At 42.6% G+C, this 576,716-nt stretch overlaps 6 protein-coding genes across 11 annotated transcripts; 2 read left to right on the top strand and 4 right to left on the bottom strand.

Annotated features, from left to right (window-relative positions):
• Positions 1-247,670: 247,670 nt before the first annotated feature.
• KCNT2 (potassium sodium-activated channel subfamily T member 2) lies at positions 247,671-400,824 on the bottom strand. 5 transcript variants are annotated; one of them, XM_090263166.1, is made up of 29 exons: positions 400,718-400,824; positions 348,165-348,244; positions 345,914-346,013; positions 339,003-339,051; positions 336,647-336,706; positions 333,548-333,622; positions 332,317-332,400; positions 329,208-329,302; positions 310,945-311,125; positions 309,651-309,815; positions 307,901-308,037; positions 306,784-306,847; positions 306,329-306,437; positions 296,859-296,967; positions 283,811-283,960; positions 282,210-282,439; positions 280,894-281,107; positions 278,487-278,592; positions 277,529-277,701; positions 273,243-273,314; positions 269,780-269,914; positions 265,126-265,237; positions 262,750-262,851; positions 261,432-261,515; positions 260,403-260,531; positions 260,054-260,080; positions 259,626-259,917; positions 249,130-249,214; positions 247,671-247,832 (listed from the first exon to the last, which is right to left on the bottom strand). In XM_090263166.1, exons 1-29 carry the CDS (start codon positions 400,810-400,812, stop codon positions 247,724-247,726), a joined length of 3,423 nt encoding a protein of 1,140 aa, XP_090119292.1. In that variant the 5' UTR covers positions 400,813-400,824; the 3' UTR covers positions 247,671-247,723. The 5 variants fall into 5 exon arrangements, with proteins under 5 accessions (XP_090119292.1, XP_090119293.1, XP_090119294.1 ...); XM_090263167.1 differs by lacking the exon at positions 260,054-260,080 and having other exon boundaries at positions 259,626-259,923; XM_090263168.1 differs by lacking the exon at positions 273,243-273,314.
• Positions 400,825-418,058: 17,234 nt separating this feature from the next.
• CFH (complement factor H) lies at positions 418,059-495,537 on the top strand. The gene is given in 31 exon segments (XM_090263485.1): positions 418,059-418,284; positions 426,398-426,583; positions 426,921-427,026; positions 430,186-430,262; positions 431,699-431,890; positions 434,016-434,186; positions 437,131-437,304; positions 438,639-438,833; positions 439,229-439,405; positions 441,477-441,659; positions 442,771-442,947; positions 445,860-446,039; positions 446,118-446,300; positions 446,415-446,594; positions 448,020-448,196; positions 450,963-451,139; positions 451,613-451,822; positions 453,124-453,297; positions 454,595-454,777; positions 455,377-455,550; positions 456,086-456,268; positions 456,698-456,886; positions 461,219-461,244; positions 482,335-482,527; positions 482,970-483,158; positions 487,396-487,455; positions 489,879-489,998; positions 491,835-492,029; positions 492,804-492,980; positions 494,504-494,704; positions 495,126-495,537. Coding segments are annotated over 31 exon segments (5,064 nt in total). The 5' UTR covers positions 418,059-418,226; the 3' UTR covers positions 495,323-495,537.
• CFHR3 (complement factor H related 3) lies at positions 471,098-480,091 on the top strand. 2 transcript variants are annotated; one of them, XM_090263364.1, is made up of 6 exons: positions 471,098-471,284; positions 472,722-472,898; positions 475,672-475,848; positions 477,065-477,259; positions 477,655-477,831; positions 479,732-480,091. In XM_090263364.1, exons 3-6 carry the CDS (start codon positions 475,719-475,721, stop codon positions 480,025-480,027), a joined length of 798 nt encoding a protein of 265 aa, XP_090119490.1. In that variant the 5' UTR covers positions 471,098-471,284; positions 472,722-472,898; positions 475,672-475,718; the 3' UTR covers positions 480,028-480,091. The 2 variants fall into 2 exon arrangements, with proteins under 2 accessions (XP_090119490.1, XP_090119489.1); XM_090263363.1 differs by lacking the exon at positions 471,098-471,284 and having other exon boundaries at positions 472,838-472,898.
• Positions 495,538-505,859: 10,322 nt separating the features above from the next.
• F13B (coagulation factor XIII B chain) lies at positions 505,860-519,402 on the bottom strand. Its single transcript, XM_090263217.1, has 12 exons — positions 519,280-519,402; positions 517,366-517,566; positions 516,407-516,592; positions 515,552-515,728; positions 514,847-515,023; positions 512,175-512,354; positions 511,901-512,086; positions 510,679-510,867; positions 509,025-509,225; positions 508,106-508,288; positions 507,004-507,217; positions 505,860-506,071 (listed from the first exon to the last, which is right to left on the bottom strand). Exons 1-12 carry the CDS (start codon positions 519,341-519,343, stop codon positions 506,038-506,040), a joined length of 1,992 nt encoding a protein of 663 aa, XP_090119343.1. The 5' UTR covers positions 519,344-519,402; the 3' UTR covers positions 505,860-506,037.
• Positions 519,403-525,970: 6,568 nt separating this feature from the next.
• ASPM (assembly factor for spindle microtubules) lies at positions 525,971-549,346 on the bottom strand. Its single transcript, XM_090263182.1, has 25 exons — positions 549,104-549,346; positions 548,311-548,454; positions 546,662-548,150; positions 545,788-545,892; positions 545,083-545,229; positions 543,754-543,999; positions 543,454-543,521; positions 541,464-541,605; positions 540,952-541,082; positions 540,374-540,549; positions 539,759-539,904; positions 539,596-539,681; positions 538,966-539,184; positions 537,686-537,893; positions 537,444-537,589; positions 537,211-537,339; positions 535,300-535,494; positions 530,227-534,225; positions 529,944-530,093; positions 528,997-529,188; positions 528,335-528,527; positions 528,049-528,203; positions 527,204-527,380; positions 526,588-526,757; positions 525,971-526,223 (listed from the first exon to the last, which is right to left on the bottom strand). The coding sequence occupies exons 1-25, from the start codon at positions 549,344-549,346 to the stop codon at positions 526,118-526,120; spliced, it is 9,162 nt and encodes a 3,053-aa protein (XP_090119308.1). The 3' UTR covers positions 525,971-526,117.
• A 6,908-nt stretch (positions 549,347-556,254) lies between these two features.
• Positions 556,255-574,728, bottom strand: ZBTB41 (zinc finger and BTB domain containing 41). The gene is made up of 11 exons (XM_090263225.1): positions 574,647-574,728; positions 572,736-574,021; positions 570,388-570,595; positions 569,629-569,698; positions 568,714-568,861; positions 566,721-566,850; positions 563,073-563,168; positions 561,644-561,750; positions 560,128-560,233; positions 558,140-558,228; positions 556,255-556,909 (listed from the first exon to the last, which is right to left on the bottom strand). The coding sequence occupies exons 2-11, from the start codon at positions 573,892-573,894 to the stop codon at positions 556,278-556,280; spliced, it is 2,745 nt and encodes a 914-aa protein (XP_090119351.1). The 5' UTR covers positions 573,895-574,021; positions 574,647-574,728; the 3' UTR covers positions 556,255-556,277.
• Between the last annotated feature and the right edge of the window lie 1,988 nt (positions 574,729-576,716).

Genomic DNA, 576,716 nt, shown 5'->3' with positions numbered 1-576,716 from the left:
AGTTGAATGAAGCTCTCGCTGGAGCCGTTGACGGCACCATTTCCCCTTTTGGGAGCTACGATATTTAGACCAACAGACCCGAGATGATGAGACCAATCTGGACAGTGTTGAGAAGACACGTTCCTATTCCTTCTCCTTGCCTCGCGGACGTGCGAATCCTGGCTCTGAGAAACAGATGTTGGACCACGTCCTGGAGAACACGGCTTTATGACGGCCAGGTTTTGCCGCTCAGCTGGTGGAAAACAGTAGAAAGGCTCTGGTATCGTTTTATCAGTACAGTGACTGTATGGTAAGAATATATATAAATATATTCTGCTACAATTCTCATTTTTGCAACGGACACATGGTCGTAGGTGATATTTATGACATTCTTCTTTGACTATGCTAAGTAAGACCAGCGAAGCCCAAGATTCTCAGCCCCATTGCGGTACTTCACTGGGTGGGCGGTTGGTTCTTTGGTCAGAACTGACGCTGTGTGTCACACCGAGAGTGGAATAGAGTGTTTCGTTGGTCCGCCGATTTTGGTTTCAATGAAGGACTGGGGCAGAGGAGGCAAATCTGTCCAAGAGTCAGCATCTAGTCCAGGGACAACGATATTCTGCTTCTCCCAGGATAGAACTGGTCTCCAGTTAGAACCTGCCATGAGGAAGCGGGCTGAGTCTACGGAGGGAGAGAAGAACATGGGAGCTTGGGGCTGTCGTGGGACATTGGCAGGTCGAGCCCAGAGCAGCGGCCGTGGCAGGGCAGGCCTTGGGGATCCGGAGTCGTTTGGCTTAGTCCATAGAGCACACCCATCCCTGCTGCCCCGACAGCTATTCTTGCCTGGGCCTGTGAGAAAGAAAAGGGCGCTAGAGAAAGTCTGACTCTCCGCCGCTGGATGACTGGTCTTGTTTAGTTAGTTCTCCGTGGGCATTTACACACAGCACAGATATTTTTACAAGCACTGGCCTCCTCCCAGATCTGCGCATTAATCAGTTTCCGCCGGGGCGGGGCCAGGCGGTGGCTCCGGACCTCTGGGCAGCCTCCTTGCAGGCGAGAGGAGCCAGCGGAGCCGCGGCCCAGACTCCTGTCTGCTGGAAGGGATGAGCGGCTGCCCCTCATTACGGAGCTCCGCGCACGTCTGCCTCGGGCTTCAGAGGCGCCCGGGGACGCGATCCGGCCAGTTGGAGGGACGCTGACCAGCTGTCGCCCCGTCGGCGGGGCGGCCGGCGGCCCTGCCGGGACCTGCACGCGTGGCCGCTCTCCATCTCTCCGTGTCTGCTTCCCAGCTCGCCCCGAAATCTCTCTCGTGGGCAGAGCTGACTGGTGGAGGGAGTCTGGGGAGACCGCGTGCTGCTTGGCTAATTGACAGGCTGAGAGCTGTCACGGAAAGCCACGGCGGCGTGAGTGGGCAGACGGGGTGCGTCTGGGGAAAGTGCGTAAATAAACGGGGGCTGGTGATTAGGACGGTCCCGTCAGTGGTGATTTTCCTTCCTGGCGGGGGGGACTGGGCGAGCAGCTGTGCCCCCCAGAGAAAGAGATTTTTAAAAAGGAGAGACAGGCTTACCTCGCCCCTGACAATGAAGTTTCCATTACAACTTAAACATCCGATTCTTCCCACTGAAATCAGGGAGTAACCCCAATGCAGCGGCCCCCCCCCCATCTCTGCTCTAGAAGCAGAGCCCCCGCGGGGCTTTGGACAATTGCCAGTGTTCCCGGGACTAATTAATCCTCGATGCCTCGGTCAGAGGGACAGCTTAGCACCCGTGTGCTGAGAAGGTGGCTGAGCAGCGCGCTTAACACGGATTTATCCCCGAAGTGTCCTGTCCTGAGAATGTAAGCTCCTTTCTCTACACAGGATGGCACGTGTGTTAGGGTAACAGTGTGGCCCCGAAGCTGGAGGCGTAAACAGAACACACGTCTGTGACTTCACAGTTTCGTTGGAACCGGAGCCCTGGCGTGGATCCGTTGGTTCCTCCGCGCAGGGTCTCACAAGGACAGGACCGGGGAGAACACCCCGTAAGTGGAGTGGACCAGGCAAGAGCTTTACAAAACATCAAATAATGAAGTACAGAGAGAGGAGGGAATACGAATGATTCTCCCTTCAATGCTGACACCACAAAACGTGTCGTCCAAATGGCGGCCAACGCGTTTCTTTTTTACTCTTTTTTTAGAGTTCAGCCGCGTCAGATATTTTGCCTCGTTCGGATATTGGGTTTCCTATAAATCCGTAGCTTTGGAACTGTTTTCGTTAGATAGCAAACCACTTTGTATGGAACACAGAAAACTCACACCCCCTCCAAAAACAAATCCGAACAAAACCACAAAGATCCACCTGATTTAAACGGGAAGATTTCTATGGGAAGAAATATCTTCAGATTAAATCTTAAAATAGAGAACGTCCACTTTTTTTTTTTCTTTGTTTTTCACTCTTTGGCTAAGAGTTTTAAAACCACAGAGAGACAGCGTATGAATAATATCCAAGTAGAGTACTTGAGGGTTTTGACTTTAACCCCCTTGGAAGACTCAATCTGCCATAAATATATGAAGAAAAAAAGAATTTGCTGCAAAATAAATTTTCTTTCTGTACACATACCTTGAGAGTAATAAAGCGACTATCAAAAGTAAAAATTTAAGGGCCTTTAGATCATTTTTTTTTAATGTGACAATAACAAACACATGTTTTCAATATCCCTGAGAAATTAAAGACCCTGTCTCACAGTCGAGTTTAGGAGCGTTTTATGGTATTGATTCTGTGTTGGGGCACACACTTTGCATTTGCTTATGACACTGAGCAATTTCAGGGAAATGGCCTCATTTATATGCATGTCCACCATTTACTTGCAAATGTGAACTGAGGAATCTCTTAAACATCTGAACTCTGGAGTCAGGGGAAGACAACATCTGCTTAGAAGAAAAGAACTTCCACAAATGTTTCAAGAGTGTTAAGATTATATTGTCTGGGAAAAGGACAAGAGCCATATGCTCTCACTCATATGTGGGATATGAAGCAAAGTAACAAACAAACAAACACAGACACAGAGTGGTGGTGATCGGAGGGGAAGGGGGTCGTGGTAAGGACCTCACAAAGAGGGTAAAGACTTCACATACACAGGGACAGAGGGCGCTGGAGTTAGGGGCTAGGCACACAGTGCAGTACACGGGTGACGTATCATAGGACTGCACACTAGAAACGTATCTTATATTATTAATGTTATGCCAGTAAACTTAATGTTAAAGGAGTATATTGTATAGTGGGTGGTATTTTACCGAGTCAACGGTTGAAATGTATGCATGTTATGGCATATTTTTGAATATATTTTTAGTGCCATAGAAGGAAGGGAGAGGGAGAGGAAGAGAGAGAGAGGAAGGCTACTCTTATAAAAAAGGAAAACCACGTTTGTTTGCAGATCCCAGTTTGTTATTAATAAAGTATGATAATTAAGAAGCACTGAGACATAAAAGAGTACCGAGATTTCTAGAATTTACTAGTCACTATACATTATAGAGCTCACATTTCAGAGGTGTGTACAAATATTTAATGATATTAACTCACCAAGGAACCTTCTCTCTATAATTTTGATTATGATGAGAATTTAAGCTGCCTTTATGTAACATGACCCTAGTATTTTTTTTTCCAAGCAATTCTTGCCCAGAAAGATTCGACTATACACCAGTAAATAACTTTGTTTCTCACTTCAGGACCTTCCTGAAGATCAATTTATCTGACTGTTCAAATAGCCATCTTCTCAGGACAGTGGGTTGATGTGACTCACAAAAAGTTGACGTAAACGGGAGCCGCTTTCATGCACCTCCCATCGCTGTGTGCATCAGCCCGTAAGCAGCAAACCTGACTCAGTTACAACCCCACCCCCACACCAACACACCGGACTAAAACCGCCATCACATGGCACCTGCAGTCAGTAGTGTGTGTACACTCCTGACTTTCCCCCTCTGAGTCACCGTCACACTCTGCCAGCCTGACATTATTCCTTGTGGCAGGAGGTAAACTCAGGATTTTGGTCAAGTTATCCTTATCATCGTCAGTGAGTCCAGAGTTAAAAAAATTAATGACTGATATCATGCAGTAATTTAGTATATGTCGTATACATATTTGTCTCTATGGTCATCTGTTATTTTTTGCTTGTGGATTTATCAATACTTTAGAAATACACAATAAAATGATCAGAGACACGTTAACCAATTATTTGTTAAAATGTAAAAATTGAGTGGGGATCCCCCCCTTAGATTTCAAACGAGGTTTTACTCCTGGACTTTTTATTCTGCTTCATGGATCATGTGCCTACGCTTTGTTAAAAACGTTTTCTCGTTTTGTATTGAATTTATTTGGGTTACGTTGGTCAGTGCACGCCGTCTTGATTCCTGTAGCTTTACAGTAAGGCTTGGTGTTGCCTACAAGCTCCTACATGTTATGTTCCAAATTTTTCCCTCTACCAGCACCTCTTATTCACTGTTGTTCAATCATACTTATCTTATTTCTCTTTCTAGATCAAACCAAATTCATCCAACGTGCTGACCTTTTGCAATTCCCCATGCGTTTTAATGAGCTGGCTGTTTCTTTATCTTCAAGTCTTACCTAAAATGTCACTGCCCTAGAGAACATCCTTCTGACCAACTCATGAATTATTTTCCATCATATTAAGCTCGATAATTCCTCTAAGGCATTTACCAAAACTTGAAATGATCTTTTTAGTTGTTTATTTTTGTTTTTCTTGTCTGTGTTTCTGAATAAGGTGCAGACAACTTCACATGAGGGAGCATGCGTTATTTTTACAGCGCTCCTCCCACCATCACCACGCACCAGAGCCTCACCAGATTGTTATTTAATAAAAGAGTGACTGTCGCTGTCAAGACTATGCAAAAGAAATCTTCTCACAAACTCCGAAACAACCAAATTATATTATAATGGCTTATGCGTATCAGATATAAAAATTGCCATCTCCTTATTTTCACGTATAGTAGAAATTCTAGGAAGTTTCTCTTGTAATAAAGTTGCACTTGAGGGAAACCACTGGATAGATATTAGCAAGAAAGGACAAGTGAGTTAAAAAATAGGGTCCCTGAAATCAATACACAACTTTGATTTTTAAATGGTGTCTGAACTACATGCAACCCTCCCTCACAAGATAATTATTCAGACCCAGTGATTGTTCGTTGAATCAAAGTCTATTCATCTGTTCGAAATGCATTGACTTTAGAAATGGTTTTGAACATAGTTACTGAGCGTTAGGAGGAACAAGAAAGCAAGATTGCTGTTATAATGTTCAAAGTCCTCGTCGCGCTCCCTCTGTTCAGCCCCCATGCTGAATTTAAAAGAAAAAGAAAAAGGATTCACCAGGTTAGAAATATACATTTTCATCACTCCACAGCAACCAGGTGGAACGTTTCAAAATCAATCGTCGTTGATTTTCTTCTGCACAAAAGAAGTTGATAAATTTTATAGATCGCTTTTGTCCTTCCTCTGAATAATTCCCAGCGGCTCCAGGGGGTAGAGCCGCCATCTATTTAGGGCTTACTCTGGGCCCTCACTTTTCTCATTTAATCCTGCCAATTATTTAATGACATTGATTAGAATAATCAGTTTTACAAATAAGAGCCTGAAGCATAGGAAAGTAAGACAGCTCATCAAGGCTGCACAGCTCTGAGTAGCAGCAAAGAAACTCACTCCCAGGTTTGTCTGCCTACAAAGCCTGTGTCTTCTCCATAAACAACGGTCTCATGTGTTTTCACCTATAGATACATGGTAACATGTCTTAATATTAAGCATCACTACTCATCCTTTTATTTTAAAAGAGGTTATTATTGTTCGGTCTCACAAGCATTTATTTTATAATAATAGAAAGTTAAAGTTGAAAATGAACCTTAAAGATAGTCTTACATTCTCTGCTGATGGAAGTAGAAATCGGTAGGATCTTTTAAAAACCCTAAAATTATTAATTGTCCAGTGTATCTAGTCCAGAAATATAATCTTAAAGAAAAGTGTTTGGGACAAATTAAGTATAATTTTTATGACATCATTATATATAAAAGAAGCGTGAGGAAAATCTAAGTATAATAAGCTAATTAATAGAGGCTTGGATAACTAAATGGTGGAATGTCACTCAGCCATGGAACTTATTTTTGAAGAGCACTTATTTACATGGAAAACTGTTCATATAATATTTGTTTAAATAGGAATACAAAATTCAACATGGGATCAAATCAGAAGTTCAGTACTATACATGGATCTATATGTTAGATCAGAAGGAAATGAAAATATATGTCTGTTAAAGATGCGCGTTCTATTCTAAAAGAAGAGTCTAATAAAGTGGTTTTGGGGTTTGTTGTTACACAGAATTGACCGACGGAGTTTGAAAGAAACAGAAGCAAGGCTTGATGTTGCCTACGTGTACAGGGTGAGACAAAAGGAGGTTTGTAGTTTGTATGGGAAACGATACAATAAGTAATAAATAATAACACAAGAATAAACGCTGTGGGTTGTGTACTCACAGCTGTACACCTCCTTTTGCCCCCCCCCCATATGTTTTTCCAGTGTTTTCTTTATGGTTACCATGGAGAACATATTTCACATTGTTGTTTTACAAAATCTAGCTTGATTGCTTCTGCCTTAACTTCAGTGATGTACAAACACTCTGCGCTGAGGTAGCGGCACATCCTTTTCGTGCGGACCGTGTACAGTGAACTTGAGAAGAGTGGGTTCGTCTTCACCCCAGGTCTCCGCAGGCCGTACCCACTCGAAGGCACTGTCCCCGACGACTTGTAATCACCCCAGCATGTGGGCAGAAGTTACCTTAATCACTTAGTGGGTGATCAGGTTATAGTCTTTACAGATGTTACTGACTCCTTAAGACATATTTCTTTTGGAGAAAATACTAATTACCTTTTTCGTGTTACGGCTTTATACTTAATTTTCTGTTTCATTTTAATTTTGTTCTGATGAAACGACACGTTTAAGGCTGTAATATACTAACCCATGGATCTTAACGTGCCATAAAATCAATAACTAATTTCTCCCGCGACGGTGACAAAGCAAATATCTCAGAAAAAAAGACATTTTGGTGAAATAATGTAACTATCGCCAGGCTTTTCCAGCGGAGCATTTCCCCAAATCAAACTGAGAAACCCATCACAGGTCAGAGCTGCCTCTCCGGCCTGTGTGGATAAGCGAAACTTTGGCAGGTGACAGGGGTCACGGGGCAAACAGTCGGCGACAACCGCGCTGGGCCGCGTCGGAGATGAACGCGGGGCTCCCGCCGTCACTGCGGGACAGGTCGCCAGCCCTTGACCGTGGCGGCCGAAGTCGGGGGCGAGGGCCTGACATTGCCGGTTAAATGCCTGTTGAGTGACTTTTCTATCACGATTCAAGTCACACTCGTCTGTTTTTAATCTTACATTTGACATTTTCATGAATTTGCATGACTTATGCAAAGTCAAAACTGCATTGCCCGCGTAGGAAGAACTTTCATTTCCTTTATTATACGGGGCGGGGCGGAAGGAGGCTTTCAGTCGTGAGCACACGAAGCCCAGAGCTTATTCCTGTGTGAGTATTTGCTACTGATCACGGTCTCTTCCCTGAGCAGCTGTCAACCTCCTTCCGCCCGCCTGTATTTTATTGTAATCACACACACACACACGCCACCGCCACCGCCACCAGTGAAACCAGAACTCCAAATAATTCTTTTTGATGTTTGAGTTTGTATAATTTAAACTTTTCTGTTATTTATTAATTAAACGTTTATTAGTTATCTATGACATACTTCAAGTAAATTGTATTCTTGTTCATTTTCAAGGGTTTTACTAATTCTAACTTAGAATAAAATTATTGAATCAAGTTTTGAATATTTATAATTATAAAACAATAGCATGCTCTAGCGCTTTTCAATATAGGTGTTATTTAAATATACTCATCCAAAACAAGATCCTTAAGTATGTGTGACTATAATGTCCATTTGACTAACAACTATAATGAGGAAATGAAAGATATTTTAACAAAATATATAAAGATGTAACCGAGTCTAAAAATTTCTTATATAATGTTATTATAATGAACCTTCTCATTAAAGGATCTTTTGAGATATATCTCAAAAAAGTTCAAACTTATGAAAAATTTTAAAAATTAAAAGTATAGCCCTACAAGATTTTAAAAATGAAACCAATGTCAAGTGCTGAGATTTTGATTTTAAAAAAGTAGATACCCCATACGTAATTGCAAACGATTTGCTGATGTTATATCCTGTCACTGTTCTAGCACTTAAAATTAATCAGGACGTGCACGTCAGTGTTGCAGTGTTTTATATTTTAGATTCTGCGATCTCAGTCTCAAAGTTGTGTAACCTGTAAGGCAGTTATATTCTGAATTCAGATTTAAAAGTGGTACACTTCAAATGTCGGCAGCGGCAACCAACAAAAATAAGAGTACAGCGTTTTTCTAAGAGCCCTTAAATGTCATCGTACCTTAAAAAGGAACTGGAGCCAGAAGAGGGAAAAGCAACTTCCTGAGACTCCTGTGCTTCCGTTTCCATCTACAAGGGACCTTGCATGTCCTATAACCACACCTTTTTCCCCGTGTCGTTCAGAACGCGTGGCGTGCCTCTTCCTGTCTCCTGCACCAGCCCTTATTCCTACCTGCACAGAGAAGGAAAATTTACAGGAAAAAGATGGTATTCTTTCTGGAAGTTTTGGGAATCGTGATAAGGGACTGGGGAAACAGGGAGGAATGAACACAGGTACACAGGTACACAGAGTCACAGCAGAGCTGAGTTTGTCACCGCTCCTGCCATTGAATCCTGGCTTCCATACCTTGCCCTCAGACAGCACCAGTACCAGCCCCGGGTATTGTCACTTACTTTTCCTAGTTCGCTTCTGGTGAAAGGTGTGGCAACCCATTGTTACAATAATCTTTAGTTCCATGTTTAAATATCGTCATCTATCTGTATCTCTCCCTGGCTGACCATCATGTACGTAACAGCTGTACCTGAGCTTCTCAAAGAGCCTATTAAGGATACACAGATTTTTGTTTCCTTTTACGACTATTGAGTGCAAGGTGAGCTCTCTCTCCCTCAGGAGACTACAACCCATCCAAATCTCTAATCAAGAAATAGGATACAGAAATCCTCCTGGGCTAACTGGCGACACTCTGTTATTATGTTCACATAATAAATATGTAAGCAAATGGAGAAATCTTAAGATAGTTACCTAGTTCGTATGCCAGATTTTTAGCGGAAGAGCATCTAATAGGGGCACACTTGGTCAGGTGGTCATTCCTGCCACATCTAGTTGACTGAAGTCACAGCCCAGGGACAGGACCTAGATATTTGGACAGGCCTTCCTCTGTGTTAGCTTCTTGTGGGAGCTGTAACAAATTATCCCAAATTTGGTGGCTTAAAACAACAGAAATGTATGCTGTCTTGGCTCTGGAGGCCCGAAGTTGGATCTTTGTTTCAGTGACCTGAAATCCTGGTGTTGGCCGGGCCACACACTCCTAGAGGCACCAGAGAAGTTGTCCCGTTTCTCCCCCGTATCTGGGCACTGGGATTTCTTCCCCTGTGGCCATGTTACTCCAGCCTCTGACTCTGGGGTCCCATTGCCATTTCCTTTTCATCAGTGCGTGTCAAACCTCTTACTTTCTCCTTTTGGAAAGGATGCATGTGATCACATTGAGGGTTCACCCAGGTAGTCCAGGATGAGATCATTTTAAGTGTCATCATTTAATCACATCTGTAAACTCCTCTCTCTCTGCCCACAGTTAGGGTGTGTCGTGCGTGAGACAGCTTCCTGGCCCCGAAAGGTTTGCGTCTGCCTCATAAGCAAACTACAGCCTGTCCCAAAGTGTCTAAAACTCTCAACCCCTCAGGGAGCCCACTCAAAGGACAAAATCCAATCACAATATCAGCACCTATATCCAGTAGGGGGCAGATCTCCAATTATAATCCTTCCTGGGGCCAGATTTGGCTTCATTTGTGGGCCTGAGAAACGAGAAAACAGAAGTTAACTTGCTTCTAAAATAGGATGGTGGGACAGGCATAGGGTAACAGTTGGAGTCATCCTCACCCCAAAAGGGGAAAAAGCAATGAAAAAGGGGTCCCTGGCCTCCAGGGCTGTAAAACTCCAGCAGGGAAGATCGCTCTGGGTGACAGGAGGGCCTGCTTTGCAGAGAGAGCGGATCCTAGGGGGACATGCTATGATTTGGAAGAAATTTCAAAGCATCTACAACCATAAAAGAAAGTACCCTTAAAAACATATTTGGATAAGTCCAAGTTGTTTCATTAGGGAGCATGTCAATCAATCACCCACTAGCATGACAGAATATCTTTCAAATCCAGATCTAGTCGGTAACTCGCACAGATGAGCAATTTAAAAACTCGCCCGATTGTGGCTCTCTCTTCCGCTCACATGCTTTTGGAAATTAACAGTGCAACTGTGACAGGAAACGTAACAGACAGTTAACATTCGAAGGAAGGCATTTTATTTTCATAGCAACTTCCTTAGTCTAGGATTTTTGAATAGGATGCCACAAAGAACAAAGGTAAATAAGGATTACTACCAAAGGTAAACATTTCCGAAAATCATGACTTCCCTGAACATTTATCACCGCTTGATTCTCTCTCTCTTTTTTTTAATAGTAAAAATATTCCAGCCTCTCTCTTTAAAATCCATTGACGTGTGAGGGCTATTTCAAGTGACAAATAGTCCTTTGCATTGAGAGGAAGGGAAGCTACCAGACGGTGTGTCAAACTCTACTTTTCTTGTAACTCTGCATGCGCAAGACTGCCTGGTTAATGATTTGCAAGGAAAGGTCCCACCAGCCCCTTTGATGCGGGTGAAATGAAGCGGCGTGGTCATACTTCACAGCATTCAGGCCTAACAACATGTCAAATTCTGCTGCGATAAACTACAAGCCACTGACTGATCTCTTTTCCCACGCAAACCTTATTTCAGAAACAATTTCCTCCCATCTTCTCACAGAAGGAAGCAACGACGTTTTCATGACAAAAATCATTCTGGGAGCGTCGGTGTGAAACTGGTATTTTCTAACATAGTACATATATATTTTAAAAAATTTAATGGAGTTTAGTATCTCATAATACTTAGAGCTACCATTTATTTTTCACTGCTGTGTATCAGAGCCTACGCTGGATATTTGATTCTCAAAATTATAAGGAAAGTAATATCTTCCTTTTTGCAGATACAGAAACTGAAGGTGACGAAATGTATTTTTGAAATGCCATACTGTTATTAATGGCAGTCTAAAAATAAAACATTATGTTTCTCTAGCTGCAGAAGTCAATGGTCGTTCCTTTGACTCCGTGGCTTTGGGAGGACAGATATATGTAGAAGGGGACCTTAGCCATTCACGTTTTCACCCCCGTTTTGCTTACCCATGACAAGTACAGAATTGAGCCAAAAGGAAACTTCTTTAAGGAGGAGTGAACTGAAGAATCCTTCTAGATCGTGCAGTGCCTGAGGGAGTCCCAGGCCTTTGTCCTCCCGCACAACGAGATTATGCAAAGCAGACGTGAAAAGAGGATCGACAGTGGCCTTGTGGCTCTGGGCCAGGTCTACTGGGCGGGTCACACCCCTGTGTGGACCTCAGACGAATCCCTCTCCAGACTGAAATGAGAAAGTCTCCTTAAGGACAAAGCCCTCAGTGCAGACTGGCCCGTGCACTTCTGTCCTGGAACAGCGAACAGCTCGGTGACGATCTCACCGCTCCTTAATGTCACGAGCGTCTAGATTCCGTTTGCAATTCCTGTTACTCTCTGTGGTCCTCTTGATTTGCAGTTTTAGGACAAAGGACAGTGCTCCATTGTTCTAACCCCGCAGGGGGAAGAGGCGGGAGGGGTCACGCATCTCACCTAGAAGCCAATGGCATTCCCTTTGCATATGGGACACATAGATTGTGGTCAGCTGACAAGGTTGCCCTATTTCAACGGAGCCCGGAGCAGAGGTGTTCTTCCTGAAGCACACGGTTAGGGAAGACCCGTTCGGCACACTCTCGCCCCACTGAGCCACAGGACACAGCTCTCGTGGCCTCCTCACCTCTTTGCCACGCTCACACCTCTGAGCTTTTCTCCTGCCCTTCGTTAGGGTTCCCTCAGGGTGGCCTTTAAATTTAGTCCCTCCTCACTGTTTTGAGATTGTTTTATGCATGAGACAAATCTAATCTGTTAGTTTCACATAAAAATAGAAAAAGGAAAACAGCCTGTTAGAAATGTAGATAGTTGACTGGCCATATGTGATGGAAATACATGAGCATAATATCAAGTGTAACAATCAGTGTATGCACAAACACGTATGTGTGTTTTACTACATGCAATGGTAGGATTTATTTCGCAGAACTACCTGAGGTTTCAAGGATGTTACCTTTGAAAATCCTCATATCAAAAACAAGGCATCAAAACAGATATTCCTATTGTAGCCATGATTATGTTCACCATAATGTGAATGCCAGGGAAGTGAAAACCCACGCGAGAACCCTTCCGGCAAAAACAACAGGTGTCGCCTAGGTAATGGCAGCACTTGAGGAAGCCCTGACCTTTTACATCAGGTGTCTGGTATTCTTCACAAAACTCAATAGCAACACCAGCAGGCTTTTCAATAAGTGCCTGTGTTTTCCAGGTAAGAGCGTCCATTCTTGAAGTTCTTGTCTTTTTTAATTTCCTTTGTATGAATCTACTGGCAGCGAGTCAAACGGGAGAGTTGCAATTGGATTATTATCAACTTTTCTCCGGAAATATTGCCTATTTTCCAACAATTCACTCAGTCATCCCCTGCCGAACACAGAAGTTCACCATCCCCAATCAAGGGAGGTTGTTTTTCTACTCTGATGTTTATTTAAATGTCCTATTATTGAAAGAGTGAACTTAAAAAAAGAAAACTATTAAAAATGGACCAATTCTAAAAGTATCACAAGTTCTTCATTACAAATTTAGGAAATTATATATATTAAATTATTTTAAAATATCTATTATCATATCCAGTTTTTAATATTTTCATGCACTTCTTTGTGGGTATATTTTAATGCCTATTTAAGTAGAATTTTTGTCTAATTGAACTCCAACTGTAATTCAAAATGGTGTATTAAATATAAATTAATTTTGTAAAAAAAAGTATATTTTTAAGAACTATTATCCTCCTCTGCAATCAAATGGTCTCACAGGCTATAAAAATGACAAATTTAGTAGTATTATTAATATTCAATTCTAAGTTTTTAAGCAGCAGACGTTTAAGAAGAATTTTCTCCAAATTGTGTAATCGAAGTATCTCTACATGGCAAAGTAAACAACATAAAGAAGAATAAGCAGATTAAAGCATTTAGTGTGACATAGTAGGGAAAAGTATGGGGAGCTGCAAGTTTGGGGTCCACATCTTACTAAACTGTTCAGCTTCTCTGAGCCTCAGTTTCCCTGTCATAAAATGGGGGGAATAGATAGGACCTAACTCAGTGGGATTTTATCAAGTTTATAAGCTGATCTCTCTATATACTCAATACATACTAGTTGTTACTGTTATTTTCATTACTATTATTATTATATTTGGATGCTGTGAGATATTTATTCAAAATAAATTAATCAGGCAATTTTTCTCTAGCCTATAACTTCAAATGGCCTGGAAAGTGTGACGTTAGAAAAACTGAAATATAAAAATACAGAATAAATAAAAAACCTTTCATTAACCATAATAAACTTATATCCTTAGATATTTTCAGTTGAAGTTGTTATATTTTAGGGGGATTGTTATATTTCTAGATAATATGGTATTCTACATATTTTATTTCAAATAGGCAAATTCAACATGTTGAGTATTGTGTGCCCAGAAGTTATTTATATATTTTAAAGTGTGCTTCTGTTTTTAAACAATAATAAACTAGGAACACTTAAATAAAATAAGAGGTTAATAAATGTATATCCTTCAGAACACAGTAATTTTTATTAATGTTTATTTGATTACTGAATGAAAACAATTTGGCAGAATGTTCATGATTTTATTTCTGTTTTGTTTTCAGGATTAGAAACATCACCGTGTCAAGTTCCGTTCTGTAAATAAAAGTCATCCCATCTTTATTTCCTCTGCGGTCACTGTGTTAATAATCTCCACCTTAAAACTATTTTGAAGTAGGAATGAATAAGTTTCCTGTTAGCTCTTACAGCATCGCTTTGGCCACTACGTCGGTGCAAATACAACAGCATTGATTTTGGTTCCGCCGACCAATTCAATTCAACGGCTTCATGAATATAAATGTTATTACATGCTTGCTTAGCATGTGGTAAACTCATATAGTTCTGTTTATCTATAGTTTACAGCCTTTAAGCCCATCTCTTATGACATTTCTCATATAATCTCATCTCTATCTAATACAGCTCTAGTTCAAAATTTAGCCATTTATTTTGGGTGTACATAATCTAATCCCATGCTTATGAAGGGAGGCTATTTGACGGCTTGAAATTTCTTTTTCCTTTGCCTGATACAAAATGCAATATCAGATTGATTATTATAGACAGTGTTATAGCTGCAGTCATGGTCCCAGGCTTGTCCAATCAACAATTGCTTTCATAACTCAGCAAAATGTGGTGATATTACTATTATTGTTACTATTAATGGATGTGCAGCCCCCTTTGCTAGGTATGGTGTATTTTTAGTATATTCTGTTATTGGTTCATTTATTTCTCTAATTTTCAACTTGTTTTTTCCTTTTATCTGTTTCCCATTTTTGTTTACTTTCTAGCTTATTCTATTATCTCTGTACATTACATTTTTAAGAACCTATCATTTATTTTTCTCACAGAAGTACCTGATACATGAGCTTCTATTTGTACTTCAAAAGAAACAAAATACAAGACAGAAACCTACTTAATTAGAAATAGTTCAATCTCTTGTCATCTATTAAAAGGAACTTCTCCCTAATATCCTCAAATAATTGTGAGGCATTTGTGTTACTTTTATAAGTTAAATACACTAGCCAAGTGAGCTTTCAGACTCTACTACTGTAGCCTAAGAAAGGAGGAGGACCAAACACCAGATAGTTTTCTACTACTTACCTCCACTCACAGAACAAGATTCAGCATTCTAAATATGGTAGACATTCACTCGATATCTCTAAATTGAAAAGTTATAATTCCACCTTAATTATAAACTACCCAATTAGAAGATATGCACCTCGAAGACTATAATTGAAAGAAACACATTTACACTAACATTTCAGGAACCTAATTATATTGTACTTACTTTTCATCCTCAGATGCAGATCACTGTAGAGAAATAGTTCAATGCCTCTCATGTTTACTTAGTCTTGTATAAGTCTTTACGGACTTTCAGAATTACATAACTGTCATATTAGTTTCTGATTTCAGTATTTCTCTGACAAATCTGAAAAACTAAAATATGGGTGGCCTTACAGTCTCTTCAGAGTGGGAAGTCAGAAGGCAGCGTTAATACACAGGAAGTATGTGCGTACCTCTTGTCTCTCATTCATTAGTCTTTTGCAGTAGATCTTTTAGTGAAGCTCTCTTGGAATTTTGAAGCCTTTTGAAGACTTCTACACGCCACTTAAAACAGATACTGCGTTCTGTTGTTTGATTTGGGAGCCCTTGCTCTCAAGAGCGCTTGTTAAAAACGAACCATCTCGTCTAATTGGAACCCTCCCCGTAATGGCCCTGGTGATTCTCAGTTGTCTTTGTAAGGCCCTTTGGGTGGGTCCTCACAGCTTCTGAGACGACGCTCTCGATGCAGGTACGCGTGTGGGCCAGAAGGCGCTGCGCTCGCCTCTTTGAACCTCGAGGATCCCATTTCTCTAGCTCAGCGTCGGGCTGCTCAGAGCCAAGTTGATACCGAGGAGGGGTGTGCCTTCGGGTGGGTGGTTTTCACAGCGTACCCCATTGCAGGGAAGTTTTCTTGAGGTTGGCAGGCAGGTGACTTGGTGTCAATCTAATCCATTTCCTGTCCCACTTATCCTAGTATGGGGGTCTTAGAGTTGGGGGTACGAGCTCTAACAGCTTTGAAGCGCCTGACCTGCGCCCACCAATTCCATGACCTTGGCTTCTGGGAGCCCCGTTAGCAACAGCGATGTGACGCCTTTGCCGCACGTGCGCATTAACAGGGGGCGACAGCAGCGGAGGGCATTAAACAGTGGGGGCCGGCAGTAACCCCAGGGCGGGCACCGTGACCTCTCCCGAAGGCCTTAGGTGCGCGACACTGCAGCTCCAAAAATAGCTGTTTAATTGTGCGTCCGTTTGACCCCAAATACCGTGCAGAAAAATAATTTACCAACATCAGGAGATCCCCCAAATGGGCACTGGGTTCGCAGCTGTCTGTTGTTGAATTGTGCCCTCGAGACAAAGGGAGACACCCACGAGAGTCCGGAGGGAACTCCCAGACCCCGCGGCAGCGCAGAGCACAGGAGGGAAACGAGCTGGCAGTGAACCTGGAAGGCACCCACCCAAGGAAGCGCCACCGGGACCCGAGGGAGCGCACCGCCGTCCACGCCCAGCCCACGGTGGGGACAGTGCGCACAGTGTCCTGGGCAGGTACCAGCAGCAAAGTCTGGGTCACTCTGGACGCTGCTTTGGGTGCAATTTCTGAGCCTAGAAACGCCAAGAACCCAACTCGGTACGCCAGAGAAAGGGGCTTTCCTCTCGATGCTAATCATTTTCTCATTATTTACATCCCTGGGAAAAATGTTTAAACTTCCCATGTGAACTATTTATTATTTGAAGTAAATTCTTAGTACACACGTCCTTCTCATTTTTATATATTTGTGTTAACTTTAACATACCAGGTACTAAGTGGATTTTTAAAATAATTCAATAATTTGATTATGTATCTTGACTGGTTTACTAAAATGTATTTCCTGTGTCTCTGCAGGCCTACTTTGTAATGACAGCTGTATATGTATATATTTATATTAATATTGAGAAAAGAAATGTTGAAGCAAATTCTATGTGGCATAGTATGTATTAGATTGCATGTAATAACAAAATTTGAATTCACCTATATAAATTGTCTTGATGGTATATGTGGCCAGGATAATATTCCTGACCTCACGTAAGGTAAGAGCCTCTTAATAAGCACCTGTGAAGCAAAGGGACCAATATTTTCATCTATTTCTTTAAATGAAATTAAACAGTGTATCTGTGGGCAAACGGAGGGTCCAGGGATTCCTGCTTCCCCATCTTGCCATGCCATTCTCTTTAAACTTTCAAAACTATATTAACACCGATGATCAACATATGAGGACATATACTGAATTGAAGTACATGTCTTATAGTCTAACATTTTTTAATTAGAATGCATTTACCAGTTATAAAGCATATGTTTACTTTTGATAACTAATTTTTATAATTACAACTATAGTAATGTTATATGTATTTGTATATGAATTTAAAATTTCTGACATGTATTCAAACATGTACTTTTCCACATATTTCACATTAATTTCATATGATATTAAAATACAACCATGAGTAAAATTGAAAACTTGGAAGAAATATCCTTCATTATAAAGCCAACTAGTGTATTGTATCTCCAAAGAGCCTATTTTCATACTTTTCTTTGTATCTAAAGACCTTATTATGATTCTTTCTCATCTATTTCTTGCTCACTCAATTTTAGTGTGCATGAATTTACTAGACATTCCAATTCCAACCCAGCAGTGCAAGAGAAATAAATCAACTCATTGACAGTCAACTCTCATGCAGCCAATGTGGTTGTACTAATGCACTTGAAAATAATTGCTATTATTCTGTACCAAAGGAATATGTGCAAGTACATTGAAACACAGCTGCCTTTTGAATAGGAAAATAAAATTTGCAAATCTAAGCCACCACAAAGCCTTCGATTTAGAACGAATATGATCAGATACTCAGTGTGAGGTAATTTTCACTCATTGGTAATTTTTGTCATTGCAAATTGAGGTGTCCAGTAAAAGATGCAATTCCATGTTGTTCAAACTGAGTTTTAGGAAAATTTACCTTAGTGCTGTACAGTAGAAATATGTGAACCACAAATGTGAGTCATATATAAAATTTTAAGTATTCTATAGTCATATTTTTTTAAAAATAAAAAGAAATGGTGAAATTAAGGGATGCATTTTAATACAATCTATCTAAAATTCAAAATATTTTCACTTCAACATCTAACTAGTACAAAAATGATTACTGACCTATTTTACTTTGTACAAAGTTTTTGAACTCTAGTGTGTTTTGTATACTCAAAGCACATTTCAAGTGCTTAATAACCCTATCAGGATGGTACTGGACAGCAGAGAGATCAAACACTTCCTTTCTTTATGTCCTATTTTTATCTCCTGCTCTCATGCAAGATTTACACTCAATTTTGATGTCGCTTTATGTTAGGGTGGAAAGATCGTTTTGCAATTCTGTGTCACATAATGATTTGGCCAGAACCCGTTCCGGATTTCTGTCCGTAAACAGAAAGAGACATGATGCTCTGAGCTGTGTGTCTGCCTTCATAAAGACCATTTCATATTGCAACTTTCGGCTGCCAGGAGTTTTCTTCCAATTCTGCAATTTGTCACAGTGTTCTGAACCTCAATCCTCCATCCCTCTCATTTCCCAAATCAAAGCAGTAATATATTTTGTCTGCCACCTGCCGCATTCTGTGACCATGCCCCAATTTTCTGTATCACACAGGGCACTTTTATTTTGCAGTGAAAACCCAGCTGCAGCTTTGGCCCATTCAGAATGTGCCCCGGAACACCCCAAAATGACCAAGGTTCTGCCTGTCTCTCTAACTCTTGGTTCTGCTGGTCCCTGCCAGCACCCCCTGTAGACGTCTCTGTGTCAGGACGAACAACAGTTTGAGACTTGTGGCTCACAGCTTACCTGTAAAAGGTCTTGTCCCCCCAGCATCTAAACATCAAGCTGCTCTTGGCTCTGCTGGGTTGTTTATGCACCAGGCAAGTGGGGTAAACCCTGTCAGCCAGGCACGCAAAGAATGCGGCGTCTCTGGAGTGGTCCACCAAACGCACACGAAAACCAAAAACTAGTCTAGCCTGCTCGAGGCTTTCACCTGAAGACAGTGGCTTTACCGTTCCCTCCTTAATCAGTCCTGACAAACGATCTCAGGGGAATCCTGTTCTAGCATCTCCACACAGGCTCATTCTAATTAGCTGTCTTTGTTCCTTGTTGCAATATGTGTGGGTTAAGATTATATTTTTGATATGAACTGACGTTCTTCCTGTGCTGCTTTCTTATACTTCTATTTGACATAGTCTCAGGGCACCTGCCCTAAGCCTGAGCCGGTCACATAAATACATGCCACGTGCTGCCTTAGCAAGGACAATCAGGGTGGCGCTGAAGAACTTTTTTGGGTTTCGGATTTGAAAGTTGTGGTCCAAGTGTACAACAGAAAATACTTCAGAATTAATCCAGGTCATTACAGTATTATTTACAATAACCAAAATATGGAGGCAAATTAATTGTCCATCCATCAATGGATAAATGAAAAGATATTGTGATATAGGTATATATATTCATATACGAACCTTACTCATCCGTATAAAAAATAAAGTCTTGCCATTTGTGACGACACGGATGGACACAGAGGGCATTCTGCTAAATGAAGTCGGACAGAGACAGACACCATGTGGTTTCTCGTCCATGTGAAATCTAAAAATTACAAATAAACTACGGAGAACAGATTGGTGGTTGCCGGGGTCACAGCACGAGGGTGAGCAGAATGGTCGAAGGTGGTCCAACGGTACAAATCCCAGTGAGAACAGGAATCCCGCCTGGAGATGTCATGTACAGCACAGAGAATGCAGCTAACGATCCTGGGACGCTCTCCTCACAAGCGTTGGGAGTACGCGTGGTGACGGGTGCTAACTAGACTCGTTGCGGCCGTCTTTTTGCCCCACAAATATCCTCTCATCGTGGTGTTCAGATGAAATTAATAGAACGTTATATGTCAGTTACAGCTCAGTTGTAAGGAAAGATGCCTCGTGGTGGCTGCTAACGGTGCGGGGTCTGGGCAGGGCCGACCCCCTCCAGTGGGGTCCCTGCGGTCCAGAAGCAGGACACCTGAGCCTCCAGACCGTCCCCCCCGCGGGTGGCCGGCGTGCGCGGGGCAGCCCGAGCATCCCTCCTCCCCGAGGTTCCTCCTCAGTCACCTGTGCCCCCGGCCATCGCCTCGGGACCTCTCCAGAAACAGGGAGCAGGTGTGACCTCTCCCAGGAGCAGGTGGGAAGTGGAGCCACGTGTGCGCACAGGGGCGTCCCCGCGTGAGGCCGGCAGGTGCGCTCCCTGCGTGCGGTCGGGACGGCGCTGTCCTCCTCGCGCGGAGCAGAGTAGGTGCTGCGCAGGGTGGCGTGTGCACTGGGCCGCCTCCAGGAGAGGCGGGGGGGCCCCGGGGACCTGCAGCCCCAGAAGGCTGCCTGGGTCTGGTTAGTGGGAAGTTCCAGTAAATGAACGGCCCCAAGTGAAGGCGCTCCAGTGGCAGCTGCGAACTTCAGCCCGGCTCCCCGGCCGGTGTCCCTGGAAGAGGAGATGCCGGGCTCTCCGCTGCCCAAAGGCTGGAGCCTGGGCTGAAGCTTCTCTAGGTAATGCCATCACTTTCACAGATTTCTGTCCCCACTGGAAGTCAAGGCTGGTGGCCACCAAGTGGGTCCCTGCAGCAAGGAGTTTGAGGACATGTGCCTCCCTCACCTGCAGGGCATCAGGGGCTCTGGGTATTGGGAAAGTTTCCCTTTAAGTTACAATGGGGACTCAGAGCCTCGTTGTATGAACCCCTCTCTGGGTCGCCGGAAAGGCTTGGGGTGTTTATCCAGAGAGGCTTGGTGGTGGTGGTTACTGTCCCCAACAGTCACTTCTCTTCTCCTTCTGGAACCGAAGAGGATTGTGTCTGTGTGCACTTATCAGACGTGGCCTGGAATGAACAACAGTAAAATCAAGGTCAAATAAGGATAAAACAATCCTTGACTTGAATTTAAGGTTTTTAACTTCAACTACTTTTCCCTTCTGTGCTTTTAGAGAGCCCAACATTTTGTCGTATTTCTTGTGGCAAGTGGAACTGTGCCCGTTTCTGCACACAATGGCAATGCTTTTCTAACTTCCTTATTCTCAATACACTTTAACATGATCAGCACCCCACATGTTGTCACCCCTTTTTCCCCCTAAACACTTTCCCCAAGATTTTTTCTTTCCCCAAATAGCCTAGATCACATTTTCCAACCCCCCCCCACTACTTTCTGACTCCTTCTCTTCCCAATGCATGAGAAAGAATTAACACTAAATATTTAAAAATTGCTTGGAACCTTGTACATTTCATCAGCATAGACAGATGTTCAGGGAGTGTGACAGTAAGGTGATGTCACTCGAAAGTGCTTGACCATTGTTAAATTAGGTATACTCTCTAGAGATCTTGGGGACAAAGAGTTTACATACACGGCCTTTAAGAAGCTGGGGGGGAAGAGCACACCCTCTCACATCAGTCATTTCTTCTGATCTCAGAAAAAACCTTTGGAGGCTGTAGCACGAAGTCTATCATAACATGGACAACAGTTAAAAGAGCATTTATGACCCCAAGTGACTTCCTTTGTAAAGGGGAGTCCATTGTCTGTTCTCTCTTAATTACCCTTCGACTTGCTTGCTGCATAGAAGATGTGCTTCTGAATGTGTGGAATTTCTATGCCTACAGGGGAACATTTAAAAAAAATCTCATACTCAAACATAGTTGAGTTAAAACTGTTTAAAATAGAGAAATTGATCATGTAAAAAAAATGAATAAAGACTACAACTTTCTTACATTTAACAACATATTTGGTTAGTGTGGTTAAATGTAAGTCTCTGTTTCCCGGGTGGCTACCTATTGGATTTATACTAAATAGAATTTCATTTTCTGTACTTAGGCATGGAGCTGCCTGCAACCTATTAATATTGCTTTGTTCTCAGGGAACGTCTTTGTCTGACTTCCCTTGAAAATAGAGCTTAAAACAGAACCTAGCGCTGATGCCGTCTTTATTCTGTGGTAGCATCCCAGGGCAGGGGGATGGGAAAAGGAGGTGAAGTGGGGAAAGCTGGGAAGCAAACACAAGGTGAAGGGCATCTGAGCTGTTAGTTATGGAGGCAGGCTCGTTCTGAGGCTCTAATTGGTAGTCACCATCTACTTTCTCAACCACCTATTCATCGCATCCCCTGGCCTTCAAGTGGTAGATTGGCTGGTTTGGGTTGCTGGATGGCGGGGAGACCCAGAACTCCAACACGGAGCGGTCTTCCCTCTGTTGGGTTCATTACGCAATTGCCTGTTGGTTGTTACAGGACACACGTTTGTATTTAAAACCCTCGATCCATATCACAACTCAGAAAATACAAAATACTGCAGCCAATAATCTAACTCCCTTTTACCTGTAGATCCTTGAAGCCCAACATGACCACATGGTAATGGCACGTCCCAGGCTCTGTTCCCTTAATATGTCTTCATCACAAATGCCCAGGGCTAGGAGACAGGACTCCTCACCAGCACAGCCTCACGCTGCAGGGACTGGGACCACCAGTGGAGAAGCGGGCCTGTGCTTGCGAGGTCCCCTCTGTGACAGTCTCTCCAGAATGCGCAGGGGCACCTCCCGGGCTGTTTGCCGTCCGGGGCGCGGCCTGCGTCCCAGAGCGCAGCGCCCCGGCCATGTGGTGATGTCTCAGAGGCGTGCTGCCCCGGCTAAGAACTCGGGGGGCTGTTTCTTCATTCTCCCTGGAAAAGGTGACTGCGTCCTGTGTCCTGAGCTGGCTGCCATACTGTCCCCTTCTCCTTTCCTCACCCTAGTTAGAACATTCCGGTCCTAGTCTCTACTCTTCCCTCTGTGGTGGACGAGCCTCACACAGAAGCTTCTTAACGGGAAACTGATTTTCAAAATGAGTTTGTCTCCGGTCTCCAAACACATCTTGTCCTTTTTAGTCCAACAAAAGGGTCGTTTTTCAGCGCACTCAGGATTTCCTCACCAAGGTACCCTCGAAATCGCACTGTCCCGGCTTTTCAAGAGTTTGTTAGACTTCAAAGATACTCACAGTTTGGAGGCTGGGTTTTGAATTTCAGCAGATACGTATTTTTGCCTGTCCTGGAAATAAATTCGGTATTTTGTTTTTATTGTTGCCCTTTCAGAGATGATTAATGTGATTCCTATTTCCTGCGCTCACCCTCATTCACGTGTTTTATCACAGCTAGGAGTCTAATCCTCTGGTTAAAAGTACCACTCATCTTGATCTTTTGATTTTAATAGGACTCAAAGCCTTAAATTAGAAGTGATAAAGCAGCGATAGCAGAATGTTGACAGGGTATGAATATTTCTCTCTCATAGTTCCTTTAAATCAAACACCAGTTGGCTTAGCTTTTTTTAATACATATAAGGAAATGCCAATCTTTACGTTTCTGTAATTCAAAACTATAGACTCAATCTGAATTAAAGCAGCTAATGTTTTATATCATGAATAATTGATAACAGATTCCAAAACTATGAGTGGATAAGGAAATAGTGTGTGCCCTAAATTGCATTTTCTTATATATTATGCAAAGTAGCTATGAACTTAGGTTTATAAATATTAAAGAGTGCTGACCTCATATTAGTAACTATAGAGAAGATTATACTTGTCTTCCAAGGACTTAAATTTTAAATAAGACAGTATCAGAAATCATTTTTTATTTGATTACTTAACACATTTCTCTTAAGATTTATGAAGACCGTTATCAGTATTTTACAAAAATAAACATTTGGGAAAGTTTTGAGGAGAATATTTTCATAAGAAGTGAAGTTGGGAAACTTTCGGTAACATAGGACTTCATGAATAATTTATTAATTTACAAGAAACAGCTTAGAAACAACCAGTGTTGTTTCTAGAAAAGTCATAGGAGAATTAAAGAATTATATGCATTTTGGGTGAAACAATACATTTTCTTTATTATTTAAGTAGGTGCATATGTTTCAGTAAAACTGGAATAAATGCAGAATTATTTCCTAGTTATTTGTAATTTTTATTTTATTTTCAACAAAAATTTCCGCATATTTTATACTTTACTTAAAAGTAACCGTGTATGCCCATAGTGAAAAAGGAAATATTTTATTGAAGATGCCAGTGAAAAACATGACATAATTATGTAAATATTTATATAATCCAAATACTTGTCAATCGCAGGGAAAAAGACAAAAATGAACTTGAAAAGTGATCATTCTGAGCCTATACTTTATGGATGCATTGCTTCCAATAGGAAAGGGAAGTCAGTCTGCCCCTGCGCTGTGGGGGTGCACTTTGGGCTAACGGGGATTAATCCCAGCCTCTTGGTGTTTCCACACAATTTATGGCGACTCAGGTAAAACCATGTGCTGTAAATCAGTGGTATTGATTTCAATTATGTCTGATTTCTGCCTTGGGGTTAGTAGCTTAGTGATCAGGCCCCAGTTAACCGTTAAATACGATTTCATGGTTCCCTGCTCCCTCTTCCTCACGTGGGCCCCATGGTGCAGTGGTGACTTTATCAATTCCTTAGAAAGCCTTCTTGGCTTAGTTACCCCCTCTGAACAGGAGAAGCGGAGGTCTCAAGGACACACTGCCCTTACTTAACGGAGGTCTGCATGAAATCATCCAGGGTGCAGGAAAGTATTCATAGCATCTGCCTTCCCTGCAAAAATGCTAAGATCCATGATCCATGGCCTATCTCGGGAAGCTTGGGGCAGGGGGCCTTTCTTGCTAAGAGTCCAAGGTTGTCCTGTGGTGAGCTGGTCTGGGTCGGTTTAGTGTATAAGAAAAGTAGCCTCAGTGAAGACTTACACTTCCCACAGTTTCTTCCAGATATTAACGCATGAAAGCTGAATGCCAGCTCCTCCCCCGGTGCTGATGTTTATTAAGCACACATTAATTTTTTTTAGAAAGCTGGTACAAAATACTCCATACATTCTGCACTGGAGCCTTTTTTTTTTTTTTAATCTTTGGCTTTGTATGTGCTCTGATCAAAATTTACTCAAGTGGTTTATTCTAAGAAGAGGAAAAGTGCTCTAGAGGCAGAATTCTCTTCTCTTTAGGATCAATGTCAGGCTACCAACACTCAGATTCAATGGCTGGACATAGAACTAAGTAGTGATTAAGCCCTGGGTTTCATCCCTCAAGTTCCATGCAACATGGCTTGTAAAATGCTTGAAGTCCACCCATGGAGGGGTAGGAAGGACCTCTAAATATCTTGAACAATTCACCTCCACTACTAATCTCAACGAAGAGAATTTGTTTTTATAACCCATACAGTCATTTGGCAAGCCAGTAATTTCATAATTGGATGGCCATTCATTTTGCTAAGCATATTAGCAAATCTTCTAATATCAAGCAAATAAAAACACAGCTAAAGCTTATGAAGTAGCCACAGCAGAAATATGAGCTTTCGGCTTAGAATCTTGGTAAACTCCCCAGGAACATAGGCTGACCTAATGCGTTCATGGTGGCTCATAATATAATATACCCCTCATCCCCCGCCAGGGAAAAGGACATTTTTATAATTGAATATGGGATCACCTGTGATGCACTCAGAGCACAAATGGAAACCTGTTTCCTTTCACTTGACCTCTATGAGGAAAAACAGTCACGGGGCCTGAACCTTCAACATTAGTATGCAGATGTCAAACAGCATTGAGTGCATTAGGAAAAACTATACATTCTATTTATGCCGAGTTTGAAAAAGAGCTTCTGTCTCTTATTTCAGAACGAGGCCATTATGAAACCGGTCAGTTAAAATTGAGATTCTACGACTTAAGTGAATCTGCAAGTGAAGTATACATTCCAAGCCTTTGCGGCAAAAGGGAGTCTTACAAGGGAGCGGCAAATACTTCCTTCTCAGAAAGTGTGTTCTTCTCTGTATTTCTACCAGAGGCCAAGGCTGCAGCCGCAGGCGAGGGAGAGGGAAATTCACATTCTGTAGAAATAAGCATGAAATACCGAGTTTCCCTCTCAGTGGTTAAAATCCAGCTTACCTATTTAATGAAGCAATCAGGAGTTTCGATTCCAAACACTTCTAAGGAATACATAACTTCATATAACGACAATAGCTAATGTTCTGTATCATTATAGAAATTAAACATGCCTCTTGTTAGATCCCTGAGTCATAGCGGGAGCAAGAGAAGGGAGTCCTCAATAAGGCAGTGATGTGGATTCATTTCCATATACATATCAGTAAACATGTACATATATAATGCATATCATATTTATGTGTGCATGTGTATGTGTGTCATTCTTTCTGAAAACTGAAGAAACATTTAAGAAACATTCCAAGGGCACTCTGGAGTCCTGGTGACATTCTCTGACATTGCTGATGCCTACTTATTCTACCTCAAGCAAGATAATTAGACTTTGTGGAGCTCGATTTTCATTTCAGTAAGATTTCGGGAGAGGAGGTCATGACTCTCTGAGGTCACCCAGGTTCTGGTATTCTTTGATTCTACTTGTCTTCTATTTAAAACTTATTTAAAAATGTGTGTGTGTGTGTGTGCTCTCTGTAGATTATCCTCCATGGCTGAAACCCTGAGGGAAAACTAAGTCTCAGGAGGCTGATACCCGCTGACGGCTTTGCAAGAGCTTGCTTCTCGGAGGGCCGAGTTTCGCGCACATGCAGCGCGGGACACTGCGTGGTCAGGCCCGCCTCAAAGCCACATGACGCTTTGCCACTCAGAGGAGGCGGGAAGGCGACAGATGGAGGTATGTGATTTTTATTATCAAATACTGTTCATATCCTCAACGGCAAATGTCATTTTTATATGATAATACTTTAAAGTCACCGGCTTTAAAAAATTCTTTTTCTATGACTGCAGTTGCATGTAGGTCTTGTGTGTCCCTGTGGGAACTTGCCATTTATGAGATTGTGTTTACTAAAGATTATTCATGTTTTGGATTAGTAAGCGGTAAAAAAAAAGAAAGAGAAATTCACTAAGAAAAATGCGTCAGTCTGACCTGCGTTGTTTCGTACTTAACGCTTGCATGGGGGTCACGGCAGTTGCCTGCGCCCTGGGGGGCTGACCGGAAAAGGCCGCGGATAAGCCGCCTGGGTGCCACGTCTCTGTCCCCTGCCTTCCGTTACTAACACGAAAATGACGAATTACATCATAGTTAAAGCTACAGCTGATACACAATCAGATGGTAATTGTTTTACGCAGAATATATCACATTTTGATTTGTCTTTATATCCAGGAGTAAACATTTGTTCTCATATATTTTTATTTATTTTTTAAAAACAATTTGTTACTGAAGGAAATTTTTTTAAAATCCTTTAATTTTATTTTTGGTGTAAACCGTGGCTGATACATTTCATATTGACACTATTTTCAGGGAAAAAAATAGGTGGAATAGTGACTTGGCCATTTGTAAGACACTATATTTTCAATATTTCTATTTTTCATTTTTATTTGACTTGAAGGAATATATTATGATCTACAATTCTATAATGAAACTCTTGGACATACTGTATACTTTTGAGTTAATGAAAATATAAATTTGTAATTCACTTGTGCGTCATTAAGTCTGACTTTTTAACCTCTAAAATGTGCTAAGGGACTGAGTTACGTGATGAGAAATATATTTTCTGTCTCAAAGGTCTGCTCTTCCATTCTGGACTTATTTGTATTCCAGGCAACCAGGCAAAGTCTAAATGTTCTTTTTATGAACCGTCCATCATTTGCATTACATGAGTAGGTAAATAAACATAAATCTGCAAGCGTGTACAAAATCAATTAACCAAACAAATCTTGCATAGAACTCAAAAGATGTGAATTCTAAATGCTAAAAATACATTTAACCACAAAGTCTAGCAGATCGATAAAATAATAATAATTTATTTTCCATTAACATAATATATTTTCATTATGACCTGTTCACCTAAGAGTCAATTTGAGTGTCAAAGGCGATGAAGGTGAGAATTGTGGTGTATAATTATTCTTCATTTTTGAAAAGTAAAAAATAGAAGGCTTTCTTATTAGATCAGTGTTTATACTCAAACTTTTCCACTACAAGAGGACCAATCACTCTAAAATGTATAAACTATAAATGGCATATTGTGTGGTGATTTTATATTCATGATTCTCAAGAACAACAGTTACAAAATAAAACGTTAAAAACACCTATATATTTGAAACTATTTAATACACCTAGAAGTGCTGGCAATAACAAAGTAGAGTTTTGGGTATGAGGATCTTTCTGAATGAAGTTAATTTTTTACCACGCTCCTCTGCTCAGAACGGTATTACTGACACTACTTATTTCAGCCTTGGCTGGCAGCTCAGTTGGTTCAAGTGCTGTCCTGATATCCCAAAGTGGTGGGTTCGATCCCCTATTAAGACTCATATAAGAATCAATGAATGAACCAATGAATGTATAAATAAGTGGAACAACAAAGCAGTATTTCTCTTTCTCTCTAAAAAGATCAATAAAAAAATCCAAAACATTTGCTAAAAGAAAACCAGAAATTTTTAATTGCTCTAAAATCTCATATAAACTTAGTCATATGGTAAATATGCCTTTGCCTTTGTACTACAATCTTGTTCCAAACTTCCAGCTGTTAAGCTTTATATGTTAATGAATAAATTGAGGAAAATCAACTCTGATATAAAGAACTTAGCTGTTCACTTTTGTTCTTTCTTGGTTGGATGATCATCATGTGAGGTGCATTCACCGCCATACACTGGATGATACTATGAGTTAGACACTGCAAATCAGGGCCTTGAATAAATATTTGTCATCTTAACTGCCCTCCAAGGGACGTGCTCTGAAATCAGTAAGTGGCCTCTGCCCCCAGCTGACTTGCAGTGGATATTAAGTGGCCATGAACCTACTAAGTTGCCAGCAAAAATTCCCAATACACTCTTGAGAATTTGCTCCTCCACTGAACTAGGACTGGAGTTTCTGAATAATACAATAAGCTCTCAGCTCAATAAATTATTAATAAGGATACCTTGTTAATAGTAAGAATATCTTATATTTCAGATCTCTTTCAGCCAACATAGAAATAAGTTCCCAATTTAAACTAGAAGTTTCCAGGGGCATAGCTCCCATGATGTTTCCTTGGACCTCTGCAATGTTTTTCCAAAGGCTGGGTCCGAATGACGAGCTTTCATTTCCCTCCAATGTAATGATTAAACCTACCAACCAATTTCAGTGGTTGAAACGAATCTCATCGCATTCTTGCTCCATGCCCATTTTTGCTGTCAAGATGCCCAGGCTGTACCGCTCCCCACCACTCACTATCACTCATTCCCCTGCCATCACGGAGGTTCAAGGCTCACTGTTGAGGATTCCGGAGATGTCCCCTGAGAGACTCATCCCACTGCCAGTCCTAGACCGAGTCCTCCGCTGGAGGTCAATTTGCCAGAGCCAAGGAAAGTAAATAGGCTCCCGAACCCAAGATTCAGTTATTTGAATATGTTCAATTTCATTGTTCGTGTGCTCCTGATGTTCTGTATTCTAGATTTATCACCAACGGGGCACACTTCCTTGGTTCTTTGACTTCCAGCCATACACGCTTGTCATTTTAATACATTTACATTTCTCTACCCCTAGCTTGGCCTTGACAGTATACTCAGTTTCTCTTGGTGTTTATCTCCAGCTCACTTATCACTGCCTGGCTTTCTTTGATACTAATTTAGCCTGAGTCAAGCTGTGCAATAATCTATCAATGGCTCCCATCAACCACTGCTGGCCTATGTAATTTCAGATGCCTTTGAATTCATTTTCAGTCAACTATACCAAATTCTAGGTGTGATTGCTGGTCAGGGACCTTCTTTCATGTTCTGTCCCCCCTCAGTGGATCCGTTGTCCTGTTTGTTTAATTATATTTTATCGTATATTATATTAAATGTGCAGATATACAAATACAATATTTAAGTATCTGTGCTCAAGAGGAAAGGCTTTTAAGCTCCCCATCTTGGTGAGGGAATTACTAAATAATATGTGAACATGTTAAAGTCACAGAAATTAATGTACCTCTAGGGAGAGATACTTTGAGGCTATTAAAATATATTTTTCCTCCTTAAATATTCGTTCACAAATTTTATCACTCATCACTGCTCTTACCTACAGCAATTATTATTGTGGGATTCTAACGGTGATTTTTCTGCAGCCCACATTCCTTCTACGTTTGTTAGTGGAACTGTTCTGTGAAGGAGAATTTTCCCCTTTGATTGTGCTGGGTGGACTCTCAGTTACGGTACTAGTTTGTCACTGATGCCTAGAAAATATCGCCCAGGTTTAGCAGCCTAGCACAACACCGCTGCCGTGTCTCACAGCTTCCATGCGCTAGAAGCCTGGGCGCAGGCTAGCTCAGCTGGTTCCGGTGCCTGAGACCTGCAGAAAGGGAACAAGGTGTGTTCGGGGCTGAATTTCCTTCTAGAGCTCCTTCCAAGTTCGCTCAGGTTGTTGGCAGTGCTCACGGCCTGTGGCCGGAGGACCGAATTGCTTGCTGGGTAGTCAGCCAGAGGTCACTTTCTGCTCCTGGAAGCCACTGTTTTTCCTGGGCCCAGGGTTCCTTTCTCAGCCCCAGAGGCAGGACTGGGCTCCTCGCGCCTCGAATCTCTTCCAAGTCTCCCTCTGATGCCGCGTGTCTCTGTCTGAGCCCCATCGGAGAGAAATCTCTCTCCATTGAAGGGCACAAGTGATCAGACTAAAAACAGGGGTCATCTTCAGTTTCATGGCCTTCATTATATCTGTTCTTTTTGTCATGAAACGTAACATAATCCAGGCAACTGAGGTCAAGGGGAGCCCTGATCCTCCCCACCGCAGTTACTCTTTCTTGGGTTTATAAGCAAATACTTCTGTATTGTATTCTGTGGCTCACACTCCTCTGAGCTCAGGGGCAGCCCTTTCAGGTGGGTTCTTCTGTCCTTTGTCATGTCTTTCTTCTACTCCTTTTTTAAACGTGTGGCACTACTGAGTGGCCCTGGACTCATTTAGTATTTTTCCTGCCTGGCCCTATAATAAGAGATTGCTATAAGGACCCCTGGATTCTTTTATTCTGAATTCTTCTTCCCATCCTCAAAAAACAAAAACAAACAAAACAGAAGAGATCAACCATAAAACGTCCAGTACTTGTAGCTAACACTCAAGTAGGAAGTAGAAAATATTATAATTTCACATTGCATGTAAACGGATAAATGAACACTGACCCTTCAGAGTCAACTCTGGAGGCCACCCCTGACTGGAGAAACTGAAATAGATGGATTCACATTTAGGCGCTCACAGTATCTTATCGCTACTTCATGACTTCAAAGTCTAGGTAATGCCTGACATTATGTCCTTGAATACAGTCTGTTTCCTATTCTCCTGATCTTCTCCTTCCAATATTTCCTTTGGACATCATGGAATATATCCTGTCTCTTGGCTTCTCTTTCATATTTTAATTTTTAAATACTCCTTAATATGTTTCAAGCTATTGGTTTATTGCTACCTATAGACTGAACTATTCTTTATCTGTTGCTTAATCCATCCACTGAGAATTTTTTTTGATATTTATATATTTATTGTCAGAATTTCAATTTTGTTATTTCTCAATTATCAGTAAGGATAAAGATAGAAATAGCAGGTTATGTGCTGAAAAACTTAATAAAATCAGTGTTTCCCTTTATCGTAAACATGTGCAAAGTTCTGATATTGCTTAAATAAGGTTCCCCTAAAATGAAACTATACTTTTTAGCTTTTTTCCAACATTCCTAATGAAAAATGCACCTTATGAGTGGTATTATTTGAGATATTCATATCAATAATTTGACAATTTGAGAATTTTAATAACGAACTTGACTACAAATGAGACTTTACCAATCCCTGAGTCTAACTAACTAAATATTGGTGATTCTTATTTTATACACAAGAACGTTGGGATATGGAGGGGCTAACTTTCCTGGGTGAAAGAATAAATGAAGTGGTCAGTTAGTATTCAAGTTCCAGGTAATGTGGTCATGGTGTCTGTCCTCTGCACCACCGTTCGCCACTCTCTCTGTTGCAGTGAATACATACCGAGCTTCTGTTAGAGTTTGTAGCACGTGGAAGGCCACTGTGGTCCAAAGGAAGCACAGGAAAACCAAGTGTATGGAATCTGCCTTCGCTGGCTCTGCAGGCTGTGTAGAATGTGTCTGGCAAAGTCTCCTTAAGCTTATGGAACCAAATCCTATCATGCAGGACCAAGTGCAGTTGAGAATCGTAACATACCATGCGGGCCATACAAGGATGAACTCAATGTTGATTATGGATTGAACTTCAAATATACAAACAAGACGAGGCATGGAATAATAGTTAAAAGGGGAGATACTGTGAATTTCTATACTTGTTTCAGGTATCGATTTAATAGCCTCTAAAACTTTTTTTTTCTGAAAACTTCTCTGGCATTTGTGGATACATAAAACTCACTCCATTTATAATCTTACGGCTCTTGTCAACTCTTCAGAGTGTTTATCTAATTTATGTTAATTGTGGGCAGGTCTGAATGGTGACTATTGTCCCAATTACTGAAAGATCCATGACCGTAGGAATCACATTTACTGGAATGTTTAGTTTTTATATCGTTTCCTATTGCTCTTATATGCCAATGAAATGCTTATTTCAGAAATCAAAAGCCAACACTCATTTTTCTAACACACGATTTAGCCAGTGACACAGAAGAGCCACACATTATCGTGTTTAAAGTCTGCTTTCTCCCACTTTTCTGCTTGAGCCTTTGCTTTCTACAATTTGCCAGCCTCTTTATATTCATTCATTATAGAATAAGAGCCTCTTATTAACCCAGCATATTAATTTCAAGATAACGGTTCCATGGTTTAGAGTGGCCAGCCTGTCTCTTCCTTAAGCAAAAACTTATTTTTGAGCATTAAAGGATAAGTTCCACCTCTATTAATATAAATGAAATGGAAGAATATTGGAATGCATGAAGTTCTTCTTACATTTAGGATTATTTTCTTGGGCTGGATTCCCCGCATTGTAATTGCAAGAGCTGAGAGGGAACATTGGCATGTGGAAATAGAATGATTTTCAGATTATGTAAATTGCTTCCTCAGGGTACCTCATATATAATATTTATATGGCAAATAAGGTTTATAATTATAGTATTTTGCCATAGGAAATGTAGAAATGCTTTATTAGAGAAATTACATTTTTTCAAATTATATTTTATTGCTCTCATTTTTGTGTCATTGTGGTGCATGGAAAGAATTTTTGACTGTAAGATTCTCAAAACCATTTATTCAAAGGAGAACCACTTGGGTTTACTGTTGTCCCCAATTATGAAGCGACGACCCATGCAGGGTCGTGTCCCTGCGTCTGTCTCACACCATATCCAAGTTTAGAGTGGAAGGGATTTGCAGGATTTGGGGGTCTGATTGTTCTATACTGAAAATTTATAGTTCTTAATAATTACTTCTGAGAGATGAGCCCTTTCCTTATGTATCAGTACAAACAGGTGACAGAAAACAGAAACGTTCTAGGAATAAAAAGCAGAAGTGGAGTCCATTATGGGAAGAATGTCTTAGAAAACCAACAGATGGCCTGGAGGGGTGAGAGTCAAGATCCGTCTCTGGGGTCAATGAACTCAGTTTCAAATGGTCACAAAACTATGAACAATGGAAAGGTCAGGGGTTGCGGGGGTGAGGATGGAGGGAGATGAGTGGGCGGAGCCCAGAGGATTTTTAGGGCAGTGAAAATAGTCTATATGATATTATCATGATGGATACATGTCATTATACTTTTGTCCAAACCCATAGAATGTACAACACCAGGAACGGACCATAGTGTGAACTGTGGACTCTGAGTGACAGTGAAGTGTCACTGTGGGTTCGTCCCTGCATTGTATCATTCTGCTCAGCGATGTTGATAACAGGGGAGGCCATGCGTGCTGGGGGTAGGGGATATCAGAGGAATCTCTATGTTCCTTTAAGTTTTGTTGTTTTCCTGAAACTGCTCCCCCCCAAAAGGAAGCCTTAAAAACAGTTTTGAAAATTAACAAAAACAAATGGCCGTTGCTATGATCTAGGGATCGATTACAGCCTCCCCTCCTCTTGCCAATGAATTAGTAACTGCTCACAGTAAGAGGAAGATGGCAGCCCTTCTTTTTAAACATTTCTTCTGGATTTCAAACAAATGCTTCTGACTCTGGAATGTAACTCCTACCCAGATGAAATGCTCAGGACATAGGGGGGGAAAGTAGTTTTAAGCTTTTTAGTCTTTCGAGTTCAGGAAGTCACACTAGGAAAGGCTAAGAAAGGGTACTGGGAATTAATAAGCCAGATCTTACGCTGGTCTTCTACTGAAGGTCTGTACTTCATCAACAACATATGCATAAACATTCCAACAGGAGAAAGATAACGGTTCTTCCTTAGCGTCCTCCTAGCATCTGCACGCATGTAGTATATCAGAGGATACTTTAAATTATTGTATCCATCTGTGAGTGATAGTTATTACAATTTTAGAGATCCACAAACAACCTTGGGCATAGAAGCTTTTTAAATGGCGTGCATGTGGGTGGGGGGAGTCCTCACATATGCGTCTCGCCATAGTTAATATTTTAAACTTCCGTTTTTCCACAATATGGCCTATGTTCCATTAGTTTCTTAAATGGCCGGAGTTGCGTATCTGGGGGTGGGAGAGATCAGAATCTCTATTCCGGAAGCGTCTAGTTCTCTTGATATTATATTATATTAGGTGTCATCATCATTTTCTTTTACCACGGGCATTGCAATTATTAGAAAGTAGCTCAGAATAGTGTTCACCAAACGTTGTCCAGGTACACAGTCAAAGGAATTTAAAGTAAAATGTATTTCAACAACTTGAAATAAAACGTGCCTTATTTTTAATTAGACAGCTGAAGCTTTGGATAATGAAAGCCGTTCCAAAGCATGGAGTCCGGGTAGCTCTGATGATTGACTGTTCAAAACAGAACTTCTGCTCTGGCTTCGGAGAGAGCCACAAGGCTACTCCCTGGTCACCCGTCCACAAGGCCCTGGTCACCCGCCCACAGGAACAAAACGTCTGCGCGCTTCCTCGGCAAAGCGCCTGATTAAGGAGCCCCGGAGAGCGCCCAGGTTGCCTGGGCGAGGAGCACCCACCGTTCTCCCATCTTGGCAGCCCCGCAGGAGGCGAGAGGAGCTCCCGCAGGTCCGCGGGGGAACGCCAACGGCGTGGATCCAAACTGTAAAGCATGACGAGGCTCTGGCGACACCGCCGGGGTCCCCACGCAGCGCCCCCGTGGTCACACAGACGCGCCCTCCAAGGGCAGACGCATTGCTTCTCTTCCTACAGCCCCTCGGCTCTCGCGCTTCGCTTTATCCGACTCCCGACAGATCGGCTCCCCTCGCCGCCTTGCCTCGGTCTGTGCTGCGTGGACCCTTAAAGCTTCACGGTCTCGGGTGCTTTCTGAGGCTTCCCAGTGCCCGCGCGCTTGGAGTCCGTCTCGCTTTCCGCGTGGGTCTCGGTGTGGCCTTTCCGCGCCCCTCGGAAAGCCCCTGGAAGCGAGTCTAGGGAGACACCTACGACCTGGGTCCTGTCCAGGTCCCTGACGCACCTGGGATCTTTAGAACTGATTGTTTTCCGTTTGACTCTGACGTTTTATAATTAAACCCACGCTTGACACCTTGCGGGCGGGGGAGTTGTGCAGACGGCCCTTCTGTTCCTGGCCGTCCCGTTAGGTGCGTGGCCGGGGTGCACGCCTGTCTCGGGGGCCGGGGCGGGGGTGTGGCAGGGGACGGACAGCGCGCGTGTGTGTTCGTTTAGTGCTACTTTGTATCAGGAAATCGAGTGAGTCGTGCCATTCCGGTCATAGCTCTTCATACTGTCCCCGCATCCATCCAATTACACGCACCGTGGCTCGTCGGCGTGATAAATTGAATTGCCATTTCCGTTCAATGAGATTGGATTCGTTCAGCATTATTATAAAAAGTAATTGCATAAAAGTCAGGAAAACAGCAGAGAAGCGTCATTTGATAGAATCAAAGCAAACATTTGTTTTTAGAAGAGTGACCAGAGTCTCATTTTTAAATTTCTTTACATCATTTTTTCTTTCTTTTTTTTTTAACTATAGTTTTCCATTACCATTTATCCCCCTTCTACCCCCTGACCCCCCCAGTCTCCACACTGTTGTCCATGAAAAGCAGCCCGCAGGGGCGCTGCGGGGACCGAGCAAGGGAAACCCAGGGGTGGCGCTGGGCGGCGCTTTGCGCTGAGGGGCGCGCACTGGGACGGGAGATGCTGCGCAAAGCAGGTGATGCCGGCGGAGGCAGGTCCACAGAATGGTCTGACAGAAACGAAAACATTCACGTAGACGCAGTTCCTAAGTTTTGCAAGGCTCTTTGCATTGTGTCGTTCTCTAATTGAAGGATTGAAGCATGTTGTATAAAAATAATGGTACATTTCAGCAGTGATGACCTCCTCAAATATCTGAAATGGGATATGGATCTACGTTTTCCTCTGTGTGGTTGGTACATAGTGCATTATAATTACCACATACCAAATACATGTTTGTGCGTGTTTAAATGATCAGGTTTCTTGCTTATATACTCAGACTATGAGTTTATCCTTATTGTTCTGAAATAATTTATATTATAATTGTCCTATTTGAAAAAGTTGAAGTGGTTAAATTTTTAAACATGAAGTTTTATGTGAAACACTTTACAAATGTTTGGTATTTTGAAGCCTATTAAGGTTTATATTAGATAACATAACTTTTGTCTGTTTTTATTATAGCAGAGACACAAAACTACAATTTTCTTTTAGTTTCAGCCAATAAAATGCTAACATGCAATTATCAGCTGGGGTCTTCTGGTTGGAGAGTTAACATTTTAGAAAACAATGCGTTTTCCCATTGATTTCAACAATATAAAATCTTTCCCATCATATTTCTTTGCATCATATTTGGAGAGCCTCAAAAATGCAGCAGATGATCTCAGCTCATGGTTTGACGAACACGAGTCTATGAGGAGTAGGTATGAAACCCCTCAGGAACGAAGAGGGTGAGGATCTAGCTTTAGGCTTTCCTTTCATTAGTGAGGTCATTTTGGACTAAAGCAGTATCTTTGGGATTTCATGTGCTCGTCTAAAAATGGAGTTAGCTGGTGTCTGAGTTCTTGCTGAATTAGTTATATTTGCTGCTCTTTTTTTATGATCAGAATACAATTATCAAAATTCTTCCTATTTTGCATGTCAAAATATGTATTGACCTTTTTTTTTTCTTGTAAATAATACAATATTTTGGAGAAAGGTGGCCCCAGATGACCAGTAATTGTTCTTTGTCATCTTCTTGGGATACTATTTGTGACTATGGGCATGTGGTATCCACAGTTAACTTTTAGAACAAGAGATATGTCCACTGTAAAATTATATGATATTTCCACTTTAGAAAATGTAATAATTTTTATAAACTCACCAGCAATACACTATGCAGGAGTTCTTGTATTTCTCAGCATAAATTTAGATACAGTGTTTGATCAAAATTCACAACAAAATCCATTGTAATATATTTTATTCCTTTTGACTATTTTAACTTCAACTTTTGTCATATAGCAATTGATAAAAATAGTCTTAGGTCTGCCCTAAAATGTACAGTCATCTATCTCATTATTGACCTTGATACAGAATTTAATTTAAATAAATCATTCTTGAAATAATGACCATCAGTCATAAGGAACCGTTACATCGACTTCAGTGGACTTCTCTGGAAAGTTGAGACTAGCTTTCCTGTAATCCCTAGTACAGAGTTTGTCTACGCACAGTAGATAAAGCAAATAGTTTGAAGAATCATGTGACTACAAATAACCAAATACCTTGAATACTGTGCTCTTCCATTTCAATTCATCATTGTAGACGTACGTGAAGCCTGCCACCCTTCTACCCTCGTCTGTGTCTAGTGGACTTTGAATCCACAAGACCTCGTTTGAATAATTTGTTCCTTGTTCCGACAGAACCAAACCACTACTTGATAAAAGCAGAATGTAACTCCTTAATCAATAGTGAGTGCATCCAGCTGCACACGCCACAGTGATTTTGAAATGTCTGATGATGCTGCATCTTCATGACGCAGGCTGACTGAAGTCAACCAAACACATGCACTTTTGAAGCTTTAGAAATTAGAAGTTTGCTACTCTTTTTTTTTTCCTTTTAAAAACTCTAGTGGGTTTAGCTTAATGAAATTTATTTGGGTAAATAGCAAATTGAATTCCTTCATTCCGGCTATCAAGGATATAATTCATTTTAATCAAAACACATTTTTTAATGGCCTTGATTTTATGGTACTTGTGATAATGTAAAAACCAATAAAGAACAAATAATTAAATAAACATTTTAAAAAAACTAAAATACCATATGAAAATAATCTATAAGCAGCACTTCACTGTATTTACTTAAAATAAACCCCTGATTAAGAGCTCAAATTGAGAATAATAACCAATGATAGATAAAAAGCTACAAAAGTCGCTTCTTTTTTTTAGTGACACTCCTCAAATGCAGCTTTGGGCTCTTTGTTGCTTTTAATGTACCTTCAAATTATAAAGCCAGGCTTCTATTAATACACCCAATTCCAGTAAAAACCCTGGTAAATACAGTAAATTACACAGACATTTTCTTTCCCGTTTTTACTGTCAGCACTAGAAGAGGTGGTGATAAATGAGGCTTGCGTTATTCATAGTAATGACCGCAAAGACGGTGACTTTGGGGCTTGGACACTCTCAACGTCTGGCTTCCGTCTGTGTGCCCAGGGTGATCCCCCACTTCCTGTCATTGAGAGTGAGCATGCGAGAGGCCAGGGGAGCAAAGAGCCAGTTGTTTTAAAGACCAAGCTTATACTGAGCACAGATTGTTACAGTAGTAAGTAAGCATTAAGTCACATGACCCAGGGGCTGGAAGTTAGTCTCATAATCATATCCGCCCACAGAGAAAGAGGAAATAGGGGAGACTGAATGGTCACCCAAAAGGAATTTGCCATGCTCAGTTTCTTTAATTAGGGAAGAAGAAAAAAACAGATATGAGGTAGGGGAGTGTGTCACTGTTTGCATAAGAACCAAGGAACAGCCTTGGATATTTTTCTTTTCTTTTCTTTTTTTTTTTTTTTCACTGTGTGGTTGCCTCTCACTCGCGCCCCCAACTGGGGACCTGACGTGCAACCTAGTCATGTGCCCTGACTGGGAATCGAACCAGCGACACTTGGCTCGCAGGCCGACGCTCAATCCACTGAGCCACAGCAGCCAGGGCTTGGATATTTTTCTTACATTAAAAAAAAATCATAGAAAGTTATATGAATAACTATACAACAAATCATCATCATCATATTTCTCTAAAGAATTTCGATACTTCAGGTATCCAAAATAATTGTGGATCAGAGGGCTCTTCAGTCCTCACAACCTGCTGCTGCTGCGCTTTGGGGATTCACACCAACTCCTCAGTCTCTCTGTGCCGGTTTCCTCACCTACAGATTTTAAAGACGATGCAGACATGCCATTTGGTTTCCATAAAGATTAGGTGAATTGCTGTTCACCTTTGTGTCTGGCCCATGGCACGCATTATGTTTGGGTTAGTTACAGTGCATCATGCTATCGTTACTGTCTCTAAGTTTTAATATCTGTTCTGATGGTATACTTTCTAATAATATAACACTTCAACAATTTTGCAAACAAATTATTTTTAAAATATTTTAAAGTTAAAACCAAGAAGTGTGCAAAAGTGCAATTTTGACTTATGATATTTTCAATTTATGATAGGTTTAGAGTGATGTAACCCCATCATAGGGAACATGAGTATAATGGACAACTAGAACCTATTAATGACAGTATAAACAACCCAATAAAAGGGACGAAAGAGTGGAACAGATACTTCATCAAAGAAGTGATATATGCATGTCCAATCAACATAGGGAAGATGCTCAGTGACATTTGAGAAATGAAAATTAGAATCTCAATATCATAGCACAAAACACCAGATGTCTAAAATTAAGATTGACTATATATTTTGCATATTTTATTTGGGCTTGATATGACTATTACAGTATCACTAAAGTGATACCGACTTTCTAGAATCAAAATGTAATCATTTCTGATTTTATGTTATAAAAATGAAGGCCCTAATGTGGGGGTAGTTAGCACACAAGTCTCATATTCTAGGAATAAGTGGATTTACTTATTTTCTGAAGGTGTCCATGAATGAAGATGTCATTCCCCAAAAGAAATGTCAATAGTGATGAAACCTGTGACTTCTTGATGCTACCCTTCATTCAATATAAGATCATAAAAAATAAAATGATTGATCAGTTTATTTACACCCTTAATTTCCATGGATAAATTAAGGAATCATTATAATAAAAAGAAATGACAGTCTAGGAAAGGAGCTAATTAACTTTATTTTTATTCCTACCTCTAAGTATGTACATTGGATTTATGCAATTTCAGAGTTTCAAAGCCTGAGATTTTCAATAGTGCATCACTTGCCAGAATTGATTTGGAAAATTGGTCGGCAAAAATAAAGGAGCTGCAAGAAATCTCCATACACATGCCTTTAAGTGAAGGCAAATAGCATATCAGACAGCAATAGTGTGTTTAAATCCTAGTAACACTTATATTACACCCAGTATCCCAAATTACATTCACTCAAATATTCCACATTTTTTGCCAAAGAATTACTCCTCTCTAAGGAGAGAAAAGTGTGATTGGAATTTAAAAGATCTTGAATAGCGTAGAATCTTCATAATTTGATGGAAAAGAATAAGATGTCAGTGATCCGCAGCATAATCACAATATGTTTAGATAGCAGGTGCTTTATTTATTTCTATTAAGAAGAAGAAAGCCAATAATGTTCCTTTTTTGGTTTCGATGCTAGCACCAGAAATCCATTCATTATTGAGTTTTTGTCTCATGATCTCCAGGGATTAAACTTCAGGGTTGCTGAGAAAAACATCACAGAGCTGCGTACCACCTCTTAGCCTGACTGAGCAGAAGGGCCCTAGGAGGAACGCTGGCGGGCCTCCGCGTCTCCCTGCGTCCTTAAAAATCACTCATGCTCCCGGATTTGACACACAGGCAGGTTATGCTAGCAGAGCAATGCAATTAACCTTTCCTATAAATTATATGTGCACACGTTCCGTGGAGCACTTGCTTAGAAAAAATTCCGTCGTTTGCAGAATGGGTGAGAAAAATAATTTTCTAACCATAGTTGGGCATTTTGAAGATTAATTACCGGTTTACTTTATCTGTTCTCAGGGGCAAGAGAACAGCAACATGTGTGTGTGTGTGTGTGTGTGTGTGTGTATGCGTGTTTACATGTTACTGTTTCCTTGATTACATTTCAACAAGCATACGTCCTTCTCGAGGAAATGAGACTGAAATATGCATTTATTTTTTAGAATACATTTATATTTTATTAATAGTTTCATTACTTTTTTCATTTAATTTATCATCATTAATTAAGTGCATGTACTGAACACCTTTTTGATTATATTACTGTGGTAAGAACCCAACGTGAGATTTACCGTCTTAACAGATTTGTAAGAGAATAATGAAGTGTTGGTGATTATAAGCTGATCTCTGGAAGTTATCATCTTGCATAATTGAGACTTTATGTCGGTGGACAGATACGCAATCCCCTCTGTCACCCGTCCCCGGCCCCCGGCGACCACCCTTGTGCGCTGAGTTTCTGTGAGTCGGACTCTCTCAGGTAACCCTATGTAAGTGGAACGTGCAGCATTTGTCCCTCTGTGACCTGGCTGATGTTACTTAGCATAATGTTTTTTCAAGTTTGATCCACGCTGGAGCACATTGCAGGGTTTCCTTCTGTTTCAAGGCTGAATACTGTTTCAGGTTGTGCGTGCATCACATTTCTTTGTCCGGCCATCCATCAGCGGGCGCTGAGGTTGTTTCTTGGCTGTTGGGGACCCCGCTGCGGTGGCCGTCAGACAGCCGATGTGTCTTTGAGACCCGATTTCCGTTCTTCTGGATAAATACCCACAGAGGGGATGACTAGATTATGTGACCCTTGACTTTGTGGTTTTAGGTTTGGGGGCACCTGCCTCGCACCGCCCTTGGTTGCTGTCCCATCGCGCATTCCCAGCGGCCGTGGACAGGTGTCCAGGGTCCCCGCGTCCTCACCAATACTTCCCTTGCCTGGGTTTTTAATAATAGCCGTTCTAACAGGGTGAGGTGATGTCTCATCGCGGTCTCGATTTCCATCTTCCCGAGGGTGGGTGACGTCAAGTACCGAATATTACAGAGCCGGGACGGAGTCTGTTCTGGCCGCAGGCAGACGGGTAGGGGCGGCTGCCTCCGGAGGGGGACTGCGTGCGGAGAGACGGCTGGGCGTCTGCTGACGACGCCTTGCAATATACTTGGACTACTTTTTTCAATTTAGTAAGCTGTTTAATCCGTTCTTTTTTTATTTCAATATACCTCAGTACTGTGCTGGTTTATATATGCATTTCTATTTGCTGCTGGTTGACTTTTATTGTGTTAGGTTTGCGTTTCCTCCTCTCCTCTCTCCTTCTGTACATCGGGAACCCGGATATGTCTCAACGCGACTATGTTAGTTTTATGACTTCTCAGTGAAATACTGCGCTATGATTTTGATTACTCTTTCTTTTTATAGCTATTTTTTCCCCTGTAAGGTCTACAACCACTCTCTCTCTCATTTTGAAGCACTTATTTTTCTATGCATGTACTTATTGTTAATTTTTGGAAACTTCCCTCTATGCGTGTGAAGCTTCATGAAGTTGTGTTTTCTATAAAAATCTAATAAATCAGCTAGTCCATCAGGTTTTGTTCTTTCTAGGGACGTAGTCTGGAAGACTCTGTCCTTGCCTGCAGACCCCGGACCGGCCGTCCTGCTGGCCTGCTTCTCACATACCCTCCCGGGATCTCTGCTTCACTCTGTTTCCTGCAACAATGTCTCCCTTCTCAGTTTGGTCGGGCAGATGCTTTTCTAACCGCCTGAGAAAGGGATCCTGGGCGCAGTTACAGAGCTGCTGCCTGTCTGTGAAAGACTTTGTTTTAGCCCCATACATGGCTGATCTCTTGGCCAGGTAGCTGCTTGTCAGTTGAAAATACATAATTATTCTCAGACTATTTCTTTTTTCATCACACACACACTTCTGCTGACATCTTTGGTCCACTGGACTTCGTCAGAGGTGTCTGAACACTCAATGGGAAAAGGACAACCTCTTCACCAAGAGGCACTGGGTAAACTGGACATTCACAGGCAAGGGTACAAACGTGCAAAATCTGCTGAGCACCCTCTCTGCTTAAGAGCTCCCTCACAGCGGGGAACGGAGGAAGAGTTTCTCCTTGTCCTGCAAAACAAGTGCGCGCGTATATTCTATGGAAAGCACTCCATTTCAGGTAGATTGCCTCTTGCATCCATTTGTGTAATACATACTGATTTTGCTATATGAAGCTACAGATATATATTTATATATACATACATTTATGCAAAAAAGATTAAATACCCACACATCAACATTATTGTTATTGGTTAACTATTTGATGCTCCACACTGCCTTTAACCAATGAGTACATTTTTTTCCCATAATTGAAATTATAGTGCATAAAAACATACTGATTAATTAAAATGTATTCATTGATTAATTAAAATATGTTCATTGATAACCTGGGTTTACTGTTCTAGATTTGCCAGAATAATGGCACTCGAGGACATTCCTTCTTCGGTGTAAGGAAGACCCTCTGAACTGCTGGGGAACAACCTTTTACTTTTTATAAATGAACTGGTAGTGACATGAATAAATGTCAGTCGATAAAGAGTGAGGTTACATCGCTTATTTCAGCTGATAAAAGGAACTTTTGTGGAATAAATCCGAATCAAAACATCTTTTCAATACAGTTCGTGAAAATAAAGCCATTGAACTTCATCATTATTCATCCAAAGGGAAAAAGCACATAAAGGTAAAGAAAACATCATACATTTTATTAGAACAGTACCTGTTATGGAATACAGATTCTTTCTTATACAGTAATAATTTTAAAATGATTGTGGAAATTCAGAACACTTATTGAGATGGCAGCTAGAAGTGCTAAATTACATTTCTGGAAAACAGAACAGCATAAATCGTACGATGTGTGGAACACCAATTAATAGTTGTTAATTGTGCAAGAAAAAATCATTGTGTTGGACAATTCTGAATCATGAAAAGGCTGGGATGTGACTTCTGTTGCCATGGGAACCACACACCCACACTGTAGAGTAAAGGGTTATTTATTAATATGCGCAGTAATCAGCACAGAAAAAGCCAGCTCATTTCTGGTGTTAGGGATACTTCTCTAACCGTGTTAAAACCAGGCAATCTTAGGAATATAAAAAGGCAGGATCATAGATGTATATGCCATACAAATAAGTACTCTGACCTTCACAGGAGAACTATTTATTTTGTGTGAGGCATTTAGTGCATTATGCATTCACAGACCTGAACGGTAACACAGGGGTCTTTTCAAATTAATATTTATTTTATCAGGGCTATTAAAAATACATTTGTTCCATTTCACTTCATTCATTATTTATATAGTTCCTTCGAGGACTACATTTTGTCTGCTTTCTACAACTTCACACACCTACTTCTAAGACAAGGAGTGAGAGCAATGGGCGTGGGCTTGTTTAAGATAATCTAATGCCCACAGGGTAGCGGTCCGGTCCTTCGTTCTCACCTGGCAGGTTACAGTTCTCTCTGTAGTCCATAGGTAGTGGTCACTGGAGAAAAGCCAACGTAGAAAAACAGTGCCTAACCTCTGCTACAATGTCACAAACCGCGCCATCTCACTAACGACTTTGCAAGATGTATAGGGAGGATTTTTTCTTTTTCTTAGACTTGCTTGTTTTTAACTTTTCTATTTACTTAGTCTCGTGACTTTTCCTTTATTTTTTACCTTCCAAATAGCCTTTTCTCTCTTCCTTGGCATTCTCCAATCAATATGCTTTTTTAATGGCACATTCCTGTGACATGCTTGCCACACGTAGTTAGGTAGTATGGTTTTACATTAAATATAATATTTCAAGTAATTTCAATTTGTCATGGTATTGTAAAAGAAATGTTCACTGTTATCTGGAAATAAGTGAATTATGAAAATTAAGACCAAATATACTAGCTTACCCAACAGAATTATATCATAAAACATCAATCATGTTGTCCTATAACTTAGAAGAAACCTGTAATAAAGTTAATAAAATAAATTATTAGGGATGGACAACTATACATATTTTACATTTAATGACTATTTTATGCTTTACCAGAAAAAAGTGAAATTGCTATTTGGAGAAAATTATTAGCTCTTATCTGAAATTTATATTGCTCAAGAGTAAAAATAATATGGAACTGACTAAATAAATAGTCTTTTTTCCTGGATTTTTTCTTATACAAATACATCTGTATTTTATATTATGAAGCAGCTCTCCACTATTTGATCTTCATAGGCAAAATAAAATTCAACAATAAAGTAATTATTTGAATAATTCAGCTCAGCGATTTTGCTTTGTTTAACTAGATAATTAGAAAAAGAAGCTTTTTTAATTTAATTAGCTGGATAATTCTCTTAATTCTAAAATTACTCAGTAGATATGAACTGTCAAAACAGTAGGCACTCAACTTCATGAGACGGAAGAGCGGGAGAGTGTTCAGGGGGAATGAATCAGAGGCCATATGTACTTGCTAATTGGCCTTACGTGAAGAAAAACTAAACTTTTCAAATCTTCATGACAGGAAGTAGTTTTTCAGGTTAGAGCAAGACACCCAATTGGAGTAGGGTACCCAGAACGGTTCTAGAGGAACAGAATTTTAAGAAAGCACTTTCTGACTTAGTCCTGAGATTCCCAGAACCAGCATTCTAACCTAATTAGACTTAAAGAAACGAGTGATTCTATTTCCAGCGCGTGCATTGACTTTCTTGTCTTACAGGGCGTCCGTTGTTACAGTGAGGGCATTCGCTGGGAAACAAGGGGTTCTTCTGTGGGGATGGGAATGTGTAGAAACCCCTCAAAAGCTGACCGTGTTGAGCCCCTACATTCTGATGTGTTGGCCTTGCCAGAGGAAGAGGACTTTGTACCTTACCCACAGTGGTAACAATCAAAGTTGGATTAGGTTGGATAACTGATATGAACCCACTAAGCAAAGATTCTTCAGTTACTGTTGAAGCTCAAGGAATTAAAAAGGGTGACAATTTGGTTGGTTGACTGGCTGCAAGATGGACCCTGAACAGACTGGAAATGCCCAACCTCACTCGATTCAAAGGAGAGGAAGGCTTAGGCATATGGGAATGTTGAAGTGGGTTTCTCTTTTAAGACCTACTCGTCCACCCTGGGTGGGTCCAGAAGAGATACTTTTCACCACAGTCCCTCAGCTGGGACACCTAAATACAATAGGGTCAGCTGGCCCCGCAGTGGGCATGGCTTCGAGGCTGGACAGTAGAGTCAAGTGGCAATCAAAGAAGTGTGACCTGTGCCTCTGGCTAGTTTATCATGGCACTCCCATGGATCATTAGGGCACTGTCTTCCTTGATGACATTTCAAAGGGATGGCTTCTAGACCCTTAAGGAAGACATTCGTGGACTTTCAGATAAGCAAGAGGCTTTTTAAAGTATTTACACCTCGAAGGGACAGAGAGAAAAATAACAGGTACAAGGTTTCCACCATCACGCACCTCATACCGCTTCCGTTCAGGGGGGACCGCCTGTAAGTGGGGAACCCAGACGCTAACCATCTAGGTGTGTGGACGTGCGCTCTGTGATGTTCACACAATGATGGAATTGCCTGAGGACAAGGATCTCAGACTGGATCCTGTCACTAAGCAGAACATGACTGTAAAGTAATTGGTCCTAATAAAGGGAGAGCAGAGGCCTGGATGCAGGTAGAAGCCTGTCAAAACTTTGGTCTAGCTGAGGGAAACCTTAAAACTGCCTTGTCACTAGATATGGTAATGAGACCCCACAGAATAGTTATTCTCTTAATATTTTTAAAATATTAATTATTACTATAAAATGTCTGCATAACAACCTTTACAGTTCAGCTTAGGTCAGCTATTTATTTTAACTCCCTTCTAAATTATGTTTCTGTTAGTTCTTATAGTCATATAGACCACATATATTTATTTTAAAATATTATAATACTTCATTACTCTTGTTAATAAAGCCTTCAGTGATTCACTTAAAATATCTTAAAATGTATCCTTACTTTATGTTCAGCCAATAAATTTCCACTTAGCATGTAATAATATTGCCAGTAAAACTCAAATTTTGTTAGTTTTTATATAGATATTTAATTATCTCATATCCATCTGACATTAAAATGTGCAAATTTTCTGCATGTTTGATTTACTTACCTGATTCTTCTTAAGTAAACTTCAGAACGTATATAAAACTTTAATTTACTGTTCTTTACTCTTAGTTTATTTGTACTTAACATCTGCTAGTTTATCAGCTGAAAGGGATGTGCTCCAGTTTATTGTGTGGATCAAACTTCCGAAGCTTTTCTTCTCACTTAGATACCGTTTCCTTCTGCATTTCAGTGATTCCGCTGTGTGTCACGGCGTTAACGTACAGATACAATTAGAGGTGTCCTCATGCCCTTAACAGATGAGCTTCTGTAGATAAACATTCACAACATATGTAAGGTGTTTGTTGCATGTAGTTGAACGTACCTTTCTAAAACCGTAATGGAAACTTGAGTTCCTTAAAGAACAATATAATCAAGTACATTGTACTCTGTGACTCACTGGAGTTATTCAGCAATTCCTTTGGAAACTTCGTGGTTGTAGAAGTTCTGTAGTCTAAAGTTGCATTTGATTTTATTCGAGGTCCCAAAGCTTATTTTAAAATCTTAATTAAAAAAAAAAGTATTAACCAGCACTCTAGGACTGGTTTCATAGCCTACTCTAGAGTTAGAATATTCATGTTCTATGTGCAACATTGCACTGATGTAGATGATTTACAAGTAGATACGTTGGCTTCCTTTTGTATCTAGGTGTTGAAAAATTATCAAGAATAACCCCAATTTTATGAGACCCAGTACATGAAGGGCCTGGTTGACTGAGGTTCATTTCTAAATAATTATGACTGATCGTTAAGAATTTCTTACTGAGAACACCCTTGGCATTTCTGATTTTAATCAGGTAAAATAATTGACTTCAGGACCCTGATTTTCTTGTGTACAAAGGAGAGAGATTCAACGAGAAAAGTAAACTGGCTGCAGCTCCTGGTCTAATAACTAGATTCCCAGTGGAGCTCTCACACCGGGCCCTCTGACACGTGGTCCCTCGGTCCTGTTTCAGCCCGCGGTCCGCGTCTCCCTTCTCAGAGGCCTGCGCAGGCTCCCTGCCTCATCGGCGCCCTCTGCTTGCCTAGTTTCTGTCTTTCGTTTCTTTTTGTTTTGGACTCCGAATGTTTTATTGAGCTACCCAGTCTAAGTAAACTTCCACACACGGCAAATCTGATTCCTAGCACAGAGCCTTCTGTTCGCTGATGCGCACGCATCCATTTACACAGTCCTGGGCCAGAAAAGAGATGGGGCAGAACCAGAAACCGGCGAAAATCCTTTGATAAGTTACTTGTTTTTTAACATTGAATATGACTCTACTCTGAACATCAGGAAATAATTACTTCACAGTTACTTTAAATTTAATTTCTGATAAGTTATGTTCAATTATCAACAACATAAAATATCTATTCTGCTATACTGAGTAATTTGCAGGCATGGTTTAATTTCTTATAAGTAATATTTAGTAAATGTATGATTTTATTCTTTTGCATGAACTCAGATAGAATTCATGTAATATAAATTCTATTTTTATTTTGCTTTTTTTGTTTGGCAAGTTATGTAAATTATCTGAACCTCATTTGACTCCTTAGCAGAATAAGGGCAATAACATATATCTGCTGGCGTTGCTTTAAGAATTAGAGATGATGTAAGTGAATTGACTAGCCCCATACCGGGCACATGGGTAAGACTCAGAAATTGGTCTCTAGGATCACGGTCTCTGACAGTTCCATGCAGAGCTCAACACGTCTCCCCCAAAACAACAAAAACCTGGACAAATGTTTTTATGACTCTGAAAATCAACCAAAGTCACACACTTATCTGAAAAGTGCGAGTATTTATATAGATTAGATATTATCATCTATCTATAAATATAATATATATTAATATAATATATCTATACATTTATATGAACTTTGAATAAGAAGAGTGGAAATCTAAGGTGATTTTGCCTGAGGCTGCCCCACCCCAACCCCAAGTGCTGGTATAGCAGAGTAAGACCCCCCAAACCAGCAGCGTCACGGCCACTGCCATGGGGCTGACTTTATTTGGAACCAGACATATAAAGCCGATGCCCAGAAGCAGCGGTAACTGCAGAGAATGAGGCAGCAAATGGAAGGCCCACCCAGCAACTCCGATGGCCTGAAGTGGCTGGTTTGGTTGGGAAAAATAACTTACTGGGTGACTAGCAGGAATTTGACTCCTTAGAGACATATAAGAAACGGGACAACCAGAAAGGGCTTGAAGAAGCTCTCCAAAAATACGCTTTAGTATGACTAAAATCGGCGCAAACCTGGGACACACTTCCTAACACACATACATGTAATTCAAAAAGATGACAAAACGCGTACTGGACATTAGAATTACAGAATTATGGAAAAAAGCCCATTATTGTTTTATGGTTTATTAGAAAGTATGTTCAGGTTTCCCTTTACAAGTGGACAAATCACACTTATTAAGGCTAATTGGCAAGCCCTGTGTTCAAAATAAATAGTCAAAAACTCCAATGTCTGAAAGAATATATAAAATAGAGGGCGAAACTAACATTTTGTAAACACAGTCTCAGGAAAAGAAATAGAATGCAGAAGTCCCTTAGAGAAAGAAGAAAATAAGAAACAGTGACTTGTTGTGATACACATTGTATATCTTTTTGAATATAAATAACTTGTGGTTAATTTTTACAGCTAGATCTGAAATGTCTCTGAATCACATTGAACTATAGGTCTTCAATCCAAACACTTGAAATTAAAGAATGTTAATGTGAATACACAGTTTTTCATTTTGTTTCCTCGGCCTTTCTAAAACTTCTCAGAAAAATCAGTAACCAATGGTTTACATTAAGTTTTTACTTAATTTTTTCTTCATGGTTAAAAAAATAGACAGATTGAAATGCAAGAGGACATTCTGTGACAACACAAAATTTTGAAGACAAATCCAATCTATATCATTATAAAATAAACTAGCATCTTGGGAAAGAGGAAACTGATATAAAATTCATTATATAACAAAATAAAATCAAGACTGAAAATGCAAAATAAACTATAAATGGTTGATCTATATCAACAATTCTTGAGAATACATGGTGAACTTTATATATCTTTGGGAATAATGTTGTGGTTTTCCTGTAGGGTTGCCAGGTAAAATACAGGCTGTCTAGTTAAATTTGAATTTCAGATGAGCAACAAGTATCTTCTTTTAGTACAAATGTGTCCCAAAAGCGTTTGCAGGGCATACACATACTACAAGAAAAAAAGGTCACTGATTTGAAATTCAAATTTCCCTGCGAATTTTGTATACTTATTCCCTGTAATGTGGCAACTCTGCAGTCCCCGCCCAGCTGGGCTGGTGCATTTAGACTTTGTCAGCTCAGTTCCTCAGCAGGTCCCTTGTAGAGCAGCAGGTGGGTCCTATCCTTAACCCTCAGGGACAGCTCTGCCATGTCTAGGTCTGATCTTGGGTGCTGCACACTTTTCCAAAGCTCTCTGCTAATTTGATTCACCTTGTTTTCTGTTGTATCCGTCTGAGCAACGGTACTCTGATTCTTCCCGAGGCAAAGATCACATCCCTGCTTTCAAGCTTTATATCTGGGTTTAACTCTTTTCCTAAAGGTTTATTTAATTGGAATTAGTTGTCTTACATTTTTAATGCTCTACCTTTTTTCCTTTTGTAAAAATTGTGGATTCTACTGTGTGTGTGTGTGTATAAATATATATAATTAATTTTTCATTATTTATGTCACTGATTTGGATCATGGCCACACCTGAATTGGGAAGAACAAGAGAAAATCAGTAGTGAATATACATTTCATTATGTTATAGAACTAAGCAAAATATCTTACATATGTCATTTTAATAAATCCTGATTCAGCTTTGCGACGTTGATATTATTCATATTTCAGAGAGGTGGGCCTGAGAAATTAGGTACACCACCCAAGGTGCATTTGTTCACAGGTTTGATATTGGAAACAGAGTCATCTAACTGTGTACCCCGTGTTTCATTTCTTCACACCATGCTGCATGCATCATCATCTTGATTTACTTATGGATAAAGGAATCTGGGAAATGACAGCATTCATTATAATAAACAAGGTATTTCAATGCTAAAAATTTTAATTTAGATGTGGACAATTTGCTCTGATTTTATTTCTGAAAAAAGAGTTTAGATTACTAACTAAATTCCCTGGTTGGTGTAATAACAGAAATTGTGTGGTCAGAAACCATACTTAGGGACTCCTATAACTGAAAAAATATGTCACATTAGGTGAAACATAAAATTAAGTCAATGGTAGCAAAGATGTAGAACTCCTATTGGAGAACACATATTAGAGACTTGCTACAGTATTTACAACTCAAGAAGAATTAAACATAAATATTTGGGTGATGCTGGCTGTCTCCTGTGAATGAAGACTCATCACATCATATGAATTGGTTATAAAGGATTCGGGGAGATAAAAGAAGCAACCTCTAATAACATCTACACTCTAGAAGTTTTGTTAGAGATTATTAAATTAAAACCCTGTCCAGTTTTTAGTTTTCCCATTACTGGTACTTCAGTTGTGCCTTTTGTATTCATCTTTGTTCATCGGAAAGAAGAAGGTATTAGAGCTGGGCATTTTACAGCTACAGAGGAGGGAAAAAGCTTCTTCACTGTCAAACCATCAACAACTGCGCCGAGGCCAAGAGGAGCCTGGCTCCTGTCCCAGCCGAATAGAAAGGAAATCAAAGGAGCTCCAAGGCAGAGGGTATTGCGCACCAGCAGGCTTGCATGCAGTATCAATCACATGACAAAATACACAATTGCTCCTACTGGGATGCCAAATTATTCCAACCACTATGTTCCTACTCTCAGAGATGTGGATTATGAAGAAAAATGGAAGAAGTTAAGCTAGTTCTCATAGGAAAAAGAATGGTCATCGCTAAATGACGTTTTAAACGCAGCGGGGGTCCACAAAACATCCAAGTGAATGTCTTGTATTTTTGGAAGAGTGACAAGCAGGATGAAGTGTTACTGGAATATTTATTCAAGATTAACTGGTTTATAACTAAAGGGAAACACGATGTCTTGCCACAATAGCCTTGATTTTACTAAGTCTCTTTCTTAATTTCTATATCATGCCTGTTGCCTAATGGATTTGAAATCCTTTATGGGTTTGCTGTAGAGCAGAATTAGAGAATCACATGAGACAGACAGTCTGGAGTGGGCACGTTGCAGGAGATGCCACACGTCACCTAGAATGAGCCGTCCCTGACAACTGGGCGTGATGGCCCTGGCCTGAGCGTGTTGAATGCAGAACTGACGTAACAGTGTTTTCTGAATCGCTACTTACTCCCCACATTTCCTACACTGAAAATACCTGAATGGATGAGGGGACTTAAAAAATTCGTAGCTCAGGAGCGAGCGAGCCGAGAAGACAGATAGTTTCAATATGTTGTTGGAGGTTCTCAGACAAGGCAGCCTCACAAGCTACGTACACACGTACAACAGACCCTCACCAAGGGCTAGGAGCTCGGAAAGTTCTCTTGCCACATTTTACATGATCAATAGGTAAAAATTAACCAAGTTACCTCAAAATAACATTCTGGTTAGACAGGTTAATAAATACCTACACAAAAACATTGCTTTTCAGAAACTTATGAGTCTTTCTACGCAGAAAATGACAACGTGTTTTCCTACTTCATAAATTCTCTTAAATAATGTTACTTGCCTAGAGACAACGTTCCCTATTGAATTCATACCAGTTAAAAAAAAAAAACAAAAAAACTTGGAACCATAGTGAAATTAGATCTGATTCAAATTATAGATTATTTATTGAATTTATAAAACAGTAATTACATCTAAGTAGACTATATCCTGAGCTAATAGGAAGCTGAAATATCCACCTCTGTGCAGATGGAGGGGAGTCTATGCAAGAAATCGGGCCCCATAATTTCTGAGAGGTTCATATCTAAGTGAAAACGTTGATAGTGATCACAAAGGAGTAAAGGGAAGAACAGATCTTGGTAAGGTGAAGATAAGAAATATGAAGCATGCTTTCTGGAAGGGAGGGTGAGTTTTGTCTTAAAGGGCAAGAAGGGAGTTGAAATGTGGAGAAAATGGAAGAGAGTCTCCAGGGAGAGGGAAGGCTGAGGGGACAGGTATGGTGTCAGGCCACAGCTGCGCTGTGTTTAGAGTATTTAATAACAAAGATCGGGCCATCTTGCGTGGAAAACAGAAGACCACTAAGTGCCTGAGTCCCTGGCTGACCAAAGAGCCAGCAATACGTTTCTGTCATTGTGAAATCTTCGGAGACAGCAGAATCAGGCACCCTCAAAAGACAGAGCACAAGAGTAAAGCTGTAACTTCCCAGGAATCCACTGTTACTTCTTTCATATAAATGAGCGAATATAATTGCATTTTTCTAATAAAAACACAGAGATTTGAATGGCAGGAATTTAGTGAACGGAGTCGGGAAGAGAAGCCAGAGGGTTAATCCTTGCAGAAGTAATAACACAAAAGTCTTTAGAACTTTGAATTTCCAGACCCTGGCTCAAGCACATTATTGGTATTTTCTTGCTTAATCCTTAAGGTAAGTACGATTGTACCCCATCAGATGGATGCATGAGTCAGGAAATTTGACTTCCAAATGCAGGCCAAGCACTTCTGATAGTATAAAGTGCTACATTTTTGCTACATTATACTTTATTTCAACCAATCCAATATTCCTTAACGACAATAGTTAACCTGAAGCTCTTATTTATGGCGTAAGTTTAATATTAGGGCCTATTGTATATTACATTGCTACCGGAATGTTTCAAGAAGACATGGTATCTGTACAAAGGAGGACATCATTTTTGAGCCTATTTCAAGTTATCTCAGTATATTAATGCGTAATATATAATGAAAGAGTCAGAATAGATTCTTGTTTTATATTCCTGAAAAGTTTTGGTTTTATCAGTTCAATAAGAACATTGCAACTGATTCTGATTAAAGTAGTGTTAAGGAAAAACATCTGTTATAATATGTATAACAGAGTATTTTTTGCAGCAAAACTTGTAACAAGCATATGTCTTTAATGTCAAAGTCTACAAAGTAATTCAATTTAACCCTAACATATTTCACTGGGCTGGCTTATATATTTGAATAGTTGAAGCCTAAAATATGTTTTTTCTTTATAGAATATTCCCTTGATGACTTAATTTGCAATAATTATGAAAGGACATTATATATATTTATTGAAAGATTAAGTAAGATAATCTATTAATTTGAGGAGAGGACAGTATGGCATTTAAAAATGAACTATTATTTGAATGAAATTAAGTTTGGCTATACTTTTTGAGTTAAAATAAACATTTAAAAAATTGGAAAATCGGAGCACACAGCCTTGAGAAATGCGTGAAAATCTAGGGGATGCCAAGTCTCCCCCAGACCATTGCTTATACTGAATAGCTTAGCAAGTTTTACTTTATAAGAGAGTGTTAGAGAAACACCCTGTTCAAAATGAGCTCTGACATTCACCATATTAGGGGCAATTGATATTCAAGATATTAAAAAGACAGTATTTGTGATAAATTTTTACTATACAAAAATAGTTTTCACATGCAACCATAAGATCCATGTGATTGTTAAGGCCTAGAAGTAATAGAACGAGTTCTGATTATAAACAGTTTTTAATGCAAGAGAGAAAGGGGCCATTTTCCTGAAGAATATAAGGTAAAATGTCAAACAGGTTTCCTTGATGAATGAGGGAGGAGTGCTTGGCAAGGGGCGGGGCTTAGAAAAGCTCATTGGAAGCCATCTTCCACATGAAATAATGGCCAAGGATTTCACTGCATAATTTTCAAGATGCCAGGCACCGCAGCAGGTTCCCTGCCTGTCGGCGGGCCGTGGTGAAGAGTTGGTGAGGTCGTCCTGCCTCTGCCCACCGTCAAGGGAGAGATTGACGTGTGCAGAGGGGACCTGGTCACAGACCCCTCCGGTCCTCTCCCCGGAGTCAGGTTCCACCTGCAGAGTGCCAGGGAACAAACGCATTCTAAGTGAAGGGCTTTCATGTCCTTCTGCCACCAGAGTTTCCTAGTAACCCAGGGTGATGCTGTCTTGACAGGTAGGCAGGACAACATGCAGTGGGCAGGACATTTGTGTAAGCGGATGATATGGTTTAGTCAAATCTATTATACATATGAAATACTCATGCGTAGAAGCATGGCCACATAGAGGGTCACACAGTAACTGATAACTTTTGCATTTGAGGTGGGGACCAACACCTTTTGGGTACACTCTCCCAGCTAGCAAATTGTACTTTATAGGGAATTTTAAAACAGGAATTAAGCGATGGCAGGCACTCACTATTGGATTTAGTTACCATCCTCATACCGTAGAGCAGACACCCTTCTATCTGAATTGACTTCCTTTCACTTCCTCCAGGCCTGCTCATCAGAAAGAAGTGGCCATTTATTCTGTAGGTGTTGCCTCCCAGAGTACAATGTCCCTGGTGTCTGGGTGCGCTCTCCAGCCAACAGAAGAAACCTGGCAGGTCAGATTGCTATTTCTAGCCTCTCGTGCTGCCTCATGACAAGAATAGCTATTACGTAATGTAATTTTTCCATATAAAATCCTCCAGAAGCCCGGATCTGCGGTCGTGCTTTTAGTAATGCCTCAGAGACCTGTGCAGTCCCCACAGCTGCTTGCTATATGTGACAGTCGTACAGTTGTATAGGGACCGATTTCTAAGGTGTCGTCACAGACAGAATGACTTTTCCTTTCTGTACATACGCGAGACCGTGGATGCTAACCAAACGGATCACTGTAATAATGTCATGCTATGCATCAGACCGTTATGCTGTGCACCTTAACCTCATGCAGGAAGGTGAGAAGGAAGGAGGAACGAGAGGAAGAGAATGGGGTGGGGGGAAGGGACTTGTATCCGTAGCTCACAGCGTAAACCAGGAAAACGCTCCGATGAGATCAGAGATCCGAATGTAAAATGGTATAAGCATCAGAAGAAAATATGGGCGCATGTATGCATTACCTTAGATTGAAGCAGTCAATCCAGAAATGATCTAAATGTGATTCAAAATGTAAAAGAAAGCGACCCGACTCAGTTTATAAAAACATAAACACGTCTACATGAACAAAACACCAAAACAAGCTGTAAAAGTAATGAAAACCTGAAGAAAAACGCAGAATGTATCAGACAATAAAATCACTCTTTCATATATTTAAAAGCTCCTAGAAATCAGAGTGGAGAGATGAGAAAAATAACAAAAATATATACACAGTTCATGGAAAGGTCAACGGCTTTTAAACGTAAGAAAAGAAAAACCAAACGCAGTTATAATAAGAAAGGTACAAACTGCCACTGCTCAGCTGTGGCATTTCCCTCCGTGTCTTATTGGCAAAAAATCAAAACTTTGAAAATCACTTTGTGGCTTATCTATGGGGTGATAGACCTTCATTTCATTGGATAATCATAAAACAATATTGTAACATCTTGAATTATATGAGCTAATATGCATCTCACGGCAATTCATGTCATGCTGTAGGCAGTAGTGAATGAGCCTGGTTTTTCCCTTCACTAGACGTTAGGTTCTTTAAAGAGAGAAAAATCATCATGACATGTTTTTCCTTTTAATCCTTCAACATAATTTCCAGTAATAGAAGTAGTTCATGAAATTTCTTTGTTCTTAAGGTTTGGTGATTTCAATCCCATAACTAGAGTTGATGGTTTATATAACTGTGGACTGTTTACAGCCACACTGGGTTAGTCTTCACACAATCTTACCCTCAGGCAATGCCCGGTGCTAAAACTGTCTTCCCTGATCTTGAAAATAAAGAGAATCTTACCTAATTAGATGGCTGTATTGAAGACAGAGATAATATATTTCAAGTTCTTTGCAGAATGTAAAGAGCTCTCCTAATATAAGTTGATATATATAAATGAATAGAATCAGATTTGCCTTTCCCTCTTCCAGCACCAGAAAACAACAGGGATTTTTTCCTCTTTTTTATGAAAACTGGGTGAGTGATTCTGTCCATTTTAAGACAAATTCTGAAACGCTCTACAATGAGCTCTCTGGAGAAAAAAATGCAAAAGTCACCATATGTTCTGTTGTTACCTTTCATGATTCATGCATCCAGAGACAGTTGTTACGGACATAAACTCCATATGAAACTAGACAAATTATTTACTCTCAGAAATAAAAATGGCTATTGCCCCACCTTAGCAGCTTCTAAGACCTTGAAGAAACGTTCTGTGAACTCTAACCTCACCAAACGCTTACACTCACCTGTGATGCTATAGGAACACATTTTGATAATAATGCCATAATAAGAACACGTGGATATTGGGGTAACTGTAAAAGTCACATATCTACTTCAGGACACTAATATAGAGATTTAAAATTTTCCAACAGACGAATGTACTTATATATTATTGCTGGTACGGTATTAACCAGAGTTTATGTGCCCAGAAATTGATACAAATAAAAATGTGAGTGGCGGTGCCCGATGAGCACATTTGAAGGCATCCGGGGCGGCACTGCTTTCTCGCGTACGCAGAACAGGTTGGTGTGCCCAGTTCTCGAATGTCCTATGAAACTCCTGTTAGAAAAGGAGGCGGAAATTATCAGCAGGTGGTGTTTTTATTGTTTATAATATAATCTTCTGGTTTCTTCCCTTTGGCTATTATTCTTACCAGATGTGCTTTGTATCTTTCCTTTTAATTAAAAAAAAAAAAAAAAAACTTTAGTACGATTTATATCTTTACTAGGTTTTACACCCGAGGAAAAAAAGAGTTTATATACTATTTAATCGCCATGATAAAAATAGTGTAGAGTTAAAGAAAGAAGACTAGGTCAGTGCAATAAGTGGAAAGTAACTCTACAATAAATATTATTATTAAAAAAATTGAAACAACCTAAACTTTCAGGTTATTACTTATATAGTAGTCACATGTTTTCGATAGTAAAATATAGTTATGACACTATGTGTCAGCCTTCCAATGTTAGAATCCATTTGCAGCATTAAAATGTCTCCAGTATCTTATCATATTAAAAAAAACACATTCTTCAAAACAATGAAAAGCATAGTTCTTATTACAGTAGAGACGCCATATTGGTTTCCAAAATGCTCAAAGAACATTTAAAACAGAATAAAATAAACTTCCTTCATGGCACAAGAAATTTTTCAGAGCCTACAGTCCTTTCAACTTACACAGATTCAACTTGTCTTCCCATAGCTACCCAGTTCTTTGCAATTAGGAACACCTACATTTGGAGTGACGTCACATGCCCCGTGTATCTCACAGCGAGCATCTAATTTATGCTCACTTTACAAAACATCAAAGTTCTATCTCTTCCTGGATCAGACTTTACAATCAATACTTTGGTTTCCGTCGAAGTCACATTGCAGCTGGGAGTCCGGAGGTGAGGAGGGACGGTGCCTGATACGGTCAGGAGCCCCTTGCGCAGAAGGGCCTCTGGGGAAGCTTTAGAAACTCCAGTAAGAGTCCTCTATCCCCAGCTTGTGTGGCTCAGCGGATTGAGTGCTGGCTTGTGAACCAAACGGTCGCCGGTTTGATTCCCAGTCAGGGCACAGGCCTGGGTAGCGGGCCAGGTCCCCAGTCAGTTGGGTGTATGCGAGAGGCAACCACACACTAATGTTTATCTCCCTCTCTTTTTCCCACCCTTCCCCTCTCTCTAAAAATAAATAAATAAATGAACATAGTCTTCTAATATCCCCAGAGGAGGGAGGAGAAGTGCCAGGGAGGTGGAATGAACTTGAACTCAGATTAACTGGAATCTTCCAAAATTGCTGCTGTAATTCTCAAGGTCCTCCTCTTTCCCAATCAATACTATAAACTTCATACAAAAGATTATTTTCATATTACCTTATATTTTGATACATACTTTCTAAATTTTAGGTCTTGATTTCAGTTATATACACAGTCAACCCTTGAAAAACATGGTTTAAATTGCATCTATAAACAGATTTTTTCATAAACAATGTAAATGTGTTTTTCTTTTAGTTTTCTTAGTAACATTTTATTTTATCTAGTCCAATTTATTGTAAGAAAATAGTACATAGTACATATAACATAAAATATATTTTAAGTTAAAAATGTCAATTCTTTGACATTAAACATTGTAAAGAAACTAAAATTCCTACATTAGCAGTTAAAACTTACACTCAAATTTAAGTAACTTTGTTATTAAAAAATTTTAACTTGATTATTTCTTATATAACACTGTACCCTGTAATTAGTAGTCCAATGATAACTGAGTTTTAAGAAAATAAAATTTGATAAAAACTAGAGTATACAGTACCTGCTTCTGTGTACTGTTTTATCAAGACTTTTAAATGTCTCTGGGAAGCAAATCCACTTTATCAAAATGATAGCTGGATGGAACATAAATTCCTTTACTCTCTGACTACATTGTCAGTTATGCTGAGTTGGCCATTAACGAGATTTTCATTACTTACAGCAAAGCTTGGTCTATGAAAAACAAATTACACATTCTGCTACCTCAACATCATAAACTCATGCCAGCCACGAAGTCTCCCAAATAGCAACTTCTCACTTAGGAAAATTTGGTGGGAGAGCCATGCAGAGCCGAATTAGCCAGCAGTAAATGATAACTTGCTTTACTTTCTTTGGTCTGTGTAATTTAAAAAAGAAAAAATTTAAAGACATCTCATAAACTGGTTATAACAATGCTCTCAATTAAAGATTTAGTCAAATATTTTAATACATACCAGAATAAGGAAGCAGGGCTTCTACTTAACTGTAGCACATTAACTACTCGAATTTAGTTCAATTTACCCTCAAATTCAATATAATAAACATAATGTAATTTTTAATGCATAAGCTCATAGGACAAAAAGGTATGGGAGGGGTAAAAATTATAAAAAAAAAAACCCAAAAAACAAAAAAAAACAGCATGAGGAATCCCAGATGGAAAGCAGGACAAGCAACAATTACCCAATATTAGCATGTTCTGTGTATTGTAAGTGGCAATGATTATTCTCCATCCCTTATGTTTCTATGAAAATGTCATATCTTTAAATCCTCTACTCCTTTTCCCATTTCTTACTTTTTGTTGAGGTTTAGAATGGCTTACACAATTTCATGATAAATACATACATAATTCATATAACAATAGGTACATGCTCACAAAATGGACTCCAAGATGTATTTCTAGGTTTAATCTGGGATAAGCCAATAAAGTAGCAGCTGGATTAGGATACCAAATGCGAGGGGAGAATTTAGTGCCCGTAGAGGCTGAAATAAAGAGCTCAGTATAGAGTCCTCAGGAGGAGAGTGAAAAATAAAAATGAGAGGATTGTTGTGAAGCCGATGCACTGTGATAGAATTCATATTTCTGACTAACGGGCGGCACATCGCTTTGCCCGAATAAGGGAAGTTGCAGAAAAATTGGGGAAAGAGTGAAGCTGGGAAGCTGTAAAGAAAAAAAATGATGGCAAGAATGCTGACGAGCATTGTTGGGAAGAGTGTCGGGAAGTAGAAACGAACGAACTCTCTGTGCTTAATGAAAAGCGCAGGCAGCTATGCCGTCCACCTATCCGTCTGTGTCTATGGAGGTAATTAGATTTCTATACATTCATGGCAAATACAGGAAGTGTGATAGGCAAAATCAAGGCTTTGGGTGATAATGTGTCTATGATGATGTGCCTGCTAACTTAGTTACTAACGGGAACTCTATCAAACATGCCATGGGATGGCTAACATCACTTCTGTGTTGAGAATACAGTAGTACAGCATCAAATTAATAAGTTTCTGATAGAACAGTATATGAATTATAATCATCCATAACCTTGCCGTTAAATGCCTTATTCCCAGAGTTTATGGAAGTCGCTGTGAGAATGTATCTTACTAATAGGTGCAGCTTTATTAGGACTGAAACAACATGAGCATGAACAAAAGTCTGTGTTACAACAGAGAAAAGGGCCCTGGTCATACACCAGTGCCTGCGTTATCAGGAGAAGATTGCACTTGAAAGTTTGCATTGAGTGCCTGAGCTGAGTAAAATGCATCGGTGGACTCAGCAGAGAAAATAGCCTTAACTTAACGTCAAGGAGATTTTTATATATATTCTAGCTAAATTTTTAAAATTTAATTAAATGAGTAGAAGTACAACATAGGTCGATATACTCTGTGGAGTAGAAATAAAACCAGAAGTTTTATACATATATTTTTAATACTGTGATTATTATCATTATTGTTTTGATTTCATTACAAAGATATACAAATAACTTTGAAACAGGCATTTATTTATTATGCTATTTATAAACAGAATTAGGTAAAAGTGAAGATTTGGGGAAACTCAACATTATTTGTCAAAATCAAAAATTGTTTGCTAGGAAATTCTATAAGAAATTGTCACTTGACAGAGGACTAAATTTACTGTTTCTGTCATGCATTTTTATACAGCATTTCTAGAGTTCCTTGAAATACTCATTGATCACATAGAGACAGTGTCACAGAAGCCTTCTAATAATACTGATCTATGTGCAGATAAATGAAAATTCTGATTATTGTCATAAGCCTCACAAATTATATATTAAAAAAAAGAATCAAGTATTAAGGCAGAAAATATATTCATGAAGGCAATGTGATTATTGAAAATTGATAGGCTAAGTTTTAGCCCTTTTTCCAGTTACTTTGCCAAAAGCTTGGGTATTAATCAAACTAACTATAAAAGGTACATGGAGATCAGCCAGATAATTTATTAGTTCTTCAATTGAGCTATCAGTCTGTTCAAAGGCTAATTAGACCAATCTGCGAGTGTATCAATCCCATAATTACTCAAACTAATTATATTAATCATCTAAAATATCTTCATAAGAAACTGCTAATGTATAACCTTGTGGTGGCCTTAATTCAGTAAAATGGGAGCCATGTATGACTTACTGTGTGTGGCTAATTATAAGTAGATAAAGTATGATTTAAATATTAGTTGCCTCAAGGATTCGGTCAAAGAAAAACAAAGAACACTAGATAGAGCTTCATTTGGTTTGGAGAACTGAATGAATAATTTATCACTTGGTGATTTCTTACTTCAGGACTCTGTGTTCATGAATGATTTGTGTGTGTGTATGTGTGTGTGTGTACCCACATGCATTGGGGAATCTGTATATGGATTCAATGAATGTATCATACATGCCTTCTATCAACCAGGCATTAACTTTACATGGTGATAAATTATGGATTAACAGGAAACATTCTTTGTACTCTAAAAGCACCTCTTTGCCTAGGACAGGGACAAATAAGTATGAGGTCTTTCTGGAGAAAGTCCAGCCATTGTTAATATAATGAGAATGATTTGTGTGACATTGATGTAACCTGGCAGCCATGGAGAGTGGACTGGCATGCTCATGTGTGAACAGTGAGGACTTCACTGTACTAGGCAGTGGGAGTGGTAGACACCATTGAGTGAGCAAGTGTACTGTGTGGCCATTTAATTAAAAAAGTAGAGCAATGAATCTGCATCAGATTTTGTGTTAAGCTTGAATGTTCCTCTGTGGAAACTATTTGGATGATTCAGAGGCTGCAGCTCTGGGCACCTGGTGATTGGCAGCTTCTTCACAATAACACGCCCACTCATGCGTTATGTCTTATGCAGAGTTTCTGGCAAAACATCAAATCACCCAGGTAACTCAGCCTCCCTCCAGCCCAGATTTGACACCTGTGACTTCTGCCTTTTCCCTTTTACTAGGTTGTAGGTACTGAGTTCTTATTTCATTTTTGCTGATGTTGCTTAATTTTCTGACATGTCAAAAAATGTCAAGAAAGCAGTGTCTACACGTAAGCACAGGCTGATAAAATTTACCCCTTTGCTCTGGCCTCTTTCCTTCCCTTTCAGAACATCACTTCGTAATTTCTGCAAGATTTATTTGAGTCGTTAACTAGTCCTCGGTCAGAGCACAGTCACTCATTCATATAACCCTTCAAACCATTTTTGATTGAAGTAATCCGCTCTATTCTCCATGTGGCTTCTCTTTTATTAAATTATTGTCACAAACTAGGTTATAATGACTTTAAAGAAAAGTAGGTAGAAAGGCATAAACATGCTGATGTAGACACTAGCTACCTTACAGACCTTGTTTCCATCAAGAAGGCACAATGTTAAGCAGTCATGCCTAGACATGCGTGATGAATTTCAGATTGACTTTCCCATTCATGATCTGAGAAATTATCCAATACTGACTAAATTCCAATCCTCTGCTAGGGACATTTCATGTCAAATAAGTTCTGAAACATATAAATATTCTGAGGACAGTAAGCAGAATAAAATCCTAAATTATCGCAGCAGAGAAGCACCATTCTTTGCGTCTCAAATATTCTCAAATGCGTATGGTTGGTCTTCAGTAAAAAATGGTTTTGTTACTTAACTCACACCACAGTATCTTGCTGTCTGTATTAATTTGTAAATCCTCCTTTTGAATGTGTAAGGTAGGAGTCACGGAAAGAACAAGCTATACCATACTGAGCTCTTCGAAGGCATGAAAGCTTTGAGAATAAATAAAAACCTCCAGAGGATTGTCCTGACAAAGTGACCACGAAAGGCCGGGCCATTTTTCATGCAGCGTTTGTCTTGTTTAGGAAGAACTGTTTACCCAAATTAGTTTCAATCCCTGATGAGAACCATTATATTTAAAGAGGAAATCAGAACTACCTTAATTCTAGATTAAACACCGGTATAAAATTGTTAACAAAATGACATCCTTTAAATACTGGCATTCAGATTTATTCTCCAAGCTTTCTAACATTTCCTAAAGATAAAGGCACAGGGTTTTGCCGTTTTGATTTTACTGTAACGCGAGGCCAGTTTTTAACTATGATTACTTTAAGAATCATGGCTTATGTCTGAAGGCTGAAATAAGACTGGAACATAGTAAGCATAAATTTAAATGGATATTGAGAATATAAGTATACAGCTTATCTTAACAGTAGTACAGTATTTATTAAAATACTTCAACACAGTCCTGGCTGGGCAACACCATTGGTTGAAGCGTTGTCCCCAAAAGGTAGTGGGGTTGTCGGTTTGACCCCCGGTCTGGGTGTGTATGGGGGTGCAGCTGATTGATGTCTCTCTCTCTCTCCCTCTCTCTCTCCCCCTCTTTAAAATAAATTTTAAAAATCCTCAATTGAGGATTAAAAAAGAAAACTTCAACACATTTCTTGGAAGAATAAAATATTTAAATCTTAAGTTTTATGGCAAAACCGAAGGTGAAAGCCATCAGGTGTTTTTTATCGAGCTCCCTCGCAAGAGCTAATTTCAATATCGTCACGCAGCTGAAAGCCGGCATGGCCATGGCGTTCTTCTTCCGCTGAGGACTTATTTGGAGGAATATTCCAGTCAAATTAAAACAACTTCCATCCATGAGAAGCAGTTGCAAACTTCAAACTCCAGCTGCATTACAATCTGAACAATGCCACATGGTGGTTAGGTTACCGAGGCCTTCTTCATTGCCTGGGAGGTGCCGGGCAGGCCCTTACCTGTTAAACAGAGGACATTGTTTGCTTTCCCTGTGTGTGTGTCCGGCTGTGCACGTGGGGTGGCTTCTCGGTGAAAAGTCTTAGCGTTTTATCAGTCTTGTCACTAGAGATCGGGACATTTCTAATCACTGGGTCAGAGACCTCAATATCTTTCGAAGCCTAAAAATATACTTCAAGTGGCCCTAACACAAACTATGAAGTGATAAGAGATCTCAAACTGTTTATAAGTGCCGGAGAGAAAAGGGATTGTAGGAAAGCAGATGGGCCATCCTGTGGCTAAATGCTGGAGGTTTTGATCTGCAAGGTGACCCAAAGATAAAATGACTTAATTTGCATGTTGAGGAAGTGAGGCAGTAGGAGATACCATTCATTAGAGGAGATATTGATTTGGGGGGGATTAGTGTTTTATCTATAGATGCAATTGTGTGTGTGTGTGTATGTGTGTGTTCTGAATTTGAGCAAGAATTGTTCCCTCTGTCTTTGCCTAAAATAATCATTAATCATTTACAAGAGCATAGAAAGAGGGGTGGAATTCATCACATGGGAAGATTACGGAATAACTGTTGGTGGTTTGGTCAGATACTGAGATTATTCCTATGGTGGACTTGGTGTGCTAGATATACAATGATACTTTATATGCGTATGTGGGGCAGAAAAAGCCAAGCACCCGATAGGATACTCTGTGCCGTGTGAAGCATGAACGCAAGGTGGGCCCCCGTCTCTGTTGGCATCTGTCCGCGCGCTCACTGTTCTGACTCGATGGAATCGGGTCAGTGATACCAACCGGAGTTCAGTGGTTACCAGCAAATCTCCTCTGTCTGCATGAGTTGCCCCTGCTTCTGTTTGTATCAGAGCCTATGACTGTTGCGTTTTCAGTATGTGCACATCACTTGTAAGTTATCACCTTGTAAGTGGAATTTAGGAAAGCGCATCAGGCAAAAACAAAGGAAAACCAGTGTGTTACTTCTTGAACTCATAGTCCTGGATATTGTACTCAACAAGGACGGAGCATTATTGAGTTGCTTTTTATACAGAATGTAAATATCTTCTCAGAAGGCAGCATTTGAGCCAAGTTCACCGTACTCTTCTTGGTATGTGTCAGTTGATAAGATATAGTTTGAAATTTAATATTTCAGTTGTCAAGGAAAAGTAACAGCAGATTTACACAGAGTCCTTGAAGACCTTAAACACTTCCATGATTATATACATATATCATAAAGGTGGTTGAAGGTTTTATATACATATTTATTTATCACTAGGACTGTTAACTCACCCAAATACACATACAAGTACATATATAATGTAAGATGGGGGTGATTGTCATGCACCCAAATAAAGGACGGGAACTTCAGTAATAAAAATAATGTTAGCAACTACACAATGAGAAGTGTGCAGACCCTGATCAGCAAGTCATTGGTTCCTGTTTCCTTCATTAATCAGAGAAACAGGGAGATGAGCAGACCCAGGACTAAGACTCTCTGGACTGGAATCCCTTTCATCACTCAGCACGTCCCACGAGGCAGTCACCTTCCCCCGCTGTGGTTTGTCACCTATAAAATGAAAAGAACAACCATTATCTATTTCCCTAAGTTGCCACAAAGAAAGACTTAAGACACGTAAAACGTTTAGATTGCTTACAATATCAATATTGTTCATTATTATTTTATTAGTAGTAATCCTCACAGTAGCTTGGCCAGTTAGGTGTTTATTTCTCCGATGCAAATATGTTGTGCAGTGGATAGCTGTGCCTGATATCAGAGAGTTTGCATATATCAGGTGTATTCAGAATTCGATGTATTAGATATATCGAAAGCTGAATATATATACACTGTCACATACAAATAAGTGACAGAACTAAGACTCAACTTCGAATTCTGCCTGATTCCATCACTCCTCTCTTCAAGGCATTACTACACTCCCTTGTCTTATCTTCATAATATAAGTTTACTTAGATTGCAGCTCAGACCTGAAAAATAAATTTTCTGTATTATGTTTAGGCAGTTGTAAGAACATGAAGAAAACTCTAGGAAAAGGATAAAAAAGAATATGTTAAGATGTACAAATTTAGAAATCTTAATGTGTGATATTTAACTTTGGAACAGATGGCACATATATGTGTTAATAAGTTTTAAATACGATATAGTGTTATTGAAGTTAGTGGGGAGATTTCCCAGGTTAATCTTTGATTCATAGGACATAAGGAAGAGGTTGGGCTTTAAGAAGTAAATGAGTGAAAAAATAAGCCATTAAAAATGCAATACTTTTAAGGGAAGTTTTTAAAATAAACCAACTCAAAGGAATTTATGAAGTTGTATTTCTAGGGGAAGCCTCCCTTCAGATTTTAAAGAAGACATTTGGGTATAATAATGGAAGATCCCGAAGTTGGACTGAAGTGAAGTGTATCCTTAGGTTTTAAAAATAAGTGATTTTAAAGTAAATATAACAGAATTATGTAAATAAATGAAATAAGTAAATATGAAAATATTCCACTGGGAAAATCATCCTTTACCCTCTGTAGTAGAGCTAATAAAGCCCCAAATTCAACCTCTTTTCAAATGATAAGAAGACTAGCGATAAGAATGTGTTTAATTCAGAAGTAGATGATAATAATTTAAACATAAGATGAGGCAATTAGTTTCTTTTTAACAACAAAAGCAGCAGAACCCTGACAAATTTTAATACATAATTTAATGATATATATGTGATAATTTAATGGTATATGTATAATATATAATATGTAATAGTATACAATGTGCACAGAGCATACAGTAGCATCTTAAATCATGAGTGCTTCTAATCTGTTACTTGAAAAAAAAATCTAAGTGAAATTTTTAAGGTGCATTACCTCTGCCATGGGTTTTTGAAAACAACAGCCTTCTTTTAGCCTTGCTACCTACCGGTTTTTAACAAGTTGTAAATATTTAAATTATGATTTTAAAAGTCTTAGATATTTAAATTATTTATGTACTATGATACGTTATCATGATGAATACGCTATGCATACCCTATTTATACTCACTATTTTATTCATAATTCAATGTGAAAAGAAGCCAACAATATCTTGTTGGAAATTCACTCCTTAAACGTGAGCAAGGAGGTCGCATCCTGGGACTGTCCCTGGTCCCTGCCCTGGTGACAGAGTGCTCTGCATAAGGAGATGAAATGAAGACCTGCAGCCAGGGTTTCTGCTCCTGCTCAGAGGGAGGGTTAAATAGTGTGGAAGTCCTTCCGCTAAAATACATTCAAAATTTTCATAATGTGAGCCTCTCAGGGGAGAAGGAAGTAACTGAGGTATGAGGAGTGAGTAGCAGAGTGAAGATTAATAATGCCATTATGTTTATAATAGGGGAACTTCCTTTGGTGCCACGGACCAGTTAGGGGAGCCACACCTGAGACCGATATTTGAACCTGGGAACCAAACTTGATTGAAATATATTTGTAACAGTTAAATACGTGTGCTTTATGACTATATCCCAATTGTAAGACAGATTTTGCAAGTATTTTTGGATTTGTCTTGAGCTCTTTATTCTCTCCTATTAGTCTGTTCATTCCTGATATGTAAATTTGAACTATTTTTATGAATTGTAACTGCGTATCAACAAGCAATCCTCACCAATATTCTCAGGTGCAATTCTAACATCAATGCTAATGTGTCCACGCCCTAAAATTAACACGGACTCCTCTATGCAAATCTCTTCACATATGATTCAGGAAAGTGCTATTAACACATTAATTTACATGCAGACAAAAATCTAAATGCCAAAACCTTTTAAAATTCATCTCATTCCATCTGACTTTCAAATCAGAAGAGACATATGGCTTTAAATGTATATTAAACACCATAAAATGAGAAGCATTAAAACGCTTTCAGAAACATTTAACTCTTTTGAAATATACACAACACTATTATGATCAGAAAACAAGGGAAAGTCACTGATTTCATTTATTTATTTTTTTTGACCGCTTGGAATTTTATTTAAGCAATGCAGGCGACTCATAAACTCACAGCCAGTTCTGCATCCGCAGGCCTGGTGCTGCATTAGGGCTGGGATATGTCTGGCCCACGGCTGATACAGGCATTCTGGGGCCCGGGGACCCGAGGGTCTGCACCCCACGGTGGGTTCTTGGCTTCCCACAGGAACAAAGTCAAAGACAAGCCAGCATAGAGTTTGAAGTGAAAGAGAGTTTATGGGTGAAGACCTAGGAGAAGAGAAGCTATTCCCAGGGCAGAGCAGCCCTCCTCCTCCGCAGAGGAATTTGCTTCTTTTATTGGGGGGCGGGGAGGAGAGGGGATGTTCAGGGTTTTTCCAGGAAAGCGGCTGACTCACCGGAATTGTGTCCCTAGGTGGTCTTCTGTTTTCTATCACACGGTGGTGGGTGGGAGGCGTTGGGGGTGTCTTTTAGGGTGCTAACACATTACAAGGAGTGTATCGTGAGGCCAGGGGTTCGCACAGGGAGAGATTAGCCCCCACATGGGATGGAGCTGGGCGTCTGCCAGTTCCAAGCCCTAAGTCCGTTGGGGGTTGGTCCGCTGTCTCCGTGTAGCCAGCGGTACAGCTGTCTCGCCTGCTCCTCCTCACATTAAAGCCCCAGGCTTTTCCTAGCCTTAGGAATGTTCAAGAAAATGTTATTTGTGACATTTCTTACACTGATAAGGTTGACTTCATTCACGAGACTGTCACCACAGGCGGTGAGGTTTTGTAGAAGGATGTGAAGATTCCATTCGACTCCGAGTTCTTTCCCCAGCAAGGAAAAGCAGGAGTTCCTAACCAAGGACCAGGACTGTGTGTGTGTGTTGGGGCATGGTGTGCTGGGTGGTTAGAAATCACTAAAAGAACACGTCCGGGATAGTGGAATAGGGTACAGCTGCTCCCCCGGGCCCACGGTTTGGGGGAGGGGAGGGGGCTGGTGTAGCTCCTAAGGTATTTGCATATCTGTGGCAGGCTGCGAGCGAGATAATAGCTGTGCTGCCGCCCCAGGGCCGAAGGTGTCCTTGACTTTCAGGATGTAAAAGGAAGGGCAGGCAGCCTTTTGAAAAGGAGCCTGATGTAGGGGGGCCCTGACGGAGGAGGGTGTGGGAGCAGCCCTGTGGGGAGCAGCAAGCAGCGGGGCAGCGTGTCCCCAGGATGTGGCCATGCAGCCTGGGCCGGTCAGAAAGCAGGCGCGCTGCTGCTGTGACCGTGCCGCCCCAGCTGTCTCCGAGGCCACCAAGGGCTCGGCCTAGCAGACCAGGACTCCATCTGGACTCTTGGAACTCAGGACCTATGGAGAGGACACTCTCTTAGGACTTGGGCCTTTGCTGGACTTCACTGTGACCAGTGTAATGGCCACATGGTTTCCTGGACTGTTATACGGATGGAGGCTGAAGACAGTGTACCCCAGATCCTGAAGGAGAGAGCAGACAGATAAGGGATGGGGACTTCTGGGCTTGGCTTTGGTTTATAGCCTTTCCGGGAGCCAGGGAAGTGCTGGGTCCCGTGGGAGAACAGGGCTCCCAGCCACCCCACCCCCAGGTTGGAATATTATAAATAAAGACCTGTTTTACTCAACACCAATTGTTGGGTCATACACCAAGGCATCATGTGAATGAGCCCCCCTTTGCTCGGTAGCAACCGGGGAGATTCCAGCTAAAATGACCTAACAGGATATTCCTGAATGCTGGCCACTATGCTTGTCACCTGTTACCTGTCATTCTCTGCAGCTGAAATGTGATCTTTAGAATGCATCACCAATGCCCTCCCAGAAATCTTACAACTACGTTGTTTCTTTTTAAATCTATATTCAGATGTCTTTGTCACCCAGAACTGTTTTAGGCGCCTACCTCCTTTCTTATGCTTTTAGTTACAGGCAAAACCTCATCTTGTCAGAGAAGATACCACTGTGCTTCTTATTTGGGCATGTTGCGACAATTTAGTCTCAAACTAACGCAGCCCAGAAACTCTTAAGTAGCAGACGGTGCAGACCTTTCTCTTCACTAATATAAAGGAAAGTGGGAAAACACGATCTGTTAATTCTCAGCTTTCATAGTGTTTTTGTGGCGGACACACGCCGTGTGTGTGTGTGTGTGTGTGTGTGTGTGTATTACTGTGGAATGATCACGGTCAACTATTTCTTTTAGTTGTTAAAAAATAACCATGCAGCTCTTACCAGAAATGAAAAGTGATACATATTCATGTAAAACAGCTGAAAGTCAGTTGAAAGTCTCGGAGAAGAAACACTCCTGCCAGGCAGAGTAATGTTTTTCAGGGAAGATAGATAGATTGATTGATCAAATGCCGCTTAAGCTAACAGATTATTGGGAGCTGATGATAGATAATTCAAGCACCTGAATATATTATATTTGAAAGCTTGTGTTGTTGTGAACAAAGTTTGCTGTGCGCTCCAAATGCACGGGCTGTGGCTCCCAGCTATTCCAGGGCCCAGTTTCAGCTCTGCCCCTGGGGGTGGCCTGCGGGGGCCCAGATTCCGTTATTCTCTCGGCATCGACGGCACAGACATTGACAGCGAATGGAAGCACCACAGTTTGGCTCTTTTCCACAGTCTTGACATCACCAAAGGATATTTTATAATCCACTGAAGTATACATTTTCATTAAACATGGAAGATGAAGAAGGTTAGGACTTTTTATTCATATTATGACATCATTGGTTTTTCTTTCTTGATCACACTGGATTCTGATTGATTTTGAAAAATAATGATAAGTTTCAAAGCCTAATGTTAGAGCACCAGTGTTCTAGGTGGCATAAACAACTTATTTAGTTTTCCTGTCCTCCCCTCGATCTAAGCCATCTCGATGGCTTTTGGGTGCTGAGTGAGACGATTCCATTAGGCATCACCTCACAATGGAAGCAGCTGTCTCATAATTAGCACGTAGATTTATATTAACATTAAAGTTTATGAGTTTAGAGCCCAAACCTGCTAATAAATCAGATAATTACATTCACCCATGTTCATGAGTCCTTACTAGGGTTTGGTTTTGTTGAAGACGCACTGATACAGCCTCGTCTCCATCTCACTCAGAATATAGACAAGGAGGAACAGTCAGTCAAGAGGGAATGCTTCTTTTTTAGAAAACCACATCACCGCGGTGAGTATCTGACAGTACACCCTTGAAACGAAACCGAGAGCCAGCTCCTCTGCAGGCATAAGAGAGCCAAGTCCATGCGCTGACGTGTCAAATGGCCACGCAGGTCCACCGCCTGATGCTCCCTCTCCATCCCTTCCTCTCGTTCTGTACAGCAACACCAGCCCCAGGGTTTCACAGAATAGAAGCTCTGGAAAATAAGAAAGTCCACCAGTACACTAAACCGCGGGCACCTGTCTCTCTAGGGTAACTGTCATTCTGTGAATTTTATCATTTGGCCTTCCAACCACTCACCTCTCTCACGGAGCTTTTTCTACCAGAATTCCTGGTCATCTCAACGTATTTGCGGAGGCTTTGCCGGCGTCTCCGAATTTCCTCTCCATCCCAAGAACAGGGACATTCCACTGCTCCAGGCCCTGAGCTCATCTAATTCACCAGCTTGGCATTTTCTTGACCTCCTAAACTACGGCGACTTTCGTCTGCACCCAGAGTTCAGTTTCATGTGGTCGGAGGACTCAGGTCACAGTCCCCTTGCTGGAGGGGTTGTCCTCGGCTTCTGCGGGCCGCCCGCATGCTCTGGCTCCGGGGCCTTCCACCGCACTCAGCGCCAGCGGTGACAGACCAAGTCTTCATCCTCTCAGACTCTCTGACCCCCTTTCTGCTTTCCCTTCCACAGTCTCTCGGACAGACTCTAGAGCGAGGAAAAGCATGTGCAGTGGATGAAGAGAGGAAAATCATGGGCACTTCATGAGAATTAAAATGAAGGAAAGATGGAGGAACACTCATGATTCCATTTTTCAACTTTTTGGTTGGAAAAATATACTTTTGTTTGAAAATACATTCAGATACCATGACCAACAGAACAAGGACTCTTATTATTTGAGAGAATACAAAGGGTTACTACTTATATAAAAATCCATTTGCCAGTATCTTAAAAAACAATCAATGCATTTGACTTTTGAGCCAGCAATCCCAATGACAGGATCTCTGCAGATGGTACACTAGCAAAATACAAAACAGCTATGCCCTCCGGGATACGGGGGCAGACTCTCAAATTCAGTCTTCGTCCTCCTTTACACACAATATCTGGTGTGAATACATTAAAACAAAATACAACAGAATAAGAACCACAAAACAACACATTCAAAGAAGCAGGAGAACATGACCCATAATTAACATCAATGTGTCAACAGTGCTGACCACAATTAACCCATAAGTTGGACTAACAAGCGAGATCTCTATTTTTAATTATTAAAAATTGGCTAAAATGGTGAAAGATGAACAGAATGAGAGAAGGATCATTTCAGCGAAGAGAATGGAGTATTTTTCAAATAAGAATCAAACACAGCTCTAGAACTAAATAATGCAAAGGATAAAATGAAAAATAGGCTAAAAGATATTATTAAAGCTGAAAGAAATTTATGCCAAGTGGAAGAAATAAGGAACGGAAGAAACTGTAAATGTGTGCATTAGTATAAACATTGTGTTTGTAATTTATGTAAATATATATTGATTTTTTATTATGAAGTTTATAAAATATTTAGAAGTAGAATATAAGAAGACACAACTACAAAGTACGTAAAAACATAAATGGGACCGTGTAGTGTTAAGTTTACCATTATCCAGGGGAATTTGTATAATATTAATCAAAAATAAAACTGCCTCAGAACCCACAGGGGGCTGGACCTTGGTCATTATTTTCAACTTTGTGATCCTGGAAAAACAAGGCTCAGGAATGAGGCAGAGGCTGCCGGCATCGCAGACACAGCTCACCAGCGTCCGTTGGACATATAAAAACTTCCACCCATTTGTCTTATTTTCTTTTAAAACTGATGCCCATGTTAACCGATAGAGGAAGACTTGTTAAGAGTTATACAGAGGCGACTTGAGAAAGTTGTAATGTTTACGTTTTACCCATCTTCTACATGTTTACTCTAATATTGCTCAGAATACTGAAATCTAGAGATGTATATTCTAATTCCAATAAAAATGACAAGCATTTATCAGCATCATTATGGACTAGACAGTAAGATACATCCTCATGAGTTATTTAGATATATTATCTCATTAATGTTCAACAGAACCCAATGAGGTAGAAATTTATCTTTAATAAACAACAACAACAAAAAAAGAAACTAAAATGTTCGTCCTTTAGGGACGGTCACAGCCGGTAACTATCTCAGCAGCACCCTGGGATAAAGCGCTTCACTGAGTCCATCCCCTCTTGCGGCCAGCACAGGGGTGCTTGACTTTTGAATAGGGTACATCTTATGTGGGAGATGCCATGTAAATAAGATATGAGATTATTAATGGAAATATGTACCGTATTCCCTCACTTATCGAGGGTATTACATTCTAGACGCCTCGCGATAGGTGAAAATCCGCGAAGTAGGACCCTCACATCTATTTTAGTATTTATATATATTTTAAGGCTTTAGAAACCCTTCCCACACACTTAGAAACCCTTCCCAGCCCCTTATTAACCTTTCCCACACTTTTATAAACACTACTTATTACTTGCGTTCTTAAACATATTCTACACTCTTAAACCTACGTCACTTTAACAACATGCGTATACAGTACCGCATAATCCCGCGATATAGCAAAAAATCTGCAATAAATAATTCAATATAATATTTTTAAAAATCCCATAATACAATGAGGCCGCGATAAGTGAGCCGTGAGACAGAGAGGGACTCCTGTAACAGTTTAGAACAAAATAACAAACACAAGTTGCCATTAGGCTCTATGCTAACGCAAGAGCTGTGAACCAAGCCTCGCCAGAGGCATGTAATCACACCGAGGAGTGTGCTTCAGGCCATAATCCAAAATATTGGACAAGGGGAGTGACTGCCGGCCATTTTTTCCAGTCTCTCCATAAAATGGTCCAATCCAATTTACTGCTAGGATTTCAGAGGGGGTGCTCCAATTCCTAGGGGTGGTAATTAATGAAACGTTTTGCCGTTTCTATGCCATGGAGAAGAACTGGGAATCTATGTGGCAGGAATAAAGAATTTAATTTCTTTAATGTATTCAAGAGGAGACACTATGGCATTTTTATCAAACAGTCGTGGGGAACTGTGGTCCTTCCTATACAAAGTCTGTGCCTTAGAATCAGACACCCCTGGTCAAACTGGCTACTAAGTATTTACAATTGAAGAAGGTCCCTGTCTTTCCCAAGCCTCAATACCTTAATCTTTTAAACAACGTTCTGGAGACATCATTAATATACAAATACCTGCACAGATTTCCTGTGCACGGTTTCATGAGTTTAGACATATGCAGCATCTAGCATGAATAAATTAAAACAGAAGAAAACATTTAAACAAGGGACGTTGTCTGGGGTTTATTTAGAGCTCTTGAGGGATATTTGTAAATATTCAAAGCTTGCTGCACATTTTATTTTTTTGGACTTTGAAGCCAAGCAGATTTTCATTTGTTTTCTCTCAACCCACGTTCCTGCGTGTGCTCACAAACACAGCCCGGGACGCTGTCTGGCGAGGACCGGGGAAACGCAGGTGCTGCAGCGACCGGTTTCCTCCCGCTTCCCTACCTGCTTTGGCTGCGGAAAGCCATTGAGCTGACGGAAAAGACGCCTTTTCCGAAGTCGTTACGCCTACAGAACCTCCCAGGGAAAGTGCGCGGCCCACGAAGGAGCCACCGCGCACCTCCCGTGTGGATTTGGCAGGCAGGTGCTTCCTTTCTCGTTTGCCCAAAACGAACAGGTTGCCAGGCGCCTAGAGAATATAGCATCTCTGTACAAAAAAGCAACAGGAATAACGGTTCCGAGCAGAGTCTTCCTCCAAGGACAGCCATGCGAAGCTGCTGGATAGAGGACTGCCTTGGACACTCAGAGTGTGACAGCCCCGGGCACGGCCACCCGGGGCGGCTCACACCCTTCGCTCCGGTCACCCGGGGTGGCCGTTACATGTCAGCGCAGAGCGCAAGGAGGGCGTCGTGGCGCTCAAACGCCTTTGATGTGAACCAGCGCTTGGCCGTATCCTCGGGCGTTAAATGCTGTTATGTCTGCGTATAAACCCCAGACTGGGGGTCAGATTTTATGCAACTTTCTCAAAGTCAGAAAGTTAGTAAGCATGGTCCACGACTTCATCCTGGTGTCAGGGGATGACAGAGCCTCGTTTCGGGGACTGGAATTCTGCTTTGGCTCCCGGCCTCATCTGGTCCGCCTCACTTCTCCGTCCTGATGCTCCGGGGCCGCGTTCTGTCCCTCTCCTCGTTTCAGGCCTCACTTCACAGCCATCACACAGGGTCTCCTATGTGATTTTCATCGTTTACTTTTCTTGGTATTACTCACGGTGCGTTTATTCGTGTGATTTTAATTCTACTTTTAGAGCTCATCACTAAGGTTTTAGATTTTTGTGTTTGTATTTATTCATCTATTTACTTATTTGAAAGAGAGAGACGGGGAGAGGAGAGAGAGAGAGAGCAATTTAATTTGTTGTTCCATTACTGATGCATTCGTTGTTGATTCTTGAATGTGCCCAGACAGAGGATCAAACCTTAACCTTGGCATATTGGGATGAGGTGCCAACCAACTGATCTACCCGGCCAGGGCTTGTGTTTGTGTGGTTTTTGTCTCTGAGAGTCTAGCGTGTCCCAGAGTCCGGAAACATACCCACAGAGAAGTTTCTTAGATGCACCTGTGATAACTTTGAGGAATTTTGTCCCAAAAGGATGTTTGCGTGTGCGTGTGTGTGTGTGTGTGTGTGTGTGTGTGTTAACTCCCCATATTGATTTCTTTCAATCAGCAAGTGGTGCCATTCGGCCCCCACATCTCAAGATTTCTCCTTTTAGAAACTCCAGAACATGTCAGGTTCTCTGCTTCCTCAGGAAACTCTCTTAGGACCCTGCCTTTCTACAGGACGATCACTTCAGCTTTGTGTGACATTGGAAATGAGATGGAGCTTCCTGTGTTTGCCTCAATTGTCAATGTGATGTTTATCTATGTCTGATGTCACACGGACCACTGAACGTTCAGCTTCAACTCAACACTTGATTTTTAGTTCACAAAAGACTATACTTTTCATCAATTTTGATCATCTTAAATATATGTATCTCAATGTAAAAGAAAAGAACTCCAAATGTTTAGAGGCAAACTACTGACCAATGTTTTAATATATATTTACTTTTGACCTCATGCCCAAGTACTGCTTGATGGCAGGAAAAGGGAATGATCAAACTGATAAGAAGTATGAAAGACCTGGGGACAGATATCGCCAAGACTCAAGTAATTTATCAAGAATAATTCTCATTTTCCATTAGCTGGTTCAAATCCTATGGGCCATTCAAGTGTTCAGAGACATGTTTATATAAAGTCTTGCAGGCAATATTTTCAGAAAATGTGTTTTAAGATGAATTATGAAAAGATATATACAATTATTTGGCAAGGAAATAATGATTCTGATCAGACGGTGGCCTGGGAAGGAAAGCTCACAGTGGGTCTGTGTTTTATTCCCTCCTCTCTGGGGACAGGACAGGCAGTAACTGAATTAGACCAGACCTCCTTGTAAATAAGCTGATAGCATTTACAAATGGAAATATACTCAAGAGTTCTTTTAAATAATTGCATTTTGGCAAGAAAAGATTTGTCTATCTGGCTCTCTGGCTGTAAATAAACCCAGAATTTAAGGATTTGTAGGACGGGGCCAGCTGGAGAATGAAGGCTGCCAAGCAGATGGAGAAAAAGGACTAAAAACACCTTTATCTAAAGTAATTTTCCGGGCACACAGTGAAGTGCCCATGTTTTTATCATTCCGATGTGGGAGGAAGGAACACGTAGAGCCTGCTTCTGATGAGTTTTGCCCTCTCCAGAAAGAAGTTGGTGCTTCTATATTGTCTGAATTCTTTGTATATGTACTTCCTAAAGTTTGGTGTTGGGGATGATCTATGATTTATGTGAGCTGTTTTTGACAATCCAATCATTTTATGGTAACACAACATTGGTTTAGCATTTTAAAAAAATCAATGTAAATTACCATATTAATAGAATAATGGAGAAGATACATCTCATCATCTCAGTACATGCGAAAAAAGTATTGACAAAATTCAATACATATTCATGATAAAAATATGTAGATCAGAAGTATTGAAATAGAAAAGCACTTTCTCAATTCAATGGATGTATTTTTAAATCTATAAATATGATCACTTAATGGTGAAATATTGGCTCTTTCCCCCTAAGGTCAGAATAGCTGATCTCACGACCTCTTTTCAACATTATGCTAGATATCATGGCCACTGAACATAGTATGAATACAAACCACACAGCATAGAGTTTTGAAAGAGTGATTATAAGTAGAAAATCTGAAACTATCTACAACAAAATTACTATAAATGAATAAGAAAATTTACCAGTGCCACAGGATCAAGGAAAATATACAAAACAACTGTATTTTCACATACTAGCATGTCGTCGGCAGCCGTCCGTCTCGAGAGACGATGGTGTAGCTTCTTAAGAGTCTATCTGCACCGCCGAGAATGGCTGTGCAGTCCGACTCGGGAGTGACACGGTATCTGTCTCCTCCCGTGTTGAATCAACATCTTGCGATGACGCTGGAGTGTCCTCTCCAGCGAAGCTGAAGCTACATGCTACTAGCATGTAATCATGGGAAAATAAAGTAATAAAATTTAAAATAACATTAAAATGTAAACGTAATTGGGGAACAATTCTTCTATGTCACCAATCACCTGGGAAAATACTGGTATTAACATTTCTACAACAAATATTCTACCATGAAAAAATGGCTGTTTTCTGACTAGGTTAAATTTGCTCTATCATATATTTTCCAGTGAAGATATTCAACAGTTAGTTTATGCATTTATTTAGATTTCTAAGTCATGTATCATCAACAGGTCTTTAATATCTATCTTTTACCATATGTTAAGCTCATGGGTGTGTGGCGTATATATATATTCAGTGTTATAATTTATTTGTCCTTGTATTCCCAGTACTGAACATAGTAACATAGTATCTGGTGCATTAGAACATTTAATAATAAATAAATTAGGATAATAGTTTCCTTTGTTTTATTTATCAGACTTCATTTTTATAAGTAATAGGCAGTTACTTTTGTGTATAACGTAGGGTCTGAAGTGCTACCTGACAAGTGTGGTTTTCTTTGCAAAGGACCGTTAGGTGGCTTGGTTTATAATCCCACCTTCAACCTCTAGTCATGCTGTCTTGGCCAAACTACAGACACTCCTTATATTTCCATTTCCTTCTCTCTCAAAGGGCAGTGTTCATAGGACCTAGCACCCAAGACGTTGTGAAAATAAGTATATACTATAACTAAAACACCTGGAGCAGATACTTTATTCAGTTCTTATTGTTATCACTATTGGGGCCTTCAAGGAGCAATATTCATTTAGTTATATTGTTTAGTTCTTTTACAAAGTAATATATTTTTATATTATATGTGTAATGTATAAACAAAATATAAAATTCTCAGGGACAAAGAGAGTGGTTTATTTCAAATGTTTACAAAAATTGAAAGGAAGTTTTGTGTTCCACCACAATTTGGGAATAAATATTGTTAAAAGTTCAATTGATTTAGGAGCCCTGTAATATGCTGGCTTTCCTGAAGACTGTGCCTTTTACGAAAGACCTAAGGTTAAAAATGTTCTCTGTTGGCACGCTCTTCTCTCTCCGGAGCACACCTGCATCTCCCCTCCTTCTCTCGCCCGCACGCTCTCTCTGCCTTCCTCCTAAGCTCCGAGGGCCCTTCTTTTGCTTCTGTGACTTCCTTCCTGCGCCCACGCAGCCCAGATGGTTCACTTCGTCTATCTTTGTGACTTTCTAAATAACCTTGGGCTTGTATTTGAAAAAAGTAATGCTATTGATTGTTAATCTCAAGTTCACTTAAATACTAATTCTTTATTTAGAGGTATTTAGAAGTGAAAATCAGAATACAGATGATATATGAATAAACGACATAATTTGAAGAATTTAATATTAGAAAGAAGAGGCAATGTAGAAATATTGTAAATTTTTCCATGATACCTTTGCTGTAGCTCGCTCTGGCATAGCTAAATTCCTGATGTTTACAGACGCTTGCTTCATTAAATTCTTCAAGGTTCAGATCTACGGTATTAATAAAACTTTGAAGCCCACTGTACACTATTTGTGCCCTAGATAAATTTTATTGTATCTTTTATTAAAATTCATGTGCCCAAAGATACTAAAACCAACAACAAAGTGAAAAGGAGTGAATATTCAGTGTACATTTTGGATAGCTTTTCCAAAAGTCTTCTATTTTCCATTCAAATTCATGGAGGATAGTTTCTTTAGCAACTAGCACTCTGACATGTATTTCCTTAATAGGACATTACTGAAAAAATAATGGTTAGGTTTTATGTGGCTGAAATGTGAGATTTTTTATTACTCATTAAAATTATTATTATCCATTATTTAAAGATATCCTTGAGGTACTTATAATTTAACACCTGCGGGCGCTTAATCCCAGCATGGTACGGTGATGAAATGTATCTTCTAAACTTGTCACCTTTAGGAAGTTGTGAAATTGTGAGTGGAATTTGTCTTTATTTTCAGTATTCACAGTAAAATGTAAAGGAACAGAAGTTTCTGCTAGAATAGGCTTAAGTTATCATGATGAATAAGGCTTCTTATAAAAGATGAAAATTCACGTGATTTATACCTGCGTATAAAACATCCATTGTCCTGCAACAAGAGTTAGCAGAATTGGAGACATACATTTTTAGGTAGCTCAGTTCTTTTATTTGGAAAGTTGTTTGTATAATATATGACTGTGTGCTTACTTAGTCTTCAGTATAAGCTCTGTACGTATTCCCTTGGACCTCATTCTCCTTGCGATGCATGTATCTACAGAAAACAAATGTTTTTTGTGTTTGGATTCCAGGGAAATGTTTTAAAATGAATTTATTTTATTCCTTTTGATGTTTTAACTTAAGGACGGAAACACACCTATCACCTATTTGGAGTTCTTCTAAATATTTATATATATATATATATATATATATATATATACCCACACAGATATGCATATACATATATATTTTTAAATTTGAGTTTTTCCATTATTTTGGAACTCAGTGACCATGAGAGATTATTAATATCAGAAACAAGCCATGAATGCCATGTTAGGCTTTTATCATTTTTGGCTACACATTCATGATATCTACATATACTTATTAAGCACTTTATTTTTTATTTGGCATTATTCTCTATTGATAATTTCATGATGATTAAGAACTGATAGATTGCTCCAGTTACTTAATTAAATGTTAAAGACAGTTTTTAATAGAAAAGATAAAAATAATGTGAAAATTCACAGGAATGGAGAAACAAGGTTAGGAAGGTATAGAAATGAAGAAATTTACCAAAAGTCAATATTGTAGTTCATTCCCTAAAGTCAGCCTTTCTAATCCATTGCAAAGCATAGTTTAGGGTAACCCTTTTCTGGTTGGACTCGGTTATTTTAAGTCACTTATGGTTATATGCTGTGCCTTGATATTTTTGGTTTTTGTTTTATTTTGTATTTACTTATTTGAGAACATGGACCTAACAGTACCCTTTAATAATGTTCTCATCAATGGAGACTGCTCCAGGGATAGACTCAGAGTCCAATCCCGTAAATGAGATACGGAAACTGTCCCTCAGAACAAAAATAATGAACAGTGCTAAGGTCTCACTGTTTGTGTCCCCCCACCCCCTCCCAAACCTCAGATGTTGTAATCCTGCCCCCCAAGGTGATGGTTAGGCTATGGAGCCTTCACAGGGTAATCAGGTTATGAGGGTATTGCCCTTATTAAAATAACCCAGGAGAGACCCCTTCCCCACTCAGCCATGTGACGACATGGCAGGAAGCTGCCACCCATGGCCCAGGAAGCAGGCCCTCTGGGGATGCCACATCTGCCAGAGTCTTAAGCTGAGATTTCTCAGCCTCCAGAACTCCGAGAAATAAAATTCTGTTGTTTATCATTGACCCAACTTAGAGCACTTACTTACAGCAGCCTGAAAGGACCAAGGCAAAGAGTCTTGCAAACTGTGAATAAAAGGTCTGGCCTGTCCCCACCTGGTGAATATTTCATACGGGAGCCGGTATGAAGCCAGCGTTGAAGATGGTGGAATGAAACGCTGAGCAAAACCGGAATTTCTGAGCATTGTAACTAGAATTTCTGTTACACGCAGCCCCTGTGGCGCCAGTCGTCACAAATAGACTTAGTTTTAAGATCATTTTTGTTGTTTCATTTCATTTAGTTAAAAGAATCCTAACTTGTACAGAAGTTAACAACTATAGGACAGATAGAGCAGGAAACAGTCTGGGAACACATGCTAATACATAAAGATGTGATGGATTGAAAAGATCCAATTTTCAACCTTTATACTATTGATTTTTGTGCAATGCTTTCTATGGGATATAAAAAGCAGAAGATACAGATGTCTGGGAATGACTGTAAAAGTCCAGTTTTTTCCAATATTCGATTACAGTTAGATGTGTTAATAATCTATGTTTATATTTAATGTAGAAATGTTCTGCATCCTGATATGGAGATATAGAAATAACTTATCCAGCATGTACTCTCTAATTGAAACACATAAACGTCTTTGGGAGATAACATTTTATTAATTTTGATAACAAGGAGAGCCGTGTGCTTTTTTTATATCCAAATGTTTAGCTCAGAACATAAAATATCCACCTGACAGAGTAAAGATCAGCAGATACCATTCTAAGATAAAGACATTAAAAATTACACGTGACAGTAAGAAATGTAGCTGACAAAATCTTTCTTATTATACATGTAAACACGATTAGTTGAGGAAGACATAAGAATCATTTTTTAAAAGTGTCCCCCTGGTAATAAGTCATATTTCTATTTTATAGTTCTTGTTAACCTGGCTTCCCTGCAATTTCCCTTCATCATCTCAAGTAAGGATCCCACTTCATTTTCTCTTGCAATAGGTTGTTTTCTGGCTTAGTTAATCCTATTTTGTTCAGTACCTCTGCGCCTTTGGCCCCGTTCTCTGCTGTAATGGCCTTCCAACGATCCAAGCAGCCTGTGAGTCAGCCTTTTTGAGGACACCGGGCTACGTCCCACGCGGACCTTGGTTTCTGTGGAACTGCCCATGGCGTCGACACTGCCTACCGTCGCGTATTGGAAATCCATCGCTTTATGTACCTTTTCTCCTTTACACTTGAATTTATTTAATACTGCACATCATATATTTTAAAATTCTACATCCTTTCAACGGGTCACCTTAGAAAAATGTCAAGCATTTTGTTGGGGGGGGGGGCCTGAAAATGAGCTCAGAGAGATGGATAAGAAAGAAAACAAAGCAGGGACTTTCCATTTCAAACTGTGGGGACCCTCCGTGCTGACATCCTCGATTCTTACTCTTGTGTCTTTATTTTAATCATCTAAGACTTTGGCATAGACTGAAACTAGAACAATGCTTATGAAAATTCTATTTTATGGGGAACAGACCCATGTGTAAGTAAAACTGGGGATTATGGATGCCTTCTATTTTTCCAGAATCAATTTAAATGATGCGACCTGGCCTTCCTTTTATTTTATTTGAATGATATAGTTACCCTAGTGAAATATGTATAAATCAAATACTTCCGTAAGAACATGTTAGGCCATGTGGAAATCAGAGGAAACATACGGTAACATGCACAGACACACATACTGCACACAGCTATGAAAGCACTCCTTGGAGTTTCTTTAACATGGAATTAGGTATCAGTCTAATGATGAAGAGGGCGGTTCTCCAAGAAGACACAGCAGCTGCTGGCGCCTGGGTGCTGCGCAGCAGAGCACCGAGCCATGAGTCACCGTGGGGGACCTGTAAGGAGAAACAGATGAATCCAGCACCAGAGCTGGCGACCTTGACCTCCCTCTGTCAGAGGCGGGCCGGTGCGGCAGGCAGGAAATGAGGACGGACATCGCTGACATCCCAGGATGTTGCAGAAACAGCGTGATCGTGTATATCAACGAGCTAAGAAAGAAAAACCAAATGCTCACGAGAGATGCAACAGAAGCATGTGACAAAATCAAACACCTACTCACGATAAAAACGCTTTGGAAACTAGAAATATCAGGGAACTTCCTGAACTTTCTGAAGAATACAGTTGACCAAAAACCTCCACAGAGCATCATCCTCAGAGGGGAGAAGTGACGTTTCTCATGAAAATCAGTTACAAGGCATCGAAGCCCCAGACTTGGAAGCAGCCCAATGCCCTGCGTTAGGTAAATTCAGGCAGAGGAAGGTTACTCAGGGCTAAGAAGAAATGAGCTATTGAGCCATGAAAAGTAACCTAAAGTCATAGGACTCAGGGAAAAAAGCCAGTCTGGGCTGGCCACCTGCTGTGTGATTCCAACTGTATGACGTCCTGGGGAAGGCAGGGCGATGCAGGCAACTGAAAGCTCAGGGCTGCCCCAGGCTGGGGCAGGAGGGGGAAGGGAAGCCTGGACATGAACGGGCAGATGGGAGAGGAGTGCAGGGCAGGGCAGCTACTCTGCATGTGGTTATGATGATGGACATATGCCAGTACACATTTGTCCAAACTTATACACAGTGTACAACAGCAGAGTGAACCCCAAGGTAAACTGTGAACTTTGGGTGATGATGAGTCAGTGCAGGTTCTTCCTTGGTTTAGAAAACATTGTACCATCCTGGTGAGTGATGTTAACAATGGAAGAGGCGGGGCATGGATGGGGGCTGGGAATATGGAAAATCTCTGTACCTTCCTCTTAATTTTACTTTCAAACTAGAATTGCCTTAAAATAGCCAATTACACTTGCTCTTTCAGTATAAAGTAAAATAAATCGCATATTTGACTTTCATATTTCATTTTGGCATTTATTAAATTTCCTTATTTTATTTTAGTAATTATTATAAGAGTTATTATTAATGTTGGATCTATAATATGGACTTTGTTATGAAAATGCTAAACTTTATCGAAATATAATTAATTTTGTAAAGTAACCTCTGTGCACATAGTTATACTTAGAATATCTAATTGATAATTTTAGAAATATGTTGTAACAAAATAATATTGGATCTTTGCGTTTTAATCGTAATTTAAAATATTTTTTAAATATAAAATTTTGCTACTCTACCTATAATAATTAAATAAACTAAAACACATGCAAGGAGTGACTAGTGGTACCCTTTAATGTTTAAAGATTTTCCTCACTTAAAATAATGTTTTGGCATGTTAACAAGTGCAATTCTTTTAATATAAAACTAATTAATGCTACTTAATATGAAGCTAAGTTCCTATGTTGAATAATATTCTCGTCCCAGAGGGTCAAGAAGAAAAGAAACCGTAATTTGCAAATTAATTATACGTTGACAAAGTAACCCAGGGAAATGAGGACCGCGGAGTGTTGAGACTTGCAGTCAATCAAAAAGATAACACATATTGAAAATGAAGATTTTTCCACCATGATATTACCTAAAGTCTAACGTCATAAACCACATAAAACAAAATAATTTTTTAGTTCTAAGAAGTTGAGAGGGCACGTTTTTAGCGCTTGGTAGAAGGCAGGCATGCCGGCAATGTTTCCGGTTTATGGAGAACGGATAGGAAATGTGAGTAATTGAGGGCTCCAAAGAAACTTCCTGGGCCTTTTCTTCATGTAATGTCCGTGATTATCTAGAGATGTGCATCCACAGATCAAAATAATGAGGTGATTATGCACAGATTCAAAATTTCAATCATACCATCTGTAGGTGGTCTCGATAATGAGATCTTTATTGCCTAACGGGAATGAGAAGTTGGCCAGCTTGTTTCTTGCAAAATCAGAGGAAATAATACATCTAGGACAGTTTCTCCAATCATGAAATTAACTTTTGTTATCATTCCTCCCAAATAATGAGCTATTTTTACACATGAAATTACATACTTCAAAGGTAAAACTAAGAGGTTATTTGTAATGTTGCTTATGCTAAAATTGTACTGATCATGTACAATTCTCAGTTATCAAATTTAATATTGATTTCCAAAAATTCTACTTGTAGACCTGTTTTAAAATTGGTATAGAGGAGATGGCAGCCAGAGTGACCATTCCTTGTCACCTTCTCCTGTTGGCTCTGCTGGCAGACTGACCATGACTGAGTGTTCATTCGACTTTGCTGGGGAAGCAGATAGCCCTCAGGGCTAACCTTCTCAGGAATACGTTTCACTGTGGATTATAATTTGTTCTGCTACAGTGAAGTCTCAGACCTCAGCATATTGTTAAATAAATTGTCCCGCTCTAGTGTCTCAGGGCAGTAATTATTGACCAATCCATTTAGTAATTAAAGTGAATCTATTCCCTGGAGAAATGAAAGGAGAGAGTCCTAATATAAACCACTCAAAGAATGCTGAGTTTGCAAGACAAAATATCCTTAAAATAATAGTATTTGGTCACAGGTCACTAACACCCCCAGAGCACCTCTCAGAATAAAATTCAGAAGAACTTTGGAAGAACATTTCCAAAACTTGGATAACACAACACTACCGTTGAACGTAAGTTTGTATTCCACTAAATACAATGGTTTTCTTTAAAATTATGAATTGTGACCATTGGTTATTTTAGCCCATAAAAGGTGAAATCAATGACATCGATGGCATAAGGGATGGGAGGCAGGGATTGGGACCATTCTGTTATAATGAATCTATACCACACAGAAACTAATATGCTGTAATTTGAAGGAGGCCTTAGATGAGTAAAAAATAACATCTTAAACTCTAAGGCAATTGTGCTAAAAAGAGAATAAAATGTAATCATATAAAATGCTTGATTAAAACCAAAGAAGACAGAAAAAGAAGCCTCTGTCCATCAACAGGAAACATTCCAAACATGGTTAGTTAACCCAGCGATACCGATAACACTCTAAGTATGAATGAGGACACACCAGTGAAGAGACAGATTGTCAGAGTGGATTAAAAAAATAAGACTCATCTGATAGGGCTACAAGAAACCCCCTTTAAATATCACACCAACAAAAGCCTCTTTTTTTTAGCTAAAGAAACAAAAATGGGGCAGTCTAGCAAGACGGAAATATTAGACAATAGAGCTCAGCTTTCACAAAAACACCAAGAACGCTGTGACTCACCTCCGTGCCCCCTCCAGTGGCTTCCCCAACCCGCTGGTAGAGGGTTGTCAGATCTACCAGGAGCAAGACCGGACGTTCACGTCCAATGGCCAGTGAGCGAGGCGTCCCCCTGTGAGATCGGCAGAGACCACGTTAGAGCTCAGACTCGGACAACCACCTGCATCTAATGTGCCGCCGTCAAGCCCTAATTTTTTGTAAAGTCCAACTTGTCAGTTACTTCTATGGATTATTCCATGCTTTTGATTTAGTCTCTAAAATCTCACTACCAAACCCGAAGCCAATTATTTCGTTGAAGCTTTAACTCTTTTTCTTCCCTTCCAAATGTTCAGTGTGATCATTTCGCAATGCCTGGTTTTGTTTCCTGAGAGTAAATGGAGTATTCAGGCCGATTTCTTTGAGTAAGAATCGAAGGACATTGATTGTCTTGGATAAAGTAACACCCACCCCCTTCTTGCGGGCGGGGAGATTTTATCCTGTCTCAGGTCTTGTTATGGTCAACATGAAACGAGTCCACGCGTCCTGCTATGGACACGAAATCAGTATTAACTTTTCCCAAAGCCTCGGGGGACGCTCGGCCAGTGGGTAGTGAGGACAGGAGCCCGCCAGGGAACCTCCGAGACCGCTGTTCTAGATCAGTTGTTGGCCATATATTTTCTTGGGTAAACCTCATCTAAAAGACAGAAAGGCAGTGCTGCGGCCATGAATTTTGCCCCAGAACAGGGGAGCCTGCAGAGAACGAAATCTCTGAGTCAGGACTTATCATCTACTGGATTTGCCGAGGAGGAAATGGTGGGAGCAGTAATTCTAGGAGGTACGGTCTTTCACGTTACTTCCCTGTTTTTCTGTTATTTAACACAGGCTGGCTTAGCCCTCTTCTATACTGTGCTCCACGCAATGTGCCCTGGCAGAGGACCGGTTGATCCTAGCCGTTCACCGGTGACCTGTTTGCAAAGGCACCTGCTCACTAGAATGTATTTGTAAGGCCGGGTCAGTACTGGCGGTGCCTTCAGGGTTATTCACAGACATACACAGACGGGCAGAAGCCTGGGTACCCTGTGCAGGTGTTCCCAGCGGTGGGGTGCGGGCTGGCGCTCGGCTCCGCGTCTCGGCTCCTACGCTTTCAGTGTGTTTGGGGCTTTTTTTAGTCTTTTTTTTTTGGTGATTTCACTGCTTAAAATGTGGCCCCCAAGTCCAGTGAGTCAGTCCTGTGAGTGAGACCGGGCGTATTTTAGATTTCCAGTGATGAGTCTGTGTCCATGACAAAGCGGAAGCAGAGTTAGTAAGTGACCCGGGATGCACAGCTGTGACCCGCGGGACTGAGGTGTGAGCGACCTTCTTGCACGTGTGCCCCCGTGCCGGCCAGAGAAGGCGTCCTCTCAGGTGCAAACAAACCCTAAAAGGAAAATATCTTATCTTCTTTGCGACGCAGAATGTAGCCACTGCCAGAACATTGATTCTTTTCAGGGGCAATAGATTATGTTTAGAAACAAAGAGTAAATTCAAAAACGTAAACATTTTTACATTTTTTTAGAATTACGGGAATAATTTTTGCTTAAGTCTACTTGAGCTACTTGATTTTTAATAGTTTTTACTTTAAAAATCTGCCATTTCAGGAATAGTTTATTTTGTTTTATTGTTTACAGTAGATGTTTAGCATGCAAATCCGTTAACGGAATTAGAATGTGGAAATTATTAAGGTACATTACTATGTTTAACTTAACTTCAGTAATTTTACTGTGACACTTCAAATTAAACATATTAAATGAAAACCTACAGAATTATCTTCATTACTGTAAAGTAATTACTTGCTAAGATATAAAATGATTTTATTAAAAAATTATTATCCTGAACATAAATCAAATTTGGATCCACATCTCTATTCAGTGCTGATAAAGCTGTACTGAACAGCTCTGAGAACAGGTGAGATAGTTCACCAGCAGAATACAGCAGCAGGAAAATTATCTCATTTGTTTAGATGATAACTTTGCTTTCCTGCATGAAAGTAATTTTGTGGGTATGTGGCTGTAAAACAATGTATTACATTTCTCTCCCGGTAGAATCACAAGAGGGACACAGGATATATTACCTCAATTTTAGTTTTCGGTTATACAAAAAGGAAATAACCTTTCCTTTAATGAAATCATGACGTTTTATTTCCATTATTAATGAGTTACATTTTTGGAATGAGTCAGTTCGTTTCAGAAATGACACTTGATCTCGAAACATCTTAATCTATAGGTCAAGGAAAATATTAATAGTATGTGACCTATGTTGCACTTTATAATCTTCTAATTTATGAAAATAAATTTAAATTCAAACATGCCAAACTACTGCAGAGGACCCTTAGATTGTGGCTATGACTCTTCACTTGTATAGAATTCACTTTATGTGAAATAGTAAAACTATTCTGACTTGTTAGTGTGAAACCAGGTCAGAAGGTTTTGATTGTCCTTTGAAAAGATGAGGGTATCATACAGAAATCTTAATGTCCTACCGAGCCGTTAGAGAAATCCTCATGCAATTCTAAACTCTTCCTATGTAAATACATGCACACAGTTTGTCTGGTCTTTCTCAGAAAGTCAGAGGAGCTTTTTATTTCAGGGTGAAGGATTTATGTGTGAGTGAGGGAGGGCCCTCAGGGAGAGGAAGGGGAGCCCAGACATAGTTTAGAAAACTAAGTGTCCCCTGCCGAGACTTGCATTTCTTTTCACCTAAAACTTTGAAAGAGCCCCACATTTCAAACTCGGTTGAACTGAACCCACCCAGAGGGGAAGGTGAGAAGGGAAAAGAACCCAAACACGCAGTCACCGGGGTGAGAGAAACCACTGGCTACTTGGGGCGTCTGGTCGTGTTCAGTAGCGGCTTCCCGTGTTAACTTTTATTCGGGACACAGAGCCATGAATCTGAATCTTCTTTCCCTGTGACATGCGAGTACTGCCCGTAAACAACGGTCATCCTTGGACCGGAAGGGACAGTGGCCGTGCCGCTGTGCAGCGGGTCTCGGCAGGAGCCTCTGCCTGGCAGCAGGCGCTTCAGACATGGATGGGGACCTTTTTGGAGACATCATTTGCATTTAGCAGTTTGAGGACAGGGATGTTTGAAAATGTGAAAATTATGGAAACTCCCCCGAAATCAGAGATTTGTTCTCAGTCCCACATGACATTTAAATACCTGCCAAGTCTTCATCTCTCGGGCCTGCTTAGCAGAATTCCATTTTACGTTTAAAAGCGGGCATTCTGCACCACTGCGCACACTGAGGACAGATGTCCCTGTTTGCTACAGAGTCTATACTAGGAACTCAGCAAATATTTAAGTAATGATTAACTAAGGTGCAAGGAAAACAAACCAGAACAGGGAGGTTCCCTGGCAGTAGGTAAATAACTGAATATGCACATAACCTCTGCTAGAACATGCAGTATGTCACCTAAATATGCACATAACCTCTGCTAGAACATGCAGTATGTTACCTAAATATGTACATAACCTCTGCTAGAACATGCAGTATGTTACCTAAATATGCACATAGCCTCTGCTAGAACATGCAGTATGTTACCATGCTGATATGGCTTTAACCCACCCTGGAAACTGAGTAACTTGAGGTGGGAGTTTTCTTCAGCTGAGTTTGGCTCCCAGGACTTAACATATATCTCGCACACACAGACACCGTATGTGATATGCACGCGCTAGGATGCACCCGTCCGAGGACGGGCACCAGGATCCCGTCACAGCAAGCGCTGCATGGGGACCGGAGTCCCGCGTTCAGGCTCAGGTGGGCTGACGCGCTTCAGCCTCCAACACCTGCGGGAGGTGCTGACGGAATGAATTGGGGTGAGAGATATCCTACTTTGCTTTGACCGCTGTCTTCCATCTTGCTGTTTATATCACCACGAGCTTGTGAAGGCAGAGTGTAAATGGGCCTGGGCGCTCCCAGCTGCAGGCGGCGGAGACCCGAGGTGACTCCTGACGGCGTCGCGGGGGGCTTTGGGTCATTCTTCCACTTCTTTCCGGAAGCAGTTCTGGCCTCGTTCTCCTCCCGCTCTCTTTCTCTCTCCTTCCCTTCCCCCTCGTTTTTGTTTCTTTCTTTTTTTTTTTTTTTACCAAATCTTGTTTTTATTTGGTTTCTGCAGCTTCAGTAAAGATGCTTCCCTGCATGATGAAGTTTTCAAACTCTAATTAATTAACCTTTCAAATTCTCCTATTTCCTAAAGTGGATACGAAGACCCCTGTCAGAGACACTGCCTTCTGGCTGGATGAGTAATGAGTCAAGGAAAGAGATTGATTAAAGTAAATAGATATAAATATTAGAGAGTGATTAAAATAGACATAAAATAAATATTCCTGATAGACTTCGTTATAGGCTATGCCCATAGGTTTGTAATAGGACGCAGTAAATAAGTTTTTAATTCCCCGAGGGTATTTCTACAGTAAAACCCTAACATGGTATTAGCAGGCTAGATATTGCATCTGGAGTCACATTGATTGAGGGCACATCACTGATGAATATTCTCTTTCTATGTTTTATGGTGATCGAATTGTCTTATTAAAAAATACATTCAAAAATTGCAACCAAATATTAATGGAACAAGAAAATTTTAAGCAGTTAATTTATACTACGTTTGAAGGCATTGCTTTTATTAGGCATAAAATAATTTAGTTTTATTTGATTTAATATTCATTATTATCATGATAATTAAATAGGAAGAAATTTGTTTATTTAAAAACCCTCCAAACTTTTACCAAAATATATGGAATCATATTTTGGCTTATGGTAGTTGAATTTCTAGCAGATTTCCATCACGCTTAAATAATCCATAATAAAATGACTAAACAAATATTTAGGGAAAAGTTAAAATATAGGTATTAAGATCTAAGGAGACTAAAATCAATTAGAAAATGACTTGCCTTGAAGAGTTCCTACCTATTCTAGTTGTTGAAAAAGACCCTTGAAGTAATAATTGCAACCCATTGTGTTAAAGGATGTAATTAATTTTTAAAAATTTTCCAGGGGAGGACAGAGATGGAATTGCCTAAGCAGGGGCATCCTGTATCCTGAGGATAATTAGCTCTCCCCTAAGACAAGAGGAGACAGGACCCCCAGGGGAGAGCAGGAAGTTTAAATGCACAGCACAGCGGTTCCGCATGTGCTTGGAGAGCTCCTCAGAGCTCGGGGAACCCCGTGTGCTGAGTGCCGCGCTGTAGGAAGGACTTCAGATGTGTGGGAACAGGAGTACATGGCAGCCGGAAATCTCCCCTGCCTTGCACATGCCAGGTCTCAGCCTGACGTTGGTTTTGAAGTTGATCTGCAACAATCCAGGCCGAAGTCTTTGCTCCAGACTCCACTGGGACTGATAGGGACACCTGCTCATGCTGGGGATGGGAATGGGCGTGAACACCTCCAGGGCAAGATCTCCTTGTGCCAGCCCACCGGTCAGCAGCCGAGACTTGCTCTTCCCCACCCCAGGTCAGCGAGGAGAACCCCTAGGGACCTCTCACAAGAATCATCACAGAAGGACAAAGCCAGTTCTATCTGATGCTTCACAACAGCTGTGTGTCTTACCAATATCTCATGGGATTCTCACTCCAGTCAACATATATGTGCTTTGGGGGGAATTTAAGACAAGGGAAACTTATGCAATCGACAAAGAACACACAGTGTCTTCTGAACTGTGGATTACTTACCCAGAAAAATGATACTTCTTCCCAATATTTCCTCCTCAACAAAATTCAAATGCCACCACCACTACTATTAATAATAAAAGTAATGTGTACTTCCAGAGTTCTTTTGAGGTTTAAATACATTAATCATTAAAAATGCTTAGAACAGTGTCTTGTACAGCGTAAGCACTATATAGATGCCGGCTGCTATCACTGTTATAACTCATCGATATTATTATATTAAGGGAGCTTTTATGTATTTCTGTCACTTTTCACCAAAAGTAATAATAACTTGAGGTAGTAACATGATTAGATCTAGATCATAAAGTATCTTTGGACATTACCCTTTGTTATTAGACACATATGAGTTTTAATTTTAGGAAAATGACTCCTGCAGATGGGATGATGAGTAGGAGTGACAATGAGCAGTGAGTCTAGTCGGAACACCTCTAGGAAAATAGTAACGGGAAACATCCTAAAAACCGGAGGTGAGGCAGTGAACCGGAAACTGGGACAGACTTCTCAAGTATTCGAGAGAAGGACCCAACCAAGGCGACGTGGCCGATGGAGCTACTGAGGGTCCTTGGCCATGTGGTAACGTCTCTAAAATTAAGGCCATTTGCTATTGTTACCAAATGTGTTTCAGACATACAGTATTTCCTTGGACATCGTGATGATTCACCTAATGCTTCTTTAAATAACTGACGTACTTGAAGTCATTAGTTTATATCAACTACAGGCAAAATAGTACTTGAAATAAGGAGATACTGAAACAGATTTTGGGTAATTTGAATATGATCTTTTAGAAAAATACAAAATAAAATAAATCAAAAATAATAAAATAGACTACAGATAATGAACAATATAGATTTTCAATGTCACCGTAGGTGTTAAAATGATAAGAATGAATGATGTAGACCAATGAGCTTTCCTCAATTTTAGAACTAAGATTTCAGCATTTCCAATTGAGGGAACTAGTATGCAAAGCCTATAAATACATTCTTTATATCATCCACATATGGATGAATTCAACTTTTTTGATGTAGGCCTGGAACTAGACATACGGATCATTTAATTAGAAGCATGTCACGTGATTTCTGTGGAACTTATTTTTTTCCTTTGAAAAACAATGACCCATGTAACATTCTAACGATGAAATGAGATAACCTTCAGAAAGTTCTAACAATTACAATAATAGTCATAAGTTGTACTATCACAAGTTTTAATATTAATATTCCTCAGACCAGAAACAAATTTATTGGAAGAACAAAGGTGAACTGAGCCTTCTGAGAACGATATATGGACGTTGTAAACTCCCAGCCAGACCTCAAGTTATTGCAGCAATTGGTTGTCTGTAAATAGAACCAAAATACACAGTAATCGCTCTCAGCGGCCTCTCTAAGAAGCGGGCCACGCGATATTCTGGAACAATCATCAGATAGGGTCTAAGACTAAGTTTTCTTAATTATCAGCCTCACACCAATCACTATTTTTAACTGAGTAGCTAGTGTGCTTACAACCCAGTGATGGGTGCTTTATACTCTCTGTCTGATTTGATCTTCATCATGTTAACGATAATAATTTTATGTTAGAAGGCGAAAACCAGCAGGAGAGAAATAACTGAAGGTCATTTACAAAGTAAGTGTATGAGTCAGGGTTGAAACCAACAAATGTCTGATTGAAAATATATAGGCTTAATCACAATGCAATTAAAAAGAAAAATATCCCGCTCAGAAAAGTGTTATGCAAGGCAGTAGGTAATTAAGTAAAACCAATTTAGCACAGTAATCAAATGATTATTAGAGCCACATTGATAATAATTAGAAGTGATAATTGATCATAATTAACTGTGCTAGGAATAATCAATGAGGTGTTAAAGAGCAAAGATATATTTATCTGGACCTTTAGCAGTGGGTAGCCTGGAAGAACCTTCTAAAACAGGATAGACAGCGTTACTGATCAGTTCTCTTAGACATACTTCTTAAAACTGATCTCTACTGAGGCAGTTTTATTTCTGTGATTACTTGTTTTATTGTAATTACATATCTTTATTTTATCACTAAAATGATCTGTTCTTGATAAACAGGAAACCACTTATAATCTTGCAAGAGTAAGATGTTTTCTAATTGCATATAAAGAATCTAATCTCTCCATTTATAACTGTGTTTTATTGCATAGAACACACTGACGTTTGGTAAATCAGAATGCGTTGCTATTTGGAGTTATTGTTTGGGGCAAAATAATCAGGACTCTCTAAATAGTAGTGAAAGTTATAATATACAACTTGCTATTTACAGGTGCTGATATCAGATAAAAAGCTACAGCATTCCGTAGTTCTGAAAGCTCTCATTCTGATGTGTCTTTGCGTCAGAGGGTTTTGCAAAGGTGAGGTCACTTCCCTTGGCCTGCGTCTGCCCTCCTACCTGACAGCCGATGGGCGAGTCCCTGTCGCAGGTGGGTGGCGCGTGCCCCCCTAGGAAATAGCAAACACAGGGGGCTGTCAGAGCAGACGAAGGCACCCCTGGGCGGCCTCGCCGACGGAGGGTGTCAGGCGGCTCCCTGCCGGTTTGGGGGCCGAGAGAGAATTCACAGCACGCGATACTGACCACCTGCGATCAGACAAGCTCACACACACACACACACCACGCGCAGCCCACACGCCACGGACAGGTACCCTCAGAGCGTCCGAAACCCTCGGCGAGGCCCGAGTTCACGATGCTCTTCATGTTGCGTTCGTGCTCTCTTTTTGTTTGTTTTATTAATTTTTTCCTTTTACTAATTATTTTTATGCTGAAGAGGAAAAAGTTTACGAGTGGAGGTAGAGGGGGGCCTCTAATATAGATAATGAAAAGAAGGGGCCATTTGTAAAATAAATACCCAGTTTCAAGTGTCTCAATTACACAGATTTCCCATAAAAACTTCTCATCACATTTAATTAATTTTCTTTCATTAAAAAAGTCAAGTTTGACTGAAATTAGGGATGCCTGCCTGACCCTTATTCCTAATTTGAAGCATTTAGGAGAGATTTTTGAGTTCCCTCTGCCTCTCTGCATTTCCCCCTTTCCTCTGATACCAAGGGTGTCAAGGATTTTCTCCTAGAATTGGACAAATTATGAGACTTGCCCCACCCTTGTTTGATTTAAAAACATTTTCTCTAACCCCATAATCATCTGTTGTGGCTGTTTTTGAAGTCTAATTTTATGTCATATTTTTTCCCATCATTAAAAAAGTAATCCTCTGAAAATTGAACATATGATTTTATGAACAGTATTTTTACTTTCTTGAATTATCACTGAGTTGAGCCAGATTTATAATTTACATGCATTTAGACCATTTACAAAAACTGATTTTTTTTATAAGTGTTAATATTTTAGCTCTCTATAGTCACTTTTTAAAATTCTAAATGAATTAGGGTGATGGTTAAGCACTTTTTAGAATAGTTATCTTGCGCTACATCCTTATTTACCATCCCAACTAATACTATGCGGAGCTAAACTACATCCTAGTTAAATCCATGGGGAACGCTACATGGGGAGTAGCTGTTTGCTGAAAAGAGAAGATTAACACAGAAGTGTTATCAGATACAGAAATGTGAGGAGGAAAAAGGAGTTTAACGAATCTTCAGTTTTGGAAGATGGGATTCCTTAGGTAGAGAGTTGCTGGGTTTTTACCTGTCTTTGGCTTTATTAAACATGAGCGCGCTTGTATAAATCCTGATTAGAACCCTGCAAAGTGATAAACAGCTAATGGTTATTCCCCTTGGAGCGTTGGACAACAGGGACCCTTTGGTGGCCACTCCAAATACCTGTTCTGCACAAGACCGTGTGGAGTAAATTACACCTGCCCTTCCCTGCAATGAAGGCTTGTTTTCTTTTAGGGTGCATTAAAGGTATAATTTACTTTGAAGCATAATTCTATCTCTTTATCTGGGACAGTGCACAAGATCTTTAAGATTGGATCTGCAACCCACAGCTTTTGAAATTAACTTGATTTGTGTTAACTAATAACATTTATTTTTGCCTGAACTTCCCTATGAAAGCTGATTTAAGAAATTACCAGGGGAACTTATATTGTACTTATTAATAATCTAAATCAACTTGTTAAAAACCTAAATGAACAGCGTAATCTTCTATGGTTATTGGGATAATAATATGAGTAATATCAGAATAAAAAGTGCTGATATGCTACACAATTATGAGAAAGAAGTAAATGCGCACAGCACACATATAACATATATACATATGAACTGGGATGGTTAAGAATAATTCTTCATTTAAATATAAATAAAAATAAGAGAATGTCAGGGCATTTACAAATTAAGTAGGTAATTTTTAAAACCAAGACAGTTAAGAGCTAAAAGAGCTATAGGATAATTTCATCATAGAGTAGTATATCTTATATCAGTAAATAACCTTTAAGTTTTTGGCTAAGAGATCTGTGGCCGAAATGTAAGTGAGTTATCATAGTTCATGGGCAGCACTAACACCAGATCCTAAGGGTTTTGATTCACATCCTGATGCTACAGTCCCTATCCCCTGTGGCCAAAGTATTACATTTCTTGAGGCCAATATTTTCCTTATACGGAGGTATTAATAACCTTTCACTAAAACATGCATTGCTCTTTAATGCTCTGGGACAGGCATCCATCTATCAGCCACGAAAATATTAACCTTTCACTCCGCAATCTTTTATACATGGCAATAAAATTATCCAAGGGATGGAGACAGAAAACATGGTGTTTCTGTTTTGAAGAACTTACAAATAAGCTTTGCAGATATAACACATGCTCAGAAAAGTGTAATAATAATAACTATATTAAATGTTGTTTTAGTATTAAAGATAAAATAGTCTACTGGATTTTAGAAGAAAACGAGTTTACTGACATAGAATCACTCATTAAGGGTTTATCAGATGGATGGGCTTGGAAGCACAAAAACCTTTAGGTCAATAGGAAACAAGAGAAAAATGTTATACATGGAGGGATTCTTCTAGAAAATAAAGAGGGATGTGTTCAGTGTGAATAATTTTATTGAAATAGACATTGTTTTAGATTTAGCATGAGGACAGTTCATAACCCCCTTTTAATTACAGAATCATTTATTCCTTTAAACATTCAGAGAAGTAAATTCTTGATATTTGCAAGGCAATGTTCTCAGTACTGAATGGAACTTGCAAATTTCTTTGTAGGAAAAATTGGGGACTGTATTTTATATCCTGGTCAAACGTATTATGGGGACTTTTAGTACAATGAATGGTCTCAACAGAAATGGTTTTGAAATCTGGCTCTTAATGAGGCCGTGCCAGTACCACAGACAAGGCACTCCCGGGAAGCGTGGGGAGTTAAGCAGATACATAATCTGACCTTTGGTCATCAACCTGACGGGTTGCTACCCATCTAGACCAATCAGAGCTCCTTGAAATGAGACTCGCAAAGGCATTCTGTGTTCCATCAGTTGTGGCATTTAAGAACAGGTCCCGATCAGCAAAACTCTCTTTTGGAACGTACATACACTATTGCCCTCACCATAATTTCACCCCTCCCGCATCATCCTTGACTGAGGGCCACGCTCCACTGACCTGGTCTTCGCTCGTGGCTTGTTTGGCTTCCGTCGTCCGGAGGGGGACTCCTGGTCTGAGCGCTTGATGGACAGCTGGTAAATGTCAAACCCGGTTCCACAGGCCAAGGCTAAGAGTTGCATTTGACATATTTATCACTTGCTCTCTTCATCGGCCTCCGTGTTCAAGCTCAGCTAAATCTACAACCACTGCTTATTATTCAGTCACTGAGCCTGATTTAATTATGTGGAGCCCTTTCTTATTTACAGCCAGCCAACTTCAGAGTCTATTAGTCAATTGCTCTAGTTTGAATCATAATGTTTAATAGAGCCGTTAAAACTTTGTAAGCATAAGTATGACCCCAAAATTGATATTTTATAAGATGACCAAGGAAGACTGTTACAATAGTCAGGTGACATCAGCCTGATCGGTGGTAAATTCAGAGAATGCTTGCCCTAAGAAAGGGATAGAGGTAGATGAATAATAATTTGGGAAAAAAACAGCTGGACATAGTGACTAAATAAAGGAAGGACAAGAAAACAAAAAGGTGGTGTTCTTTTAGAACCCAGTAATTAAGGGGCAAGAGTATCATGAGAAGAAATTAGAAAACCCAGAGAAGAATGTAATTACGGTAAGACATGGCATCGATATTATGCTTCATTTGAGTTTAAAACCTCCCAGTGGAGGCATTCAATGGGAAAGTTCACACTGAATTCTGAGTAAAATTTCAGGTCTGGACATTTATATTTGGAAATTTTGAACGAGAGCAGAATATAGAAGGGGATAAAATCATATCTGATTTTTCAAATTTGATTACATCTTATAGTAATGGTCATATCATTCTTCTGGACAATAAAAAGAGAATCAAATATTGTATACACGACATAACATGTATTAATCTCAAAAGGAGTATGCTAAGTGGAGGAAGCTAGATGCAGAAGGCTACGTGCTGTGTGATTGCATGTAAGTGGCATTCTAGGGCAGAAGGATGGATGGGTCACTGTCAAGTGGTGGACCAGAAGGACAGAGAAGGGAGAAGGGGAAGAGGGATGGTTGGAGTTCATAGGCTCCTCTGTTCCTTGATTTTGGTAGTGGCCACACACCCTTACAATTTGGGCAGAACCCATTGAAGTCTCTAAAAAGCAATGAAGTTTATTAAGTGGAAAAGTGAGTTCAGTAAGTCTGACTTTAAATGAAAAACAGAGGTTATGTGCTATCGAGTATGAATAAGAAAGGTTTATCCAAGAATTACTTAAGATTTTGAATGATCCTTTTAAGACTAGAGACTAGAGTGCATTTCATAATCATTTTCTTTAGTGGCTAATATGATAAAGGAGCGAATCCTTACATTATTGGAACTACATGCTAAACTATTAGTCCTTTTTCCAGGCTAACAACAAAAATGTCTGAACCTAAAGCTTAATATAAAATTCTTTACAACCTATTATTTTTGTTATTTCTTCCTGTTCTGAAAATCAATTAATTTATTTTCCCATAATGTCCCATAGATAGGACATGCTATTGGTTCATTTTCTTTTAAAGATGAGCAATTCGATATTGAAAATAGATTTGCTCTTTGACCAGGGATTGTTACATGGTGAAATGTCATTAATATTATTGCAATAGCTTCATAAAGCAGATCAGGATTAGGTTAATTACCAGCCATATAATTATATCAAAAACACTTTATTTAGTGACTTTTTCCACGTGGGTTTTTTCCTTATTATTGAGGCAGTGTGGGAAAGGTTTTTCTAATTTATTCCACATTTTGTTTTCAACATGAGGTGCTAAACCTATTGAACCAGAGACCTTGGGTGAATTGATCTCTTCACTTGCAGTATTTACTGCTCCGGTAAATTAGGCGAACATAATAAGCAGCTGCCGCCCTCCAGATGTGACGGAGCCGGGCGACATAAATTGCCATCTTTTCGGGCGTACACGTCCTGGCGCCTGTGTCTGAGAGTTTGGTCTACTGCTGCTGTAAATCATTTCACACCGTGGAAACTAATTTCATGCCATCTTTGTTTTACTTACTTAAAATCAAAGGAATATTTGTGGTAAAAGTTCAGCTGGAGTGGCAATACTATTCAAATTTTCAAAAGTTACATTTTGTCCAACAAAAGTTTACATTTCAAATGACCTCCATTAAAATTATGTATCAAGTGAGAACCACGTTTTCTTAATATAACCATCTGGAGCTTACTGTCCAATCACTGAGTCACAGGACTGTTTGACTCTGATTTTCGCTTGTCCAATGAATTAGCAAAGAATTTTTTGAGTCGGGACGGTTGGTGCCTAAACAGCATTGACAGAAAAAATGTGTGATATAAACGATTTTGGCAAGAAACTCAACAACCAGGGAAAGAGAACTGTCTAAAATTACAATTTCCTCAAGTTCCGACTTTTATGTAGAAGAAAGGACCGTGCGTCACAGCCCGGCACACGCACGCGGGGACATGAAGGGAAGGAGGGCAGGTGCCGTTTGATGCCATCGAAGGCTGTCAGAGGTCCACGCGTCTCGCGGGGGTCAGCAGGGGGTCTGGGCGGCTCAGGGAGGAAGAACTACGTGCGTGAGAGACAAAGCTCAGCAGAAAGGGCTTCGCGCTTACTGAATAGTCCAAACTTGCCATTTTGGGACTGCCTTAGTTTGAAAAAGTGATGATATTACAGTTATAAATAAATTAATCAATAAACAGCAAACGCTGGCTGAGACAGTCAGGGGCTAGCTGGTCTTTTCTCAGTGAGCAGGATAAACGGAGCAAAAAACTATTGGCGATCCCATCAGGGGGTTTTATGAATGACAAAGAAGACGATGAGAAACTCAGTATCATGTAAGCACTCCCCGTGATTACAGAAATGCTTTTTAAAGTTATCACGGAACTAACAGTTTTGTAAAAATAGACCTATTATCGCAGCAGTGATTAACAGCATCATTTCATTTCAACCAACTGGTTGAAAACGGGGGCATTTTACAAAATTCCAACTATCAATTCTAAAATAGCAACATGGAATTAAAAACAACGATGGAATTATTTCTTTACCTATTGCAGATGCTAGTGCAAAAGCAGAGACACCACAGCACCTTCGTGCTAACGGACAGACCTTGGGTTCCACCACATGGTCCCTCCCACAGACAGAGCCCAACGCCCTGCTTCTGTCCTGGAAACCCACAGAACCAGACTCTACGTACCAGGAAAACGTTAGATCAGGCAGCTATTCCCGTCCCAGGAAGAAAGGTACAAAAACAAAACCAACACAACAGATTTTGAAGGATCATCATTTCATGCATCTGAAGAGCTACTTTTTCTACTGAAGCCAGAATTTTCCCCCAAAGAACTGATCACTGGGAAGCTATAGTGAATGACAGATGGGTGGTCACAAAAATAAACTGATTTTTTTATACCAGTAAGGTACATAATTGTAGCAGAGACATCTCTGGCAGCCCGCATTGCTCAATCAGCAGGATTCTGAAGGCCCTGGATTAAAAAGTCAATCTTTTCATTCAACACTGTACAGACAAAATTAAAGAACCATCAACTTCTTATACATTCAGATTCTAGAGGTATGGCTGAGATCTTATAAAGAATATTTACTCCTGCTGCCCCAAAACAAACAAAAATTTCACCTAAACTAAAAAATATATAATTTCTAAAAAATTTGAATTTTAAAAATTATATCAGCCCATATTTTCTTACTCTAAGCAATGATATGTAAGCATACGTTGCACTAATTAATACTTTTTTCAGTTCCGTTAATGACTTGTATTTTCAGGTATCAGATAAACACTGAAACTGAGCTATTTTTAACATCACTAAGATGAATGTACTTTGATGAGAGTTATAACAATTAGGTGAATCCTGTACTCATTGTACCACTCACCTGAAGAATAGCAGACCTCTTTTAAAAAGCATGGGAAGTATGGGAAAAACAGGCGTCAGGTTGCTATCACGAAGGCCTTCTGAGTTCTGGTAGAGATTTGGCAAATGTGTTCACTTCATATTTCATTACATTGTAATCCTATCACAAACCAGAAGAGTTTAAATAGTATATGCCATCATCTTGTCTGTCATTGGATAAAGGTATGTATGATTTGGATTTCTTTATTCCTCAGAACTTAACATGTGGATTTTTATTGAGAAATTGGAAATGAGGTTGTAAATAGGGCTTAGGATCTCTGGTTGGCCCAGACCCTTTATCCAATCATTAACTAAATTCCACAGCCCCTGTGGAAATGTGTCAGTGAATATTATCAAGAGAGGTTCTCTCCTCCCTGTTGGTACCACATGACTGGGATTCAGAAATCAAAAATGGTGGCTGGATCAGTGATGGGTCCATAGTCTAAGGTGACTCAGACAGTATCTCAGCCTTTTGGTGTTGAGACACCAAGACCCTTGACAAAAGCCAGTCCTTTCGATTTTGCTCTTTGCAGTCTGACCACTGCATGAGTGTTCTCTGTTTTGAACTTGCTTCAAAGTGGCAAGCACACAGAGCTCCAAGCAGAAATTTACTCCATTTTCTTCATATCTTCGATGGCTCTCCTCTCTCCCACCATTTTTTTTTTTTAGCTAGATCCATAGAAGACCTAAGATCACATGTGAGCGGAGACCTGCAGGACGTGCAGAAATGGGATGTTGGGGCACTTGGGTCTCTGCAGAATGTTTCGTGTAGGGGAAACCTTGAGGAAGAGCATGTTTGCAGTGTTGGAAAAGGGCAAATAAGACGGTGTGGGTGGAGCGCAGCAGGTCAGGAGATGAGCTGATGAGGATTTGGGTCCCCTGATCACACAGTAAGTTTCAGACCATCATAAGTGCATAGACTTTCACGCTTCCTGAGCTGTAAAACCAGTGTGACATTTGAGCAGAGAAATAATGTGATTGACAATACACTTTCCTAGAGTCCCTGTTCAGGTGAAAACGTACTGTTTGGGGTCAAGAACAGCAGAGGGTGACGGTGACCAATGAAGAGGCTACTGGGTCAGGTCAGTAGTGATGGGGGATGGCGCATTGGACCAACGTGCTAGCAGGAAAGGGGGTGCGGTGTGGTCAGGCGCTGGGCAGAAGCCATGCCTCCACCCAGCAAGAGTTCGTGAGGAATTGGATGGGTCATGAGGAGAGACAGAATTCAAAAGTGACCATAAGGTTAATGGCCTGAGAAAACTGGAGAATGGACTTAACCAGATATGAAAGAATGCTATGAAAGCAGGATTATAGTTTGAAAAGAGGTGAGCTGTTTAATTTTAAGTATTTTATGTGAGGATTCATGAAATCCAAGAGTAACCACTAAATGCATAAGACCTCGCAGCAGAATCCTGGCTGGAGTTCTCCATTTGGGGGTTGTTAAAGTACAGTAATATTTGAAACCAGAGAACTGGAATGATTCACTTAGAGAGGCACAGAGGAGCAGATCAGATCAAAAAACTAAACCCAACCATATGCCGCCTTCAAGAGATACATCTCAGCCAAAAGATGAATTCACTTAGGTAAAAAAACAAAATGCTATGCAGAAAAGAGAAAGCATGTCAATATTTATGAGAATACTTGAAGAAGACAGGATAAACTTTGCCAAATCCGTTGACATGTCAAGTAAGATGAGGCAGTTAGGACGTCATTAATGACGTCGACCAGAGCCGTCGTCTATGGCGGGCTGAGAGGGATGAGTGTGCGCAAGGAAGAACATGAACAGAGTAATTGGAAACTGGCTACGGACAAGCCTTTGGGGGGTGATTGTTATTTTCTTTAGGGAACGGGAGAACTCGGTAGAGTTTGGCTTGGGCTTGGCTTTTGCGTCAGCCTGTTTGATCCAGGGGGTCAGTACTGCCCGTCAGTGCCTGCGAGGCCAGGTGAGAAGCGCGTTGTGAGGACGGCTTCCTCTTCAGAGCCGAGTTTCACCAAGAAGCACGTTTTTTCCTCCTTAAAGCAGGCTCATGGATGTCAGCGTCGGTTCTAAGGATCCTCGCAGGACGCAGGCGGGCCTCCCAGGGGGAGAGCGCCGTCTGCATGTATTGGGGCCTTTTTCTAAAATGGGACACGTGTGGTCGCGACGTGGGATGAAACAGCTAAATCTCTTGTTTATGTGAGATCATCTCACATACATGAAAAAAGCATATAGAACCAACCGAGGTCACGCACTTGGACCTCATGGAATCCTAACGAATGGTGAAAAGCGTCACGATATGCCATAGAACCCGACTAGAAAACACTAAAACATTCTGTGAATAAAAATCAGTATGCAGATTCAAAAATTTTACAGGAAAATAAATATTAAATATTTACACATTCTGCAAATTTTGACATGTAATTTGATTTTGTAAACACTCCAAATAGCAGTGGATTACAGAATGACAATAAATCTTCTGTAATTACTTAAGATTGTATATATAAGTGTATGTAGTAATATTAATATTGATGAAACTACTATAAATTAGCATACATGCACATGTCTATAATTGTCCTTAATTTAAGTTTTAAAGGTGGAATTTATATATGCCAACATCTGTCACTTTAAAAGTTATAAATTATCCATACTCAAAATTAAACTTATTGTTTTGCCATTACATTTTCTCACCAGTAAAATCTGGCTCTTCATATTTATGAGGATTCTCTCTTTTTAATAAATAGTATGTCATCTCAAGATAATGAACAAATATGCATTATTTTCTCTATTTCTGACATTTTATTAATGACTGTAAATACACATTGTACATATGTTATATATAATTTCTTATGCCTACTTTTATATATAAGATGGCTAAAATTGAAAGTTTTATTTTGACCTTAAAAATGTCTTCATAAAGATGTTTCACCTAAGTACAGGAATTCACTGGCATATTAGTATCACTAAGAATGAATTAGAATTATTCTTCAAGTGAATGTAATTTCCCAAAAGAGTGGAAAGTCGGTTGAGTAGCTTTTCATGATTTAAGAACTCTTCGGAGTGGTTGAAGAGAGAGTATAACTTTGAAGAATAGAAGGAAATATTCCTTGCCTTGTAGAATTATAAAGGGAAGAAAAATTGTTGCCCACGGTGGTGATTTTCTCACACTGGCTCTGGAGCAAACAATCACAGGAACAAGAAAATTGGATGGTTTTACAATTTAATAGACCCGATTCATCAATAAATACCTTGACAATAGCATAGTTGCAGACTTTTTAACTCAAAGTCATAGGCAGTGATTTTCTTTCTCTCAGAAAATTTGAACTATCAAAGAAAGCAGTATCTGTCTACTTCTAGACAACACTGCTGTGAGCTTCTCTTTGAATTAAACCACAGAACAAAAATATTCCATCAGCAGTTTGTAATACTGATACAGATGCAATTCGCAAAGCTTTCTGAAATACAGGTCAGATATATAAATAATACAGGAGATGGTTAAACCGTCACCTTTGTCCAATAGCTTATATCCGTATTTGTAAGTATGGTTAAGACATAAATTAATACTATTTCTGTCCCTTCTGATTGTTTTCTTCTTGACAACTTCCGCTAAGTAACTCAATAAATCTATTAGACACCTGCTTTTTTATCTGTCTTTCCTTCCCAGCTCTCTTTCAGAAACCCTCGACTTAACCACTTATCATAATCAGAACTCAGAGTGGAAAGATTCAAGGCAGAGTTTCAAGCAGAGAACATACAAAAAAACTGGAGTTAAGTACATGTCGAATTCATGCAAACCTTAAATACGGGTATACGTGACGCCCCTTCAGCCTCCCCTCGTCGTCCTGGCTCTGACAGTAGTGAGTTCCGGGAGCCTGGGACAGTCACTTGGCCAGTCTGAGCCTGAACTGACTCGTCTATACACACGCGTTGTCGGACTAGGTTAACCCTACACTCCTTCCAGGTTTTCAGTGGGTCAGTTTTCTATGAACAAGAAGAGAAAAGTAAATATTAGGACTCATGACGTTAATGGTAGCTCCTGTATTGACATTAGATTAGGTGCTACAGCCACAATGAAAGACTTTTCTTCTGTCCGTCCCCCTTTTTTCAGTTACCTTTCAAGTTCTGAGCAAAATGCTTTCTTCTTCGTGAAGCCTCCCCTGGCCCCCACTCAGCTAAGGGTCCCATTCTCGATGCTGTATAAGATAAATTCATAGCTTCTTTAAGACGTTCCCGCTATGCTCCCTGGTATCGCAGTGATATTTGTACAGGTCCTGTCTTATTAGGAGAGGTTTGACGTTCCCACTGAGTGCCTCTCTGGGAGCTGAGGGGAAGAGAATCACTCCCTCCATCTTGTTGGACAGAATAGCTCTTGGTAATTTTTTGTAGAAGAATAAATTGCTAACCATTCATGCTTCTTAATAACATTTATATTTAACCCTTTCACAAAAATATAATACACAGTTGTTGGTATAAGATATAACTAAAAAAGCAAGAATAACATTTGTTCACCTACTGATTTAATCAGAATTGTTAGTTCCAGTTTGAGAAATGTTTTCATTATAGATTTTTAAAGTTAACAAAATGACTGGCTGGAAGCACATCCAGGTAACTTGCGTTAGATAGAACACATCTTCAGTAGTGTTTTTCCAGGACTTCCTCACATTAATTTTCTCTTATCAAGACATGTTGGTTATTCGAGTCAGCTGTTTTATTACTGCCCGGCTTCCAATAGAGGTCACATGAATATAAATTGAGTGAATATTATTTTAAACCGTTATATTCAGTCACATTAAAGAACAGAGGATAAGAGGAAAATGTTGATAAGTGTACTCCACCCATTACAGCATTTAAATTGATTTGACTCCAGGCTGAAGGCTAAAAGCATATTCAATGTATTAAAAAGCACAAATCTATACTCTATTCTTCAGCACACTGCTATTACTACGAGTGCATCATTTTCTCTTCAGACTTCACTGCAGAAAGTTTTCAGAAAATGATTGCAATCAGTCTTTTAATAACTTGGACATAGTTCTTCCAAAATCTAATGTCTATACCTAAAGGAAAAGTATTGAGTCTTTCTTTGCATCAGTTTCTTTATATAAAAAGATCATTTTAACCAGATGACTAGTTCAATTTTTTTTTCCCCTAAAACTATACCCCAGGCCTAACAACAAACAGGTATTTACTGATGGGCAAAAAAAAGGGTAGTAACTTAGTGCCCTCCTATCTTGGACATTTCAAACCAAGATACTCTTGATAACTTCTATTTCATTGTAGGTCTGAGGAAGATTTACTGAGCATACTCGTTTCTATAGAATGCAAGAAATAAATAAAGAGAAAAACAGGAGGACAATAATTTATATCACAGAAACAAATCATATCTCAGATATAAGATAGTATTTAATTAATACCAAATGGGCAATTTGAGTTTTGTTGATGTTTTGTAAACTAATGATGCAGTTAATAAATTACTCATTTTTATATGTAATGGGGATCCTTCACATCATTAAAATATATCTTACATTTCAGTAATTTTTCATAAATAAAATATATTTCTATTTCATTTTATAAAGGAGTAAAACCATATGCATCACTTTTGTTTTAGGTTATTTATATATCGCCCTGGAATGTTAACTACCAAGTGAAGTCAGCATGCCAGTGAACCTGGGTGCCATTTTAGGTTAATATCTTTGAACCCGTCAACTCCATCCATTCTTGTCTGGTTTTGCTTTTCAGGGAGCAGGGAATTTATCCAACGGCATCCAATGTCTAACTGTGCCCCTTAAAAAGCCAGCTGTATTTATAGTCCTCTTCCTCTGCACACCTTTGCCAAGAGAGGCACATGTGTAAACACATGGATCAGCAGTTTTTTGCTTCGACTGTGTATATAATTTTTTTCCCTCTGAAGCCCTTGCTAGGCAGAAATGTGGGGAAAGTCACCTTCTGGGGAGCAAACAGAGAAATGTAAGCAGTTCATTACTCCCTCCCCCTTAATCAGTTTGGCCTTCAGTTATTGGCGAATATGGCCACAGTGTTTGTGGTCACCGATTGTCCCACGATGCAGGATTGCCTGGGTCACTGATATTTAAAACAGCCGAGGAAGGATTATGGAGGTTGATAATGTGATGGCATGGTGTCTGGTTACCTTGGAAACAAATTAGAGGACTCGGTAGCCAATCTAAAGTATTCACTGGGTCTTGGAAAGAGATTCACCTTCCCGCTCTGTGATCTGGCCTGTTTTACGGGTGAGGAAGGGTGGGAAGGCCTGCCCCCCTCTAACGGGTCAGGCCATAGCTGTCTGAGCATGAACTTCACCAACGCACCTGCATTTTGAATCTGAAAACAGCTATATCCTCATGGTTTCCGTCTACCTCCTTTCCTTTTTCTTTTTTCTTTTCGCATTCTACAACCCCTTTTATTTTATTTTACTGTTTCCATTACCATTTATCCCCCATCCCATCTCTCACCTCTGCCCCCTCCCGCAATCCCCTCACTGTTGTCTCTGTTCACGAGTGCTCTTACTTTTTTCTTTTTGACTCCACCCGTCGATCCCCCTACCCCCTCCCCGAGCTGTCAGCCTGCTCTCCATCTGTAGCTCCTCTTCTTTTTAATACATTTGTTGTTCAACCATCATTTGAATTATTTCAAATTCTTTTTCACAGTTTCCACATAGTCCAATGTCCACGCACTGTTGTTAAGCGCCCATGCCAACACTATTGTGCCTGAAATGAGCATTTGGGCTCCCATTGTGGTTGAATATCTCTATATTAAATTTATAGATTGTTATTAAATTATTCTCACAGCAAGTCTAGATACTGTCTGCCGCCACACGGTTATTACAATACTATTAACTAGATTTCCTATGCTGACCATCACATCCCTATGACTTATTTGTCGTGTAACTGGAGGCTTCCATCTATTACCCCCCTTACCATTTCTCCTCCCACAATGCCCCCCGCCCCACCTCTAGTAACCTCAGGTTGCTTTTGTGGCCCTTGCCTGAGAAGTCCAAAAAAATATTGCTGCGACTGATATCAACGCGCGTGCCTGCTTGAGATCAAAGAGTGTGCATTTTTCAAATCTGCGAACTGAATGTCAAAACTACAAGATGGATGCTGGGAAGCGCGCGTCCCTAACTTAGCGAATGCACGTGGCATTGCAGGCAGGTGCTGCAGGGGACGGCTTGGAGCCGCGAGCCGCTGGAGTGACTGCAGGGGGGCAGAGGTTTGTGGGGACAGGAGCCTTCTCCGCTGTGTTTCAGATCACTTTGGGATGAAAAAAAAGGAGCCGTTGAACGTGCATTTTCTTCTGAGACCAGGCTCGTTATCTCATCTTTGAACACAAAGAAAATGAATTTTCCATTAATAACAGGACCATTGAGCAGCAGTGCCTGAGGAAAATAACAGCCGCACTTCATTTTCGCCATCTTACACACCCGAGGCGGACGGGTCCTCCAAAACAAGTGAATGGAACTAGGTAATTAATAGGCACACCGTCCTGAACATTAGCCTGTATGTTTAATAACATCCATCTTTTATTTATTCGTATAATCCACATATATTGTATTTAACCCCTGATCTTGCTCAGGCAGTATGCCCCGTACTAAAAATGGGTAAGCACAGAGGCATAGAAAAGGCTGGAAGACAGATACACATGAAATAATCACACAAATAAACACAAAAGAGAGTTTTGAACACTGCTATCTATGATGATAATAAGGTGTCTTGAAGTTTTAAATAAATGATCAAAGAGATATTATACTATTTACTCTGCCAAAGATGCCAGAAATATCCCTGTAAAAACTTGGTTGCATATTTCATTCCTTAAATGTGGTAATAGCTATGTTGATTTGCCTGGTAATTTTCTGGTAAATAAGAATAATTCAAAATACACACGATGCATTGAGTATCCCCATGGCGATAGAGCTTCCCACGGGGCATTCAGCAGGTGGGCACACGCCCGTGCACACCCATTGTCAAGTTGGTAGAAACCGGTCTTCGTGAAAAAATCGTTGATCCCCCAACAAAGCATTGGTTATCTTGAGATAATAATGATTCTGAATACGATGTGATTGAACCTGGTCTTCAGCCTCAATCTGTGGCTCATACCCAGGGACCACTTGAAGGCAGGTGACGTTTTACGATGCTGCACCGTATAAACCCAGGGGAGGAAATGATACCATGATTTTTCAGTTATTACCAAACATTTTAGCTATGATGTAAAAATAAAGCAGATCTATTACAATTTTAATTTAAATTGCCTATAAATGACATTGCTAGGTCCTCATCTTTTTCCCAAACTTGAATCTCCTTCAGAATTTCCTAGCAGATTTAGTTCCCCCCACTATTAATATGAGATGAAAGAAGTGGGAAGAAAGAGGTATAACATTTTTATACATTTTTTATGGAAACTGTGTATATAGGATATTAATAGAGATAATTCCTTTTACAATTAACACAGCTTGTCTCCTGCAGTATTAAATAAAACGATGATTTCCCATATTAGACACCTACATGCACACATCAAACAGGCCCCGTTAGCACATTAAAACTTAAAATGTTGATACGCACAGCTGTCCAAGGTGCACATATAGTTTGACAACTGTAACTCCAAAGTGTGAAAATTCTGCTAAACAAATCTGCTCCGCTGAAGACAACGTCACTCCTAGAAAAAGCGTATCTGTACTGTAGTTACGTTTAGTTTCAGGAACATATTAAAGCCATCGGTCTCATAGAAGCATCCTGACGGGGAATGGAAGAGATGTTAAAGCACATTCTGCAAGCTTATGATATTCATTTTTAACTCTCATGCAAAAGCAAGCAAGTGTTGCTGGATTTTCAAAATTCATCTTTCATCTCCCGTTCAGATTCAATAATGTTTCTTATGTAGTTCTAATTAAGTTTGAAGTATCTTTCCACAGAAGAAATGAATACCAGATTTTATACACTTTTGAGTTGCACTCATGAAACTAAACTTTAGCTATTACGGATTAAAACATGATTCCACCACAGGTGTCTGCAGACGCATGTGGGGGTCACTCTCACGTCCGTGCCTATGTGGTCCCTGTGCAGACCCTCGGGGGCCCAGCAGGAGCCCATGCCCCGCCCCCTGGAGTGAGCGGGCCCAGCACCCAGCCTCAGCTGTAGGTTTCCTGCTCCCGTCATTGGTCACTTCCAGTGACTGGGTGATGAGAAAGCAGCAGGTAGGTTCCCCATTCCAGTCCCCAACTTGACACCTTCCCGTGGCTCTGCAGAGAGCACGGGGCATAAATACAGGGCCGGCGGAGCTCAGGCTCCGTTAAAAACGAGTTGTGAATGCAGCCCAGAGGCCATGCTTCAGTCTGTCCGCCTCGGCGCCATGCCGGCTCTGACCAGGAAGGGAAGTGCATAAACATCCGGGAAAGCAGGTCAGCTGCAGCTTCTTTTTTTAAATTATTTATTTATTGATTTGTTTATTTATTTATCTGTTTTTAGAGAGAGGGGAAAGGAGAAAGAGAGGGAGAGAAACATCACTGTGTGGTTGCCTCTCACATGCCCCCAACTGGTGTCCTGACGTGCAACCTAGTCGTGTGCCCTGACTGGGAATCGAACCAGCAACACTTGGCTCGCAGGTCGATGCTCAATCCGCTGAGCCACAGCAGCCAGGGCAGGTCAGCTTCTTGAGTGAGTCCATCCTTAGACTGTGCTGGTCGCCACCCCCCACCCCCACCCCGCCCCAACACCCCGGAAGGAGGGGCATGGATCATCTAAAAATGAAGAATCTCTGTGCCCTTAATGGTTATAAGCTCTCCACAATCATATGCATGTTTGATCAGCCAGGTATCCTACATTCTTCTGTCCATATTTTGTTCCCTTCCCAACTTTGGGTCATTTTAATTTTCATGTACATGTTACTTACAGGAAATGAGTAAGACAGGGGCTAAGGGTCTGGGGTGGCCCTCAAGAATACAATAGTCATTCAGCTTTCTTTAAATTGACTAATTGGTGTAAGTCATACATATAAATCTCTGCACTGAGTTCCTTTCAGCCAGAAACAACTAGAGCCTTTGCTTATTTATTTTTATCCCTGTATTGAACTCTTAAGGATGCACCATGGAACACTCTTTGGCTATCTGCTACATTTTATTATATTTTATCTTACATTAGCTATTTGTTTTTGATCTACCCCAAAAGAATGCTTTCATATTACCTTTGTTTTACATTCTGCAGCTTGTGGGGCAGTTTCTTGTCTGTATCAGGTGCTTAATAAATGTTTGTGAAATCAGGCAATATACATAATCAGTGATTTAATGAGAGTAATTAAGTAGTTCAGTGTTATAGTCATTAAAATAAACTTTACATATTTTATCCAAAATTGCTTTATATGCAGTTCCCTTTACATGCAAATAAAAGGAGTACTCTTTGCAAATGTATTTATCCTCTCCCACTCCATCACAGGTAAGTAATCAAATTCTTGGATAGGAGCCCAGCGCTTTACATGTACGGAAAATTAAGCAAATAGATTATTTGGCTTCAGTTATATTTTACCTTATCTACCACTAAGAACCTTATCTAAAATGCCAGTGTGAACTTTAAAAGGCTTTATCTTGAGCTAGAAATGTGGTGAATCCTGACAAGACACCCTGACTGGAGTTAGTGAAATTTCTAAAAGGTAGCCTGCGGTGGCCATTGTCTCTCTAGTGCTCTCCTTGGGAAATCAGATCATGTTAATGTTCGAAGCAGTCTTTGATTGTCCTTGTCACCCTCGACAAACTTATTATTCATATAGACTTAACCGACAGGTCAAATGTTACCTTTAAAAAACTTTTTATTAGCTAGGTACTGTTTATCTTTGCCTCTTTTCTTTCTCTATTTTTCTAATCTGTCTTTCAATCAATTCTCCTAGCCAGTCTTGTCTTAAATCCTAAAGCTATCTTGCTGATTACCCTAGTTTCAGCCTCCAGAAAGGTTAAATCCTGTTATTTAAAGACATGGCTGAATAGACTTAAGAAGCTAGAATGTTGAAGATCCTCTCATCCGATTAGAAAAATAAGTGACTGGAATCCTGGATATAATTCTAAGCTACGTCAGGCACATCTTGTGCTATAAGGAACTCGTACATCCCGTAAATAGGAAAATGATTGACCTTTGGGAATCATACATATAAAACAAACTTAAGGTACTGTCTATTTCTATAGAGAAAGGGATAAACGAACTTCAATAAGTGGCAATTATGGGGGGGAAATGTGTTTTCAGGGCGTAAAATAAAGGTGAACTGCTAAGTAGCCACACTCCTCTCCTGGGGCCTCTGCGTCACAGGATGGATGGTTAGACAGAGCGTATGCCATTGGGTAACATTTGGTGGGTCACGGACTCCGTGGTAACAGCTTGGGTTTTTAATATTTACATTCTGTAAAGGAAAAAGTGAGACTCACTTTTACGTTGATTCTTAAGAGCAGCCAATGACTCTTAATTTTAATCAAGATGTCTCTTCTGAAAATATGCAGAAGGATTGAAGATCACGAAGAGAACCAAGAGGGGACAGGGAAAGCCCCAGGCAAACAATTCACTATTGACGGAGGTGCTGAGCCGTACGCTCTTTGAGTAGCGATTTCATACAGGAAGATAGATCAGAACGGCAGCCCATGTGTTATTTTTATCTACGTTGAGTTTTAATGCTTTGAATCAAAATTTGCATCCCATATCATGCGATGTTTTTATTTTTTTAAAGTGAGTGTTTTTGAGTCAGCGACTGTGCTTTGCATCCTCCAGGTGTTGTTACCGAATGTCCACATCACCTGTATGAAGTTGTTACTAGAGTTACGTGTACTTTTTCTATCGGTAAGCATGTGATGCTCAGAGAGGTGACTGAACTTGTCTAAAGGGGTCCGAATTGAACCTGTGCAGGCTCCAGACCGTTCTTGTCAGATATCCTATCACTGCTCAGAACATTCATGGCTCCCCTGCCCTTCTGAGTTTCGGAGGGTGCGATGACTTGCCTTGGTTAAGAATCTGACTGGAAAGGACATGACCCACTTCCCATCAAAGGCGGTAGAGCTCGCCGTGGTAATCCGCATCTTCCCCCTTTCCGTGAGCCGGGAGGAATTGGGGATGAAGGTTGTTCACCCCGGATCTCAGCAGGAGCCACTGTGGAGCAGAAGTTGTTATGTTCTGAGATGAACCCACAGGCTAAAACATTGCCGGCATAAACCACTACGAGCTTTTACTCTTGACGCCTGCAGTATAACCTAGCGTATGTCAACAGGTGCAGCTCGCAGCCACCCTACTGCCTGCTTTACAACACGAAGGACGCCTCATCTAGTGCCAACTGCCATGCAAGGGTTATTTATTTGCTGACCTATCTCGGATAAGGAGGACGCCTGATTATTCTCTTTATTTGAGAAAACAGTATAAATGATTAACCAGATGAGCTAAGGTAAATATCAAGACTTGATCTATTGATCAAAATCCCAGAAAGTCAAAGAAGTGAGTTAAACCACAGAAGAGAATTGTGTATTACACGATAAAACAAAGAATGTTTGGATGACCCGAAGCAATCAGACCAGGCTGTGCAGCTCAGTCTCCAGAACGAACGGTTTGTTCTTGCCTCTCATTGTGCATTGACTTGGGTCTCTTTTATCTGGATCTATATAAGCTGTCCACATGTATGGTTTTTATCCCCAGAGAGACAGACTGACCTGCTTGATCAGTTTTAGTTTGAAGAGCCCCTTGGAGATGCTCCTGGTAGGCGGCAGTGCACCAGCCTGGACCACTCCACTGTGCCCAGAGAGAAGCTTCCACGTAAAAACATTGCAGCCCTCACTGACGTTCCATTTCCCAGGGGAGGGGAAGACAGAGCCCTGAGTGAGTGATCAACCATGTGCAAGTCCATCCAAAAACAATTTGGTAATGATTTTCAATAATTTAGATGCTTTCTCATTATGGTAAAGAATAATCCTTCATACGCGTATCTTGTCATTAATTGACAACTATGATTTCATGTTCTAAATAGGCAATCATGGCAGTTACGACTACTCTACCAAATTGTCGTTTTTCACTTCCCTCTTAACAAACAAACAAGCACTGTGCATCTGGGTTCTAATTTTTGTAGTTAGCAATATCTTCCCAGATCCTTCTTGCAACTAGATATGATGTTGTGACGTAATTCTGGCCAAACTATGTGTAAGTTACTAGGAAGAGCTTTGAAGAAATCATCTGAAATTGGATACATTTGGTACAGACTCTTTAGATTTAGAACAATCTCATTTTATTTGTCCAAACCTGGAGAAGCTGGGGGCCTCGATGCTTTGAGGAGGAGAATTTTGTGCAGTAGAATTACAGTGGACGCCTAGATACTTAGTGGCAAAGGTCAAAGGCAGTGTCAGGTCTGATCTGCCTGCCCACCCACTGGGAGACCCCTAACTTCATGAGTCACACAAATACCAGTGCCTTCCAGTCACTCCTAATTGGATTCTCTTTCACTTACAAACCAGAGGAAATCTAAAGTGGTCTTTAGTCCTTAACAGGGAGATTCTTTATAATTTATGATTGTGGCCTCAGATCTCACCTTTGCATCTCAAACGAGTCTAATTTAAAATACAACACGTTGTTTTATGTAAATGATAATGGCTCATTACACTGAAAATGTGTTCATCTTTTTCCCTTTAGAAGACAACCTGAAGTCAAGTTCAGTTATTACATGTAGAAATGATTATATAAGTCCATTTTTGTCTGAGTTTGTATTATCCAAGTGCCCTTTATTGGTCTTCTGGTGTCATTATAATCCCAGTGAGACTTTGTGCCATCTTTACACTAATTGTTATGTTTAACAAACACCAATACAATACAACAGAAAAAAGATAGAGGGGTTACAGGATAATCATAATAAACCTTCCCATTTAAGAGAAAGGCAAGCTTTTCACAAAGATGGTGCCACTCTGAAGAAGAAGAAATCTCTCAGCCCTCCCAAAGCTGAAGCAGAAGCAAAGGCATTGAAGGCCAAGAAGGCAGTGGTGAACGTTGTTCATAGCCACGCAAAAATAGAAGCTTCCCATCCCATCTACCTTCCAGGTCCTCAGGAAACTGCAGCTCCAAAGGCAGCCGGAATATCCCTGGAAGAGCCCCTCCAGAAGTAAACTTGACCTGCATGCCATCGTCAGGTTCCCTTGACCAGTGAGCCGGTCACATAGGAGATACAAGAGAACAGTGATGGTTGTGTTCATTGAGAATGCAGTGCCAACAAGCGCCGGACCCAGCAGCTGTGGGAAAGCCCCATGACATGGCCACGGCCAAGGTCAACACCACGATCAAGTTTGATGGGGAGAAGAAGGTGCCTGTCCCACTAGCTCCTGACGATGATGCTTTGGATATCGCCCATAAAACTGGATTAGCTAAACCGAGTCCAGCTGGCTAATGCTAGATATAATTTTTTTCATCATAAAAAAAGAAAAAAAAAGGCAAAACTAATAGAACAGAGACTGGGCACAGCTAGAGTGGAACACCGAGACCTTCCAGCGATGAAGTAAAGCAAGCGCTTTCCCCAGAAAGCTATCTGCTCTTCGCATTACTTGCTCATCGTTTTGTATTTCCTCGTTTTCGTTATCCTGCTCCTCTGTAGGGATAATGCACTTCCTCCCACCATTGGGCAGGAACTCTGGGACCCTTGACGTGCTCTGACCAATGAGGTATGAAAGCACGTGACATTGGCCGTGGCTGAGCACCTGGCTGGGATGCGCTTCGCTGGTCCGTTGGTCTCCGCACTCCTACCTTTCAGTACAAAACGCAATGGCGCAGAGAGTACTCCTTCCGACTGAGTTCCAGAACGACAAGGCATGTAGAGATGAGTTCAAAAATCCAGCGAAGACCAGAATAGGGTTGTAGTTGACCCATAGTCTTGATGTAATGTGAGCAAAGAAAAGAATTTGCACTTGTAAGCCACTGAGCTATTGGTGTTTTCTGTGATTATAGCAAAAAAAAAAAAAAAAACTGAAATAGCAAGCTCTTGAATTCCCTGAATATTTTAAATAGAGCCCATACTGCTTCCTACCTTAAAAGGTAAATAATAAGAATATAATGAAATTAAATGTATAAGTGAGAACTTGGAGTAATGGCTTGAGTACTGATAAACAATCACTAAAATTGCAGTAAAATTATTAAAGATTTCTATCTTGTTATTGGCTTATAATACTCTTACATAATTTTGAGGAAACCATAATGACCTTACTTAGACATCTATTCCATTTTATTGCAGCTAACGATACAGCATATTTATACAGCCTCATTGGGGTTTGTATAATAAATCTGATAAAGCTGTCATAATAATCAGTCCCCGGTATTAGGAACAATAACTTATATCTAGGTATGTGATAGTGGGTCAGCACAGACAGTACATCAGAGGCAGGAAACAAGAAAATGAACATAGCTAAGGATGAGTATTTCAAGCTGAAGATTACTCAAGCGGTATTAGCTCAGCTGTTTTGCTGCTGGTTCTTTGTTTATGAAATTCAGAGGCGCTGTGACAGCCACGAATAATTGTACTGTTTAAGGACAGGAGAAAAACTGCCCAGAATGCAGGAACTGGATCTTGGGCAAAATTCAGGCAATGCAATTATTAATAATGCTTCTTACAAGTGTGTCTCTCTGCTTAAGAACAGGTCCCTTCCTCTCACATATTTTCTTGGAAAAATTACAAATGACCAGAAACGGTAAAATGTGAATAATCACTGCAAAGAAATTGTCACACTGTGCTGTTCAACTTGATTCTACCATTGTTCATTTAACATTTGTCGATGTATGCAATTATTGTAAAATTCACAACAAAATTTAACTCACGGAGGAAAGTGGTCACTGCCTCTTAGATAAGATGTAAGACACACGTGGATTTTCGGCGTCTGTATGCTTTATAAACAAACGAATATCTCTCATCTGATCCCCCCACACATGGTTTCCATACTAACGGAGGAAGAGATCTTATGCTTTGTTTGTATGCTTTGCACAGATTTGGTTTCAGACTCTCTGAGGGGCTCAGGCGTGTGGGAGGGTCACGTTCTCCGAGACACTGGCCTGGCCTGTCTCCTGCAAACGAGGAGAGCGCAGGCCGCTGTGAGCGTGACACTTCCTCGCGGGTGGCAGCTGCTGCAGGAAGAAAATAAATTGCTTTCGCCCGGGGTCCTGGGATGCTCTGCTTCACGGCAGGGGCGCCCCTCTGATGCCTGGCAGACTGCCACCCGTAGGAGCGGTTCCCTGCAGCTCGGAGCAGGAACTCGGGGGTCTTAGAACCAACGCGAGCACTGGCGCTTCGCTGGGCATGACACCCGAGGAAAAGCCCGGGAGGAGGGAGTGTCAGAGGCCATTTGTCGCAGGCAAAACCACAGCAACAAGAGAAGAAAAAGAAAGAGAAAAAAGAAGAACCCACCCCTCCCCAAAGCTGACACAACCCAAACTGATAATATTTATTACATTTACCTCTGGTTGCTGTATCATTGCGTGTAAATAATTTAGAAAGCGTTATGATCCAGCAATTATGCTCTTTATTTTATAATCCATTTCCTTTATATGGAAAGCTGCAGACAAGTTCCTCCCTGGTTTCTGCATATGCATCCTAACCTGTTCAATAAGGTGGCAGTTTTCCCTTTTCGTTCAGACCCCCCTTTTTTTCCCCATGACACCTAACCAGACCTGCCCCTCACAGACTGGGGACAACGGGTCAGGAAATAATAAAGGTTAAACGTTTTTATTCCTAGGTAATAAAATATTGATAGCATATATTTTTTGCAAGACTCCTGCTGGGAATTGTGAATATATTATTTTTCTCCCTTTAAACCTCCTTTTCTGGTTTGAGGAAATCCAAGCAGAAGCAAAGGTGACCAGCTAGGAATTGCCCGGCTCAGGCTTTCAATCTTAGTAAGTCTGACCATAGGATTCGTGCCAGTGTGACCTTCAGTCCCTTACAGCATGCGGTGTTTGTCATGTGTCACTAAACTAGCACACACATGCCTGTAAAGCATGCTGCATCTGTAGTAAAAACAGCGACGATGCAAAAGCAGTAAAAGGTGCCCCAGTAAAACATCCTGGGGTGCGCTCTGAGAAATGCATCGGTAGGCGATTTCGTGCGCCTGCGCAAACCTGGTTGGTACAGCCCACGACACGCCTGGGCCGTGCGGTGCCACTTGCCGCTCCGGGGCCACACGCGTGTGCAGCAGGTCACTACGGTGAATACCGCAGACAAGTGTAACACCATGGTGCTGGTGTCTCCAGGCAGAGCTAAGCATAGGAAAGGCACACTTCCCTCTTCCGCGATGTGTTCTACCTCCGGCTCCTGCACCCCTCGGGGCCCCCATGGAAGAGCTCTGTGAGGCTCCAATGGCTACAATGTCAGCAGGTAACAGAAATATTTCAGTTCCATTGTCGTCTAGGGGACCGCCATAGATAGAGGCAGTCTGGCATTGACTGAAATGTCATTATGTGGTATGTAACTGTGAGTGGCTCGCCTGAGCGCTTCCGAAAGCCTAGGACTTCGACTTCTGGCTTCTGCCAGCTCAGTATCCATAACGAGCCCCCAGCATGGGACGCGGGAAAGGACACCTGAGCTTTCCAGCGTCACCGCAGCTGGTGTTTGCTTCCCGTGGAGACCCCCGGCCCCAGTTACCCGGAACACCGAGCTGGTTTAGGGTTGTTTAATGACTAGACTATGGCAACTAGTGATTTACTGGCTGCAATACCTATCGACAAGGAAAGACCTATTGGCATGCTAAACATTAGCCATCTTTCCTCTGGCAGTTTTTATTTTAGGGTTGCCATGGGAATAAGGCAAGAGAAGATATTTTAAGGTTTCCAAAAACTACGTGTAGGCTTGCCTCTCTGAGACTAATTTGTAGAGCGTGGCTTGATCTCTGCGGCTCTGGTGTCTGGAGTGCGGGCGAAAACGCAGTCTGCGCTCGCTCAGGGAGGGTCCTGTCTGCCTGCGCTGCTCCCTGAGGCCCGTCCCGGGGTTCATGGCAGGGTGCCTGCCACTTCCCGCAAAACCTGGATGTTCTGCCCCCTGGGACCCAGTGACACTGGTTTCGTGATTTCCAGGAATTGTATTTATTCCAAATAGCCATGTTAGACTTTTTTTTTTTTAAGTACGGTTTTACTTTCCTTCTTTGTCAATAAAAATTAAAGAAAACATATGGATAAACATTATACAAATGGAAACTAAAGCATGAAAGCACGTGACATTCACACCCTAGGAATATTAGGATACTAGCACGAAAATTATAAAAATGAGCCTGTGTGTGAAGCTAGAAAACTAGAACACAGTGGAGGGGGGCACAATAGCAAGGGACAGGACCCAAGTCTCTGGTGGCTTGCGCTGTACGAGCCTGGACAGCTGACCTCTGGGCGTTCTTCCCCTGCCAAGAAAGGGGTCTCTCCTGCCTCCACTCAGCAGGGTTTGGTCGGCGCTGTGGGGACCACCAAGTGATCTGTTTCCTATGTTCCTCTCTTCCAGGCACGTCTTCCCAGGTCCATTCATTCTTTTTCTCCGTGTTAGGGACAAGTAACATTCCCTTCCTTATTCAGATCACAAGACCATGAGGACTTACACCCATGACGGGGAAAGCTCAATATGTACTAATAATGGCGGGACCGTTTCCAGACAGGCCTCGTATGTTTGTGACAGCATGAGCAGTCCCTGGACGGGGCTGTCCCTTGGGGAAGGACGAGAGGAGCTTTCTGGGCGTTCATGTGAGCAGGCTATGACAGACTGCCGACTGCTCATGCGATCTGGGCTCTCCTTCTGGGACAAAACCCCAGAGTTTTATCCGGGCACCTGGCTGCCCAGAATAGGAGTCCGTTTCTTCGCTTTCCCAGCAGCCGGATGTAGCCATGGGATAAAGTGCTGGCAGGTCGCAGGTGAGCAGAATTGGGTACCTCCTAGGAAGCAGAGCCCAAAGGAGGGACAGCGTCCTCCCGTTTTGCCTTGCGGATGGCTGGAATGTGGAGGCAAAGCCTGGAGTGGCCCCAATCATTGAAGGCTGGAGAGTCACAATCAGGGCTCAGGGCTCACAGAGCACAGAGTTAGAATGTCCTAGGCTCTTGGATCCCTGTGGAACTGCCCTCCCAGCTGCAGAAGGGTAGCCTCCAGACAGGAGAGGATCTTTTTTTACTCAGTTTCCTGAAATCTCCAGCTAAATAGAGAGCAGTATTTCTTTCCTTGTCCCACGATTCAGATAGGTTCTGAAGAAACTCTTTTCAAAGCACCGGTGGATGGCAGCCACTTAAACATTTTGACACCGGTCCGTATTTATAAACTTCAACTGACATTTGCTTAGAGCCTTTAGTCAGGGTCTATAAATGCAGAGTGACAGAGACCCCGTGGCTATTGTTGGCAATGCTGAAAAACGCACATTTTCATCCTGTTGTGCTGAACCCCCAGAAATAGTGGCTATGGTGAAAATAACGTCACCCAACATGGAAGGACAGCACTGAGCTTAAGAGGATTTGCATTTGCTTTTATAGTTTTCTCATTTAAAAAGATGTATGGTTTCTTGGATATTAATTTTATATGATGAATGCCAAAAAGCAGTCAAAACATTATAGAACTGTGTAACTCAGTGATGGTGTTCTTATTAAAATATTTATCTAGTTTAAGGGGATAAACACTTGAAGTGAAAACGGTCCTCACATCTCTCTCCTCTGCTTTGCTCAGCTCTGTTGCATTTCTTCTTTTTGCCTTTGCTCCTTTTTTTATATTTCCCGTCTCAGGTTCTGACTCTAGCTTCAAGATGTCAGTGAATCTATTGCTCTATGAATAGTCCAGAAGGACCCGCCGGTAGCAGTTATATTTAAAAACACTAAATACAGCACCATAGGACACTTTCTAAACATCTCAGCTCCTTCACAGCCTTTGATTTAGGTCTGTCCCCTTCCCGTTGCAGAGGGAAGAGCAGTTCCCCGGCAGCCTTTGGAACAAATATACTATATAATTCACTCTTTTGCTCACCCGGAAAATTTGTAGTGCTCGTTTTAGAAGTCCTGGTTCCCACATGAAATTATTTTTGAAAGTTTAAATAAGTCTTTTCACAACTCAGAGGCTTTAAAATTATGATGTCAAGTGGGATAAGAAAAAAATAAGTATAACCTAGTTTGTGTTTATTTCATTGGCATCTGCACACACCTGGTATACAAAGACAGTCCTCCCTCTGGAAATTTTTGGTGGCTAAAGGTAGATGTGACTTGTGATTTTTGAGATTCTCCTTGATGTAGTTCATAAAGGTTATAGGCATGGAGTATGCATGTAGAAATGATCCAGCCATAACCCTTAATTCAGATACACTCGATATTAATGTGGGAGACAAAAGTCACACCATTTTCATTGGCAGGTTTCTCGAGAACTTGGGAATCTTAATGTTTTCAGAACAAGTGACTTGGTGCATGTAACTAAGGCGAAAGCGGAAGATTTACTGATCTTAGAGACACCCGGATATGATCGCTAGCCAGCAAGGGATAAAACGCTTCCGTGTGAGTGTCTGTGTGTGTCCGCCGTATGTCCGTACCACACTGTTCAGTCCCAGCTAGTTTCGTCCGTGGGAACTCCTGCTCTGTGCTGGTGTTGCTTATGGAGCCGGCGGGGTTGTTTTACAACAAGAACGCTTGAGACCACGATGCTTACACACACACACGCCCGTGTAAAAACGTGTGGTTATCAATTGGTTTAAATAGAAAAAGTTTTGAGTTTACTCATTACCCTTATAATTTTTAACCCCCATAATTAATTCTCAAGTCTTATAATAACGAATTCAACTAGTAATACATTGTTCACATGTTTTGGGTGTTGGAGGACAGACCTGCTGCTCTTTTATCTAGCACAATTGCAGTAATATTTTTTATAATTCAGGTCATAGAAAATACATTTTGAAAACACCATCCAGACCTTCCATTTTTGCTTGGTAAGTGGGAGGACAGGATTCCCTGGAATGGCAGACTCCTTTGAAGACAGAGAATAGTGTTTCTTAAGCTTTGGTTCACCTGAGACCGCATAAAATGAAGATTTTTGGGCAACAAGCGTACTGGCTGGCTGAAATCTTTATCCCATGGCTCTGAAACCCACATTTGTCCAAGTTCCCAGGATCTTCTTGAGGGCCACTGAAGTTGAAGAAGACTCATATTAAAATGCAGAAACATCTTGATTATTTCTTTTTCTCTCTTCATTTCATTTCTGTGGGTTTGTACTGAGAGGATCATTGCGCCTTCCTGCTGCCTTAAGAACAAACTAAGTTTCCTAATTAAGAAAGATATTTATTTTTAATTGAAATATTTATGATTATGTAATCTATGAACCCAATTTACAAGTTAAGAGTTAATATTTTCCTTTCCTGACTTTTACTTTTCACAAAGAGTAAAAATAAATGACCCTCTATACTTATTCCTATATGCTTATGAAACTGACCTTATAAACATATTTTTATGGAATGAGAAAATTAATTCAGCTTTAGCTTCAGAGATTCTCTGTCCACAGAGAACTGGTTATTAAACCTTATCTGTCCAAGAAGATCAAAGTACACCATTAGAATGGGTAATTCGTGCATTTTTACCTCATAATATACAGACGTTCATGGTTTCTCAGCTGTTGAAATGTTTACAAGATGCCCCATTTTAAAGGTGCAGCTATATTGTTAAAGTCATCATAAAATAAATTTAATTGGCTTAAATGACACACTTGCTATCCATAGCTCCTAATATAGGCGCTGAACAACTCTTTTTCTGTGTCATTTGAATTTAATGTTAAGATTCGATTTCCATAAAGACTAGGCGCTCTGCCCTTTGTAAGCTCTCTGGCCAAAAGGTCGGCTGCCTCATTTCCATTACGAAAATGAACGTGCTTTTAAAGTCTAACTAGATTATCTTAAGGGCAAAAAGAGAATATAACCGTGAACTGTGGTTTTTCAAGTAGTTAGATTTGCAACTTAGAATGATTGCTTGCTCAACAAATGTAACTATTTTTGTATTATTTCCCTTTTACATTAATGTTTTCATTGTTTTAAATTTTTGAAAATAAGGAAAATGTACACGTAGTGATTTTCAAATATGAGCTCTAATCAAATCATTTGATCAAGCAGAATCTAACATAATAATCAGCATGGGTAACTTTCCAAGTATATGTTTATTTTATTGTTATGTTAATATATAGTTTAAATGTCCATTTCATATTTATCAGTAGGAATAGCTATGTTGAGTTGTATCCTGTTGCAATAAAATCTAATTTATAGAAAAACTTAAAAATGCTAGGTCAGGAGTTTCCACATAGAGGATAATTTCATAAAATGAATTCTTTGTTTCCTCATCACAAATAGATTGTCTGATGCCACCAGCCTATTTGTAAGTACATGTTGTAAGTGCTATTTTTAAATGAATAACAGGTATTTCTATTACATCTATAGTACTCCCCGTTAAGCTAGCTTCCTTCACGGGGCCCTCAGTCGAGGTCAGTGACCTTTGCGCTGGGCTGTGTGGTCCTTCCTCTCGGTCGCCGGGGAGGAGAAGCGCCGGCGTGACCGGGAGTTGCGCTGGGGATCACCCTGTGTCCTGTGACCAGCCCCCAGTTCAGCACATGTTTCCGTGGGCTCTAACACTGAGCTGGCCCTGTGCTTAGGGTCGGGCCGGTGTTCTGAGCGTTTCTCTCCTTTTGCCCCTCGCTTTTCTGCTGTGACAGCTCACCCGTGCCACAGGTGGGGTGTCTCTTGCTGCGGTGGGTAGATACGTGTTGTTATTTGACAGAAAGCTTGTGGTGGGGACAGGGGTATTCTCTGTTGTCATCGTGCAGCTACAGTCTTAGGTGGAGTCTAATGACAGCGTCTGACTGTTTGGTCTTGGGCATGAGACTCCTGCACCTCATCAGGGACAAAAGACCCCTGCTGGGTTCCCTGTTGAACTCTTTGCCCAAGATCCTTTGCTGTCCCTCTCCCAAGAGAGGCATTGCATTTTCTCTCTTTCCCCAAGCTTCAAAAGGGTGTGACTTGATCCTGGGTCCCTGAAAGGTCACCCATCTGTCCTAGAAGCAGGCAAGCTTTGTTTATACTCATCTCCTAGGATCAATTAATGTGTTTTCTCTTCTCCTGGGTTCCGAAAGATGGAGAATTTGCAGAGTCTGTCTCCATAGCTTCAGAATTGGACTTCTTAGGTGACGGCATCTTGTTCCTGTCATCTAGCAACACCGATTGCCACCTGAACGCATGTGTCACCAAGGCAGCTCTCAGTGGGTTTCTGCACCGTTCAGTCGTCCTGTGAACACACAATGGTGACCTGCAGGGAAGAGCCTTGTGAGTGTTTGCAATCCTCGTCTTGTACTGGGAACTCCAGTTTTCGCAAACTCACAGGACAGACAGCGCAGCCTTGACTTCAACATCTCATTGTAATGTAGCTGATTTCTTTTCATTTGCTTTCAAGTTGGCACCCACTGTCTTCCTTGCTTTGGCAAAAGGCAAATGTGAAGTTGGGGTGATTGTCCTATGAAGTCACCTCTCTGATGTGCTCAAGTTAAGTTGCGACTTTGTAGGTTATATGTTTGTTCTTTTCCCTTGGGTTGGAAGCCACATTATTTACAGGGTTCTCTGCCTTAGACAAGGAGAAACTGCCCCCCAAATCCCTGGGATTATCTTCTGGAGGGTGGGACCCTTGTAGTACAGGTTCCCCTCACTACATGAGTGTTCTAGGACCTGTCTGTATCAGTGTACCAGGTGGCGTTGTTGTGAGAGGCTGCGTTTGGCTTCAGTGAATTTTTTTTGAAGACGTCCAACACATTTGCCCGTTTCATGATGAGTAATTTCTGAGCACGCCTGGCCAGTGTTCAGCAGTTTTTGACCAAAAACGACATGACCCCCATGCACCACCCTCCCTATTCACCCGATCTTGCCCCAAGTGACTTTTTCTGTTTCCCTGGATGAAAAACAAATCCTCAAAGGGAAACATTTTGCTGATGTGGAAGAGGTGAAACAAAAAGCAGCAGAAGCACTAAAAGGCATCATTCTATTGCGATGTCACTTCATGTAGCTTTCTTCTTGTTCCTTCTACTTGGAGCAGGTTGGTCTTCTTGAACCTGTAAGTGCAGTGTAGGCAGAATAATGGGCTCCCAAGGATGTCTAAGTTCAAATCTATAGAAATGAGTGATACTTCATGTTACACGGAGAAGGGAATTTAGGGTACAGATGGAATTAGGTTACTCATAATCTGACGTTAGAACAGGAAGGTCACCCAGAAGGACCTAATGTGATGGTCAAATTATTTAATACAGAATGGATACAGGGCTTGAGAATTCCCTCAGATTTTTTATGAAGCAACAGCTTTTTACTTGTTTAAATTGTATTTACTATAAAGTACAGCACAGGGAATATAGTTAATAATATTGAATAACTATTTATGCTGCCAGGTGTGGACTGGACTTCCCGGGGTAATAATTTCAAAAGATATGCAAACATACAATCACCACTTTGTATACCTGAGACTAATACAATATTGTATGTCAGGTAAAAATAAAAGCAATTGCATTTACTTAGCAATTTTAATTTAGTTTTATGGAGATCTAAAATACAATGTTACAGCTGACTCTTTTAGGCTAACACAGAACTTAAAACTGTTCTTTCCCTCAACACATAAGAATATTTTCCATAACTGTGTTATCAAGTCATATGGTAAAAATGGATGTTTCCAACTGAGTGAGCACTTTGTTATAACAAGTATGATTTCATAGAAAAATGATAACAATGATAAGTGAACCTTGCTACCAAATCTGTAGGCAAGACTTTAGATTTTTTTCCTGTAGCCAGCAAGGCAGACAGTAGAACCAATTAGGTCAGTGCGTAGACTATTTCTAGTTAAGTTTAAATATACGCAATTTTCAACTCAACGTCGCTAACAAAAAGCCTCCTATAGAAACTCAAGAGGGATATTTTCCTATGGTCTCCATTTGATTCTTTCCTTATCTGACGGATATTTGTTGAATAACCACTATTAATTTATCTGACTCATATTGGCTGCGTACTTATAACTACGGCCAGGCAGGCGATGCCACAGACAGTGGGTAGGAAAATGTAATGATTCCCTTTCATCTTTCAGATCCCAGAGCTGATGAGTTAGTGTAAAATACACAAGTAAACATACGAAGATTGGGTTACAAGTGCGAGGGAATGCAATGGAGCGAGCTAAGGGTAGCAAGTGCCAGAGAAGTCGGTTACTATTCATACTGGCCAGTGAGAATGAGGTTTTCTAAGTGCCCATTCATTGATCACAGGGCAAGGAGATGAAGAGGGCTGTGTGGTAAGGAAACCTGTAGGATAGGAGCATTCCCAAGGAAGCAATGGCAAGTGCAGACGGACCACAGGGTCCGTGGGGAAAGGGAGTCCTGAGCGACGGGAGGGTGAAATGCAACCAGCTCTTCCATTTGGCCTGCGGTGCACCACGTGCAACGGATCAATACCGCGATGCTATCAGTACTGGGGTAGATTCCCAGGAGCTCCCCACTGGTAAAAGGAGAGGGTGCAGATGTGGGAAATGTTAGGGGATGAGAGGCGGAGGGCAGAACCTAGAGAAGAAAGATTGCCTGCTCTGTCCACAAGCTTGGTGGGTAAAGCAAGTCAGTAAGTGCAAATGGCCCCCCAAACTCAGGCTCCCCACACAGCTTTCAGACGTGACTCTTGATGTCTGAAAGGAGATCGTCTAGTAATTAAACTTCTGATGATCATTAAATGCTATACCACAAAATACTGCCTTGGATATATTCAAATACCGGCATTCATTGGCACGGATCTGGATCTGGGACCTTCGTAGCATAGTGACATACCTTCCCAGTGAATGATCCCGCAGCTGGGTACAGTAAATACTGAAACATTGTTAAGTATCACCTTTCTGCATAGATGAATTGAGTTTGGGGCCCAAACGTACAAGTACCTACTTTCTTGTAAGGACAATCTTACCATCTGTTTAAGCCTCCGAGTGCTGCTTTTAATGCCCTCATGTTCAGAATATAAATGAAAATAACTCATGAGAACGGGGAGTGTTTTCTCTCGTGGCTGTATTTATCAAATTCCCACCAGTCCAGCACAAGCTGAACAGAAGTAATTGCCTCTGTAATGAATCAGGAGCTAACTCAATTCCCTGTGATTAAAGGATTTCAGCAGGACTTCAAACTTTATTAAGCAGAGACTTGCCATATTTTCTCTAGCAAAACTTTTTGATGACGCGTTCTAGTTTTTTTAAAATCTGGATTAAGAATTTAGATTTGCAATTTATGTTTCTATATTTAGTGCCCAGCAAGCTTAGTAAATTAAAATAAACATTAAATATTAAACTATTCTCTGCATAATTTCCTAAATATTATTAAATTATTTTAGATAAATGGTTTATTTCCAATGTATAACACCCAAGAGCATACAATGGTAACACTTTGGATATTTTCCAATATTAAAATGCCTGAATTCTATCTCCTGCTTAACATCAGTTGCTTCTAAATCCATAACAATGTCCCAACATTGAAAACAGTGGGCATTCTAGTTGCAGGAACGTTGACTTAGGTGTTAGGACCACATGGCTTTCCCCCGGAACCTCTGCCAACCCTGCCCCCTCCTTGCCATCCTTCTCTTGGTAGATGCTTTCTTATTCATTTTGTATTTTGATGCCTGTTCTCTAAAACCTCTGTCTATTGCTGGCTAATTAACTGCGGGCAATTATAACTTCCCTGCCTCTTCTCTCCTGGAGCGCGTTTTAGAGAGGGCCCGGCTGTGAGGTCGACTGCAGGCCGCAGCGTCTGAGGTGTTAGCATGATTCTGTGCAGAGCAACAGCCACTGATTCCCGTGATCTGCCCCTGGACAGGCTTTCTGCCACAATCGATCTCCCTCCTTTTTTCAATACTGCTGAGTTTATCGAAAGCCGTAGAAACTTGAATACCCTCTTAGTTCTCCTTCCAGTGTAGAGTTCAAGACAGATTCATAAACCCTACTTTCACATCCCCCTGTGCAAGGCTGATGCTGCCCAACCCTATAGATCCACTGATGGATTGATCTATTGATCTAAAAAGAGATAAGTCATTTGGTCAAAAATATGAATACAACATTCTCAGGCAGGGAAGCCCCTCTTACATAGTTTCTGTTTTTAAAAACAGTTTCGAACCCATCACCTGCGGCAGGAAGAGATCACAATGGAGTGAATGTAATTAATCTCTCCAGGAGGCCTGTGAGCTATTTTAATAAATTACTCATTTAATTCGAATAACATTATAATCATCCCAAGCCAGCTGACATCCAGCTGAGCAAAAACCTGTGCATGCTCTTAGAGTGCCAAAGGGGTGTTGTTAAAAAGCCCTCAAAAAAGAGAGACTTCACTTTTTTTCAAGTGGGAACAACCACTCTGACAACTTCAAAGACACAGCTTTAGTACCCAGTGGACACTTTGAGGACATAAGTCACCAGAAGAGGAAACAGAAACTTTCGCTGGGAACAAATGTCAATAGAAAAACAATTTTCTAATGTGTTTACCTCTGTAGACAAATAGCAGCTTTTTCAGGGGCGGTAATAAAAGCCCTGGGGCTCAGAACATGTGTTATTATATAAAAATGTTCTACCCAGCACAGGACATTTCGTATCTGATCGGGTTGAGGAAATTAATATCTGGTATTGTCCCCATCAGCCACCTCCCCAGCAATACCCTGATTTTACATGGTCAATCCTCTGCCTGTTTTACCCTTAGTTATGTTTACCTGCTTATTTGTGTAATTTCTAAATAATAGCTGATTAGATTGAGTTACTTTAAATATGTATTTTATTTCTTTACTCCTCCAGGACTCTGTGCTAACTCACAGTTAATGTGTTCTGTGCCTATTTTTTAATGTTTGGATTGGCAAAGATATTTATATTATTTTTCATTATTCTCTTTTAACAATCTGATGCCTTGGCTCAACCCCTGAAGGGGAGAAAGAACTCCTTAGCTGCTCGGTTCCAGGTCCTTCGCTGGGCTTTGACATTGGCTGCTCCAGATCATTCCTTCTTCACAAGGACTCTGGCTATCGGGTGCATCACGGCTCTCTCCCAGCTGGTACACAGGAGTCACGAGCTCTATGTTGAGTGGGGAGGAAGAGCACCTGGGAGATGTTCATTTCACAACTTGAGTTCATTCTAGCAAGTTTCAGTCGAAAGGGATTTCTAAAGGATGCTGGGATTGGCAAAGATATTTACGTGACTTTTCATTATTCTGTCTTAACCGTCTATAGATGAGTGGTTGTCCTTTTAGTCTGTAAATTTTTGTTGGACTTTGTGCCTGTGACACTGTTTTTAATTGTCCAAAAGGAAATATGTGGCAACATTCCATGATTTCTAGGTCCCAAGAAGGTCCCTTTCTTTTACATTGTTACACCGGAACAAAGTATTAATACGTGTTAAAGGACACACTTATTTTGAGACAACACTATTGAACAGAATTTTCTCTTTTCCGACCCCGGCGATTTAGAGAGCTTTTTGTTCCTCTCTCTCTTTCTCTTTGAAAAACACATCTTGCCTTCAATGGGACAGACCTTGGACACAGCGCAGCCACACTGGTGGCAGCGCGAGGATGGCCGTGGGCCAAACTCCACAGCAGAGAAGCTAAATGCAGTTTTCAGCCGGGAAGCAAGCTGGTGTGCTGTTGGTGTTTACACTGAGTACCGTGAGTGAGGAGCTAAAGGAAAAGGCCAATCTCCGTTTCTTGTCTCTCTGATTTTCTCTCGATTTAAAAAGTGTGTCCCCAATTTTATGTCATCCTTTTTATTTGTCCAACTTATCCTGCTGATCTCAGCCTCTGGCCATTATTTATTTATTTGTTTAGATGTCGTTTGTTGGGGTGATAGTGGGCAGTAAGACTGTATAGATTTCTAGTGTGCAATCCTGTAATACATCATCTGTGCGTTGCCACGTGCGCCCCCCCCAAAGTCAAATCTTTTCCGTCACCACGTGTGTGGGCCCCTTACCCTTCACTGTCCCCCACCCCTTCCCTCTGGTCACCACCACCACACTGTTGTCTGTGTCTGTGAGGTTTTGTTGGCTTTTCTTGTTTGTCCATTGGTTTGCCTTCAGTTTTATACCCCACATACGAGTGAGGTCATACGGTTCTTAGCTTTTTCTGTCTGGCTTATTCCTCTTGGCCTGACATTCTCAAGGTCCATCCGTGTTAGTGCAAAGGGCAGCATTTCATCTCGTATGGCGAAGTGGCATTCCGTTGTCGGTATGTAACTCTTCTTCTTTATCCGGTCCTCTACGGAAGGGCACCTCGGCTGTTTCCGCTAGCCGCCGTGAGTAACGCTGCAATAAACATAGGGGTGCACGTGTCTTTGCAAATAAATGTTTTCTGGTGTTTAAAATGATGACTCTACTGGGTCACATAGAGGCGCAGATAAGTTGTGACTGAAACAGTGGCAGAAGCAGGCTTAGCCTGCGTGGTGTTATTTCATAATAAGAAATTAAAGAAAACACGTTGGATTCGGCGCTCATAATAATGCAGTTAAAAACATTAAAACAAAGAATCTCTAGGGCATTGCAGGAGCCTGGAGGGCGGCGTTGCGGAAGGAGGACTCTGTCCCCTTTAGTTCCACCCCGTTACAATGTGAATCCTTTGAAAGAAAGGCGGTGTGCTAGAAACGAGTCCTCTTCTCAAAAACTGCATTGCATGCGGAATGTGAGCGGAATCATGGGACTTCTTTTGAACTGTTATTAATATGCTTGAGGCTCATTAAGCTTTCAAGGAGCTGTTAACAGGCTGGAGGAGCACCCGGGGACTGCGGGGGCTTCCTTAATTCCGAGCGCGGGTGCTGCGGGAGCGCTCAGCGGTCCGGTGGGGCGAGACGGGCCGCTCAGCCTGGACGTTCAGCCCCAGAGAGGAAGCTCCGAGGGAAAGACAGTGTCTAGGCTTTTAGATTGATGCTGCCCTTCCATCTTCTGTTACTTCTAAGATACCAACTCCAGGCAAGAAATTCCAGGCAACAAAACTGTCCCTGGGACAATAATCCTGGACCTTCTAAACTTGTAGTATTATGTGGGAAATGTTTTAGCTCATCTCCTCTTAAAGGAGATTTATGGAGTCAAAATGTCCATGCAAAAGACTGAATAAGGAAATAAGCATCGCACTTTTTGGTCCGTACATAGAAAAGTTTAGCAAATGCGTGTGCATGGCTAAAAGGTGACCAGTGTCACTCCACATGGAAGGACGAGAATGGGGGTGGCCCAAAGCAAAAGTGGGTTTTCACATCGGGAAGACCTGGTAGGAGAGGCAGTTTTGAAAGAGAGCTGCGTGCAGAACCTGGCGGGGAAGCAAAAGCGATGCAGACGGATTTTATCCCAAGTCTTCCCACTCCCCCACCCCCAGCGCGTTTTCCTCAGGCGACGTCAGCCCTGCCAAGCAGAAGTCAAACGTCTTCTCACCGCGAACTGGGGACTTATTCTCAAACTTCACTTTCCGACAATCCGCAGAAGAGGCCGTGGTTCTAGGGCCCACCTCCTGGACCTGGCTGTCCAACAGCTTTAATACAGAATCAATTTCAGGGACGGTTCTTCTGTTTCCAGTCTGAAGGTCCTCCAGCACATTCCCCGTAAAAACAGAGACAATTTCCTTTGGCAGAACACGATCAGCGAGTCCGGATGCTCGCAGGGATAAATCCAGACTCTGCTAACCACAGCCTGCCAAGTCGTTCCTCATTTTGCCCCTCCCCCCCCTTCTACACCATCTAATTCTTAGTGACTGGGCTCTTTGAATTTTATCCTCCCATCAGGTGTCGATCGTCCTGGGGGCCAGGAAGGAAGCCCGCTTGGCCGACTCCGTGCCTTTGAACACTCTGCTCACTCCCTGGTGCACTGCCCCCCCCCCCCCCCCCGCAAGCGAGGCTAGCTTCTGTGCACGGGGGGTCGTGCAGAATTATCAAAGAACACAAGCTTTTGGGACACTCACATCAGGTTTCAATTTCTAGGTCTTCGGGTTTTCTATTTGCTGGATATAGCCCCAACTCATGTTCGATTGTAGAGATTAACAGGGATTAAAGTAGGTAATGAAGCGTCCTATGTAGCACAAAGCTAGTCCTGAAGAAAGCAATTGCCTGCAGTAGTAACACTGTTAATACTAACTGGTTTGTGTGAAATGCGCTCACACAAAAGAACTGAAATTATTCAATCTATGTTCTCAGAAAAAAAGAGACTTAAACATAAAATAAGTGGCAGAAGGGTTTCAGATAAATTTAAGAGTATTTTCAAAGCAAGAAACGCTCTACTAAAACATCCATGAATAAAACAGAAAACTTAAGGAAAAATGAAAAAAGGTATTTTGATCTAGTTGAAAATAAAAAGCACAACATATTGAATCTGAGGAATACAATTAAAACAGGATTGGAGAAAAAATTATAGTATTACATGCTTACATTTAAAAAAGAATGAAGATCTCAATTCAAGGAACTAAAAAAATTAACACACAAGAATAAAGATAAAATCAGAAATCAATGAAATGAAGAATGAAAACAGTCCAGAAAAATACATGAAAGCAAAGTCTCCTCCACTGACAATTTTTAAAAAAAATCAGTAGAACTGATTAAATCTCTAGTAAGTTTGACCCATAAATAAAAGTGAGAAATCACAAATTACCTACATCAAGAATGAAGGAGGAAGTATCACTACAGACCCCACAGACATTAAAAGAATAATGAAAGAATGTTGCAGAGAATTTTATGGGCAAAATTTGACAACTTAGATGAAATGGATCAATTCCTTGAGAGGCACTTCTCCCAAAGTTTACCCAAAAAGAAACAGATAATCTGAGTAATACTTATTTGCAGCTAAAACCTTTCTGAACATGAACATGTCTGCCCTAGCTGGCTTCAGGCATGAATTAAACTAAGCATTTCAGGAAGAATTATTGTGTTAAAAAAATGTCTTTCAGAAAATGTAAGAGGAAGCAACTCTTCCCATCTTGCTTTATGAGGCTAGCATATCCTAACATACTGACAGAGATCTTTTTTTTTTAAGACCAGTCTTACTCACTATAATAGATATAAAATTCCCAAGAAAATGCTGGCTAATTGAAGTAATATATAAAGATAATAATACATTACAATCAAGAGAGTTTAGGCCAGGAGTGGGTGAGTAGTTCAACATTTGAAAATCATCAAATGTCATCCATCACATTAACAGAGGGAACAAGAAAAAAATCTACTGCCAAGAATAGGAAAAAACATAGGATAAGAAGAGCAGGTGAAGAGAGTGTTTGACAGAAGTCAACATCCTTGCATGATTTTTTCAAAAAGAAAGTCTCAGCAAACTTGGGTCAGAGGGAACTTCTTCAATCAGAGCAGGAAGAAGTGTAATTATCTCTAGACAACATCATCCTTAACTTTGAAAGACAGTGTCTTCCTCCTACAAACCACGGCTAGGCACGGACACCACCCTTAACAATTCCTGTCCAACGTGAAGAGCTTGAAGACCTTCAAGGCTACAAAGGTAGCTGCTGCGGAAAAGAAATACTTTCAAAGTTTACAGGCAAATATCAGGGTTCGATTCATAACCTGGTATATATTATACCCGAATTTCATTTTCTTCCTCTTTGAAAAGAGAGAATAATTAGCCCATAGGGTTGTTAAAAGAGAGAGCATGCTTTGTACATTGTAATAGTGTGGCATAAAAATGAAGTCCTTTTCATGTGAAAATTCTATTATAAGAACTCCCAAATTGAATGCAAAATTATGTTTTGTCCACTGGAGAAGTTGTAATAGAAAATTAATTATAAGTTTTTTAGTAAATATTGATTGTTCTGACTCTGTTGTCAATTAAAATGGAGAATTAAATTGTTCATGGTGGTAGAGTAAGAAATATGTTAACTAAGAGAAAGAAAAATATCTATTTAATTCAAAGTTAGAGATTGAGGGAAAAATTTTCTTGTGGTATGTCAGGAGTTTTAGCTCACTCTTTTATATTTATGGAAGATATAAAAACCTGAAATATGGTAAAGTAATATCAGTGTATTTGTGCTATTAACTTTTTTTCAAAATTGAGCAAACAAGTCAACATTCTGAGGGAAAAAGATCATCAGTCACTTAAAGTTTAAAGTATGTTAACAAAAATGATTTCCATTTACAAATGAATGCTGTTTATTCCAAAAAGTTGTTCTTGGGAAATGACATTCTATCACTAAAATATTCAAGAATTCTCACCGCTGTGCATTTTGAAGTAATCTAATTAGAATCTTAGGGGTTACTTGATTAAAAATATGTTACATCATTCATCATTTTTTACATTGGCCAATTTTTATCAGGAAGTGTCAGAGACCTGGGGCTATTAAGTCAAACATTACAAATACAGTCTTCTGCCATGTATTGCTTTGCAATGACCATGTTTTCAAAACATGATCTTTTTAAAAAAAACCAAATGTTTTTATCTGCATTACAAGAAAAAATGAGAAAACATTTGGGAGGAACCCATCGAATTTAGGAACAGATACACAACCTAGAAAATTATTTTTTCCTTCTGTAGGCCCTATCGGAAAAAAGTTAGAAGGCCCCTCACTACACATCTAAACTTAGTGCAATCACTCTAGAATTATTTATTATATATGATTTTCTTCATTACGGGTTTCCATTTTTATATTATAATTTGACTCTGTGATTTTATTCCCTAATAAAAAAGTATTATGCACATTTTTGGAGTGTAGTGATAACTGAAATAGAAGAACTTATAGATTGAAATGGCCCTTTCTCCTTTGATCATTCCTCCTGAATGCTGTCAACTCAAGTAAAAATTTCAATTCTATATAAGAATTGATAAGCTAGTCATTTCAAATGATCATCAAAGTATCGAAGTAAAGCTTTAAGCTCCGAAATATTCAACTTAACATAATATCCAATAATGAACATATTTTATTATGTTTGGAACTAAAATTGCAATAGAGACAACTATTAAGTAATGAATAATATCACAGGGTGGTATATTATTACATTCACAGATTGCATTATCAGTTTGTTAGGTAAAAGAATGTACAAATAATTAGTGAATAATTTCCTTTTATACCCACCCCAAACTCAAACTTATTCAAGGAAACTCCCGTTGTTTGGTTTAGAAATCACAGCTTAGAAGGCAATAGGGCCTGAGCTGCCACGTCATTATTTTCCTGCCACAAGGGCTGTACTGGTGTCATCGACACGTCCACTCCTGGGAGCAACCTGGAAGGAAGTAGCCCCAAATACTCAGCAGTTTTAGGGGGTGAGAATCATGACAGTCTGATTAGATGGATAGTGTTAATTACATTTTTAAACATCGGCATGCTACGTTTTACTAATAAGAGAAAGGTGTGCGTTGAAGAGAAAAAAAGTTTAAAATCTTATGCATAATTTATCCAGCTTTATCACATGTTATTTCTCTACCAAAGGAGAGGTGAGCACTTCTAGGATGAGCAGGAATAGAAATTTGGAAAGAAGTTACTATAATAATCTGTAAACATGGAAACACATCAAACCAGCAGAAAAGGTATTCATGAGTATGTCCAATGGGTGTAAGCAGTGACTGAAATATGAAATAAGACTAGTGCCTGACACCTACCTGGAGGCTTGGCTAGGTATCAGAACAGAGGCCCACATACCATGTGACTCGGTGCTTAAAATATATACATCCAGCCATGAACACATTACATAAAATAAGGTATATCTTCCTCTCTTGAAAATTATATTTGGAAGGCTAAGTTAGCATTTAGAATTCTTGGACCCTCGAGTTCTGTATCAAGACTGGGAACACAAAGACAGCCAACTTTTTAACTGTAGCTTCTTCATCTGTAAGAAGCATCAGGGACAGAGGGAAACCCTTTACCTGATAGGATACTGCCTAAAAGATTGGTGTTATTTAGCTTAATAATTTATGGGAGAACTGTGAGCAACAGAAAAATTATATTTCATGAGCTTTTGTTTCTGATTTAAAAACAATGAATTCTTTCTACTTTGGTAATTTGATATACACTTTCCTCACTCTTATGAAAAATCCCAACACATTTTTGATGGAATGTTACCAGATCTCCTTAAAGTCTCCTATTGAATGAAGAAACAATACAGATGATTAAAACCTCAAGAAACTGAGATCAAAGAGCAATCCAAAATTGATGTCTCTCAATCTAAATAAAAATAGGCTACACAGCGCTGTGAAAGGAAGCCATGGATTGCAGATCTGATTAGGCTGTGGAAATAATGGCCAATGATGCCAAAGAGGCTCGAGGGACGGCATGACAGCCCAACTCCAGTGGGAAGGAAAACTGGGGTGATAGTTACACAACATTAAACCTCTTGAAGTGTTAGTTGATACTGGCTGTGTGCCCAGCTGGAGACACCAGAGCATCCCTATGAAGTTACTCTATATTAATGATTGATTTAAGAATAGTTCCAAGTTTTAAAGACCAGTTAGTTCTTAACAATTTCTAAGAAATCCCACGTGCTTTAAGAGCGACGTCAGCAGAACTGGAACGGAAGTAGAGCTGTTCCTCTCAAGGGGCAAACGACTCTCAAGAGGCCTCAGCGGGAGTCTCTCCGGCCCTCGGCTTTGCTGTGTTCCTGCGATGCTCCTTGACATCCGCTCTTGTCTCAAGACCAAACACGATCTGTTTGGTGACAATGAAGCTGACAGCCATATTTTATACGTCTGGGCTTCCATGTGTCTGCTGCCCAGGCCGCTCTGCTCCCTCTTCTGTAAAATTGCTGGAAATCGTTTTTGGGTGAGGCGAGTGTGAGCTTGATTGGCAGTCTGCAGCTGAAACACACTCCAGTGATCTGCCAGCAACTCCTGAAGACGAGAGAGGAGTACCACTTTTTTCAACAAAAGTGGCATCACCGATGCTTTTGATGACAAAAAAACCAGATGCTGTCTATAAACAAAGCATCAGACAGAGTTAGCCATCAGTCAAAAAGTTATGAGGAAGAGGCGGACCTGGTGCATGCGTTGGTAATACTCAATTCGCTTATTGCCTATTTTCTTTTTGCAGAAAACCCCAAACTAAATAATCAAATAAAAGACCACATTCAATGTGTACCATCAAATAAAGAACGTCTGCAAGTAGTAACAAAGTGTTTTTACATCATTTAATTGGCAACGAGTTTGTTTCTTTTTGTAATGTACATAAAATAATCGCACATCATATAATTGGCAGCTTTTTAAAGTTAATGAAACATAATATATTCTATTCACAATCACTATTTGAATACCTTAATCCTTGCAGAGTATGATGATTAGAAATGAGTTGTTGATTATCAGCTCCTCTAGAAACTCTTAGGTAAAAATATAACGTGCTTATGTGAATATGCTATGAGTCTTCAACGCTGTTCTCTTTAAATAACTGTGTGATTTTTCTGTTTCCTTCCAGTCTTGACACATTTCAAACTCACTGTATGGGACAGTTTGAATCAGTCAGCTGCATGGAAGGAATAACTAACCTTGTATTCAAAAAACAATAGTTACAGATGGAGTTTTAAGTTGTTATATCAAAAAGATCAAAATCGATTTAAAGATGGGTGTGATGACTTGAAATGAGTATTACTGTAACATTTTCAAAAACGAATGATGCAAATCTCATTAATAATTATTTTAAATATATTCCATGTAATTAAGACCATGCTACCTTAAGATAATAAATTATCTTATTTTCACAAAGAAAAATATCTAAGATTTTTATGGAAGGCTGCTATTCTAAATGGAAATCAATGAGGAACACACTACTATTTCAAGTTAGCTGTGTTAGTTTATTAGATTAGTAAAACCATTTCCAAGTTTTTTAAATGAAGCCCCTCTATTTATCCACACAGCATTCTATTAATCTAAAAGAGAATAATTCTAGCTATTAATTTGGGTTTTCCTATGATACATTAATATTTTTAAAAATATTACTTTTCACGGCTTCCGTGCTTTAAAGCCACAAACAGTTACCCCTGTGCACATTAATTTGCAAATGCATTCATTCATACCAAAGGCATACATTATAATTGTCAGAGTGGTTTAACTCCCTGTGTTGGAGAAGCATATAAAATATTTAGAACTAGAACATACACAAAAATAACTCTAGAATGATCAAAGCATATAAACTGTCCTTTCAATTCTTAAACATTTCTTGCTCTAAGGTGACTGTGGTATGTTCATTTATTTCATACTGATTGATTTTGGTCGTTTGGGATTAACCAATAGTCAACTGAAAAAATGACATAATTTTTGTGGTCCTTGTGGAAAATCACAGAAAACATATTTCAGCTCAGCTTATTGCTGCATGCTGCCACCAAGAATGCATTCATGTATTCCTGTAAGAACACTGTGACAGGAACAGAAGCTATGACCACAACGGATAATTAGTTTTTAGCATTTCATCAAATTTCCCTTGGTTTTGCCATATGCCAAACTGGGAGTTAAATCCGGAAGTAACGGAAATAATCATGCCCACGTCTCAAGCATATCACTGTGATCTCTTTAACAAATTATTTTCGTTTGTTTGGTAGCAGAATTCTCAATCCTCAGCACTATCTTCCATACTAACCCCTTTCTCTCTGAGTTGTGAATTCATTAAGTGGTTTCTCTAACTTTTTAAATAAATGCAGCACCAATATTCAGGCAGTAGCAACAAAATGAGTTTGCAGGGAACGAGTAGTTTTCAATCCGAGGAACTCGGAACAATAACCGGGGTGACTGTGCCCCTAACTCTGTGTTTTCTTTCTCGAGGGTCCCTTTTCTCTGTTGCCTGATGCCCAGCACTTAAAAATGCCTTTTTCCATATGTTTCCCTGGTTTTTGTTTTTCTTCGTGTTGCAAAGTGAACCTTATCCCCGTCAGTTCATCTTGGCCAGAGAGGTGGTCTTGTCAGTATTCATTTGGTTCCTGATTTTACCTCTTCAGTGATACCTATCACAAAGAAAAACAGAATTATGAATGAATAAGTATATGAAAAATGTTTTGGAATAATTGCAAACATTTTCTAAAAAAAGCATTAGCAATAAATCCATCATTCGCATATGCTATAAAAAATGTATAAATGCATATGTAATTTCTCTGCTAAGGCAAAATTTATACATTTAAAAACACTTGAAATAAATTATAAAAAATTTAAAAACAGATGTATCAATCTATGAAATGTCATTAATTATACTTTAATTTCATTAATAGAAATGTTTGTATTAACATTTTATCATATATGTAGACATTCCATTCAAATGGTTTTGTATGTTTCCAGATAGACAATGAATGTAGAAGAAGGGAAAGGCGATGATCAATTTTTTAAAGAGTCTGATATTAAAGGTTTCACGTGGCATCTTCTGGGAGTGGGGCCCTGATATGGGCAGAGGGCATAGTCTTTGGAAGTAAGGAACCCAAAGGACTGAGAAGCCAGAGGTGTGGGAAGACCCCCTCTGTAGATCAGTGTCATGCAAAGTGGTGGCAGGTGAGCACTGGCGAGGGGAGGTCACCTGGGGGCTGTGAGTACAGGCACCGACCAGTACAAAGGCGCACAATTGCCTCAGGACAGGCTCGCAGGGGCCACACTTACGAAGCCTCCTGTTCTTCCCCAGGGAGTGCATGGCGGGAAGTGTCTGCAGGTGACGGCCGCCCTTACCCAGGTCTACAAGTGTGAGTACGTGAAACACATGTTACAAAGCCATCGCTGAGTGCGCCTCGGGGATTCTGGGGGGCCGCAGTGGGTGGGGGTAGGGGACGAAGCCTGGGTCCAGAGAAAGCGAAAATTCAAAGGGACGAGCTAGTGGCGTGGTAGGTGCTGTTAGAGGATGGTGCTTTTGCTAACCCTTCCGTTTCCGAGGGGACTGTGGGTGGATTTTGAAGGTCCCAGAATGGCGGGCGAGGACTGACCGGGCCATCATCCACTCTGGGAGTAGGGGGTGGGGGTACGGAGGGGCTGCGCGCTGGGGAGGGTATGATGCGCTCGGTCTGGAAGGAAAATCGGTTCTAGACGATTCGTTTCGCGGGCTGGGTTCTGAGCGGTTTGTATCTGGGTCCTGCGTGGGGTTCATGACTGAGTGGGCAATGGTGTTGCCGGCAACTCTGCGCGGCACTGGAGAGAAAAGGGAGAGACTTCACACAGGTAAGTCACCTGCACCGCCTCCGGCAGAGATCGGGAGCGCCCCGCGGAGACAAAGGTGGGTACATTCTTTCTACACAGGAAGTTTCTGTGCAGATTCCTCATCAGACACGTTTTATGTAAACGATGTATCCAAATTCTTACGGTTCTGATAGGTCTGAATTGCTCAGTTCTGACTGTTTGGTGTGACGCTTTCTGATTGGTTGTTATGCAGAAGTTCTCGTTGGATGGGACAGGTGTCAGCCATCGGTGTAAGGATCCATCCACTAACTCCCTTCTAATAGTTGACTCACGTGGCATAAGCGAGCAGGTCATAGGGTGGGAACCCGAGCTTTCAGAGGTTCTCCCCAGGGTGCAGAATAGGCGAGAAGTCCTTGTCCGCAGAGAACTGCTAGGCTCTCCTTGTTTGTACACTTTGGGCCCTCCCTCCGTTGACCCTGGGGAGTCCCTCTAAGCAGAAAAGTTCTTTCTCGGGGTTCCCATGAACTGAACCTCTCTTTCCCGGGTCCATAGTGTCTTGAGGAGAGTGTGGTATCCGCAGACCACCTGTCAATGCTGTCATTTTCTGGGGTTGGAGTCTACCTACCAGGCACGCTGGGGGCATCTTTGCTGATAGATATTTCACGCTGATTTAAAATGTAACATGAGGATGTCAAAACGTAACTTTTTATAGTCTTATTTCTTTTCTTACTTTCCTCTTCTTAACTTTAAAAATATTTACAAACTGTGTCACATATTTTCCACGTATTAGAAGACCGTTATAGTTCTACAGTGGCATGAACTTGAAAATGAGTCCTCACAATTTGTTCATGAGGAAATAGCAGGCAGATAAAGTGGCATCTGGTACCAACATGCTGCTAAGCCGGTTCTACTCCAACTCCATAAAAGCCACCAAGGATCTGACTAACAGGTACATTCTGGAGCACAGAGCCAGAGATGGTCACCTGATTGTTATGAGATATGACTCCGGGTTTGCATTTATACAGTATCCTTAAGGAATTCCGATGCAGGTGTCTGGTGAACAGGAATTTAAGAACACCCCTATCTCACACACACATAAAACCATGGGGGGGGGGCATTAAACAGGTGACTGAGACAGTAAGCCCCACGCTCCAAAGTAAATTATACTCTTGCTTAAAACTTTTTTCGAAAACCAGCCTGAGCAATGACTCAACTCCTAATACAGCTCCCTGGATTCTGTGGGTCTCAGCACCCCACTCTCTGTAGCCCCCGAGGTCCTGATCGCCCACTTTCCCTCATTGCCTTTCCAATCAACTAAGAAAAAGGGAGCCAGTCAAGGGATGGAAAGAAATGCATAGAATAAAATGTATGAAAAATGTGTCCTTGAATCCTATTTAGAAGTGTCACCATGACTCCTTAAAACATGTACGGAGAAATCTCTCTCCCTCCCTGCCATGCGTCCTATAAAACAGGAGGGGACTGAGTCAGGGGTTAGAGGCACATTTCCATGGGTCCCTTACAGAGAAAACCGAAGGTCACCCCAAGGTCAGGAGAAGCCGCTGAAGCCATATTTGTATGCGCCCCTCCAGGCTCTCGCAGCCAATAAAGCCTTTGGAGCTTCTCTGCATATTTATTTGTGAGCTGCCGCCAAAAGGAAGCATACTGATTCGGGTTCATTGTCCTTGTGAATGCCCCGGCTTAATATTTCAAAAGCCTTCCAAGTGATTTTCTGAATCGCATAAAAAAGTAGACTTTGATATGGAAGACTATACGGAAATGAAATATTTTAATATTTTAACAGAAATGGGGAATTAACAATGCAAAGAACAGTACTTTTTAAATAATTTTGCCAGGGTTCAGACACCAGCACCGTCAACAGTGTTTTGATGTGTGGAATGTACAAACGGCAGATAAACACAGGAAAAAAAGCTTTCTGGGAAACGGGAATTAAAGCCGCAATGGCAATAAAGTCGCACGTCGAAGGAGGGGGACATCAGTGCACTCACACGCAGGGACAGGCAGGGACACCGCCCGCTGGCGAGAAGGCCGAGGGGCTGAGTCGTTCCTAACTGGCTGGCGGGACTGTTAGGACACGGATTTTTGCAGGTCCTCCCGGAGAGCTACCCCTTCATCCGCCCCAGGACCCAGTGTCGTGCTCTTAGGCATTTGTCCCAAGGAAGCAAAAACGTATTCTCGCCCGTTTTCACACAAAACCCGTCCCTGACTGGCCATAACAGTTTTTTAGGAAAAACGGTCCCAAAGCAGAAAGAACCCAGATGTCTTCTTCACGGGTGTGATAACGCGGCCCTCCTATGGACTACTGACTTCTCAGCAATAAAACAGGATGAATTACTAACACACCAAACGGCTGCGTCTCCAGAGCTGGCGGGGCGGTGCGGGCGGATGCTCATCCCCAAAGGCTCCATTTTAATAGCGTTCTTGAAAGGAGAAAAGTGTGCAAATGGGGAAGAATTGAGCTGGAAGTGGGTGTGGCTCTCTAAGGGACCCTGAGGGGTCTGTATCCTGATGGACACATTCCGAATCTTCCTTATACCAAGGGCAAGGCCAGGTGGTGATATTGCTCCATAGTTTTGTGAGACATTTCCGTCGGTGAAAACCAGCAAAAGGCACACAAATCTAGGTTGTTTCTTACAACTGCATTTGAATCTACAATGATCTCAAAGGGAACCTTGAATTAAAGATAATTAGGGACAGATCTTTAATTCCTAACTTCAGGGGGAAATAAGGTAAAATAGGAACCTTTTCAGAGAAACTATTTACAAACTATTAGTACCAGCAACCAGCATGGAAATCCATATTAGAGGAAGTTCTTCAGGCCCAACTAAAATAATCCCAGATTCCGTTCTTGGAATCCATTCCGGCAACACGGGTCTCTGATTTGTACCCCTGTTCATTATTTACCCAGTGGCCACACGTGAGTCACGCCATGTCTTCTTTACTTTTGAGTTTAACTCCTTTTGTTCATATCCAGTTTGATCACTCTTATTTTTAACTATTTAATCCCACTTAGTTTTTTTTTTTTTTTGATGCATTTAAATATAAAGTCATCATAGTGGTATTCATTCTATTCACTTCATTTTCTTCTTGTTCCCTTCACTGTATTTCTCTGCCTTCTTTAGGATAAATTAAGTAATTTTTAAGATACTAGACCCTCTCAACAGTTATCCGACTTTGAATACCAGTTACAGTATAAACTCTGAAGTCCTTGGTTATTTTTTAATAGATCATTATTTTGTACCCAGTTCCACCTGTACTATTTATTATCTTATGTTTAGTGGTGCATCCCTTCTTGCTCGGCCAGGTTGCGTTCCCGACCCTGAACGAGCCCCCTCATTGGAGGGGTGAGCTGTGACGGGGATAAAGGGAGGGCAAGAGGAGATGAGAGAATGAGTGACACTAGTAGTGAAGAGGAAATGAAATGACACCAAAAAGACCGTGTGCAGCCAGAGAGCAGAATGGGAACAGGGTGATGGCTGCAGCGGGAGCCGAACCCCTGGCTGGGCTGAAGACAGTGTGCAGACAGTACAAATATATTATATGTGATGACGATATTTTCTCCACAGCTGTGTTGGTATGTTTTAGCTGATAATTTAGTAGAAGCCCAAACAGAGGAACCAGATATTGGGATTGAGGACAGGTAACTAAAAATAAGACTTTATTGATTTAAATTACACAATCTGAGCCATCAGTTTTGAAATTTATTTGATTTACATTTGAATTACAAAGGTTTTCAGAAACGTGAATTATAATAATGGGAAATTGTTTGAAAGTACTGATGAAAGTTTTGAGCAAACATTTGCCTTTAGAACTCCATTTTATAAGGCACAATTTTAAAAAATTTAGAATCCCTTTTAGAATGTTTTAGAAATTCTCGACAGATTTGAAGATTAAAAAATGTTTTTAAAAATTCATTTTTTTCATAAGCTTCATAAAATGTTGTGTTTCACCAGAATTCTAATACACCAGCAACCCCCCGTGGAGTGCAATACAAAGATTTCTGTGTAGTTCAGATGTCTTTTTTCTGACTAATGGAAAACAAATGAAATGATGAAAAAGTCGCATTAGAGTCAGTCACACACCATAAATTGCCTTTCTTGGTGTGTCCTTGTATAAAATGACTTGATGTGCCCCAGGGGAGAATTCCATTAGGACATAAACCCTTTTCATTCAGAACTTCAGCTTCATAAAACAGGGAAGACAGGGAAGTGTGGCGACCCCCATCGAAACAGCTGGATGTTATAATAATAGGTGTGGGCAACAGACCTGGGTATCAGTGAAATGTCATAAAGAATAGAAAACGCCCCTGGCTAACAAAGAGTAACAGACTTCTTTTACTAGGGTGCCGAAAAGTACCACCAATTACCCTAACATGCGTGCAAATTTTGTTCTAAGTCAGCGGTAGCAATATTTGGGCATACATCATAAAATATTAAATTTTCTTTTTCTATGAACTGATCATATGAATGGTTTTAACTGATGGCCTGAGCACCAATAAACCTGGAATTAAATTCTGTCTTGGCTGACTCACACACACACACACACACACACACTAAAAATCCTCTCAAAATGAAAAACAATGTAACAACACTTCTGCGCTCATGCCATGATCCTTACTACAGAAGCACGCCACCTAACACTTCCGACCCAGCTCACATCACTCCCCTCCCAGCTTCCTGAAGTGGCAGGTACTAGTCATACACCTTCCAGGTCCTGTAGGCTCCATTCAAGAGGGAGTGAACGTGTACGGCCACATCCCACAGTCTTCCTATTTCCAAATATTTATTTTTCATTCTAACGACTAAAGAAAACTCTTCACGTGGGTAGTGATGGCCACAGACCCAGGAGGCGGAATGTAAAACTTAACCCGAGATACTGGCTAGGCGTGGCAGAGGTCATTGTCTGGTTCTTCCGTCGCCTGAAATAGGTGTCTCCTTCTTTGAAACTACTTTTTAAACTGTCCTTCTACGGACCGCACTTGTTTGGAAAATCCATCTCTTTGCTGCGCCAGACAAACATCATGACATCAGTCGCGCGGGTGCACATTAGGTCATTATCCTCGTCCCCATCCCCACTCCCCTGGACTCCATGCTCAGGGAAGCTCAGATCCTTTCCAGGACATTTTCTCATTTGTTTCCCACTGTACCTGCCCCACCTTTTAGCTGTCGCCTACTGACAATGTTCATATGTGGAGCATCTGATTTGCTCTCTTTGTGTCTGCTGCGGATATTGTGACTTTACTTGTCCAAGTACATTTTCCACTCAGTCATTTTCCCAGGATCTCCTAGACGCTGGCAATCATCTTTTCCTCCCCTTATTTTATTTTTTGCTTCTCGTCCTCATCACCAGATTCCCCGCAGTCAGACCTAGCTGAGTGTTATCCAATAGCAACAGGATCCAACCATATTAAAAAACAAGGCAGTATGTCCACACACGCATGTGTGCAAACACAGTTAATTTCAATTGTATAATGTTTTAAAACCAATGTATCCAGCTGATTATGAATACCTGCTGAAAATTTTTCTCGACAAATGCCATTACTTGCAATATATTTTATCTGCACCAAAACTAACAGGAAACTTTATGGTTTCTAAGCTCCCTGTAACTTAGGGAAAAACCTGAGGAAATTGAGAGAGTTACAAAGAGAACAAAATCTATTTTCAGCCACTTGGAGAACCAAGATTTTTTAAGCTGCAACCAGCTGACTTCTAAAACACTCTTCTTTTCACAAGAGGGATGCGATTAACCTTTAGTTTGCTATTCACAAGAAAAGAATGTTTTCTCTTTTTTAATTGTAGTTGAATTATTTATGATATGCCAGTAAAACATTAATTTATTTTCTCTGCAATACTTGCAATAAAAATAATTGTGGAATATGGCTCTCCAAAGAACTCATCATCTTAATGAGAGGCACATGGCAAGAAATAATACTATTATTCCCTCACCTGTTATACGTGTCTCTATTATTGCCTCATACTTCCACATGGGTTGTTGGTACTGCAGTGGAGTTTTCTGGAAAGTTGCAGGAATGCCTCCTACTGCTTTCTTCTGCTCTTAAAGGAATCGACAGCAGGAGCTTCCTCTTCGTACCTGTTTTGAAAAATCCCCAACTCCACGTCGCAGTGACAATCTCCCCCTGTCCATTAGCAGTTCCCTTTGGTTACAAAATAGGTCTGCTTCATCTTTGAAACTAGATTTGCATTCCCTTTTCTGTCAAAAATTATTTTACTCTACCAAGAGATGATTCGATTGAAAAGAAACACGCCTGAAAAGAGTCTGTCAACAGCTGACAGTTCTGGTTTGCTTGTGGCTGTGAACTTCATGAGAAAACTATGGGGTGAGAAATTATGGGATTAAAATAAAAGGATATTATAATGTTACCTAATATAAACAATCAAAAGATATAGATGGGCATCTCAATTCAACCTTGTCTTTGTTAAGAAATTAAAGATATATGTAAGTTCTGTGTAAAATATGTATATGTAACTCACTCTGATGACATGCTTTTGCTGAATTATTTTCACATGTTAGAAGTAATGAAACTGAAAATTCATTAGGCAGTCATTAAGAATTCTTCTCAAAACTAAAGGAAAGTTTTTAATGTAGAAATTCTATAGCTAGTTAACCTTCTACAGGTATAATTGGAAGTTTGAAAAATGAATGTCTTTATAATATTTATCATAGGAAATGTTTTTCTTTTAAAAATTACTGGAAGCAATAGAATGACCACAGCTCTGAATCACACCATGCCAATGAAATACCTCCATGACCATTATGAAAAATGAGGAAGCTACCTAACATCCTAGAGAAGAAATATCTGCCAGACAGCGTTTGATGTAATTCGTCCAAACAAAGCCAACAATTCCAGAAATAGATTCGTATAAACTGACGGTGTGATGCATGAAACAGGGCGCAGGGGGTGGAGACAAAGTGACGTCAGAAGCTGAAACAAAATTCGGGAGAAATATTTTAGTACTTGTAAATTTTGTAACATATTCTCTATTGAAATTGCATAAATATTTTAAACTAAAAATAGAATCTGTAAGGTTGAATACAATGTAGGAAATGTATATAATGCTTTACTGCTAAAAAAGCAAGGAGTTTGATATATTTTAAACAACCTTTTTAAACATAAATATGTATATATATCTATTAAAGTACAGGTTTATGTCATAAATAACTCTCTTCAGTGAAAAAGAGATCAAGGATGCAGCCCATAAAGGTAAATTTTTCACATGAAATATTAAATTGTTGAAATTAGTATAATTTTTCCTTTTTTAAGGAAAGGAATAATGACTATTTAGATCATTAATTATTTTTAAAAAGCCTTTGCTTCTAATTAAACTTCGAGAAGTTATGTGTTATTATCACCTAATAATTCAGTAAGAAAAGGCGTTAAAATAAAATTAAGTCAGAGAAATAAGAGGTGGAAATGAGAATTTCCTCTGGAAATAGGGCTGGCAGCCTTGATCATTTAATGCCTTCAGAGTATATTAAAATCTGCAGAGCTCTTAATTAATTTGAACATTTTAGGCTAGTCTTTTAAACTGAGCATTTGGAAAACACATCCTAGTGACTTTAATTTCAGACATGTCACTAATACATTTTAGCTTTTTCTTTACCGTAGAGCAGTACAATAAACTAGGTACTTGGAAAAGTAGTTCTACATTTGTTTTTTAGAAGCCAAAAAGAAAAAAAAAATGGGAGAAAGACTGTAAAATGTAGAGAGTATAGCTATTGAAAGAAATTGTGAGATATTCCTTTAAAAGGGCATTTTCAGAAAGGCTTTTGTGTGTGTGACACTATTAAATATCCCACTTGAATTATGACATGGGGAAGTTAGCAGAATATCGCATGATGGAAGCTTGAAAGTATATTAGAAAGCATTACATAAACTTGACTGTAATTTTCATCATCAAATTTGAAAAACAAAGCAATGGTAACAGGTGAATAATAAGTACAGTTTACAGAGAAAAATATAGCTATGAAATTAGTGTATCAGATCACCAAATGGCACACGAGGGCAAATCGCACTGAGAAATATTCGTGTGGAGGACCCGGCTGTCCTCCCTTTCCCGTTCTATTACCGTCGCTCCCATCCCTCACGTTCTCCCTCCTTATTGCCTTCTCGAGCAGAGTCTCTCCACTCACACATTTTCTGAACTACCAGGAAAAAATGGGAGTTCATAATACAGCTATTCACCTGGCTCCTTTGATCATAGTTCCAGAGAGCTAATTGAGTGTGACTCCCCTTTTCTGCTTGGAAGACACTGCCGGCTGTCAGCATGATTTCACTCTTTATAAAATTGTCATTGTGGTTTTTGCCTCTCTCCTCGGGAAAGGTGCCCTGTGTTAAAGCGGGCCATCAAGAAAATCATTTTGATGATGCATTCAGAGATGCGTGGCCTCCGTTCGGATGCATGAGGCCTGGCTTGGTTATAGGAATATAGTTACTATTGTTTGGAAGGTCACAATATTAAATGTAAATATCCCATGCAGTAGAGCAAGGTTCTCAAGACGTGTTTCTCCGACCAGAGAGGTTAGCGTCAGCACCTCCAGGGAGCTTGTTAGAAATATCAATTATTGTGTCACATCCGGGACAAACCACATCAGAATTTCTGGAGCTAGAGCTCAGCAATCTGTATGTGATCGTCTCTCTGGGTGTCTGGTTGCTGCTCAAGGTTTGAGAAACACATTGAAGAGAGTAGCCTGCGCTGCCCGGAAATGCCTGGGCTGCAGAATGGGGTTGCCGCGTCGGGAGTCCTTGGTCTCCTAGAGGAAGCGGTTGACGCAAGGAGTTGCCACCTTGGCCTCTGTGCTGCTGTTCAGCAGCGTTGAAACTGTATCTCCCGCAGGTGCCAACTGCGGCAGCTCAGGCCAGATGCTTGGCTCTGTCTTATCTTATGAAATAAAATGATAATGGTAGCCTTTCGTGAGTCTTCAGTACGGTCCAGTTACAGTTAGAGTTTGCTTTTCAGAGCACTGATTTTATATGTCCTCTTAAACAAAATGCCTCATCTCCGGAGAACCCACCTCTCACGCAAAAAAACAAAAACTGGGAACAATGCTGGTCTGGGGAGAGCTCCTCTCCAGATCACACCTGAAAAGGCATCACATGTTGGAGTTAGTGAAGCTGAAAATTTCATTGAGACCGTGGTCCAGGCTTAGCTACATACACGATCACGGTGACTATCTGTTTGCAACTATAGTCCTTGAACTGGCCTTAAACTTGTGGATGCTTTCATTAATTTCAGTACTTTTCGACTTTCTCTCTTGCTTAAAGTCATTTCCTGTCTCACATTCTTCACCTGGTTGCATAACCATGCTCTCTCTCTCTCTCTCTCTCTCTCTCTCTCTCCCCCCCTTTCACTCCCTTTCTCTCTCAATGTAAGCTCCATATGGGGTAAGGATTTATGTCTGTTCACTGCTCTGCCCACAATGGCTAGAACAAAGCCAGATATATGGTATGTGCTCAGCATAGTTTCATTGAAAGGATGAATGAATATATGAATGAATAAATACTATGCAGATCCTTAAAGTGCCAATGAAATTATGGTAGTTACGACAATGCTCACTAGAAAACACATTTTAACAAGGTACGTATAATAAAAAGACTACTTAATAAAACCTAGACTCATTGATAATCCTGTATAATTTTCCAAACTGCCAAAGATCATACTGGTTTAAATTGTTTGAATTAATGCGCATTACACAAAAAAGGACAGTTAAAATTCAGTGGCAGTCCTTCTGGAAATGGTAACTCAGACTCATCTTCAGGAATGATGCAATTCTAGTTTTAAAAGAATGAGTGTCACTTAAATTTTGTTTACTCACAAGTTGAATTCTGTGAATAGTCCATCAGGGAATTACAACCACCACAGAACACTGTTTTGCTACCGCAGTATTTGCCAGAAGAAAAATTACATAAAAATCAACCCATCAAAGCTCCCAAGCCTACACGTGACAACCCTTCTCCTCTTCAGAACTTCCTACTGTTCAGAAAGCCTTGGGTATATTCCAAAGATTTCTCAGATTACCCTTTAGTTCCCTAAACCTCTGTCATGTCCATAGTATTCTTTGTTCAGGTGCAAATGAAATAAGAATTGAATGTTTTCCAGTTACCGTGATAACTGTTTGTAAGCATTCCCGTGGGACCATTTAATTCACTCTAACTATTGTAAAGAGAAGGAGCGTAAATTTCTGAAAAGAAACATGATTAACAAAAAGTCAACAGATTTATTGTCATACCTAATCCAGTGTTGTTTTTATTGTGCTATAGCAGCTCTTACAAAGTCTTATTAAAGCAATCATAAAATAAAGCAAAATCCCTCTGATTCTAATTTAAAAGGTGGTTAGGTAATAAATCTTTGAAAGTTACACGTGTATGTTTTAAATGTTTGATTTTATTTTAAAACAAATAAATAGTGTTTGACATAGAGCTAAATACTTTTGAGTCTGGATCTGTCCCAGGCTAGTAAATTCTTTCTCCCATACAAGACAGATTTCTAATTTGAATTGTTAAATCCAGGCGAGAACTTCAAAATGCTCACGACATGTTCTGAAGGGATAATTATTTAGAAATATATCACCCCCTTCACTCCTTTATAGTAGCCATATACAGATGTAGTAAGAAAAAGGGCACTTTTAGGAACTCACTTTTTGATATTTCTGTAGCTATCAAGTCGTCGGCAGCCGTCCGTCTCGAGAGACGATGGTGTAGCTTCTTAAGAGTCTATCTGCACCGCCGAGAATGGCTGTGCAGTCCGACTCGGGAGTGACACGGTATCTGTCTCCTCCCGTGTTGAATCGACATCTTGCGATGACGCTGGAGTGTCCTCTCCAGTGAAGCTGAAGCTACAGAGCCTGGGCAGGGTGATATGGAGGGTCTGCTGTTGCCCATGCAGCAGACCCCCCCTCTCTTCGCAGCTGAAGGGTCCAAGGGAAAGACGGAGTCAATACAGCTTGGCTTCAGGTGCGCCGCAGGAGTTGCCGGTGTTGACTACAACGTCAAACCGCCTTAGGGACTCCGGCTCCGGATTTTCTGTCGGGGTTTACTCCCTTAGCCTTTCCCCTGAAGAGGTATGCCGCAAGGCAGCGGAGGTTTTTTGGAGTCAGAGTTTTCCTTCTCTGATGTGCCCTGACTGGAAGATCGAACCAGCGACACTTAGCTCGCAGGCCGACGCTCAATCCACTGAGCCAAACCAGCCAGAGCTTAGCTATCAAGTATTGTATTCTTAAAACACATTTGACTCACACCTAATGTGCTAAAAAATATCAATGACGTCACAACAATAAAATACAAGTAACATTAATATGCTTTGGCCCAAATCTACGTGAGCACATCATGCGTTTTAGGGCAGTCGCCCAGCCCTAGGGAGGGGCCCGTTGGCCATCAATAATCAGCTTTTAATGTTCACCCGAAGGTGCGCTGTGCAACGGAGATCGAGCGTCTTTACCTCTCCCGTTGTCTAAAGGGCTTTCAGTAAGGACGCCTCTACGGCGCCGATTCACAGCAGCGCACTCATACTTACCCCAGGCCGTGGAGCTAAATCCTGGAGCGTCCAGGTGGACGTGGGCCTCGTCTGTGGGCGCGTGGCACGGAGTCAGCTACCTTTCCTATGGGACAGCGCACGGCCGCCTCGCCTTCACTGAACCCTGACCTTTATAACCTCTTCTATTTATGACTTATCCACACACTACCAATAGAAGCTCATTTTCAGTGGTGGGTATCATTCATTTTGATGCAAGGTGGTTATTTACAAATGAACTAAACACAGATATACCGGTACATATAGGAACGAAGACTGAAAGACCGGTTACGTTTTTCCATTTAATCATTCATTATACTTTGAAAAGGGAAATTGAAGATTAAATATAGTTGTTTCTTATGCTTATAAGACACTAATGAACACTGAAGAAATAGTAACAGGGCAGAAGAGCAAACGGGGATGGCGCAGGACTTAGAAGAAGTGGAAGTTAATAGTCACGGGCCCTCCTTAATAGTTTATTAATTAAAATTCTGTACTTTATATCTGTGTGTGTACATATATATGTCCATGTGTGTGTAAAGACATTTCTGAAGAATTCTGACATTTAAGGACATTGTGCTTTATTATACTTTGTTATATTTTATGTTACTTTAAGTGAATATTCCCATGGCATGATTCAATAGCTTTACTATTTTAATATTTACTCTTATTAAGAAGGATGTATATTATTTTAACCATCTCATCAAGTTTCAAGTCAGATTTTTAATGGTGTAAAATGTTTTATTAAAACTTCATGATCGTTTTTGAAATTCCCTTTCTTCTCAAATTCAGGAAACATGTTATTTTTATGGGAAGCTTTATTTAGTGTATTCATCATGAATGACAAAACTTAGCAGTAGTACTATTAATACCATAATGGCTGTATTTTCCAAGAAGATAGTTAAAGGTATTATTAGTGGAGAAAACATGAACTCACCATGAAAAATCCATTTTTCGTAGTAACCCAGTTGCACAGAATAAGGCCGATAACTAATGACAGTGTTCCTTGTGAAGACTAAGGAACAGAAATGATGACAGTTTCTAACTAAACCTTGTGATCAACTGGCACAGAATGGAGCTTCTACAAATAGAATCACTTGTAGAAAAAATTCATTGACAAGATCAATTCTCTTTTGCTCCCTAAATACCATCATCACTCTCAGAATAGGGTTTTATGCCTGTTACAAAATTATACCCAATAGCTGAACAACAAGAGAACAAAATGTCAGTTTTGTGAGGTCTTACTTTGCATTCCAGAAGCTTCCTATGCAGAGCTGAAGAGCTGAGTCCCTGTTCTTAGGGAATGACGCATGCTCCCCAACATGGGACCAACGTTATTTTTGGAGAACAAAATAGCTTCGTTTCTCTCGGCGCTGAGAGAGCCAAGAACGTTTAATCAATAAGCAGTGCACTGCTTGTATCCCCCATTTTGCCAAGTCTCCTAACAGACTAGTGCTTATTCTGTGTTCCTTCACAATGAGCCTTTTTCTGCTTTTGTGATCTCTCTAACCAAACGTCGGAGAGCTCTGGCCAGTGTCCCCTCGCAATGCGCTGCTCACGTCGGGAACATGGGTGCACCAAATGAAAAGGTATCCCTTACACACGGACCCTAGAAATGAGTAATGTAACATAAGTTCTTTCAGAGAATGAGATATGCTGGGAGTGAACTCAAGAATTAGTCATAAAAAAAAGCTATTTATAAACCTCTTTGAAGGTTCATGGAAAGAGAAGCGTGTTACTGATGGATCACATTTTAACAAAATATAAAATGGAAAAATACAATCTTTGAAATCGAATTTAGATGATTCTAATACGTTTCTTTGAAAATCTGTGATGAAGCAGACTCAGCATGAATCCTTCTAAGGACAGCCATTTTCAGGTTATATGGCTCATATTTAAGTCTCTTGTGTTTTTATTATTACTTACTGTCTTAGGTCAGGCTATTATAACATTTGTATTCAGATATTGAACTTACTGAACACTGATCACCTAAATTTTAAAATATAACTCCTCTGAGATTTTTCACCTTTTTTTCTTTTGGCTTTATCCCTTCTAGGGGACGGGAACACATGTTTACCTTCCAAACCTTCCGGTGAAATTTAAATTTGTGTAATATCCCTCATTCTCTGATCTTTTTCTCAGCACTGTCTCCTTGTCCTGTACATTTTTGAACTTGACCTGTGGAGGACTGACAAGAAGAATAGTCCCATTCCCCCACACCCAGTGTTAAATCTCCTTGTTAGTCTTCTCTGCTTCCTAAAGTCGATTTTGTCTTTCTATTGGTTTGTTCTTGGTCTTTCATGTGAGAGGTTTTTCTTTGATATTGATTATTCTTATCTCTGCTTTAAAAAACAAGTGAGACATTACAGAGGCGTGGTAGAGGCTCTCAGCCAGCGCCACACTGCCCCAAACATCTGAGCGCACATAACAGGAAATGGTATATTTCAGCCTAAGAATAAGGGCTGCCATGTGCAGTTATTTCTCTCTGTGTCTTCTCTTTCCATCTATACTGATACCTAGTCAGTGTCCAACCACGTTGATGAAAGTTAGAAAATATACTCTTTAAATTGTGTACGTGTGTGTGTTTGTATAGAGAGATTATATTTCTAAAGTTTGTGGGTAACTTAGTAATGTCTTTATTGTAAGTGTGTCTCTCTATATACACAGGTTTATGTAAAGGCACGCATGTATAAGGTTCATGTTTAAGGACAGTAGCAGTCCTACACCTGCATTTGCTCTGACAGTAACCTTCCCAAAAGCTTTACTAAATCAACAAAATGGATTTGGGTAAAAAATATGTCAGACTTTTCTTTACCTACAAATATTTTGGTGGGAAGTAGAGTAAAGCAATTATGACCAATCCTAAAACATTAATTGAATACCTTTAGAGAAATTTGAAGCAAAGTGAAGATCAAATGAAAGATTTCACATACTTCTTCCAAGCAGAGCATTTACTTCAAGGACAATGGGAGTCTGTTCAAACTCTCCTGAACAGCATGTACTTTTACATTGGCAAACAAATAATGTTATAAAGGACTCTTGTAGAACAAAAGCATTAATTGAATTTTTTTTTATTATGTTGTTACAATAGTTCCAATTTTTTTCCCCTTTGCTCCCCTCCACCCAGTGCCCTCTCTCCCCCAGCAGTCCCGCCCTCCTTAGTTCATGTCCATGGCTCATGCATATAAGTTCCTTGGCTTCACCCTTTCCTATATTATATTTTAATTAATTAATTAATTGTATAACAATAATATTGAATTTAATATTAATTGAATTTTAATATTTATTATAACATGCATACCCTGATAGATCAAATTTCTGATGAAAGGCTACTGATTTTCCTTTATAATCATTGCAAGTATATTGGGAACCCTGCGTAAGTGAGGTTTATGATATATGTTTGTCCATTTCATGGAAATGATACCAAATTTCACTATTCCAGTTGCCTGCAAAAGCTGTCTTGCTGCATCTTTGCTTTAGGAGCACGCCATCGATCCTAACTATGATTTTATATAGAGAGAGATTTGTGAGGAATGCAAACTCCTGCAGATCTGTAATTGCCTTTATGGGAACGTTTTACCCCCGTTACTAGAACTGAGTCATGATGCAATTTCTAGGAATGCATTGAGGTTATAAATTTAGATTACGTATAGATCGACGTTTATGTGTACCTGTGATTGTAGGTAGTCAATTTGTGTTTTGTTGTTAAGATATGTAGGGGAAAAACAGGTCAGATGCAAGTCTTAATGCATAAGCACTTTGAAATTGACCTCTGTTTGAGGTCATTTAAATAAAAGGTGTTGGAGCTACTTCAACAGACCTAGACCCTTACATACAATGTGCTGCATGACCACCCTGTCTTGTGGCCATACACCAATTACATTACTTTACACGCAGGTTAGGCTATAATCACCGATATATATTTTAGCTGTATTTTAATGTATTGCTGAGAGAGTCAAATTCATTTTAAAGCTGCTGTTGGCCTCTTATCATGTACACGTTCGAACTCTAATCTTGATTACAAGAAAAACTCATTGTCTTCAGTTCAGCTCACCTTGGAATTTGACTTGGATTATGCATTTGCTTATTACAAACGTCACACTGCGTTTTATGCTTTGCGAGCAGTGGCTATGGTGGTTCATTTATCTTAAATCGATGAAAGAGTTAAAACCTTAAAACCATATCCATGGGTCCCTTCATTAAGGGCGCGTGGAGCCATTGCTGGGAGGAAGAGAGGTGATGCCGGATGTGAAGGAGGCGGCCCGGAGGCGCGTTAAGCCCAGAGCTGCTGACCCAGGGAACGGTTACAGGAAGATTAAATGGTACGCAAACTTCCTGCCGGACAGCGGGCAGGATACTGAGCATACGGTTCTGGGTGGGTTTTTTTTTCCTCAGTAACTACAGATTCTGGCCAGAGATTTTTGTTGATTTGTACAAAATCCCTTGATTAGAATCCCCAGCCATCTGCTATAGGTTGGCAATGGACGCAGATGTCAGCAGAGCGGGCAGAGCTTACACTGTATTTGTGGAAGGATCTGAAGTGGGCAGAGCCGGGAGCCAGGAGCCTCTGTGGTCAAGAGGTGCTCTGTGTGGAGAGCGGGTGAAAATTCTGCAGATGGGCTTCCTCTGTAAAGGCAAAGACAGTACAACAGTTTTGTTGTTAAAACTAGTGTCAAAGAAAAGAATTCTGTACGTTAAAGCTATGGGCATGGAAGATGTTTATGGTCCTCATTGTAGTGGTCATCAAATTCTCAAAAATTTGACTAGGGTGACATAATTTAAATACATACGTCGTTAAGATCAGGCCCTTAATTTAATGTTATAAAACTAATCCCGTTATCTAAAGTAAATGAAATTGGTTACATAATAATAAGTCCAATAAGAATTCATGAAAACATTTAGAAAAAAAATTCTGAAACTAGAAGTGGCAACTACAAAAAAATGATGTTCAATGAGCTCTTGGGTTCATATAGTGGATATGTTTGGAACTGTGTGATTTTCTTGATAATTTTATTGTAATGAAATTATTTTTAAAAGAAGAAAAAAGAAATTTTGAAACCAGAGAAATATAAAATATTTCTTCTTTAGATCCTAAAGCAGTATACATTGTCTTAAAATAAGCAAATTAAACACAAATAAACTAATAAAAAAACACAACATGAAAGATTAAGCTTAATAAGAGAACTTATTGATGAAATTTTATTTCCCAATGAGAAATAAAATTAATAGCTGCTAAAATAATGCATATAAATAAATGAATGTAATACATTATAATAAACAAGCGAGTGATAATAACATTTAATTTCTGAGGAACTCTTTGAAATAGTGAAGTTTCTCATCTTCGGAGGTTGTAAACATTTCCACTAAAAGGAAAAACTCATTCAAATATCTGATCTCTGAATTCCATGGTCTGATACCACAAAATGTTTATGAAGCTTTTTTAAATGTCGATTTGCTTAGTTCATATGATAAACCTTTCAAATTATAATTAAACCTAGCATACAAACAAATTTAACCAATAATAGCACCTAAAAATAGGCTCATAATCCATACATGAAACTTAATAGCATTTTAAATTTTTATGGATAACTTTAAACTGATTTTATGCTGATTCAGACAAGCACCTGACTGGAGCTTATCTCTGCATTATTTATTTTAAGAAAGAGCCTTGGCAAGTCGATTAATAATGTAAACAAGATGAGGGCCAAAACGATCTATGTGAAGAGGCAATCTTCTTCCAATTAAATTAGAAGCCATATTTGCATACCAATTATAATTTTAAAAGGGGCCGTATTTGCACATTAAATAGGAGTGGCAAGGTGTCTCGATGACTCGCTGTTTGTACATTAGCTTTTACTGCCGGTGTCCTGGAAAGGACTGAAATTCTTTTTTCAAAAATAATGTACATTTCGGATGATTAAGGTGGCGCCTCTAGTTGGGCTGAAACGATGAGGTCTCATCTCGTGGATATGAGCGATTCCTCAGTATTTTTCTTCCCTGCCTCCACACTCCCTGAAAGGAGGGTCTCTCTCGTTGTGAGGTCGCGAGCGTACCCGCATCGGGAACGGGAAGCTGCTCCCGCGAGGCACCCTAAGCCGTGGGAACAGAAAACACTGTGGGAAAAAACCCTCAGATACGGGGGCCCTATTAGTTTAGGAGTTTGTTACTAAATAAACTTCACAATCACTGACTTCAACAATGTTGTTGGGAAGTTTATTTCCAAGCAATTATTTTGCTCTAGAGAGACACCACTCTCCTGAATATAAATAACAGATCCACGCCACAGTAGTTCAAAAACTCGCAGCAAAGTCGGAAAAGCCTTCCTTAAGTAAACGCAACAACTTTTAATCCCCACAGAGGCACCTCCAATAACAAAGACAGGAGCGGCTTTCCCGGATTTCACAGTGGGAGCATTGTCACTGCGGAGCATTGTCACTGCAGAAAGAGGGACTCCTCCCACCTCACTCACTGCACGTCACATTTTGCCTCTGGGTCAAAACTGAGAATTTGTGATTGAAGAAAAAAAAAGAACTTGGGAAATGGCTCTGTCAGTCACACACTTTTGAATAACAATAATGGTGATAATGATAAACCTCCTTTAAACGCTCATCTTCCTAAAAGTTCTCAACTCGTCCGAAGGTCAAGGACAGAGAAGGACACATGTAACTCATTTTAGCTAATGCGAGGTTAGAGTGCTAGAAGGTTCAAAATATATTTACATGAAAGGTCGCTTTCCTCAGTGATTGACAAGGGCTTTCTACACGCTGTGTGTCGTTACTGGAATGGCTACTTATTTGAAAAGCACAAATATTGAAGGCTCTTGGACTCTATCTGCGTGCATCTGTGTGTGTGTGTGTGTGTGTGTGTGTGGTATGAGCCAATATAGCAGAATCTCTATATAAGTGAGAACAGGCTGAAACAATTTACTCAGCCAGGTTTAAGGAGTTATATTTTTTCCCAGTGGGAAGTCATAACACGTTTTATTCCGCATGGTTTGGACTCCAGATGAAACCAGAGAGTATATGCTTATTGCTGTTAGTTAGATAAGAGATGGCTGAATAATTACTGTCTAGTTACATTTAAGTTAGACCCAGACTTGTTTTTTCAGTTTATCACACTTAGGTCAGCGTATCATGAAGATGATTTAAAAAGAGCTTTCTTGTAATATTTTAAAATAAATGTAACAGTTCCAAGGACTCAACTTCTAATTTTGAGCTAGACTGTGAATGCTAGTTATAAGAAATTATATAAATTAGAATGTATTTATGTATTAAGTACATTTTCCTGGGTCCCAGCCCACGTTCTCTAGGAAATAGAACTTGAAAACCCCCTTGAGGGGTCGTACCTACGTGGGTGTGATCCAGAACAGAGAGAGGGGCACAAGTGTTACGAAACAGGGGGGATGAGGAGAGAGAATGCCAGGGGCGCGTTGTCAAGCTGGCTGCGAGTCATGAGGGGCGATGACTGTCACCAAGCCATGCGAGATGGCTCTGGGCAGCGTCTGTTGAAACCGCGCTCTGGAATAAACCGTCTGTTAGAGCGGAGGGTGGAGAGGACATTTCTCTGCTGACGCTCTGTTGCCACGGGTCGCCCGGTGGTCAAAGATGGCCCTGCAGGGAGTTCGTGTCACGCCTGAGGTGTGTTGCCTGGTCCCTTAGGCAACTGCTCAGAGACCTCGTCCCCTGGTCTGAAAAATGGCACTGTAGATATGAGTTCTGAATTCTTGGCAAGAGCCACAGATTCCGGGCGCTGGCCTTGGAGAGGGAAGTTGGACGGTCTACGCAGAGGTGGCAGTGGGGCTTCTAGGGCTGAGCTGCCGGGGTGGCGCACGGGCCAGGGCTCAGGGGACAGGCCAGGCCCAGCAGGTGTGACGCACCGTGAGCCGCGCCCGAGTTGACCCCCTCTGCGGGACCCTCGGATCCCGGGGTGCTCTCCTGCCGTATCAGGGTTCTCTGCTAGAAAACGGGACACCCCTTTTGAACTACTCCCTTCCCAGCTGCGACAGGGCGCGTTAAATCGGACAGAGTCTACGTGGAGACCAATCGCCGTCTAACGCGACACGAAGGAAGAACATGGATGAAAAGTAAAATAAGAGCTGTCGCCTCCGCCCCCGAAACTACCCTCCGCATTAGCCGTCCTAGGTTTTCCGCTCGCCTGGTCGGCCCTGCGCCCGGCCCGGGGGCCCCAGGGGACAGACAGGGTTGCAGTCCCTAATTCAGCACCGCCGTCCCCACGTCCCCTGGTGGAAGTGATTTCTGCGTGAAAACCGGGACACTTTTTCTGGCAAAACTCACAGCTGCAGTGAAGGGAGAGAAGAGGTCAGGGGACGCAGCAGGAGGGCAGGCCAGGCGGGTCCCCTGCGTAAGTCTGGCGGCTCCGGGGTGCGCCCGAACTCGGGGCTGGGACAGGCTGCCACGTGCTGGCAGCTGTGTTTCCTCGAAGGCGACGCCACGGCTCCCTAAGGAGTTTCCCTGAAAACTGCACGGACCTGCAGCTCCCTCCTCAGCCCCCAAGGCACTGAGCCTTCGCGCGTGTCCTCTCAGTTCTGGTTCCAAGGATGTGACTGAACATTTTTTATGAAAACTTACTGTTTCCCACCCCATAACGTCAACCTTTGGTAAGTTACGGTATTGCTGCCATTAGATTTTGCTTCGTGTGTAGAAATGAAATTCCCTGGATATCATTTTATGAGTATAAGTACTGATTTTACAAAATATAGCAATTTAGGTTTTATTTATTTTATAAGGCATATAATACAATGCTGACTTTGCACGATATAGAAATGTGGTTAATTTATATATAAAATTTTCTAGGGAAGCAAAATAGTCTACATTATCTACTAAATTTCTTCCCCACTAAAATAATGTTATACTTACTCTTTAAATAATTTCAAGATGGTAACTATGCTCATCAAGTACGTTGCAATAATAAACATAATTTGATTTTATTTGTATAGGAATTTTCCACCATTTCGCCAACAGATAAGATAACTCTACTTCCTAGACTGAAATAATATAGAAGCGAAGTGAATACCGTCTCTATATAGCCACAGAGCTGAATATTTTGTATGCCAACCTCAGTGTCTTGTGTAAAAAATTAACTAAGACATCAGCCTCTCTCTGGTGACAACGGCATCATTTCGTTGCTGTGTACAGATTCTCGGGGAAAGTAGAATTCTATCCCATGGGGAAATATCAAAACTACCACAAATACAACCATTTCAGGTTGTCTTCATTAAACAAATTCACAGTGTTGTTAAGCTTTGTTTTCTGAACTCCACCCTAAACCCACTAACATGAGACAATTCTAAATAGTGTTGAACTTGAAAAGACACTTGTAAAACTCATGCTGAGAAAGAAAAGAGTTAGAAGTGCAGGAAGAGTGCGTGAGATGACATATTACAAAGGAATTGGAAGCCCAAAGCATATTATTTAAACTTTTTTCCTTCTATACCAGGTCGCTTTCAAAATCAAGTGACTATAACTTTGAAAGATGATCAATTCTTAAAATTAACAATAAAAAATGAAATGTGTTCAGCTATACATTTTTTTATTTCTACTGGATGAATGTTTCATTTTACCCCCATTAAATTGGTTAAATTAACTTGCCCTTATAGTTATAACTTGGAATTATTCAAATCAAGTGCTGTATTTACTCCAAAGAATCTGTCCCTAAAAGAATGAATGAGCCACATCTCCAACTCCTGAATGACAAATAAAAGTGAATGTAACATATGGATCAGTTACATCGATGTTTGAAAACATTAGGTTATTTTATATCTTGTGAGCAAAATATGTGTTAACTAAAATTTTCTCTTTTCAAACCAATGAAACAATCTCTGACCTCGGTAGTATAAATACACTATAATTTTGTATACAGCATAAACTTTGAAAGAAACTTAATTTTGATATTTAATGTCTTTAATATAAAAATACATTATTTTCTCAAAAATAAAAGAAATCTGAGGGTAATCATAAAGTACTTACAGTTAAGTTTGCCTCAATCTGTTATTTTTTTATTTGTGACTCTTTGCTCCAGTGCTGAGTATACCATCAGAAGACACTGGCATCAGGAGCAAAACTGACGATAAAAATTGCTAATGCTTTCTGTGTCTTATGCAGAAGAGCTGTCTGTAGTCCCATTTCTTTAAAATGATGGCATCCAAACTGGGGCTGTTAATTTGATTTTAATTCAAAATTTAGAACTCAGGAAAATTAAAAAGTTTGATATATCTCTATAAACTCTCAGAATGATTGGTCAATTAAATAGAACTTAAATCCTACACCTGAAAATCAGTCTAAACTTCTATTTGACAGAATTAAGTGGATAATCAAAATTATTGATCTACTAGCTCTGTGTAGACGCAGCCAAACGCCAGTTTCACCTATCAAACCGCTATGAGCAGTTTCTGTTGAAACATCTTCATTTCCTCAGCTTTGTCCTTGATAGCAGCTGAAATTTATTGGACTGTGAAGGCAAAATTACCTGGAGCAGAAGGTATTTTTAAACACATGTTTTCCCAAAGTCGGCAGCTGCTCGCTGCATGAATCTCTGAGAACCACTGTGCTCAGCAGTTAACTTTCTTCCCTCGAACGTTCCAGGCCAAGGAAAATAACCTCAACACATTGTTTTTCTATTATTTTTACTATGTTCTTGGTACTATTAAAGGGCTGATATTTGACAGCCAAGAAATTATTTTAAGAAAAAACACTTGGAGGAAAAGGAAGTTTCCTTTTTAGGTGAAAATATTAATAACTGATCTTCATAGTCACCTGAGTATTTTTCTAAAGAGTAGCAAAGTAAGCTTAATATTATCTCTACAGTGGAAGGAAACTTTTTCCTGGAACATTTCCTTTTATTTACTTGGTTTATCACTGTAAAAAAAAATCAACCTACAGTTCAATTTTATCCAATAAGGCACTGACTTTGTAATATTGAATATAAGTAAAAATGAAGGTAATATTTTAATTCTTATCACATACTATGCCTTTGTATGTATGGATGTATAAATGCATCTATTAGAAGATTGCTCAATACAAATGTTAGTAAGCACTAACATTTAGGTATGCAAACCTTTTGCCAAGTGTAGTAATTATACTAGGCTAAAATTATTACTATCCAAAATTAATCTATGTATCACCCAAATACGCTTCATGATTTGTAGCATGTAAGACCTGTACTGACAGTGTTTGTAATTAGAATGATGATTTTTTGATACTAGAGTGAAAAGGTCTTGTATTAGGTTGAGTGACTGCCAGAGGATCTTAACAGTTGACCAAGCCAAGATTGCCCCTCTCCCTGAAAAAAAATTAAAAAATGACTGATGGTGATTTTCCCCGTCTCTGACATTGAGTCATCAAGAATAGAATGCCTTCCTGCCAGTCAAACATTAGGAACGTGTGAAGGAAACCCTCCGCTGTCCCTGGTGCCTTCCGGAAGTTGATGACGTCTTGTAAGTGATGGGTAGCAGGAATCAACTCCTCCTTCAATTACATCTTTCTCTTGGTACGACCCCAAAGCCTAATCTTGGAATCGCTCTCCGGTCTTTGAAACGTATTTATCTGACATACATACAGCGTTCTTTTCAGTTGGCAGTGTCTCCCACACTGTGTGGAACGAAGCCTTTACCAAACTCTTACTAATAGTTATTAAAAGTAAATCTATATTAGTCCTTCCATGGCTCACTTTTATAGACACGGTAGTTAAGTTTAGATTCATTTAACTGAAAAAGAGGGGTTACCTTATGTGATAGGCAGGAAAAAATGGTCTGCAATAATTCTTCTATCCCAATCCCAGAATGTCTGAATGTCACCCGAAGTGGCAAAACGGGATTTTGCAGATGTAATTAAGATCCTTGACGCAGGGCGATCATCCTGGATTATCCCACAGTGTCCAGTGTCATCCCGGGTCTTTATACAAAGGGCCAGAATCAAAGACATTTGACGATGGAATCGGAGATTGAAATGCTGTGCATTGCAGATGGAGGCCAAGGACCACAGCCAAGGAAGGCAGGTCACCTCTAGGCCCTGCGAAAGGCCCAGATATTGAGTCCCTCCTAAAGCCTCCGAAAGGGATGGAGTCCTGTGGTGACCTTGGTTTTAGCCCAAAGACAAGTGCAAGAATGATGCAGCCAGGCAGGCCCCGAAATGTACCAAAATAGTGCTTTCCCATCATTTAAATTTAAATGTGCTACCACCGTGTGCCCCGCTCCGGGTTGTCCCGTTTACTCCCATGCACCTGGGTCAGAGCCCCTGGTCTCTATAGCTTTCGTTAGGCACCTCTGCTATGACTCACTGGCAGTGGGTTTTAATGATGGCTGCTTGCCTCTTGCTGGCTTTTAGGTTATTGCTCTCTTATGCTTCCTGATTTAAAACAAAAGAAGTCCCTTGGCCTGTTCTCAAAATAAGCCTACTAGACAAATAGATACTAAGTATTATGCAAATTCTACTGTCTTTAAGCAAATGGGTTTTAATAATTCAGCTAAAATGGAATTGGCGCTGTGGTTGAGAGTAATAGCTTAGGAAAGATAAACTTTAAAACGTCCCAGGAGGGAAGATGACAAATTTTAATTAGCAATTTGTACATTTTAAAAGGTATGGTAAGTTAATGAATATATACTCCATGTAACAATTGTTGCTTTTAAACAACTGTTAATTCAAAAATAATTTTAATACCACAAGATATATTGAACAACAGCAAAAGTGACACAGCCCATCAACCAGCAAGCATTCCGAAGCCATTTTAGAAAGTTATGGGGACCCAAGTTGGTCATTTGCAGTAGAAGCATCTGACTTAGTCCCAAATCTGCAACCTTTGGCAAACCTCTGGGTTCATGTGTAATAACAATACCTAAAAGTACTGAGATCAATATAGATGCCCATTTGCTTAAAGACTGTAGAATTTGTATAATATTATTTATCTATTTTCTATTAGGGTTATTTTGAGAACAGGCCAAGGGACGTTTTTTTGTTTTAAATCAGGAAGCATAAGATAGCAGTAACATAAAACCAGCAAGACGCAGGTAGCCTCAACTGAAATCCTCTGTCAGTGAATTATAATAGAAGTTCCTTACAGGAATAAATCGCTCTATGTTTGTATACAGGTCACCTCGCCGAATGCTGCATAGCACTATAAACCAGCGCTGTAAGTGCCTTCATTTGACAGTTGACAAAAATGAAGGGGACAAAGCTCTTGATGTGAAACACGGAGTAAAATTGTAGAGCCCATTTCAAACCCAAGCCCTCTGGTTCCTTGGACCAAACAACTTCTGAAATCTGTTTTGTGGTGTCTGAGATTCTGTTTTGTATGAATTTAGCATATTTTTGTACACTTGGGTTTGAGAAAGATGGACCTAATAATACTCTCAGTGACGCGATCTCTAAAAAAATGCATTTAGCAGACACCAGGGAAGTCAGAGAGGCACCTTCCCGGCCAATCTGTAGATTTGAATCAATGTTTTCTGCAGCCGTGACCATCGCTGTACCGGTGGGAGTGAATGAAACGGTGGGCGATGAAGCGCGTTGGCTTAGGTGATTCCCAGCAATTTGGTCCCCGTGTGTGTTTCTAATCGAGGACAATATAACGATGTGAATAAGGTTCTTTAAATTAATGTGAATGGAATGTTATGATTTGCATGGAAAACATAAGTTAATAAAACACCAATTGCTTGGCAGAGAGAGAGAGAGAGAGAGAGAGAGAGAGAGAGAGAGAGGAACAAGGAGAGGAAGCCCAGTGTCAGAACCCCCCAGTTGTACATGGTGGCTGATAGCAAACCTCCCCAACTATCTCATAAGTGAACATCTTACCTTAATTATTCTGCTCAAGAGACAATTCTGAACTCTGCCTTCAAGAAAGAGGGAGAGACTATCTCTAACTTCAGAGGCTGTTTTGTAATATCCTTGAAAAGAGAGACTAAAACAGGATCTGAGAACAAGACACGCAGACATGAGAGACTCATGAAGTGTCTCCCAGCAAGGTGCTCCCATCAAAATACGGAGGGGAGAATAAAGTGTTCTTCAGGACAAAGTCCCTGTTTACTGCATTGATCATCAGTATCATCGCGAACGCATCATACTCTGTGGATGACTGTGTGTGTCGGAGTAAAAAAACAAACATGAGAGGAGATTTCAGGGATTTTAAGCTAATTTTGATCATGCATAATTTTTGCACTGAATTTTAACATAGATGTAGTTCCCTTCATTATTGTTACTTCGCTCTCTCTAAAACTTAGGAAATTCATAGCGGTCACTTCACAGCACCGGGGTGACACAGCTAAATGCTTTTTGTTAAAATAAACAATGCTGCTTTATAAAAATAATTCCTGAACACTGCAGTTCCTCACTTTACCACAGATGTGAAATCTTTAAGAGTAAACGATTGATACACCCCCCCCCCACTGCCATCATTTATTTGATGTTTTCTAAACTTTTCAATTCAGGTCAAATTTAGCTAGAAAATACAGTCTCCCTTTTCGAGGAGAACTCACAGAGTACAAGGAGAAGACTCACTCAGAGGACATCCTTTCTACCAGCTATTATCACTGGGATCCGAGGGAGGACTTGATTTTCGGAGCCTTCTTTTTCTATATGGGTAAAACAGGGATACTGTTAGTTACAGCAGAACTTTTATTCTCCAGATTAAAGTTGACAGCATGTGTAATAACAACACATGCAGGTATTCATTAAGTTGTAGTGATAATTTTCATACTATGAGTAAATTACTTATTCAGCTTCATGCTTCTCTTTCTCTTTTGAAGCTACTTGATGTGAGGAGTCTGATTTGTTTCAGTATATTAGAAGACAGAGTTTTTCCCAGAGAGAACAAAGAACTGGTCCATTAATTTTTACAGAGCATCATAAATCACATTTAAAAAATAAATAACTCAGGAGATCTTTTAGTTATTAACATGTTGGTTTGCGTTTTAGTTCAAACCCATGATTTTAGTGCATCAAAATATTATAATAGGTTGGTTGTTTGGATATTTTATGTGACATGTTAACTCATCTATATCTAATATAGTTTTACGGTCACCTTGCAACTGTCTGCAAAAACTGAAGGTGATAAGAAAATCTCTAGAAACACATTCCTAATATGTTTTAAATCGATTTTCACTCTATTCTCTATACGAAATGAGTTTTCTGATATGCGTGTATTTTTCTTAAGTTTTATATTGTGTGCTTGTATATTTGCCTATTTTGAGTGGCTTTTATCTGTTCATTGTTTTAAATAAGAAGAAAGTGCATAATGGTACAATTATTACTATTACCTTTTGAATTGGTAATGCTGAATATATTTTTAATTCTACCATTGAAATAGAACTTCACGTTCTTAAATTAACATAATGTGTTGCTATAAATTTTACATAAAATGGATTTGATACGTCATTATGATGAACAGATAATCATTATGCACATTTTTTCCCTAAACAAGTATTAGAAATCTTCTTATGCCAGGAGTAGACCAAAAACAGCCTGAGAGCCCACCTGTGTTCGCAAGTAAATTCGGACTGAAACACAGCCAAACAGTTCATTCCTGTATTGTCAATACAGGTGCTCTCGTTACGACAGCAGACTAAAGCAGCGAACAGAGACCATATGTCTCTCATAGCCGAAGATACGTACTTTCTGGTATTTCCCAAAATCTGTTTGCTGGGCCCTGTTTAACACAATCGCATGTGTGACTTGCAACACACAAAAAAAGTAATTTATTTTTACATTATTTCTCCTGAATATGCAAATGATACTGAAGTATATAGGCAGAGCATTGGCTAAGGGTAATTTATTATTTAGGAAATAAGAATGTTTTAACAAATGCAGTGTGGCCTAAGCATGCTGTGATTCTGAAGTCCACACCGTGGGCCGTGGCGGCCCACACCTGCACACGCCTGCGCATGCACACCACCCACCCACGACCCACCCGGAGCAGCTTCCGGTCCTGCCAGCTCCGTTCATGGGAGCGTCGTTACACACGTGTGCCCTTTTTATCTTTTATACCGTATTTTTCCTGTATCTCTTCAAAGTTTAGATACAAAAATAAGTACCGCTGTGTGGCAGGTGTCTGCAGTGCTCGGTACAGCGGCCTGCTGCAGAGGCAGGGGACGAGGCCACCGCGGTGTGTGTGGGTGCGCTGTGCTGCTGGCCCAGTGACAGAACCGCCAACGAGCACGGTTCTCGGAACATGTCCCCGTGGCGAAGTGACACACGTCTGTCTGTAAATATGCTCAAGGATCATTAAAACACAACAGCAAACAGTTGAAGAAGAATAAAAGCTCTATAAAAGAAAGAACTAGAACTAGGAGAGACTTAAAATACAAAATCTGAAAACATACATACTTGTTTTTATTAACGATGGGTTAGGAACTGCAAAAAATAAGAAAGCGAATTGAACACATAGCAGTAAAAGCAGAATGCAACATAGACTGGAGATGCTGGAAGGAAAAGAGAGCCCCATCGAGCTGCAGAAGAAAAGGACTGGTGTATTTCTTGTTTGCTCATCGGTGGCTTTCAGGCTGACATTCACGTCGGAGTGAAATCACGGCCACCCCAATTAATGTAATTAAACACTAAATTGATTAATTAATTGAAAAAGGAGTATTGCAAAAGGAGTAAAGGAAGTTATTAATCGAATATATAATTCGGTTCCAGACAAAGAGAAGAAGACTAGTAACCTATTTGAAAAGGAATATTTAAAGACAAGGTCGGGAGATTTTGCTTCGAAGGCCGATTTTTAAACATTTTGGTCTTGCAGGCCCTGAAGTCTCTTTCGCAATGACTCAGCTCTGAAGTGGTCGTTTGAAAGCACCATAGACAATATTTGAACAGATGGAGATGCCTGTATTTCCATAAACGGTAGCTTAGAAAAAGGAGACCCGTGTTGTCACCGAAAATGGAGGTGCAGGGAACCCTGGGGCACAACCCTGCTCAGAAACACCGGCCCAGGTGTCAACGTTACTGAAACTCTGTGACTTGTTCCAAGGTTTCCAGTACCGAGCAGACGCTTAGCCAGGTAAAGGTCACCACAGTGGGGTCCAAGGTCTTCATGGCAGATGAAGTCCCCTTGACTCAACCAAAGTGACCGAGCATCTGACCGTGTGCTCTCTCTCCCCTGAGGGCTAAGAGCATGTCAGGGTAGGAGGAGGAACGCTGCTGCCCTGTGCCATGTATGTTCTAGGGAGAGCAACAGCCAGCGCTTGCAGGCGTCTCTGTGGCCGGCCACTTCCCAAGTGTTTTACATACATCAGCTCCTGCGATCTCCACCGCACCGTGCGAGATAAGTTTCATCTTCACGGCTCTTCCATTCCAGCTTCGGGAGTCCCCTGGCCCAGAGTGCCTGGGGGACATAAGCTGTGAGTGAGGGTTCGCGCTCGGAAGCCCCGCCTCGTCCCGCTGCTTCTGTGCTCTGATTACCTACGTGGTCACGGTGCTTAGGAATGGCTAGTCTTCGATTGTGAAGTCAAATGTCTTTTTTCTTATTTTCGCTCTTATTTTTTATTTATTCTGCAACAAATATATATCTATTGTGTATTATTTTTAAAATATGGTTGAGATGTTATCTCGTCAATCAATAATATTAATGCTAGATGGAACCAATTTTGTTACAGAATAAAAGGATTTTGGTAGATTTAGCAGTGAATCGTTTATTGGAATGTTTATAAGAATAGTTTTGAAAGTATTGGTGATGGAGACCACAGTGCAGTCGATAAGAATTAAAGGGCATTTATATGTCAATAGTGCCACAATAAGGCTGAAATTTAAAAAAAAAGATAATTAAAAGGCAATGGAAAACTTGGAACAATAAGCAAAGCGCATCCTTTCAAAAAGGGTGACCGTGACCCTGTTCCCGGAACGAAGGGCGGCCACGGTGGGGGGATGGTTCACGCGCATGCCCGCTGGACACAGTGGTTACAGGTACGGAGGTCAGAGGATGTACTCGCTACGGTGAGATTTAGGGAGGGAGGAGTAGGTGACTTAGCTCCCAGGTCTAGAAACGAGTGTGCCAAGGAGAACAGCATATTCCAATTGGCTTATCACAGAGAAATGAAGAGCAAGGTAGGGATTTGATCCTGGAAAGAGAGAGAGAAGTGAGATGCTCCCTTGAAATGTTTGCAGAATCAGGACAGCTTCCCTTTGATCTATAATTTATATACAAGCAGCAGCGCGTTGGTTGCATGGAGACCGCAATTAACGGCCCGCAGGCGGCTGGGCTCAGCGATGTTTGTTTGCGCCTTAGAGAAATTAGAGGGCTCCAAGGGAAAGCCTGGACTTCTGTCTCGTTTCAAAAAATCGCAGGTGTTCTTCTGGTGATTCCAAAAGGTCGCACGGTAGCAATACTTTTGAGACTTATGGTCTCAACAACTTACGCTGTTTTAATTTTCTTTGGCCAGAGCCTTAAAAAGAAAACTCTAGCCAAGCATGGACGGCTCCAGTCTCTGCCAGCGCCGCTCCTGCCTTCCCCTTTTAAAAACCTGTAACTGAGCCGTGATTTTCATCCACTGAGGACACTAGAAGCCCAGTCATCCTGAGGCGTCGGTGATGCAGGGAGGGGAAAGCAATGCTGTCTTCTCATCTCAAGAAATCAGTAACGATGGAAGTTTTGGGAGGGAGGAACTGTTACCTCCAAGGTTCGTGGGCACAGCCGTTTCTCTCAGAGCTGTGAGACAGGAACGCCCCAAATCCCCTGTGAGCTCTGCAGACAGTCGGACTGATGGATTGGCAAGGTGGAGCGGCACATCGGTTGTCATGGCAATTGGTAGTCCGCCCATCACAACGCTTTCACAGTGGACGCCGGTTCCAAATTCTGGATGATCAACATTAGCCCAGGTATTTTCACTTTCTACAATGTTTTTACTGACATTTTAATGAAAGTTTAGATATGAGCATGTCAGGGATTGCTATGTCAAACTAAGCACTGTAACCTAAGTTTTGACCATGTATCTCTTATAATTTACCCTTCTGTTCTCTGTTAGGCATTCTGTACCCTCTATTTATTTCTCATAGTGGCATATGTGCATAAGGAAAAGACACACAGGGAGAGGGATGGGCAAAGAGAAAGAAAGGCATAAATGGAAGACGTTAATTCATAAATATATGTAAACCCCAAGTAGCGTGACACACTGGAGGTCATAACTATTTAATTCTAATATTTAGCAATTCATCGATTTCCCCAAATGTCTTTTTAACTATTTTTAACACACCGACATGAGCAATGACAATCCTATCATTTCTTAACTTTCCTTGTTCTAACGCCACATTGTCAGGCTTGGATGAAAGTTTCCCTTCGGAGAAGAGGAATCTTTTAATTTGGAACTTGCTGTGTTTTTTTGTTATACGATCTATCATTTGAACAGTTAATTTGTTCAAGAACATAACTTTAAAGTAGGTTTTAAATGTAGTGCTGATGCATCTGCAAATGGACACAGTGAACTGCATTGACAATTTCATTCCAAATTCATGTTTGCAGATGGGCCGCACAATAATCATAACTTTAGAAAGGACACTTAGTTTCCAATATGTATGACTGTTTCTAAAAAGAAATTTCTCACGCGCAGCATAAGATAAATTTCCAAGTGTAGAAATTTCTTAAGTCTAAACTATATGACACCTCTTAGAAAGATGAATATGTATTCAATTTAATTAGACAGGCCTGTGCACTAGTGTGAAAGATTATTTTAGTCTATGCAAGCAAAATATTCATTACGGTACGAACCAAACCACATTGTATTTAGTAGAAGAAAAATTACTTAAAATATTTATATTAATTCACATCTGTGTGCTCTCTGTCTAATAAGAAGGAATCAACTCAGTGGTTAAAAGTACAGTCAGACTGGTTGGCTCCCCAATCCAGTAGCTGAGAGCCCAGGTCCACCGTCCATCACACCACTCTGTGCCTAATTTGCTCCTGTCTAAGAAGAGAATGAAGGCACTTTTTCATAAAATTGTTAGAAAGATAAAAAAGTTTATATGTGCAAAGCCCTTAGAAGAGTGTCACGTGGGTACACAACCCTATCGTAAGAACCCATGATGATTATTACTGGCTGCCGACGAGATATAAAAACACGGTCAATGGTGTCACTGAGAGTCTCCCAAACCCAGCAGCAGAGCCAGGGAAAAGCACATGAAAACAGTGCATTTGAAGCAGACACCTTATGGCAGACAAATGCGCGTGCTGATTCCTTTCAACATGACTCATGAAAGCGTCAGTGTTTTAGCTAAGTCACCGTGAAAGGAGCGGAGTTCCTAAGTTTGATCCAATAACACATCCTGACTCCCATGGTGTCAGATGATGATTTCGGCCCCAGCTGTGGGACAGCTATTAAGTTTGGGGGCAGAAAGTGTTTTACAATGAAGACTTTTTAATGGGAAAACAGTAGATAATTGCACGGATTTTTACCCCGTCCCACTAAACTCCGCTCTTCCAACCTGCACTAATGCACCATCGGACAAACACTTCACGGTCCACAGCGCCACAGGTCATTATGCAAATTAAATATTGCATTGAAAAAGCATTCCCTAGTATAATTTCTGAATGCCAAGCATTGTTGCTTTGCAAATACACTCCCAAACTCTTACCTGGAGATAGAAGGAAAACCTTCCAAGCTGACTGTCACATAACGGAAGTTCAGAACCGAGGTGTTGTCAGGGTTGGTGAATTCGGCAGCACTACAGTAATGCCAGGGACCCCAATTACTGCTCTTTCTGCTTTGTTGACGTCAGGATGACAGCTTTGCCTTCAATTTGGTTCATTTCAGAGTCACAGTGATGGCTGAGGCCACACCAACACACAATAATTACCTGAGGCCAAGAGAGAGCTAGTTTTCCTACGTCTCCCCTTGAAAAAGGAGGAACATCTGATGGAAAATTACAGCAGATGTCTGCATATCTCATTGGCCAGAAGTTGATCAGGAGCTAAACCCTGAACCAATACTGGCAAAAAAAGAGGAACATTGTTGTCTTAGAAGCAACCAGGCTTTACATCTGAACAACAAAAAAATATGCAGTCACCTTTCCCACATCGATATGGATGAATGCATTAATAAAACAAACATTATGTCACTAAAAAGAAGAGACAAATGAGCGTTGGCTAGACTGTGCCTCCCTGAGCAATCAGGAACATTCTTCCCTTCAAAAATCACAATCAATTACATGTTTGATTGTTTACAGATGAAAGATGTTAGATTGTGCTAGAGCTATTGGCAATATAATCTATCAAACCGATACATTTCATTTATTTATTTATTTCCATTGTATTTTCTCCCATTATCATTGGGTTCCCTTCTACCCCCTCCTCCCTGCAATATTTCTTTTTTCTTGAAATAAAATAGATCTGTAACATTGTAAATTAATATAATTTTTAAAATTTATTATTGCATTTTTTCATCAACTTGATAAGTTTCAGCTATACGCATTAATAATTTAATTCACTCCCCATCTTTTCAACTTGACAAAAATAAGTTGACAGTTTATTACATGCCAGGCCTGAGTTAGGTGTTAAATAGATCCTGGTAAATAAGACATGTACGGTGGGCCTGTGATGCTGGTAAGCTTAGAGCGATAGGCCAAGCCTGAAACAAATTAATATAGAGAGAAAGATGTAGTCAGACTCATGGTAAATAATGCGCAGGAAAGTCCCTGGAGACTGTGACAGAGGATACTGTGTGCTCAGGGTGAGATACATTACTTTGTGTGGTTTGGGGCTGTGAGGGGTCTCTCTGAGAAAACGGCATTGGAGCTCAGTCCCGAAAGATGAGCGTCTTTGGTCAGTATTATCCGAACAAAATTAAGCAATGTTACTTCTGGGCGGAAGTTTCTAGAGCCTAAAGATCATTAAAGTTTTCCCTCGTTAAAGTCTCCATTCACCTCTGGAGAATCACTGATTCCTACGGGCAAAAATAATGCAGAGAAACGGTGAAAAACTCGAACATGAGTGAAAAGCCAGCTGTTCTGACTGTCCGTCGTGAGATGTGCGGGTCCCTGGTACTAACCCAGAAATGAGCGCCTTCTCGCTGATACAGAAAGATGACACTGTCATCCAGTTCCATCAGCAAAGAGACGCCGGCTTTGAACTCGGGGCTAAGAAGGCTCTTTTACTGATCACTACAGCCGCTGCTTTCCTGACCCCCAGCGGTTCTTCATCTTGGTTAACAAAGCTCCGGAGTTCTCTCGGGACTGAATGGGGTGGAGGAGGGGGAGCTTTTGAGGGGGCAGACAAGTCCACCTCAACCATTTCTGCTACTTTAATCAGCCGCTCTACTCACCCGCTCCATACGGAGAGTCGATGGAAGACGTTAGTCAACCGAGTCTGGATCCCGATTATTATCATAGACTCTGTCCGAGGGGAGATTGTGTGAACCAGGAGGGAATCGGAAGCGGGGGATCTGGACAAAAGTAAAACTCGAAGAGTGAGATGTTTGGGGGGGTTCTCATCCTTGTCCATTAGGAAAACCCTGCTGGGCAGGCGTCTGTCCGGAATGAGGGACGTGGTTGCCGTGACACGGTGTCCTTGAGGTTTCATTTCTCCTTACACAGTAATAGCCTGTTATTTTACGTTTCCCTTTTTTATGCAGTCGTCATTTGTCATTTGGTCCGTGTGGCAGTCTCCTGTGAACTGGGTTAATGGGAGCCATCCCCACCAAGGTCACGCTCCTCCGGGCCCCTGCAAATATTGCAAACAGATCCGAAATTTATAACCTAACCTCAGTCCATAACCCTGAGGTTCTGTCTGGGCAGGGAGCCGGCCTATTTATATCGGAGGCATCACTGCGGCCTCCCTGGGCTGCACGGTCAGCGTCAGGCGGTCCTGTTTCTCCTTCGCTGGTGTTTTCTCCTCTTTCTGCACAGACAGAACTAAGAAGCTAGTAGCTGGCTCTCACCAGAATATACATCCCATCAGGAGAGCAAGTATCGGACTTTGAAACTATGCTTCCTTTTTCTTTTTTCTTTTTTCAAAGCACCAAGTTACACTTAGGGGAGATTTATAGCATCTTTGTGTCTTGAACAACTGCCGGCCCTTCTAAATGCTCTCAACCTTTCAAGGAGGCAACCATCACATCAGGAACGTTGCGTGCCTACTTCAGAAATTTCAGCCTGGCCACAACTTTTTATGAGAAGTCACATTCGGAACACCGACAGGGATGTGATTATGTCCTGCAGCGCTGCACCTGAATAAAGCCCAGTTTTTAACACTTAGTGATTCGGAACTAGAAACGAACCATGGAAGAAGATAAACAAACACCAATGTACATTGTGAGATGGGAATTTTTTCACAGCAAAATTTCAGCCATGGAGCTAGTGCATTAAAAAAAAAAAAAAGAACATGATTATATGACCACTCATTTTCTGTCTCATTCAGGTGTGTTTTCTAAAGAATAGCAGGAATAGGAACTTTAAAGCTCTCTGGAATGGAGCGGCAACCAAACGCTAGATTTAGCTTCTCAGATATTAAAATTCATGGCATCGTTTGAGAGCTTTGGTGATGGCAAATTGAACAAATGACCATTGAAGTTTATGAAAAAACAAAACACAGAAACATAAATGTCTTCCTTTTCCCCCAAGACCCTCTGTTATCATTCATCTAAACTGAATTTCTCACTGCAATGCCTAGGAAAAAAAAACACACTTTGGTAATATGTATTGATAGGGTTTGATTTTTGTGTGTCTTTATTCTCCAGTTAGACTTTGTCTTCTTCTCAAAAGTTTCAAAGAGGAAAAGACTTCAAAATGATATCGTTTGTAATATTTCTCCAGCAGTGATGGTCATGCCATTAACTAAGAGATGGGTAGGACTGGATTGTATCTTCAAAAAAAAAATCAAGACAACAGACAATAATGAAATCACTTGTTCAGTAAATCAGTTAGATCTTAATTTTACTTAATTGAGTTTTTGTTTTTTAACAAAATTTAATTCCATCACGTATGTATCAGGTAGAAAGATAGAGTGTCCTTTTCTAGTTGGAAGATAGCATTAACCTAGCATACAAAACAGGGTGTTTTTCAACAGTAGTGCAAGTGGAATAGATTCTGTCACCTCAATATATGCCTCTTTGGCACAAGAATTATTTTAGGTTCCTTCTTTTAAAGGAAGTACAGACACAGGAGAAGCCCTGAAAACCAAACAGAAGTTACCCTTTCCTAAGAAAAATTTACATTTGAAGGCACTCTTCATTTGCAAGCCTGTCTCGCTTGCTGTCCCAGTGGAGGGGATGACCAAATCTCTAAACACATTTTGTCTTTAATTTAAAAAATTTTTAAATTACAGTTGACACAGTGCTCACACATTATATGACTTACAAAGCGACCACTCATCTGACACATGCATAGTTAGTACAATATTACTGACTATATTCCCCATGCTGGACTTCACATCGCTGTGACAGTTTTGTAACTGCCACTCTGTGCTGCTCCATCCTGTCACCCATTTGGCCTGTCCTCAAACCCTCCTCTCATCTGGCAGCCATCAAAATCTAAAAACTCATCGAGTGAGAAGGACTTAAATCTGCGTAACGGTCTTACCCGTGTTCACTGTGTTTTCCCTGACGAACTCCCATAACTAGTAATGACCAGACCACAAACATCTTCTGCCCTTAGCTACAGATGGCCTTTGAGGGGAGGGCTTCAGCCTTTTCAGAGAGTTTGTCTAGGTGTCTCCCACATACACAGGGGCACACATTTTATTAAATTGGATTCTTTTCCTCCTACCAATCTATCTTTTTATTCCAGTGTCTCCACCAAGAACCTAGAAGGGCAGAGAAAAAATTATTTTTCTGTCCCCCACCCATACTCTTTGAGATACGAATTAGAAATAGAAGAAGCTTTTCACGTAACTGCCTGATGAGAATTTTAGTCTGTAATGCCACCCATTGTATCTTCTAGGTTCAAAAGCGGACAGAATGATTGCATTTGCAAGTCAATGAAGACAGTGACATGTGAAATTCTTTGTTATTAATATTCTGCTACATGGTCATTGACCTTAAAGGAGAACAGTTTTAGAAAAATTGAAACAGTAAAATTGCAGTTCAGAAGAATGGCTATTTTATTCTGAGGTTGCTGAGGAATATATTAGCAGAGCCCAGGGATGCATTGGGAAGGGTCTGCTCCTCCTGATACAGAGAAACTCAAGGACTCTGAACCGTGTGCAACAATAGTATTTTTCCTTGTCTTGGAGTATCCTTTAGATTTCACCACACTGTCTTTGGTAGCTTAATATTTAGACTTAATGACCCACGTTGACCAAATATAAGAAAGTGTCAACTGGCCATAGAAGTCCCCCTAGATTTTTCAAAAGCGTTTCTGTAACAACTGATTCCGGAATCTCTTGTCTGGAGAACTTACAGACAGGGATAAACTCTTGAAATTGGTGACCAAGAAGACAGATGCTTCCGCCTTGAAGATTACATATATGTAGACATAGGGACCTCAGATAAAGGTTAACAAATTAAAATGCTGTACAATTTTATAACATCTCAAGCTTTGAGCATTTAAACCTTCTGAGTAACACTTCTTGGAGCCTTGGGAAAAGATTTAGGTTTCATGTAAATATTTTGGTATATTTCAGTAGAAAATATAAGCAATCCATTTCAGATTTATTTTTTACACACAGACAAAATATCTAAAGTTTTTATTTTCTTAAGCGAGGGATGGTTTACAAAGGTGATTTGAACAACTGCCCTTTCCACGGTGTTAAAATGTGTATTAAATCCCTTAAGCTTGGAAGGCTGTTTACGTGGACTGATCCTCAGCCCAGGACAGTCTATGCAGACGGACAAACACGGTGCCGGGCAGGAAGAATTTTCACTCTGCCCTCCCAAGGTCTTTCAGCTGGTCTACTAATCACGTCAACATGAGACAGATGAACCAGAGAAGAACAAATTGTATTTTATGTGTACGGGAACCCCACTTCTGGGAGAGTTTTAAGATAGAGAGGTGAAAGGCGGTGTCTGTCATCTTCAGCTAAAGGACGAGGCGGGGGTTTCAGAGTGGGGGAGGATGATTCGCAGGGCGACAGAGGAGCCATCGTTCTGTCATTGGGTGTCTCCATGCCGTAAAGATGGGCCATGAACACTTATTTCTGACTGTGACTCTTATGAGCTAGGCCCCCAATTTAAACTTTTTAAAGGAGAGGCAAAAGTTTCTCCTCCCCAAATGAAAATTTGGTAGCAAGATAAAAATCACAATTGTACATCCTTCCAATTTTCCCTGAGCTACAACAACCAGGGCATATTTATAAAAAGATCAAGAAAAATAAGGTTTAAACCAGTTCACTGGCAGTGAGCCAGAGACATTCCTGGTTAGTACACGCTAAGGAAAACAGGTGTAATACAGCCCACTCGGTGGTTACGGTTTTATGTTTGTAACATGGATCTCATTTTTTATACATGCTGTTCGTGTGGAAAAAGCTATATAATGCCAAGGGATGATTAAAAAACAGAGATATCATTACTATAATTTATGTTCATAAACTCAAAAATATTACAGATCTATAAATTTTTAGAGGTCTTGAAACCAAATATCACCTAAAAGGATCATTTTAAACAATAGGTGAAGCCTAGAAAGGATTTTTTTGTTTTGTTTTGTTGGGTTTTTCTTTCTCCTCCCCCTCCCCCCCTCCCCTGCCTCCTGCTCCTCCTCCCCTTTCCCCTCCCCTCCCCCTTCTCCTCTTCCTCCTCCTCCTCCTCCTCTTCCTCTTCTTCTCCTCCTCCTCCTTTTCCTTTCCTTCTTCTCCTCTCCCTCCTCCTTCCCCTCCCCCACCCCTCCTCCTCTTCCTTCTCCTCCTTCAATTATCCAGAAGCACATTTTGACTATCAGTCCTATTTCTGGTTTCACAGATTATGATATCAAATACCAGAACAGAACCTAATGAATGCAGTTACTTAATATTTGTTAGTGCTAAAGGAGTGTTCGATTGCATTACACTGATGATTTGCTCCCTTGGGCAAAGCAATACCTATATTAAAAAGCCACCCAATTTATAAAAGAAAAGAAAATATCTATTGTTTCTTTTTGCTATTCAAAGCATACATGGTTCTCATTATTTTGATGTTATTTGTTAGGTTTCTGAGGCACAGAAAACGTAGCAAAGCATGCAGTCGGTTAACAACAGAAGAACACATGAGAATTCTAGATGCATATTAGTTTATGTTTTGATTCCCCACCTAAATTTTAATCAGTGCACATTATTGAAATAGCCAGGAGCTAGATTAATTATTCAGAGTAACAGAATTCTAAATTGTCCCTAAATTAATCAAACCACCTATGCCAGTATATAACTCTTGAGATAAGCTCTCTATGCTTCTGCTTTGAGAAAAGTAAAAGAAATAGATAAATAGATAAATCCCTTGCCTGTGGTTATTTATGATCAACAGGAGAAGAAAAATTTCTAGACATAAAACACTCCAAGGCAGATGCAAAGCACCCCAACTGCTAAGGTTAATGAAGTGGTGGATTTTGTTATCATGAACTACAACTGCAGAGACTGAATAACATTGGGGATTTTAATTTCCATTACAAATGTTGTAACTATCATAGATTTTTCTATTGAAAAACATTAAATATTTTATATTGGTAATTAAATAACATTGTTCCATTTACTCAGAACATTTGAGTTTTCATACTTTTTTAAGTGCTGAGCTGATTTTGAGTGCATGGTACATTTGATTTTAGCACCAAGAACCAGAAAGAAAAATTGCTGGTTAATAGCTCAGTACTATTTCAGGTACAAAAATAGGATATTTACATTGATGGTGCTTAGGTCACTACTTTGTTTTCGTATAATGCAGAAGAGCATAAAACTATGCCTTCTTCTTGACAGTCAGATACACACACACACACACACACACTCACACACACACAAATAATACCTCACAAGATACCTGACCCGTCAGTGGGGAAATGATTGCCTCACATGCAAATAAAATAAAGCAGTAAATGAAAATGTTCAGTTTCCGCCGCGTACCACCTTATACACACCACACGCCAGCCCCCGTCGCCTGCCCTACCCGCTTCTGGTGCTTCCTCACTGCCTGGCGTGCTCAGTGTGGCTGGGACACCCCTGCACGCCAGGCACAGAGCTGGCAAGCCATAAATACTTGTCAGCTAAATAAATGATTGAGCTTTTGGTTTGAAATATTAGAATATCCTACCAAATTATTCATTAACTTTGGAATCACTCACGGGGCGAGGGAAGTACTTCATGAATAATCTCCTCTGTCATTTGACATGCCTGCATTCCTTTATTTCTCTGTCTTACAGGCTTTTTTCACCATGCGGCCCCCCCAGTAAAGCTTTCCGAGTGACCCCAAACACATTTTGTCCCTCTTCAGTTTTCCTAAAGCATTCTTTCTAAACAGAACCCATGAACTCTGTCCTCAGTATGAAGCTAGAAACTGAAGACAAGGGCCTGACATTACTTCCCTGTAGGACTTTATAACTATGTCCTAGAATGTGCTGGTGATATTGTACTTTTGTGCATTTTATGGATTTTGTCCCAATAAAGATAAAACAGCTTCACAATCATACTTTTTCAGCATGATACTGGATATGAACAGACTCCTAGATTATTTATTTATTTTCCTTAATTAATGTATCTTTATCCAATAAATACAAGTTGAATCTTAGCAGCAACCTACCTATATAAAATAAACAAGATATACTATTTAAAATTTATAATATTTTAACTGTTAAATATGTGAGCCAGGCAGTATACTACCAAAAAAAAAAAAAAAAAATCAGGCTTGTAGGAATGAAATTGTAGAGATAACAGATATCTAGAATTTAGTCTGCAATTTTAAAATAGAGGCAAACAAGAACCTGAGTAGCCTTATGGAGTGATAAAATGGCTTTAATGGATTTAATTAACCTACCCTATAAGAAATGAAAATTAAGAAATCATTCTTGTCTGAACTAAACTATTAACATAGTTTTAACTGCAATCTTTATAGCTGGAAAGTCTTCGAGCAGATGGCAAATTTATAGTCCTTTTCCCCTATGGAGAAGAAAGAAGGAGAAAATATATTTCAGGAACTGTGTGTGTTTCATGCATAAACTCCAGATGCAAGCGGTCGAAACCATTTCTAAATGGTGTTTGAAAGTGACCGTCATTTTTCCTGAAACTATAAGCAACCCACATTTTCATGCTATGACAAACTTCCCATAAATTAGAGAAGGAACTTCTTCTCTGAGGTACTAACAACTATTTTCACTGGAACAACTGAAAGGAAGAAATGAATGTGTGTCTTTGTTATCTAATTAATTTTAAATACAGAGGCAGTTAATCGATATATTTCTTGTGAATCAGATGCTGGTCCATTAAAGTGCTCATATAGCGCAGACTTACGTCAGGATGAGATCTGAATGTCTAGCCAGTTTAGCATCGGTACCAGCCGACAGAATTATGCGCATCAGTCAGGAATCGCAAGTTGTAAGTCACAAGTCATTGGTGTGGCTGTTCTCCAGCCTGGCGTCTACAGGCCATATTTGCCTTCACATTATATATGGGGGGACAAAAGAGAGATTCAGAAACAAACACTCTTATATGCTGATTGTAATACAACTATTTCCGTTTTTCAGTTTTTTTTTTTACAACAGGTGAATAACGATTTCACAAGTTAGTGTATCTGGTAGTTTTTGCCATAATACTGTTGCATGACTAGCAGTCACTAAACCTCGGGGACACTGAGCAATAAAGGCTTTGTTCAGGGGTACGGGGTGAGCTGGGTCTAAGCTGGAAGAGCACGCTGCTCTGAACTGGGTTCACTTGCTTAACTAGGGTTCAGCAGAGGCCACTGGCTGACTTCGGAGCATTTAGTTGCAGGAACATGGTTTAGCTCCCTTTGTCTTCCGTCTGGCTGGACCTGCCATATTCTTGTGTCAGTGACAGAGGAATGAAAGAGAGACCCAACACGCAAAGGAACCGTAAGCCTCTGCCCATGCCCTATCTGGCCATGCCCCCTGGCTAAATCCAGTGACACGGCTGAGCTCCGGGTGGAAGGGACAGCACACATCAGATGACCGTAGTAGGAGACCACATCCAAGAACAGGGCGGAATGTGTGGCTGGAGGACGGAATAGACAACGGGAGCACCAGCGCCATTGAACGCTGTCACCGTCATGGATGCATTTGCTCCCGTCCTTCCAACATGCAGATATACTTGTAGGAACTCCAGTTCCGGGAACCCCAGAAGTCCCCTCCTACCGTGGATCAGGCTCCATGCCTGGAATCTGAACTCTCCATCAAGGGCCAGATCTATATATATATCCTCTTAGTCCAGAGCTAGAAACAAATAAGCAGCTATGTGTCCTGTCCTAGAGCCAACGTTCAATGGCGGAAATGTAGCGTGTGTGTGAAAGGAAAGAAGGGCAGGTCCACAGCCCTCACCAGTCAATCAAAACTCTGAGGATTCCCTGGACCGGTGCTGGCAGGTCCCAGCCTCATGGAAGCAGGAGATGTTCTTTCGTGAAGCTGAGCTTCTGCGTCCAGATGTGGCTCCCAGCCAGTCCCCATGTTTCTTCATAGTTCTCAATTCAGACTGTAGATTTCCTTTCTTCTCCATCACCATCCTAAGCCCTCTTTAAGAAGAAGGCACGTAACCCTTTTTGTTTTCAGCTGTTTTCTCCGCACGCCTGTTGCTGTAGAGGCCATCCTTCATGTTGATCAGTCTCAGTAGATTTTCGTCCAGCCTGACAGCACTTTCAACAGCAGCGTTTTCTCAAAGAACTCGATGAGCTTGGTCTGTCTGAGACTGAGCAGCCAGACAGACCCACGAACAGTCTGAGAGCTGCCTCTTTCCTTAGACTGACCCACTGATACTCGGAGACAAGCCTTCTGTAGAAACCTATTCTTCACGCGAGGAGGCCTATTCAGTGGCACCTAAATTCTTTCAGAGGCCATACGCAGTGAGCTGCCAACCACACCGGTGACTGGCACTTTCCAACGTTGGTCATGTCTTCCCGGCGGTGTCCTGGATCTAATCGCGCCACCAGTTTTTAACTTAATTTGAAGCTCCTTTTATTTGGCTGGGGAATCTGGAGATAAAAATCAATAAAGCTATTTTTTGTGATGAAGAGACGGTAAGTAGCCACCGGTGACTGTAATTCAAATTCAAATAGTCTCAAACCCTTAAAGGTAGTTGACCTTATCCTGGATTGATAGTTCTGTGGTGGAAACTGCCATTGTTCCAGAAAGTACACATAATCTCTAAAAATAATATTGCAGATACAGAATCTGACATAGGTAGAATAAAAAAAGTTGGGTATAATAAAAAAGATAATACAAATATAACTGATATAAAAATAGGAGATCTTCACAGACTACTGGAGTAATAAAAACAGATTTTGAAATAGATAAAACAGTGAGAACTAAAACCTATGCAAAAAAAAAAAAAAAAAAAATCTCACAAATGAATTTGGCTCCTCTAATGACAATGAGAAAAATTACAAGGAATTGTCACTAAAAGAGTTTTCATCTTCAGTTCCTATCATGGAGCAAGACAAAGTTTAACCAATTTAAATATGTGAATATTCTACAAAATGAGACAACTAGATTACAACATAATTAATATCGTGTAATATAATATAATTCTGATTTAGGTAGGGCAACTTTCTGTTAGTGGGACTTATGAACTTGATCACGAAACACATTGGTTCTTAAAAGGAACTCCTTAACATAGCCATGGCATCAAACCCTAGCGGTGTGTCTGCCGGCATCATCAGAGGCGACCTCACCTACTCCCTTTTATGTAGCATGATGACAGAGTAATTCAGCTCAATGCACGTCTGTTTACCCCTTTAACAAGCATCAATTGTGCACCCCTTTGTGACAGCACTGTGACATCCGCCGACGGGGCAAGTACATACTTGATCTGCGGATCCTATGATGTCGTGGGGAAATGTATTCCACCAGAAGTTGCAGGAGGTTCCTGGAGGCTTTGGGAACACACGGCCGAGGCTGCTAGAAGGTGTGTGTTGGTGGAATGCATTCCAAAAATTTGATTTTCCCCTCTTCTGAATACTTTGATGAGAGCCTAGCTATTGCTTGAAAGAGATGGAAGTAAAAATAAATTATTGTCCCTACCGACATGGTGCTCATCTCCGTAATCTGTGCCAAGGGGGAGAAGCAGCATGTGGAGCATCGAGAATACCCAATAATCAGAGTCATAAATGCTGGGGAGCCATTTCGATGCTGCATGTTTCAGAAGGTTCGCCTTCCTGGTAACACTTGCTTTGGTGCACATGAAAACCAGTCTGCATTCTGTCTGCACACTATTGAGGGAATAAGGGAACGAATCCCGGAGGCAAAAAGCGTGGCTAGCGGTGCCCTTTTCAATAGATGGTACACGGAGCACACAACACGTATGAACAACCGCATGCATGACCCGTGACGTCATTCCGCCTACCTTACAGACACCGTTCTCCTGACTCCACATCGATCTGCCCATGAAGCCATCAAAACAATTCATGAATAAGCTACGTAGAAGCAATTTTGGAATGTTTTGAAAGTAGTTAAAAATAAAATATTGTTGAGACTTTCATGAGTGGCCAGCGGTGATTAATAAAGCAGACAGTGCCATCTACTGACGACACAGTTCTGCTACAAAAGTTGCCATCAACACCAGAGCGATACCACATCCTTCTCCAAGACCTGGCATTCGTTAGAAACAGGCACAGTTAAATCTGTGGCTCTGCTGCCTGTGGCGGAGGTTACAGGTCGCATGAAGCCCAAGGCTCTGTACGACACCCAGCATGTGATAAGCCCTCGTCATCTTTCCTTGAGTGAATAATTGTAGGAAAGCCTTTCAAAGTCTATTGTAATAAGTCAGCTGGAGATCCTAAGTCATACCAACGTGAATTTCAACTTTGAGTCCTAGGTGACATGTCGTCAAACCAGCGTGTGTTCTGTGCCAGCTAAAGGCTCGGACTTCATTGATGAAGTCACGGGGTGGACAGTAACTTACAGACGCGCTCTGTCCCTCTGGTTATCAAGAAGGCAGGTAGCTTTCTATTTGCATCAAGCCTCAGCGGGTCCCCTCTGAAACCTGTCCTCTGGGCAGGCATCGCTGAGTTGCCAGGGGCTGCGTTTCTGCAACGGAGCACACAACACGTAAGGTTGGATCTTAGAGATTGTGGCTGAACTCGTCAGGCGGTTCTTACGTAGACAGAACCTCACAATGGATGGACATAAAGAGGACAATGTTGGAACTTCCCAGATAAAGTGGGTAACGGCTAGAGCGGCGACTTTCTTTGGCAGACCTCCTAGTTAATCTTCCTGCATCTGTTAGCAAAGAAATCAGGAGCAGCTCCTTACTTCTTCATGCAAAGGGGCTGAAATGCCAAGAGTGAACCACTTGCCGTAGTTAAGAAACGGTATGCCTTATGCGATGAAATTGTAAGCTGTGCCACGCAAAAGAAGACGTTCAGGCAAGATCAGGTGAAGGATGACCTTCAGGAGACCTTCACGGGAACAGGGTGCTGAGGATGCAGGGCCTCAGTGTCTGACAAGCAACGCAGTCCGTGAGCGACTGGGGACAAACAGGGAAAGAGAATTCCGCTGGCTGGAAGGTCCTCACTGCTTGAATATGGAGAGTAGACAGCGTGCAAGCTTCAAGGTCATTTTAGTGAACAGCCGCACTTCCCTGACGGTATTTTCTGGGGTCGTTGAAAACCGTTTGCGTGTGGTTACAGTCACTGAGTTTTGCTAACCTGCGTGTGACGCCTGTTTCCCTTTTTTTCTTCAGAAGTTTGTTTTAACGAGAAACAAATCCGATTTAGGGAAACCAAGTTTTACTTTTTTACAAGAATGTTGTAATTAATCCAATTGGAAATTAACATCAGGTGAGCAGGTTTTGAATATTATTTTAGGGAGAGTTGAGAAATTGATCACCCAATTTTATTTCAAACAGACATGTTTTTAACTTACGTGTTTAGAATCTGATGGTTAAGAAGACTCTCTCAGGGAAAACTATGTATCCTAGTGCCTGGGAGTAATAAAGCCTAGAACACTGATAGTAAAACAAGACTTAAAATAAGTCTTTAGTTGCAACTAAATTTTTGAAATTTAAATAACCAATCAGGAAAAAAAAATACTTGGGGAGAACTTCACAATAGATGGTGGAATATCCAACCAATCATTCACGGAAAAGACTAGAGAGATGGCAAGATGGCCTGGTGAAGGTGGAAAAGGCTGTCCGAAACAAATCATTTTAAGTACGGTTGCTCAGAATGCCAATTTTGCAAACCATAACTATCAGATCACTGGAACAACCTAGGCTTTGAGGGTAGAAAAAAATGGATGATTTAGAGATAATGTTAATACAGCTGGTTTTATGCATTTGCTCTTAAAGCTAATGAGTGATACGTTTTACTGAATATTATACAGTGAATGTGTTCATTCATTGAGTGAGGCCTTGCAAATATAAAAGTAAGTGGGAAAAAAAAGTCTGTCCTCAGCTGCTCAGAGTCTGGTAGAACAAAGGTACATAAATAACTAACATGGGAATAAAAATCAGATTAAGGAAGTCATGATGGCCCATTTTTTGGACTCAGCTGCTTTATACAGTCATAATGGATTCTGCGGTTCTTTAAGAGATGCTTTTTTACCTCCTTTCTGTTGAAAAATCACTATCCCCCCAGGATGAGCGTTCTGCAGAAAGGGAATTTTCCAGGCCTAGGAACAACCTCTGCAGAGGTGTGTACACTAGAAAAGCACAGGTGGAAAGAGAGCACAGGTATTGCAGTGATCCAGGAAGCAGGTGACGAGAAGACCGCTTTGGATACTTGGTGGGTCGTGATAGGTAGAGCAAAGAATCCAACAGAACCATTAAAGGAAGGTCACCCAGCCTAGGAGAGCTGAGTGACGGTGGGTGTCTGAGCAGCGTCCCTTTGGTTCCAAGTACTATGTTCGTGTGCTCGAGAATTTGTAGTCTGGGAAGGTGGGTGTGGATATTACACAACCCTGAAATCACTCGCTAAAATATGCATATGGGAGAGGGGAGACCCAGCTACACTCAATGTAGGGCTAGTTAGAGAGGTGGGTTTCACGTCCCCAGATCAGAGGAGCGGGGTGATAGGTCCCACGCCAGGCTGCAGGTGCTCAATAAGATGGAGATCCAGCAAGGATTTACATCCTTACTCACAACCGGAACCGTGGAAGAGAATGACGAAGACTCTTGAAAGAGTGAACACATGAGGATTTGGATTCAGCCAATAAAGCCTGTGATAAATAAAGCGTTAGGTTGAAACATTGAATCCCATTGAGCTCTATGCATAAGATCAAGGATTGCCAGTGCTCTGCAGAAAGAACAGAAAGGTTAAGGCAGGGACTGGGTCACTGGGGGTGAATCAAGGGCCTACAGAGTAGAATTTGGATGTCAGACGTAGACCTGGTCAAGGGGAGGCTACACATCGGAACGTTCCTACCTTGGTCAACCATTGCCCAAGGACTTTTCCTCAAGATAAGTAAAAATGGACATTAACCGTTTGTATTTTATATTTCTGCAGACTAGGTCAATACATAAAATGCAAAAAAATCATTTCTTAAAAGGTCATGTTGTACATGGCAGTTTGGTTTGAAGAGGTACAATTTTAATATCATTGATATTTTAAACACAAATCACATACCTTAGAGCTCATTTTTCTTAAGTCATTATGTACAAGAAAGCATATGAAATGTGCACAAGAGAAGAATATGAAATCAAAGTATACATTTTATCCTGGACAACGAAGACAATAAAACAATGAGTCATGCTGCGGAGAACCACTCTAAACTTTCCTACAAAAAGATTCCTTGAAGTTTGCTTTGAAATAAAAGAACAAAGAAAAAATGGAAAATTAGGTTTCTTATTTTTTGAAGGAAAGCAGTATTCTATAAGCCTCCAATCAATCAAGACACCCTCAAAAGACTTGCCATTACTGTATGCATCCAAAGTACGAGCCGTGAGGAGATCTCTGCCGGGGATTGCCTGTGTATAGGTTATTGAAAGTCAGCGGGAGGTGATTTGGTTACGTTGGCGGGAGAAAGGCACCTTCAGAAATGTCAGCATGAATGCATTTTTAAGCACATGGTGTTTTATCCTTGTGTAATTGAATAAAGCAGGATAATGAGATAAAATTATTAGAGTAACTGTCCTGTGGAGGGTGGGAGTTTCCATTCTAACAAAAATAAACTTCGATAGACATTTGGATGTGTTGTTCAGACAATAAAATGTCATTTGCATGATGGGACCATGTATCGACTGGTTCTAGAAAACCCCTGAAGTTTAAAGGTAAAAATAAAAATAAGCAAAAAAGGAACTTCCTTTAAACTAATGATTTATGTTCCCCGTGTGTCTTGAAACAAATCAAAATCATTATATTGCACACCTAAGGCAAATAATAATAATAATCTGCTCCTTGGGTTCCATTTTATCAAATCTCAATTATTTATATGCAGCCTTTCCAATGGTGAGATGCAGTTCATTACTGGGAACACAATTCTAAGTGAACATGCAGAGCTATTTGTAATTGATCCCTTTATCAAGATTTAATATTCCTCATGGCTGAATAATGACTTCCTTTGGAGAATATATAAAGTTTTCACCTTATTTTCCCTCTGTTTCTTCCATCCATCACAGAGCTGCAGATAATTGAAGTGTCCTTTGGAGAGCAAAGGGAATAGGAAAAGTGCAACTGTTAATGATTTTTAAATGTTTTAATTTTAAAGCTTTCATGTCACAACAGGGAATGTATTAAAACATCACAGTTTAAAATTCAAGTTTTCAAAGTATCTGTGTGGCATCTCTGAATGTTGCATATGTAGGAAATCATAGCACACGATGGAAAAACCAGTTCAGCTCAAGTGATGCAGCATTTGAAAACGTTCAGGCAGTTACTGATTAGGTTTCAATTAGGTTAAGTTATTATTTAACAAACATTTTGTATTCATTCAGTTAAACCAGTTGAAAAAGATCGGTTCTATATTAATATGCTGAAAAAACTTGGCTTCCATTAAACCATAAATTTATATAAATAGATTAAGGAAAACAAAAACCTTCATAATATTAAAAATGCTACTCCCTTATTGATAAGAAAAGTAGTGTTTTTTATTTATACTCTTATTTGTAAAATCAAATTACTTTTAATGTTCGGCTTACAATCTGTTTTTCCGTTACCTAAGTTCAGAATACCTTTTAGCCATGGTTAGTTCTGCCTGAGTTGGGGATGACTTGCCTGTATGGAAAAAGGCAAAATAGACTTTGGGTCACTGGTCTACAGATGACCCTGAGTTCATTAAGCAAATGGAATTTTGCCTATGTAATTCCTAAGACATTGTGCTGTTTGTGAATCGTTCCCTTCGTACACCCACTGCTTACACATAGGTGCCACTTTAATTCATTTACTATACTTGTCCATAAACAAATTCTCTGGGTCGCTGTGCTGAGCAACCTATCAGTGCGATATTGCCTTGGGCCATCCAGGGGTTCAGAGCCTGCAGTTGGTCGGGCTGGCCATTAGGGTTAATTACCCACAAGACCGAGGGAGACAGCACAGGGCCAGCCATCACATGGGAGAGCGTGGCGGTGCACTCATCCGTGGTCACCAACTTGTCTTCCACTGTCTCCGTTTGCACCTGTTGTACAAGTGAAATTATTAACGGTGCCTTTTTTATTCTTGTCCCAGGTGACACACCCTTTTATGAGGCATAAAACAGAATGCCATTATGTTGCTGGAAATCAGTTACTTAGAGAGGCAGCGGTTGGTATTCCACGGCCACGCGCTGTCCGCCCTGTGTCCCAGTGGGCGTCGTGCTACCGTGCCCAGGGTTGCCCCTGGAGCCTGGCCTGGGAGTCCCTGCACCTGCCTGGCCCCAGGAACCTGCTAGGCCCTTGGGGCTGTCATGGGAGAGAAATAATGCCCAGATGGGGCTAACGGGGGTTACTGAGGGGGGCGGAGGGGCGAGCTTGCTTTTGTTGGGCTTAGGTTACGTTACCTCTGGCTTGGGAAGGCCCAGGTGCTCTTTCAAACTAACCAGTCATTTAACTTCCCACTCCTCCCAGGGCTGGTGCTGGGTCCTTCCCCTGCCCAATCCGTTTCCTCCATCTTCCGGGATTCTGTGTCCCTCATCCAAGCCCATCTTTTTCCCAGGTTGGGCTCCACCCTTAGAGTCACCATCTGAGTTCCTGCTGCCCATGCCTCACAGCAGAAGCACCGTCCCCTGCGCCTTCTTGGCTCCTACTGCCCATGCGCCCAGCTGAGGAATTTCTCCCTCTATAGCTTTATTTCGGTAATCCTGGCTAATGACCCATCACTATCCTTCCTGCCTGCTTTGCGATTCGGTCCGCTGTCTAGTTTATTAGGCTTAATAGTGTCTGATTCCCTTTGCTTCTTTCCTTCATTAATATCTAGCTACCTATGCTCACACCAGAAGTTGGCTGGACCTCAGTTTTGTTCATGTTGTCACAGCTCTGTGAAAATACTTTATTTTTTTTAATACCGAGGAAAGTTCAAGGACAGTGCTTTGAAGTCTAAACTAGGCAGGGAGAACCATTATATATTTATAACCCAGCAAACTGTATAAGAAGAAGAAGTTTAAGATAAAATATTCCAGGATTTATGTCGGTAATACATTAAATTAACTTTTTTAAACGTCTATATTCAAACAAAGGGCTAGGGCAAGACCAGCAGCAATCTGATGATTCGTCTATTTGGATGCAGATGAAGTATAAAGGAGTCAGGTAAATGCTTCTTTTTTGTTAATACTTGTCATGAATTTTGACATTCAATGTTTTTTATTGAAAATATAATTTTAAAAATCAGTTTGACTTTATTTAAAAGACTTAGAGGCAGTACCATAATATTTACCAATTTTACAGAAAATTGCTAAACTGTTCTTGAATTCATGTGTAAGACAGGCCTAGCGGCTGACTCGAACAAGGGTCTCAAGCAATGGAAAGGAGCAGAGATTGTTCTCTGCCCCCAGTTCACCTTCCTGCAGGGGGAAGCATGTGGGTGCAGATTTTCAAAACAAACACCCATGTCGTGTATGATATTACTGAAATAAACAGCGTGTAGAAGTGGAAAGCCTCCCTTATAATCAGATGCACTGGAGAATAGGAGAACCATCTAGTAAAAACCACTTGGCTGCAGAAAACGCGTCCTGTAAAGAGTCTGTTTTTGCCGTCAGCATTTGTTAGATCAAACTAGAATGATGTCTTTAGAAAATTTAAAAACTTTTAATGCATAGAAATGACCACAGAAGTACTGTTTTTCTTGCCATGAAAGCTAAGCTGTCTGTTGCCTTAGGAAAAGAAAATAATGAATTTAGAAAGTGACATTCACATTTTAAATATTGCAAGGCTGGGTGATTTGTTTTTTATTTGCTATGTTCTAGCGTAACTTGGAAGAAACTGGAAATGAATACTGATTAGAAATTTAATCAAAGGGTAATGAATGCTTTCTTGCCCTTTTTAAACCAATTGTACTCAATGTTTCCTGAGTCTGAGATTTCTAATAAAAACGAATAAAATTAGGACTCTTAGGGCAAGTTCATAGATGGCCATTGTTTGTGTATGTGCCTAAAATCTGCCAAGAGTCTCTGATAAGAAAATGCTTCAAAATAGATTTCGATTGTAAAATGGCGTGCGACCCGGATGATTACGCAATAAACCAAAGTCAATGATATAATTTTAAGACCTAATGTTGGGTCACCTTAGGCCATCATGTCATTATCTACCCCAAACCAGCAATGATACTATCCTCACACTGATGCTCTGTAAGATAATTTCATGAATATCGGGGCCTGTCTTTCTTAGTCATTATTTTTCCCCAGAATTCAAGTCGAAGTGAAATACTTGTTGAATACAGTTTCCAGGTGACAGACTGATGCCCCAGTTCAAGTCTTGAATCGTTGGACTTTATAGCTGACTTTAGACCGCAGTGCAAACACTATGTTCTTAAGCTAGCTTGATGTAGTTCTCTTGATCAATAAAATGATATTTATCCTTTAAACAGCATTTTTAAATATATTTTTGACTACAAACATTCCCAAATTATTATTCAACCCACATATCACCATTTTAATTCACTGAAAACTGATCAAAGGTCCTGCTGATTCTAAATATTGGCCTTATTTTTTACCTCTTTCAATCCGTCCACCCAATGAACCCATCAAAAACGTGATTCACCATAGGTAGAGCTGTGTTTAATGAACCCCGACTTCTGAATCAGTAAATCTGTGGGTTACTGAAAGTAGAGGAATGTCTTAAGCAAACCATCATGTGTTGATATCGTCCAGGTGCAAAGGCCCTGACAGATGTAGAACGGATCGTGAAGAGAGAGGAGAACAGTGGCCTTAAGAAAATCTAGCGAAGCCAAGGCCTTAATTGTTATTTCCAAAAGGCCATCTCATTTTAGGTCAGATCAGGTCAGTATGAACTGTGTTATCATGATGAAATAAATGCAAAATAAAATAAAATAAAATCCCATACATTATTAACAGAGAATAAAGGGTTTCATTCTCCAAGAAGATAATGCTTCAATTTAAGTATATCTTGACACCATGCTGCTGAGAGGAAAGCTCATTGCTTTGATTAACTCGGTGACTCCTACGCCACAGACAACACTGAGGCTTGTTTTATATTCTTGTTGCTGGTGACTTTCTTTTCTTAGCTGATGTAAAAGGTCCCTAAAGGCTGACCATGGCAAGTCAAGTCAGATTTCATTTTGTTTTGTAATTAGAAATTCAAAAGCCATACAGTTTTAATTAAAATTGAGCAACAGTAAGTACAAAAATTGTCAAACTCATGATGGCAACCATCATTAACTTATTTCATGGTAGAAACTGGTTCCATTAAAAACTTGTTCATCTCAGGGTATTATAAACACCCAGGCGGATTTTTTGCAGTATGCACATTTATGTTTTACAAAGGCATCGCTCTGGCACCGTCTAAAAATATTTGGACGTTATCTGTTCAGCAATTTGCAAACTGGTATATGGCATATCAGTTGGCCTTTGGGGCCTTTTTAAAATTATGTAAAAGTTTTAAAGTTAAAAGCCTAACCAAAACTCATCTAAGTGCATCTAACTTTGGAGACGTTTTCATGACATTGCTCTTTCACTGGGACCCAACCCAAGGGATTTGGGTGTCTGTGCAGCTATAGGGCTTTTCCTAGGCCATTTCGTCTGTTCTGCTGTGTTCCAGCAACGTCACCCCGAGTCCTAACCTTAATTCAGATTGAACACCCCTACCGTCTGCAGAGATAAGCCATAGAATATCATTTTGTCAGCTTCCCTTTCTCACCCGTCGGTTCTCTCCTACTTCCTTCTTCTCACGAGTCACAGGAGCACAGACAGGAAGAGAACATGGCCAGTGGGGAGCTTAGGTCACTACTGAAGCAGCCATCATGTCTGGCAAGTCATTCCTCAGACAGAGCATGTTTATACAATAGTGTAAGATGTAGATGTTATGAGCATAATAAAAAAGTGAAATAAACAATTTTTAAAAAGCTTCATAGAAGGAATACAAAATACGACTTGGACTTAAAGGGTTTATTATAAAAATATATTTCCTAGGCTACTGTTTTCATTGGCAATTTGTAGAGATTACTCATCCCTTCTCCCTTAATTTACATTGTTTTTCTTGCTGCATGTTTATGACTGCGTTGGTATAGTGTAGGGTCCTGTTATGGGACCATGCTATTTGTTAACCCTCCTGAAATTATTACTGACATATCAATGGGTGTTATTATATAAAACTAAAGCACACAATGCTCATTTTTCCTGGACTTCTATTTCTTATCTTAAGGAAAATTTTCTGTATAACAGCTGCCGTTGATTTCTTCCCTGAGATGCTTATGGAAATTATCTTTTTGGCATAATTCCCTGGCTTAGCTATGAGTGTCTATCATTTTGATAGAGTTAGCTGTTTCAAAAGAGTATCTGCATATCTGCATTTTTAAATAGGTAATCTTCTTTTAAAAACATATCTATTACAATTTGTATTTAGAGCCAAAATATATATTTAAAAATCCAAATAATGTTGGGCAAGTAACATATTATCTATATGAGATTTAATAAAAATACAAAATAAATGAATTTTTATGAGTATGCGTGGGTAGATTTCTGTGTTTTTGAAATACTTTAAACTCATAATGAAGATTATATAGCTATACCTATATACTTGTACACACACACATATAAAACTTGATCTCTGATAATTTTCAGTACTTCATCTGATACGTAATATTTTCTGGGGCTTCGAGTCCATCTTCCGTGAATGAGGGGACAGTGCCAACAGGAAGACTAAGGAGCAGGGGACCGATGCAGGTGGGGGTCCAGGCATTGAGCAAACGGAGGAGGGTCAGGGGGACAGCTCTGAGCTCGTGTGTCTTTGTGCAAAAGGAACATGGTTCTTTCCTTGGGAAACTTTTTGTTGAACATTCCAAAGTGCTGAGAAAACTTACCTTTTGCCAACTTGACATGGACTCTACTGTTCCGTAATTATTACTGTTTGTCCAAATTTTGAAAAACTGTTTAGCAACATTGCATTTAGGTATTTGGAGATATAGTTGACTTAAACGTTGTCTGGAAATGCTCTTCGTCTTTGGTGTACCAGGATGTCTGGGTTTTTTAAACTGTGACAAGATAAGAGTCATGGAATTGACATGCTCTTTCAAGTTTGTCACCTACCATAGTGGCCACCAGCATCAGTCTCTTTACTACCGGTTTGCAATGGTCCCAAGCAGTTGGCTGAGCCTGGTGTGGTTATTGAAAGGGCTCCCGAGGGCTTTGCCCAGGAAGTTGGCACTTCAGGCCAGAGGCTGCCACAAATTACTCAACTATGACCCAGAATAAGGATAGATTTTAAAACTTAATTTGGAGCAAAAGTAGGCACAGAGAAAGAAATAGGTGATTTATGATTTGATTTATATAATTTCAAAACTCAGAAATACTATAGAGCAGCAATTTTCAGCCTTTTCATCTCATGGCGCACATAAACTGATTAATAAATTTCTGTGGCACACCAAAACATATATTTTATTTTTTTGGCTGATCTGACCAAAAACGTAGTTGTAATTTTGATTTATCCACACCAGATGGCTATTGTTGTGTTGACTGTTGCCATTTTTTTCTTTGACAGTCTAAGGGAAAAGAGATCAGTGCCCCTGCCTAAATAGTCAGGTATCGCATGTTTTAAATTGTTTTGTAGCCCAGCAGATGAAAATCTCCGCTAGAGTGGCTTAAAAGTCAAAGCAATGCATGAGGCTGCTTCTGAGTGTCTGGGAATTTTCTCTTTCTTGACCTGGTGGTCATTTAAATGTACATTCATGAGTCAGGCACTTTTCTGTATATATATTAAATTTCAACAAAATATTTTTTTAATGAACATAGTCTAAGTAGATGGTTTCAAGAAATAATACTCCTTAAATTTTCAGAGAGTAATTGTGTAAAGGTCCAATTTTTTTAAAAAAGGCCATTTTTTCTAGCCTCCTCAATTGTTTGTGCCCCCGGAAGTGAGAATCATCACAAAGCTACCAATTTCTAGAGAGTTCATTAGGAATTCCTCTGTTCTGTGTAAGGGAAGAAGAAGTGTAGAATATTATTTCATCGTGAAGTGCCTCTGAACGGCCAGCCCTGTGTGCATCTCATATGATATAATCGTCTTTGTATCTTGGGAAGACACAGACCAGCTTAAGTGGATAACAGAGATGGTTTTGCAGTGAATACCTGACTGACTGTCCCCATTCGCCTAACCCAGAATGTGCTTCGAGTGTCACATTAAACTGTAAGTTATCAGTCCTATAAAACTGTATGTTGCTCGAAAACCAGAACTACTGGCAAATAACTGGTCAGGGTGTAACAACCATTTATATACAGATTTCAACATGTTTTCTATGCTCTCATGCTTACGTAGCATGCTTCATCTTAGCAGACTGTTTTGTAAATTATCTTCTAAAGGTCTGACCGATTTCCCATGTGGAAAGCCAGCCGGCTCAGTTTCCTTTGTCCTAAGCTCGCTGAAAAGCCCGGGTTTTCAAGGGCCGCGCCTTTACCGTGCCGGGCAGACTCGGTGTCCGCTTGTACGTGCCAGGCAGGCTCCCTGGCCTGGGGCTTTGTGAGGCCTTCTTAAATACAAGGGGTGGGGGGAGAGACGATACGATAAGAACTTCGCATGTTTCGGTCTTAATTACAGTTGTCCCTTGGCGTCCACAAGGTGGACTGGCCTCAGACACCCAAATCCACAGGTGCTCTAGTCGCGTGTACGGAATGGCGCAGCACCTGTACATCCTCCTGTATGCTTTAATCACCCCTAGGTTACGTAGAGCACCTAAAAAATGCAAATTCCACCTAAGTACCTGCTGTACCGTGTGGTTGAGGGAATGACGACCAGAAGTCTGTACACGTCCCGTGCAGAGACAGCCGTCACAGGCCCAATGACATGGTGCCTGTCAGGAGCAATGTGACTTTCTGAAAATATTTTGGACCCGCGGTTGGTTGAATCTGAGGTTGCAGAACCCGCGGATACAAAGAACAGACTATATTTAGTTTTTGTTGGATTTTTGGTACAAAAAAGACAAGGATTTTATAATCGGTTGTGAAATCCTCAGACCTAGAGGTATTATTTTTATTTATTCCATATGATTTTCCAAAGCATATGTTGTATTATAAATGTTCGTGCCGCCCCAGTTTGCCTTCAGCTGATGGGTGGACTGTGCATTGTAGACAATGTGGACTGATCTCTCCTCTTTGTTTTAGAGTGTTACTTACACTGGAGACAATCTATGCCGCTCAGGTGATATAAATATAGTATTATTAGTTCCTAAAGCTGATTTACACTCCATGATCTATAAATGCCATTTAAATCTTTCTTTAAAGGTTTCAGAAATTGTTTTTGTCAGAATAATTACTTTCTGGAAGAACTTTTATCATGGAATAAAATAACAACAATTAATAACCATAAAACAGGTGTGCTCTCTGACAGTACATCATCTCTTCCACAACCTTGATAAACTAACTTCACAGAACTTGTCACCGTAATCACATATACGCATGTGCTGTTATGTATAACTTTTATCTTCCCTTTTGAAGTGTTTAAGATTGTAACCTTTTAAAGTTCCCCTCTCCCTTTCCATATCACAAAATGCTATGCTCTTCATTTTGTGGTTCTGAAGGGATTTTAACGCTTCCTAAGATACTTTAAAATTCAAGGCCAAAAAAGAAATAAAAGGATTAATATTTCACATGGAACCAACTCTTTCTTGCCTTTCTTCTCAGCATCTTTTTGAATCCCCACCAAATAGCTCCAATCTAATGAGTATACCTGAAACCATCCTTCTTTCTTAATTAACGCAAAATAAAACGAAAAAAGGAAATCATTAAATACATCTTCAACTTTTATTCTGTTTGAAAATTAGTGAAAATACAGATCTATTAACTTAAAAAGAACAAACACACATGCATACACACTTTTCTCCTATATATCCATCTTTTATCTATTATTTAATCTATTATTTGTATGTATGCACATACATACATAAAATACAAATATTAGATAAAACCCATTCTCTCTCTTCACTCTTTCTGCATTTAGCTATCTTTAGAAAGTTTATTTCAGAATGGAAACTGTTAATAATCTATCTGCAACAAATTATTTGCTATCTTTATCCCAATGATAATATTTACTTACTATTTTAACTTGATAATAACAATATTTCCACTTGAGCTGCACTAAACACATAACAATAGAAGATTAAGTGACTCTGAACCCAAACAGTGCTCCTCGGTGTATTTATTTAAAATGACTTGACCTCGTCACACACCTTCATTGAATCTTTATCCACAGATGAAGATCCAGCGATATGCTACATTTTTGTTGCATTGATCCATTTGTGTTGAAAAACCGAATTGAATGTGTTTCTGCATAGCGTAATTCATTATTATTCTTTATGATTCCATAAAAAGTATGTATTAAAGTAGATTTGCCAAGGAATAATGAGCCTTCTTTTGCTAAAAGAGCACCCACTCCATTAAAGAAAGTGCTCATTAGTGACTTGTTGGTGCCTCAAGTGAGGACCACATGAATCATGGTTTCATTCTGGAGTGGATGATGTGTAAAAAATTCCATGAAAATTTCAAGACATTATCATTTGAGCTAGTCCAACTGATTCAAAAAAAGCATTTTAACATCACAATTTTATATGTCATGGACCAGGAAGAGAGACATCTTATTTCTTATTTCCAAACCTGCTGTGAGGAGCTCCATACAATCACAGGAACCAAGAAAAATCGGCCCCCAAACACCCGTTGGAGGGAAGGAGGTTGAGACCACCGGCACAAAGGGCCCTATAGCCTATGGAGAAATGATCATGGACGGTCCTATCAGCTCAGCGACGGGCCCTGGGACCGCTGAGATCGATGGACTTGGGACTGAGTGGATAATCTGTTTAGTGTGCTTCCTCTTCCACAGGTTGAGAAAATAAAATTCTTTGTACCATAAAGACATTTTTTTCTAAATGTCAATGGAATTCTTTTAAAATTATTTTGTCAGAGTTACGACTAATTTTTTTCTATTTTCTATGTTACATTTTACGCACTCACACCTCCGAGCAGCTGTAGGAATGAGGCATGATTTATATCACCGTGTTACTATTAAGGGAAGAAAGGGTAGAAAGATTAAATACTTGTCCCTTCTGTTAAGATGAGTTCAAATTCTGAAGGTCATAAGCTTAACCACTAAACAATAGATATACTTTTTCTCAAAAAAAAAAAAAAATGTCAGACTATAAAGTATTGAGCAGACCTTAAGCTAGAGACAGTTTTTGATATCAGGGTAAAAGGCCGAGAGTATTGAATGGGGACTGAGTCAGCTTTTGACAATAAATGGTTCAGTAAACCAAGGCCTTGCCATATTTTAATTTTAGTTCAGCAGGCAGATAGCATTACACATATTTCCTAATATCTTTGATACATTTCTATCTCCTCTATTCTTTCTAAAAATGATTTGGGGCAAACGAATATGTATTTTTGTTGTCAGGTCTATATGGTATCATCATAAATGAAACGAGGAGGAAACTAAAGTATTAGTTGACCTAGAAAAATGAGAATGTGCTCCACAGATGGCAAATGAGGAAGCACGAAAACAGTGTATTGCAACGATCGATTCTTGATGTTTGAAACCTGCACCAGGAACTAGCCCAGGACGCGCCCACGTCAGTGAGTGTGTTACCGTTTCACATAATCAGCACCACACCCCTGGCCCAGAGAAGGAAGGACTATTTGTGTGAACGCGAGGTGTGCGTCTCAATAGTGGATGAATATCGGGCAGCTCCGAGCCCTGCACCCCACAGCCAGTGCCCCTGCAGCATCCGCCCCATCCGCTGAGAGATGCCTTCACGCCTCGTGCCTCTGGATGGTTGCCTCCTGGGCCTCAACAGCTCCCAGCCTGCCAGCTGACTTCTAAATTTCCACTCCGATATCAGTTTTCCTTAGAATGAATGTCAAAACTCCACACTCCACAGACTATGCCCCGGAGGGTCTTGTTCACCCTTTTTGGGGAAGTCTATTGACTTTTATTATACGAGGACATGAAGTGACTGTGTCCTTGGGTAAAACGCACACGTCGTCTGGGAGGGACACACACTTATATCTGTGATCTAGAATCATGTCTGACGCAGAACGGGTGCCCAATAATTGTTAGGTGGACGTGTCGTTTTTGCCTTTCTCTTTTTCGTTTTGTATGACCAAGAGGTTGTTAAAAAGGAGCCACAGACCCTAAATGAAGTCACTTGGGCTAAGCCCTGGACACCAAACCAACACTTAGTCTCTGACCTAATTGTAGTGACGCCCTCCCCCAGGAATGTAGCCCTCACTGGTCAGTCTGGAATAATCTGCCACATGGGTTTTCCAACCCAGAAGGAAGTACAGGTAATCCTCTGAGAGAGCCTTGTCCCCCAAAAGGGAGGGCATCTTGCCAGAATAATCTTCTTTTTTAAAAAAATTTTTTATGACTTTCCTGTCCCGCCTTTAAAGACGTTCTTTTCCTGCAGCCTTTGGAGCACTTGCTAGGTGAGCTGCCAATGATTCATGAATGGTTCAGTAATGCCAATCAGGTCTTCGTAGTAGTTATTCAACAGCCGTCTGTCACAGATTCATTCATCCTGTCCTTGTTTAACGAACATTCATTGAGAGCTTACTAAGTGCTTCGAGTCCATTTGATGAACATTGTCTGGAATTTTTTTGTAATGATGAAATAGCTATATAAAATGAACTGTATCAGGGAGAGCAGCAAACTGGGGTGTGGGCGGGGTAGTCCTAAATGTTGACATCTGTATCGCAGAGGACAAAGAGATGCAAAGCGAGTATATGTCAACAAGACCATAAGGAAAAATTGTGTGTGCATGCATTTGGTGTAGCTTATAACTTAATGGTCTCGTTGTAGGAGATATTCCATTTTTATGTTGGAATTTTTCATGCTAACATTATACAAAGTAGCAGCATAACATCTCATAACAAAGGAAGTCTTATTCCTTTAATAGGAAGAGTCAGATGGCTGAGCTACTATTTAAACCCTAATGGTGATTGTAAAGCGCCTTGAGAATGTTGTTTTCCTTTGTGATTTGCATCAACTATTTACATTTCTAGAGTCTTTGATTTTTTAAATCTCTCTCCCATCACTTTAGAAATGAAGATGCTCTACCTCAGAAAAGTTCTCTTCTAAATTTTACATATTTACAAAATATATATTCATACTAGTTGAACAGGAGAGGACATCTCCTACCATAGTAAGATGTAATTCTTAAGAACAGTCTATTTCCGTAAGTACAAACAGCATTAGACGTTCAGAATAATACTATTGAAAACAGATGTGATATTTAGGGGAAATGAAACAATTCCGAGAGTGTAATTATAGAGAGTGCGTTGTTCCTTTTATGTTTTAGTGTCCTTCCACTTGTTCTGCCTTGAGTTTAAACAAATGCTTTTGATTGTATTCCTTTTGCGGAGGTTTGTAGGGGGAGCACGGAGGGGCTTGTGGGGTCCTTTCTAGGGAACCCAGCGCGTGTGTGAATCACAGCCGCGCTGCCCGGGGCCGCTTCCTTCCTCTGGCCCGTGTCCCTGAATTCCGTGGTAGGCAATTACCCTCCCTGCCAGAAGGAACACTGACTCCATACAAATAGGAAAGCGGGCCCGGTGTTCCTGCTTTTGAAAAGTAATTACACAGTTGGATCAAGGAAATAGGAAGCATCGTGTAAAACATCCTAAAGCTGAGCTAAATAGGCAGAATGGAAAATTCCGAGGCAGGGCATCAAGGCTGTTTGGACTCTTCGTGCACAGCAGGTCCACAGGAAACTGTTCCCCAGAGCGTGTCTGTCAGCATCGCCCCGTTCTTTCCCCGCGCCGTTGGGTGCCAGGTTACTGTGCAGCGGGTGTCGGCCCCACGTGGAGAGAGAGGGGGGACGTGTCACAAAGTGCTTTTGCGTTAGAAACCCGGCCTCACCGTCTTTGTCTCTCCGTGACCCAAGCCTCGTGAGTGGCCCTCGAAAAAGGGCCTTCACTCCTGTGTTGGCAAAGCCTAGACAGGAAGCTGAGAGAGGAGGACCCGTGTGAATGTCTGCTTGTCCTTTGCGTCCCCAGCTCCGCACTCGCTCCTTTGTCCGCCACCATTTTACAGGTGCCAAGGAGATCACAGAGATTCTGCAATTTCTGAGAGAAAAATTAAGTCCCCAACTTTTAATTGCATTGCTATTTATAACTTGGGAAAGCGCTAACAACAAAAATCTCAAACTATGATATTGTGTTTCAAAGCCAGAGGGCCTGATGCCAGACTGAAAGGTACGTAAATCCATCTCTGACTGGAGACAGTATTGTCCCTTCTGAAAGGGTTTTACTTCTGCAGCCATTTTCCAGTTGCTGAAGGAAAATAGGTTTGCCACAGAGATTGTGAAAGTGTGATCTTCTCCCCAAAGGAAAGCTACGCTTCATAATTCCATGTGCGCAGGAAACATACGTGTGTCCTGTATTTCAGGAAATTCTCATTAGCAGTATTCGCTAGATCATCATGCAGGCATCCGCCGGTGGAAATTCGGTTAGACACACATTTTGAAAGATCAAAGTTACAAAACGTTCTTCTCGCTGGAGGTTTCTCAATGGGCAGTGAAGAAATCCGGGTGCCTCGTGGCCTCTAGGTTAGACCCAGATGCTTGTCGGGGGCAGTCGAAACCTTCATAGGGGCAAAATGGTGTGGATTTTAAAAAAATATTCTCAGCTGAACTATGATGGTTATATCTGTAGTTAGTTCCGTAGCTTGACTAAAATATCTGCCATTGGAGGAAGAAGGAAATTGGCCTTTCTGGGGCTTTTGGATCAGTTCTATATAAAAAAGTCACATACAGTCCTGGCCTTAAATCACAGTTAAAGGTATGAAAATGTGCAGGCTAACTCAAAACAATTACAATTTTTATTCATAACTTGAGCTATTCAATCAAATAGGTACTGTTCACATGTTCCGATCTGTACAGATAAAATGGAAATTAAGAATCACACAGAGTCCAGCGATCAGAGGAAGCCTTCCCATTCATTACTGAGTTCTTTTGATACCAGCTAGTTGCCTAACATGAGCAATTTTGTGTAATATTATAGAGAAAGGAACCAGAAGATATTGAATCTCCTAGGGAGAAACAGTGGGGATCTTATCTAAGCTGCTCTTGATTGCCCCATATTCTTTGTATTTTTTTCCTTGCAGAAAAAGAATGCTAGAATATTTCCAATCTCCTATTAATTTTCCCATGAACCAGTTCAGGGCTAATAAGCAGGGATGATTTTTATATATTATTTTTCAGGCTACGTTACATTTCTTTATACTGCCATTAACCAAACCATGAAAAATAAAGTCACATGTGATTATCCTCACTTTTACTTTCTAGGATGCTTCTGAACACTGAAAAAGAATTAAAAAGCCTACTGTGTTAAAGAAAAACAGAATTTGTAAATTATAGTAATGAAAAAAATTACATATCTTTTTCAATATATCTGTTTTCTGAAATAGGCAGAGTCCTTTCTAATTTCGGGGAGGAAGTTAGGATTAAGAAATAAAACATATTTTAAAAATATGGCTTATATGTTTTTAATAAATGTGGACTATCTTAAAAGCTTATTTCTTTTTAGATAGATACTATTTCTTTGGAGACTATATAACACACACACACACACACACATATATTGTACCATGTGTCTCCACATGTGCACGCATGCACACTTATATTTTCCTTGACAACAAAGAGGTTTGTAAAGTTAAATTTTTAAAATAAGTATTCCCTAAAGTTTTAATAGGAAAATAAATTGAAAAATAAAATGTGTGAATTTATATCTTGCATGCTTTTCATGATGTTCTCCTGTGATGTCAGTAGATAGTGGAAGGTCATGTAATATCAACTCTAATATCTCATCGATCCAAAAATGTCAAGATATTTAAAAATGTTGCTTTCAGTCATTGCATTCCCCTCCCCCATCCTGCGTGGCACAATCGTACCCTTGATAACGCAGCTCTAACTGGGTCTCCTGGAAGCCCTGCAGCTGGGTTTATTCCATGGCCATATTCATAATCTAAATATGGGTTAAACCAAATGGGCACACACTTCTTTTTATTATGAGCATTTGACCATCAATTTATTTTTTAATATTATTTATGTATATCTAATAAGCAAGCTAATTAAGAAGGAAGTTACTTCATGTGTTTTCGTATGCACTCAGTTACTCTTATTACACATTTCTTTGCCAGTAAAGTGAGGAAAGTACTATTTGCAGACATGACAAATCTAAGCATCCGAATGGGAACACTCCAGAGGGAACGGCTTCGCTGTATGGACAGACGAACAGCCAGACGTGCCAGGCTCCATGGGACACGCTGCCCAGCGGCTGGTTTGCCCACAAGTGAATCATTTCCGTGATGTAACACACAGGCTGCAGAGGCATTTATTTTTACAAACTACTGTATTAAGGTGGCTGAATTAAAAAAAAAAAATTCTGTGAAAGAACTTAAAATTGCTTTACGATGCCATCTTTTAAGCTGGGGAGGAAGCGCCCTTCTTACACTGAAATGAGTTTCTTGGATTTTCTATGGCCATAGCACAGAGGCATCCCATAGATAATACAGAACAGTGCAGAGTACAAAGTGGAAAATCTACAAACGAGGCCTGTGGCAACAAGCTATTCTTATTAAAGATGATCAATACATAGATAGTCATACACCCACCAGTATTCATTGAGCTAAACAGATATGAGTCACCAATTTAACAAGTTAACCAACTACGGAAGGGCAACTATATACCATTTCAATAGATGCAGAGAAATTCCACTTACAGTAGCATCCAACAAGTTAAGAATAAATTTAATCAAAAAAGTGTAAAACATGTACTTTGAAAACTGCAAAACAGGGTTGAAAGAACATTTTAAAAAAATAAATGGAAAAACATTTCCTGTTCACAATTCTCGGGAATTAATAGATTTCAGCTCGCAATGCTCACCAAATGTGTATAAAGATTTAACACAGAATCCTTATCAGAATCCCAGCTGTGTCTTCTGGAGAAATTGACAAGCACATTTTAAAATTCACGTGGAATGGCAGAGGGCCCAGAAAAGCCAAAATAATCTTGAAAAAGTAAAAAAAATGTTAGGACTCACAATTTCTAGTTTCAACTCTTATTACAGAGCATAGTAATTAAGGCAGTATAATACTGGCATGATCAATGATAGATACACAGACCAATGGAATAGAATCAAGAGTCTATAAATAAAATGATATTATGGCCAACTGATTTTCAACAGAGCTGCCAACACCCTTCAGCTGCTGCTGCTATGGTAGACATGGCACTTTGGTGCAGCGTAAGCTTAGAATTTAAATCATGAGATCAGTTTTTCTGTTGTTATAAGCTTGTTCAGATTACTCTATTTCCCTCACCATCTTTTTTTACAGCTATACTAATCTATACGCATGTTAGTAGGGATCTTGATTGTCTGTAGCTATATTAAATAAACTCGATACATAGAAAGCAGCCCCCTTTACCCACGTGTTTAAGATGTTCCCAGGTTTGATTACTTTTGTCACCTTTTGTGGTTAATATTACATGATAAATTTTTTCAGCACATATGGGTTCGTGAATTTTGGTCAAAAACAATAATTATATGATAAAAATGCATGAGCTTAGATATGCTAAACTCCATTTTAAACAAAGTATAGCTTTGAACTGAAGGAGAAAAAATAATAAAATAACCCATTACCAAGTTCATGAGTCATGCAGCAGCTTGGAACACTACGTTTGGCTGAGAAAGAAAACTTTGAGAAAGTCATTTCGTTCCCTGAGAGGTGTAATTATTTAACTTATTAGCAGGAGTCAAACCAACTGCTAAATTTTGGATGACTCATGCAAGTAACTAGAAGTTGAGTATTTCTCTACGACCTCTGTTCATCGTGCCAGCTTTGAAAACGGAAAAATGATACAGGACAATAAGTTTGTAACACTAATGAGTGTTCTTTTTCAATAGCAAAGGGGTAACCTAAAATGCTTTTTATTCCTGAAACCAATTCATCACAGCAGGGGCAAAAACCTGGTGAATCTGAGTTTTGCAAAATAGCTAACATTAAAGCTCTCATCAATCTCTCATCTAAGAGGACAGAAACTCCAGAAGCCCTGGAAGCATGTTGTTGCCTTTGAAAGTATTACTTCTAAAGCTATTTCTTTTTTCAACTTGTACTTCATGTATCCAAAGTCACACTAAAATCTCAGCTTCCTTTTCCTGCTTCCTCACTGTTTTATGTCTAATGGCCAATAAAATATTTGGCATCCAAGATGTGCCAAACATATTTGTATGCAGTGCTCTTTGGAAAAAATAAAAGAGCATCATTTTCAAATTATACATCATGCAACATTGAATTTTAATCTGTGTCAGATTACCTCAGCTCTGATGCCATTACAACTCTGCTACAGTAAACGTGTTATGCTAACGAGCCTCCTATTTGAGCTTCCTAATAAAATAATATTTACATTGAGATTTGGATGTTATTATGTCAGAGTTTTATTTACACTTGGTGTTATAACATTAGTAATATGAGGCTAATTCAAGTTGAGCCTAATTCCATTTTTCACAAACTTTGCTTTTATACCTATTTGCATAATTTCTGGCAAACAGTCATCACAGAGACTCAGCTCTCTGTAACCGCCTCTAAGCATGTCATTCATAACTGCAGAAAATATCAATTAACCTTTCTGGGAGCTCGGTTAGCACCGCATTGTTTGTTGTCATGGAAACAGTAGCAGGTGTGGCGCTGGGCAGTAGTCACGTGACAGCTTCAGTATACCATAATGGTGGCATCAAGAGGAAAATGATGCTAATGTAAAAGCGCTGCTTCTTGGTGCTATTATTAGCACACTGAACCAGCAGAATGATAACGAAAACTAACTTCCTACTGGATTTCCAAATTATTGTTGTGGTGGAGCATTTTTTCAATTCTTCTGTAGATTCTGTAAATGCAGATTCAGACACATAGAAGGTGTACGCTAGATGGTAAGTGAGTTGAACGTAACCTAAACATTAGTCATAATTAGCTAATGCTATATTCTTTCACATGATGACTCTATTATTTTTTATAAGTGTAACAGTTTTCAGTATTTACTTAGATGTTTAATAACACATTAGGCTTGCTTCGCTCCTTGACACATACTTAAGTTTCTAAGTAAATAATTCTAGGCAAATAACGTGTTAAAAATATTCTGCTTTCCTTGTGACTCAATCTTACAACTTGAGTTTAAGGCCCAAACCTGCCCTAACAATGTAAACTTCAAAAAGTAAATTAACCTCTCTTGACTTTTAATTTATTTTGCTGTTAAAAAAGGAAAGAGTAACCAGTCTTTAGTTTACACTGTCCTTGTAAGGGTTGATGATATCATGTGTCTAAAATCGCTGTATTTCGAAGCACAATGTGGCATACAAATACAATTGTTCCTTAATATTGCTTGATGAAAATTAAACCCCACTAAATAAAGTAAGTCAATGTTGAGAGAAAACATGTAATCCATCATTTCAAGAAGCCAAGTAATGAAGTCTAATTAGTTTTGCATTTTTCTGGATATACCCCAAACCTGATAAATCAAAATGGCATCAATCAGCAGAATATTCTGGTTTAAGTGCAGAATAATCCTCGGATTTCCAGGGGTAAAAAGCTTACAAGATAGTCTATGTTTAAATATCTAAGTGTGCATCCATCCCATTGGAAGCTTAAAGTGGGTTTTTTATCATCTTTGTTATTTTTTTGATTATTCCTTACCATTTGGTACCTTCCAAATAGTAAAGTATTAAAGTATACACGGCCCAATGTACTGGGTCCGAGGCCATAGACATGATCCTGCTTTGTTGAATAATTACCAAGGCTGTCTCCTAACACGGTTTTTCATTTGCTGCAGACATATCTAGAAACACATACTGTTTATTCCTGTCCTACCAATTGCTGTGTAAGAAAGTGTCTGAGCAAAACCGACTGGGACAACGGTCATCTGTCAGGTCTGGGTCCTTTTTCTTTTCTCCCTGAGGAAGCCTTCTCGGCCTGCTCTCATGCTTCTGTTGGAGAAGGTTTGGGACTGTCTTCTTGCTCCACCCTTGAAACAGCTGACAGCAGACTTGCACAGCCAAGCCTACCTTTTCGTCTCATCCCAAGACACTTGCCGCGTGAGTTATGGAAACATGAAGTCCAGAAGTCCCTCGGCTGGAACTGGAGAGCATCCTCGGCTAATTTTCAAAGACACCCGTCAGGGTGGACACTTAGGAAATTGTAAGAATACTAGGTTCTTGGAGGTCTGTGGAACCACATGACCATTATATTTGTGAATTACAACCAATATTTGCCGCTATTATTTTCCCCTTAATACAGTTTTTACCTGTGATCTGGTATATGGTTTCCCAGAGTATATCCAATTATGTATCAATGGTATTATTTACATTACTAAAAGATCGTCTGGCTTCTGGGTAGTGAATAAAAGACAGGGAAGAGGGGAGGGAGGCGGAGGAACAATTATGGGGATGCTGAGGGAGTCCAGGCGAAGAGACACTGGCAGCTTGTACTGGGAGCATCCATTGAAAAGAAATGAACCAATTATTTATATTTGGGTTGCAAAGACAGAGGGGAAAGTTGGGTGTGAAAAAATAAGGCAAACCAAGAATGCCTCCTGAATTTCACACCTGATTAACTGGGGCGCTTTCTGGTGCAACTTAAGGTGGAGAACGCTTGAGGGACAGGTTGGAAAAATGAGCGCGGGACACCGTTCCTTCTCTCAAGAGCTGGAGTCTCCTTCCCGACGCTTCAGTCTGGAGTGGCACGTGACTTGTTCCGGCTGAGGGGACATCAGTGAGTGTGATCCCACGGAGACTGGCAAAGCACCTGCGCGCCTGCGGGTGCTCTCTCACGGAACTCAGGACTGTCCTGCCCTGCCGGGCACAACTCCAGAACACCCTGCGCCCAGGAGAGAGGCCCTGGCTGGCAGCCACCCCCGCCAGAGCCTTTGTGAAGGCCCCCGGCTGCTCACGCACCGGCGGTCGGCACCGACCAGAGCAGCGGCCCCGGGGGGTGGAAAGCAGCTGCCGATGTGCAGAACCGCGAGTTAAACCAATCGTTGTTGTTTGGAACCGTTAGCACGAGTTCGCTCTTGTTGGGGAACAAAACGCCACCGGCTGGGTGACGGCCAACAACCAACACGTATTATTTTACAGGTTTTCTGGGTCGGGAGGAGGGCAGGCTTCGCCGGGTCCCCTGCTAGCGACGGCTCGGTGCTGAGACTGGCTGAGGCTGGAGAAGAGTGCGCTTCCGGCCGCGCAGCGGGCACCTTCTGCTCCCGTCGTGGGAAGGAAAGGAGCGTTGGGGTGACGTGGAGGGGCTCTGCCCCCGCTGGGTACCCAGGCACCGCTGGCCGGGGCGGGCGCACACGCTGCCGGCGTCAGCACCGCGGACAGCGGCCCAGGGCGGGGCGTGCGCCCAGGGCGCCGCTCGGTGACGCCACTACCCAAGCCCCTGGGACACCCACTCTCCTCGGGTCACGCCGCGGTGGCTTTACTGTACCGCCTCGTCTGCAGATCCCCCGCCCGGTCTTGGTCATGAAACTGAAAGGAGGGAACGGCCGAAACATAAGTTCGTTTTCCCTTAAACTCGTTTTCATTTGTGGCATCCAAAAAGACAGGCTGCGTACCAGCTCACTGGGCAGATGCCCTGATGCTCAGAGAGGAATTCCTTTACCCTGTGTCCTTCTGTCTGACGTGGCAAGTGTGGTCTATTCAGGCTCCCTCATGGCACGTACGAGTTACCTCCCAGATTTATGTTATATTTTGCCAACTTGAGTCGTGTGCTCTGTTCTAATTCAGGTTGAGGACTAAAGTGCACACATTAAAATCGCCTAAACTGGCGCATTATTACTTCAGTAGTACATTTTTATTTTAACCACGTGAGTCATCCAAGTGGACTGAAGTAGGCTTGACATTTCACTACCCCAGAGGAATAATATACACAGACAAAAATAGTGGAAACAGAGCTGTGTTAATTTATTAAAGGGCACTTTGGGGCGTCATTGGTTTAGAAATCCTTGACACCCAGTTGGTTTTTGTACATGGAATTCTTCCATTTTTTTTTATCTTCTCTAAAGCAAAATACATTTTTTTTAACGTTGTGTGCTTCTTGCTACTACGCAGAAATCACATGTTTATTGCCCTACATGCTTCCAGGGGTTCATTGTCATTACCTAAAAACGGGTCAATGAAAAAAAAAGCTCTAATTAGAACTCTCTGACAATGACCTCATTTAATTTGAGAATAAAGCTTTCTTAACAGCAAACACAGCTTCCTGAAGTCATTTAGGTCACTGCGAACGTGTGAGCGGGAAAACGCAATCTGTGAGTCATTAGGACGCTAAGCTGCGGGAAAGACAGACAGAAAAGCACCAGGTACTAAGCATAATGGTCTGCACCTGGTTTTCACCCCAACTCTTTCCTTAGCCCCAACCCCGTGGAATATGGAGTGCAGCGCCTGCACGGCCAGGGTACTTGCCGGCTCCCAGATAGCGGCACCCCATTAGGGACACACACAGCCCACACTGCCCCGCCGTGAGATTGCGCTAAGGCACTGACTGAGGCGTAGGGGTGCTGAAAACATGCTTGCTTTGTCCAGAAGCGCTTTCCGTAAATAACCTGAAAGTAAATACAGAGAAGATTATTTGCGAGCTTGTCCGGGCTTGATTTACAAGGCGAGTCTCTAAATACGAGGGTGATTACCAAGTACGGTGGGACCCCCCCTGCCGCCCGAAAATAAGCCTTGTGCGTGACTCCGGAGGGTGGAAGTGCTGCTACCAAGGGAACGGACTTGAATTTCTACTTATCTTTTAATGACTTCCTGCAGGCGAAAACCTGCAACCAAAATCCTCCTGACATCTGCTTGCTGGTATGGGTCTTGTTTAGAACCCCAGTACCAGGTAATTATTCTTTATTTGTTGGCAGAAGGGTGTGTGGCTCACAATATTTTGGAACGTTAGAGTCATGCTAAATAAAGAAATCAACAAAACTCTTCTCTGAAATACTCATTTCTATAGAGCGTCAGCAGAAAACAAATGGGCGCGATCACAACAATTTACTGCTAGGCGGTCCCTGCTTAAAGTTCGTATCTCTCATTAACAAATACACGGAGAGGAACCTGTTAGCTTCTCCATCTTAAATCAAGTTTGATATTTTAGTGATAATTTAGGTTGAGTGGTCAAGGGCATTGTGCTGTTGTAAATTAGGCTATTTTGTTAGTCATCCTGGGGAATATTTTATCCTTTACATTTATTTTCAAGGCACTGTGATTTAACTGAAGAATAATGGGGTTTGACTTAGGAAAATGTGTATTTGGGCTGAGACCTGATCTTAGAGAGACAAGGAAAATCACTTAGCCTTTCTGAACCTGCGTAATCATGTAGCCTATGCAGCTAATGATAGCTATCTGATGAGGTCCTAGTAGGGAATAAGTTAATAGACACAGGGTATGTGATATCCGTGCCCTAATAGTGCTTATTGTCTCCCTGAAGTCTTCGACTACCCATTTCAAGTGTTTAGTTTGCAGCATAAATCTGCTGACCTGGTAAGGCAGAGCATGGAAAGGTAACCCAAGCCAATTCACAGACAGGTGGACTTTGGTGACAGTCCCCACCTCAAATTGAGCACAAGCTCTGTTGCTCTGGAAACCCCAAACAAACCCAAGGAGTCTGATCGCTCTCGAGGAAGGGTTTGGCTCTCAGAGAAGACAAGGTGCAGACAGGACTCACCCGGGAGCACCCAGCCCGGACTACCAAGTCCCACTGAACAGGTCAACTGTCCTGCCTGCCACGTGCCATCCAGGGTAACTGTGTAGCAGAAAAATATCCTCAGGGACCACTCTGCCATTCATGGTCTGAGACCTCCTCGCTCTCAACTTGGAGCTTAAGAAATATTTTTTTATATTTCTCCCCAAAAGCAGACTTTTGCAAAACACCATCACTTTCAAGACTAACTTTTCACTACGGACCTGTAAAATGTCCAATTTTAAATTCAAAAATGATCTGTGACATTTTTTGTCCTATGCTGTATCCCCCGCCCCCACCCCTGAGGTGACATTTGCTGTTGCTGGCTTTGTAAATCAAGGGAGGGTGAGTGCATGGGAACTTCAGAAAGAAACGTTTCTGTTAAATGCTTTTGTGTATTATTTGGTTCTGCTGGTCTCTGTGGCTGTAAATACCAAAAGGCGGGGTATACAAGGTATTCTTCAGTGATTGGAGTCAAAAAATGTTGGCAGAGTGAAAAGCTTGACTCAATAATTTGTGACCTTCATGTGAAATGATTTTATTATTTTATTTCATATGTACTTTGAACAAATTGAATGCAAAAGCCTGAACTTCAGCCTGCAAAACCAGAATCTCAATTCAGTTCTATTTCTAGAATTTGAGTTCAAGACTTTTGTTAGATTCAAACAAACCCAAATTTCTATGAGAAATAGACTGTGCTAGGCACTCTATGTAAAGAGATGGTGCTCTTCAAAAATAATTGACAAGGATGTGAATGTTCTCATCCAATATACAAAGTGACTTGTAAGATGACTAAAAAGAACTATGTCACCATTGAAAAAGGAGCAAGAATGACAATGTTCTGTTTCTAAACCACAACCTGAAGCATAGACGTTATTTTGATAAACAAGCTACATCTCTAAATATCCCCAGAGAATGTCTTTGGCTTCCCTGTGAAGAAAGGAGCTTTCCTCAACATGTAGGCAGCCCATCTCATGCCCACTGGTGGGGGGAGTTTTTAGACTTACTTGGCATGGCATCTCAATGACATGTTTGGTGAACTAAGACTTAGGAGTTCCTTGGACTTACCTGCCTTACAGACCGCGAGGGAGTCCCGCAGCATTTGCTATATGACGAAACAATTCGCCCTCTGAGAACCCTCGTAGGAGGTCAGCTAGCAACAGGGCAGAGTAGGGTGGCAAGGGCTAAATCATAGAACCACCCCCCCGGGAGTCTTTATATATTAAAGCAAGAAGAGGAAAATATATCTAAAGCTCCCCTTTTCCTTTTCACTCTGCTGTACAATTTTTAGCGTGATTAATATTTTATAATGTCAGGGAATGCAAGAAGATTCCTCTTAAGAGGCCAAATGAGCACATTTACGATTGGGTACTGACACTCTCAATCATTTCGAGTATTGGGGGGCCTGTCACTTCAGGGACATGTCTGCCCAGTAGAATAATTTTTAAACAAAGAAAAGTGTTAACCATACAAAATCAGTACTAGCACAGGACGCAGTCCATATTTCTAAAATTATTGCATATTTTTATTGTTAAAGTGACCTCATGCAATCTTAATTTATTCTCTACCCTACTGAACTACAGTCTCCTCGAGGGAACTAGCAGCCCTTTACCTGGAAGCTCTTTGCCTACGCCCTAAATATTATATGCACCTTGTGGGTTTCTTATATGCTAAAAATTCCAAGGAATCTAAAAAAACCTCTTTCACTTATACATGTAAATGTGGAACTGGGCATTCTCAACTCGAAATTGTACAAAATGAATGTAGCAAACTCAGTGGCAACACAAGGACTGAACGCCTGTGGATCTTGAACACGGACATTTCCGAATATCACAGATTGCTGCAAACATTTTTTTTAAATGGAAGTCTGTGAATAATTAATGATTGCAAGTTGGCTTGTTAGGAGGAAGAAGAAAATCCAGACTACAGAAATTCACTTTGTTGGAAGAAAAAGAGTAAAATAAAATTAAATGACTCCATGGTAGCAAGCCTGCTTAAAGTTTATTTGAAGTAGCTTTTAAGACCAAACACAGCAAATCTTGATGTCTCCTGTGTTTCCGGGAGTGTAATAGTAAATGAGCGTAACTTGCTGCTTTTGTAGGAATAGAAAATTCCTGCCCGTGGCACACGTTCTGCAGATGGATTCACCGTCCCGACTTTGGTGGGAAATGGGAGGGGAGACCCCTGGCTCTTCAAACCCTCTGTAATTCGCTCCGATTTGCTCTTGACAGCACTAGCCACGCGTCGCCATTTATTACCGTCCGTTGCTATTTGTAGAAAACGTGTTGGGCAACATGTCATCGTCGGATGCAGGCTTTTCCGAAGCGGTTTCCGTCCCGCTTGTGTCCCTTCCATGAGTTTTAGGTCGCCTCGCTCCTGCACGGGGACTTTCCGACGCCGTCCGGGAAGCAGCTGCCAACGGCCTGAGAAGGGAGCCGTCCTCGCGGGCGGGGGGCTTGGTCCCGGGAGCCTGGCCGCCCTCCCTGGAGCCTGCAGCTCCGTTTCACCTGGACTCCTGTGGACGCGAGGAGCGCAGAGTGGTGACAGAAGGGCCAATTATTTGTCAGAAATCTCCCGTGGTAGCCGCGATGTCTCCGGACTTCCCACGGAAAAACAATTTTCCTCTTATGCAAGTGAATATTCTGGTCTGGAAATTCTAGCAAATCCCAGGTCTGTTTAATCCCATGACGACCGAAGCCTTTGTCTTCTTAGATAATTGCTCATTAGTCCACCGTCTATAAGCGACACCGTTTGCAGCGATTTTCCTTACTGGTTAAAGCACAACATTTTAGTTCTCAGCGAGGGTCCTGTACTTGGTGTATTTTCTATAATCGATGCTGTCTGTTGTGAGAGCAGTAAAATACAGAGCCGGCTCATTGGACAAGAGTGGTAAATGTAATTAGCATTTGGTTTTCTTATCAGCTTGTAAAGGGATTTAATTTTTGTTTTCTAGTCCATCTGTGTTTTCTGATGGCTTTTACTTCGTTTTGTCGGTGATGGGCGATCCAGTGTTGAGGCTGGTCGGAGCGACCGGAACAGGTTTGAGACTAATAGCTGCAAATGATGTCATGCTCCTTGTGAGTGACAATAAATTGTCCAAGTGGCATCATGCCCAAAGGTGGTGACTGATCGATGAAGGATGTTACTAAAGAATCACAGAAATAGTGTAGCTGGTGAACACAGATACACTAAAAGGTAACTTCTAAATCAAGTTCTAAATGACAAAACAAACAAACAAACAAAAAAAAACAGCCATTTTAGACAAAAAAATATATTCCCCAAATCATTCATTGAAAAAACATGCCTTGAGTTATTTTACCAGTCACTTTATCTTTAAATGATGGCCTAAAAAATAATTTTCATTTACCTCGTATATCGCAATGCTAAACTTAGAATTTTAACATGGGTAAATTTTAGAAAGGCAGTTTTCATATTTATAGAAAATGCTTAGATGTTTCGGGCTGTAGTAAGTGCGTTGTTACAACTGCTGCTCTGCATGTCCAGCTTATAACACTTCTGTGTGGCCCTAATTAATCTAATAATTTGGAAGTTTTTAAACCTATTAGACTTGAATCAAGTCACCGAAAACCATTGAACTATTTCTCATTTTCACTCATAACTCATATTCAGACAGCTTCAGACACTTTCTGTTCAGGGGTCTTATTTTTCTTCACTTACATTTTTATTATTGATTTTTAATCTGAAACTTTCTTACAAATATAGAGGTCTGGATAAGACGAGAGACCCAAATAAAACATCAGCATCTGCAGTCCCAGTTGCCAGATATAAAACACACTGTTAGTATAATGTTTAGTCATACCAATTTATTCTTCCAGGCATAACAGTAAGCATTTAGATGCATCTCTTGATGGGAACTTTGCTATCCATAAATAGACATAATTTTTTGAAACACGGGCATCTTCCTACATGTGAATAGTCTATTGTTTCCATCTCAATCTTACCATTAAGGTTGTGAGCACTTTCCAATATTAGTAAATATTCCTTGTAAATATTTAGTGTTCCTGTAATATCAGTGCCCCGTACCAGTGAGTGAAGATACTTGTGGGTTTCTCCAAGTTTTCTTACGATTGTAATTACAGTAAAAATCTTTGTATCTTTTTCTGCAGTTCTGATCATTTCCTTATTTTTTATAAGAATGTATGGTGAGTCTAACAGGCAATTTTAAAGGCTTTGGCTGATACTGTAAAAATAATCTCAAAACACGCCTCCTGTTCATGCCACAGCTCGCATGACTTCCCCTCCCACACTTGATGACATCACAGGGAAATGCTTATGAGTTTCCCACATGTACCTGCTGTAGTCTGTCTTAGACTTTTGCCCAAGTTTTATTCAATAAATAAAATTTAGTTCAGGAGTCACTCCCGAAGGCATTGCCTAATGGCTCGTGGCAGGCTGGGGTGCCCTGTGTGGTACCCTTCCAGCGAGCTACGTGTTTCTCCCTCACCGAACAATGACAGCCGTGCTTCTCTGCAGCCCCTGTGACCAGCTCAATGTCTAGCACATGGCCGACATCAGGTCATTTCTTTTTTAATGCATTAATCATCCAGCTGACATATTATTCCATCGATAAAATTGATCCTTACAACAAAATTTCCATGTGGGCACAAATTATTTTCCACTTCATATGGAGCAAAATAAGCACAAAATGGATTTCTTGCCTGGAATCATAGAGGTTGAAAATGCATTCAGGGTTTTTCTGAACCCAAATACAGACCCGATGAATCCTATTACATTAATCTTCTGACATAGTCAAATTTGACACAGGACATCTCTGCTGGAAATGGCCAAATGACCCGGAAAATAGCTTTCAGGTTAAGGAAGTTTTAGGTTACAATAAATATCACCCTCTTGGGCTCTGTGATATTAATAGGGATTTATATTATCTTTTCCATCTTTTTTATTTCTACCTTTTTAATTTCCTTTTATTAAAAAATATGAATGGGCTATCATTTTATATGCATGATATGATAAATTACTCTTAATTATTTATATGTGGATCTATTTAAAGAGAGAGGGTATAAAATTTATAATATTATTAATAAATATCTTGCATCATTCTAATATTTGAGATATGGTTTTTCAAAAAGGAATTTTATGTGTATGAAAAATCATTCTTTTTAAAAATGAACTTGGCTTCAACTAGAGGGGTTTTTCTAGAAAGTCAATTTTTGCCTACCACGATAACTTCCATTTTTTTAATGGCGTTCTTTATCAGTAAAGTGTAGTCGAAATTTCATGAGCTTTGGAACCAACCAGACCGTTGCTCTGAGCCCCAGGTCACCCCCCTCCAGCAGGTGTGACGAGAACCTCTTTATACGACGGTCCTTGTTATGAAGCAGAGATAGAAATGTCGCCCTGGCAATGTTACTGGGGGACTATGTAAGTTGACAGACGTAATGGTCTTGCATATGTGGGTCTTTAATGAGTGCGAGTTTCACTCGGTCCCCGCGTCTGTGGGAGGAAACTGTGCTTCTGGACATAATGCTCAGGAAATGAAGGTCGGGGTGTGTGCGCGGCTCTTACCCCCCATAGAGTGAAGTTTCCATTGGACCATCCTCAGCTCTATGCCTAGACTCCAGACCCTTGATTGTAAACCATTTTGTTATGAATACCTAAGCATGACTGTAGTTTTTAAGACAGAAATAAGGATTCTCTAGTCTGCTAAGTAATAACATAGGATTGCATTGTGAACACGTGTTTAATGCTACTCTAGTTACCCTCTCAAAGCTAGCTTTATATTGTTTGCTTTATTTGTCATAACCGTGTTAATAAATAATAGTATTTGACAAATCTATACTTCCTGTGTGGTGACTTCAGGGTCCCTCTACAACGACTGGCCTAGTAGCAGTTTGAACTTGCCCTTGGGCTCTCTATCACCTACGACTCCAGATCAAGTGAGACCACATTGCTGTGCATCCGTTCACTGCTCCTAAACCAATCGTCTGTTACTCCCATCCCGTGTGCTAGTGACCAGGAGTTTGCTCCCACTGTGTTGAATAGATCCTCTGTAGCTAATGACTCTACATGGGCATTAATCATATTCTCTATCAAGTAGCCTAATGATGCTGAGGAGGTGGTATCATTATGTGCGAAATTATATTTTGCCTGACAAAGGATGAAAATTGTCCTTTAACAATTATTAAAGAGATACATAATAAGAATAAGGAAGTGACATATTGAAAGCATTAATTTAATTTTCCTGTAGAGAAAAAAAAGATTATTTCCAAAAAGAAGCTGTCCTTTACATTTTTTACCCTTATTTCTTGTCAAGGTATAACATAGATTGTATACCAAGTTCACAGTTCAGTTTGGAAATGAAAAATGTGCTTTCAAGTATATTAGAGTACCGATGTTTTTCTTATACTAAGCTTCACTTGTAAAACTTAACTGGATCACGTGCTAATAACAAAAGATTATTTTACTAGTTTTATATATGTGAAAATTATTTCAGAACTAAAAAGCTTTGTACAAACAGGCTGGCACTCAGCCAATTTTAAATTGTACCTTATGATTATTTGAGGCCTATTTAAAAATTTACCAAGAAAAATAATTAAAATAGAGAGGCTTCAGAAACTGCTATTCAGAAGAAGATAAACACCACAGGTTAAGATGTCTGTGGGATAATTATAATTGGAAATTAGCAATTGGTTGCCTTTGCTTGAAAGTAAAGGAATGAAAAAGCTTCCGCATTAAAAGCCAATTAATTCTGGAAGGAGAGCAGAGTCCTCTTCGTGGCTTCCTCCTCCTCGTCTCTGCTCAAGTACACATCGCACCTGCCTCCCATCCCCCCCCCCCCGACAGTCCTCTTGTTCAAAACGATCCGATTTGTCACTGACCTCTCCGATCTCCACTGATGCATCGTCCTCATGACACTGGGTTCTTCATCAGTACTTCTCTTCTGTGTATATTTTTTATTTTCCAAAGTTGTCTTCTGGAACACAAAACTCATCTTGTCCCTCTCTGGGTTAAAATCTCAACATCTCCTGTGGTAGTTAATTTCCTCTATCGACTCGGTTAGGCGATAGTGCCTAGGGTCGTCTAGATGTTTCTTTGCAGGAACTTTTAAAGATGTGGATAACATTCAACTCAGTAGTGTGAGTGGGCCTCACCCCATCAGTCGAAGGTCTTGAAGTCAGAGGCAGGTTTCCCTCTTCCTATAAAATCACCAGTCATTGGATTTAGGGTCTACACCAACTCAATACGATTTCATCCTAATGAGTTACATCTGCAAAAACCCTGTTTCCAGATACGGTCATGGTCATAATCCTGGGTGAACATGAATCTGGGTGGGTGGTGAGGGAACTCTATTCAGCTCAGTACAACAAGTCTTTCTTGTAAATATCCAGTGGTTTTCAACTAGACTCTATTACTAAAATTCCTCATTAGAATATTCTGTTGTTAGTGGTGTTTCTTGACACTAAAAGTAAGATATCTTTTAAGATTATTGAGCTTGTGTTTTTTTTTTCCTTAGGTTTAAATGCTTTCCTCTCTTAATTCGAGTTACTATTATAAGAAAGTATAAGTTGTGTGTCTAAATTTGTTAATTTTTCATGTGGAAATCCAGGTATTCCAACATCGTTTGCTAAAAAGATACACTATTCTTTCAAGTGAAGAAAATTTGTTTTAGATAGAAATATAATTATAGACATTTAATGTTTATTTATGGTTCATGTGTGATTTGGTGAAAAGATGTCTGTAAAATAGTCAGGAAACAGGTCCTAACTACGCTGCTCAGGGTCTCACCTTGCTGTTTGCCCTCCTCTCACTTCCCGTCTCCCGGCGGGATGAGATCATGTCAAGAGTCTTTTCCTCCTTAAAACTCTCTGAGCACAAAACATCAGATTTGAATGGAGTCACAGAAGGACGTAGGGAAGAGCCCACTCAGGGACATGAAATGCTGTTTAGCCCCCATGGACTCAGCCTTAGAATCAGTGGGACACAGTTCAGGGCAGAGTGAGGAAGGGGTCCCCAGTGGAGAAGGAGGTCCCTTTGGTTCTCCTTCTGTCTTAATTCAGCACTTACCGACCGTGTTCCACGTCAGGCCCTTCGTCACTGTTCTCATTCAGGCGTTTGTCTGAACAATGGCCATTTTAATGTCCCAGTTTTTCCAAGCAGAATTGTTTGCTTAACACACACATTGAAATACAGGTGCCCAGTGTTTTAATGGCTTACAAGAGAGAAGCTGCACAAAAATTTGATGCATCCATGTAAAGCATCTTCAGGCAATTAACGCAGAATTTTGAGGTTTGTAAAAAAAGTCACTGCACCACAGACCTGCGTGACACCTCACGGTAGATTGATGTTTAATGTGGAGAGGAGATTAGTCTCCGTGAGGAGAGATTACCGGCTGTAATTAGTTTGGGTGACTTAGGAGAAACATTATCTGTGGTGATTGATGATACTCTCGCTATTTATGTGAGAGTCAATAATTAAAATAAATTACATTGAGAGTGTGGAGGGACATCACGGCATTTTATTTGTGCATCACACATTTATGGTCCTTATCGCAGAATGCCCCAGTCATTTTATATTCACGGATTTACATGAAATGTTTGCTAGCCATTAATTAGTTGGAAATTGTCAAATCTCACGTGTAATGCTTCTTTACATTACATATGCATCTCTGGTAGAATATTTTTGAACAATTATCCCGATTAAGGCATATTTTACAAACTATTTTCTGTGGCAGATATTTCTCTCAGCAACTGGGATGATGCCAGTGCTAATGGAATAAGCTAATAGCTTGATCAATCTAATTAATTTTCTTGATTCATGTTATAGAAGCCTTTGCCTAATGTAGAAAATCATAGAATTTATCATTTTAGACTTATCTACATTCTAGATGATGAAATAATGAGCCCAATATGCTACATTTCCAAATGTATATGTGAACAGTTTGTATAGTCTTCCTTTATTAAGGAATCTATGCTCATAATGGAATCATTGAATGATATTCTATTCCAAACCACCAGTACGGCCTGTCTTTGTCTCCCATATTTCTTTCTTTATGCCTCTCTTTCGAGTCTAAGAAAGGGGTGTTACACAGGTTGTGGGTGACAGGGGCAGCCCTTGCCTATGTGACCCCACTGGCATTTCCAGCTCATTCTAGGACACACAATACGCTTGCCTTATTCTTGGCCCTCCGTCTCCAGCAGTCTAGATTTTTCCATGCGCCACATCACCACAAGTGTCTTCAAACAGCCAAGGTGGAGCCACACAGCATTTAATCCCTGTCTCTGTTCTGGGAGGAAGACAATAAAAATTACTTCTCAAACCTTCATGAGAATAACTACCTCATTCCGATTTTTCAGAGTGGAGCGCCTTCAAGCCAATTATTATTGTTTTTTCTTAGTCCTGCACAGCATAACTTGAATGAGTTCAGGGAAATTCTCTCCCCCAGGAGGAGCGAAAAAAGCCAAATGAAGCAAGCGCAGGACGTTGAAGGCACCGTCTCTATCCCACCTCGTGGGTTTTAGGACGTTCTCTGTGCAGCTGTTCAAAATCACAGAGTTTGCACTTGATCTCCGTCAGAAGACCAAGAAGCGAGGTCAGATTTTAAATAACATGTCAACTGATTGGCTAAGTAACATCAGTCAATACACATGATTCAAAGAAGAAATTTTAAATGTAAACTAGTAGATAAAATTTAATATAATGTACAGAAAGTGCATCCCCAATTAAAATCCACACAGTGAGTAACTACCCTTCAAAACAGAGGGTTAATTAAATTTCCCTAAAGAAGACTATGTGTGAACAAACACAGAAAATAAATAAGAATTGACAACACTGTGTGTTTGTGTGTGTGTGTGTGTGTGTGTGTGTGTGTGTGTGCTCGGTTAAGAAATAGTGAAGACAAAAAAGAATATGTGGCCTCCCTGTTCTTCTTTCCAAAAAGAATATGTCAGGAAGTTTTGAATATTCTGAGCTTAAGATATATTCAGCTAGAATGCAGTTATAAAACTCCCTGTTAGAGGAAATGCAATGTTTAGAAATTGCCAACAGGAAAATAATGAGCTGCCAGATACCTGCAAAAAATAAATAGAGTCAATCTTGAGGATTAGGAATCACCACACAATTCCAGTTCTCCCACAAAGACTTTGATTTGCTAATAGAAGGTCTGTAGTTTGCAAAATGAAACAGTACTTACATTAAAACTTCAGAGAAAGACCACTTTTTCTTAAGCCTGGTAAACTGCAATCAATACTCTGCTTGCCTAGGGGTTGAGATATTTTTATCAATTTATCTGCAATTACCAAAGAAATATCACGCAGAGGTAATTACAAGCTGTTCTCGCTTTTTGAAAAGTAGTGTTTTCCAAAGAATGCTTGCCCATATCTCTTGGCCCCACAGATTCCAAGGGAATCCGAAGAAACTATTGAGGGAAATGTACCTTGTTTTACAGTTTCATTTTAAAGTTATCTAGTTAAGAATGTAAGTGTTCCTTATGAAACAGTTATGCATTTCTTGTGGTCTTTTATTTTAGCAATATCTGTAGAGGCCTATATTGGAAAGATACTTTATTTTCATTATCGTAGTTTATCATGGTTTTATTGACTGAGATCTTCACTCCCCTTGTTCTTTCTGTTACTGGTAAGGCTTGCCCTTTAGGTCGGTACGTTTTCTGGGATTTAGCCCACACAGAAGCCAAGGTGTAATGGATGGTGTGTATTGGCATTTCCTGTATGCCAGGCACTCTTTGAAGGGCTGGGCAGGAACTAGTTTATTAACTCTGCACGACACACCTTGGTGGTAGATCTTTGGTTGTCCTCTTAGTTTTCCGAGTGGGAAGAAATAAGGCACAGAGACCCTGCTGGGTGCAGATCAGGTGTGGAGAGCAAGCGTCCCAAGTCCAGGGTTATCTCTGAAGACAAATGCTTGAGTGCATTCCTCCTGGTAAATTTCTCAACCCAACCAGAGGAGGAGGACCTTCCTCTTGACCAGTCAGCCTTCCAGGCAAATTATATCTCCTCTCCCCCTTTTCTCAGCCCAAAACTTACTCTATATGTATTCAGACTACAGAATAAGAGAAAAGCACTTAAGGAAAAGGAAAAACTCAGTAGAACAACAAAAATGCCCATCGATTGATGTGGATGAAATTCAGAGAATGGAAACCAAGATTCTTTGTACAGGCAAAATCTTCTCCTTCAATGCAGAAAGCTCCTGTGTGATATTCCAGAAACGTGATCAAGAGTCTTTGCTTGAACAGCTCTAGCAGTGGGACGTCACTGCTTTGTTATGGACTTCGTTTTATTGCTGAACGGCTTTAAAATTGGAAAGTTCCAGCTGATACTTGTTCATGCTCCTGTATAGATCATGCCCAAAGTGCAAACCTCAGGTAGCTGATCTCACCTCGTCTCTGCATGGGTGACCTCCCGGGCATGTGTCCTCTGCTGCATTGCACATGACATGAGAGCAAGTCGCCACATAAGGCTCTCCATTCCAAAGGTCCCCATGGAAAAATATCTACATCAGTTCTTTTATTTAAATGTTATAAAGGTGATAAGGTAGTTCCTTAAAAACTAAACTCATACCCGACTCGAGAACTAGAACATACACCGAATTACAAACCATCTTCCCTCTCCACTAAGAATGGGTGCAGCTCTTCATCCACGTGGCTGACATGTCAGTTCTGTCTGGGCTGCATCTGACATAGCACGCTCGCTCTACTTTTGCTCCTTTACAGCGTGGTCCATAAAAGCATCTGCATTTGCCCTTGGTTGACATATGATGTTTTACACTAAGCACGCACCTTTGAGAAATCACCTTCCTTCCTCCATTGTAACTGGCTGGATGCTGGCTGTGGGGGCCTGCGGGAGGGGTCAGCCCATCCGTCTGAGCTTCAGACTCTGGGATCAGAGAAGGGAGCTGTGTGCAGAGTACAGCGACATTAAGACTCTCTTGCAAAGCAAATCAAATCCTGCTTAGTGTTTGAAAGAAAAAACTAACCACATCTCTTCAGCAACACCTAACAATAATGGTCCTCGAGTATCGTTATTGAGGCAATGGTGGCGTCTGAGTTTTAGAGAGGACCACTGAAGCCCCCCGAAGGTCTCTCGTAGTTAATACATTTGGGATGGTAGGAACACAGTTTCAATTTTAAACATTTTCATGTAGTGTATACGTACGATCCTGTATATCTTCCAACGACGACATCGACCGCCATCTTGAATATGTGAATTTACGATATGAAGTAACTATAAAACTAACATGCCCACCCCTGATTTCAAGTGATAGAGGCTCAGACATTTAACTACAATGTCACCACGGTATCAGTGCCAGTTCTTTGCCCACATTTATGTTGTCTAAGTCCTTGCTCTTTTTAAGTTACTCATGATACAAATCAGTCCTTTGTCTACAGTCTGTAATGTGCCCAGATACTCAGAAGGAAGACACGGAAATGTGAACTACTGTAGTTGCAAGATACTTCTAAAGGCGGGTTTTACTTAATTTTACTCAAAAAACAGCAATGTAATGAAAATAGAATAAATGATATTTGATGCAGAACTAAGTCAAATTGATGTTTGATACTAAGTTGTGTTAGTTTCAACACAAAGCTAAGTCTGACATGAAAGTAAATGGAATTGTGTAGAGTGTACCTTCAAGGAATTGTTTAGACATTTTATTTAGACAACAGTCTCACCGTGGTTTCAAATGTATGAGAATCACCACGTGATTGGCTCCTTTTTTCTCAGGTCAAGGATGTTGATCATGCATTTATTCATTATTTGATAAATCTTTCCAACAATTCTGCAAAAAAAAAATAAATAGAAGTGTGGAAGATAGGGATGGGAGTTTTTAAAAATGATAAAAGGAGATTCCAGCTATATCTTTGAAAAGGAGAAGTCACCTACTAAAGATTAAGAAAGTAAAATTAGCATTCAAGTATTGTATTAAATTCAGAGAGAGGTTTCACTAAATGAATGGTAAACATATGGAATGGGTCACCAGGGAGACCAATTAAGCATGTGACTCATTGAAAGCACTGTCATCACTGCTAGTGGAACAGAAGTAAAGGGAACAGTTAAGAGAATACAAGTAAATGTCGTCTTTGACAGGCTCAGCCATTATTATGTCTTTTCTTAATGTGGAATATACAAATTAGTCTCTCTGCGGTGTAAATTCCCAACAGCAATTTCTTCTTGGCATAGGCCATTTTTTTAATTAAGATTTTCCCATCAGAATTCTATTCTTAAGAACCCACTCTTGGGTTTTTATCCTCCCATTGTTTTAATGATTTGTTTGGAATGGCTACAGAACATTCTGAGTTTTCTTAGGGCACGCTCTGAGGATGCATGTTTCCATTTTTGGTATTCATGTACCAGACCAACATGCAGCCCATTCTGCCTTCTCAGATAATCTTCTACACGTGGTAGACACATGGGTCTTCCTTCACATGTTAATCACCTCCACTATTTCTCCAAACTTTTAGACATCTAAAAGTTCAATATTTCTGGTTAAGGCATCCCAATCTTTGGGTAAAAATGCAAACTCCCTGCAGTAGTTTATGCAGTTAGATATAATCAGCTCTATTCTCAATGGGAACCCATTTATTGAATAATCTGCCAACAAGACTCGATTGAGAGGAGCTGGAACCTGGATTAAGGTAACGTGATTGCCCAGAGAGCTGAGGATGTTGCAGAGTGCAGAGTTTTCCCATCCCTCTTCTAAGTAATGTTATCATGACAGGCTATGGGAACCATAAAGAGACATTTATGGGAAAAATCACACACATCTTGGGGTTGTAGTTATTAAAAAATTCCTTTTTGTTGTTGTTGTCACTTCTGATAGGGAACGAGATTCTGGAGTCAGGCTTTATAGCTTTACATTAATACATCTTCTATCCCCATAGTTTCAACAATGTTTTCTTGTTTGGATTCATTACCCAGAAGTATGAGCTACCAGAGAAATTTCACTCTGAACATGGCTTCAGTTACTAAGTCATGAGGATGAAAGTTAGAGAATGGGAGAATGTTAGTGGATTAGCTATTCTAGCAGGTAAATTGCTGCACTGCATTTATCCAGAAAGAATTATGTGGAAAATCCATTGTTATTCATCAAACAGCAAAGGCATACACTACTATGCTTTAGTTGACAAGGTGACATATCTGTCACCCCTTCCCCTAAGGACTGCACTCCATCTTTGCACTTGGGGGCAGAGCTCTTACTTTTGTGTTAAAAAATCAGAAACACCACCTGTGAGTGAATAAACGCCTTTTTGTCTACATCTGAATGTAGACCCGTGCCCATATCCACATCTACATGTTTTGAATACATAATAAATATGAGAGTTATGACAAATTTATATATATTCTTGTGGGTTTTCTATCAATGTGATGTTCCCAGTAGCAAATATAAATTTCCCATTAAGCCCCAAAATGTCATGTACACATTAATGCAAGTGAATATATTTTATTACCTTTATAATAAAGCCAATTTTTAGACAATTTGGGGAATAGAACAGCTGTAATCATGCAGACCCCATCCCAAAATGCATCATTGATTTTATATCATATATGCTTTAAAACAGTAGGATTGCTTCCATGTTATCTTTTACAGAGAGAATGACACGCATGTTTTTGACTTTATGCACAGCCAAATAACACTGTGGAATCTGTGTTCACCAAGCAGAACAGTCCCTGTTTGATAGCGTTGAGTAGTACATCGCAGGCACGCGCGGGTCATGTCTTCTACCCTCAGCCGGTCTGTGTGTTCAATTCCAACGTTTTGCACAGTTGAGAGTTCTCTCTGGTTTCCTATTCGGTGAGTCAAAGCCGCACGTCTCAGATTGCAAATGAGCAGTTCAATTTCAGAAACACTGCGAATGTCATTTAGGCAGCAGGCTGTCCAGGTTCCCCTGCGAGAATGTCTTTCCCTGAAGACACAGCTTTTATTATATTCTCTGTATCGCATAACAAATTGCTCGTGTCCCATAGACAGACGTTCAAAAGTCAGTAAAACCTGATGTTAAAAGATTCACCGTCTTCAGCAGAGACATAGAAATAAGGCAATTAAAAATCTTATTATTCCCTGCTAAGATCTTTTTCTATATTTTTCCACAAAAAATAGCAATGGAATTGGGTAATTCATGTGAGGACACCAATATCGGACCAGCTAATCCAGCGACGTTGAAGTTTTCACTGCGGCTGTTTTCCTTTAGCTCGAACTTGTTACTTGAATTTAGAGCATAAACCTTTAGCCTTTGGATTCTTAAAGCACAATTTTTATTACAGACTATTATTCTTTTTTACATTGAAACTTTGTACTTCAAGTAAATAAATACATAGATAGAGAAATAAATCACATTATAATGAAAAGGGTGTTTTCAATGAAAATCTGATTAGCCATCATGAAGGAGAAAACCTAGCTTCTGTAAATAGAGGGTCTTCGCTCTAAAATATGGGATATTTCTTGCTTCTTTTCTTCCCTGTTCTGGGTGTTGCTCTTCCTACACTTTTTTCCCCCTTTTCTGCCATTATTTCAATCCCTGATTATCTTGACTCAAGGTTTAATTCTGTTGACATTGAACTTCTGCCCAATAACATCTGCGTTATAAAGGATACAAACAGGAAATGAGTGTAGACTCTCTTCTTTAGTATTCACAAAAAACTTGAGAAAGCCAACCTATATTGAATGCCTACTGTGTGCCAGATGGCTTCTGGCACATATCACAGGCTCAGCTGCTCACCCTCCAACAACTCCCCCGTGGGAAGGGCTTTATTATCTATTACTTATCAATCCGAAGGACTCAGATATATATGTCTTAAGGAGTTGGGCCAAGATTTGAATGTAGTAGCCTATTATATCTTGCCTATTATACATTGATGCTTAAAAAACTATTATTTGGGTGCGAGTAGAGAAGTATCATATTTATGCTTTTGAACTCAGGTGCCCCAGGTGGCCATGAGAAGCAAATACCGAACCAATATATAGATAGATACCATCTTTGGCTCATTTCTGTAACAACTAGAAAACTGAGTCTCATATATCGTGACATAGTTAATCATTTGGCATAGAAGAAATTCTAATTGTTTATGAAAGAGGAAGGCAAGAAAGTGTCCAGGCTGCACACCAGTGACACAGGGCATTCAGTGTGGGGACAAAGAACATTGAACCTGAAAACTGACTCCCTGGACTTGACTCATAATTTGACCAAGTACTGGTTGTACTTATATCATTGTTAGTGGTCAGACATAGGACTCTTTACTTCCCCTTTCTGTGCCTTCAAAACCACCTATAAAATCACCTCCATTAGAGTTTCTCTCATGGACTTTTTAAGAGGCATGTATAAATCAATATCTCTAAATGGAATAATAAATATGATATAAATATTAGCCTACTATGTGCACTCCATTACAAGAGTAATAATATGATACAATCACATTTCTCTTTTTGTTCTGTATCATTTCTATTACAACTTTGTATGGTTAAACAACCATGCCATAGCCACACACTGTGACTTTTATTTCCAAGATATCTCTCCAATCCATCTTGCTTCTTCTACCTTTCATGGAGCCTCGGTCCCCAAAGTCACCACTTCCTCTTGCTTAATAGTCTGACATCAACTCTGGCCCCGCCCTAATGTTCTCTCTATTCTGTAGGCAAACAATGATGTCTAAAGTTAAATCTAATTGTACGCTGCCCACCACCCACATAACTGAAACACGTTCAAGTCTTTCCAGTCCTTTAGGATAAAGGCCTGAAATGTTCAACAGCCTGTCCACGTGTGACTCCCTCGAGCCCTTTCCCAGCCCAGGCTCTGTTCTGCACCGACCTGCTCTGGGCTTTGCTCTCCGATGTCATCACCGTCCCTTTCTCCACCCCCCCGGACCACCTCCTGTCCTCTGGGGACATTTCTCCCTTCATCCTCTGCCGTCTCCATCTCTTGTACCTGAGTCTGCTCTAGCACCTCCCACCCCGAGCGGAGTCCTACTCTTTTTCCAAGCGTCAGACAGCTCTCAGTGTTTCAGGGATGCCTTTCTTGGATATTACAGGTAAATCTCACGATCACACTGACACTCTACGTTTTCACAGAACCAGTCAGCTCTCCTTACATCCCAGTACCATTTATTCAATTAAATGCTTTTTCATTTGCAGTGTTTTCTATAATTGACTATCAGCTTATTCTTGGATTCTGAACACTAAGCCTACTTCTTGGCCCATGGTGGTGAGTCCATTCATGTGTAGTGAAAGGAAATAACTGAATTAGAACCCTAATCTGTGGGCCAGGTAGAGCACCTTATACAGAAATGGCCCCGTTGGGACAATGTATTCTTTTGTAGGGGTTTCATCCAAATTTCTAGCTTCAAACATCAATGATCAATTACTATAATTTAAATTAGAATAAGAGATATTAAAGTAATTTCTGATGCTTCACTTTCTGGCACCGAGTTCAGTGGCTGACTATTGTGCAATTCAGTTACTCAGAGCCAACAAGCTAGAGCACCAAGAAGTAAGTAAGAAAGAAATGATAAGATACTACTCAGGGAAATGATAAATGCCACCATGCATCTGAGGAAAAAATAATGACGTGAGATACACTTTGAAGGGGCGAGGGTGACTTAGAAGATCGTCATGCCCTACAAGGCTCTGTGTGATGGTAGGTAGCAAACTGTGTATCAGGCAGTGACATCACACAGCCAAGCAGCGTGATTATGGCTGCCAGGCATTAAAAATAAAAGCTGCACATGGTGTTCCACCTGCTCCCGCTGAGGCATGTGTCATGGACTACGTCGGACATGGGTGAGTAAAAGGTAATTTAGCACATGTTTCTGGAGGTTGGCCATAGATAATGAGAGCTCCTACAAGGATGGGAGACCAGGCAGTAAGGCTAAACTCTTCGCCAGTCAAGTGCGGTTCTGCTGTGGACCCGTGATGGCTGGGCTTCGTGTCTCTCCTGGGAAATTCTTCTTCACTCTTCACTGTCTTCTCCACAGAAGTCACAGCAGTGTCCCCTCAGCTTTACATCATCAGCATGAACCCATATTGTCCTAGTGAGTCGATTACTCATCAAGTCCCCTTTTCTTTTGGCTTTAGAGATATTGACTAATTCTACATTTATGATTATAACTTTATTCTCTTGGAGTCTTTTTAATCTCAAGAGTACATACTAATGGTAGAAAAATCATACACACTATCTGGAAAAAAGAAATTGTTTCATTTTGAACAATTATTTATTACCAGCTTGATTTGGCCAAAAATATTTAACCCATGAGAATTAGATTTCTTATCTATAAAATGGAGATGACAAGAAATTGCTTATAAGATTATTATAAGTCTTTTAAAAAGTTTTTAAAAACTACCAAGAATTCTTGAAGTGTTACTTTCTCTTTCCCTTTACAATAAATGACATTTAGTTTTTAAAAAGTGTGAATAACCAACATAAACTGTAGCTAACATTTTCTTCTCTATGATCTTTCTGCAGTTGGAATAAAGAGTGTTTTAAATTTTCTGAGATACAATTTGATTAATTAAAGCAATTTTTTATAGTATACATCATGATCCCCAAAATTAATGAGATTTAAATTTTCATTTCATATCCAATATTTACCATTACTCTAGTGATAAGATTAGATTCATAACATTTCATCACTTGGCTCAGAATTAAAATGTGAGACTTGAAATCATGAGTGTGACTTCTTATGTGAATCATCTTGGCAAGATATTAACATCGATATGAGGTAGGAAGCCGATGAAATTTTGCAGACCATTGAATCAACAACCTCTTGTTGAACTCCCCTCCGTGACTATCCTGTAAGTGATATAAAAGACATATCTCCACGTGGTCCCTAACCTCAAGTGCTTCTTCTCTTTGAAGTAACAACCATTTGTCCCCTAAAAGCTGGCTCATTTCGGCTCTTTATCAAAAGCAGAGGAGCGGGAAAGGAAAGCAATTGATTGATTTTTTATTGTATTTTTCATCACCACTTAGTCCCCTTATGGCCCCTCCCCCACAGTCACCGCCCTGTGGTCCACGTCCTTGCGTCCTTTTTCCTTTTTGCTCAGTCCTTCCACCCCCTACCCCACCCCACCCCGCCCACTGCAACTAACAGTCATCTGCTCTCCGTCTATGAGTCCGTCTCTGTTTTCCTTGTTCGTTCAGTTTGTTCATTAGATTCCACATGTGAGTGAGATCACACGGCATTTGTCCTTCTCTGACTGGCTTATGTCACTCAGCATACTGTTCTCCAGGTCCATCCACGCTGCCCAAAGGGTCAACTTTTCTTCTTTTATATGGCTGAGTAGTATTCCATTGCAGAGACATCCCAGAGTTGTTTTATCCTCTCCTCCACTGAAGGACACTGGGGCTGCTTCCATATTTTGATGATTGTAAATAACGCTGCAATGAACACAGGGATGCTTATGTTCTGTTGAAATAGCATTTTGAGTTCCTTCTGATATATTCCCAGAACTGGGATTGCTGGGTCAAAAGGCAAATCAATTTTTATATTGGACCACAAAAGACCCCACATAGCAGCAGTGATCCTGAGAAAGAGGAGCGACTGATCAATTTTTAAGAAGAAGATAAAACACATGCTCACCGAGATTCATAAAGTCTGGTTTCTCTGTAAGACTTCTACTGCTGTGTGGTAGTCATCAGGAACCAGAAGCAAATTCCCTTTTGGGATTAGGAATCAGCGTTTATGTAAAAAATGGTGGATTGGTAAATCTTTGTCTTGTCTTAACAGGAAGTGTCGGTCTGACTCAACCCAGTCATTTTCACTTCGATGTTAAATATTGACAAAACTTTCTGTAGAAACCTGAACGTGATTTTTTTATATTCTATTGCATTGTTACGAAGGAGAAAACTAGTTTCTGGATAAAGAGACATCAAGGGGAAGGAAAACAAGGTAGTGAAACACCCCCTTCGGAGAACATGCATCCTGCGCACACACAGCCCTTGGGCGGGGCATGTCAAGGCGACCCTGACCCTGTGGAGCTCACAGGACCCCTTCCTTGACCTTGGCTTCACTCTCCTTGTCCTGGTATCTGCGGAGGGGCCACTGGCTTCCTGGGCAGCGCCAACCCCTACACAGGGCTCCAGGGGAGCCGAGTTAGCATCTCAGTTTTCGCCTGTGTGTGCAAGTCAGCCCCAGACTCCTGCCTCCCAGAGCTAAGGACCACGGACCAACGCCTGCGTAGACCTCTGCAGCTCAGGTGGTCACCCACAGCACTGCCCCTCAGTGGCCTTGGGTGTGACGTGTGGACATTAGCATTCGCCTCCCCTCTCCGGTGTCTTGGCAAAGCATTCCCTGGCATACAAACGGCTGCTTGCAAAGAAATTCTGTCTTTATTTTAAATTTTCAATGACAGTAGATGCACAATATTATAGTAGTTTCAGACACACAGCACAGTGACTTAACACGTACGAAAATGTCGAATCACTGTGTTGTGTGTCTCAAGCGAATACAACGTTCTGTGTCTATCGGGACCCCCATGCTCCGGTCGACTTTTCCACAGGCTGGAGGGAAGGAATGGGGTGCGGAGCCCAGAAGATGTTTTGGGCCACTTTCTGGAGCCCCGCCAGGCTGCGTCTGCACGCCTTCCATCATTCACGTGAGAATATCTGTAAACTCTCTAATGCACCAGGACAAGTCAGGGCAATGTCCTTGCTGTCAAATACCGTGAAGTCCTCAGAGCTTGCCTGGACAGGCATGGTTCTGTGTCACAGGATGTGAGTCTAAGGAGCTGAAGTCGCTGGCCTGATACCACGCAGCTAGAAGGAAGAATTCCTTAAGCATAAAGGAAGGTAGCAAGAAAAGCATAACACTCAGCATGTGAAGGAAAGAATATTCCAGGAAGTCTGGGCGCCACCCAGGACGGTCCTCTGAGGGCTTCCCTCTCACCTGACCTTCATCTGGGGTCAGCGATGCTCATGATTTTCAATCTGATCCATTCAGTTCAAGCCGCTCTCTCTCGAAGTGCTGGACTGAGGGATGAAACTAAGAGGTTTATAAAATAAGGGAACGGAAGACATTTGAAAAAAACCGACTACGTACATAGCAGAACAAGAAGGAGGCAAAGTTTACAAATTCCACTTGGGGAAAACACAATTTTAATATGACACCAAATAAACAGTTTACTGCTGTTAAATAAAAACAAAACCCTTTGTAATGACGCACGTCACGGTCATTGCCGGAGGTTAACAGCGCTGAAACATTTCCTCGGTCCTATTCATTAATTAAGGGGTTCGTTAGAACTTGAGGGCAAATGGCGCTCAGAAACGGCCTCGTTTCCTGACACGGATGATGCTGGAAGCACAGCGCCGGGGGCGGGGAGTGGGTGGCGAGTCTGAAGCAGACCCTGGTCCCAGAGGCATCTTCAGCATCGACAGGCACCGCTCCCGTCACGCTCATGTCCCCGTGTCCTGTAGCTGAGATACCTGACAAGCAGTCTCCGCGCTACGATGCACAGACGCCCCAGACACCGAGGCTCTCAGCAGTCAGAATACAGCTTGTTTTCCGAAGGGTTTCACAGCATCAGAAAGCCCGACGGGGACCAGGTTTCTTTCCTCACACACGCCCCACAAACCAGAATCGTGTTGCAAGGCTGGAGAGAAGTAGCGACTTTGCCATCTGCATTTATTAAAAAATAAAATAAAATTTGTTTGGATGCCATTTTTATTCTCGAGTGAAATAACTTGGGGAATTCTGAACTTAGCATTAAAGTCGGGTCATCCCACAAACAGAAATAGCCTTCCACTTGTTTTGATTTAATGCATATGAAAATACTCGAGGGGAAGTGTGCTTTGGCCGCATTAGAGACTAAGGTGAATACTCTTCTTTTGTGCAGTATGGGAAATGGTAACATTCTGCGCAATGTTTATACAACAATCACGTATTATCTTTCAGCTGACACGCTATTATGAATATCCTACTCATCTTTTGCTGCAACTATCAAAATAGCCTCGTAATCAGTCCTCCCACCATTTTCCTTTCATCAATATTCCATCCTTAGGTATCACTCTAAAATTCAAATCTATCTATGTCTCTCTTCTCCTCGAAACCTCTAGTGCTTCCCCGTTGCCTTTCCGCTCGGATCTTTGAAATCCTTCCTTACCTTCTCTTGACCTTGCCTATGGATTTGTGAGTGGTTTATTTGAGGATGAATATTTAGTTAAGAATTTACTCAGTGAATGTTTAGGGGAACAGAAAATGATTGCCTAGTAAAGGAAATAATAAAGGATTTGACAGTAAAACATTTCAAAAGCCAGTTTAATAGTATAATGAGTTATTTTTTCTGTCTTTGTGTGACAGAATTTCTCAGTTGGAAAATGGAGGGTGTGTTCACACACACACTCACAGGGATGTGGTTCACAAATCGATAATAATACATGCATATAAACATACATATGTGTGAAAACTCAAATGAAATAATTCAAGAAGTTTGGAGAAAAAAGAAACCCACTGCAAACTCAGGTCCCCCGTGTTAGCAGAGAACAACAGCCCTGTCTAGTGGCCAGAAAGGATTTTAGCCTTAGTGACATGTTTCCTTGTCTCTCTCTCTCTCTCTCTCTCTCTCTCTCTCTTTCTTTCTTTCCTTCTTTTTCTTCCTTTCTTTTGGGTTTTCTTTCTTTTCATTTTCTGCTCTTTTTTTCACTTTTAAAAAATAACACAGTAATCAATTATCTGTGAAGTTAAAGTTAATTAATTAATCTAATAGCATAAAAATGCATTCATGGCTAAAATTTTCTTTGCTCTTTTGTTTGCTATTTCTCTTCTCCTTCCTTTTTTTATTTTTACTTACATTTAATGTATAATATTATATTAAGTTTAGGTGTACAACATAATGATTAGGCATTTATGTAATTTGCAAAATTATCACTACATTAGCTCCAGTACCCACCTGGAACTATACACACACATAGTTATTAAAATATTATTGAGTGTATCCATTTTATCCTTTTTTACTGAAAATATCCATTTTATTGAAAAAATGTCTTGAGTTATACTAAGAGCAGTACATGTGATCACTTATTAAATATTGATTAATTAATGTTTTAGTGAAATTTCGGGTGCATATGAAGTAAAAAACAAAGGGTCAACTTGTTAATGTCAAATTAGTAATTATTCCATTTATATTTTATATGTTCCTATAAATTTCTGTCACCCCCTACATGTGTATTTGCTTCTGTTCCAGTGCAAGTTTAATTAAAGAATTCCAGACTTGCTCACAGGGTCCTACAATTTCCTGCTTTATGAGGCCCTAATTCTCCAGTGAACACTGGCCGCGGAAGCTCAGCACAATATAGACTTCACACCCCGAGAGGCACGTGCATATTTTCTGACCTCACTAATTGCATCAGTAAGTCCTCTCATTTTCCTCAGTTGCACTTTGCATCTGAAAAACAGACTTCCTAAAATTAAACTTTAGAATTGCTTTGAGGATCAAGATAATGTTTTTAAATTCTCTGCCCCCTTTGATGTGCTTCCGGAACTGGCCGTAACAGGTGTGATGTGGGAGAACGAAAACGAGACGCGGGCTAGCGTGAGTTGGGTTTCAGACCCGGCCAATGCAATTAGCTATTTGATTCTTGTATGTGACTCCTGCCTTCTGAGTGCTGTGTTCTTGCGTAGAGAACGGACTAAACTGTTCTCTGTAGTTCTGTGGACACCTACTGAGATGATCCGTGAGAGCAAGTAGCACATCCAAACCAACCCGCCAGGGCTTCCCGGGGAGACCCTTGGAGAGCCCCTCCTCCGGGCGTCGCGCGGGTGGCGGGTACGGCCACGCGAAAAGCCAGAGGGAAGCATGACACTGTATGTAACTAGGGGCCATAATGGCTGTCACCAACTCCCCGGCCCTCGTCCACCTCACCAAACGCCAGGACTTCATCCCTGCTTAAAACCACAGCTCCTGCGGGGAGAATTGACATCACGGTCAGTCGGTCCTGGGTTTTCACTGCTGTGAGAGCACTGTGTTCATGAGCCATGACTCCCTTGGTTACCAGGTCCTGTTGCTTCATGTACTGAAAACAAGGCCATTTTCATGCCATCACCAAGGCGACGATAAATTCACTCCAGTCTGGACTGTTATCTAATTCTAAGGCTCGGACGATGAACGCGGGTGTGTTTCACTTTTTAAAACAAAGACATGAGCAGAGTAGACACATGGCCCCAAAGAGCCAAGTCTTCTGTTTATATTACGTGGAATTTTATCACTCTTTAAATGATATTTCAGGTCTGTGTGCAGAACGGCGGGGGGAACCTGATGAAAACAGATGAAAATGACCGCATTATTGTAAATGGTTGCCTTTTAAACCCATGTAACTCCCCTGATTTTTAATGCCACACATACTAATATGCTATTGAACATGATTAAGTAGTGATAGAATAGCTATTTGCCCCGTCTCATGTAACACCGTTACTTTGACACACACACGCTTGTGCATCCAGCCATCAAATACAGTCATCAGAATTCTATACACTGAACTCTCCCGGCAACACCATTCTATTTAAAACTGCAATTTTAAAAGAAAGAATACAAACTTTCCCTCCTTTCTCCGGAGATTATGTCATTGCTTGAACTATGCCAGGAATCTCAATTTTATGTAAAAAATATATATACATGTGAAGAAAAGAAATAAATTTAGAAGGTGTACTTGACATTTTAAATGTTCGATTTGATATGATCTGACATATGTGCACGGCTGTGAAACCATCACCACATTCAGACTAATGAATGTGACTGTCACACCCAGAAGTTTCCTTGTGTAGCTTTGGAATCCATTCTTCCTTGCCCCAATGAGACATATTCCTTTTTTAAGAAAAATGACTTTATAACAGTGTAACTGACACATATAAAGCCTGGCTATACCAAGACAGATCACCAAAAACTACAGAATGAAGTAAAAGGAGAAAAGGAAAATTCAGGGACAGGTCTCTGAAAAGCAAACATTCCCACAGGCAAGCATTCCAAGCTGTTAAGAGGCACCATGTCCCTCTGTCCTGTTCTGTTGGCCAAATAGTCACACTTTCTGCCCAGATTGAAGAGGGTGGCGAAAGGCACTGCCCCCCAGGACGAAGACTTGCCAATGCGACATCGCAGAAGAGCCGGCGGGACAAGAGCTATGATTGCAGCCATCTCTGGGAAATACAATCCGTCGCGTGAATACGTGTTGAGTTTCCAGCACGTGACATTGCTGTCTGCCTCAGGCTACACGGTCCCGGAATTGACGAGCCACCTGGAATGAAGGTCGGCAACAAAAATTCAAATGACATCGTGCAAGGTAGGCCACGCCAGAGATCATAAGCAGGAGACAGAACGCTGTGGAGTTTCCAAGAACCAGCATTGTAGGCGGAGGAGGGGAAGAATAATGAAAGCGAGAGATGGGACGTGAGACGGCCCTTGAAGGAAAGTTAAGATTTTTACAGGTGGTAAAAAAATGGGGAAGAACGTGGTAACCAGTGACTAGTCTATGGAAAGGAGAATGTGTATAGAGGGGCACTGGGAATGCAGATGTTATAGGGCAGAGGGGAGAGCGCCTTGATTTGAATCCTATCAAGGCGTTAGGGGATAGTCGAGGTATTTTTAGTGACTGAGCTCATGTCCTCACAGCAATCCTGTCAGGTGTTAGTACAGGTAAAGGAAGAGGGGTTTCCCAAGCTCCAAAACCTTGCCCAGCACAGACTAGACAGCCTCGGAGTCCGTGTTTAGTACATTTCACCACGTGTCTGTCCCTGAATGAATCTGATTTGGTATTCGGGGACGATTCATAAAAGGGTAGAGATGGTGGAGTCAAATGATTTTAATTATGCTTTAGAATAATTTGTGTGACTTCAAAAGAGAGCCCAAAGAAGGCAGGGAGGCCAGTCAAGGGGGCGTTACAGCGTTCCATTTCAAGAGACGCGACAGATTAAATTATGGCCAGGCACACAAAGCAGAAACTAGAGAACAGATGTGACAGACGTATGGTGTTAACAAGAAGGCATGGCAGCCGATTGCCCGTGTGTATGTGAGACCTAGGGAGAGTAGCGGGTCAACCGTTAAACCAGAATAAGAGGGATTGGCACAGATTTAGCCAGAAAGGACACTTGAAGAAATGTTTGGTCTTTGAGAAATTCATCGTTTTTTTTAATAAGATCAACCGTAAATATTGCAGCAAACACCCACATTTTCAGATGAGAGACAAAATGTCCTCTCAGCAAAGGCATAAGCAGTAGGCTTACAGAGAAGAATAAAAATCTCTGGAAAGCTCCACATGCGTGGCCAGCAAGAACGCACGGGAGGCAGCTGGAGCTCGCGACGGACTGGCACGCGGTTTTATTACCTGCAAAGAGTTCTGTGTGCTCGGCCACGAGCCAGCTCCAAGGCTCCCAGCGCTGTTTCCCTGTTTCTCATCCAAGAAGAGGCCCTTCATCACTGAAGTACTGCAAACTGAACCGATGTCACAGTTCCAAAATTTTACTAGTCTGTGTCTCTCAAAGAGCGATCCAGTATTTTTACAGCAGGCAGATGGTCATTTTTTTTAGTGTGACGCCTGCCTCCACTTACTGAGACACTCAGTGAAGACGGTGACATTTCTCTTAGATTTGTCAGCTTGGCCTCTTCCCTTGTGACCTATCGGTTCATAAAGTAATGCTGTGTTTCTGTGGTAATTTTAATTAACCTCAATATTGTATATTAGCTTAATTTTATCCTTACAGCTCTCCTGAGAGCAGGGAAATTATGAGATTGTATTTTGTTATCAAATAGAATTAAATAGTCGTGAAGAGTGCTACCAAGAGGAAAGAATTAACTTATCCAGTCTTACAACGATTGTAAGATCAGAACAGGTATTCGAACCCAAGACTCCCAACGTCAAGAATTGATACTACTTCCCCTAAATTTCAATACCATTTTGGCCAATAACAAAAAAGAAGCATGTAACTGCATGTAATTATATATGTAGTTATATGTGTATGTAGGTGTGTAGTGTACAGCATATACATGCACATGCATACATATATGTACATATGTGTTTAATACAAAGGCTCGCCCCAGGGAGTAATTGAAAAGCCTTTGTCCTTTAACCAGAGTTGACATGAACTTGCTGTCAGTGCTGGACTGTGCCCATGTTTTATTTCCCTTCAGTCACCAGCAGATGCAGGCCCGGGGTGGGGGGGGTCTAAGGCTAGACAGACACGTGAGTGCAGGAGATTGAGTTCCCCTTCTCCTTGTCGTCCCGGGTTCCACAAGCAACGTACCTGGTCCCTCCCACTCCTCCTCAGCTCTTCCCTGCGTGGTCACCTCCAGCAAACCTTCCCAAGCCCCAGAGACCAGACCAAAGTCTCCTTCCAGACACCCCTGTCACACTGCGCTTCTCACTCACAAGCCATTGAAGTAACTGGACGATCCATCAGACTTGTCATAAGAGGGACCTTGGGGCCAAACCTGTGTTTGTATGCGGCCGAGGACCTGGGAGGAAGCAAGCATTCAAACACTATTTGGTACTTGCGTGGAGTACATGTGACGAAGTCAATAAGCCAGCCCCTCCGGGTAGCGGCCCGAACAGTGGCCCCCAAAGGTGGCCACGTCTTGGTTCCCAGAACCAAGGGTCGTGTCTCCTCACATGGCAGAAAGGACTTTGCAGATGTGATTTAACTGTAAGATAGTGGGTTGTCCGGAACTGTCTGCGTGGGTTCTGTGTGATCACAGATGTGCCCCTGATGGGGAGGCAAGCAGAGCCCTGAAGGAGGAAGGTGAGCTAGGCCGGTGGACTTGATGGCGGAGGAAAGGCCACCGGCCAGACACGCAGGCAGCCTCCAGCTACGAGCAAAGGCAAGGTGATGCGCCCCCCCGGAGCCTCGAGAGGGGCACGTGCCTTGATCTTAGCCTCTGAAGACTCATTCTAGACCTCTGGCCTCCAGACCTAAGATAATAAATTTGTGCTGTTCCAAGCCAAGAAGCTTGAGGTAATTGGCTACAGCACCGGAAACTAATAAACATAGTGATGAAACTGATTCTTTCTTGGATGGTAAACAGTGCGGTTCCTACACCTGCAAAGGGGCTGAGACCATTTCTCATCCCAGGCGCTGAGTTTCCACCTCACTGCCCGTAAACACTGAGCTAGCTTCCCTCTGCACCCAGCCAGCACCCTCTCCTGCAGCCTTCGAGATCAAGACTTAAATGGATTCCATTATGGGGACAGATAACAGCAATGCTGTCCGGCCGTGGGTGGAGACAAGATGAAGGTCGGAACGGGAAACTGGCCTTATAGGCAGGCTCCATCGCAGCTGCGGATACCATTGCATGAAATTCCTGTCTCATCCGCATTCTAGCAACTCCTTCTGTGATTTTGTCTCTGAAATGATTTGGCAAATAACACACGCAGGTGGAATCCAATTTGAGAAAATATTGGCAACCAGCTGATAGCTTTTTGCACAGTCAGTTGTGAAAGTGACTTACGATGACACAATGTATTATACACACGCGACTGTTTAAGCTTTCTGGACATATCATGAACTGTGAGGCGACGGATGTTTCATTTTTGACGGGGCGAAATGCACCCATGGCTTGACGGCTCTCATAAGTAATAATCTGAATTGCCTATCAGAGGGAAGTGTTGTAATTATTCACAGGGGAAAAACTAACCTAATAACCCAAGGTGTCACCGTTTTGTGCAGAACAAAGTGAATCTGGCAGCAAGAATAATGAAAGGCGATAAGGCACACCCTGAAAATCTTATATTTCATGTATTTAAAAAATCCTCATAAAACTATTTCTGTACATCTAAGGTTGGCTGGGAGAGAATTCCTATAACTTGCATAGATGGTCAGCTCGTCACGTCCTTGGAATGAATGCAGCCACCACCAGGTCTATGTGGCCCCGACCTCCTGGGGTCCTCCTTTCTGCCAGTCCCTCCAAGCACAGCTGGTTTAATGCACAGAATGTGTCTTATGTCTGTAACAGGTTCCAGCTTTTTCATTCTAATTAGAATTGTGCAGATTAAACAAAACCTGCCTCCCTTGCCTTTGACCTGTGACTTCTGTTCATTTCGGACTTCAAAACACAAGACTTTTTTCAAGTCCCTTCATTTCCTGATTTGTACTAGAGTCACAACGAATCTTCAATTTCCCATAATTCCTAATATTCTGTCTTTTATCATTATTGTTGCGGGGAAGCAACCGTGTGATGGAAAGAACACGCAGCCCTGGAAGACACTTTCTACTCTTATTTCTCGTCCATGTCCAGTGAAGTCACTCACGGTCCTGAACTTCATCATCCTGCTTTGTGAGAATGGGTGTTAACGATTTCCGCCAGGAGGAGAGACAACCGTTTGAAATGTTCAGAGGAAATTCAATAGGATAAAGGGTGTGAAACCACCTGACTCTGTGGCTGGCACACCGGTTAGGACGGGTTTTCTCTGCTTTTGCGTTGAAGGATGTTGGGATCATGAACAACAAGCCCAACAGTGGGCTCAGCCCCCCACTGCCCCCCGTCTAGCGTGCATCTTGCTTTCCCTCCAATGCAACTGATGAAATGCACATAACATTAAAAAAAATTAAACAGAAACTAATGAGGTGTGGTTGCAAGTAAACCTAACGTGTTGGAAAATAATAAATTTTCTGTTCCTAATGCACGTACACTGGATTTAAATTAGCCTTGAAGAGTCCAATAAGATCTTTCTCAATAATGGATATAATAATAACTTTTTGGAAATTTAAGTAACACAAACCCAGTTTTTATAATGATAGTCTAAGAAGGTTGGCTGCTTACAGAAGGCTTTCTGCTGAACTCAACCCGGCCTTATTGAGTTGGAAATGGAAAACTCCCTGACATTTGGCCACAAGATGGTGCTCTCATGAAGCAAATCCAAAAATAAACCCAATTATACTCCAAATTCTTTGTACTTGTGTTTCTTTCCCAGCTGAGCCTTTAAATGTAACAATTACTATCAGTTGGGTTGTCCCCCTGACTTATTCTGCATTTCGAGGTCTTCTCCCTGTTTGCATTTGGGGGTTTTTTGTCCCTCACCCCTATGGCTGATTGACTGTCTCTCAAAGAAGGTTGATTCAGTCTATTTTCGGTTCTCAGTCTGTCCTTTGATTCTTCTTTAGTTTAGCATGGAGGTGGGACCGCTACTGTCTGGAGATATGACCAGGTTATGTCTGCACTGGTATTTCAGATCGCCATAGCTACGAAGGAAGAAGGAAGTGACAAGCTAGAGAAAAGACCCCAGAGAGAGGACCTCGTGGTCTCGAGTCATTAGAGAGAAACCATGTGACATATTTGAAACCCTGGAAATAGTTCAGAGCGAGTGGAACGGAGTGAACACTCGGTGAGGCAGGGCTCAGACTGTACCTACGAGGCCTGACGATTTCACCGTCTAACCTCAGAGTAATGAGAGGAGCCTGTGGGTGATCTTAACTCAGCATCAACGTAAATGTTTGAAGGAACTTTCTTGTCATGATTTAGAGACAGAAATGGAAAAGGGCAGGTTCATTAGAACAGCCTGGCTCTAGGCTGGTGTCTCAGTTCCCCGGTCTGGGGAAGCAGGAGTGAAAATACAGGGTTTTGAGACCCCCTTCCAAGGCAGAAATAACAGGACTGAGAAATTAGCTGCTGTGAAGCAGGGGTAATGAAGCAGAAGAGAAAAGTCAAAGGTTGGCCCTGGGGTGTCTGAGCTTCTCCTCTCTGTGTCTGTTGAAAGAAGAGCTTTGCGTTTACGCCCTGGGGGCAGAAGGCAGTCAGGTGGTGTGATGAACAGCGGGCATTGTCAGCTGAATATTTTGTCCTAATTCTCAGCAGAGGTTTACTTCTGAGCTTCTGAGGTCCTCACATCAACCATTGTTAGTCCCCGACAGCATGCAGCTGCTACGCCATCATTTCGAGGTGGCCAACTCTACCACCATTTTCTGCTACAAAAGCCATTTCCGAAGTCAGGCTCTGGGTCCTCAGGCCACTGGTGCTTTCTACTGCTCAGAGCCTCCAACAGAAAGTTGGGGTGAGCGCTGACCCCCCACACTGACTCCCTCCTGCAGAGCCACCTGTGACTTCCATGGGGTTGGTGAGGAATGGACAGACACACACTGCCAGGCTCCAGGGCCGGTCAGCGGTGCTTGGTGACCGGCCAGCCCTCCGCTCAGCCCCAGCACTGCCCCACTTAGCTTCTGGGTGTCTAGGGCCAAGTGGTTGCCGCTGGGAGGATGGGTGGCCCGACCCCTGGCGGGACACGGGATGTGGCAATCATGACACAGACAAGTCTGGAGGAGCAGTCAATACCGTGTACACGGGACACATGACTTCCCATGACTGTCTGTATCTTGTGGTTGATTCTGTGCTGATATTGGAAGAATTACAGACAAACAATTGATTTTGGACTCAGATCGAAACTATCTTGTGGGGCACAAACAGTTGTTAAATGAATTCACTGAGTTGCTGTGAAATTATATGACTTTTGCAATTGCTTTGGTGGCTATTTTATATAAAAAGATAAACTGAAGGAGGACACTGAGGAATATTGAATGACATCTGGGAACTTTGATTCTATTAATATAGAAAAATTGCTTTGAAAGTCCAAATAATTATTAAAATATATTATCTCATCAATATATTTTAATAGTGGTTTTTCAAAATACTAAGCTTTCTCTTGCAGAGTCTCAATAATTCACTTTTAATAGTTTGTTGTGTATAATTCATGAATATCGATATCTCAGCAAACTCAAGGAAAAAGAAAAATAATTGCATGACCTCAATATGACTTAACATAGAATCAATGTATTAACTGATTTTAACTTTTCATGCTATCTAAGAAATGTTAAAATCATGTGGGTAAATAGGTAGGGATTTTTCAACAGATTTCTTTTTAAAAAATATGTGCCCTGAAATATTTACATTTTGAAGTGGTCAAAGAACCGTCTTCTTTGCTGCTCAGCAGGGCTTTATGTCCGTGACAGTGATGTTTACATCTGTGACAGTGACGTGCAGGTAGCTGATGACTTGGGTGCAGGTGCAAGAATACATCTTCATCTCACTAAGGGGAGAAATGAGACTTGCTTTCACTAACTCAGAGGATGCTAAGTTCTTCAAAATAAAGAATTCAGCCCCTTTAGAGATAATAAATCAAGCACCGCCTCTTAATTATTTTTAGCAACATGTTTTCCAGTGAAAACATCAGTCATTTCACCGCATGCTTTCTGCCTAAAACATTAAAAATCAGTTCGTTTTCATTAAAAAGTGATCAGAAGATACTCCATTTTCAACATCAAATTATTTGTCACTTGGTTGGCCCTGAACATCTAAAATTGCTGTTCCTTCCTTGTCCTTAGGAGGACAGAGCCTTGTTCTGTCTCTGCTGAAACGCTGTCAGATCTGAGTAAGAAAGCATAATCCTATCACACAGTAAGGCAGGACGGAGACTTTATGTAGAGATTTGTTATAGAGCTTTGAAGGAGCGACAGATTGATGAGCACTAAGTAAGGGGAACTGGAGGATGATCGAGCCGCGGGAGGCGCACGGGGCACGCGTCACCCTGGCGCCCAGGCAGAGGGCTGGGGACTGAGTCAGGCGGGGCAGAGATGGCAAAGCCTGCCTCGCAGAACTGCAGCCAAGGCACTTGGGGGCCTGTGGGCGGGACTTGCTGGAAACTTGGGGCAAGCCCCTCCTGGGGACCGTCTCCCTGGAGGCACCAGTAAACCAGGAGCCGTTCTCTGCGGGAGTGCGCGGAGGCTGGCCTTGGGGAGGTGGCATGGGACGCGTGGGTCAGCCTTTGGGAAGAAGAGAGCAGGTGTTTCTTGGGACCTTTCTGTCTCCGCTGATTGGTGTTTGCCAGTGTCCAGACCAAGCCACATAGGAGGCACCGAGAAAGCCCAGGGGAGTCACCGCCAGGCGGCTGATCACGTCCCAGCACCGTAGCCCAGCCCCTCCTTCTCCCCACGTGGCCACGCGCTCCGAAGCTCCCTGGGCACAGGTCCGCAGGGCTTTTCCCGGGTATTAGCCGGCGGAACAGGGAGACGTGCGTCTGGTCCATCTTCCCGGATCCCGAAGTTTACCTTTGGCTTCACATTCTATTTTTCTCTTCTCAGACCGGTGCTTTTCTGGTCGCTTGGGTGTATTGGGACATTGCCCTTTGCTCTGTGATAACCAGATTTTCTTCTGGAACGTGCATTGGATGTTTCCGCCTCTTTTCCTTCCCACGCTTCCCCACCCTGCTTTCCCCTCCTCCCTCTGCTCATCTCCTCTCCGGACCTCGGCCTCCCTCCTGCCCCACTCACTCAGAACCTGATCCCTAGGAAGTGGTTTGGTAGCCGTTTCTGGCTGTCTTTTCCAGTGACACCACCTTCATTTTTATTTTGGTTTTAAAACGTCAAATTGACAAATGAGTGTCATACTTTCAATACATAGTTTGTCTAAACAATGAACATTGTCACAAAAAAGAAAAACACCAAGAGTTTTCATCATCAGAAATAATTTATTATTTATTTTAAAGCGATTCAATATATAACTGGTAGCAAAATGTTACATAGACAATAAACAGAACTGGTTCCCTTAGGGCTACAAGGACTATTATTGACTCTAGGTTTTATTTTCATGTGCAAGTGTATTTTAAAAAGGCAACAGTTTGTTAAGAGGTTTTTGTAAGCATGTTTTTATTCTTTAAATAACAGAAAGACTAATAAATTGTCATTATTATAGCAAGCTATATGAAGTGTGTCAAGTAGTAAATTTGGACTAATGTTCATAATCAAAAATAACTATTGTAAAATTTATGAAACATAATTTTTAGTTTTATAGGAAATATAGTCATATCACAACTTAAAATCCTAGTCTTGACAACCATCATAATGCAAAAATACTGACCTTGCGATCTTCTGAGGAAATAGAAGATCCATAAAATCTTATATTTATTCCTAAAAATAACTGTAATGAAGTAAAGAAATGGCAACTCAAGGAAACATCATACTTGACTATTGATGTGCAAATATGAAACAGGATCAGTAAATTCATTATTGTTCTCCATTACAAATATTACTTTTATTCTGCCATTAGTTTGAATAATTTACATATCAGTAGGTGTGTTTGTCAAATATCTTTCCCATGTCTTTATAACATATACATACCTATGTGTACAATCTAAGACATGCTCCCAGTTTTAAGTAACTTGTTGTAAGTTTTACTCTTCTGTCTGATTAAAGATAATTCCAGATAGTTTCTCCTTATTGTAGAGGAAATTCTAGGAGGTTTTGTTGTTTCAAAATGAGAGTGGGGTAAAGTACTAAAATTAAAAAAGAAGAAAAGAAAAAAAAACAAACCCAACAACAAATAGGCAGTTCCATCTCTCAGTCAAACAAACTATAGTATACAACAGCTGTAATCTATAATTTCACATTTTATGTTTTACATTTTTATGTCCATAGAATTACATGGGGACTATTCAGGTTTCTTTCTTTGTCTTTGTTTTTCTGTTTGTTTGTTTGTTTTTGTTTTTTAAGCCTTCTCTTTTCCGTTTAATTTTTGTGCTTATTTATGAAAAGAAGGTAAAATGTCTCTTTCTACTCTTGTATGTCTTACTTTCTGTTCACTTCAAACTCAGTGTCCAGTTCAGAAATTAAGAAAACACAACATTAGAAGAGAGTAGCTTTTTAAATCCACCGTGTCTCTGTGCACCTGACCACATTCCAGCTCACGGGCAACTGCACTCCTGTGCCTCCCTGTCTCTTCTGAAGGGGACACAGAAACACTGACAAGAGCACTGATGTCACTAAAGGTCAACTTATGTTTCCCTTATAACTGTCAAATTCTGCACGATTTATATTCAGTTCCAGTGGCAAACCTACCTGTGTTCATTATATTAAATAATGTTCATTAGTTCCCATAATGTTAAAACATAGCTCCTATAGATAACTTTTCAAAATCAAATCAAAATTTTTACATATTGATTTTGAGTATTATTATTTCAGTCCTAAAGGTAAAAAAGAGGACTTTTAATGTTTCAAATGTCTTCGCATTCCCTAAGAAGTATAATTTTGCTTCTTTTACTGTTAGATTACCTCTCTAATGAAATATTGTGTGTAGATATGTGGAGAATGTCGAAGCTCAATAGTCCAGTGAAAATTATCGTGTATTTCAATTAATGTTTCAATTCTTGGGTTAAGTTTAAGTCAACAAATATGTTTTAAGTACCTTTTTAAGAGAACAATCAATATTAGCTTTTTATTGTATTCTTCTCGGCATACAATGAGGGTCAGACATAAAGTCAGCAAAAAGTTCAGGTTTTTTATGTTTCTTTTATTTGTTTTGGTTTCTTCAGTGTAATAAAACATGCTATGAGCATCTCAAAATCTAAAATAAATGTGGTATCATATGAATAGACAATGAAAACAGAGTACGATTTCTATGCTAAAGCGAACTGTGATTCTTACAAAAATGTCAGTCCACACGTTTGTTCACTAATCTCTGTGTAGAGAAGATGAGACATTTGTAATGAGCTCAGTTTTATAAAAGAGCAAGTTTAAAGAATATAACACATTTAATTTTTAAGAAGAGCAACAATCTTCTATGTCTGATGTGATGCACCAAATAAATATAGCAAGATTTTTACTTTACTTCCATAAAACCTTAAAATATTTAAAAATTGACTTCCTACAGTATGACTTATTGTCAAACAGTTAAATATCTGGTTTAAAATTGTGTGTTTTAATTTAGGTTTCCAAGTCATTCCACTGATGTCTTTCAAAAATCAATAGGAGGAATACCCATACGCAGTAGGTTAAATTTCAAAATAATCTATACTTCTAGGAGAATAGATTTTTTAAAAATATGAGAGCTTTGAATATATTCCAATCTAGAGGATTTCATGCCAGCAACATGGTTTTTCCTAAGATGTAGAGTTTTTTCAAGCAAGATCCTTGTGGGAAAAAAGAAGCCTGTTACGTCCGCGTTATCAAAGCTGCGTCTCCTCCCGAGAGTCCTCCCCCGGCGCGAGGCAGACGCTGCTCCGGCCGGGCTCGCTGCGAGGCAGGTAGGCCAGCGGGTCTGGTCGGATTAGGTACCTGGTGGCAGAAGACAAGGCGCGTGAGTCCCACGGCCAGCAAACAGCGCAGACCCAGTCCCTGCTCGCCCCTGAGACTACGGCCTCAAACGTATCTGTCCCGTGGCCCGGTTATCGACACAGTGTCTATCCACACACGTGAGCAGGAGGGCTCGCTGTTTAGCTGGCCTGTAAAATGTTGCAGGGTTAGGATTCATTTAAAAAATTATTTTATTTTATTTAATTAAATTTATTGGGGTGACGTTGGTTAATAGCATTACACAAATTTAAGGTATATAATTCTATAATACAGCATTTATTTGTACTTTTTACATCAGTTTTTCGTTTTTCAATTACAGTCAACATACAATATTGTATTAGTGATGAGACGTTACACAATTTACTAAGTGATCCTCCAGATAAATTCCATCCCCCCTGGGCCCCATACATAGTTATTAGAATATTGACTATATTCCCTGTGCTCTGCCGTATATTGTGTTGTATCGTCACCAAAGTCTGGGCTCCTTCCCTCAGCACATAGTTGGCCCCCCATTTCCCTTCCCTCTGGTGAGAACCATGCTATCGTCTATGCCTATGAGTCTGTGTGTTGCTTTCTGTTTTATAAACTACATATGAGTGAGAGCCTGTAGTCCTTGTCCTTTCTGTCTTATTTCACTTAGCATGATATTCTTAAGGTCCAACCGTGTTGTCACCAAGGGCAGTATTTCGTCCTTTTTGTGGCTGATGATTTGTATTATTTCTATTCTTAAGAAGGTTATGATGATGAATGCTGATGAACAAGCATCATTATATTTAAGTTATGATCCACTTCACCACATTCAACTTATCAAATATTTATGATTTATATTAGTATTTGGTTGATATATTAGCCCTAACATTGGCTATTTTTCTTTTCTTTTCATCAAGGAGTATGTTCATATGACACAGTTTTTTATGAATCAAATTACTACCTTAGACCTTTTCCTAAGAAATGTTGATCTATTTTATTTTGGTTTTTCTTTAAGCTGTTCTCTTATTATTCCACATATTTTCTCTTCATTCCCCAAATATGCGTGTATACTAGCTTACAGAGTACAGAATTCATGCTGCTATTTCCTTCTTTTATTCTTCTACAATCCTGCAGTGTTTTTATAGTATAACACAGAGAAATACATAACAAAGCTTTGTTTATTGAGCACAGAAATTAGACTTGGACATTTATATTGCAGGGATCATAAGGACTATAATGATGGAGATAAAAATACAAAAAATAAATTGGTGGTTTCTATCTATAGATGTGAGATGTCAGGTCAACTTACACAACGTCATTCAGCTCCAATCTGGTGTCAGGGGACGGGTTAATCAGGATGTAGGACAGGGTACTCTGATGGTCATTCATTTCATCTAGAACATAAAGGAAAGCCAAGCGGGTTATGCTATGTACAGAACATTACAGCGGTTATTACAGAGCACCTTATCTTCAAACCATAGAGCTGTCAATGGGAATGTGCTATCATTTTGCCCACAGTAGTATTGTGTACCCAACTGATTATTTTCAAATTCCTATCATGGGAAAATCTGACTGGTACTCATTTTTCTTCCAATAGATGATGAAAGTAAAGTATCTAATTTTGCTCAAAACAACCACAGTTATATTCTACCCTTTACGTTTTTACGCTGAAAATTATTTCTATTAAAGATATAGCTAAACAAGATGTCAACTTATTTTTATAGGCTTTATCAATTATAAAATATATATATATTGTGGGTAAAGATAGCCATCCCAGAAAGGAATCTTCATACAGGAAATTCTGTGAAAAACCACCTAATGCCACTGTGTCTAGAAAATACAACAAAACTGTATCTAGAAAGCCTGAAGGCCTTAAATATGTTCGACTTTGTTACAAGACAGCCACGCTCTTGGTTTTGCAGAATGCAGGGGATCCCATAGAACAGAGCCTAACTGTGATTTTCATGTCATTGGTTTTTCCTCTAAAGTAATACGTATGTGTGTGTTTGTGTGTGTGTGTATACATATACACACATGGACATATAATATATATTAAAACAAAAAGTGGCATCATTTTAATTTTGTCGATTCACTCTGAAGGCATCGTCAGGCTTCCTGTCAAGAGCCCTGACGCGGCGCCTATAGGGACGCTGAAAAGGAACAGAAAGCAGCTTTGGGATCTGAGGGTTTCCACTGCCAAGGCCATGAAACAACAGAAATGTAAAGGCGCGTAGACACACATGTCAATAGCATTCATCCTCCAGGGGCCGAGGTTGTAGGCTATGATGGTATTTAGTTTTAAATTCCTGCCCTAGAAGTGTAGCATCCTTCTAGTCACCTCAGTTGTTGACAACTTTGGCTCCGGAAAGAGGTCTTAATTTTGCAGTTCAATCCAACACCTAAAAATGTATTTCAGACCCATAGAGACAGACCAATACTCACATAACTACATACAGTTAAAGCAAAGTTCTTTTATAAGCCAATGCAGCTGGCCCTGATAATTTCCTGCATTGGGACGTACATATTATTTTTATAAAATAACCTCTACTATTGTGTTCATCTTAACTAAAAATCTGTCACTTGGCTATGAAAGACAATGCTTTTCATTATATTTCAAACTGATGTGCAGATGTGCCCTGTTTTTAAAATCTATACATGAAAATCCTTGCCTGATCGTGCAGATAACTGCTGTATAACTAAACCCGCCGTAAGTACGGCAGCGCGACTATTACAATCACAGATGCATCAGGTGAAGAGTCAAGCGAAGCGGTATATTTGGTGGCGTGTGTCTCCAGGACAGACACAAGAATTGTATCCTGCCCTGGGAACAGGGTGTCCAGGCAAAACAGACTGCTCTGTGAGCTCTGTCAGGATGAAAAGGCTAACAATGTTTGAGCATAAATGTGTCCGAAATATTGCAGGTGACATGGTTGTGGTAAGCGATTATTTGTTGTTTATCTGAAATTCGTATGGAACTGGGAATCCTGTTTTTATTTGCTACCCCTGTCGGTCGCACCCGGGGTAGACGGCTAACCATGGAGATGGAATTCCAGTGGATGTATGACGTGAGCTTGCTCCACATAAGGTACAATTCCGGCTCAAAAGGCGGTGTCCTGACACGGGATAACCAGGGTCACCTGTTTACGTGACAAGCAATTTATGTGTGCTTTTGAGAAATTCTCCCCTTGTGTGAATTCCCGTAGCTGCTCTACGAAGCAACAGAAATTAATAGCGCCTTCCGGAGACTACGATGTAATACTCGGAAATGCCACAGGTCACCCAGAAAATCTCCTTCTCATTTGTCTGCGCGTAACTCAAGCTCTTATATAAACAGTGGCATTCTTGACCTTTTTGTGTAAAGAGTGAATGTCACTGAGCAGCGGCTTTCGGGGGAAAAGAATTTTAACACCAAAATTCTCAGGCAGCATCCGTGCCCGCCTTTCCCTTGATCATGCCCAGGGTGCTGTACTCATTTTTGGTTCTGGGGTGAAGTCAGAATCCATGGGTGACTTGGTTTGCCAGTTCCCGATGTAAAAACTCTCCAGGTAACTGACAATTTTACAACAGAAGATAGAACTAGTGTGTCAATACTTTTCTCTCTGCTCAGGGGTGTCACCTGTCATTCTGAGGATGTGCGTTTCTGTGGACTCCAGGAATGGGAGCATTTTGCTAATGAGCTCAAATCGATGACAACCTATGGTTTCTGTCAAGAGATGGGTGGCCCATGACAAGACCTCCTCAGCCCTGATTCTTTCCTCCCTCACCCCCCACGGACGACTGTTCCTCAGGGCTAGGCTCGCAGACATTTTTAAACGTGGCTGCGTTCAAAGCCGTTCCCTCGCCCTCGCCCACCCTGCGGTGGCGTGACTGCTGCCGGCTGGCACTCCGCCCCGCCGCTAGGCTGGGAAGCCCCACAGTTTGCTCTTTCGCTCTGTGACTTGGTGTTTAAGAAGTAGGGGGTGAGGTTTCAAAAGCCCCTTGTGGTCGCACCCCAAAACCACACCAGCCACCCAGTTTCCGCAGCCTCGCGTCTTGCTTTTTCATCTCTACTCATGTTTCCTGCGTGATGTTTTTATTTATCGCTGGCTTCTGGAGGAAAACACCATGGTGGGCTTTCTGGGTCTTTAAGGCCCTGTCAGAACCATGGTCATTGAAGGAGGCAAACACACAAGGGGATTCAGTAAGGCTTTTTACCAAAAATACAATAACATATCTAGTCGATGAAATGAAGTTGTTCTGGAAAATTTGGCTCATGAACCAGAGCCAAGACTTGTTTCCTAAGAAGGAAATCTGTTGAGCAGTTGTGATGTGTCCTGATACGTGATCGGTGACCCCAGCAAAGCCAAAACAGTTTAAGTTGTTTATTGAAATTAATATTTCCTCATTGAAATTAATATTTAATCCTTGACATATTTATTTAACGAAACTGTTTTCCTCATGAAAATCTGAAATAAATGTACTAAGATACTGAAAATGTTAAAAAAAATTCAAGTCAAATTTAACTATTGCCAGAATTTACCAAGAGACTTATTTTGCTACACTAATTAGCATATGCAGTTATCCAGCCAAAAGCTTCGTGTAAAAACATCCAGCGAAGAGCGCTTCCCGCGGACAGAGGACATTAGAAAGGAAGGAGGATTATGCTCTGACGGTCCTTATAACACAACTCATTGAGTCCCACCCATTCCATACCCACATGCATTTCATTTTTAAGTTTTGAAATTTTCCTATAGAAATATTGTAAGAGCATTTTTAAAAACACACAGTTTGATAAGGAAAAAAAATCTTACTTATATCAGGGTGTATTTTATTAAATAATAATTTTGAAAACAGGCATCCATTACGCGTTTTGTAATGAGAGAAACATTTAAACAATAATACGAAGGTGTCATATGAGAGGCTCAGTTAAGGACTTAGGCCCTGAAGCCAGAGACTCTGCCTGGGACTTGCAGCTTCCCAAGTCACACACACTGAGGCCACAGGCAGGTGACCCCAGCCACACACACTGAGGCCACAGGCAGGTGACCCCAGCCACACACACTGAGGCCACAGGCAGGTGACCCCAGCTCTTTTCACCTCTCATGCTCAGTTTCCTCACCTATAATACGGGGTGACAGTCACGCTATCTCATAGGTTAGGGATTGAATTAAATTATCAATAAACCATCAGTGTGATTTAAAATCAATATATCATTTTTAGAATCAGCACCTGATTCATATCTCGTGCTGCATTGAGATTTTCTATTCTTATTGTGGCAGGAAGTATCAATCTGTAATTCATAAGCGAGCGCTGTCTGTGTGTTGCGATGGGAGGGCGTTGGCATGGAAAGATAAAGAATAAAGGGACAGTGGCAAAGACGGAGGTGCTGGTGTAGGTTGTGGAAGTCAGGCCCCCGAGGACGGACTCGGTGAGCGAAGAGGCCCTTCGCTGGGGATGGCGTTGGAAGGCAAACGTCAGACCCCACACGGCTGTGCAGAGCTTGACCAGAAGTTTGAATTTTATTCTAAAGCAAATGAGAAGCCGGTGGCAGGTTGCGGGGCTGGGAGGTTTGGCGTGACCAGGTTCCCTGGTGGACACCGCACCTGGGCTGCTCTGTGGGAAATAAACTTCAGGGGTTCACGTTGGAACAAGCGGGAGCAGGTGAACATCACAGAAGCCCAGCGGAGAGACTATGGTGGTGGCCTGTGGTGGCAGCGGTGACGAAATTCGGGAGGGAGGGAGAGGCAGGGACAGAACATGAGCTGAAGAGAAAGGGGGGTGGGATCTTTCAAGACGAGAAACACCACAGCATACCTAAATGCTGATGGAAAAAGCAAACAAAAGAGAAAGAAAGAAAAAGAAATTGGTGCGGCACCAGAGTGAGGGTGTGTTTTCCTTCCGTCACTACAAGAAATAGCTTACAGCGAAAACACTGTCAGTCACACAGGGCTTAACTCTCCTACAAAGTCCGATATTCCAAAATCTGTCACCTGCTGATGACTTCACTTTCCCCTCCGGGACCTGTTTAGCAATTTTCTTGAGAGCCCCAATGCCATGTATTACCATCTTCAGAACAGAAGTTGGCTGTATGTCGTTCAAGGTTTGTCTCTCAGTCGGCTGTAACCTTCCTGCGTGATTTTGAGCGTATCATTTATGTTAGGGTACTCATTGTTCTGCATTGGGAATTTTGAAATCTAGAAGGTTCAGTTGGTTCTTTTATAGTTTTGATTCCCTCTTTATCATGTTCCTGTTTTCCTCTACCATTGTGAAAGTAGAGACCATACTGTAATACTACATTAATATCCTTATTCTCTGGATTGGTTTCTATTGATGGATTTTTCTACTGGTACAGATCGTATTTTCTTATGTGGGACCCACCTGCTTGATTTCTAGCTAGTCAAAGGTTAACTCCTCTGTTTCCTTCCCCTCAGGAAAAAGCCGTACGTGTCCTTCTGTCTCTTGTCTGCACGCTATTGATTCCCATTTTACCTACTTATTTAAATTCAGAGCGGGAACAGCCATCATAATTGAAACTTTCTCCTTGTTTTAATGCATTTAGAAAGCTCATTCATTGACTATTTCTACTCAATCCATAATAAACTGCTGAAAGTAAAAAGTTCACTCAATTAACTTTATTTCTCAATGACAAAAATATTTTATTTTATTCAAATTGGCCACACTTTCTTACACATAGGCCAACACACAACATTTGAATTTCCAGTCATAAAGATAAGATATATGTATATTTAAGTGCAATTAAGTTAACTATAGTGGTAAATTATGTAAAATATTGATATCATTGAAAAATTAATGTTCTGGGAAGGATGTGATACAATTCTTTGAATCAAAACTTTAGTTTTAATATAGGAAGATATGGAAAGTTTATTGCCCAAATATTTCCATTTTATATAAATCATTATCAGCTCAGCAACTACCCTCTCTGAAAGCTCCATTGCTTTATTTTTTCCTCATGTCCAAACATCGAAGCAAAGGGCTCCACTTGGATCTCTCATGCACAGTTTCAACTTCCCTAATGGCTCAGTCTCCATAAAGCTGCTTAGAGCTCTTTGATCCTGAAACCAAATAGTCCCACTTCCACCTCCCCTTTCCCATCCGGCCATGTTCATCTGTCTCACCTCGCCTTCACAATGACCTTCTTCACAAAAACCTACTGGGGCAGAGACTGATAGCTGTCTCTCAATAGCCATTCTTCTTGTCTTTTTCAATATTAGATCTGGGCCCCCCAAAATAAAACATACTTCCTTGCCACTGGGACCTGTGGAAATGGTGTGTCCAGCTACTTGATAGTATCTTTAATTGAAGAGACATCCCTTTTATCCCTGGCATCTCCCTCCTTCTGCTGGAGGGCTGTGAACAAAATAATGGGTGTTCCAACATCCATTTCAGATTATGTGCCTTAGGCAGTGGAAGCAATAGATGCAGCAGCAATAAGACAAAAAACTAAGTTTCCAATACTTTAGGGGACCGTCTAGTACACCCAGATCCTTATCTTCACATCCTCCCACAAGCTACACAAACCTGGCGTGCACACGTTTAACTGGCACTACCCTCCCTGCGGTCATCAATGTCCTGTCACTATGCTTCCGATACTGTCTGGCACCACGAATTGCTGTTTCCTGTCTCTGTGGTCCAACTCTTTTCCAACATCTTTCTCATATCATAGAACACATAGGAAATGATATTTGTACTCCCATTGGGGTACCAGACAAGACTAGATGGTTTCTAGATGGAAGCGACCAGCTGAGGGAGCCTCTGACCACCTCAGGCCCCACCTGGACCACCGAAGGTATAGGTGTTCAATCTCATGACAAAACATGTAACCAGGTGACAGCACACTGTTGTATTATGGCATATTCTCTAGTTCTACACACTTTGGTCTCTTGTTTATGTTTTTTAAAGGATTTTTTCCTGAATATTCTAGAAATACGAGCCTATTCTATAGTTCCCTTGCAGTCTTTCATCTGGGGTTATTTTAGCTACTCCTATGGATTTAATCAGAATCTATATGCTGATGACTCTTGGGTCTGTGTAAGCATCTTGTTTCTTTTTCTTAAGCGCCCGACAGCAAAAATCCAGCACCTTATACAACACCCCCATTGGAATTCTCCCAGGCACTCAGATTAACTTATTATCTTCTCCCCAACACATCTGTATTTCTCTCCGACGTTCAGTAAGCACCGCCACTTAGTTGTTCAAACCAAAGCCCTCAAAGTCCCCATTGGCCTCTTCCCTTCCCTCTCCTTCATACCTCCTGTCCAAATAAGTCAGAAATAATCTGTCCCGTCTCCTGGAGCAGGCCAGAGCGACTCAGAAGAAGTCAGATGACGACTCCTGGTTAAATCAGTCACCGTGTATTGTGTATAAAGTATTTGAAACAGTTGTCATCTGTGACGCACAACAAGAGCCTGTCAGGGATGCACAAAGCACATGTGCCTCAGTGGAAACATAAGGAGACACTGAGTCAAAGTCATCAGTTAAAGACCCGATGTGAACGGACACCTGGCTCGGTGACCCGAGGAAGCCATCTACAGTCGGGAGCCAGTTTTCTCACCCAGAAGCACTCCATTGGCTCACACACCAATGTGCAGTTACTGGGCTCCTATGGGTCAGGGAATGTGTCATGTGTCGGGGACACAAAGAAGAAAAGATGAGTAAGACCTTCCCTGTCCCTCAAGGAAGGAAGGCAAATGTGCAAAGTAACAGGTGTGAAGCATGCGTCCTCAACAGCTACAATACTCCCTCAAGGGTGAAAAATTTGTTTTTGTTTTGGAAGTGGGCATAAAAAGCCCCTTTAATGTATAAAACACAGATATAGTCCCTACATAGATACACAGTAGGTCTATGGAATTAACTGAATGCCTGTTCTGGGCTAAGCACGCTGTTCTCCATTATTCCATTTGTCCCAAACAACAAACCTATGAGATAGCTCTTATTCTTCCCATTTCTCAAATGATGAAAGGGCTCGGAGAGGCTGAATAGTGCAGTGATGGTACTGGCAGAGAATATGAGTTCCTTAAATGCAGCGGTCGTGTCTGAGTAGGTCATTGTTCTATCCCCAGTGCTGGGAACGGGCCTGATGCTCCGCGGGCAGCCTGATCATAGCTTCCAAATGAGAGGTTATTTTTTGTGAGTTAGAGATACAAGGGGAGCCTGGAGCCCTTGATGTGTTGGGTTCCGAATCCTGGTTTTTGTCATCTTTATGTGATTAGACATGGCCAGTGCATGGCTTCAGAATGAACTGATGGGCCTATGGATAGATAGGCTGGCAGAATGAACAGAAAGGGTGGACAGTATCTTTTCTTTCTGTAAGAGTAGAGAGTGTGAGAATCCAATGAACAGCTTTTATTAAAAAAGCACTATGGAGAATAACTAAAGGCAAAGGACCCGCTAGAGGTTTGGTCAGCAAAAACATCGTATGTTTCCTGAGAACCCTACTGCGCACTCAGTTCATGGATTCATGCATGTTTGTGCCTCTTGGAGTCCAGCTGCGACCTGCTCACTGCAAACAGGACCAGCTGGACTTGTAATGATCATGAAACACAGCCAGACCAGGATGAAGAACTATCTACTAGAACTTTTCAAAGAAACAAAAACTGGATGGACAATAATGAACAAAACATAAATATAGGGCAATCAGTCTATGAGAAAGACCATCATACTTAATAAATGGGCCAAGAGCAATCCATATTTTTAAATAGAAATCATTGTTTTCTTTTCATCTGTTTTTTAATGTAAGACCTTGTTTGATCATATTAAAATCCTGGGTCATGGATGAGTTGGCACTACATTTAAGTAAGTACGACATCATTATGATGTACAACTATATATGGAACCCTGACTCTGACTATTTCAACTGTGTCCTTGATCAAGGTCTTTAACCTCTGAGCTTCAAATTCTTGGAGGGTAAAATAGGACATTTACTACATCAGGGTCATAAGGAGTAATGAGAAGATAAGCGTACAAAAAGCACCTAACATAGTTCCTGGCAAAGAGTAGGAACTCAGTAAATATGCTTCCTTTTCTTCTGCTTCCAAGAAATACAGCTAATGTCTTCTGAGCCCTATCTGATTCAATTATGAAAAAATGTCCTTGTGTGCATTGCTTCAAGCTGAGACTTTCATAATAAAGGCGAGATGGGGAAACAGGGAAAGCATTCAGTTTTACCCTTAGCTGGCCTGGTGCTGACTTTACCTCATCTTGTGGCTTACCTGTTCCACCCGTACAGCAAAACCAAACCCTCATCGTTTGGTTTTCTTCTGAGTGGACTAAATTCCTTTTTAAAATAACATTTATACAGTAACAAGTGAAATATTTTAAAATTGTCTCTGCATTTTTTAAACTGTGCCAGATGGTCTATATTGCAATCACAGATCAACACAGGCTCCTAACAATGATTGAGACAGATGCAGCACTATTAGAGCTTTAAATGAAAGCTTTTGAAGACTTAGTTCCTGGACAACAAGAACCTAAACAAATTTTGTAGGAACATTTGGTTTATCTGGGGCTGGTACATTCAATTAGTTGCCAAAGCCTCAAATTCATTTCATTCCAGGCCCTGGAATAAGGAGCGTGTGTGTGTGTGTGTGTGTGTGTGTGTGTATGAGTGAGTGTGTGTATGTGTGAGTGTGTGCATGCGTGTGTGTGTATATGAGTGTGTGCGCGCGTGTGTGTGTGCGTGTGTGTGTGTGCGTGTGTGCATGTGGGTGTGTGGGTGTGGGTGTGTATGAGTGTGTGTATGTGTGTGTGCGTGTGTGTGTGCGTGTGTGTGTGTGCATGTGAGTGTGTGTGGGTGTGGGTGTGTATGAGTGTGTGTATGTGTGTGTGCGTGTGTGTGTGCGTGTGTGTGTGCATGTGAGTGTGTGTGGGTGTGGGTGTGTATGAGTGTGCGTGTGTGCGTGTGTGAGTGTGTGTGTGTATGAGTGAGTGTGTGTATGTGTGAGTGTGTGCATGCATGTGTGTGTATATGAGTGTGTGCGCGCGTGTGTGTGTGCGTGTGTGTGTGCATGTGGGTGTGGGTGTGGGTGTGTATGAGTGTGTGTATGTGTGTGTGCGTGTGTGTGTGCGTGTGTGTGTGTGCATGTGAGTGTGTGTGGGTGTGGGTGTGTATGAGCGTGTGTATGTGTGTGTGCGTGTGTATGTGTGTGTGTGCGTGTGTGTGTGTGCATGTGAGTGTGTGTGGGTGTGGGTGTGTATGAGTGTGCGTGTGTGCGTGTGTGAGTGTGTGTATATCAGTGTGTGTGCGCGTGTGTGAGTGAGTGTGTGTGTGAGCGTGCGTGTGTGCATGTGAGTGTGTGGGGGTGTGAGTGTGTATGTGTGTGTGTGTGCGTGTGTGTGTATATCAGTGTGTGTGCGCGTGTGTGTGAGTGAGTGTGTGTGTGTGAGCGTGCATGTGTGTGTATGAGTGCGTGTGTGTGCGTGTGTGTGTGAGTGTGTGGGTGTAAGTCAGCCATTAGAGCCAGAAAGACTGGACAGAAATCTCAGCCATGCTATCAACAAGTTAATCAGTAAGTTATCTGAATTCGTTTCCTCGTGCATAAAATGGAAGAATCTTTGAGAAAATTAAAAGGAAGGTAATTTTTGTAATGTATTCATCACAGTGCCTAGGGAACTAAGCACATTCTTAAAACTTCTAGCAGTTAACTTTATCATCATCATCATGATTCTCCCCGAGAGACCAGCTCTATGTCACGAGTCCCTGCCCGTCCGCATGCGCGACCCTCAGCTCGCCCCCCAGGAGCCAGCGCTCCAGCGACAGACGGCCAGACACCACGAGCCCACACCACACGGGACGCGGGGGGAGCATACCATAGCCCACCGTCGAAAGCCCCAAGTGTTTCATTCTATTTTTCACAAGTTCAGCGAGCTCTTGTCTCTCTGACCTCCTGTAGAGGCTCAGCCGCTGCTGCGTGATCCGCTCGGCCGCCCGCGCGTGCTTCGGGCCCCTCCTGCTCAGCCTGCGGGCCCACTGCATGCTCTTGCGCCGCAGCAGGGGGTGCTCGGCCGGCTCGCTGCCCGTGGAGTTGCGGTGGCCGCCGCGGGGCTGGCCCGGCTCCTTGGCGTCCTTGGCGTCCTCCCAGTCCTCCACGCTGATGGAGATCTGCGACTGGAAGGGAAGGCGCGTGGACAGCGAGATTCGTTAGGAACACCCGCGGCCTGGGCGCTGTCCACGTTTCCGCTGAAATCTTGGTCTGATGGTCGAGCTCGTGAGAGTTCTCACAGAGAAAGGGCGCAACCTTGCTCCTCGACACTCTTTTCCGTTCCTAAACACACTAGGAGAGGGTGGGTTCTCCTGCAGTGATACATCGACCAGCTAACGTATCTGCACATCCTCCAATATGAGTTGTTATGAAAAGGTTTGTTACGTATCAGAGTTACTTTATCAAGTTACTAGTAGCCTAGAATTGTTTGAAACCATGAACAAAAGAACTAGGTATTTTATCTTTACTCAAATAAAGTCCCCATAAAGAACTTTTCTAACCCTTTTGTTTCTATGACATGCATCAGAAACCGATTTCCAAGACTGGGCCTGGCTGCCCCCCGTCAGGGTGCACATGAACCCCGAAATAGTGTGCCATTCCAAACCTCCGCTGTGGTCAGTTTCTGGGACTCAGTCCTGTAGATCCCGATGGGCACATCCCCGCTGGAAGAGCACAGCTTCTGATAGAGCCGGGCGTACGTTCGGATCCAGAGGTCATCCTCGGTGATCTTTATCTAGAACACACAGGAACTAGTTATGTATCAGTTTCTTCAGAAATAAAGAACCCAGAAGTTATTCTTCACTTCTTAAAGGGAGAGTGGTTGGTATTTTGAAATCTCGACATGCCATTCCCTAAGTGGTTATCCATGCCGTTAACATATGCAATGCACCCCGTCTCAGCCTTGTCTCTGGGACTCACCCCGGCCCGAGGAGCCATCTGCTCAGCTTCGGGCACTATGCCTCGAATTAGCTCAGTCTCAGAAGACAACGGTCGCTGCTCATTGACAGGGGGTTGTTGGGGAAACCCATGAAGACTTTTGAAAATGTTGTAATAACGAGAGGCCGCTACTGGAGTCTCGTGGACAGGGTCTGCTGACGCTAAAAACCTTAGAGTACAAGGCACACTCCAGGACTGAAGAGAATCATCCATCAGAGTTATAACGCCTCTCATACGGAGAAAGATGTTAGCCGAATGGGCACAAGGCTCACGGACGGAAGGCACACGTACCAGTCCCTCTTCGATAACCTAAATTCGATTGCTGGCAAGTCACTTCATTAAATACTCTCAGACACCATGGACTCTTTTACAAAATAGCTATAACTCAGTGGAGCCACATGATGATTTTGCATCCACAGTAAGGTATCTTATGTCAGAAACAGTCTGTCCCCAATGGCCAGCTAGAAAAAACACCTCTTCTGAGTTCTGACCAGAATGGCTACTTATCATGATTAGTAATTTAAAGTAACGTTTTCCCTTGAACATCTTCTATGGAATTAAAAAACAATGATGCGATGCTTTGAGTACATGTTAGGGAAGAATGGCATGGATATGAAAGAGTGAGCCTGTGTGCATTGTAGGTGCGTTTCAGACCAGTTATCAGAATCATCTTTCATTCCAAAGGTTATTAACTTACAGAGCAAAGGAACCCCGATCCTGGGATAGTGTCCAAACCCAGCAGCAGTCTGGTGATAGAAATCATATAATCTTTCACAAATGACTGCAATAGAAACGAGATTATGAAAGGTATAGAATAGCCTCACGTGTGGACAGTATATTATCACTCAAAGGTTGCTTCTTGTAACACATCATGAAGCTTCCACAGAGCAGTGGCTGTCCTAAGTATTCATGTGCAGTATAGCTGTCCAGAAGGAGATATGCAAGTATCTAGAAGTATTTTCTAGAATATCTTGTCATGCTAAAATTTTATCCATGCTGTTAGATATAATAAAACCATTTTTACGTTATAACGACAAAAAATGAGTGGATACAAAATAGAGACTATATAAAAACTTGAAAGAACTAAAATTTGTGATGAAATATTACAAGTTTTTTGGATTCAGCTTCACGCTAATTTCTAATATTTTAATAAGTCAATATTAATAAATTAATAGCTTAGTATTAAATACCATCAGACTTGTTATGTGCTAACATGTGAGATACATTTTGATACATTGCTAGAACACTACTCATATTAATGATCCTTCCCATTTTTTTCAACTTATCCTTAGCTGTGGGTGAAAAGAAAAACTTCCAAGCAATGAAAACATTATACCATGACATACAACAATTGTTTAACAAATTGCATGAAATGACTGCCCTCAGTTTGATCTTCAAGTGCTAAAATGTGACAAATGAAAAAAAAAAAATCTGCCCTGACCAGAGTGGCTCCGTTCCGGGTGTCCTCCCGCAAAACGAAAGGTCGCCAGTTTGATTCCAGGGCTTGATTCCCAGTCAGGGTATGAGCCTGGGTTGTGGATTTAGTCCGGAGTAATCAAAATGGCTCTCACTTGCAAAATCTTTTCTTATATTTGTCTAAGGTAGTTAACAGTTAGCAGATGTTTAAAATGTCCTTGATTTATCAGCTTATTGGCACCAATTTATCTTATTTACATAAAAGGCATATTATAAATAAGGCTTTTTTAAAGCATAGTCATTTTTCCTAGCTTTTTTTTTTTTTTTAGTCTAGTAATACGCAACATACTGTGTGCATTAAAATGTCACAGTAAAGACTGTGGGACCCTGGTGCTGAAGAAGGCCAATAAATTATTTCATAGCTTATTCTAAAAAAATAAGATTTTCTTACAAAATGTTTCATTGAATGTTACATGATTAAAGGCATCACATGCAATACCGACTGAGTGTCAGAGCCGATTGGAAGCGAACAGCTCCATGAGCGACACCGGCGTGACACAGGGAACAGACACTGAGCGGAGGCGGGGGCGGACGCCTACCTGGTACAGCAGCGTGTCCAGCATGCTGATGCTGAACACCCGCCCGGCGGCGAAGGGCAGTCGGAACATGAAGGCCAGGTTCGAGCCTCGCTCTCGTTCTTTCTGTGCGACAGAAACATGGGTGAGTGGTCCGTGTGGACGTGTCGCAGCCTCGTTAAACGTCCTCGCTTCCCTTCGGATACTGAAGGGAGAACCCCTCCAAGGCCACTTCACGGAGACACATCATTGCCTTGCTGCCGAAGGCGGACGCAGGTGCCGCAAGGACAGGCAGCCCCCTTCTGCGTCCTGGTGCTCTCGCCTCGGGGCGACAGCGGGGAGAGGCTCCAGGGCGCTTGTTATAAAAGCGCGAATCCACCCCATTCCCCAGGGCTCCCCCCGCCTGGCCAAACCACCTCCCAAAGGCCCCGCCTCCTCATGCCATCCCCATGAGGGCACAGGTTTCAACATGTGACTTTGAGGGGGACACAATCGTGGGGTCAGTGGCAGCTGCGACCTGCTGTGTAAAACCACGCTCTGTTTGTAACAGGTGGATTTGCACCTTAAAATAGTTACCCATGTACATTACATTTTGTCACGCCTCTGGAGTACATCGGGCAGTGTTTTCCTACACTTAAAATATATTTACACGAATAAGTATTTTCTTCAAATTCTTTCTGGACCAATGTGAAAAAAGGTAAACATTTTCTTAAAAAACGGATAACAGATTTTCCTGTGGAATCCAATCCAGCGTGGGCAGATGGCACCAAAGGCCCACTCAGCTGTTCCAGCCCCTAGAGGATGAATAAACAGCAGTCCAGGCCTTCACACAGGAAACACGGGAGGCAGTGTGTTTTAGTTCGCTCCTGTCCGTCTGGGTCTCCTGCTAAACTGTAAAGTCTGTGTGTTTTGTTTAAATATGTAACTCCTAGCGTGAAACAAGGGTATGTGGCTCATAATCAGGGCTCAGTAAATATTTATTGGCTTGAATTGAAATTGAGAATATGTAAAATTTACCTTGTGAATATACTTAAAAACAATTTGGATATTCTTACCTATTTCTCCCAGAAGTTATCTCCATTTTTTATCATTTTTCTCTGCCATTCCCTACAGAGTGATACATGGTTTACGGACATGACTGTCTGTGTTCTGACGTCAAGTCTCTGACGTTAGCTGGGTGTCCTCAATTCAGGCCGGCGCTGGCACTAACCACCCAGAGCTGGCTCAGGCCCCACAGGGGAAGGGGATCAGCCCCACAAGACCACTCTTCCTTCTGATGCCTTCTCCAAGCCAACTGCAATCCCGTCCGCACAGCTACAAATCTGGGGTTCCCCACACCCCCGCCAGGTTCAGTGACGAGCTAGCATGCCCCCAGATCTCCTGAATGTGCTCTACTTGATGATTATAATTTCATCGTAAAGAATACACATGAACGGCAGATGAGAAGGCACATCAGGGAAGTCTGGAGGGGTCCCAGGCACAGGAGCTGCTCTGCGACCTTCCTCTCTTTGTCAGTACGTTCACCCAGAGGGACAATCTCCAGTCTTGTTTTTCAGGGCTTTTTATCAAAGTGTCATTATCTCGCATAATTAATGAAATAATTAGCCATGTGCTTGCATTCCTCCTCGGAGCTGGGAAGTGACAAAGGGGCTGAGGGTTTCAGTCTTCTAATCACGTGGGGTTTTATCTGGCCACCAGCCTTGTCTCTAAGCCACCCTAGGGTCCCCCCAGGACTTGCTTTATTGGCATCAAATCAGTGGCGACTAAAAGGTCTGAATAACAAAAGACACTCCTGTCACTGAGGAATTTCCAAGGGTTTGTTTGAAGCTTTGTGTCAGGAGTGAGGGACAAAGACCAAATCTGTGTTCTGGGTGGTACCACCCTTTTCATGGCTTCGTCCGTCCGTCCATCAGTGTGTAATTACCATGTGATTGCTGAACTGTCACTGTCACCCCCACTGGGGGACGGGGATTGTTCAAAAGTCGTTGTAAAGGAGGCGGCCATAGGCAGGAATAAAAGGTTATTTTATGAAGTGCGTCGGAACAAGGGAAATGACCTAAGTCAAGAGGGAAAGGAGGTGAAGCGTCTTTTTCCTGTTACTGTCACCTCGTCTCAGTTCCACTGTCACGTGTCACATTTCGCTCTCTGCTTAGCTCTGTTACCAGGAGTGTCAGCGGTGCCACACGACCACGGACACCCGGGACAAGACAGCTCCCTCGCGTTCCCTGGGATAAAAACAGTTCAAACCCATCGGTTCACATTTGTTAAGAACTGCAGGACTTTAGCCCCCAACAGGACCTCGAAGCAGCACTTCGGTTTTTCCTGTCTCATGGCACGTTTTTCTACACAGAGAAATTTCCAGAGTTATGATGTCCGCCCAAGGGGTGACGTGCCCCTTACCTTTTCCAGTTTGGAGAGGGCCAGGGAGTAACAGTCTTTGGCTCGGAACTGCATGAACCGCATGTTGGCGGGGTGCGTGAGCTCCGTGATGATGCTGAGGCTGGAGAACAGCCTGCGGGGGAGACAGCGTGTGCGTCACCCCACCGCGCCCCACGGCCCCTTCAGACCCACGGGTCTCTGAAGGAAAACGGGCCACCGTTTCCCGGAGAAGATTTTAACCCACGCGTTAGCGCGACAACAAAACTAAATTCCGTAGTGGGGGCCTATGTGAGACGTTGTCTGTCTATAGTCGTGAACAGCGTAGAAGAGACACTCACAAAGCCGACCTCAGAAGTCCCCAGGTTACCCTGCGGTGAACGTGGAAATGGGAACGTAGGACATAAATAGCGTTTTGGCAAAAATTGGATGTGATGAACTTACGGGTCATAATGACGATTGGCCAGAAGCTGTCCCTCACCCCGGGGAGGGCGGGCCTGGCTGCCAGCCGGAGTGGTCTCTGCTGCAGCCAGTGACCGGACTTCCATGACTACCTGCCCCTCCTGTCTTTCTGCACTGGGCCGTGGTACTACCCCAGCTAAGACTCCAAACAATTCTCACAAACTACCCTCAGAGTTATCTGTGGAACTGTACGCCTTCTTGGTTTACCTTTGTGGACAGAGATGTGAGCCTTCTCCAGTCAGAGCCTTTGAAAACTACGGCACCAGGCCTCTCATCAAATCCTCTCCTTATAGGAAGGGACAGCCAGTATTATATGGCTTCTCCATTTCGAGAACAAATATTATCATATTTCTTGATCTGCGTTAGCGGCAATAATTTGAAATATCGGCAAAACAACAAGATTGAATGTTAAAAAGTAATTTCATTTGTGCAGATACGCAGCGCTTCCAATAGTTCCATCACCCTGGGTTGGTGAAGGAAACTAAATCTCAAGAGTCTGTCAAGGCGAGGGTGCCATGAAGCTTAGTGACACTGTTTGTGACAGACTCAGCCTCGGCTCCTGGCTCTCGGGGCGGGGGGGCGGGGGTTGGGGATCACCCCCTCAGGAGGCTTTTTCTTTTTTTCTCATGCTGCTATTCCTGCTTGGCACTCACTCGCTTTTCTCCTGCCTTTCCCCCTCATTCTCTGTCTTCTGAGATCCCAACCGCAATTTAAAGTTCCTCTCAAATCTCACAGCAATGAAGTTTAAGAATTGCTCCGGGTCAGAGCCATCTTCTCCCACCCTGGCTCCCGCGCATTTGATTGTGTGGTTTACTAACCCTGTCTTGCCATGAACCCTGGCTGCTTTTCGCCATGCGTTGGCTCTCCTGCTCAATCGTGACAGCTAGAAAGGCGATTTTTCTTTGTCAGGGCCAAGTAGTGCACCTACTTCTTTAATTAATAAACCTTTGTGCCAATAAATCATTTCTCGATTCTCTGTTGTGCGTTTTTGGTTGTGGGGATGAGCTGTTGATGAATAGGACGCTACCATGGAGCCAGTTTATGGAGAAACACCATATAATCTTCCTTCTTACTCAAAAGTCACCAAAGAGAGCAAATTTAAGGAAAGTTAATTTTTTCAGGAACTTTTAAGTATGCTTCTTAACCGTTCCTACGAGGTTAAGAAGCATATTTAAAAGTATAATGCCTGGTGGTTTGCAATCACTCAACAAAGGTTAGCTGCTGTGGCCCAAAGGGAAAAAAAAATCAGTTGATTTTTGGTCTGGCACCGATCCATCTGGAAAGCCTAGGAAATGCATTCATCTGCCAAATCCCATACCACCTGGGAATTCCAAAAGTATTTATTTAAGGAAGATTTAAAAAAGAACAGTGTCCCTGTGAAAATCAGTAAAGGCAACCTCCACGAACATTGGCATGAGGAAGCTGCATCTTGGAAGCTCTCCCTCTCTACAACCTGTCCATTACCCCCAAAGCATGACATGTCCATTTCAAGCTCAGGTAATTCAGCTGGGCCCAACGGGGAGCGGGAGCACTGATCTAGAAGACCTACAAGGAAATATAAAGTGAAATTCCTGCCTTTAAGTTAGACTCTGTGACCTCGTCGAGGAAACTACAGAAATTCACAGCTTACAAGGCTGTACCTATTTTTCTAGGTGTGATAAATGTGGCTGCATGAATGTTCACAGATTCGGGAGCATCACAGCGCGAGGGAGTGCGTGGCTTGTGAGGAACGTCGGGGGTGCGGCTGAGCTACCAGGCCGGGGAGGGGGTTCGGGCAGAGCACAGAGATGCCACCAAGTGGAAGTGTGTTTCGCCTTTGGGAGTTTTTCTTTGAGAAATAAAGCTTTTATCTTCCCTATACATTATTTAAACCAGATACATTTGTGATTCCTTGGATAATATAACCTTTTTTAAACACATGGTGTCAAATATAAGTACAAACATCTGTGGCTAGATACCTGTGAGGTCTTAGGAAGAGTGAGCGATAATATGATTGACCCAGTCATTGCTTTTAAGTGATCCCTGGAGTTGAAATTAGATAGGACACCCAAATGCATGTGACATGCCTGCTCTGTGCCGTGTGAACACGCCTATGCCATTTATGTTACTTTAAACTGCGAAACCGAATGCATTATCTGAGTCTGCCACCTAGTGAAAACCTAGAACCAAAGAAGCCTTAAATAATAAAACATTTTATTGCAGTGGCTTTTATAGTTATAACATGTTGCTTATAGTCAAATGTAAGATGACTAAAAGCGTGCAGGAGGGTACGCGTAGGTCACGTACAGGTTCTATGCCATTTTATAGAAAAGGCCTGAGCATTGGGGATGCTGGTATGTGTCAGGTTCCTGGTCCCACTGCCCTCAGATCACAGGTTCCTAGTGGATACCAGTATGGAATACCAGTGTCTGATTTGGAAACCTAACAGTGCTTTTAAAACTTCTGCTTGAAACAATTCAGTCTGGATGTGCACATGCAGGTAAAAACCACACGATTTCTAAATATTTTGCTGAAGATAAGTAATCTTAATAGTTAAGGGATCCGCAGGTGCTCACCGATGCATCATTCACGCTTCCAGCAGGTGAGCAACCTCAGCCAGGTCACCACACGCACAGCTGCCCTTACTGACTACGTTCGGTTTGTTTTAAATGACTGACACCTTCACACGTCTCAGTGAGATGGGGATGTATTATTGTCGTGGAATCAAACTAATTCATTCAGATAATATATAATAAAAGCCCAATCCATAGCAACTTGACTATAATTGAAATAAACTCACAGAAAGTTACAATTAAAATGCCATGTTTAATCGAAACAGCCTGCGGTCCTTCCCTTTTAAAACTATAATTAGCTTCTCCCAAGCATGACATTTTTTTTAAGTACAAGTGTACTTTAGTCACCAACTATAAATCTTGTTCTTCCGAATTAATTTTCCACACTGTAATTTCCTTTTTTATTCTCTAGAAGAACAAGTGCTTGTATCTGTCACAGTTTAAGCACATGCCCTGCTGCCTATAAACATACCGTTTCATGTAGCTCAGTATGTTAGCGCCGTTCTAAAGAAGCCTCCTTATTATAGTGCCTTTGGAGAGCGGGATTCTCCTGCCGCGGCCAGAGGTCCCTGCACACGTTCAGGGTGGGTTTTCCAGGTGCTGGGACAATCTGTGTGTGCCTGATTTGGGGCCTGAGCAAAAGGGTTAACTGTCTTCCACACGCCATTTTACGTGATGCAGGAAACCGTGTCTACCAGGTTAAGAAGCACAATTAAGGGCCCTCGATGGCATTTGTCTGCGAACAATCACAGCAGCTGACATTTACTGAGTGATTGGCAACCACCGGGCACATCTATTTTTAAATGTCTAACAATCTATGATTAAGACATTGAGGTTTAGAGACGGAAAACCATTTGCTGAAGGTCATATGAACGTCCAGACTGTCCTCTGAATTATGAACTCGCACTATAAACAAGCGATTACCATGGACACCTGCTTTGCTCCAATACGAAGTCGTGAGGGCAGAGTAAGAGGAGCTGACGGCAGAGCTCAGGTGGTTTTAGTCCCTTCACCGTTTGTGAGCTCAGCTATTTCATTTAGACTCCGTCCAGGCTCATTACACGGAAACAGGAGTTCAGATATTTACATTTCCAAAGGATTTTAAGGATTATTTCAAGTGAGATAGCTGTCTGGATTTACGGGTGATTTTGACCTTGCTGAGAGCGTGAACTTCTCTCTGATCAGAACCGCTTGCTCTTCCCCACGGGTGACCACGGCGGGAATTCCTACCTGGGTGAGTTTAATGAACAAAAACGGGAAACAGGGAGGATGAGGTCTGGCGTGGCTCTCACACAGGCGCAGCGCCTGGCCACAGCCCCGTGACTGCGTTCCTAGTTGTCCGGGATGCAAGCTCACGCCTACAGTGCCCGCTGCCCGTAAAGCCAACACTAGGACACGCAGTGTCCCCCACCAGTCGGGACTTGCTACTGTGCGTGCTTTTCTAGAACGTGGTGTGGCCCAGCCGCGCGAGAAAACCCACTTGTCCTACTTATTTTTAAGAGCATTATTAACCTGGTGTCAGAAGTTTACTGTCACTCAGTGGCAATGCGCCACTGGCTGCGGGTGAGTATTTGTTCTACGACCCAGGGCACGAAGGTCAGGACGCGGGAAGGGGCTCGCGTTCCCCGCCCACGCCGACCACGGGGCAGGGCGGGCGGCGTTACCTGAACAGGGTCTGCACGTTGACGATGGTCTTGGCGTCGGCCATGTAGTCCTCCTCCGCGAACATGGTGCTCTCCTTGTCCACGACCACCATGTTCGCCGCGAAGGTCACCCCGCACCGGAGCAGGTCGTCCAGGCTTCGGTGGGAACCGACAGAGGGAAAGGGGCGCTTTCAGTTAAGCCCCGGGGCCGACGCGGGTCGCTGCTAAGACACCCTGAGGCCCCGGGCCGGGCTAGGGGACCCTTCCTGGCGTCTTGCTCAGATATGTGCCCCGGCAGGTGTTAATGGGAATGATCGCACAACATTCCCCGCGGACGTGACATAATTTGCATTTTTGGAGTTCTTTATATTGTATGAGATCTCAGCTGTTTCAATGCATACGCATTTCATAGTTATTAATTATATTAGTAAGACGTGTGATAACAACATAGGAGAACTATGTTTTTACAGTGAGCATGCTGTTTCAAAGACATTGGCCCATTTTTTATCTCTGAGGTGCTCTGGGTAAGAATAAAAGTGAATGCTCGTGTTCATTGGGGTGGTCGAGCCTTATAAAGAGATATAAAACTGTGAAGTGTTTGTTTTAAAATCCCTATTATTTCCTTCTGTAACGCTCTGTGTTGCAGATCGGTTCTATACCACTGAGCATGTACAACACACAAATGTTGCTGGTATGCAAGCCTACCACTTAGTGAGCCTCCAGTTTTCGCCTAAGCGATGAAATAAGCTGATACCCTTGGTCGTGTGCAATTGTGCTAACCTGGCATGCAGACTCCTGTGCGTCATGACAGACGCGGTCTCTAACCCTGATAAGAAGTTCGCCTGTTACTGCATGAAAAGCAAATGTTACTGTTAGAGCTCCAACAAGGAAACTATTCTCGCGTTGCTTCTGCTTCATACAAATGAGAAAAATAGGTCTGAATTGGATAAGAGAACGAACTTGAATGAGTGTAATGAGGCTCTAGGTAGAGAGCGGATCAAAGACAGAGAAGAATCAGGCCAACGGACCTCCACAGCCTCTGATTTGAAACAGGAGGTGTAAACTACAAAGAAGAGGAAAGCCTTTGAGGTTCTTAAACTGAACGGCCAGTTGCCTGAAGATGTTTTCTAAGCGCTGCTTGGATGGGCCAGTGGGAGGGACTTGCTGCCCTTCCCTGGGAAGGCAGGAGGCCGGATTTCCTTCTCTGCTACAAGGGGAGAGAGAGTATTACCGACACTGAGTAGTGCAGAAAATAATATTGTGCTTGAATCAGGAGCGGTGTTCTGTGGCAGAGATTTTATGGCTAAAACTGTGGGGAGAGAATGTTATTCCGAATAACTTTCCTGCGGTGGGAGGGGCCAGGACCGTCACACCCAATCAGCATGAAGTCTGGGTGCAACCTCGGGGAATACTTCACTCGGACGTCCCTTTATCTCGGAAATGCATCACAAATGTTCTTACATCTAGTAAAACACATTAACTAAAGAAAGAAGTAGGTGGAAACTGAATGTGATATGGTCCCTTATGGACCATGAAAATTATTGCCCAGGTCATGTGCCTTCAACCTACCTTCTTATAATTTTAAGTCACTTTTTGATATTTCAGCTCTTCAAATCTATTCTCCACAATTAAAAATGAAACTCTGTGCATTTCACTTATATATGTGGGAGAAGGGGGAACTAGGTGGTAGCAGGTAGGCTTGTCTAGAAGGAGAGACACAGGTAGAAGTTACAATAGGAAAGTGGACCATTTTATCAGTAATAAGTCAATGAAATTGAAATTTGACAAAAATTCCTCTGTGAAAGTACCCCTTCTAGATAGCTAATCCCTGCAGGTATCAGTTAATTCCATCCTGTTGTGGTTTACATATAATCTTGGCAAATGATGTTACTAATTAGTGTGAAATCTGAGTTTAATTCTATTGAAAATATTTTCAACAAATTGGAATGGCATCCCTGAACCCTGTGGAAACACTTTTGTTCTTCGTGTTTTAACTTTAAGTCATTATATTTAAATTCATCTAATAGTGCATTATATATTTTTTCCTTTTTTCATTAGTCTGCCTGTTTATTCTCATAACTGTGTCTGTCACCCTTGGCCCCATTCCTACCAACAGCATCTTCCGTGCAGGTGTTTTACACAGTTCGGCCACCAGAGAGCAGCCTAAGAAAAAAGTCAACACGAATGGAAAAGAGTTACAATGGCCTTGGCAATGCCTCCCTTTCTCGCCTTTTCTAAGACTTTCTTTCCAGGGAGAACTACAATGTGAATAACTGTGTGTGGATAAGACAGTGTTGGGAGTGTGCTCTAATTCAGAGGGGTTTTTCTCGTTTGAAGGGAAATTTCAAACTGGCAGAAGAGTGAACCCTCATGTACCTAACCAGTCACCCAGCTTCAATAATAATCAACCTGTTGTCAATCCGCTTTTATTTATAATAGAAATTAGATGCTCTCAGGTCTTCTTGCCATACATGCCTTTACCAAGGAGGAATTCACTTCATAGTTTACGCAGGCAAAGTTGGCTGGGTATCCTGTTTTTCTAGTGAATTTTAATTGAATACTATCATTTCAAAGAAACATTCCTAGTGATTAAATATGGGTTAAGTTCTCTTTCACGAATTTAAATGATTTTTATATAACTAACTACATTTTAGTTAGTTGGTTCCTATTAAGACAGCTGATAATGCACATTTTAATGTAGAATGAAGGTCAGATATGTCACTCCGTTTGGTCTTTGATGTACCCACAGCCAAAAGGCACGTCCAGAGTTACAGAACTTTGCCTTTTCAACATCTACAGGGAGAAATGTAAGCCTGATAGTTCTCAGCCGATAAAGTCAAACATTTTATTTTAAAGGCTCTGGCTAACATTTATTTAAATAAAAAATTAACACATTTTATAAGCATGTTACTTTTATGATCTCTTAGTATTTATATTTTTAAAGTGTCATGTTCATGCATATAAGAAAATTTATATTTTAATACTAAACCATTGCACACATTTGACCCTTTAATTAACAACTTTTAGAAATTATGGACTCTGATTATGTTCTGAACTCTTAAGGAAATGCTCCGTTCTATAAATCTGACCTTAAATGAGCATTTCTGAACTCTCTGGAAGATTTCCTGAAGTGACGACAACGGTATCAAAGCGCTACAGCCCTGAGGCGTTAGGTTTTTCTCTACCAGAGAGCGAAAGTAGCAGCGGTACTGCCGTGGGCGACACGAAGCTGAAGCAGCTCTAGAAACGGGACAAAATCGACAAAATCGACATGCAGTCCAACTTGCTTTGATTCAACGACAGGTTTCCGCTAGGACGCTGGTTGCCAGAGGACCACGCCACACAACGAAAAGCTGTACATGCAGAACACACTGCGCAGGCGAGGCTGACATTACCAGCTCCACTCATCATGCAACACGCGGCACAGCGCGGGACAGACAGCCAGACACACACTCGCCAGCACGCCACAGACTCGGTCACCTACTTGTCGATAGAGCCCACCATGTAGTAAACCATTGGAAACCAACAGATTGCATCCAGAAAATGGATATCTGGCCTGAGTGGCAAATGGGTCACAAAATGAAACACAGTGTCACTACGGGGGCCTCGCTTCCAGGGAGAGGAAGGTGACTCAGTTTGCATTTCCAAAATTAAGTACCGTTGACAAGATTGATGGTAGGCGCTGTTTTTCCTTAACATTAATTAGAAAGGGTCATTCGTGTTTGTTAGGAATGATACAATGAACTCAGAATTATAAAAACAGGTTTTCAGCTTTCTAAATCAGAAACATTATGGCATTATGCTACAAAGATACGGAATTGATACTCTTAATTATGACTAGAAAGTCAACAGTGAATTTCAAAATTATTCATGTAGAAGAAGCCTTGTAAAATGAGGAACAATTCCGTTTTTCTTAGAGGAATGAAAGGAACTAAATTAGCCTCCCTACTAGAGCAACTTTCTCTAAGGGATATACAGAATGATACCCCTTAAACTATCAGCACAGCAATAAATAAAGGTAGTGTATGTGCCCATGGAATATATGCATTGCACACAGTTAAAATGGAAGTAATTCAACTTTTAAATTACTGAATTTTTTTAAATTACTGAATTTCCTGACATATACTGTTGAACAAAACATGCTGAAATTAATTAGTAATAAACAATACAAATTCAACAAATAGAAAACAATTGGTATTAGTTCCAGAATGAACTGCACAGCATTAGTCCAAGTCCTGACTGTAATTATCTTAGAAAAGGACTACTTATGAGTTGACAGTATCGTGTCCTCACAAAAATCTTTCATTATAAAAAAATTGCCATTGTCTGCAAATATTAATTAGCTAGTTATTACTAGGAAATGAAAAGGTTTCTGAATTTGTTTGGATTTGAAACGTTGAAGATCATTATTTCCCATTTCATGAATTACTGTAATAAACTTAATTTCTTTATTTCAAATTCAATAAATGAATGTAGTGAGAGAGTGTATTTTGTTAGCATGTCATAATTTCACTGTTAGTTTATTTCTCCCCTAAAAATATATACGTAGTCCAGTTTCCACTGCTCAAAATAAATGTCCTTTTTTCCTGTTTATTGGGTTTTGACACCAATCCACCCATCAGTTTAAATCTTGACAGTATCATTTTCTTGATTGGTGGAAGGGAGGGAAACTGTCATTTCCTGATCGATTCTTATGAGTCAGATTTTGCACTACTGTTAAGATAAATGTGGGGCTCATTTTGCAAATGAGAAGATTGGGGTTTAGAGAAATTCGGTAATATGCAGTAGGCCTATTGAGAGGTTGACCTTCAACCTTGCTCCACATCGGCATGAGTCCAAAGTCTGAACGCCTTTAGTAAGAACACTGATCCATCAGACATTTTAGCATTAGTTTTGGAATAAGCAGGGCTGACGTTTGCTTGACTCTGTGAAAAGCAGGCTGACTGAATAAAGAGCCAGTGTAAACAAGGGGGTTAAAAATTAGGAACAGAAACCAGACCTAGCACTTCAGCTCTGTTTTACTCTGGGTCATATGTTCCCAAGCCTCTGACTCTCTTTTCCATTTCTTGGGAGCTGCTATTACCAGATGACAAGGGGACCTTTAAGGTCAGGGTGTCAATCGTCTTTGAAAGCACCCTGGCACAACCACAGACCAAACACGAAGCATGGCCAACCAGTCAGCACCGAGACCAGCTCCGATGAACCAGTGTCAAGTGCAAGCTCTTCTCCAGTGACTGGTTTTAGTCGATCGCCGTAAGAGGCCTGGAAGACTTTCTATTTGAAAGCATTGGTGAACCCATGTTTTGGCATATTATATGCGTGAATATTATAAGTTTAATTTATACATTTAAATCCCATACTTACTAGGATTTTAAATTCATTTTGATTTCTGTTATATTAAAATAATTGGTCTTTCAACCAAATTTCCTAGACAGCTATGTACTATGCCTTATTTTCATCAATACTCATGACATTAAAATAAAGGCCAACCTCTCACCAAGCTAACTAGTAACTATATTGTGTACAATCACTAAGGTAAAAGGTCTTAGAACATGGACACAGTCTTAGAATGAAGCGTTCTATTCAACATTGCTTAGTAATACCGCAGGGTACAAGGCAGAACACTAACTAGCCAGGGCGGAGCACCAGGCATCACATTCTTGGAAAAGGGATTCCATAAAACTTCCTGGAACATGATGTTTAGTTTCTCTTCCCTCGTTTTTGATCAAAGGAGCAGAGGACAACAAATAAAAATGCCGCGTCCCACTTTCAGGAAGTTCTCAGAAGCTACTAAGTCCTACAGCATGCACAATTACACCCTCCGAAAAAAAGTCGAAAAAAATCATCTAACAGGCGACATCACGGAAACAGCTGCATTGCAAAATGTAAGTCATTAGAGAAGCAAAGGAAAATTTTAGGGCAAAATACTCCAAAGTTAGAGTACAATTCTTGTTTCTAAAAAGAACCGACCACATATACTTTTTTGCATGTATCAAAAACCTGTGAGTTAGGTCATGTCCTATAGTTGGAAGGACAATGAACAATGAATGGCCCAGAAAGTTCCAATTCTAGAATCGGCCTGGGCTTGCAATTGGCTTCTAACGCGGGAGGCCGGGGACACTTTATGGGATTGAGCCCTCTGGGTAGGTCGTGTCAGGACTGTGTTGAATTGTATGACTCCCAGGTGGTGTCCCCCGCTGGTGTTCCCAGCCAGCATTGCTCGCTGGAGGCATGGAGGACACCCGGCCCCAACATAGATTGAAATCGGGTCCAGGAATGCAGAGAGGAGATACACGCGTGTCTGTGGGGAAAAGGCAGCTTTTGTCCCTCACCACAGGGTGCTACAAGCCCAGTAATGCTTCTCTTTTCCAGGCTCTTCCTAGCATCCTTCTGTATTCTGGGGCCTGCGTTATTAACCCGCTTTGGTCAAAGCCAAGCCGGAAGCAGAAGCTCCAGGGTAGTCAGCTGGCAGATGCTCCTGCCATCAATTCTGTCTCTAAGGGTGCGGCACCAGTCCAGCAAAAAGGAGCTGAAACGACATGTCTGAATCCACACGGCTAACTGAGCATCTCTGTGTGACAGTTGAGCCCGTCCCTTCGCGCTTCCCACTGGAGAAGTTGCAGAATCAGGATACACTCAGGGGACTTGGTGGGCTTTATGGCCACGCTATGGCCACGGGCACCTCGCAGCCCAGCTCCTCCTTACGCTCCTAAGACTCATTTTATTAAGCTTCTATTTCTTGTGGCGCTGGGTCCAAGTTTCTGTTTCCCCACGCTGGGCCTGGATTTACCTCACCTTCCCTTGGATGCCAGGGTGGTATCCAAAGTCAGGGAGTCGTCATACGTGAAAAGACTTAAACCGAAGGCTCTAAAAGTGTGCTCTGTTTTTAGAGTTGAGAACCGTTATAATAACGATGGTGTGTTCAGGATAAACTCCACCTGGGAGTTGGAATATATTGGGGTGATACCTGTTCTGAGAAATCTCATGTGATAAATGTTGAAGGCAGAGACAGGGCAACAGATTTTGGCCTCGTTCCGTTTCTCCTGAACTTTACATCACTTTGGAATTGAAGAAGAGATTTGGAGGATCCTAAAATATGGTATCGATCTAAGGACCATCTGTTACTAATTGTGAGTCCCAGAGAGGACCAGTATACTTTTAGGGTGCACTATGTTTGATAATAGCATTCAGCGACCTACATTTATATTTGCATAAGAATTGTGAAATGCTTGCGTAGTCTGATTTCACAAGGCGTATCAATCCCACACTTTCAAAATTAATGAACACGGTAAAGCATTCCTTATGCATGCTGTGTTATAAAACGACTATTTTAACAGTGGAAGAATTATAATAACTCAGGGTACATCGTAAAATGGATCATTAATATGCTTCTCCGGTAATTAATGGTTCTTTAGAAAGATAGCAAAGTGTCCAGTTTGGGCAGAGCTCTTCCAGTCTAGTTGATTAATTTGAGGAAATAACTGTAATTATTTTGGTGGCATGTGTCCCACGGGTATTGAGTGATGACCACGTGCAAAAATAGTTTTAAATAAAAAGTTCAGAGTATTCCCGTAATCTTTCAAGTCGTATTTGTGAAGCACATCCATATTCAGTTATTAATTCGTACCATAGCACAGAGTATATCGCTCAATGAACCATGTGCCATAATGTGTCTGATTTAAAATATTATCAGCCAAAGGAAACAAATTTTTTGGTGTAACATTAAAAACTCTTCATCTTGTTTGTGTATTTACTTGTAAGTATACTTACGGGTTATCCAGCAGCAGAACTATGGGGTTGAGCTCTTTCTTTGGTCTATAATATGCCCTGAGCGGAACAATGAAATTATACAATCCGTTCCCAGCTGTTTCAGCTGCAACTATAATTAGTTTATTTTTGAATCCATAGGCTTTTGCATCTTCATAGTAGTTATGCTGACAACTCTAAAGAAGAAAAATGAAACAAAGAAATGCCATTTTTACACCCCACTAAGATTTAGTGAAAACGATTTAGGACATATGCATATGTAAAATTAATGTAACCTAGTAAATTCTTTATTTTCTAATGAATTAGAAAGTAGTTTTATTTTCCTATGTCCAATTTTCCAGCATGGTTTTAGGGAATGATGTGCATGATCAGACGAAAAAATTGCACATATAAAGCTTCATGTGGGGGAAGAAAGGGCCAGCAATATGTGTCTACACATGTTCTACTGTAAACTTATTGCTAGGCGATGCTGGTGTCTATAATTAAAAGTTATCACAGTGTTGATGTATATCAAAACATCATGCTATATATGACCAATAATACAATTTGTACTTCTCTGTAATATTTCAATCAAGCTGGAAGGAATGATTTACCTGTGACTTTCATTTCCATAAATGAAGTGCTATTATAATTCAATAACCCTGAACATTCCCAGGGATTTCGTGATTGTTGGAAATGAGAGTTCAGATCAGGGCACCTCTGATTTCCTCCAGAAAAACCTGACCGCCTCACTCACTGGGTATTTCCTAGAGACGAAGCATTTGGCTAATCTTCGTGAGGTTAAGAAGTAAAATGCACCGTTCTGCACATTATGCTTACATTTGAAGATAGTATGTTTGAACCTATTTTACTGTGTACAACGTTATTTAATGTATAACATATAGACAAACTGATGTGAATATATGTCATTACAGAATAGCATGATTTAAATTTGCAGAAAATAACAGCAACAAATGCTTACCTTGTCTAGTCTTAAGCAGCAAAATGGCACTTTTTCATGAAGGAGGTGGCAAAAAGTGGGTGAGCTTCCTATGTACGGAGAGTAGGGGGGGTAGCCTTTAGCATATCTGCAGAGCAATGGGAAATTATGGATCAACTCAATAGCACATGCAAAGTCGGACGATTACGTTATAGCTACAGTCCTCTGTTTTGGTAAAGCTGGATACGGCGACTTTATACTGTACTTACATTTTGATAAGGAAATAAATTAGAATTGGGGAGGCAGACCAGGGCCCATGTACCAAAGCTGGCCCGTCGCCTGTGACTGAAAAGTGGCTTTTAGGTACTTAAATGGTTGGAAAAAAACAAAAGAAGAATACTCTTTCATGGCAGAGGAAAATTAGATGAAATTCAAGCTTCAGTCTCTAAAGTGTGTTTGGAACCCAGCCAAGCTCTTCATTTATTACACTTTCGGCAGGTGCCTTCCTGCTTCTAAAACAGAGGGGACGGGGGTGGAAGCCAAGGCCATGGGGCACAGGAAGTTGCAAATATTTACTAGCTGGTTCTTTACAAAAAAAAGTTTGCCAATCCTCAGTTTAAAAGATTTACACAGATTTAAAAACAGGAATGTTAATTTTTACAGAACATATTTCAAGCAAATGCCTTATCATGAGTCACTCTATCAATATTCATTAGTTACGGACGCATTACTAAAAAGGAGTAAATATTGAGTTAATTGTTGAGTTAAAAACCCCAACAAAAAGATTTTTGCTGGAATCATGCTGAAAATATCGTCAAGGACATTCAGTTTTCTGACTTATAAAACTAGCTGTGCTGACTTTCAAAATGAAACTGTCGAAAAGTACCAGCGTGAGTGAAAATTAAGAGATAAAAGGAAATTTACTGGAGGCAAAATTCCTGTCTTCAATATGAACAAGGTCTTCTTTCCCGACAAAAATTTTACCTTCTAAACCAGGAAACATCCGACCCAGGTGACAGTGTTTTCCGGACGTCATGAGCGAGGAGGGCATGACGGAGCACGTTTTGTGAAGTTAGAAGTTGAGAATTCTCACTATTACTTCCTCTTTTTTTATTTTCTAGAAATAAAAAGTCTCTACCTCTTCATCTTTTTAGGAGTTCGTGTAAAGAAGGCATTTCAATCACGACCCGTGACATCATTTCTGGCAACACACGGGTGGTCAAACCCCCTTGTTCCTAGCACACACGTCACAACTATATTTGAGTGCCTGTGACTTCCTAGGGAGGGGACTGTGTTCTGTGACTACCTCAAAGTTCCACGTCATAAGTTCTTCAAAATTGTGAAGAATTAAAAGAAGGGCTTTTCCAAGTTTCAGTTATATTTGCATTAACTCTAGTTAAATCCAACATTACTTGGTTGCTTATTATAGGAAAACTATTGGGAGAAGTGTTTGAATGTTGCTACCATTGCCACCATTACTAAGACTACACCTAATAATAATTAATACTCGCTGAATGCCTACTCTGCGCAGAAAGCATTGTCTCAAGCACATTTATTCTCTTTAGGACCTCAGTCTTCATATGAACATTCTGAAGCAACAGTTATGAGAATACTCAGTCTGCAGGTGAAGTCACCAAGGATCAGACTGTCTAATCAGATCGCTGGCACAAAGCACAGTGGAGTGGGACCGTGATGGAAAACATGTGCTTTCGGACCCCCCCAGTCAAGACTCTTCACCACTGCGCTTTGCTCGAGGAACGGAAATACACCGTGTGAACACGGCAGGTCAACAAACCCTACTGAAAGCTCAATGTGGTTCACGGCACGTGCATCGCCACTCTGTCCTCTGGAAGCTAAGAGAACAGGTACCTCTACTCCTCCATCCCAAATGCTGCTGCTGCAGACAAGACTGCTGCACACAGAGACTAGAAGCGTGTTTAATGGAGGAAGCTCTGTCACATGTCACTGAACAACTGATTGAACTTCCATGTGGACGTGGAAGAAAATACGTTAAAGGGAGAAGGCTCACTCTAATTTAACCCAAAGCAACAATTACAGAAATGCAACCTATATCATGAAAATACTGATTTATGTCTTTTTTTTTTTTTAAGGATAAAGGACACATCAGAGAAAACTATACCTAGAAATACACAGGGCGGGGCAGAAGGAGGTTTACAACTGCTGGTAGGGAGACGATACAATAAATAATAACACAAGGATAAACTGTTCCGTGTACTCAAAACTGTAAACCAACTTTTGCCCAGCCCTGTATGTTGAAGTCAGAAATCTGAGGGATTGGAATACTTTACAGTCAAGAGAGAGACTGGCTGGGAGGAAGGTTGTCTTGGTAGACACGTAGAGGACTAACTCTAGCATCGATTCCAGGATGACAGTAGTTTCCAAGGGCAGCCCAAGTAGCCCCCGTAAATCTCCGAGGAGCTAAACGTACTCTAAGTTCGAGGACATTTTTTCATCCGGGGTAGCTTCATCTTCTGACTGGTCACTGAGCAGGTCACAGGTCTGAATGGACGATGTATCTGCCACCTCGAGAACAGGAGCGATGCTCGGCCTCCTGAGTTCTTTGATCCCTTCCGCAGGAAGAGACAGGGTCGGGCCACTGGCTGATCGGCAGCTCGTGTCCTGCAAGTCAATTGCCACAGTACCTGACGTAACGAAATGGGAAAACCCATCAGAGCGCTTGCCGCTGTTGTGACATAGCCATCATCTGATGATCAAAGTGAAATGGACGGCGATCCGTGCAACAAGGAAACCTTGTTTAGCCATTCATCTCAAAGCTTAATCACATCTTTTTCACGTGGGCATTTCTGCCCACTTGGACAAAAAGTACCGTATTTGCATAAAAGTGTATTTGCAGGCCTAGCTCTAGAGCGCAAAACGTAAGAGCTGTGAAATGCTGAAATACCTAGGGATTTAAAGTAAAAACAATCCCTTGTTTCAATATACACTTATATAAAATTAACAAAAAGTTCTTGGCCATTTCAATTTTGTGGATGTCTCATTGTATTACCCCCGATTTTGGTGACTTGTCTTTCTCTTACTTATCTGTAACCACTTTGTATATTAGAACCATTCATATTTTACATTTATAAAACAAATATTTATTGAGTACCTACTGTGTGACAAGAACAACTGTAGGCTCTTGAGATATGCTGGGAACAAGACAGACAAGGTTTCTACATATATGGATTTATCTTTAAAAGAATCAAGTCGACAAATAAATAAGAAAGGGCATTTTAGGTGACGTTAAACATGAGTTAAAAGGAAGGATGTATTTTGCTTGTGATGGAAACTAAATATTTGTAGGTTTGTAGGTAGTTTAATGGCAGATTTTTAAGAAAAGTATTACTTCTCTGGATTTTCCTAAAAATTAACTTCTGTGTCATAGAAGCTGAGTTGAATGGTAAGAATGAGATCGAAGCGGAAGGGGAGTTTTAAGGAAAAAAAGAATCTTTGAAAGAGCCTCTTGATACCTGGGGGGAGAACTTACAGGTGAAATATAGGCCTGTCAGGTGCTTATATCCTCATCAGAAATACAAAACAACAGCTGGCTGCTTTGAAGTAGCTTAATTTTTTTTACCAATTTAATAGCTTAGGGACTCTGTTCTGTATATTTAGTTATGCCAAGTTCATAATACAAACAAGTGCGTTCTAAATTTGACTTCAAAGCTTTGACAAAATTGGGGTATGTTTGTTATTCCTTTCTAGGAAGGAACCCGTGGTATTTTTGTTCGTGTGGGCTCTTACCCATACTGGCGATTATGCTGTGGACGGGCAGCCGAGAAGGTCCGCGGTAAAACGACCGGGAAGCGGTGCTTCTTTGCTGCTGGTCTTGGTGCTTAAATGCCGAGTTCTCTTCTTTGGTTATATTAATGTAAAAACATATGTCGGTAGCGTTCATAATGTACCGAGGACCTGGATTCAGTAAAATGTTTTTATTATCCTCCCTCCTAACACCAATCAAGCAGACACCAAACCTTAATATAAAAAAGACAACAGGAGAGTTTAAGAGTTGCGGTTCAGCGAAGGCCTCAGCTTTGTTTTCTTCACTTTGCATGCAGAAGAAATACGTCAACTGTCATAAAGCAGGTGAAAACTAAGACCCCAAGTCCGGGCCGTTTGAAGCTTGAACGTATCCTAAAAGTTTAAGACTCTTATTGATCTATATTTTTGTACAGGAAACCTGTGTCCTTAGTGTGTTGAGAAATCAATTGCATCATTTAGTACATATATGTATGCATGTATAGACATGAAGAAGAATAGAATAAAAGAGAATAGAACACATCAGAGTGCATACCATACAGTAAGAGTAATGTTTTTTTGTAAATTTTGCGTGTGTGTACTGGCTCTTACCATACAATGCATACCTTACTTTGGCCAAAAAAAGATAAAATAGTATTTCTTACTTTAGTCAAAAAAGTTTGAGAGCCATTGGCCTAAAGGAGAGGAAGGAACTTACCCAAGATCAGATGAAAAAGAATTGGGGTCGTTAAATGTATTTTTGTTCTGTTTCTACCATGTTTAGTTAACTGTGAATATTAGAAAAAAACACTTCAAATTACCTTAAATAGGTATGTAGCTTAATTAGAAGTAACAACCATCAAATGTAGCAAACACTTAAAATTTTCTACTTTTCCAGTTATGCTCCAAAAACAAAATGTCCTGAATATTTATATTTCAATATTTCTTAGAGTGTTACAAATAAGTCAAGTTTAAAAATATATTTTAAACATAAAAAGTATATGAACAAATGAAATCATATTGAAAGTAGAGTGGAATACATTGCATTAGTGAATATACTTAATGTATCACAAGGTCTAAAATGTTATATTAATATGTTTATAATATTGATAATATATTATTTTGATAAACATACATTTTTATTTCTAAAGTAAATACTTTTAAAAGAGAAAATAAAATAATGTTCTATGTTTATATTAGAAGGAACTATCATTTTTTAAAACTTATTTGTTTGGCCAAAGCAAGTTTATAAAAATGCCTTATTTTATCATTTTTATTATTACTTTATTTAAATTTTTAATCAACCATTTAAAATTCAGATCTATAAAAAGGATTCATTTTTATATATTGTGAATTCTTAATAGATTGAAATCGTTTAAAGACAATTTAAATGTTACTAAAGTAAATATTTCTACTGTCTTATACTCTACGCCTGGCAGTCGCCTTGTGGGGACTCACCCTCCCGATGGCCAGAGTTCGGGTGCCTCAGTAATCACGCGAAATCCCAGAATATCTGCAGCGCATGAGCGCGACCCCTTTTGTATTTAGAAAGCCAAGTTTAAAGGCCCGAGCAGGCCCGCAGCGCCGCCCGGGAGGCAGACACATACTTTTTGTGCGCGTGGAAGGAGGCGTACGTGAAACTCTTGCCCTCGTACTCCGCGAAGAAGGCGCTGTCCTCCAGGGTGATGTGGTACACCTCGTTCCCGGAGCACCGGCCGTACGTCTTCTGCCACTGCTCCGGCGACTGCTGGCCCTCCCTGCAACCAGGCGCACACACACACGGCACATGTGAGCCGCACGGGCGCACACACACGCAGCACATGTGAGCCGTACGGGCGCACACACGTGCAGCACATGTGAGCCGCACGGGCGCGCGCACACACGCGGCACATGTGAGCCGCACGGGCGCGCACACACGCGGCACATGTGAGCCGCACGGGCGCGCACACACGCGGCACATGTGAGCCGCACGGGCGCGCACACACGCGGCACATGTGAGCCGCACGGGCGCGCACACACGCGGCACATGTGAGCCGCACGGGCGCGCACACACGCGGCACATGTGAGCCGCACGGGCGCGCACACACGCGGCACATGTGAGCCGTACTGGCGCGCACATACGCGGCACATGTGAGCCGCACGAGCGCGCACACACGCGGCACATGTGAGCCGCACGGGCGCGCACACACGCGGCACATGTGAGCCGCACGGGCGCACACACACACGGCACATGTGAGCCGCACGAGCGCGCACACACGCGGCACATGTGAGCCGCACGGGCGCGCACACACGCGGCACATGTGAGCCGCACGGGCGCACACACACACGGCACATGTGAGCCGCACGAGCGCGCACACACGCGGCACATGTGAGCCGCACGGGCGCGCACACACGCAGCACATGTGAGCCGCCGCCGCCTGCGGCCCGGGCTCCCCAGCTCCGCGCGTCTGCCAGGCGGTGCGGGGAGGGTGACGCTTACCAAGGCAGCCACTCCCGACGTGTGGGAACCGTTGCCGCGCAGAGGCGTCCTCGAAGGGGGGGCTTCCCACGGTCCGGTCACTGAAAGAACTGATTCTGACCGCGGAGCACTTGGCTTTGGGGTTCTGTTTGTCTATCCAGCGGCGCACAGCCACAGACAGCGCATGACTTATGGGATCAACAGCATGGCCCGCCTTGTCTCGTCTATGGGACCTTCTTGGCACCTCTAACTGACTTGGCTTCGTATTTAAAATTAGAAAGGGGTACATGTCAACTTAGCCATTTGATTCATAGAAAATATACCCTTCATTTCTGTCTGTAACATACCAGTGGCTTTCTTCCAGCCATACGGCAGCTAAGGAAAAACTTCTCTGGGATGCAACTAAGGGTCTCCAAAAATGATCCCTGAAGCTTTTTTTTTTAAATAAATTAATCAAGAAAGTGCAGTTTCTTTTATTCTGGAAATGTCTGCTCAGTGGCCTTGAAAAATCTATAAAATATTTTTTAAAGTTTGTTGTGAATATCCAATAGCTCTTTTTCTCCATTTTGTATAATTCCTATTACTTTGGCTGAACGCAGCATGTGAACTCTGGTAAGCACAAGAAATGCACATTCCAAAAGTGATAAATATATAAAATAAAAATATTTCATAACCTGTGTTGATTCTCAGTGGATATAAGTAGGTAACAAGTCATATCAACTCAATGTAGGGTTTCAAAAGCAATTTTAAACTCTGAGTTCTCTTTAAAGGATTACTAGGGAGATAAGATACTTATCAACATTATCCAAGTGTCAATAAGCTTTTGAAAATCATATATTTTCCAGGTATATTTGATTTCTCTTCATATCCTCTTCAGGATGCTTAAAAGGCTCAGGGGTCTGATTCCCTGATCTGAATTCTAACTGCAATCTCATGAGTTATTTAACGTCTCACTGATTCTTTCCCTCTTCAGTAGAAAATACTTTCAGCCTCATTGGGTTGGATGAAATGAGGTAACAGAAATAAATCACCGAGCAGATGTTGAATCACAGTCATCACTCAGCAAATGTTAGCTTCCACTATGACCTCGCTGTCCCATCTTCTCATTGCTGTATTTTATAGCCTCTTTCAATATGCCTGGTTGAGCTATTGAACAATAATGCTCTTAAAACCTTTACCCTCCTATGATGTTACCATATCTTTTTGGAAACAGGAAAATAAAACAAAACAAAACACTTGTGACCTCTGAGTGCATCTGGCTGGGCCTAGCAACCACTTCTGAAGAGTGATTGTTCCTGGAGGAGACGATGGCCCCGTTGGCAAATAGAAATAAAGTCCTGTGTCACGGACCATGTCACTGCTTGGTGAGACGTCCTTGGCAAAGACAGAACCCATGTAAAGAGCTGGGAATTTAAGAGGAGATGCTCATAATCCATCTGGGTTTGTTCTGAGGGCCAAGAGGCAGCGTGGGCTCAAACCATTGTCATGCAAGGGCACAAAAGCGATTCGAGAGAATCGTAAATCTAACTCCAGAAGCTGAAATGGGAACACGCTGGGATAACTTGGAAGGGAACAACATTGTCATTACAAAGCTTTCAGACCATGCTAAGCCAGTCTCTCAAGTGTCATCTGCTCCTTCCATCTTCTATCTCTTGTGGGCTCCAGACGGGAGGAGCCTTTAATTCCCCTGAATGAGAAACTCAGATGTCAAGGTCTTTCCCTAATGCTGCTCCACCTGTCTCTTATGCCTCATCTCTTCCTGACCCAGGGGTTCCTCCTGACTTCCTCAGTTTTGTCAGGATCCTGTCACTCCACTTGTACTCATTAATCCTTCCTATGAAATGCTGTCCACGAGGAAAGAAGTCATGTCTTCTTTACAGCCACCTCTGAGACCGGACGTTTGTTCTGGCACCAGCAAGTGCTTAATAAATGTTTTGTTTAATGAGTGCAGGATAATCTAACAATGTTCTTCATGCTCAGTTACAAAATGTTCTGCTTTTCTAATTATATAATATCTTTGTCCTTCACTGGAATAATTTTTTAGGTCTGGTCAATTACTTTCACGCGGATGAATTTGCCATTAGAATTAGAGGGAAAAAATCACTGCGTCCTGGCATCATTAATGAACAGGGAATGAATTTAACCTCAGCAGCAGTAAAACACAAAAATATTAGGCATGAAAAGCACAGAATGGAGACCTTAGTAACAATGATGAAAAGCCACTTAAGGGAATGTTAAGATTTGTTCACAGTAATTAAATGACCACGTTGGGAAACCATTGGCTTGTGCACTTACTTACTGGTGACTCAAACAAACACCAACCTGTAAGACAGTCCCTAACCTGTGTCATGCCTTTGTGAAGTTGCTCTGCTCTATCTTGGCTGACATTGGAATGACAGTGAGCTGGTCCTAGATAGGTTCATGTCCCCCTTTATTTTCAAAATAATCACCAGCCTCAGCTATTTGTGAAGGTATTAGTAGGAAATGAAACAACATGAAAATAGGACCATGAAAATACAATATTCTACTGAGAAATAAATGAGGTACAGAATACCAGCATAGGCTGGATACTGAAAAATACCTCTTTGAAGCATTCATTTCCCCTGAACGGAGGGCCACCCCTTAGACTTCATGGGCCCCACTTCAGAGTGACGAGAGCCTTAGAGAACCTTGGACGGGGAGCCTAGAAGGAAAAGCGGCTCAGGTCCGCCGTTCTCTGCATGTTAGACCCTAAACCGATGTCTTAGTGAGAAAATTATTTGAAATAAGGAAAGAGAAAGAGTAAGAAAAAGTGAGAGAGAATTGGTTAGGGGAAAGGAAGAAAAATTTCCCCAAAAGTAAATAAACTCCCTGCTCCGTTGTTGATGCGCTCAAGACCTGGGAGCCGTCAGCCGCGCTCTGACGACCTCCCACTCCTGTCCCTCGCCAGCGTCCTGGGCAGATCGCATTTCTTCCAAACCACGTCCCGCTATTCTAGGGCCGACCAGTCTGAAGCTCGCACCTCACCAGCCTGGCCTGGGATGTCACTGCTCTCTGAAATAATTCTACCTGGTCATCCCCGTCCTCCAGAGACATGGTGGGGACGTGTGGGAAAAAGCTCCTTGTGACGAGGGAGGGCTGGCCCTCTCCGAATTCCACCAGAAGATCCCTTCTGCCCTCCCTGTCTTCTTTCCCAGGGACCCCCCTGCAGCCTCTGGCTTCCTGGGTTTCCGTGCGTGGGGCCGGCACCCTGAGGTGGGTACCAGGAAGGCAGCGCAAATCTTTTCAGCCATGAAACACGGGGCAGGAAACCCATGTGTAGGGCGAGGCTGCTCTCTTTCTAATTCCTCTTCCCCAGCGTTCATACAATCACCGAAAACCACCCAAGCAGAGGCCCACCGGGGACACGCGGGACCCCTTCCCGCTTCCTGCGTACGTGAGCGGCTGGGGCGGGTGGGGGCCCTGTGCTGCCCCCCCCTCCCCCAGCTCCCCTTTCTGTGCAAAGCTGGGGAGGTTAGAAGAAGGGTAAGTAACTCTGCTTCCTCCTCCGTTTGGGGTCAAGTCACTCATCCCGGGACAGCAGGCAGAGTCCCCCCTCCCTAGCCTTCAGTGTTGGTTCATAGGGAAAAAAGTGTGTTTGCTCTGTTCTGTTTATTGCTCCCCAGTTAGAAATTGCATTCGTTCCATCAGTTTCTGAATGGCGCATAAATCAATTTTGAAAACAATATTTTCTTTTTCTACCAAAGGCAACTTGCACTTCCTCATTAATCCATTATTACCCGCTTCAAGGCAAATGGGTGTTTCTGGCCAGAGGGCAAATTAACTCACACACCCGTTTCCTGTGCTTCGCAACCAGCTGAGCGCAGCGGGGCCTTTGGCTAATAACGGCGCGCGGGCGTCTGCTCTTGGCAGAAGTGCGTTGTAACGAAGGCCCTGCGATGCAGGAAAAGCACGTCACGGGGCTTTGCTTTCCTCCCAGAGGGAGAAGCAAAGGGATTTAACTAAAACTTTCCGTTGCAGATGCAACAAGTCAAAGTCTTTCTATGTGACGTACTGTCTCCTGTGACAGGGACATGTCCAGTATACGGTTTGCCTTTAAAAAAAGAAAAGCATAAAACAGAAACATTCGGAAGGGCCGCCCTCAGGGCTGTGAAAGCAATCATGAGTGGGGCCACTTGTCTCGTGATATCACGTGTGTGATATAGACACCTCTGCATGGTAATTATCTGGTGTAGTTTCGCTAGTCCATCTTGCTCTCTTCGTCCTGAATAATGTAGTTAAATATACAGTAAACGATTGTTTCAGATTCACCAAAATCGACACGGAGTGTCAGATTAGTTGGTTTTACATCCCTACTTTTATCATCAAACTAAATTACTTCCACGCCAGTAGGACTAAAAAGAACCCGTGGCAAGAGTCTTTGGTGCAAAATCCATTCTCCTCCATGCAGTCAAAGCCTTGGCATGTAACAAGCTAGAAATCTTTGCCTTAGAAAAAGGATGCCATTTCTATTGATACTTGAAGAGTTAAATAACATCTTCTTACTGATACCCCATTTTAAAGGAGACTTAAATTTTTATTTCTTATCTCATTTTACTGATGGACAGTAGACGTAAGAAGAAGTGACCCGAAGGTTTCGATGGGACTAAAGTGGACCCATGTCATTTCATTCTGTACTCCAGCGGCCGATGCAAAGTCAGCCCGGTGGCAGGCACGCGTTTCTGTTCTCACACAGGGCACGTCCCTGCAAACGTGCAAGGCCTGCATTCACTCAGAACGGTCTCAACCTTGTACTTCATTTCAAAAGTAAAATCTTTAAGTGCTTATGCAGTCTCGCCTTTCCTATCAATGTCCGGAAGCCACAGGTCACAGTACAGGTCAAAACAAGGATTTTGACCAATTGCAGCTGTGTCATCGGAAACAGAGTGGAACGTAAGGGGTGGAGAGAGCGTATTAGCGCACCAGAAGCTTCCAGAACCCGTAAAGCTACCTAGCAAATAGCTAACACACACTAGAGGAGGAACATGTCTTCTCGTTAGTCTGCAGACAGAATTGACACACGGGCATACTTACCTAGTAAGAACAGCACTCAGGAACTCTAGAAGTAGTAAGTCACAGGGTAACATGCCTCAGGCGTATAGATTCCTGCTCTCCCATAGCAGCCCCCACCCTCAGCTTCCTATATCATCAGACATAAAAACTGAAATCTGAATCCTAAGATTGAAATATAGAGGATGAGGACCCATGTGCTGCCACTAGATGGAGCCCGGAAGCCGCTGGCCATTCTCAGGATAAGAAAAAATGCAGGGGAAGCGGAAAACGACCAATACTGTGAACACAAATGACAAACCCACGCTTGAAAGGGCCATATTTCAGGAAGAAATGAAATAGAGCTCCACTCAGTGCATGAAGGTGGCCCAAATTCATTACCCTGAATGCTGGTCTGCAGTGCTCAGGTAATTCTAGAAGTGGCCAAATGCTTACACGTAAAAAAATAAGCAAAGAAACCATCCAGGAAAGGGTTTTTAATCTCCTTTTTGAACTGTCAGGTGAAAAAAATAAATTCATCCGTCGTAATGAAACTGCTTTCTCTGCTATTACTAAGTAAGCCACATCCCAGTGCTTCTAAAGTGTTCCCCTTTCAGCATTAACAACAATTTAGGCTAAAGTACACTTGCTCCTCCGCCCCAACGCCATGCGTAGCAGGCACTTAGCGTCTTTCTGATCAACTGCTCTGTGCTCTCTCTTTGGTTTCCAACATAGTGACGTCTCCAGGAAAGTTCCATCTCCAAAATATCAACAGTTAGAAATAGAAAAGTTTCTGCGGTTCATCTCGTTGTTATTTACATTTTATTATTTGAAGATTTTTTTTTTGACCCTTTGGACATTATGTGTGACTAGTTAGTCTTGTTCCCATCCCTTCAGGTTGTCCTTTGATTGGTTCTCAAGGGCAGCAAACTGATCTTACCATCGCTGAAAGACACTTTGTTAATGGAATAAATCTAGGGTGCAAAATTTACAGTATGTCCCAAGTGCATACATGAGCCGCCTGTGCACTGTGTCCTGACCTGTGTTGAGCGTTTGCCTTTTGCGATCATGTTCATGGTTTTCTCCCACGCTCTCAGTCTGGTGCCTGGCATGGCATGGATGCGCAAGGTTCTTATTCAGGGAATGGATGAATGGATGAATGAATGATCAAACTTTAAGAGTATCTTCATTCCACCTATTGCTATTTTTAGCCTGTTAGTTCCTTCATCGCTTACATGTTAATCTCCTCCCCAGTTGCCTCCAAATTCTGAGCTTCACTCCAAGAGTTTTGGGGCACCTCTTAATAACAAGTCGCCCAGCTTTATCACCCCATTGCTGCAGGCATTATCTGCCAACCGCGTTCTCTGAGGTAGGAAAGTTTCCCGACAGAGGACTGTTCATGCAATCATCTCGCTACCATAAACATTTCTTTGGAACTCCTCTTCTGGAATTCCTCTCCAAGGGCAAGGTCCACGAGGCAGGATTAGGGAAGTATGTGAGTCAGGCCACGTGAGACCTTGGGACGTGTTCAGGCTGGTGGGGAGCTGGGTGTTGCATGTTCGCCAAAAGGCGAATTCAAAGAAAACAATTCAAAAGAAGAAAAAATATTTACTTCAGGCTGGTGGCCAAATAAAACCTATCCGCTAGCAGCATTTTTAGGTTGCAAATTCATGTCTGCTGACTAGCTAGTTACTTTTTAACTTCAAATAACACTTAAAACTCTGTTCCATTCACTACAGACATAGCATTTTGATTTTTTTTTCCTTTGTAAGCTGAGGGATTAGCTGCCCCCCTCCCTCCCACGTCACCTCCCTGATTTCACTCCAAAGTGTCGTTTGCTATAAGGTTATTTTTACGTTGTTGAAACTGGAAATATTCGTATGTTGTCCGTGGGCTCTAAGTAAGTCCATGGCTTCAGAGTAAAAAGAGAGAACATATTTGCACCTGAAACTTATGTGATAGCTCAGTGAAGATGAGAAAGCACTAGAGAACCCGTGTGCAGTGACCAAATCACCATGGCAGTCGCAGCAGCGTCGGCATAAGAGATACGCAGAGTTCAATCACTATGTAGCCTTCCCGTGGCGACCTGAGCGACGGAAACACTTCAGGGACAATCAAGTTTTCCTTTCACTTCCAGACCACTGTCGTTCAGTGCTATGTCACATTGTGATTTGCTTTGATATAGTTTCTTTTTTATTTTCTCGGAGTTTGTGGTTGCCTTTCCTTTCTAACTGGTAGAGAAAACAGATACCTCCTTTGCCACATTCCATGGCACGTGTTGCTTCCCATCCAGTCCAGTCTCCTGTTGAGACCACACAGGTCTGGACTTTTCATATCTTTACCATAACTTGTAGGAATCTTTGCTTTTAGCTTCGGTGTCGACCTGGGACCTGGGTGTCACCAACCACGCACAAATGCAGTTGATTTGAAAGTGCTCTAAGTGAGAAACGGGCAGACCGAGGGCATTTGCTCTTATGGCAGGGGGTGGCTGAGGAGAGACTATGGTTCTAGGATGGTCACAGGTCAAAGTTCATTGTCGGGTTAGTTGTGCAGTGTGGTGGTGGAAAATGTTCATGTGTGAACAGTCTGGATAGAGGCTCACTCTCTTGTGCTGTGAGTTGGCCGTGTGCCTGGGTAAATCTCTTTACAATTAAACTGGGTAAATGAATCCTCTTCTTTGAAGTTAGGAATGCTGAGAGCCTCCTCCCTTTCTGCAAGTTTTAAGATTTTCTGCAGTCAGAATGCCAGGTTGCTCCTGGGAGGCGGTGAGTGTAGCTGCCACTCTCTCCCCTGCTGTCTTGGGTGAGGAGTCATGCTGCCTGATGCCACCTCACACCGGTCAGAATGGCCGCCATCAATAAATTAACCAACAACAAGCATTGGCGAGGATGTGGAGAAAAGGGAACCCTGGTGCCCTGCTGGTGGGAATGCAGACTGGGGCAGCCACGGTGGAAACAGTATGGAGATCCCTCAAAAAATTAAAGATGGAACTGCCTTATGACCCAGGGATTCCACTTCATCTAAACATAGCCTGGGACTGGGGTTTCATCGGAAAACACTCCTTTATCCGCTTCCCGTCTTCCAAATTCCATGTAACCTCTCACCCCTCTGTTTCTTCTTCATTGTTGAAAGCATATAATTTTTTACTTTTTGGTCATCATTTCAGGGAGTTCAGTGAGGGAGAGCAGATAAAGGCATGTCGGTCATAAACTGCTTTGAACCCGGGGCCCCAATGAATCACTCTCTGCACCTTGTATGACCTTTACTTAGGTCGTGTTTACCGAGCACCCAGGCTGTGCGAAAAATTCTAGAAGGTGCAAGAATGATCAAGATACACCCTCTACCTTGAGTGAAATGACAGCAAACTAGGTTGGAAAAAAATACACAAAAGGACCATGATAAGTGTTCTGGCAGGACATAGTAAAGTTCTAAGGGAATTCATAGAAGGGAAAATCCCATTAAACTGGGGAGCTTCAGATATTTGTGAAAGAATAAAATATTTGATTTAGTAAAATATTCTAAGGCAGAAGAAGTGAATCCAAGGCAGAGAGAGCAACGTTAAAATAAGATGCAGGAGGCGGAAACCACAGAGTATATTTAGGTCCTTGTTATATGAAGAATATATATATATATATGTGTGTGTATTCTTCATGGGAATATATATATGCATCATGGGAGATAAGGATACAAGAGCAATTTAAGACTATCGCAGAGAGGCCCTTAAATAAAATGGGCATATTGCAGTTTAGTTTGATAAGGAACGATGAGCTATAAGGAGCTTCCCAAGCAGAGGGCACCCAGACTTCTCAAAATATGGTTGAGATGATATTGTCCCGGTTTCTCAACACACAAAGAGACTCAGGAAGTTGGGCTCACAGCGGAGAGGCCATGGGAGAACCCTGGAATAGAAAAGGGAACTTAATGGGAAAATTCCTAAAATTCTAACAAGGCCAATCACTGAATCAGTATCGATTCCTTACTTGGATAATTACTCTGTGATTAGGTAAGATGTGAATATCAGGAGACATTTACAGGGAAGGGTGTGTGCCAGTGAGCACCCTGCACTGTCTTCTGATTTTGTGATTTATCTCTAAGTGTGAGAGCGGTTCAGCTAAAAACGTAAAGAAAAAAAATAAAAAGCCATTACAAATGTAACGTTTAACTGGCATTTCCCAATCTTACTTGAGTACGTAATTTTATTTTTCAGAAAACAGATTCCTATCTACCTAAAAACATTATTAATTCTGCCCTGAACACAAATTTAACAACTGTATGAAATAACAGAACTGCTATTTATGTACTACATACACAAAATAATTACACTGCATTTTGGCTTAATATGCTTCGACTGTGGTTGCAGATTTTACAAAGCTATTAAGTAATCTCTGGAGAAGTAGTTATTTGAGAAAGCCTAAATTTCACGGAAGTTTAAATGTACCATGCTCATGGCAGAAAGTTAGACAAGACCATCTCTCTGTAATTTTACAAACATTTAGCATTTGGTGAGAGGGTGCAGGCTAACCCAACCCCAGGAATGAAGGTATTCTTCTATTTTTAAAGACACCAATTACTTTGACAACAGCAGATGAAATTTAATATTAGTGGTTATAAGTTAATTTTAATTTTGCAAAGAATATTATTGCAATACCCAGGTCTGCAGTTTCCAGATCCCACTGATGAAAACAACATACTTGTCCAGTAAGTTAATAAAGGGATTCTTGCCAGTCAAGGTGGAGGCGGAGGTAGACATGCTTCGCCTCCTCACTCAAACGCAAGAACAATAACAATCTTAAAACAAAAATCACCCAGAATTGCCAGAAAATTGAACTGTATGGAAGCCAGATTCATCTGGACGGATAGGAGGAGTGGAGGGGACACGGTGTGGTGTGGAGCAGCAGTGGCCACAGTGGCAGTGGTGGAAAGGGAAGCCCCACACTCCCGTGTCATGGATTAAAATCAGGAGGGACACCGTGGGGGCGAGCAGTCCCAGTTCTGGGCCAGATCACGGGGTGCAGGGTTCCGGCACCGGGAAGGGAAAGTCTCACAACGCCGAGCTGTAAAATCCAGTGGGGGGTGGGGAGGTGGGAGAAGCTGCTGGTCTCCCAGGAGAGTCTATCTGAAGGGGGCCTGCACAGGCTTAGAACATACACAGACGCATCCACTCTGGGAGTCAGTGTCAGGGCAACAGCTGGAAGGGTGCCCGTCTCATAGAAAAAGTGGGAAAAATTCTGGCAGGTCCTAAAAAGGACTGAACACTGTCACCACGTGCTCCAGCAATTCCACTCCTAATACATGCCCCAAAGAAATGACAGCATGTGTCCACGTGAAAATCTTCACACACGTGCCAGATGTCAAGAGCAGCCTATTCACAGTGCTGGTGACAAACCCACACATCCACCATCTGATGGACAGAAAAGTAAGACGTCATAGCATCATGGAATGGAATATTATTTAGTCATAAAAAAGGAACAAAGTACTGATGCATATTATAATATGGACCCCCCCTGAAAACATTATGCTGAGTGAAAGAAAAAGGTAACCGCCCCCATTATACAATTCTATTTTTATGCATTACACAATGTCCAAAACAGGAAACTCTCCAGAATGAGAAGAAACTCGTGGTTTCCTGGGGCTAAAAGAGTTGGGGGGAAGGTAGAGACTGCTAAAAAGTAGAGGATTTCTTTATGGGGTAATGAAAATATTCACGAATTAGTGGGGATGGCTGCATAGTTCTTGGACTATATTTAAAAAGCAATGAATTTTATACAGCATATGAGTGAACTGTAGAATCTGTGAATTCTATCTCAGTAAAGCAGCTATAGAGTTATTTCGGGGAACTACAACATTTCAGAGATGCTGAGTTGTGAAATAATTTTTCTCGGAGTCCGTGTGTCTCCGTGAGAGATGGAATGACCGAACAGTGAACCCACGTGATAAGTTCCACGAATGTTCAATTAATTGGTGTCAAAATAGTGTTCAGTTTTTTATTTAATTTCTCCACAATTCTGCACACTTTCTTCCATGAAAAGCAACTTCTTTCGTGACCCAGTTCCATTTTTTCTAATAACAGATGAGCAAAGCTTGTAAATGTACAGAATAGAAACATTTCTACTCCAAACTTTAATAAAACTGCTTCTGAGAAACTCTTACTGTCTCAATAGAGCAGAGATGTAATTCGAGGAAAGTAAAATTTGCTTAAAAATACCACAGGGTTTTAGCCGTTTTTCAATGACCAATTTATTCCACGTAGTATTGAATGCCAAGAAAGAGTTTTCTTTTTCCTTGATATATTTGAGATGACAATTACTTAAATAGCTATCAATTAATTTAAGTAATTATAATCGCAAAACCACAGTGAAATTTACTTAGAAAATCAACTCTTTGTCTATGATACCAATACAGGGAATGAAACGGTATGAAACACAGTTACCTTAAATCAGAGGGGAGCCCCTGTACCCTGATTACATTGTCCTTGGTCGTCCGAGTCAGAAACAGCCTCTGTGTTTTATGAAACTTTATCAAAGTCGATGAGAACAATGTGTCCAATGATAAAACTTTTCCCCGTCTACCTTGAAATGCATAAAACAGTGATTTCTTTTATACCACATGAGCTAATCTTCTCTGCAACTTTGTTACCATTCCATAATTGGATTTTTTTAATCGTGAGGTCAATTGTGTATGGGTCACTTTAAGACGGAAAGACTAAAAACCTCAGGAATAGAAAAATTGGCTTCAAGGTCTTCTACGAGTGACGGTCATCATCCTGTTTTTGTTTTCGTTTCTTAATGTTTTATTTGCTAAGTATTGATCTCAAATTTAGAAACAGCGTCCGAATCCCAAGCCTAACCATGGAGGCAGATGCTTAGGATTCAGGACAGAAAACATTATCTCAAGACAGCAAATCACTGTCGATTTTCTTTATGTCTTAGACCCCTTAACGGGTCTGTATTTGCCCGTCTGTCTGTCTATTTATCTGTCTTTCTCTCCATCCTACAAAGATAACACGACCATGCAAGTATAGGTGCATATCTAGCTGTATACTGTGACTTGCTATATTTCTAAATCACATAACTACACACACACACACACACACGTAATTTTATATATATATGTATATATAAATTATACACATATCACTTATATATGCAAATGACTTAAAATGCATTATATTAAAGAACAGATAGACTTACTGCCCTCTGGAGGTGTGAACCAGCAGCGTGATGAGCGTGGAGGTTGCTGGGCAGATACAGTTCAATGCCAGCATGGCATATTTAAACTCTTCTTCACAAACTACGTGATCTGTTTGAAATAAGATAGGTAAATTAGGCTAATTTACCTGGGAATGGTGATATCTTAAAATAACATGAAAAACCATGAGTTTAGTTATAAAAGTTTCCATATAAACACACTTATTGTAAAGATTTTGTTTTACACGTGTACTTTTATCCCCAGAAAAAAGGTTTCTTAAGCAGGACTGCTGAGCGTAAGGCTTATACTCGCTAGTCTTGTAAGAACCGTGTACGGAGCCAGGGGGGTTGCTGGAAATGTCATGAAGTATTTGATGGTCGCACCACTATGCTGTGCCCCTCAAACTAATACAAAATAATGTTGGAGGTGCACTGTAACTTAAAAATAAAATTTTAGAAAAGAGAGAACCAGAGTACGAGTGAGTAGTTGACGGGGGGCAGGGGGGTTAACTCCAGGTCTGTCTCTAACAGAAGCGGCAGCCTTTGGCAAAACGCTCCGTTTTCTCGCGCCTCCCCCGTCCGAGGGGTGGTCTGCGGGGTTGTCTGAGGGCTAGTCTGGCAATAGGTCAGATCCAAGGGATGAGTGTGGAAGGGGAGACCCAGGACGGCAGAGGAGAAGGCGGCAGCTACATGCACCTCCTCCCAGGACCAAACTGGAATCACCACGAAATTGAAGAAAAATCATCCTGAATAACCAACTGAACACGAGCTGGAGAGAAGCCTCATCACCACGGACTTAGGGAAGGAACCCCTTCACCAGAAATCAGTGGACGTTTTTTATGACATGAAACAGTTTTCAAATTCAAACTATACCAGAAAACGGAGAAGATCTGATTCCCATGCATGCAATACCACGTACAATTATTAGCTTTACCTTTCTAGAATATACAAACCATAATTCTCCTAGTAGGAGACCATGCAAAAGCGGTCCTTGTGGGCCCATTTAAAAACATCTCACCTCATTTACATAATAGTTAAGAAAACTAACCATAAGAGTCCATATTGAAATTCAACAATAAAAAAAAAACTAAGAAATTATTTCACCTGGGAGGGTAAGGCCACATTAAAGGGGGGTGATGCCCTTCACCCCACATCTGTACTCCCTTCTTCTCCATGATGCATGGGACTGTGTTGGGGGGGGTGGCTGAGGGACGGTTGTGTGACATTGGTTATTTTATCAAAAACTAGAGAATCAGAAAGAACTGGAAGGCAGGAGAGATTGATAAAATTTAGGCAACTATTTTTATTTTTGCATATTTTTTTCTACAGTTAAGTAAAAGTTTTGCGGTTGTCTTTTCGCCCATCAGGTGAGGTACCCGTTCCTGGAGGAATCTGACCCAGAAACGCAAAGTGTGTTTCGCACTGTTCAGTACATACTGAATCACCTAGGAACACAGCTACTGTTTCTCTCTGTGAGTCCTTAGCACAAACTCCGGATGTTTAATTACTAGTATTACCAGGGCCAGTTACCGTCTCTCTTTTCCTTTTGTTCCCTTGGGTTTTCATACCTGAGTATTCACACACTGAAATAAGTGCCTCCTTATTATTCACTGTTCCCTTTTGTTTCTTTTTCATATTATAATTAGGATATTATATTAATTACTTTAAATATGTTTATATAGATAGCTACATTATCTGAATTTTATTCCAGGATAGTAAAGGAAGCATTACAAAATACTCATCGTAAAAGGAGATATTTGATCAGACAGGTCAAAAATCATAGTCTTATATTAAAGAACTAACGTATAATTATCATGGAATTCCTTCTCGGAAGAAAAGGTAAATGATTGACCCAGGGAAAGGAATATGAAAGAACAGTCCACCAGATAGTAATCTTCATTTGCATAAATCTCAGAAAGAACAGACTGCAATTACTGACACACGGAAGCAACTAGAAGTAATCTACTCCAATTTCTTTGTGGCCGCAGAGAACAGTGAACGCGGAGCCAAGCTCATACACAGACAAAGGGCTTATTCTTCAGGAGCAGAATGGGCGTCCCATCCAGGGACTTACCGAAAGATCTGGGCAATTCCTGCCCAACAAGGTTGCACTGCTCTGCCCCCGGGACTGTGGGACCCCTCCCGTTCTTCCCTTTCCCAAAAGTCAGCCTTTTGTTACAGTGACCTTGCTCCCTGATGTGTGGTCTTACGGGGTGGACGTGCAGGCAAATAACTAAGTGATCAGTGTGTCTGCTACCAGGCCCCTACGAGCCCCTAGGACTGACTTTGCATTATCCAGACATCCTGAGCTTTGAGTTGGGGGCAGCAAACGATGTCCCTTTGCAGTATTTTCCATACTAAGAAATGAGCAGCTTACTCTATAGGGAAAGCGTTGTACTCGGGAACTTGGGTGGACCAAGGATTGAACCTTGGTGGAAACCTGAGACCTGTCACCGTTTCCTTCCTTCTGCCTTGAGGAATGGCAGCTCTCACGGCCGCTCCCTCGCCCCCAAGCGTCACCTAGTGCCCGGTTGCCCAGGTAGAAATGACGTTTCCCAGCTTTCCTTTTGGCGAGGGATGGTCACGCGACTAGGTCTTGTTGAACTGCTGGATTATTGTCTGGTAGACAAACCGCTTTCTCCAAACTCTCTCGTTCTGTCTGGTGAGGTGACCCATGAAGCCAGAATCCAGCTCTGATTATGCGAAGGCTTTGGTCGTGCAAAGACCAGTGCTTAGCAACGACCCAATCCGCCTGGTCGTTCTTTCTGGTGCCTGATTGCCCTTCCTTGTGGAAGAAAGCATTTCCTTTTTCAAAATGATATACATTTCATCTTGTCCCCCCATCCTTCTACACTTTCTGCTTGTTTGGATACGGCTCTCTCTCCTCTCCCGCTGGCTGGCAAAGCACATGCGACCACAGGGTCCCCACTGGGGGCCAGGGCAGGAGCAAGCCCACCCCCCCTCTGTGCCCACCTTGCTTTGTCTTTCGAACGTGAGCAATAATAGTGTTTGCCTCAAAGGTTTGCTGAGAAAAATACACAGTGAGTCTGAATAAGCACAAATAATTGTCTGTAACTACCTCAAAGGTGGGAAACAGTTCTTAAGAGATAGGAATATTGAAATTATAGAATTGTGTGAGATTCTTGGTTTCTTTATCATGGTCACTTTTATTATTTTCAATAACCTTTAAGATAAGCAGTTATAATTAAGGATACAAATTCACAGGTGGATATGAATCAAATCTATTCTCCAGTCCCTTCTGCTTTATGAGAGACAAAATTGTTAATTACATTTAAACAAGTCAGACATTTTTTACAAAGTCTGCCTCCCAGCCTTTTCTGAGCTCCTTTTTGACCCAAAGTACTAGAAGCTTCTTCCATGTGGTTGCTAGGTAACCGGCCTCAGGAAAGCAGTAAACAACAGTGCAAAGTGCATTAAACCAATCCAGCCCTGGGTTTTGATTTACAGAAATCAAAAACCCTTTGGAAAAGGGCTTTTAAACAAAAATGCACACCAGGGTAAAATTTTAAAATTGATTGTTTTAGTTTTTATTATACAGGGGAAAGTTTATTACAGAGATGGACTGAACAAATTGTGTTATGAACACGCTCACATATTGTTTTTTTATTAAGCTCTGTTTATAAGCGTGAGTGGGCTGATGTCTGCGAAAATTGCTCCTTCTTCTTGGAGGAAAATAGATCATCTCTAACAATCGAGTTTTATTTTGATCCTGTGGCTGTGGTCAATAAGACAACTAGTTGGTGAAAGTGCATGTGTGTGTGTGCACGCGCACATGTGTGTACATGTGTGTGCGCGCATGTGTACATACACATACATCAGACTTTTACCTGTTCTAGGATTGTGAGCTATTCATCCACTGAATGGCTAAGAATTTAAGTCAACATTTGTACATCGGTTTCACAAGGTCTAAATATAAGAATGCTTATTGAATATATGGAATCCAACCCAGTTTGAGACTGGCAATATGCTAACAAATTTATTTCACTTCAGTAATAAAGTATAAAAAGCATTTTTCTGTTTTTCAAGTTGCTTGAAATCTTGTACTATTTTAATGGTGTAATGTTTTTAAATGTTTCCTACTAATTAAGTGCTCAAACAGGACATTGTTTCCTGAATTCTAGAGCAAAACAGTTTAATTTTATTAACTTCCTTCCCTTTTAAACATGTCAGAAAAACAGCAGTAATTTTCCTCAGAAGTCTGCTTCTTTAGATCCTGACCAAAACCATTCTTCCCTCACCAGTTCATGATAGGTATTGATATCTTGCGAGTTTAATTATATAGTTATTGAATCATCTAAATAACAAAATGATAATAATACCAAACAATACTTCACCTTTTATTCTAAGGGATATAGACATATGTATATGTATGTGTGTCTATATAAATATTAAACCTCGCTAAACATGTATGTAGAATTAAACCTCAGTGATATAGGTTATATTGAATGGCTTTTAAATAAGGACTCAGATATTCAGAAGTAACTTCCCCAAATCCATGATTAATTTAGGTGCAAACTGCCTCCAAAGAACCCCACGAAAGCTCTACAACCCTAAGCTGAGTGGCTGAGCATGCTGACTTCAGCGACGTAACCCAGTGGATTTTCCTTCTCTGGAAGCCACTTTAACGGTTGCTACTTGCTACCAGGTAGACATAGGGCTTGTTACATTGAACTGAGGACTGAAGATATATGACCACCACGTTCCGCCAACGCCCGCCACTTATTAAGGGGGTCTGGGAGGAATGTGGGCAAGCTTGACCTTGAAATGAATTTTGTTATTTTTAAATCACACGCAAAGAACATGTCGCTGGACTAAAGTGACTTGAGTCCCTGAATCAAAGGGGGTTTGAAAGCTCCATAGAAGATTTATGAGGAACAAAAAAACAGTGATCAGCGTTGTCAGGGTCTTAAAAACAGGTGCTCTAAAAGCCTGCAGAAACACAGGGGAAACACAGCCTTCTTGCCTGTAGGTATCAAGAAAAACAGCCAAGGAGGGGATAATTCAGAGCCTGTAGCTGAAAGGTGAAGAAAGTGTGGAAGTGTTTTTAAAAACATAAAACCTGAGAAGTAAGAGAACATTTAAGTTTTTATGGGTATAAATTAACAAAGAACTACCGCTTCTTAAATTGCCTTATACCCATTCCTTAGTGGAAGCTGAGCTAACGCTCCCAAGAAGGAAGTGACTAATGCTGATCCATCAGTTTTAGTCCCTGTGATTCGTTATACAGACTAGTTTGATGAGTTAAATAAGAAGTTGACACCAGAGAAACATATCGTTATATTAAAATGTTACCTGAGAATTGATATTGGGTTGTAAAATGTAACATGCTACTTGCACACATTCATAAACATATATATTACCTTTTACCAGCATAATAATTATATTTCAGTTCACAGAAGTACACTATTATAGTCTGACAAACATAACCCCAAGACATAATTAAGTGACTAGCATGTTCCCTACATAGATAGACCCATTCACAAAATTTGTCATGGCATTAATTATGTTTGATGATCTGGACCTTCTGGGAAACAATCAGGTCCATCAGGTCAACTACATTCATCAGGCAGAACCTAGTGAGACCAGCTCATACGTGGGATCATGAGTTCTGACCTACACAGAGGGGCCAGGGCCGGGAGGAGAGTCGGAAGGTTACCCCTGAATCACGGTGTGAATAACAGGCCCAGCTGGAGGGGTATTTTTGCTCAGAACACAAAAGCTCACTGGCTCACTCATAGGGGGCGGAAGGTAAAGAAAAGGAGGAAATTTGCTGTGCGATCGACAGCGAGTCCATGTCGTCCATCATTATAGCCCTCAAGCCTGGAATCACCGTCGCTCACAGGGAGGCTCAGTAGAAACGTGTGACAGAGAAAAGAAGGGGGAAAGAAGACATATCTGATCTTCTTTATAAAATACTGATTTTAAGAAACTACTTTCCAGACTGAAAGGTCATAGGTTTAGGATCATGATGGGGTAGCAAGGTACAGCCACGGAATATAGTCAGTAATGTCACGGTGACTTTTACGGTGACAGGTGGTTACTGCAGTTATTGTGGTGATCACATCACTGCAGATACACCTGAAACTAACGTAACTGTATTTTAATGAAAACTAAAAATAAAACTGGAGCATTCTCAAAGCTTTGGTGTTTCAACTTTAAAATATAGGATTTCAAAGCTTTATATTCTTAAGTAAGTTGTAAGGATGGAGTTTGAAATGACGTCTGTGTGGGTGTGATTTGGGAAACGAAGAAATTATTCAGCAGGAAAAACTCACACCTCAACATTTGGCGAAAGTCAAGCCTGGCACACACATATGTTATTTAGAAACAGCTAAGATCATTTCCAATATTTATATTGCTTGGAAATATTTTTCCACTCTCTTTTTTGGTGTAGGAAAAAGTGAGGCATTGGGATGTCTGGCATTACATTAAAAAGTAGATGGTAGCTTAGCTGAGACAAGGCCTTTGTTTTTCAGTAAATCATTTCTCCAGCGTGTGTGTCTGTGCGCACACGAACATGCATGCATGTGTGTGTATATGTGTGTGGATTTTAAACAATATTTTTTATTCTGGTAACCATGACTCTCCACTCTCAGAAAAATATGTTTATGTAATATTGTCAATGATTAATGTTAGAAAGCATTTACTTCGGCTTATCCTTTTAACTTTAATGCAATTGATTTTTTTTATTCTCCAAACTAACTCCTACTACTCTAGAACCATGATTCATTTTTCCTGGCATATTTCAGTTGTGATTTAGGAAGCATTTAACTCAGTCAACACTTTACTATTTTTCCTTTCCATTCATGAACTACAACTCAAATTCTGTTACTTATAAAATACCGTAATCAAAGCATGGAAAATAAAAATCATGGAAGATTCCCTCATTTGCAAATTGATTTTTACATTCTTTCCTCCTACTTGTGGGTGCAATTTACCAATTTGATTTCTATATCTTCTTACATCTGCTAAAATGAAGTGGGAGATTTTCAGAGGACCCAGTAGGAGAAAGAAAATTTGTTGATGAAGCAAAGAGAATTGAATATTCACAGATGACATAACACTTTATTGGGGGGTGGTGAGAACAGACTGTTACCCGAAACACAGCATGCTGAGATATAAATACACCATACTGACTCCGGGGCCTCCCGTCACCCTGAATTGTTCTTACAGCATTTCAGTGAAATCAGGGTGCTTTCCTCTTTTCATAGAACAAAAAGAGCACCTCCGGGACGTTGTCATCTCAACCACAAAGTAACAAAGCTGAAAAGAAATTCCAGCAGATGCCATAAGTGAGAAATAATGAGATAAACTATTGGGATAGAACTTTTAAATATTCCCCTCATTTCAATGAGCTTATCAAAATAATGGCAAAAGAAGAATGTGGAAGAGAATCAATACAAAGAGTCTTCATAATTTTCTGTTTGTTAAAGTGAACTATTTTGGGGATTTTGACCTGCTGTGAGCAGATCGATGGGCTGTGAGAGGAGAGAGGAGAAGCTAAAGTCTCTTCTGAGTTTTAGTTATTCACACACTTAAAATGACCGTTGTCCCCCCAACTAGATATCATTTTAAGATCCACTCTCAATATCCGTTTATTAAACACCTAATATGTTTCAGACATTTTTTACTTAATCCTTACTGCTAATCCCAGCCATGGGATGGAGACATCATACATATTATGGCCATTTAATAGGAGAGGAAAAGAAGGCTCAGAACAGGAATTTGCTGGCTAAATCTGCAATGGTGGCATTCGGATTTAAGTTCGTAATTTTAGGGCTTGGCCTGGGACTATATGTCATTACTGCCTTCCTAAAAGCCTTACCACAGAAAGTCATTATCAGTATGAAGGAAATTTGCAAAGATTTTCCTTTTAGCCAAATAATAATAAAAGTAAGGCATCTTAGTTACAAAGTGCTTTTTGACTAAAAAAAAAAAAAAAAAAAAAGGCATTCCCTGAATGCTAATTACATGTATGACAGGTAATCAATGGAATACTTTCATTTTACAAAATTGCCCACAAAGAAGGTGGTGTTATTTTTAATTTTCAGTTGAGGAAACAGGCTTAAAGAAATCCTGCCACCAGCCCTAACCACTTAAATCGGAATCTCCTAAATTAGTACTTAAAATTTTTTTCCAATGAGATACTAAAATCAGCCCGAGTTGAGAGCCAACACTTTAAACTGCACGCTCTACATTTTTAGAAAAATGGATGTCATTAGTCACAGAGGAAAGCATAAAGGACAGAGCAAGTTAAATCGCAATCATTCATGGTTTTCTTATTAGCATTTAAAAGTGTTTATAATATTTCATTTAAATATCATATAAGGTAAGCCTTTCAAGGTATGTGAACACCTCTTTTGAAGGAAATATATTTTGATAACACAGATTAAAATGACTTACATTTAATGACTTCTGAAGCTTTAAACTCTTCAGGTGAAATATATTTAAAAAAACAAAAGCAGACTCACAGATACAGAGGACAGGCTGACAGCTGTCAGAGGGCAGGGCGGTTGGGGGCTGGGTGAGGAATGTGAAGGGATTGACCAAAAACACCCCTAAAACCCCTGGACACAGACAGCAGTGTGGTGGTGTCCAGAGGAAGGGGGAGGGGCGGGTAGAGGAGAGTAAAGGGGGATGAATGGAGATGGAAGGAAAGTTGACTTGGGATGGGGAACAAATACAATATATAAATAATGTATAATTGTACACCTGACCTGTATAAATAACTTTATTAACCGATGTCATCCCAACAACTTCTATAAAAATTTCAAAAGTATATAACAATTAATAAATAATAATACAGGAATTTTAACAATGTATAGTACTGCCTTGATCAAAATTAGCACCTACCGAAGCATTCAAGAAAAAAATAAAGTACCATTTTACTATTTAAGTTTCTACCAGTTTAAAGTATAATCTCATGTGAATAATTATTTTAAAAACACTGTCCCCAGAAAAAACTCATATGTGTCTTTTTCTCAAATAATTTTCAAAATCTACCCCCAAAACAAATTTATTTAAATATACATGGATATACTTTAATATATTACTGTATTGTATTGTAAATTTATATGTGCATTCAATAATCTATAACAAGGTCTTTTCTATGCAGAAACATCAAGCATAAATTAAAAGATACAACACTCACAACCTCTGTCTATTTATGCGCAAATATCATGGCTAATCTATTCAGGTTTAATAAGTACCCAGTAACTTCAGTTGCTAAAATCACCAAATTCTATAACAAAGTAAGATTCACCCCCCAACATTATCTTGTCACATTTTCAAGTGAATAAATTCTCTTACAACAAACATACGATAAAAAGAACATCTCCTGTCCTGTAGAAACGTGAATACAATAAGTTGCCACTAACTTTGGAGGCATGATTCTCACGATCACAACAGGAGTCTGAGACCACTTAAAGGATCTTATTTGAGACTCAACTCACCGGCAAATTTGATATGAAATTTGTTTTCAGGCTTTAATATCTGGACGTACAGAGGACAATTTGGCGCGAAATCTTTCACAGCCCACGCTCTCAGAATGGTTTGGTGGTCCTGGAATGATAAGACCAAAAGATCATGGGAAATGTATCAGACAGCCACGTGCTGCCGGGACCAGCCCCCATCCATGGTATCGTTCCCACCAAAAGACACAGACAGAACAAAGTGATCTAGATTTTTAACAGAAAACCCACATGTTAGTACAAACTACTTCTAAAACCCTTTGTGGGCACTCTCTGAGTCAGCTAAACTTATAATATGGCAAAGATAGTTTCAAGATACTTGCTTCTTTTTAGGAAAATTTTAATGTCACCAGTATTTAGTGCTGAAAGATTCAAATAATCAAAACAGCTTCTAAGGTGAAAAGAGAAAATTACTAGCAGAGGTTTAAGAAACTTACAGAGGATGTCCTATCCACCTCACAGCGGCTGCTCAGAATGAAACAGGCCTCAGCGTCGTCCATCCTGAACGCAGACAGAAAAACATAATAACCACACGCTGAAATGCCTACGTCTTGTCTGCAAAACACAGTTTCAGTGTTCCGCCCAGTGCCCGTAAACTGAATGTAAACTCTGAGTATTCGTCAGTGAGAGCTGCATCTCAAGGCCATGACTGTGGGTGACTACGAGTAAATAATTGTTGGCCTGGCTCTACAACTCAGGTGTTTCAAATGACAGAAGTGGAGAAGTCATATCATGATTATAGATCATATTTGTTCACGTAATGCAGTCATTTTGTTGTAACTTGGAGCAGATGTCGTAGGGACCTAACTCTTGTATCTCACCAGCTCGCCCATGGCAAAGATTGGCCTTGTGATCATCCTTCCTTGGTCTGCCCCTCTCCTGCGGCCTCTGTCTTCCCAGCATTTCTGTCTTTTCCAAACAGCCCTGCCTTTCCTTGTCGTGCCTGATGTGGGACAGCCTCAGTTTTGCCATTTGGGAGGGCGGGGAGAGGGGCCTCCAGTGATATTTCAGATTAAATTTTCTCTGGGACGTGCTTTTTCATCTTCCTGCTGATCCAGGGTCTCTGCGGAGCTCGCCTTCAACTTCACATTTCAAGCAAATCGTTTTTCCCCTCCCAGCCTTCTCCACTGTCCAACTCGTCCCAGTACGTAATAGAAACTCTTTACGATTTAGGCCCTGACTCACACTGGCATTTCCCATAGTATGTAGCCCCCAGATTGTGTGTGTGTGTATCAGGGATGGAACTCAGGGATTGGAGAGTGTGGTAAGGGGCGTCTGGAAAACGCAGCTCGTCGCGGCCAGCCTGAGCAGGTCGCACCACGCCATGCTCACGGTGCTATGTGGACACGGTCTCCCACCCCCTCTGCACCAGCAAACAGGAGCAAGCACCCGATTTCACATTTTTAACCTTTGCATTTGAGCAGCACTGGGACTAAGACAAGACTCTGCCTTCAGAAGTACTGCAGCTTGTATCACACTGAACGGGCCGGAATTTGGAGGAGAGATGTCATCAAGCACTGTGACACAGAGAAGGATGGGGTGGGCGGTACCTACTTGGCCCTCAGCAGATCCTGATCTTTCAGGGCTGAACCTTGAAGGTAGATGACTCTCTGCGACCACATCGGGATCTGCAGCACCCTTCGGACTTGCACGTCCATTTCAGTAGGACATAAAATGACCACGTAGTAGTCCTGCGCAGAACAGAGAGAGCAACGGAGTAGGAACAGCACCGCTCTGGTTTGTCCTACCTCGGCACACAGAAGGTCAAACCCCACTCTGAAAGGTGACAGGCTAGAAGCGAAGTCTTGCTAATAAATAGAAGTTCGCATTGGTAACCCAAGCCTACATAAAATAAGACTCTAATCAACATAACTGAATGTATAAATCTCCTGAATCAATACTTCCGTCCTGACCTTTTGCAACCTTATTAGTACTAGGAAGAGGAGGTGATCCGGGCTTCTAGTCAGCACATGTTTCCAGTCACCGAATTTTTCATCTTTAGGCTGATTCCAAAACATGCGTGTCGGGCAAGAAACTTAAGTATAAATTCACACTTCAGATATTTACTTTTAGAATAAAAACTGTAATGGTAATTTGTATCATTTGGTAATACGATAAACTGATAATACTGAAAGTTTTCCTGATATCTGAAAGCATAAGGATTTATAAAAATATTGATAATGCTGACAAAGTAATTAAAGAGTTTGAGATCAAATATTTCAGGATAATGGTCCTTTCGAGAAAAGACAATGGTACTGTTCGTGATGAAATGTTTTAAAAACAAGGTTCTGCAGGGATTACAATTCTCTGGTAGACAGTCATCAGTTTACCACTCTGAATTATATCCAGTGAATTTTTCAGAGTTTTAAGAGTTCTCTATATTGATTTTAGAGTAATATTAATATATTACCAGGGATCAGAATTTCCTTCCAAACAGGTTTTCTTTATAGGCTATAATGAACAAATCTGAAATTATTTAATATGAAAATAAAAAAGCCAACAAATAAATATGGAGCTTCTGAAAAAAATCCATATTAATTTATATAAAAAAAGGAATATGTTATATAATTTAGACATCATTTATAAATAAGATTTTTATCTATAAAACTATTTTTAAAAGTTCTTCAAAGTATTCATGGAGAAAATAAATTTATCTCAAGGAAAGATAATTAGAGAGAGTAGGGTTTCGATCTCAGATTTGTCCAACTTTGTGGCACAAATTTATTGAAGAAAAATGAGACATCCAGACAGTTCTTCGCTGTCAGGACTGAGCTCGGTGCCTTAAGCAGCAAAGATCACCTACTTTCCACCGGCCCGGTACCGCGGCGAGTAAATAGGTATCTGCGCATTTTATCTGCACCGACAAATGAAGAGATTTTCCTGAATTCACGTTTTTAATTCACCCAGTTATTGATCACTTATGGCTGCTATTCATGGGACCTAGACCTCCATGTTTGCTCAGTAACACTTGATAAAACTGACAGGTTCCAGTGAGCAGAGGCCGTTGAAATGCTTTGTTCGTTTTTTTATTATATTTTATGTTTAATCTCACTGTTTCATAAGAATATAATGTATGCATGACCCCAGGGAGAGAAATGTCATTTTAATTCACAGAAACGTTTCTTTGGAGCGTAATTCCGTCGGTCTTTTAGTGCCGATGCAGAGGGAGGCTGAACCACTGCGTATTCCTCCAGCATTTTTTCTGAGTTCCCGGTTACACCGGAGCTCCGCACCCACACTCCCTAAAACCGACCGACAGCGCGCGTCCGCGGGGCCCGGGGGAACGGGCGCGCCCGGGCCGTACCTGCAGCCGGGGGTGCGCGTAGAACTCGTTCAGGAAGTCCATGAGCAGGTCGATCTTCAGCGAGCTGACACACAGCACCACGTGCTTCTCCGTCTGCGCCCTGTGCCGGCTGTAGTTCCCGCCGGACTTCTGCCGCTCCATCCACAGGTAGGCCAGCTGCTCGAACTGGGACGCGCGTTTCGTGCGCGAAGGGAAAGAACGGGACATGAAAATCAAAAGCAATGCCGCGTGCCCTTGTTTACGAGCCGTGCTCAGTTCCTCAGACGGAACTCGTCAAGGTCCCAATTGCCAGGGGTCCCTTCCGCAGCCCCTTTCACGCACTCTGGGGGGGCCTCTGGTGCCTCCCAGGGGCTCCGAGGAAGCCTATGAATACGACTCTCCCATCACTTCATGACGGGGCATCAAAGGGGCCGTGCCTCTGCCTTACGTCCAGCGGAGCGCGCAGCCGTGACATGTCATGCGCTCGGGCAAAGAGAGTCTCATTAGCGTTTCTTCCACCTTCTTCTGCCACGGCCCCCCCGCATCTCATGTGTTGGGACAGCCTCACCACGACAGCACAGAGGACCACATTCTAGTGGCGCAGGAGCTGGCGTGGGAGCGACGCGGGGAAGGGGGGCGGGGTGACTGCACAGCGGAGGGGAGGTCAGTTTCATACCGACCCCAAGTACGTGTCGAGCCCCCGTGGCCGAGGTTTGCAGTGAAATGTGCAAGTTAGGTTTGTGTTTCCTGCTTCAGCCCGCCCACCCATGGGTACCAAAGCTCATTGGAGGACTGACGAAGGGAGCGTATCGATGTATTTTACACTTCATTTTATATCTCTGTCCCTTCATAAGCACCTTCTCCACACCCCAAAATGCTACACGAGAGTTATGTCATCTTCAGGTTATATTTTAGTTGACTAACATATGTAATCAGCTTTTATTCATTATGATGTTTGGCTTTTAGATGATTACAAGAGTCAAGAGAAATAAACCCTTCACAGGTTTGTTTCCTTGATCTGTTATTCTATGATTAAACACCGTACCATCCTCTGATCCTGTCATAGATAAATGCCCTATATTGAAAAGTTGAAATGATATGTGAGCTGTGACTTGAGTGAAGGGGAGAAACCCAGAGTTTCTAATATAAGGAAACAAGGCTTTTCTGAGGCAATTTTAATAAACTGACTACATGTAATAACAGCACGTGTTAATATCTTAGATTAATGTACCGCCCCTACGTTCTTTATTAAACACGAAAGACTTGGTCTGATAAGACGTCACGTGTGCACACGGCCCAGCGCGGTCACGTTTACCTGGATGGGAAGGACCACGAGGGCGACACAGATCATGGCTACGACGAACAGCTTGGAGGACCACGTTTCGGGAGTGACGTCCCCGAAGCCCACCGTGGAAAAGGTCACGATGCAGAAGTAAAGGGAGTCAAAGAGATTCAGCTTCTTGCCTATCCGCTCCAGGTGCTGGATCCCACAGATGCTGGGGACACAGATGTGCGTTCAGGTTAAACACGTCACCCTGGACACGGACCTTCTCGCCCTCGTGCGTCTGACGGCGGAAGCCCCTTTCCCAAAAGCCATGTCGCGGTTGGGATCTCGTCTTGTACATTTCCCCCTTCAGGAAAATATCATTATGAACTTTCCTATGAGAACCAGATATAGTTTTATTTGGAAATAAAAAAGTATATCCTCAGGACAGGTAGACACACAGTTTATTGCTGCTCTGTTATATAAGTCTCGAGGCTAAGCTGGTTTCAGCACTGAAACACCCCTGACTGGCATCATGCATAAACATTATTTCTCTTATGTATTAACTCTTTTTCCTAGAACTGCATATGCCACCACACGCCATATGAGGGTTGGAAGCTATTTCATAATTATAATCCATTTTAATATAGATTGCTATCTTACCTCATTCACAGATGTCCTTGGAGTCATTATTAAATGAAAACCGCCTCTTCTCCCTCACCATAATTGATGAATTCCAGTTAATTATTATTTCGTGTCTGTACCCAGAAGGATTTTAATGATGGGCACAGATTTTCTGACAAACGAAATCCAAGAATGTGCTCAAATACAGCACATTCAGAATCCAAATATCCTATTTTGTCTTATTTCAAAAGAGGTGCATCTTTTCAGTCAAACACCAAGTTAAACTGTTTAAATTATATCCTGAATTGAAAGAAGAATTGAATAAGGTAGAATTTAAAATAGCTGGTGGATACTAGTGAACATTCTATTCTCTTTAAATTTTATATTAATGAAAATCAGCATTGTTTTGTGACTAATATTTTTTAAAAGCTGACTTTAAATGCTTGATTTTAGTGGATATCTAATTGTAACAATATTTTTGTTGATTATCCTATATCCCCTGCCTAAACATTTTAAATAATTTCCTGCAATCTAAGACAGAAAAAGTTAACCAACACTACACCATGTTCTGTAGTTAATTTTTGTTTAGTTAACAGACATAAAAGTTGCTCAGATGGATTTGTAGTGGTTGACTTTGAAATGAAAAATAGCAAGCAAATATAATTTTCTTTTGGTTCCTCTATTGTAAAAATACCTGTAAATTCCAAATAAGAAAAAAAATGTTTGCTATAAAATCAGTAGGTGCTATAATTTTTTACTTAGATATTTCATAGTGAAAGATGGGTAAGCTACTATCATAAAGTAAGTCCTATTTATTCAGGTAAATCCATTCCCTAACGGTTTATTAGTGCCCAACATGACACTATGTGTTGGGTATTGACAGGTAACACTTGTTTACACGTGAAGTGAATGATTCTGACCTCACCTTTATACTACTGCTACTAATAATGCCACAAATTAATAATCAAGCATTTAACTTGGGTAATGCTAATGTATATAATTACTTAAGCTTCTTAAACTTTCCGCTCCTCAATGAAAAGTCAAATGTACTATTAATCCCATTTCATTATTATGCTAATGCTCAGCCAAATGCAGGACACATAATAACACTTCATGGACCCAGTAGCAATTCTGTTATTTATATTCCAACCCTGCATAAGAGAAAGAGAAGCACAGAAACGGGTCAAATGTCAGGATCAAGTATCTGCACGAAAAGATTACAAAGCCTTTGTTTTGAGCTCGACAGTAGTCAGGGCCTGTGAGGAAACACGTCCAGCCCCTTTTCCTGCAGGTTTACTAACAGTTATTAGCAGCAAGGAACGCACACAGTAACGAGGAGCAACCTTGTCCAACCCTCTGTCAAGCCCGTGGCTCCCGACTGTGATGGAAACAGGGTTAGGCTCAGAGGGGAGCAGAGAGACGTGTTAGGCAATTTGCAAGGCAAACCCATGATCTTTAACTTCTCACAAAGACAGGTCGTTTGGTATTGGCTGGCCTTCGGCAAGGTCACTGTCATCATTTACCAAAACTGACAACTGATTCTTGATAAGGCTGTTGGGGAAAATGTCAATATCAGGCCAGGGACTTGTTCTGCAAAGAGCTACTTATCACTGAGATTGCTTGAAGGAAAGAATTTCCATTGTAATCATATGAAAAACTGCATATATGTATATTATATATACATACATTTATGATTATGCAATTCACTGACCAAGGTAACTACTGAGTATATCGTTATATGGTAATATTTTAAGATTTAAATGTTAAAATAGTAATATTTGGGGGGGAATCCCAATAGAATTTATGTTTTTATATTATTTCACACATACACTTATACTTCACTTTATCATTTAAACAGGTATTTAATTTAATGTGACTTACGGATTTTTTATTTTATGACAATTACAATGAAATATATCGGTATTTTAGACATTCTGTGCACTTTGGAGATGCAGAGATTCCTGCTGTGCACATATATTTTTTGCATAAATGTGGCTGATATCCACGATGCTGACTTTAAAGTGAATATTCAAAACTATTTCACGGAGCCATCCCTACCTTCACGTCATTGCTCTGATCTGAATGTGCATTGCAACGATGTTTATTGCAAAGATTACTGTCCCATCTCAGAACACAAATCCTTCAGGAATTATACAGCCTGGTACTTGGGCAAGTCTTTCTGTGTCAATGTGGACACGCATGTAAACTAGTGACCAGAGAACAATACACCGAGGAGTCAAACATGTTTGTAACGCGTACTCAGGACTTGATTATTACTCATGTACACTAGAGACACAGAGACACCCTTGGGAATTTCAGATCATCGCCCATAATTAGTAGGGATAAGGGGTTGACTATGGAACCAGAACCGTTTGACACAAAGGCAGCTCATGAGAGGCATAACATTTTATTTGGTTTGCAGTCAATATTTGTTGATCTCTCCATATGACCTATTGATATCAAGGGATAAAGCCAACAAATAATAATGACCCAAGACCAGGAATATTATGAAAATTTTGATGGTAGGAAGCAGTAAAAATTATTTCATTTTTGGATATGCTGGATCTATCTTTCCTATGAGTGATGGACGTCCAATCCAATGCAATAATGTCTTTTATTAATACACATACACCTATAGTAAGGCATTCTTACACTCCCTGAGCAATCCCTACTTGGTGGCAATTTTGTTACAGTTCTAATATGTTCAATGCCAAAAGTAGTGATATGAACTTATTACAAGACAAATAATATGTAAATGAGAAAATAATATCAACACATTCCTATCTGCATCTGAAGTAATTACTATTTAGTCAAGTTTTTTCTTTCCTTGTTTGATAATTGTTGTGTTTTTAATGAAAACGCACTTTTGATTTTTAATGGCAATTTACTGTTATAACATGTTTATACCCATCTTTTTAAAGGGATCCTGGCCTCTAGTTCTATATCTCAATATACATTCCTTGAAAAGCCAATTTGGCAGAAAATGTTAACCAGACACAAGGTTTTACCATCAAATACATTTTGCACCTCTGAGTTAAGTATATTTTATTTAGCAAAGACTTTTCAGATATATTGAATGAGTTTCTGTTTCTTATAACTCAGCGAGTGGAATTTTATAGGATTAACCAAATGCCGCTGCCAAGGCCCTTGGTTTGGATAGAGCAGCTCAGAGGATGCGGGTTTTGTGAACGGAATGGCGTGAACGTAGCTCATATTTTGTGCCTTGTCTAGAGTACGTTACAGTCACCGTTCAGCTTAATTATTAAGTGATGCGGATGGCATGTCACCCTTGTCCGTGCCCCAGATGCCACTGCCCTAGAGTAACTGTTCCCTGAAGAAACGTAACGGTCAGTCCCAGAAGTTTTCTTTTCTTTTTAATGGAGATGAAAAGATATAATTTTAAAATGCCATCTCTACCTTTAATCTCAATGTAATGCCACTTAAAAACCCGTGCGTAGGTGTGTCGGAATGGCCTGCTCTCTCACCTATAGATCCGCTCTCCCATGTTCCCTGACGTCCCACCAGTCTGAACCCCATGCGCACTTAACAAAGGACCGTTTGTAAGGACAGCCCACAGCAGCCCTGCTGGGCCCTGGGTCAGACCCGAAGGAGTGCCCCTGCCCCGCTCACAGAGAAGCTGAGAGGAGAGTTGACAGCCCTTTTCCTGGGCGCTGCAACTATTTAAAATGTGGCCCACAGAACGGAGCATGCCCTGTGCAAGGGAAGACTCCAAATTCTATCTCACTTACATTTTAATTCTGCTTTTTTGGTTAAATGTCACAAAAGATAATTTTAGTTAAAGAAACTGCTAACACATGCAGAAATCATGACAACATTAATTTAAAAAGAATTATGGCCCCTTTTGCATGAAATACATAGAGCCATGATATATATCATACCCAGCATTTAAATTCTAATTATCTCTAGAAATAAAAGGACTAATATAACGTGAAATTTATTCCTCCAGTCTCCTTTTAACAAAATAGTCCTCCACTTAGAAGAGTTAACATCTTAATTTACAGATTTTAATACTAACTTTGTTATTCTTCCACTCACCTAGTGAAAAAAAAAAGATCACGAGGGCACGAGAGAGAAATTATCTAAGACTACGCCATCGTTAACAGAGCGGAATATCAAATACTCCAGTGAAGGCTCTCCACCCTGTCCCTTGCCAGTCCTATCGAACATATTTCTTCTCCCAAAATTGCATTAAATTAGTTTATTACATTCCATCCCCTTTCACCAACAATTGATTGAAACAAAATAAAAAACATCTGCTGAACGATCTGGGAAAATGTCTCACGGCCTCGTCAGCCTCTGGGCATTCCTGTTATAATGCGTGCAGGTGGAAGCGGAGTTTTTGTTGGTGCTGCTGTTCATGGCGGGAGGAATGACACAATCCTGTCACGTTCTGTTCTGTGTGCGTCACCCAGGACATGTGACGCGGCGGCATGCAGCCATACTCACCCGTAATCGTTTACTAAGAAATGCATATGATGTCTTAATGCAAAACGCACCTTGTACTGTGAATTGGGGGAAAGCAGACAAATGAACAAGGCAGTAAGAGAAAAGAAATGATCAAAATAGATGATACCAGGTGAAAACGTGGAGACAAAATAACTAGAATCAAAAGTCAAGAATCAAGTAAAATCACAATCGTGTTCTCTAAACCCGCGGTTAAGGAAATGCCAATATCAAGAAATTAAATTATTACTGAGAAAACAGGGGCCTGTGGCACCAACAGAAAGTATAACTATTTTCGTAATTTTAAAACAAAGCAACATGAATAAGACAGTTAGTAAAGACATGTGTAACTGAATCAGCATATATCCCTACTAATTAATTATTTTTCATCGACTACTTTTTGCTTCTTAGAAAAACGCCAGGGTTTTCCTCTCCTGAAGATTCCATATGGTACTTGTCATTTTATTTTTGCTCTGTTGTAGATCGTTGGCATTTGAAAACGTTTTGAATTGATTTGTGCTCCTATGTCTGGCACAGTACTAGGGACTGGGCAGCCGTGGTTTGAAAAACTGGCAAGACTGCCTCCTAGAAGGGACTTGGAATCCAGAGGAAGAGGAGGAAAATGAGGTCTAAAAGAAATCCATGTCAATATGCAAGGAAAGCCCCTCGTGCTCTGATCTCCTAGAATAATGTTCACGTTAAAGTAAAAAGGGTAAGTCAGACTTTGCAGAGAAGGAAGACAGAGCATTGGAGGGAGCAGGCAGGCTAGGGTGATGGCGGGGAGTCAGAAAAAACAGGACTTCTGAGCAGAGGAAAAAGTCAACAGTCTGAGACGGAAACGAAAAGATGGGGCGAATCCTGACCGTGCAGGGTTTTGGAGTGTATTGAAAAGTTTGGTATATATCCCAAGACATATGGGAAATCTTGAACCATAAGTCAGTGGTAACACATGGTGTTTATATTTCTCAAATGTCACTTTGGTGGCCGCGGTGTAAGTAGCCTGGAATGGAGCCAGAGAGAACGGGGTAGACCAGTTGTACGGCAGTTGCTGTAAGGATGTTGTGAGAGGACAGACCAGCGAGGTGGTAACTGAGAGGGACAGGAGGGGCACATCTCCAAGATATTCAGGAGGTGGAACCCATAGACTGTGGTGAATGGGTATTGGGGGACAGAACACATACGAAGAATGATTTCTTTCATTTGGGGGTTGCCCAAAAGAAAGGACAATGGTTGATATTTCCCAGACATGGACAATTTAGGGAAGAAATACAGTGAATTATCTTTGGTACATATTTAGTTTGAGGAATCTAACAGGAGTCCTCACGGAAACTGTTCAAGGACCTAAAGGATGCAATTAAAGCCATAGAAGCTGATGTAGGACAGTTTGTGTGGTCACACGGCCGGGTTCTTTTTCATGTCCTGCAGCTTGAAGAGAAACTGGGGGCTGCAGCCAGACCCAATGAGATCAACTCTTAGACCAAATTCTCCCACATAAAACGCTTAGTAAACCCTGAGCTGTAAGATCAAAAGGTTCCGTCCTCTGTCTTTCTGTACGTTAACAACAAGCTCATTGAACAAAAGGTTCGTTTTTTTACAAGAAACGTACTGATGTACGAAGGGCGGGTCCTCGTCAAGGTCTTGTGGACCAGATGACAGAATCCCCAGACCTGTAGACCTCTGGCAGCACCTCTCTCACGGCTGAGACTGCTGTGCTCCCAATGTCCTCACAAGCCAATTATGCAAGAGCAGAAATAACCAAACAACACTTTCTTGCCAACCACATGTCTTGGAAATATTTCCAATTCCCCTTATGTTAACTTGTAAGAACTGTGACACAGACATTGATGCTTGGAACTGGTGGCAGCCTGGTACTGGGTTTTTGAGGGACCTTCAAGGCTCGAGAGTCATCCCCAGGTTTCAGTGTGTGTGGACCCACACATAGCACCCCGTCCTGAAATAGTTATGGGCTGACACAAGGTAGAGCGAAAATACATGACGTGTCCTTGGGAGAAAAATATAAAATGAAATACAAGGGCCAAGGACTGGTCACTGAGAAACGATGTCATTTAGTGGTAGTGATGGAAAAGGACAGGCGTGAAGTGAACATAAAATGAGTGTATATATGCATGCGTGTACATGCACCTATGAAGGGTGTGTGTACATGTGGGTCTACAGGTGTGCCTACATGCATAGACACGTGCTCATAACCTTCCTGTACATGTGAATGATTCTTCATGTAAAATGTTCAGACTTTAATATTGAGAGTAACTCACACTCACTTTCTGAGTCCTGCTGTGATATCAGAGAGCCCGACTAAATATACTAAATATATCCTTGCTTTAATCCCAGTGATAGAAGAGTAGAATAAGGTCAACACGTCTCAGCCCTGTAGTCCCTCCCTGCCTCTTTCGTAAATGTTTACCTTTCCAGAACATACCAGCCAACAGACAAAGCCCAATGTCTATTCTGCTTTCCTCTCTCACTGCTTTCTCTTCCTAACCGTTAGGCCCCTTTAGAAAAGAAAGGTATTCAATGGGAAAAGCTTCATATTCAAGTCAGGGACAGTCAAAGTAACCTCTATGGGCACGAAGTAGGTACAGCAGAGTTTTGCATGAAAAGCTCAGCTGTGAAAACGCGACCAGTTCAGTGCGGCCACAGCTGAGCCTCCAGAGGGAGATGACTCAGGGAGATGACATGGGGGGGGGGGGGTAACAGGGACCCATCATGAATTACTGCATAGGCAACATCAAGGAATTTGTATTTTTCTGAATAGTGTAGACACAGATGAAACATGTCAAGCGAGGAGAGAATGAATGATGGGATCAAATCGGAGAGTGATGACTCGCTAATAAAACTCGGCAGATGCACTGAGTAGTTGCTTCTGCCCCACGCGCCTGCTGTATTTACTTGAGCGAGACCTTCAGGCGGATAAACCACCTGCGAGGCGCTGCCCGTGGCCATCGTCCCAGGGAAGCTACAGCTCTGAGCAGAGGAGATGACACACCTTCTAAGCTCCCAGATCCAGACCTACACCGTTTTCTAAGTTGGGAGGTCTTGCCTCTGTGCAATTTAAATTGTCTTTGGCTTGAATTTGTTTAAACGTAATCGGATTCTGCTCTTAAAAGTGGAGTACAAAGCCAATAGAATATTAGCTTTACACACCATTAATTCCCATGATGTATTTATTTAAAGATATGTTTTATATTTAGAGTTGGTAAAAGCAAAATAAAATCTGTGCGCATACCAATTCTCTTCAGGAAAAGTTTGATTTAGCAATGGATTTCTTTTTTTAGTATCAAGAAATTAGTAGGGGCATGCTCAGTTTTTATGTACTTGCACATGTAAAATGTGAAGTGATACCAAATAACTGTGGGCTGATTTAAGCTGATTTATACTCACTTAACATGTTCCCACAGGAATTCTTGCCTCTTAATGCCACATACCAAAACTAATCCCAGATATTCAGTCTCTAGTCAACAGTTTCTGGAAGTTAAGTAATGAACCTTTATTTTATTTTTCCTGAAATGGTCCAAATTTAATGAGCCATTCAAAACAAACAAAAAAAAAACATTAAGCTTAACATATTATTTCACATTGTAAGCATGAAAATTACTTCCTTATTTTTACATAATCACTTACTTACATCCAACATTTTGAAAATGTCATGATTACAAGGCGGAGTATAAGGGAGGTAAATGGTCACGGAAACAAAATACAACAAAAATAAATTAAGAAATAAAAAATGAATAAAAATGTAGTTATTAAAATGTCATGTTTGTCAACAGAAAATACTTTGTCATAATAGCAACATTTTTCCTTGATCTCTACTTAAAATCAATTGAAAATTTTTCCCTTTCTAAGAGCTGGCTGAGTGAACTCATATCCATTTCACAGAGTAGCATATGTCCTCGTGCGTCTGTAACATACAAGTGCAATCACATGTGAGGAAGAACGCTCTTGAGAAGCATCTGAGTGGTTCGCTGGAGCAGTCCACTAACCTTTCTACTGGTGGGGGATGGAACTGCTTGGAAACTGATGTTGAAGACACCAGTATATACGTAGAATGGTGTCCCGGCTCCGTAATTATTCTTCTTTTTCACTGAAAATTACGGCTGTTTTCCTGATCAATGTTGTTTGTTTAAAGAGCAGTTTCAGGAGGGTCAATGCCACACTCTAGACTAAAGGAATTCACTGGAAAACATAGTCTGTGTTGACACTTATATAATGCACACTTGGCTTCTGCGGCTTCAATTTTTTTTTAAATTTTAAGCGCTCTACCATACCAGGTTATTTATACTCTAAGTGATTAAGTGAAGAATAAATTGCAATTAAGATACTACCATTCGAGAATTTTTTGATTCTGAATTTTTTTGCAAGAGAAAAAGAACAAGCAAAGAGAACATTTTTAGAATTCAGCATAGACAATGTGTGTTGTTTTCCTTATTTTTTGCTCATCATGAGATCCATTCAGCTCAAAATGCCACGGAACAACCCTATCCTAACAGTACCCATTCTTCCTGTCAGCAATCACAGATGTCCTCAAATGACATGTTTTGTGGGCACTGCTAGGGAGGTTCCGGGGCACACAGATGAGAACTGATCAAGTACAACTCCTCCTTGCAGAGGCAGAATCTCAGGGAAGAAAGAGTCAAAAACGTGACCAAGGGTCCTTCTCCTGAGAAGAGGGAACACCCAGCATAAAACACGTTTTCATCACTCCTCCCCAGCTTTGTAGAAATCTAATAAGCTAAGCCTTCTCTTAAGAACATTTTGAAATTAGATATGTTTTCATTTAAGGCAGAAATCAGTCAGGAGGAGAACCAGTTCCCTCAAATCACTTTGTTTACTTAGGCACTGTTTTCTAAATCTTTCCCTGGACCAAAAGCAAACCGAGTTCACAGTCTGGTGCATTATGTGGCTAATCAACTAGAGTGAATGTCCCAAGCTCTGCTGTCTTTTCCAAGTGACAAATAAGTCTACAGCGCCTTCCACTTGGGCTGTAACGAGAAAGAGGCTCACGTAACATCAGTACTTTAACCACGTGAATCCTTTCACCACCTGAAATGAAAACCTCTAACCACTTTGGACACACATCTTCAATACTGTGGCAAGGCAGAAAACATGGCTAAAATGCCCTTCTGTTTTTACCAAATTGCTGTATATATAGACATGCTTCTGTAAGAAATAAAATTTCTAAAAAGAACAAGCTTTGCTTAAGTAAAAATCTGCCCCCTAAATTATGGTAACAAAAATATGACTTTATATTTAAGTAGTACTTTATAATTTACCAAATGCTCTTACATCAATTATCTTGAGCTTTGTGAGTTCTCAGCAGTGGGTCCCATTTGAATTTGTAATTATAAAGCAGAAAAGATTTAGAGAAAGGCCGGCACACAAAGCACAAAATCCTGGGGAGAAACGTTAACGCATTTGGGAAATATTTGGCTTAAAGGATGGAGGCTTGGGCGCTTCAGCTGCGCATATGAGATAATTATGAAGCAGGGGACTGACGCTGGCCTGTCACCCCTCACAGGGGACATGCTAAGAAGAAGCAACACATACAAAATCCAAAAGAGATGTTTAGAACACCCCAAAATCAATGTGCTAGCAAGCCAGGAACTTAAAAAATCAATGTTAAACTTATACACAAAGATCTAACAAAGGCCCATAAGAAATATAATACAATGGATGAATAAAAGCTGTAAGGAGAATATAAATGGCCCAAACAAAGCCCGATTTTTAGGGAAATCAGAAGGATTCTGCATAACAATTACATAGCAAAATGCGGTGAAGGTTAGTATAGCCCTGGGGTTAGGAGATACATGGCTTAAGCCATGAATGGTGAGACAGCAGACAATGTTAAAATGAGTCTCAGCACTGAGTCACAGGACTCTAAAATACTTTAGCAAAAATTATGGACAAGAGAGAGGACAATTTATAAAGCAATGAAATAATTGTAAGGCACTTACTCAGAGGAAACTAGGAGAACAACAATGATACATAATCTTGAATACAATGATCCTTAAACATCCACTGACGTGCAGAAAAGTCTGTGCAACTTGCAAAGTGAAATAACACAAGATGATCTAACAGGAAGGAAAGGACAGGATGAAAACAGGAGACATTTTTAAGGAGAAAAAATAGAGTTTGCAGAGTTTTTGAAGGACGTATGAATTCTCCCCAGATTCGGCTGCTTGATGGTAAGAAAATGCTTTTATTATAATTAAAATGTGCTATAAAAGGCCTGACGTTGGCTATGCTTTAAAATAGACAGCCATCTGGATTGGAGAGCAGAGACGGGGCTATGTTCGGAGCAGAAAATAACATTTATGCCCCGTTCGTTTTAGCAATGCGATTCTGGATTGGAATCTTCTGCCACCATTTCATTTTTATCAGGTTCTCATTGCATGGCCCCTAGTTGTCACTGTGTGTGAGTAGCTGCCACCATTTTTGGACAGATAGGTGGATGAGGTTCTTGTCTCGTATGCACTGTGCTGTTCATCATAGCATCTTACTAGCCCACCAAGTCTTTGCTTTTGCTCAGTGTTTAATCAGAAATTCCGCTTTGTTCCCTGGGGTGCTCTCCCCTAACCCCTGCCTTAATCGTTAGCCATCGGCTGCTCTCACCCAGTCTCCCTGCCCGGTGCCACACCCTCTCCTGGACGCTGGGCTTCTGTAGGTAACTAGCTGCTCAGCGCTCACCTCAGTTTCTAAATGGTGTGTCAACCGTTGGGGACTCTATTCCTCTTCCCGTTCATGCTTCCTCCCAGCTCCCCTCGTCCTCGGGTCTGGCACCACCATTCGGTCAGCGTCCCCAGGTGTAAGTTTCCCAGCCGCCCTCCATTTCGCTCCTTCTCACACTGTGTCCCACTGACCCTCCAGACGGTGTCATTGCTCTTTTCAAAAAGTTTCACGGCAGTAAGAGCACAACATGAGATCCACGCCCTTAACAAATCTGTAGCGTAGAGCAGATATGAAGGCATAATCGTGGACTTAATTAATGGGAAAGGTCACGAGGAACCCAGGGTTGTGGCCCAGCTTACGACTTTTACCCTCATCCCAAAGAGCAAGCGCACCTTAGCCTTCCCCTAAGAAGGCGATTCTGGGGTCGCTGCAGTGGGACAACATCCACCAGTAAGGTGGAAACTGGAGTCCATAGTAAGTGGCAGAAAGTAAAAGACCTGCGTTAAGATCACCCCGAGTGAAATGCACGCGCTAAATGAAACGCTGAACCGGAATGGAGAATCGTCGTCATTGATTGTAAAGCTCTATCTTTAGTGAAGATTCCCCAAGCGTCGCTATCAGAAAGAGCCAGCGGGTCACACAACCCCCACACACAGCCTGCCCTGACCTAGAGGAGACAGAGAACACAGGTGAGGGCCCCCAGGTGATACATGGCCGCATGCCCCCCCTGCCCGCCCCAGCTGGGTTCTTAGCAGTGATAACGAGTTAGAATCGGAAAATGGGACCGGGTACCTGGAAGGCATATGCACCTGCTGCAGATAAAGCTCCCAGGGCAGGTGTGTTCGGGCTAAACAGGTGCAGTGAGAGGCGACATGCACTCTCAGCCCCGACCTGCGACGGGCTCAGCGCCCCCCCCCCATGATGCCCTGTCTATTTCTATGACCGCTTCATACGAGAACCAACAGGAAAAACCACAATAGTAATGTAGGCACTGAAAATTACCCGAGATAAGCACACGCTTCACTTATTCAAGTAACTTTTTATACAGTGCTTTTAAAGCTTTGGTGTTAGCCTATTTTTTTTAGAAAAATGCAGTTTATTTTTGAAAGTTTTCATGAAGAATATTGGATTCAGGCGTCTGCTCTGAGGTTTGCTTCGTTACAAAACATTCTTAAGTGTTATCTTTGACACAGATCCATACAAAATAATTTGAATGTTACGTAATTCTAAAACAAAATCTGATCAACTTTTAATTAGGCTTTAAAATACAGACTCTTGTACCCTCTTTAAAATGACTAAAAAAGTCATAACGGAGTTGCTTGCTTAAATACATCCTCTAGAGGATAAAAGGCACCTTAATGACTAGTCACTCCGTCCTTTTTAAAATATTTGCCTCTTTTTAAAATATATTTAATTATGCAACGCTTGCCAAGCTTTGGCAAGGTTTCGAAGGAGAACATTAATTTGAATGAAAGGAAATATTGAGACTGTAAACTTTTTCACCACCTGGTAAATGTCAATTTGTACAACAAAATGTCTTCAGAGAAAAAGTCACACGGCAGAAATAAAGAACCTTAAATATCCACGGGCTCCCTATGAATCCTGGCGCTGTGCACAGTTACTGGAAAATTTAATTAGTGATGGCATTCTGTGCTGAAAGCAGCTACCACTGATTCTGTGCTCGTGGTGCGGACCTTAGCATTCAAGTCAGCCCACGCCCGGCACTTCGGTACTTACTGAATGAATACCAATTAAGTTGTTCCAAATAATCGTTTTCATTTCCTGTGAAGCGTCTGCCTGAAGCCGAATGTTCCCATGGAACCTAAGAAAACTGGAGACGTTAGGGCTTCACATTTTCCAGGGAGAAGTTGTGTTTTTGAAGAAATGATAAGTCTTGTGTTTCTACTGTTTCAAGGAAGTTCTCACTCCCCTGGGCATTGTCCATCTGTCTGTGCAGAAAGCAGGGGCCAGTGAGTGATGCCCTGAACTATTCATCTGAAGGCCACTCAACTGCAGCGCAGCAATTCGTGAGAAGTGGCCACACCGCGTCCTAGGCTGTGAGGCGCAGAAATGCATTTTCTTCATTTCAGAATAATGGGTGAGGGGCGGCCTTTTCTGTGGAGAATCAGGATTGAGAGCAGGTGGCCCAAGCAAAGTGAAAACGTAGGAATGAAAAAATTCATAGAAAGAAAGAGAGGAAAAAGCTAAAATTCTTCAAAAATGATCTTCTTAAAATCTTTTATTAAAATATAATTCTACTTGAAACAGTTACTTAAAAATTGACTATAATAGAGATGAGAAAATTATCATTCTATTTGATGTTTTGCTTGTGTATTAATTTTATGTTCCCAGGTTAATGACGTCTAGGCCATAATGTAAATAACGTCCCGATGGGGAAGCACGTGGGCTATTGAACCAACGTGCCTGGGTCCAAATCTGGGCTCTGCTTTCTACGCATCGTGAATCTGAGATAAAATAAACTAAGGTTTGGCTTTTGTTAGGCCTTTCTGTGCCTCTGTTTCCTGCCTGTAAAATGAAGATAATAATATCTACCATAGAAGGTGGTGCAAAATTAAACAATTTGATACAGAAAAGAAAAAAAAAACCAATAGCAAGTTGACTGGCAAAGAAGATAAACTTTCAGCAAGTGTTCACTATCACTTTTACTATTAGGACCCCTTAGGGTCTCTTTGGGAACTGAGTATTCACGTCAGATGCGACAGTAAAGGGATTTATCGCTTCCCCCAGCTCTTTTACCAAGTCTTCTTTCTTTCTTTAATTTTATTTTCATCGGCTAGGTCTTGTCATGATTTTTGAATGCGACCTCACATACGCCATGCTCCCTAAGCATGCGCTTTTGAGGTCAGCAGTTGATGGCTGTCAGCCACACATGACCAACGTGACTGGTACAAACGAATGCAGTAGAGCCCTGGCCTCAGAACTTCTCTTGTGGGGACCATTCCGAGTCGCTGTTCCTGGTGGGTGGGGTCTGAGGACTTCGGCTTCCGTTCACTCCTCCACGCTCCTTTTTAAGGGGGAACCTCCCGTGGCCTGGGTCTGCACAATAAAATCTGACACTGCTGTCCCCGCCTCTGCTGGGCCCAGACTTCAGCCGCACCTCCGATGAAACGCAGCGTGAAAATGGCTTCCCTAGACCAGCGCCAGTCTGTTCTGTGGTGTCTCCGCCGCGCAGACGACCTCCATTTTCCTTCCTTCTTTCGTGCTTCGGTAGTGCATCCCTAAAACAGGTAGGCAGCATACTTTCTCCGTTCTTGTATTTCAGAGGGTAACTCTACATCACCCTCTTAATTCACTGCTGCTTCAAGTTTTATTGAATTTGAGGTCCTAAATCAATTTCCCTTGGGAATTTGTGAACAATGTTTCACCTCAGGTGAGACTATGGATATCAGACTGGTTCTCATTCCCCTGTAAGCGGTATCTTTATTTCTTCCTGAGGTTTCAGCATGGTCCAGGGCAGACAGGTGAGCGTTTAAGAGAGATCTACTTAGCTGTTCCTTTTTGCAACTTCCTTTACTATTTTGTGCCTCAGTTTCTTCATCTATAAAATGAGGATAATAACAGAATTTACTTTGCAGACCACTGAAAATTAAATTAGTCACTACATGTGACATGCCCCGAATGTGCCCAACAAGAGGAACCGCCGAAATGTCGGCCCCTTTTCTCAGTATTCGCGTGGTTGGAAATAACACAACTAATGTCATATTTCAAAAGCAGCTTGTCGGAAACAAATTTTAACCCCAAATCCAGTTACCTAGATTTTTATATTAAAACAATTACATCATTATTTTTTAATACATGTTAGATGACCGTATTCTCTTTTCTCCCAAATGAAACTTGCCGCACTTGGCTGACTAGCTGCCTAAAACCTGGCTACTCGCTTGTTCAGAAGGGAGTTGGGCAAAGGGGTTTCCCTTTGACCAGGGTAGCCTGGCGCTCTTAGGCAGTGGCCAGGTCTTCAGACACAAGTGCTTCCTGTCATTCATGTATAACACGAGCCAAACAGATGCGACCCATCAAACCTAGGAATCGAATACGGCGGTGGTGACACCACTCGACCCTGTCCCCACACTGTCTCCAAACTCGCCGCCCAGCTCCGCGGTGGCCAGTCCCGGGCGGCTGCTGCCCTGGCGCTGAACCACCAACTAGAAGAACGTACGCGTCCAGCGGTCAAGTAAGCGTTAATCAAAGATGCACACAAAACCCCACACACTTTCAAATTAAGCGTGTTAATAATGCTTAACTGAGTCATATTTTCCCCCAAAATAAATGAATAATTTATTTTCTCCTGAAATAAGACTGAGGAAGTAAATCAAATGTTTCCCCTTTGACTAAAACATGAACTACCCATTAACCTATCAGATCTTTTTTACGTTATAGCTATGCAATAATATAAAATATGTAAGCGTACGTATAAAAAACGAAAGTTTGAAGCCAAGTAGGTTCGACGTAAGTCCACAAATGCCCGAGAGCACCAACTGCGTTATAAATGAGCGTCCTCGTTACCGGTCAGCGCGCATTAATAATGAAGCTGAGGGCATGCGGGTCCGTCCCACACAGGCCTGTTTGCTTGCTTGTCACAGAGACGCGGGCGGAATCCCAAGCGGCAGCTGCCTGGGAAGCGGGCTGCTGACCGAGGGGTACACGGCAGACGTGGGGTGAGTCCGTCCAGCTCCCTGACAATGGCAGGAAGACCAATTCTGAGCACATTCCCTGCAGAGCGCTGGGCGGCAGCTTCATCTGCATTTCAGCTTGGCACTGCGCGCGTCCCTGGCAGACAGATGCTTAATGACGGTTCTTTGTAATGTGAACAATGATGGAGAGAAGGCACATTTTAAGACCAAATCCCAGCTTTCCAAAAGCAGGTAATTTTTAGATTGTGAGATTTGTGAACAACGCTGCCAATGCTCCAAATATTAGTTCCTGAATCTTTGGGGCTCAAATAATTATGTACATATTAAAAGTTCTGGTTTAGAAAAGCATAAAAGAGTCTTGCTTTGCGATCTAACAGTAATTAATTGTGGCTGTAATCACCACAGTGTAAAATATATATGTATATATAGATATATTTGTATATATGTATATATATTTACATATATGTATTATATGTCACATTGTATGAGATATACACACATGCATATATAAATATACACAAAATATACCCACTTATATCTGAGACATCCTGCCTTTATAGGTCAAGTAGAAAAAAATAATGATAATTTCTCCTTTAACAGACTTCCCACAATATTTAGAAATCATTTGTTTAACTTTTTATAATTTTCCAGCCATGGAAATATCGGCATGTGCACACATATATAAAATATTTAATTTTAAGTACTTATCCTTAAGTAAAATGGAAAAAATCTTCTCAATTATTCAATTAATCTCACTACCTCAAAATGAAGAATTTTAGGAACACTAGAAGGAAAGGCATTACTGTTGGCATTTCATATTTATGAAGTTAGATATTTACTAGGTGAGCAATAAAAACGATTGGTGAAGAGTGAAAGAATTTTAAGATGGCATTATTACAATTTCAGAGGGATACTTTGTTTAAAGACGTTAAATATCTTAAAATGTTTAATTTTTAAACACAAAAGTGTGCCATAACATGCATTTTATGCTCACTTAATAGATACATTGACTGCAAACTGATTCGAACCAGCTGTCGTAACCGTGTCTGTAAATCTATATAGTCACATGGCACATAACAGCGTTTGGTCACCTACAAATCAAATATACGTTGGCCCCGAAAGGTTATCATGAAACTGGAAGATTTCTATTGCCTAGTGATGTGGTGGCCAAGTTACCATCGTAGCAAACCTCGTTATTGCTCTGATAGTCACACAATGATGAAATCGCCCAACCAGACCGAATCTGGATGGTGCATGTCTGTATCTAAGTACATGTACCCATAGCTCTCCTCATACCTCGTTCAGCGGTGATGATGGCCGAGTCCACTCTTATTTTAGTTCTTCCTAATTAGCTTTTTATCTTCCTCAATAGGTCAGATCCAGGTTGGGGCGCACTGACACGTAATATACAACTCCGACAAAGCAGAACACGAGTCTACCTCCTTTTCTGATACTCACATTATTTTCTCTAGTTAAGGACCTGCACGAATCTGTATGGGTAGGGCCCCATTTCACACTGGTTTACGTTTTCATTGTCAAAGTGGGACCTTCCAGAAGAAGAAGTGACTGCTTTCTGTAGCAAAGCACCTTGAGATCGGCCCTTGCTTTCTGCCTGCTTGCCCACAAACCCTTGCGTTGGTTATTTACAGCCTTTGGGAAAATACCAGAGATGCAATGAATACCAATATCACCTGACAGGTGAGCTTCCTAGCTTTTCCTGTGAGACCAAAGGATTTCATTTCTATTTCCATAGGTGACCCATTCCACTTGAGAGTGAATATTGATTGAGCAACTGATTATTATTTGATTATTAATTGAAACAGCTTATAATAGGCTTTTAAACTAGAGTTAAATAAAACGTAATGAAAATGACGATCCATGCAATCTTACCAGGTGAAGATAAGGCATAATAATGTAGATATTAAAATCAAAACTTGGTTAAACATGGCGGACTGTGTACGCTGAATGGCTCTATGTAGATCATTCTAAAATAAGACAGAAAAACATTTTAAGTTTTGGTACATATTAAATATTTGTGAGTTTCATTACATTTATTGTTCTGTATGGTATGGCAACTATCTTGTGCATACTCAGTACACACACTGTAAAAGTGTATAGTAGTGCATTTTCATTTTTGCCGAGACCAAGCTCTATCTCACCAAAGCATTCGTGTTGCCAAGGTCATGATGCAGGAGGACCCCCGAATCTCAGTCACTCACGCCACAAACACCTGCAGACCCTGCCTCCCTGAAGCCCTCTAGGAGAAGCAGGACGTCTCACGGTCAAATCCAATTGTAAAAGATCAGAAAACAATACGGTCAATTCGGGGGAAAGTAAAAGCTTGGTCAGACGACTATCAAATCTTATTCTCAGAATCATGAAAAGTAACATGAATTACTCCAACTTATCGTTAAAATAATTGACTAGCCACTGAGCAAATATTTTTAAGTTTAATTTCCTTAATATTAAAAGAAATGTGAATTTAAGATATACATCTTTATCTTTGCAACTGAAAGACATTAAAAATAATAACACCCGGTGTTATTAAAAATGCAAAAAAGTGAGCACTCACTTTTATTACTCCTCACGTAATTTATGATAAATTTCCTGAAGGGAATTTGGGAATACAGGTCACAATTCACAAGCATGTCCTTTGTAGTTCATTCATTCATTTATTAAGTATTTACTCAGTAACATAATTTTTAAAAATTAACTACAACAAAATAATCAGAGATGGAAGTCAATAATGATTTGTTATCCTTATTGCAAATTACATTTGTTATCAAAATAACTAAAATATGCAATACAAAACTATTTAAATAAATTGATCAAAACTATATAATAGATTTAGATGCATCCATTAAAATTGATTTGAAGAGGAATATTTAATGATATAAGAACTTGTCCACTGCATGCTAGTATATAATAAAAATTCAAATTATAAAATTGAATATATTATGTAATTTAATGTATAATATATCTGATGTGTTAATAGAAAATATCAGTATATAAATTATTACTAGTATTTTTTCTGTGTGGCAGGTTTGTAGATTTTCATAATTTTCTTTCTTTCTAGTTTTCAGTTCATCTCAAATTTTTTAATATCAAACTGTTAAAGTTCTTAAAGTCAGTATAAGAGGAGACAGCTTCACCAACACAAAATCCCGAAGATCCACCCCTTTATCTTCCTCCACCCCACATGTAACCCGAGCTGCTACATTAACAAAACACTAAGTTAGATAGGACTTCACCTCTCAGCCCTCATTTCTTTTAACCGAGGTGTTAATGAGCAGAAAAGCAAATGAAACTTAGCAACCTGTGCGAGAACAAGACACAAAACATAGAACTATTACCATGGAAAATGGATCCTAGATTCATGCTGCAAAGTCCTCTTATTCTCAGGGACCCCTAACCATTTCTCTCTGAGTTAGATTATTAGTAAAGTAACACAATTTAGCCAAGAGGTCTTTTTCTCTGGTGCACTTCTTCCATCAACAACTAAGGAAATGTTTACTTAATAAAATGGGTATATTGTTTTCTTTTTGAACAGTCACACAGCTGGTGTTTCCACACACCCCCCGTGGCTCACATCGGCCCGTGGTGTGGCCACGCACTTCCATGAGTCTCCAGTGGTCAGTTAACACGGATGTTTAGAAACATTCATCCAGTTATGAATTCTCAAATGTTATCCAAATATTGTTTCTGGCCGAAACTTTTGTCATAATTTCCATTTAAGAAAAACATTTAAAAGAAAAACAAGTTACCTCAGGAAAAAAATTTCATTTCATTGTAGTAAAATTAATAATATTGAGCCTTTACTATGTTTATGATATATGCACACACATACATATTTATTTATGTATATATAATTTTATTTAATTCTCACAACAAGCCTGTAAAGTAGGTACTTTTATTCCCTTTTGAAGAAGAAGAAATTAGCCAAGAAATTAAGCCACTTGGCTGCCCTATCAGAGTGATTAGCGCACAGTGGACTTATTTGAACATTTATAGATTGCCAGAGGGAGGGAAGTATAAGGGGACTACATGGTAGTGGAAACAAAACACAATGAAGATGAAATCAAAAAGGAAAAAAAAAGTATAAAATGACTAGATAGCAAATATGCCGCAGCTCACTGATAAGTGAGCGGTGAACCCTACTGGAAACATATTTTGGTCAGAGTTATAAACCCCTCCTTCCAGACCAGGGTCAGCCTTGGGCACACTCTGAATTCAGCACCCTTGATTTCCTCACTGCGTGTGTCCTTCTGAATGCCCCATTCATGACCCAACTCAACTGAATCTGAAAAGATGACTTTATGTGGGGGGCTTCCAGCTCCAATATAGGGCCTGGTGAAATCCCCCAGGTTTTTACAAAATGTAGGACCAGTGATAGTTAAGAACAGTTTGGTGCCTTGACTTCGTGACCCTTAAAACCAGGGGTCCTATTACATCTGAACAGGTTGTCCCGAAGGTTCTTTGTCTTCAGATGATGACCCAGGCACGGAACCAGTTCAAACCGCAGCTGGCTGTGGTTTGGTGATATTTAGAAAATCGGGATCATTTTGGTTGACCAGTTCACCGGGCCTGAAAAGCAGAGGAACTTGGCCATTTTGCAGGTTTGCATTTTGATGAGGATACAAGCAGACTGACCACTTAAGGTTATTAGCTCAGACAAGTCTACGACATATCGCTTTAATTATCTGATAGCATTTGGCCAAAATTCTTTCATTTCTGCAAACATTCAAATAAATAAAAGCTTACTCTCTACTGAGATGCTAAAGTCACTTAAAAGAAGTTTAAAAATAAAACATTTAAATATTTAATTATAATGCAACAAATTCGAGTAGTGTGAATTTAAATTTTTATGGGGAAAAACAGAATGAAAATGTAATGAGGCAAAGATGTAATTTTCTCTCTCTGTTTATTCTGAACACTGGAAGTAGGAAATAATGACAGATTGAAAGATATTTTTGTATTTGCGTATCACTTTTATACTTACAATCATATTTTCCAAGGCATGTTTGGCAAGCCAGCAGTTTAGAAAGACTGGGACAAACAGATTTCTTAAGGAAGGCCAAAATATCTGAAAAATGAATCAAAACGAAACTTTTATCTCAAAGCAAGGAATCACATCCAACAGATTTAAAAGAAGTGTAAAACAGAAAAAGCAATTCTTAAAAGCAATATAATAATTTAAAATATGTGACAAACATATAATCTTTTCATTCACTGTCTAATTCTTAGGGAGAAATTCTTTGGAAAATTATTGTAGAAGCAGAAAGAAAGTAATAAGCTCTCCCTGGCTGTCAGATATAACTACGCGAATTCTACCATTAAGTCTTTTCCTGTGACAGCTTATAATAGACATGCCCTGTTCCTTCTTTGCAGTTTGAGGGGAGAAGTAGGAAAAAGGAAAGAGAGCCCTGCCTTCCATAACATTACCACTCACTCTTGGGATTCAGACATTTTAAATGACATTGGGAACCATGTTTAACTGGAATTATATTTACTAAGTTATTTAATCTAATTCCAGTTGCTCCTCCAGATAGATCACTCGGATTAAAATAATTGTCAGAACTGAGCAACAGCTTTATGTAGCTACTTATTGACATCGCTTTCCAAATAAAGCTCAGTGTTAGAAAGCATAATCCCTACAGACATTATTACAAGTCTCTCAAACAGAAATTAAAACCAAATTTTGTAATGGGAACGTGCAATTGGACAAAATCTTTGTGGAACTGGTCTGCCATCGAGTTGATAAAGAAGCAAATTGCTGGCTGGCTGGCTGTTGGCAACTTTCTCATCAAAGAGAGAATTGGACTCAGTAAATCCTGGGGTTAAACTCACAAACATATTCTCAGTATGAGAAGTGTTTATGAGTATGCAGTCTTACATGCTTTCTATATTTTTAATTCCACAATATACACAAGAAATGGAGTAATTTCTCATCTGTTTAGACGATATTGGTACTTGTTTAAATGGCACCTCTAGACCATTCATTCCTAAGACACATGTCATTGGACCATTGTCCTAAATCTTATTAGATTCCATTTAATTTCACAATCCAGTTACCCAATGGATTTTACTCTGTAAGATTTAATACCATGATTCCAACCAAAACCTAAATGTATTTATCGGAGCCTAATATTTATTTATTAGCAATTAGATTTAAAGACTTTACTGAAATCTAATGACAAAATTATTTTTAAAAAGATTATTTTAGGACTTACGGAGATAACAAAGGGAACCGCATTAATGATTTCCAAGATGAAAGGTATTCGTAAAATCTGCTCCCAGATGTTCCCCTTTCAAGAAAGAATGAATAAATGTAAATGTCTATTATACCAAGTGCCATGAAAGAGAGCCAAGACAGCACTCAGCACTTCCGAGTCATACTGTAGAGGCGTAGCGGTGACTTGTAGAAATCATTTTCCTAAATGAAATTGTGCCCTCTCAACTCTGAAGAAAGTTGAGAAAGCAAAACAAATGTTACAGTAATCCTCGAATATTGCACATAACGCATTTTGATCATATAATAATATTTTATCAAAGAAAATTTACCAGTAAGAATCAAACAGACTAACAAAACCTGAAGAATCAATAAAAAGTGGCAGTTATAAAGTTTACTATAATAAATATATTCACGCTGAGAAAGAAAAACAAAGCTGGATGTCACACGACCTGATATCAAACTATACTACGAGGCCCTAGTAATCAAAACAGCCTGGTCCTGGCATAAGGACACACAGATCCATGAAACAGGATAGAGAGCCCAGAAATCGATTCATGCTGTTATGGTCAGTTAATATTTGACACAGGAGGCAAGACCATGCAGTGGTGCTGGGAAGACTGGACAGATACATGCAGAAAAATGAAACTAGAGGACTGGCCTACAATACACACAAGGATAAGCTTGAAATGGATTAAAGACTTAAATGTAAGTTGTGAAACCATAAAAATCCTACACCAAAGCATAGGCAGTAAAATTTCAGGCACTTCTCAAAGCATATTAAATGGTTCCCTAAACACACGGTGTGTTAACACTATTATTGGTATTAACATTGTTTTGACATTAAGGAAACGTAGAGGACGCGGTTTCTCAAGCGTCTCGATTCTGATCTCCCAAACCACGCGCCACGACGGCATGATCCAGACTGGCTGCGCCATTCAAGGGGCCAGGGCAGAGAGCAAACGCAGGGCTTCTTATTAACTAATTATGAACAACTTTGAGAGGCCGACATGAGTGCGTCACACCAAGCCGGCCCCCCGCTACTGCACAGACAGATGACACACCCAGGAAGTCCTCCCTGATACGCAGTTCTCCGCACTGACACTTTCCTGAATGGCATCCTGTGAAAAACAGCTCAATACTTCCTGCAGCAGCGGGTCTCCTACGAAGAGGCTGATGTCTTAGAAAATCCGTTTGCAATCTGGCTCCCTGTCATGTCCAGTTATTTTAAAACACTGGCTATAAACTTGGGAATCTTTCATTTCCTTGCAGTCCTAAAGGCTGAAAACATCGCAGTGATGGGAAATTCCTGCGCACGGTGCTAGCCTGGCTATTGTCGGTGCGCTAGCAGAGTAAGCGGTGGGCTTTGTTACCGTGAGCTCGTCGCCGGCCCCCAGACTGTATCAAAGTGGGGGGGGGGGGGCAGCAGGTGGAAGGAACTCCAGCAGCGAGAACTAACTCCTCTGCATGGAGATGTCACGGGTGCCAAGTGACCTCTGTCATCCCCTCGGGCACGATGAGAAGTGCTCAGGTGGCCCACTCATGGGGCTCGGCTCACACAGAGAGGCGGTGTAACATTGACCCCCACGCCTGAACCCCGAAAGCGAGGAGCCCACAGGGAGGAAGGGCTGACATTTGAACAAGCCACCATCAGACCAGTTTTCAGACAAAGGGACCTGCTCCCTGGGAACCAAAGGTGACGTGAACGGAGCTCACACTCAAGAGGGCTTCATTTGGGATTCAGCTTGCTCTGAATCTAGGATTCAAAACTGGTCTAAGGAAAGTTATCTTCGGAACCCTAGGTTTTAAAAAGTGAGGAAGATAAGCATGTGAGAAAGATAAAGGCTTCCCCACAAAACGTGGCGCTGGGCGCGGTACACGCAGTAACTGGGAGCGGCCGGTGAGTGATGACTATGACTCTCGCCCCTCCGGCCTGCATCCGCCTTCCCCGCCGGCCCTGTCTGGGCCCAACGACCACGACACCAGCATCCCCACCAACGTGAGCCCGAGCTCCTCCCTTGGATGGTTTTCCATCTTAACAGCCTCACTTCCTTCACCAATCAGCTGATTTCTTTCGTTTCCACCTCGGAATGTCTCTTGCATCAAATTCGTCTGTTCCGTTCACCCAGCCAAACACTAACACCCAGTTTTCCTTCCGTTCTGCAACCATGTCCTAACGGAGCACATGGCCCTCAGCGTGACGTCCCTCTGAGCTGCGGCATGCGGAAGTTCTGAACTAACTGTCCTAAAATGTAGTTACCACCAGAGAACTCCCAGGCGCGACATCTCCATCAATTCCCGTTGGGTGTCACTGTGCAAGGTACTCACAGTATCGTCCCAAACGTCGGGCACCGTGTTTCCAGAGATGCCCCAGACTCTGGCCACACTGGAATACTTATCATTCTTTCAGTTTTATATGTGCATTCCTTCTTCATGCCTCTCTTCATTCCATAAATCCTGATTGTCCTGTCTTTTCATCTTTCCTTAGTGAAATCACTGATACGAGAACCCTGCAGAATCAGTCCAGTATTTTCTTTTCATCCCGTGCCCTCACTGAAAAACCTATTATTCTGCCTTCTGTCGTTGTCTGTATGTTTGGTACCTAGCCCCACCTCCAGAGTGTAAACTCATAGGAAAAAAAAAAATGCAATTTAGGGCCCTTTATCCCATGGAGGCTCCATAAATACTGGTTGAATTGTGTTAGCCAAGTAAAACATTGGCAAAAATTAAGAGAAGTCATTAAAATGATTCTTAGCAGACAGGTCTTTGTTCCCACAAAGTTTTTTGTACAGATCAGGGAAGTAGGTTGAGAATAACAAAATGCCAGGCCATTGCACCTGCTTGGCTCATATGAGCAGGCACGTAATGCATAAATTAACCCATAGGAATCAGCTAAGTGTTTTTAAGCTGCCAAGGAAAATATTACTGTATTACTATAGGGTTGTTTTTTAAAATCACATATGAGAGAGGCTCAAAATAATTAAAGTCATTTAAGAAGAGCTTGCTTTATCCCCAGAGTATGGATTATAAAGAGAGGAAAGCTGAGTCGATGCTCTTAATGTGTCCGATCAGCAGAAAACGTCTAATGAAAATAGCTTACCTTGTAACTGAGATAACCAAGCAGGATTGTTTCAAACAGACTTATCAAGGCCACTAAAACCTAAAATACAAATTGTAATTTAATGAGAAAATGTCATAAAAATAAAATACTAGATAGTCATGATTATAATACGATGGATACTATAACATATATTATGTTCATGAGTATTATAATTTATAAAGTTAATAAATATATACATATATGCATATATCTAGATCTCCTTATATGATATATACAGATATGATATAGAAGGTACATCAACTCTGATGCACAGCTGTCAGGTTATAGGTCATCTCTGGCACTACCACTTAGCTTTGGTCATTTCTAATACTCCTTAATAAGTCTTTTCTGATGTATTATCGCCGATGAAACTGTGGGATTAGGAGACTCCGACTGGCTGGAGTTGCATGATATGGGAAGAGCAGGTTTTCTGCTAACAGTCAGCACACACCCCTGCCCCTCCGCCACGAAGCCACCGGAATCTGCAGCACGTGCCCCAGAAACAGCCGGTCCCTGCGGAACAAACAGCACGCGGGCTTCGCACTGGGTGGGACCCATCAGCTCACCTGCCTTACACGGGACGGAACAGCAGCATTTCCGAACATACACAGCCTGGCCCGTGTCGGCCCCTCCCCCCACTTCCAGGTTCCATGTGCATGAACCTCACAGCCGGTCCCCTCCTGGGCGGCTTGCACCTCGCTCTGCACGGCCCGTTTGCCGCACACACGGCCCCACTGCGGAGCTGCCAGAACCAGCGCTCGCAACCGAAAGGAACTGGAAAAGACCCCCAGGCAGGTCTGTGCTAAACGCTCTCAGCCCTTCAGGGCGGGAGAATAGAATAAAACTCAGCGAGCACCGCAGGAAACGACTCACGGAGCAAACACACTGGTGCACAGCCTTCCACGGTCCGGGGCGCCCTGCAGGGAAAGGCAGATTCCCCTGGGCTGTCACGGTCTCACTCCACGGGAACCGAACCTTTGATTTAGGGGACTTTTTAAAAATAAGGGCAACTTAAAAACTTACAAATAAAATGTGTTCAAAAGTGCATACATCAGCCGCGCACGATCGTGATAAAAAAGTCACACCTCACAAGTCGCCTGCATCAGCCCGCTTCTTCCTGGAGAGGCACGTTGCTAGACAGACGACCTCGACAGGACTGTCAGCGTGAATTACTCACACTCCTATTTGGGAATGAGTGCTGTTATTCTTTTAAAACATCGCTATCAGGTGAAAGCTACGTGAATAGCCACATATAACTATTTGTAAAAATATTAGCTCACTTTAAATGTGCTCCTCCCCGGAGGGTAAGATAGGAATCTAGCTCAGCGACTAAAAGAGTGCGTTTTCAGTGCACACGGAAATCCGTGAAGAGTTATTTTTAAATTGATGGCACGTGAGGAAAGGCATGTAAAATGATGTAAAGTACAGCTCAACTTCAGTCAGACAGGAAATTGCCAGACATGGTCAAAACTTGGAGTTCAGTTATAATGACAGCGCCTAGAGAGTTGAAATAATTCGTTATCGCGTCTAAAATGCACAGACTTCACAATCATCACGACTTCCGAAGACAAACCCAACATTTGATTTCAAGGCGTTTTAAAGGTTGTTGACAAACAGTGGTGCGTAGCTTCATTTCCACCCTTCAGAGTCTCTCTAGTCTCAGAATAATTTTTACTTTAGAAAAATAACAGAAAATGAAAAGCATTCGTAGGAGGGATACAGGAGACGCAGAGACGGGAACTTGTACAAAGGTCGCTGGTGTGACGTCCGATAGAACGGGGAGCAGACAGGGCGCAGAGGACCCTGGGGACCAGGCCACCCACGCAGCTCAGCGCGCTGGGCTCTCGCTGCTGCTGCTGCCTTCCCGCTTCCTCGGGACGCCCTCCTCCAGGGCCCCTTTTGTCTGATTGACAGGTTACCTGCCTGGCGACCAAGCTCTTGCTATTGGTGATGCGAGCCAATCATCTGATCATTTATTGAGATTCTCAGTTGTTTCAGAGACCAGGGGCCCAGGTAAAAGAGCGTGGACATGGGCTGGTGGTTCGTTTTTCGAGGGGTGTTAGAACAGGAATTGGGGGAGCTGGTCAGGGGAGTTAGTGGTGCTGGGCTGCCTTGGTTTCCCCCCTGGCTCCACAGCGGTCTGGGTCTGATCCCGACCGTGAGAGGTCTCCGGACAGAAGGCAGGTCTCAAGCAAACACGAAAAAATGAATACAAGTGTTTGTCTAAGACGTGCATCACGATTAATGACGCAATAAAACAAACTCATTTTTGATATCAAGGCTCTCTCCGCTAGCATGTCTCTGGGAAATAGGAATAACCCCAGAAACATAGTGAGAAGACAAAGCTGTACATCACCTGCAGGCCCCATAAAGGTAGACTTCTGTTCACCCAAAAGATGTGGGACCTGTGAAAAGAATGTAAAATGTTACTTTTACAAGATATGGGAAACGCATTCATTTTAAAATTTTGAATGAAGTTGGAAATATGTAAATAATGTAAGCATGAAAAGACAATGAAATATCAAAATCAAAATTACAAAAACTTTATATTCTTTCATTTTATTTTTAGTAATAGTTCTATCCCATGAAATACTCCCTTTAATTCCATTTTCAGTCTCATGTTACAATAGAAGAAAAGATAACGGGGTTTTATGTGCAGAGAGATGATGGCAGGGCCGAAGTCCTCCAGCCCTTTACTCGTCAAATTCTCCACTGAAAAGTCTCCTGAGGCTCTTCTATAAACTCTCAAGATTTTGTTAATGTTAAAGCTATTGATATTTTGGCAATACAAATTCAACAGTATTAATAATCCAAATAAATTCAGCAATTCAGGTTATAGAGCACATAAATATTTCATATTCGGATTCATAGAAAATATTTAACATGCCACCAAAAAACCTGTGAGTAAGGATCGCATGGAACACTATAGAGGACAAGGGGTGACTGTCCTTAAATATCTCTTAAAAACTATTTCACCTTTGGTGTCAAAAGTTGTTTACACTCTGCAAAGAGCAACATAACACTTCTTGTGTCCCTCTAGCTGTAACTGTTCATTTTTACACCCTATCATTATCTAAATTATTTGGTGTACAGTAATTCAAATGGGAGTCGTTCACAGCAAAGTACCCCATTTGGGAAAAGATTATAATAATTATATTATGTTGCCCAAAAATGCAAATAAAAACACCCACACAAAAAGACCAAACACAACAAATGCAATAAAACCCACTCGTTCTTTACAGTTAAGGAAACAGGAGAGCCCTCCCACAAAATATTAAGTATATTTTTAAACCTTTAGATTATTTTCTTTTTGATAATACGTTAAGCAATAACAAAAAGGCATAAACTCTTTAAAGTCCTTGTTTTAAATAGAATTACAGAACTTAAAAGGACTATTCAAAGAAACTACTTAGCGTATTAAAGTGCCCCGTGAGTGCAGAACACCGTATCTACCTGAGTAATTGACATCTTCAGTTGCTACAAACCAAATCTGGGATCTTTCCCCAAAAATCTGGCCCTCCCAGTTTTCCACACCCCAATAAATGCTGCCACATTCCACTGTGCTCAGTTACCCCAAAGTGTCTTAGATACTTTCTTCTCCTGTGTTTGTAAACGCACAAGCCAGTGGCCATCAAACCCTTTCAGTTCTGCCTGCCAACTCTCCTAGAATTTATCCACCTGCACTCACCTGCACCACCCCCCCACCGACCTTATTCTAAACTATCATCTTCTGCGTTTCTTCCAGACTCTGGCAAAAGCCTTCCCGACGGGCCACTGCCCACCCTTGTCTCCCACAGCCCCTCCAGCCTGCCGCCCCCCCAGTTCTTTCTCAACCCACTTTGCTCTCATTGCCCCCTTGCATGTTGGTTCAGGGCAAGACTGAACCTCTGTTTTTCTTAACTTAAATCTATTGGGGTGACATCAATTAATAAAACGATACAGGTTTCAAGTGTACATTTCTATGATTCATCATCTATGTATTACACTGTGTACGCATCACCCAAAGTCAAATCTTCCGTCACCCAAGATCAAAGCTCTACACATGGCCTTCTGGGACTTATCCAACCATGGCTTCTCCTTCCCACCACGGGCCCTGACTCACGCCAGGGTTCTTCCCAACCACACCTGAGAGTCATGGTGACATTTCAGAAACCAGACCAGAGCTGGCCATGCAGGAGTGCAAGGACATACGCAGGTTTTGGAGGCAGAAACGCGGTGAGGCACAAAAACTCCTAAATAGGTAAGAAGAGTATTTACCGACATCTGAAAAATTAAAAACAAATTGCTTAACCTAAGTTTGTCAGCACTTTCAGAGGGAAATTGGAAGTTAACAGGAACTTACTAAAACCTAATTTTATCAAACTAACAGTATTTTCTTTGGTCTGGGATGCTGTTTTCATAGTTCTTAAAATATCACGCAGTATTTAAATTTAAAGAAGCCGTTGAAGAAAATATGTTTTTAGACAAGACTATGTAATGTACAGTAGTTTCATAATGCTTAAAAAAGACATTTCTGTCATCTCAAATATGGAAATTTCAACGTGAAGTGAGATCTCCAGTGGAAAGTCCTTTTTTCCCATCCATTTAATAAGCACTGAAGTGGGTAAGTGCCTAGAAGGGAAGGTCTGAATTCTAATAAAAAGCCAGTGCCCAAACTGCCCTTCCTAAATGAGATTTATCAGGAAAAGCAAGGTAGGCCTGATCCACACATTTTAGTTGATGCCCAAAACCAAGGAGGAGGGAAACAAACTGGCAACCAGACCCCAATTTCAAATGAAGATTCAATATCAGGGACAGAAAGCACTAGCGGGAAAGGAAACCCTCGTGTGACTATTGATTGCAGCATTATTTACATCCGAAAAATAACCAGGTTCTGCCTGAATGCCCCACAACAAGGCAACAAAAATGGCCTCATCGTCATCAACAGCGAACACACCACAAGGAGGAAAAAATGATGCAGACAATGTTTATAACATCACCCTACCTGATTTGATTGGTCACCAAAACATACTTTCTTATGAGCTGAGCGTTTAGATCATTTTTACCTTCTTTTTCTTGCCACATGTATTTATGTTGTAATAATCATAAACCATTTATAAGATCATAGAAAATAAATGTCCCTCTTTTAATTTGTAAAAACAAAAACGAAGCCACGGCGCACGCATGAAAGCAAAATCAATATCATTCCGTTATTCTGAACGAAACTGAGCCCGCAGACAGAACTCATGTGTGAAGATCCGTTTACAGAACAGGAAGGGCCCTGTCGAACAGCGGAAATCGCAGCAGAATCAAATATGAAAAGCTGACGGCCTGCAGCCTTCCTGTCTCACGGTCCCCAGCACGCGAGTCTGTGGCATCTCCTGCAGGCAGGAAAACAGCAGCTGAAAACGTCAGATCAGCTTTGGCCACCAGGGTGGCGGCTGGGGGGTGGCGATGACACCCAGAAAGATAAAAGATCGCGTAAACACATGGGAGCAATAGGGTCAGCATGGGGGGCGGAAGCCGCTGGAAAACACCTGCGGGCCACAGACTCCAGAAGATCTCAGGTGGGTCGTGCTCCCAAGAAACCAGAGGCGAGCCTGTGTCGTGTTAACCGAGGTCCGATCCAAACCAGGGAGGAGAGTTAACACGTCCACGAGCTCCCTGCCTGTGTGTCTATCACTTGATGTTAAAAGGAATAATCCCTTCAACGACTTTAAAGTGGAAAGGATGCATGCGTTTGGGCCCAGAGTGACGAATGCTCCGCGCTAGGACGCTGTGAGTGACCCTGGGGGCTCATCCGTCAGTGAAATTCGCCAGCCTTGGCCAGCGCCCCCCAGTCATTCACGACAAACTGCCGGTCCACCGGCTTGTCCTTCCCACAACTTCCTGCGTTAACAGTAAAACTCTCCTCGTACCCTTCGGTTTGCTCCTACTGGCAACAGTTTCATAGCCATTTTGACTCCTGAAGGGACTTAAAAATAAAGCAAAACAGAACAAACTATCCTCGGCGTTATTATGGCAGCAGCTCTAATTAAATAAATCTCCTTGCTGAATTAGCCTCATTATTTTAAGAGAAGGCCTGTGCCCAGAAAGGCCACTTCTGTTTTTCATTAACCAGGGCTGCCTTGCCAGGGGACCGAGCAGAACATTTATGCAAAATGGAGCCATAAGTCCTGTTGGTTGTTTGTTATTGGCAGTAATCTGATTTTTCAAATGTATATCCTCTATAATTGTGGCTGAATATTCTTAGGAACATGGCATAGAAGTTAATTGTAGGAAACTTTGTTCCTCTTAATGTTTTCAAATAATATAATTTTGATCTGCTATCACCCGCCAGAGCCCTTTTACCCTGAGAAGGAATCTCTCGTGACTCAATTTGTGACTTTCAGGTCTCTCTAAGGTACATGTCATTCATAAATCATCAAGTTAAAAAAAAATGCTGGTACGTTTTTGAAAGGGTTTGTAAGGTGACGTCACCAGGCAGTGGTCTTCAGTCACCTCAACGGTGCGACACTATCAATAAGCTTTGGGCATAATTCCATGAATTCAGCGATATTCACTGACCCACCGAACCTCATGCTAAGTAGAGGAGCTACAGAAGCGGGTGCGACAGGGTCCCTGTCCTCAGGGAGCGTGCAGAGAGAACAGAGAAACACATGCCCCTGGGCTGACCACCACGGGCTGGAACGGCCTGGGTCCGCTTGCAGATGAACTTTTCAATAAATACTATAAATGTATTTTCTCTTCCTTGTGATTTTCTTAAAAACGTTTTTTCTCTAGCTTCCTTTGTTATAAGAATATTGAATATAGTACATATAACATACGAAATACATGTTAATTAACTGTTTATATCATGAGTAAGACTTCTAGTCAACAGGAGGCTCTTCGTAGCTAAGTCTGGGGAGAGCCAAAAGTTATATGTGATTTTTGACTGTGCAGGGGGGTGAGGGTTGGTTCCTCTACCCCGGTGTTGCTCAGGGGTCAGCTGCAGTAAAACCAATGTCGCTGTGTTAAGGGTGGTGACAAGGGGCAGAGGTCCCGGGAGCCTCTTACTCACTATGTGACTGCCGGGGGCCCCCTGTGTGCCCGGCGCCAGGGGTTCATCTGCCCCCATGGAAGAGCCATCGCGACCCACTCGGAACACGCAGAGAACAAAGGACACCCGCCACACACGTGCAGTACGGAAAAGACAGACCAGAGGAAAGTACCCCGGAGAGCCTGGTGAGGACATTACCGTTTGAAACAGGGGGGTTGGTAAGGCTCCCTGAAAGCAAGATGTGGAGTGAAGATCTGAGGAAGTGGGCCTTGGGGCAGCTGGTGGAGAAGGTTCCAGAAGGAGCAGAGGGGGGAAGGCCCTGAGCCCACGTGTGTCCTGTGAGGACCCGGGAGCAGGCGGGAGGCCAGTGTGGCAGCCTCGTGAGGGCGGGGTGGCGTTAGGAGGTGAAGTCCCCTGGAAAGCGGGGACTCCTCTAGGCCATGGTGGAGGCTGTGACATCCGCAGCAGGGCCATGTCATGGTCTGGCTTACAGACTAAAGGAACCCAACATCCAGAATAAACCCGCGGAATTGGCAGCACTAGTTACGAGGCGCCTGCGGTCATCCAGGGGGCAGGAGGCGGCCATGCAGGGTGGTGGCATCAGGAAGTGACACCTGGTGAAATCAGGCTTCCTGGGGAAGAGAGGCAGCAAGACAAGGCGACAAGGACTCCAAGGCGTCTGGCCTGACAGCCGTTGGGAGGGGGCTGTCGGGGAGCAGGGCTGAGGAAGGACGGGGCTCTTGGTCCCTGGTTGGTGGGAGGGCCCCGAGGAACTGCCCAGAGCATGACCTGTTGAGGTGACATCCAAGGAGAGGAACTGAGTCCGCGGCTGGAACGTGATGCCTGCGCTCAGCTGCTGCAAAGGCGTGGGAAGATCTGCTCTCTGTGTGAGGCCGGGGTGGGGGGGTGGGGAGGCCACTGGAAATGTCGGGGGAGCGCTTCGTAAAGAGAGGGTTGTCTAATCACTACGCTGCACAGTGGAAACAGACACAAAATAGTATTGAGTGCAAACGCACACACACGCACACACACACACACACACATATACACTTCTGATTAAATAAAAAATTACTAGTATGAGGGAAAATATGAGAAAACTGGGAAAATAGGATTAAAAATATATTGGAGGAAATAGCATACATAAAACAAGTAGGCCAGAGCCAGAAAAAGCAATAACTCCAGAATACACAATTTTCTTGCAGATCGAAAATCCCCTGAGGGTAGAAAATGTCCCTTTTCATAGCAATGCAAGCACAGGCTAAGTATTCGGTAAAGACACAGTGAAATAAACACAGTGCTCTTTCATTAAGTATGCGGTTTCCTAAGGAATTATCATTTAACTTATTACACAACAAAATTTTACTTGTTCATCCTTAAGGTACCTCCAACCCCTGTAATAAATTCAGAATAATTTTCTCTGTCGACTCTCACGGAAGGGTAACCAATCCATTGCCATGCACAGCGTGCCCTCACTTTCTGTTTTACTTTATTTTTCAAGTTGTCTTCGGACAAACCGCCACATGAAAAAATAATTGTACAGAAGGTCGCCACCAAGTCTGTTTTCTCCTTTGAAAATCATTTTAAACGTAGCAGGCTGTGCAGGGGCCCACGGGGGTAATCAGATAAAAATTATTCAAGTCCCTGCACACCCGCTCCCCTCCGCTGATGTTTCCAATGAAGACAGAGAAGAAAAAGGAAAATTCATTGATGCACAGCAATGCAATTAATAAAGCAACATGATCATGAATAAAAAATAAGTTAAGTCAATCAGCCATTTAACTCAAATAAGATAAAGAGCCTCACAAACTAACTTGGAACTTGACATGGTCATGGGTCCCCATAGAGGCTGGGGTGTTTGCTTTCAAGGGTAAGGGCGAGGACCATTGCTGAAAATACTTACGGAGCCGGTCTACAGCAGAGCAATACCTGTACGTGAAGACCGGGAAGCTCCTGGGTGTGTAAAGAGATGGAGCCATACTGAACAGTATTTTGATTAGCAGTGAAAATCTTACGGGGAGGTGTCCAGGGTCAGCATCAGAGAAACAGATAAAGACTATAAGCAGAGATGTTTAAGAAGAACTCACAAAAGTGATATTCATGTATGACCTAAAAGGCAGATCAAGTTAATTGCAACAGACACATAAAACATCCTTGGAAAAAAGTTAATTCTATGTAACGTCCTTTAAAATGATAATACAACTCAAAGTAATCCAACGAATATTGTCAAGGGGCAGACAGAAGGACCTTACCATTCATTCCCTTGCGAAGGGCTTTCTAATAGCACTCGGATTATGTATAACAAGCAGCTTAATAATTTGAGAGAGAAGTTGAACAGGCGTATTCTTAGACCTTTAAACAAACAACAGAGATTTGGTTTTAATTTGAACTTAGTCCACGAAAGACTAAAAATAATTGTCGAAAATATCAACTTTAAGTACAGCACTTCAATTGTATTTAAAAACGACCAGACCGTAATTGTCTAAACTCTGAAGTTCCAGGTAGCTGAATGTTAATTATCTAAATACGGAAACCAGGACTGTGATTGAAGGGATGCTGGGACTGCAAATGAGCAAACATCACACACTGAGAGGGAGTCTAGGGTCGAGCAGCCAGAGGCCACGAAAGTGAAGTCCCGTCCAGATTGGTTCAGATACGCTTAGAAGACTGAGTCTTTTATATACCCATGAATTTGGGGCTGCACTTCAGCCAGCGACAAAACCTAGCTTCTTACATCTTCACAGGATAAGTTATAAAACTTGGACCTTCAGAATACCTTGCACTTTTTAATTATAGAGAGATTATAATCCTAACTCTAATTATCTATTATACTTTTAATTAATAATTACACAGTGACAGAGGACTCATAATGGCATATGCTGGGAAATACAGATACACGCAAACACACACATTTTTAATATGACCCGTTGAATCTTTTCAGGTTAATTACCAACGAAATGTAATACTTTTGTGGGGATTAAGATTGTCATGCATGTCCCTTCTGAAACTGTGTAGGTCGCACTTACGCAGCCTGTAATACTTAATGAAGATGAAAAGGAGCAATTAGGGTTGGCACAACATGCCTGCGGTCTGATTAATAGAAGCATTACCTTCCCTGCAATTGTCTGATTCATGCATTATGAATAAAAGTGAGAGAAAGGCCTTCCTATAATTACTGGTTTATAGAATCTGGAGATCAAATGTCAGTTTTTCACTCTGCTCTATACGCGTCTACGTGAGGTGACATTTCTTAACAGTAAAAGGTGAACACTCATTAATTGTGCAGTTTTTCCTAGTCTTTGCTATTGCAATGCGACGTACATTTTACAGCTTCGCTTCTTTAGAAAGTCTTTTAAATTATTGATGAAATTGTCCTGGTTTTATAGAACTTGTCTCCCCAGGTGACCGCTTAGTCAAAGCTGGCCGCTGGGGAAGTAGCCAAATAGCGCATTTATCTTTTCTGGCCCGGACCCATAGGGTTGTTAGTATTAAAATCAAGGAAGCCTTTTATTCAACAGATGAGGCCCCTTTAAGTGATATCTGTGGAATTCCAAACCGTCCAATGTCAGGGACACCGGCTATCCTTAGCCTTCACCCTGAAGCTCACCCGCCGTCAGAAACCTCTCACCAGTGTGCCCAACTGGGAACGTTCCCCATCGTCAGCATCTGGATGATTTACCACAACTCAGGATGCTCCCTTCGAACCCCACAGAAGTACAGCTTAATGAAGACACCCCGAGAGGATTCAGGAGTCCAAGTCAGAGAGAGCAAAGTCTACTCCGATGGAATATAGAGGTCTCCAGCGAGGGCTGGCATTTTAAGCAATGATCACATGAGAAATTGCACCTTGGCTCATTGCATATGGCTTTTCAAAATAGTGGTATTATGGGGAGGCAAGAAGGATCCCTTGAAACCTCAACCGTGAACAGATGTAGGCCAGTGACTGCCGATCTTGTACCCTCCCCGAGGCCCACGCTTCCCAGACTCGTCCGATGATAAGAGCCAGCGAGGGTGTTGAACTCTGAGCTTAGCTCTACACTCTCTGGTTCAAATTCCCCCGAAAAGGGTGCTGGTAATCTGCCCACTGTTTGTTCCTGGGCACGGCCGGGAAACACTGAACTCTCCCCCCGCTGAATCAGATAATTATTCTCTCTGTTATGATCAGTCCAGAATACAAGAGCTTTCTCATAATAAGCCTCAGGTGTCCCCCACATGTGAACCGTGACGAGCCTCTGGTTGAAGTCGGTTTCCTGATGTTTCTGCTGATCCAAATGGCTCGCCCAGAATTCTACTTATAGGTGGGGGTTTGGACAATTAAAGGCTTTCAAGAACCCTTAACACCAGCAGATGTAAAATCTGTAGTTTTCTACCATTTTACTGCCTGGCAGACAGGCTTATCAGTTGTATTCCTCTATTTAAATGATATTTTGCAGATGGATTGCAATGGAATTATTTGAGTAAATATACGTACAAACACATAGGGGAATAAAATCAATGACTTACTTGATCTCTGGTTTTTAATAAAAAATAACTTTAGTCTCTCTTTAAATGTGTTTTCATTCATATAAAATTCAACTTGCACCCTGCAAATAGAAAATAAAAACATAATTAATCAAACTGAAAATAAATAGATAAGAAAATAAAAAATTATTTGCATTATACGTTAAGTGAATCCCAACCACTATATATAGAGAGAGATGAATTGAGTAAAACACTGAATTTGTTTGGAAAGAAGCAGTTACTTTTAAATTCAAAGACATAATCAGTTCAAAAGTCATGTGTGGTTAACTCAATTATCTGTGTTAGTGGCTCTAATGAGTGGTTGGATAATTCAAAATAGCAGTCACGCAGAAGTCTTTACTACGCGTCTGTGGGGTAACGTTGAGTCAATGGTTTCCCAGCTTTTGTCCGTATCATAAGGATCAACTGAATGTCTAAAAAGTTCAGTTCCTAAACCACCCCGGATGGACTTTATCGAAATCTTAAGGGGCCGGGCCAGACGTTCACCTTGACTGCATTTGGTAACCACATTCAGGGACATTCTGCCTTCTTATTTATTCATTAATTTAGGTTCCTATTAACACGGACATAGAACAGGGAAGGAGTGGTAATGTCACATAAAATGTGACTGTCACCACAGATATAAACCATGCAAATCAATTATGATGCTGAATATTATATATTTAATCCTCTATAAAATGGTATCGACTGCCAGAAAAATACTATTTGCGTAATAAATGCATCTGCTTCCCACTAAATTCTTTCAAACTGCCTTTCATGTGATAGCGTAATTGTATTTTCAAACTATTCAGTGAAAGGAAAAATTGTGTTCAGTACATGGTCACTTGTTAATAATCATTGAAAATTTTCTTAGTCTCAAAAACATGTATTGTAAATGAGGATTGCAAAAATGGCCAAGAAAGCATTTTAATGTTTACACAAACAAAAGAGGTTTCATTTCACTTTTCTTAATATCACAAGTTTTTGATAATGTAACCCACATAGACTAGATAATTTTATAGTTTTAGTTTTTCAACAGGAGCACCCATGGGGGATAAAACTGGAGAAAGACTTAACATATGAATATTTTCATGTATTAGAGAAATATTTCACTGCTGTATTCTATGCAGTAGGGTCAAGAAGATTCAAGGACATTTTAAAAATCTCATATGCCCTAAAAGTAAAAGGGTTTTTGTTATCAACTATAAACCAAGTTTTATCTGTTACACTTTTAAAAAGATTTGAAATCTCTCCCAACCTTACCTCTGTCCCTAAAGACATGCATAAAATTTTCATCCCTTTCATCACTTTCTTATTTATGTTCAATTTTTTATGTTTTATTCACCTTATATGTTAAGTGAAAAAATGCAGAAATCAAAATTGCCTTGTTAATTTCTCCAGAAAGAAACCCTGAAAATTGCAGTATCTTCCAGCAGAAAACTGTGTGCATACACACACACATACATACATACACAAACCTGCACACTTACACATACTACCAAGTACACACACACATGGATAGACAGCTCCAGTGTCTTGGAAATCCATCATTGGATCTGTTTCTCTTGTTTATGAAAGAAAAAGGCAGTTATTTTTAAATAAATTTACTGTAATACTGATATCAAGCTAAATTACCTCAAATTCACTATGGATACAAAAGCAAATTTGAGAGGGCATATGGCTCTTACAGAAGTAACTCAGCAAAGGCCACGTAGATTTGCTTCCTTGAATTATCAAATTTATAAGAATATGAATCCATTCTTCACATAATAGCTGGAGTTCACTGGGTGTATTACAGAGGTGCCTTTTTAACTAAAATGAGATTGTCTACAGCCTAAATGTGAAGACAGAGCAGTAACAGAACAGGTTTCTTTAAATATCGGGGTGCCCATCATTAGTAAAATGAGACAACCCATAATGCAATGCCCTATTGTCTAGAAGAGTCCTAGAGAGATGGGAGAATTATGGGTGAGGTTACCCAACTTTGAAATGGCCATCAGTGTGAAGCAGAGAGCAGCTCCCCAACACTTACAAATGTGCTGGAGAACAGATAGCAGCTCACACGCGACTTTTTTTTTTTTTATTCTTGAGGGTAGAGACAATTTTGCATGGCATAGGTCTCTCCATAAATAAACAAGTTCCAAATTCCCTTTTAGTTCTACATTATGTGAAATAAAACAATAAATCTAGTAATCTCTCTATCTTCTGTTTTAGGATTACGAATGATATTGAAGTATGGGTTGATACAAATGCTTTTTAAAGTTAAAGCTAAAAAATAAAGTACAAAACAAAACACTGTGTGATCCATATCTTTTATCAGGGACAGAAAAATACCCTTTAGGTTTATGATTTGTAGTGCGGAGCGGTGCTCCCTTTCCTTTGCCCTAGGGGCGGTTCTGACTGAAATCAAGGCCAGTTAGTGTTAGTGTGATCTTCTGGGACTTTTCCCAGCACCATCCAGTTCTCTCGTTCTCAGGGACTTAGTACGAAGTTTAATAGTTATTCTTCTTGATTCTGTTTATGATGTTAATTGGTTTTAAATATCCTCTTAGGATTCCTTTTTCTAGGTACAGATGTGCCCCCCAACTCCTTCTTTCTCTTGTCCTGTCTTCTTACCTCCCTCTTCTCAGCTACATTTATCTGAACTTACTTCCACCTTGGAGGTCAAGTCACTGTATTCTTTCTGGACCTTTTCCAGAACCCTACAGTTTTACATATGACACTATGGCAAGTCTGCCCTTATCACTTCTTAAAATGTCTTTTTTTTCACATATTTATACTCTGAATAAAATTTTGGATCATTTGGTTACACTTACCGCAATAGAATAGTGGAATTGGGATTACATTTTATAGAAAATGAAGTGGTATTGCAATCATTACTAGGTGGTATTTTCTCCATTTGACATATTTTATTGGTCAAAATGTTATATTTTTCTTTTGGTCAAAATGATATTTTTATATTGGTCAAAATGTTTCATTGCCACATTAGAGTAGATGCTACATATTATTTGTGATACTATTTCTATGTATTTTATAATTATGGTTGCTGCAAAAGTGTTTTGTCCCGGCGTTTTTTGTTTTTGGTATTTTAAGTGGCTACCATGTTGAACTCCTTTAGGTACGGTGGTCCTTTTTTCAGGTTTATTTCTTGGTTTATTTCAGCAGACAATCATGCTGTCTGAAAATCTTCTCCATATTTCTATTTACATTTCACTGTTCTTGTCTTCCCACACTGACCAGCGCTTTTGGAAGAAAAATATCAACTGTGGAAGGCATTCTCGTAGAGAAGGCTGCTTGTGCCTGAGCCGTTCAACTGCTGACCTTGGAACTGCGGTCAGCATTGATATTTTACTAAAAATCATATCAGGAGTGGATGGATATCGATTGTTGTCAAAAATCTGTTTTGAATCTCTCAAGTTGATGGTACCTCGTTGGAGTTTTCCTTACAGTGATTTGGTGAATTGTTTCAAAAGTTTTTCTATTATACAATTATTGTTTTCAATTCTGGTACAAATAGTCTCTGCAGTAGTAAACTGGTCAGGTATGTACTGCTGGATTCACTTTCTATAATTTTAGTTTTTCTTCTATGGTCGTAACTAAGATTGACTTATGCTATCATCTTTAGATTATTCTAATATCTTCAAATATGAATTGAAAAACTCTTCAGATGTTTCTGTGCTCTGAATACTGTAGAGATTTTTTTGATTCACCATCATCAATTTTCCCTAACAGTATCAACTGCCTTAATATTAATATTAATGTTAATGTTAATTTTTTTTCATTTCCCTCTCAGTTGCTTGCTCTGGTTACTTGAATTTAATGTAAAAGTCATGCAGCATCTTATTAAAATGCGATTTTCTTGCTTTTCTCTTACAATTCTCATTCAGTAACTGTAAAGTGGGCCTTAGCACCTGACAGCACAGAAAAATAATTCTGACCCAGGTGGCCGCGAATGCCTTCTTCTCTCAGGGACACGATCTTGCGTCGCTCAGCTCCTAGCGGCTCAGGATGCCAGTCCCCCGCGGGCACGCTCTTTTGGCACGGACAGCGGCCTGGGCCATGGGCAGAAGTGCCCTCCGTGTCTGACTGTGATTCCCTCCCCGCTGCTTTCTGGCCCCGCAGTGGAGGTCCCGGGGTCCCTGCACGAGTCCCTTGCTGCTAAGTCATCTCACACGAGGCCGCGCCTGCCCCACAGCCTGGCCTCCTCGGGCGGGTCCCGCAGCGTCGGAGGGCGCTGGCTTATCTGCGAATGTTACGAAAGGGCATGTCGCAAACAGCAGAGCTGCTGGGAAGTGTTTGTTCAGCCCTGCCCTTCGGTTAGTGACTCTGAACCCAGGTCCCAGCCGTTTCTACATATTCACTCCCGGCCTCTGGGACCGAAATTATTTAACAGCGCAAACGTTTAAATGAAGCTCTGTAAAGAATTAATTAATTAGTAAGCCTCTGATCAATGTTTCATCTTCCAAACCCCAGCGTCGCCAGGTCACGCTCAGGTGTCCCCGGGGCTGCCGGCCGGCTTCCGACCTTCACCACCAGCACCCGAAAGCTCGCCTGCAGCGGTTCGTGGGCCTCTCTGGGCCTTGCCCCACTTCTGTTCGCCCAGCCAAGTCTTTGCGTCATTATTCAGTTGTAACTGTCGCATGTCCTGAGTCTGTTACACCTGAGAAGGGGACAGAGATGACCTCTGATGACCTTCGATAGCATTCCCTGCATTTTTTAAGTAAAATCTAAAATAATGTCATTTATGGAAAGGGAACCTAGCTTTATACACACACATACTCATAATACCTTATATATATAGACACACATGTATATGTGTGTGTGTGTGTTTACATATGTAGATAATGGTGGAATGGCAGTGAGGAAAGGATCTAGGGGGCTAACCACTCGTCAGTTTTACTTGATGTGGGTAATGCTGATCGCCCCTCAGTAATTGTATTTACGCTCCTGTCACTCTGGCAATCCGGGCTGGAAGGTAGCCGGAAATAGCCATCTTGCCGTTTCCATGGCAAAGCACATTACAAGTCCACCCAGGAGCGCTTCGGTGTTCAGGTCACTCTACAGCGGGAAAGCCCGCGTCCCTGTGGGTGCCGCTCCCCTGCAGGACCCGTGCCCTGGGCTTCCTTGTTCTGCTGAAAATGCTTCCCACTCAGACCCCCGAGTGACCGCAGCCCTGAGACCGGGAAGCCGGGGGGAGCACGCCAGCGTGCGTATGTGGGTACACGCTCCCACCCCTAAATGGCAGGGGGGCTTTGCCCCTTCACGGCTCTGTCCAAAGGCAGAGTCGGGGCAGGTCTGGGCCCAGCCAGTAGAGAAAGGAAAGAATGCAAGTAATCGAACAGGAACTCATTCTCGTCTCTTCAGTATACAGTAAAGAGTCACGATGTGCGGCACTTAGGCTTCTAACAAATTACGCTTGTTTACAACCACAGCCTCGAAAAGAGATCAGATCCGTGACCACTCTGTGCGTTTGTCTCGTACCTCAACTCTACTCTCTTTGTGCTCTCGCACACAGAAGCCCCCACACACCAAATGCATCCGCACATACACATAAACATGCATGCATACATGTACACGTGCATGCTGGAAACAGAGCTACTCAGAAAGCACAAGAGGTCCTTAGAAGCTAGAAAAGACCAGAAGACAAGAAAGCAGAAAAGCAGGCTGGCATTAAAGCTGCTGTTCCCCATGATGCTCTCTGCCCGTTTTGGGGGGTGGGGAGTTCATATTTTGACGAGCAGGAGACCTGACAAAGAAACCCCCCACAAAGGACCTGAGCTGCTAAGACACAGCATCATCACTGCACAAATGAAGAGAAATCCCTTGCAGCAGAAGCAGAGGGTACATGCACTTGGCCTTCATGGCCGTCATTCTGACTGGCAGGAAAAGAAAGAGATACGCAGGCCTGCTGTGTTCGTTTTTCAGGGCTGCCATAAAACGCTATTGACCGGCTGGCTTAGACAGAGAAATCTCTTTTCTCATCGTTCCCCTTACTTAGCCTGCGTGGGCATTAGACGCCAGGCACGCTGGGCCACTTCCTCGTTCTTGGGCCCCTTTCTCTGCCTGACATCCAGAGTGACCCGCTCCCTCGGTTTGCTTCTTGCCTTCAGGTTTACTGCTTCTGCGTGTCCTTGGCAGGTCTGGTGCGTTCTCTTCTGTCCTCAGAGTCAGCCTTCCTTTACAGTGATACCGCTGGTATAAATCTTCTGTGTGCCCAAGACTGCCTGACTCACCAGTCCTCTCTGCCACACGCCACGGCCTGCTCTGCTTTTCTGCGTGGATGTCTGGTGGACATGGTCAGCATATCCTAACCCGCAGTCCCGATTTTCTCCCCTGAAATCTTCCAATCTGAGCCATTTTCTAATCCATCCTTCCGATGGCTCGAGAAAAGCCATGTGGTTATACCGGAGTCCTCTTTCTCTAGAGCACATATTAGTATCATTCTCTAGAGTCTTTGCATAATGAAGATCTTTTAGCCAAATAATAGAGAAAAATGAGAAAAATGCTATAATGAACATGCTCAGCCCGCACTAGCTTGCAAGATTTACCGGAAGGCATTTCACGTCCCTTTGGGTTGAAATTTATTTTCAAGGCAAGAGATAGAAAAACAAAGCCACACAAAACTTTAAGTGATAAACACAAATATTGAACCCAGATGGAAGCTCCATCCACATATCAATCTACAAAAAATAACTGAAATACTTCCCATCCTTCCCAGTCTAAGGCATGCCCTTTAATTAGACGCGACCGCCACGGGCAGGCTGTGAGTGACGGGTGAGGTCACAGTGGGAAACGTGGGGAAGAAAACACCCCCCGCTTTCTTCTTCCTGTCACCTGACTGCGTCTAGAAAGAGGTAAACCTGCTCATTCTCCCCGTGCCCAGCCTCCCCTCCCCATTAATTCCAATTATGGCATAAAGAGTTCTACCAAAAAAAAAAAAAAATTAGAGTTGCGTGAAGGGAGAAAGTTTGTCTCGCACAGTTTCTTAAAACGCCATTAAGCCTCGAGCTCCACCAAAGAGATCCTAGTCACTTTCTGCTTACAACCGCTCACCCGGCACCTAGCGTACAGTGGGTGTTTGCTCATACATTTGGGGTTAGAAGTTACTCGGGAGAGGTTCTTCCTAACGTCCTATTGGCACCTGAAGTTGACAAGCGTCAGGATGCAGAGAGACTGGCAATCTGTGGCTGCTGCCATCTGCCATCAACATGCGGAACACAACTCCCAAACAGCCTTGCTCCAAAAGGAAGAAGACGTTTGATAATTTTGGAATAAATGCTGATGTGCTGTGAGTGACATGAATACCTTGTCACACCATAATTCCTCTTTATTGCCTCAGCCAGACTTAATGAGCATGCCAGGTATTGAGCTTAGAAATCTGGGGGTCACTACCTCACGAAAAAGGAACAGCTCTTAAATTAACTAAGCTTTCTTTTGTCTTCCTTTGAAGACCTCGCCCTGCTTCCTTCGGGCCTCATTTTTGGTGCTACCTGAACCTGCTTCCTCACTGAAGTCTTTGTTCAGTGACACGCGTGTATTCTTGCTTAGTGTGCTCAATCCCTGTCACCATAGGACTGACTGCCGTGGGGCAAGCTGCCTTTTCAGGGGTGTGTGTCCTTCAAAAGGACCTGCTAGATCAAATGACTGGTTGTATGCCATCCATAGGATGCAGAACACAGACATTTCTTTTAAAAGCTAACTTTCTGACTTGGGGTAGTGAACACACAATATACTATACTGATGATGTATTATAGAATTGAAACCTACAGAATTTCATTAACCAATTCTACCCCAGTAAATTCGATTATAAAGTACAAAGAAAACTTCCATGATTAGATCTCTGGTATATTTATGTTTTGAAAGCATACACCCTCCTTGAGCAAGGTAGGAAAAGCTTAGCTTAGTGCTGGGCAGAAATAATGAGCAGCAGTAGCCTGAAATAGACAGGAAGCCACCAAGCACCAGATGGAATGCGTCATTAATAGCATCGAACTCTGGGCCTCATCAAGAGTTATTTGAGGGCATGTTTCTGCCGTGGGTCCCTCCGAAGCTGCCAGCAATGCCTCGCTCAGCTCAAAAGCTGTCAGCGTGGGAACTGTGTCTACTTTGTTCATAAGAAATTCCCCCAGGAGGTCTTGTTGAAGAAACAAAGAGTCTTTTCCAGTGGCAGACCATTACTTACTCCTTGGAATGGACAAGGTGGACCTGCGAGTCTCTAGAACAGGTGTCCATTAGCTTCAGTCACTTGCCTTTGTTACTAAAGCATCAGGTGTGACCCCGACAAGGCTGATGCCGTACCCAGAGACACATCTGGTACCACTGCAGAGTTGGGCAAAGGGGCCTGGAATGCCTTCATAATTATCCCCATGTAAATAATGCCCCTTCACCAGCAAAAAGAAAGTGATATAGAACCCATGACATTATCGTCTGACAAACTTCCTGAAAATGAAGCCATTATCTTTATGGTTTCAAGTACTTTAAAAGCTGCTTGAATGTCTTTTATGGGGAAGAATATTAATAGGAAACCATTCCTCCATGAGTCAGCAGGGACTCTCTGCAGCAGCGCATACTTCTAGCACACGAGGTATATGCTTAATTACCCAGGAACTTTCTTAAATCCAAAACAGAGCGCTGCAGTTGGGGAAGTTCCGGCGAGTTCAATAATTTAAGGGAAGCGAGTTGCTGGTGCACACGAAGGGAGAAGACATTCCTTGTACAAAGCAGAGAGTGGGGTTCGTTTCCCGCGGTCACGTGCAGATGTCAAAACGGTCTCATAATCTGTTTAGTTCAGCAGTTTCCATGGGAAGGTCCAATGTGGCGGCAGAGAAACTACTTAAAAAACCAGTTTTTTAACTTGTGTCTCTTCCACAATTCCTTAGCCCCATCACTTCATCCTAATTATGCATAAGGCGTTTAGTAGGAGGTGGATCATTACAGGTGGAAATGAAATGAGGAAAATAAAAATCTCAACTTACTAATAGGAGCAACATCAATGATCTTTTCATCACCCATGAACATTTTCATCTCCAAAACATACTTGTATTCTTTGGGTCAATCATACCGTTCTTGTATATGCCTGTTCTATGCTAGGTGAGCCGTTTTTTAATTTTAATGTTACAGAAATCATCTGAGTTAAGAGTTATTATCTTCATTATACAGGTGAGATTGGCAAGGCTCAGAAAGTGCCCCGTGTTCCCCAAGATCATGCTTCCAGGGAACCAAGGAGCTGGGCACTGATAAAAGCGCACGTTTACAATGAAAATCAAATACGTTCTGAAGACTTCCTCCCCCGTTCCTCAGAGTTTATCCTGTACAAACACGAGATGCAAAGGACCGTGGCTTCATCTACACAAGAAGTCCTTCAGGGCTGAGTTTTGTTTCTAGGAGGAAACTGAACCCAAGAGTGATAAGTGATTTGAGCTGAGGTGCCTGCTCTTCTACCAGGGACAGAACAAGACATGGACATAAGTCTCATTTTTAAATCATGGATCTTGCCAAGGTGCCAACTCTCTCTCCCTGACTTTTAACTTACCACATTCTTAGAGTCTAATGAATTTTGATTAACTACCTCTAGTAAGCATGGGGGTGGGGGGGGGGGGACACCGGACAATTATCCTAAAGAAATGACACCTATCATGTCACTAGTCTAACGGTCTCCATAATCAGTTCTGTGAAAGAATGACCACTTCCAGATAAAAAACTAAAAGCAGCAAAATAGGCTGTCTCATTTCCAAACAATTTTTCAATTCTTTTTGGTGAACAGTGCCGTGATCCTTATAAGTCCATAGAAGATAAGTTCTTTAGATTTTGTATCAGATAATACTTTCTGGAGAGTTAGAATAATATGTGGAATATCTCTGAACAAACACTTTATCCCCAATATGACAACCCCGGGTAGCCCCAAGTAACCAGGGCTGAGCAATGGTCTTTTGATACCACTTTTATTACTCTCTGCTTTCCTCTGAGCACAAGAGAAAATTCTTAGCTACCATTTCAACGGCGAAAAGCAAATGTCTGACCCTTCCCTCACTTCTCTCAGGTAACCATCTTTCTATTCAAGCAAAGATACCCAAGCCGGAAAAGGTGTTAGTTAACTAAAGAGCCAATAAGAAATACAATAAATCTTTACTCATTATGGTTGATTACCCAGACACTTTCTTCTATTTTAGTTCATTCAAGGAGGAAGCATTTTAGTTTTGAGCGTTGATCATGAAATGAAATCATTAATGGAGTAGAGGTTTATGTTTCATGGGAGTTTGCTTCTTGCTGGCTCATGCCTGCTTATCAGTATTAAAAACTGGTTAGTGCATTCCTTGCTCATTACATAGAATGATTCCCTACTGGGGACATCAGTGCGTTTGTCACACCCCATGTGCGATGCCGGCAGCCTTGCCTGAAACATGCAAATAGGATCAGGACCAGCAGTGGGCGGCCGTCGGGAACAGAGAAAGCCAGGCATTAGGTTGCCCCGCAACTTTCAAACTAAATAATTGAATGACTTTGTTTTAAGAACAAAGTTGAACACACCATGTTCAAAATAATTTCCATTTAAATGATAACTTTAGAGAAAGATTATTCTCTCGAAGTAGAGTGATTTGATAATGGTTTAAAGAGGGAGTATATACAGTCTGTATACTCAATTATTCTAAGGCTGAATTGAATATTACCAACCCGAAAGAGAACGTTCTGAAATGCATGGCTCTTGTTGCTCATTCAATTCAATAGATTTCAACATGCAATATCAGTTCATGGAAACTGCAGATTATTAAAGGTACGCTAGCTTGGACTAATAAATAAGTAAGGAACAGGTAACAACAATGTTATACCCCTGTCCACAAAAGCACCCGAGCCTCGTTTCCATCGGTTCAGCCCCTCGAGGTCCCCGCTTTCCCTACCGTACCTTGTTCCTGGGTCAGACTCTGACGGCGGCAGGCGTGGAAAAGGCACCAACGTGGGTCCACAGGGGACGAGCCGCAGAGACATTATGTTCCTCTGCTCAGATATGTGCTCAGGAGAAAGGCATGTGTGTACCGCCCCGAGCTCCTCTCGCCCAGGGGCCTGCTCTGAGGGACAGAGCGTCCTGCCGTTGCCATGACTTTGGGGAGGCGTTAGAGGACGGGAGCGTGCCAGCGCGGGGAGCCGATTCTAATGTCTTTAATGCGATCTTCGATTTTGCACCGCTTGACAGACCAGTCAGGAAACGTGGATGGTGCAGGAAGACAGGGTCCCGGCTAACGTGATTATTCTACAGAGCACTGTGCATTCATTAATAGCGAATAAGTTGCCACACTCTGGCTCTCCGCTTCTTTCTAATAAATCTTTTATTCATATTTAGTGAGCCCCGGGATGTTTGGTGCTCAACAGAGAGAACAGATCGCTTGTTTCAGAAAAATTAATCTTTAACCTTTTCACTGGTAAACCAAATCAGATGTTCATTTTAAGCAAAGTCCATGATGCTGAAAGCATGTCTGACAAGCAAGTGTGCCTTCAAGCTCAGGAAAATATGAGCAATCATACTTCAAACAGCAAGTGTTTACTACCGTAAAACACGTGCTTACGCTCAGTGTTAAACTGCATGGGGACACAGTTGTTTGACATGCGCCTTGTGAAGTGGCCGACACGCTGAGGGTCACAACAAAGGAGAAATGACAGAATACACAAAAGATGCACACGTATGAATTCATAGAAATGGCAGGCCATGTCAAAGGTACAGATCTCATTCAAAGTCAAAAATGTTAGGAAGGTATTGGTCATTGTTAGGGCAAAAACGGCACAGAACAGCCTACAAATCGTTTTTGCAGGCTTCCACGTGCTAAGATTGTTTGCACTGTGCAAAGGTAAAGCAATGGCGTGGCCCAATAATAGAAAGTCAGATAAATATTATTTGCTACATCAATAGTGTAGAACAGCAGGCAATGGCAAATAATGCTGGGAAGCTATTTGTGACACACTATTAAGTAGAAAACCAATCAATAAACAAACAAACAAAAATATATTACCAGATACTATTGTGGTCAAATGCAGTGTGGGTAAAGAGCATACATTTAAAAATATAAAAGAAATCCAACATACTATACATCAGACTATTAGCATTGCTGAAATTATGTTGTTGTTCCTTTGAAGTTTCTGATGATGGTTGTTAATCAGTATTTTTACCTTTCCTGTAATAACCAGAGAGCACTTGAGTCATAAAAATAAAATACTAACAAAACGCGACATGCCCTTTGTACCAAGTAGTATCACCATCATGAGGTTGAACCATGAGTTCTCCTCCTAACATGCTTATCCATTCAAATCGCTTTCTGGGTGCCCTTAACCAAGATCCAAATTGCCGCTCTCTGGAAACGTAGGTCGTTTTAAAATATCTCATGCAGGAAATCACGCCGTCCTTAGAGCCAGAACTAAGAGCTCCTCGTCCTAACATCTACGTCCTAGTCAGCTCAGCCAGTCGCGCTTCAGCCCCTGGCCACTGTCCCAGGGTTATTTGTTTGGTTCAGACTTGAAAGAATGAAAACAAAGGCCAAATAGTTACTGAAAACAGCAATTTTATAGAGCACAGGTCCTTGACCTCCATCACTACCCAGGGATCAAGAACCATATCAGCTAACATCATCATAAGTTTTAATCTCCTGAAGAGTCTTGGGGAGGGGGGGGGGGCTGTTCCTTGCACTCCTTCAAGTACAAGGTGGGGGCTTTGCTCCACAGGGGCTAGGAGGCCTTTTCTTCAGCTCAGCTCAGCCCAGCCAGACCCCTACTGGTCTGCCAGCCCCATCAAAGACAGGACCCTCAGTTCTCAGAGCAGAACCCCCCTGCAACTTCCAGAAGGTCAGGCAGGCATCTGCGGATTATACTGCTAAGGGGAGTGACCTTGCTTCACAGCTAAATGGCTTGCATTTAAATCCAACCATAAGGCTGACTAGCCATGGGACTTGAACGTTCGAGGATGTTTCACTGCTCTGAGACTCAATTTCGTCTAGGTGATATAATTCCAAGTTCCTATGTTAATGAGGGTAAAATGAGAATCCATATAAAACATGTAATAGGAGCTTCTTTATGTTTTCTTTGTCCTGCATACACTGACCCAGGATTCTGATGGTCACCATCACAGTCCCACAAGTTCGGGCGAATTTCCCTGCAAAGCAAACAGGCGCACTAGTAAGGCCCCACGCTATTATCTCTGAGAAATGTAGCTCTGCAGAAAGTTTATTGAAGCAACAAAAATAACTCAAGAGTCAGTGATTATTTCAGCAAGATGTCTAGTGGGTCGGCACAGGGTGTCTCCCCATGAAGTAATCAGGGATGTCTTTAGTCCAGCAATTTAATGTACTTAGAATAAATGGCTGCTTGTAGAAGCGAAGGGGGTGCAGAAGCTGTCCCCCCGCATTTAGAAGTTACTTAAAGTGACTTTGGGGGGCACCTGAGCAGGCCGAGCTGTGAGTTTGCTTTCTTTGTCTGATTATGCAGAGCCTTCAGGATATTCAAATGGGTAATTTAGCTGCGTTTGCTCAGCAGCACCGTAAACACAGTCTTCATTCCTCTTTTTCCCTCTTAGGAGAGGGGCCTTTTATCACATGTTCAGATCTTACTTTTTTCACAGTGATGACAAGTAAGAATCAACAGGAATAATATTCTGATTTAAAGCTGGAGCCCATAAAACATCTTTCCAAAACATCGGAGTTTGAACCAGCAGCCCACACTGCCAGGAACAGCTCATTCCAGCTCCGAATAGCATCGTAAATACAGCAGGAGCCAAACAACTCAGCGAGAGGAGTAAGTGCTTGGTACAATTTCCATGTAATGTGTTTGGATATCATCTGAGTTTCCAGAACCAACATCGACAGAACCATTCAACCACTAAATTCGTTTGTAAAGTTAACATCCGGGAACTCTTGAGCGTTAGCAAGCTCAATCTTGGAACGATCTCATTAACCACAAAAGAAGGAAAATGTTCAGATAGGGAAGAACATACAGAGAGTCCTTGAGACCATATGTGTCTTATTTCACCCTTCAACTTTCATCATACCTAGCAGAATTCTATGTGCCTAGTATTTCCTAAAGGAATTTAAAAGGAAAAAAGAAGAAAAAATATGAATGCATTGCAACCTCCAATTATCAGTAGCAATGCGTGTTAACATATTTAATGATTCTTTGTGGGTGAGCCCACATCACTTACTTCCACTCTATTTAAACGTTTGCATGTGTTGAGAGATATTTACAGAATAACATTCTACTCTATTAATATGCTTTAGTGAATAATCAAGTTGTGAGCACATTTTTATAAGCCAAGGCATAAAACCGTATAACTTGGCACTGCAATGAAATAGAAGGGTTCAGACTGCTTTCTTCCCCATATAATCTGAGAAACACCGTATTCCTTCAACTCATGTACATTTTGATCATTCAGATCATACACATTCTTAAGGAAAGAAGCAGCAATTCAAAATCAAAAGAAATTCTCAAATAGTCAACATACAGAGGTGACACTAATTCTACTCCTTTTCCTGGGCAAACTACGAATTACATAAAAATGATGTAATGAACTGAATTTGTGTAGTCCAGTTAGTGACTACGATGATTGTCAAGGCTATCATAGCTGATTTAAGTATTGTTTATGCTGATAGTTCCTAAGGCTCAAGGTTTTCCTCCTGCTGTGCGCAGAACGACTGAGAAAGGTGGCTGAGGGGGACCATCTTTCGATGTTCAACAGCTACTGGGCATCTCAGGACTCTGTGGATAACAGGAAGTGTATCCCTTAGTTACAGAAAGAGACGTGCTCCTTATTTCTCTGTGGAAACGTCCTTCTGTCTTATAACTATAAAAACCATTCAAAAATAAAACTATGATGATCCAGAAGGAAGCAATTATCAGCAGAAGCCACCTGTCCTAGCATAAGCTGATGGCACTCTTAGGGACCAAAATGCACTGGGGAACTTTTCAAGTTTTCCCATTGTCTGGGGGGCTTTGTTTCCCCACCAGGAAAGGGAGATTTGCCTCGCTTCCTCCCAGGTCGGGAATCCAGCAGTCCTTTAAATGAACCCATGTGAAAAGAAACTCTCAGCTTGATTACAGAAGCACTTATTTATTCATTCAATAGGGTTTTTTTTATGTCTTCAATGGTCCTTGGCATCATACACAAAACAGTGAACAAAACAAAAATAGTCTTCGTTAGCGCAGAAGAATCCATTCCGTTAGAGTCAGGAGAATCAGAAAATGAACGAACACAGCAAGAAACATTCAGTTGCGAACTGGAATGCAGTCAATGCATGAAAAGTCCAAGACACTAGAAGAGACTTAGCAGGGGGTGGGCAGCAGAGACCTCGCCACCTGAACCACGCCGCCAAGGTCAAGGCTGCTCACCCACGGCCCTCCCCAAGAAGCAATGCTGCTGGTCGGAAGTTCGCTCTCATTCGCACTTTGGAGATGATACATGATTCACGTCATTAAGGCCCAGTCCTCCTGCACTGGGAGGGCAAAGCTTGGAAGGTGACGGGCGGGGGGTGGGGGTGGGGGTAGAGGAGGAATTTCTTTTGTTTTACTTAAGACCATCTCAGAAAATCACAATCTGCAGAGGCTGCTTTCCAAAGCTGCTGACGGCCCCGTTTCACTGTTGAGTGCCTTTGGTAGACAACCACTTCCCATACATTTACACTTAGAGAAAATGACAAACAGGGGGACTGTCCCAGGGAGTGAACTGATGTTCCCCTGGCCTAGGAAGGAAACGATCTCCGCTTTCGAAGTTCCCAGCAGGCCAGGACTATTACTTGAGCGTTTCTCGTTGTGAAAGCCTGCACCAGGCCGTAAACACGCGCCAGCCGCGGAATTATTATTAACATAGCCCTGGCTAGGCTTGGGAGACTAATTATTTGAGCTGATGTAGCAATGCCTGTGTCCTGAGATTATCCTCCGATGAAGGATAAGAAGGAAATGGGGAAAAACCAAGAAACTCTTGCAAACTAAATTAGGCATTAAGTAGGGGGACAAAACACTAAAAGAAACTTTCCATCTCAGCCTTGAAGGTTTTAAAGAAACATTTAAAAGAAGAAAAGAAAAGAATGAGAGGCTTTTTCTTTGACATTTGATTAAAAGGTAAAGCCTGGAGAGAAAGGAAAACAAATTCAAGATCTGTAAAAGCGAGGTTCTCTATTTTTACCCACGTATGATAAACAGGCCTTAGAGTCCGCTGCGGGAGGAAGCCGGCGCTTCGCAGCGCTGCGCCCATTTCTCGCAGGTGCATATTCTCAGTGAGGGGATACAAAAACGGGTGAGCTCTCCACGCTCCCAATGCTAGAGGAAAATTCTTGTAATTCTCCTAGTGGAGACCAGCTACCACATGGCCTACGCACTCCAGACCGTTCAGAATTACCGCCTCCCTCTCTTTTCTCTGTTTCTCTGATTCTTGTTACCAAAGTGTAATTCTGATGAGAATTTCTCTTCCCCTGCGCATGGTCTCAGGTGAACCAAGTCCCTACCCAGCCTCACGCTGGGCGTCTCAGTGATACGTTAGTTGGCTAAAAAAGGACCCGTGGGTTTCAGCTCCGGAGCCCTTCACAGAATCAGCCGCCCCACGCTCTAAACCAGTCTGGGCCACACACAGGATCTCAGCCAGGCAAGGCCACTACCATGTAGTCACCAAGTGACCAGCCACTCTCTTGGGTATTTTTTTTTCTGTGGTTGGGCTTCATCTTTGAAATCACAAAGGACAAAAATTTCAATTTCTCAGTTGTTACCTACTTATAAAAGCAGTTATCCTATTAATAGTCATTTAAAGGTGGTACCAGTAGCCACAAGGAAATAGGAAAGTCATTTAGAAGCCTGACTCAGTTAACAATGACAGTTGAACATCACTCTAACAAACATTAAAGAAATGTAGTAAAAGTTATCCCAATTGGGGGTTCTTAATAAAGAACCCCCAATACTTTTTTATTTATGCATATTTCTGTTATACATTTCTATACCCTTGGGTTTGTTGGCACCATGACCTTGCAGAAGAAGCATGTTATATATAATAAAATGGATAGGTAATTATGTTCAAAGGGTGCTCTAAAATGCAGTATCTATGACTATATATATTTCAAGCCTTATTAAAATTAGGTATTATTAAATTATATGACAATTTTCAGTGGGCCATTTGACTGTCATTCACTGATTATTCTTAAAATTTCCTAACTTCTTCTTATGATCTTAGCACCACTGAGGTGAAAAATTAACTTGGAAGGCTTACAGCTTCAGAAATGAAGTATGTACTTCCTTTGAAAGAAAAATAAATAAATGACCTCAGAAACAATGATGTGCTTCCACATACTTTATAATCTTCACATAAAAACATTTCATTTCTCCTCTTACCACTGTGAAAAACAGCCTCCTAATATTGGTGTGTGTCATCAAATGTCCTGAACGTCTGAGGATTCAAGAGGAAATGGACTGAAATCGCGGAATGAAAAATTAAATTACACATGTAACTACAAGTTGAAAATATGCATTACCCAAATCAGTCAGAGAAACACAAAGACCATATGATGTCACTTCTATGTGGAATGTAAAGAACACAATAAATAAACAAACAAAACAAACAGACTCATAGATCCAGAGTCCAGACTGACGGCTTCCAGAGGCGAGGGGTTTTGGGGTGGGGTGGAAGGGGTACAGGGGTTAAGAAGTCCAGTCGGGAACTGCAGAATGATCATGACTGTGAAGTACAGCGCAGAGTACAGCCCATAATGTTATTACTAAGGATGGTGTCAGGCGGGCACAGGAAATGCCAGCTGGGTGTGGAGGCAGAGATACTAGAATATTTTTATTCTAGTCCTTCCATTTCTGTTTACACGTTTTAAAATGTTAATCCTTGTGAATGTATTACTTATTCAAAACACTTTAGAAAATAAAAAATATTTTTTTTTTCTATTTCATTTCAGCCTCTAATAACTCTTCTCCGAGAGGAACGGAAATGTCTTGATGTGAACGGCATTGCAAGGGGAGAAGTGACAAGGGCCCTTTGGGGAATTTTCTATTGAAAAGTTGGAACGAAATTAGCCTAAATTGTCTCTTGTCGGGAAACGAGCTCTGGGTGTGGGAAACAGCCGATGGTCTGGGCATTTTCTTTGATACGATTGCCTATCCTCACCGAGCAGGCTTTTCACCCTCGTTTGTTTTGGGCCACAGAGGTCACCGGAAAAGGAGGCGCGCGGAGCCCCGGGCCAGGCCTGGCTCCGCCACGTCTCATTATGTGTGATCAGAGCTGTTCTGTGACACCACAGATAATGCCTCCTCGGAGACAGAGCTGTGTGATTTTTCTTGGGATAGGAGCAGTTGGGGAAAAACAAACTTGAGATAATGACCGATTTCACAAAAATAAGATTGGCTCTAAAACTAAAATTTACAAAATGTTTTCCTGGTTGAGAGAAAAGAAAAAAATGTAATCCTCCCTCTTAGGAAAAGATTAGAAAAGAAAACACAAGCCTAGCCGGTTTGGAAAACCTATCATTTCATTCGGTTTTATTTACATTTTTTTCCATCCACATGAAAAGCTTCTGGCAGAAGCTACAATTCCTATGAATTATGAGATGCTTCCCACATCCCTGATCCCAAAAGCAACCATTAAACAAATTGTCCAGGGTTAGATTTTTAATTTCACAAGGGGTTCTGAAAATCAAAAGAGAAGGGCTTGGGAGGTGAGCGGGACGTAGTCAAGCTGGGCCAGCAGACTCAGAGAGCGAAGGGGAGACACACAGCCGCCCCTACGTGCCCAGCGGCCCTTCAGCACCGCCATGCAAGGAGTCACCTGGGCTGAGGGAAAGATGGAGGGAGGAAGGAGAAATGGCACACGGGCAGCTGAGCAGAAGTCCGACCCTGGGGAAGCCGGGGCTGCTGGAAGGAGAGCTAAGCGTGATGGGTAACAAAACAGAGCGCAGGAGCAAAGAGGAACCAACACAAGACTGCAGGCCACTTGGCTTTTTCTTCTAACGATGTTATGGTGATGTCATTCACAGAGCATGAGACTGACTTACGCACAGTGTACAATTCGATGGTTTTTAGTATATATACTGAAGCATAGGAACCAAGCTGTGCAATCCTCAGCCGCCCGCCCTAATTTGAGACGGTTTCCAGCCCCTAAAAGGAACCATGCGCCCACCAGCCATGGCTTCACTTCCCGCCGTTCCCATCACCCATACCGCCCAGTCCCGGTCAACCTCGCGTCCCCTTGGCGGTTTTTATAGATTTGCCTATTCTGAGTCTTTCGTATGAGTGAAATCATACAATAGGTAATCTCTCGTGCCTGGTTCCTTTCACTTAGCATGATATTTCCAAAGTTTATTTATGCTGTAGTGTGTACCAGGACTTAATACTTTTTACTGCTGAACAATATTCTTTTATTGCTGAACAATATTCTTTTGAACATTGAATTTACCCACTCGTCCATGGATGGGCATTCGGTTTGTTTCTATCTGGGGCTATTAGGAATAATGCTCTATAAACACCCCCGTGTTCCCATTCCTTGAGTAGATACCTAGGAGTCAGATGGCCGGTCCTGTGGTAACCCTATTTGGCAAGCATTCTGAGAAAGTTCCAACCTGTTCTGGGGGAAAATAAAACTATTTAATGAAATCTTTGCAGATAAAAGATGAATCAGAATAAAAACTCAGGACAGGAGATGCTATGCTTAGTACTACTCACGAGAGCTGTCCCCCTAACGAAAGAAACACATTTAAACCGCTGTTGCAATGACAGTTGGGGAATGGAAGGTGATTATCAGAAAACTTGCCATTGTAAAAAAAAAAGTTGTTTTGGAGACACAGGATTTGGAGGCGGAAGTGGGAGGCAGCGCGATGACATTTATTCCCTCATCTCCCATTGGACAGACACCAGATGTCTAAACTTGAAACACATCCATCTCATGATGCTATTACATTGGGAAAGAACTTTCCAAATCTAATGTCTCTCCTTGGAAAGAAATATTTGTTTCAAGTTCAGCAACATTTTCAACTTCACTTAATTTATTTTCTATCAATTCTGAATAATTCTGAATTCAAAAAAATTAACTTAATATCTTTTATTATAAAATATTTCATATAACTGATTTCAGTTCAGTAAAATTCTCTCTCATTTTTCCCCATCCATGCATCCATCTATGAGTCTATCTATATAAATCTACATCTTTATGTGTATATTTAGATGTCAAAAATTATTATATAGTAATAATATTATTTCTGAGTGGTTGAGTGAGTTTTCTTATTTGTATTTCTCTGTGTTATTTTTATACCTTAAATAAACAGGCATAATGTGTACAGCAGCAATGCAACCACCCTTTAAAACATTGCTATTAAAATTTTATTCTTTCATAAGGTAACAGATTAGAAGTAAACCTCAGCATGGTAGAGCCCAAGAAAAAAAGCAGTGCGTCTCAAATTAAAAAAAAAAACAAACAAACAGAAATCTACTAAACTCTTCTAAAATGCAGCTTCTGATTCTGTAGGTCTGAGTGGGTCCAGAGATTCCACATTTCTAATAAGATTCCACATTTCTAATAAGACATCAAGTAATAGATTTTTAAGGAGTTTCATTAAAGAAGCAGAATATTTGCAAGCCATAAAAAACGATATGAGGAGAATTAGAGAAACAATAGTAATAAATAAAAATAGGGAAAAACAGCCCCTTTGCATTGTAATTCCATACCGAGTCACGTAAGGAAGACCTCTTCTCACGGTTCCTCAAGCACATCTTTAGATTTCATGTTCTGATACGGCAGCTTCTCTGTTTTGTTATTCCATGACACTTATCACTTGGGAAGTTCACTTTCTTCCACGCACAACAGTTGGGACTCCATTATTTGACACATGAACTCTAAGTATTCCAAAGCGAACTACTTTGTGGGCAATGTCACGGGAAAAAAAGGAACAGTTATTCTGAACTATTAGGCAAGGCCCCCACTGGAGAGCGAAGACAATCTGAGGGGTAAAACCTATTAAAAATGGCATACCATGTTATTGTGATTTAAAGCTTCAAATCACAAACGCCCGTAATTCCATCTCTGGCCTATTTATAACTTAAATTACGGACGCAGACCAGGCTTCAGATGCCGAGTCCAAGCAAGTGACGCCCTGGAGTCTGAGAACCACGTAGGTCAGTTAGTTATCCACCTTCAAGGATTATACAGTCGACCCTTGCACAGGGGTTTCTGCTTAAGACATTCAGGCCTCAAGGCCCGGGACCTTCGCTACTGAACGCTCCTTCTCGCCGAGGTATGTTATGTCTTCTGTGACTTGCTGTTTAATTTACTCTTCGTCAAACTAACCAGGTCCGACTCAATCAAACTCCGCTTTTAGCAAACAGTAAGAGATACAGCTGAACCTTAAATAACATGGTGGTTCAGGGACATCGACCCCTATACAACCAAAAATCCACCTATAACTTTGATTTCCCAAAACTTTCCTAATAGCATTCTGTTCACTAGAAGCCTTGCCAATAACATCAGGTCAATTAATGCATATGGTGTATGTTATATGCATCCTATACTGTATTATTACAATAAAGCAAGCTAGAGAAAAAGAAAATGTTATTAAGAAAATAATAAGGAAGGGGAAACCCACAAGCACGGTAGAATTTTATTTAAAAAAACCAGGCAGTTCCAGCCCACGTTGCTGAAGGGGTCAGCTGTTTAGAATAACATGGTATTGCTAATTGTATAGTTCCAAAGTAACAAACCAAAATACAACAAAAGAATGGCACCAGGATGGGTGTGAAAATAATATGGTTGCTGCCGTCATGTGAATTTCTGTATCCCTATCGACGTCCTAAATCTCTTCCTTGAAGACTGTGACTCGATGGCTCTCAGAACCAGGCCCAATGTCACAACGCCGATTCTACAGGACACCCCAGCCACACACTCCTTCCTCCCAGCCCCACATCAGGATGAGTTTACATCGACTCACTGAAATTCTAATACATTTTTAACCGATCACTGGAGAGTTTTTAACATTTTTCTTACTACCTGACAGTTTTGGGTGTTCAGTAGAAACCAACAGCTTGTCCCAAATCCAGTCCCACTCCCATATGCTTATTATCTGCTGTAAGGGAAAAAAAACACAGCTCAAAAAGACTGAACTTCAAAAAGGACGTACTCTCCCCGCAGGAGTGAGAGAAGAGAATTAAACCCCAAGATCCTGGCAAAATCCTTTGGAACATCAAACTTCTGCACTGTCTAGATTCCGCTTGTGTTTTCCTTCAAATACCATGTACAAGAAAAAACACAGAATGAAGACGGGTTATTTTAATTAGCACATATTGTGATCACTCTGTCAGGAAAAAAAACCCATGGATTTTTATATTACATACCAATAATTTCTGTTAGATATGCAGCTATCAGAAAAGATGACCAATGTCAAGAGCATAATCTTAGTCTTATATGCTTTCTGAGTTCTCTCTTGTGTAACATAGGAGACAACATCAGGATTTTCAATGCTGACCATGTGTACATTTTATCCACATACCCAGGCTTATAAAAAAGCAGAGGTCACCTGCATAGGCCCTAAAATCAGCCAGCCAGCAGACGCCAGAGAACAGATCACACACTCTGCTTCTGGCTTCTAGTTTCCTTTCTACTTAGTTCTCATGGGGCCTGTTTCCTTCAGGCAGGTGCTTCTGTTCTCTGAACCAGACGCCAAGGGCACAGGAACTGGGGTAGAAGTCTGGCTGGGAAGGAGAGGAATTTCTGAGAGTCAATTCAGGGAGACAGCATGGAGAATTGGAACATGGCACGGGAATACTGTGTTCCTAGTGATATTTTTCTTCTAAACCCAAGAAACTTCACATGCTTGGGGCTGTTATTCATGGTTTCAGATTATTTTCGGAGTTGGTACCATGTTTTTTAGTGGATGTTTTTACAGCACTGTCCCTGGGGGTTCGTGGGCGCGGGCAGCCGCTCAGCCTGGCCTCGGGGAGGGAGGGGGAGCGCAGAGGCGCCCTGCGCCAGGACCGGCTGCTCGGAGATGGATGGGGCTCTCTCCTGTGATCCAACGGCCTCTGAGATCATTCGATCCATCTAAGGCCCATAACTCCTGTTGAGTTATTTTTCCAGACTGTAACACAAGTGCGCTGGGCGATAAAAGATGGTCCGTTTTCGTCTGAGGAGCACGACATAAATCCGCCGTTGTATGAAGAGTAGAACAGGAGGGAACAGGAGAGGCAGAGTTGGCAGGTAGCCGTGCCCTGCTGGGCGCGTTCAGAGGGGACGGCTCTTTGCAAAGGAGAGGGGACCCGACATGGAGGAGGAATTACAAAAACGGGCCACTTTGCTGTTGCAGTGAGACTGTGGTGACGGCATTTGTATGCTGAGGACACATCATGGAGGACCATATAAAATTAAAACGGGAATGTTCCTTATAAAGCCGTCTCTTCTGTTCCTTAGACATCTTCTAGGTCATCCACGCAGGACGACCACCCAGCCTCTGCAGTTGGTGTCAGCAGCAGGAAACCCCCTGCATTGAGCGCAAGCCCTTCTTTCCCACGGGGCAGCTCTTCCATGCGCTTCCCTGCAGGTGCTCACAGGCTCAGGGTTGTTCTGAGTCAGGACCAACCAAAGCATCCTTCCCCAATTACGCTGATTTAAAGAACACCCATCGTGGGCTCCGTTCACACTGGGCACAAAGGCTGCCGTGGCACCTGAAACATGGAGGTCATGTCCCCAGGCGCTTCAACATCCACAGGCACTTGAGCATGGTCCCCGTTCACAGCCCGCCCCTGCGTCGTAGTGAGAAGCAGCTTTGGTATCCTTCTGGGATTTCTGCATGACATTAAAGGTAACGTTACCTTGCGCCACGTCAGAAGTATTTATAAATACAGTGACCCTCACACTCTCGCCAATTCTGCGGTTCTTCCTGTCTTTGTCTGTCAAGGACTCACAGTAGTTTAGTTCCCAACCCAATTCCAACCTCTCTCTTAAACTCAAATAAAATAAATAGGAAGAAAAAGGGGAGAAACAAAGTAAATATTTTTACACCAATGGGAAATGAACCCATACTCTTAATTCTAAAATGATACTCTCCAATGTTTTTAACAGTAAAAGCTAGTCACTATTTTATCATTAAATGATGAGGTTTTTTTCACTTCTCAGGTGTCTCTATAATGATTTCCAAAAGGCTGAACCATCCCTATTTTAGAAGAACAAAAAAATGGCACGTCTTATTTTTCTTAATCCCAATAGAATTTGCGTTCTTACTGTAATTTTGAGTAAACAGTAGTGAGAAACATAGTAAATATCATCCTGCCCCATTTCTGAGGGACATTACAGCCCAGGTGCGCTGCCCACTGAACAGATCACCTGTAGTGAGCAGTTCGGTGCTAACTCACAATGAAGATGTAGTTTTTCCTGACCCTTGTGGACACTGCCCCTCTTACAAGGTTTGCGACTCGGCGTGATCGCTGCGTAGAAAACAAATGGGGGCCTGATCAAATAAATAAATAAAATGACAGTCTGACCCAGCACGCACGGAGAACTGATCAATTAACAGAGAAGTAATCTCACTTTGCTCGCCACAGCCCTGTCTGATCTCAAAGCGGTGAGAAGTATGCAGGAGAAAAAAGTCACTGAAAAGCAGGGAGGGGTAAAAGGACTCTGATAGTTTGGAAGTCTTAGTTGTGAACACGATAAAGTCATTTCCTTGGCCAAGTCGGTTAATAAATCAGATTTTTCCATTATCTATATTCTTGGGAATGAAAACAAAAATCTACTGTTTTAAGACACATCATTTGCTCCTTAGGGGCTCAAACTTCTGTAGAGCGTGCCTTTAAGAATTATGAATGAACACCATAAGCCCTCACTATTTGTACGTGGTGAGGCGAGAGAGGCTACCGTGCAGACGGGGAGAGCGCCCCTCTTTCTTCCCGCTGCTGCCACTCAAATGTCACAGAACAGCGTCCTGCCAAACGCTTTCCAAAAGGTGCTCTCTCCCTGCAGGCGGATGTCATAACAGAGAAAGTGGCTGGTTTTCATTTCTAGTTAGAAGACAACGTGCTACCATGCCACCAGAGCAATGTCTCAGGAGCAAGCACCCTGCAGCCTTTCCACGGCGGGGGAAGTTATCTGTGCAGCCCTCATGGGCCACAGGAAAAGGCGCCCCCAAAACCATGCCTGCCAAAGGGAGCCAGTGGTTCGATCTGTTAAAGTTTCTCTCGGGTTAACAGTTAACAGAGAAGATCATCAGGTGAGGGTAGTGTATCTAATCGGTAATTGTATAATGATTTTTAAATTTGCCTTTACTTCTGTGTGGGTTTTCTTTCTTTCTTTCCTTTTCTCGTTCTTTCTTTTCTTCCCCTGCAGCTTTTTGTAGGAAAGTAGACGGGAGGGTTAATATTTCCACAACCAGTGTAACAAGCCAAGCGATGTGTAATTTACCAGAACCTCTAATGTCTTTGGGAACCCGGTCAATGATTTTTTCCGGAAAAACAGAACCCAAAACAAATAGACTGTGAACTATGTGTTAGAAGAGAAAATGCTGAATTAATAAGCTCACAATTCATTTATTATACTTTTTCCAAAGGTTTTCTGATGGTGTTCTATCTACTCCTTTGAAATATCATAGTTAAGATGTATTTTCTTTGAAATTGAAACATTTTTCTACTTATTTTGTGATAATATAGAAAAACTGAAATATATATCCTGACTCAAACAAGCCAGCTTTTGAAATTTATAGTATGTATAGAAAATATGCTTATACACAGGTTTGTACAGTGTTATGAAAAGGTGACCACATTATTATCCCTCAGAAAGCAAGTAATAGCTTGAGAAGAACACTTATTTGAAATGTAAATGAGGTACTCATAAACAAAGACCATATCTAAATAAAAAAATCAGTAGATAACAATAGTAGCTTTACTTAGGAAACACACATTTGTGACTCTGCTCCTTAAGTCAAACCCACATAAATAAAAACCTTGTAAGGACACCTGAAGGTCAAGTGTCATTTCAACAATGCTACTTACTTTTAACAGGGGTCATAGTAAATAAGCAGAATACTCTTTTGCTACTTAATATAAATATACATGTATACATGTTAAAGAAGAAAATATTGAAAAAATTCAAAAGAACATTCCCCATGTGGTCAAAAACTACATCATATTTTGCGCCTACACCAGAATCCCTCTCCTAAATCTTCCTGTCCCAGAAATGAGCACAGGGCCTCCAACGCTGAATACTTAGGTTGTTTCCAGTCACACCCTGTAAATCACCTGCGGCAGTAAGCGTCTTCCTGGGCAGAGTTCCTGCTGCACCTCAGCGCGGACTCCTGGGAGTGGGCTTACTTGCTCAGAGTGTGAACACTTGAATGTTCTTGATAAATATTGACACGCCATTCTGCAAAGAGCTGTACAAATTTACCTTCCCACGGCAGTGGAAGGTGGCTGCCGTTTTACTGTATCCTCTTTCGTATTCAATCATAAAAAGCCTGGCTAACCACAACACCTCGGTTTCATGTACATTTCTCAAGTTGTTGGTGATGTCTTTTCCCTCTGGTTATTTTTTATTTGGATTTCATCTCTTCTGGACTTTTTAATTTAATGATTTGCAGTATATCCTCTGAAAAATGTTACCAGACAGCAGTTAATTCATTGTGTTTTTCAAATGTAGGACCTGCCTTTTGATTGGTAGATGTGAATGTGTGTATGTATACATGGGAAGCTTTAATCGAGTTTGTCATTCTTTTTCTTCAACTGTTCTGACAGTTTTTTTTTTAATCTTAGGAAGCTTTCCTCCATTGAAATATTTTACTGATATTCAACTCCACCCTTCTTAATGTTTTTACTAATTTAATTTTTTCATGTTTTTTTTTCATTCATCCCTGTAAACACATTATTAAGGTTCTTCCTATGCATCAAGATATCATAACTTAAACTTGGCATAAAGCCAGCCTGAGCAAAACCTGTTCTCTGGCAGCTTAAAATTTAGTTCAAGAGAAGCGGTTAATGGCAGGGATGCTGAGGCTGAGGTGGAGAGGACCCGACCCAGGCTAACCCAGCCAAAGGGGGCGGCAAAGCAGAAAAATGACCTTCGTTACAGACTGTGCTGCGATTTCTGAAAAATAAATAAGTAAGAGCAGCGGGGCTGCAGACATGTAAGAGCAGCGCCCAGAGCGAGCCGGAGCTGGACAGAGAGAGGCGCAGGGCCCAGCCGGGACCACACCGCCTACGGTTCCTGCTTCCTGCCAGGGACAGAAAGCACTCAGACGCTTTTGGGGCCTGAAGACAGACACGAATTAGAAGCGTGGCACCATTCTCCCTGGTGAAATAAGGAGAGAGGTGTCTCCACCCGGCCCCTTTTCCTTGGAGCGGTTACTTGAGGAAGCTCTTATGTGTAAATATTTTCTTCCTCTGAAAGGATATGAACCCTTCTGAGAAGGAGGCAAGCCTCTTAGGGGCCGGGAGCCACCTCTCCGCCATGTAAATAAACATCAGGGAGGCCAGACCCCTTTCAGCTTCTGCAGCTGGGCCAAAACCACGGCCCCAAGTTGCGAAACTACTTCCAGTAAGAAAGACCCGAGACGTTTGTCTTTCCTCCAGATAAAGCCGATCAGTTAACACGGATGGTCCCCCGATGGCCAGGTAAAGCCAGGGTGACCTGCGCGTGACCAAGGTGCTGCCAGGCTTGGGGGCCGGTGATTGTTTATCTTGGGAACGTCGAGGACATGGGTCAGAGCGGCTGGTCCGCCTTGGAGGGCGGGCCGTGGTGCACAGCCTCTCAGTGCGCTGTCTGTGCTGTGCCCCACGCTCTGTCCTTTGGTGCCAGTCACTTTTAAAAGTTTGCCCCCCTCCCTCCCACTAGCACCTCGGTGACCGTTTCCTGAGCCCAGTGAGGCAGAAGTAGGCAGGCGGTGATTGGAAGGAGAACTTAGGTCGGGCTCCCTCGGTGCCCGGCGGAGCGGGGCCCCTGTCTCTTATCAGGCTCAGCTAAGGGACAGACGACCTTCCGGGCAGGGCAAAGCAGTGACGTGGGGGAGCAGCCTGAGTGGTTTCAGGAGACGTTTGGGATCTGAATTGCTGGCCCTTCCGTGGCAAGTTGTGGAGTTTCAGCTGTGTCCTTTGGGCCCCAGAAAAGACACAGGGGTGCGCAATGAAAGTCCTTCCAGTGAGAAACGGCACGGCCAAAGCAATTTCTATGAATGGGGGACGGCAACCATGCGCAGAAGCCAAAGGGGACAGGGCAGGAAATCAGTGTCCGATGAGGCCATTTCCAGGCCGGCTGCGCGGTGGTGAGAGGGTCCATCACGGTGCCAGGGAGGACGAAGGGGGAGCGCTCTGAACTCAGCACGGAAGCTTAGCTGCAGCTTCAGAAGGAATCGAATCAGCCATGTTCTCGGTTTCATCATGCTCGGCGCCAAGTGACAGAGAGCTACCTAAGGACGCTTCCCTGGAGGTGAGGAGGAAACTGTCGTTACCACAGCTGGATGTGATGGGGGCCTTGTGAGGCGGTAGCTCGGCGTGGGGGCCTGCTGTGGGGAAAGAATAGGGTGTACGAAAACAGGTTATGAGATTTAGCACCTCGTTCTGTTTCAAGGTATTTTTTAAATGAGATAAAAATGCTGCTAGGTTTTGAGTCTAGACTTAAAGTGTTTGAGACGCTGTTTTACAAAAATAATGAATAAATACACAGGAGATGTACGAATAAAAGTAGGGACTAAAATGCATAAACTCATAAGTTGTACATAAACACAAGGTTCACATCACGTTCCATTAAGACAGTCATTAATCGTTATACTTTTTAATCAGAAACTTTACTGGCTGAAACTTGATTACCAAATTAAATATCAATAACTCAATTTAGAATAGGTCCATCATAATTCAGTCTATCCAGTCATAGCTCTCTTCTTCTAATGAAACATGAATATTCCAATGAAGCTGTCCCAGACTAAGCACCATTTTTTACGTGACCTGGAATGCCATTTGACAGTGTCACCTCTTGGAAATGTCCTTCTCTGTCAAAGCCACAACTCAAATGTCCCCGGGAACCGTACGATGACATTGCCTATAAGTCAGCTACTAGAATTGTAATAAAGCTGCAAATTTATCTGATATTTAGTGGCCGCATTAGGGTAACGCTATTCTTCCCCAGTTAAGTCTCCGTTTCCTGCATCCCAATTAAATATTATAGATTTCTCCAGGGTGGAACAATTTACGGGTAGAGCTATTTATGACAAAGGGCACTGAAGGAGTTCGGCCTCCCAGAGAGCCCTAAAGAGCCCCTGAATTCTTTCTATTAATTCCAAAGATTAACAACAAAGAAGCAAACTCTCTGAGGGCAGAAACATTGGCCTATTGTTTCACATGTATGACCTCTACACGGGGAACAGTGTAAACGGGTACATGGGGACACTGAACACATATTGTTGAAATAATCCATGCTGTAAGATCAGCTATTTTTACAAACAGATGGACAGGATATGGCTATCAAACAGAAAAGGGGGAAGTAGATTCAGCTGTGGAAACTGCCTCACATTTTCCCATTTACAGTATCTGTGGGAAGACCTGGGCGGCACAGGAAAAGACCCAAAGAATTTCCCGGGCTCTCCCTGCTCAAGACGTTACTTTCAGAGGCAGGACCAATGGGAGTGAAGTGGCCATTCTTGGAGAACATTCCAAAATGTAGGAGCCTGGAGCCTCAGTTCAGACAGAAACCTGGAGGGAGTGCAGGAATCAATAAAATAAATGCTTGACGTAGAATCTTTGGTGCCCAAAAGGATGAAGTTAATCTAGTTTTTCAACACAAATCAAAGTACCCTCAAAAAATATGTCTTCCTGGTTATTAACTATGATGGCTAATTTGCCTCCACTGTGAAATCCTTGTCTATAAACAAGATAAGTGTGATCAGTAGGTCAATCATGGGCCAATGGCTAGAAAATCAGAGTTTAAATGATCAAATCCAGGAGAAGGCTTAGGACTCCAGGCACCCACATTTGCAGGAACCCAGTAACTTCTTTATTGCCCCAGAGATGCAGAATTCTCTGTCCATGGAAAGGGTCCAGCCAGCTCGGAATAAAGCGTGTTTGTGGGGAAGGGATGTGTGATCTGGGGCCTCACAAAGCAGAAATGTCAGCTGTGTATTTCGGTGATGTGCATCCTTGCTAGAAATCTGACCCTGATTGTCCATATGTGACAAGTTGCCTAAAGGAGATAATAAAAATGAGAAGCAGGGCCCGAGCAATAAGGCAGCCCAACACCATGAATGGAATGGTCCAACTGATGCTGCTGTCCCTACCTACAGCGCTCACACCCTGCGGTGAGGGACAGAGCTGAATGGGCACACGGCGATCGTTTTTTAATCTCTTCCTCTGGTGGACTACAAAATGGCAATAAATCTTGATTGTAGAAGAGAGTATGCCATGACATATTTTTGAGTGTTCTCAACCTCTGGGCCAAAATCCTGCAGGTTCAAGTTTTGGAACCCACACAAAGACTCACTAGGGCCTTGGGACTTCTGCCAATGCAGAGCTAGACCCAGAGGAGCCTAAGCGTGGGTAGTACAAGCTGATGTGACAATCTAGTTACCGGAACAAGGGACTGAGGGCCTCTTCCAGCATCTAGGCAAGAAGACAGATCTAGCTAGCAACATAAAAGGGTCCTTGGATGCCTTCATCTTGGCCTTCTAGGGGGACAAGAGGGTGAGGGGATCATGAAGTCCATCAGAGAAGCCTGAGGAAGAAGTGTCCGGATGAGAAAAATAAATATGTTTTGCTGCCTTGTGGATAAATCTAAGTCACCTTCAGCACTTCTGATGGGAGAATCTGGAAGGCATCATTATTATGGAATGCAATGCTTTCTAATGGGGATGGATATTATTATGTAAAAGCTATTTTATTTTACTGTGTGCCATGAGGCATTCGGACAGGCACATGCAGGTTTTCAAGGACACTTGATGGGAAAGGAAATGAGAAATTCACTGGAATGTTGGAAGGCCACATGCTATGTGGAAGGAAGGACCGCGAGGGAACCACCAACGGGAGTTGCTGCCAAGACTTTAAGAACAAGAAGGTGTCATATATGGTTTTCGGTGGTTGCTTGATGCTTGCTGACTCTTGCTTCCCCCAAAATTTTAAGAGTAAGTTCTATTCCATGTACTCAAGTGGGGATGTAAGTGAAAAGCACTCCAGTATCTCAGGTGTAGGTTGATGCCAGGATTATGTAAAAGAACACAGGCAAACCAGGAGAAATACAAAATCTCCAGAAACTGCATACCCCGCTACTATGATCCATAGCAGGCTCGCCCTTTCAAAATTTTGGAAACTGTGAGAATTGGTGTTTAATTTCCACAAGGAACACAACAGGAATCTGACCAAACCTTACCTGATGTGAAGGGTAGACAGTAGCGGCTTATCCTTCACAAATATTTGGCCCATTGCGTTTAACTTAAAGAATGAGCTTAACAGTCTTCATTTTTTAAAAAAGTGACAGTTATGACTAGTTTTAAGTTTTAAGAATAAAATCAAGACACAACAAAAAAAGAGAGAGAATTCTGATACACTTAGAATTCTATGAACGGACAGGATATAACTCCTGAACACACACACGTGTGTGTGTGTGTGTGTGTGTGTGTGTTTAATCATATAAGGCTTACTTACATCTGAAATCAGCTATACTTTTTGTGAGGGGAATGAACATAAATATGCTTTTTACTTGATTATAGTCCAGCACTAGATAATTGTGTAATTATCTTCTTTTTTAAGTTCCTGAAGGGCAGTTTTGATTTCTAATCAGACCTGGTAAAAAATGCTCTGAACATAAATTGATGAGTCACTCTGTAGAACGTAAGGTCAGATTGAAGGTTTGATACGTGATGTTCATATTTTCTTCTAGCTGTTTATCCGGTATCTTTCCAAGTGTTTTGTGCACTAAATAATTGATGACTAAGTCATTGATTACTAAAAGATGGGAGATGAGAGGGAGTGAGGGAGAAGCAATGGAAGGTGTTACCCCAGAGATCTGGCTCATATATTGATTAGACTTGGTCATTATATCTGACAATTTGCAGAGCTTAATGGAGGAAATGTGAAGTCTTTTTCCCCCAGGAAGCGGGTATTTCATTTGTTTACTGGTTTCTTTTTATTTTCGTCTTGTCCGTTCTATTCCTGTTGTCCCAATTCTTCCTCCTTTGCCCTCCTCCATCCCACCCCGTCCCCTGCTCCAGCAGTCCCTTCCCACCCCATGTCCATGTCCATGGGTCATTCATACATGTCCTTTGACTACCCCCCCTTTCCTCTGGCAGCTGTCAGTCTGTTCCCTGTTTCCTTGTCTGCTTTGCTTATTAGTTTATTTTGTTCTTTGGATTCCTCTTGAAAGTGATATACGGTATTTGTCTTTACCAACTGGCTTATTTCACTAAGCATAACACTCTCCAGCTCCATCCATGCCGTCACAAAGGGCAGGCATTCTTTCTTCTTTCCGCTGCGTAGTATTCCATTGGGTAGAAGAACCACAGTTTTTCAATCCATTTGTTTACTGATGGGCACTCAGGCTGTTTCCAGCACTTGGCTATTGTAAATAGCGCTGCGGGGAACACAGGGGTGCATAGGTTCTTTTAAATTGGTGATTCGGGATTCTTAGGGTGTGTTCCAGCAGCAGAATCACTGGGTCAAAAGGCAGTTGCATTTTTAATTTTTTGAGGAAATTCCACACTGTTTTTCACAGTGGCCTCACCTGTCTGCATTCCCGCCAACAGTGCACTAGGGTTCCCTTTTCTCCACACCCTCACCAGCATTTGTTTGTTGATTTATTAATGATGGTCATTCCGACTGATGTGAAGTGGTACCTAATTGTGGTTTTAATCTGCATCTCTCTGATGGCGAGTGATGTTGAGCATACTTTCATGTGTCTGAGGACCCTCTGTATGTCCTCCTTCGAGAGGTGTCTTTTCAGGTCCTCTGCCAATTTCTTGATTGGATTGTTTGTCTTCCTGGTGTTGAGACATGTGAGTTCTTTATACGTTTTGGAGATTAAACCTTTGTCCAGTGTAGCATTGGCAAATATGTTCTCCCATAGAGTCAGTTACCTTTTCATTCTGATGGTGGTTTCTTTAGCTCTGCAGTTTTTTAATTTGATGTAGTCCCATTTATTTTTTCCTTTATTTCCCTTGCCCTAGAGATACATTGTCAAAAATATTGCTACGTGAGATATCTGAAATTTTACTGCCTATGTTTTCTTCTAGGACTTTTATGGAGTCACAGCTTACATTAAATCTTTTATCCATTTTGAGTTTATTCTGGTGTAGGGTGCAAGTCAGTGGTCTAGTTTCATTCTTTTGCATGTGCCATTCCAGTTCTCCCAACACCATTTATTGAAGAGGCAATTTTTACTTCATTGTATGTTCATGACCCCTTTGTCAAATACGAATTGACCATGGAGACCTGGGTCTATTTCTGGGCTCTCTAGTCTGTTCCATTGATCTGTATGTCTGTCCTATGCCAGCACCAGACTGTTTTGATTACCATGGCCTTGTAGTATAGTTTGGTATCAGGTATTATAATCCCTCAACTTTGTTCTTCTTCCTCAAGATTGCTGTGGCTATTTGAGGTCTTTTTTGGTTCCATATAAATTTTTGAAGTATTTATTCTCGATCTGTGAAATATGCCACAAGTATTTTAATAGGCATTGTGTTGAATCTGTAGATCGCTTTGGGTAGTATGGACATTTTAATGATATTAATTCTTCCATTCCGTGAACAGGGTATATGTTTCCATTTATTTGTATCTTCCTCAATTTCTTTATTCACTGTTCTATAGTTTTTCTAGTACAGGCTTTTTACCTCCTTGGTTAAGTTTATTCCTATGTACTTTTTTTATTTTTGTTGCTATAGTAAATGGGATTTTTTTCTTGGTTTCTCTTTCTGATAGTTCATTGTTGGTGTACAAAAACACCATTGATTTCTGAATATTGACTTTGTATCCTGCTAGTTTGCCAAATTCACGTATTGGGTCAAGTAGTTTTTTGGTGGAGCTTTTGGGTTTTCCATGTAGACTATCATGTCATTTGCAAATAATGATGGTTTTACTTACTCTTTTCCAAATTAGATGCCTTTTATTTCTTCTCCTTATCTAATTGCTACGGCTAGTATTTCCAGTACAATGCTGAATAAAAGTGGTGAGAGTGGACAGTCTTGTCTTATTCTGATATTAAGGGAACTGCTCTTAGTTTTTGCCAGTTGAATATGATGTTGGCAGTAGGTTTTTCGTATATGGCCTTTATTATGTTGAGGGATACTCCCTCTATTCCCACTTTCCTGAGTGTTTTTATCATAAATAGGTGCTGGATTTTATCAAATGCTTTTTTCTGCATCTATTGATATAATCATGTGATTTTTGTCTTTCACTTTGTTTATGTGATGTAACACATTTATTAATTTGTGAATATTGTACCATCCTTGGAATAAATCTCACTTGGTCATGGTGTATGATCTTTTTAATGTATTGCTAGATTTAGTTTGTGAGTATTTTGTTGAGGACTTTTGCATTTCTGTTCATCAGAGATATTGGCCTGTAATTTTCTTTCTTTGTTTTGTCTTTACTGGGTTTTGGGATTAGGATAATATTGGCCTTGTAAAAAGAGTTTGGGAGCCTTCCCTCTTCTTGAATTTTTTGGAATAGTTTGTGAAGGATAGGTGCTAGTCCTTCTTTGAATGTTTGGTCACATTCACCCGTGAAGCCATCTGGTCCAGCGTTTTTGTGTGTCAGTAATTTTTTTATTACTGCATCAATTTCACTAGTTGTTATTGGTCTATTCAGGTTTCCTGCTTCTTCCTGATTCAGTTGTGGAAGATCATGTTTCTAGAAATTTATCTATTTTGTCCAGGTTGTCCAATTTCTTGGCATATAGTTGTTGATAGTAATTTCTTAACATCCTCTTTATTTCTGTGGTATCAGTTGTTACCTCTCTTCTTGCATTTCTGATTTTATTTATTTGGGTCCTTTTTTTATGAGTCTGGTTCATGGTTTCTGGATTTTATTTATCTTTTCAAAGAACAAGGTGCTTTGCTTGTTGATCCTTTGAATTTTTTTTTTTTTTTTTTTTAGTCTCTATGTCATTTAATTCTTCTCTGATCCTGACTTCCTTGTACTTGCTCTGGGCTTTGTTTGTGGCTGTGCCTCCAGTTCTTGTAGGTGTAGGGTGAGGTTGTTTGTTTGAGATTCTTTTCTCTTTTTTAGGAAGGTCTGTATTGCTATGAACTTCCCTCTCAGTATGGCCTTCACTGTATCCCATAGGTTTTGGGTAGCTGTGTGTTCATTTTCATTTTTTTCCAGATACTTTTTATTTCGTCCTTGATCTCACTGTTAACCCATTTATTATTTAATAACCTGTTATTCAACCTCCATGTATTTGAATGTTTTTGAGTTTACTGGTTTCTTTTTGTTTGTTTGTTTGTTTTATTTACTTTTGAAATATTGTTAAGTTCACCAAAAGGACAAAGAAATGTTCAGGAACTCCTGTGCACCCTTCATCCAGCCTCCCCCAAAGTTTGGTGTGGCACAACGCTAGTACAGCACTAAAAGCAGGAAAATTGAAATCAGGACAATCCCAAGAGTCTGAGTCATCTGATCCATAAACTGTTCCTTGACTCTACTATTTCCAAATTCACTTCTTTATAGAAATGACCACTTTTATAGCACAATAGCACCTTAAGGGCAGGTGCTATGTTCAAGTATTATAGAATTAAGAGGGTTAAGTGTTAGCCTTTCGTAATTTCTATTATTTACTCTGATTGAATATTTTGACAAGCTGGTTCTAGTCCAAATAAATCCCTTTATGTGCAAATCTTATCACATTTATCATGATGCATCACGGTTGCTGAGTTACAGGAAGTGCCAAGCAGTGGTTTAGGTCCTTTTATGTAAATATTTTTAATGAATCTTAACATCAAATTGCAAAAGGAACATGGTTATTCTCATTTCACGATGGGAAGAATGAAAGCTCCCAAGATTAATTAACTCGAGGCTAGTAGATTAAAAAGAGCAATATAAACACAGGTCTACCTGATTCCAACGCTAACATTCCCGGGTTTCCTACCATTGTATAAAGAAAACTCTGAGGTTGGAACTATGAAGCTAATTATCAAGGAGACACAACAATGATATCACAGGGATTCGAATGGCTTTTCTATCCGAGGAAAAAGTGGAGCTCTTTTAGAATGTACAGTAATCACCCATTAAAACCCAACATCTATCCTGTAGCTTTTGTTTGCTTCTGACCAAGGTAGAGAAACAGGGCCAGAGCCATTGCATCGATATCGCAAGGAGAGGGGGGCCGGGCGGGGCGGTTGGGGGGGTGGCTAGTTCAGGTAAGAAGAAATTTGCTTTTATTCACTTATAAACATTTTCTGAACTGAAAAAGAAGTCCCACTCACATACAAACCATCATCGATTAATCTAAAAACTATTAGCTAAAAGCTGGCTTTTACAAAAATGCCCAATTTACTTTCTTCTATTACACTTCATTATGTTTTGAAAGCAAATTGTTCCATTTTGCTGGTCTCTTATTTAAATTATACTTGATGTATATGTGAATAGGCAGGTGACAGCTGAACAATGGGCATTACAAACGTCTATGTTTTCACACTTTAGAAAAATTAAGCCCTTCTCATCAGAAAAGTCTATGAGAGAACCAATAATACCACCAATCCTTCAGGAAAGCTTTCCTTAAAAAGTTGCATTCTGTATTTCAAAATCAACCTGTATTTCTTTAGTATCTACTGATTATCTATTTATCAACACTAGATTTAGAGGAAAGAGATCGAGGGCCCCTACTCACCCTTACATCCCTTCCTGTGTCTTCCTGTTGCCTTCCAGTGCAGCCTGGAGGTCAACAATAAGGTCTGAGTTCCTAGCTCTGCCCTTTTCTAGCTTTGCCAGCCGTGGTCGGTCACTTAACCTCTACATCTCAGTTTCCTTGTCTGTAAGATGGAAAAACATTACACCTCCCATGGGAGATGAGGAGCACTTAGAAGAATGGCCGGTAAGGAGTAATGTTACATAAGAGGTCAGGCCCACAAATAGATTTCCACCCCAAGTTCTTAGAGCCGGAGGAAATACTCCACAGGCAGCTGCAGAGGTCTGAGCTAACAGGCCCAGTTTCCTTGATTCCCTGCGTCCTTTTATCTACTTATTATCTCAAATGTTCATAGTACTTTAAACTTTAAAAAATTTTAAAGAGATTCTTAAATTAATTGTGGGCATTCTGGACTGAGATGTCCATTGGACAACTACACGAAGTCACTCAGTGGGAAGATGTACGTATAATTTTAGAGTTCTGGAGGAAGGAATAAGTCACATAGGTTTGTTAGCCATCAATATATCATTGAAGTTCTTGAACTCTGAATGGGTCCTGAGCTGGTGGTTCGCTACGGTAAAGAACACGCAGAGAGTTTCAGCAGAATCTGAGATGAGAGGAAGGAACGGAAGGGTGCACCCATACGCTCCATGAATGAGTCCCCGAAAGGCTGACAGGCACAATGATGAGGCGAGATCATCCATCGAGACTACAGAGATGTAATGGTCCGTAATTTGTAAGACCGGCACCACACACTCAGGCCCGCAGCACGTGGGGTATAAATGTGGGTGTGTGAGACATGACCTGCATTTATGGAGAAGATTCCCATGTTATAGCTGTGTTTCTATTAAAAGAAGCAAATGGAGGAAACGCTCTTTGATGAAAACGGAGGTTTTAGGGAACCTTATTTATGATGGTGCAGGAATTCCAGGAGAAAGATGGGTTAGCAGACAAGACAGATGAATGAACATATTCTCAGAAAATTTTATTATTAAATATTGCAGTGATTAGAAATATTGTCAAAAAAAACTGTTAATTTTTTCTAATCAAGTTTTATTTTAAGAGTAAATTAATAGGCTTTGCCAGACCAAGAATCGTGGGACTCAGAGTGAAATTAATTGGCTTCAAGAGTCCCAGTGAAATCTTGGATAAAGTCCTGTCCAAGTACAAATAAAGTTTATGATTTATTACCCAGCCTAGTATTCAGGAGTCTTTGCTCAGTGTTCCAAACAAGGCCAACTGCATGTTTTGCTTTGTGTCGTTTTGTGTTTGTGGGGGAGAGAGGCGTTTTACAAGGATTAACTCCGGGTACAGAGGTGCTTCCCCTCTACCTGGGCCCCACAGAGAATTCAACACACAAGTTCTGCTCAGAAGAGGAATCACTCTCTGGGCGAAGAGGCAGATCACGTAGTGTTTGCCAAGCTTTGTTATTTCCAGGTATAAGGACAATCAGGTATAAAAGGAACTTGGAGTCTCTTGGGGGGACCCAGAGATAGTAAGAGAAATGGCAACTCAAGAGGATCCTTATAAAGTGAAAATAAAATAATAAGCACAAAAACAGTAGAGTATGAACGCAGCTCCAGAGAGGAAGGAGAATGGAAAAACCAGAGGCCAGACAATGGGCAGTAATGGTCCCGAGCTGCTGTGCAAGCCAGGCTCTCTGTCCAATACTCTCTGCAAAGTATTTCTTCATAGAGAAGGTAGGATGCAAGCTGCCCCTCCTGTAACAGGTAATGACTAAATAAGTTGTGCAGAGAGAAAAAACTTAAAGGCCTTTAGAGATTTTCTGCGCATACATCTGATCTATATTTTGATTATTCAGACCAGGCACCTTTATTTTAGCAATGGATACTAACAAATTTCCTTTGTCATCTGCTTGTTCAAGTGAATGGAATAGATTGGCCAATTTAGTGGAAGTGACTGAACGATTTTTTTTTTTATGGCCAAGAGGAAGCTGACTAATTCAAAATAATGCTCATTATAGAGATGACAAAATGAATTTGACCTTATGAATAGCAGAACAGCAAAAGGAATGGGATTGTTTTAGAATAATTATTTTCTTTTTTTTAAGAAAAATAAAAAGTATTTTATTCACCCTTCCATTAGATTTATCAATTCAATTCCCTGGACATCGTCTTAATAGTTCATGGACTGCGAACAGAATATCTTCTCTAGAGATTCAGAATTTAAAATTGTGATACATGTCATCCTTTCAACTACTTCAGCATGTATATCTACCAGCAGTATTTTGATAAGGACAATAAACAATGATAACACCTTTTTTAGTTCTAGATAATGTGACCTTACTGCATTACTTTAAATACATACATACCCAATTTATCTTCATATCTGTAGTATATTCAGAATGATATCTTTTTGAATAATATTTAAACAAATGTAAATCTAGAGATATCTATTTTAAGTGCCCATAAATCTCAACTCTATTGAATTCTTAATTATATAATAAGGAGATTAATCAAGCCTTCAATTCTCTTATTGCTACTAGATTTTCTACTTTGTAAGATTTTTTAAAGCCCCATGGAATTTTTAAAACTGTTGTTGTAATTATTTTTAATTTTTTTTTTATTGTTGTTTTATTACAGTTGTTTTGATTTTTCTTCCCTTTCTTCCCCCCCCTTCCCCTCTGGTCACTGTCAGTCTGTTCCTTGTTTCCATGCCTCTGATTCTACTTTGCTCATTTGTTTGTTTTGTTCATTAGGTTCCTGTATTGGGTGAGATCATATGGTATTTGCCTTTCATTGCCTGGCTTGTTTCACTAAGCAGGATACTCTCTAGTTCCATCCATGTTGTTGCAAATGGCAGGAGTTCCTTCTTTCTCTCTGCTGCATAGTATTCCATTGTGTACATGTACCACAGTTCTTTGATCCACTCATCTACTGATGTTGATTTAAAATTTTTAAACTATGAGCAATATTATTATAGGAATTTAATCATATGTTGGCTTAGATTGCTTTGATGCTTCTGGACTAGCAATCTAGACATGCCTTGTTGCTAGAAGAATAACAATTACATGCTTGGTAGTCTTTTCTGTTACAATGAATGATGGAAACTGGTTTGATACTATGTCACCTTCTTAGGCTGCTGTTGGGAGAAGCAACATCCATTGCCTTTTCTCTTGTGAAACCTAAGTTTTCAGTAAGACAAGTAGGGAGAAACATATACTAAGATTAAAATGGAGGGAAAACTATTTTAGAGCCTAAACGATAAGTTTACCATTTCCTCCACTCTCTCTTACCATTACAAACTATATATTCTGCGTGACTTCTTCTCCTGAACTTAGCTGCAGAACTTAATAGTGCTCATAGGAGAACAATGTTTTGTTTTCTGTAAATAAGAAAAGAATTCTTTATGTTGGAGCTTGACTCTCTGGAGCACCATCGCCATAAAGCTGTTAAAATAGACTCAGGGTTTATGAAACAAAAATGAGCAATGAATTTGCTATCAAATTACCACTCTTCTCAAAGCCACTTGATGATGCTGAGATAAATCGAAGAAAGACAAATACCTTGTGATTTCACTTACTCGTGGAATCTAAAAGCAAACAAACAGGCCCATGGATACAGGGAACCAAAAATGATGCTTTCCAGAGAGGAGAGAGTAAGGAGATGGGTGGAAAACAAACAAACAAATAAAAAATAACAACTACTTCATGAAAGATTCTATGTGTAGAAAAATTCAAATGAAACTTTAAGAACTGGCATATCATATATTTAAAATATGTTTTTAGAAGTAAGTTTTCTAACTCGTAACAAAAAGTCAGGTAACATATGGAAAACTAAAGATTGACTAGATAGCCTAAAATAAAATACTACTCATAAGATAACCACAGAAACAACTAACATTTATTTAGCAGCAATTATTCCCTAGAGAAGAGCTGAAGACTTTGGGATTATCTCACCTCCCAAAGGCAATAGGCTATTGTCCTCGTTTTGCAGATAAAAACACTGGGAACTACAGAGATTAACCAGTTGCCCAGGGCTATGCTGTGTTAAAAACTGAAAGGCCAGCAGACGGAGTAGTAAGAGCCCCTTACACTGAGCCCCTTAGGAGCTTATGCCCCCGATAAGCTAGACTATATTGACATGATCATTTATTGACATTCTATATCACTGTTAAGATTGCGAAGTATCATGTTTTCATTTCAGAGTTCTAATTTAGATGATGCTTATAAGATTTAGCTCTGTAGGCTTTAATTACAATAACTTATAGATACATGTTTATACAAGTATTCAATACAGAAAAATTATTTCTTTAATTTCATTGCAATTCTAATCTACATTTTTATTTTTTTAAAAAAGAAAGCAACACAAATAACCCCTAGAGCATGTAACACCAACTCTGATAGTTGCTCTTAGACTATCCAATGGCCTTGTTCAGTGGAACATAATAAAAAATAAAGTAATGGTCCACTACAAAACTAAGACAGCTCAGATTACCTTACTGTAACATCGTAATGTGCTCCCAACTAATTCATTCCAGAGAAAAGTGGAAGTGAATTAAATTTGATCAATAACAAAAGTAAATGCACAAAATATCCCTTTTCTTGGATGTTTTGCAAGGCATATTAAGGAGATACCAGAAATATTGCACCCTAGAATTTATACCAAATGAGTAATATGGAATTGAACACATGGCTTTTTCCCTAGAGTAGTTATATGTTATACCTAAAGGAACACGTGATTATAAAATGTAGCAATAGGTAAAACATATGGAGTAGCCTGAGTGATTTCAAAGTTTTCATTAATAATTCTGGCTCTGTGTCCAGTTTTGGGTCCAGTCATGAAGGAGGGGATGACAGGGACAGGGACAGCCACATGACACCCTCACATCAGGGTATAATTAATACAAGCAAAGGCTATGAAGCAGATATCAGCTTATGAGGTAAGGGGTGATTCCATTCCAAAAAGCAGGTTAAAAAGAATCAAAAAAGGAATCAATTACTGAAGAGCACTGAACACTGAGCTGAGCAGTTTAAGTTTCACATAATAAGCATTAGTGACATTGCATGCATTTTAAAACATGCATGTTACATGTTAAAATCATGTCTGAGGAGGTTATAATGAAAATGCGTAGGGTAAGGAGGCCCGAGTCGGCCGTGGAGGGTTATCACTGCAGACGGGAGCATAGAGCAGACCTGCAACGCGGAGGCAGGTTAGCAAGTGCTGTAGCGATTTCAATAGGAAAGGAAGCCCTGCCGAGGTAGACTACATAAAGATCAAACACTAGGAAAACAAGCTGGAAAAAGCAGTACCAAACTACTCTAAAGTTTTGAAATGGAGAATTCAGGAGGATGACAGGGATATTGGTGGTGTTAGGTGATTTGAACAGATGTCCTCGTTTGGAGCTATTTGTCTTATATCAATTACTGTCGCAGCCAGACGTCTGCGGTAACGTAGCGCGTAACGCATCGAATGAATGAGTCTCTGAGTCTACGGAGATATAGAGGGTTACATAAATCATTAAATTAAGGAAGCTTACGGAGTCTTAGTTGGATGTTAAATTGTACAGTATTTACTTCGGGTATTTGTGGGAAAAGAAAATAGACAAATGACCCCAATATCAGGGAAGAGGGGGGCAGTCACCCCAGCCGAGGCTTGTATCATGGTCAGAATCCTTATCGTTTGTCCGGAACAAGGCGGCCACGCTGGCCTCTGTGGGCCACATTTACACTTCAGGTTCACCGCGCAGACTCCAGCTCTAAACTCTCCCATTATGAATTATTAGTCACAGTCACCTACGTAAAAATAAACTTTAAGGAAGATTACATGAAAGAGTCCTAATCCATCAGTCCCCTCAGGCATTCCTTTGTTGTTCGAGATAGATCTGAAATACATTTTGCGTGTCCCAGGGAGCTCCTCTAAGTGGACAATTCTTTCTAGGTATCTCGGCACCTGGCAGTGAGCATGTCCCCAGGTCCTAGGCCACTTGCCATTACCTATGATGGGGGGTGGGGGGGTGCCCACATGGCATATATCGGTAGAGCAACGTCCTTTCCGATCAAACGCCAAGGCGAGCCGCATTTCTCCTGAACGGCCGGCCTCGTCCTCGTCTGGGCGACTGGCCGTGCCTCCCGCACTCCGGCTGCCTCGGTGGCCCCTCTCGGTGACTCGGGAGGAGCCCCGGAGCTCCGTGCGCACTGCAGCTCTGCTCCTCCTGCTTATTTTACGCTATTGCGCGCACTTCTGGGGGCCCCTGCGCACCTTTGGAACGAGGGAAGTGCAGTAACAGGTACGGCTAAGTGTTAAACCCCCAGCTGAGTGATTTCACATCACTGCATTTAAGTCTCAAAATGTCTCTCCAAGAGAGTTTTCGTTAGCACCAGCACAGTGGTCAAGAAAAGAGAATTTCACGCAGGTGCGAACACCTTACAGAGTGGAAATATAAGTAGGAACCCCTGAAGTTTTACTGAGAAACAGCAGGGAAAAAAACAGTCGTATGGGAAGAAGGATAATTGTTGTGTATTAACTAAAGAGCGAGCGGAACAGGTGACCGTAGCCAGAGCTTCATGTGAAGAACTTGGTAAGTTACTTGTATGATCTTATTCAATGACCTTTGGACTCCACAGATGCTCTGGTTTAGATAGGGAGGGAGGGAGGGAGCCACATAGAGACACAGGTACAGAGACATAGATACACATAGATGCATAGGGAGATAAAAGCTCTGCTTTAGTCTTACTGATTTCCTATTTCAACCCACCTGCTCCAGACTATCAGAAAAACAGTGCTCTGCATCTAGAGGGAAGAATTATTTTCTCCCCCGAAAATATTACCGACTCCAAAAAGTCCACGCCTCTCCTTCTGCGTGGTCGCTGTAGTCCTGACCCAGAGGGAGGCAGAGGCCCTGTGACTTTCCTGCCTTCAAAAGCATTCACACCCGGTGGCTTTTGTTCCTTCTGTTACTTAATAGCATTCAGTCCCATGTGTTTATGTTATAAACGCAGTTGGTAGGCACAATAATTAGATTCTGGGGCCACCTACTTAATTACGTAACTTGGAACGAGTTGCCGTATTTCTGTAACTCAGGTCATTCATCTGTAAAAAGGGGAACATAACAGAATTCCTCGGAGCTGGCATGCAGATTTAGTGAAGCAATACAGGGGACAAGCCCGGAGCAAAGTGTGGAACACATGAAGCTCCCGGGGCACGCTCACTGTCTCTCAGATGCATGCTAACGCAATATCTCCATCCGCTTTCACCTTATCTTTTGTACATTCTGTAGGAATGGGTAAAATAGCCAATGTCCCTGACATGGCGTGACAGTGACTAAAGTCATTGCTATCACTCTTACCGGTACTTGTCCAGCTTACTGATCAACCTAATTCCTAGGACGTCACGGGGACTTTCCACTTTATCAGACCGAGGCAGTAGGCTGTCCATTACTAAACCCTGCATCTGGCCTCATTCTCAATACCTGGTTGTTTGCAATACGTGGGCAGTCCACAGGTTTTCCCGCGGGGAGTTAAATGACGTTGAAATGCGGTAATCCGCTTTTAGCCCTGTTCCCGCAGTGGCTTACAGGGCCGGCTCCGTGTGCCCTGCTGGTAACAGTTCATCATTATAATTCTGCGCAAAGCCCGGCGCTGGAAAGCCGAGAACACCGTGCCCTTTATTTCTTACTCGCGCTGGGTTTCGGCTTCGTATGCAACATCCGTTTTTTACACGTATTTACATGCTGTGAAAATTGGAAGTAACGCAACTCTGAGTTCAAGGAACGCATACACAGGGGGTGAGGACTGTCCTGAAAGGCGCGGCACAACGGCTGGAGCGTTGAGGGCACCAGAGCGCAGTCCCAAGGACTGGCCCCGGTAATACTATACGCACAAGGGGGGGTCCAAGATTTGGGGGGCTTGCTGCCAGCCACTGTCCCTTAAGAATCCAGATCTTTTCCATTTTCCTGCAATGCTTCTATTGGTGAAAAAAAAAAAAAAGATGCAGATAAATATGGTGGATCCAAATAATACTGTGGAGAAAAATCTTACTGTCTGCAGTCTCACTTGTTTGTGGGTCCTCCTCTTCCCCAACCCAGGGTCATTTCTCCCCCATTTCCTTCAGGCAGCTAGGGCTTTGCAGCCTCTAGACTCTTCACTTCCCAATGCCACACCCGCCTCCACTTCCGGCAAGAGACAAATGAATCTCATGTCGCTGATGCTCTGAATTAGTTGACACAGAAGGTTTATTTTTCCGGGCGTGTGCAGTGGTTCTTCCTTCCCTGAAACGGTGCTTGCATCTGAGGTTCTGTTTAAGGGCTTGTTCTGGTTGCAGCGAGTTACCAAGGAGTCGGGGTCGGAACTGTCGATTCCTCTCCTGCTCTCAGATGGTCAGATACGAAGGATCCAATGACAATTCCACCGTGTTCTCTGGCCTTCAAGGAGCCTGGGTTTTTATTTGTCTACCACAAGCAAACATCTCCGGAGCCCAGGGTCATCTGAAACCCAGATGCCGGGGTGAATTATGAGGGCAAACGTCATGAACAAAGCTTTAAAGTGGAGGATGGTCGCGGGAGGTGACACTTGTCTGGGACACGCGAGCGCACCGCTCAGACTAGAACAGTGGCGCAGGCCGTGGTGTTGGGAAAGCTGTGAATTGGGGTGGTTGTTTCAGGCGACAGAAAACGGATAATGAGGTTTGGCCGAGAAAGTCAGGCTCATGATTGTCACGTGCGGCAAATTTCTTGGTGTCCCTGAATTAGAAGGAAGCACGATAATCACGACTTAGAAATAGGTATTAGGGATAAATATTTAATAAGGATAATATCACATGTTGGATAGCTTGACAATATTTTATATCTTATTTAATTGGAAGAGCAAAGTATGGATCTATATTCAGTCCCTATCATTTGTTTGTTTATAAAGTTTGGTTACTGGCTTACAATTTTGAGACCCTTACGTACCACCACCGCTTGTACAAGAAAAGAGCCTCTGGCCCTGCTTCCCACGTCTGCTCCACGCGGGCAGGATGCTCCCAGTGGGCAGGGCCTTTCGCCCCGCCTCCACTCACGTTCTACCTCCCCAGCCCTGCCCAGCCAGTCTGGGGTGTGTACGGAAGATGAGGTGTTCGTCCGTGTTCCAGATGCACCCTCTCTTCTCGCTCTGTTCTCTTTAATTGCAACTTGTTTGCTGTCTGATGATTAAGATCCTTGAGGGACAAAACTCATTGTATTTTTTGTTCATGGCCCATTGTAAAGTGAAATCCTATATCTAGTCAAGGATTGTCAGAGACTAAAACTGTCTTTCGGGATCATTACTATTGTCTTGTTTACTTTCATAGAGAAATTTTTAATTGGCAATTTAAAACTCAGGAAAAGCATTAGTTAAAAACATCTTGATCGAAGGTATGCAATAAATATTGCACCAAAGAGGCCCCACCAATTTAATTTCAAACTATAAATATATAATGCAACTGGGTAAATTTCACTGTGAAAAAAATTTATCTTTTTGCTTCATTTACTAAAGGTAACTTAGATAACAGAAGCCAACAATGATAATCCATAAATATACTAATAAAAACTAGTGAACCATCAATGACAAAATGATTTATGGGCATATAAAACATTTTAGTAACCAAGAACATGATTTGAAAAAGCCAATAAAAATATTGCATTCACTATAAACAACAGCAAAGAGAAAACATCATGGCCTTGTTAGAGGTACATGGTACAATTCAAAATATTGTTAGTCAATTTTTGTTGTACCGATAATGAAGACCACGCTATGAGTGTTCCACCTTCATCTGTATTATTTCTCATACTACCTCTCAAATCTATTTTTGTGAAGTTGAATTACATTACTAAGGGGGGGGGTGCTAATTTGGATTTTAAAAGTTAGCTGAAATCATTTCCTTGGTCATCCAATCTGGAAATATGATTTTGTACCCATCCTCGGGACTACTTGAAGCTGCAATGGAAAACCTGTTTGGTAGAAAGTTTAATCTAAAATGTCACATGCATTATGTGGAAAATTAAATTACTACATTCCAACCTCCTTTATCCAAGACTTATTACACGTAGAGGTACTTTGAAAAGTTAAAAGCGTAGTAGTCACAGAAGAGCTTTTACTAATATATAACCATATTCAGAAAGTGCATATTGAGAGTGAGGAAATGGAATCAAACTTTAAAAGCAAACACTTAAGTAATTTGAAAAGCTGTATTTCGATTTTATTTATAGGAGCATGACAAAGGGAAAGAATCATAGATATTTTTACATAAGATATTAAAATTGGAATTCTTGATAACTATTGCATCCTTCAATAGTAGGTAATTTGTTTTGCTTTATTTGTGGAAATTTTCCTTAATACAATAGCTACTACTAAGAAACAGCTAGTCTGGATCCTCCCTCAAACAATAAATCCTTACGTCTTTTTTAGAGATATTGCACATGCATGGCGGACTTTACTATATAATGAAACAATAAAAATAACACTTTATTCTTTACTGATCTAAACTTAAAAACTTAGAATAAGTCCTTTACATTAAATAGCTACTTTTCCAAACAATATGCAATTAATTAAGGGTGATAAAATTGGTACGTTAAATAAATGTGTCATCTGCCAATCCAACTCATTCCTCCAATTTTGTTCCCCCCATTTAATTTTACATAAAGTGATAATCAGAATTGTATGATATCCAAAATTACACATATTCCAAAAACTATCTAAACCTGTCCCCCATTTTATAAATACCTCTTAAACCATTAATTGATTGAGTTGTACTCCGTTCAAATATTTTTATGTTTTTAGTGACTGCAATGCATTAGTGATTTAGTGACTGACTTGCATTGCTTCTAAATGCAACCTATAAAATATGAAAGATATATTTTAAATTAATGGAATTGAGGCAACTGTTGAACAGATATTTGAAAACTAGAATAGTGTTAATTAAATAAATGGCCTATTTCTGCATGACTGCCACCGACCACTGTCCATTAACAGTAATTTATCCACACTTGTGATCATTTATCCACATCAAGTACATTGTGTTCCGAACTTTAAAATGTCTAAGTCTTGATGGAGGATGTGAAAAGCTTGTTCTAACCATCTGAAGGCATTTAAAACTTGACAGTTACCATCTTTAACCTTAGGAGACTGTTCTAAATATTCATGGTTTTAGGAACCTTGGAAACATGAAAGCAGACGATTGTTGCACTGTGCGCCGGTCCAGCTCAGTCTCATTGTATTTAACACAACAATTCCTATTATTACAGAGTGGCTTCCATTGGCAACCAGTTCAATTCAATCTCTAGTCAATTCGTTTCAATCAAAGGTAACTTTGGAGAGACCATCCTAAATATTAGATTCAAAATATATTAACTACTTTGATCCATCACTAATATATTTTCAAGCAAACATTGATTATCGGACTTAAAATAGTGCATGATCTTTTGGACAGTTTTAAAGTGGAAATTTTGCAAAGGCATCCCCATAACATAATACCGCTAATAATCTGGGGGGAAATTCACCTGGAATTATCCGTGTGAACACCTCCTGTCTCGTATACTTTCTCATATTTTCCCCAAAACCTAACTCAATAAGGCCCTGCAAGGTAGCCTACATTCAAATATTAGCTGAAGGAATAAACCGCCATTAAAGAAATACTGTGCAAACATTTGGATTCGATTTCTGTGTTTTATTCCGGATGCCAAAGAAATAACCGTGCATCGCACATACAGCAGACTTCCCTAAGGCAGAAGCATTGCTGTCATTTAGCAGCTTGCGTGTTTATTTCATGGCTCCCAGAACTGATGTCATCCATGGGCTAAATTACCTGCGCACTACGTCTACCTACTTGCCCTACTCAGAAACAGGTATCAAAATGCAAATGAAGGAGAGGTGATTAGGGAAGGATGGCACTCGTACACACATTCCACATATATTCTGTATGCGTTCCCTGTCATATAGACTACAGACCTATCACGTATATAGTCACACCCACCTCACAAAGGATATACATTCTGAAGAATGTGTCATTAGGCAGTGGTGTCATGGTGCGAACGTGGTAGCACGCACTTACACAAACCTAGATGGTCCCGCCCACTGCACACGTGGCCCGTTGCTCCTGGGCTTCACGCCTGTACAGCGGGTTGCTGTACTCACAACATGAAACTAAACCACGCACAAGGGAAGCTGATGTCATCGGTGCACACGAGGTACCGGAGACTTTTACAGCCAACGTTTTTAAGTAGAAAGAGAACCCTCTGAGATAACGATAAGTACAGTGTAGCCAGTCCGCACACCGGTGACATCGTCCTTTACTGCCATTATCAAGTATCATGGACTGTACTGAACTGTACGTGGTGGCGTACTTCACGCCCGACCAGCGCGGTGGGTTCCTTACACCAGCGTCCCACAAACATGGGAGGCACACGTGGTGCTGGGACATTGTGACCTCTGCAGCGTCACTAGGTGATGGAACTCTTTTGCGCCGTTGTAATCTCATGGGGCCACGGTAGTTATGTGGTCTGTAGTCGCCCCAAATGTTATTATTCAGCACGTGACTGTATACATACCTGTTATGTGTGCATCACGTGTGGGTGTTTCCCTACCAAGAGGGGGTACAAATTAAGCTTCAGTGGGCTATCTATCCAAGGTCAGTGCACAGAATGGAGGGTGTGGGGACACACTTTGTGTCCTGATAAGCCACCCATGCTCTCTCTTTAACAAGTCCCCTCACACATCCAGCAAATGCCACACTCGTTGTCGACGCCAGTCGCCCATGCCATACTAGACCGACTGGAAAACCCTGAACGTGAAAAGCAAGGGAGAAAGGGTCCACTTTCCCTCATCAATTCCGGCATCGTGTCTCAGACGGGACTCGAAGGTCAGCGCCACCTCCGATCAGATTCTCCCAGGAGATCGTGTGAGGATTGCAATGCACGTGTATTTGGGAAAGGACCCAGAAAACACCGGTCGGGGACGGCAGAAAGGAAGCCAAGAGACTTGCCAGTATCGCGCCGGTTACCACCGTGGGTGAGTGGAGCCGTCCCCCGGGGCGCAGTGCAGAACACGCTTCGGTTCCGCCAGCCCAGGAGCTAGGCAGCTCCTATCCCCGCCCCCTTGCTCCAGGGCACTTCCGCGGGCTCCCAAGGCCATGGAAAGAAAGACAAGGACAGAAAGAAAACCCTCAGGCAGAGGGTGTGTCTAGGAAACAGCCTGGAGAATGTGGGCAGGGCCCCCAAGGTACCTGTTCCTCCATGATAGGGGGCTTCCTCCTCAACTCTAAGAATTGAGGTCATCAGGGGAGCCCAGTAGACTCCCGGGGCACTGGTGAACGCAGCATTGACCAAAGAGATGACTTTATTTACTGTACGGCACTGTCGGATTGTGGAGCAAAATGAAAGAGAATTGCAAACTGCAACTCAGAAGAAGGGAATCAGCATGTGATGAGCAGCTGCACCATGCTCGGCGCTAAAAAATGGTCCTTATAAATTCTAACTCACTCCGTGGAAAGGACCTCGGAGCTTCTTGAGGAATTTGAGTGGCAAAGAACTGAGCCCAAGTGTCGTCTTTACATTTATAAGATATGTAACAAAGAAAAGTATTTAATTTCTCAGACACTTAGTGTCCTGTTCCTTGAAATAACAACCCACTATTCAGAGAGTGTTGAAGACTGACTGAGATAACATATAGCATAAGTTAACATACATACAGACTCACATGTATGGGCACATATATGTGCACATGTGTGGAGATATAGATATAAATATATAACACCTATGTAATTGACGTGTAGTGCCAGCCAGCACTCAGTGCCAAATGAATGTTAGCCTTGTACCTTACAGAGCTAAGGTGACTGAATCTCATGGTGGCTCAAGGACTTGCCCAACATCACTCAGCTGGTGAAGAAATAAACAAAGGATGACACCTGGGTCCTTATCGATCGAAGGATCTTGTCTTCAAAGGTGGACAACAAATGGACCCAAACTAAATATTAAGTTTTCATGAGGCCACAAAATTAATCAAATCTTTAAGAACAGATGAGCAACTTAAGTGTCTAATATCTCATTTTAACAGTAAACATGTCCAATTTTTAAGATAAAGTTGGGCTAGCATAAACTTTATTATAATAGACACTATAAATCAATGTGCAAAACTTCTATTCAAAACAGCAGCGCCTCTTTTAGGCTGCACCCAGCTAACCAAAATTCTTATTAGCTACCGACATACATCTGTAGCATCCTCAGAAAATGGGCAGCAACCACATGAACAACTAATATCTTGGATAAAACATTAAAAAGCAAACAACGCTACCCCCCCCAAGTCCAAAGTGTGTCCTCTGTATGTACGGAGCTCATCCCATACTTTCTACACAAGAGAGGATTTCTGTTCTGCATGATGAACCTCGGGTCCTCAAGCGACAAAGACAGACCCAGCAACCGTGAGCTCCGCACTTGAGAAGCCTTGAACCAGGCTGCTAAATGCCACCCGGCATTGCAAGTGTGTTTAAATATTCTCTTCCTGGTCTTCTCAGTCAACCAGCATACCTGACTTTCCAAGCCTGCTGGAAAACTGGCATCCATTCTTGTAGTTCTAAATCAATATATTTGTCTTTGCCTAAAACAAAGATATCGAGTTGAAACATTATCCTCTGCAAAACATCCATATCCCTTTAAATGACTGATATGAGACCAAACAAGTAGTCCATCATTGATGCACAGGATATAAACCTCTGAGTGTAGAATCCGGAGTTGATACTCGGAGCAGAGGTGATTGAGGAAAAGAAGGAAGGGATCGCCCAGGGGTAAGGAACAGATTTTTGAATCAGACCAATAATGGATCTTTCATGTAATTAGAAATACAACATCAATAGCAAAGTGAACTTCAAAGAAACATTTCCATTGAATCGAGAGTCCAGTTAGCATAGTATTTCAAAACATGGGAATGCGGCACCTGCTACATGAAGTGACTCTTCCAGAAACTGCTAAATTGAATGCAACGTAAGTTGTGCTTTTTAAATCATGAGACCAAGCTAGCCAGAGGAATTCCAGAAGTTTTAGGCAAAACGGGGATGCTATAGAAAAATCACCTGAGCAATATTCTGCTGATAATGAATATGGCAGTTTTGAAACGTGTCTTAATTTTGTGCTATATATATTATATAGGTTAGAAACACATCACTTGTGAAAAGTCGGGTCATTGTCTACAACCACCATAACAGTCACGGTTGCCTGGTCAAAGTCAGTCTTCCATAGCAAAGGTGGTCCTTTCCGGGAACCACCTATTAAATATTTAAATCACCTGTCTCCCTGCAGCTCCAAATGTTTACAGAGCATCAGATACGCGGTGGCAGGTGACACCTGATGAGGACAACAGTGAGTAACTGCGTGGGGGCAGGAGATTTAAGTTTCCACGGTGCCTTTTCAGGCAATCTGAACACGTTTACGAACGTGGTTACCAACACCTACGGCGGAGAAAAGGGAAACTGTTTGGCACCGACATTGCGTGCCGTTTGGCTGTGCTGTGCTGTGCCTCGGATTCCAGCCTTGTGCACCCCCCAGGGAAGCGCACACCGACAAGAATAGGCATCACATAAATGCAGCAAATCCGTGGCAGCGGCAGGAGAGTGGCAAGGGAAGGGGTTCCTCCTCTGGCGACGTTTCCAAGGAGTCAAAATGGAGAGACAGACCCGAGCCCCTTTCGCTGGCTCCCGGCCCCTGGCTCCGGTGGCCGCCCTCCCGCCTCCCCGCTCGGGCTCGCACCTGTCCCCGTTCAGGCTGCCTTCAGGGAGCCACCCGGCCCCACATCACTCACCTGTCGTCATTCTGCCATCCTTGGTCTCCTAGCAGCAAATCCCGAAACCTGTACCTGGGAGGCAGAGGGGGCACTTCGCTCTCCAAATCAACCATCCCTCCTCCGAGAGTGGGGGTCACAGACAAATGGAGGAGAGCAGGGAGACAGGGAAGGTTGCAGAGCCGTGGGAGGGGACAGCTGAGACGCTGCGGCCAGGAGGGGGACAGCGGGGAAGGGGCCTGGAGGGGGAGGGTCTGCGCGGAGCCGGAAGCCCAGGCTGCGGGGGGGCCGGCTCTTCTCTCCCTCCCGCTGCGATGATGGGGAGGATGCAAACCCAGCGGCTGAGCCAAAGTCTGGCTCCGACCAGAATCTCCGCTGCCAAAGAACCGCCCCCGGGCTCGGCGCCGCCTCTGGTCCCCAGGACTGGGGGAGGCGGGGATGCAAAAGTAACTTCGCAGGGGCTTGGGAGGACGCGCGGTGCCTGGAAAGAGGGGAGCTGGTGGAAATGTGCGTGGCGTGATGCTGGAGGGCGTCCCCGAAAGGCGGCAGGTGCCCCGGGCGCGCGGGACCCTGGGTCTGGGTCCCCGACGCCACCGCAGGGCTCCCCACACGCGCCCTCAGATCTGTGCTGGAGCCCCAGCCAATCAGGTGCCCTCTCATTTGCATAACACGGTGATGCTTGGAGGTGCCTTGGGGACCACCCGTGGGGGCGCGCTGAATTAGCGGATTCCGGGGCTCCAGCACCCCCTCCCCCACTGGGCGGGGGACACGGGGTGCTCCGAGTGGCCAACGTGCTCCCAAGCCCCTGTGCGTCGCGCGCGTTCGGCTGGGTAGGCGGCCTGCAAAACGCGCGTCCCTGCAGAGGGAATCCCCGCTCCAGCCCCAGGAAAGTCCCTTTTATTTTTTTCTTGCCATCTGCAAGAAAGGGAGGTGTTTCCCTGGTCCTGGAAAAGAAGGCCGGCGCCTTCTGGCCGCAGAAGCGACTCCTCTGAAGGACGGCTGGCGCTGCTCGAGGGGACGTCCAGGCAGGTGCCGCGCCCCGGCCCTGGGGGCGCCCCCAGGACTGGTCCACACGGTCAGAGGGGCACGTGAACCCCACGGTCTACCGTTGGTTGATCAGTATCAACGGCTGGCAATGGCTACAGGAGCCCCATCTGCACCAGGACCCGATCAGGCTCTAGACAGACACCGCGTGCGTCCCACCCGAGGGTACAGGGCGCCTCTGCCCTCGCCCGTTCCCCTAGGAATCTCCCAGTGCGCGTGGAGGAGCCCGCTTCCTGATGCCGTGACACAGTATGGGGCTCCCCCATCAAACCCCCTCTACAGAGACCGGAGCTCCCTGGGATGCACGTGCTCACGGGGGGTGAAGGGAGACTGGAGACGTGAACAAAGCCCCTCTGTCTGCCCGCTGCCCGCTTCGGGGGCGGGACGGAGGCATGAGCGAGCTCAAGTCCATGGGCAACGTGATTTGAAAAACACGGTTTCTCCAGAAGACAATGAATTGATATGATGAATTCTTAGTGAGGCCATGCAGTGGGGATTTACACAGGAAGTCGGAACTACAAGGAGAAGTCAGCCAAAAGGTGCTGTTAAACAGGATAACTAAACCTGAAGCGTCACGGTGTCTGTTCACAAAATCCTACCTGCGCCTCCAGACCTGCTCACGTGATGTGTCTCCTCCGTGAGGTTTCCTGGCTGCTCCGGGCGGGTCTGGCACCTTCTTCCTTTGGGCTCTTCATACCCCTGTGTTCTCTCCTTGTGCTCACTATGCTCTGACCCTTTACCATTAACTGCATTTTTCTGCGCTTTGTTGAGATGCATTAAATGCTTTTACACCTAGGAAATTAATACATTTTCACATTTCTTCTAGCTCCAGAATTATGTATTTATGTTTCTTTGTTATGACCTTTTGGAATCACTTTGCCAAATGAGACAATTCTATCACCACATTGCTGGGGGGAGCAGAATTTCAGGTTTATATTTGGGACCTTGTATTCTGTTAAGGTCGCTCTATGAAGTTTACCTTTTAAATGTTCCAGGTTAATATTTATAGTTTTATTTGTATTATTATCATCTGCTTTTCTATGTTTATGTATCACCAACAGACTCGGAAGCAAAGCAGGTAAAAGTAGACTTAGCTCTTGAGTGCTAGACACTGAGAGGCAGAAAGTGAGGGGAAGGCTACATCACTTTTTACTTCGAAGAAAGTGGTGTGCCCTTACTTTTTAGTTTTGTGGCAGTCTAAATTCCGTCACTTCCAAGAGTCCAGATAACAATTACAAAGAAAAAAAATGAAGAAATAAGTAAAAGCCTGCTCAACCAATAGGGGCCAAATGGTACAAAGTTCCTGAACACGCCAAGCCAAGTGGAACCAACTGCATTAACGATGCACTGAGTTCTGTGCTTTAAAATTGTTCTCCACAAGGAAATTTTTATACTTCTAAATTTTAAAAAGTAAAAGTATAATGCAACATAAGAAATACTATTCTGTCATTGTTAAAATCTAGCACCCTCTGGGTACTGAAACAAATTTATAATTAGAAGACCCTTCGCTCACCCTTATATACCTTTCAACTTTCTGGAGGCAGCCTTTTTAATTTTTGTCATTATTCGACTTTCCGTTCTCCCATCTGTCTATCTACACTACACTTTTATGGGTTTTTTTTTTTTTTCAAGTCACTTTCTGCTGTTAAAATAGATTTTCTTCTTTCCATTTTTTTTTTTTATCTTGGTTCCTTTTCCACTGTGCTCTCTTAATATCCTATTTCATAGACTCTTTCTCTCCCCCTGTGTGTGAAAGATTTAATTCTGCTCTAACAGGGGAATCCATTTTTAGAGAGTTTTAAACTTGGTTCTCTACATTACGATTTCACACCTTCCTGACGGGTGTTCTTAAGGTCCTTCACCAACATCTATCTCCAGGTAGAAAGGAGGTAACAAAACCTGCCCTATTTTTTAAGCATGTCCAGCTGTGAGAGCAAAACCATTTTTATTTCATCAACAGTGAAAAGAGGACACAGTAAAAAAAAAAAAAAAAAAAAAAAGTGAAAAAGCGGAGTATCACATTCTATTCCCAACTTCCCCCAGCAAAGCACAGGGAGTCAGGCTAGCAGAAGGCCACCTGGAGATTCCTGGCTCTGCCGAGAATGAACACAACTCACGAACACATCTAGTGCTTTCCGGCATTCTAAAAATAACCCTGGTCTGAGGGGTGACACCTTACAGTGGAAACCTGTCAGGAGTCAGGTGCCGGCTTATTAATAGTAATAACCTCTGTCACGTTCCTTCTTACTTCTCCCCACTGCTCACAGCTCCCTCCGGGTGCTCATCTTAACGTCGTTCATAACAGCAGCACAGCTCTGCAGTCACCTGCTTCTACCTCTCTTCACTTAGACTGAATTTTTAGAGGGAGAACATGGAGCCAATGAGAGAGTTCTTTAGTGCCAAGCATGATTCAATAGCTCGGAAGCCTGTTCTCTTCCTATAACCCAGGAATTTCCTCTCCATAGTCTTCCATCTACAAAGCACGTACTTATTAGTGAGGAGCATCCCCAGAAGGCTTGGGAAGCCCCAGTCGTACCCTGGATCTCCCCATCCTTACTTTGTTGGTGGCCCCAATCCTGCTCACTGGTAGCTCCCACAAGGCACCCTGTTTGTGGTCGTTCCTGTGACCCTTGTCACTGTCTGACCTGATGAAGCAGTAATGACAGCGCCCCTTTGTCTTCTTCACGGTCATTGCCAGTTAGCGGGTAAGTGACGACAGGCCGTGAGCTGACGGGAAGCTGCGTGTGTGGACAGACGAGGTTATAACTCTGTCTCTCTTCATGCCTGAGAATGCACAAGTGTTAAAATATTAAAAGTGGCAGCATGAGGAGCGATTTATTACGTGCCAGATGCTGCATTAGGAGATTTGCAATAATTTTGAAAAATAACATTCAAATTGGAAAGATGACATACAGACTCCGATGATACCACCCAGCTACAGGGTGCTCAGCCAAGAATCAAAACCGTGACCCCAAAGTGCGCACTCTTCGTAACATGGCTGAGAAAGAAAGTTTATGCTCAATACCCAGCGCACACTTATGTCTGCTGGCGGGTAAGCTGAGTTATAAAATGAAATGATAAAACTGCCCCGTCACTATCTTCTTGATCCACTAGGCTCCAGCCCCAGTTCCCTCCTTTTCCACCTGCGGGACTGCTCATTCCATGTCCCTTTCCCCTGAAGTCCTCTTTGTCCCCCTTCTTTCCCTCATCAGAGAAGACTTTCCTGAGCACCCACACAGAGACGCCACCTGGCCACGCTCTGTTCCATGACACTATTTTAGCACCGACGTCGATGAGCTTCTAAAGCTATTCATCACCGTCTCATGCACGGTGCTGATCTCTCTGCCTTTTGCTCGCTCTTTCCCTCACTCCTCCTATGCTGTCCGCTCCATGAGTCCAGGGCCTTGCTGATGTGAGCTGCAGAGCAGTGCCCGGCATGGAGCGTGGCCTCAAAAACAAAGTCTGGCCCGTGATGGAAAACAAGAAAGGGAAGCAAGGACGGACGGGGGAAGGAAAAACAATTTGTTCACATACTTACCCAGACCTTTCAGTTCCAGTGTGGGAAAAAGGCATTGCACAGAGGGACATGATTTTTACGTGTGTGTGAGGGCATGACATGCACGTGTCATGCTTTAGGCAGGCATGCAAATTCACAGCACATTTTGTCAGAGCCTCTGTTGAGGTCCACTAGTCCTTTCTCATGCAGGGTTTGACTGGAGAAACAGAGCAATGCTTTATATTACCTGTGTAGACCAAATTTGGGTTTTTATTTCTTTTTGAAGAGCACATCACTTCAGGGTGTTAAATGGTAGCTCTGTGTCCATTACGATCTTGATTTGTGCAGTTTGAAGGTATAAATTATTAAAACTTCGAGTGTTGGCCATATATTTTTCTAATGTCATATAGAAACTAGAGTAAAACAGAACAGCACAAATGCTGATACTAATGACAAGATTTGAGTATTCATACTTAGGGAAAAATATATAGGGTATGGGTGGAGCAATTAGAATGGTTTTACTTGCATTGAAATATTGTCATTAATTTTTATTGATTCCTCTAATTCAGAAGATTAATTTCCCAGGAGGAAAACTTCAGGTGATTTCCGTATTATTGCTGTAATATATCAACAACCCATAACAGGTCATCAGTATCTGTCCATTACAGACTCATTTGTTTAATAATTTGACAATCATTTATATTAATACCATAAATACTTTTCTCACTTTGGAGATGATTCAAAGGAGGCAACAGAGAGCTAAAATAAATTACTCAGTAGCCATATCATTATGAATGATAGAAAAGTCCAATCTTCCTCATTATTTTCCGTGTCCCAAGGCTATAAACTAACAGTTTTCATCGCAAGTAGTAACGTGGTATAAACATAGCACATAACAACAAGTTAAGAAAATTAGAAAAATCTCACACATTTTTATACAGAATTGGGTTAGATCCATTGAGATCACTGGTGTGTATGAAACCGTAAGATCCTTGACATTCGTGTATTTTCTTTATAGTTGATGTTGTAAATATTAATTATATAGCCCGCGCAGACCAAATTTGGGTTTTTATTTCTTTTTGAAGAGCACATCACTTCAGGGTGTTAAATGGTAGCTCTGTGTCCATTATGATCTTAATTTGTGCAGGTTGAAGGGATAAATTATTAGAACTTCGAGTGTTGGCCATATATTTCTCTAATGCCATATAAAAACTAGAGTAAAACAGGAAATGCAAATGCTGATACTAATGATGAGATGTTGCGTATTCACACTTAGGACCTGAGAAACGAGACGAAATTAATAAACATGGTCACATGCGGCAACCGTTTCACCTCTGTTGAACATTCTGAATTTAGTCTTCAGGAAAAGAACAAAATCATGGAAAATGAGGTGTATCATGAAAGCAAAAGATACATTATTGAAGAGGCCGATGTCTACGAAGTGTTACGTTGTTAGCGATCTCCCGTTATTTTAGCTGAGATTGGGCTCCTTCACTGGGCACGTCCGTCTGCTGTTTGAAAGTAGTGAGTAACCTGTATCTCATTTCAATGGAAAGGCTGCCTTGTCACTCCTAAATCACTGCAGCCTGGAAGGCACAAAAGTTGTAGCCTATATTTTACACACACACACACACACACACACACACACACAATCATAGAAAATCTTTTCTTGTTATTCTGTCAGACAGGCTCTGAACTGCAGAAGTGGGCACGGTTTGGCCTAAAACCCTTGCCCTTTGCCCCCCCCGCCCACCCTTCGCCTGGTCCCAGTGGCCCCCAGACCCCCCACCCAGCTACCTGGAAAGCAAATACTCTTTGGGGATCAAGTGCACAAGTCCTGAGTCGGGCCTGCTGGGGCTCCATCCCGAGACCGGAGCAGTGCGCCTTTGTGCCCCTCACTCACTGTTTCAAGTTCTCCATCTACCAAGCAGAATAATTACAGTGCTTGTTTTTCTGAGAATCAAATACATTAATACATCTAAATATTTTTAAATTGTGTTCACCACGCATTTCACACTACCGTTATGTGTGTCTTTCAAAATGTGGGCATGCACATTTTAAGAAGTCTTTTTCTTAATATAAACATGTCTTTGCTGTTTAGCAACTAATGGATTTAATTATGTTTTTCAACTTTCACACAACTGGTTGAACAGTTTTGATTACCTTTTAGGGGGTAAACTGCAGTATGGACCCTCAGAGTAATTGAAGCAAATAAATGTACTGAAGTTAAAAAGAAAAAGAAAATCTGGCTGCTCAGTGATTTGTCAGAACTCCCATGCAAATAATAAATATGGTCAATCAAACGATATTTTAAATATTCTCCAGGTAGAATCCAGATCAAGTAGGCATTTAAAATTAAAATAAACATCTTGAATTACACTCACATTCAAAGCAAAAACATACATCTCTGCACCATATTGCGTTCGGACGCACCGAGTGGAGCATGTGCCGCGGAGCTAAATGAGTCATGCAGTCTTTCCGCCGGCTCCACGCAGACCCTAAGGTCACTGAAAATATGAAAGTGGCAAAAAGCAATCTGGAAATGTCATGGCCAAGTCAGTAACTGAGACGGTAGCACACCACCTTCTATTCAGGTATCAATACAAAATATATTGAAATCCTGATGAGTTTGCAGAAGTGCATTTGTGATATTTAAGCATAAGAGGACTAGCGTTTCTGACAAGGCACTCCCCCAGATTTAGGACACAAATATGCCTACAAGCCCACGAGCTCACTTGGATTTAAACCCCGGGGGAATCATCAAGTTGCTCAGTACAGAAAAGCTGAATGCCATTAAATGTTAATGACCTGACAGCTACGAGTGAATTTTTTCCACTAATTTCCAGAAGCTTTAAGAGATTAGTTTCCTAGGCATTAACTACCAAATTCTCTAAGGCTGTGATTTCTCTATGACTTACCTGTTTTGCTGAGGCAACCCTTCAAAATTAATGTGGCCTTAATTTAATTACACCAGAATAAGGGTCAAATGGGACCAAGGTAGTAAATACAATAAATCAAATAGTTTTGTTTTCTTTTTTTTTAATTTTATTTTTTGGTTTTTCAATTACAGTTGTCCCATTTTTCCCCCATTGCTCCCCCCTCCCAGCCCATCCCTTCTCCCACAATCATGTCCCTCCCCTTTGTCCAGCTAATTGCCCACCGATTGTTCTCAGGTTCCTTTACTGCTAAAATCTCTTGCTGAAGCGCAGCTCCCTGATAAAGCCGCTCTCAGATGATGGACTAACCCCAGGTTTACAGGTGGAAATCAGTGGCTTAGAAAGAGAAAAAGGGAAACTAGGTCATTTGTTCTAGAGTCATGTGAGAGCCCGTGAGCAGGAGTGAATTTAAGGGGAGAGAACACGTAGCTGCCCAGTCACGACTCAATGGTAATAGAGAGATCCATGTTGGAGATGTGACAAAGGCCGAAAGAAGAGCCAGGTCAACAGGTCAAGAGTGAAATATGGTGGCTGACCCTGGGAGAAGCTTCTAAGGGCTGGACCTGGTGGATACAGAGAGAGGTGTCATGGGAAGGGGGACATCAGAGAATATTACGGTGAAGATGATAGACCTGCATTAGCAGATTCGTAATTCTCAGAAAAGGAGATTTCGACACTTAGGAAGAGCTAAGAGTCTAAATATCTTGGTGTGTAACTTAGGATGTTCTTGATGACCAGTAAGAGAATACCTCATCTAGGACTCTGTAAAAAAATGAAGAAATGTGTTATCTCATGTATGGAAAAATTCAGAAGGAAAGCAGCCTTGACCAGGTGATGAAACAATGGCACAAAGGACGTAGTCCCCCTGCATTTCATTGTCCAGCCTCCTGCTCCCTCCCCTGTGACTTCAAGATGGCTGCAGACATGCTGGGGATGAGCTCATCCACTTCCGACAGAAACAAGAGAGTGCCTTTAAAATTGCCAGCAAAGCTTGGAGCTCCCGGAGTAAATACCCAGCATCCTTCGTTTTCCAACCTGCACCTAAGGAAAAAAGATCACGGACATAGTCCAGTCTCATGGTTTGTCCTTCCTTCCAATTCTTTGGCAAACCAAAGAGCCTTCAGAGACGCTGCTCATAGAAATGCGAAGTCTTTTCTGAGATTGCATGGCCATCAGGATATTGCGATAGGACGTCCCGGTTAATGCAATGAGACTTAGCATCCTGTTCATGTATGCCCAAGCCCCTATACCTTTCAGTTGCTTGTGGTGGGGTCCCACCACCCATTCCTGCGTGGGCCTCTCATCCAAGTGGGGTCAGACATTGTGGACAATGGGCAAGAAGATTCTTTCATGTATAGCTCTTTCTGCTACGCTTTGTAACTAGGAGCTGCGCGTGTCCTTCTTCTGGAAGACTTGGACATTTTGCAGAAACACTTGTAGGAACCAGGAAGTCCTCTTTTTACCTAAGATGGTTTGAACTATCTTTCTATCAGTTTTACCTGAACAATTTACAAACTAATAAATATATTTATGCCACAGACAGCAGTCTCCTCAGTAGGGCTATAAATAATGACTCGTCTTCCTGGGCTCAATACCAGAATCATGTGCTCATAAAACTAATAACTCTCCATCTCGTTTCTCAGCAAATTCACTGCCGTTTGGATGTTAACGTTGCAATCATTGGCATGGATTAACATTCCATGTCCAGTCCCAAATTTTACATTCCACAGGAACTACACACCCACCACAAAGCATCAGACCACCTGATCACAAAAAAATGTAAAATGTTGTAATAATAACAGACTTTAAAAGAGAAGCAGTTAGAAAATATTTTCCTCACCAAAGTTTTACCCAATTTCAGTGAATGAAGCATTCTTTGCTTCTGTAATTTCACCTACTTCCTTCCGGAATGCCAACTGGAGCAACGGAGAAATATAAAAAGTAGAGACTGCTATATTTTCGATGGGACTAGGAGACAGTCACAGCCCAAATAGCAAACTCTAAGTAGAAATTTCAGTGGAAGAGGGGAAGGGACTAAGGAGTGCAAATGGGCAGTTACCAAACGGTCGCAGGGATGTAAAGTACAGCCCAGGGGATACGGTCAGTAATATTGTAATGACCGTGCGCAGTGGCAGGTGGGTTTCGGAAATAGCAACGGGAACACTGTGTAAATGTATGTGATGGTCCAACTACTCAGTTGTACACCTGAAACCAATGCGAAATAAAATCAAAAGTAAACTGTAAAAAAAAAGATGGGGGTCAAAATGGCAGGTGACAAGAGTGAGCGCGGACTCCCCCCAAGTAGATCAAAAGCGCTTCCCACGAAGGTGTGGATGGATACAGGCGTTCTAACGCGGGACTGGGGAGCTGGCGAACCCTGAAGAAGAGGCTACGTAGACACGTCCTCGTTCCAGAACGCAGACAAGAAGGCAGTATACACATCACAGCCATCTTGGTGAGAGCTAATCAACACCAGACGAAAATAAATTAGTCCCGGCTAAATAGGTCAGCGACACCAGGACACAGGTCTGTGAGCGACGGCGCGGAAGGCTTCCTGCTCGCCAGGCCTGCGGTACGTGAGGACGAACTGCATATTTAACATGAAAAAGAATTTTGATTTCAAAATGGATAAAGAATTCTATAATGATCATGTTCTATTTTCTAAGCAGGGGTAGGCTTAATTTATAGTAATTCCTTAGATAGTTTATAAATAATCCTGTGTGTATTACAGGGTGCACATCAGAGAAGGAAAACTCTGACTCCAAAAAACCTCCGCTGCCTTGCGGCATACCTCTTCAGGGGAAAGGCTAAGGGAGTAAACCCCGACAGAAAATCCGGAGCCGGAGTCCCTAAGGCGGTTTGACGTTGTAGTCAACACCGGCAACTCCTGCGGCGCACCTGAAGCCAAGCTGTATTGACTCCATCTTTCCCTTGGACCCTTCAGCTGCGAAGAGAGGGGGGGTCTGCTGCATGGGCAACAGCAGACCCTCCATATCACCCTGCCCAGGCTCTGTAGCTTCAGCTTCACTGGAGAGGACACTCCAGCGTCATCGCAAGATGTCGATTCAACACGGGAGGAGACAGATACCGTGTCACCCCCGAGTCGGACTCCACAACCATTCTCGGCGGTGCAGATAGACTCTTAAGAAGCTACACCATCGTCTCTCGAGACGGACGGCTGCCGACTCGATTACAGGGTGCATAAAAATAGGAGAGAATGGAAAAATCTCTATATCTTTGTGTCTGGGTTTGTAAAAAGCTGTTGAGTAGATTAAATTGTTAAATAAGTGACCTCAAACTGCAGTGCATTATTACTACAAACACACACAAAAAACCCCTAGAGTGAAAAAAAGCCAGGTGACCCTGAAGGGTGTGGCGACCGAGGTCTCTCGCTTCCTGCTGAGAGAGCCATGGCTGTTGGCGTCACTGTTTCAGATAACTCTTCGGCAGAAGGCACTAGACCTGGACACATGCGTACCCTACCATCCCACAATTTCACTGCTAGGTATATACTTTAAAAGTTTCACTTCATGTGCACAAAAAAAAAAAAAAATGTGACATGTGTGGAAAACATGCCCATAGCAACACACTTTGTAATGGTCCAAAGACACCCCCATGCCCGTTAGCACCCGAGTGAATAAACAGTGATTCAGTCACACACAGGCTATGATACAGCAATGGGAACAAACCAAGTACAGCTACCCACAAGGAGGCGACTACCTCTCCTAACGATAGGGAGGAGGGAGAGAAGACAGAGCAGTTAGTGCGTGACATCATTGATGGAGTGTCTCAAATGCCTGGCGACAGAGTCAGGCTAACGAGGAGGGACGTTTGGTTCACTAGTCATTTGCTGGTTAATGATCTGACTCCTGGTTTCCTGGGTCCTATGTGGTTAGAACTCATGCTCATTTGTTTCTAATACTTTAGCAAGACATTTTTTTTCCTGAAAAGACCTGGCTAAACAGGTTTGCAATCACTCGCCAGAGGTAAAAAACAAACTGTCTTATTAAACACGTGGCCATGATTCAAGATTCAAACATTCTTTCCACCTTGGTCCAATCATTGATACCTGCAGGTCTGGAAATTCACTCCACTTTCAGATTGCTCACAAAACGTAATTCAGATATGATTGTTAAAAATATACATGCTCTTCTCAACTGATACTGAAACAATTCAGTAAAAAATGCTTTTATTAAAAAATATATGGACTTAAAGTTACAGTTACCTTTCACTCTTCTTTGCGTCTATGAAAACTTATGTTTACCAAAAAAAACTTCCTTGTTTTCTGTTTTTAAAAAATAGGCAAAAGTCAGTTGACTGCTGGACTCAGGGCAGCAGTCCCCCCTGGGGAGCAGGAGGAGGCGTCCAGAATGCTGGTATTGGGCTGCTTTGTTATCCATATGCTGCTTCCATTGGTGAGTTAACATTTACAAAGTTAATTCTCTTTAGACCTGTGATCTGCAGATTTTGTATCTATGTTATAATTCAGTAGCTGTTTTTATATTTTTTAAAAGAATAGAAAAGCAAGGTCAGGGAGGTGAGATTAGTGTGGAAGGCAAAGGTTGCTAACATGTTCTCTGTATCTGTGTTACAGGATATTAAAATAGCATGTCTTCATTTGTAAACTAAAAAGTTTAATAAAATCAGATTTAAGTTGGCTAAAAATTAAAAAGCATCCTATGGCATCCAAGGAAAACATCATGCAAGAGAGAATAAAATCAAAAACGTTCAACTATTATACAGTACCATGTTAAAAATGAGTAAAATAATATTTATAGAGTCCTCATGAAAAAAAGATGCATGACTCAAGACTTTTTATACTCAGTAAAGTTGACATTTTAGTATAAAAGAAATAAATTCATGAATATGCAATAAATCAAGGAAGAGTCCAAGAGCCTGTCTTAAAATTTTGATTATCAAATGCAAGGGGGAAAAAAAGATGAGTCAAAATTGGGAGCTCAGCAACAGAGAAGCCACCGTTAGGAAAGACTCGTGGTGAAAAAACAAAGTGAATCCACTTACATATAAATCAAAGAGTTGAAGAAAATGGAAAAATTAGTTATAAAACTGAATGTAAGTGTCACCCCATAGAATAAAGGTTACACCCAACGAAATCAGGGAGCAGTGACAAGAGGGCCGGAGGCACACAGTAGGACCACCTTCACAGTTGTCGCATGAAGCGCACGCACGGAACGCACTTTGGATGATGACATGGGAGGCGCTCTGACGTCAGAGATCTTTAGGCGCTGCGACAAGACATTGGCTACGACATGCCAGGCCTCTCACTCTGTGTCTGCTAGGAGCTGCTGCGTTAAGAGGGTATATAAGATGTCTGGGTTTTTTCCCAGGATCCTAGGGGTGCTTTCTGGGCCCAAGCTCCTAGGGGCCCTCTCCCCTTGTGTCGCTCAGTCACTGTGCCCAGCCCCCACCTTCCAGAGTCACAGACACGTCCAATTCTCACGATAGCCCCGCCTGGGACATGCCTGGAGCTTGAACCTCGCTTGCCTTCTCTAGAAGTTCTGTTGCCTGGTCCCACACGTGCCCTCTCTTTACCAGGGGGTACAAGGGACTGAGGCACTAGGCCAGGTGGGGGTAAGAGTCCTCCAAAGCTCCAAAGTCCCTGCAAAGCCTTGCACTTCTTTCTTGTTCTGGGGAGTTAGATCAGCTTCCGCCTTCCCAGTCACAGCTGGAAACCACGTGTCTTACCAACCACATGGCTTCCCAAACCGCAGGGCGCGGCAGGACCTGGGTCCTGAATTTTCTGTGGGTGCATCACCCACCTTCCCTCTCATGGGTGTTCCACCAAAGCCCACAGTGACAGGTAGCGGAGGCAGGTCTTCACGGGAGGATACGAGGTCACCCAGGTAATAGGCCCATTCCACTGACGTGGGGAAGGAGGACAGGTCTCGGGCCACCACCCATGACATATTGTGGGCTGTGCCGGTGGCCTTGGGCACGCACCGGGGAGGTCGGTTACTGTCCCTCCCACGTGAAGGCAGATGAGCTGAGTTGTCAGAAACCTGTCCCTGTCAGAGTCTTTTCTCTGAAAGTCCTTGAAGATGAAGCACTTTTGCAGGAACACTTTATGAATAACTGTATTAATAATATAGTAATTACTTTATGTAACAATTCACATTTAATAAATAATAAAAATAATATATTTATACAAAATAACTTAAAGAAAGGTTTAGTATCATTTCTTATTTGACAATGCTTCCCATGTAGTTTCACATAGCAAATAATCCTAATTTAATAACTCTAATAAAAAGAGAGAATACATCTTTTAAGATGTTCCAGGAACCCTCCTGAAAACCCCCAAATTAGTTCACGGTCAACAAGACTACACTTAAAATTTAATTCTGGGGAAGTTTGTAAAAAGATGTCAAAAGGTATAAAACACTCGATTAAATAGGCTCATAGGTCAGGGAGAGACAGTACTTAGTTACTCATTTAACCAAAGTCACAAGTAAAGAAATCAAAGGCAAATCCAGGGTGTTATATAGCTGTAAAAACAAAACAAACAAACAAAAACCCAGCACCTCAATCCTTCTGATGCAGAAGAATCAGTTTTCTTAAACAAGCAAAGACCTGATAAAGAAAATGGGAAGTACAGGAAATCATTTTCATAAAACACAGAATCGTTTCCTACACAGATTACACAAAAGGTAAACAGAAACCTTTCACAATCTAATCAAGAAGAGACCAAGAGTCCAAGAAACCTCTGTCCTATTCGCAAATGAGAGAGAATTAAGCTTCTGTTTTACATTAACACGCTATTAATATTAAAGCTAATTGTAAGGCAACTAAAGAGAACGTTTTTACAAAGTAACATTGACCGTCCCCTTTGGAGGTAGAAAACCACCAAGTGGGCACAATGCATGTCCATCAATACGCATAAACCTGCAGAGACCCCTCAGTTTTCATCCCAGACTTCAGCTGTGAATCAGATCCCACCACCAGAGCCAAAGCTTTCCACTAATAAATGTGGGGAAAACTTTGAAGATTTGTATATTTGCCTTTGACAAAGAGTCTGATGCAGGATTTGGATCAGATTTGGGGCAAGGTCGCTTCTACACAGCTGTCTGTATCTTCCAAGGCCTCTTGCCCATCCCCCAACCCCCAGCTTATTTTTATTTTTCCTTCAGTCTCTGGTGCAAAGCTGTAGTTACCTCCTGCGGTGTTTACACACGTCAAAGAGGTGAGAAGATTCACAGCTTCAAGGCACAGAGTAAAAGGATGTGTATTGTCTCCGAGGAGTTTGGGTGGACATGTCTGTTTTATCAGAAGTCTAGGCTGATTGTAATTTAAAACTATCCTTTGTTTTAGGGGTGGGCTAACATGGGCCAGTTGATTCTCTCATTGACCAATCCTAAGACTTTTCTCTGTTCAGAACAAAAACTGGTCACAAAGTTTGGGGGTAATGCACAATGACAGTCTGAACCAGGGAGCCAAGTGTTCACGCTCCCAGCTGTGCAACCAGACGGCCTGGGTTCTAATCTTCAGTAGGTCATCAAGTCGCTTGTGTAAAAAGGGAATACTAGAACGAGCTGGCAAGGTTCTCGAGGGAACTAGGGTGGATAATGTACTTCATAGAGCCCCGGACTCATAAAAGTTAATCATCCATCAGCCATGGTCGCTAGGTCAGGGGAAGTTTGAAGCAATCTCAGCACAAAGGCAAACAAGTCACTTTGCTCACAGATTCTTAATGGAGGCTTGAAAAGTCTCAGAAATGTACAGTCAGGTTGCGTGTGGGACCCGGGGGCGCACGTGCAGGGACCAGGGAAAGAGGACAGGAGAAGAGGCAGCTGGTGTGGGGAAGGGAGGGTCCAACCCCGCCACAGGCCCTTCGAGTTTTCTGGAAGCAACCCCAGCAGGACTGAGGAAGTTCCCAGGAGATGGCGGGTTTGCTCCTCCTTTTCCTCTAAGAGGCTGAATTAGGTAAGAGCTCGCAATCTAGTTTTAGAGAAGCACCTAATAAAATAAGTGCAATAAGTATGAATGGAGGCCCTTGCGTTTTCATTTCCTCCCAAATAGAATTAAAGAAAAGGCAGAGACATTGTTCTTCTCTTTCTTACAAGTCATTACATTAGGCGATGCCAGCCCTGCAGCACAGCATTTGGGAGGAAGTGAAGGCACCAGCCTCCTGGGCAGGACAGGAGGGAGCCCCACAATATTTAAGGCTCCTCCACGCAAGCGAGGAGGGACCCAAATAGACCTTCACCTTAGCCCATGCTTCTGTGGAGGAACACGTGCGCTGTTTTTCGTGAAAGGGGTGTGTGCTCTCCAGCAGTTAAGACCCCTTTTCAATTTTTACAAAAGCATCATCACCACGAAGACACGTCACAAGGGTCGCTTTGCGGTCCTCGACTGTACCTGTCTAGGCGAGAACGGCTGAGGCTCCGTGGCGCTGGCTCTGACCTCCTCCGTGGGTTTTCTTCTCCCCCTGCGTCACGAGTCCCTTCGGGGGTCTGCCCCCTGCGCTCGGGGCATCTGCGCCATTTCCTCCCCGTGCGCTCAAGTGCGGCACTGAGCGCCCTGCGTCCCCTGTCCCCTGATTAAATCTAGCAAAGATGACATATTGCCTATGAAATAACTAATTTACAGTGTTTTTGAATCCGAAGTTCAAACCTCTCCTCATTCAGAGCCGCTCTTCCTCCTTCCACAGCTTCCCATGCGGCAGCCGGGCCCTGGGGCTGGGGCTCCCGTTAATTCTAGAGCCCCTGCGCTTTCCTGTATCCCTCCGAGCCTCTGCTCGGGTGCCCCTTTCCCTTAAACTACAATTTAATAATGAAATGTTCTCGAGACTATCCCAGATCAAGCCTTCGGAGGAAGTCACTCCTTTCTCCACACTCTAACAGTTATTTGCTGCTTAGTATAGATATTACTGACTTCAAATTTCAAAATTACGAAATGTTGATTTTTTTTTTTCACTTCAAGTAATGTAGCAGTCCAAACTAGAATCTACTCAGATGCCCATTCACGGGCACACAGATCAATAAAATGCGGCATATTCAGGTAATGGAATAGTACACAGCTCTCAAAATTAATCATCTGTAACTACACACAGAAGTGTGGCTGAATGACCCAAATAAAACTTTCAGTAAAAGGATCTAAACACACAAAAAATCAAACTGTTATTTGATTTGTATAAAGTACAAAAACTGGCCAATCTATTCCACGTTCTTTGGGATCGGGCTAGACGGCCCCTGTGCATGGGGGGGTGGGGGGGGCCTTTATTGGACGGGAGGATGGGGGCTGTGGGGGGGTCCTGAGAGAGAGAGCTGCTCGGTGTCTTCGCCTCCTTAATATTCAGCAAACCGTCTGCTTTTACTCATTCTCTCTGCGCCCATTGTCTGAAAACCCTTAAAGAAGTGGCGTTCCCATTTCTTGCTCTCCGAGTGATTAAGCTCGCTCACGCCCCGCGCCAGGGAGCCTGTCGCTTGGCGCGCGCTGTTCACAGGTCTGTGGAAGGTGAACCTCACAAACTGCAGGAGAAGCAGGTCCCCCCAACCAGCCAGCACCGCGTTCTTGGCAAAGCGCACCAGGTCCAACCCTGCAGGCGCTGCGCCGCCTCAAGCCCCGCGAAGGGTTTGTGGGGGGGGCTTCTGTGCTTTACCCCACGGGGTTGTGCCCCGTGGGCCGCACGGGGCTGGGGCGGTGAGAGGGCTTCCGAGCCCAGAGGCACGACCAGTCCGCGCTGGGCGTCCCCGGAGCCGCACTGGCTGCGGCGGAGAACCGCCTGGGTTTGCAAACACGACGCGGGGGCGGGCAGCTCACAGCACTGGCGTTCAGTGGGAGGGAAGGGAGTCCTTGCAAACTCGGACGCTGCTGGGGCTGGTGGCGGAGCTGGGTTTTTTTTTTTTTTTTTTTTCCCAACTTTGCAAATGTTTCTGACGGGAGGGGCCTTTGGTCACCTCACTGTGTTCCAAGCTAAGTTTCAACTTCCTTCTGGAGCTAGTACTTGCCTGCACTAATTACCATTTTTCGCAGAGGAGAACCCGAGAGAGTGTGAGCATTGTCAGCTCTTCAATGTACCCCTGAAAGATCCCCCAAAATGAGATTTCCAGCAAAGATTCTGTGGCTCATGTTATGGACTGTTTGTGTAGCGCAAGGTAAGAGTGAAGTTGAAAGACTTTGTTTTTTCTATAACTGTATTATCAAAGATTTGCTACTATGCTTTTCACACATGGTAATGAAAATCTGGTCTAGAAAATGTGATTTTATTCCTGCTCTGTAGCTTAGGGTGAAGTTTAAAACATCTATAAAGCTTATTTGAATGACATTCTGATTGTCTATCATAATTCTACTTAATCTAAAATTCTAGAAAATATTTTTTAATATTTGAACATCATAATATGTATAATCACTTCCCTTGTAATTGTAATAAAATATAATTTACTTTTTTGCTTAGAATTTTTACTAAAATGCTTTATGTCAAAGTATTAAGAGTATGTGAGCATATATAGAACCTGAACATAAATTAGACAATAAAATCCTTCACATCATAAAATGATTAGATTTATTTCAGATATAGATATTAACTCTTTCTAAAGAAATATCCATTTATCACTTAGAAATGATATTGTCATGGCCTCAAAGGTCTTATAGACAACTATTACTTGCATCATTAGAATAAAATATTATATAGGTTCAAAAATAATGAATATACAATCTCTGTAATACCGACGTTGTTCACAAAGGTTTTTTCCCTGTGGCTGTATATGAGATATATCCTAAAAGAACATTCTTTAGGTGTAGTGACCGTGAACGGAGGAGTTCTTTTCTTCTCATATCAATAGGACAATTTCTGGATTAATAATTAAATTTCATTCTATCACTATTTCTTGATAGATCAATGAGTTTCTTCTCGGGGGAAACTTGCTTTCCTAGGCTAGGATAGGCAAGTATGTGATAGGTAGCAGATTGACATTCTTAAGCCAAATAAATTACATATCATTCATAAATTCTTAAAACTTCTCACTAAGGCAACAGATTTTGAGTGAAATGCTGACTCACGTCAGCCTCTCAGTCCTGAGGAATATTATTAGCAAACACACAAAAGCTCTGTCCCTGAGGGTCTTTCACTAGAAAGTAAAGATATAAATCTTTTTTTAACTTATGTCCTTTAGTAAGTTACTTAAGTTTATTCCAGCATTTTAATCCTTTTTGAAAAAGAGCGCTTTTTTAGTTTCATATGCTAGTATACTGTTGTGTGGTTTTTAGCTTGTAAAATCTATACTAGCTACTTTTTAAACGACGTATACAGTTATTTCCCTGTGCATATCAATATTACAATTAGCATTTAAAAGTAAAATAATATTTATTGACAAACAATTCAGAACAATGTTAATGTTACTAATCATAGAAAACTTTTCCTTTACATGCGTTTTGTCTTTTTTTAGTAGGAATACTTTTAGTGTTACACCATGTACATGTTGCTGGTTGAGGTTTTATGGAGACATCATTAGTCATGTCAAGATTTGTTTTATTTCTAGTTCATGTTTAAAGGTCAAGAATCGTGCCAAGTTGAAACCGTTTCAGTGATTACAAAGTGCAGTTTGAAACGTCAGGATTTGGCGCTCCAAGTATTAGTGATAAAAATTAAACAAAAGGAGTTTAAATTCTCTGCTGATGTCATTGATTTCAGATGGCTTATTAAACTTCTGTTTCATATTTCATCAATGTATGTTTAAGCGTGACATCCTCTTCTGCCGGTGAACTGATCACTCTACATGTCACAGGGAGAATGACCACATGTGCCTGCTTCCTAACAGATGAAACACAGCTGTCATGTTTAGACGGCACTCAGTTAGCCCGGCCGGTTGCGCAAATGCACCCACAACGCACAAGCTGGTCGAGGGAAATGATGTGAATTTTCAGTGACTGTGGGCCGACCCTTTTAGTCCTTGCTTGCAAAATAGTCCCGCAGCTCAATGAGTTTGCTGTGAATTATTATCAGTTGATACCTTTTCTGCAACCATGTTAGTGGGCAGGTAGAACTGGGTGACAAGCAGGGTAAGAACCAGACTAAGCAATTCTGGAAGACGGGGCATTTCCGGGAAGACGGGGCATTTCCAGGAAGACTAGATCTGATGGCCACAGTGGTCCAGGGCACTGTTTGAGACAGGGTGGGCACGTGCCAATGCCAGCCTTGTCTTTTGAAGTGTAGGCATGTCCTGGAAATGCATCTGCTCCTCGCGTGTTCATAGAAAATGGTAAACTAGGCCTCAAATGTTTCAGGATTGCTAAAACAGTTCTCAGCTAGCAGGAAGTTCCCAAACAGAAGGTCGAGTCCAGGTGAGTACAGATGCCTCATTATTGGCCTTTGATTGCCGGAGTTGAGGTGACCCATTTTTATTTGCTCAAACCTTTTACCACTTTCCCTTCTTTCCAGCTCTGCCTCCTCCTCCTCCTCCTCCTACACACCCTCCCCCATCTGCCCGGCCGTGACCATGACATTCTGCCAACCAATCCGTCCTGTGTTCTCCTACCTCGTGTGCATTTGACCCAGTTCTTAACCACTGGAACTGGTCTCAGAACATAGTGCATGAGAAGGACATGATGTAATGAGGAAAAAACTGTTACATTTTACTTTAAAATAATAAGGAAACATAATAAAAACAGCTCAGAGAAAGTAATAGAACAGGAACAAATCACCAAAATAATGAAGGGAAAGGGGAATAAAAGATTTGACAGAATGCTTTAGTTTGTTTTGACATTTTAACGGAGAGAGCCAAGCTTCTCATAAAGCTTGTTAACTAGAAGTGTAATAGATAGAGAAGCGATTATAAAAATGTTCTTTCAAAGGTTTACAAAAGGTTTTTGAGCTAAATTAAGATGGTTTCTGACTTCAAAAAGTAAAACATAAATTCAAACGTAGGGCATGTGAACAGAATTGACAACACTGTTACAGATGTTGGTTTCTTGGGTTCATGTAACTGAACTTTTGGTCCTGTGTCCTCTCTCGTCTTTTGCATTTGCTTCCATCTATGATGTCCCTGAACAGGTTGTCCCTACAGCTACACTGGAAGGGTCCTGAGATTGTTTCACATCCATCCATTCCTTCATTCCTTCATGTGTTCATTCAATGATCGTTTCTTGATTGACTGCTAAGTACTGCAAACTCCGACTGGCACTTTCCAAGACAGTCACTTAGTGGGGAAAACAAAAGGAATGATCATTGCATTTTATTAACATGCTGTATTTTACCGTACAGAGTATTGTGATGGAGAGAAAGGAGACCACAGGAGTGTTTGGGGCGGGGAAGAAACCCAATGGGATGAGAGAATGGAGTGGGATAGGGTTGGAGAGCTGCTCTGTAAGGGGTACAACGAAGAGAGAGAAATGTGTCAGGGTTGTGATGGCATCTTGGGTGGGTTCTGAAGGTTGAGTACGAGTTCGCCAGATGAGGATGACGAGGAGGACGGCCAAGGCTAAGGAGACGCCGGGTGTTTGTACAAAGGGTCGGCAGCAGTTCTCTAAAGCGGAAGGGCTGAAGCCATCACCTCTCTTTCTAGCTACCCCATCTGCTGAGCGTCCCCGAGTACCACAGGTGACATTGGGGAGACTGTAGTTGTTTTTGTTCTCTTTAACTTCTCGTCCTTCCCCCCAAGATTGTCGTGATAATCATCCAGACGCGAAGTCATTCCTGCTACAGGACGTTAAGGGTCTCCATTTCACTATCGCCCTCCGACTGAACTCCTAGAACAGCCAGGCAGGCCTCATAAAAAAATTATTTCATAGGTTCTCACGATTTATCTTAAGCAGCTGACATTTGGACTTGAACCATAACTGACATCACACACGAGCTATTCAAACAGTGCACACGTCAGGAAGCTTACTGTCAGCGGGACTTTTAAGCTGTATCCGATGGCAGGTAACCTGTTCCCACCTTAGTTCTGATGGACTTGTTCTTCTGCCCAGTTCTTATGGCTATCACCTGTTCTCCATTTCCTTTTTATAATTCTGGAATTATCTTATGCTGTTTGTCACTATTAACAGTTTTAAAAGAGATTATATAATCATCTGTTTAAATTTTAAAAATATAAATTAATGTCTTCAAATGCTTATTAAATGTAACAGTCTTTTTCTGCTTTTCCTAGAGTTTTTTCTAAACTTAATTGTAAATAACCTTATTTGTGAAATAACCTGAATATCTCTATTTTGAAAAGGAAGATGAATCAAATCATATACATGCATATATAAATAATATACATATATACAAATGAGAAAATAGGAAGAAAATTTAGTGCAAAATATCTATTTTTGCTATTTCCATTTTCTCCATTTTTTTAAAATTGATATTTACTTTTGCTTTATAATATATTTTAATATTTACTAAGTATAGAATTAGGCTATTTAAAAAGTGGTATCTGCTATTTTTTTCCAAAGTAACTTTAGAAAAATAGATTAATTGAACAAAGAGACCAACTTCATTTTACCAAAGCAGTGTGATACATATTTGATTTTCTCAAATGTATAATTTTATTATGATTTATTTAATTTCATTAAAAATACTTTTCATACAACAGTTTATAGATATATTGACATTGAAAACAAATAATTAGCTCTGTGTTTATATGTCAATAATACCCCTTAAAAGTTGAAAGTTGAAAAATTAAGTGAATACTGATTCTTAGAGTATCAACTATATTTGTTTTTTAACTTTGACCAAAAATCTTACAACTGTGCCCTTCAAATTAAAGTAAAATGAATTTTATTCTAATTCAATCGCCAAATCTATTTGCACTCTGTATTTATAGAATGAATAATTTTAAATTGGAAAGTCAGGCCACGTGAATAAAGAGTTCACCCAGGTAGTATTTTACAAAAAAAAGAACGAACTGGCATTTAATGGGCTACGTGAACACAAGATGAGGTGCTCATTGTTTAAATCTCAGTAAATACTTAGACCTAAAAAAGCTCAGTTTACTTATTAACTTAGTGAGAAATGTGATGGCAATTCAAAACATAAATTACTACTGCTGACAATAACTTCCAACTTATCCTACCTCAAAAAAACTGTTTCCATGTTTTGAAAAATTTTTTTCATTTATTTCAAGCAAATGTGGCTAACGTACATATGTGCCAATAGCTCCTCTTCTAACTGAAAGTTTTTGAGAATGAGTTTGAAGAGTTAGCTATTTGTCAATTCAGGCAAATAAAAGTTATGTCATAAGATAGGTTTAATTATTGTTATAACACAGCATAGTGAATGATTACTGTAAATATTTTTCTATGACATGAGTTGATATACTCCAAGTATCACAGAGTCGAACCGGAGGAGACAGGAGACACATTGGACATTAGAAGATCTGAGTATTAAGGAGAATTCCTCCACTATAAAAACGAGGGCAGAGGGGGTCCTTATCCTCGGGGATCCCACGTGTCGGTGGAGAATAGGCGAGACTCCAGTAAACATGAAAATAGTTAGGAGCCATGAGCTATGTTGTGAAGGAAGCCATCTTTAAGGACAGCCTGAAGGACGACACAAATGCAGCCGTCGGAAGTCTGCTGTCAGAATGTTTCACGGTCAAGGTGACCCGTGAGAGGCATCTGAGCCAAGACGCGGAAAAGCTATGCCAAGGTCGCCGACGGAGCAGGAGTCTCGCACTTCCCTTACCGGGCCTGGAGATGCCACGGAAAGTCCCTGGAGGAAGCGCAGGTCTAAGTACCCTTTGAAGTGGAGCGGGTCACCACCTGGGGGCTCTGATGGCAGAGAAACCGGAGTAAACATTCACTCTGGGGGACAGCGGAATATTGTGGAAGGCGGACGGGAAGGTCATGAGAGCGGTGTGTCTTTGTCTTTTATGTCTGGTTGTTAAAAACAAGGAACTGTATCTGAAAACTCAAGAGTGACAGGTGTCAACCTGGAAATACGTCAATAGCCAACAGGAAAACGCGCTGCCTCGGGCTAGCAAATGGGCTGAGTTTTCTGTGGCTGGATTACTCTTTCGATAAGACCACTACATTAGTAAAAATCATTGAAATCAAATAAATTAACTGAGAAAACCCGTCCTATTTCCTTATGTTAGCTTAGTAACAGAACGGGAACCAAGTTTATCGAAATGTTACTGGACTAGTGGAAAATTGTTCTTTCCTCGTAGCATTGGCATCTGCCTTTGACCTTGAACTCATTTACTTTCCTAATAATCTGAACGCTATGAAGCGGGTCTGAACGTTAAAAGCGAGAAACACACTTATTAGCCTGTAATGAAACAGGGCGTTTTTACCTAAGAACAAACAAGAACATTACAATTATACAAAATAAAACAGGACCTTGCTTCGGGGGGGCCTTGCTTCGGGGGGGGGGGGGCCGGAGGCGGGGGGGTGGGGGCGCGGGGGGGTGGTGGTGATGGTGCCGTTTCATGGCGGCGCATTGCCACCACCTAGTGGCTAAAAGCATATTTCCTTGTAAAAAGCAAAACTACCGCGGAATCATTTTCTTAGCAAGTTCCCTAACGTAAATGTGCTGAACGCTTGCCCAAACTTCAGAGGGAAGTTGGCGTGTGGGTTCCCACACGGATAGTACTTGTCACATCAAAGTGTAGTTTCACGTGTTCTATGAAATGGTGTGAAACGTTTTGATAATGAGTATGTTCTGTGATGAGATCTGGCTCCGTTGATTATTTTTTTCCCTTGCCTTTTAAAAAGAAACTCTAGAACAGAATGTTAAACCATGATTATAAAACCAAGTAAGGAAAGGAGTTTAGCAATGGAAAATACCAATGAACATACATGGTGATAACCATGTATCTTTAAATTTGCCATTTTAAAAAGTAATGTGTGGGAGGGTTACTAATGTAGTCATTCTAACATCAGGAGCAGTTATATGTGAATTAAGCAGTAGGGAGTATTTAAAATATTAGCAAGAATAACAGTAGGCATGAGCTTCATTTTCTTTACATGTTACTTAGTTAATTAATTTTTGCAAAATAAGAATCATACTGTATATGCAGATTCTGTCACTTCAATGTTCATTGTAAAACATAACACATGAGTGAATAAAATATGATCCCACTGTAATGAAATTAATTATAATTATCTTGTCAAGAAGTAGAATGTTTGCCATAACCTACAAGATCCCTGTGGGTTTCTTCTAGATTACTATCCCTATCTTCCTTCTAGAAGAAAATGTTATCTTAATATTTATGGTAATTACATGTTTGCTCTTCTCTAATAGTTTCAGAGCCAATGTACTCATTCCTGATACACATGACTATTCTTAGATTTTTTTATGGGTTAAATACTCCTGAGTAATAGATGGTCCTTTCCGTGTGTTTACTTTATGTGGTTATTATTCGCTCCATGTTCTTTCCAAGTGGTGGGATTTTTTTTAGACTTCTTAAATATTTACCAATGTCATGTTATTTTATTCAGGGTTTATTACAGTCTTAATTTTCAGTGGCAGCCATTTTTCATAAGATTATGGGCCACTTGGGTTTCTTTTCTTTGGTAAAATATGTGATCACATCTTTTACTATTATCTCCTTTTCTTGTTTTAACTACCCTTGTGTATTTTGTAAAAGTAGAGGATGAACCCAACTAATTCTGTACATGGACGCTGGAATTTTTTTGTACATTTTTGGTTCTAGAGCTCTTGAGGTTTTAAAATCTCTTTGAGTCGGTTTTAAGTCATTTTTTTTCCTAGGAATTTGTCTATTTTGTCAATATTCTGTTAAGATCTTTTTTGATGTTCACAAGATTTCTAAAGGCATCCCTTTTTGATTCAACATCATGGTTATTGATGCCTTCCTTCCTTTTTTATATTTTAATCAGTTTTGCCAGAATTTTATTACATCAGAATTGATCGTCCTGTTCTATCCTGTTTGAAATGTTTCCATATACTTTTGTATCATCTCACCACGCTTTATATTTCTAATGAAAATTTGTGTATCTGTAATGCGTATCCTGCATCTCTTTGATTACTGAACAACTCACTTCCCCCCTAGAGCAGATACCTTGTCTTTCTTATTAATTGCTTCTTTCTTCGCAGTTTAGATTAGTGCCCAATAAATATTTTCCAACTGCAGTACAGCAGTTAAAACAATATAGAAAAGTAGACCTATTTCTCTGGGAAGTTATTCTTACAAATTTTGCAGATTCGTTTCTGTAACCTAACATATATACATATATAATTTGGCTGGACCTATAACTATGTAGGTATTTCTAAAAGCAAAAATAAATCACTGCTTTAAGCTCTTGTTCCACTCTCGTCGTTTGCAGATTGCAACGAACCTCCCCCAAGAAGGCAGACGGAAGTCCTGGTGGGCTCGTGGTCGGAGCAAAGCTACAGCGAAGGCACCAAGGCCACGTACAAGTGCCGCCCGGGATATAGGACCTACGGCCTGATCACCGCGCAGTGCAAGCAGGGCCAGTGGGTGGACCTCAATCCGTCCAAAACGTGCCAGAGTGAGCGGCCCAGGCTTTGCTTGTTTAACTTCCAGAAACTTTTCGTTGCGAAAATACCGAATGCTCCCTGCTGTAGCCACACCGGCTGACTCCCACCGCCGTTGTCACTTAAATACGAGCTCGACGCCATCATGATTCTTGAACCTGATGGTGATCTTCCAAAACCCAGAACCGGAGCAGATGCGTTCCGCTCTCCAACAGGGGCGCTGCCTTTCTCGCTGTCCCGTAGCCCCCGTTCCGCCCGCCGGTACATTAGCGACCAGCCCTGCCCTGCGCCCTCCTGTAGAAAGCGTGTCTCGAGTTAGGCGCGACTGTCCCGTCCTTTTCTTCGTTTCAGAAAAGCCCTGTGGACACCCTGGGGATACTCCCTTCGGCTCCTTCGAACTCGCCGTGGGAGACAAGTTCGAATTCGGAGCCAAGGCCGTCTACACCTGCGACGAGGGGTGAGCAGTCCGCGCAAAGCGAGGTCCGGGGTCACGCAATGGATCATTGCTGTGACGCCCAGGAGCGGTCCTAATTTCTGTTTTTCAGGTTACAGTGTTTTTCTATGAGCCTTTTTAGAGCTGGCATGCACATAACCCCCAAAATTAAAATGAAATAAGGAACATGATTATATCTGGATACCATGATATCTCCTCAACATTGAAAAATTGCAATGAACCGTAATGACTCTTTAAGAGTAGCTCTCGGGGGCTGGGAACATAGTATGCATATAAATAAGGATTCACTCCAAGGGGTCTTCTCTACATTACTTTTTAAAAACATATTTCATTGGTTATGCTGTTACAGTAGTCCCAATTTTTTCCCCTTTGCTCCCCTCTGCCCAGTACCCGCCTTCCCTCCAGCAATCACATCCCCTTAGTTCATGTCCACGGGTCATGCATATAAGTTCTTTGGCTTCAACCTTTCCTATATTATTCTTAACTTCTCCCTGTCTATTTTGTACCAACCGATTAAGCTTCTTAGTCCCTGCACCATTTCCCCATTTCTCCCCCTCCCCCCTCCCAGCTGGTAACCCTCCAAATGATCCCCACACCTATGATTCTGTTCCTGTTCTGGTTTGCTTAGTTGGATTTTGTTTTTAGTTTTTTGGATTCAGTTGTTAATAGTTGTGAGTTTGTTGTCATTTTAATGTTCATAATTTTGATGTTTTTCTTAAGTAAGTCCCTTTGATATTTCATATAATAATGGCTTGGTAATGATGAACTCATTTAGCTTTCCTTTGTCTGGGAAGCACTTTCTCTGCCCTTCCATTCTAAATGATAGCTTTGCTGGATAGAGTAATCTTGATTGTGGGTCCTTGCTTTTCATCACATTGAGTACTTCTTGCCAGTCCCTTCTTGCCTACAAAGTTTCTTTTGAGAAATCAGCTGAGAGTCTTATAAGCACCTCTTTGTAGGTAATTCTCTGATTTTCTCTTGTTGCTTTTAAGATTCTCTCTTTATCTTTAACTTTGGGCATTTTAATTATGATGTGTCTTGGTGTGGTCCTCTTTGGGTCTAGCTTGTTTGAGACTATCTGTGCTTCCCGGACTTGTACATCTATTTCCTCTGCCAAATTTGGGAAGTTTTCCTTTATTATTTTTTCACATAACCTTTTGGTTTCTTGCTCTTCCTCTTCTCCTTCTGGCACCCCTATGATTCAGACGTTGGCACATTTAAAGTTGTCCCAGAGGTTCCTAAGCCTCTCCTCATTTTTTCAATTTTTGTTTCCTCATTCTGTACTGATTGACTGTCTTTTTCTTCCTCATGTTCCAAATCATTGATTGGAACCCCTGTTTCCTTCCCTTCACCATTGGTTTTGTATATATTTTGCTTCGTTTCATTTAGCGTAGCTTTCACTTCTTCCCGTAGGGGTTTGCCATACTCAAGCATATCTGTCAAGCCTGTGAGCATCTTTATCACCAGTGTTTTGAATTCTGCATCTATTAGGTTGTCTATCTCCTCGTCTGTTAGGTTCGCTATCTCCTCGTCACTTAGTTCTCCCACTGGAACCTTGATCCATTCCCCCTTTTGGGCCATACTTCTCTGTCTCCTCATTCTGACAGGTTCCTATGTTTGCCTCTGTGTCTTGGGTTGAGCTGTTGCACCTGTTACATTGTAAGAGGCGGAGTCGTAGGGATTCATCAGCACAGGGCGACCTGTTTCACCACGTTGTGGTGCTGTTTGTGGGGGAGGGTCTGAGAGGAAACAATGCTGCTTGCCCAGCACTCACCCCCTTTCCAGGCACCTCTCCCACCTCCACACCGGACTGGCGCCCCTCTAGCTGCTGCCCTGGCTATCGTTCCCAGAGTGGGTGTGTCTGCAAATGTTCTAGGACCATGGGGGCCCTTTTAACAAGTGGACTCTGCTGAGAGACCAGCAGTTTCTTCCTCTACCTCAACCCCCACTGGTTTGCTCAGTCAGAAGCAATGAAGCTTGATTTTCTCCGGTGCTGAAACCGTGAGATGTGCGGTCTGGTCTGGTGTTGGGAGCGCTCCCCTGGTGTCCCTCCTGACTTTTTACAACGTGTGACTGCTTTCTGCCGGCCTGTAGCTGCCGCTGCTGCTGCCACCAGCACACCGCGTCCTCTTCAGCCCGGCTCTGCCCCTCCTACCTGTCTGGATGAGTATTTCCTCTTTATATCTTTCTTTGTTGTACTTTCATGCAGCTTGATATTCTGGAACTTCTGGTTGTCTCTAGTTTTGAAGTAATCGTATTCCTTCTTAGTTGTGGAGGGAGACGCAGCGTGTCTGTCTAGGCCTTCATCCTGGCCGGAAGTCTCAAAGGCCCTCTTCTACACTATCCCTCTTGTGGTTATCAAAAGCTTTCCCATTACTTATTTTGGGAAGACCTGCTTTTGGCTCACAGCTACCCACTGTAACTTTGAGAAGGAGGCTTTGCCTGCTCTGAGGCCTCTAGCAAAGACTGCACATTCTGCACCTGCCTCAAGGAAATTTCCTTCACGTAGAGAATTTTAGGTTTTATGGGCAGGCTTGATTAGTTACTATAATTAGGTAATTTTGACATTGCATGGCCTGTATCAGCAGACTGGACTTGACAGCCACATTCCAGAAAGAATCTCTGGGATGGAGATGGGGACAAGTGCTGGAAACACATCCCACACCAGGGCATTTTGCCAGCACTGTCCCTGATTGTGCAAAAAGCCCAAAGCAACCAGAAGACATGACCGCCTTGGAGGGCGGGAGGACAGAGTGAAGCTGAAGGAGAGCGACCATGCAGCTGGCTGCTGGTTGCTATCATGTTCACGGGGGTTTCGGGGGGCGTTTATTACATTGTTAAGTGCAATGAATTAACTGACTCAATGAAAAAACAGCAGCAAATTGTGCATGAAACAGTGAATCTGTGTCACCAACCAAGGCGTGTGGTTATTCCAAGTCTGTCTGCCTGAGCGTTCACAGGTCTCTCTTAAGAAAGAAAAAAAAATTAAGAAAAATAAAAAGAAATTTAAGAGATAAAAACAGAAAGAGAGAGGGAAAGGAGTAAATGCGTATGCTCCTAATTTTCCCTGAAATGGAGGCTGGACATCCAGAATGTTATCAAATTTAAAAGTGCACAGCAGCGTTCATTATTAACTCATGACCCTGTTCTTTTGGGTTTCAGGTATCAAATGATAGGGGAAATTGATTACCGAGAATGTGAAGCAGATGGATGGACCAATGATATTCCTCTTTGTGAAGGTAAATGAAATGCTGAAATACCTAAGATTTTTAGAAATGTCTTACACTAAAATACCCTTAAAGTCTGTAATTAAATATTTCTTACTCAAATTATTTTTATGGTTTCTAATATAATACAGTGTGTGCATCTAAGCTTTTTAATACTGCATTATTTTGTGTTTCAATAACCAAATATGAATATAATCGAATCTGATCTAATATTTAAAGTATTAGGATGTAAGAAACCTAAAACTTATTTTTCTTTCCTTTTGGATTCTAACCTCTAGAAAGAACACAAATATCACTATTTACCTGAAGATCAGAATTTCCGCTTGATTAGTAATGCACTCACCCAAAACCACCCCAATGCAGGATCTCTGGGCACAGCTGAAGTAGAGACCGTAACTTAGACATCTCTGCCTTCTTGCCTGACCAGGGAGGATTTCCTGTGGTCTTGGTCTCACTGAAAAGAGAAGTAAGAGAAAGTTCTGCCCTTTCCTACTCGTCCAGAAAGCAGACAGTGAAAAGAGGAAAATTTCAACCCTGTTTCCAGAATTTGAGTTAGCAATCCCAATACCTGGTCATCATGGAAACAAAAGAGAGCAATCAGAATGGAGTTTCCCAGCTCCATGGTGAGGAGTAAAGGGAGAGGGCGAGAGAAAGAAGCAGGAAGGAAGGGAAGGAGTGGGGGAGGGAGAGAGAAACGGAAGGAGGAGAGGAGAAGCGTGATCACACATAAAGAGGAGACATGTTCCAGAGAACATCTGCCTTGGAAGTCACCCAGGGTGTTTGCTAAAAACTGAAATTTTGGGTTACTAAAGACCCTCCTGAAGGGGCACCTGTGGGGTGATGGGCAGGGAGGTAGCTGTAGACTTTCCATTTTAACAAGCATCCTAGTCATTCTACAGTAAAATGAAGCTGGAATGCCATAACCTAAGGGGTATTGGAAAATATTATGTAAAATCTAAAGAAACACTCAAATTATTTTGAATGCTGATGGAGAAAAGGAAGGAATTTTTAAACCTATTTCCTTATTGAAGTAAATGTCATCAAAAAGTTTGCTGTTATGCCTTTAGGAATACAGTGTCATATGATTGTGGGGCTTAAGTGGAAAATTTACGTTTAATTACCCCAAGCTTTGTATTTCTCAATTATTTAAGAAGCATTTGCTCACTCCTACCACAATATGAACTGTTATTCAAAGTAGTACTTCTCTGTGTCCACATCCATGGGAAAGGATCAGAGATAAACTCAGTATTGCTTTTTTCACTTAGCAGGCTCTCTCTCCCACAAACGGGGATACTGAATGCGTTTCTGAGAAAAAGAAAACACAGCCCACGTTTAAGTAATTTCCTCCAATCTTATCTTGCTGGCCTTATAGTGATATGTGTATATGTAAGTATCTTTCGTGATAAAGTTTCCAACCTCATTTAGGAAACATTGTGTTTCTTTTTCAGTGGTGAAGTGTCTGCCAGTGGCAGAGCCCAGGAACGGGAGAGTCGTTGATGGTTCGCTCGGGCTGGACCAGGAATACTCTTTCGGACAAGTGGTGAAGTTTGAGTGTAACTCGGGCTTCATGCTTGCCGGCCCTAAGGAGATACATTGCTCGGAGAACGGCGTTTGGAGTGAAGAAACCCCGAAGTGTGTCGGTAAGCGACACCGGCTGTTCATTTGATGACGTGAACGATTTTCGTTCTTCTCAGGAAACCATGCATTTGCGAACACCGTGTCTCCTAAAGAACCTAAATAATGCTGCTGATAACTAATGTGCATTGAGCACTTTCTGTGCCCCAGGGATGCATCGAGGTCCTTTATACGCGTCATCTCGTTTTGCATTCAAAATGGCTGATGTGATTCCAGTACCATTTTCACCTTCTATCGTTGAGAAAACTGTGGCATAAGGGAGCTAAACCAGACGTCCACGGTCACCCTGCATAAGGAGTCCGACGGGTACTCAGACCCAGGTTGTCCAACACCCAAGCGCATGCCCCGAACCCTGATTAAATTGTAGTTGGCTCTTATGGCTTGAAATAGCACGGTTAACTTTTCTGGGACAAGTTTTCATCTTGGCTTACGGAATTGGCTTCCCTTAAATGTGAAAGCCAAAAACTGTATTATTTATTTCAAGTGATGCATCATGAAGATACTGTTTCTCAGTGCCACTTCTAGGAAGTGGCTGGTTTGTGTTTGTGCCGCGTTTATTGTAAATATTGCGGAGCTGAATTGAGTCCATTAAACATATCTTTCCCTTTAAAAAGAGCTCTAGAGTAGCTCTAAGTCAAGAACTCTTTAAAGCACAGATGGCAAATAGAGTCAATAATATTTTCATAATTATATGCGGTGCCAGGTGGGTGCTAGACTTACCCGGGTGATCGCTTCATAAATTAGCTAAATAGCTAATCACTGGGTTAAATGCATGAAACTAGTATAATATTGTATGCCAATTGCAATTTGCACATTTAATTATAAACTGCTGACCCGCACATCAGGACCAATATGAGGGTCTGGGCTTTCATAATGACCCATTTTGGTTCATTTAAGTGCCATACTTTTGTTTTACCAGCACTTGCTTGGCAGAAATTTCTGCCATATTTATGTACCTAAAATCTGCAAATTGTTTACAGTGTCTTAGCCTAGTCTGTCCTACAATGCAAAGATGCAAAGAAAAGCATCCCTCATCTTAAAAACTTTTTCTAACAAAACTAATCCTTCGGGTCAGTAATGATAAATTATTTATATTCGATATAGCAAAGACTGTGTACTCTAGAGGTTTATGGACAGGGTTCACTTCTTGCAAGTAAATTTCTGTGGTGAGTGAAGATTGCCTGGAATGATTAATGCCTAAAAGAGGGAGAACAAGAGTTTGTTGATGAAGTCAAGGAGGGAAACCCATTCCAGCCAAGAGAAGGTCGTGCAGAAGAAGGCATTCACACGCGCTGAGGCTTCTGTGAGCACGCAGCGCCCCTGTCCCCATTGTCCTCGGGCCCAGGAATACGACATCACTGGGGAACAGAAGAGGGGCTGCTCCGAGCTTCCGAGTTGCTGGAGAACTCTGCACTGTACTGAAGGGTGTGGCTCTGATTCGGGCTGAACTGGGGCCCGTGGAGAGATTTTAGTGAAGCAATGGAGTGACAAGAAAAAAAAGTCACTAAGGTACAAACAGAAGAAGTGGTCGGAAAGGTGGGAGAACAGAACCAGGGAAATTAGCTCCGTGGCTATTTTCCCAGAGGCAGACTGTTTGCCAGGAGATGGCGTCTGAGCTGACGGCCAGGGTTCCAGATAGAATCCTTAGGCAGATGGCGGGGCCACACAAGGTGAAGGCCGGTTTGTTTGTGGAGCAATAATGACAATGAGAGCAATTAATTTATTTAACAAAAACAATAGTTAATAGTTCTGTCAATAATTACTCTATTGTTGATCACTAGGATATAGGTCACTTTGCAGATTACTCGATGACAATACTTATTACAATAGCCTCATAGCTATATTCAATTTCTTATACACAGTTGATGAATGGTGTTACCATGGTTTATTTCACCAGGACTAACTTATTATAAAATTAGCAACATAATTGTAATCAGAATTTTAACTTCTTTCAAAAAGCAAGGTTAAGAGCCACAGATAAATTCACCCAGCTTCAAGTCAAAACAGAACTTTTAGTTGGTTGCCTGCTTTACTCAATGGAAACAGAACTTCTGTCTTTATATAACTATGTCTTGGACACAGTCCTCTAACATGTAACAAACATTTTGGAATTTAATCCCTTATATTTAGAAGTCTCCTGCCAGAGGCCAGAAATTTTAAACGGAGAGCCCTTATCTCCTAAGGACTCTTACAAGGAGAAGGAGAGAATTCAGTACAAATGTTACCCAGGGTACAGTTACGGTGGAAGAGCCGAGGCCGTCTGCACCCACTCTGGGTGGAGCCCACTTCCTTCATGTACAGGTAACGTTACACTCCTCGTCTGTATCCTCTGCCTTATGATCTATCCATCATTCCAATGACCTTCGCTCTCTGCGCTCAGCTAATTATATCGCAGATGCTCCTTATTTTCCTGCTACGGTGGGAAGACCCACCTGCGGACGATGAAGAACTCCAGAATTAGGTGTATTTGCCTGAAATCTGTAAGAAATTTGAAACTAAATAATATAATAAATTTTGAAAGGGAAATAAGGTGAGATAAAACCCTTAAATTTTCTTCCATCCAGTCTATGTTTTGTATGTGTCAGGGGTTTTATTTGAGGGTAACTTATCAAAACTTCAGTCTCTGTACCCAGTTAGGGGCAGTCTCTAAGAACAAGTCATTTACAGGAATAATTACAAGTACCAAGTCCTGCTTAATAAAAACCACCTTTGACCCAAATTAACCCATTCCCTGTACAAGTTGGATTTTCTACATATTCACAATATAAAGTGCCAATATTGAATTATTATTACTGCGAATCTTAATGACTGTCTCTAACTGCAGAAAGATGCTGCCTCACAGATTTGGACAGTCTCAATTATTATTATTATTATTCTGGACAGAGGCCCCTGCCCTGGTGATGCATTGGTGGGGCCATTTATTTTAATGGAGATTGTAAGAGAGGAGAATTAAACGGTGTCAAGGGCTGTATGCCCAGAGCTGGAAAGCCGTCGCCAGACATTCTTCTACTCTTAATTAGCTTAACAAAGTTCTCCCGATATTATTTGGTTTTTCTCTTAGTGAAACTTGTGTTTTCTTTTTTAATAGTGTAACTTTTGACTTCAAGCCTTGGTGTTAAGTTTAGCTATACTACGAAGTGAAAAGTCAGGGGTAAACTGGGCTGCGATGGGGGTGTGAAATCATGATGGATATAGCAGATCAAAGTGAGAGAGAAAACAAACACACGCATTTAAGGTTCTTTCGTGGTTAGTGTCCATATTAAACACTGAAGACATATTTTACTTAAAACTTGTGTACAGGTGGTCATATATATTTTCTGTTACCTGTAATATAATCATTGCTAATTATATCATGTTAGCAATAGAGACATAATCAAAGTTTACTCTGGCAGGATGGAGTATACGTTTAAGTCCAATATTGAATGGGCCACTAGAATAGCTCTAGGAGCTAAAGGCACACAGTAGGACATGGCATGGAGAGGGGAGATATATGAGCAGTAATTACAGCTTTAGTGTCTGACCACATAGTGCAGTGATGGGAGGATGAAAATCGGGGTACCTTTCAGGCTTCTGTCGTGGACGTTGAACGAAGCAGAGAGAGCAGCTGTGAAAGGGCATTTGAAGGGTCTTGGTTGTGAAACAGAGCAGAAAGCTTGTACATTAGCTGAACTTGGACCAAGGGTGGAGAGAAGAAGTGTAAAACTGGAGAAGCCTGAGTCTCCTTTCAAGGGAAGGGGTTGACCACGTAAGACAGGCGGAAGGGGTAAACGGTGGTTTGTGATCCATGGGAAAACAACAGGTTTGAGGAGCTTGCTTGAATATAAACACAGGCAAAGGCTTCAGTTCAGAACGGATACAGCTGATGTTAAAGAAATTTTAAGAGGCGCGAGGGAGCCTACAGCTGGTAGCCTCGGTTGTTTTCTGAGAATGGAAGGGTCACTACCCAGTGGGGAAAGAGCAACTTTGTTAGGTGACCTGCCTGAAATGAGGAGCCCGTGGGTCGCTTACCATGAGAAATCGAATAAGAAGTAAATTAGGGCCCTATGACTGGATTCGGGCAACGCTGAATGTCTAGCACAGGTTCTGAGTCCAAAATAAAACATGGCACCAATATAAACGGTAACATATCCCGCCTACAGTAGTTAAAAGGCATGGTATTAGTTCTCTTGATCTGGGCGACCTTGGTAATCATTCCTCAAGGTATATTCATATCAAAGTCATCATATTCTACACTTGAAATACATGCAATTAATACCTGTCAATTATTCCTCAATCAAGTTGGAAAAATAACGTAGGTAGTTGAATTATTAAAAGGCACAGCATTTTATCACAAAAGGAATATCGCAAGTGACCTACTGTTGAGATATAGCAAAGCTGATGAAAAGGACTGAGAAAGGGAGCTTCACAAATTAGGACAGACTGGGTCAAGGCATGTAGCCCTAAAGTCAGATCCCGCCTGTCCCCACTCTACCAGCCACGTCTCGTTAGAACGCAGCCCCACCCCCTTGCTGATGCGTCGTCTGCGGCTACTTCTGCACCGCAGACGCGGAGCTTAACGGTGGCCTCGCAGCCAGACCATCGTATCAAAAGTTTCCCGACCCCTGGGCCAGCTTATCCCATTACAGTAAGAAAAATGTATGCCGAGGTTTCATTCGCCTGGCAAAGGAAACTTCATCTGCTCCCCATGCTGAATTCCAGGGTAGGTCAGAAAGGGACTCTGCTCCTTCCATTCATGTTAAAAATCGCACGACAGAGACCCAGCCTTTCCTTGCGCTTCTGTAATCACGGCTCCTGTGAAAAAGATTAAAATTCACACAATGGCTTTTAAACCCTCCTTCCTAAACCAAAGCATATCACACCCGCATTTACTTCACGGCTCCACTCAAGTCAAGGAAGAGACTCAATATTTGTGAGTAGTTCTTACCAGAACTTCAGAAGCCCAGGAGGTGGAGGGAAGAGGGAAGCGCAGGGGAGTCATGTGCTGCGAGTTCATTGCCACGCACAAAACATCACGAAGGGTGTGGTGGCTTCGGGAGAAAGAGGACCCAAGAGCGCGAGGGAGAACATGCTACGGGTGAGCGAGGTGAGGAAGGTGAGGGACAGGGGACGTTGTGAGGCTGGGCTCATTTTCATGCCGGTTTGCCAAGCGGTGAGAACAAACAATGACATTCACTGTGTTCTCATGAACGTGACTGCTTTCACGGGCGGTGCTTGCGCATTATCCTCGTGTCCTGTTTCTTTTCAGAAGTAACATGCGATCCTCCGTATATCGCGAACAGTCACTTCACTCCTGACAGGCCCAAATACAGACTTGAGCAGGAGATCAGATACCAGTGTAAAAGTACCTTTTATCCTTCATCCCACGGAAACACGGCAAGATGCACGGAGGTTGGCTGGGTACCTGCCCCAAGATGCAGCTGTAAGTCCCGTTCATACCATGACCTGCTTCCTCATCTGAAATTACTTCTCTCAGATATAGGGTGGGGACGTAAGTCCCAATGTTTGCCTTTCTGAGAATGTAAAGCAGAGGATTTAACAACAGCCTTTGCTTTTCAAAGCCGTCCATTCTCAGTGGGATAAAATCTTTTAATTGCAATTGAAAACTCTTGCTATTCTATGTTAAATATGTGCATGTGTGTATAATTATTTCTCTAAATAATAGTTTGTAGCATCTGAACTAAAACACTGGCTAAGACTACTTTGTCTACAACAAGCATATTAGTGATTTGTTTCTTTGTGAAAAGTTCCCCAAACCTTCTGACTGAGAACAGCCCTGTGCTGACTCAGAGTTCACAGGGTCAGCGTGGGGAGCGGCTCGGCCCCCTAGTTCCCAGTCACTCTCTGGGCTGCACTGGGGACATGGGCCAGGGCCGTGGGCTGAGGGCTGGGTGGCATTGGGGACCTGTGTCTGAGGGGCGCCCTCCCCGGCTGTGCAGGAGCCTCAGCACCCGGCATCTCCATGGGTCCTAAGTGGCACTAACTGTCCCAGAGCGAGTGATCTCAGAGGCAAGGAAGACACCTCTGTACCATCTGTGGCCTGCTCTCACATTGTCACCTCAGCCGCTAGTACCTTTTAGAAGAGGGTCCCTGAATCCAGCTCTGCCTAGAGGATGGGCACTGGGCTCCTTCTCTGAGGGAGGGTGTCGGAGAGAGTGTTGATTTCCTGAAACCATCACTTGTCACAAAATGCCACTCAGTTCCAGAGGGCACTTTAGTTCTGGGGAGGTTCCTTTGGCCCCTTTCCAAGTGCTTCCTCTCTGGACAATCCATTCCTCTTCTTTATGTATCAGATCACTGTAGAGCGGGCCATGCTTAAGCGGGACATTCCGTGAATGACCAATGACATGATACCAATAATGGGTCAATGGCCTCCGTGTTCATTCAGACGAACGTCCACATAAATTGTGACAGTGTGACGCCCTTAGTCAGGACCCTGTCATCACCATGAAACAGGTGTCACAGTGCATGACAGTCCCAGGAGAATGACCATTCATTCATTTAGGCAGATAACGCTGTGCCGTTTCAGGTGTACAACACAATGGTCCACGTGTGTATATGTCGGGAAATGACCAGGAAACATGTGTTATCTACATCATCTGACTTTATCAATTTTCTTGTCCTAGAATCCCTAATGCAATGAGTATAGGTATCTTAATAAGAAAATATTATTCATTAATGAAAGCATTTATTTCTTATTAGCCGTCATTAAAGTAAAATGTTATTTATATTATTTTTGTCTGTTTTTATTGCAAGTTAAGCCCTGTGAATTTCCAGAAATAAGACATGGGAGACTAAGTAATGAAGAGAGGTACAGACCATACTTTCCGGTGTCTGTAGGAAAATGGTATTACTATTCCTGTGATGACAATTACGTGACTCCTTCAGAAGGGTCCTGGAGTTACATTACTTGCACACGGACCGGGTGGTCGCCGGAAGTGCCATGCCTCAGTAAGTGGACCTCTTCACCCGTGTGTGCACGTGGTAACGTTTCTGTAGGACACACAACTACACAAGTGAGAACAATTAAAGCCTAGGCATGAGTTCCACAAACAGAAATACCAACATCGGTTTTTTGTTCTGAGAGGTTCTTCATTAAATACATGAGAGGTCAAAATAGATGCTACAAGAATACCCATGTCGTTTACACATATTCCAATTGCGAAAACGACAGATAAATAATCTTTAATATTAATTTTTTTAAAAGCATTTGGTAGCAGCTTTAGTTTTTCTTATGTTAGTTTTGGATGCCTATGCATTCTAATTTAAATGTCATGAAGATAAATTTTAATGTATTAATTTGACCAAATGGATGGGGATTTTCATGATCATTTTATCATTCTTAGGAAAATGTGTTTTCAATTACTTATACAATGGATATAATCCATATTATGAAGAAAGATATCTCCAGGGTCAATCTGTAAAAGTCAACTGTCATCCCGGCTACAGCCTTGAAAATCAGCAGACCACAATGACATGTACGGAGAATGGCTGGTCCCCTCCTCCCAGATGCATCCGCGTCGGTAAGAAAACTGGCCTAAGATCCATGTGATCTTCTAAGACTTACCTATAATAACCGTGATAAAACGTTTATATCAGCTTCTTGTTTTGCCAATGGACTTACTTGGTTTTATTTTTTCAAGTGTGTAGAAGTGGAAACAGCAATTTCTTGAAATATCAGTAGCGTAATAAAGATGCCTGTTGATAGACATTAATTTTTTTTTTTTTTTTTTCTTTTTACTGTGTGGTTGCCTCTCACTCGCGCCCCTAACTGGGAACCTGACGTGCAACCTAGTAATGTGCCCTGACTGGGAATCGAACCAGCAACACTTGACTGGCAGGCCGATGCTCAATCCATTGAGCCACAGCAGCCAGGGCTTTGATAGACATTAATTTTTAAAGACCACCCAAAGACCGCAAAGAGGAAGTTTCTGATAGCAGAGGGTCCAGAGAGCAGGATGGCACGTAGCCATTTCCATTCCCTTCCCCACCAAGAACGTGGGTTTTGACCATCACACCAGACGAGGGCACCTTTGGGAGGGTCCGGAAATTAGGCTGAGGGCCTTGTCACACTACTGGGGCACTGGCCACACTGAAGGACATGGGAGCCACAGTCTCACCCTCCTGAGTCACCTCCTCCCCGATGGTGTGCCTTCTGGTGGTTTGGGGTCGGAGACCTCGAGTCCCCCTGATTTTATATTTTCTTTTGGAGGCTACAGTTTTTTGGGTTGACATGACCCACTCAAGGCTTGTTTCTAAATGAATAAAACCGGTTTGGGCAGCCTGCCCACTAGGACCAGTTTATCCAGAATATGGACAAAGGGTCTGGTCTCTCTACTAAGGGAGTAGTGTTTCAAGACGTCTTTCCAATTGCATGGATCAGGATGAGTGACTTCCAGGGTTGTGTGGGCTCTGGAAATCTCTGAATTTCTTGGTTCCTGCCAGGTCGTCCCCGAGTTGTTACCCCTGCCCGTTCTCCCGGGCCATGCCCTGCACTCACGTGTGACACACTCGGCTGTGCGGGTTTGTAAAGCTCTCTCGTTCCACAGTTCAGATTCCCAGTTCACCGGCGTCAGCCAGTCTGAGAACACCGGTGTTTGTCCCTCCTTCCCGTGTGACTGACGTTTTTTCTTGGGTGTCTTCTTCCTGTGTTTAATTAGGAAAATTGCAGTGTCCCCCCTTCCCTGAATAAAGCCACACTGAGAATAGAGGTCACATCAGTGGCCTTATCTCGGACTCAGAGCTCGGCGCTAGCCGTGTGCGTACATGTGCCCCACGTGGTTATTTTCGTACGTTTGGGTCCGTTTCTTCACTGTGCGGGGCTGGACCTCTCGTCATTATTCTGCCCCGCATTTGTCAGTTTCGTTATTTTTCTTCAATGAACCAGCTTTTCACTCTACATTTTCTCTACTGTTTGCTTTCTACTTATTTCTGCTGACATTGTTATTTTTTCCTATTTGTTTTTCTTTTTTTTCAATGTTGAGGGGTAGAATTGAAAACCGGGAATTGCGTGCGTTTGAGCTTGTTACTTTGATACATGCACACGTGTGTAATGACTGACAGGTCAAGGCAGCTAACGGACCCCTCACCTCACACAGGGCCCACGGTTCTACACGTGGCGGGGACACTTAAGCTCCACCTCCTTAGCAATATTCAGAACGTCCTGGGAGGGGGCCCGCGTCAGGGCACGCTGGCAGCCTGGAGTGCCCCATATCCATGGGACAGCCAGGTTTCTAATATTTTATTTTTTTACTTCATTTTTATTGCTGCCACCTTTACAAAGGTCCTCATTCCCCCCCCCTTCGCCCACACCACCCAGCCCCCACCCACCTCTGGCCATCGTAGTAATTTCTGACAAGACATTCTGAGTATTTTAAGTCTTACTGAATCCAAGATTTTTTTTGTATCTTGATTTAATTCTTTTGGAAACTCATAGTTTATTTTTTCTGACACAAGACCTCGGATGATTAGGATTTTTCCAAGTTTTCAATGCAAGAGATGCCTTATTTTTTGTGGTTGTAACATTGTTTGAATCCTTGGGAAAATGATTACGATCCACGTGCTAATCTTTTCCTCTTGCTCTCTTCCTTTTAGCAACATGTTCAAAATCGGATATAGAAATTGAGAATGGATTTTTTTCTGAATCTGAATCGACATATCCCTTAAATAAAGAGACAAAATATAAGTGCAAACAAGGTTATGTAACAGAAGATGGTCAAACATCTGGATCGATCACATGTCGGCAACGTGGGTGGTCCTCTCGCCCCAAATGCATTAGTAAGTCCCTCATGACGTTTGAGTTACTTTCCTCCTCACTGTGGCACGATGGTTCACCCGACTTCTTTTTCTTGGGGTGGCCGAAGCTGAGGTGGTTCCATCTGAAAAAAGAAATAAAAGGTGTTGAGAAAATATATGTAAGTTTTGGCCTTTTAAAGTTCATTACTTGTAGGTAGATATAAGGCCATCTTTCAGTTCAAGGTTTTTCCTTGAATGATTAAAATATTCATTTTTATTATCTTCATTTTTTCAACTTCTGCACTTACTATGGGAACTAGCCAAAGAAAAAATGATGAAGGTTGCATTTATATCAAACTCATTTTATATTAAATTGTGAACAATTATCCATTACAACAGGCTTCTTAGAAAATAAAAGAATTGTCTCATATTTTTATTATTATAGTTTTTCTCTATTTTTAAAGCTTTAAACTACCTGACTATATAAGATGTTATGAAATTTGAGGGAAACTATTTAAACCTTCATAAAAATGACTCCAGTACAGTGTTAGTAAAAGCTGAGACTCCTTTTTTAACAATTTAATTTCTTGTACTAGTTCTAAGTGTAGAAGTATCTCTATATTAGTCTTGATCAGTATAAAAGAATATACAGTCATTAAGAGAATATTTGAAAAAGCTAAATTAGCATGTGAATTTTTTAAATTAGTATGTTTTAAAGTAGAATTCTATAGAACGTTTACAAATCACTCTCATTGTTGAAAATGTTTTCATTAAAACCATTCACTATTTTTCTGGCATTTACGTCACAACTGCTACTAAGCTTGGCACCTACACGCCCAAAATGCCACCCTGCTTTGCTAAAACAAAAGAACAGTACGCCTGTTATAACCTAGTTTACCGCTAGCACGGAATAAGTGTGTAAGTATCACTGCATTGAGAAAAACGTTCTCACGTCTCTCAGATGATTTAAGTGCTGGTAAGACTGCTTTGAAGAAACACATGTTTTCATCTTGAGTAACGATGTTAGGGCGATGACTTTAGCTGGTGTTCTGAGATTTTTTTAGATGATGCACTTCCTCGGGATGGGGCTTAGCAATTCGAGTGTCTGTGAAGTAATACTAGACATGAAATCTTCAATTCTATTATGCATTAGAGTCTTGTGACATGCCGGTATTTGAGAATGCCAGAGCCAAAGGCGGTGGCACGTGGTTTAAGGTCAGTGACAGGTTGGACTATGAGTGCCAGGATGGCTATAAGAACAGAGACGGACGTACCGCGGGCTTCATAGTGTGCGGTGACCGTGGCTGGTCTGATACACCCACCTGTCACGGTAAGTCGTTTCTCAGGATGATCATAATGAACGGAATTCATTAAAAATGTTTTGTCTTTTAACAAACTTGGATAACGTGGAATTATTTTAATGAACCATGATCAACACTAACATGTCTCCTTCTGATTTAATGTAAATTGGGAGAAGAGGGCGTTTTCAAGCCTAAAGGTAATGATGTCTCTAACCCAGTGCGCTGATGTCTCCTGGAGCCCCTGTGCATCACAGATCGGTGAACAAAGTGTAATCACGCTGTCCTTCTAACCATGAGCTTTTATAATATGTAACCCTGGTCACTCGTTACCAAATTATCCTTTCTTACAACTTCCTCAGCAGTTCTGCTCCCAACGTTGTGTTCACACCTCTCTGCTTGGGGGCTAATTTCTGCAGGTCCCGAGAGGAGCTCTTCACTTTCTGATTTTGAATAGGTCTCTGGGCTGTTATGTGAATCTTCCTTATGTTTACCCAATGGCTATCTGTTTTCCAGGGTTAGAAATAGAACTTCAACCTGCTGACTGACTGCAGGGTAGTCCCACTCTAGGGACCAGTATGTGCCAGACTCTAAACACAAAAGAGTATTTGACAAACATCAGGGATTCTACTCCAGATGTGCGAGAATTTTAGGCAGGAATTGGGGTCAAGTGAAGGCTGAGGAGATGCAGAGCGCAGGACAGATTTGGGGTACACTTTGGTGGTAGAAAACACAGGTCATGTTACTGAATGTGGGGCTCCATAGAGGCCAAGAGAAGACAGGGAAAAATATAAAGAGGGGTCTGCCGTTCGAGAGCTTTCCTTTCAATATGAAAAAAAAAAATAAATGAACCAAATAATAAGAACATTTGTATCATATGTTTATATGCCTTTGTTCAAGGAACAAAGGAATCCGAGGACTTTGAAGACAGGAGGGACTGAGGCCTCTATTTCACGTAGGCAGGCACCTGCGCACAGAAAGGTTGAAAACCGTTCAGGGCCACACAGCAGTGACAGCAGAGAACGTGACCTGTATAAAAACATCCAAAGGCCATAAGGGCCAGGGTGTGGACTGACGGCAGAGAAATGTACGATACCATTGGAAGTGCAGGCAAGAGACGGAGCATAAAGAGTTTGGATTTCATTCTCAGTAAAAGTTTAGGATTTTAAGATGATCATAAATGTCTTTTCTGGGATCAGAGGCAGATCTGGGCTGCCCGAGGCCAGAGGCTCTAACAGCTTTGAGGGGCCTTCTTGGAGGAAAGAGGCACAATCAAGAACATGTGAATCCAGTGCCATCAGACATGACAGGAAAACGTGAAGGGAAGGACGTGGAAGTGACAGGGACAGCGGGAGACACCAGCATGGCCCACGTGGCTTCCCAGTGAAACGTTACGGTCCCTGAAGCCTTTGGGAGCAAGCACACTGGCAGGAATTCCCCAGCACAACGAAGGCTTCCAAGGACCGAGCAAACAAATGGCAGCTGAGCAGTCTTTTCAAATACCTTCCCTCAGCCACGTGGCACAACGTTACGTGCTGATGAGCTGATACCTGGACTTATTTCAAACGTCCTGGAAGGTCTCCGTTTGGGAGAGAAGTTCCCACGGAGTGTTATCCTAAACCACGTAAGCCAGTGCTCACAGCAATTAACTGAACGTACACTTCAGAGGTACAAACTATACCAACATATTCGAGTACTGGGGCTAGGATTTAGAATTTTGACTTTTGAATGGATATAAATACCTGTAATTCAGAGTATGCTCATTCGGTCTCCTCCTTAAATCACATTTCTTAAGTCATTATATAAATATAACACTGGAAATAGCCAACATCCAAAATCTTTTTGTTTGTTTGTTTATTCGAGACAGCATGTTTTTTACAATATGATGAGATAGAGAATTTTATCAAATGAACACAAAATACATAAACAAGGAGACACACAAATAAAAGAATTCCTATGCAGAATATTGAATTAAAATTTTAGAAGAAGCATTTCAGTGTTTTGCATTGAAGTGTGATCTTCTCAATAAGTTGCCAAGCTCAACATTAATGCAAAAGCCAAAGCAAATGCAAATTTATTGATGATTTTTGTAAAATATCTTTTAAAAACAATTATGTCTACTTTTATGGTTATGTCTTAATCCTTGACTTTTAGATAGTATGAAATTCTTTCTGGTATGATTGCAAATTTTAAATTCCACTTATTAATTTTACATATTAATTAGCAAGATGGAGGATTCAAACAAAAAATGCATTTTTATAATATCTAACAATGTCATAAACTTCACAAATTTAAAAAATTTTAAGAGATAATTGACACATTTCTAACTTGAATCATAATAATTAATAAGTTATTAATAGCCAATATAAATTATAGCTAAATAAGAATAGTTTTGTATTACATGAATTTTCAGGACACCTAAAATATGTCTAGCTATGTGACCTTGAGCATGCCACTTCATCTTCTTTTGTGTTTCAGTTTTATTTAATTAATTAAGTGACTCTAAATGTTCCTCTAACCGAAATATATCAGAAATGTCTCTCTGAGTCTCCTGGTCCTATGGATATTAAAAACAGTTTTTATTTAAGCAAGCAATTTAAATTGTAGCATCTCTGTTTTTTCGTGTGTAGGAGAGAGAATAGTTCTGTTTTGATAATACAAAAAAAAAATGAAGTTCTATAACTGTCAATGATAAAATCAGACCTACTATGAGCAGGTAGGTCTTACAGACAAATTTTCAGGATACATATATTGCTGTTCAGAGAGTCCCATATGAATTTGAAGGAGGTATCAAACCTAACAGATAAATGCTTTCCAAGGAAGAGGACTTATTTAATGCCTCTCTGTGTATGCAACACCCAGCAATGTATTTTGCATGACGTATAATATTACCTTGGCAATGACTGATTATATATTCTCATTAAATCATTTGACCTTTTTATAGAAAAAGAATGCATTGTTCCTGATATAGAACAAAGCCTATTTGTTCAGCCCAAGAAAGAGAAATATACAATTGGAGACGTGATGAAATTCTCCTGCACACAAAGACGTAGTAAACTTGTTGGTCCCAATGCAGTTCAGTGCTACAACTTTGGATGGTCCCCGGATCTTCCAACATGTAAAGGTACATGTTCATCTGTACTGGGTTTTAAGTTGTAAAAGAGACTCTTCAACCACTAATTACATAGTATTTCTACCGTAGATGAAGTAAAACCGTGTGGTCTATATCCTCAACTCCCCAACGGGAAGGCTACAGAGACGCCCAAGGAAGAATACGAGCACGGAGCGGTGGTGCAGTACGTCTGCCAGCCCGGGTTCCTGCTGAAGGGCTCTGAGAAAATCCAGTGTGTTGACGGGGGATGGACAGCCTTGCCCCGGTGTATTGGTGATGTATACGACATCTTCATATTTAGACTGAAGTCAACACTTCGTGCTTCTTTCCATAGAAAGACGTAATTTATATTTTAAAGATTAACATGTGTTTGTGAAATTTTCACAGGGGAGAACAGTGTATGTGAAGACAAACCTGAACTTGTTCACGGCTCCGTCAATGCCCATGACCCTCCCTATCACCATGGAGAGTCAGTAGAGATCAATTGCACAGAAGGCTTTACAGTGAGCGGCCACAGATCAGTTACATGTATCAGGGGAAAGTGGACCCCACTACCTCAGTGTATTGGTGAGAATACACTTTTAAAACTGGCGTTTAGTATTTTTATTGTAAAACTATTGCAACTATATATTTGAAATTTGGAGACATTCTTGCAAATGTCAGGTCATAAATTATAATGAATTCAAAGATTTGTCGTTTACAGTTCAATAGTCTCTACAGAGGAAATCTAGAAACTGGTGATAGAATTTTATGAATCTGCTTGTGATGTTAACATAAAACTAAATTTTACTTACAGATCGATGTATGACTAACATGTCCTCCTTCAGTGGTTACTTCATACCCCCCTATAGTCTTGCTTTTCACTCCTCTCAAGACGTTCAGTTTTTCCTAACAAAAAATTCTTTCAGAAACCAGTCATCATAGGACATGTGATAATGACTTTTGGTTGCAAATCTTCCTTCAGTTATCAGCCCTTGAAGATGAACATCAGCTGTGTCTTTCCCAACACTCTGGACAAGTTCTGAAAACATAGAACTAATTCTTAACACTCTAGTGTGATGTAAATTAGTCCCTTTTTCTTCAAGGTTGCGTTACAAAATCCTTACTATGTTTCAGCCAACTACTTGAATTTTCTGTGTTCTGTATGTCCTCACTTGAGTCTCATCATTAACATATTATTAACAAATACTTCCTAAGACCTACACTGACGTCAAATTCAAAAAGGACTTGCCATATGCATTGAATTTTTGAAGTATACAGCTGTATAAAAACTTTAATGATCTATATAGAACTCATACTGAAGTCAGCAAAAATTCATTGTTATGGCATTATAGTATTATAGAGTTAGAGGATGATCTGGTGTATAAAATAGCCTCTCAAAGATTCTAAAGTATATATGCAGAATAGGTTATGATTAAGAACCAAATTTCTTACTCTTGATTTTGGTGATCACGCACAAGATGTGCTGAAACATGCCCATCCTGTACACTACACCTCAGATCAACTTGTTATTTACATTAGCTTTACTGAAACGATATAATGAAACTAGCAACGTCATACATTCTATTTCCACAGATAATTTGTTTAACATTTAAGATTGTGAATTCAAATTAATAGAGAAATGTTTGAGATCAAAAAAAGAATGGATGTGAACATATCCACAGATTTCAAATCGACCAAAGTTAGTCATGTGATGGCCCTTCACTATGCAGACAAAGCCAAAGTAAACCTCTCTCTCTATTCTGGCAACCCCCGAAGTGCAAAATGCTTTAACAATGGTTATTCTCTCTCAAATTTCAATACTAGAGTAGACAAAGGACTATGTCCCTCCTTAATAGCCCATCGCATGCAACACGGTCAGGAATAACTTTGCTGGTAGAATTTATAGACTAACTCGTAATTTCATTATGCTCTGGGCTCTATGGCTATTTTTTGTATTAGTTGCTTAGATTTTCATAACTAGTGTTTCAAGAGACTGTTTTCATTTTATAGCAACAGGTGACCTTAAGACATGTAAATTACCAAAGTCAAAAGAATATGAGATGACCGGGTGTGATGTGGTTGACTGTGACCATAACACGAAAATAAATTACACATGTAAAGGAAGATCAGGACAGAAACACTCAGTCTGTGTGAATGGAAGATGGGACCCTGAAGTGGACTGCAAAGGTAAGCTCTTGATTATGACATTTTCAAGTTTCACTTTATTTCTTCCCACCATGTCAACATAGTCTCTGTGTCTTAAAAATATTGTGTTAACCATTATTACAAATAATTTACAGCTGGAAGGTGATTTAGAAAACAAGCAGAGCACTGTTTCAAAATATTAATGTATCGTGTGCATTCATCAGTTATGTGACAAACCGCCCAGCAGCGTGGTGACTTTGACACTGGGCAGTAGGTGTGCTCATTACTATTGGGACCCCATTGCTGCTAATCCGTGTCTGTTACAAATGTGCTTATGCTGTGCCTGTAACGCTCACGTCTCTGTCTCAGTATCTAGGGGTGTATATGTCTGTCTGTATGTGTATCCATCTATCGCTGTAGGTATCGACCCAACTGCCATTTTGTTTATCCATGTCTGTCTTGAAAACAGTCTTATTGCTGCCAGCAATCCCAAGAGCACAGGCTTCACCCCACAGCCCCCCTTTTCACGTCTGTGTTATTCTTCTCAGACTGTGGGGCACCTGGACTCACTCCCCTCACTATTTCCGCCAATTTTCTCAGGCCTAGAATATACGGAACGCAGTTTCATATGAATTCAAAAGCAAGTTTACTATTTAAAGTTCCACTTATTTTTAGAGCTTATTAATGGAAACAAGTAATAATTAGTCAGACAATACACGTTTCCATCCACATTTCTCTACGAAGAAGGTTTCTACAGTTTTAGCATTTCTATTCAGGGTGTATTCTCCACGTTACCTTAAGTTTGAGTACGGTGTACAAGTGGGGTTGATGTTCTTTTCTGTATATGGACCTTTGATTGTTCTAGTGTAAGAGTGGGAGACTTTGAAACAAAAACCAATTGACTTTGGAAGTGACTGTTCATTTCTTGACCCTTTATTTAATTGCGTTACCCAGTTTTCTACCCTCATCCCCACCATTTTGCCTTGAGAACTATAACTTGATAATAAGTCTTGGATTCAGATGGATTTTCCCAAGTCACACACTTCATATTCAAGATTGTTTTAATTATTCTGGTCCTTTGATTAACATAGAAGTTTCAGGAAAAGTTTATCGAAATCTGTGATGCATCTACTGGGAAGAAGAAAGGGATGACTGTACAATGAAAGATAAATCAGGGAGAGCCGGCATCTTAACTATATTGAGTGTTTGATCCATCAACTTGGTGCATTCCTTCAATTATTTATTTTGGCTTCTATTTTCTGAGCAATGATTTGTGTAGAAAATTTAGAGTTTTTAAAAATGTGTTTATGTTTTTGATATTACACATGATATTTCTCATAACTACCTTTTCCAATCTTTGTTCTAAGTATAAAGAAACATACTTTATTTTTGGATATTGATTTTGTACTCAAACTACACAAAATTATATTATTCATTTTATGCATTCCTTTGTAGATCAAGTGTACCATTCAAACGCACTATTGTATTTCTGCCAGTCCCTTTTTATTTTGTTATTTTGCTTGTCTTCTTCATTACACTGGCTCAGACCTCAGCACGCTGTTGAAGGCAGTGAGGAGGACAAACATCATTATCCATTTCTGACCCATGGGAGACAGTCTTTAATTTCTTACCATGATTACAATATTAGTTTAGAATTTTTGTAGATGCATTTTATCAGTTTAAGTCAATAACTTTCCACTTCCAATTTGCTGAGTAAGGAATGTTATCATCAACGACTGTTGAAAGTTTTTAACGCTTTGTGTGCATTTATTGATATGCTAGTGCAACTCCCTTAATTGTTTTAATACATTGAAGTGCACACAAAATCTCTTTCCTCAAGTTAACTCTAGTTGATGGTGATGCGTAATTCTTCCTTTACCTCATGTACTTCATTTGCTGATTGTTTTAAGGACATTTTGCATTTATGTTTATGGAGGATATTACAGTTATTTTCTCTGGTAATGTCTCTCCTGGGTGTTGCTATGAAGATCACTGTGGCCTCAGACACCCAAGGGAGAAATGTCCTTTGCTCCTCTGTTTCTGAAAGTAGATGTGTAATCTTATTGCACATAGTGGAATATTATATTACTTTTCCTTTAAATGACTGATAGAATTCACCTGTGAAATCATCTGATATGTTGTTTATTTGTTTTTTTTAAATATCTTTTGCTGATTAATTTTATTTCACTAATAGATAGTGGGCTACTGAAATTTCCTATATTGTCTTTTACCAATTAAGGCAAGCTAGGAAACAGAACCTGCTGGAAAGTTTAAAATTTTTAACAATACATAAGGCACTAGTCAACATATATAATTCATATCTCAGCCAAAAGTCTATACCAAATTAATTGATCTTTAAACACAATGCTTCCCTATGGCTCTTCAGCTTGTATAGGTGTAACATCTTGTGAGGGATTCAATGGACTCCCAGTACATTTGATCATGGATAGCTGTAAAAAAAAGATTCTCATATCAGTCCTAATTTCATGTCTGTTATTGAATGGATAATTCAGTTGAGATACTCTAATGGTTAGAAATCATTAAAATAGGTTTTACACAAACTATCCGAGATAGATCACAGCAAGAATAACAGAAAGAACCTACAAAGACGGCCATGAGAACATAAACCCAACATGGCATTTTAGAGTGGTGAACAAGAAGACAAGCATAGCATATTTAAACCTGGAACATAACATTACAACTTGGTCTTTTCAGGTGCATATTACCGACAATTTTATTTACTGAATTAGCCTTTTAATATTTTAACTTGTAAGTTCTCATGAAGAAATCTACTTTTAATACTTTTAGAAATACCAAGATGTCCGCCTCCACCTCAGATTCCCAGATCTCAAAACATGACCACTACAGTGAATTACCAGGAAGGAGAGAAAGTCTCTATTCTCTGTCAAGATGATTCTCTGATGCGGGGAGCAGACGAGATCGTGTGCCAGGATGGGATCTGGAAGTCGCTCCCACGCTGCATCGGTCAGTGGGGCATCACCTGCGTTACACCTGTCTTTCAAATGAGGGGAAAACGCCCCTGTGCTCTGTGTAGGGGAGCAAGATGAAGCCCTTTCTCCATAACCATCCCACTGCATCACGAAACCCTAAGTCGCAATCTAGGTACAGAAATCAGCTGGCATCACTCCCCTTGTGCTGTGGAATGAGTACACACAGAACCTCGGGGTGCCGCAGGAATGCCAGATGCAGTCGCTCGTGATGCGGATGTCACTCCTCAGGACGAACAGGAGGGGAATGAAGGGACCCTAGGGACTGAGTAGCTAATAGCACTGATCGTATGGAGACAAATGTCTTTGCAAATTTCCCATATTTCTTAGTGATTAAATAATTTCCTTTGTTCAAATTTTCTCATTTTAAAACCCCAAACATGTTTGATTTTATTTTTCAATGAAAGCGTGACCTTGTGCCTGACCCTTTGACCCCTATTCCTCACGTAGAGAAGACGCCGTGTCCTGAGCCACCTCATATAGAACATGGAAGCGTTAATTCGTCCAGGTCAGAAGAGGAGGGAGAAGGAACACGGGAGCCCAGGCTATACGCGCACGGCACTAAATTAGGTTATATCTGCGAAGCCGGGTTCAGGATATCCGGAAGGGACGGAATAACGTGCCACCTGGGAAAGTGGAGTTCTCCACCTTCGTGTGTAGGTGAGTGCAGCGTGCAAACCAGTTCGCTTTCTGGTACAATTCATTAAAGCATCGTCATCAGAGTCATGAGACAGACTTCTTCAATTTATAAGTGTACAAACCATTTATATGTTTATATACCATTCGTGTGTTAACATATTTTACAAACAATTTTTGCATAAACAAATAAATCCTAGTTTTGTTAATATTATGGGTTTATTATGAAATCGCTTTAGTTTTTCTCTTTTTTTTCACTTTATTCCTATTGGTGACACTCCTACTGATGTCCCCACCTTCCACCTTTTTGTCCCACCAATGCAGCCCCTTCCCCTGTTCATCACCACGGTTCTCTGTATCCGTGGGCTACACATGCCTGTCCCTTAGCTGCTCCCTCCACCTTCGTTCGTCCAGTCCCCTCTCCCCGTCCCCTCCGACAGCATCAATCCGTTCCTGTGTCCACGCCTCTGTTTCTATTTTGCTCGCCAGTTCACTTTGTTCATTAGATTCCACATGGAAGTGAGATCGCACGGCGTTTGTGTTTCTCCGACTCATCCGTCTCCCTTAGCACAGTGCGCTCCAGGTCGTCCGCGCTGCTGCGAAGGGTCAATGCCCTTCGTCCCCACAGTCCTGGAGCAGCCGCTGTGGAAAGCAGTATGGAGCCACCTCAAAAAATTGGAAATGGAACTGCCTTCTCACCCAGCAATCTCACTTCTGGGAGTGTATCCTAAGTGTCCCAAAACAGCAGTTTCAAAGAATATGTGCACCCCTACGTTCATAGCAGCATTGTTTGCAATAGTCGAAACCTGGAAACAGTGCAACTACTCAGGAGTTGATGAGCAGATTAAAAAAGTTTGGTGCATGAAATCACTTTTAATTACGGCACTTTTCCTACCAATACTGCATGTGTAGTGAAACTAAACCTAACCATACAGGTATAGCTGTTCATAGTTCTAAATATTCGTATACGTTGTCATGACGGCTTCGGCATCAGGTGTTTTTTAAATTGAGCTCTTCCTACAATGTCCTCGCTGATTTCTTATAATAGATGATAATTTTCTTAACATGATTCTGTGTGTTTCTTCTTATTATGGTGACTGGTTAGAGATGCACTGACTGTCCCAGTCCTAAGTAGGATGACATTTTTCACTTCAAGTTCACACCCGGACCCACACCACAACCGTGGTTTTAGGGGCTGTGTCCACCTTTCCCGGGTGGGCTGTTATCAGCGTGATCACATGAAAGTCCTAAATATGACGCCCAGTACATGAAATAAATTTCAGAGTTAGTGAAATACGCAGTCATTCTGTCCACTTTCCCGGCAGGACTTCCTTGCAGACAACCACCTTCTATTCCCAACGGGGCCGTGCCTACCAGAAAAGACCAGTACCGACATGGAGAAGAAGCGACGTACAGCTGTGCCCAGGGATTTAGCATCCACGGACCTGCATCTGTGACCTGTTCAGGAGGAAGATGGACCCCTCAGCCAGAATGCATAAGTACGGTGTATTTCATTTTATTCTAAAGCTGATAAGTACCTGTAGTTTAGATCATTAATGATACAAATGTAAAACTGCAATAATTCTAGAATTTAACAAAGTGTCTCTGGAAAAGTCTGGATTCTGGTAGAGAATTAATAGCCCTACTCATCTGAACAGTTTGCCAACAGGAGCCAAATTATTTTTTTTTGACGTCACATGTGTTCACGTTCCATGTGGTCTGACACACGTTCTCAGACTCCTCATCTCCTTGGAGCACAGCTGGTCCCTGCTCCTCAGTCCCCTCATTCTTCCCCACTATTAGTTTATCACTTATCTACCTATAAATATGTGTATGTATATGTATATATATATACATACACACACACACACACATATACCATATTTTTCACTCCATAAGACGCACCTCTTTCTCCCTAAAAGTAGAGGGAAATGCCCATGCGTCTTATGTAGCAAATATGCGTCACAGACCATGATGTTATTACCTGACCTGTCAGCGGTGGGGACAGCTGTTAGAACAGGAAGCAGTGGTCCATCCTAAACCCCTGGGGATCCTTAAATGTCCCACTTTACTGCTGAATCTCAGGGCGTCTGGTCAGAATGAAGATAGCGAAGAAAGTGATATCAGTGATGTGAGCAACTGAGCTTCATAACTTCTCATGCTAATGATGATGAGTTCTTGGGGTTCCCAGAAAACTAGAAGAGGACTTGAACCTTAACGTCTCTCCTCATTTGTTAATGACAGTGATGATGGTTCTTAATGTCACTGTTGACTGCTGTTTACATGGTGTAATATTATTATAAATTATTAAATATTTTAGCACACCATTTGGTTCAGAATATATTTTTTCTTGTTTTCCTTCTCTAAACCTGGGTGTATCTTATGGTCAGGCGAGTCTCATAGTTTGAAAAATACAGTCTGTGTATATATATATATATATATAATTTTCTAAAATGTTTCACATATTACTGGGAAACAGATTTCGACAGAAGTAAAGAATAAAAATATGTATATAATATAGATTGCATGTATGGACAAAAACAGAATTGGAATGTAAGAAGCCTGATCCTGATGTCTTCAGGATTTCAGTACCATCATTCCCGTATTATACTGTTGATGAATGTAGAATCATTCAATGTAATTGAGGCAAGACTGCTAACATATTTTGAAGTTATAAGAAAAATGGTACAGCATGCATTGGTTTGGTATATACTTATCATTCTAGAGTATAATTATTGGCCAATATGTATTTTTTAAAGGTTTACTGAACAAGTAATGTGTGTTTCTTCCTCTCAGAAACGACTTGTCCTCAGCCACCCAGCTTTGATAATGCCACACCCATAGGTATCAGATGGAACAAGAAGTCATATAGCTCAGGGGAAGAAGTAGCCTATAAATGTCAAGAATATTACCAAATGGATGGATCCAACGTTGTACGGTGTATAAACGGCAGATGGATAGGAACGCCCACATGCAGAGGTATGCTCATGAACTTTTACATTTATCTTTTGAAGTGTCTTAATTAATAGAATATAGAATGGCTTCTAGCATCATTTAAAAATGGACATAGATCATGTCCTAGGCCAGACAAAGGAAGGGTTCTGCCTTAACCCAGAGGGATGGATTGTGTATGAGACGGGTCCCCTTAGAGCCCCAGCATTTTCACAGTGTGGCCCCAGAAACAGCAGCGTGAGCATCTTCTGGGAAATGGGTGGAAATGCAAATGCAAATTCATGGGCTCACTCAGACGCAGCGTCAAAAACTCCGGGTTCTGATACTAAACACAAAGGAAAATGTTCAGAAAAGCCATCATTTATATTGGCTTTAAAATGCCTATTAATCTTCGAGAGAGAGAAGTAAGACATTTTAGATGTAGATGCTTAACTGTTACAAAAAAAAAATCCTGCTTTATCTCCTTTTTTCAATCATACGTGTAAATTTATAAAAATTTTGAGTCTTTAAACATATTAACTATCGACTCTAAGCCCTCCTTCTGGAATATATATTGGAATCCCATCTGTAGATTGGACTTGTAAACAATCATTACATTAGATATACAATGTTTTCTTTTTATTAAGATCTTTCCTGTGGGAGTCCTCCCCCCGTGGAAAATGCCATTATACGAGACAAGAAGACCAGGTATCGGTCTGGTGACACAGTACGTTATGAATGCACCAGATCTTTGGACCCATTTGGGGAGACAGAGGTGACATGTTTAAATGGGAACTGGACAGAACCGCCGCAGTGCAAAGGTAGAATGTCTCGCTCTCTCCGTCACCCCGTTTTAGAGTCTATATTAGACACAACATGTGTTCATGCAAATACACAACGAAGTAGTTCCTACGGAATAAAACCAGTCATGCAGACCAAGTGATGGTGCTTCAGGCCCAATTCTATTCACGGGCTGAGTGAGTCATGTGGCCTATGTGCCTTATGAAGGGTCTGACCACATGGGAGCGTTGTCCTGAGTTGTGGGTCCCAGAACGAGGCTGAGAGTCCACGCTCCTCAGCGGGGACTCGGGCAACCCAGAATCCCTCTGGCTTCTCAGCCACCACCCACGGACGCAGGGGTCAAGCCTGCCCGTGTCTCCTGTCTTCGAACCTGTCTCTAAGTGGCCTCTTCTGTCCATCCTTGGTTATAAAGCTCCTGTTCAGCTGTCCCTCCCTTGGTTACTCAGGTTGCTTACTCTCTAATGGAGCTGAGAATCCAGTCTGACCCCAGGAAGAGGTGAGGACAGCTTCCCCCTACTCCACAGGCAGCTTAAATCTAATAATCTCTTTTTTTAGAGTCCAAAGGAAAATGTAAGCCCCCTCCAGCTATCGAAAACGGCGACACAACCACATTCCCAGCAGCTGCCTACGCCCCAGGAGCGACAGTGGAGTATCAATGCCAGGCCTACTATGAACTTCGGGGAAACAGGGTAATAACGTGTCGTGACGGAAACTGGTCGGATCCACCCAAATGCTTACGTAAGTACATTACCGTTCTCACGGGTCCTGGGACTCCGTGTGAGGAACGTGGTGTTCCGCTGTTTGTGGATTAACAATTGTTCTCTTGAACGCTTGACTGTGCAATAGTGACAGGTGAGCAAAGAGTGTTTGAGACAACCTTAAGCGACAATAGCAACAAATATTCTGTTTCAAAAACTCTTCATAAGATCACGGATATTATGACCTTTGATATCTACATCTAATTATTACACATAGTACCTCCTTTTTACATCATTAATTGTTTAAAATGACTTCCATCTACATGATGGCTTTTCAACAAATTTTCTTGGAAAAGGCTGTGAGAATAAATTTCTGGCTCAGTGTACAAGATTCTACATGAAAGGCTAAAATCTGTAGTGAATACTTCTATACCACTTGATGTTTTCTGTTCATTGTTTTTACCTTCAGAGGCATGCGTCGTATCAGATGAAATCATGGAAAAACATAATATTCAACTAAGGTGGAGTAGTGAGAAAAAGATTTATTCTAGAACAGAAGATACTGTTGAATTCACCTGTCGAAATGGATACCGTACAAAGTTGCCGCGATCTGCATTCCGAGTGCCGTGTTTGGAAGGGAAGCTGGAGTATCCCACCTGTGAATAAAATGATAGGTGTATGCTGTCTTAAAATTAAAGTACACACATTCATTTAGAATTTTTATATGAATACGATTCTCAGTTTATTTTTTCAGGTACGGTTTAACTCAAGTTTATGCATGAATGAGAACTTCTGGTAAATATTATGTAGAAGATGTCACTGTAATCTGAGACCAATTAATCACTCCCTAAAGCCATCTCATTAAAATGTGGCAAACTAAACGCTATCTGTTCTGTTCATGAAACATCTCTGGTCAGAAACTAGATTGTCTCCTGGCTGCCTGTTTGCACCCAAACTTTCTCCTCTTTCTCTCAAAGCTTTCTCTGTAAATTCTGAAGCCATTTGAGACTCTTATTTCAGAGGAAATGGGAAAAAATGCTTGTCTCCACCTTCAAAATATAATCACGTCACAAGCACATAAAAACCAAACTATGTCATACCTGTGTTGGCAATGAGATGTCAGAGGTTATTACGTAGTCCTGCTTACCTCTCCATAGTGAACTGTCCACCTCAATGGGGAAGGCACGACCTTCTACAGCATGTCCACCGGGCACGTATAATCATTCAACAAATCCTACAGAGCAGTTAGATCTAACGGGGCGCAGCACTATCGTAACACCGCCGTGAAAGCTGATGAAGAGACAATATCAAGTATAAACACAACACACATTCACACAATATGCTCTGAACGATGACTCAGTGTTCGTAGGACAAAGACTGGCAGGAAGTAAATGAAACCCTTACCCACAACTGTGGCTGAATTTAGAGCTAATAGGGGTAAGGGTAGGTGCCCAATTCCTGTCTTCTCCCTTGTTTCCATCTTGAACATATATCATCTTTGAAACACAAAATACGTTAACTTAAAATAAATCTACACCAAAAGTAAGACAACACATGCTGAGACCCAGAAAGAACTCTTTCATAATGATTTCAGATCAAATAAAATTTTCATGATTTAGCACATATGAAAAGTTTTAGAAAAATTCACACACAAGGGTCTGAAATGAGATTTTTATGTTTGTACATTTCAAACCATATTTAAAATAAGCTGACTAAAAGCAGTTTTAATTTCCACAAAAACATTAATACTTTTACATGAAAATAAAGATATAAATCTTACATTTTGCAACAGCATGGAGGGACCGGGAGAGTAATTTGAAAAGTGAAATAAGCCCGTCAGACAAAGACAAACTCTATAAGATCTCACTTCTATGCAGAATCTAATGAACAAAATAACCTAAGAACCAAGTAGACACAGACTCATAAATGTTGAAAGAGACTGAGAGCTGTCAGAGGGCAGATTTGGGAGCCTGGGTAAGCAAGATGAGGGGATTAAGCAAAAATAAAATAAAAACTCATAGACACAGAAGACAGAAAAGTGGGTACCAGGGGGAAGAGAGTTGGGGAGGATGAGGAGGGCAGACAATGCATGATACCTCTGAGTGGTTTCATGTGTGTTTTGTTCTGAATGAGCTTATTTGCACTGAAGATAGTTAAGGACCACTAGTTTGGTGGGGGCTTTTCTCTTAATTTTCTGAGTAAGACACTAGTCTTTTTGCTTTTTTATCATTGTTCTTTGTTTAGAAATAATAATGTCATTACTTTTTATTCACACTTAATGATATATATTAAAATATGGTCCAAGTTGTTATTTTGCTTTTGACTTCATGTTAATTATTGTGACAAAAAATTTTAATTATATGCTCTTAAAATTACCACTCATTTTTAAAATTATTTATAAGTATATTTTATTGATTATATCATTACAGCAGTTCCAATTTTTTTCCCTGTGTTCCCCGCTACCCAATACCCACCTCCACTCCATCAATCCCACCCCCCTTAGTTCATGTCCATGGGTTCTGCGTATAAGTTCTTTGGCTTCACCATTTCCTATATTATTCTTAACTTCCCCTGGTCTCTTTTATCTTTTTCTTTTTTTTTTTTTTTTGAGCAGCAAAGCAAGGTGTTTATTCACGAGTCTGCAGAGTCGGGCGCACCCTCAGCCAGGAGAATGTGCGCTCCCCCTGTCTCTTTTGTACCAACCAATTATGCTTCTTAGTCCCTGCACCATTTCCCCATTTCTCCCCTTTCCCCGTCCCAGCTGATAACCCTCCAAATGATCCCCATACCTGTGATTCTGTTCCTGTTCTGGTTTGCTCAGTTGTACTTTGTTTTAATTTTTTAGATTCAGTTGTTTATAGTTGTGAGTTTGTTCTTATTTTAATGTTCATAATGTTGGTCTTCTTTTTCTTAAGTAACTCCCTATGACATTCTATATAATAACGGCTTGGTGATGATGAACTCCTTTACCTTTACCTTGTCTGGGAAGCACTTCATCTGCCCTTCCATTCCAGATGATAGCTTTGCTGGATAGAATAATCTTGGTTGTACGTCCTTGCTTTTCATCACCTTGAATACTTCTTGCCAGTCCCTTCTTGCCTGAAAAGTTTCTTTTGAATAATCAGATGATGATCTTATAGGCACCCCTTTGTAGGTAACTCTGCTTTTCTCTTGCTGCTCTTAAGATTCTCTCTTTATCTTTAATCTTTGCATTTTAATTATGATGTGTCTTGGTGTGGTCCTTATTGGGTCTAGATTGTTTGGGACTCTCTGTGCTTCCTGGACTTGTATGTCTATTTCCTTTGCCAAATTTGGGGAGTTTTCCTTCATTATTTTCCTTCATATATGCTTTTGATTTCTTGCTCTTCCTCTTCTCCTTCTGGCACCCCTATGACTCAGATGTTGGCACATTTAAAGTTGTCGCAGAGGTTCCTAAGGCTCTCCTCATTTTTTTCAATTCTTGTTTCCTCATTCCATACTAGCTGAGTGTTTTTTTCTTCCTTATGTTCCAAATCATTGATTTGAACCCCGGTGTCCTTCCCTTCGCCATTAGTTTTGTGTGGATTTGCCTTCGTTTCACTTTGCACAGCCTTCACTTCTTCCCTTATGTGTTTGCCATACTTAAGCATACTTGTCAAGCCTATGTTCATCTTTATCACCAGTGTTTTGAACTCTGCATCTGTTCATTTGGCTCTCTCCTTGTCTGTTAGGTTGGCTATCTCCTCATCTGTTAGGTGGCTGTCTCCTCGTCGCTTAGTTCTCCCACTAGAACCTTGGTCTGTTCCCGCTTTTGGACCACACCTCTCTGTCTCCTCATCTTGACAGGCTCCTGTGTGTGTTTGCCTCTGTGTCTTGGGTAGAGCTGTTGCACCTGTTACATTGTAAGGGGCGGAGCCTTAGGGATTCGTCAGTACAGGGCGACCTGTTTCACCACGTTGTGGCACTGTGTGTGGGGAAGGGGTCTGAGAGGGAACAATGCTGCTTGCCCCACACTCGCCCCTTTTCCAGGCACTTCTCCCACTTCCACAGGGGACTAGCACCTCTCTATCTGTTGCCCTGGCCATTGTTCCCAGAGTGGGTGTGTCTGGGGACGTTCTAGGACCGTGGGGGCCCTTTAAACAAGGAGACTCTGCTGAGAGACCAGCTGTTTCTGCCTCCGCCCCAGCCCCCACTGGTCTGCACAGTCAGAAGCAATGAGGCCTGATTCTCCCCGGTGCTGGGACCGTGAGCTGCGTGGTCTGGTCTGGGGCTGGGAACACTCCCTAGGTGTCCCTCCTGACTTTTGAAAACGTGTAACAGCGCTTTCCGCTGGCCTGCCGCTGTCGCCGCTGCTACCACCACCACACCGCGTCCTCTCCGCCCCGGCTCCACCCCACCTACCTGTGTGGATGACTGTTTCTTCTTTATATCTTTGTTTGTTGGACTTCCACTTCCATGCAGCTTGGTTTTCTGCAACTTCTGATTGTCTCTAGTTTTGAGGTAATTGTGTTCCTTCTTAGTTGTGGAGGGAGACGCAGCGTGACTGTCTAGGCCTCCATCTTGGCTGGAAGTCCCTACAATGCCACTCATTTTCTTATTCACTCAAATTCAGGTCAAAATCCAAAACAAATTTTCAAAAGCATGAATTCCTAAGGAAAAAAGCGGTTATCACTATGAGACATGTCATTATGCAGAAAAATTATAAGGAAAATATTACCCAGATTTATGATTGGTTTATCAACACAGTAGACCCTCCATATCACCCTGCCCAGGCTCTGTAGCTTCAGCTTCACTGGAGAGGACACTCTAGCGTCATCGCAAGATGTCGATTCAACACGGGAGGAGACAGATACCGTGTCACTCCCGAGTCGGACTGCACAGCCATTCTCGGCGGTGCAGATAGACTCTTAAGAAGCTACACCATCGTCTCTCGAGACGGACGGCTGCCGACGATGAGATAAGGTTGAGTGTATTTGGGACCCAATGAGGCCCAGCTGTATCTGGACCGCAGGCCTCTCTGACGTCCTCCGGGACAAGGTGTGGAAGTTGGGTGGTTTACCACGTAGTTTGCCATTTCTTTAAATTTATTCAAAATTTCCAAAAGCAGTTCAAAATATATGACAATGTTACTCAGAATAATGAGACTAAGTGTGCATTGTATTCCCAGCATTACTAGCTACCAACAAGGAGAAAATAAACCGGTCACTGATGTGACAAAGGACTGAGTGTAGGCCCAGCATCTGCACCTGGGCGGGACCTTTCCCAGCTCTCTGTTTGAAATGAGACTTCTAGGATATGCGATTCCAAGTTTCCAGTCTCCTTAACAAGTCTGTAGACATCACTTAAAAAGTTCTACAATCAAACAAGAACAGAACTGGACCCGTAAACTGGGACACAATATGATAATGAATATTTGGGTTACTTCTGTGTGTATGTCAGTAAATTTTTAAAACCTCCTGGCCAAGAGTTTCTAAAAATAGAAGTGCATCTTGGTATTCAAAGTACTAGATTATTTCTAAATCATGTCACATAATGGGCAAATATTCTTAATTAATATGTAGAAATATATTAAACTAACAACATAGCATTTGCACATATAATAAAAATTATTCAATATGTAAAATGAATGCCATAAAATACAATTACGTCCCTTTAAATATATTTTATAAGATACACCTAAAAACACATTTTCCAATAGACATTAGAAGGAAGCCTTTAAATTCTTACCATAATATGCTTATTTAGATATTAGGAAATGCTCCCTTTTATTTTCCTGGTTAATAAAAACAGTTTTGCCTAAATGACTGGTTTGAGACACGACGACGAATACTTTTGTGCGATATGATCCGAAGGAATATCTCTCTGTATTCCTCACACTGCCTGCAACTGGGGAAACCCATGAACGTGTAGAAACAACGACGGAACCACAGAGCACCGCCGTTCTCTGCGTGAAGCTGCTGTGAGAAGAGACCGGGGTCCGCTTCTGCCGAGAATGGAAAAGGCACAAAAGGGGGGGTCGAGCTGAGAGGGGAAACGGCCCCTTCGTCCCTGAAGCAGGAACCCCCGCGCCCCGCCCGGGGCTGAGCCCCAGGGACCCCGGAGAGCTCACCACGTGAGACTGAGCAGTGCGCGTCCTCCGGGCCCGGCCCCAGTTCACACGTCCCGTGACCCAGCCCACCTCCCCCGCGTGCGCCAGAAGAGCTCGCGGAGCGCGGCCTTGGAACTCCGTGGTCCGTGTCCCGGGAACCCCAAGACCAAAGGAGAGCGGTGCTCAAGGAGGCCATAGCTCGTCGATGAAACAGTCCTTCTCTCCTTTGACTGCCCGTTGAAATAAATTATTTATTCCGCTTCTTGTTTTTTATTGCAAGTGACACCCCGAAATAGCCCAGAAATAAGGCATGGACGACTCTACACGAAGGCACCGTCCAGCACCTGCAGGAGAACCGCTCCCCCGTGAGGCCAACCGTGTGACTCTTCCCCAACGCGACCGGGTGGCACCTTGTACGCGGGAGGGACGGTCACAGGGAGCTCCAGGCCACAGTAACGAACCTGTTCAAAGCTCCCCGTGCGGGAATCTGTCAAAGACGAGAGGCGTGAGTGTGCGCACGTGGGGACAGCCCGCGTGACAGCCGCGAGGGCCAGGGGAGCGTCCTGGGAGCCCAGCCGCCGGAGGGGCTCTTCTTCTGCGAGACGCTCGCCGTGACAGTCACAGGAGACGCAAAAGCAGCCCATACAAGAAGGTATTGATTATGCGTGTGAATTATAAACACTAAAGGTAAGTAACGCTGGCTAGTAATATTTTAACGGACGTGTTAGTAGCGTTGGCCGTTGGGGTTCCCAGCGACCAAGGACTGAAGCTGGGCTCAGGGACATAACGCACAGGGACAGGGACGAGGACTCGGAGTTATTCCCACCCAGTCTCTGGGTTGAGAAAGAACCTCACCCATTTTCGAGGAGTTTAATTCACAGGTGAGGGTTTCAGGTCACTTTTGGAGCCGGTGTGCTCCTATTTCTAAGGTGAGCTGCCCAAGGTCAATGAGGAAGCGAAGTGCAGAAATGACTGGGAAATCATTAACAAAAACTTAACAGATATTGCAAAACACACTAAACTTTGATATTCACTCAGTGACCTCAATAAACTAGCTTCATGGCCAGACACTTAAATTCAGAGTCACACTTAATAACCGCTCACATGGTGGACTGAACACCCCCAACGGCACCACTGGGATATTGGTGTTACTATCCCATCGGGACACCCAACATGCGGCTGTTTCTAACCAATGTCATCGTGACCTTGTGGGTTTCCTGGGCTCGAGGACAAGGTAAGCCGAACAGAGCTGCTCACTCAGCTTCCCTCTAACCTGCAACGTCATGTCATTTCTGCTTTCATGTGTCGCCAGGATTAATGAGTCGACTAGCAGGAATAATGTGTATTGGGACATCGTAACAGAAGAACTTATAGGAAGAGTATCGTATATTCGTCTCAGGAAAAATAAAATAAATAGTTTCTGTCTTCTGAGTTCCACAGTCTGAAAGCCACTCCACAGACATTAGAGTCAGATGAAAATGCTCCAGGAAACTTGACTGGAAAATATGTCACAGAAAAGCTAGACAGTAACCCCAAAATGTGTGGGAGAGTCTTATAACAGTCATTTTACTCTCATGGACTTGACTATTTTCATGGGCAGCGATTTCTGCATTATCCACATGGCCTCTTTCTTTTCAGAAGTAACATGTGATCCTCCAAGGATTGCAAATGGTCACTACACTCCTGACCACACCAAATACAGACTCAAACATGAGATCACGTACCAGCGTAAAAGTCCCTTTTATCCTTCATCCCACGGAAACACGGCAAGATGCACTGAGGTTGGCTGGGAACCTCCTCCAAGATGCAGCTATAAGTTCTGTTCATACCATGACCTGCTTCCTCATTCTGAAATTATTCTGTTAAATATTAAAAAAATGATACCTAATAAGTCTCAGTCTTTCCCTTTCTGAGAGTTTAGAGCAAGGATTTAACAACAGCCTTTGCTTTTCAAAGCCGCCCATTCTAAGTCGGATAAAACCTTATAATTGCAATTAAAAACTCCTGCTATCCAATGTTAAATATGTGCATGTGTGTATCATTATTTCTCTAAATGTAGCATCTGAACTAAAACACTGGCTAAGACTACTTTGTCTACAACAAGCATATTAGTGATATGTTTCTTTGTGAAAAGTTCCCCAAACCTTCTGACTGAGAACAGCCCTGTGCTGACTCAGAGTTCACAGGGTCAGCGTGGGAAGCGACTCGGCCCCCTAGTTCCCAGTCACTCTCTGGGCTGCACTGGGGACATGGGCCAGGGCCGTGGGCTGAGGGCTGGGTGGCATTGGGGACCTGTGTCTGAGGGGCGCCCTCCCCGAGCTGTGCAGGAGCCTCAGCACCTGGCGTCTCCATGGGTCCTGAGTGGCACTAACTGTCACAGAGCGAGTGATCTCAGAGGCAAGGAAGACACCTCTGTACCATCTGTGGCCTGCTCTCACATTGTCACCTCAGCCGCTAGTACCTTTTAGAAGAGGGTCCCTGAATCCAGCTCTGCCTAGAGGATGGGCACTGGGCTCCTTCTCTGAGGGAGGGTGTCGGAGAGAGTGTTGATTTCCTGAAACCATCACTTGTCACAAAATGCCACTCAGTTCCAGAGGGCACTTTAGTTCTGGGGAGGTTCCTTTGGCCCCTTTCCAAGTGCTTCCTCTCTGGACAATCCATTCCTCTTCTTTATGTATCAGCTCACTGTAGAGCGGGCCATGCCTAAGCGGACATTCCGTGGATGACCAATGACATGATACTAATAATGGGTCAACGGCCTCCGTGTTCATTCAGACGAATGTCCACACAAATTGTGACAGTGTGACGCCCTTAGACAGGATGCTGTCATCACATGAAACAGCCGTCACTGTGCACGGCAGTCGCAGGAGAATGACCATTCATTCATTTAGGCAGATAACGCTGTGCCGTTTCAGGTGTACAACACAATGGTCCACGTGTGTATATGTTGGGAAATGACCAGGAAACACGTGTTATCTACATCATCTGACTTTATCATTTTTCTTCTCCCAGAATCCCTAATGCAATGAGTATACTCATCTTAATAAGACAGTATTATTCATCAATGAAAGCATTTATTTCTTATTAGATTTGATTATAGTAAAATGTTATTTCTATTGTTTCTGTTTGTTTTTATTGCAAGTTAAGTCCTGTGAATCTCCAGAAATAAAACATGGGAGACTGTATATTGAAGGCAGATACAGACCGTACTTTCCGGCTTTTGTGGGACACTTGTTTTACTATTCCTGTGATGACAACTATGTGACGCCTACAAAACAGCCCAGGAGTTACATTACTTGCACACGGACCGGGTGGTCGCCGGAAGTGCCATGCCTCAGTAAGTGGACCTCTTCACCCGTGTGTGCACGTGGTAACGTTTCTGTAGGACACACAACTACACAAGTGAGAACAATTAAAGCCTAGGGATGAGTTCCACAAACAGAAATACCAACATCGGTTGTTTGTTCTGAGAGGTTCTTCATTAAATACATGAGAGGTCAAAATAGACGCTACAAGAATACCCATGGCGTTTACACATATTCCAATTGCAAAAACGACAGATAAATAATCTTTAATATTAATTTTTTTAAAAGCATTTGGTAGCAGCTTTAGTTTTTCTGATGTTAGTTTTGGATGCCTATGCATTCTAATTTAAATGTCATGAAGATAAATTTTAATTTATTATTTTGACCAAATGGATGGGGATTTTCATGACCATTTTATCATTCTTAGGAAAATGTGTTTTCAATTACTTATACAATGGACATAACCCACGTTCTGAAGAAAGCTATGTCCAGGGTCAGTCTGTGAAAGTCGACTGTCATCCCGGCTACAGCCTTGAAGGTCAGCAGACCACAATGACATGTACGGAGAATGGCTGGTCCCCTCCTCCCAGATGCATCCGCGTCGGTAAGAAAACTGGCCTAAGATCCATGTGATCTTCTAAGACTTACCTATAATAACTGTGGCAAATGTTTATATCAGCTTCTTGTTTTGCCAATGGACTTACTTGGTTTTATTTTTTCAAGTGTGTAGAATTGGAAATACCAATTTCTTGAAATATCAGTAGCATAATAAAGATGCCTGTTGATAGACATTAATTTTAAAGACCACCCAAAGACCGCAAAGAGGAAGCATCTGATAGCAGAGTGTCCAGAGAGCAGGATGGCACGTAGCCATTTCCGTTCCCTTCCCCACCAAGAACGTGGGTTTTGACCATCACACCAGACGAGGGCACCTTTGGGAGGGTCCGGAAATTAAGCTGAGGGCCTTGTCACACTACTGGGGCACTGGCCACACTGAAGGACATGAGAGCCACAGTCTCACCCTCCTGAGTTAACTCCCCCGCCCGCCAATGGTGCGCCTTCTGGTGGTTTGGGGTCGGAGACCTCGAGTCCCCCTGGTTTTATATTTTGTTTTGGAGGCTACAGTTTTTTGGGTTGACATGACCCACTCAAGGCTTGTTTCTAAATGATTGAAACCGGTTTGGGCAGCCTGCCCACTAGGACCAGTTTATCCAGAATATGGACGAAGTCCTACCTTCTGGTCTCTCTGCTAAGGGAGTAGTGTTTCAAGACGTCTTTCCAATTGCACGGATCAGGATGAGTGACTTCCAGGGTTGTGTGTGCTCTGGAAATCTCTGAATTTCTTGGTTCCTGCCAGGTCATCCCCGAGTTGTTACCCCTGCCCGTTCTCCCGGGCCATGCCCTGCACTCACGTGTGACACACTCGGCTGTGCGGGTTTGTAAAGGTCTCTCGTTCCACAGTTCAGATTCCCAGTTCACCGGCGTCAGCCAGTCTGAGAACACCGGTGTTTGTCCCTCCTTCCCGTGTGACTGACGTTTTCATCTTGGGTGTCTTCTTCCTGTGTTTAATTAGGAAAATTGCAGTGTCCCCCCTTCCCTGAATAAAGCCACACTGAGAATAGAGGTCACATCAGTGGCCTTATCTCGGACTCAGAGCTCGGCGCTAGCCGTGTGCGTACATGTGCCCCACGTGGTTATTTTCGTACGTTTGGGTCCGTTTCTTCACTGTGCGGGGCTGGACCTCTCGTCATTATTCTGCCCCGCATTTGTCAGTTTCGTTGTTTTTCTTCAATGAACCCCTTTCACTCTACGTTTTCTCTACTGTTTGCTTTCTACTTATTTCTGCTGACATTGTTATTTTTTCCAATTTGTTCTTCTTTTTTTCAATGTTGAGGGATAGAATTGAATAACGGGAATTGCGCGCATTTGAGCTTGTTACTTTGATACATGCACACGTGTGTAATGACTAACAGGTCAAGGCAGCTAACGGACCCCTCACCTCACACAGGGCCCACGGTTCTGCACGTGGCGGGGACACTTAAGCTCCACCTCCTTAGCAATATTCAGAACGTCCTGGGAGGGGGCCCGCGTCAGGGCACGCTGGCAGCCTGGAGTGCCCCATATCCACGGGACAGCCAGGTTTCTAATATTTTATTTCTTTACTTCATTTTTATTGCTGCCACCTTTACAGAGGTCCCCATTTCCCCCCTTCGCCCACCCCACCCAGCCCCCGCCCACCTCTGGCCATCGTAGTAATTTCTGACACAAGACCTCAGATGATTAGGATTTTCCAGGTTTTCAATACAAGAGATGCCTTATTTTTGTGGTTGTAACATTGTTTGAATCCTTAGGGAAATGTTGACGGCCCACGTGCTGATCTTTTCCTCTTGCTCTCTTCCTTTTAGCAACATGTTCAAAATCAGATATAGAAATTGAGAATGAATTTTTTTCTGAATCTGAATTAACTTATCCCTTAAATAAACAGACAGAATATAAGTGCAAACAAGGTTATGTAACAGAAGATGGTGAAGCATCTGGATCGATCACATGTCGGCAATGTGGGTGGTCCTCTCGCCCCAAATGCGTTAGTAAGTCCCTCATGACGTTTGAGTTACTTTCCTCCTCACTGTGGCACAATGGTTAACCCGACTTCTTTTTCTTGGTGTGGCCGAAGGTGAGGTGGTTCCATCTGAAAAAAGAAATAAAAGGTGTTGAGAAAATATATGTAAGTTTTGGCCTTTTAAAATTCATTACTCATAGGTAGATATAAGGCCATCTCTCAGTTCAAGTTTTTTCCCCCAGAAAACACCCTGTGACTTCCCTGCTGGGGAGGGAGCCTTCTGCGTGTTCTGCTGTCCACTCATTGGTTTCTAGCTGAGTCCTTTGCCTCTTCCTGTTTTTAGGTGATCAGACTTTTATGTCCATTCCTAGACAGAAAAGTCATGTTTTTAAGTGAAAAGTTGAAAACCGTTCAGGGCCGCACAGCAGTGACAGCAGAGAACTTGACCTGTATAAAAACATCCAAAGGCCATAAGGGCCACAGTGTGGACTGACAGGGCAGAGAAATCTATGATAACATTGGAAGTGCAGACAAGAGACGGAGCATAAAGAGTTTGGATTTCATTCTCAGTAACAGTTTAGGATTTTAAGATGATCGTAAATGTCTTTTCTGGGATCAGAGGCAGATCCAGGCTGCCCGAGGCCAAAGGCTCTAACAGCTTTGAGGGGCCTTCTTGGAGGAAAGAGGCACAATTAGGAACATGTGAATCCAGCGCCATCAGACATGACAGGAAAACGTGAAGGGAAGGACGTGGAAGTGACAGAGTCAGCGGGAGACACCAACATGGCCCACGTGGCTTTCTAGTGAAACGTTACGGTCCCTGAAGCCTTTGGGAGCAAGCACACTGGCAGGAATTCCCCAGCACAACGAAGGCTCCAAGGACCGAGCAAACAGATGGCAGCTGAGCAGTCTTTTCAAATACCTTCCCTCAGCCACGTGGCACAGCGTTACGTGCTGATGAGCTGATACCTGGACTTATTTCAAACGTCCTGGAAGGTCTCCGTTTGGGAGAGAAGTTCCCACGGAGTGTTATCCTAAACCACGTAAGCCAGTTCTCACAGCAAATTAACTGAACGTACACTTCAGAGGTACAAACTATACCAACATATTCGAGTATTGGGGCTAGGATTTAGAATTTTGACTTTTGAATGGATATAAATACCTGTAATTCAGAGTATGCTCATTTGGTACCTCCTTAAGTCACATTTCTTAAGTCATTATATAAATATAACACTGGAAATTGCCAACAGCCAAGATATTTTTGCTTGTTTGTTTATTCGAGACAGCATGTTTTTTACGATATGATGAGGTAGAGAATTTATATCAAATGAACACAAAATACATAAACAAGGAGACACACAAATAAAAGAATTCCTATGCAGAATATTGAATTAAAATTTTAGAAGAAGCATTTCAGTGTTTTGCATTGAAGTGTGATCTTCTCAATAAGTTGCAAAGCTCAACATTAATGCAAAAGCCAAAGCAAATGCAAATTTATTGATGATTTTTGTGAAATAACTCTTAAAAACCATTGTCTATTTTTATGATTAATCCTTGACTTTTAGATAGTATGAATTTCTTTCTGGTATGATTGCAAATTTTAAATTCCACTTATTAATTTTACATATTAATTAGCAAGATGGAGGATTCAAACAAAAAATGCATTTTTATAATATCTAAAAATGTCATAAACTTCACAAATTTAAAAAATTTTAAGAGATAATTGAAGCATTTCTAATTTGAATCACAATAATTAATAAGTTATTAATAGCCAATATAAATTATAGCTAAATAAAAATTGATAGTTTTATATTACATGAATGTTCAGGATCCCTAAAATATGTCTAGCTATGTGACCTTGAGCATGCCACTTCATCTTCTTTTGTGTTTCAGTTTTATTACATTTCAGTTTTATTTAATTTGCTTATTAAATGACACTAAATGTTCCTCTAACCGAAATACATCAGAAATTTCTCTCCGAGTATCCTGGTCCTACGTATATTTAAAAAAACGGATTTTATTTAAGCAAGCAATTTAAAATTGTAGCATCTGTGTTTTTTGTGTGTGTGAGACAGAGAATAGTTTGTTTTCATAATACAAAAAATAAAATAACATGAAGTTTTATAACTGTCAGTGATAAAATCAGACCCACTATGAGCAGGTAGGTCTTACAGACAAATTTTCAGGATACAAATATTACTGTTCAGAGAGTCCCATATGAATTTGAAGGAGGTATCAAACCTAACAGATAAATGCTTTCCAAGGAAGAGGATTTATTTAATGCCTCTCTGTGTATGCAACACCCAGCAATGTATTTTGCATGACATATAATATTACTTTGGCAATGATTAATTATATATTCTCATTAAATCATTTGACCTTTTTATAGAAAAAGAATGCGTTGTTCCTGATATAGAACAAAGCCTATTTGTTCAGCCCAAGAAAGAGAAATATACAATTGGAGACGTGATGAAATTCTCCTGCACACAAAGACGTAGTAAACTTGTTGGTCCCAATGCAGTTCAGTGCTACAGCTTTGGATGGTCCCCGGATCCTCCAACATGTAAAGGTACATGTTCATCTGTACTGGGTTTTAAGTTGTAAAAGAGACTCTTCAACCACTAATTACATGGTATTTCTACCGTAGAGGAAGTAAAATCATGTGGTCTATATCCTCAACTCCCCAACGGGAAGGCTACAGAGACGCCCAAGGAAGAATACGAGCATGGAGAGGTTGTGCAGTATGTCTGCCAGCCCGGGTTTCTGCTGAAGGGCTCTGAGAAAATCCAGTGTGTTGATGGGGCATGGACAGCCTTGCCCCGGTGCATTGGTGATGTATACGACATCTTCATATTTAGACTGAAGTCAACACTTCGTGCTTCTTTCCATAGAAAGACGTAATTTATATTTTAAAGATTAACATGTGTTTGTGAAATTTTCACAGGGGAGAACAGTGTATGTGAAGATAAACCTGAACTTGTTCACGGCTCCGTCAATGCCCATGACCCTCCCTATCACCATGGCGAGTCAGTAGAGATCAATTGCAGAAAAGGCTTTACAGTGAGCGGCCACAGATCAATTACATGTATCAGGGGAAAGTGGACCCCACTACCTCAGTGTATTGGTGAGAATACACTTTTAAAACTGGCATTTAGTATTTTTATTGTAAAACTATTGCAACTATATATTTGAAATTTGGAGACATTTTTGCAAATGTCAGGTCATAAGTGATAATGAATACAAAGATTAATAGTTTACAGTTCCATAGTGTCCACAGAGGAAATCTAGAAACTGGCAATAGAATTTTATGAATCTGCTTCTGACGTTAACATTATTTATAAGTATGAAGCCAAATTTTACTTACATATCGATGTATGACTAACATGTCCTCCTTCAGTGGTTACTTCATACCCCCCTATAGTCTCGCTTTTCACTCCTCTCAAGACGTTCAGTTTTTCCTAACAAAGAATTCTTTCAGAAACCAGTCATCATAGGACATGTGATAATGACTTTTGGCTACAAATATTCCTTCAGTTATCAGCCCTTGAAGATGAACATCAGCTGTGTCTTTCCCAACACTCTGGACAAGTTCTGAAAACAGAACTAATTCTTAACACTCTAGTGTGATGTAAATTAGTCCCTTTTTCTTCAAGGTTGCGTTACAAAATCCTTACTATGTTTCAGCCAATTACTTGAATTTTCTGTGTTCTGTATGTCCTCACTTGAGTCTCATCATTAACATATTATTAACAAATACTTCCTAAGACCTACACTGACATCAAATTTGAAAAGGATTTGCCGTATGCATTGGATTTTTGAAGTATACAGCTGTCTAAAAACTTTAATGATCTATATAGAACTCATACTGAAGTCAGCAAAAATTCATTGTTATGGCATTATAGTATTATAGAGTTAGAGGATGATCTGGTGTATAAAATAGCCTCTCAAAGATTCTAAAGTACATATACAGAAGAGGTTATGATTAAGAACCAAATTTCTTACTCTTGATTTTGGTGATCACGCACAAGATGTGCTGAAACATGCCCATCCTGTACACTACACCTCAGATCAACTTGTTATTTACATTAGCTTTACTGAAACGATATAATTAAACTAGCAACGTCATACATTCTATTTCCACAGATAATTTGTTTAACATTTTAAATGGTGAATTAAAAATAATATAGAAAAGTTTGAGATAAAAAAAAAAAGAATGGATGTGAACATAACCACGGATTTCAAATCGACCAAAGTTAGTCATGTGATGGCCCTTCACTATGCAGACAAAGCCAAAGTGAACCTCTCTCTATTCTTGCAACCCCCAAAGTGCAAAATGCCTTAACAATGGTTATTCTCTCTCAAATTTCCATACTGGACTAGACACAGGACTATGTCCCTCCTTAATAGCCCATTACACGCAACACAGTCAGGAATAACTTTGCTGGTAGAATTTATAGACTAACTCGTAATTTCATTATGCTCTGGACTCTATGGGTATTTTTTTTATGAGTTGCTTAGATTTTCATAACTAGTGTTTCAAGGGACTGTTTTCATTTTATAGCAACAGGTGACCTTAAGACATGTAAATTACCAAAGTCAAATGAATATGAGACAACCGGGTGTGATGTGGTTGACTGTGACCATAACACGAAAATAAGTTACACATGTAAAGGAAGGTCAGGACAGAAACACTCAGTCTGTGTGAATGGAAGATGGGACCCTGAAGTGGACTGCAAAGGTAAGCTCTTGATTATAGCATTTTCAAGTTTCACTTTATTTCTTCCCACCATGTCAACGGAGTCTCTTTGTGTCTTAAAAATAATTTATTAACTATTTATCATTACAAATAAATTCCAGCTGGAAGGTGATTTAGAAAACAACCAGAGCACTGTTTCAAACTATTAATTGTATCATGTGCATTCATCAGTTATGTGACAAACCGCCCAGCAGTGTGGCGACTTTGACACTGGGCAGTAGCTGTGCTCATTACTATTGGGACCCCATTGCTGCTAATCCGTGTCTGTTACAAATGTGCTTATGCTGTGCCTGTAATGCTCACGTCTCTGTCTCAGTATCTAGGGGTGTATATGTCTGTCTGTATGTGTATCCATCTATCGCTGTAGGTATCGACCCAACTGCCATTTTGTTTATCCATGTCTGTCTTGAAAACAGTCTTATTGCCGCCACCAATCCCAAGAGCACAGGCTTCACCCCACAGCCCCCCTTTTCACATCTGTGTCATTCTTCTCAGACTGTGGGGCATCTGGACTCACTCCCCTCACTATTTCTGCCAATTTCCTCAGGCCTAGAATATACGGAACGCAGTTTCATATGAATTCAAAAGCAAGTTTACTATTTAAAGTTCCACTTATTTTTAGAGCTTATTAATGGAAACAAGTAATAATTAGTCAGTCAATACACGTTTCCATCCACATTTCTCTACGAAGAAGGTTTCTACAGTTTTAGCATTTCTATTCAGGGTGTATTCTCCACGTTAACTTAAGTTTGAGTACGGTGTACAAGTGGGGTTGATGTTCTTTTCTGTATATGGACCTTTGGTTGTTCTAGTATAGGAGTGGGAGACTTTGAAACAAAAACCAATTGACTTTGGAAGTGACTGTTCATTTCTTGACCCTTTATTTAGTCCCGTTACCCAGTTTTCTACCCTGATCCCCACAATTTTGCCTTGAGAACTATAACTTGATAGTAAGTCTTGGGTTCAGATGGATTTTCCCAAGTCATGCTCTTCATATTCAAGATTGTTTTAATTATTCTGGTCCTTTGATTAACATAGAAGTTTCAGGAAAAGTTTATCGAAATCTGTGATGCATCTACTGGGAAGAAGAAAGGGATGACTGTACAATGAAAGATAAATCAGGGAGAGCCGGCATCTTAACTATATTGAGTGTTTGATCCATCCACTTGGTGCATTCCTTCAATTATTTATTTTGGCTTCTATTTTCTGAGCAATGATTTGTGTAGAAAATTTAGAGTTTTTAAAAATGTGTATGTTTTTGATATTACACATGATATTTTCATAACTATATTTTCCAATCTTTGTTCTAAGTATAAAGAAACATACTTTATTTTTGGATATTGATTTTATACTCAGACTGCACAAAATTATATTATTCATTTTATGCATTCCTTTGTAGATCAAGTGTACCATTCAAACGCACTATTGTATTTCTGCCAGTCCCTTTTTATTTTGCTCTTTTGCTTGTCTTCTTCATTACACTGGCTCGGACCTCAGCACGCTGTTGAAGGCAGTGAGGAGGACAAACGTCATTATCCATTTCTGACCCATGGGAGACAGTCTTTAATTTCTTACCATGATTACAATATTAGTTTAGAATTTTTGTAGATACATTTTATCAGTTTAAGTCAACTCCTTTCCACTCCCAATTTGCTGAGTAAGGAATGTTATCATCAACTACTGTTGAATGTTTTTTAATGCTTTATGTGCATTTATTGATATGCTAATGCAACTCCCTTAATTGTTTTAATACATTGAAGTGCACACAAAACCTCTCCTTCCTCAAGTTAACTCTAGTTGATGGTGATGTGTTATTCTTCCTTTACCTCGTGGACTTCATTTGCTGGGTTTTTTTAAAGAAATGTTGCATCTGTGTTTATGGATGATATTACAGTATTTTCTCTGGGAACATCTCTGCCAGTGTTGTTATCAAGGTCACTGTGGCCTCAGACACCCAAGGGAGAAATGTCCTTTGCTCCTCTGTTTCTGAAAGTAGATGTGTAATCTTATTGCACATAGTGGAATATTATATTACTTTTCCTTTAAATGACTTATAGAATTCATCTGTGAGATCATCTGATACGTAGTTTATTTGTTTTTTTTTTAAGATTTTTTGCTGATTAATTTTATTTCTTTAATAGATAGTGGACTATTGAAATTCCCTATATTGTCTTTTACCAATTCAGGCAAGCTAGGAAACAGAACCTGCGGGGGAGTTTTAAATTTTTAACAATACATAAGGCACTAGTCAACATATATAATTCCTATCTCAGCCAAGCATCTGTACCAAATTAATTGATCTTTAAACACAGTGCTTCCCTATGGCTATTGAGCTTGTATAGGTGCAACATCTTGTGAGGGATTCAATGGACTCCCAGTACATTTGATCATGGATAGCTGTAAAAAAAAGATTCTCATATCAGTCCTAATTTCATGTCTGTTATTGAATGGATAATTCAGTTGAGATACTCTAATGGTTAGAAATCATTAAAATAGGTTTTACACAAACTATCCAAGATTGATCACAGCAAGAATAACAGAAAGAATCTACAAGGACAGTCATGAGAACATAAACCCAACGTGGTATTTTCGAGTGGTGAACAAGAAGACAAGCATAGCACATTTAAACCTAGAACATACCATTATAACTTGATCTTTTCAGATGCATATTACTGTCAATTTCATTTACTGAATTGGTCTTTTAATATTTTAACTTGTGAGTTCTCATGAGGAAATCTACTTTTAATACTTTTAGAAATACCAAGATGTCCGCCTCCACCTCAGATTCCCAGATCTCAAAACATGACCACTACAGTGAATTACCAGGAAGGAGAGAAAGTCTCTATTCTCTGTCAAGATGATTCTCTGATTCAGGGAGCAGACGAGATCGTGTGCCAGGATGGGATCTGGAAGTCACTCCCACGCTGCATCGGTCAGTGGGGCATCACCTGCGTTACACCTGTCTTTCAAATGAGGGGAAAACGCCCCTGTGCTCTGTGTAGGGGAGCAAGATGAAGCCCTTTCTCCATAAGCGTCCCACTGCATCTTGAAACCCTAAGTGGCAATCTAGGTACAGAAATCAGCTGGCATCACTCCCCTTGTGCTGTGGAATGAGTACACACAGAACCTTCGGGGTGCCGCAGGAATGCCAGATGCAGTCACTTGTGATGCGGATTTCACCTCTCAGGACGAACAGGAGGGGAATGAAGGGACCCTAGGGACTGAGTAGCTAATAGCACTGATCGTATGGAGACAAATGTCTTTGCAAGTTTCCCATATTTCTTAGTGATTAAATAATTTCCTTTGTTCAAATTTTCTCATTTTAAAACCCCAAACATGTTTGATTTTATTTTTCAATGAAAGCGTGACCTTGTGCCTGACCCTTTGACCCCTATTCCTCACGTAGAGAAGACGCCGTGTTCTGAGCCACCTCATATAGAACATGGAAGCGTTAATTCGTCCAGGTCAGAAGAGGAGGGAGAAGGAACACGGGAGCCCAGGCTATATGCGGAGGGGCATTGCCTTCCTTCTCTGAGGGAGGGTGTCGGAGAGAGTGTTGATTTCCTGAAACCATCACTTGTCACAAAATGCCACTCAGTTCCAGAGGACACTTTAGTTCTGGAGAGGTTCCTTTGGCCCCTTTCCAAGTGCTTCCTCTCTGGACAATCCATTCCTCTTCTTTATGTATCAGCTCACTGTAGAGCGGGCCATGCTTAAGCGGGACATTCCGTGGATGACCAATGACATGATACTAATAATGGGTCAATGGCCTCAGTGTTCATTCAGATGAACGTCCACACAAATTGTGACAGTGTGACGCCCTTAGACAGGACGCTATCATCACATGAAACAGTCGTCACTGTGCACGGCAGTCTCAGGAGAATGACCGTTCATTCATTTAGGCAGATAACGCTGTGCCGTTTCAGGTGTACAACACAATGGTCCACGTGTGTATATGTCGGGAAATGACCAGGAAACACGTGTTATCTACGTCATCTGACTTTATCATTTTTCTTGTCCTAGAATCCCTAATGCAATGAGTATACTAATCTTAATAAGAGAATATTATTCATTAATGAAAGCATTTATTTCTTATTAGCCATCATTAAAGTGTTATTTATATTATTTTTGTCTCTTTTTATTGCAAGTTAAGCCCTGTGAATTTCCAGAAATAAGACATGGGAGACTAAGTAATGAAGAGAGGTACAAACCATACTTTCCGGTGTCTGTAGGAAAATGGTATTACTATTCCTGTGATGACAACTACGTGACTCCTTCAGAAGGGTCCTGGAGTTACATTACTTGCACACGGACCGGGTGGTCGCCGGAAGTGCCATGCCTCAGTAAGTGGACCTCTTCACCCGTGTGTGCTCGTGGTAACGTTTCTGTAGGACACACAACTACACAAGTAAGAACAATTAAGGCCGAGGGGTGAGTTCCACAAACAGAAATACCAGCATCGGTTGTTTGTTCTGAGAGGTTCTTCATTAAATACATGATAGATAATAATAGACGCTACAAGAATACCCATGTCGTTTACACATATTCCAATTGCGAAAACGACAGATAAATAATCTTTAATATTGACTTTTTTAAAAGCATTTGGTAGCAGCTTTAGTTTTTCTGATGTTAGTTTTGGATGCCTATGCATTCTAATTTAAATGTCATGAAGATAAATCTTAATTTATTATTTTGACCAAATGGATGGGGATTTTCATGACCATTTTATCATTCTTAGGAAAATGTGTTTTCAATTACTTATACAACGGACATAATCCACGTTCTGAAGAAAGCTATGTCCAGGGTCAGTCTGTGAAAGTCAACTGTCATCCCGGCTACAGCCTTGAAGGTCAGCAGACCACAATGACATGTACGGAGAATGGCTGGTCCCCTCCTCCCAGATGCATCCGCGTCGGTAAGAAAACTGGCCTAAGATCCATGTGATCTTCTAAGACTTACCTATAATAACCGTGACAAAACATTTATATCAGCTTCTTGTTTTGCCAATGGACTTCACTGGTTGTATTTTTTCAAGTGTGTAGAAGTGGAAATACCAACTTCTTGAAATATCAGTAGCGTAATAAAGATGCCTGTTGATAGACATTAATTTTTAAAGACCACCCAAAGACCGCAAAGGGGAAGTTTCTGATAGCAGAGTGTCCAGAGAGCAGGATGGCACGTAGCCATTTCCATTCCCTTCCCCACCAAGAACGTGGGTTTTGACCATCACACCAGACGAGGGCACCTTTGGGAGGGTCCGGAAATTAAGCTGAGGGCCTTGTCACACTACTGGGGCACTGGCCACACTGAAGGACATGGGAGCCACAGTCTCACCCTCCTGAGTCACCTCCTCCCCGATGGTGCGCCTTCTGGTGGTTTGGGGTCGGAGACCTCGAGTCCCCCTGATTTTATATTTTCTTTTGGAGGCTACAGTTTTTGGGGTTGACATGACCCACTCAAGGCTTGTTTCTAAATGAATAAAACCGGTTTGGGCAGCCTGCCCACTAGGACCAGTTTATCCAGAATATGGACGAAGGGGCCTACCTTCTGGTCTCTCTGCTAAGGGAGTAGTGTTTCAAGACGTCTTTCCAATTGCACGGATCAGGAGGATGAGTGTCTTCCAGGGTTGTGTGTGCTCTGGAAATCTCTGAATTTCTCGGTTCCTGCCAGGTCGTCCCCGAGTTGTTACCCCTGCCCGTTCTCCCGGGCCATGCCCTGCACTCACGTGTGACACACTTGGCTGTGCAGTTTTGTAAAGGTCTCTCGTTCCACAGTCCAGATTCCCAGTTCACCGGCGTCAGCCAGTCTGAGAACACCGGTGTTTGTCCCTCCCTTCCCGTGTGACTGACGTTTTTTCTTGGGTGTCTTCTTCCTGTGTTTAATTAGGAAAATTGCAATGTCCCCCTTCCCTGAATAAAGCCACTTTGAGAATAGAGGTCACATCAGTGGCCTTATCTCGGACTCAGAGCTCGGCGCTAGCCGTGTGCGTACATGTGCCCCACATGGTTATTTTCGTACGTTTGGGTCCGTTTCTTCACTGTGCGGGGCTGGACCTCTCGTCATTATTCTGCCCCACATTTGTCAGTTTCGTTATTTTTCTTCAATGAACCCCTTTTCACTCTACGTTTTCTCTACTGTTTGCTTTCTACTTATTTCTGCTGACATTGTTATTTTTTCCAATTTGTTTTTCTTTTTTTCAATGTTGAGGGGTAGAATTGAAAAACGGGAATTGCGTGCGTTTGAGCTTGTTACTTTGATACATGCACACGTGTGTAATGACTAACAGGTCAAGGCAGCTAACGGACCCCTCACCTCACACAGGGCCCACGGTTCTGCACGTGGCGGGGACACTTAAGCTCCACCTCCTTAGCAATATTCAGAACGTCCTGGGAGGGGGCCCGCGTCAGGGCACGCTGGCAGCCTGGAGTGCCCCATATCCACGGGACAGCCAGGTTTCTAATATTTTATTTTTTTACTTCATTTTTATTGCTGCCACCTTTACAAAGGTCCGCATTCCCCCCCCCTTCGCCCACCCCACCCAGCCCCCACCCACCTCTGGCCATCGTAGTAATTTCTGACAAGACATTCTGAGTATTTTAAGTCTTACTGAGTCCAAGATTTGTTTTGTATCTTGATTTAATACTTTTGTAAACTCATAGTTTATTTTTTCTGACACAAGACCTCGGATGATTAGGATTTTCCAGGTTTTCAATGCAAGAGATGTCTTATTTTTTTGGTTGTAATATTGCTTGAATCCTTAGGGAAATTATTACGGCCCACGTGCTAATCTTTTCCTCTTGCTCTCTTCCTTTTAGCAACATGTTCAAAATCGGATATAGAAGTTGAGAATGGATTTTTTTCTGAATCTGAATCGACATATCCCTTAAATAAAAAGACAAAATATAAGTGCAAACAAGGTTATGTAACAGAAGATGGTCAAACATCTGGATCGATCACATGTCGGCAACGTGGGTGGTCCTCTCGCCCCAAATGCATTAGTAAGTCCCTCGTGACATTTGAGTTACTTTCCTCCTCACTGTGGCACGATGGTTCACCCGACTTCTTTTTCTTGGGGTGGCCGAAGCTGAGGTGGTTCCATCTGAAAAAATAAATAAAAGGTGTTGAGAAAATATATGTAAGTCTTGGCCTTTTAAAGTTCATTACTTGTAGGTAGATATAAGGCCATCTCTCAGTTCAAGGTTTTTCCTTCAATGATTAAAATATTCATTTTTATTATCTTCATTTTTTTCAACTTCTGTACTTATTATGGGAACTAGCCAAAGAAAAAATGATGAAGGTTGCATTTATATCAAACTCATTTTATATTAAATTGTGAACAATTATCCATTACAACAGGCTTCTTAGAAAATTAAAAAATTGTCTCATATTTTTATTATTATAGTTTTTCTCTATTTTTAAAGCTTTAAACTACCTGACTATATAATATGTTATAAAATTTGAGGGAAACTATTTAAACCTTCATAAAAATGACTCCAGTACAGTGTTAGTAAAAGCTGAGACTCCTTTTTTAACAATTTAATTTCTTGTACTAGTTCTAAGTGTAGAAGTATCTCTACATTAGTCTTGATCAGTATAAAAGAATATACAGTCATTAAGAGAATATTTGAAAAAGCTAAATTAGCATGTGAATTTTTTAAATTAGTATGTTTTAAAGTAGAATTCTATAGAACGTTTACAAATCACTCTCATTGTTGAAAATGTTTTCATTAAAACCATTCACTATTTTTCTGGCATTTACATCACAGCTGCTACTAAGCTTGGCACCTACACGCACAAAATGCCGCCCTGCTTTGCTAAAACAAAAGAACGGTACGCCTGTTATAACCTAGTTTATCGCTAGCACGGAATAAGTGTGTAAGTATCACTGCATTGAGAAAAACGTTCTCACGTCTCTCAGATGATTTAAGCGCTGGTAAGACTGCTTTGAAGAAACACATGTTTTCATCTTGAGTAACGATGTTAGGACGATGACTTTAGCTGGTGTTCTGAGAATTTTTTTATATGATGCACTTCCTCGGGATGGGGCTTAGCAATTCGAGTGTCTGTTAAGTAATACTAGACATGAAATCTTCAATTCTATTATGCATTAGAGTCTTGTGACGTGCCGGTATTTGAGAATGCCAGAGCCAAAGGCGGAGGCACGTGGTTTAAGGTCGGTGACAGGTTGCACTATGAGTGCCAGGATGGCTATAAGAACAGAGACGGACGTACCACGGGCTTCATAGTGTGCGGCGACCGTGGCTGGTCTGATACACCCACCTGTCACGGTAAGTCGTTTCTCAGGATGATCATAATGAACGGAATTCATTAAAAATGTTTTGTCTTTTAACAAATTTGGATAACGTGGAATTATTTTAATGAGCCATGATCGACACTAACATGTCTCCTTCTGATTTAGTGTAAATTGGGAGAAGAGGGCGTTTTCAAGCCCAAAGATAATGATGTCTCTAACCCAGTGCGCTGATGTCTCCTGGGGCCCCTGTGCATCACAGATCGGTGAATGAAGTGTGATCACGCTGTCCTTCTAACCATGAGCTTTTATATTATGTAACACTGGTCACTCGTTACCAAATTATCCTTTCTTACAACTTCCTCAGCAGTTCTGCTCCCAACGTTGTGTTCACACCTCTCTGCTTGGGGGCTAATTTCTGCAGGTCCCGAGAGGAGCTCTTCACTTTCTGATTTTGAATAGTTCTCTGGGCTGTTATGTGAATCTTCCTTACGTTTGCCCATTGGCTGTCTTTTTTCCAGGGTTAGAAATAGAACTTCAACCTGCTGAGTGACTGCAGGGTATTCCCACTCTAGGGACCAGTATGTGCCAGACTCTAAACACAAAAGAGTATTTGACAAGCATCAGGGATTCTACTCCAGATGTGTGACAGTTTTAGGCAGGGATTGGGGTCAAGTGAAGGCTGAGGAGATGCAGAGCACAGGACAGTTTGGGGTACAGTTTGGTGGTAGAAAACACACGTCATGTTACTGAATGTGGGGCTTCATAGAGGCCAAGGGAAGACAGGGAATAATATAAAGAGGGGTCTGCCGTTCGAGAGCTTTCCTTTCAATAGGAAACATGGGAGCGTTTTCCCGTGTTGTGGGTCCCAGAACGAGGCCGAGAGTCCGCGCTCCTCAGCGGGGACTCAGTCAACCCAGAATCCCTCCGGCTTCTCAGCCACCACCCACGGGCGCAGGGGACAAGCCTGCCCGTGTCTCCTGTCTTCGAACCTGTCTCTAAGTGGCCTCTTCTGTCCATCCTTGGTTATAAAGCTCCTGTTCAGCTGTCCCTCCCTTGGTTACTCAGGTTGCTTACTCTCTAATGGAGCTGAGAATCCAGTCTGACCCCAGGAAGAGCTGAGGACAGCTTCCCCCTACTCCACAGCCACCTTAAATCTAATAATCTCTTTTTTTAGAGTCCAAAGGAAAATGTAAGCCCCCTCCAGCTATCGAAAACGGCGACACAACCACATTCCCAGCAGCTGCCTACGCCCCAGGAGCGACAGTGGAGTATCAATGCCAGGCCTACTATGAACTTCGGGGAAACAGGGTAATAACGTGTCGTGACGGAAACTGGTCAGATCCACCCAAGTGCTTACGTAAGTACATTACCGTTCTCACGGGTCCTGGGACTCCGTGTGAGGCGTGTGGTGTTCCGCTGTTTGTGACAAACTTTCATGGATTAACAATTGTTCTCTTGAACGCTTGACTGCGCAATAGTGACGTGTGAGCAAAGAGTGTTTGAGACAATCTTAAGCGACAATAGCAACAAATATTCTGTTTCAAAAACTCTTCATAATATCACGGATATTATGACCTTTGATATTCACACCTAATTATTACACATAGTACCTCCTTTTGACATCATTAATTGTTTAAAATGACTTCCATCTGCATGATGGCTTTTCAACAAATTTTCTTGGAAAAGGTTGTGAGAATAAATTTCTGGCTCAGTGTACAAGATTCTACATGAAAGTCTAAAATCTGTAGCAAATACTTGTATACCACTTGATGTTTTCTGTTCATTGTTTTTACCTTCAGAGGCATGTGTAGTATCAGACGAAATCATGGAAAAACATAATATTCAACTAAGGTGGAGTAGTGAGAAAAAGATTTATTTAAGAACAGAGGATACTGTCGAATTCGCCTGTCGATATGGATACCGTACAAAGTTGCCGCGATCTGCATTCCGAGTGCCGTGTTTGGAAGGGAAGCTGGAGTATCCCACCTGTGAATAAAATGATAGGTGTATGCTGTCTTAAAATTAAAATACGCATATTTGTTTAGAATTTTTATATGAATACGATTCTCAGTTTATTTTTTCAGGTATGGTTTAACTCGTGTTTATGCATGAATGAGAATTTATGGTAAATATTATGTGGACGATGTCACTGTAATCTGAGACCAGTTAATCACTCCCTAAAGCTATCTCATTAAAATGTGGCAAACTAAACACTATGTCTTCTGTTCATGAAACATCTCTGGGTGCAAACAGGCAGCCAGGAGATGGTCTAGTTTCTGACCAAACTTTCTCCTCTTTCTCTCAAAGCTTTCTCTGTAAATTCTGAAGCCATTTGAGACTCTTATTTCAGAGGAAATGGGAAAAAATGCTTGTCTCCACCTTCAAAATATAATCACGTCACAAGCATGTAAAAAACAAACTACGTCATACCTGTGTTGGCAATGAGATGTCAGAGGTTATTACGTAGTCCTGCTTACCTCTCCATAGTGAACTGTCCACCCCAATGGGGAAGGCACGCTCTTCTAAAGCGTGTCCACCGGGCACACGTATAATCATTCAAACGAATCCTACAGAGCAGTTAGATCTAACGGGGCGCAGCACTATCGTAACACCGCCGTGAAAGCTGATGAAGAGACAATATCAAGTATAAACACAACACACATTCACACGATATGCTCTGAACGGTGACTCAGTGTTCATAGGACAAAGACTGGCAGGAAGTAAATGAAACCCTTACGCACAACTGTGGCTGAATTTAGAGCTAATAGGGGTAACGGTAGGTGCCCAATTCCTGTCTTCTCCCTTGTTTCCATCTTGAACATATATCATCTTTGAACCACAAAATATGTTAACTTAAAATAAATCTACATCTACACCAAAAGTAAGACAACACATGCTGAGACCCAGAAAGAACTCTTTCATAATGATTGCAGATCAAATAAAATTTTCATGATTTAGCACATATGAAGAGTTTTAGAAAAATTCACACACAAGAGTCTGAAATGAGATTTTTATGTTTGTACATTTCAAACCATATTTAAAATAAGCTGACTAAAAGCAGTTTTAATTTCCACAAAAACATTAATACTTTTACATGAAAATAAAGATATAAATCTTACATTTTGCAACAGCATGGAGGGACTGGGAGAGTAATTTGAAAAGTGAAATAAGCCCGTCAGACAAAGACAAACTCCATAAGATCTCACTTCTATGCAGAATCTAATGGACAAAATAACCTAAGAACCAAGTAGAGACAGACTCATAAATGTTGAAACAGACTGACAGCTGTCAGAGGGGAGATTTGGGAGCCTGGGTAAGCAAGATGAGGGGATTAAGCAAAAATAAAATAAAATAAAAACTCATAGACACAGAAGACAGAAAGGTGGGTACCAGAGAGAAGAGGGTGGGGGAGGATGAGGAGGGCAGACAATGCATGATACCTCTGAGTGGTTTCATGTGTGTTTTGTTCTGAATGAGTTTATTTGCACTGAAGATAGTTAAGGACCACTAGTTTGGTGGGGGGGTTTTCTCTTAATTTTCTGAGTAAGACACTAGTCTTTTTGCTTTTTTATCATTGTTCGTTGTTTAGAAATAATAATGTCATTACTTTTTAGTCACACTTAATGATATATATTAAAATATGGTCCAAGTTATTTTGTTTTTGACTTCATGTTAATTATTGTGACAAAAATTTTTAATTATATGCTCTTAAAATTACCACTCAATTTTTAAATTATTTGTAAGTATATTTTATTGATTATATCGTTACAGCAGTTCCAATTTTTTTCCCTATGTTCCCCTCTGCCCAGTACCCACCTCCCCTCCAGCAATCCCACCCCACTTAGTTCATGTCCATGGGTTCTGCGTATAAGTTCTTTGGCTTCACCGTTTCCTATATTATTCTGAACTATCCCTGGTCTCTCCTTTTTTTTTTTTTTTGAGCAGCAAAGCAAGGTGTTTATTCACGAGTCTGCAGTCGGGCGCACCCTCGGCCAGGAGAATTTGCGCTCCCCTGTCTCTTTTGTACCAACCAATTATGCTTCTCAGTCCCTGCACCATTTCCCCATTTCTCCCCTTTCCCCCTCCCAGCTGATAACCCTCCAAATGATCCCCATACCTGTTATTCTCTTCCTGTTCCAGTTTGCTCAGTTGTACTTTGTTTTAATTTTTTAGATTCAGTTGTTTATAGTTGTGAGTTTGTTCTTATTTTAATGTTCATAATGTTGGTCTTCCTTTTCTTAAGTAAGTCCCTATGACATTTTATATAATAATAGCTTGGTGATGATGAACTCCTTTACCTTTACCTTGTCTGGGAAGCATTTCATCTGCCCTTCCATTCCAGATGATAGCTTGTTGGATAGAGTAATCTTGGTTGTAAGTCCTTGCTTTTCATCACCTTGAATACTTCTTGCCAGTCCCTTCTTGCCTGAAAAGTTTCTTTTGAATAATCAGATGATGATCTTATAGGCACCCCTTTGTAGGTAACTCTGCTTTTCTCTTGCTGCTCTTAAGATTCTCTCTTTATCTTTAATCTTTGCATTTTAATTATGATGTGTCTTGGTGTGGTCCTCTTTGGGTCTAGATTGTTTGGGACTCTCTGTGCTTTCTGGACTTGTATGTCTATTTCCTTTGCCAAATTTAGGGAGTTTTCTTTCATTATTTTCCTTCATATATGCTTTTGATTTCTTGCTCTTCCTCTTCTCCTTCTGGCACCCCTATGACTCAGATGTTGGCACATTTAAAGTTGTCGCAGAGGTTCCTAAGGCTCTCCTCATTTTTTTCAATTCTTGTTTCCTCATTCCATACTAGCTGAGTGTTTTTTTCTTCCTTATGTTCCAAATCATTGATTTGAACCCCGGTGTCCTTCCCTTCACCATTGGTTTTGTGTGAATTTTCCTTCGTTTCACTTTGCACAGCCTTCACTTCTTCCCTTATGTGTTTGCCATACTCAAGCATACTTGTCAAGCCTGTGTTCATCTTTATCACTGGTGTTTTGAACTCTGCATCTGTTCGTTTAGCTATCTCCTCATCTGTTAGGTTGGCTATCTCCTCGTCGCTTAGTTCTCCCACTAGAACCTTGTTCTGTTCCCGCTTTTGGACCATACCTCTCTGTCTCCTCATCTTGACAGGCTCTTGTGTTCGTTTGCCTCTGTGTCTTAGGTAGAGCTGTTGCACCTGTTAAATTGTAAGGGGCGGAGCCTTAGGGATTCGTCAGTACAGGGCGACCTGTTTCACCATGTTGTGGCGCTGTGTGTGGGGGAGGGGTCTGAGAGGGAACAATGCTGCTTGCCTAGCACTTGCCCCTTTTCCAGGCACTTCTCCCACTTCCGTATGGGACTGGTGCCCCTCTAGCTGCTGCCCTGGCTGTCGTTCCCAGAGTGGGTGGGTCTGCGGATGTTCTAGGACCGTGGGGGCCCTTTAAACAAGCGGACTCTCCTGAGAGACCGGCAGTTTCTGCCTCCGCCCCAGCCCCCACCGGTCTGCACAGTCAGAAGCAATGAGGCTTGATTCTCCCCGGTGCTGGGACTGTGAGCTGCGTGGTCTGGTCTGGGGTTGGGAGCGCTCCCTAGGTGTCCCTCCTGACTTTTGAAAGCGTGTAACAGCGCTTTCCGCTGGCCTGCCGCTGTCGCCGCTGCTACCACCACCACACCGCGTCCTCTCCGCCCCGGCTCCGCCCCACCTACTTGTGTGGATGAGTATTTCTTCTTTATATCTTTGTTTGTTGGACTTCCATGCAGCTTGATTTTCTGCAACTTCTGGTTGTCTCTAGTTTTGAGGTGATTGTGTTCCTTCTTAGTTGTGGAGGGAGACGCAGCATGTCTGTCTGTGTCTCCATCTTGGCTGGAAGTCCCTACAATGCCACTCATTTTCTTATTCACTCAAATTCAGGTCAAAATCCAAAACAAAATTTCAAAGGCATAAATTCTTAAGAGAAGAAGCTGTTATCACTACGAGACATGTCAGTATGCAGGAGAATTATAAGGAAAATATTAACCAGATTTAGGGTTGGTTTATCAACACAGTAGATGAGGCTGAGTGTATTTGGGACCCAGTGAGATCCAGCTGTATCTGGACCGCAGGCCTCTCTGACGTCCTCCGGGACAAGATGTGGAAGTTGGGTGGTTTACCACGTAGTTTGCCATTTCTGTAAATAAACTTATTGCAATAGCAGGTACAGGACTTTGTTGCCAGGTCGGTCCCTTAATCATCTGTGTTACCAGATAGTTTCGGGTTTTAAGGGAAAGGTGGCCACTCCCAGCTGGAAGGACATTGTGGACGCAGACAGTGAGTCACAAACTATCCCACGTGCTGTGTGATATCTGTAGCTCCTTGCAGGGACATTTAGCTGTGGTGCCTATGACATCATGGACTTGTCCCTGAGGGGTCACTGCACAAGCATAGATGGATTAGCCCCCCCCCATAAAGGCCAGTGGATATTTAATGAATGCTGAGCCCCTGAGTCAGCCCTGTGCCTGTAAGTGCCTATGAGCACACCAGCCGCGTGGGAAAGTGTTGGAGAGGGAGCCTGAGGCTACAGGGAGTCTTGCTCCTCTTGGTTCTGCTCCGACAACTCGTTCTTGTTTTGTCCATATTCTATGAAACGCCCCAGTGAGGCGGATAACCTTACTTCTTCTTCAGCAGACTACAAGGGTTCAACTCTCTTCTCTACAATTAATGATAAATTTAACGACGTTTGCTCAGACCCAGTTTCTGCAAATCCAGGCTCAACTTTGCTCAAGGCAGGGTCATTATTACATGCACAGGTCTCTACGTATCACGGTGAAATTTTAAAAATCTCACTGTCAAGAGAGAATATTCAAGATCTCCAAAAGCATTTGAAAATACATGAGAATATTAGTCAAAATAATGAGACTAAATGTGCATTATATTCCCAGCATTATTAGCTACCAACAAGAAAAAAAAAATCAATGAAGTGAGAAAGGGTCTGAGTGTAGGCCAAACATCTACACCAGAGCAGGATGATTCCCAGGTCTCTGTTTAAAATAAGACTTCTGGGATATATGATTCCAAGCTTCCAGTCTCCTTAACAAGTCTACAGGCACCACTTGAAAATTTCTACAACCAAACAAAAATGGAATTGGATGCTTAAACTTGGAGATGATTATGATAATATGTATTTGGGTTACTTGTATGTAGAAGCCTACAGCTTCTAAAAATAAAATCATATTTTGGGATAAAAGTAATACTAGTCTAGTATTCAAAGTGCTACATTATTTCTAAATTGTGTCATGTAATAGCCAAATATTCTGAATTAATATGTAGAAATCCATTAATAAACGACATAGCATTTGCACATATAACCAAAGTTACTCAATATGTAAATATAATGCAATAAAACATAATTATATCTCTTTAAATATGTTTTATAAGATACACTTAAAAACATATTTTTCTAAAATTAGAAGTAAACCATTAAATGTTTACCATAATTTACTTTTTTAGCTATTAAGCAAAGTTTCTTTTTATTTTTCTGGTTAATAAAAAATGTATTGCCTAAATGACTGGTTTGAGGCAAGACTAAGAATGTTACCTTTCTGTGTGATATGAGCAATAGAATTTTTTTTTTCCTCTTTCTTAAACTGTCTCCAAAAACTGGAAAAAACCCAGGTAGGTCTGAACAGCTCACTTCCTCCAGGGTCCAATCCCAGTTCGTACATCCTGTGACCCACACTAATCTCCACATCCGCTGGAAGTCCTCATGGAGCGCGGCCTCGGAACCCCGTGGTCCGTGTCCCGGGAACCCCAAGACCAAAGGAGAGCGGTGCTCAAGGAGGCCATAGCTCGTCGATGAAACAGTCCTTCTCTCCTTTGACTGCCCGTTGAAATAAATTATTTATTCTGCTTCTTGTTTTTTATTGCAAGTGACACCCCGAAATAGCCCAGAAATAAGGCATGGACGACTCTACACGAAGGCACCGTCCAGCACCTGCAGGAGAACCGCTCCCCCGTGAGGCCAACCGTGTGACTCTTCCCCACCGTGACCGGGTGGCACCTTGCACGCGGGAGGGACGGTCACGGGGAGCTCCAGGCCACAGTAACGAACCTGTTCAAAGCTCCCCGTGCGGGAATCTGTCAAAGACGAGAGGCGTGAGTGCACGCGCGTGGGGACAGCCCGCGTGACAGCCACGAGGGCCAGGGGAGCGTCCTGGGAGCCCAGCCACCGGAGGGGCTCTTCTTCTGCGAGACGCTCGCCGTGACAGTCACAGGAGACGCAAAAGCAGCCCATACAAGAAGGTATTGATTATGCGTGTGAGTTATAAACACTAAAGGTAAGTAACGCTGATTAGTAATATTTTAACGGACGTGTTAGTAGCGTCGGCTGTCGGGGTTCCCAGCGACCAAGGACTGAAGCTGGGCTCAGGGACATAACGCACAGGGACAGGGACGAGGACTCGGAGTTATTCCCACCCAGTCTCTGGGTTGAGAAAGAACCTCACCCATTTTCGAGGAGTTTAATTTACAGGTGAGGGCTTCGGGTCACTTTTGGAGCCGGTGTGCTCCTATTTCTAAGGTGAGCTGCCCAAGGTCAATGAGGAAGCGAAGTGCAGAAATGACTGGGAAATCATTAACAAAAACTTAACAGATATTACAAAACACACTAAACTTTGATATTCACTCAGTGACCTCAATAAACTAGCTTCATGGCCAGACAGAGTCACACTTAATAACCGTTCACATGGCGGACTGAACACCGCCAACTGCACCACTGGGATATTGGTGTTACTATCCCATCGGGACACCCAACATGCAGCTGTTACTAACCAATGTCATCGTCACCTTGTGGGTTTCCTGGGCTCGAGGACAAGGTAAGCCGAACAGAGCTGCGCACTTGGCTTCTCTCTAACCTGCAACGTCATGTCGTTTCTGCTTTCATGTGTCGCCAGGATTAATGAGTCGATTAGCAGGAATGGTGTGTTTTGTGACATCATAACAGAAAAGAACTTATAGGAAGAGTATCATATATTCGTCCAGGGGAAATAAAATAAATTATGTCTAATTTTATTTCCTAAGTTTCACAGCAGGAAACTCTCAAAACCGATTATGGAGATTATTCTAATGTGTTCATACAACTTTAGGAAGCCTTTTGGAACAAAAATATTCTCATAATCTTACATAAGGTGATTGACTTATAGATTTTATGTAAAAATTCATTAAACCAGTCATTTCAAACGATGCAGTTTACTATCTTTTATTATACCTTAATATACCTGTAAAAATAATCAACATTATAATCAACTTAATATTTCTACAAAATTAGCAGCAGATAAAAAGAAATACTTATTTCAACAAAAAGTAAAATATATTCTTAATTTTCAGTGGAATGGTGATAAATTTTTGTTAAAGTTCTGAGTTCTCTGGTAAATGTTGAGTAAATAATTTTCATAGCATTATCGCTATCTTCACTGATTTGTTTTCATTTTTATAGCAAAATGTTATCTATATTATCTGTAAATGCAATATACATACTAAACAATTATGTCTTATAACTAATATGATTAGTAGCTTCTTTACTTTTTATTTAATTAAAGAACCATTTATTTTGTGCTTTAGTTCAAATAGCATTCATTGCATGTATAGGACCTTTAAGATTTTATTTACAAAATTACATTTTTCTCCTTCTTCTACGGTCTTTCTAACTTCTCCATTATTATATCTTTTAAAAGTCTTTCACTTGCCTTTAAAATCAAATACTGGGATTTCTGAGTTTAAATAAAACCTCTACCATGCCTTAGGATACTTTATTCCACCACTTAGAAATAGACTATGAATCACCATGTTTTAAGCCTTAGTTTACAAGGAGAATTCATTTCAACAGCTCGCTGCATGCTGGGTTCTGTCTGTGATTTCGGTTTATATTTGGGCAGTTCTCTTCCCCCACCGCCACAGTAATGACACAACCCAGCTCCTTTCCCGTCTGACACTGCTTTCGTCAGGCACTCCTTCTAACGTAACCTTTCGGCTCCACGCCCTGTAGTTGGATTGCCCTGGTGCTTGTCGGGGAGGAAGGAACGCACTTAGGGACAAGCTTTTTGTGTGCTCAGAACACCTTGTGTATTTAGTTGGCATGGGTGCGATCGTCTCCCTCCCAAATTCGAATGTTGGAGTCCCAACTCCCAAGACCCCAGAGGGTAACTGAGTCTGCAAAGAGGTCACTAAGTCACACTCGGTCCTTGCAGTGGGCCCTAATCTAACAAGACTGGTGTGTGCATGAGAGGAGGAGGGTGGACACAGATGCAGGGAAGGGAGACCATGTGGAGACACGGGCATGAGGCCCACCTACACACCAAGGAGAGAGGCACCGACCCGACTGACACCTTGATTCTGGACTTTTAGTGTCTAGAATTGTACAAAGACTCAACTTCTGTTATGTAAGCCATGATTCTGTAGTGCTGTGTCTGGCAGCCCTAGCGAGCAAACACAGTTTTCCACGTGATGTTACTCTTGGAAATGCTTCTAAAGAACTTAAGCCTTACATAGTGTGAGCTCCTTTGATCCCCATGAACTCTTAACTCTAGATTATCCCAATCCTCCAATCACCAATACAAGCAGATAAACATAAACAGAATAATAAATTAATCCATGGCATTATTGAAATAAAGAATAATTATTCATTCACGTGGGATACTTTTTTTTTCCTCCAGGAAGAACTTGTGATTTTCCAGAAATAAAACACGGAAACATATATGAGGAAAGCAGATATAAACAAAGCTTCCCCGTTGCTACGGGGAAATATTTCTACTACTCCTGTGATCATAGCTTTGTGTCTCCTTCGCAATCGCTCTGGACTCGGATAACCTGTACAGATGAAGGATGGTCACCGACCCCGAAGTGCCTCAGTGAGTCCCTATCCCGATCATTGAATTCTTCAGCTCATTCAGTGGGTGGGCGCGGGGCCGGGGTTTGCCCGGAGGGATCACGCATCTAGACAACTAGGTCAGGGGCGGGAGGAGCCAGCAGAGGTAAGATATGTCATTCTTCAGCAACGAAACAGCAAAAAGAATAAGATACAAGCTTGGTAAAATGTCTAAACTTTTTTCACATCAAATACTAATGGTCGATCATTTCAACTGCTGATTTTTAATTTAAACCCCCTGACTTGGTCATTGTAGGAACACAGATTTTTCTCAGGAGATTTCATTTTTGCATGTGGTTTCCGTTCAAAATGTGCTGTTCCTTTGGATATTCAAGAAGCATTTTTTTACTCTTTTCCTTTTATGTTTTTTATTAGTTGCATCTTTGTGAGTTATCTCTGTCTTACCCTCTCAATGAGTCATACCCTCTCAATGAGTCAGAGACATGAAGGAAACAATTAGGGAAGGGGAGAACTAAAAAGGCGGGCCAAGGAGATGGGAGTCATCTCTTCCTCCAGAAAGCAAGTTAGCCAATCAAATGAGACAAAAATACAGTCACTCTTGATATCTAAAGGAATATTTTAAATGTAAAAATGATTTTGTATATAAGTAATGATTAATGACGTTGCATATTAATGTTAATGTGCATGAACTAAGTTTTTAAGAAAGTCATTTTTGCACACTATTTGTTTTGAAGTTTGCAAAATGTCACACCTTTCTCAAAGTAAAATTTACGTAAGTCATCTTCTGGGTTCCCAGGACAGTGCTTTTTCCCATGAGTGGAAAATGGCCGCTCGGCATCTTCAGGACAAACACATCAGGAAGGTGACACCGTGCAAGTCGTCTGTGATGTGGGCTACAGCCTCCCCGACAAGCGGGAGAACATCACGTGTGCAGAAAGCGGCTGGTCCACGCCCCCAACATGCAGCCGTGCCCGTGAGTGAAACGCTGTCCTCCCGCACCCTGTCTTCCTCTTTATTTCATAAAGAAAGGGCTGTGGGTAATATATGACCATGGCACCTTGTGGTTTTCAGGTTCCGGCTCTGTCTAAGCCAATGTACCAATCTCTGGGTCATCACTAGAAAGATAGTTTTTCCTGCTTGCATAAATTAAATGTAGGCAAAACTAGAAAAATTCATCAGGAACACAGTGAAAATCTTCATGAGACGCTTACATGTTCTGGTAACATGAACTTCGTGTTTTCAATGACATTATGCAGAATCAGTTGACATGCCATGGGGATAACATGAAAGTTTACATAGAGGGATAGTTAAAACATCACATCCATGAGAGCCTACGGCCAGCAAACATACTCACTTGGCATGGACAGGGTTAAACGCGTACCATTTAAAGACAAGCACAGAAGTATTGGTAACACCCACATCTTCAGGCCTCCGCACCTGTGCAGCTCAGGTTTCCAGGGTACAGTTTGTGATATGAAAAAACACCTCATTAAGAAACCGTATGGAAAATAGGAATATACTTGCATTTAAGTAGCGCTGGAGTTTCTTACGCTTTTACATGAAAACCAAACAGTGGCTGAATGTGAATAATAGACGGAGGCCTGAGTCAGCTTTCTGAAGCAGAGTCAGTGCCCTCGGAGAACAGTCTCTGGTCTCGTCTTCTGTACGCTCCCGCTCCATCGGGAAATTTGGTTGCCATTTATTCATCTAATCAGTATCTATTACACTGGCATTAAAATAGGTTTATTGTGTACTTCCTTCTATAATGTTTTACAAGCTTTATTTAATTTTTAGAAAAAGGGAAAGAGAAGGAGAACGAGACAGAAAGAAACATGGATGTGAGAGAGAAACACCCATAGGTTGCCTCAGGCCAGGGATGAAACACGCCACCCAGGCACGTGCCCTGACCCAGAATCAAACCAGTGACCTTCGGCTTTGCAGGACGATGCCCAATCCACTGAGCCACATGGGCCAGGGCCACTCACAGCCTTGTATTTGTCTATGTAACTTGTCTGGACATTGTAGGTATATTTAGGAGATGGAGAGTAGGAAGTCAGGCCCTAGGCCATCTTTCCAAAGCAGGAGGGTAACATACCCTTTTTTCCTTCTACCAATTCGTTTCTTAAAATGTTGCAAGGTGTTTTTTTTTTTTCAATGAAAATAAGTATTAAATGCCTAGAGCCCAAGGGATGCTGTGGTATGTTGTATGAAGGACAAGGAGCCCTCTGTGACCACGAACTATGTGTCTGTCCAGCATTAGTCATTATGAAAAACATATTTGTACCGAAATATGGCAAAGCAGACATATTTCTATCTGGTTTACGTGAGCTTCACTGTGACATCAATGAAGGCTGCAAGATGGTATGATTCTCACTCTATATGAGATTTTCTCTATCGAATCCTTTCTTTCCTGAGACTCACACACGTCTTCATATTACATCGTCTACTAGTTTTGTACATTGCTGTTTTCTCCATGATGCATTTGTCTCTTACTAGGTCAAATAACATCTTCGAATTCTAAAAGAAAATGTGGGCCCCCTCCAGCTATCGACAATGGCGACTTAGCCACATTCCCAGCAGCTGCCTACGCCCCAGGAGCGACAGTGGAGTATCAATGCCAGGCCTACTATGAACTTCGGGGAAACAGGATAATAACGTGTCGTGACGGAAACTGGTCGGATCCACCCAAGTGCTTACGTAAGTACATTACCGTTCTCACGGGTCCTGGGACTCTGTGTGAGGAACGTGGTGTTCCGCTGTTTGTGACAAACTTTCATGGATTAACAATTGTTCTGTTGAACGCTTGACTGCGCAATAGTGACGTGTGAGCAAAGAGTGTTTGAGACAATCTTAAGCGACAATAGCAACAAACATTCTGTTTCGAAAACTCTTCATAATATCATGGATATTATGACCTTTGATATTCACACGTAATTATTACACATAGTACCTCCTTTTTACATCATTATTTAAAATGACTTCCATCTACATGATGGCTTTTCAACAAATTATCTTGGAAAAGGATTTGAGAAAAAATTCCTAGCTCATGAAAGTCTAAAATCTGTAGTGAATACTTCTATACCACTTGATATTTTCTGTTCATTGTTTTTACCTTCAGGTGCATGTGTAGTATCAGAGGAAATCATGGAAAAACATAATATTCAACTAAAGTGGACAAGTGAGAAAAAGATTTATTTTAGAACTGAGGAAACTGTCGAATTCACCTGTCGATATGGATTTTGTGCAAAGTTGCCGCCATCTGCATTCCGAGTGCCGTGTTTGGAAGGGAAGCTGGAGTATCCCACCTGTGAATAAAATGATAGGTGTATGCTGTCTTAAAATTAAAGTACACACATTCATTTAGAATTTTTATATGAATACGATTCTCAGTTTATTTTTTCAGGTATGGTTTAACTCAAGTTTATGCATGAATGAGAATTTATGGTAAATATTATGTGGATGATGTCACTGTAATCTGAGACCAATTAATCACTCCCTAAAGCCATCTCATTAAAATGTGGCAAACTAAACGCTATCTGTTCTGTTCATGAAACATCTCTGGTCAGACACTAGACTGTCTCCCGGCTGCCTTTGCACCCAAACTTTCTCCTCTTTCTCTCAAAGCTTTCTCTGTAAATTCTGAGGCCATTTGAGACTCTTATTTCAGAGGAAATGGGAAAAAATGCTTGTCTCCACCTTCAAAATATAATCACATCACAAGCACATAAAAACCAAACTACGTCATACCTGTGTTGGCAATGAGATGTCAGAGGTTATTACGTAGTCCAGCTTACCTCTCCATAGTGAACTGTCCGCCCCAATGGGGAAGGCACGACCTTCTACAGCATGTCCACCGGGCACATATAATCATTCAAACGAATCCTACAGAGCAGTTAGATCTAACGGGGCGCAGCACTATCGTAACACCGCCGTGAAAGCTGATGAAGAGACAATATCAAGTATAAACACAACACACATTCACACAATATGCTCTGAACGGTGACTCAGTGTTCGTAGGACAAAGACTGGCAGGAAGTAAATGAAACCCTTACCCACAACTGTGGCTGAATTTAGAGCTAATAGGGGTAAGGGTAGGTGCCCAATTCCTGTCTTCTCCCTTGTTTCCATCTTGAACATATATCATCTTTGAACCACAAAATATGTTAACTTAAAATAAATCTACACAAAAAGTAAGACAACACATGCTGAGACCCAGAAAGGACTCTTTCACAATTTTATGTCCATATCAAATATCATTTTCATGAGTTTGCTGATATGAGGAGCTTTGGAAACACTCTCCAGTTATCTAGCAGTAGTTACTTAAAACAATTGCCTTTTTCCAGGTCATTTGAAGTAACTTTAATCATGTAACAATGTCTTTGTGCACGTGTCTCTTACACTTTCTATTCTGATCCCCTTCGTACCTGTCCACGCTGTACCAACACTAACGATGTACCTGCAAAGTCTTAACTAGTATAAGAGTGGGGCAAGCCATTAGCTAATTTTTAAATAGTTTTTAGAGCTTCTGTGGCTATTGGCATCTATCTCTCGGAACTTGAGAAAGACCGTGTCTAACTCCAAAGCCAAAGCTGTAGGTATTTGTATTGTCCTCACAGCTTGAAGGTCATTAATGGTCTTTAATTCGACATTCGTATTAACAGGGAACTAACACGTGTTTCTGGAAAAAGTTGCTTCCCGCCTGCCAAAAGATTAAGGGTCTGAAATGCAGCACGCCATGCAGGGCAGCGTCAGGCGTCTCTGCAGCCACCCAGGCTTCCCTGTGTCACCTGAGTAACAAGGGGGTGAAACCCACGCGGCAGAGAGGGAGCCACTCAATCTGGACCCTTCAAGTTCCCTAAAGGGCCCATAGCTCACAAACCAGCAAAAAGCAGGAGCAGAGCTTCTGCGACCCGGCCCATCCACTGCTCAAAACCCCAAAGCGAAGGCTGGCCCCAGGCGCAATCAATGAGGGCCTGAGTCTCCTCCAGCACAGACGTTTTCTATTTACTGGGTTTCCAAGGAAATGGTAAGAGAATGTAAATGCTGCCTTATTTTCCTACCGAAAAGGGAAGGCGGGATCTGCGGACACAGAGCGAGTCCGTAGAACACACATGTGCACGTGGCCCTCAGCGTTACTGACACAGTGCGGCGGAGGCCTCATCTTTCTTTGGGTACAAGTGGACATTTGCATTCTGGAGAAGGACTAGGACCCGGTTTTCCTCTGACGTGCTTTGTACCCTCCTGGGCAGCAGGAAGGGTCAGCACACGGGCCCCCTGAGCAGCCCAGCCAGGGCCGTTCGGGCGGGAGAGGCCGAGGGGAAGCGGCGGACGTGCCTCCACCAGGAAGGCAGCCGAGCAAAGCACCGGTGCGTGCTGGCGGGGCTTTGGGGATCGGGGAGACGTGCAGGGGTGATTCCTGCCTCATCCCCATCTACCTGCCTATTCAGCTAGTGCAGAAAAGAACACAGAGAATGACGGCAGATGACCGTCGGCTTAGCCACGTTGTACCTGCCCGCCTGCTGTTGTTTCACTGCCTGAGCGAAGTGGTTCATCTCCTGTGACGTCTTAGCACACGCTGGCAGGTGGCTCTTGGCCTGGCAAATGCTGCTTTCCGCCTCCTTGTTGGGAAAGACCAGCCAAAGCCGTTTCCCTCGAGGTGGCAATGTTGTCGGGACACCGGCACTGTCCTTCCTCTGGAGGGCATCAGCTCTGCAGGGACCTTGGCGACCTTCCCTGTCCACAAGAAGTCACACTGGTCCAATACATTGGTGGCATCACATTCGTTGGACCTGGGGGGCAAGAAGAAGCAATGACTCTAGACCTCCTGGTAAGACATTCGCATGTCAGGTGATAGAAATAAAGCCAGCAAATATCCGGGAGCCTTCTACCTCAGGGAGATTTCTAGGGGTCGAGGGGATGGGGCACGCTGAGCTACCCCTTTTGAGCTGGAGCACACAACACACTTCCCCTCCGCCACCACCAAAGATGTGTGACCCTAGTGGGCATCTTCAGACTGGGAGACAATGCCGTCCCCATTGGGGTGTGCTACTCAGCCCATATGTCAATGGTCCCCCAAAGCTGCGGTGTAAGGGAGTCACAGTAGAAAAGGAGGCTTTGTCACGGGTCCAGGCTGCCATGCACGCGGCTGCCACATGGGCCCCTGATGTGTCTGTGGCAGACAAGGCTGATGTTCAGAGCCTTTCACAGACGCCTGTCGCTGAGTCACAATGCTGACTTGAAGGATTTGGGAGCAAAGCCCGGCCATGGTTTGTTTGAGAAACAGCTCTTAGCCAAGCCTGACCATTGCACACAGGCCATGTTTTCATTCTGCTGACTATGCCACAGTCCAGCTGTTATGTCACCGTTTCCTAGAAAAAACTTTCTCCCCCCCCCCCCCACCACACCCCTCAGTTCCATCAGTGCAGGAAACAAGTGATCTGTGTGTGGGCATGTAATCTGGATGGTCTTCCCCCGGGTCGGGGTGTTGAATGTCAGGGCCCGTCCACACTGTGATAAAAGGAGAATCTTCATTATCAGTCTAGATATCGAGGGTTAAATAACTCCCATTTTGTTCTTTCTCAAGACTTTTCTGTCCATTTCTACAGGAAATTTTGATTCATGTTGACAATAATTTTCGGTCAAATTAGTGAATTTTTACTTGGGTCATATTTAAAGCATAAACTAATTAGCAAAAATTGTCATCTTAAAGACAGTAATGCTTCCAATCTGTAAACATCATAGATTTTTTCTTTTCTTGTTTTTAAATTTTTTCTCGAGAGTGTTTTGTAATTTCAAGTGCAGAGATTTTACAAATGTTTTGTCATATTTATTCTTTAGCATTTTAAGTTTTAAAAAATTATAAATGATGGTGTTCTTTTTAATTCTCCAATCATTTTTTTCTAATATGAAAGAAATATTTTTGAGTATTAGTTCTAGGAGCTCTTTTTTAATAAAAATATTAACATTTTCTGAATTATAAAATTGTATTTTACTCTTTTCTTAAATTTGTCAATCCCTTTTCCCCTTGCCTTAGTGAATTCATTATCACCTGGATTATTTTATTATTATGAAACGCTCTTCATTATTTTCTGATGATTCTCTTTTGAATTTTATTGTGTCTGATATTACCATAACCATTCAACTTTCACATAGTAGTTCATACAAAGTTGACATTTTTCAATGTTTTGCTTTCAATGTGTTTTTACATTTAAATTATTCTTTTTGAAAACACTCTTATCCACTTCTACTTGTCTTTCTTTTTCATTGAGCTAGTTAATTTTAATTTATATCAATAACTAATGTTGACAGATTTGTTTAGACCATTTACCAATTGCTCCTAATTTGCTCCCCCCAGTTTGTTAGTCCCTCCCTCAACCATGCATCTGTCTCTACTTTGCCTGAGTCTCTCTCCTCTCAGTTGATCAGGAACCCTCTGCAATTGATTTGCAAAAACCCCTACATCGGCCCTCTGTCCTTCCTGGCCCTTCCCCATTTCATCTAAGATGCTCAGATTTTTCCCATTTTATGAAAAAAGACCTCCTGTATCGCTCTCCCTGCCCCCCACCCCTACCCCAGCCAGACTATCTACCTCTGTCCCTTCACCCTCAATCTTAGTGACAAACTCATGACACCTGTGTCTCTGTTTTCTTGTGCTTTATTTTTTATTCCTCAACCTGTCCCAGTCTCAATTTCCAGGTGATGCTGCTGTCCCTTTCAAGGTGACCAGGAGAATCCACACAGCCTGCCCAGACCTTGCCCCCACCAGCCCGGCCTTCCTCATCCATTTCCTTCATTGCATTGGTAGCTTTTTGAACACCAATCACTAAACCATGGACCTACTTCTAACCTCTGGGCCACCTTCGTTTTAATAGACACCTTCTAACTGAGGACCCCGAATTATGCCCAGTGCTCTGTTCTTTTTTTAAACTTTTTAAAATTCTACATTTGAGTTGACCTTCAATATTATTTTGTGCTGGTTTCAGGTGCACTGCATCGTGGTTAGACAGCCACACATTTTACCAAGTGTCCCCCTGGTACTCCCAGTGCCCACCTGACCCCGTGCAGGCGGTATCACAACGCTATTGCCTGCTATTTCCTATGCTGTACTTCACACACCCGTGACGAACCTGTAACGTCCAGTCTGTGCTTCCCACGCGCTTCACCTGTCACCAGGTCTGACCCACACTCTCCTACGATTGCCGGGCTTCTGTGACTCATGGCTTGGACGCCTGGGGAACGGGCCGAGACGGGAGTTGGCAGCCAAGAGGGTTACTGGGGCTACTCTTAGAACCCACCCCTGTGGAAGGGGCATGAAAGGAGCAGGGTGGAGAAGCTGAACTGCAATCAGGATTCAGACGGTGGTGGCCGCTAACTTCACGCGGAGCTCCGAAGCCGTGACGATGCTTTAAGTTATTCTAAGTTGGGGGGGGGGGGGGCTTTTCTTTAAAACTGCTGTTGACTGCTCGCGATGCGGTCCCCCGGGAGGAGTTATGACCGTCTAGGGAGCTGATCATTTTGCGCTCCCAGCAACTGAGGGAGTAAGTTGTTTCTGAAAAAAATCTGGGTGAAGCACCACAGCATCAAGAAGAATCAACAGCTTCCTTAATCTTGTTGCGTGGCAACGACATTTTTGAAATGAACGCCTCCACCTGCTGCCCAGGCAGGTACTGTGCTCCCTCCTCCAGCGAGTCCTATCCCACACAGTCGGCCACCCGGCTGCTTGGTCAAGCCAGAGACCAAGAAGGCCTCCTGAAGTCCTTTCTCTGCCTCACTCCTACTCCACGTGTAATCGATTACCTTCCTGATGATTTCGCGTCCTGAAAATCTCTTCCTTTCATCTCCTGGGTGCCGTCTCTGCTCCCACCTCCAGTGTGAGGGACCACCAGAGTTGGCTCAGATGACGACGTCATTGTTCCAAGTGCTTCTCCACTGCCTCCGTCAGAGTGGTCTCTTGTTATTACTGTCACTGAGGTCTTTTTAAAAAGCACTATAGCAACTTCCAGCCAGGACGGAGGCCTAGACAGACACGCTGCATCTCCCTCACAGCTAAGAAGGAACACAACTACCTCAAAACTAGAGACAACCAGAAGTCCAGAAAATCGAGCTGCATGGAAGTCCAGCAAACAAAAATGTAAAGAAGAATTTCTCATCCAGACGGGTAGGAGGGGTGGAGCCGGGACGGAGAGGATGCCGTGTGATGGCGGCGGCAGCAGTGGTGGTAGCAGCAGGCCAGCAGAAAGCACAGTCACACATTTAAAATCAGCAGGGACACCTGAGAAGCGCTCCCAGCACCAGACCAGACCCCACAGCTCATGGTCCCAGCGCCAGGGAAAATCAAGCCTCATTGCTTCTAACTGTGCAGACCAGTGGGGGTTTGGGGTGGAGGCAGAAACTGCTGATATCTCAGCAGAGTCTTCTTGTTTAAAGGGCCCCCGTCGTCGGCGGCAGCCGTCCGTCTCGAGAGACGATGGTGTAGCTTCTTAAGAGTCTATCTGCACCGCCGAGAATGGTTGTGCAGTCCGACTCGGGAGTGACACGGTATCTGTCTCCTCCCGTGTTGAATCGACATCTTGCGATGACGCTGGAGTGTCCTCCCCAGTGGAGCTGAAGCTACAGAGCCTGGGCAGGGTGATATGGAGGGTCTGCTGTTGCCCATGCAGCAGACCCCCCCTCTCTTCGCAGCTGAAGGGTCCAAGGGAAAGACGGAGTCAATACAGCTTGGCTTCAGGTGCGCCGCAGGAGTTGCCGGTGATGACTACAACGTCAAACCGCCTTAGGGACTCCGGCTCCGGATTTTCTGTCGGGGTTTACTCCCTTAGCCTTTCCCCTGAAGAGGTATGCCGCGAGGCAGCGGAGGTTTTTTGGAGTCAGAGTTTTCCTTCTCTGATGTGCCCTGACTGGAAGATCGAACCAGCGACACTTAGCTCGCAGGCCGATGCTCAATCCACTGAGCCAAACCAGCCAGGGTCCCCACAGTCCTAGAATGTCTGCAGACCCCACACACACACAACCTGGGAATGACGGCCAGGGCAGCAGCTAGAGAGGGGCAGCAGCTAGAGAGGGGCCAGTCCCATACGGGAAGAGAGAGAAGTGCCTGGAAAAGGGGCAAGTGCTGAGCAAGTAGCATTGTTCCCTCTCTTACCCTTCCCCCACATACAGTGCCACAACTCACCCTGCACTGACGAATCCCTAAGGCTCCGCCCCTTACAATGTAACAGGTGCAACAGCTCTACCTAAGACACAGAGGCAAATAAACACAAGAGCCTGTCAGAATGAGGAGAGAGAGAAGAATGGCCCAAAAGAGGGAACGGATCAAGGTTCCAGTGGGAGAACTAAGCAATGAGGAGATAGCCAACCTAACAGATGAGGAGATAGCCAATCTAGCAAACAAGGGTATAGCCAACCTAACAGATGCAGAGTTCAAAACACTGGTGTTAAAGATGAACATAGGATTGACAAGTATGTTTAAGTATGGTAGATGCATAAGGGAAGAAGTGAAACCTATGCTAAATAAAATGAATGAAAATCCACACAAAATCAATGGTGAAGGGAAGGAAACTGGAACATAGGAAGAAAAAAAAACAGTCAACCAGTACAGAATGAGGAAACAAATATTGAAAAAAATGAGGAGAGGCTTAGGAACTTCTGGGACAACTTTAAATGTGCCAACGTCTGAATCATAGGGGTGCCAGAAGGAGAAGAGGAAGAGCAAGAAATCAAAAGGTTATGTGAAAAAATAATAAAGGAAAACTTCCCAAATTTGGTGGAAAAAATAGATGTACAAGTCTGGGAAGCACAGAGAGTCCCAAACAATCTAGACCCAAAAAGGACCACACCAAGACACATCATAATTAAAATGCCCAAAGTTAAAGATAAAAAGAGAATCTTAAAAGCAACAAGAGAGAAGCAGGGAGTTACCTACAAAGGGTGCCTATAAGACTACCAGCTGATTTCTCAAAAGAAACTGCAGGCAAGAAGGGACTGGCAAGAAGTATTCTAAGTGATGAAAAGCAAGGACCTACAACCAAGACCACTCTATCCAGCAAAGCCATCATGTAGAATGGAAGGGCAGATAAAGTGTCTTCCCAGACAAGGTAAAGCTAAAGGAGTTCATCATCACCAACCCATTATGATATAAATTGTTAAAGGGACTTACTTAAAAAAAAAGATCAACACTATGAACATTTATTTATTTATTTATTTATTTTTAGCGATGGACTTGCAGTTTTTATTTTATTTTTTTAATGTGTTTTATTGATTATAATGTTACATTTATCCCAATTTCCCTTCCCTCTGCTCCCCTCCACCCGGTGGCCCCCCTCCCTCCATTTGCCCCCCCCTTTTAGACCATGTCCATTAGTTGTGCATATAGTTCTTCTCAACCTCTCTCTGTTGACTCCATTCCCTCCTACCATGATCCCCAATTCCTATATCATCTCCCTCCCTCTCCCCGTTCCCCCTCCCTGTTGACCTCCCCCCAATATGCTCCCCATGCCTATAGTTCTTTTTCCACTCTCGTTGCCTGTTTAGTTTGCCTTTGTTTCAATTCCCTAGCTTCTGTTGTTTCTTGTGATGCAGTTTTCATTTTAGATTTCATAGTCTTGATCCTCCTTTTTCTAAACCAGTCCCTTTAACATCTCATATAATAGTGGTTTGGATCTAATGAACTCTTTCAGTTTTGTTTTGTCCTGGAAACACTTTCTCTGCCCTTCTATTCTGAATGACAATTTCGCTGGATAGAGTATTCGTGGTTGTAGGTTTTTGCTTTTCATTACTTTGAATATTTCTTGCCAGTCCCTTCTTGCCTGCAGGGTCTCCCTTGAGAAGTCAGCTGATAGTCTAATTGGGACCCCTTTGTACATGATTCTTTTCTTCTCTCTTGCTGCTTTTAAGATTCTCTCTTTATCTTTAACTTTTGACATTTTGATTATAATGTGTCTTGGAGTGGTTCTCCCTGGGTCCAGTTTTTTTGGAACTCTCTGTGCTTCCTGGACCTGTAAGTCTATTTCCTTCCCCAAGTTTGGGAAGTTCTGCTTTATTATATTTTCACTCAATTTTTCAATTTCTAGTTCATCCTCTTCGCCTTCTGGCAAGCCAATGATTCTTATGTTGGGCCTTTTATAGCTGTCCCAGAGGTTTCTGATCCTCTCATCCTTGCTTCCCGTTTCCTCTCTCTGCATTGGTTGACTGTTTGTTCCTTCTCTATGTTCTGGTTTGTTGGTTTGAACTCTGGATTTTTTTTCCTCATCATCTGTCTCGTATGTGGTTTTGTTCCTTTCATTATGAGTGTTTTTTGATTCTTTCTCATCTTTTTCCAGATCTTTTGTTAATTCTGTAAGCCACCTGATCACAATGGCCCTGAACTGAGCCTCTGACAGGTTTCTTATTTGTTCATCTGTCAGGTTCTTCATCTGTTGCCTGGTGAGCTGCGCCACCGGGATTTCTATAGTTGTCTGCCTCATTTTGACAGATGCGTTTTGCTTTCTTGGGCCGGCTGTCGGGGGCAGTGCCTGTGTACTCGTCACAACCCAGCGACCAGCGGCAATCCGCAACCTTTCTCGCTGCACCGTGGCGCTTTCTGTGGGGGCGGGGGTCCAAGACGGATTCACACAGTTATTCCGCTAGGAGACCGGGATCCGTCCTCCCGCCCCTGGGCCTCACTGTTCGAGGCGATGCGGTGGCTGCTTTCCCCAGCGTTGGGGTTGCAAGCCGCCGGGGTTTGACTGCAGCCGGGATTGTCCTCCCTGCCGCTGGGACTGCTCTCCCTGCCGCTGTCCCAGGTGCGACCGCAAACAGCTCCGCCCCCTTTTGCTCTTACCTGCCCAAACGGCGCTGCTGGTTTATAACTTCATATGTTGGGCTTCCGTGTAGCTTTATTTTCTGGAATTTCTAGTTATCTTTTGTTTTGAAGTAGTTGTATTCCTCTCTAGTTGTAGAGGGAGACCGAGCATGTCCGTCTAAGCCTCCATCTTGGCCGGAAGTGACTATGAACATTTAAATGACAACAAACTGACACTATCAACAACTGAACCTAAAAAATAAAAACAAAATCCAACTAAGCAAACCAGAATAGGAACAGAATCCTAGATATGGGGATCATTTGGAGGGTTATCAGCTGGGAGGGGGGAGGGGGAGAAATGGGGAAATGGTGCAGGGATTGAGAAGCATAATTGGTAAATACAATATAGATGGGGAGAAGTTAATAATAATGTAGGAAAGAGTGAAGCCAAAGAACTTATATGCATGACCCGTGGACATGAACTCAGGGGGGTGGGATTGCTGGAGTGAAGGGGGCCACTGGACAGAGGGGAGCAAAGCAAAAATAAATTGGGACTACTGTAACAACATAATCAATAAAATATACTTTAAAAAACACTATAGCATCTCATTTCAATCAGTAACTATCAAAAAGTCTCTTCTGCATTTAATATAATAAATATTCTAATACAATGTAGAGTTTTCTCTTTTTTAAACACTAATATTTTTTTAAGATTTTATTTATTTATTTTTAGAGAGGGGAAGAAAGAAAGAAAGGGAGGGAGAAAAGCGTCAGTATGTGGTTACCTCACTCACGCCCCTACCTGGGGACCTGGACCGCAACCCAGGCATGTGGCCTGACTGGGAATCAAACTGGAGACCCTTTGGTTCGCTGGCCAGCACTCAGTCCACTGAGCCACACTGTCCACGGGTGGAGTTTCTTATTGTTAGTGTTTTTTTTTTTTTTTTTTTGGTTCTGTTTTTTAATATTGACTTGAAGATTGGATTAAATTTAATGGAAATAAATGGGCAATAGAAGACAAATACTCTGATGCACAGATCAACCAGATAACAGAAGACAAACTAGAAATCAAAAGACTTGTTCTGATTTTTATTTACAGATAAAGAAAATGTTCATCATCAATGATTTAGATTCAGATCTTCAGGCAAGTAAAAGCTGAGACATTGCTAATCCAGTATTTCTCTTCTAAAAATTATGTTTCTCAAAGGATTTTATGAGGTGTTGAAATACAATTCTTCTTTTGCCATTCAATTTATACTCTTACCGGATCTTGATAAAACCGTGTCCTTGGAGAGAGAGAAAGAAAGAGAGAAAGGGTTTTTTTGAAATATTTCTGGTTAAATATGTATTATAGCCTTAGCCCTTTGATATTCATAGAATAGTCATTATTTTGGGTAGGTACTTCTAAAGCATAAAACCACACTTCAAAGATTAGGCCACTGAGTCCTTTTTATAAACTTTATGTCATTTACTACATTAACACTGTTTTTTTTCCTAAGTTATTTACTTATTTCCCTCTTAAAAATTAGAAATTCAAGGTACACTAAAATATTTAAATAGCATATAAATTTTTCTATTTTGAATTCTACCATTATTAAAAATAAAAAATTTCCATCCATCATTTTATTGTATTATTTTAATGTGTTTCAAGGAAACAGGTTATTTTCCCTTTATCAAGAAGTAGAAAATATATTTTTTAAAATTATATGAAAAAATGCTTCAGTGATTCCAGATTTGTATGTAGAAATGTGTTCCTGATAATAAATACCATCATTTTAATCATTGTTATTAACATGCTCATCAATCACTAGAAAGATTGGTACAACCGTTTCCAATCATTGTTAATTATTTATTAACTTATGCTGGGAAGTGAGAGAAAATGTGATTTTCTGTCTCAGAACACACAGGTTTATTTTTCCACATTTTAATATCACACATATAAACTAATTTATTTACCAAGTGGCCCAAGTATCATTCGTATGACTTGGCACACAATGCTTTGAGTTCAGACAACTGAGAAAGCTTGTTGAATTAATTACTACTTCTAGGAGCTTGCTTGGTTTAATAAAATAAAGACAATGATTATTTTCCTTTATAATAACCATGAAGTAAGTACAAGTGTCGTACAACATAACATTTCTGAGATTTACCATGTGATGAACCCCTGGACTAACAATATGACAAAACAAAGCAGTTGTGGGTGCAAGCCTCTTGTTACCTTTCTCTTTGGATACATCTGGGATAGTTTAACTGTCCTCTGTCACATAGCACCCGAAGTTCGGGTCCCGTAACAGAGAACCCAGCCGTGAAACTGTCTCTTCTGCAAACAAACTCGACATACTCGCCATGGAAAATAAATGGTCTATTGTCAAAATTCCATTTTAGGCGTACATTATTCTTTTCCATTTCATCCAAAGATAATGTGCAAGGCTCTGAAAAAGGAAAAGAAAAAAAAAATTATCTTGATACCTGTTGGTACTACCAGGAAGTATTGTGTTTTCTACTCAAGACACCCTTAACATTTCCAGGCCTTAGCATGGCAGGTAAATTGGTTAGAGTTCATGTTGAAGTCAGAAACACGTTGAGTTCACAGCAAACACGCTGCCATTTTTCTTAGTGGCCCTTGGCAGGTAGCATTACCTCCAGGATGTGCCTGGCTAATGAGGTAGTGACTTGCTCATCTCTCTAGACTGAGGTGGCCACGCTTACCTTTGTGCCAACACTGTAGTCGTCTTTTCTGTTACAGTACCAATCACACTGATTGATAATCACGAGCATATCTGTCCTGACCACTGCGGCTCACTGATCTTACCACCCCACCCCACCCCCACTGCCTACCTGGTAGGTGGCGTGTACGTAATGAGTAGTGGTTAGAGCGAGCTGGGCTGTAATTATTTATGATCCACAGCAGCGGTCTTTAACCTTTTTTGCCTCATGGCACACAAAACTAATTACTAAAATACTGCGGCACAGCAAAATATATATTTTGCCAACCTGACAAAAAAATAGGTAGCATTTTTATGTATTCACAGGAGACGGCTATGGCTGTGTTGGCCGCTGTGATTTGTTTTATTTGACAGTCTGAGGGGAGCGGTCAGTGCCCCAAAATGTCAGGTACGGCACGTGTTGGAAATTCACGTGGAGCACCGGTTGCGCATCACTGAGAAAGGAATAGAAGCCAGGGCTTCAATCAGCTCGCTAACAGCATAGCACAGATGTGGCGTGTTAAGCACTATATTAACACTGGGCAGCTCAAAGAGAACGGAAAACGAAAAGAGGTCATCTTGTCGCATTTAGTAGAGACACAGAGTCCCACAGACCCCAGCATGACGGCGGCGCGGTCCACACCCCTTCTACGCAGCGGGACTCTTTGGACCCGTGTAGGAAATAGTGTTGCTGACAGCGGTACTCCACGGAGGAGCCGTTCTCGTAGGGGTGCGGTTTCAAATCCACAACGAGGCCATTTTTAATCAGCGGAGGAGCTGCACACGTTCCTTTAGATTCTGCAAAAATAGAGACAAGGGATTGCTATCATCAGGCCCCGGGGCTTTCAAATCTGCTACAGAAATTACAACAAAACCGTTCGTGGGAAAGCATGGATTGAGACAGGTCCCAAATGATTTTTAAACATCAAGAGCATTTCCGCAATACCTTCATACTACAAAATTTCCTGTCGCCGTTAGAATCTCGTCTTATAATATTTCAACACCCATTTAAAATGAGCCAAGACCTGGCCGCCGTGATTTTATTTGTCCCTCTCTACCGAGCTCAGAGTGAAAGTGCGTGCTATTCCTCTGGAAGCCGCACTTTGCGTATTCTTTTCCTTTTTTTCCTTCTTCCTAGAAGTCAGAGTTGTAGGTCCCAGGAGTGCAAAGGCTGTCACTCCCCATAAAGCCCCCCTCTGAGGGAGCGCCCCCCCAGCCAGCCCCAGGGAGAGCGATGCTTACCCCGAGCTGTTGATGGCTCTAACGAGGGCGAGCGAGCCTCCCACAGCCGGTGGTACCTATCAGGCCTCCTGATTTCTCCCTTTACAATGCTGACTGATGGGGCGTACGTGAGGTCAGCGTCATCCCCCTCCTTAAGTGTTTGTGTTGATGGAAAGTGATCAGACCAGTCCCCGTTTTATAGATTAGAAGATGACGTGGCGAATCGCCTTGGGTCTTACACTTTGAATCCAGGTGGCGACACTGACCCCTTGAGGTGTCGACCTCGCAATTGTAGGAAGCACCATTGTTTTACCTCTTGTTACACACGAAGGGTATCTCACTTGTCCTCGGTTGCACTGGACAGACAACGCAGACAGGGGCGCTGACGGAGGGAGCTCAAAGCCCTGTTTACACACGAAATCGATTAGGTCTCCGTGCAAGACCTTCCCCTCGTACTTCCACTTCATCTCCACGTTGTTCCTCTGCATGTCCTGCTCCCGCACGGTGCACGGCTCTGCAAGGCAAGTGCTCTTTTAGGTGCTTTGCTCACCTGACAGATACGGAAGTGAGATGGCCTCAAAGTAAAAACAAGGACGGGCACCAGCAGCAGCGTTTTATACCCAACATTTGGCGTGATTAAACCTCCTCAAACGTATACTGAATGAAGTATTTATCTGTGTGACTGTCAAATGGATTTATACACATCCCATTATCTTCATTATATCATAAATTAAAATGACTGACTTTGTTTTTTATAATTTTTAAAATTTTCCCAGTACAGTTGGCACAGGATATTATATTAGGACATTTCTGTGCCTTATGAAGTGACTGCCCATAAGTAACCCTCGGACACCAGGCGGAGTTATCACAATATTACACTCCCTTGCTTTTGTAGTTTCCAGGGCTAATATTTCTAATTGAATGACTGTTTAGTTGTAACTTAAAGGAGCTTTATCGTTACCTATTAGTAACGGGCACAAAGCCACGCGATAAATGAGGCCAAACTATAAGCTGGCCGTGAGAGGTGAATATTATTTTCTCCGCGTTCTCTCCAGGTATGTGCGTATTTCAGAAGCTGCCCCAGCTCTCTGCTGGGGACATCAGCGTTCGCTGCCCCACGTCTCAGTGCAGAAGAGATTTAGAGCAACCGCAAATGTGCTTCTCTTTGCCCAAACAGACACAGAAAAGGTGAGCGACCATTCAGGTGAAGAAGGGGCAGCGACGCAACAGCCACAATATCCGGAATGCAGAGAAAGGCCTCGGCTGGTCAGGGGACTCCGGATGACATTCTGCGCTCAGTACAAGCAGAGACTTCAGCTCCGACACTAACAGGACATCTCAGTGAGGAGAACGGCAACACAGAACGGGATGAGCCACAAAACAGAACTACACATAATGCCACTGACGTGCACACTTAAACTGGATAAAATCATACAGTTTTGTTTTTCATATTCTACCACCAGTTTTTTAAAGTAGCAGGGTAAGAACTAATGTGGTCCTCGACCCTCCGCTCCTGGGACTTCTCTGCTTACAGAAATGATAAGGGCAACCGTGAGAAAAACTCCCACAAGACCGTTATTTCCCGCGCTGTAAAACATTGTATGAAAATCGCTTACAAATACAAACATAAGGGCAGAAGAAATTCAACACGTTCTTAGAGAAGTCAGTTCTTGGGGGTCTGATGTCCCTCGTGTTGACTGTAGCCCAGAGCCTTGCTTTGCGTCCTTGAAAGCCACCCAGCGAGTAGACAGTAAACGCTCCCATTGAAAATCACAACAAAAATGGCAGTGATGTGGCGTGCAGGCGACGTGGGGGCACCTGACTGTGGTCATCTCACAAGGCTCTCCAGGAGTATGAGATCGCCACGCCTGTGCACCGTAATCTTACCCGAGGGCACACGTCAATTGTATCAATAAAGCGGGGGGTGGGGAGCTTTTATAAGACGCTCCGTGCGTCCTCTGTCTTACCTAAGCACTCAGGTGGGGCTGACCACTGCCCGCGGTCACAGCGAGACCTCTGCGCGCCCCGCAGGAGGTAGTACTCGTTACATCTGTATTCCACGGAGGAGCCAGCTGCGTAGCTCGCCAGTAAGCCGCCGACGACAGCCCCGTTGCTGATGGCAGGTGGGGGCTGACAAGCCTCGCTGTTTTCTAAGACTAAAGGCCACTTTTTAATTATTATGATCTCATAACAGCGCTGTTCCCCAGAAAATCGCGCGCCAGTATTTGAACCGTAGAACTTAGACAACTGGTTCCTAAATTCACCAGAAATGAGACATGTTACTCAGCTCCAGTATTTTTAAAATGTCCGAAGCAAGACTAAACAGCAAATGTTTGGCCCTCGATAGAGGATGGATAATTTTCACTTTTCTTGCTTGCGAAGGAACCATGATATAGATATTCTTACAGTGACTAGAAGGGTAAACAGGGCTCTTTACCCGGATGATTGGGGAGGAGTGGAAACTCTCATTTTCTCCTTCTCATTCCCCTCCTCTCAGATGGCACTCAGTCCAGGGACAAAGGTCAATTTCTCTTTCTCTTTAGAGTCTTCCTCTAACTCTGCTCATTTCTCTAACATCTCTAATAGCTTTTCTTTTATGCAATAAATACCCTCGGTGCATGTGTTTGTGGGGGTCCCTCCAGGACCCACGGAGAAAGGAGAGGGAGAGCAGAAGGGGAGCACGCAGGGGCAGTGGGGTACCCAGCCTTTCAGGAAAACAGAGGACCAGGGACCCAACTCCGAGGGCGGAGGCTCAGCAGGGCCAGGGGCAGAAGTGGTATCGGCAGGACCGACCCAGGGCCGTGGGCAGAGCGCTCTGTCCTGACTTCGCAGGACATAAAGGGAGAGCAAGCAGATGGAGGTCATGGCCGGCCACGCAGCCCAGCAGGTCCCTGCTTACCTTTCCCACAGAAGCGCATCAGCACTAATGCGCCGCGACTTAAAGCCCCCTGAGTGGCGGCGTCTCACGGGCAGAGAGGGGTGCCTAGCGCCCGTCTGCATTCACAACTGTTTTATGTTTACGCCTCCCCATCCCTCGCACTGGCTTCGGTCCTACCGAGCGCTCCCAGTCGTCGCGATAAAACACCAGTTTCTAATTACGCAATGGCCTCTGGCTATCGGCCGTGGGAGCAACAAAAAGAATGACAATTTGTACCCAGTTAGCTGTTGATGTGAACGTAGGCCACGTACCAACACACTCAGGGAGGGGCGTCCAGTGTCCGTGCTTACAGACTACTTCCTTCGGCCCGCGGAGGTGATAGCCGCTGTGACACGCATATGGCACTTTGTCCCCATGGTAATAAACCTCGGAGTGGAGGTGTGCTGCCGCATTCCTGACCACGGGTGGCTCCGGACACGCCGTCTTCTCCTTTACTTCTGAAAAGGCACAATTTCGAGAGAAGAGACCGCTTAGCAACACACGCCAACGCCATTTTAAGGAGAGCTCACAGGAGGTGTCGCTAACCGACGCATCTGGGGGGCTCTGTCCATGTCCCGCCGACGCAACGGATTTCTTCTGATCCCTGGATCTCGAAGTTCAGCTCGCACTCTATGCGCACTGTTTCTCCATGACGGTAAGGCGTGGAGGAGGCTCGAGCTTTGGAGTTCAGAGGCAGCGGTGGGGGAGGGCACCGGTTTCTTCTTCCTTAGGGAAAAAGAGCAGCATCTCAGTTGTCTCATTACAAAAACAAAAACAAACATGCTTAAGAGTCACAAGGCACGTTCATGGCGCCCAGTGCCCTAAGAACTGGGGCAGACAGACTCTGGGGTCACCCCTTGCCCCCCACCTTCCGGTGTTCAGTCCCTTGTGGCACGCTGGGCCCCACGAGCAGGAAGGGAGACTTGCTTCGCAGCCACAGAACACCGCATGCACGGTGGGATGGATGGGTGTGGCTATGGATACAAGATTTGCGATGTAGCCGAGAGAAGCGAGCTGCCACATCACCGTGGGCTTCCAGGGGGCCAGGGGCGGAGGGAGGACGCCTCCACGGGCAGCCAGGGGACACCGAGGCCCTCTGCGCAAAGCCCCGGCCGCCACCAGCCACCGCAGGAGCTTGGAAGCCCGTCCCCTCCAGCCACGCATCACACAAGACTGCGGTCCCACCGCGCCTGACCGCCGCTTTGTGACACACAACGCAGAGAAGCCACCTGAGCTGTGGCCCGAGTCCTGAGCCCCCGAAACTGGCCCATAACCCAAGTGCACAGTTTAAGCCGCTACGTGGTGATGACGTGACTTTGCGCCGATAGAAACCTATAGAACAGCAAGCGCTTGACCTCCGTGATCTTTTCTAAGCCTAAAACAACCTTAGTAGGTGGGGACGAGCGTCTCCCACGTTCCAGAGAAATTAAAACTGACAAAGCAAGCAAATTATTAGTAAGTGGAGGATTTATTATTGAACCCGTGTCTCTCGGAATTAAAACCTGTTCTTCGCGGCCGTAGAAGACTGACTCTACTCGTTTCCTAAGGCCGCTGGGCGAACTGCCGCAGCTCAGGGGCTGACGATGACACAAACGTACCCTGTGACGGTCCCCGAAGCCAGAGTCCAGACTCAGCTTCACGGGGCTGGGAGTCGGGGCAGGAGAGCTGCGTCCCTGCTGGGGGCTTTTAGGACAAGATGCGCTCCTGGCCTCTTTGAGCTTACGGGGGTCACCTGCCCTCCCGGCTCATGGCCCCTCTCTCCTGCCACTCCAGCCTCTGGCTCCGCTGTCCCTCCGCTCCCTCCCTCCGTCTCGGTCGGCGGCGGGGGGACTGGTAGGGTGGGAGGCGTTATCCGGGCTGCGACAGGGCCCGCTGCCTCTGTCCCCCAGTAACCGGAGAAAACAATGGGCGCTAATTTGCGCGGCAGGGCGCGCGGAAGGCGCGATGAGTCGATCCGCCTTTTTTTTGGAAACAACACGCAACAATCTGCTTGTCTATCATGACGCCAGGCTGACAAGCAACCCTGGAAATTTTTAATTAACTTATTAACTTTTAAAGCGTTGTTGCTGAGCGCATTTGGGGAATTACGGAGGCCCCGGGCACTCCATTGCAGACCCCTGGTCCACCCGCTCCTTGGTTCCTCTCAGCACCCGTTTCCCCTGTCCCCGCTCTCCTGCAGCTTCGGGGTCCCTGTCTCTCTCCCGCCCATCAGTCTCGGCCCCGCGCTCTGTGTCACCGAGAAAACGGGGGCTGCCACGGCCATGACTTCCTCTCCCCACGCGGCCCAGCCCTCCGACTCCCACTCATCCTCTAGTGCCCGTCGCCTCCGTGAACGGGCTCCCGCGCCCCCTCCCCCGCCAGGATCCGTAATGTCTGTCCGGCTCCTTGTTCCTGACGCTGCGACTCCACCCGTCACACGGCATCGCTTGATTGTTCGTGTCTGTTTCCTGCGCTGGACGAGGGCCTCCTCGCTCTGCAGGTGTGACCGCGTGACCACGGAGCTGGCATCTCCCAGCAGGAAAGCACACGGCCCGCCGGGCACCTCCGTGTTACATGTCAGGGCAGCTCCTCCTGTCTCACCGTGACTCACGCTGGGCAGTGCTCTGTCGCTTTCTCTGCTCCTTACCCCACGATTTTGCACAGTGTATTTCCACGTCGGGAAATAGGTGGCCACGCAAGCAAGGTCCCAGCAAAGCCGCCAGCCTGGAGTACTGCGGCTCGTAATTCCCAGTTAGAACAGGGCGTTCATTATAAGAGGTTTAAAATTTATAAAGGAGTTCAAAAAAAAGAAGTTTAAAAGGCAGAGCCATTCTACAATATAATACAAAATTTAACGTATCTTTAGATGAACTGCATTAAGGTTTTTGGAAAATAGCACTGATGTAAAACTTTAATTCTTTAAAAATAGCACCAAAGACAAGAATTATTTACCATCAAAGACATTTTTTCATAGAACTCGGGCTGATTAAGACATGGCATTTTGGGTAATAACTCTGTACGGCGCCAAGTGGGTATTGGGAATGTCAGGGAAGCACTGTATAAAGTCCATGACTGCCTAACACTGTGCCTTACACTTGAAACTAATACAGAATAATATTGAACGTAAAGTGTAATTGAAAAAATAATTTGAACTTAAAAAATACAGCATAGAGATATTGTATTGAAAAGAGAGGAAAAACATGGTATTTTATTCGTATGTGTGAAGTGTTAAAAATTACCTTCGCATACAGGAGGTTGTGGGTACCACCCAAAGTCATAGCACTGAATTAAATCAGACCCGCTCAGGTAATAATTTTCATTGCAGAAAAACTGAACTACATCTCCTTCTTCATAGGTTTGTTTGACAGGATGAAAATAACCATTTTCTATTAATCTTAGAGAAGAGCAGTTTAATTCTAAAAATAAAAAAACAAGTAAAAACACAAATAAGTGCTATTGTTCTTGGTAGAACACCATTTACCCTCCACTTATACGCCACATCTGGAATAGAAATTACTAAATTTGCCACCTTTTATTATATAAAATTGACTTGTCAATTTATATATTTATTAAATATCGTTAAGCTCATTTTAGTTTAGTTATTTAAGCTAAAAGAATTTTTTTCCTATTAGAGAGCTTTCAAGGACCAAAGCCTAGTGTCAATGTAATTAAAACCAGAAGCACCAGTCAGGGCACATGACTAGGTTGCACGTCAGGTCCCCGGCTGGGGGTGCAAGTAAGAGGCAACCACACAATGATGTTTCTCTCCCTCTCTTTCTCCTTTCCCCTCTCTCTAAAAATAAATTAAAAAACAAATTATTAAAAAAGAAACAGAAGCAAAAAAAAAGAATAAAATTGAACAGAATTAGCATCACAATTTATATGCATATCTGTCTGAGAAGACATATTCAGTGGGAAACTGGTTGTTCCAAATGAGAACCTACTGGCACATTTGGGTGGGAGAGACCACCCAGTCGTGCGGCACTCAGCCTCCTCCGTGGTCCCGCCCCCAGCCGTGACGTAGCCCGGATCACACTGGTATCGCACTTTGTCCTTCACCTGGAACGTTTTCTGCGTTGTGTGATAATTTCCATGGTGTAATTCGGGAGCCAAGCAGGTCTCTAACAGAAAGCACAGGTATTTATTTAATGGACTCCATCACGGAACTTGGAAGAGCCAAGGAAACCTCCAAAGGACTTGCCACTGAATCTTAAGAATATACAGTGGAATCAACTCTTGGAAAAAATGAAAGAGTCAAAGCTTGCTTTGCTTCTCTATTCCCTTTTTTCTGAAACCTGTGTCCTAACTCTATCCATTTTCTAGTCCCACAATTCGAGTCTAGTGTGTTTGACCAAAGGCCAAGTTCAACAGAAGGCCAATGACGTTTGATGATGTGCCATCTGTGGATTCATAGAATTTAAACAACTAACCACACACTAACAAAGTATGCGTATTCAAATTATTGCATTATCTTACGTATATCTGAGATGGTTTTACAATATAAAATAATGTCTTCTCTAGAAAAGGAAATAGTAATTTACACACATTGCAAGACACGGGTTTCTTAAGGCGTTGTCCTGCTGCTCCACTTCAGCTTTTTTATTAGCAGTATAAAATGGAAACAGCTGCATTCAATGTGTTGTGGGAGGGGAGAACCTTAGATTAAGGGAACACCTGGCATTTGAGAAAAACAATATAATAACTTCCTACATTAAATACAAACGCCCATCAGTCCATGGAAGTAGTAGCCCCACACGCTCTTCTCCTCCAGTTTTGGGAAGAGACCGTTATGCACATACCCTGTTCCTTCCTACAGGCTGGCTGAGCAGACCATCCATGGGCGAGACACTGGACAACTTCCTCCTCCTGACCCCCCGGGGCTTTGTATCCCGAGTCACAGCGGTAACGCATGTTCTCTTGAATTGTGTACAACAGCTTTGCATCCGAGATGTAACCGTTTCTCAGGTCAGGCTTAGTGCATTTTTCTATGGGGAAAAAGATTTATTTGCTTAGCTCGATGAAACTGAACTTGTCTTCTACTAAGCCATAAAATGGAGGCGAAAGTTTAATATTATCCTTAGAGTTTTAAGGAGAAAAATGTTCACTCTACAATTCCTTGATTTCACTTAATTTTGGAAATAACCAACACGTTCTGCATCGAATTTATCTAAAAATTGATTCAACTTGACATTATCTTTGCATTTACTAATTTCAGTTCTTAGACTCATTCCTCCTCTCCCATGTCTCTTTTTAGAAAATACATCCAGAGCTCTTCATGGTCATTAATGGCAAACAAAAAGGAATCTTTTTGGATTTACTTCCCACTCTTTTAAGTCCCCTGTGTTTGAAGATTTTTAGCATCATTAACAAAAGCACGCTCCTTAACTAACTGCGTGCACATCAGCACGTGCCTGGCTTCCTGTTCACAGATCTCCATAAGTTTCTCATTGGTACATAAAGTAACTCAATGATGTCTCTGTTCCTTGCACTGTAATGAATACCAATTTCAGCAATTATTTCTGTGTTCTTCGCAGGGAATTGTTAACAACAAATTAAAAAGTAACATTTCAATGAGAAACATTACTTACAGAATTTCAGAATGTGCCTTCATCTGGGGGGGAAGAAAAGACAGTGGGCCAGGCCTTTCGCGGTTACCCACCTAGAGGACTCACTACCGGCGACACCGTGTTGGCCCTTACACTCATGACCGAACGGACTAGGATGATGCAGGCGTTGCGGTTGCGGGGCAGGGACTTACTGAAGCACCGGGGCTCCGGGGACCAGCCCTCGGCTGTGCACACTGTTTTCTCCTCTGGCTTCCCCGAGAGCGTGGTGTAACCCGCCAGGCAGGAAAAGGACAGTTTCTGGTTTACACTCATTGGAAAGTAGAAACTTTCAAAAGTATAGTAATATGGGGCAAGCCTCCCATTTTCCACACTAGGACGAGCACAGGGCTTCTCTGCAACGAGACAAGTGTCAAGGTGAAAACCGAAAAACCAACCTACAGCCGTGAACCTGGGGGCCGAGCAACAAGACGCGTCCTTTCAAAGCATTTGCAGACACGTTGACTAGTACTTGTTTTTATTACCTACATTTTGAAGTGCTTCTGTGACAGTCCTTTTCCAGGGGAATTACCCTGCAAGCAGCCGAGCACCTGACGAATAGGCGGCTTCCTGGGGAATGTTCCCCTAACTTCATAAAGCGGCGCTTTCTAACAGAAACGTCATGCAAGCCACCATAGTAGCCATATTCATAAAAGGAACCGGTGAAGTTAATTTCAATAACAGGTTTTATTTGCCTCTGTATGTTAAAAAATATTTTTTATTCTTTTTTTTTCCTACTAGGTCTGTGTGGCTGTGTGTCTTCACACAGGGCACACCCCTGTTTGGACCAAGCACACTTCAATAGCCATGAGTGGCTGTGGCCAGCGTACTGGACATCAGAGTTTAGAACAGATGAAGTTCAACTTCAGATACGCACACCTAGGATAGGAGTGGGAACACAAGGTCATGATCTCTGTCCTCAGGCAGGGACTGTGACTATAGCCGTATAATAATGAGAGTATAACCATATAATAATTAGAACATTTGCTGAAACATTGCAATGTCTTCACGGTATATGGGATAGACAACTATTTCAGCTGGCTTTTCTATCCTGATTTAGACAGAAAAATAAAACCAAAGGAAACCACGCAAATGTTAGCTAATTGTGACTTTAAATGTATCAAATACGATGTAGTCTACTTCTTTCCCTTCCATAATTTTAATTGCAGACTCTTTTGGTTTTCTTGGTGGAAAACGTGTAGTAAACTAGTCAACTGAAAGCAATGATAATCCGTTAGGATATTTTATTTCAACAAACTCCCTCTGGGGTGTCTACTTAAGAAGTCTTATCCCTGGCGTCTCCTCTGCCTTCTCGGACTCGCTGACACGGAACTCCCTGCCCGGTTTCTCATCTCTGCAGCCTACTAACCCCGGAGCCAGCGCGGCGCCTGCCTCCCACAGTCACGTCACACCAGGTCGTGGGGCAAGAGAGGTTTCTTACCATCTGCGGCTCCTGGCTCGTCTAAACAGCCCTCATTCACAACTGCTGTCCCGGGAATTGTCAGTAGAGTCCCTTCCACTCTCAAAACTGTCCTTGTTCGCGAAAATCAACAAAGGGTGCTCTGGCTAATCACTACTTTGTGACCTCAGTCCGTGAATAAATTAGGATAAAAGTCAGTTTCAAAGCCGAGACTTTCTGCTGCCCCATGGTTCTTTCCTTTACAAAGTTCCCACATTTAGCTCTCGCTTTATGAACAGAGAATTTAATTTGTCCGAGCTTTGCAGTGCCGGCAACGGACCGCTGTTTGGACTGAGAATGAAGGTACTGTCAGCCTGAACCCCCTTTCAGATATTTAGATCTTGTTCTCCTGTGCCCCACATCCTGGAGACACACGGGGTTTTCGTTCTTGTTCCATTTCTCTCAGTTATGTTGCTGTAAGAATAACTCACTAATTTTTCCCAAAGGAACACAATCTATGTAAATATTATAACAAATTATATTTATAAGAAGTATGTTTTTTATCAAATTGATCCATAAAAAAATGAAAGGCTATATTAAAAGCTCAAGTTAAAGAAATGTTGGAATTTGATAATTTGGGAGAATAAAGAATATTAAAAATTAATTTTACCTTCTGCATTGAGTTCTCCTGAGATGATTAATATGATAATAAAAGCAAAGTCTCTCGACTTCATCTTCAATGGTGCACTCAACAAAGATGTTTAACAATTTGAATGCCCTGGGCTTTCATTAAGTACATAATGCTTCTCTGGAAGAAAAAGTTAATTATTTACAACATTCATCTAAGTTTTTTGGTAACGATCCTTATATTTCAGCTAAAATATTTTCAAATAATACTAAAATAATAGAACTATGTTAATAGACAAAACTTTCCACGCCAGAACCCAACAAGAGTGTGAGAGCCAATAAAAGCAATAGCAGCAGCACAAATAACTAACTCAGGCTGTGTGAAAAAAACACCTAGTTTTCAGCTGGATTCCCCGTTATAAGTGCACAGGGTAAAGTTCACCACTGATTTCTTTACCGCCACTGAGCAAATGGAAAGATGGACTTAGGAACGGGAGATAATGAATAGCTGTTAAAATATGCTGTTGCTTAGATCCCGCCGATTCCAGAGGACAATGACCTCACAAATCTGAAGCCATGAAAGGACCCTATCGTTGACCGTCACATCTAATTCTGGAGAGTCTGTGTTCCTCGGTGGCGGTCCTGCTGTATTACCCACATGTTGATTGTCCACCAGACACCACGTCATGTGTCCCTCATGTGCAGATAGCAATGGAGAAGCAGAATAAAGGGCTGCCCGTGGGAGTCTGGCACATTCTGCTGGGGTTTCGCTTAAACCACAACAGAATGCTGTGAGGTGGGCGCTGTCATGATTTGGGTGTTGTAACTTTTTAAAAAACACAGCACATTCAAAATGCACGTGGCATAGGTGACGGGTCAGTGTCCTCCCATGGAACCTTCCACGGAACCAGCACCCAGACCAGGACGCAGCGCCTCTCTCCGCACCACCGTCCTGACTCCCAACAGCCCAGAGGGGGCACCGGCTCGTGCTACGTCGGTGAAGCCAGACAGCGTCTGCCATGCCCGGCAGCTCTGGCCTGACCCTTCGTCTGGGAGACCCGCCCTCACCTCGGGCTGTGGTACTTAGTTCCTTCTCTGCAGAGCAGAGATTTCGTTCTGTCGCTGCAGCACAAGCCACTCTTCATTCGACTGTTCACGGACACTCAGGCGACGTCCTGGTTAGGGACATAAGACGGCCTCTCCTCACTGGCAATGAGTATTTTTTTAATTTTAAAACTGTCTGCCACCCCCAGAAGTGAGACAGGGCATGTGGCAAAATGGCTGTGAAGGATAATAAGAGCGAGCAGGACTGTCAGGGCGATAGTAAGAGCAGCCCCGACAGAGTTAGGGCTTAGAACCAGGGGACGCCAGCTGGGACCAACTGGGACCAACCTGGGGACTCGCTGCGCCCTCATCGACGCCCATGCTCTCTCGGCTCCCAGCAGCTGGTTGCTGAAGTTCTGCGGCACGTTAAAAATTTCTTTCTTTCTCTTTTTATTTTTATTTTTGCTGATCTAACAAAAAACAGGTATAATTTTGATTGATTTGCAAAAATAATAGTAGTAATTACCTACCCTTTTTGCTCCAAAGGGACTTTATAAAAGCAGGTGCCCATACTTGCATATAAGGACTTCTGTGCCCAGAACGAACCAGTCGGACCCACCCTTATGCAACGACGTGACCACGAAGGGGCGGCTCTGTCCTATGACCTGTGTGTGTCCGTGGTTCAGGGCATGGCGGTCACACCGGACGGCCGCTGCGGTGCGGGCGGGTGTCACCTTCCCCTCCGACAGTCTCGGGGAAGAGCGCTCGGCGCCCCTGACCACACAGTCAGGCGTCGCACGTTGCGCCCGTTCCAGCCGCACGCCGGTTCCCAATGGCCGCCCTGGCCTCGTCTTACCTCCCGGTGACACGGACGCACCCCAAACCCACACGCCCCGCCCCCGCGCTAGGACACGGACGCCCATATAAGGAAACAACATGGCCGACGGGGCTCTTCCGAGAAGTCTCCGCCCCTTTCCTGGAAAAGTCCTGGGTGCCCCTCCCCTTCGTGAATGCCCCGCCCCCCAATTAAATGAGCCTCCGTGAACGAAGCGAGCCCCGCGCGGGAGGGGCCGCCTGCCTGCGGAGCAGCGCGCTCCGTCCCGCTTCGCTGATAGACTCGCTTGTCCCGTGAACGCGCGCGGGCTCGCTCCTCCGCTCCCTCCCGTCCCGAGCCCGGAACCCACGGCCCACGGCCCTTCAGGCCCCGGGACGCAGAATGCCCGCATCACCTGGATTCCATTACAAACATCGTATACTTTTAAATTGCGTATTTAACCACCTGGCCACCCTTTTGTTTCAATGTTTTTCAAAAGTAAAATGCAGTCATCTGTCTACGCCCCTCTAAATCCTTCAGCAAATGCATCATTACTGCAAACTCACAATTTCTTACCCATTATTCTTTGGACGCGAGACTTACAAAGAAACGCACAGCGTTTACACATACCTCCTGTGTGCTGAACAACGCCCACGGCTGCAGACCTCAGCCCCTACCAGCTACCGCCAACCCAGGAAGTTCCCGCGTGCTCCTCCTGGGCATAACCCTTCTCTCCCCTCCAGGCAGACGGGGTTCCGACTCCTCCACCAATCAGTGTTACAGAGCGAATAGGGGGTTCCGTCTCCTGGTGCCTTGGTGTGAAACCGAACAGCTAGTGCTGAGGAAACAGGTCTTTATTTACAGTACTGCAGCCCGGGAGGGCAGTGAGCACTTCAGCTCGGAGCCCTGTTCTCCCACGGGACCCAGCTCTTCCCTGGCTCCCCGAAAGGCTATAAACCAAAGCCAAGCCCAGAAGCTCCCCATCCCTTATCTGTCTGCTGTCTCCTTCAGGGTCTGGGGTACAATATCATCAACCTCTGTATAACGGTCCAGGAAAGCATGTGCTGTTGCACTGGATCACGCACGGGTCTCTCTGCCCTTTCAAAGCCGCGTGGAGTTCCCAGCCGAAAGGCCTGCCACCTTATTTTTAAATCCCTGACCATGGCCTGAGACAGGCCCTGTAAGCTCTTTCCTATTTCATAGTCAAAACCCCTCCCATCTCCTTAGGGCCTTGGAAGAACCAAAGACCAAAGCCATTTGCATAACTAGGACACTAGCCACCAGCCATAGTTATGCAAAGGCATCTTAAAAGCTGTCCCCAAAATGGGACAACTGTAATTAAAACGCAAAAAAATAAAATAAAAAATTAAAAAAGCTGTCCCCTTCTCCCCATCCCCCAACCCGCAGGCTCTGGGGATTTTGGGGGACCCCCATCTGTCTGTTCTAGGGCCTCATGAACATGGAAATACACCTGTGCTCGTATGTGTAATTCTCCTTGTACTCAGCACGACATTTGGGACTTATCCATGGTGTTCTGTGGGTACCAGTACTTCATTCCTTTTTATCGCTCTGGAATTTTTCAAACCAATGTGGTGACCTTAGAGAACACCGATGTTGAAGAGGCTTCTCAAAGATCACAAAACTAGTAAATATTAGAGCCAGAGTTCAAAGAAAGTAATTTTTTAGAAGTAAAATATATAAAGAGGCATCAAAACTAAATATCTAGCTTTTTAATCAACTAAAAGTTACTACCATTCACTAATTTTAGTAAATATAGAAAGCATATTACATCTAGAAATCTAATGAAATGAGCAAGTATATTTAACTTGTCAAAAATTACAGCTGGAAAAATCTTTTATTTCAGATAAGATCAAAGGTAAGCAACACAATTTTTAGATGTTTATTTTTTTTAAATCTATCTGTTTACTGACATCAAAGGCTATAAACAGCTGCTGTCACGCACCCGTCTCTCGGCCGCTCAGTGCCACTCTCTACAAGGCAAATGTGCCCTGAGCACTGTCTGCCTTTTCTCAGTTGTCCCAGGTGTGTACAAGCCAATCTGGACCTTCCCACTCCCTTCTTTTCTGTTAACAGGACATGCTGGAAACGGCTCCACAGCAGCACGTAGCTGGTTTCCCGATCAGCACAGTCTTCCAGCGTATGGACGTGTCATGTAAATCAAGTTCATTACTGCCGGAGAAGAAAGTTGCTAAAAAGGCTGCAACGTCTGGTACTGCACATCTTTTTGCACGTGTGGGTATCGAGTAGCATACGTCCCCAGAATTTAATGAGCGTTTATAACACAGATAAATGTTGCTAAACTTTTGTAATGGCGACGATGCCAATGAACTCTCCCAGGAACACGAGGGGACGTTCCCCTGCAATCTCAGCAGGGTCATGAGACACTTCACGTTTGCAGTTTGACGAATACAAACATAATCACAGTATAATTTAACTTTCTCGTACATGTGATATCGAAGACTTTGACATGGATTCGCAAGGCACTTTAAGTTTACTTCTGTGCACGTGCCAGGCTTACTTTCCTATTAAACCTTTTTTTTTTTCTTAGACTTGTAGGAACTTTTTATTATTACAGAAGATGGAACAGGGCTGTGATTTTGAGTTGTACGTTAGTTTTTTCTTGGTGTGCTAGTTACCTCTTAAGTTCGTTGCAGTGGATTTTGCAAGTTAATTAATCTTCCCCTTCAAGAATCACTCCAGGGTTTTTAAACGATCGCGATGGTTTCTTAGAATGCTTGTTTAATTTTATAATCAATGAACATAAAGTAAATCTTGCTGAGTGGTGTCACTTAAGTCTCACTTTTCCCGAGGTGGCACGCTGCTCTGATTATTTATCAAATAATTCCTTTCTTATTGCTGCCGATCTGAAGTTCCACTTTCCACATATGCCAGACTCCAGAGTGTCTTAGGTCCGTGTGTAGATTGTTTCCTTACTTCCTCTAGGCACGATTTCAGCCCCAGACTTTCATCTCCAGGAGCCGTAGGACATACGGAAGCTTCCAGGAAGTCTGGTCCTCCCTCTTCCGTCTTCTTTTTCAGAGATTTCCTGCCTGGTTTCGCTTGCATATTTCCTAGAATCCTCCTTCTCTACCACTTTTTCATCACACCAAGAATCCATGACTGGTTGAACTATACAAAAGTAGGCTTATTAGCACCCTCAGCTACTAGTAACAAGCAATCAAAAAGATATTTTTTAATGAGTTAATATTTTTTAAAGTATTAGGCTTTCATTGCTAAAAACAAAAATTATGAGTTATAAAGATAAGACATCTGGAAAAAATCACCCACCCATTCAGAAAAATTTGATAATTTAAGGTACAGAATGCACAATGTGAATTTCTTCTTCTCAAGATGAAGCCAAAAGACGGTGTGAATAAGTAACAAGCTGAGTCAGGAATATATAGATAAACCCTTCCGAGAATGTAAAAGTATGGACTTTATTTGCAAAAATTATAGCTCGGCAACATTCCTCATTTATGCACTTAAACTAAATTATAAAATGACACTGTGCTCAGAAGGACACCTACTGGAAACTCGGGCTATTACAGGTAACAAGAGGGTTAAATTGCAAGTCACCTAACATGGAACCAGATTTCAGTGACCTCAGCTTTCTTCTTTAATGTAACGTGACCACTGTAGAGAATGGCTCGTTCTACAGTCAAAGGGCCCGTGACTCCTCCAGCCGGGCCCGCCACCAACACGCACACACGCAGCCTCCCGGGAGGCGTAGAGTCCCGATGCGGATTTGGCACGCGAGGTTGGGACACATGTTCTGCATGAACATAGAGGCCGTTATGTAAAACGGTGAGACTTTCTGTCTGAATTTCAACAGCAGCAAAACCTTGAGCATCTGGAAACCATGTGCCCGCGCGTGGAACTGGAGGAACGCGTCCTGCGCAGATGCTCGCTGGCGGTGCCTGCCGCTGAGGATCGGCGCTGGTCACTGACATCGTGGCCATGCAACCTGCCCCATAAACAGAGTCTGCGCTGAAGCCGTGGGACGTGCAAGAGAGCGGACAGAACAGTGTTTGGGGAACGCTGATGCCGGGGGTGCCTGAACCCCGTGACTGAAGGGAGAAAAAGAGCGATGACAAACTCACCCCGTTTAATTTCAGTGTACTTTTTAATATGCCAATATGATTTTTTAATCTGTCCTAGCTAAATCCCAGGCAATTTCAGACTAATTAGGCTTAATTCTTATTCTAAAAAATTAGTACATTAAGTGCTTACACGATCTCTACATTTTTAGCTCCTACTGATTTTGTCAGGTACAGATTTTTAGGGCTTCCGTTTACAGACGGACTTCAGGGTCCTCTCAGCTCTCAGCCATGAGAATGAGGCTCTGTCCGGGAACCAGACGGGCTCAGTGCTGAGACCGTGACCCCGAAGTACAGAAAATCGGTTTGTTACCCCACAAGATCATCTCAGGGCTGTGGCAGGTGACAAGTGTCCGCTCAAAGCAATTCCACGGTCCTTCCCGGTCCCATGGGGACGCCGATCAGTCCGAGGTGAGGGTCTCCAGTGCTTAGTTTCCCTAGGGGCCTCCCTGCCTGTGGGGACAGTCCGGTCAGGCCAGGAGACAGATGGGGACGCTGTCGGTAAGCCTTTCCTGGGGTCTGTACCTTAGCTTCTTATCCGCTGTGCCTTGGCAGCATCTTACATTTCCAACATCAGTGTTAGAGAAACTCCTCGATTTACCTGTAAGACAGCCAATAAACTACTCTATGCCCTTCAGGAACAGGATGATATTCACACTAACACCATGTTTCAAGCTAATAGACACGAATAACAGTGTTATAATCATTTTAGGAACATTAGTTTCTTACACGCATAAAACTATTAATAACAGAAACGATGACAAATATAAAAAGTTTATTTGGTACATGTATTTTTAAATGTTAACACAAAAGCAGACTAGAAGTTCTACAAAAAAAGGCACACTTTACACACTCAAGGTCCGCGCGCACACGTCTGCGCGCCGCACACAGAAGACGCTGACGTCCTACTGAGAGAGAAGGCCGAGGGCGTCCATCACCATCTGAAGAGCCTGCAGGGGGTCTGTGACCTCCCCCGCGCTGTCCCGTCTCAACACCCAGTCGGGCTGAAGTCTGGGAAGAGAATCAAGGTCGTGCATAAATGACACTCTGCGCCCGCAGGAGCCACCACGTCGTGTCTAATCTCAGGCGTGGCTACCGCTCAGCCCACCGCGTCCCTGACAACAGGCTCCAGCGTGACGAAGCCGTCCGTCCTGACAGGGGACCCCGGCTCCTGTGACCAGCGCAGGCCACTGAGCTCCCCCGCTGCCTCTGGCCATTCACCAAACCCTGCGCTTCGTACTTTGCACACGTGGGTCTCAGTCCTCTCGGGCTCCTGCCACTGTTCTCAGTGACTTCCACACCCCCGTGGTCAAAATGGCGGCAGCCCCACTGTCACTGTGCCCCCGCGCACACCCCCACCCCCCTTCCTGCTCACCGTGACACCGTCCTGGTTCTCACAGGTGTTTCGGGCACAGAGGGCATGCTCACAGAAGCACCCCTGGTGTGTTTATACGGCACTCTTTCAGCATTTGATCTGTGTTTACGAGCTGTAAGTCTGTAGATACTGTGAACACAGTCAACCACTTTGGGCCTGCTCCGGACCTCCTGAGAAAGAAAGGGCACACTGACTAAGCGAGTAAGAAGTAAACTTTGCTTCCTTCTATGCCGCCAAAATCAAGCCTAATAAACAAACAGCATGCAGTAAACTTGTGAACTTTCAACAACCAAAAACTAAGCCCTCAAAGTTCATAAGTTAGATTGGTTTGAATTATAAACTAATTTGTAAGACAATTATAAAAAAGGCAAATATTCAAAAATTGTACACTTAACTGAGTAAAAAGACAAATATCAGAATCAGTGACCAAGTCCCGTGAATGTAGCTGTTTGCAGCCACGCAGCCCTCGCTGCAGGACAACCTCCCGCCTGGGCCACACAGGCCTGTGCTCGCCCCTTTGCTCGGTAGCACCCCTGCATCCAACCTACACCCCCAAATCCATTCTGCACCCGGAAGCCAGCGACAGGAAGACTTAAACCAGCAGCGCTGGACTCACAGAGGCCCGGCTTGTCGCCTTCAGTAAAACAGCCAACAGACAACACGTTTTGGTGAAGATGCTTCTGCTCTTGTCTGCGACCTTGTCACCCGGCTTTTCCCGGTACATCTGCAGGAGCTCCATCAGGGTCTCCACACAATTGTCTGCTTCGTAAACCGCGGACGTCGTTTTCTCGTACTTGGAGAGAACAGAACGAGATTAAAGGTTATCATAATCACATGTATTCTTAGGACCAACCTGACCAAAAAAAATAAGAATGCTTAGAGCCAAATTTTTGCACCATCTGCAGCAGGTGCCAAAGAGTCAATAAAAGGACTTTTGACATTACTTTCAGTTCTGAATCCATCTTATAGGCATATCTGCATTTTAATTTTTCTCTTCTCCACCTACCTCAAAATTCCACCCAAAAGTGAGTCACATGTAAAACCTCTGAAAGTGAACGCCCTGAAGTCAGTAAAAACAAGCCTGCAGTGAGAGCATCTCCGGACAAAGGTAACTTCTCCGTGCCAGGCGAGACAGTGACAAAGGCAAATCCAACCTGTCACCCAGGGGAGCTTGCTGTCAAGCACAGGCCCCTGGCTCCGAATGAGCCTGAAACACAGTACTCAACCAATGCTAGCAATCATTGCTATTAAGATTACAAAGACGTGAGAAATAAAACCCCCAACTATGAGGGCTTCTTGAATAGTCATGTTAACAGATTAAACCTCTTCTCCCCTAAGACTCTCGCACATAAATGGGTCTTAACTTGGGACCCATGTTCTAGTGACGAGCAAGCAGACACTTAACTGGCCCCGCCAGACCTCCGGACCAGGGAAGACGTCACCCCTGACGCAGAGACGTACCTTGGCCACGTTAAGCAGGACCTGCACAGCGTAGCTGATGACGTCCATGCAGGGCACGCTGCGGTTGCAGCTCCGGATCAGGACCAACACCTTCGAGATGGCTGCACTCTGGGCCATGTGCTCGCAGCAAAGTGGGGACAGTCTAGTCACCACCTCTGAAAGGGGGACAGAGAGGTGAGCCCTCAGCACCAGGGTGAGGGCAGCCCCAGCGCCCCCGGGCCTCGCCTGCAGTCACGGTCACGCGCACTGGCGACCTCCCGCCGACGTGGCTGGAACACAGACTGACCCAGGTGCCTCAGCGCCTCAAGGACAGCAGACAGGTGCCGGTACGCCAGGAGGTGGTGAAGGCCCAGCGCTGCTCTCCTGTGCAGTTTGTCCTCCTCGCGAACCTCCCTGTTAACAACCTGAAGACTCCTGCGAACGGCTCTCACTTCTGCACAATCGCTCCTCTTCCGCCAGGAGTAGCCTCTCCACAGAGCCTTCGGGACAGAACACTGTCACTTAAAGACGACAGCCGTGATGCTCTGAACTTATCTACATTTATTTCCACGAAATAAGTGTCTTCAGTAAATTTACGTGATACAATCAAGTGCTTTGCAACTAACACCTCATTTCAGCTTCTAAGAAATAGCTAAATCAGTTTCTCTAAAATACATTCATAGTCCTGCACATAAACCGAAGGTCAGTCCTGACCAGATATTTAACCTCTATGCAAACTGCTAATATACTTTTTTTATCTCTCAAACATGAATTTCCTCCAGGAAATCTGGAAAAGAAAAACTTACAAAGGGTATAGCAATTAAGTTATGGTAGCTTAGTATTCATGACTTATTCTATTGGCTAACCTCAGCTTTTTAAAATATATGTGACTGTTTTCAAAATGTTGTATTTCATACACATGAATTGCCAACCACAGTCCTGAACTAAAGTCATAATATTTCCAGTTACCTGAATTTTAATGACCCCGTTCTTCAACCTCTCCTGCCTCCTGCGGAGGAGGAAGCGGCGCACGGCGGCCTGGATCACCGCCGCGGCCCGGTGCCGCCGCCGCCGGAGCGCCTGGGCCTCGCGGCTGATGCGGATGACGCTGCGGCGAATCTGCATGAGCCTCCTCAGCTGCAGTCTTGACCGAAACCATCTCTGCTTAAAACACATGAAGATGTTCCTTTAGTTTTTTTCAAAGTAAATAATTACATATATGCACATGGACCTAACTGAAACGGAACGTTTCACTCTAAAAGAACACGGGAAGGGCCAGGCGGCCCCACTCAGGGGCACCGCGTCCCCGCCCCTCGGGGCAACCCTGCCAGGCCCCGCGGAGGGCGGGCGCGTCTCACTCAGCCCCGGGCACCACGGCCTTTGCCTCACAATCTCTGTCCTATCATGCCACGTGTGTCACTCTGCAGCGTGTGTCCTGACTCAGCACTGTCTGTATAAACGTATTAACATATACACACAGGATTCGCACGCAGAATATATAAAGAACTCCGATAAAGCATTAAAAAAAAGGAATACCCGACAGAGAAACGGGCAAAGTATATCTACTTAAGAAAGGACACGACACACAGATAAGAATGTGTCCTTTGCCGTTCATCCACTGGCAAACATCAGGAGATCCACCACTGCCGGGTATGGGCGCGGACGCAGGGACACAGGCCCCCTCAGACGTCACTAGCAGGGGCGCAAATGAGCGCTGTCACTGCAGAGGGGCACTCATGGTTCCACTCCTGCGCCGTAAAAACCCCAACCCCTTCCTAACCCATCAAATCTCCCTAACAGCTGGACGGCAAGAAGCTGAGCATTATATAACCTTAGCATGATGCACTTGGGAGTTATTTATTAAACACCAAACGTGTAACAGAAACGGTGCCCCACCGCGTCCCTGCAGAGGCCACCTGAATGCAGACGACCGCGGGCAGGTGGGTCCTGGCGTTCCTCACGGCCACGTGCCGTCTGTAGGCTCTTTGGATCCTGAGCGCCGACAGGTGCTGCCGCGCAGCCGCCGTGAAGCGAAGCAGCCGCGTCGGGGCACCCTGTTCTGATATCTGCAGGAGGAAAAATGTTGATGAACAAGTATCTAACTCAAGACTGTCAGTGTTTACTTCTGTATGTCCTCAGTGTCAATCACATCATTAGTCATTAGCACGTCCACATTAAAACCTCGAGCTCAGTAAATACCTGCGTGGCCGAGGAGCCCGCTTTCATCTCCTGCAACCTCCGTCTCTGCAGAAACCCTCTCGCTCCGGCCTGAATGGTGATGGCGCTGCTCCGCATCCGCACGTACACCCGTCTCTCACGCTGTGCAGACAACGAGGCTCGGAGGCGAGTCTGCAAGACCCCCGCTGCCTGCCGCCGCAGCAAGAACTGCCTTCTGGCCCACAGCGCCCGGAGGGACCGCTGCAGCGTGACCGCGGCCCTTCTCTGCTGGACAAACCGCCTGCGGCACGCAGCCATCCGCAGGAAGGACTGAACTCGCAGGGCGGCCCACTGCTGCGGGTCCACAGCTGCTGCGGCCATCGTCCCAGGAGCGCGTGGAGCGGCCGCCGCAGCCGGGCTTTGGGCGTGACCCCCCACGGCCCGGGAACCAGGAAGTGGAGGAAACTCGGAGCCCCTGTGGGGCCCGCACGCCAAGCTCCGAGCAGCTTCCCGTCCAGCTCCAGCCGCGCCCCAGGAGGAGGCGGGTCCACCGGCGGAGGCTGCCACCTCTTCCTGCGGGACGTTGTCCAAGTCCAGTCTATCTTTGAGGCCCCGACACGCAGCCGGAACAGCGGGCACAGACGCCGTCGCTTGGGCAGGCGGCCCGCAGGACCTCTGCACGGCGGGTGCGCTTCTCTGGGCCTGGCGAGCGGCGTGGGCTGGGCGCATCGCGCCTAAGGGCTGAGTGCGGTCTGCAGCCAGGTACCCGGCCCCGCTGTGTCCCTGCTCCCGAGAGTCTCTGTGAGCAGCTGGGAGACGCGGGGTGGCCTGGGCGCACGCTGCGGCGAGCGCTCGGTGTCTCCGCTGCACAAACACCACGGCTGCTCGCAAGCGGAGGTAACGCTGCCTTTCTCGGAAGGCTCGGAAGTGCCTCTGAACCACAAGGGCAGCCCGATGTCGCTCCTGACCCTGCGTCCCTGCGGCCACGTCCGCAGAGCCCGCCTGATCCCAGGCTGCGGCTTCGGTGAGGGCGCCGGGCTCAGGAGCCTCCGTTCTCTCCGCTCTGCGTTCCTCGTGCGTCACCTCGGTCGCCCGCTGGACCTTCCGACAGAGGACGCGCTGCCCGTGCGTGCCGTGGGCGCCCTGGATGAGGGCGGTGGCCCCGTGCCGCTCCTGTAACCGCTGCCCGTCTCCCTGCAGCTTCGCGACCCTGCGTGCCCGGTAGCGCCGCTGCGTCAGGACCGCCGCGCGTCTCAAGGCCTGGAAGCTGGTGCGCGCTCTGCACATTCGGAACGCGGCCTGGATGACTGTGGCGGCCGCGCGCATCTCCTGCAGCCTCCTCCTTACCACCCAGCTCCTGAACGACGACTGGATGGTCACCGCTGCCTCTTGGAACCGTAGGGACTGCAAGTGACGCTTTGCGCGAACCCTGGCCCGGTACTTCCTCTGGACCCAAACGGCAGTTTTCCGGAGAGAGAGGAACCTCCGTCTCAGCGTGAGCGCTCTGAACCTCCTCTGAATGAGCGCCGCGGCCGCGTGCATAACTCGTAACTGTCTCCTGGCTCTCCTGCCCCTGAAGGCGGCCTGCGTGCGAATCACGGCGCGCCTTAACTGCGCGTACCTTTGACACTGCTCGTCCCGGGCCCTCAGCGCCCGGTACCTGCGCTGCACTGTCGTTGCAGCCGCCTCTAACTTCCGGAAGCGCGTCCGCTGCCTGTGCCGCCGGTAGCAGGCCTGGATGACCACCGCGGCCGCCTGAATCTTCCTGAAGGTCTGCCTAACCCTCGCTGCCCGGAAACGTGCCTGGAGAACACGCGCAGCTTTCAGAACCGCCAAGTACCGTGCACGCTGGGCTCTGCCACGACCACGGGCCCTGAACTGGGCTTGGATGACGAGGGCGGCCATTCTCATTTCTCGGTACCTCGTTCTGCACAGATGCATTTTAAACGTGGCTTTAATCAGAGTGGCCGCCATGTGCATACGTCGAATGTGTCTTCTGACCCTCACACCCCGATAAGCGGCCTGCACTCTGGTTGCTGCCTTCTTTAACTGGAGATAGTCCTCGCGCTGGCCGTGTGCCATCCTGACACGCCGGTACCACCTCTGAATGGCGACGGCCGAGGCCCTGCAGGCCGCGTAGCTCTTCCTGGCTCTGTAGGCTCTGTATGCGGCCTGGATGGTGGCCGCCGCCTCGCCGCGCGCCTGCGCTCTCCTCCGCCCTCTCGCCCTTCGGTACGCAGACTGCAGCACCAGGACGGCGGCCCTGGTCTTCGCATACAACAGCTGCTGCCGCCTTCCCCGACGGCAGGCCCGGTAGCGGCTCTGAATCACGCGGGCGGCCTTTCTCACGGCCCGCCACTGGCGGCGCTGCGCGTGCATCCTGTAGTAGGACTGGATGAGCACAGCACACGCGTGTCGCTTCTGGATCTGACTCCTCGCTGTCCTGCCCCTCCAGGTGGACTGAAGGGTGAGCGCGGCCTGCCGGAGCCGAGCGTACGCCGCCCGCTGCTTCCTCCCCGCGGCCCGCGCCCTCCAGCGTCTCTGCACGAGCAGCGCGGCCGTTCTCAGCCGTCGGAACCGCTCCCGGCCCCGGGCCATCCTGAACGCAGCCTGAATGGTCACCGCCGCCCGGTGCTCCCTGCGGAGCTGCGCGCGCGCCTTCCAGCCGCGGTACGCGGACTGCAGAGCGAGCACCGCCGCCCTCGTCCGCAGAAACTGTGTCCGCGGCCCACGGCGCGCCCGGCACGCCCGGTACCACCTCTGAATCCGGACGGCGGCCCGAAGCACACGCCGGTACTCCGTCCTGGCCCTGTGGCCGCGGAGCGCACGCTGGATTCTCAGAGCGGCCAGAGCCCGCTGGCGCAGCAGCCGGCGCACGCGGTGGCCTCTGTAGGCCGCCTGCAAACAGGTCGCGGCCCTCTGGGCTTGCCGCTCCCTCCTGTGACGGGCCCGCGCTCGGTGTGCACGGTAGTGGCCCTGGATGACGAGGGCGGCTTTCCGCATTTTCAGGTATTTCAGCCGCGTCGCCCTCATCCTGAAATAAGCCTGCAGCGAAACGGCCGCCCTCCTCTGCAGCCGCACGCGCGCGCGGACCAGGTGCCCACGGGCCAGGGCCTGCAGCCGCACAAAGCGCTGCCGCACCTGCCGGTACGCGTCCCGCTGCCGCGCGGCCGTGCCCAGCGACCGGTACCTCCGCTGCACGAACAGCATGGCCGCGCGCAGACGCAGGTACCGCTGACGAGCCTGCCTCATCCTGACGACGGACTGCAGCGTCACCGCAGCGTGCTTCAGGCGCAGGAAGCTTCTCCTGGCGACGTACGCTCGGTAGCACGACTGAATCCTCACGGCGGCGGCGAGGGTGCGACGAAGCGCCTTCCTGGCCCGCCACCCTCTGCACGCAGCCTGCAGAGCGACCGCCGCGCTCCTAAGGCTCAGGAACCGCAGCCTGGCCCGGCTTGTCCTCCAGCGCGCCTGGATGTGGATGGCCGCGGCCCGCTTCCGCAGGTAGTCGCTGAGCTCCTTCCTCCCCTTCAGGTGGGCGCGCCAGCGCGTCTGGATGGCCACGACGGACTCCCGTTTCCTTCTATATAACTTCTGGGCTCGGAAGCACCGGAATCTTGTCTGAATGATGATGACGCAAGACCTGGTGTGACAGTACCTCCGGCGTTCTCTGTGCCTCCGGAACCAGGACTGGAGGACGGTGGCAGCGCTCTCTTCCCGAGCCCGCCTCCTGACGCGCCACTCCCGGAAAGCCCTCTGCAGGGTCACCGCAGCTTTGCTCTGGGACCGCAGCCGACGGCGCTGCCGCCTCCGGCACGCAGACTGGAGCACCAGACACGAGGATCGGAGCCTTTGGTACCTCTGCTGCTCCTGTCTTCCTCTCACACAAGCGCGCCAGCGCCTCTGAATTGTGACGGTCGCCCACACACGTCGCTTGTAAGAAGCAACAGCAATTTTCATTCTTATCCTCGATTGCAGGAGGACTGCACACTTTTTCAATTTCAGAAAATTTTTTCTAGCGGCGTATCTTCTCCAATGTCTCTGCAAGAGGTAAGAAAGAACAGAGAGCGGAAGAGACGTAACTTTGTATACTTAACATATTCGAGTGTATTACCTCTTTTAACTTTTTGATTAAAATACATTAAAAACAATATACTTTTGAAAAACATATTTGTCTCTTTTGTTTGTAGTTTAGTTTCTACATTGCTACCGCGATCACCAATTCAGAAATCCTTGCCTCAACCCAAATATTTAGATTGCTTTTGTATTCCAGAGATGTAAGGAGTAAAAGCAACTTTATATTAGAATATCTTTTAGAAGAGTCAAAATAAAACGATCAGAATATTCCACTACCTAGTAATAGATGCCACGCAACTTCCTAAGAACACACCTCTGCCCCCTGTGCTGCCCCTCTCCCCGAGGTTGCCCGTCTGTCCCATAAAGACCGCGGGCCATGTGTGGGAGGGACCCTGCGCTGTCCCAGGGTGGGCCTGACGACATAAACACAGGGGTCTGAGGCCTGAGGGAGCCAGATCACTCTCAGTCATGATTTCCCTCAGGATTAAATGGCTTCCTTTTCCCAAATATAGAAATTGTAGATACATGGTTAACAAGTAGAATTCTGAAAAGATGCAAGACGTGGTAAATGGACCGTCTCTTGAAAATGGTGCAGACGCCTGGGAAGGAGGGTAGGCCGCTTCATACAAACAAGAGCCTCGTCCCTCGCATGATCCACAGCATTGAAACAGGGTCGGTGAAACAGCGCACCTCTCTGACGTTATCAAAACAGAACCTGACGTCAGAAACTAATGTATTGATGGAAGTAATGTCTACTACATACAGTAATCACATTTAACTTTTTTTTTTACTAGAGAAGTAACATAGGTCTGCTACAGACTAGTTTTAAGTGGCACCTAAGCAGGCTAGAGAGGAAGCGTGCACACTTATCCCAGAAGAAAAGTTTCCGGGGTTCCCAGAAAAGACACAAAGCAGAGCCTGTAAGTACTAGATAAAATGTGGAAACCTAAATTACGATAAGTTAGAACTATCATATTTCACTTTCTTCCTTAAAATGTCATCAGAACACTTTAAATTCAAAAACTGCAGGTGCTATACCTGAATAATTAATGCTGCCTTGCTATGAATTTTTTCTAGCTTTTCCTTTTTTAAGTTCAACAGCTTCCTCTGTTGTGAAAACCTCCGCCAGTTCTTCTGAATGACCAGCGCTGCACGGGCCTCCTTTTCCAAACGCCGTTTGGTTAGGAAATTGATGACAGCTGACTGGATTATTCTCGCAGCTCTGTCTCTCTCCTAAAAAAAGAAACACTCACTTGAGACCCTAAATTATTTGTCAGAAAATCATGTTACATATTCACCAAATCGATCCTGGAACTAAAACACACCCCCCACCTCACCCCACCCCCAGAACGTCCCGTCACTGTCAGGACGGCCGGCCGTGCCCGGGTGGCTCAGCACAGAGTCTGCTTGCTACGTAATTCTAACCAGTTGCTGGCGGCTTCAGTCTGGGAACACATCCCCTAGGGAAGGGATCAGACGGCCACTCTCACAAAGGAAAATGGAAATCCGTGGACTGAAACACACAGTGATGGTCACATATCGGGTCACTCGCTGCATGAGGAAAAGACCAGACGATTCTAAAATCAGGCTGAAGAATTACGTCCAACAAGATGATAAGCCTCTACCACATAATCAGTACCCCTGTGAAGCTGCTCAACGGTGCACTTAAAAACAGGTAAGACGGCCAATTTCATGATCTGTGTTCTTCGCCATAATTACAAAGAAAATCCAGGTGGAAATAAAAGGGCGCACCTACTGTCTTAGAAAAAATTCTGAAGCAGCACTGGAGGGAAACCTCCAAGGGCCGGGGCAGCCCAGGCCCACCAGGCGGAGGGAAGAGAGAACTCGCCGTTTGAAGGACTTCTCGGCCGCCAGCAAACCACCCCGAAGCCACTGTCTGCGACAGGAGGGGAGCTCCGGACGGAAAGTACACGGATCACTACAAACACCAGCAACGTGAACAGACACGAGGCCCCCGTGCCGGCAGCCGCCCCCCGTCTCTAAGTCGGCCTGCCCATCATCGCTTGAATCCTGCGCTGCTGCTGGGCCAGCGCGTGGCCACGTCATGTTTCCTGTGCCCAGACACACAGCAAACACAAGGGCTGTCTTTGCGTTGGGGTTTGCGCCCGCTCGCTAGCAGGACGGACCGCGAGGTGGCGTGTCAGGGGACCTCGGGAAATCTGTCATCCATCAGGGAACTGGCCGCTGGCCAGGCTTCCTGGTCACGGAGGGCTTGAGCCGCGGTGCCTCCGCAGACAGCTCACACGCACTGCGGCCGCGCCGTGAAGGCGGGCGCAGAGCCGGGAGAACAGCTCTCCTGGGGCAGTGTTTCCGTGCTCACTAGCCTGTCCGATTCCTGCTGGAACACAGAGGGGCCCTGGGGCTTCATGTTCCAGACGCCAAGTGAGCAGGTGTGGCCGGCCGTCCCGGTACGACTACAGGACAGAGCAGCGTGGTCGCGTGGGGGGAGGGGAGAAGCCAGGGTCTTCATGAGGGGGAACTTCCGCTCCTTGGACCACAGAAATAAGCCCAGAAAAGAAGGCCCACCAGCAAAAGAGCTAAAAAACCTCTGCAGTCAATATCTGAGTAACTTAAACACAAAGACAATCTGCGGAAAAGAGAGATTTCATTCCTTTAAAAACCCCACCACGCTGACTGCCCTTGTGGCTCCAGGAGGAGGGAGGGGCGCGCCGAGCCAGGCACCCCGTCCCCATGCACAGCCGCACACAGTGGACAGGCCCTGCCACTGACCCACGGCCGACTGCGGGGGAGGAAGGACACGCCAGGGGTCAGCAGAAACAGCCGCCCCCCCCCCACGTAAAGCCCACAAGGTGGTTGCAATTTCCTCCAGCATTTCAAACCCGGGTAAAATGTGAAACCACATCGGGGAGCAGCGGGGAGCAGGTCAAGGACCCCGGCCAGCACCTCGCTTTGGCGTCGCGGGCGTACCTGGTGGCGGCGCAGGTGCAGCTTCAGCCGGTGCGCTCTCCACGCCGCCTGGATGCGCCGCGCAGCCCGGGCCTCTCGGCGCAGGTCCAGGAGCCGCGCGCAGAGGAACGACAGGAAGGTGAGGACCACCTAGGAGGGAACGAAGGGTGGACACGGCGGCACGGACTAGCCGGCCACCATCTCCTGACACGCTGACGTCTCCGCGGCCGCGGAGCCGCCCCTCCCAGGCGTACCTTCTCGTCCGGAATCGTGTTGGACATGTCTGAGTGGCAGATCATCGCAGGGACTCCGCCAAGGTCTCGGACTGCGGACCTGACCAGCTCAAAGTTCCCCCGCTCGTTCTCCAGGAGCTCCCTGTGCAGTTCCGGGCCGGCGCCTGCTGTGCCGGGAAGAAAGGGCGATCAGACGGCTCTGGGCCACAGCCAGACGCGGCGCGGCCCAGGTCTGAGAGACTGAGCAGCCGGGAGGGACGGACCGTGCTCGAGTGCCGTCGGAGACAAGTCCAGGCCGCTCTGCTCAGACTCGGACGATGAGTCCAGGACCACGGAGCCGGTCTGCGCGCACCCCACGGTCTGAGTGGTCCGCTGACGGATGGCGTCCACGGGCACGTAGCAGGGCTGGTAGTGGTGGATCAGGTAGCAGAGCACGCGGCCGTCTGAGAAGGACACTGTGAAGTTCTCCACCTGGGGGGGTCCGGGAGAGGGACCTGCTGTATTCAGAGGACAACAGAGACCCTGCCAGTGTGTCGCCCGCCCAGCCTTCCGACAGCTAAGACCCCACTCACCGCCCCCACCACCCAGTGCAGCACCGCACACAGTCCGTGCTCAGGGGGAAGGCGTTACCGCTTCCAAACACAGACTCTGACTACATGATTGCACTGCGTGGGACTGCGACCGTCCAAAACTCACGGCCTTCCCAGAGCCGCAGTGTGGCGTTCTTCCGACAGAGGGACACTGCAGGTCTCCTTCCTTAAGACGAGCCCACGCGGGAGCAGGGCGGGCTGACACAGGCGGCACTCTTCTCAAGCAAAGGAGAGACCCCGGGACAGGCCCGCCGAGAGGCAGCCGCGGGAGGGTGGAGGCGGCGGGGGCCCTCGGCCGCGAGCCAAGGACGGCCAGCAGCCCTGGGGTTCGGGGGAAGGCGTGAACAGCCTCCCCAGAGCCTTGGGGAGGCCTCTGGTTCTCACACAGGACACAGAAGGCCGTCCGCCTACTGCCCAGTTTTTCTAACAGACAGGTTCACGGTGGAACAGTTCACCGTGTGAGTCACAGGCCCTCTGCATCGGTTTTCGCGTTTTACTTCCCTCCGCAGCTATTACATTTCGGGTGGGTCAGCCCAGCTCACTCCCACGCGTTCGCTCTGACGGGTGTATCATTTTACGACTCCACTTAGGCTTTTCCTTCCTCGACGCTCTTCCTGGTGAAGAGGTTCTGTTGTCTGTCCTGCTGGTGGGCTTGTCTGCACTGACCTTTATCATGACATGCGACCCTTCAGTGCCCCATTTCTGTGCAAGGGTGTCCTGTGAACCCCCCCAACGAGGACACTTTTCTCTCTTAGTGATACATACGATGACCATGACTCATACAATGGGTGACGTCGGGCTATGACACTGCCTTCACGCCCTGGAGAAGTCTGCTTACACAGAAACGCACAACTATTTAAGAAATGCCAAAATGGAACTGATGCACTGAGTTTAACCGGCTTCAGCCAAGATTCACTTAAACTCCTGGGCCGAACAGAGGCACCGACGCTCACCGGTTTGCAGTAGAAGGCGCAGACGGCGTTCACCCACTCCATCAGCAGCTCGGTGCTCTCGCCGTGCTGCACGGGGGTGCCCCGCGGCCGCGTGTCCATCCCCTCCCGGCAGGCGGCGGCCTGGCCGCGTGAGGGTGCAGACGTTCTCTTCCGATGCCAGCTGCATCTTAAAAAGTCGATCTCTTCTTTTAACTGGTCTGAATTAACAGAAATATCCACCTGAAACACAAAGAAAGAAGAAATATTTCTGCTCTGTAAAGGGACTACATACCATTTGATCGGCTGTTTTTAAGCCGCAGAAGTTAGCCTTCTGTTTTTTTATGGCAAACAAGTCTCCGTGGACGTGACGGGACGTGCAGTGGCTAAGTCCCGGGACCCCAGCCACACGCGCCTGGGTTCCCATCTTGTCGCCACCTCCTGCCCGTGATGCGACCTGTCCCCTCAGTTTCCCCCCCTGTGGGTGGTGACAGCACCCACCTTGGAGGAATGGGGGGCGGGGAGTTTAAAGTGGAATAAATGTGAAGCAGTTGTCACAGCTCCTGGGACAAGACCACGTCTCGCAAGTGTCAGTTATCACTGTCAGTCTCTGTCCGGCATAGGGAGACAGGAAGGGCAGAATGTGCCGAGTACCTGGAAAGCCAGCGCCATTTTCCAAAGCAGGGCGAGCGTCTTCTCCCTGTGCCTGTCCACCACGTCCTTGGGCAGGATGGCGCGGCCTGCAGAGGGAAGGCGGGCCCTGAGCACCGCACAGGAGCCCGGGGCTCCCGGAGGGCGGGAGGCGGCCCTGGCTTACCCTGCTCGTCCTGCAGCGGGACGCCTCGGGCCCGGAGGGCCTGCAGGGCCACGTCCACATTGTGCAGCTTCTGAAGGCGGCTTACGGCAGGGACCCGGAGTCGCCGTGAGAGGCCCCAGTCCCGCGTGAGCAGCTCCACGGCTCGCCTGACAAACGCGGAAGGGATTTCAGACGCGACTGTTACGGCAGAGCGCCCACGAAGAACGCACTTCGTTTCCATAGCGCGGCCGCCCGCACAACCCCCACTAAGAGGGCCCCGGGCTACACAGACGCTACCACCCCCGGCCCTGCGGCTCCCCCGGCGGCACGCAGCCGCTTCTCCGAGTGGGCCGGGGCGTGGGCTCAAGGAACGCGCGTGGGAAAACAAATGCACACGGGGACGAGCCCCGGTCACGTGTGGCCAGGGAGGACACCGCGGAGAGGAGCCAGGTGTCTAGGCCCAAAATGGACCCCCCTTTCCCAAAAGCGTTGCAGGTATCCAGTCCGATGTCTTCACCCTAAATTCATTTCACTACATGAAATAGCAACAACAACTGTGTAAACACAGGAGAAAAAAAGTTCTCCAGAAACTTCTAGTCCGTTGCTAAATAAAACCATTGTATTCCTCCTACTTACACAAGGCGCACCCCGCACTGCAAATCCACAGCGAGATTAGTAACTGCAAAGTCAAACTCATCAAACGGTGTCTGGACGTGCGTGACGGGTAACCCCAGCAAGCTAAGGTGGCGGGAGAGGTCCCCTTCACCGCTCAGAAAGTCGCGTGAAAAAGCCAGAAGAAGGTCTTTACTGGCCTATGGAGACACAAGTCGCAGGTGTTATGTTCCAATAGCATCACTCTGTTTACAAAGAAAGTATCCTTTAAATCATTCTGTACACGTAGAACTGATAAAAATTTGCTCTTGATTAATAACACACTAAAAGCTAGCACCGATCTGCTCATGTACTGAATTAGGAAAGAAAGTCCCGCACAAACTGATTCCGCAGAAGCACGGGCTGTTCGTCCCCAAAGCCAAGCGCAGGGCTGTGCTGGAGCGCGTGGGAGCCCCCGGGACGAGCCAGAGACGCCTCCGGCTCCGCCCCGGAGCTCGGTTCCCTGGGAAACCGACGCTCTCTGGGGAGGAAACATACGCAGCCCGAGCAAGCAGAAGCCCCGGCTGTGACACGCAGCCTGAAGCAGGAAACGCACCCCGTACCTTGAACTCTGCGTCCTTACAGAAGAGACAGGGGTCATGGTCAATGAGTCTGGAGAGCTTGGCATAATCAAGGAAGCAAACCAGCAACAACAACTTTTTCAGTGTAAACTTAGACAAAGCTTCTTCGTGACCTTAAAGAAAGCACAGAAAAGCACAGCAGGTGAACGGCGGGAGAGCACCTTCCCCTTGAGACGGCGATAACCACGCGCTGGGAAGGAGGGAAGAGCCGCACGCAGACCCAGGCCCGCCCAGGGCCTCCCGAGGCCGCACCCCACCCCACCCCACCCCAGGGGCCGCCTGCAGCCCCGCAGATGGCGGAGGGAGGGACACGACAGCCCCGTGAAACCAGTTCCAGGGCCACGTGGAGGCAGCGGTGGGTCCGACAGGGAGGAGGACGGGCGGTTCGCACTGGTCTCTGCGGCAGGTAAACGCGCAGAGACGGCGAGGAGAAGCAGCCCCTGCGACGCCCGGAGCGAAGAGCATGCGGGGGCTGGGCCGGCGGAGCTGCTCACCGTCCCGGTACAGGTGAGGGACGGAGGGGTGTCTGTACTCGGCGGCGATATCGGGGTTCCAGAGCAGGCGGTGCAGAATGAACACAGCCATCCCCGTGACATCGCTGTTGTCTTCCAAAGCGATGAGCTCTCCGAATACGGTCTGGGAGGAAAGCAGAGCCCCGTCAGGGCCGGGCCGCCTCGGGGAAGCAAGGGGCAAAGGGGGGCGGGGCGCTCTGCGGGGCCCGGAGGCCGGTCAGGCAGCCGCGGCGAGCTGGAAGGGCAACTTCCGTGCATCTCTGGCGTGTGCGGGACACGCGCCTCACAAGGGAGAAGATGAGGGCGCAGGACCAACATAAAGTCTTTAAAATACGCTGCCAGGCAATCCTTGTATTCTAATTTTCTTCCTTCAGGGTTAGAGAGCTCTCCGACGTAGACATGCTGTTCAATTAAAGTATAACTGTCCCATGAACTATATCCTGAAGATAAATGGTAACATAAGTATTCTCAATATTCTAACAGGTAAGGTAAAAACCATCTGCAATCCACCTAAGGTAATAATAATCTAAGTACAGAGCTGTTCATAATGAATGATTTAAGGATGAAATCAGTTTAACACCACTGTGTTATGATTTTTAAAGCAATTAGGAAAAATGAAACAAAAAAAATTATTTCCTGTAACCTGACCTTGACAAACTACAGGAACGAACCCCTGGAAGAGCATCAATACTTGCCAGCGTACGCAGTGTGGCCCGTGATGCTTTGGTAAAACCCCCAGGGCACACCCAGAGCCCTGCTGGGGGACGGGGGGTGGGCACAACGCTTCGTTCACAGTCACTCAGCCCTGCCTCCCGCCCCTGCAAGGGGTCACACGTCCCCACCGACGGCCATGGACTTCTGGGAGTCTCTTGGGGGAGAAAAGACATCCCTGCCTCCCTCAGGTCCGGCCAGCTGGTGTGGTTTGGGTAGCAAAACGTGGGTGGAGGGGACACCTCCACTGCAGCAGAGGGGCCCCCGGGCACCGCGAGGCTTCTCCCTCCCCCGCTTTCTCCCTCTGCCACCGAAAGCTCCATCCCAAACAGGGAGGGTCTTCAGGGCTGAGGCCCCCGAATGGTCTGACAGGTGATTCTTCTCACTAACCTTTCACTGAAGAAATCAGAAACTGAATTTCAATGCAATTAAAAAATGAATTAAAATAAGAAATCTCAGCAAGGACACTATCAAGTTACGTGACACTAATGCACTTGTCATTTGCTCCCTCTAGGCCTCAGTGTCTTGGTAAAGAAAAGCCGGATTATTTAAAGATCCCTTCCAGTCCCAAAGAGCGTTCTGTTCCAAAGTCTGCAGTAAACTGGAGAACAGAGCCTCCTACGCGACAGAGGAAAAGGCCTTAAAACATACAAAGTCATACCAGTGAACGGCAGGGGCTATTTTAAACAAAGGCATATTGTTTCACAGTCAACTATCAATGTCTCCTAATGCAATCAGTTCTAACATTCTAAATATTACTGAGCCATGACCCACGGGAGAAACTCAAGCCGGGATGACAGTTTTAGGAGCAGCGTTCAGAACGGCCACACGCGCCAGATGGGCAGAGACTTGGTCCTGACTCGCCCTGGCACCCGGCAAGTCCCTGTCACCTCAGCCTCCGTCTCGTCAGTGACGTGGGAACAGCAGCACATGCCTCAGTGGGTTTTATAAAGGTTTCAATTAGAAAGCGCATTTTGAAAAGTCTACTTTGTCATCTGTGAATGCTCAAAAAAGAGCTTACTATACTTGATATCATACCTAGTACCAGTTTATATAAACATATTTAAGAAACGAACAAAAAAATTACTATAAAGTTAAATGGCACTAATACATCAGCATAGTCTACTTACGTAATGAGCGTTCATTAAAGGGCCGTTCACTTTAAACCAAAAGATCTATTCAGCGGCCCAAGTGACCTCACAAGTGGAACCGTATTCATTAGGAAGGCGGACTCTCCCCGACGGCCGACAGGTGCACTCACCTCGAGGCCGATCCGCAGCCACAGAGGGTTGTAAGACAGCAGCCAGTTCAGAACCTTCTGCCGCTCTCCTGCAACCAGGAAAAGGCAGGGAAGCTCAGGCCACGGTGAACAAATTTCACGGAGAGAAACCAGTGGGGAGAACAGATTATCACTTACATGAAATGAGTGAATCTAAATAAACTATACTTCCGCTCAGACAGCTATGATATTTAGACTGCAGGATGCAAAGCCTTTAACTCCAAAAGAGCAGATCTCCGTGTTGGGAAAGAAATCATCCCAACACCTGCACGATCTCCTTACCCACATCCTTCCAGAGGTGCCTGTCCTTCCGAACAAGGAGCCGCCTGGCTTCAATTTCGATCTCCAGCTTTTTGATGGCTTTCACCATCTTCTCGGAAGTGAACAGGCGGCAGGCGGCGCGACGCAGCCTGTTCAGCCTGCAGCGGGCCGTGTAGGCGCGGAGGGACATCTCGTCCTTGGTGGGCGCTTTGGGCACGCTCAGTTTGTGCTGACTCTCCGCCCCCAGCAGCAGGGTGGCAGCGTTTACTGCAGCAGAACAGAATTAAGAACGGCTCTGGGTAAACAAGACTGATACACGCGTTAAACCCAGCAACAAAGGCAATTCTGTTGGGCCAACACGGAATCTGCTCCGCGCCCCGTCCTCTCCTGCTCTCCTCTCTTCCACCTCAAATGAGGCGTCCCTCTCGCTCAGCACCCGAGGCAAACCTGTCACTGCCTCCGTGGGCTCCACCTGCAAAGGGGGCCTGGGCCTGGCTACCACTCCCATTCTCGGCCACACGCCCCAGTCCAAACACCACCTCCTCAAGCCCAGATCAGGGAAAAGGCTCTTCATAAATTAAAAAGTAAGCTCCAAAGGATGGTGATCTTTAAATTCTTTACACTTTAAAATGCGATCTGAATTCCTATCTAACACACTTTTTCTCACAGGCTGTTGACTTTGCAATAAAAGTGACCTTAGCGACCAGGAGGTGCCACCACTTAAGTGCGTAGAGGGTTTTTCCGTATCGTGACTCGGTGACCTGGCCCCTGTAATCTCTGGGAGAGCGGCAGCGCGGGGCTCTGGTCTCCCTCAGGAGAAAGCCCCTCAGGTGCGGGGAGGACAGCAGGTCTCCTGTCTTCTACACGGGTCCTCTCCAGGACCAGCCCTGGGAGGGAGCTCCTAACTCCACCGCCTGCCTACAGATGTCGGAACCAAGCTGCCTGGTAGGAGAGGAAGAAGGCGGGGACAATGTGCCGCGGTGATAAGGCCACACACGACGAATCTGTCCTCCAAGACGTGACACCTCATCAGTGTAGACGACTCTGCACCGGATCTCCCCGCAGCCGCGCGTCGGCATGACACTGAATAGGCATGAAAATAATTGCTCCAGAAGTGGCTTCGGCTGACGTGGCGAACGAGGAGGAGGAGGGCCACGCCCGGTCCCGCACGTGCAGTCCAGGAGTCCCTGCAGTCTCACCGACACCATCTCTAGCGTCTACGCCAATAAATCAGTGCGCCGTGCCGTGCACAGTAACAACGCGCACACAGCTGACCAAGGGGAAGTGCGTGCGACGCCCCACCTGCCAAAGCCAGGGCACGATCTGACTTACACTGACGCGGACGTTTACCTTCCGACACGCTGGTGTTCACGGTGAGGTCGTCGGGGGTTAACAGGAAGTTCAGCCACCACGTGAACCCCTGCTGCTGCTTCTCCATCCAGCGCTCATCGTAGAACATGTTTTTGGCAGCAAATGGCATCGGGTGTCTAGGAATGTCTGAGGACAGGGTCGGGTTATTGCGTGAGAGACCGCCCTGTAAGTCGCTGTATAACCTATAGCACGAGGCCATGTTTACCAGCAGAGGCCTACGACAGTATCTGCCTGCCCAGGACTCGCTGGGAATGGCAGGACGCACTCTGGGGCACGAAATGCAATCAACAGGGATCGATCAAAAAGAAAAAGGACTGGTGGATGCGCACAACAGTGTGCCGAGTGCGGGGGAGGGGAGGGGAGGCGGGAGAGGGTATAAGGGGATTAACTGGGAAAAACGGAAAAGATACAATAAATGCCAAACTGATTTTTTTTTAAACAAAACAAGCAAACCAAAAAGTGAAAAGGGAAAGGCAGGAGCACCTCCTGGGCATTTAAAAACGCCACGTGGCAGTGAGTCCGGGTCAGGCAAGCCTGAGAACACCTCTGACTGATACGGGAACACAGACTCTAACAGTCGTCCAGGCTTCTGCTCAGCAGAAGTGTCCCCGCGTTTGCATCTGAAACACAGTCCCCAACACTCACTGCCAGCTTCTCACAGACGGGACGACAAGAGACACTTGCCTGTTTTCAGTGCTTTTATGAAGGTCAGATGCGACTGGGCCACAGGAACAATGCGTTTTGTCCTTCTGGTTGTCTTAGAGTTAGGAGTTTTGTATGCTAAAGGATCTAAGATAAATTATAAAGCAGAATAACAGCATTAAAAAGGGAAATAACTTCACTGAAGGAGCCGTTTCCAAGTTAAAACTTGGGTTCCCCACAATCCCCCCCACTCAGCAAAAGCACAGAGCCCCGGGCACCGTGCTGGGACGCTGTGGGCCACCAAACGTACAGATCACCACCTAACTACCAGTGTGCCCGGACCACAAGGCTGTCCGAGGGGAAAGGGCGCGATGGGGTGAGTCTTGGCTGGTCCTGCGCTGGCGACAGTAGGGCCACGAGTGTGGGAAGGGCAACGAGGTTCTCCCCAAAGGATGCATGTGTCTGGGGCGCACCTTATCCTAATTGTTGGCTGAGGCAGCATAATGTCTCCAGGAGCATGGGGTAGCAAAACCCTGTCCTGCATTCCCTGGGGCGGTAGTAAGGGGGCCAGGCACTTCCCTGGGCCTTCCTCGGCTAAGGTGACGAAAGTAAAGTGCCCCCCTGGGTCCAAAACTTGGGGCAGGGGGGCTCAAAAATTCAGTAATGAAGGTATCTGAACACAATAATTTTACAACATCAGAAGTCATGACAACAAAAGCATCGAGATTTAAATAAGAACAAGGTCACAACTGCTTCAGAACCCAGCCCCACGCTCCCTTGGTCCTTCCACTAAGCACCTGGGTAACTGAAGAGTGGATGTTAATTCGAGCTTCTCAACAGCAAATTTATGACCCAAAAGTAACAGAAAATACGCCCTTCTCTAAGTAAACATTCACTAGTTTTATAGACAACTCACCTGCTTTCTTCCCGAGGGTTAGTTTCTCTCTGTTGCCGAGATGTCTGGAGACGGGCGTGACCACCTTTTTTGTTTTCTTAGCCGTCGATGCCTTGGACTCCTCCACAGGAGAAAAATGGAATCTTTTTCTTTCCTGTACTTCTGTGTGTTCTGTCACAACAGCCACCACGTCTGCACCCTCCTCGTTCCCCTCGCTCTTTCTTTTACGGGCAACGGAAGCCGTCTTGGAGGAAGGGTTTGGTCCTTTTTGGGGGCTCCCAGATTGCCTCACCGCTGGCTCTATGACCGGAAGGTAAGCATGGAAAGCATCCTGCTCTTCTACGCTACCTGTTATTTTTTCACATCCACCTGCTACACTGCAGAGACATCTTCTCGCCTTCGGTTTGCCGGTCTCAGCTTTGTTTTCTCTGGTACAGGGGGGCTTCGGCTTAGTGACCGTCGCCGAAAGGATGGGGCGTCTCTTAAGCTGGGTATTGTGCCTATAACCAGAAATACCCCCAACTGCAGAAAATTTAGGTGGATTTTGTTTCGTAAAACTGCAACCATTTGGCTTCATTTCTAAAGATTTAGGTTCTTCAAAAATCACTTCGGGAGAGTCTGACCCCTGACATTCAGGAATACACAGTAAAACTCCATTTTTTCTCAGCCCTTGGGGAAGCTGTGAGGCCTGAGAATTTTCTTTTGATAACGGTGATAATTTACATGTTTGTTGAGATATAGATATATACACATTGTCTTTCACAAATTGATTTGGGGACAGAATTGGATTCACTGATTCTGATTCTACCTCCTGATTTAGTCCATAATTATCCTTTATGAAAGAATCCGGACTTAAAATTGTCTGATAAACTTCACGGACAGTTATTGACTCCAAATGCAAGGGCCCCGAATTCTCTTTCAGAAATGTATCTGATGAAATACATGGCATTGATTTTAGTTCATTATTAGCTGCATGGCTATTCTTTAGAAAAGAATCTGGACTTAGAAAATTTCCGTGGCTTTGGGTGATGCTCAAAGTAGAAGAACAGTTTGGGTTGAGAATGAGTTTTCTATCGTCTTCAATGTGGCCATTAATGTTATTGATGGAGTTCAGGGAACTTTCAGTTACGATTTTCTCATTAAAAATTCTGGATACGCCAGCACCTTCTAAGGTCCCCAGGTCCCCATTCTCAGGTGCGTGGAGCGATGTGTAGGCAGTGGACCGACGGGCACAGAGGGGCAGGCAAGCCTCCCCATGGGATTCGGTGAAAGTGGGGCTGATTGGTGAAATGGGTATTTTATTCTCTTCAAGGATTAAAGAATTGTCTTCTGTCGGGGAACAGCCTTCACTCCTCCCCAGATTTTCACAAGCCTGTAACGGGCTCCTAACTCTGTCAACTTTCGGGGGAACATTAAACGTTTTATTAACATTTTGAATATTTGATATCCTCTTCTTACGACTTGACGAGGCCGAAACTTTCTTCTTATGAATGCTATCCCAAAGACTCCTCTGTCCAAATAAGCAAAACATACAAATTAAGTTGATGGCTATGGATATTGCAATAAGTAATGAGTAAGAAATTTTAGGTATGTTACTTCAAGCGTGTTAGCAAAACTGTTTTACATATTATTTTCTTAGAGTAAATCACAGAGTGATGAACAGTTATTACCTTTTTCTTTTTGGGCTCTTCAGCATTTCCTAGTAAAATAACTTCATGCTTCAGAATACCATTTACGAGAAATGTCAGAATCTCTCTTACTCGGCCTTCTTTCAATGGTGTCCAGTTCACAGAAATAACAATTTTTTCCTTAGGCTATAATGAAAAGACCATTTTAAAATTACTTTAATAGTAAATGGTGCGTAATAACCAAAATCCACTGTATGCAGCTTAGACGACAGAACAGGATTGATAATTGTTAGGCACCAACACTCTGCACCATAATCACAGTTAAGGCAGATACATTTTCCTAACCTATCCCATTTTATTATTATGAAAAAAGCTACTAGCAATAACAAGGTTCAGAGCAAAATACAATTTTAATAAAATCTTCATTGTAAGTAAAGCAATGGAAGAATCTCCAAATCATTTTTGGTTATCAGTGTTGTTTTTAATTTTAGTGACTTATTTCCACTTCCTTAGAATACGTATAGTAGTCCTAGGTCGCATAGAGAAGACTTTTCATCACGAAGTCACAAAAGCGCTTTTCAAAGGCTGCGGAGATGCTGCGAGGACGCCCTGCGCACGCGCGCCCCCGAGCGGTCCCCGCCCCCGGCCCGCCCCGCGCCCCCTCCCCCCTCCCGCCTCCCCGGGCCCGGAGTCGCGGGCCCCGAACGTCCCCGGAGCGCACGGAAGGGCCCGGCCGCGCCCCCGAGGCCCCCCGCGTCCGCAGCGCGCTCTGCGGCCCGCAGCTCCCCCCCCCGGCTCCCGCCCCGGCGCGGCCCCGCGCGGCCCGCACACCCACCTGCAGCGCGAAGGCGCGCGGCCACACCTGGAAGCCCCGCTCGGCGGCGGGGCAGCGCGGCAGCGTCACGGCGGCCGCCTCGGCGTTGGGGTTGAGCAGGGCGAGCGGCAGCGTCCGCGACGCGCCCGGGCGCACGTCCCCGAAGCACAGGAACGGCCGGGGGCAGAAGTGGCTGAGCGTCAGCACCGGCGGCGACCGCGGCTGCGGGGGGCTCGCGTCCCGGCGGCCTCGCCGCGTCGCCATGGCAGCCCGACCGCCGCGGGCCGCTGCGCGGCGAGGGCGCCTCCCTGTCGCTCCCAGGCGTCGGCGCCCCAGAAATAGACGAAACGAACCCCGCGAATTCGCCAAAACAGGGGCGAGCCAGGTGCGGCTTCGGCCTCAACTTAAACTTCCCTCCTCCGCCAATGGGCACGCGCGGCACCGCCCCACGTTCTCGCAGAGCCAATCAGCGAGCGGCCGTGCGGCCGGACCTCCGCAAGGGCCAATCGGCGAGCAGCAGCGCCGGGCCAATGAGACGGCAGCGCCTCATTTGAATGATTGCTCGGCCGCCGGGCGGTCCCCGCGGAGGGCCGAGAACGGGGGCGGGGCTTTGCGACGTCCTGCTCCGCGTCCCCGGCGAGCCCCGCCCAGGGTCAGACTCGTCAGTTTCCTTCCCGTCTCCAGGGCTGAACGGGCGACGGCGAAGACACTTAGGAGTGTCGTTGGTGTGAGCGCGCTTATCTCAGCAAGTGGCCAAAGCGGGGGGCGGGGGGGGGGGGGCAGGACCGTGCGCGCTCGTTTCTGCTCTTGTTGTTTGAATTGCCCGGGGGCGACATCGGTTACTAACAGGCAGGTTACAGGGACGCAGCTCTGTGCTGTGTGTTCGCCGCTTCTTCACTCCGGGTCCTGAGAGCAAGTATCAGACGAGACCCGAGATTCCCAACAATTCTCAACGGAGGGCGTCGACGGGGCGTCCGCGGCCAGGCAGCTCCTGGGTCTCATTAGTGCGGATCCACTGATAGTGGCGGGAGCCCGTGGCGTGTGCATCTCGGCGCCCGTGCTTCGCGGATGAGCCGCGGGGCGGGACGCGGCAGAGCCGGGCTCCGTCCACAGGCAGGTTTCGGACGGCTGCGCCCCCAGACAGCAGGGACGCGCCCCCCCAGACAGCAGGGACGCTGCACAGGGCGCACAGCGCGCACAGGAGGGGGAGAAAGGGGTCCCACGTGCAGAGACAGTGAGGGGCTGGGATAAGAAATTATATTCTCGGACGCTCAGTGTGGGCTGACGGCGAACCCCGCTGCGGTAACAAATTTTTTTTTTTAATTGTGATAATTTTTTTTTTGCATCCGTTGAGACTGATGTACCATGAGAACCCTACTACGTTGTTCTTTGAAGACAAGATGTTAATATGAATTGTAACTTTCCAAAAGCTATCCTGTTTCATACTGTGAATATTATTCGTCAAATTAACGCTGCAAATGGAAGCCCTCATAAGCTCCAGTCACGGGAATATTGGTTTCAGCTCCAGAGTGTAGTGCATTTTGTTTACAAGCCACTGGGAGTATTTAATATAATTAGCCGCTTAAAACCATTAAACCACTTAACGGTTAATACATTTAATATGCAAAATACTCCAGAATAATATCTAGCTTGTGAGAAATAAAATGTACATGGACGGGCCCCAGAAGACTTGGTGTCACGTTTGCTCAGTCTGTACCCCGCATGCAGAGTCCTGCATGCCACGCTGTGAAAGGGTGTGCAATAAAACCTAGATGTGCTTTAGGAGGACCAACGGGCTTTGTATTTATTTTAAATATCAAAATAACACCAAGAACTAGTTCAATATACAATACACTTCCTAGTCTTCACAGAGAACGGAACTTTTCAGTAAAGACATTGGTACTTAAGAAACATGAAACAGCCCGAGTATCTAGAAAACTCACAAGATAACTTTGTACACAGTTGACAAAATAACAGATTTTGATATTTTAGATGTTTATTTGTAACTGCTTCAAAACATGTCCTTAGTGATTAAAAACAAAATGTATGATCTGAGACCGGAAAGCATTTTCACTTTAACGTACACCATAAATCCCCTTCATCGGAACACCGACTATACAACATGAGGCAGCTCAATGTCCCCCTCTGTCCTCATTTTTCGGCAGCCACACGCATCAATTGGAACAGGTTCATCCACAGGCATGTAAGAAAGGCTTGTACTTCTACCACAGTACGCAGTCCAACTCTAACGCAAGCAGGAATACCAAGCAGAGGCTAAATAAGCGTAAGGGTACATGCGCTTCATTCAAGGAATGTTTTAGAATTTCCAATGGTAATGCAAGCACTGAAAATACTTTCTTAAGAATTTGAAGAAAAAAAGAGATATGTTGTATCTGTATAACCTCTATTCTGTAAATCTAATTCTTAATTTCTGTTTATATAATGGGTGCAAAGGCTAAATTTAAATTCTTTGGGGATTTTCCAAGAGTCATAAACTTGAGACTGATCGATACACAGCAAGCTGATACATGAAGAGTAAACAAACCAAAAATAAATGAATAAAAGGTGTTTTCTCCACCTAAACCTTCTCTCATCTTCCACACAACCCAATCCTCTTTTTCCTCATCATGCTGCTTCCAAAGTGGAAGTGCAGAAAGCATGCTAATATTCCAGGAAAAAAGGATCTTTAAGGAGAAATAATTATGGCGCAAATAAGGTGATCCCGAAAAACCACTATAGACTTGACCAAGAGGAGTGTGCAAAGGAAAGCGGGAGATCTAAGGGAGAACTGTCTCTGGTTCTATTTAAAAGATGATTCTCACATGATCCATCACTCCCTCTAACAGCAAGGAACATTTACCGTCATCCTGTTTAAACTTGTAGAAACGCTACTTGTTTCTTACACATCGTTCATCATTTTAAATTTGGCACTGAGTCTTCGAGTAACCCAAACACGACTTTAAAAGTCCTAACCTCTCCCGGGTTGATAAACCCAGGTTGCATGTCGGTTGGGATGTTGCTGCTCCTAAGGAGAAACATCTCAAACCACCATCTCCCATTCCGTTCCAGGCAAGCTGAAATCCGCAGCGGTGCAGTACAGAGCTGTGTGGTTATGGTACCTGATCATTTTTAAAAAAGGGAGGGGGGGTGGAGGGGAGGGGAGGGGATGATAGAGAGGCAGACACACAACTCATTTTGTTACACTCCTCTAAGAAGCGTGTAGAGACAGGCCCAGAAGTGGCTTTACAGACATCAAACACAACAAATATTCACACAAGTACTTAGTGCCTATTTCCCTACATGAACATAAAGCAACCTACGAAAAAAAGTGCCGTCTGCCCAGCAGGCAGCAAACATATGACTCGTAACAACCACAACAAAATCAAGCTCGCTCATTCACCAGCGCGACCAAGCCAGCAGAATCCACGCTAAGCAGCTAAGATGCAAGGGAAGACACAGGGCATTCGATCCGGAAGAGACTCGCAAAGGGCAATCCTCCTTCCAAGTCGGACTTTTCACAAAGGGCATGGCAGAATGGGCAAAGAAAACACAAACGTATACCAGTTTAGCTGGGTTTTTAATTTGTTTGCAATTATAGAATGAAAAACAATGCGTGAGAATTACTAGCCCTTAACTAACAGTTTAGTCATCCTGCTATGACGTTTTGACGCTTTAAAGGTTGACAGAAAATTATTAGTGTACCTATTTCATGACCTAACATCACTTAAAAAGAAGTCACTGAAAACAGCACCAGTTTAAAACCCTATTTTTGCTACTCTTCCCCTAGCAATACACTAAATTATTTAAAAGTATGCGAAGATCACGACCTTCAGAGCTGGTTAAATCTTGCGGGCATGAGGAACAAATCCTAACCTTAAATGGTATTTTAGGCTGCAAAAAATAGGTGGGGTTTCTTACAAAAATAACTTCAACTTGTCATAAAAAAAATTCTAATGCAAATGATTTTAATAGTGTAGTGTAAAAAATAAGTTTATTATTTTGCATTTAATAGTGTCCACTTAAAAGATAACATTCAATTAATTAAACGGAGGAAAACTGAGTATTCCTACTTGTAATTCATTTGTCAGTATGATTCCCAGAGTGTTTTCAACACTAACAATCTTAGTATGCAGACTAACAATTTTTTTTTTAATTCATAAGCCTAGGACTTCAACTGTGCTTCTTTGGACAAATATTTACTCAAACAACAAAGAATTTAAATTATTTTAAATTCTTTTAATACCTACTATAATCTTTGGTGCATTTAAGTAAAAACTGATTAGGGTTATTTCTACACTTAATAAATTATTCACCTTACATAATAAGTGCTAACTTCTAACAGCTAAAAAATTAATTTAAAACAATAAATTATGCTCATAAAATATTCTGAATGAGGCTAAACTTAGTTGCAAGATTCAAAATTTAAGTACGGATACAGAATTAAAGAATTTTAGCGTTAATGGAACATCTGTCCAAAAACCTCCCGAACACTACAGAAAAGGTTAACTGAAAAAATTAGGCCTCATTTCATATCTTTTGTGCCAACTTTAAAAGCTTATATACATTCAGTTTGCCCAAATCCATGAGGTTTTCACAACTGAACAGTTTCTTCAAATCTAATTCGGAAATTAGAGGCAGCAGATTTTTGTTTGTTTATTCACTGAGACTCTTTCTTCACAAGAATTACACTCTCACCTCCCAGCCTGTCGAAGACGACGAGAGCAAAGGCCTTTCCTGGCACCTGGGAAACGCTCGTTGATGCTACAGTTCCTTCCCGAGAACCCAGCAACGGCCACGCAGTAATGACGTGGATGCACTGAGTCCATCATCCGATTCTTAATCTCCTCAATGGGAATGCGGCGAGTCCGTTCTATTTCAGAGCTGGTTATGAGGTTTAGATAAGATAGCTGTGAAAGCCTTTTACCGACCACTATTCAAGTTTAAGTTACCTACAACAACTAAGTAACATGTTTGCATTTCACGTGACAGGAGAGACGCACTCCGAAAAAGCTATCTACTGTAAAACAACTCCTACAATCAAATCATACAGTTAAAGCATCAGGAGATTATTATTAAAAGAACCCTAAAGTAAATGCCTTCAAAATACAAAGTCTTCTTTTCAATGTGAAAATGCAACACCTCTTTTTCTGCTACCAAACATAAAATACATCATATACACATACATATATACCGCCTGCCTTTCGGCAAGTCCAAAATCATCTACGTGGACCTGTACGTGAGGCAGGCTGAATTGTCAGGTATGATTTCTCTTCATTATAGTAAGTTTCTTAGTTAAAAGTCTGGTTGTTCTTCATGATAAAAATCAGAGATACGGTTTTAAAAGTCAATTTGAAAGACTAGCAGACTAATTGTACCTCATAGTCAAGTTCAATCATGTAAGTACCCCAAATATAATAACATTTCCACACAAAAGAATGTTTCAAAAAGAAGGATACATTAATTGTATCTACTGGTCCTAGGATCATTATAACCAAATCTCAATAAATGAGGCAAAACTCATTTATTATTATAATTTATTATTTACAAGAGCTACTAGGGCTAAGTGCCTCAATCCTCGACACCTTTTCCTTTCTTTCCACTACTGCAGGGAATATTCCTGTAAAGTACCTACGTTTCTTTAAGTGCTTCAGCCAACACATTTCCCCATTAAGTGGTTCAATCTTATTCATTAAAACTTCATTATTTTATTTGTGATTTTTTTTTTTTCACAAGGTCTGGGTGAGACGTCATAGTTTACACACACACACACACAAAGTGCGTAAAACAATTAGGAGTGTAAACAAAATGGGAAAAAAAAAAACTCTTAAAATTGCTATTTCCCAGTAGTTTACATACAAAGGACATGCTAAGAAAAATCGGCCCTGCCTATTCTAATCCTCCAAGCAGGTCTGCCAGGACACGCCCTCGCTGAAGCTGAAACTGACCTGAAGGCATGGAAAGTGCACATCTTTAAAGGTATTTTATAATTACGTAGCAGTTCACTGACTTCTTCCTCAATTAACTTTAATCAGTCCCGTTTTGCTATAACTGCCATTTCCTTTCACTAAGTGCTCAACTTTCGTCTCGTACAAAAACACAAATTAAGGATAATTAGAAATTAAACTCATGTGAAAAACAAAAATAAATCTGGAGTACACGTGAATTTGTATACACACAGTGGTTCCCTTTGATTAAAGTAACAACATTGAGTTCAGTTGGACATAGACTGCATGATTTGTTTGGCACCTTTTCCAACAATTAGGTATGGAATATCTCCGCTCTATTTCCTAGAGTTCAGTTAGCCAAGGTCAAAGAGACCAAAAACAAAAACAAAAAATCTATTAAATCTCATTAATTAGTTATCCTTTCCCCTCCCTAGTGAGATGAAGATACATTGTTGATGTGAAATAAATGGCAAAATACAAACGGTAAACTTCCCTCAAGCTATAACCGTCCTGTTTTGCTTTTAACACATTATCAATTTGTGTCATTTAATGCCTAGATTTATAGTTGCATTTCTTATCCATAATAATCGAAGCATAGGTTAAAAACCAACAATTTGGGTAATTGTTTCAATTCTACATTTCAGTGAAGAAGCTGCTCTTACATTAGTTAGCTTTCTGGCTTTGAGTTTGTCCAAAGACCAAAAGATGATGATAACCTTCGATTACGTCCAGATAAAGAACCAACACAGAAATACCCAGGACTTTCTTATAAATTCAAATTCATAGGATCACTTATTTAAAATCTGGAGGAAGTAATCACGACTCTGACATCAGGATCAGGAAGAGCTGCAATTGTCAGCAAACTCATAGTCGTTCCGAAAGCCTACATGGTCCTTACACTGTTCGCGATGGGGAAGGCGGAAGAGCGGAATCAGACCAAAGAAAAATAGAACTTCCACTGATGATTAAAAAAATAAGAATAATGTCAACAGCTACTAATTTTTAAAAGTTGGAGATAGTATTTAAAATTGGCACTAAATAATCTTTTAAAATCACAAAAAATGTTCACTTCAAATATCATACCTCAAACCATGCCCCAGTATGTGCGCGTTCAGGCCAGAGCAGCACCTGCCTCCTGCCCGGAGCCAGCGCTGCGCGCGGGGACCAGAGACGCGCGCGGGGACCAGAGACGCGCACGGGGACCAGAGACGCGCGCGGCTGCCCCGCACCCCGCGCCCCGCGCCCCGGGCCTACGCGCGGTGCTCCCCGTCGGCGTCGAGGCCCAGCAGCGTGCCCAGGTAGGACTGCTCGCGTGGGTCCAGCAGCGGCTCGGGCCGCACGGGGTGCACGATGCCCGCGGGCTGCGGGGGCAGCGCGTACTTCTCCAGGAAGGCCAGGTCCGCGGCGCGCGGGTAGCCCGCGGGCGGCGGCGCGGGCGGCAGGAGGTCGTGCGAGGCCGGGGGCAGCGGGGCGGGCGCACGGCCCAGGTCCCCCGGGGGCGCGGGCATCTGCACGGGCACCAGCGTGACCGGGACGCACACCTCGGCGGGCACGCTCTGCAGCGCGCCCTTGGCCTCGGCGGGGTACACCTTGGGCGGCTCCAGGTACTGCTTCGCCTCCGCGCGGAAGAGCTTGTCGTCCGAGGGGTACTCCACGGGCAGGGCCACCAGCTTGTCCTCGGGCGCGCTCAGCGCGTCATCGGGGGACTTGATGCCGTGCACGTGGTCTGTGTGGTACTTCAGCTTGTCCTTCCGCTTGAAGGTGGCCGTGCAGTGCTGACAGTTGAAGGGCCGGGCATCCGAGTGAATGACCAGGTGCTTGGTCAGGGTTTTCTTAATCCTAAAGGACTGATTGCAGATTTGACATTTGTACGGTTTCTCGCCTGCACGAAGAGGAAATTAAGCATAAAATGCACGCACACGCTTGGTAAGACAACGAGCTTAAGCAGAACATTTTCCACGTAAATTCTGCCAAGAACGTCATAAAGGCAGGGACGTCAAACACTGTCACAAAACTGCAAGCGGCGAAGGGAAGCCGCTGAGGCGCCTTGAACCCTGGCTGCACCACTTCCTCCCCAAACCCTGAGCGAGCTCCCCAGCAGCAAGCACGGGGTCCTCCCGTCCCTGTGGACAGTCACCGGCTCCCAGAGCGGGGGCAGGGGCTCCAGGAGGAAGTGGAGTCACCGGGCCTCCGCCGAGCCTGGCGTGGCGCAAACCTCGCCGTCAGCACCACGGCTGGCTTTTGCGCTCACTGCGGCCTCCAGGCGCCCCAGCTTAGGGCCTCTTCGGTGGACAGGGGTGTGACCTGGTTTTGACAGCGGCACCGCAGCAGTAATAGATTCTTCACTGTAATGCTGGGCTATTGAAAGTGCCCAAATCCAGCTGTTCCCCATTCTGGGATCTAGGAAAGCAATTCTTTTTCTCTCCCAGAACAGCAGTTTAACAACATTCAAACTAAATATAAAACAAAGCAGCTATAAAGGCGTCAATGAGCGTATTTCTTTAAAAAAAAAAAAGAAAAAGAAAGAAAAGCATTAAAAACTGTGAATTTATATGAGATGCCAAACAAGGACTGTGAGACCAGATAGGAAAGGATCCAACAGCGTCTACGTTTCAAAATACAGCCGCATCGCCGAGGGGAGAGGCGATCTGGAAAATGGCAATTTCTGGAAAGCGGCCGGAGCAGATCCTTCCACTCTAACCACCTCTAGGTGGCAAGTGACTCTGTCCAAGGAAAACTATACAGTGGCAACTTGGTAACCATGACAAGGAGGCCATGTCTGAATTATTCTTTTAAAAGAGAAGAAAATAAATGTCTTTATAGAGTTACACAGATACAGAGGAACCATAAACAAGCAGAAGAGGAAACGGAGAGCTAAGAGTTGAGTAAATTCCCGAGGAAAAAATGTTTTCTCAAATTGTACAAAAGGGTGCGCAGAGTATTGAAGCTCATATAGTAGAGACTGGAACCCCATCATAAACTCATGACACTGACTTTAATATACTGAGCAAACATCTTAACAGGAAAAAACAGAACAATTTAACCAGCAACACGTATTTTACTCCTGAGTAAATTACACCACAATATATATAAATTGCCCATTAAGTTTTACCTGAATGTGTCCTAAAATGCATTTCCAGACTGGATTTGCCTTTAAAAATCTTCTTACAAACATCACATTGATGAAAGGTTGCTTTATATCTGAGAAAACAAGAAGGTTTCAGTTTTTCAACACAACTTTAATAAGCAATATGCCACGCCTCAGAGAAACGCACCAGCGAGGCCAGGATGAGGGCTGGAGTAATCACTTTTTCTCGTGGAATAATGTCATTTTCCTTGAAGAATAAAAGGCAAACTATGGTTACAGGCTTGAGAATCTGGCAGACATTTTCTTAAAAATTAAATGAAGTGAGCCTGTCACTTCCAGGGAAACACCGACAACATCCGTCAGTGAGAGGATGTGAGTTCTCCAGCCACGGGAAGGTTCTGGAAGGCGTGCCCCGCCCTCGTGCCATCTACCCTTTCCCTGGGACGCTGGAGGCAGGGCAGGCCCGTGTGACCTGCCGACGCTGTCTGGTGGAACATGTCAACTCGGGGAAATCTGCGTACCTCGGGGCACCCGCATTCCCCGTGACCCCCGCGTGGCCCTGTGACATGTGCAGGTGGAACCCCGACTCAAGTAGCAGGCACACCCCCAGCTTAAGCGGAACAGGCACAGAGACTGCATGTGCCTCCTTCCGGATGTCTCCCACTGCTGCCGCCGCTCAGAGGTGACCGCCTGTTCGGTTCCAGTGCAGTGGCCACGGGTGGCACCACGGCCGCCGAGGACAGGGCTGTGCTGACACATCTGCTCCTACAGTCACACGTGGGAACGGGCTAACTGCCTTCCTCTACTGCAGCCGAAACACTATGTGACAAGATATGACAACTCAGCTATGAAGCCGCCGAAGAGATTTACAAAAACTGTGAAAAGACAGTGTTCTGTTGTGTAAAACATTTTTCACATGATTACTATTTACGCTAGCATGTGGTGAGTGTATTATTGTTTTAAAAATTAAATAAGAACTTACAGGTTTCTTGTTTTAATTTCTAAAGGTTTATATAACTTAAACTATGATATACTATTTGTTACGTTTTAAGTGACAAAACAAAACCTCCTGAGGGACTGAATGGTGTTTAAGGGTCTGAAGGGGCCGAGGAGAAGGCGGCAGGCTCTCCGGAGGCCGCGGGTCTCTGGCCCGTCCCCGCCCGTCACACGGGGGGCCAAGCTCCGAGGCCTTCCCCACGCAGCCGCAGCCTCGGGCACCTCTGGGTCCCGGCCCCAGCGGCCCTGCTGCCGCCTGACGGACGCAGGAGGAAGAGGACTCGTCGGAGGACACCGATTCAGTGGGAACGTCCCCGGACAGAAGCAGGGAAGGACGCCCTCACCAGGCCACGGAAATGTGAACCCTGAATACCAGTGAGCGCCGCCGACTGGTCCTCAGATCAGCCCACGGCTTCTGCCTTTGACACCCCGGGTGTGCTGGCTCCACGACTCAGCAGCCATTGCACTAAGACTCGGGGCACCAGAGGCCACGTCTGCTCCTGAGCTCTCGCTCCAGACACGTCGCCCAAGAGCAGGAGCACACTCCACAGTTCACGCTTGGCCACCCAGTTACACCCGGGTCTCTAAACTGCACTGGAAGTTGATGTTCGGGACAACGCTTGCCTCCTTCAAATGAAACACCGCTGCAAATGCTTATGCGACTCGGAAGATTTAAATTCTGACTGCAAACATTCCCCGGTAATTGCTGTCCGCTAAGTATAATACACAGGCAGTATATTTACGTACTCCAAGATCCACAGCAACCACGCAAATGAACTCCCCAAAGAATGCCAAGATTTCATGTTAGTCATTACGTCCAACATCCACCACCTCCCAGCCTTTGAGTGACTGAAAACGAGTGTCATCCAGAGAAGCTCCGCTCAGCGCCTTCAGGCCCCTGGAGAGGCTGGGCCGGGGAACCCCCCCCCCCCCCCGCCCACATAAGCGAGGTAAGTGAGGAGGCCCGTTGCAGCGTCCCCAGCCCGACAGAGGCCTGGCCCGTCACTGTCACTTACTTCTGCCACACTTTCTCTCCCAGGTGCACGCTCTTGTAGTGCACGGTGAGGTGGTCCCTGCGGCCAAAGCACTTCCCGCACTCTTCACACTGGTGAGCCTTTTCACCTTGAAGACCCAAGGATTCGATTAGAACACGCGCCTCCGCTTTCCTCCAGGGACCAGGGACCCAACGGGAGGGGGACGTGGGGAGAAGCACACCGGAAGTCAAGCCGCCCCTTATTCTGGGTGCCCGACTTCAGCCTCCTCTCCCAGACACCTCCTCCCGTGGCCCAGGCTCCTCTTCGAGGATGCAAAGCCTCGGACCAGCGTTGGCAGCCTTATGCTGGGACTTCGCGGCTTACCATTCCATGGAACAGGGCAAGGTAAGCAGAGTTCCTTCCAAACTCAGGGTTTCGGGGGGGGGGGCGGAGGGGAACCCATATGTCTAGGTATCAAACACCTTCAATGAACGTCCATGGAACCAAGCTGAGGCTGCCCTCCGTTTATAAAAAGGACCTGGACATTTTCAGGTCTTTGTACTTAACTTTTAAAAGGTCTTTCATCTGTGGGGATGTCTTACATTTGCAATGAGCCAAAGTACAAACATAAAGGGAAACTCTAGATGAGTCCAATTTCTCATCTCTATTCTTACATTCAGCAGCAGAGGCGTGGCCTTTAAAAATCACTTTCTCCACTTTATACCAGTGTACAATTTAATCCTGTAGCCTCTAGAATTAGAAATGTAGAATCCTCCACCTAAAAATGAAAATGTTTAATTCCAGTGGGAAAAGTCATTAAGACCTTTCATGTCTTCAAAAGGGTAACAGCACCTCCACCTGCCTCAGGAGGGTTGTTCCAGAAGATGCAGACGATCTGCCGTGGGCTTCACACTTACGGTGACAGCAATAACCATAACCCCTGGTCTACTGTACTCAGGGAACTGGGCCTTTTTACACTTCCTGAACGTCAGTCTGAGAGGACAACAGGAAAGGAACCCCCAGAATACAGACATCGGGAGAGCATAAAGAGGTCTGAACTTGGTCAGATGACTGCGGTACTCTTCCCCAAAGGCAGGGTTTCGAAACTTCACTGTGACACGCACTTTAATACCCAGTGACAACCGTGTCTGTCCAAACGTCTGCGTTTTGCTAACTTCTTTCAGCTTCAATCAAAGTGACAAATACTACCTTGGCATCTCCCTTTAGGGAGGTGTCAACGGCGATGGTTGCTTTTATCTGCGTAATATGCAAAATGCACATTTTGAGCATTTGATTAAGACAATTTTAAAATATAGTCTGTAATCATAAAAGGCAACCCAATGGTTAAAATTACAGGGAAGAAGACCAAGGCATAAAATGATGCCCCTCTTCAGATGCTTTTTAAAAAGGTACTTAGAGCCCGCGTCACAAAGCCATGGCTGGCCTCCACCGAAGTCCTGGAATTACAGGCAACACACACACAGGCGCGCACACAGCGTCCTCCTCGGGGGCTGCTTCGGGAGGGCCTCCGGACGCACCCTCCCCCAGGCCCCCCTACCTGAGTGTATCTTCTTGTGCTTGGTGAGGTGGTCGTGACGGATGAACGTCTTCCCACACTCGTCACACTCGTACCTCTTGTCGTCGTGATGGACGCGCAGGTGAAGCCTGCGGAGAACGATAAGCGGAGGCCGCGGTGAGGCAGAAGGAGGCCTGGCCGCCACTCGGTAACAACAGGACAGTCTCCCCTGCGGCCCGCCCGCCACCGGCCTGGCCCCGGGCCTCCTCCTCGACTCCCCTCATGCAGAGAAGCACGTGAACCTCTGCACCAACTCATGCGACTTCTGGGCAACACCCCTTCCTGACTTCTTCCGTCCTCGGTCTCCTTCACCGAACCTGCCAAACAGCTAGCGTCGTGCCCGCCTGCCTGGTGAAGTCTCAGAACAGGAGCAGGTGTGGGTCCAGGAGGAATCCGCACCGGACACGAGGGACAAATGCCGACAGTGGGAATGCCACCCCTGGTAAGTAGACGGGCCCTCCGGGGACCTGACCGCGCACTGGCAGACTGACAGCTGAGCACCTGGGGACCTGACGACCCGTCAGCTTGCTGACAGTTATGCTGCACCACTCCGTGCCCATCAGGCTGAACAAAATAGCTCCCATTGTGCAGCTGCCCGAGGACACACTCTTAAAGGTTTACATCATGAGGACGGCTTTCACTTGAATGGCTCCCAGCCTCCCCGTCCTCCATCTGCGCCCATCCCGGGCAGGGGCAGCTTTCTCACTGACGCGGCCCAGACAGGCCGTTCCCGCTGTAGGGAGCACCAGTGACCGGGCTGGACTACGTGTAAAGGGGAAACGGTCTGTTTAAACTCAAAAAGAGGTGAATAAGAAAGGAAAGGGCAAAGAGCAAGGCCTTCAGGATAAAACCCATCCGAGCATTAATAAAAAGAAAAACGGTACGCCTATCTTACGCAGTCCCTTATTATTTATTCAGAAAAAAACAACTTTTCAGAAACTCCCAGTGCAGTCAGGGATTCAGTTATAAAAATAATTAGGTAAGTTTAAAACAAAGAAGACTTTCAAAAACTGAGAATCCTGAGGTTTCCAATTTGGCCGTATTTTTATACCAAACTGTCCTGTGACAGCCGAGGGTGAAGACACCCTCTAAGTTTAAGACCGTGGAGTTATAACAAACTCAATTAGAAGAAAAGTAATGAAATAAATTGTTAGATGATGACAATTTAGACAGCAAAGCAGCCAGCGAATCTGGTGGTGAGGAAATACTCAACGATACTTCATCCCACAGAAGGACGGGAATACTAAAACACGTAGGGGAGAAACCTACAGTTTTCTGCACAACTTTGCTTGTCATAAATGCTAAGACATGTTTTAATTCAACAAACAACTAAACCACTGATAAGATCAAACAGAATGAAAATGAAGGCGTAATTTCATCTTCCTCAATTGAAGAGAACGGCCTGACTCACCTGTAGGAGCTTCCATGACGAAAGCTCTGCCCACAAATACTACATAGATGAGGCTTTTCTCCGCTGTGGATCCTCAAATGTTCCTTCAAAGTCGTTCTACGTTAAAAAATAGGTATTTAAAGGAAAGATGTTTTGATGCCCATGTACGTACTAAACACAGATTTCCAGGAAGCCTCCCCGAAAGGCGGTCAGGCCAACACACACTCTGCTTCTGAGACCAGTCCGTGGAACAAGGGACGCCACACGAACACCATTATCACCATGGCCCCCAACTGCTGGCCCAAACGCATCAGCAGCCTGGCCGGCGGGGCTGTGGAACGCGCAGGGTGGTCCCGCCCAGGCAGAGGCCGACGTGCGCGGGCATCAAGTCTGACCCTGGCAGGACCTGCTGAACTTGAAGGCCGGTTCTGCAGTGAAGGCAGCTCCCCGCCAGTAGGTGGCGCGATTACACCCCCCCAACCCCCCCCCCCCAGCACCTCACAGGTGAGTCTGCAGGTGAACATCCCAAACACTATTCCTGGACCCCCACCTGTGAAATAATTAAAAGTAGAAACACAGAAAGGTTGTTTTGGCTTTTGGTGTGTTTGCTTTTTGTTCTGGGAGAAAGACCTTTAAGGGGGTTCATGATGCATACAATTACATTAATAATTATCAATCTGTAAATACAAATGTTCATATCAACAGAGCATGCCGGTCTTCCTATTCCACCATCATATTCCTGTTATTTTAAGAAAGTGGCGTTTCTAATTTTTTCATTATAAAACTTTAATATACTCAAGAGTCATACATACTATTGAAAGAATAGCAGACGCAGAGCAGTATAGCTTGTAAGGCCCCCACACCCGGCCTCAATCCCACCCTCCCTACTTCCCGCAGCAATAATCACTTGTTACATCTCCTCTTTTTTGTTCTGCTACCTACATAGTATGTAGCACTAAACAATGTAGCGAATGTTTTTGAAAAGCCCAGTAGCAAGCACAAACCTAACAATGTTGCCATTTTTAGATAAAGGCCGCGCCAGATAATCGGAACAGGGCATCTAGATCCAGGTCCGGCTGTAGCTTCCCTGAGTGTTAGCGTGAGCCCTCTCCAGCAGGTCAGTGGGCAAAGTCATGACTAAACGCTGGAAAGTAGGTTCCCCCCACTGGGGTCCCCGGTGAGCTGACCCGGACCAGGCACCGGCAGTCTGGCAGAAACGCAAGCCAAGTGAGCAGGCCGCTCTATGTATGTGACTGCCGAGCTTACTGTGACCTGCCCCTAATTCTTACAGATAGGTAAAAAAAAATTTTTCTACGGAATAAAACAAATGTGCTCTGTTACATCACGTAGCAAGGCATAAAGGTAAGAGGAGGGGCCTCGCCACACACAGGTGCTATACAGAAGCAGAGGACGGGTAAGAGTGTGGGTCAGGCTGGGGGGAAACGAAGAATTCCTCTTCGGTGGGTATAAAACCTCGGCTATACAAGAGGAGCAAGTCCCAGAGGTCGGCTGTATGACATGGTCCCTGTGGTTAACAGCGTGGTACCGTGCGGTTAAACATTTGTTGAGAGGGTAGATGTCATGTTAATTGTTCTCATCAGTTAAGAAAATAAAGATAAAAAAAGATTCTGGGTCCGACCTTCTGCCCCCTAATTAAAAGTGGAAGTTTGCCAGCAGGGACCTGAGCAAGGACAGCCCCCAGGGTCTCATGGGTCTCCAGTGCTCGTGAGGACTGGGGACCCACAGCACACGCGGGTTAGGCATCTGACACCATGGGGCTTCATTCCCCACCCTGACGCGAACGATCCTGTGTCAGAATTCCTGTTTCCAGTTTAGTTCCTCATTCTGGTGAAGCGCACCCTTTAGTTGCTTCAAGAGAAACAGCACAGCCCTGGCTGGTGTGGCTCAGTGGATTGAGCAGCAGCCTGTGGACCAAAGGGTCACTGGTTCGATTCCCAGTCAGGGCACAGGCCTGGGTTGCGGGCCAGGCCCCCAATTGGGGGCATGCAAGAGGCAACCACACACAGATGTTTCTCTCCCTCCCTTCCCCTCTCTCTAAAAATAAAAAAATAAAATCTTTAAAGAGAGAGAGAGAAAGGGTACAGTAAGGCCAATTTTTTGACATCATGAAAAATGTCTTAATTATTCTCAGGCTGGCTTGTTAGTTTGACTAAGAACAGAATTCTAGGTCGGACACATTTTTCTTTCAGAATTTTGAAAGTACAACGGCACAGAAAAGCCCAAGTGATCTAATGCTGATTTCAGTGTATGTCCCCTTTTTCCCTAGAAAAAAACAGAAGCTTCTCTTTGTCCCCAGTGTTCCAAAATGCCAGTGATGTGCCTCAGCGTAGGGTTTTCATGCACCACCCCAGGCCTTTATGAATCACATCGGTCTGGCAGCTCATGCCCCTCAGTGCTGGGAAATCATCGAGAATTATTTCAGTGATTTTTTTTTTTTTTAATCCGTTTTCTCTGTTCTCTTTCTCAACCTCTTGACCGGTCAGCTAAAAATCTAGGCTTCATTTTACATTTCTGTCTCTTTCAGCTCTCTTTTTGGGGCGAGTGCCTCCATGTTGCCCTCCAAGCTTTCCATTCAAGTCTTTCCTCTCTCTACCATGCTTTGAATTTCTGGGAGCAGATTTATTATGTCGTAACGTTTACGTAACATCCTCTTCTTGTTTAATGGACTCTACATCTTCACCCGGGATATGAAAGACAATCATTTACTTCTTTTTCTGCAAGTTTTCTTTCCTGCATAATCTATTCCCCTCAGATTTTCTTTCTTTTTATGTCTGCACTGAAACCTAGCTTCCATGTTAAATGTTCCCCTTCGTGTCCCGTATCTCTCCACTGTGTGTGTGCTCCTGAGTACGCATGACAGAATAAGCACTGGGAGGGAAGGTCGGTGAGCATGGGTGGGCTCTCATGACGCGGCCTCCCTGTGGGCCATCTGGGTGGACTATTCGGCAGGGAAGATAGCCGCCTGCTGGTTGCTCAGATTTTCAGGGAACTGTTTCCTACTCTTCTGCCTGGAAGATAAAACCTACAAGCCCCTGTCAGCAGGGACCAGACCTGGGGCTTGCTGCTTTGAACCTCACACCTGCCAGGCTGGGAGCAGTGCCCTGTGTGGGGGGGCAGGGGAGAACCCGATGACCTAACTTTCCAAGCCATTTCTACTGCAGAGCTCGTCCCTCTGCCTCTCCTTCCCCCGGGTGCCAGAGCACCCACAGCTGCTAGTCCTGCACCTTCCGTCAACTCTGTGATGGGAACCAGGCTGTCCTTGTCTGCGTGGCCACCTCGGCCTCTAAGTCCGTTAGCACGGGCCCACTGGCTCTCTAGCTTCAGATCTGCTTGCTTCCTGTCGCTTCTTTCTGTCTCTAGCTGACTGTCTTTGAGATAAATAAATAAATGAGTAAATTTAATATGTTTCTGGTGGGATTTCACACAGAGACAAAACGGTCTCTACGTTCCATTCATCGGAGCCCGCAAATCCTGACTTGATATCCTCTTCTGTAACCGTTTATTCAATTTCTGCTTTTATCTTTAAATTTCAAATGAAAGAGAAGCCGCGTACCCAGTTCGCCTGACGCGAAACCCCCGCACGGCACCTGCTGCCGCTGCCCCTGCCCAGCAGGCCTGGGCTCCTGGGGTCCGGGGGAGACTCCTCACCTCTCCCGGACCGACTTCCCGCAGATGAAGCAGGTCCATTTCCGCTTCCCGCCGTGGGTGCATTCTATGTGGCGCTTCAGATTCCCGGTGTCGTTGAACTGGCGGCCGCATATGTCACACGGAAAGGGGCCTGAGAAGGAAAGGAGAGCGTGTCCGTCACGTGTAAGGAGTCGATCCAGGTCCCGCGTAACCAGATGAGAGGCTATGGGGAACGTGGCCGGGCCCGACTGTGCCAGAATGAGTGCCAGACTTGCTTATTGTTGGGGGGAAAGCCACACATTGGGGGACCGTAAGGGTCAGAAACGAAGGGTTCGAGGGGACTCGCAAAGGAGACGCACAGGGGAGAGAGGCAGAGCGGCTGAGCACTGGGTCTCCGTGTGCCCAGGGGACTGGCTGCGTTTCCTCCCGCACAGCACGTAACACGCTCATGCCTGCTTTTGTCGGCGCCCATGTAATGGCACAGCGCGGCCCTTCCTGTCTAGTTTTCTCTCTCCTCGGTCCCTAGGAGGCAGGTTTGCAGTCATTTCTCTCTCCCTAGGGCTGAGTGCAGCCCCTGGCGTCTAATACAATACATGCTGACAAACTAGCGAGTTAATACATGGAAACGGCCGCTTTCCGGGTTGAGATCAGGCTGGCAAATGTAGAAAATGTCACAGATGAAATTTCTCAAATAAGGAAGTAATGGGAAACTTTGGAAAAATTAATTTAAGAGTTCATGCTTTGAAAAGGTATTGTTCAAGGAAGCTGTCTATTTGGATGAAGTCTCAGAATTTGGGAAAATAAAACTTAAAGAGGAATTAATTAATTACCGATGAATTATAATTCCATCGTGAATTACATATTTCCACAGTGAATTATAATGCACAGTGGAAAGAAACACCATTTGAACGCATCTGCGGTTCAGAAGCAGGTCGAGGGGCAGAACTGGTCAGAGGCCAGGCTGCTCCGCAGAACACCCTACGTGTTACTAGAATCGCGAAAATGATGTATTTCTTATTATAAAATAGTCTTAAAAGTGTTTAAAGACAGCTGTGCTCTCTCTCTTCCAGGCAAAATATGCCAAGGTGCTTCCAGTTCTGCCCACGAAACACCTTTAAGACCTTGGTCCGCCAGCCACCGGCCTCTCGAACACAGTCCTCCTGGAGGGTGGTACCCAGGTCAGTGCAAAGCCAGTGGGACGCTTACCTCCTCATTCTGAGCAATAATTTGTATTAATACAGCTCAAAACTACACGGGTTTTTGTCGAGTCATACGACCTTCTTGGTGACGATGTGCCCTGGAAGCCGCGGCTCTGAAGCCCATCTGTTAGATTAGTTTGGATTCTGGGCCATTTTACAGTTTTCCCAGTGAGACTAAACGTCAGACCCTCCTCCTGTCTGCGACTCTGTCGTTATTCTTCATCAAATTTCACTTAACTGGTGGTGACCACTGGGACAGCCCAGTTTTCTTCTTACATTAGTTTCTGCTAGACACACGTCCCCTGCCCGCTCTGCGTTAGCGACAGGCTTCCGCAGCGGGAACTGCCCATTTCTGTCCGAGCTGCCGATGGCAGCACCGAGCAGGACCGGGAAGACCTCCGGCCGGTGTGGCCACAAGTCATCGCCGGGACTGGCGGCCGTTACCGTGCCCAGGGGGCCCCACCGCGCCACCAGCACTGGGGGCGGAATGCATCCAGTGCGACACGGAACTCCAAGGAGACTAACTTGGTTGCACCCCCTGAAAAGTGAGTATTTTCCCAACACAAAAGTGCCGTACCCCCAAAGCCACCCAGCTGTCACTGGTGACTAAATGCCGTTTAGAGCCATGGCCACATCTGCCACCGAAACAGTAAATACTCAGAGAGACGCATTTCCTCGCCTTCGGCGGCGGCAGCAAACACAGATCCCCTCCCAGCCGCCGCGACACCTTCTCCTCGATGACCGGACAGCAGAGGGCTCCCCGCAGGCTGTGGCCCCCAAGGGCTGCGACTCCCTGAGGGAACTGCGCTGCTTACCCAGATGGAACTTTTCTTGGTGCTTTAACCGCGCAAACCGCGACTTGAAATGCTCCTCGCAGTAGGTGCACTTGAAAGGCTTGTCTTGAGAATGCAGGATCATGTGCTCCTCCAGGTGAGGTCTTCGGGTGAAGGACTTCTTGCAAATCTGAAAGGACACACATGCAACATGTAAGGGAAGCCGGATGAAAAATTAAATACAAAGCTCCTGACGAGGAGTGCCCCCCTAAATTCAAGCTCTGGGGCTAAAAAGCTCTGTGGTTCCTACCGAGGCTTCCTGGGTCCCAGCGGCCATGCCTGCAGGAAGCTGAAGTAGCCCACCCAGTGACCAAGACAGAGAAGACTCAGGGCTCCAGCCACCTGTCCTTACTGGGCTCCCAGTTGTCGGCCATGTGAATGAAGCCACTTTGGAAGTACCCCCAAACCAGACCAGATGACACCACCCACCAGCTGAAAACGATTGATATCAGCTGAAACCATGTGGAATAGAAGAATCACCTAGCAAAGCCTTGCCCCAAATTTGTCTTACTGGCCCATAAAATGGTGAGATACAATAAAATGATTGTTGAAGGCCACTAGATCTCGAGGTGGTATGTTACGCAGCAAGAGACGTTCAGAACTGGCGGAGAAATTCTAACAACTGACTCTCTTGTACAACCCTGATGTCACAGTGTACATACAGGACTTCAGACGTGACACAGTGACTCGGTGAAAATAAAGTGAGGGTTCCCATTTGTCCGCCCCACAAGCTAGCCCACACCAGCCTGACTTCATCAAAACATCAGGACGTCGCCGCGTAAAGGAAAATCTGAAAGGGAGCTAAGCTAAGTTTATATCACTTGAAAATCTAATGACTTTCCCGAAAGGTGCCATTAAGTTTAGTCAGGTTTTCTATTACAAATTAAAAGCTATTACATCACATTTCCAACTTTCACTCTTAGTCTTCTTAATGGAAATAAATTCTTGTGCATTTTCAGGATGAAATCTGAAAGAGAAAAACAAAAAGATTATTTTTAAAAAGGTTATATTAGTCAAGTCAATATTCCATATAATCTGAGGACAGTGATCGCAAGAACCAGACAGATTCCTTTTTCCCTCAGACAGACACATGCAAGTACTTTGAGAATATACATATCAGTGTCATTTCAACAAACGAATATATATGCCTAAGCTTATGCAGAAAGTGTCGAAGAAAAGTCTAGACATATTTTCAATACAGCCAGGGACCTCACTATTCACAGATCATTTTCAAGGGAATCGCCTGACTTTTTTAGTCCAGGTTTCACTACATTTAATTTCTTAGAGTTAAATGTGCAAACCATCCCAAATATTCTTTCACCGTTTTTTACTGTATCAGCTAAAGGCGAAGTGGAGCCTGAGGAATGAGTTTCCTGGAGTTCTAAGATCATACTCTCTTGGAAACATCGTTGCCAAAACCCAGGACAGAACTCAGGATAACCTTCCATCTTGTTTCAACCTCAAGAACTCCATCTCAACGGCGTTAACCATAACCGTGAACAAAGTGACACTCGCTGCTCTTAGTAACTTTAGAGGCTGCAGAACGAGAGGCAGCGACAGCCGCGGCCACAAGCCCAGCCCGGGCGTCCTCGGCTCGCTGGGCGCTTAGACGCAAAGGCACCCTCGAGGGTGTTACGGCAGCAAGATAATACTTGCCTCTTGACATGCTTGGCTAACGTCTTCTTGCTTGCGTGAAGTTTATTACAATAAGGGCACTTGTGCTCCTTCTTATGAAAGTCTGTGTCATTACTGTGCTTCTTTCTGTGAACAGTTAGGTTAGACTTTGTTGAATAACGCTGGTGACAAATGTCACACTCAAAGGGCTTCTCACCTGTGTGAACACGTGTGTGGCTCTCATACTTCCCTACAAAAAGAAAGAAACCAAAACTAAGTTCAGTACATTTACCAGAATGATAGAAATTAGACAGTGGAAAGAAAAATCACCTCCTGAGTCACAGCCTACTAATACACAGACCCACACCCACACCTAAAAATAACTTCCCCGAAACTTTTATCTTTGATAAACCTCAATGACTTACGGTTTTGAGGTTATTGCTCAAAATTCACCTTTCCTTGAAAACGTGGGTCACCACTTCCCCTGCTGTGTTCAAGGGGTGAGATTTAACCCTGCACTTTATTGGGGGACAGGTGTTCTTGCCTGTCCCCAGGTAAAATGTGGAATGAGCTTCCAGACATCACAAATAACAAGGAGGTTTTATGAAACAAGAGTTGAGCTACCTTACTGTCTAGATCAGTATTTACAAACTAAAAGTCACTAGGGCCCATAGCGTGGACCCCTTGGTGTCATTAGCATTGGGGGCGGGGCAAAAAGAGAACAGAGTAGAAAATGTCAAGGTGCATTCGCACAGGCTGACGTGCCAGAGACACGCAGGTGCCCTAGACGAACAACAGGAGTAGCCGGCCTTCCTGGGCCACCTTCTACGTTTCCTACATATTAAGTGGTTCACAAGGACAATCCCCTTCAATCCTCATAGTCGCCCCCGGGAGACAGTACTATTAGCATCATCCGGCTCTCCTTGGAGGAAAGAAAGGGCAGACGGGCTGAGTAACTTGCCCAAGATCTGGATTCCAAAACGTAGGCAGTGGGACATCCCCCAGCTCCCGCTTTTTTAACCAGGATGATATAAGCTCAATTGCGATCTCTCTCATTCTCTAAGAATGGCGGGACGCTCCACAGTCCCAATGAGGCTATGCAAGGGGGGGAGGGGCGGTCAAAGGGGGGGTCATGTAAAATATGTTCAGAAAGGTAGGCTGGAAATCAGCCTACCATGTGACCTCTTTATTCCCACAATTACCTGGGCTGCTCTTGGTTTAAAAAGCTGCAGAGGGCCCTGGCCAGGTAGCTCAGTGGACTAGAGCATCTTCCCAATACATGGAGGCTGCGGGTTTGACCCCCAGTCAGGGCACAGACAAGAAGCAACCAATGAATGAATAAATAAGCAGAACAAATTGAGGTTTCTCTCTTTCTTTTTCTTTCTCTCCCTCTCCCTCTAAAAGAAAAAAATCAATATATATTTTTAAAAAGCTGCAAAGGGCTTAGTTTATCAGGACCTTCATCCTGAAAATATTTTCCCAAATTATGTGCAAAGAACTCTGGTTTCTTGGGACATTAAAAAAGTACCCCAAGAAATTTAAAAGTTCACATTGGAACAGTTCATACAGACCTCCAAATATTATTTTACTAGCAAATATTAGAGCCCTTGAATTTAAATATTCACTGACATGTTTTTAACTTAAGCTGACAGACCATATTTCCTACTTACGTTTTTCTAGTAAGGGAAAAGTTGATATATTCATTAATAAAATAACCAAAGAACCTGCTAATGAGGACACTTCCTAAAGGCTCTACCTACAAAATTAAATTACATCCCATACAGTTTTATTTAACCATGTATGAGTCTAATCTGAAACAACCCAGTTGTCAACAGTACTAGACAGTGGAAAAGTGAGTGTATATCTTTTTCCTTTTTAATTTATTTTTATTGTTTTTCTATTACAGTTGCCCTGTTTTTCCCCCTTTGCTCTCCCCTGCTACCCCTCTTCCCCCCACGAGTGTATTTCTAACTTATGCATTACCAAGGTCAAGGGGGAAACGGTAGGAAGGTTATTAAATTAAATCTAATATAACCTAATTCAATTCTCTATAGTGACTCAAAAATGGCACTTATCCGTGGAATTAAATTAGCATCTCAATCAGAGCTCTACATTCATCGTCAGTGGAGCTTCTCCTACCACACACATGAACTCATGATCTGCCACCTGTCGGGGCAGGAGGAAGAGAAAGGACGGGCCGACAGAAACGCTTGAGTTCCTGAATCCCATCAAATTTAAACTAACGGGACAACGCCTGTAATGAGCAGCCACGAGGCACCCTGGCTAAGCGCCTTTGTCAACTGTCCTCTCCGAGTTGCGCTTTTAACCGTCGCCTTAGAAACGCCCGCCGAGAAGGGTGACAGGGACAGAAACGCGCGCTCCGTCCTCACCTACTCGGTCAAAGGTTTTGTCGCACTGAGGGCACTGCAGGATCTTTTTGTTACTGCTCGGCACGACCAGCGGCGACAGGCCCCCACGAAGACGCCCCAGCGCGCCGCCGGCCGCGCGCTCCTCCTCCTCTTCCTCCTCCTCCTCCTCCTCCTCCGCGTCCCCGTTCTGCTCCTTCTCGCTCTGCTCCTCCGAGTCGGAGCCCTCCTCGGACATGCCCTCCTCTAGCTCCTCTTCCTCGGCGTTACAGTCGCTGCCCGCATCCTCGGAGTCGCTGCCGTCGGGCTTTTCCCGGCCGAAGGCGTCGGCGCGCAGGGCGTCCTGCCTGTCCGCGCCGTCCGGCTCCTCCTCGCTGCTGCCGTCCAGCCTCCCCGGGCCCCGCCGGTTCCTCTTGGACCTCCTGGTGGAGAAGCTCCTCTCCAGCATTTTTAACCCATGTTTCTTTCCTAACAACAGGGACCTGTGGGTTTTGGCCAAATGGTTCTCTAAAGACTTCTTGTAACAGAAACGTCGGCTACAGAACGCGCACTGGTGATTCTCCGACAGCCTCCCGGCGAGCCCGCCGAGCGCGTCCCCGTCTCCGGGCGCGGGCGTCTCCGTCAGCGCGGACTGGAACGGGGCGCCGCTCTCATTATTGAGCAGCTTCACCGCGTCGATGATGTCCAGGAACTTGGCGGCCTCCAAAACAAGGGGGATTTCGTACTTGTACACAAAAAACTCAGAGGTGTAAAGAAACTCGAGCAAGTGCTGAAAAACCGAGTGCGTCACGTGGTCCAGGGTGACCACATCCGTGCTCGGGTTTTTGCTCAGACACGCGTGGAAATAGCTGCTGCCCACAGCGACCACCACCTTGTGCGCGCTGAACTCCTTCCCTTCGACTACAATGAGTAAGTCACAGAACGACGGCTGCTTCTGCCGGTCGTCATTCAGGTACTTGAGCAGATTCTTGTTATACTGCCACGAGCTCAAAAGCGTCCTCTGGTCGGGGGCCGGGGGCAGGTCCTCGAAACAGGGCAGCGCTTCGGGGGCCGGCCTCTGGGTGCAGTGGGCGCAGGTCAGGGCGTCACACGCTCCGGCACCATGTCCTGCGGGAGACTCTTTGCGGTAGCCCAGGTGGATCTTCTCGTCAACACTGGAAGGGACCTTCCTCCTCTTCTTCATCGCACCACCCCGATTCCAGAACAAGAAACTTCATAAGGGTCTCCAGGGGCGTGTCGAGGAAAAACGGAGTAAAACTAGACTGTCTGGGCTAACAGCGTCCGGAGGGGCGCGCCGCGGGGTCTCGTGGCTGCAAAGGAGGAGGCACCGCGTCAGACAGCGAGCGGCCCCGGGCAGGGCCGCCCCAAACCCCGCCCGCCGCCCGCCGCTCAGCCCTTCTTCCTAAACCACAACGAAATCACGGAAAGGCACGGCTTCCCCTCGTTCGTGGCTGAGATTTCAGGGCGGAGAACGCGGAGGGCCGCGTTGGGGGAAAAAAAAGAAACCCACGAAAGCAGCGTCCAGGAAGCCGAGCGCAGCTCTCGGGCGGGACGCGCGCGCAGGGCGTGGGAGGGTGCGCAGGGTCGGGAGGGGACGCCCGCCGACCACCAAGGGTGCAGGTGGACAAGGGGCGTGGGGCTGGTGACAATAAGGCCTTGGCGGCCGCGACCCGCAAGTCTCTCCGCTACGTGCTTTCCCGGAGCGGGCAGGGCGCACGACTTTGGGGACAGAGCGCGCCCCTTGGCCAGCGCCCCCCGACGGGGACGACCCCAGGTGGGCGCCGTGCAGGACGGTGGGGTTAACTGCAGGGACGCCCCCGGCCAGCACAAGACCCTCCGCAGGCCCTGCCCCGGCGGAGACGGCGCCCGCCCGCGGCCCGCGCGCTCCCCTCGCCCCCACGGGGTCCCCGGGCGAACGCCCCACGGATCCATTACCGGGAACCCAGGGGTCCCCCGCTGGCTCCTGGCCGCTGAGCTCCACTCCGGGCGCGCGCGCTGCAGCGGCGACCCACTTCCGGGTTTGGCCCCCCCTCCGCGCCGGCCCCACGGAACACGTCAGCGCGCGCCACCGCCCCGCCGCCCCGAACCCCGTGCGCGGGCCCCGCTAGCCACTGCGCATGTGCGCGCGCCCCGGTGTGCGCGGGCCCGTGCGCCCTCGTGGCGCGCGCGCGCGGGGCCCTTGGCAACGATCGGGTCCAAGGCTCCGCGAGTTCGCGGCCGATGGGACCCGCCGCGACGGGGCGCGTGGAAACCGTGCCGGGAGCCGGGCTGGGCGGGGAGGGGCCGCGGGCGGCGCGGGCGGGATTGCGCGCACCGGGCTGAGGCGCTGCCTGCAGCCGCTGGCATTGGCCACGCAGCCGCGCGCGGAGCCGGTCCCCAAACACTGCCACGGCGGAACCCGTGTGGACGGCGCTTCCTTCTTCTTCTGAGTTCACCAGCCAACGCAGTTGCTCCCGAAATTCTTCTTTAACCTCTTAGTGCGCACAGAAGACGCGGGGAAACGTACATGTAATCCAAGCTGGCAGGTCAGGAAGAGAAGCCAGCAGCAGAATCCACAAGGACACCTTCCGGGTCCAGCGCCTAAGAGTCTGCATTTTTAACAGACGCAGGGGATGCTGATATTTTGGCCTGAGGACTTATTTTAACAGACTCATGTAATCGATAAGCTCCTGCCCTTCAGTGTGATAGGTTTAAAAAGGACACGAGAGAACTTTTGTTCATTATTTTGATGGTAGCGGTTTCGGCGCTGTAAACATTTGTCACCCCTGATCAAGTTATAATGCATGCTCGGCGTTGCATGACAATCCTAAGTGAAGTCATTTTAAGAGAATGTCACAGATCCATGAACAGTAACAACTAAGTAAGAATACGGTAGACATACTTAGAAATAAGTAAAACAAGTGAAGTGAATAAAGAATGTAGAAGAAGTAGAAAAAATCTGGAACCAGAAACATCAAAACGTAGAGCCGGGGTGAGGAAGGCGTTCAGGGCGGGCGAGGACGCACTTGCCTGACAGCCGAACGCCTAGGCTGATTCCCGGCTGCAGGTGCGGGGTGAGGCTTCCGTTTGCCTGGGGGTGTGGGGTGTGTAAGGGGAAGGCGAGGGAAGAACTGGGGAAACAGAAGAGATTTTTAGAGGCCCTGTGGCAGTAGAGAGAAAAGCCAAGGAGGGAGGAATATCAGAGAGGTGAAAGGTAAGAAAATGACCTCAGTTTTAGGAGGTGCCCGTGCCTGATTTTGATGATGCCCCGTCGATTCCAGGGAACGGGAGAAGAGAGCACAGGGCGGCGTAAACCGGAGAATGGGCTTAGCTGTCCTGGAATGAGTTCATTTGGGGAGTCAGCCTGGTCTGCGTTCAGAACATACTTCTCTTCACATCCTGGTAGCGTCAACTTTCATGCTTCTCAGACGCAAGTGAAGAATGGGGACGGATACGATCGATCTTAATGTCCTCTCTGAAAATAATTTCACTAACGGTAATTCACATTTTTTTACATTGGAGAAAATCTTATATTTTGGAGTAGAATGAAACATTCGCCTTGATATGGTATGATCTAAAATATTTCTATAATAAATACATAGTCAAGGATATTCTTTTAGAAAACAGTTATATGCATGTGCCTGTGGTCCAATTTTATTTTTTCAATTGAAAATTTTTAAAGAGCTTTAAATCTCTTACTTTCCCAACATTTAACATCATATTTACATAATAGATTCAAACTCAGAGCCATGTCCTGGGGGCCCAGAGGAAATGAATAGTAACACACATATATTAGCGCAGGCCTTAAAACATAATCACATTCAGAAATTGTTAGGGAAGGGCACATTTGACTATAGCAAGCCTACAATGCAGAAACGCCCTCAGTTTTTATGAATAATTGTTTTCCACTGGGGGCTGCAATCTGTCAGTGCATGAAGTTTCCCACAGCTCCTTTAGTGCGTGCACTCTATAAATAACAACAAAGAGGTGATTAATTCTAAGATTATCCCACATTATCTACTAATG

The sequence above is a fragment of the Furipterus horrens genome, unplaced genomic scaffold (assembly GCF_987537825.1).
Source record: "Furipterus horrens unplaced genomic scaffold, mFurHor1.1.pri manual_scaffold_15, whole genome shotgun sequence".
In the NCBI taxonomy this organism is placed as follows: domain Eukaryota; kingdom Metazoa; phylum Chordata; class Mammalia; order Chiroptera; family Furipteridae; genus Furipterus; species Furipterus horrens.
Note: the sequence above shows the minus strand (reverse complement) of the source record. Positions and strands in the feature narration are given on the sequence as shown.

Coding starts and splice junctions, on each gene's coding strand:
- KCNT2 (XM_090263166.1), bottom strand. CDS start 400,812: ATGGTTGATTTGGAGAGCGAAGTGCCCCCTCTGCCTCCCAGGTACAGG. Junction 260,532..261,431: donor GATCGGGGTTCCTTTGCTCT/GTAAGTTAATAA, acceptor TGTGTGTTCTAG/ATAAAGATCACCGAGGATGA. Junction 260,081..260,402: donor AGAAACTGACCACAGCGGAG/GTTTGGAATGGC, acceptor TAGTGTGTTTAG/GAACGGAAAAGAGTGTCGAG.
- CFHR3 (XM_090263364.1), top strand. CDS start 475,719: ATGACCACTACAGTGAATTACCAGGAAGGAGAGAAAGTCTCTATTCTC. Junction 475,849..477,064: donor GTCACTCCCACGCTGCATCG/GTCAGTGGGGCA, acceptor TTTTATTGCAAG/TTAAGCCCTGTGAATTTCCA. Junction 477,832..479,731: donor TCCCAGATGCATCCGCGTCG/GTAAGAAAACTG, acceptor TCTTCCTTTTAG/CAACATGTTCAAAATCGGAT.
- F13B (XM_090263217.1), bottom strand. CDS start 519,343: ATGAAGTCGAGAGACTTTGCTTTTATTATCATATTAATCATCTCAGGA. Junction 512,087..512,174: donor AGAGCCCCCCAGATGCGTCG/GTTAGCGACACC, acceptor GTGCCTTTTCAG/AAGTAAAGGAGAAGACGGCG. Junction 507,218..508,105: donor CGCGCCGCCGTCATGCTGGG/GTCTGTGGGACT, acceptor TTCCTTTTTCAG/AGCCTTGCACATTATCTTTG.
- ASPM (XM_090263182.1), bottom strand. CDS start 549,346: ATGGCGACGCGGCGAGGCCGCCGGGACGCGAGCCCCCCGCAGCCGCGG. Junction 537,340..537,443: donor ACACGATTCCGGACGAGAAG/GTACGCCTGGGA, acceptor GTTCCCTCCTAG/GTGGTCCTCACCTTCCTGTC. Junction 528,528..528,996: donor ACGGGGTCATTAAAATTCAG/GTAACTGGAAAT, acceptor TCTGTCCCGAAG/GCTCTGTGGAGAGGCTACTC.
- ZBTB41 (XM_090263225.1), bottom strand. CDS start 573,894: ATGAAGAAGAGGAGGAAGGTCCCTTCCAGTGTTGACGAGAAGATCCAC. Junction 560,234..561,643: donor GCACAAGAAGATACACTCAG/GTAGGGGGGCCT, acceptor TGGGTCTTCAAG/GTGAAAAGGCTCACCAGTGT. Junction 556,910..558,139: donor GCATTTTAGGACACATTCAG/GTAAAACTTAAT, acceptor CTCTTCGTGCAG/GCGAGAAACCGTACAAATGT.